The sequence below is a fragment of the Sturnira hondurensis genome, unplaced genomic scaffold (assembly GCF_014824575.4).
Source record: "Sturnira hondurensis isolate 20B ecotype Veracruz unplaced genomic scaffold, ASM1482457v3 Scaffold0010128, whole genome shotgun sequence".
In the NCBI taxonomy this organism is placed as follows: Eukaryota; Metazoa; Chordata; class Mammalia; order Chiroptera; family Phyllostomidae; genus Sturnira; species Sturnira hondurensis.
In genome coordinates this window covers 6,472,544-7,049,259 of record NW_028082759.1, presented here as the reverse complement: position 1 = coordinate 7,049,259, position 576,716 = coordinate 6,472,544, and the positions used below count along the sequence as shown (strand labels likewise).

General features: G+C 38.2%; 5 protein-coding genes, 1 non-coding gene and 1 pseudogene across 6 annotated transcripts; 5 read left to right on the top strand and 2 right to left on the bottom strand.

The window, feature by feature from the left end:
* Positions 1-109,033: 109,033 nt before the first annotated feature.
* Positions 109,034-113,159, top strand: LOC118995310 (tigger transposable element-derived protein 1-like; annotated as a pseudogene).
* A 37,259-nt stretch (positions 113,160-150,418) lies between these two features.
* On the top strand, positions 150,419-395,368 carry MARCHF1 (membrane associated ring-CH-type finger 1). The gene is made up of 6 exons (XM_037058324.1): positions 150,419-150,566; positions 266,916-266,966; positions 328,939-329,018; positions 353,725-353,905; positions 383,813-383,960; positions 391,062-395,368. Exons 1-6 carry the CDS (start codon positions 150,456-150,458, stop codon positions 391,358-391,360), a joined length of 870 nt encoding a protein of 289 aa, XP_036914219.1. The 5' UTR covers positions 150,419-150,455; the 3' UTR covers positions 391,361-395,368.
* A 5,585-nt stretch (positions 395,369-400,953) lies between these two features.
* TMA16 (translation machinery associated 16 homolog) lies at positions 400,954-417,375 on the bottom strand. Its single transcript, XM_037058325.1, has 7 exons — positions 417,245-417,375; positions 411,434-411,546; positions 407,089-407,126; positions 405,826-405,910; positions 404,520-404,668; positions 403,147-403,189; positions 400,954-401,178 (listed from the first exon to the last, which is right to left on the bottom strand). The coding sequence occupies exons 1-7, from the start codon at positions 417,245-417,247 to the stop codon at positions 400,998-401,000; spliced, it is 612 nt and encodes a 203-aa protein (XP_036914220.1). The 5' UTR covers positions 417,248-417,375; the 3' UTR covers positions 400,954-400,997.
* Positions 417,376-421,116: 3,741 nt separating this feature from the next.
* On the top strand, positions 421,117-423,000 carry TKTL2 (transketolase like 2). The gene has a single exon (XM_037058323.1). It carries the CDS (start codon positions 421,120-421,122, stop codon positions 422,998-423,000), a length of 1,881 nt encoding a protein of 626 aa, XP_036914218.1. The 5' UTR covers positions 421,117-421,119.
* A 65,158-nt stretch (positions 423,001-488,158) lies between these two features.
* NPY5R (neuropeptide Y receptor Y5) lies at positions 488,159-489,814 on the bottom strand. Its single transcript, XM_037058322.1, has one exon. It carries the CDS (start codon positions 489,812-489,814, stop codon positions 488,444-488,446), a length of 1,371 nt encoding a protein of 456 aa, XP_036914217.1. The 3' UTR covers positions 488,159-488,443.
* An 18,027-nt stretch (positions 489,815-507,841) lies between these two features.
* NPY1R (neuropeptide Y receptor Y1) lies at positions 507,842-514,809 on the top strand. Its single transcript, XM_037058321.1, has 3 exons — positions 507,842-508,044; positions 513,264-514,108; positions 514,221-514,809. Exons 2-3 carry the CDS (start codon positions 513,413-513,415, stop codon positions 514,677-514,679), a joined length of 1,155 nt encoding a protein of 384 aa, XP_036914216.1. The 5' UTR covers positions 507,842-508,044; positions 513,264-513,412; the 3' UTR covers positions 514,680-514,809.
* Positions 514,810-535,011: 20,202 nt separating this feature from the next.
* On the top strand, positions 535,012-535,118 carry LOC118995634 (U6 spliceosomal RNA). Its single transcript, XR_005068329.1, has one exon. It is a non-coding gene; the product is annotated as a U6 spliceosomal RNA (small nuclear RNA).
* The last annotated feature ends 41,598 nt before the right edge of the window (positions 535,119-576,716 follow it).

Sequence of the window (576,716 nt, the reverse complement as noted above, 5' to 3'; positions counted from 1 at the left end):
CTGTCCCCAACAAGCTAACAGTCGATGTAAGCAATGCACTCAGCTTTCTGATTATTTAGACACATAAGGAACAAGCCTGAAGAATCTTAAAAGAGCAAATAGTTGGCAGCTTATTCTTTAGACAATTATCTTGAATGTCAACTGTCTCCCGCAGGCTTAAGACAGGAGTTTTACGGCAGACAACTCATAAGTGAGGTTTTAGGGACTATCCGAAGGACAGGAATTGTTCATTCCTTACTGAAAAAGCACCTCTATGCTGTAGATATTTGCTATTTAAAAAGTANATGTGTTCATGTGTGGTGGCCGATTAGCAGGCACGGGCAGCAGGAGAAGACACCATGGCTCAGTTACTGTCCCCAACAAGCTAACAGTTGATGTAAGCAATGCACTCCGCTTTCTGATTATTTAGACACATAAGGAACAAGCCTGAAGAATCTTAAAGGAGCAAATAGTTGGCAGCTTATTCTTTAGACAATTATCTTGAATGTCAACTGTCTCCCGCAGGCTTAAGACAGGAGTTTTACGGCAGACAACTCATAAGTGAGGTTTTAGGGACTATCCGAAGGACAGGAATTGTTCATTCCTTACTGAAAAAGCACCTCTATGCTGTAGATATTTGCTATTTAAAAAGTGAAGATGTTTTATTACAAAAGTTCATGAATTTATTCCTTATGCAACCCATGAACTTATTTAGTATATATTGGTGCCCATTCTGTTTATCACTAGAAGCCGGTGTACCTATGTGCAGAAAGAAAATTTTAGACAAAAAGGAACTCTAAATACTCAAAAGAGCACAAAAAGAATAGGTAAGTTTTGTGTGTCTTTCTCTTAAAGATGTTGACCAAAGACCTTGAAGTTTCTATATATCATCAACACAGTGAAATCTTAAGTACCATTCTTAATGAGTTTAATTGATTAAAACTCCCTTGTGATAAATATGCTAGGTAATCATGGTTTCCAAGTAGAGTGATGGAAAATGTGTGGGCATTTTCTTGCTCTTTTAAAAAATTATGTTGTATATTAGGGAGTTATGGAAGTTTGGAGTACAGCTCTTAACACTTCTAAATAAAAAAAGTTGACATGTAGCATAAGTGGAAATGAGTAAGTGTAAAAATTAGAAGTCTCTTAAAGGAAAATTCACAGTTTCCTTTCAGTTAGAGATTCATTTATAGAATACAGATCAATATAGTGAGCATCAGTTCCCAAAATAACAGAATTTTATCTGTTATTTTTTCTTGTGCTGCAGCAATGTTCCTTGCTGACTTAGCGGAGAGACTGTTGTTTCTTCTTCTTTATTCTTAATGACTTATCCATTGTATCCACAGATAGTCATAGTAGAAAGTATAACAATGAAAAGCATTAGATTCTCCATTTTTATTGCTATATACATTTCTGATACAATTCTAGAAACAGTGTTGACCATTTTTTGAGTAATTTCTTTATTTAAAAAATATTTTTTCAGTGTGACAAACTCTAGTTTGTTTTTCCAGCATAATTAACAACTATGATGTTCTATTTCATTTGTCTTAACATTCGCATTAATGAATTCACCTTTTGTGCTGCTCTGAACTGCATATTGAAAAAGTTTTTATGCATCATTGCTTTTTAATATGCTTCAGGTAATTGGCCCTGTTACAGTAGCTTATGCAATGCTTACCTGAGAAAATGAGAGACACCTTTCTAAGAAATGAAGCTTATCTCAAACTGATTTTGTTTCAGTGAGTTGTTTATCAAGATAGAAGATGTTTTGACAAATATAAGTTTACAGACATTGAAAACAGTATTTTATAGACAGTCTTGATTGATAGGATTAGGTTGGGTTGAATTGATTGGATAGGGCTGGAGAGAAGAACAAAGCAGACCTTTTATTTATGCCGCGAATACTCTTAGTTTCAAACTTTCTGTTGTGCTTTAAAGAGATGGTAAATCAAAGCATTGTTGTTGGTGACAGATTATATGCTTTGAGGATTCTTTACAAATCCAATGCTGGTTATATTTCAAATGCTAAAACTGCAAAATGGAACCTTTTCTGCTTTGCAGTGGTACAGAAAAATCTGTATTACTATGGAGCCAATGGGGAAAAATTAGGCTATTTATGTGGACTTATCCTATAGTTAGAGTAATTCTTCTCTGTTTTTGGTCTAAAGGCAAATAGTTGTGTGTATAAATGTATTACTCACTATGTTTATAGTCAGACAAGAGTTAGGAAGAGAGATAGCCTCAACCATTGATTGCTATTACCACTGAAAAGTATTTGAACTGGAAACCAGGTAGCTAGGGTCAGGAACTCCAACACGATTCCACCACTTTGGTGTCTAGAAGATAGTGCATTATGCCAAACCTTCTGATACCATGTGGTCAATCATAAAATTTCAGACTTTGGAATGAAACTGAAATTTAGATCTTGACTTTGATAGTTTCTCATTGAGTGGCTTTGGGCTTTAGGCCAAGTACTTACTGAGTCTCAGCCCAAGTGAATCTTTTGTAAAATGGTGATGATTACCTTTTACCCTTTTATGGTTGTTAGGTGCTTTAGATGGCATATAGTATATCTTCGTATGTATCAATTAGATATTCTTCATATAATTCCATGTGTTTAATTATATATTAAACATTATTAAATCATTAACTGAAAGGATCTTTTTAAATATTATATGTCTTCTGACATATAACACTGTTGATATTTCCCAAGTAATATAGGCATGAATTTTTACAGTGTTATTAATTCTCTCCTTTTTTTATATTGGCTATGTCATGGATCTCTAGTAATTACTGTATACTATGTAATGTTAAAATAATCACTTTTGGTTTACATTGCGTTTGAATGATTATTTGAGGTGTCAGATTCTCTGCAAACACCTTAAGTATGGAACATATTGTCACACACCACTTGTGGTTGAAAGGATACTTGATGTAGGTCCTTGTCATGGCTTTGCCACCAACTCTATCATCTTGGAAAACCCATTTGTTTTCTCTGGGGTATAGCAGTTTTCTACTTTATAAATTAAGAGGAATAGACTTTATAAAATATATTGTCTCTTAGAAAAGTAAAAATTTATTCATTTTGCTAGCCCTTCTAACTTTCAAAGTGTATTTATATGTAATCTAAGTTGATATAGTGGTCATCTCTTTTTAGAAGAGGAGAAACCTGGACAAAGTGATTTGTGATGTCTCTAAGGTCTGATTTCTAGTGACAGAAACAGACTGAGATAATTTTGTTCATAATGTTTATCTTCTGTTGATTATGAGGTGAATTACAAACTGATAATACTAATGATAATCTTTTTTCCTTACAAACTATAGAAATAATATATATCAAAGTTGAAAATGATAAATTTGACCTACCTCAACTTTAAATATAGAGAAATATTCCGATTTTTATTAAATATTTAAATTTATTTATGAAAACTTTACATATTTATAATATTTTTTCCTTCTATTTAAAAACAGCATAAAACCCTTTTCAAATTATTTGTTTCTTAGTAAAGATCTATGATTTTTAAAATGCAAGTTCTAAAGATGTATTATTTATTCCTATATATTTTTTGATGCAATCATAAGTGAGTACTTATTTTCCCTTGCCCACATAAATCTTTAATGAGGTAAAACTGCATTAACAACTTGATAGGTATTTAATAAATGAATGATTTTAATCCTTAGCCATTTAACACCCAAGTTGTATTTTTGGTATAGGTGGACTGTCTGTCGAGTGTTAAATTATCATCGCACTTCTTAGTCAGTTGCCCCAGATGACTTGTTTTCTGAAATTTAAGAAAAATTTGCTGACAGACGTCCTTCTCAAGCTTATACGCAGAGATGATCACTAGTGGAGAATATTGTTTAACAGGATTTTATCTTTTATTACAATTCCAACCCCCAAGCAGATCCACTGAAGAAAAAAAGAAAAGACCCAGTGGTTGCTGCTGAGCTAAGGTATTACATTGGTGACCAGCATGTGCCAGTGGGTTCTTCTATTTCTGAAACAGAGTTAGCAGCCGTTGGGTTTTAAAGAGATCTTGTAAGATTATTAAGGAACAACTCTATTTTTAATAAAATCCAAGCTTAGGTCATTCCCCCCCCCGCCCCCCCCCCCACCCCGATGTCAGGGCCCAGTGTTTGACTAAGGAGCTCCTAGTATCTACATAATCCTGGCAGGAGTTGGTAATCTAGGCTTTACATTTTAGGAAAATGGGATTCTTATTGCCCAGCTCATTTTTTCTAAATTAGTACTTTTTAAATCATATTTAGCTGACTGTTTTCATTAAAAAGCATGCTAAAGCCCTGGCTGGTGTAGCTCAGTGGATTGAGCGCGGGCCTGCGAACCACACAATCGCGGTTCGATTCCCAATCAGGGCACATGCCTGGGTTGCAGGCCAGTTCCCCGCAGGGGCCAGTTCCCAGCAGGGGCCAGTTCCCAGCAAGGGTTGCATGAGAAGCAACCATACATTGATATTTCTCTCCTTCTCTCCTTCCCTTTATCTTCCCTAGAGGTAAATAAATAAAATCTTAAAAAAAAATAAAATAAAAAAGTGTGCTAAAAATTTCGGTATGTTTAATGAGATCTTTGGGCAACATTCAGTAATCCCATATTTTTGTTTTTTTTTAGATTATCAGTTGAATTTTTGTTTCCAGACTTACATGCTGTTTTGTAATTATTGTTCAGTATTTTCTTTCATTGACTTCACAGATATTCTTTCCTCCTCTCAAGCCACCATCTTTCTTCCCAAAATTATGTGACACGATTTCATTCCACATGCATAACAGCAAATTTTTAACAGAGATTGTGAGTTCTTGATGATTATTGACATTACTAATTAGTATTTTCTTGTAACACCTATTAATTCCTTAAATTTAAAAGTTCAGTGTGGTTTACTGATTAAAAACACTGGGTATGAATTTATCTGAGCTTGAATTATCAAGTCTGTCACTTTTTAGCTGTGTGGTTGCTGATCTGAACATATGATTTTTTAATCTGTAATATGGGTAGATGAAAGAGTTCAGTGATGAAAGATGAAAGAGTTTATTGTAGAGTGTGTAACTATTATGCTTCGTAACTGGTGTTTATAGTAGTAAAACACGTTGAAATTTTCATGACTAAAAGTGAAAGGTATTATATTAAGGATGGATAGTTACTATTGGCCATTTGTATACTCATTAAGGAAATGGTTTTCATATTTGGAAACAAAAGTTTAGTTCCGATGAATTACAGTACAGTGTATTTTTCTGATGATAATTATTTTTTAAGATTCATGACATATACCTATGGTAAAGGTATTATTTTTAACCAGTATTCATAAAATCTATATAGTGGTCATATGTATACGAAATAAAAGTATGCCTTGGTGTCTCCAACTGAATCAATACTTGAAAAGCAGAAGCATATTTAGAAAAATAAATGTTATTGTTATTCAGTAAAGCTAATGATATTTTTAAAAATGTGTTTAGCCTTTAATAATATTATAATTCCTAAGATTTAAAATGAGCCAGCAAAACATTATTTTGGAAGATTATATTTCTGGAAGTTACATCATTTGTGCTTAATTGCCTTTCTTTTTAGTTATTTTTTTAAAACTTGAATTATCATTTCCTTGTAATAACTAAATAACTTATCCCCATACAAATATTTTATAGAACTCATAGAACCAGTATTGTAAGATTTAGTTTTTTCATAATTTAACCTTTACCTTGGTTTAATTATATTTTTTCTTATCTTGCTCCTATCTAGAAAAGTGGTGAGGAATGTACAATCATTATAATCTTTCATAATAGAGGTGATTTTCATGCACCATGACAGACTTCAGAATTGCACTACAGAATTGTTGTGGGTATATTGAAAGAAACTAAATTGGCATTTGCCTTTGAGAAATCTGTAATAGCTGTACTTCACTTCAGGTGCAAAAGAGTTTTATTCTTGATAACTGCATATTATTTTCCACACACAAAACTCTTAAATTACAATATTCTTTCTTAAGCCTGTGCTTTAATGTCACTGGGAATTCAGAAAATGAAATCATAATAAGATATGATAAAAGGGAACATGTTAAAAATATACAAAAGGGAAAGTTCTAATTGTCAAGGACACAATGTGACTTTTTATTAATTATTTGTACTATTGGGTTGGAGAATCTAATCATTTGTATCTGAGTCTGCAGAATTTTATTTTTCAATCTTTAACTTCATTGTGACACTGGATATAGTGAAACAAATGAGATTTTTCTAAAATACATGGTTTTGAAAAGGCTGACAATCACTTTTTGTGTAAGAGGAAATTTAACTCGGACTAAATCTTTCCACTTTATTGCCTCTGAAAACCTCATACAACTAATATCTTTGGTGTTTCTAGGGGTTTTAAATAAATTATGCAACAGTATATCTTAGATTTATATGAAGACCTATATGAATATGATTGCGAAATACAAATTTTGCTGTAACTCAAATAATAGGTCCACTGCATGGAAATGGTTTCTGTTGCTGGAAAAACAGTTCTGTAGTTTTTGATATGTCAGATTAGATTGTGTGGATGAAAGAAGCGTCATGAATGGAGAAACAGAGGGAAAACTTACTAAACAGTCCACAGATTAAGATTATGCAATTAAGCACTAGAAGGTAGCCAGGGACAACATAAGGAATTTCTTTGGGCCTTGTGGATTTAAGTGAATTCCTTCAGGAAAATATAAAGAGATGGCCATCATTTTATTAGATTTTAGTAGTTAAAACTTGATGAGGATCATCATCAAGTTTTCTACTCACACAGAACTGTCATTTCACTTTATATGTTCTGATAAAATCGTCAGTGAGGTTTGTTTCTTTGACGTGGCCCAAGCAAGTTGGCTGAGGAAGCTGAATCTTAAAAAACCATGAAGTACAAACATATGTCTCCTAGTTAAAACATTGAAAAAATGTTGCTTACTTTGCAATATTCTTTACCGAATTTTGGGTCTACAAATCTATACTTCATACAAAACAGTAGAATAGCAAATTAGAAGCTCTTAACTTTGGAGGTTGGCAAATTTAGAATTTATATAAAATACTAGGTCAGAATAGCAAATAATAATTGCTTATTTTACCCAGCTTATGCAAGAGCAATTATGTTTCTATAATTAAATTGTTTTCCAAGTTAAAAAGTATTTTTTATCTAAAGTATGAAAATTCTTATCTCTTCCTTATTTAAAAAACCTTATCTGAAGTATGGAAATTCAATTCAATTTAATTCACTAAATGGTTATTGTATACTTTTATATCCAACAAAGGAATTAGTACAATTGGGTAAAATAATATACAATAATCCATGATCTAATCCCTTGCATAAATTATAAATTACCATTCCTGAATCAAGTTTAATATTTCTAGAACAGAAATTCTTTATTCTAGAAAATTTAGCGGGAGAGAAACTGTAATCTCAACTTCACTTACTAGCTGTATGAGTAGGATAATTTCCCAGTCATCCTTTAGTTTCTTCACTTCTCAAATGGTATAAATCACATCTTTCTGATGAAGGACTGAGGATTCAATGAGGATAGCAAGCCAAAGTGTCTAAATAGTCCTTAGTAATTGGTAAATGCTCAATGATTTTTAGACCCCCTCATACTGAGAGGTTTTCCACTGTATGAGGTTAATGGAGAATATATCAAAAAAAACTGAAACAGGATTAAAAAATATAACCCCAAATCACATTTCAAGGTTGAAATAATCTAAAAGAAATATGGCTAATGGAAATAAAAAGCAAATGTACTACAAAAGATTTGTAAAATTGCTTTATGTTTGTGCCTTTGGGGTTTTTATTGAGGTGCTAAAAATTGTTTTTAGGGGTCTTTTTAGATCCATTCTTCTGTGGAAGTGTGGAACCAGATTTTTAAAAACGTGAGTGAAGCAGAGTTGGGTGGTGCTAGAATTTAACATTAAGGCCACCAGAAACATTTGCTCACTTTGGTTATCCCTTTAAGATCTAACCAAGAGCCCGTCATCTGAACCACAGGATGCGGCTTAGAGTTGGGCTAGATGCTGTGAAATACACTGTTATTTCACTTACACAGCCACCAGCAGCAACAACAGTATGTGTGTTTTGGAGCAATCTTTTTGCCTATTAAATCTGTACTGTTTTCACAGAAGATGAAGGTGTTACCTTTGCCTAGTTGTTGTCACTTCCCATAGGCGCTTGGTACCAATGCCATGCTGCCCCTTTGTGAGCCAGGGATGGGGACATCACACCAGCTGGCACTCCCAAATGCCCCTTTAGAAAACATGTGACAAGATGAGTCATGATTATATTAATTTAATTTTGTATGAGAGTTGGCCCAAGACAAAACAGCCGATTATTATAAATAAAACAAAAAATAACAAAAAGCATTTCAGCAATTTTTAAATTTCTTCCGTATGCAACCTCATTTAACTCCATTCTCCACTATATAAAAAAATCACAGTCAAGAGTTTTTCATTTCTCCACCCTCCCCCCCCCAAGCTCCTCCTTTACTTTTGAGAGGAGGCAGTAGAAGCAACACATTACTGACTCAGTTTGTCCTCTTACACTGTAAGTTTAAGCCTTCTTGTGGACATTATAATGTCCTATATTATATTGCCTTTATAATATAGGATAACAGAAATGCCATGTGCCGCAAGTGCCGGGAGACAGAGAGGGAGTAAAATAAATGGGAGACCTTCCCTACCGAAGCCACTGTTTACATATCTTTTCTAAAAAAAATATAGGAAGGGCATTTCAATATGTAAGAAGAGCTTTGAGATTTGAGATTCGGGGCAGAATAAGGGCAAGAGTTTCTAATGTCAGTGCTAATTTAAGTACTCCGCATGGCTGGCGCTGATTTGTAGCAGTGATTTGTAAGGATGAGCCTCATTACAATCCTGTTTCTCCTCAGCTTAAAATGCATTGCAAGTCAGGATGAGGGCACCAAATTTGGCTAATTTCAGATGATCACAATGCTTGCTTCATGGGTTTGAAAATGAGATACAGTTTATAAATTGATCTACTTTTCACACATATATTTCTTTGCCATTATTCTGAACAAATGAAGGAGATATTATGGTGCCCAGTACTTCATACTTTTGTAGATTAAAATAATTTTCTAAGTGGAAGCACATCACATAAAATGTTTGTATGTATACTTTCTAGGAAACACATGAATCTTTTTAATGAATAAAATTTTTACTATTCTTTTTACTTCTTTAAAATATATTGCAAAATTGACATCTTCTAGATTATAAACTAACTCAAAGACATGTAGAAGACCAAAATTGGGAGGGGACAGATAAGAAGAACCAAAAAGGCTTTTTATCTGTTGCTTCATTTCTTATTATGTAATTTTTTTTGCAAACTGTATAATGGGGTCTGTAAATTAATATATTTAAGCTGATGGCAATGAGAAATGTAGCATCTGTCCCTAGCACTTTTGAGAACAATTTACTTGACTAATACATAATTTCATGCCTTGTGAAAAAAAAGAGAAACTCTTGATTGCTGAAGGTGAAATGAGAAGACAGGCTTCACTGGAGAAAAACAAACTTGTGTCCCTTGGAGAATTGGACATTTACAGGGACTATGCATGTGTGCATGAGGGAGAATAGGCTGTGGGGACAGGAGCCTCCGGGGCTGTTTTCGTAACATGGAAAACGCTAATACAGGACTCAGTTGCCTCGCTCTGTTGGCAAGGTAGTCAAGATGACATGCACAGGACATAGTCGGCAGACCTATGCACATTTGCCAGCCAGATGGTGTGAGACAGCTTATTAGCACCATCTTCTTAGTTGATGTGTTCATTAGTTTTCTTAATCAAGATGATGATTCTTCTAGTATAGCTGCAGCGGAGCCATGGATAAAATGCGCCCATACTGGGAAAAACCAAAGACTAAATATGTATGTAAATAAAGGTGTCAGTGATGCAATTTCCCAAGGAGAGAGAAGGACCAGAGATTGGATTTCTGCATTGTTTGTTTTGTGTGTGTATCTCTGTGTACGTGCTTGTGTGTGTGTGTTTTAATGACTTCCAAACCCTGCTAGGAAACCTTGATCATAGGAAGAGCATTTTTCCCTGTTTGCCTCTGAACTAAGAGGAGACCCTGTTCTCTGCCATTAAGCGATGAGAAGCACTCACAGGGTGTTTCAAGTCCTGGATTGCCCCAGAGATCCCAGGAGGCTGAGAAGGTTCCCTTTCTTGGTGGGCTCAGTTTGTATCCTTGAGCTAGGAAGAGAGGTATTATTTTTTTATTTAGGAACTTGTCAGAGAAAAAAATCTTATTTTACAAAAACTTTCCTTTGAATAAGTTACTCCAATGATCACATATTAAAACAGTATTATTTCCCATAACAAATTTAAATAATGAATAAAACCTACTAACATAATTACATTTGTGTGCTATTTTGAAATCAGAAACATACCTGGTTTTGATATGTTTTAATATGTAAATAATACTTCTCAGCTTTAGGATATTTATCCAGTGTGGCATTCTTAAATCACTATTTGCAAAATTTACCAGTAATACCTGGTTGACCTTTGTCCAGAAATTTTGATTTTACTTTTTCTTGATTTAACTGGAAGTAATTAAACTGAGCCACCTCTACTGCCCCAAAGCAGGAGACTGGGATTATATTGGGTTAGCTAAACAGTTCATTTGTTTTTTTTTCCATAAGATGGCTGTAGTAACACTTAATTGTCTTTCACTTCATATGAAACAATTTTGTTAGATTGTATTGTGACAGCTGCCATGTCAGTGTGCATTTAAAGAAACTTATCAAAATTGGTGAATTTGTATGGAGTCATTTTAATATTGAAGATAGAGGAAAATAAACAGCATTTTTGGCATATTATGGTTTATTTTTTCAAGAAGGGTGAAAACACAACTGAAATGCAAAAAAGGATTTGTACAGCGTATGGAGAAGGTACTGTGACTGACTGAAAGTGTTAAAAGTGGTTTGAGAAGTTTCATGCTGGCAATTTCTCACTGGACAATGCGGGTAGACCAGTTGAAGTCGATAGTGATCAAATTGAGACATTCATTGAGAATAATCAACATTCTACCACACGGGACATATCTGACAAAGTATCCAATGCAATACAGTTATTGGTGAAAATGAAAAATGTGTCTTTCATTTTACAGAAAAAACTAAATGGACTTTTTGGCCAACCCAACACGAGGATATGAATATTAAATGATAGCTTATTGTGAGGTACTGATGTAGCAGACTGTCACACTGATATTAATATTTTGTTTATAATGTGATTCACTCTTTCCTTAATAAACTTGTGATATTAATATTATGAAAAAGATGTTAAAGTGCTTCTATTTTTTTAAGTGGAATGAAATTTTATTTTAATAATGTTCAAATTATGACTACTGAAAAGTAGATACATAAAAACAGAAAAGTAGAGAAAATTGACCAAAAAAGAAAAGACACAGTAATTCTTTTACAAAGGAGTGTAAAGTATTAGCAAAGTTTCTAGACTAAAAGATTTATTGATTTGCTGGACTGCAAGTTATACGAGGCTTTAAATTTACTCTCTGTCCTTAGGTATCCATTTAGTCATGAACTCTACTAAAAATAAGGAAACATGTGGTCTAGCAAAACATAATACAGTAACAAACAACTTGCACAAGTTTATGAACATTGTAAAGCATAACATTTCTATAAAAGTTCTGGCTTTGGCAATCCCTACAATTACTGATTGCTTGTTGTAAACAAGTATGATCATAGCGATCATTTCCATTTTAAATTTTCAGTTCTCTTTTGTTCAGTAACTTTTCCCATTTTTTCTTAAAGTACTGTAGTGGTCTTTCAGAAATTGTAGAAGCATATTGTTTGGACATATACGCAAGGAGAAAATACCATATGTAGCACACAGTGTTAATATCATAGTATAAAATATAATTTACAATAGAGGAAGAAGCAAATACATAATGAAATAGGAACATAGGTGAAAATATTAACTAGCAAATGCAGAGGAAGAAGTGAAAAAAAGCCCTAAATGAATAAAAAGATGCCTAACCTCCTAAAAATGTATAGGAATGCAAATTAAAGTAATAATGTGATACAATTTCCCATCCATCAAATTAGCAAGGGTTTCCAGAAAACAGACCCATATATTTGGTGGTGGAATTTTTAATGTGATTTCTAACTGTGAACAAAGAATTTTTTAATGCAGATATATATCTTAATAGAGAAGGTAACAACATAGCCACGTCCAATCTGCTCTTCAGCTAGTCCTGGTATTTTTAACTCCAACTATAGTATTCACTTTTAGAATTTCTATATAGTTCTTTTTTTAATGCTGGGTTATTTCTCACAGTGTCTGTTAACTCATGCTATTCTAAAAATATTGCCTGGGTTTTTTTTTAACACAGTGAGCATGGTTGTTTTTTTATCTGTTTCTTTGAATTCTAATATCAAATGTATATCTGAGTTTTTTCCGGCTTTTTGTTTCCTTTAAGTGGTTGTTTATTGTTTCTTATTTATGATGTACTCAACTCTTTTTTTCTTGTGAGCTGCTATTTTTTATTTTAAAGAAAATTATTTGTTGGAATTTCATGACTCCTAGGTCTTTATTCATAGAGATACTTGACCTTCCTCTGTCAAGCACCTGAGTCACTTACTGTGGCCTCTGAGCATCCACCCCGACCTTGAGGGCTCGTGCTGGCCTTTAATACTCTTTCTCATTCCCTGTCCATATATCAGAACAAAAGCTTTTGCAGCATGGTGACTATAGTTAATAATACTGTATTATATATTTAAAGTTGCTAAGAGAGAGATTAGAAGTTTTCACTATATACAAAAAAGGAACTATGTGAGGTGATGCGTGTATTAACTATTTGGTAGTCAATTTGCAATATACGTATTTTAGAAAACATAAATTGGCAGATGCTCTCAGGACAAAATGAGGTTCTGGATTCCAGGTAATCTTCAGGGTTCCAACTATCATTTAAACTTTGTCTTAGATGTCAGTATCCTGTGCTGCTTTAAGCTGTGTGACAATGACAGTACATCAGTGATCTACAAAAGAAGCATATAGCCCTGCCCAGGTAGGTCAGTTGGAGCATCTCTCAAAACACCAAGGCTATGGGTTCGATCCCTGGTCAGGGCACTTATAAGAATCAACCAGTGGATACATAAATAAGTGGAAAAACAAATAATTTCTCTCTCTCTCTCTCTCTCCTTCTCTCCCTGTCCCTCTCTCCCCTTTCCTCTCTCTTTCAAAATCAGTTTTCTTTAAAGTAAGCATATATTGCTCATGTTTCTGTGGTGATCTTGGAGGGCAGCTCAGAGGATCTTTGTGGGGCTGGTTTCACTGTGCAGAAAATGCCTCAGCTGGCACGACTGGCATGATCCGATGCTGCTGTTCATGTTTTTTTTCCTCTCCCTGGGACTAAATAGGGCTAGCCTGGCTATGTCCCTCTTGTGGCTATCACAGAGGATACGAGTAAGAAAATCAACACACAACACACATAAGCATCTTTTAAGGTCCTGCTTGGAACATTCTTGCCAACATCCTATTGGTCCAAAGTAAGCCACGTGGTGAAACCAGAGGCAGAGTGGAAGGTCACAACATGAGAAAAGGGATGGACACACTTAGGGTTTAAAAATGGGGCTATCTTTTTATTGTTGACACTATTACAGATGTCCCCCATTTCCCCCTCCCCCCTCCACTAAGCAACGCCCCTTCACCACAATGTCGTCTGTGTCAGTAGTTTCTTACTATCTTGTCAGTTCTGTGATGTTGTTAAGCAGTGTATTGTTTTTATATTTACCTAATATTTTTTCTGTTTTCTTTGGTGTAGCTGGTTTAAATACAATAGCCCAGGAGAACAGAGGCTGCGTTTATTGATTTATTTTTTAAGTTTCTATGATTACTTATTTGTTTTACCATTTGAGGCAGGTGTATGTATGTATATGTATATGTAAGTGTATGTATATATCTGTACGCACATGTGTATATGGAGCATATATAATATCACTGTTACAAGTGGGTGAGTTGGTTTGACCAAACATTAATGTAAAACAAGGTGGCATTTGTTTTATTATTAGTTAAAAGATTATTTTTCTTAAAATAATCTAATATATAGATTTATAAAATGAATAAATAAAGTGAGCCATACTTTCCTAAACATCCAGGAGAAACCACTGCAGGTAGTTTATTTAAAAACAATGAGACAGTTCCATTTGTAATATATATAACCTGTTTTCATTTCACTTCAGAGTATACTTAGGGTAATTTTTCATGTCTATAAATATACCTCTAATTAAGTAATTTTTTAAGACAGCTTGTTTTTGTTTTATTCACTGCAATTTATTCATCCAAGTACCTATTTTTAAACTGGTTGGCTCTTTTTTCAATATCATACATAATGCAGCAAGGAATATTTAAATAGATTTTTATGTTTTTTGTATTAATTTCTCTAGGATAAATTCCCGAAGTTGAAGTGGATCAATTAAAGTTTATACCCATTTTCGAGGATAGTGTACACATTTTTATACTTGCCTCTGGGAAGGTTGTTTACCTGTTGCACACTCTGGAAGTGGGCAAAGGCCACTCCAGTGAGACCGAACAGAGGGCATTTTTCAGGACTTGCTGTATCAAGGAGTTGGTCCCCAGCACGAGCATTGGTCAGAAACTTAGAGGTGGTCAGGAGAGAAGGAACGTGTTATCATGAAAGACAGGGGATGCTTCAGGTATGCTTGAGTCGGAGCTAATTGGCCTGGGAAACTGGAGACAGCCTCACTAGAAGCATCTTATGTGGTTGGTTTGGTATTTCTGGTTGGTTTTGAGTTGGAAGCAGAAAAAAAAAAAGAAAAAAAAAACTTGAGAATTTTTGATCAAGCCTTATTAGGTATTCTGCAGAGGTTTGGCTTTTTGGCCTGGTTGTAGTTTGGGTCCCTGGAATTCTTATGTTGATCAGACTTCTTTTGCCATATATAGCCTGGCTGTTGCTCATCCGAATATTCAGTCTTTCAATACTAAAGGAACTATCTAAGAACTAAATGCTTAATTTGCATTCTGTGTTATTTATTTTGCATTTGTGTTATTTATTTTGGCTATTTTCTCACACTGTCATCAGATGGTGGAAGAAGTTATGGAGCTTTTTGAATTCTCTTTTATAAGGACACTAATCCCACCCACGAGGGCTCCAGCCTAATGACCTAAGTCACCTGTCAAAGGCCCTCCCTCCTAACACTCTCATGTAAGGGGTTATGTTTAAACATGAATTTTGGGAGGACACAGCACCCACTGTAGCAGTGATGATGTGAAAATCTTCGGCTGATATTGAGACTTCCATGTTCTGTCCCTAATGTGCGTGTGTGTCCAAGCTCATCCACCTATTTGTAAATTCAACTCATAAATTAGAACATACTCATAATATCTGCACAAGTCACTGTATGTCATAGAAACCTTATTTCTGACTTTAGATTACCTTTTCTCTTCCTAGAATTCTTTCCATTTCTATGTGAATTCTATAGTTCTTCAAAACTCACTTTTATCTTCAATGTTAAGAACAGTTACCATCAGATTCTCTATGAATTTTTACTATACTTTGACTTATTTTTACTACTAATTCGATACATCTGTCTATTTTTCCCACCTATCTTCTTTTACCAGTTTAATAAAAGGCACTAACAAATATTTTCACTAGAGAAAATTCCTTAATGTTAGGGTTTTAGTACTCTCATTTTTGTAAACAAATAATGCTTCAAGTTTCCTTTCAGAGAGATGAGAATGAGGATATTTAAAAATGATCTGTTTCTAGAGGAAGCATTATATAGTGAATAATAATACTGGTAGAAAACATGAATAAACATTGGGAAATGATAGAGCTTTCGTATTTTTTGTAGCCAAAAAAAATTGATATTAGCAGTTTCTGTGTTATTCTCACTGCCTATCTCCTATGATGTATCAAATATGGAAGGAGTCATGTTTTTTCCTGTTAGAAATGACCTTCTTTTCCAGAATTTGATTAGCTCAAAGTGCAGAGCAAAACTGCTTTTATTACTTCTCTCTCTAGTTTCTGTGTGTTTTGAAAAAAATCTAGATGCATCCTCACGCTGTTGGCATTGGAGTTATCTATCTGATACGAATTTAACATTCTTGCAGCCCTAAAAAATCATAAAATATGCAATGAAACATTTCTATTTTAGATCATAGTGGGGAAGTTGGGAAGAAGAAAATGTAAAGTTTTATTTCATATAATGTATACTTACAGTTGGTGCCAGAAACACACAGCGGGGTGAGAAATTTTGAAAGCAAGTTTACCACCAGGAAGCTGTGTGTTGTCAGTAACAACCTGCGGAGATGTCTTACAGGAAGACATAAGAGCAGCAAAGCATCTCAGAAGAATAGAACAGGACTTTAAATATTTATTATAACAAGTGAGATTAATCTGGGGGAACAGCATTGTCTGTGTTTCCTTTACAAATTCTAATTTCTGAAAGTATGTTATATAAAATATAGCCTTTCATTAAATGCAAATGCAACCAATAAATATAGCTTTATTCCTTGATGGATAAAAATACTTCATACTTTTAAAATATTTAATAGTTTCTTAATATTTAAGAATATCATGTTTTTATTTTTTAAACTGATTAATTTTTTATTGTTGTTCAAGTACAGTTGTTTCCATTTTCCCTTAATCCCTACTAATTTTTGTTTTGAAATGAAGTATTGAGATATCATAAGTTTTTCATTACAGTTTTTATTTATGAAACTATGTAGTTTATACTAAAAAGCTCAAATGCTAGAAAAGAATAATGCCTTTTTTTCTTATTTCTTTTACATTTGAAAAACGCTGCTAAATACTTTCTGGGATACTTATGATAGTTATTATTTTTATAAACTAATATTACCAGATACAAAAGAACTAAGAAGTTTCACTCTGAAAGGGAGATAAAATGGTGCTCATTTACTATTACTATTTAAAATTTGAATAATGAGGTTTAATTTATAACTCAACATCAAGGTCAAAGTGGTTTTTTTACTTTTAAAATATCTTTTATTTTATTATTATTATTTTTTTAAAGAAAGGGAGAGAAACATCAATGTGTGGTTGTCTCACACACCCCCCACTGGGGACTTGACCTGGCCTGCAATCCAGGCATGAGCCCTGACCGGGGATCGAACCGGCAATCCTTTGGTTCACAGGCTGGTGCTCAGTCCACTGAGCCACACCAGCCAGGGCTCTTTTATTGTTTATGATCTATACAAGTAATACACATTTATGATAACAACTTTGAATAATACAGCACTACATAAACTTTTTAAAAGTTGCTCATGATCCCTTTGTTTAGAGGTAATCATTATTAAACATGATTGCACCAAAGCAGATTCTTATATTATATAATTGAATATTTTAACAGAATGGATTAGGGCCCTTAGCTTGGCATGAATAGGGCTTTGTGACTCTGCCTGCATTGCAGGTATTTAATTGCTTATTAATGTATAAATACAGAGTTCACTTTGCTCTCTTTAAAAATCCTTCCAAATGAATAATCCCCTGCTGTAGAATTAGAATAACATGTAATTAGTCATCTACACCTGGATACTTTGGGAAGTGAAATGAACTCTTAACTGGATATGATGCTGAACCAACTGAGGTAAATGTGGAACATTCCATTCTAGGTTCAAATGTGGACACAATTCAGAATTCAGGGTCACCCTACAAAAAATATACATTGAACTCTTCCTTACATTCCCCCACCCATCAGTTTTTGAAACGAACTCCTTCTTGGTTTCATTTGCCTATGTACGTTCTAGTGCAGTTCTGGATAGGACCTCATTAAGTAAATTCACGAGTATCACCTCAAACCTCTGGGGGGAAGTGCTCTGCATGCCTTCCATAGGCTACATAAATACTGGATTTTATTAAAGGCTTTTACTTGTCAGTTAGTATCATATTTAACATTGAATGTCATGGCACAAGGCTGTTTTAAACCAGGCAGTCTGCATGTTTTGAAGTGGTGTTTCCTACAACTCAGTGTCTCTGGCTGTATTGCTATCAAAAATACAAAAGTGCAGTTTGAAATTTTAAGAAAAATGTTTGGATTCTAAGAGTTTAAAAATTTGAAAAATTGAAACACAATGACAAGGCCCTTTATCTTTTGTTGAAACTGAGAGAAATAGACAGGAGCTAAGCTCATTGCGTGGGGCTAGAGAATAGCGTGGTCACAGGGGGCAACATTGAGCTCCTGAAGCCCAAATTGAGTTACACTTTCCTTCCCCATTGAGAATACGTCAATAGGAATATTCCAAAATGAATTCAAGTTCTAGAGGGCACGTTCCATCCTGAGGCACTGAAATAAGTTTCAACAATGAATCAGTTATTTAGGAAAATATAATGAATCAACGAGTCCATCAGACATGATAAAAGACTGAAATGATTAAAGTGGGGAAAGTAGGAATTCAGGAGCAAAGTATCAAATAACATGACAGTTTAACACATATCAAATCAGAATGTGTTGCATGAGAAAAAAGATAAAATATCTGGTTTAGGAGAAATTTAGACAGGAATATCTCCTGTAAAAATCCATTTTATTCTTAGAAAATTGCAACCATTAGAAAGTTCTTATTTACATTGAATGGAAATTTATCTTTTTGTAACATTTTTTCCCTTGAGGGCTATTAAGAACCTTTCTTTTTTTTTCCTAACTGAAATGTGTTCAATTATTTGAGAGCACTCAGGATTGCTCCCATTTTGTCCTAATAAAAATTATCATTTTTTCCAATTATTTATCAAATGATATACTTATGCATTTTATGCAATATTTCTTGCTACTCATTGATCACAAAATATTTTCATACAACTTATCATCTCTTATTCTGGGACCACAAATAAAGTACAAATTATTATGATATTAAAATTAGAATCACATATAATTATCATTTCATTATCTGAGGTTCTATTTCCTGTTAATATAGCTTGGAAGCATACCAGAAAGTTATTCTTCAATATTACTTTAAATTCTGCAATATACTTGTAAGTATATATTTATTTTAAACCATTGTTTATATTAGTTGTTAAGGTTAATGGGCAACTCCTTAGCTATACTCTTATAATTTTTACATTATATTGCATTGGTCAAAAAGTCTGCTCCAGTTTTTTTTCCATAAAATAAAAGATACATGTTTCACTTTCACCAATTACTTTATTGATTTGATCTATATTTTAAGTATGTCGGTTATCTTCCCCTATTGGTTGCTGGTGGGTGGAAACCAGGGGTGCTGCTAAACATCTTCCAATGTATAAGAGAGACCCACAGCAAAGAATTATTTGGCCACAATGTCAATAGTACCAAGAAACTTCACAAACCACTTTTGACATGTTTGATCAGTCACAGTACCTTTTCCATACACTGCACAAATCTTTTTTTTTGCATTTCAGTTGCATTTGTACCTTTCTTAAAATAATAAAGCATAATATGCCAAATGTTGTTTATCTTCTTCCATCTTCAATATTAAAAATGACTGCACAAAAATTCACCAATTTTGATATTTTTAAATGCATGCTGATATGACATCTGTCACAATATAGTCTAACAAAATTGTTTCAAGTGGAGTTGAAGTCAGCTAAGCACTACTAGAGATATTGTATGGAAAAACTAAAACTTTTTATCTAACACAATAAATACTTAGCAATCTAGTATTTATGTGGATAATTGGGGCAAAAGAGGGCCATAGTTGATTTAAAAAACCCTATTTTTTAAATAAAAACTATAGTCAGAGCATGACCAAGAAACAAAGCTAAAAATTACTTTGCAAATTGACTTATATACTAAATTATCCAATTTACTTTAGACAAAATTTTCATTCTACATACAAGAAAACTGAGATACAAAGAAGATAAAAAGCTTGACAATGTTTGTATTAATGTTAAGTGGCAGGTCTGAGAATCAAATAAATGGTAATTTTTACCTACTTTTGATTTATGAACTTACTGCAAAATATTTTGTTTGCTACGTTCATCTTTGTGAAAAATAGTAAGGTCAAATTTTATTATCAAATTTTTTGTAATTTTAAAAAGTGTACAGTTGTTAATCACCAGATGATGCAAATTTGTGAGTTTTACATAATATGATATTCAACATAGATTCCTATGATTGAAATTAAGAAAAATGTACTCACCATGATTTTGGACATCTGCATTTATTTACACCAGGTTAATCTTAATTGGAAAAAATAGTACAATAAAGCTTACATGTTGTTTAATTTTATTTTCATTGCTAAGCATGATGGTATACAAAAGCTGCAATGCCTCTCACAAGGACCAGGAGTTTTTGTGAATAAATTCATATAATGAGAAGAAAGCTGAAGGAACATATTTTATTTATTCATCCTGAAAATATATCCATTATGTGGCATTGTTTTATGAGAAGCATCAATTTGAAAAGACCAGAACTTTATCAAAACATGAATTTGTCCCAACACAAATGCCTGGTTTCAAAGCATCCTACAGATTTGCCTATCACATTGCTACAAGAAAGAATGCATACACATCAGAAAGCTCTTGGTGGAGCCATGTGCCCTGGAAATGTCAGGATGTTTTATGAGGAAGCAAGCTGAACCAATGCTTCTGTAAAAGGACTGCCATTTACTGTGGAGTTGCTGATACTGTTTTACTATTTTAAAGCAGATTAGGGAGGAATTGGCAGCTGCTATTTGCTTCCCACATACAATCAGATGAAACAGTTGCTGTTGTACCTTCAGTAAAACCATCTCTTATATGCAAGCATCACATGTCAACACAGAATTCTATGAGCCCTGTTGCAAGCTCAGTATCTTCAAATGGTGAAAAATTTGTATGCCAAGCCAGAATTTAACGGGAAAGAAAATCTTGTTACGCATAGATGTAGCACCTGCAGTTTTTGGCAACATATCTGAATTTGCAATTTTAGGGGACAAAGAAGTTCAACAGGCATCATTGTGACTCACTGGTTTCTATATCTGTGAAAATTCGCATCAAAAACTTTGCCAGCCATGTAGACAAAATTTTTCCCATTGCCCTTAAAGTTGTCAATTTCCTCAGAGACAAGGGTTTTAATTATCAGCTACTCAAGTGGTATATATTTAAATTGAGAAATGGAATAAAATGGGAAATTATTTCTTACTATGTTAATGAGCATTGGCTTTTAGTGGATATATCTCAGAGATTGATTAGATTTTAGACATTTCTTCAAGGAAAAAATAACTTTTTTTTGTCAGCTAAGGTTAAGTTTGCTTACACATAAAAAACAAAACAAAACAAACGCCATGATTTAAAAAGTTTGTACTTCCCTCTTACATAAAGGGAGTTCAGATGCAGACAGCCTGGACACGTGTGGCGTTTCCACTTAAGGATCTGTGCTTTTGACTTTCTGCTTTACTGCCGTCACTCCTTGTTTCTGGTTTTACAACTACGTCGTGAGTCAGGATGGTTGCATTATGTCTTGGTTTCAGCCTCTAAGAAGAGGGTCTTGCAAGACAAGTGGGCAAAATGTCTTCCTTCGGCTATTTGTAGGTAACTTTCGTAGAAGTCCCACACAAGACCTGTATCACCAATCAGAACTTAGTCACGTGACTGTATCTGAGATATAAAGGGGGTTGGAAAATCTAGGCTGAATGGTATGAAATGTGTCTAGAAAAATAGGTGTCTGTTACTAAAGATTAGAGAAAGAAATGGAAGTTAAGCACACCATTTATTAGATGTATTTCTTCTTAGTTTAAATTAATGGATGGGTATTTCTGTGGTATGAATGAGGGGAAAATTTTCATTCAAAGCACTGTGGTCTTTATTATAATTATTTCAAAGGAAAAAGGATGAGCAGGGCAAGCTACGTTAATTTGTGCTCTCCGCTGAAACGTGCAAATGTAGCATCCCTTGTTCAATAAAGCAAGAAGAAAAACTTTTTGTTTTATATGGTAGTCTCTCTCTTGAAATGTCATGGTATTTTTATTTGCCATTTAACATTTTCTTAAAGCCAGTCCTGGTTGTAAGTTTTTCTACCCAATCTACTACTACTGTCAGTGAAGAGGTTGGAAATACATACCGCTACCAACATTTTTAGGTTGGACTGTTCAGAGACAGACCTTCGTGTGAATGTTTCTATGACAGTAATTCATTAGGAAGTCTTCCCAGAAAAGCATGGGAGAAGAATTGAGAAATTGGGCTGTAAATGGAGGAACCCAAATGAGATTTCAAAAGTCCTCATAGGAACTTTTTTCTTTAAATCCTTATCCGTGGATGTGTTTATTGATTTTTAGAGACAGAGGAAGGGGGAGAGACAGAGACGGGGAGACAGACATCCACATTAGAGAGAAACATTGCCTGGGTGCCTCCTATAACGTGCTCCTACCAGGGATGGAACCCGCAGCCTAGGTATGTGCTCAAATATTGAGTCCACAATTTTTTGGTGTACAGGACGATGCTCCAACCAATTGAGCCACCTGGCCACACCCATTCTATGTACTGTTGTTTACTTATATCTATATATGAGGTCTGTCCAGACAATGTCCAATCACTATTAATATAATGAGAATGGTTTGTATGACATCAATGTAAATTGGCAGCCAAGGAGAGTGGACTGGAATGCACATGCATAAACAATGATGACTTCAGTGGTAGACACTGTTGAGTGAGCGTGTGTACTGTGTGGCTGTAGCATTCAAAATGACTGAGTGAGTAGTGCAACGAATCTGCATCAAGGTTTGCATATTAAGCTTGAACATTCCTCCAAGAAACTATTTGGGTTATTCAGAAGGTCACAGCTATGGGCAACTAGTGATTGACAGCTTCATCATGACAATGCGTCTACTCATGCATCACATCTCATGCAGAGTGTTTTGGCGAAATATGACATCACCCAGGTGACTCAGCCCCACTACAGCCCAGATTTGGCATCCAGTGACTTCTGGCTTCTCCCAAAACTAAAATCACTTTTGAAAGGGAGGAGACTTCAGACTGTCCCTGGGATTCAGAAAAATACGAAGGGGCAGCTGATGGTGATTGGGAGAACTGTGTGATGTTCCAAGGCGCTTACTTTGAAGGGGACTGAGGCATCATTGCCCTATGTACAATGTTTCTTATATGTTGTATCTTCAATAAATGCCTCTATTTTTCAGAATGCATGGCTGCATGCTTTCCAGACAGACCTGGAGAAAGACAATGTACACATATATGTTCATATGTGTATCTAAGAATCTCTGTAGTGCATTGCTTTAAACAATCTATTTTTAAATAGAATTTTGCGTGAGGCAAGCTTTTCTAGTTACACGTTTGCCATTTCTGGTGCACATGAGCCTCGAGGTGAATAGGGATTCCCATCTGGTCCCACTTTTCTCCTGCTTGAACAACTGCCTTTAACGTTTCTGATAACGCAGGAATGCTAGCACAAATTTTCTCATTCGTTTCTGTGAAAACAACTTATTTTGCCTTCATTTTCAAAGAATATTTTCTTTGGTATTTCATTTGGACTTTGCAGGGTTTTGTTTTTATTCAGATGGAAGGAAGAGAATCTGATCTGATTCTTACTTGTCTTCTTGGATGAAACAGGTCTTTTTTCTGCTAGTGTGATTTAAAGATTTTCCTTAGCTACAGCTTTTCAGGAATTTGAATTTGTTGTTCCCAAGTCTGATTTTCTTTTTCTTTCTTTAGTTTGGGGTTTGATAAACTTCTTGGATCTGTAGATTTAATTTTGATAAATTTGGAAAGATTTTTGACCTTCAGTTTTTTAAAATATAATCTGTGCCTCTCTTTATCTCTTCCTTCCACTGGTCTTCCGCTGCCTGAGTGTTACACTGCTTGGCTTTCTGCCACATTTGCTCTTTCTCTTTCATTGCTGTCTTCTTTTTTCTCCTCCTTGCTATTTTGGGTAGGTTTTTTATTGTTGTTATTGTTTTTATATCTTCAAGTTGACTTATTTTTCTGTATTGTTTAATTTGGTTTCAAATTTATTTAGCAAATTTTTATATTAGATATTGTATTTTTTATTTAGAAGTTTCATTTGGTTCTTTTCTCTATTTTGTATTTCTTCTCTTCTTATGTTTTCCTTTGAGCCTATTTATAATACCTATTATAATGGCTTGCCTGCTGATCCCATCATTTCTGTGATTTCTGGATTCGCCACATCACAGACATTATGGCTGACTACGAATCATATTTTGCTACTTCTTTATAGATCTAGTTATGTTTTACTCAATGCCAAATGTTCTAAATGTTCCATTGTTGACAATTGGATTTTGCTATCTTCCTTTTAAAAATGTAAAAAGTTGTTTTTGCAAATAGTTCATTTACTTGAGGTCTATTTTTTTTTTTTTTTAGAGATTGTCATATAAGCTTTTTGGGGGGGAGTGTCCAGAGTAGAATTTACTCCAGTTCTAAGCGTTTGGAGCTCTCTACTGAATATCCTGTGATTTCACAAGTTCTCTCTCACTCCATCAATCTTGAACCCTGGGTGAACTCTGGGATTTGTTTGGTTTATACCTCTCAGGTGGTTCTTTCCTTCCTCTACCTTTTGGAGTCTCACTTCACAAACCTGCAGGTTAATGTGATGCTAAAGACTCAAGGGGATCGTATACAGATTTCTGGAGCTCTTTCTCTATTGGTCCTTTTTCTTTGGTCCTTTGCTCCACAAATTCTAGCCATCTCCATTTTCCCTCTACCCCAGTCTCTATCTCCTCAACTAAGATAGACAGCTGGTTTTGTTCTTCTCCGTACCAGCATCCAGAAATAGGCTTCAGGCAGAAAACCAAAAATTATAGGAATCATCTAATTGTTTTTTTCTTCTTCAGAAATCATGGGTCTGTGCTGTGTGGTTGTACATTGCCTAGAAACACTTGTGTAGTATGTATGACATATTTTTTCAATGTTATATTTCTTTACAGTTGTTTACAGTTTATACAGTGGGCAAGGAAGCCTCAGAAAAATGGAGGAAGTAATCTCCCCACCTTGATTTTTAACCCCAAGCTGCTTCTTTCTTAGTACTATCCACCTTGCTATTTGTATCATTACCTGATTATGTGATTTCCATTCTGTTCCTAGGTATTCGTAATCTAATTTTTTTAAAGGTTTTATTTATTTATCTTTTAGAGGGGAAGGGAAGGAGAGAGGGAGAGAAATATCAATGTATGGTTGCCTTTGGTGTGTCCCCTGCCGGGAACTGGCCTGCAACCCAGGCATGTGCCCTGACTGGGAATCGAACCGTGATCCTGTGGTTCGCAGGCCTGAGCTCAATCTACTGAGCTATGCCAGCCAGGGCTGTAATCTACTTTTTTGACTCCCTAGAATGTGTTATGATATATCTATGTGCTTTACATATATTATTATAACTACATGCTTTTTAACTCTATGTATTGGCCTCAAATGAAATTATTAAATATATTTTAGTATTCTTTTATTATAGACTGTATCAAGCAGTAAATAGTTGCCTTTATTTATAAGTAATTTGAGGTATAACATATATATCAGCCTCTTATTTAAAAGGAAAAGTAGGATCTTATACAACATGAAAGCAAATGCATTAAACTTTCTGTTCTTAAGTGGATGTTTTATGTGGTAATTTTAATGTGACTTAAATGATCATCATTTTTTGTTTGTTCTATTCATTTGCTACTTCTAGGTATGTTTAGAAAAATGATCCTTGGGTAATTGCAGCCTCTTTTACAACAGATAAAAAATCACCAGTTAATTTTAAAATTTTAAACACAAAACTTTGTCTTTATTGCTTTATTATATTGATGCTATTCTCTAGATAATGGTAAATGTATTAAGTAGTTGTTCTCTGAAGGAAAAGATCAAATTTAAAATTATGTATTAAGTTTATAATAAAATCATAGTTTAGATTGTATTTTATTCTCAAGCCAATTATAGATATTTGTCCATTTTATGGTCCTGAGGTAAATGCCTCTTAATGTTCTACTCAGGTGTTCCTATTTTTCAATATAACCTCTACATGGACTGAAAATAATTATTAAATTCTGTTTCAGCAATGGTATCATCAAGTATTCCAGCTCCCCAAATTAAAAATGTTTAAGCATTTTAAACAGTTGTTCAGTTTCTCTCTGTGTGTGTGTCTGTCTCCTTCTTTTTCTTTCTCTTCTTTATACATTTATGTTCACTGGATGTTTAATTTATCAGCCAATGCCTGCAGACCTCTTAGGGTAGTAAATCAAGTTTGCTTTCTAAAATGTAGGTACTTCTTATATCATTTGGTATCGATGGTGACTGCCGTCTGTGAAAATTTTTAGGAAATGATGTCTTGCTGAATGCGTCTTTTCAGTTCACTGATTTATAATATGGCATAAAGATAGTTTAAAACCTCTGTGGTTCAGTTATTTTTTCTACAGTTTTAAAGTCAGTTTTCTCTATTTTCGATCTGTTAGTACCCTGTTGACTTCACATTCTTGGGAAAATGCCCCACTACCCTGAAAGCAAAGATGTTATTTATTATAGGGCACATTGAGCTGGGTCATTGTGACCAAAGCTTGGGGAGCGTTCACTGACTGGCTTGGTGGCCTGGACTGCATGGGCAGCATAATCAAGGTATGGTGATGAATCTGATCAGCAGCTCACACAATCAATATTGTAGGTGTTCTGCAATCCATCCATCAGTAATCTCTATTAACATACTGTTTTAAAGGTGTTTGGTGTCAGGCAGAATTAAATTTAATCCAAAGTCAGTCATTGACTATGTGTATGGGAACTTGGGCAAGCCATATCTCTCTCAGAGCCTCAGTTCCCTTCTCTGTTAGGTAGAGATAATAATTCTACAGAGGAAGATTACGGTGTGAGCCAAATTAGGTAATACACATGTAGGGTGCCCAACACATTACTTGGCAGAGAGTAGATGGCTCATCAAATAGTAATTACTATTGTCATCAAGTTTTTAATGACACTGTGCTATTGCAACTCTGAAAAGTTACCATGTATAAACTGTAGATTGTGTACTGTGTGTATGTAAAATCTATATGCTATTTTAAAATAATTCTTAGTTTTTTAAAAGTGCTATTCAATAGACGATATGCATTTATGTTTAATCGACAAGTAGAAGTAATTTATATATAAGAGATTGGGTTTTACTATGTATTTGGAATATTCCTTTCTTAGGTGGAGTTTGAAGGAACATACCCCATTATTTTTTTTAAAAACTATGTTTAGTTTTAATTATTCCTTTAAATGTAAGTACATATTTAATGATTGAAACATTTTTATATAATTTGAAACTTCAAATATGAGTGGTTAACGTTTACTTAATGCTTACTCCATGATAGGCCATGAGCCAAGAAGTTAACATTTTACTATTTAATTTAAGTGTTAACGCAGCACTACTGGGTTAATAATTAAATATATTTATATAAGGAAAAATGAAAAAAATAGAGTCTCACTGTGTTAGAAAATTGAAAAGTCTAGATGATTATTAATATTATTAAAAATAAAAATATTTGAATGATCCAGATGTTACTCTAATTCATTAAATTCTGAATGCCTAATCATGAAAATAGAATCATTAATGTAGAAATATCCTATAAAAATGACAAAATACACATTTGATAAATCTTTGATTTATTCTCCTTAGAAAGTATAGTGATACTCTTCAGTATAAAAGAGCCCGTTTCCAAATATTTTATAGCATTTCATACTTTAGTTTATAACCTTTAATCATTTTAGTGAATATGTTTTCTCTATGAATTTTTTATAATAATAAATTTTAAAATCTCTAGAACTTTTAAGTTAACTATATTAGGAGTCTATTCTATTACTATGCCTCCTTTTAGAGACTAGGGGTGTCCAACCTTTTGGTGTCTCTGGGCCACACTGGAAGAAGAAGTTGTCTTGGGCCACACATTCAATACGTTGCGACACATAATCACAAAAAATCCCATTATGTTTTATAAATTTACAGTTTTATGTTGGGCCACATTCATAGCCAATCTGAGCCACATGCAGCCTGTGGGCCACAGGTTGAACATCCCTAGACTAGACCTTGAATGTGTAGAATTTGTGTATGTGTGAGTTTAAGACCCTTTGCATTGTACATAAAGAATGTGTAACTGACAAACAATAAGGTCAATAATGAGACAGTTAAATTCCTTACATTTATATTGCCACAACTTGATGGTGTAAGTTTTCTTCTGCCATAAAATCCGATACTTTTTATCCCCTGTGCTTTTCTCTTATTTCCTCTGCTATGCTTTATTAAATCATCAATAGTAGCAGACTCTCTGCCTGTTTATGTTGAATCATACTTTGCTAAACTATGTATTCTCATATTGTTACTATGTTTATACAAGAAATAGCCTTATGTACAAAGGATAAACAGAACATCTAATGTCACAGAATCCCCCCAATAAAAGGTACTTCAGAAGCTATTGAATCTAGCCTTTAGAATGTTTTTAAATGATTTTTTAAATTGTCCCGAGAAGTGGTAGTGTATTCCCTGAACATTAAAGGTTGTTCCTAAAGTCTGACTAAGAGAGGAGGCTGTTCTATTTTCACTGGGCTCTAATCGTGGTAATTTCCTTCTTCTGCTGACTCGTGTAGACCTCCAGCTGTTGGACCATATTCAAGACATGACTTCAAAATGCACCTAGCTTACCCTCCCACTCCTTTCCTCTTTCTCTGGCTTTTTCAGGCCCCCAAACCACACCTGGGGTAACAGACAATGCAGACACTGTACTCTTCATTTTCAGGCTACTTTAAAAAAGGGTTTTTTTCCCCCTAATTTATTGATTCAAGAGGGAGAGAAAGCAATTTATTTTTCTACTTATTTATATCTTCATTGGTTGATTCTTGTCTGGATGAGTATGTACCTTGACTGTGGCTCGAACCCACAATCTTGGCATTCCAGGACAATGCGTTAACCAACTGAATTATGTGGCCAAGGCTCTCAGGCTACTTTTAAAAACTGCTTTTGTCTGCACTTGGCTTTCACTACATCATCCTTGGTCTTTTCTTTCTGTCCTAGGCTATTTCCACCGGATGTGATGCCTACTGTTATTGTCTGACTAATGCCCAGGCTGCGGTTGACGATCATTTGCTTTTCTTAAAACTCTGTGCCTTCTCAGGACATAATAGATACCACTCTTCCACTAAGACTCTGTCTGCAGAACCCTGTGCCGTCACCTGGCCCTTTATCAGCACTCACGTTTTACGTATTGTGCTTTGTAGGCTATCCTATGTTTTACCTTTCACGTGGGTCTTTTTCCTGTTGAGTGCACCTGCCTGCTTATGGAAGCCTGGATCTCCATTGGAATATTGTTTTCACTCCTGGCTATCCAAGCACCATGTTTTTCAAGATGCGCAGGTTTCAGTAAATTGTATTCTAACTTTTATACACCTGTTGTTGGTCTCTCACCAGGAAGTTACTAATCTGTAGAAAAGACTTCACTAGCTTCAATGAGGAATAGAGTCTGTTGTCTAGAGCTAAAAAGAAGGATGTCTGAGGGTTTTTACTAATTCTCTTAACTCAGTATCCGAAATGTAGAGACATAAATGTAGCCTTCTGAACATCACTTTTCTCTTTTTTGGAAAATGATCCTAATTATCTTCGCTGCCTGAATGAGAAAATGTAATGCTTACCCAAAATTGTTTTAATTCATACAAAATATTAAAAATATAAGCAACAAATTAGGAGCCAAGGTTTCAGTTGTTCTTTACTTTCCATGAGGATATTGCTTTTTATAATGGCAGATTAAAATGTTGATGTAATAATATTTTCATCCACATCAGAAAATAAATTAGAGCATAACATTGCTTTTTAAATAACAATACATGCAAAGAGAGTATTTACTGAATTTAGTAAACTTTTTCTCTGGGGCCATTATATTAGCTGCTCAAAGTTAGTATCTATTTCTTATTTTTAAGCTTATTTCTAAAAGTCTACAAGCAGTATACATGCTAGTTTAAAAAATACAAATAAGCTATTTTCTTCTTAAAAGAACTAAAATATAGTCTGTGTGCTCAATGTTCTCTTAAAATAATTTGTTCAGTTGGGGTTATATCCAGTTAGTGTTTAGTGGTTCACTGTATTACTCATACACTTTTAGGGGAGGGTTAATAGTGAAAAATGATTCAAAGCACCTGTCTATAAGAGTGAATTCCTTTTCTAGGGCTACTGTAACTAAATACTAAAAACTGAGTGCCTTTAACAACAGAAATGTATAGTCTCACAGTTCTGGAGGCTAGAAAGTCGAGATTGAGGTACCTGCAGGACCCCGTTCCTTCAGCAGGTGCTGACTCTGTGCCAGGCCCTGGCTTTTGGTGGTTCCATATTTGTGACACCTTACCTCCCCATTCCACATGGCATTCTTCTCTGTGAGTGTTTGTCTCCGTGTCCAAATTTTTCCCTTTTTGAGGGCACCAGTTTTACTGATTTGATGCCTGCACCGTAATGACCTCATTCTAAATTGATTACATCTAGAAAGACCTTTTCTCCGAAGAAGATCATATTCTGAGGTCCAGAAGGCTAGGACTCCAACCTGTATTTTGAGGAGAAGATAATTTAATCCATAACAGAGAGCAGTCTGGCTGTTGAAAAAAATGATATTAAAGTCTGATGGGATTCCCTGTCTTATTTCTAGAAGTCTGCAAGGAATAAACATGTTGGTTTAAAAAATGGGAATAAACAATTATTTTTCTCGAGTATCAAGAGAAAGTTTTGTGTACTCAATAATCTCTTTAAACACATTGTTCAATTGGGGTCATGCCCAGTTAGTTCTCAGGTTCTATTATTTTGGATAAAAAATCTATAAGCTACAAGAAATCCCCTCTGTGAAATCCCACTGCCCCCTCTTACCCTTATTTCTCTGAGAATAAGGGTGGAAAAGTTTTGAAGCAACAAGCGATTTGAAGACCTTCTGCCATGACTTCACCCTCCCAGAGGCCAACCCTCCCCTCTGGAATGACTGCTTTACATTCTCTAAAGATATGTTAAGAAGTAGATATTTGCTCCAAGAGAGTTTTTCCTTGTTTGTTCCTGGTAAGTAGATACACTAATGTCCTGAGAGTCACAGAGAACATTAACAAAGATTAACTTGTACATTGATATTCTTGGAAAGTGAGACTGAGCAAAACTTCATTAAACTCGATCAAATTTCATGTTATATATTATTCGTTGGCAAAGCAAACTAAATTTTGCTTTTTAAATAAGATTTTAATTTCATTTGTTTTGCCAATGAATAATCTACAACATGAAATTTGATCTTGTTTAATCCTAAACTGTTTCCACAAAGCTAATTAAATATTAATTATGCTTATACTCCTTAGAGTTTTTATTACTTCTGACATATTTTTTTAGAGAATAGAATGAAATGATTTTTTTTTCTTTTCTACAGCAAATTAGAAAGGAACAAAGATTAGTCCTATGAATTTAATGAAAAGATTCTGTTTCTGATGACAGGCTTTTGTCATGAGTATAATATAAAGAATCAAAACTGGTACAGCTGATCACTTCGGTGTCTGCTGTAATTATCACATATCTTCTGTTCTGTGTGGATTGCTGCTGATTCTGAGAAAGACTGAACTGAATTCCTTGGCTCCATTATAATCTGCTTCAACCTCAGAAAATAGATGTGTCCCAAATTGGGACCAACACTTTTCAGAGATTAAAATAAAAAGTCTTGAGAGTTCATCTCATGTTCATGTTGCAACGTTGATCATCCAATTGCTTCTGAGAGATCTTCAGAGAAAGAATTTTGACATTAAAAGGGCATTATTCTAATTATAAAACATAGTTGTGCCTGCCAAAACAGTCATCACTGAAGTCCAACATTCAGACAGAACCCGGGAAAAGTATACCACGTTAGAAATGTTTTCTTACATTGCAGATTTTTTATAAACTGAGAAATAGGGATTTTAATTATTTTTGTTTTATCTTTCCCCTTCATTATTCCCACTGATCTTGTCTTGTTTGTTTGCATTATTTCATAACTCTTGTATATAAGTATATGCTTCAGCATTTCCCCAGTAAAAATAGCTTTTAAATCTAAGTTCATTACTCCTTCTCTTTTATAAGGTACCATAAAGTTTGTGTGCAGGGGTGTCTTGCTCCTATATTCTTCCCAATAACCTTTCACAATGGCCTTATGTTAAAACCAATGGCATGTTGAAAACCCATTCAATCCGTGTGTCCTCTCTTTCACCAGGAATGTGCTGTGAAGTATCTTTCCCAACTCAAAATGCTGGCTTCCATTTTCAGAATTCACTTGAAGTTCTTAGCTTTATTATTTCTGTATCCTTTATCTGTACATTTATAATGTTGATATTGCTTAGCATAGACTTTCCCTTTCTTTAGGCTCTTGGCCTGCTTTCTTCCCCTCCCAAGTTTGAACCAATGCCATATTCTATTGAGCATACATGGCCTAAATTGATTGATAATCCTAACCAAATTTTCTCTATTACTTAAATTAGTGTCTGCATTCCCACATGTCAATCTCACAGTCTTCTCTATTCCTCGAAGGAACTTCATCACCTTATTTCTAGCAACCTGGGTTCCTCCTTAAGATGAACCATTTAGACCTGTTAGGATTTCCTGATAGTCAAATCTTTTTTTAAAATTTACAGTCAGTATTGTATGTTAGGTTTTAAATATTGATGTATGCTGTCATATATTTTTAAACTAATTTGTGTGTGTGTAAGTCCTATCTCTCTGATGACATTGCAAACTCCTTGGCTATGGAGACTGTCCCACATACTTTTGTACATTATCTCCTGTCCCTTAATTCTTAGAATGGCTCAGGAAACAGAAAATGTTCCGTATATGTTTGTCGAATTGAATTATCAGTCTGTCCAGTTAATACGTTAGCAGATGTTTACTTGGTTCCTTTCTTTTGCCTAATGCTGTATTTCTTTTCTTGCTTAATTACAATCTAAATACACCCCTCAGAGGCTCACCCTTTTTTTTTAAAGCTGTTCAAAGTTGAGGGAGGGTGTACAGTAGAGAATCAGATGAATATCGTTTGTTTTCCATTTAAACTAAAAACAACTTAAGTCATTGAGAGCGAGAAGAAACTTCAAATCAGAATTACTTAGACAGGTCCTAGCATTAAAATCACAAAGTATAACTGCCAAATTTAGGAGCCAGAGCCTGGAATTGAGGGACTGTTCCCAGAGCCAGAGGGATGGATATCAGAAGTAGAAGCAAAACAAATGTGACTCAAGCTGTGTGGCATCAGATCAGGTGGAGAGTGACTCTTCCAGGAAGGCTTCAACAATAATTATGGTAAATAATTTCCACAGAAATCAGATTGGGAAGTCCCGATCATGATGATGTGTAGATACAAATGAGCTGAATGATTCCAGGGTCCATGGCTCTTCGCTGGTAGCGAGGCCAGTGCCTGTAAGTGCTCAGCTGCTGAATGCGTTGCTTCTCGTTTATTCCGTAGGGTTTAATTATTGCACAAGATGGACTGTGCTCTCACGGGAGAAATGCGTTCCACAACAGGTTTTTTTTTCAGTTTTGGATTGTTACAGAATGATTCCATCCAGAGAGACTTCTTGCTTCCAGTTGGGAGCTGCTTAAAGAAAGGTGTTAGATGCAAGTCAGTGATGGTGCTTGATGTGTGTTCCAAGTCAGGAGAGCATTAGAGCTCACAGAGTGTTGAAAGTGTGTGCTTTTGTTTTTTTTTTCTCTCTCTGATACACTTTGAAAATGTAAAAGCTTATTTTGTGGCAGAACCTAATACAGTGGTCGGTATATGTTTATTAACTACCCTGGTTATTAATGTTTCTTATTATTTCTGAAGTATTTACTTAAAAAGACATAATAAACCTCTTATTTAATGTGTTAAATATTCTAGAAAGCAAATATCTTTGTTTAGAAATTCAATTTGTTTTCTAAATTTTAAGATAAAAGAAAGCTAATTGAAATAATTCAACCACGTAAAATCAAATTACCTTGAAATTTTAATCTGATTTTTGAAAAATCCCAGAGTAAACAAAAGATAAAGCTCTCAGGCATAATGAGGTCAAGGATTAAGACAGCCATTGAGTTAATTCAAGCTAAAAACTGCCTTTCCTGTAACTTCAATGCACATTTTAAGCGAAAGTAGTAAAGTCTAAATCATCTGGAAAGCTGCCTTTGCTTTTCACGGAACTTTTCATGGAGGTAAACACTGAGGATATTACTTTTTCTAAACAGATTCAGAATTTACACTTGAGTATTTGTCACACAGCATTACATTTGCAAGCTTCTATTTCCAGCCTTCCCTTAATTAAGACAGTCCTTCTAGATAGAGGGATTAAGGATTATTTTTTAAAGTAAGGAAATGTCTGCAGTGACAGGTCCCAGATGTGATTTTTAGGCATTATCCACTTAACTTCAGATAGGACTTTTAGGGAAGAGTTTGGCTTTTAGTCACTTCATGAAACCTTCTGTGTGTCACAAACACTTTTTGTAAACTGGAAACGATGATGAACATGTGACAGATTTAGGGCTACTTAACTCTCTTTTTTGACCGCTTTAAAGCAAGAGATTTGTCACTAGACAACCTTTCATTTCCTTATTGTTCTAAGGTTATTTTATTGATGTGCTGCAGTGATTCCCCAAATGCCTTTGCGTCAGAAACGCCTGTGGTACTTTAAAGACATGTCCAGCTCAGGTTCCCGCGGCAGCCGAGTGAACCTGAGTCTGTAGTAAAGTGAGTCTCAGGTATCTACCTGTGTGTTCTAAGTCTCTTCAGGTGGGCCTGATGGATGGGAGGGTTTTGAATTTAGGAACACACAGTTAGACCAAAATTGAAGGTACATCCAGGTATTTTTTTCAGCTAATATTTAACTTAATGATTTTTTTTAAGCAGGCTTGACATCGATTATTTTTGTCTTAATCGCCAAAGGATGTACCTACACTTTTCACTTTATGACTCCCCTGAGTTTAAACAAACTGGAAAGTTCTTATAGAAAGTGGCATTGTTGTTGTGGAATACACAGCTGGTTAAAGATGAATTGCAGGTAGAAACTGTGGAAGTTCTCCTGTGGAATTAGGGACAAAGTAGAACTTATGCCCAGTGCCTGAAGATATAGAAAACAACCGATTTTCTAAATTTGGGCTCTTTTGAGGTAAAGAAACACAAAAGATAGTTGGAGATTTAATCTATTCAAAATGTCCAGAAAATATAAAGTGCATGTATTTAAATTCTGTCCTGTGTCCCAACTTTTGGCATCTCTGCATCACACTGGAAGAAGAGGAGTTGTCTTGGCCCACACCTCAAATGCACAAACACTAACAAAAACTGCAAAAAAAAAAAAAAAAAGGTTTTAAGTAAATTTACAATTTTGTATTGGGCTGTTTCATAGTCATCCTGGGCCGCCTGTGGCCTGTGGTTTGCACACCTCTCACAAAAACAGAATACTAAATACCTTAACAAAGAAGACATGATCATAGAGGGAAAGTGATACTTTTAAAAGTTAATGTATTTTGAAAACTCACTCCACTGAGAGATTGGATTTCTTTCTCTAATATGAAGGACAGAAATGCATACCAATCATTTATTAAGAGGACAATAAAGTCCTTAGCAGCGTCTGTTTCTTTCTTGGAAAAGCAAGGGGAAGCTTGATTGTAAAAATACATTTCAGGGAGCGCAGGAATTGCAGTCACGCTGACATGTGTAGTGTGGTGTGCGGTGTTTCAGAATGATAATGCCTCTGACTCCCGTTGCTGATGTCTTCCTGAGAAAGGTGCAGGGGATGTTAATTCTGTTTACCGTCATCCAAAGTAAGACACTTGCACTCGCTCCCGTTCGGCCTCTGCCCCTCTCTGTCACCCCTCTGTCTCTGGGTTCTTACTTCATAGCACCTCTCTCCATGCTCTTCACTTCAGGCCAGATCCTTTGACCTAAGCTGATTATTGTGGAGGCCGCCAGCTCGTCCTGCTTTGCAAGGAAGAGATTTGGCTCCAAATAGGACAGTAAGCTCTTCAGCCTTCTGCTTATTTCCTTAGTCAGCAGAATGCAGTGTCTCTGGGTGCTTAGTGGACCCCTGGGGAATCGAGAGAAACAAAACCAGAAGTGGCAGCCGCTGCAAATGTGGGAGGCTGTGCCATTAAAGGAAGCAGTTGCTAATAAGGGCCTGTGAGACCCAGGTTTCCTTGGTTTCCATGACAGTTATTAGGTACCATAGAAATTGAATTGTCTCCCACAATGCTCTTAGGGGAGAGGGGGCGCTCCAGTGACAAAGCAGAGCAGTTATGACTTGCAGTAAATCATCCTTTTGAGAGACAACACTTCCTGAATGATTGGTTCTTGCATTTCTTTTAGACTCCCTTACAGTGTGTTTGACATTTTGGCCAGAGACCCTGGCTTCTGCTGCACAGTGTCTCACACACTTATTTTTCCCTTTTTTGTTTAGAACTGAGCTTGGCAAAGCAAGGATATGAACAATTGTGCAGGTGGGCTCCTCAGGGCGAGTGAAGAGATAAGGCATCCAATCAGGGACTGGCAACCTGCAGCCCTGCCAGTATGCCCCTCCACCAGATATCCGTAATCCCCGCACGGGAGACCGCCAGCAATGGGCGAAGTTCCATGGGCAGAAACAAAGAGAAGAACAAGGAAGTCGAGGTAAGAGGAGGTTTGATTTAATGAAATAGGACAGCCAAGCCAACTGTATGCTGCCCTTGGCGCCGAAGGATGTGGCCGAGGCTTAAGAGCAGCCAGGCCCCCCGCTCTCAGGGTAATAGTGGTTTGGAAGAGAATCATCTGTTAACTAACAGGGACACATTAAACATAACCTCTATTTTCTGTGTGAATGAAGGAAGCAAACCCATAAGGACACTTACTGCTTGACAGATAAAAACTTTTGCCTCCTTTCCTAAACAATGCACAGAGTCGCTGTGGACACTTATGGCTGATGGGGCACAACCCATCTGTCCTGGACATCAGTGGACACTGCTGTTGTCCATTTTCAGAAAGTGGGGCAATGGACGTGTGCTAATTTTGCTCACTACTCATTAAGCTAGAATGTTTGAAAATGACTCTGTTTACAAAGTGACAGAAATCAGAGCTATGACAGCTGCGTCGCTGAATACATAGCGTGAATGAAGATGACATTTCACTGCCTCATAAGATCTATTGCTCTCCATATTCATTCCCAGTGCGTGCATGTGTATTACTTTTGTTTGATGTTTCATTTTTTTTCTTCGTGGAAAAAAACACCCCATTATTTGAAACTTACATGGGCTAGAGAAATGTAACATTCAACTTACTGCATTCAGGCTTAATTTTACAGTGAAATTTAGCAGCTGCTGTTCTAAGTTAAACTGCCTGAAAGATCAGATGCTGGGAATTCACTTCAAAGTGTTTTAAGAAAAAGATTGAGCAGATGCAAGGATATTGGGTAAAAATACAAAGTTGTTGTGTTCACTTAAAAGGGAACAAGATAGAATGCCAGATACTGTAATCCTGTTATCTTTGTAATCTAACTACTACCTAGTCCTCAGGTCTTACTAGCTTTGCAGAAAATGAGCCTTTCCTACCTCCAGTTGTGTGCGTTAATCTTTTTTCTGAAGATTAGGTACCAGGGACTGAGGAGGGGGCATAGAAACAAAACCAAAATGAAGCAAAACGATCAAAGGCAGTGGAGAGGAGTGTCAGGGTGTACCTGAAAGGAAGAGAGTAATAAACTCAAACACACCTTTATGTGAGAACAGACAGTTTATAGCCTCTTTGTACTTCATTTGAACTGGTTTTGAATGGTCACAGAAGACCGACAAGATCTTAATGTGTCTGGAATTTGTTCAAAACTTCAGGAGACTTGTCCGACTGATTTAGTGTAAGAGATGCTTTCACCTGAGTATCTGCACTGCCATAGACACGCTGGGCATTTCTGGAGTTTCTAGGAATGAAAAAATCCCTGTAAAGTCAGAAACTTTACCAGCTTGTCATCAATGGAAAATACTCCCTTTACTACGTCTTCTTTTTGACTTGGTAGTGAGCTTGTTAGGACATCAGAGTTGTCTGTTGAATTTATTGGATGGGGCAGGAAGTAGAGGACACAGACCACTTCTGAGAATAGGCTTGGGATCACTGAAAGCAGATCTATAAGCACTAGTTATCCATTACTGTCCTTACTCATCATCTAGATTCTTGGGATACATTTTAAGAGACTTTTTACGAAACTTCGTAAGATGACAATTTTAATGTCTAGAATGATTTGTATCTGAATGATGTTTGGAAATGAAAACACGGTTTTGTTTCCAGATTCCTCCCCCGACCCCCTGCCCAGAAATCTGATGTCGATGCTTACTTGCAGATGAATCCGATAAAGCTGGGACGGCTGGCTTACCTGACTATTGAAAAAATCAAACAAACTTGGCCTTTTTTCCATGTCAGAAATGATAATGAAATTATTCTATCTCAAATATAAATAGCCACAATCTTTATTCAGATATTGATGTTAAATTACATTTTCAGATATCTTCACAAATATTTTAAAGAAGTATCTACTTATGAACAGCTGCATTTCTTTCGGGGCAAACACACTTTAGGATGTCACAAGGCGAGTCAGTGGGCATTCTTAAAGGAATGTCAGGTTAAATATGGGGGAAGGAAAGGAAGCTCCTGGCCTGTATGTTATTTTTTAAAAGAGACATAGTTCTAAAAAAGAGAAGCACTTTTTACGTTTCAAATACTCACTTTTCTGTAGGCTGGAGTTAAATATTTCTTTCTAAGAGATTGTTTGAATCATTAAATCTTATCAAAAAGATGATTAAATCTTTTGTTTTGATGAATTAAAAGTCTAAAAAGTTATAAAGGCCATCTTAGATGGATAAATTAAACATGTGCCAGTGTGTTGGAAAGCAAGAAGAATCTGCTCAGGATGAGTATCTTTTCTCTTTAAAGGAAGGTAGAACGTCCTATGCACATGTGCACTTTTTTCTGATTGAACATATGAGACACATTTGCCTTTGAAGTTTTTTTCATGTATTTTGTGTTCTTTTTTTTAAATGTACATGATTTTATTTTATTTTTTTTTAAATATTTATTTATTTATCTTTAGAGGGGAAGGAGAGAGGGAGAAACATCAATGTATGGTTGCCTTTTGTGCGTCCCCTGCTGGGAGTTGGCCTGCAGGGAACCAGCCTGCAACCCAGGCATGTGCCCTGACTGGGAATTGAACTGGGATCCTCTGGTTTGCAGGCCCGCGCTCAATTCACTGAGCTACACCAGCCAGGGCTGTATTTTGTGTTCTTAAAGCTGTCCAAATAATACATGCACACGTGAGACAAATTATTGTGTTTCAGAATTAAGGATTTGCTAATTTAAATGTGAGCAAATTTAATTTCTTCCATTAGAAAATTAGACTCTTGAATATACTAACTCATAACTTTTATATATGTAGTTTTTTTTGTTTTTTAAAGTATAAAAAATATGGAAACTACTAACTATCATAATACTTCAAAAGATCTAGGCTGTAAAAATAATAACATTAAAATTTTAAAAGGTGATACTTCTAACCCAAAGCTGTATAATAATAAGCACTTGACATATTTTGCATGACATAACAGAATTATTTATGTATTTGCTTAATGGCCCTAGAAGTGCAAAAACAAAATAGCATATTACATCAGTTTGGATATAGTTGATATTAATGTTTAGGCGAAGGATGCAGATTTATCTTGTAGAGACATCAGCGCTAGAGGTTGTCTGGGCGGTTAAAAGACAGTTCTTCCGACTTGTATTCCAGAGACAAGATTTTATTGGCACAACTTCATTGTTAGATGATCAATCTCTTGTGAAGTGGATAGACTAATCAGAGTTATAGAAGACTTGTATATAGTGCAGCTGGTCAAATTTATTAATTTATACCCAGAAATAATGTTTTTTAGTGATGGAATGCTCTAAAAGGTCTGAGAAAGGAAATTAGTAATCAGACTTTCCTTTATAGCATTTAACCGATGAGGGAATTGAGGTGGTTTGGGGTAGGGATAGTTCATCTACACCTTGGGTAAGCCGCAACATTGGCAGAACCATGGAGGACAATTGCTCTCTGAGGACGTGCGTAGCTCTAGACGTCTTCTGCTCTAGTTGCGTGCAGAGACTGATCAGTTTAGTTTTTTTACATCTCACTTGCCTGCTTTTCTAAGTGGGCTTCTTTGCTGCTATTAATCCATTTTTCCTTTTTTTTCTAGATTTGTTAACACCATTTATTAGGTTGCAATTAATTCACCCTGGGGATTCAGGCCTGTAAGACATCTATCTCTTCCAAGAGTAATCAAATTCTCAGAACTCTTGTGGTAACTTGATTTCACACTCTGTAAATGAACATTATGATTGCGTAAATTTTAGTATTTAGTCAACCTCTAGTGCGTATTTCTTATAACTCCCTGGGATTTATAAGCAGTTGTTTCTAAATTCTACTGTATTTCAAACACAGAGGTGAACCATGGATCCCACCAAGGGAACTACAGCCACTTCATTGGATGCTGCCATTCGTGGTGAGCACAGAGCTGGGAGTTAGGTATCAGGAGTGACGTCAGAGGAGGAAAGAGGCTATGAGCCCTTCCCTCTCACCCTTTCCTCCCCTGCAAACTGGCCACGTTTGGGGACCATGCTTTAGAAGGTCTTTTCTCTGGGGAGGGGAGAGGGAAGGAAAAGAAAAACAAAAAATCCATTTTTGTTTATATGTATATTTCTCCTTTACTGATTTCATGATATTTTATTATATTCTTTACTTCCATTTTTCTTCTTTTTTTCCCTAAAAAGAATGTTAACTCTCCTTTTGTTTTTCTCAGATAACCCCTTGCAAGGTCTTCTGCTTACTTCCCAACAATATCCCAGTGGGCCACCTTTCTTTATAGGAGCTGCTGATCTGTTCATTGGCGATCCTTTCCTAAACCCCAGTGATTTGAACAAAATATGGCTGTTTGATATATACTCTTCATTTTAAACATAGTGGCTAAATTATAGATTTATTCTACTTTTTAGTAGAAAATCATAAAAGCTAAATAACATTTAATCTCAGGGCCAGAGACTAATTTGAGATTAGCCGATCTAATTTCAAGTTCTATGTGTTTCTTTACAATTAAGGTACTATAACCTTTTCACATTTCTAAAGAAAAATTTGTAGAAGCAAAGGATCTCAAAATCAGAAAGTTTTTTTAAGAAGCCTTTATCTTAATTCCACAGTTGAAACCGTAGAGAATAAATAACTTGCCGGTGTCCTGCCACTATTTAGTGGTAAAGGCGGGAGGAAAAACACAGGCCCACAGACTGTCAGTCTAGTGCTCTTTCTACTGCTGTTGCATCTGGTAAGTTTTTTTTCAAGGAACAGAATTACAATTCCCAAACTTAAAAGAGCTATATAACCCTCAAAACCACTCCCCTTTCAATAGCGGACTTTGGATTTCTTACTGTGTTATAGGTATCTGCCCATGACTCATTAAGTCAGGTGGGAATAAAATGGGTTTCATTTATAGAACATAACTAGAATTAATTTCATTAGAATTTACGCAATAAGGTAAAATGAGATAATAATGGGCACGACCGTTTAGGGAGCTAGCCGGACTGAGCGAGATTCAGGATACCTGAAATGGGGCCTTGGCTTCACCAAAGCCTTTTAACTTGGAGTCAGTCACCTGACCTCTCCGGCATGTACAAAGCAAATGTGTCTTTGCTAGTAAATGCAGAAAATAACTGTATTTATTACTATATCTCATTTCAAAAATAAGAGCATTTTATTTTCTTCTGTTACTCCTTTAACAAAATCATGTGGTCATAACCCTGGTTGGCGTAGCTCAGTGGATTGAGCGTGGGCCTGCGAACCAGACGATCGTGGTTCAATTCCCAGTCAGGGCACATGCCTGGGTTGCAGGCCGGTTCCTTGCAGGCTAACTACCAGCAGGGGACGCACAAAAGGCGATAGAAACACCATACATTGATGTTTCTCTCCCTCTCTCCTTCCCCTCTAAAGATAAATAAATAAATAAAATCTTTTTAAAAAAATCATGTGGTCGTGCTAAGGCTATGACTGCTTCAAAGGCACACAGTAGGTCCTGGAATAACATCATCTCATTCAGTGTCATTTTGTTATGACATTGATGAGGTGCCATAGGAGCTTAACTTCTGTTCATGTCAGTTAGCCTGTAGTAAAATTGGTTTCTTTATAGGTCATTTTACTTAAATCAGAACCTATTGACAATATTAAATGATGAGTTATGAATTTGGCTCAGAAAGGATGAAAGTGAGTTCTGAGGACTCCTCTTTCATGGACACCCATTGTCTCTGTTGCACATCATCCATTCTTCCTTCTGGTAACAGTCTCAGGGAACCAACTCTGCCTGTTCTCAGCCATGGCTTCCGGCTGTGCCTGGATTTGCTTGTCAGTCAGTCTATCGTAGTACTCCGTCCTAGTAATCGGTTCAGTAATGAATACATAACTGGGTCAGAATCAGTGGCACACACTGAACCTTTTGGACTTTGGGGAAAGAGAAACATTATTGGCCCTAGAAACTTCTAGACTGGACTTGCTCTCTTCTTCTGGATGTTTTATATGAGTACATGTGGTCTGGATATTTTAAGGGAGAAGGTTGGAGCTTCAGGGGAACCAAAGATGTTCTCGATGCTGCTGAAGCTGACTGGAAAATAGCACAGAGAGAGAAAGAAAAAATGACTTCTCAGTGACATTGGTTGAGCTACTTGGTCAGTCTGATGCTTGTTCAAAACCAAATAATTTTCCAGTGAAGTAATTCAATAGATATTCTTTATTGTTTAAAGTCATGTTTTTGGTTGGATGTTATATCACTTACAGTATAAGGAGCTCTAAGTGATTCTCCTTTGCCAAAGTGTAGTCACAATAGTTCCCTGTGCAGCAACTGACTCCCGAAATGGCAACTAGCTGGATTCAGCTAAAGTAATCACAAACATTTATTTATGAATAGCCTGTGCACATTTACCCAGAAAGCTCTGTATGAATCAAATGAACTACAGCCTCAGCAGGTGGGAATCTCACCCTACAGGGGAAATGCCGGAGGGTAAAAAGGCCTCTCTTTTATTCCTCCAGAAAAGCCCTTTCCAACTACTCTCCTGAATCTTAACGGAGTATTACAGTCCCGTGTGTTCAGAGTGAATTCCACCGAGTATGCTAATGGTATTAGAATACTTCCATATAATGAAAACCAGCTAATTTCCATGTTATTATTGGCTTTCAGCAATGAAATCAGCAGAAGTCACATTTTTTTTTTGTTTAAAGCAGATGTTGTGGATAATTGTATTAGTAAGTAAGACTGAATAACACATTTATTGACTATTAAATAAAAACAATTAGTAATTTCTGGTATACCCTGGTCAGTATTTTTTAAACAGTGGGCTCGCTTAAGCCAGGTAGGTTGTTAAAACTCCTCTCCTGGTGTGAATTTTTAAAAAATTATTATGTATTCAGAGGTGATTTAATGAGATGCAGTGTAATCACCGTGTTTCAAAGACCGTTGAACAAAAATCTTCCGAGGAAGTGTCTTGGAGCATGGGAGGAGCAGATATAGCTAGACTGTTTCATCAATCAGGATTTTTAGAACTTGCTGATTAGCCAACATTGACTCAATTCTCTGCAGCACAAAGGGAGCTGACAATACCAACACGGGCTTAGAATTCCTCCGTCTGAGGTTTGCTGAAGGGGGATGGAAGTCTGAGCGTTGCTTCCTCCAGCTCATTCCTCACCACATCACTCCCGAGCCACCTGTGGCCGCCTTTAAAACCTCCAGGGGAGGGTGAGAAATGACATCTGTTTACTACTCATTCTTTTCCCTGTCTCTGCAACCTTGTTACATAATTGAAATAGGTGTGACATGAGGGTTGAACTGGCGATAAGACTTTGCTCTTAAGTGAGTGAAAGGAGACTTAAAAGGGCAGAGTGCTCCGGGGGGCTGGGTGTCTGTCTGACTGTTGGCTTTTGTCCCTTTTTACGCTGATTATATCTCATTCATCAAATTGTGCAAATCTAGATAGGAAGGCAAAGAAGACAGTTGCAGTGGAATCTCTTTCGACCTACCACTACCAAAGAAAACCTTCTCTCATACAAAAGAACACTGAATTTTTTAGCATTTGTACTTTTGATGTCATTAAAAAGAAAGTTTCTTAGGAGAAAAATTTTGGCACCAGGACGTGATTGGACATGCAGGGCCACAGGGCACAGAAAAGCTCATGTGTGAAATGCAGAGTGAACAAACATTTGTTGAGTGAGGCGCCAGCCCTGTATGTTTTCACAAATGATCATTTTTTTTTACAGTCAGTAATTATTCCTAATTGTAAACCTTCACAGGTTTACTCCTGAACAAGTTCTGTGCAGCAGTGATGGCTAAAAGCTGTATAAGTTGTACAGACTTAGATCTGTAACGGTTTTACTTTCCAAATTTATGCAGAATTCATTTTCATAAACTTACAACCTGTGAGATCTGTTATTGCAAATTATACAGAGCTTTAAACATTTAAATTCCAGCAGTATATTTTATTACAGTCTCAAACTACCTTCTATACTACCACATACTACTATGAAACTACTACTGCAGTTCATTCAAGTTTTGGAAAAACTGATTTCTTTATAGTTAATTATGCAGTGAAAATTTTACCTTTGACTAGCAGCGTTACCGGCTGACTCAGGAATTCTATTTGGTGCCCAGTGAGAGTAGAACAGAAACCTCGTGCTCTCGATTTAGAAGGAATCCGTGCATGTTACCTGACTGTCTAGGTCGAAAGGCAGCAGAGTGAGACAGTTAAAGGCGTGTGTCTGGAGGAAGAGTAAATGGGCACAAGTATTAGCTTCGCTCCTTGGCCATGGGACTTTGCACAGATTAGTTAACATCTCTGCGCCTCAGTCTCTTTCACTCGTGTTCCGTGCACGTATTGCCAAGTGTTCTTTACTTACACTAATATTTTTCAACATCACATGGACTTTTAAATGTAAGAATTATAAATAATCAAATATCTTATTTTGATGCTTGTGTTTACTTTTATTCATCTTTATGGTGGTAATGCTTTTTAAAAGAGACGTTTATTGATTTTAGAGAGAGAGGGAGGAAGAGAGAGGAATTGAAAGAGAGAGAGAGGAACATGGATGTAGGAGAGGAACATTGATTGGTTGCTTCCCATATACACCTCAGCTGGGGATTGAACCCACGGCCTAGTTATGTGGCCTGACTGGGAATCGAACCTGCAACTTTTTGGTATAGGGGATAGCACTCCAACCAACTGAGCTATACTGGCCAGGGCAATAATGCTATTAATTACCTTTTGTTTCACCAACTTTTTAGATACTATGAAGAACAGGCCATGCTATGAAAAAGTAAAATTACCAATGATACTAAATAGGAAAGTTTGTTGAAAATTTACATGCATAGGATTATTTTGTGAATATTTGAGTACTTAGGGAAATAGTAAAAGTTTTTTTTTTTTCATTTTTTAAATCACAGCAATACTTTTCTAAACAAAATAACACTGTGTTGAACAGCTTTTACATGTTTTTCAACTGCACGATGATGACTTTAATACCTGTTGAACTTACAGCATTTGCCTGAGGTACTAGCTTGGTTCAATTTGACATGAATTGCTCTGTGAAAAAATTTCCTTTGATACTCTTTGGGGATATCAGTGCTTGCAACGTCAATTAAATGCCTTAATTGGATAGAAATGACTAAGGTTAAGCCAGTGCACTGAATTTGGATCGGGGTAAGAGAATATGAGATTTGGGAGTTTATTTACATGGACTAGATAGCACTATAAATGATATTTAATAGGGGTCAGTCACTTTGCCTTTGTATAATGTCAACAAGGGATATGACCATTTTCTCCAAGATGTTTATAGTTGTAGAAATCCTGGGCTTAATAGCCTTGAATATGGATGGCTAATTTCCAGCTATTAATTAGGTTTTCCTCTTTCCCTGAACTTTTCATACATACATGTATATGGCTATTAGCATCAACAGGTAATTTCTCTGTCTGGCCTGCTAAATAAATGTGCTATGAAGATAAAGGCAGCTTTTAGGCAATCTTGACACTGAGTTTATATAGAAAGTATGTATTTCACATATTTATAATCATCATTTTTATTATTCTGGCTAATAATTATTGGACACCAACAGCAGGACTTGTTTTATGTGCTTTTCAAGAGAACTCACAACTTCTCCATGAGATTGTATTCCAGTTGCTATTTCTGTGTAATAGATTGCCCTAAAACTAAGTGGATCAAAGCCATCATTTTATAATGCTCATGAATCCTGAGGGTCAGGAATTTGACAGTACGGTGTGAGATGCTTTGCTGTGTGTATGGCGGTAACTCGAGGTCTGTGGCTCTCAGGTTACTCAATAAAAGGAACTGGAATTATCTGAAATCTCATTCACTCAGATGTTGGACACCTGAATTGGGATGGATAGAAGACTGTAACTGCTAAATGGATAACCTATATCTAACCACTTCATGTGTCTTTGTATCCACATGGGATGGTACTGCAGGGTAGTCAGACTTCTTAATGGAAGCAGAAGGTTCTGAGTGTGAGTTTTCAACAAACAATTCAGCAGCTGCATTGCTTTTTATGACCTAGCCTCAGAAACCAGCTCCAGCATCACTCAGACGGTCGCTTATTAGTCAGTTGCTTATATTCCTATGCAGATGCAAGGAAGTAGCACCAAATAATTTTGGGCTCATGCTCTAAAACTGCTACAGTTCACCTGTAGCCACAAATACTTACATCCTTCCTTTGCATCCCAGGGTGCAAAATATAGTTATTCCCTTTCTCAAGTCTCCATTTTGTCAACTACATGTCCAGGACTTGTCATTTAAACTTGACAGTTACAGATGAGGCTTCTTGTGTTCAGCTCTTCTCCTACGGCCAGGCAGGAGGAAGGAGCAGTTCTTTCTTACTCAGCCTTCTGTTCTCTTCCGGTCTTTTAATTGGTTGGATGGAGGCCATCCACGTTAAGGAGGGCAATCTGCTTTATTTCGTCTAATGATTCAAATGTTAGTTCCATCTAGAAACACTTTTACACACACATTCGGATAATGTTTGGCCCAATGTCTAGGCGTGCTGTGGCCTAATCAAGCTGACACATACAATTAGTCATCATAGGGTTCTTCTAGCTTCTGCCCAATGCCTGTTTTGGGGGCATCAAGCAAAGGCATGTTTTAGGGGGTTTTATGGTAGCACCTTTCTTCTAGGTACTGGACTTCTGTTATAGTTATTGCTGCAACATAACAAAATTTTCCAAAACTTAGGAGCTTACAACAAACAGTATTATGCTCGTCAATGTTGCGGGTTGGAAATCCAGAAAGCTTGGCTGGGCTGGGGCGGAGCAAGCATAGCAGAGTTCCCTGCTGCCAGGACCTTCCACTGGGAGGATTCAAAGGTTGGGGAGAGTAACTCAACCCTTGGAAGCTGGAGTAGTCTGATGGCTTGTTCACTCACTTTTCTGGTATGAGGGCTAGGGTGGCTCTGAGAGGAAGACTGCCAGCTGGAGCAATACACATGTCCCTTCTGAGTCCCTTGTTTTCTTCCCAGCCTGGTGTTCTTTGGGTAATTAGAGTTCTCAAATTGAGGTTCAGGTCTTCAAAAGCAAGTGTTGCAACCATCAAGGCAGAAGGTACATCGTCGTTTGTGACTAGGTCTTGGAAGTTGGAAGTCACGCAACATTATTCTCACTAGACTTTGTTAGTCGAAACACACATAGCCCACTTCATTCAAAGCTGTTGTGGACCCTACCTCTTAAAGCATTTCTAATCAAATAACTTGGGAGCTATGTTTTAAACCATCACAATGGATACTGTCATCATTTTCAGCTTATAGTTCAGGAAATTTGGGCCCAGAGAGGTGAGATACTTTTTCCAAGAACACACATGTAATAAGAGGCAAAGCCAGGCTGTAAACCCAGGCAGGCCGACTCCAGAGGCCATGTTAAAAGCACTGCAGCACCTTGCTTCTTCCCACTGTGCTGTACGTATGGGTCTTCTACTTCCATTAAAGTTGTTCATGTATTCAACAATTTTTTAGTAATGCCATAACAGCTGAACACTGGCCTGATACTCAGGATACAGTGGTGGACAAGAGGTACATGGTCTCTCTTAATGCAGCGTAAAATCTAGTATTTCCTCACTATCTTTCTCAGAACCTTTATTTCTTATTTCTTGCAATACTTTCTTGCCATCTTTTTCGGTAAGTATTTATTTTTGTTTGGGGGTGTACTCTATGTGGCTATGGTGGATTAGTCGCAGTAATGGCTCCTATTTTTTTTCCTTTTTTTGGTCTCCCTGTATTCAAGGCCTTCAGCAATACCTCCCAGTAATGTCTCTGGATTTGGCAATGTGACTTTTTTGGGTCAGTGGGGGAGTAGGAAAGCTCTGCAATCGGAGCCTTGAAAAATACTTGTGCGTCAGCACTTTCCCTCTTACTTTTCTTGCAAAGTGGGTGAAGCCAAGTAGCCATTGCATAGTGACACCAATGTAGCCCCCCCCATTGTCTCTAGCCGATAGATAGTCACTTGACGTGGGAGTCACACTGTTGACGACCAGCCCCTGATGGCAGATGTATGCACTAGCCTAGTTGAGATGATCTGAGCCTGATCCAGGCCTGAATAACAACTTTGCAGATTTGTGAGCTAAATAAGTGGGCGTTGTTTTAAATTGTATGGTTGTTAGTTATGCAGCCACAGAAAACCGATACAGTGTTCTTCTTTAAAATAATGCTCATGTTTTCTGTTCTAGAGGCTTTACACTTGATAAATTTGCACAGCTCGTTCTGATAGTCTCTGAAGAGGTTAAATGCAGATTTTATGCTTGCCACACTATTTTTTGAAGGATATGACAATCTATTTTAATACCACATTTACATGTAGAAATCATCCTTGCCATTGCTAGATTGGTTAATTTCAGCTGCTAAATTAACTTTACAACCATAACAATTACACTGATAGTGACTAATTCTGATTCTTCTAAATCAAGCCCCTTAGATTTCTATACTGAATAGAGCTCTTAAAACATGCATTTAGGCTTTTTAAGCCCAAGTATATCTTATAATATAAATAAATCTAATACTTAAAAAGTAGAGTGTAATTCAATTTTTAAAAATTTAACAATTTCAAATGCAAACTGTGAAATTCTTTTGACAGGGCTCTTTCCTTTAGCTAATTTATATTTTACTCTTTTTTATGATATTTTGAGTGACAATATAAAAGGAACATACACTTCTTAAAAATGTAATGTTGTATTTGGAACACTCAACAATGTTAGATAATTTCTTATGAGACTCAGTCTTCTCATCTAGCCCTTAGACCTTTAAACACAATGGTTCTCCACTCTTTTTTACCATGAAGAACATACTCTTTAAAAATACATGGGCAAAGACTGTGTTAAGTCTTTTTTTTTAAATTTAATTCTTGTTCAAGTACAGTTTTCTTTTTTATATTCCCAGCCCTGCCCCTCCCCCCTGGCCAGTGCTCCCCACCTCCCTCCCATTTCCTCCCCCCACCCCAGTTATTATCCATGTGTCCTTTATACTTGTTCATGCGAGTCCATCCCCTTTTCCCCTGTGATTCTCTCCCCTCTCCCCTCTGGTCCCTGTCAGCCTGTTCCATATTTGAGTGTCATTGGTCATATTTTGCTTGCTTGTTTGCTTTGTTGTTTAGATTCTTGTTAATGGTAATAGCATATGGTATTTGTCTTTCACCACCTGGCTTATTTCGCTCAGCATAATGCTTTCCAGTTCCATTCATGATGTTGCAAAGGGTAGGAGCTGCTTCTTCCTTTCTGCAGCATGGAATTCCATTGTGTGAATGTACCATAGTTTTTTGATCCAGTCATTGACCGATGGGCATCTAGGTTGCTTCCAACTCTTGGCTATCGTAAATTGTGCTGCTATGAACATCGGGGTGCATAGGTTCTTTTGGATTGGTGTTTCAGGGTTCTTAGGATATACTCCTAGCAGTGGAATTGCTGGGTCAAAAGGCACGTTCATTTTTAGTTTTTTTAAGAAAATTCCATACTGTTTTCCATAGTGGTTGTACCAGTCTGCAATCCCACCAACAGTGAACTAGGGTCCCCTTTCCCCACAACCCCTCCAGCACTTGTTGTTTGTTTCTTTGTATATGATGGCCATTCCGACTGGTGTAAAGTGGTATCTCATTGTGGTTTTAATTTGCATCTCTCTGATAGCTAGCGATATCCAGCATCTTTTCATGTGTCTCTGGATCCTCTGTATGTCCTCCTTGGAGACGTGTCTGTTTTAAGTCTTTACCTGGCCCATTTGATCATCCCCTGGCTTTCTTATTTCTTTTCTTTAGTCTCAGTTTCCTGAGTTCTACCCAAGTTCAGCTTCCACGCTTACCTAACAGCACAGTCGGACTCTGCAGATGTTTGTAGTTTCACTGCCATGTATGGTTCCTTGTGGAGACACAGTCCTTCCACTAGCTTTGGTTCTGTGGAACCTTCACTAACAGGGCTAACCAAAGTGGCAAATCTAAGATGATAAACTTGAACTAGTCTACCTGTGAAACCATACAGTGAAGCTATATGTAACACAACTTTTCCTTGGATTTTCTACGGCACACAAAGCTCACTGTGGCTCAGGGATTGAAATTTGCTGGTTCCCTTTACCGTAATGCTTTCCATTTCACTCTTTAGGCATTTGGCTCCACGCATCTGTCCGAACTCATCCTAAAGAATACCGCAGCTCCCTGCCCCACTTCCCACCCCACCGCTAGGTTTTGTTTGCTTCATTGATAAAAATCCCAACATGAAAGGACCTACTCTGTCTACTCCTACTGGAAGAGAAGGCACACAAGTGAGAAGTCCTTTCTCTCTCTCCTTGGTTGTAATCATTGCCCAGAGCAGTGCTGGCACGTGGCAGCCTCAAAATAAATATCTGTGGGGTGAAGAAACAGTATTTAGAACTAGTGAGATAGTAGTTTCACTCTAGTTTGTACTGTTCAGGACTTGCTAGTGGTGTTGTGTTTTGGCCCAGTGATTGCATTTTTAAGAGGTGAAGGGGCTCCTAACAATTTTTCTACAAAATCTTGTGTTAAGAACATTCTCTAAGAATGTTCTTAAGAACATGTCTTAGACAATAAATATTGTGCATAAAATTACAATTTTGAGAGTATTTGGGAGAGTTGAGCTGGGGGAAAGGAACTGAGTGTATTCTATGCAGCACGGGAAAGCCTAACCTAAAATTAAAAACACAATGACTGCAGAGTCTGATGAGAACTCAGGCTAAAAGTAACCAAACTCCTCTTCTTCAGATAAAGAAAAACAAATCCTAGAGTGCCCCATATTTTAGAGTGCCCTCAAAATATGCCCCAAGATGTTATAGATCTTGAGATGCAGTGGTAAAACTGGAATCCAGGTTTTCTGACTCAGTTTTAAAAACAAAGATTTTTATTTATTTATTTTTAGAGAGGGGAAGGGAGGGAGAAAGAGAGGGAGAGAAACATCAATGTGTGGTTGCCTCTCATGTGGCCCCCACTAGCCTGCAACCCAGGCATGTGCCTTGACTGAGAATTGAACCTGTGACCCTTTGGTTCACAGCTCATGCTCTATCCACTGAGCTATGCCAGCAGGGGCTCTGACTCAATATTTTTTACACTAGAGTTTTCTTTCGTTTCCACTAAAAACCACTGAAAGTGTTTGAGGCTCCATTCACTCATTCATTCATTCATTCACTCACTCACTTATTTATTCATTTATTCCACAAAAATTTATTGAGTGCTATCTGTTAGCATTCAGGCAGCTAGAGATGGTGTCACATAGATGAGTTCCTGGTTCTTGCAGAGTCTGCATTCCATCCTGTGGTGGAAGAGAGATTTGACGAAACATGGCTACTGAGGTCAGTTAGTCTTGTGGGGACATAGGCGTTTTGCACTAGACATAAGAACTGTTTAGTATTGAGAGCAGGATATTTTGATCTGAAAACACGAGGGACTGCTTTGTGAAGCAGGAGAAGAGCTCCACCCACAGAGGTGTTCAAGCAGACAGAGAGAGGATTTAGAGGGACTATCCTGCAAGAGATATAATATCCAAAAGGGAAAAAAGTCAAGTTCCTTTTCCTCCAGGGTCTACTTTGTTCTTTTTCAAAGCATGACCAAATGCATGATTAATGTGTTGTGAAGGTGTTAATGGATGCTTCAGTGCAGTCTCCTGGGAAGACTGCACGGGCCTCTCCAGTCTCCAGTGGCCCCTGACTGGCCTCAGAGCCTCCACGACCCATGGGAAAATGGGGTAATTAACGATTCTCCCCTCAGATTACTCGATGTAGACCCGGAGCACTGCTGTGTTCCTGCAATCAGTCAGATTATTTTCAAGACAGTAAAAAGAGGGTCAAAACATATTGTAACTCTACAAACTAGCAGGCTTGTCCCAAACAGATATTTTTAAAACACCTCCCATGTTTTAATGGTGCCTAACTAACACCATTAAGAGGTGTCCTAAGCAGAACCTGGGAAGGTGTCACGCCGTGAGTGTGATGAAGTTTGGGTCTTGGATCAGAGGCTGGGTCTGTCTCAGGCTCCCAGGCCCCTGTAGTGCGTGAGATCCACTGAGCCCCGTCTCCATTCTGATCATCTCCCTGCCTTCCTCCTTGCCAAGTGTCACTTTGGAAAAGTGGTTTAATTAAAAAAATATGTGTCATTGAATGTCAATTCTGTGTTTTTTTTTTGAATAGTGGTTGCACATGTCGTATTATTTTGAGGTTGTGTTAGTTGCTATTCTCCTCAATTTGTCCCCCAAACATGTGTTTGAAACCTAAAAATTTTAGCACTTTTCAAAGTATAATTTCCTCTACCATCTCAGAGTTCCACTCTGATCCACGTATTTCTGTTGAGTGATAAATACATTGATTAGAAGGCTGCATTACATCAAGTGTAAGAAAAATTGGATCATAGAAACATGCGGCATGTAGCATACACTTCTGTTTCGTGTCATTCGTTTTGATCTTTTGCTCGTCCAGATGGATGACAACATATGCCACTTTGATCACTAAACATAAATAATGGGAAGAGGAACTTACAGTCTGAGCAAAATCATTTTAACTTGTACACTAACTCAATTTTAGTTTTCTGTAAAAGCAGACTATGTTAAATATTCATCTTGTCTTGTCATGCACCAACTTTGCAGTCAAGAATCAGTTCCCCAAGATTGTATGTGTCCCACCTGGGGAGCGAACCTGCAGCCTAGGCATGTGCCTTGACCGAAAATCGAACCCGCAACCTTTGGTTTATAGGACTACGCTCTAACCAACTGAGCCACATTGGCCAGGGCTCTTTGAACACATTTTAAAGCATCCATATTTGAGCACAGAATTTACTTTAACTTGTAGAAAATGCCAAAGGAAACATAGAATTTCATTATGCTTCTCTTGCATTTTATTTACTCGGAACGGTGCTCTCAGATTTGGAGCTTAGCACAATAGACGAAAATGCGAATACCTTGCCAGATGTGTGTAGGAAGAGGGGGAATGTGATCCCTGTCCTCTGACAGGGTGTGAGCTCCATTCTTCCCTTAGGAGTGCCTTCCCATTCTCTCCTTGTCAGAGCCTCGGAGAAGCACTGCAGGGCACCTGCCCAAACTGCCCCGCTGGGTCTCTCCGGAGAACAAATCCAAGCCACGTGCCTGTACTTACCTGCAATGTCAAGCTGCTTCTCCTTTGTGAGTGCAAAAATCCAGGCTGTTCCAGGACCTCTATGTCCTGCAGACCAAACGCTGCCATGGCACCATTGTTCTCTCCACTTAACACAGGCCAGAGTAGCCCTCCTAATTAATGTGCAGTGCTAGACTCAATAAATTTGCATAAACAGTTCCTTAGCTAGGAAGCCTCAGGAGAGTCTAGGAAGTCTCTTTCTTGTGTGGCGTTTTATTTTCCGGGACTGATTTCATTTCAGGGCTGTGTGTGGGATGAAGGGCAGTTGGAAGAGGAGTAGTGTTGAGTGAGAGAAGAAATGATTGCCAAGTATTAGGGTTTGGGTGGCTGCACCTACAGTCTCATGCTTCCCTTAAGTGCAAATAGTATAGTGTGGCCATCTGGGGAAGAAGCCCTGGGACTGCATGAAAGCAGAAAGCATTTTTTCAGTGCTTGGCATAGACTAGCTCAGCAGATGCTGGCGAGTTATAGTGATGTCTTTGATTAATGCTCTCTGTATGCATTAACTGCTGAAATATTATTTAATAACAGTAATACATGGGAAATGATCACCATTTTTCTGTAGTTTAGAGAAAAAACATGATACATTAGGGCAATTGTCTTTGCCAAAAATACTAAAACGTGTTCCCAAATGCTGAATTTGGAAGTTGCCCAGGGAGAAATTTAAATTTTCCTCTCATTTTATTTATTTCAATCCTGTTTACATAGCAGGAGTGTCTTTAAGTGAATGTTAAAAATGCCTCCCAAAAAACAAAACAAGTCTTATTTTCCTGGGTACATAAGGCACAGTGAATTGGGTCCAAGGCACCTACAAGAGGCTATTTGCAAATAAAGGATTGTCATGATGTTGGATACAAGAAGTTTTGAATTTGACTCTATGGCTAGTTAATACTTGCGGCAAACAAATATTTACAACAGCCAATACTTGTTCTTGGGATGAGAGACGTTTCCACCTGTGCAGGAGGCACTCTTAGGAATGCTCAGTGGATATTCTATTAAGTAGAAACTTACTTTGAGACCTGTCCAGGAATGACCACTGTGATGGTTAATTTTATGTGTCAAACTAGAGGATGTTTTTGAATGAGATTGACATTTAAATTGGTAAACTGTTTGTTCTTTGTGCTGTGGGTAGGCCTCATGCAGTCACTTGACGGCCCTAACAGAACAAAAAGACTGGACCTGATCAAGAAAAAAATCTTTCAGTAGACAGACTTTGAACTTCATCTGCGCTATCAGCCTTCTCGGAACTCTGCCCACTGTGCACTCTGCAGATTTTGGACTTTCCAGCCTCCATAAGTTGCACAAGCTGATTCCTCATAGTAAATGTCTTTATATATATACAGTGTGGGCAAAAGTAGGTTTACAGTTGTGAGTATGCAAAACGGAATTTATACTTGTATTATTATTTATTAATTATTGTATTATTTTTCATACATACAACTATGAGCCTATTTCTCCCATGTACATGGTTGAACTCTATATATACATATTATGTATTTTTATATACATACATATAAAATCTCCCATTGGTTCTGTTTCTCTGGAGAGCCCTGACTCATAGAGCCTTTGCAAGTTTCTCTTTGTTGGCCCCAGCTGAAAGAAGGCATGGAGACCCAGGGGACTAGCTTGGTGATGAAACAGAAGGTGAGAGAGCAGAAAAAATATTGACAGCTGTGGGTTGAAACACTGCCCTTACAGTGTTTTGATTGAGCCAGTTATGCAAATTTCAATAGTGATTTGCCTCTCTTAAACCATGAAGACTCAAAGTGAAATATGAATGGACCACCAGGAGTGCAGTGCATAGGGAGACTGAGTGTTGACTACCGATCACTTATTTTCCCTTGCCTTCGTTCTTACTGCTTATTGCTCCTGACTGATCTCTATCAAGAACCATGCCTGGCTCTGTCAGCGTGTTAACTGAGTACAAGATAATTTGACAATATCACTTCTCTGCGTAAGTGACTTTGATTGCTTCCCACTGCCTTATTTGTAAATCTAATCTTCTTGTCATGGCACACAAGGTCTCTGACTGATCTGATTCCAAGAGACATTTCTCCTTCCAGGTCTCACTAGGGTCCTTTCACTCTCTGATTGGGTGGACTTATCGATCTGCCCTCACTGCCTGGATATACAGTTATGCTGGTATCATCCCCCTCTTCCTTGGATGCTCTTTCCCTGTTCGTTGGTGGTTGAATTTCTAAGCCCAAGTGAAAAAGAGACCTGAGCTACAAGGTATTTTCCATTTCACTGAATAAAAAAAAAATCCCGCCTTTTTGGCTGTCGGGGCACTTTTTCACATCTGCGATCATACCGTCACACCAGGCTTTCCTAGGCTTTGTCCCACACAGCTCTCACTCTGTTGCTGGAGCTCGCAGTAGACGTGCCTGGTTGGAATCCTGGCTGTGCTGCTTGACACTAGGAAGTTGTGTCCTCACTGGGGCCCCCTTTCCTCCTCTGGAAAACCATGAAAATAATACCACTATTAGGAAAATGAAATGTTTAATTCACAAGAGTATTTCGAATGGTGCCGAGCATATAGGAAGAGCTCTAAAATATTAGCTTCATTTATCTCTTGTTTCTTAAATAAATATTAATAGGTATGTGCCAGGCATTATGTATCAGCATCATCCTTACCATTACTGAGTCCACTTTATTTTTGAATGGTGAACATATAGCCCAATAAATGTCACACAGATGTTTATTATATGTTTATTGATATGAGAATTGTTTTGGTCATTAGGCTTAAACACTGGGAAATTGGATGCTCAGTTTTCATTCCGTTTATTAGGTGAAGAGATACAGCCTATAGTTATGAAAAGCATGCTTTATACCCTAAAGCTGTTTCCCTTAATGGTTGAGAATTTAAATAACCTAATTAAAATAAAATAATATCTCTCATTTATGCAAAATGACTATGTTTATAAGGACAACACATTCTGAAATTATACTGGAAGCACCGATTTATAAATGGAACACATGTACATTTTTATCTTAGTGTAATATAGCAAATGTTAGTATAATTAGATAAAAATTTAACCTTTGAAATGTTAATAACCTCAACTCTTTGAAACAACATCAATATAACTTTGCATGAGCTACATGTGTAACATTCGCTGTTAGTGATAATACATGGCCTCAAATGCCAAATACACTTAAATTTTACATTTTTTATGTTATTGTCAAACACCTCCCATTTTCTGGTATATGATAAATTATACTCAAAGTTATGACAATCACAAGTGAAAGTATGTCCTTTATCATATAGAGATAATGTGCACATTCTTAGGTATCAAGTGTAAGGACCTATTAGGTGAGTCTACCACAATCTGCATTGCACATGCATCTTTAATAATAAATCATACTCATTGTTATGTGCTCTGTTCATTTGGTTTTCAGATGCCTAAATCTGTCCATTGGGGGATATTTGGCATAGATCAAGTTGGTTTAACTAGACAGCGTTACAGTCTTTTTAGGCTAAGAGTGCAAATATTTCAGTGCTATTTTAGAGGTGAACAGGTCAACTGTTCTGGCAAAAATGTTGGAGTGGAGCCAAGAAAGATATGGGTCTAGGTTCTTAATGCTCCTATTTGGCAGTGATAGTCATCCTGAATGGGCTGAACATGCATTATTGGCACATTGGAAAGACCAAGGATTCCAGGGGAACCATGATCCCTAGTGAAGTCCCTTTGCTCCACCACCAGGTCCAACTTACGGAGCCAGTGGAAAGGAAACCCACTGAAATGGATTGGAGATTCACTGAGACAGGAGGGCCATATAAGTCTTCACATAATCAGAGTTGTCCCCAAACCTAAATTTCCCAGAACTGGTGGTATAGTCCCTGAAACATGATTGATGTCCCCAAAGACACGTCAGTGGAAAAGCTCTAAAGAGAATCTGTATGTCCTGTCTAGAGGTGCTGGAAGAGGAGGTGATGGAGGCGATGGGTAACCAGGGGATTCGGAAAAGCGAGGAAGTCTATGGGAATTGAGCCTGGGAGCTCAGCTGCTCCCTTCCTTGTCTTAGCCTTGGAGTCTGTAGCCACCTCCTCAGATGGCAATAAGAAGCCATGAGTCCAGAAAATTTTTAAATTTTAATTTTAATTGAATCTTAAGATTGCAACCATTATTCTTGACACCTTTTTGAGTGATAAGACAAATCTCCCCAACCCATGCATACAAGGGTGGGGGTAGGGGTGGGTAGATAAATAGATGGTAGAATGATGCAGTTCTATTTTTCGTTGTTTTATTTTATTTTTGTGGTAATTTTATAGCATTTTAAAGTTACATACTCTGTGTTTAGACATCTCTACCTAAAAAAAACCCACCAAAATAAACAAAACCTGAGCTATCTAGCAATCCAATTGTGACTATATTACTCTTCTACTACAAGGTATTAGAAAAGTCCCTTTGTAAAACTATGAATTCAAATAAATGACTGTTTACCCAAAGAAAATTAGAATTTGTTTTAGACTTTTACAGTCTAATCGCTTTAGAGGAGAGCAATGAAGCCTAGTCCCAAGGGGCCTCACTCTGGAACCAGACGGCCCAACTTTTGTGCCACTGACACGGTCTGTGGCTCGTGTTTCTAATCTGCAAAATAGGGATATTGCCAATAATAATGCCTCTCACACAGGGTAAGCACGAGGATTCAACGAGTTGATGTAGGTAAAATACTTAGAATAGTACCCATCCAGCACAGTGGCAAGTCTATGCCCTAAGATCTCACTCTCTCATAAGAAACCTCGTCCACGCTTGAGTGGAGCACGTAGAATATCTGCTGTCTGGAGCACAAACTCACCCTCCCCACTTGTCTTCCATTAGTCTGTGAGTATCTGGGATGCTATGATTGAGTCCTGTTCATCATGTTTTTCCAGCTCCAGGTGCTGGTGAGTATCTGGGATGCTATGATTGAGTCCTGTTCATCATGTTTTTCCAGCTCCAGGTGCTGGGTTAACAAATGTCTTTTGACACGTACATTTTTGAAACCACTTGAAAATCTAACATTGGTGTTTACATGCTTTATAATACTCATGCATACTTCTTAAACTTGTATGGAATTCTTGCCATTTAGCACTGTGGGAAAACTATCAATAATTCACACTTTAGATTGACTTTTTATTTAATTTAATCTAAAAAAGTTGGGTACCAACTATACATACGTGTCAAGCACTGTGTCGTTGGACACTGCTGACACAAGAATAATACCAGAATGATCTCTGGATGAGCTCAAATTTGATCATTTAATGTTCAGAGAAAGTGGCAGTAACCCAGGTGCAGGTGACTGTGGAAAGGATCAGGAAGTAGAATTTGGGAGACGTTTTCTTCCTGTTCTGGACTTCCAAATAAGACTTCTGCTTATTTATTGCTGAACAACAAACCACCTGAAACTTGCTGGCCTAAAACAGCAAGTTATTCTTATTTGTCATAGTTTTAAGGGTGTAGTGGGCTCAGCAGGAGGTCCTTGCTTGGTGTCCCCTTTTGCAGCTGTGGTCCCGTTTCAGCTGGGTGGAATTCTCCCGAAGTTGGGCTAGGCTGGTGCCAGCCAGTGCTTCTTCACTCCCAGGTCTTGGCTTCTTTCTTCACCCAGTGCCTCATCCTCTAGAGTCTCCCCTTCTGACTTGGGCTTCTCATAACTTAAATGGTTTCAGAGAAGTGCTGGCTTCTGAGAGATGAAGTGGAATTCCAAGTCCGGAAAATGACACAGCAATTCTAGTACCTTGTCCTATTGGTTGAAGCAGTCACAGGTCAAGTCTCATTTCAAGGGGAGGAAAGACACCCGTGTGAATCGATGGAGGCGTGGTTTATTGGGTGGCCATCTTTGGGAAACTGCCACAAGTCACTGACAATTCTAGAAAATGTTGGATGTGGCCTAGATGATCTTTAGAATATTGTTGCTTGTAATTTCACCTATGATCCACAAAACTGCCCTCCATAAATTGTAACTTACCCAGGAGAACAGTCAAATACACCTAGAATGAATATCATACATTCTCTATTCCTGTGACATTTTGTTTTCAGTGGGTTACCAGTATGAGCTGTTGAAAAGAAAAACCAAAAACAGCTTCCCAGAAAAATATATGTTTATGTTTATGGAACATCTTTGCTTTAATTTTTGTCTCTACAATCAGAGCACACTAAGACCATAGACTATATCACGATCTCAAAGTGATGTATATAACCAGTGTATTTGTGTATATAAGTTTTTAAAAGTCAGCAGTATCTTATAAATTCATTTCAGTGTTTTGTGGGGGAACTTTTTTCCCCCATTAAAATCATTATACCTGAAAAGCATAATGGTTCTATTTTAATTCAGATGCCTTGAAATACAAGGTTCTGTAAAGAAATACAATATTCTCTAGGAAATCCTTTGGAGTGGAAATAAATGTGAATTTTTAAAGAAGTTTCTGAATATGCAGGCTCTGTTGCTGAGAGTATTTATCTCATGAGGTCAAGAGCCAGATGCTGTATCCTACTATGAAAGTCATTAAAGTTTTACCAAAGAAGCAAAATGAAATTCTAAGTTCTAAATAATTAAAAAAATTGCTTTTAAAATAGCTTATTCTCTAAAAAGGAGAGAAGGATTTTTACAAAATTTTAACTTATACTAAAATTCTTATAAAACTATGCTTCACTAGAATGCCCAAATCCTGTGTTTCTTAATATTTTACTATAGCATCTAAATAAAGGAGAATGGAAATGTTTCTATTTCATGCCTTAGTTTCTTTTTTATACTATTCCTATTTGAATGCCTCAGCAGAACATTTTCCTCCGCAGTTATAACACACAATATGTTTACTTCCTGCTACTCAAATGTAGGTCACAGTCATTGCTTATTTTTTAAGCATTTCCTACATCAGCTAATTAGGAGGTGTGAACCTGTGACTTCCCACAAAAGACATTTTGCTTTGTCTGTCATCTAGCCGCCTCCACGCGGAGGCTTCCTGGACCACTCCAGATGAGTGGTCAGCCTCAACATTCCTCTTAGTGCTTGCCAGCACCTAGCCCAGGGTCTGGAATAATGAAGACCTGCCACAGCTATTGGTGAATAAATGAAGACCTTTATTTCTTATTTGAATGGAAAGCATTCCTGGTCCCAAATGACCTCAAGTTTCCCCTTGAGGTCCTAAGACCACCTGAACAAGAGAAGAGTATATTAGTTTTTACACTGTAGCTTCTTCCAATTGGAAACACCTCAAAGCCTAAGAGATTGACTTTTGGGGGTGAAACTATTAGAAAAGTTTTTAGAAATAAAATTTAGTATAGATACTAACAAGTTGTATTGAGTATTAACTTCTAATAAGTCCTATTCTGCAGGTTAGTGTAAGTAACCTTTTAAACAATTTAACATATGTTTTTTTTATTTCGAAGTATAAAGGAATATTAAAAGTCTTTCCTTTTCCCTCAGAAAACTGGGTCATAACAGTAATATTAATGGAACAAATGAAAACCACTAGTGCATAGTGAAACAATGCGTTTTCTGTTCTAAAAATGATAATATGTTATGCTAGTTACAGGCTTTCATTGTGGACTTTCAAGGATGCTAATGAATGAGTTATCCTCAATGCATCAGTACCTTTAACCTCACTATGTCAGAGAAAGCATTAGGAGTCTTTTCCTGCCATTGGGGAAAAGGAGTCAAAGAGAAGTTCCATGGAATTTTAGATCAGACAACGGCATTTGCCTTTGCTAAGGAAGATAATAAGCCAGTTCCCAGAGTGTGTCGGTTGTGTGCCCCTTGGATCGTACAAAGCTGGTCCAGCTAATGGCAGATTGTGGCAGAATGAGGGGCCAATTGCGGGGAAGGGTAGCACATGACAAGTGTAAAAGAATGGCATAGTGATGCCATACTGCATAATGTTCTTTTATTTTTTATCTGTTCACATCCATTTCAGTGAACTAGTGATTCTAAAGTCCATGGTACTCAGCCAGTCTCACAAATTAACAAAGGTAGAAACATTATATCTGGCTTCATCATTTTAAGTGAAGGCATTAGTAGTCATTTCAGAATACAAGAAATAGCAATGTCATATTTATTAGTCCTCCCCAGGACTGTTGACACTCAGTAGGGAACATATGCATCTTTGTTTTATGGAAGGTCAATATTGGATTAATTGTTATTTAACAACTATTCTGTAGGTGAGTGTATAAGACTTTTATTGCTTCTGTTATAGACTGAATCACGTCCTCCAAGATTCATATATTGTAGCCCTAATATACACTGTGTCTGTTTGGGGAGATAGGGCCTTCAGGGAGATATTTTGGGTTAAATGAGATATTAAGAGTGGTCCCTTAATCCAATAGGATTGGTGTCCTTATAGGAAGAGGAAGAGACACCAGAGAGCCTCCCCCCCCCCCCACATATGGAGAAAAGGCCATGTGAGGACACGGTGAGAAGGTAACTTCCCGTCTATAAGCCAGCAAGAGAGCTCTCACCAGAAACCAACTTGGACAGAACCTTAATCCTGGACTTGGAGCCTCCAGAACTGTTATAAATTTCTCTTTAAGCCACTCAGTCTGTGGTGCGTGGCAGACTCATAGAGCTGCCGAATGAAAAACTCCGCATTTTACTGGCTTCAACCACTGGTGATGTTCTTTGCTCACAGTTTGGAGGGACAGGCACTTGTGTACAGTTTGACAGCCCTTCTGCGCTCCGTGTGGCGGGACGGATGAGCTGGGTGAGGAGATTCCAAGGTGGCCTCACTCACAGGTCGGGACCTTGCTGCTGGCCATTGGCTGGGGAGCCACCGTTTTTCTGCATGTAGCTCTCCTCTTTGCATGTGCTTCTAATTCTCCAGTGATAGGTGGCGTAGACTTTTTTATGTGACAGATGGGTTCCCTCTTTGTGGAAGGAGTAGCTGTTAATCCCTTGAAGGCCTAGATTCAGAACTCTCAGACTGTCACTTTTCCAATTTTATATTGATCAAAAAATCAAGTCATCCTGAATAGTATGAAACTAGTGAGAGATTTTGTGCATCATTAAAAAAAATAGAACATTATCAAGAATGAGTTTTTTTATAATAATTTCAGCAGTTCGTACACTACAGTAAGCTTTAAAAGACTAGGTCAAAGATGTGTAAGTAACATACAGCAAGAAAACAGAATCAAAAAAATGTTGTTAAAGATGAATATTATTCTTTTCTTAACAAAGATGAAATTTTATGTTTTATGTCATGTGATCCCAGGTGTTTCTCAACATGAAAATAATCAATATAGTAAACATAAAGAAAGCAACTTATAGGTTTGTATAAGAACAAAAACTGAACATATTCACACATTAATTTACAAAACTCATAATTACCAATTAAATGCTTACTACCTACCCACCAGCTTTGAGGTACTGAGTCTATAGGGTTAAAGTAACAAACTTTTGGTCCCTAAGGAAGTCGCTAACGAAGTCATCAGAGCTTTAATTTTCTAGTGGGGAGAAATAGATAAGGGGAAAAAGAATTATGTGTTAAAGTTAGGTGGTAAAAAATGAAGAAGAAAAAGGCTCCAGAAAAAAAATAAAGCAGATGGGAGAGGGAATATTTTCTCTTGTTAATAAAGTGGTCAGGTTGAAGCTGCCAGGAATGGTAAAATTTGAAATCTGCAGGCAATTAAGGAGTTAGAATTGCAGATATCTGGAGGAATAGCCTCCTGGGCAAAGGTTCTAAGACAGGAATATTCTGGAATGTTCTAGCAAGAATGACCAACATACAATGAGGAAAAAGATGGAATTGCAAAGCATCCAGGGGCTAGAAATTCAGTCTTTCAAGCTATTGTAAGGCTCTGATTTTTAAGTGTAATGGAATTTTTAAATTGAATTTATCAGGGTGACTGGTTTGCAAAATCACACAGGTTTCCATTGTGCAACGGAACAAAACATCATCAGCACACTGCATTGTGCACCCTTCGACCCAAGCAAAGTCTCTTTCCATCCTCATTGCCCCTGCTTTGTCCACCTTTACCTGCTTCCCACCCCATTTTCCTTTGGCGATCACCACACTGTTGTCTGTGTCTATGTGTTATGTATACATGTTTTTTGGTTAATTCCCTCACCTTGTTTCATCCAGTCCGCCAGCCCCAACCTCTGATAGCTATCAGTCTGTTCCCTGTATCCATGCCTCTGTTTCTGTTTTCTTCATCAGTTTAGTTTGCTCATTAGATTTCACACATAAGTGAGATCATACGGTATTTGTGTTTCTCCAACTGGCTTATTAGGTATGATTGAAAATTGAGTTGTTTAAAGGATCTCTCAAGGCAGTGTGGAGAATAAACTGTAGAGAAACATGAACTGAACAGAGAAGTCATTAGGAAGCTTTTTAGGAGTCTGGAAAATGGGATGATACAGATCGGTACCTAGGTGATGATTTGCATGTGCATGGGACAGCCCCGATTCCCCACATGCAATGAAAGGGCAGCGGATCTGCTTACTGGAAGGAAGTTGGCTGTAAAGCTATAGTCCAAAATGACTGTTTTTTAAATTTTTTGCCTGAGTACCTCAGTAATGAGTAAGAACTATTTCCTTAAATTGGAAACAAGAGAAAAAGAGCAAGTTTTGGTACAAATGAAAGCAAGTGTTTAGTTTTATGTAGAAGTAACTAACATTGTCTCTTGCACATATTTAAGTAGATGCTCAATTTGGTTTATATCTTGTTTCTCTCCCTCATCACTTTTCTTTCTACAACACAGGGGTGTCCTTTAAAACAAGGTACAGGTGCGGGTGGGGTGGAAAAGAGCCGAGGTTGACGGCAAAGCAGAGCACTCTGGCCAGGAAGTTTCATGTACTCATGAAGATTTGAAATCAGTGGATGGTATGGTTTCCTGGGCAACACTCTGACAGCCACTCAATTTTATGCTGTTGGTTTTAGCTGCATGCACTTAACCAACAGAAACCCTAAAACCGCTGCTAAGATTAATTTCTCATTACAGTCACTACACAGAATTTCAGAAAGAAATTTTTCACATTACATTGATGCCTGCAGAATTTAATAAATAAATAATCTAGAATTTGGTAACATGGTTTAATTACACAGGCTATAATTTTTTCCCCCAAATTAAAACTATTCTCAGCTGTAACAGTGCAATTTCTGTTGGTAAATTTAGATTTAAAAAGTGTCTTAAAAGATGCACAAATTCTATTTGTGACCTTAATACAATTCTCTAATTGTTGAAAATAGTTAATAAAAGCCACATAAATTTTCTGTATTTGGAGAAAAAAATAAAATCACTTTCTGAATTTTCTGATAATATAGTTGTAATGCAGATAAATATTCTGGGTTAAGTGATGTGGGTGAGCGGCAGGGATCCTTGTTGATTGAATACTTAGCTTATTTGAACTAAATATATAACCATTACAGTATGTGCAGTTTTGAAGTTTTTGAAGACATACATTTTAAATGTTTGTGTAGGTATTCACTACAGAAAGACTTTTTGGTCATTTTATGTTTGTTCACTTGTTTCAAAATAACTTATCAGTTGCCTCAACATGTAAGTTATGCTATTTATTTAAAATAATTTGTGTATCATATATTAAAAACAGGGGAGGTGGGAACGGGAGGGAGGTGGGGAGGGGCAGGGGGTGGGCTGGGATGGGAGTAAAAGGCAGAAAACTGTACTTGAACAACAATTAAAATGTTTAAGAAAGAAAAAAATTAAGGTGCATAAATTTTTTTTAGTATCTAATATGCTCCATTTTACTGAACTCTTATTTTGTTGCCCTTAAGGAAAATATTCTCCCCAGTGTCATCTTTATTTGTTTCTTAAATAAGCAAATGACTAATGTGAAAATATTAATAATAATTTAGTAATGGGCTAAAGACCCAGTTTAGTCTGTTAACTCAGGCTGTGGCATTTTTGGCAACAGTATGGGTTTCCTTCATTGGCCAATTCGATAGGAACTTTCATGATGGGATTTCCCCGGTAGAAAGCAATCATATTAATGTGGCCATTTCATTCACAAAATATTTTTGAGCTGCTACCATATGGCAGACCTTTTCAATAAATACCAAATGACTAGTGTAGATCTGGCTTGTGAGTATGACTTTAACAAACATTTTCTTTAACTTTTAAAATTTGGAATAATTTAAGATTTACAGAAAAATTATGAATATAGTACAGAATGCTCTCATATACCCATCACCCAGCTTGCCCTAATTTAGCATCTTACATGATTGTAGTTTTTACATATTGCTTTGTCAAAATTAACATTGGTAGTATCCTATTAATTACAGAATCTTTTTCAAATTTCACCATTCTTTCCACTCGTGTGTTTTCATGTCCCAGGATTTGATCTAGGATATCACATTGCATGTAGTCATTATGTCTCCTTGTGTCTTTCTACCTGTGACAATTTTTGAGTAGACTATTGTCATCTATTTCCAAGATAGTTGAATATGTAGAGTTTCTAATACGTTTTGCACAGAAATGAGATTTGTTTCACTGATTGATCAAATTACGGAACATTGTCTATCATAATACACTGTTCTTGGCACTGGACTATAAACATGACTAGGATATTCTTATCCTAGAGAGGCTCATAACCTATTGTGAACAAAGAATTCCAGCAATGACATAAGGTCCATAAGAGAGGAACAGGGAGACCAGAGGGAAAGTATCTGATGATGACTAGAAACTCAGGTCTTCGAGAAGCCTGAGGCTTCTCCAGGTAAACGAGTGCATTTGAGACAAGTAACAGCATATGCAAAGGCACGGAGGTAAGAAGCACAGCACAATTTCTGATAGCAGTGGTGTGTGGAGTGAGCGAATGAGTGACAAGAACACACAGTGTCCAGGGGAGTCAGATCCTAAAGAGCTTGTGTGTTCTGCTCAAAAGTGGGCTTCATTTCATAGGCAATGAGAGCCACTGAATTTGTTTTTAAATTAAGCAAGTCTTGGAAAACTTTCCCCCTATGTTATGTGACAGTACTTGTTTAAGATTAAATAGTTCTGGAGAGTTATTCCGGTCTATTCGACTTTTATTCAAGACACTGTTATTCTCAAAGATTCATTTTCTATTAATGTTTAATGAGGATTTGGAAAGAGTTTAGGAATAAGACTATCATTCATAAACACTTGTAGCAGTTATGTCTTTCCATAAGTATATTTTAGTGATAACCAATAAAGATATATCTACATATACCATTAATGTCCACATTTTCGTATTTCCTACAAATAAGAAATATGGTGGGACACCAAAAGCCAAGGCAACAAAAGCAAAAATAAATAAGTGGGACTGTATCAAACTAAAAAGCTCCGTTCAGCAAAGGAAATCATCAGCAAAATGAAAAACAGTTTACTGACTGGGAGAAAATATCTGTAAATCCTGTATCATGTGCAGGGTTATTATCCAAAATATATGAGGAACTCATACAATGTAATAGATAAGAAATTCAATTTGAAATGGGCAGAGGACCCGAGTAGACCTTTTCTCAAAGGAGACATACAGTGGTGGCCAACAGGTACATGAAAAAGCTCTCAACATCGCTAATTATCAGAGAAATGCAGATCAATACCACATCGAGATATCATCTCACCCCGGGTAGAATGCCTGCTTCAAATGCTGGTGAAAATGTGGAGAAAAGGGAACCCTTGTGCACTGTTGGTGGGGATGTAACATAGTGTAGCTGATATAAAAAACAGTGTGGAGGTTTCTCAAAAATTTAAAAGTAGAACTACCATAAAACCCAGCAATTCACTTCTGCATATTTATCTGAAGGAAATGAAAATGCTAATTTGAAAAGATATGTGCACCCCCACGTTCATTGCAGCATTGTTTACAATGGCCAGGAAGTGGGAGTAAGCTACATGTCAATCTGTGGATGAATGGATAAAGAAAACATTATACATACACACAGCATATAGATAAAGAGAAATAGTGTATGACCTTACTTATATGTGGAATCTAAAAAAAACAAAACCCAAAACTATAAACTCGTAGATACAGAGAACAGATCGGTGGTTGCCAGAGGCCAGAGGTGGGGTATGGGGAGTGGGTGAAATTGGGGTGAGTGATGAAAGAATACAAACTTCCAGTAATAAAATACACAGTAAGCCCTAGGGTTGTAACATACAGGATGGTGACTATAATTGATGATACGGTATTGTATATTCAAAAGTTGCTAAGAAAGTAGATCTTAAAAATTCTCATAAGAAAAAAATGTTAACTCTGTGGTGATGGATATTAACTAGACTTATTGTGGCGATCATTTAGCACTATTCACAAATATGAACCATCATGCTATACATCTGAAACTAATAAATTTATATGTCAATTATATCTTGCTAAACTGTGTAGTAGATATGGACAGAACTGAGAACTCTAGAGGAATATAAAGCATATTGCTAAAATCTGGAATTGTTTTTCTGAATGTAGACAAGGTATTGTTCTATAAAAAGATTAACATTTTCAAATTACAAACAGTCTAATAGTTTGGTGATATCTCCAAAGTAAGCACCAAAAGAAGGAGGTTTTTTTAATGAATTTCTACAAGGTACAGGGGTCAAAATTATAAATATTCAAGCCATGCTACTTTCTTGTCTGTGTGTTAGCAACCAGGATTATTAAGTATCATTTAGACCTTGCTTCTCAGTGAGTGTTCAGCATCGTCTAGGCGCTACTGACCCAGGATCTACCTGCATTTCTAACAGCGTACCCCTGTGATTCATTGTACATATTCGAGTTTTAGAAGCACTAATTTAAGACATTGTTTATTAGATTTTAAAATTCTCATGAAGTATGTGATAGTCATAAATTAACTAATGACTATAGTTTATTTTTAAAAGAAGAAAACTTGTCAAGAAAATGTGCATAATAAAGTTCTCCTAGAATGAAAGAACATTGCAGAAGATTACCAACCTTCTTTAAATCCACACTTTACTTTTACCTGAGATCGTGTGGGGGACAAATGGGAAACTTGTTTTTAAGCATCTGTAAATGTCACCTCACTGTATTTCACTTCTTCTGATTATGTATTTTAATGACTGCATGAAACTTATTACATCCACTGAGAAAGTTTTAGATATAAAACTTTAAATATTGAATTTTTTAACCTACCACTTAAAATATTTGAGTTTATCATAAGCTTAAACAACTCTGAATATCTTAGTAACTTAATTACATTATCGGTAAGGATAATGATTTATGATTTCGGTAAGAACTGTAATTGCTTACTCTATTTTCAATAAAATTTTACTGAATGAATGTTGGAAATTGTTTACTTTTCACAGGATTATGTCCTTTATTTAATTATATCTTTATACATTTAAAAGGGTCTATTTAGGGCTTGTTATATATAAGCTATCATTAGAGTCCTTATATATAACGAGCCAAAAGCTACAGTGCTTTTTGGCTTCAAGAAATTAGCATCAAAGTCTGGAACACTTAGCTTACTTATGAATAATTTTGATTTGTTTACTTTTCTATTGTTATTAATCTCAGACAAGGGTCAGCAAACTTTTCCTGAAAGGGCCAGACAAAAAGTATTTTAGGTGTTGTGTACTGTACAGTCTTTTTCTTAGCTCCCCACTCTGCCATTGTAGTACGTGAGTAGCTATAGCCAGCACATTCAGGTATTGCCATAAAAATTTACTCATGAACACTGACATTTCTGTTTCATACAATTTTATTTTTCTTTTGATTTTTTTAACCACCTAAAAACGTAAAAGTCATTTTTAGTCTGTGGGCTATGCAGAACAGACAGGGGGCTGGGTTTGGCCTTTAGGCTATAGTTTGCTGGTATCTGATATAAGACATTGAGAATATGAATGCATATTGATGGGGGTTTTACTATTAACTACAGATTTGCTAGGAACCCAGTGAGTTTCTTGTATCTAAACTATGACATTGACATTATGCTTTTGTTTATTTGAGAAGAATCCAGAGGCTGAAAAAAAAAGAAAAGTAAAAAATCATGGTGGATACTATGTACTATGTACTAAACACTGTTTAGCACTTTATTATTTCACTCAGTTTAGACATCATCATATCCCGATGAGATAGGTAACATCACTGTCATTTTACACATTAGAAAAATTGAGGCTTAAATAACTTTCCAAGGTTATACAAGGTTAATGGCAGAATTAATCAAAGTCTGACAGCAAATTCTGAGATATTTTCACTATACAACGCTGGCCACGATGACTCACTCAATGGGGATGCATGTTCTCTATTAAAATGGTTTATTTTTGGAGGACAATAAGGGAGGGTGTCATAAGAATATGATGTTTGGGACCTTGAGGCAGAATTCCGACAAATATTTGGATGGTAGAGGAAGCTATTCCAAATATAGGGGTACAAAGATGAGGAGAGTATAGCTTAGGAGTGGAAAAATAGACAGATAAAAGACCACCTGAGAATTCCCCGGGGGGCCATGATATTGTCTTTCATTTATCTTCCTCTTCCCCTTTGTATATTTTAGTCTTTATGGCCTGATGAAAGTGAATTGGTTCACATTTTTCTTTTTACTTATTTGTCTCTGTTATTTAGCTCACAGTTTCAAAAAGTAGATGCATTGCTGCTCACCTGGCTGTTATGTGTCCCCAAGAGAAATTTCAGAAGGAGCCTCTAATTTCCCCCAATTGTACTCAGCAGTGTGCTGTAATAAAAGACAAAGAGGGTGCTTGGTAGAGGTTGTATCTTTCATATGCCATTACCTTTTGTACTTCCTCAGAGCAGATTACAGCCACAAAGCTATTTAGATGATGGGCAAATTATATCTGGTCACAGTGTTTGAGCCAGATAATTAATACAACATAGGTGGTGTGGTAAACTTTCCATTAATACGACTCTGCACATTAAGCAGACACTCTTTTTGTTGTATGGTGAGCATGCTGAGAAACACAATCCATATTTTCCTCTTAGTAACTCAGTCTCACACTTAGTTTTTGCTTAATTTTTAGGCATTTTAATTGTCCTTTGTTCAGGAATTCCTCATAGTCAAAAGAGCTAAAAGTAAGACAGTGAAGAAGTTAGTATGGAATATTTGCACTAGAGTTTACAGTGAATGTTAGAAAAATGATATGAGAAAGTTGTACCCTAACAGAGATTTCACGCCTTTGGGTTGGCATTTTCTATAGTGTGCATCATTTTACGTAGGATAAAGAAGGGATGAAAGAATGTGTCAGAGAATCTCTCACAAATGAAAATTAACAATATTCAGCTTTGATGCAGGGGATGCAAAATATGACTTTGCATTTGGAAGACCTCACTCAAATGTATTTTTCTCATGTCCTAATGTTTCTTTTGTAAGCAATTTTCATGGAGTTTTAAAGAGCTAAGAGATCACTAGAGACTTTGTTGTAATTAATGACTCTTTTCCGAGATTGAAGACATACTCTGTTCTTTATCAATGTTAAATTATATGATGAAATGGAAAATGAGGAAACATGATCAGGAAGTATTTCACAAAACTGTTGGTTTTTATAATGCACTTTATGAAATAGTAGCCTGGGGACTATGCGCTTATGAAAGATCATCTTGACATCCCTTTAGCTAGAGCTTGTTGAAACAGCATGTATTCGGGGACCTGTAGCTGTGAGTATAACTCTTCCTTCCTGAATGGTCCTAGGTGATCCAAGCAGTCTCTAGATCTCTAGGTCAGGTAGTTGATCAAACTCAACTAACTGAGCCACACAGTCTGCCCAGGCAGGACCCAGAAAGCCAGCTGTGACCTGCCTTTTGACCCTGGTCCTGGCCCCCTTTCCACTTTAGCTTTCTTCTTTTTCTCTTACTCTCTCTTCCTTTGTCCCCAGACTTCCGTCATTGCTCCCTTGGAAACTTTATTTCAGGACTACCTTTTAGTCAGTCACGTAGTTTTTCTCTCTTTTTTGCCAGGACTTTACTTTTTTTTTGTATTAGCCTTGGTTTTAGTTTCAGACTGCATATTCTTCCTGAGGAAGTATTCTGTTCACTTAAATTGGCATATTTTCAACTCCACTGTCCCTAGTCTTACCGCAGACTGAGGCTTCTGTTCGTAGTTCTTCGCATCCACATAGAATCTGCTTCATACATGAGCATTCAGGACATTGATTAGTTTAAAGGCAGCAGAGGAAGAATTGGAGTTGGTGGTACATTTGGACAAAATTACAGCTATGTTTAAGGACAAGCACAAATACAGGGCATTATTTCCAGAAGTAGTAATCCTTTTAATCTCCTTTCCCCTCTGCCTCTGTTAAGATCAATTTCCTTCATTTTATCTAACGTGTCAGCTGAAGTTCAACTCATTATTTTCAGAACACAAAGTGAGTGAAGTAATACTTTTATGTGGTTTCATTCTTTTGATAGCTTATCTGTTTGGTACGTGACTTGACTGTGTCGGAGACCATGACATCGCATGCTTTTGCGATGTCCAAGCACTGTCTAAATTAGCAAAATGCCCTTGGCTCACTGCTTCCCTTCTGTGGGGCTGACCTCAGGTGAGGTGCCTTCTAACTTCAAGGAGAAATTGATTTCTGTAGATCGATTTCTTGAAAAGGCACTCTGAGCAAATTGACACACTCATGTAAAAAAAATAACCCTGTAAATTAGCGTATTTTACCACCCTAAGAAACCATTTATAATAGTTAAGCTTCATTGCATGGATATAGAAACCTCATATATCTCATGTTACAGAGCCCTTGAGTGGGTCAGATGGCCCCAGGATTAAAATCTTGTTCTTCATTCACTATCCCCTAAACTTGGAGTTTCTGATTTGGGGCTTTCACAGTCTTCAGTCTATTATGTGAAGCTTTGTTTTATTAATGCTTTGATTGCTTCAGTTGCTTACTTAAGTTTCCATGGTACTTCCACGTTGCTGCTGACTGCTTCGTTAAATGTGGACTTCTCTTTCATTTGTTTTTATTTTGTGCTATTTCCCCATATCACACAACCATGGCAGTGCTATGGTTAGGTTTTCTTCTGTGTCTTTACTTTCGTTGTTTGCTCCTTTTTTAAAATTGTTGTTCATGTACAGTTGTTTCCATTTTCCCTTCACCTCTCTCCCCCGCCCCACCCATCCCCGCCTTCTACCCTCAACCCTACCCTCTTTGGCTTTGTCCGTGAGTCCTTTATACCTGCTGCTTTGACAACTCTTCCCTTATTTTCCTCCATTATCCTTCTCCCCACTCACCTCTGGTCACTGTCCATTTGTTCTTTATTTCCATGCCTCTGGTTCTATTTTGCTTGCTTGCTTATTTGGTTGATTAGGTTGTACATATAGGTGAGATCATATGGTATTTGTCTTAGAATGTTTTTCCCCCCTCTGCTTAACTTCATTCTGTACATAATTTTAAGTCCAATTCATGTCCTGTGTACATAAAGCCCTTTCTGAGAAACAAGTTCTCTTGATCAGTCTTTAATTTTCTTCATGCACATCATTTTGACTGAAATATCAGGCAATTAATCATGTAGTATTTTTTTCACTAACTTGTGTTGTTTCCCTAACTTGATTGTAAATTTTATATAGGTAAGGAATTAAAATTTTTGCAGCCAATTCTTAGAAGCCATTATTTCTAATGAAAATAAGTGTGCACTCTGTACAAAATTACGATAGCTATAAGTAGCTTAACCTTGAATTTGCTTCTTAATATGGAAAAATATGTCTAATGATACAGCCTCATTTTATAGTAATATTAATGAGCCATCAAAACATAAGATGCACCATGTAATGTAATTGTAGGAGATTGATTGTTTAATATGCTATAGTGTTTTTGCCCCTGTAATTTTATAGCTAGATTTTGGTTTTGTAATTTACGTGGATTTGTAATTCGCTGTATATAGTGGAAGACACAACGTGGTGAAGAAATGAAGTAGAATGGTGAGAAATACATGTGGTCAAAAGGGAATAGTAATCACTAGGGTTGAAGGCAGTGTAGTCTGCACTGTGGAATATTACTATATGCATTCAGACTTGATAATAGTCAACAGAAATGGAAATAGTTAGATCACATGTTTCTGTTTCTTCTAAGAAGCTATAAAACAGCTACAATACAGTTTGTAGCCTATAAATATACACAGAAAAAAAAAACAGGGTAAAATTATGAACTAAAAGGCAGTGGCTGCTGGACAGTGTTAGCGACCCTGTTGGTGTCTTATTTCTATTACAAAATGTTCCCCGTAGCATTGGTGAGGAATGCACCAGACAGATTTACTATGTTACAGCTCTGGATGTCAGAAACCGAAAATCAGTCTATGGGGCTGTGTCCCTTTAGGAGGCTCAAGGAGAGAACTTACTTTTCGACTTTTCTAGCTTTTAGAAGCCTCACACATTTCTTTGCTTATGGTCATACTTTACTGTGACCTCCTTCTCTGACACTGACCCTCCTGCCTCCCTCTTATAAGGACTTTGTGATTATGGGCCCACCTTGATCATCCAAGTTAATCTCCCCATCTCAACTCCTTATTGTATCTTTGAACCCCCCTTTGCTGTATAAGGTAACATATTTATAAGTTTGGGGGTTTGGACACGGACATCTGTGGAGGGACTTTGTTCTGGCCCCCATCGGCTGCTAAGGGTATCATCTTCCCATTCTAATTACATGAAAAAGAGTAGCACAAAACAAGTTTAAATCTATGATTTTTAGACTACAATTAGTAAATTATATGAAATGGAATTCCTTTTCCAAATGAGTTTAGATTAAACATGCTGAATGATGACACAGCCTTTAGTGGGACTCCGGGAGTTTTGTTTGTGTAGAATCCTGTCTTCTCAGGGACGAAACCTTGGTTTTCCTTTGGAAAACCACTGGTCTCCTACCATTGTTGTCAAGTGCTCCACTGTTTCCCAGCCCCAACATAAAATAAAAGTAGTGGAAAAATAGGAACAAAGTTGAAGAGAACAACTACCACAGCAATATCAACAACAAGTGAGCAAAAATTAATTAAGGTGGAAGAAGAATAAGATATGACAAGAAAGGAAAAAGAAAAAGCTTATGAGATGTCTAAAGAAAACAAAAATGATTTTGAGAGGATAGGGGAAGAATAAATAATAAGAGTAAAGACTAAAAGCCAGGCTGAGAGATGGAAAATAAAATTTAAAATGAAAATAAGAAAGGGCAGGAGGGAGGCAAAAAATCTCAGATTTAAAATACAAAAACAGTGAATATCTAGGAATAAAATTGAAGAAATGCAACAACCACCACCATATCAATGACAAATGAGCAAAAATGAATAAGAATGGAGAGAGAATTAGGATATTATAAGAATGGGAAAGAGAATGTGAGATGACTAATGAAAAGAAAAGTGGTTTTGAGGGGCCAGAGGAGAAATAGTGAGTGTGTAGAATAGAAAGGCATAGAGCGGGAAAAAATAAAATAAAATTTAAAACAAAAACAAAAAAGGAAGGAAGAAGGCAAAATGGGGTAAGATAAGGGAGGGGTAAAATACGAGATCTGATATAAAATGGACAGTGTGAACCATCCTCTGTACTCCTCGGCTTCAAAAATTCGAATCAGTTGAGATTCCGTTGATTGTTCAGGCCACTTGTCAGAAGAGCAGACAAAAATCCATGCTGGGAGCACAAACAAGTGGGCTCAGCTTCCACCTCCTCAGCCACCATCTTCCCAGCTCTGTTTCCAAGCCTAGAGGTGGGCATCTAAGCCTGGTTCAGCCAGTGACACAATTATTTCCTAGAATTTGAACTGGAGAGGAGTGACAAGAGAAGGAAAGGATGCATCATGGTGGCCACCACCCGAAGAGATGTCTCTCCAACCTCAGTGGGGTTTTTTGGGGGGGAGGGCGCTTTGCTTTGTTTGAGATCTAAGTATTTAAACCTTGCCTTAATTGTGTGAACTAAGTAATAGTATTCCAATACATTCCTTATTTTTTCCTCTTAGTTAACTGGAATTGGTTTGGGTTGCACATGAAGTATCTGTCTATAGCTGGTACCCAGACTAATCCAAAATAGTAATGAGACAAGACTGCTAAAAATTTTTAAATAATAATAAAAATGAATTGGAGCTCTTCACCAAATAAGTACAATTCCACATTGGACAGGGGGTAATGGTGGGTGCTGTAGAGTCCAAAGGAATTAATAAATAAAAACAAGGAGAGACCTAATTTGACAGAAATAATTTTAATTCATTGTAAGGGAGATGTTTCAATTTAACAGAAATGTCCAAAGTAGATCTGGGAAGATAATGAGTTCTTCTGTGTTAGTCCCTATGGGAGGAAAAAATAGGGGAGAAAAATGTCTTGTTTTCAAGACCGTTGGTGAAGATGAATTTCCCTTCAATTTTCCCATCACAGTACACTCCACCTTCACTGTACAATTACTTGTCAGGGACATGAACTTTTATGACTCTCTCTGCCCAGATAATAATTCACTCATTCCATCAGTTAGTGTCTGAGGAGCACTGGCCTGTCAACCTGGGTAACAGAAAGTCAGGAAACTGTCCAAGAGGCTTATAGGACAGTTGCCTATTATTATATTGATGTACATCTTACCAGGAGTTACAGTGAGACGGAGAAACACTTTCCTAGCCAGAGAAGCATGTTTCTAGAACTCCTGGGTATGGAAGGGATCGTCGAAACCCATGACTAATTTCTTTGCTTCAGTACTTTATAATGCTGTACTTAGAATGACTTTCAAATTAACCGTGGTTAATTGGACCAATTTTCCAGGACATGATGGTGTGGAACATTACCACTTCACAGATATTTTGCAAGATCAGTCTGTGACTTATGAAATATGTAACATAAAGCAATAAAAATAAATATTTCAACGTGCCATTTTATCACTTAGGGCACCACATACAACAGTTTTTATTGAGAAAGCATTTCTAGTTTAACCACCCCTTCACACTCAATTCTCACGTATTGTTTACTTGATTTTGACCAAATAAGTACATGAAGAAGAAAGTTCTTTGGCTTAAGAAACATAATATGAAAAGAAGTAGACAGATTTTACTTTATTTTACTTATATGAAGTAGTTTTGAGTGTAAGTTAACACTTTTTAAAATTGACTCATGAATTTATATTGTAATTTAAAAGCACTTTTATAGCATTTACTATATGCCAAGAACTATTTTAAGTGCTTTACATATATCAAATCCTAATTTAATCACTACAATAGCTGCGTGAAATAGATACTATTATCTTTTCTTCACAAATGAGAAAACTGAGGTACCTAGGTACGCTATTCTAAGGGGACTAACCAGTAAACTTAGGAATGTCTCTGAAAAAATCAGTGGTAAAAGAGGCCTGTCCATTGGACAGAACTTGGAATACTGCATTTTTTGTTTTGTATGGGTTGAGAAATACCCCCAAGAGGTCACACAGATGCTAAGTAGCAGGACACAATTTGAAAGCAGGGAAGGACATCCAGAATCCAAGCATTTATCCTTTGCTGCTATTTAACATACACAACTAATTAAATCAGATAGCTATGTTTCCTAACCAGTGCTATTTCTGCTATGCTTATTCCTGTCTGTACCATTTCTTATGTTCTTACACTTGCATGATTTCTTGGAATATCCTTTTTCTCCCTTTAATTTTTTACTTCCATTTAATGCCCAACTCAGTTTTAACTTTTTCTCGAAACCGTTCTTCTTTTTAAAAAAGATTTTGTTTATTCATGTTTAGAGAGAGGAAAGAGCAGGAGAAAGAGAAGGAGAGAAATATTGATGTTTGGTTGCCTCTCATGTAGCGCCTACTGGGGACTTGGCCCTCAACCCAGTCCCTGATTTGGAATCGAACTGACAACCCTTGGTTCACAGGCCTATGCTCAATCCACTGAGCTACACCAGCCAGGTCTCAAAACCTTTCTTGACAGCCATCTCTATGCTTGAGTTTGTACTTCTTTTCATTCTTAAAGCTCACAGTGTTTGTATCTACCACCACTGCTCAAGGCCTAGCTCTTTTAACAACATACAGGCTCCAACACCGCACCTTTCTCAAGGGGGACCAGTCGGGTACCTTGTTACTGAGTGATTACTTTGGGCACCTTCCAACAGAGAGGAAGCGGTAATTTTCCCTTGCTGGAACAGGTATCCTGGGTATATATATGTTTTCCTTCCTTGCCTGTAATGCTTTTACTAGCAGGAGCATCTGTGGTTTATTTACCTTTATTTTATTTCTGAGAAGTTGCCTAGGACCAAAGTACTCATACAGAAAGATGTGTGCCAATGGGCTCATGCCCAAAGAATTATCTGGTCTTACTCACACCTTCCGTGTAAAGCAGGTAGTCTCGGACAGAATGGTGGGACAGCCAACTGAAAACTTCATTACAGTGTAGTTTAGAGATTGTACCCTTTTATCTCATAGGATGGGATCTGTTTTGAATCAGTGACCAATATATCATTTTCTTCTATAACTAGAACATATGGGACTGGAAACCAAGGGGCAGAAGATGGAGTGCAACACTCACTGTTTCTCTTAATAACCCATTTGCAGATTTTTCTCTGCATTTCCTTCCCCATAACTTAGATACTACAGGTTTGAATTTCTTACTTCCCAAAGTGCTTTCATCAAGGACGCAACAGTGGTTTCATTGAGTTAGAATTTCAGACCACCACCTGGCTCGTTTGCTCTTCTCGTGCCATTGAACCAGCAAGCAGGTTATTGCACAGGCTGGCATGATGGACCTTAATGACAAAGGAGGAACTGAGTCCCTTCTACTAGCGGGAGCTGGCAAAATATGTCAGTGAGCCCAGAAGATTATCTGTGGTACCGCCAAGCCTATTGGCAACAACAAAATAAACAAGAAACCTTAGACTTGGTGGCTTGAACAACAGATAGTTATTTTCTCACAGTCCTGGAAGGCTGGGCGTATGAGAGCAAGGTTCTGTCTGATTTGGTATCTGGTGAGAGCTCTCCTCCTGGTTCTCAGATGACCATCCTCTCTCTGTGTCCTCACCTAGCACACAGAGAAAGACACGTTGTCTCTTCCTATTTTTATAAGGTTACCAATCCTGTTGGGTTAAGAGCCCAACCTAATGACCTCATTTAATGTTAATTACCTCTTAAAGATTCTATCAGCAGTTTGAGTTACATTGAGGGATAGAGCTTCAATGTGAATTTTTTGCGGGGAGGCGGGGCACAATTCAACCCATTGCACTCCCTGGCCCTCCAAAATTCATGTCCTTATTACATACAAATGCATTTATTCTATCCCAGTGGCCCTCAAAGTTTTAACCCATTCCAGCCTTAGTTTTTTTAAAAAATATATTTATTTATTTATCTTTAGAGGGGAAGGGAAGGAGAGAGGAAGAGAAATATCAATGTATGGTTGCTTCTCGTGCATCCCCTGCTGGGAACTGGCCCCTGCCGGGAACTGGCCTGTGACCCAGGTATGTGCCCTGACTGGGAATTGAACCGCAATCGTCTGGTTCGCAGGCCCACACTCAATCCACTGAGCTACACCAGCCAGGGCTCCAGCCTTAGTTCTGAAATCAGAAGTTTCATTTAATATAATCTAGATGAAATGTGGGCTAGACTCAAGATATGATTCATCCTGAGGCAAAATTCTTCTCCAGCCGTAAACCTGTGAAGTCAGGTAAGTTATTGCTTCCAAAGTATGAGGGTGGAACAGGCATAGGATGGACAAACACTTCCCAGAAACATCCAGATACTGTTTGACCAAATATCAGTGTACCATGGCCCAGCCAAGTTATTTTCCATATAAAATAATTGTCACACATGATTCTCAAAGGTCCAAGCCCCGATTTTTTCCTTCAAACTCTGAAATGGCATCATCACCTGGACATCATTCTTAAAGCCTGAGTCCTAACCCTACTGGACCCTTCTGTTGACTTTCTGAAGTATTGGCAACCACCCGTTGGTCCCTTTCTCAAGTGACTGAATCTCAGGTCTTTGTTGCTCCTTTTCTAAACTTACAAGGATTGAAAACCCCAATATGTTTCCCTTCATTTTCCAGCTCAGGAAATGATAGTTCCTGCAGTTATTCCCCAGCAAGTGTACCCTTTTTGCTTTTCTAGTTCTCTAATCCCATTTAACAAATTTTCCATATTAAAATACCTGATGTCATTTCTGTTTTATCTATTAGACTGTGGCTGATATACCATAAGTATCTTAGTTCAGGCTGCTATAACTAGTTTACACAGACTGCATAGCTCATAAACAACAGAGATTTATTTTTCATAGTTTTGGAGGTTGGAAGTCTGGGATCAGGGTGCCAGCCTAGTCAGGTTCGGGTGACAGTTCTCTTCCTGACTTGCAGCTGTCGTCTGTCTTCTTGCTGTGTCATGTTCACCTGGCAGAACACAGAGAGAGGGGAAGCAAGATCACTTGTGTATTTTTAAGGGCATTCTTCCCATCACAAGAGCTTCATCCTCTTGACCTAATCACTTTCCAGAGGCCTCAGGTATGAATATCATCACATAAGTACTTAGAATTTCAACATGTGAATTTGGGGTGCAACAAGCATTCAGGCAATTGCAATAATTTTGGTTTTCCTCAGAGTGTCCTATTATGTCTCTTTTTCCAATGTGTTTTTAATAGTGTTCTCTTTCACTCTTCAAAGTGGCCTATCTGAACAATAAATTATGTGATGTTCTAAAAATAGAGAACTGTGTGCTAGAAATCAGAACACCTGGCTAGCCGTGGCTCTGTAAAATTGCACATGACCTTGGGCAAACCGCTTATCCCGAAGAGTAGATGACTATTTCTACCAGTTATTATAGTTCCAGACTCTTTGATCTTGCTTTCTACGATGCCATCATACAGTATTCCCTAGTGTACATATGTGTTACCATCGAGATATTGGCATAAATCTGAGAAGCAAGAGAAGGTACGAGAAATAATATGAATTTTAAGCAGTGTTCTGAGAAGAGAAAATCTGATTGATAAAGATGAGTTGGGGAGGTTTTCTGAAACATGATTATTAAATCAATCATTATTTAAATATCAAAATTATTTCAGCAGAAAAGGATATATATATGTGTTTGATGATTTTTAATAATTTTGATAATCTTAACAGTTATTAAATAATTTATATATTTATTTTAATACCTATTAAATTTTAATGTTTTTATCTACTCAACAAATTTTAATATTTATTAAATAATTTATATTATTTGATTTATAAATTAAGTAATTTATAAATTAATAAATTTATATTCATATAATTTTAATATGTATATGACTCCAGATAAAAGTATAATATTCACTGATTTTTTTCTCTGCAGGCACTGGTTATATTCTTTGCATGAACTAATTTACTTAACTTTTATAATAATTCTCTGAGACAGGCATTATTATTATCCCCACTTTATAGATGAAAGATTCAGAGGGTTTAAGTGACACATTTGAATATATATAGCCAGGAAGTAGTGATATGGAGAATTATACCCAGTAATCTAGTATTATAATTTCTATGCCATACTTTTAAGTATCAAGATCAGTATAGCTTTGTGTGACCTGATGGAAGGATAGGCAGGAATCACTTTGCAATATATGTCTAGCAAATCAATGTGTTGTATACCTATGCTTATGCAATAGATCAGTTATTGTATATCACCAAACCTGAAAAAATCAATAAAGCTAGATTCAGAAAAAATATCATTACACTTCAAGTTTGATTAGAGAAAATATACTTAAGCTCTAACAAAAAATATTTGGGTTCTTCATTTTTGGAATTAGAAGAAAACTTCCTGTTTTTACAGTATATGGCTCTAGAATTTCTGAAATTAATCATCAGGTTCCCGGGCCCCTAACTTCAGGTAATTCTGCAATCATCAGATGTTCTGAGTCGGTAGGTCTGAAGTGAGACCCAGAAATATGCATTTTCACTACATTCTCAGTGAGTGTTTTGTCCTCTAAAGGTTGAGAGCAACTATTTTACAGCTTTTGGGATATCACGAAAGCAATGAAGTACCTGACAGACATGCTGTTATTAGTAGCCATAACAAAATACTTAGACTAGGTAGGGTAAATAGAGTTTTATTTTCTCTCTATTCTGGAGGCTAGAAGTTTGAGATCCAGGTGTTGGCATACTTGGCTTCTTCTGAAACCTCTCTCTGTGATTTGCAAATGGCCACCTTGCCACTGTGCCCTCGCATAGTTGTCCCTTGGTGTCTATGTTAGCTGTGTCCTAATCTCTTTTACTTATAAAAACATGGGTGACACTGGATTAGGGACCACTGTAATGACCACATTTTCAATTACTTTCCTCTTTAAAGATTCCATCTCCAGATACAGTCACATATTGAACGACGGAGGGTCAAGCCTTCAACATGTGCATTTTGGGAACACAATTCAGCATATAATTCCCACTGACTGATACATCCTATTTGTTCAGAATAATCCCAGGTTATGTCTGATGTGCTAGGACCATTTCCATTGGAGCCTCTTTTACATCTCAAGAATGTTCCAATTTGGACCATAAATGATGTGGTCTCTCTATTTAAATGTTACAAAGTTACTTAATTAGTAGCACATTTAGCTCTCTTATTTTTTCTTTTGTCCCACTGGCATTTTGAGGACAATTTTTATAGTATGGAAAATATTAGAACAGTGATTTTCAGAAGTTATATTAAGGCCAATTATGTTCTTAAATTATATTACATTGAAAATTAAAAATCTAGGAAAGGAAATTAAAGTGCTTAAAGTAGATTTTACTATTCTCTGCATGTGTAATTTTTCTTGATTTTCTAACTCTTCATATTACATTTTCATGGCCAGTCTTTATAATATTAATATCTAACAAATCAGAATTTTAATGTTTTTGTTCAAAGGCTGCTTGTTACAAACAACTGAAATGTCATTTCTACCCAGACTTACCAGTTAAAAGAGCAATTCACCTTTCTGAAGCTGTGATAATTCACTTTACATTACCCTAAATCAATTAAATTCACTCTGTCCTAGTTCTTTTGATCTGTAAAACACCAGTCATAATACCATCTACCCTACAGTTATAACAGTTGTGAAGATCACATCAACATAAATGCTTGGAAGATCCCTCTGCCCCCACACCTAGCTCTTCTTCCCCATTCGTTTTCTCATTATCACTCGTCTAGCGCTTGCCACACTGCTTTTCTTATATTTCTGTTTTGTTCTAGCCACAGGGATGAGAGTTTGAGGCAAAGGCACTGTCTTGGTATTTGTTTTTATCCCTTGGACCCAGCAAAGTCACATAGTAAATATTTATGGAGCCAAATAATATATTAATTAAAAAATGCACAAATGAAGTTGATAAAGACAATTTTCTTCAATTTTCTCTATTGTAGGGAATTACATAAAAGAATTACTTAAGAGATTATTAAAGGGCTTGAACATCTAAATGAGACTTTTTTAACGTGAGTAAATCATACATAAGCCATTCAATCATTAAACGCTTCATTGAGAAGTGGGTAATTATAAAAAGAGGAGAACTTAAACAACATATAAAAAAAGAAAATATACACCCTTTCCTTCCTCCTATTTTATTTGGCAGAGAAAAAAATTAAATCTTGGTATTGGTACAAAAGTACTTTACTCATGAGTCTTTGCTTGCACATTCCATATTCAAATGAAATGCTAATCTGAAAAATCGGCTTGACCTCCTATTTCATCTTAGAATCCTTATAATATAGATACACATTAACTCCAGGGTGCATTTCTGGTTTTACCAAGAATCTGTAGGAGTTCTATCTTTATTCTCGAGCATAATTTCTATATTACTTGTTTTAACTTTGTATATAGTCTACTCTAAAATTACTCTGCACATTTTGTGGGAGATGTTAACTGGCTGTTCTACATCTTGACCTAGATGATAATTGCATAATTATGATAATTCATTAAGTGAAGCAAAGAGTAAGAGCACAATTAAGATTTTTCTACCGTATGTATATGATACCTCAGTTAGAAAGTTTATGAAGTCTATTTTATATTACTTGGTTATTATTTATATACTGAACTTGAACTAAAAAAAACCCCTGAGAATACTTTGAAATTAAATTCTCCTTGGGATAGGAGATATTTGGGGAAGTATAAGTACTAATCATTAACTTTTTTACATTAGAAAGTTTACTTTTGCTTTATTTGTAGGATGCATTTATTAATGTCAAATTTTCTGTACATATGTTTTAATGAACAAAGCAAGTCATGATTAAACTGTACGCCCCCAGATGACAGTTACTCTGAGAAATTCAGTCCAGTAACAGTCTGTCACACTTAAACGCCAATCTTGCCCATCTTCTTACATTCTTCTCAAGTATTTATCCTCTATTTTAATAGGAAAATTATTGGATGTCTCTTAAAGTTCAGTCTCTGAGCTTCTTTGAAGTGGTAACAGATGCAAATTTTCACAGGTAATTATTTCTTTTGAGCAAAATTGTGTGAATATATCATGTTGACTACAAAAAGTAATATAACAGTGGATTGATTTACAAAACTTACTTCCTTGCCGGATGACAATTTCGTCACAGTAATTAAAGATAGAGGTGTTAACGAGAGAGCATATCCACCTGGAACACTCAGTTTTTGAGGATTATCCGGGGTGTCGGAAAAATGGGCCATTCTGCAAGGTAAACTTGTGAGTCCTTGAGTCCCCCAAAAGTGCTGGTTATCTCTACTTCTGGTCTGAGTGACTTCAGGTATGAAATAAACCTTGTATTGTTTTCCTTATAACGCTTTTATTTCCCTGCCTTGAATGGAATCAGTCTGCCAGAAGCTATTGTCAGGAAAACAGGAAAAGAAATGGCAAAACTGCCAGTCTTTGGCTGAACACAATCCTTTTCTGTAACAAGGACTTTAAGTTTATCAGTGATTGAGTTCTGCTTCTGGACACCAAAAATTCAGATCCATCAGAGAACAAGACCAAGGGAACTAAAGTTTCTTTAGTACCTTGGAAAAATCCTTGAGGCAGGATCCTGCAGAGTTTGCTCATGAGTACAAACCAACCCATGCAATGTCATTTGATACTTATACCTATGGGACTGAACCAAAATAAGTTGGCTCATGGATGTAACAGTGTGTCTATGGAAATAAACTTTGTGTAATTAGGTACCATGTTGCTATTTAATTTTTTCCTCGAGTCTATTACATTATGAAATAATTATAAGTGGTGAGGGTTTAGCAAAAGACTGGCAGCAGAAAGCATGGACTATGCAGTGAAACTTTCTAGGTTTGACGTCTAGCTCTAGTGGCCTTGATCCGGTTTCTTATTCTCTCTATCCCTCAGTTTCCTCATCTGAAATATCTACTCACACCTCATAGTATCAAAATGACCAAATGAATTTATCAAGTTGTAAGAGAACTTCTGGGTAGCATATATGTTTTACTAAATAAAATAATAAAACCTCAAAAGAAATTGAGTCAATGAAAGGGAAAAGTACTCATAGCTTCACCACTGACACGGCTTTTCACTTCGTTACTGTGTTCTTCTCTGTTGTAGCTCCTTGCTCTCTGAGACTTCTGTGCACATGCATCTGTTTGTATTATATGCATCTTCTGAGGTATTTTGTCCATGTTCTATATGCATGCTCTGCCCCTTCTCCTTGGGTCGTACCGTCTCTTTACTTGTAATGCTTGTTCTCATTTTCACGGGTCCCATGTCCAGCCAGCCTTGAAGGTTTAGCTCAAATGTATTGATTCCTTTCATTACTCTCTGAAAGAGAATGTTAATTTGTTTCTCCTCTCAAATTGTAAGGCATGTTTTTTTAAATAACAATGAGTACTTTTTACCTTGTGTTATGGCTTTTTGAACATGGTGCTTCATCTCCTAGGTTTGTGGACATAGTGTGCAGGTCTTTCCCTCCTCCGTGCATTGAACACAATTCTTTACATGTAGGTGCTGAACATACATTCAGTGAAGGGATTCATGAAAACTTGATTTAAATAAATTTTGACATTAAAATCTATTGTTTAAAAGAGTAAGATATTCTAAAAAATTTGACAGGATAAATACTCATAATATTAAGTAATATAAAACTCTAAACTGTATAACTCCAGTTTTCTAATAAAATATAAATCTATTTATTTAACTTTTATCTATCTACCTACACATACCTATCATGAAAAGACTAGAAAGAATCTTCCTAGATGTTGACATTATTTTTATCCAAATGATAGTAGGCAAGTGATCTAAATTCTTTTTTACATTTTTGATAAAATTTCTACAATTCCATTACATCATGTTTATAATCATAAAAGCTTAATATTGCAACAACATAAATGCCTATGTAAAAATAAAATTTCTTTTGGTTGAAAGTACAAGAAAGGCACTATTATCTTTTAATAATTTAATTTGATATTAAATACATTTAAATAGATTAAATCAATTTGAATGACTTACCTCCTGGCTTTCAGCATATCGATCTTTGACTCACTGGGATGTGATAGCAACTAAGTTAGTGTTCCTCTTCCCTGCTTATTCTAAGTACAATACCCAGTTTGTAATAAAAACTGAAATGCTCAGCTTAGATAGAGTAAAAAGTCATTTTCATTAAGAAATGTAAGAAAAGTTACTCAATATTTTCCATACAGAACTTTTAATTATTGAAAGCAGAGTGTATTTTTAATTTGCTATAAACACACTAAAAACATGTGGGTGAAATTCTGAAATACCTCTAGAGAACTGGAAAGGAAGTTAGTCATCTGTAGCTTTAGAATATTTCTTTCAATAATTTATTTTGAACATTGATTTTGTAGTGGTACACATTTAAAGGAAGAATTTGTACACATTTGTTGATATGAAGGGAAATTATTTGTCCTTATAGGAAAAAGTGATTTAAAATGAATTCCATTTGTCTTTCAAAATGTATTTCCAACGTATTATATTAAGTGTAATCATCTTGTACAGTTAAGAAACCTTGGGTCACCATTGCCCTGCAAATACATGTTTTAACAACTTTTCTTGGCGTTCTTTAAGACCTGAAAGACCTATGCATACCTGATATTTGTTTACTTAGAGGGTTCCTTGATTTTGGACAGTTTCTTCTATCTTCATAGCTTTTCTTGGGATACAGTTTTCTTATGATTTACTCAGTTGGGCTGAATTTGACTTTATTTGTGAGTAATTTTTTCCTTAAATAGCATCAAAAACTGTTACTGAAAGAAAATGTATTTGTTATATATGATTGAAAGGAGCAACTCCACAGTAGTAACATGAGAACAAAGGAGCCGTTGGCTCAGCGAAGAATGTCTATTGATGTGTGTCATTTGGCATTAAAGGGAGACTTAATTACTCTTCATGAATTTCCTTTATTAGTTGAGTTATCTAGCTAATGTAGTTATGAAAATACATTAGAGAGACACATTTGAAATTCAAATGATAGAAAACCAAACACCACTAATTCAACACCCAAGTCACCAGTTGTTCACAGGACTGCAAATTACAATAGCTGTATGTAAGGAACAGATAAATTAAATTAGCTCAACAGCTTTCTGCATGTGAATGGGAAGCCTGACTTCCAGAGATGTTTTGGTAAACCACAACAGTCCTGAGTGACTCACTGTACAATGGCCAAAGGAAACCTAATTTTTGTTTCCTACAGAAAGTGGTCTAAAGTGAAAACCCCTGTTTTGTTAGTGTTGTTGTCTTCTTTTTTTTATGTTGTATGAAGTACGAAGTCCTTTCCAAGTGTTCAAGGTTCCTGAGTATGTTTTCCCAACTTGGAGATTTATTGACTAATTCAGGGTAATAAAAGAAACAATAATCACTTTTCCTCCCAAAATTTAATTCTCTTTTTCCTGAGAATTAAACAGCTCTGGTAAATCACAAATAGATTTTTTTCATTACCACAGTATTGTATTAATATCTTTTTTCATTCAGCACAGCTATAATATTCTGAGAAAAAAATACAAGCATTGGAGACCTCTGAAATATGTCTCATCGTATTGAAGATAATCACATCGTCTTACTTTGCTCTCCTACAGTTCTGAGTCATCACATGAGGCTTCTGGTAATGGGCAAAACGTTTGTGAACACCGCCATCTGAAATGGGTCTCCTTTTTCTTAGAATTGCTATACTCAGCTCTTGTATTGAAGCCAAATATCTCTTTGGAGCTGATGACTTGAAATCAGCATCACTTAGGCTCATAACCATTGTCAGTCTGATACCCTGAGAGGATTTTTAGTTTTAGCCACAGGACAGAGAAACCCTAAACGACTCCAAATGAATGAGGGTCTCCCCGGTCTCCAAACATCTCTAGGGGAATTAGATTCTGTGACAACTCATAGCATTTCTTCTTCGGTATTTTAAACTCAGTTAACCTAAGTTCGCTCTCCTTACAAAGACATTTATTATCAACACTTTTCTTATATCTTCCTTAGGCTTGATCCTAGGTTTTTGAAACTAGTTTAATTTATTTACATTTATTTTTATATATTTATAAATAAAAAGTTTTCAAAAGATAAAATTTCCTCTAAATATAGCTGGGTTACTTCCCCTACATTTTGTTTGTAGTTTTTTAGGCTATCACAATTTTCCAAAAAACCTGCATTTATAAGTTTTGCTTCTCCTTCAACCAAAAATATTTTTTAAAACTCTTTCATGTGTAATATAAACTTCTACATTGTTGTATTGTTAAAATATTTTACCTGTATAATTTCTGATTTGGGGAATATTTTCAGGCATTCTTAATGCCTTAAGAGCTGAGTAACTTCTTAAATATTTGGCATGCACTTGAAGTGTAATCTTATTAAATAAAAGCCCATTGTGTTTCTGAATTTAATCTTAATCATCAAAAATATTCTATTCTTATTACTTTCTGTGTTTATTCCAATATTGGAAAAACAACCCCACTTAAAAATTTTTTCATACCATAACAATTGCATTTTTGTGAATATTTCCTTTTATTGCATGTATATATTTAATGCTATGTGGGAAGAGGATTAAAGTTTCATGACTATTTATGGGTATTGTTTTTCTTTCACATACATTGCTTTCTAAAAACATTTGTAAAAGTCAAGCAGTTTTTTTTTTCTGAGAGAGCTTTAAACCCCTTAGCTTACAGTAAGTAGGATAGAATTACATTGGAAAAGTCTGTTCTTTCAAAGGTTTATCATGATTTTATTTATTATGAACAAATGAGTGTCACTTTTGTAAGGTGGTATTTCTCTAAGGATTTGATCAAAATGTCTATAAAACAAAATAAAATTAGTCCATAATTAGGAACACTTTAGATGGCATTTAAGGAGGCTATACTTAGTCACTTTTCAATGGACTTTCTCGTAAATTTTGGTATCTATTCTTTTCTAAATGGAAAGAGAATAAAAATTCTTACACCACTATATAAGTTATAAAGCTTGAATAACTGTCAAAAAAATTATTTATTTATATGAATACATAAAGGACAAATCAGAGAAAGTAGATCACTGTGCTGTCAGTACCTGGTGGTGCTCAATCTCTTGTCTGCTTTAACAGGCTGCCTCCTCCTGCTGTGCGGATGTTATATAATCAGGGGGAATGCAAAGCAAAGTCTAATCAATTAACATTTGTAATTCCCAAGATATGCTGGGTGTGTGCACTTAGACTGCGGTGCCAGTTACAATAAGTGACAGTAAGAAATGTTGGGGGGAGGAGCACCAGTGTCCAGAAATCAATAGAATCTGATTCTATTGATTCAAATACAGGGTATTGATTCTATACAAGGTAAAATTTACTTTTTCTCAGTTATCTTCTTCTATGTCAAAAACATATTAAATTTTAGCAAGTTGTGTACTCTATGTACCCTAGTTTTTAATGCAAATGTGGATTAGGGTGAGGGGAATTTCCTGGCACTTTTTCATGAATAATGTAAGATTCCATGGAGGCAGTGGGATTTTAATACTTGTTTGAAGGCGAGAAAGTGTCCTTGAACAAGCACCATGGTTCTAGGCATTAGAATATAGCCCTGAAAAAGATTGTTAACATTTATGTAACAGGGTTCCATAGAAGGCTATCTTCTGAGTAAAAGCCAGCATGGTTTGGTTTCATACTAAATTTAAGTGGAAACACTGGCCGGGTAGCTCAGTTGGTGGGAATGTCATCCCGATGTGTCAAGGTTTCAGGGTCCATTCCCAATGAGGACACATACAAGAACCAGTCAATGAGTGCCCGAGTGGGTGGAATAACACATTGATGTTTCTCTCTTTCTGCCTTCCCCTCTCTAAAAATCAATAAAATTTTAAAATATTAAAAAAGCATATTAAAGCAGAAGCAAATCCCTCTTTGGGGGCACACAAATTTAATCAAGAACTGTATAGTTATCAAAAATAGACAATCTAACATCAAGACTGCAAGCCAAGGCTAAACGTCATTATGCATGTGTTTTTCACACAAAAAGCAGAAAATATAAAGGGACATTTTACCACTCTGTGGTACTTTGACTAGTTAAGGAGAATAAAATAAGTATTGAGATCTTCCATCTTTATAATTTTGTAATTACAGATACCCAAGGCCTTAATCCCTAAATGTTTTAAAAATTCATTCACGTGGTATTTATTAACAGACTCTTTTCCCCAAAGAAATCTTGTATTTGATTGTGAGCGGTAGTAGATGATTTTACTTTTCATAATTCATTGTTTATATAGGAAAAGCCTTCATGTGACTTGCTTTAAAATGGTGTATCTTAATTTACATAGTTCTTTGTATTTGTCATAGTGTTTTTACAGGTTTATTTCCTGTGACATTATCCATAGTAACTTCCTAATAACGTTCCTGTATTCCTGCACCATTACATTTTGGTTTCCATGGATTTTACACTAGGCTTAGGGCCACTAGACAATTTTGAAAATGCCCCTCTTACACTGACAGGCCATATGATTGTTTTCTTTTGTTATGCGTTGCTTTTTCCACTAAAGCAGACAGGAAGAATGGATGTTAACAGTCTTAATGGTCCATGTGTATCACCACATCATTGCTTCGAAGCTAACAAATGATAATAGCCAGGAAAATGGTCAAAACAATCAAATTAGTTATTTCTAAATCCAATTCAAAACCAGCTCTTGTGGATTTTAAGAACAATTTCTTGTATGCAAATGTCTTCTTCCTCTCATACCTGTCTTTGAAGGAAATCCCAAATGTCACTTCTCTCCCCATTCTCTAGCGCTCTCGTAGTCCTCCAGACAAATCTGCCTCTAAAAGTTGCTGGTTCTCTAGGGATTAATTATGTGACACTGCTTCTTATCTTCATTGGTTTGGCTCCAAATAAGAGACAGTTCTTTGTTAATATTCATTCTCCTTTTCTTAATCAAGTAAGAGAATCTCCAGTTTTTAGCTGGGCACATGACCACCGAAAATAATGACTGTGTTCTGTCTTCCTCTGAGCAAATAGGTGTGGCTGTGTATTTAAGTTCTGCCAGTGATTTGTAAGCAGAAATGCAAGCCCGGGTTTCCTTCCCATTTTTCCTTCCTCCTGGCTGGAGTGGAGACATAGAGGCTGGATCTGAAACAGGGGAATGAGCCTGCGTTCCTGAGGCCCTCACAACGCTGGTCTACCAGCTTCAGACTGAGGCTGCTTTTGTTGTTGTTTGTTTGTCTTGCCTGAGAGAAGAAATATCTATCTGTTTTAAGCCACTCTGTATTAGTTTGCTAGGGCACAACAACAAAATACTACAGATGTGGTTTAAACAGTAATTCTGGAGGCTAGGAGTTTGGATGTTAGTGTGTTGGCAGGGTTGCTTTCTTGCGAGGCCTCTCTCCTCGGGTTGTAGATAGCAATCTTCTCTCTGTATCTGCACATTGTTTTCCCACTGAGCATGTCAGTTCCTTTTATAAGGACACCAATCATAATGCTTCGGGGTCCACCTGTGCGACCTCACTTTAATTACCTTTTAAAGGCCCTATGTCCAAATATAGTCACATTCTGAGTACTGGGGGTTAGGACTTCAACGTGCAAATTTTGGCAGGACACAATTTAGCCCATAAGACATTCTCTTTTCTTTTTCTCATTTGTAGCCAAAAATATTTCTATCTGCTATAACATAAGGGATATTCACAGGCTGTAATTACTGCTGCAAGCTGGATCATTAGGTGAGCTCCCTTAGTTGTGTGGACATAGTACGCTTCCTAGAACTTTTCTTCTCAGTAACACTGACTTCTCGCCCAGTCTCAGGTACATAACTTTCCCTGACACAGAAAACCTTTCCAATGGAACTTACTGCAGGATAGAGGAAGAATAGAAAGTGTGCTTCCTGTGTTCCGAGAAGGAGATCAAACCCAGAAGGTACTAAACTATATGTGTGCAGTTATTTTTTTCTCAAACTCACCAATCAGATAATTCAATTACTCTGACCCCAGCAAGATAAATGATGAAAGAATGAAGGCACAAACCAGAAGTCTCTAATTAAAAATTATCCACGTGGAAACAGTAAGCAAGGGGAAATGACCTTCTTCCTGCAGTGATGCTGAATAACTAATACTTTTCATGCACCTACTATTACTGATATTTTTCATGTTGTTTAGAACTTAATTTTTTATTAAAGGTTGATAACTTATTGTGAGCCAGAAGCCTTGAGCATGTGACATACATATTTATCAAAGTTGTTAATAATTATTCAAACTGTTTATTTTAGGAGAGATTTTTTTCCCCAGGCCCTGTGCAAGATTGCTATTTGGGAAACTTAGTGAAATTTGGGACAGTCAGATGGTACACTATAGGAGTAAGTCACTACATGGGGAAGAGAACATACCATTGAGAAAATGTTGAAGCCACTGGAAATGACACCCTCCCAAGATATAGTTCATTGGTTGGCATGGACCAGAGTTTGCAATTGCGGCCTGTGTGCCAGATCCTGCCCCCTGACTGTTTTTGCAAGTAGTTTTACTGGAACACATTTTTAACATAATGTCTATGGCTGCTTTGTACTAAAACAACAAAGTTGAGTCATTAGAAAATAGATTGTGTTGTCTGAAAATCCTAAAATATTTACTAGATATTTTCCTAGATAGCCCCTCTTGAAAGTATTTGCTGACATGGGCATAGAAAACAGTCAAAAGAAATACTTAGTGATTTTCTATGTATTAGTTTGCCACTTTAAAATGTTCAATTATCATTTTTAATAAGCTGTATATAATTTAGTTATTCACAAAAAATTTTGGTGGATTAATTCATATATAAACTAAATCTACATTTCTGCACAAACAGAATTTGGAACTTATATGTAATGAAAAATGTTTTGCTATGCTTAGAAAATTATAAGACACATCTTCATCTAGGCTAAGAATCAGTGTTCTAGTTAGGATACAATTAGATTATTTTATTTCTAGTGCATCCTAATGAGAAAAAAATGGGTTGGTAATTTAAAAATAGATTTAACAGGGTACTTAGTAAAATTTTTTTCTCAGTATATTGATGGTTTAGGATACTTACTCAATAACATGTCTCAGTTTCATTAATGTCAAATACAAGTTAATTCTCAGATAACTATCTTTTAAATAAATACTTGCAAATAACCTGATTGTTTCACAGTGTATAATAATAACTTTAAAAAAATCTCTGAAATAATTAAATCTGAGTTACCCAATTTTTTCCTATGAAATGAAAGCTTTTTAATTTTTCAAAGTCTATTCAGAGTTTATTTAGTCATAAAATATATCAGATTGTGGATGATAAGCCTTTATTTTTAGCTCAGAAATCTGAATAAAACTTGTTATTGAATGCTATTTCATATGAGATAAATGGGACTTATTGTGCTGTATAGCATGACCTTCCATTGGACTGCTGAACCCACCACTCCCTTTCAGAGGGCAAACATTTTCAATTACAGAGATGGAATTTTCTCTCTCGACCCTGAAAGTAGTTTGTGGTGTGTTTCATGGTAATTATAGTATGAGTATGGATTAAACATGATTGCAAGGGTCATTTACATTTACCACAGTAGGATACAATTTATGAGCTTTCCATGACAGACATACTTATGTTTATGCATATGAGAGATAATGTTAAGCCTCTGAAATTGGAATCCTGGAGTGCTGTAAGAGTTCATTATCATCTCACATTCAAACACTTACTGTTTCTATTAGTGCTGGTAGTTTTCCATAGTCACTACTACCTGAACAAAATTTAATTACGTTATTCAGCAATGTAAATTAAATTAAGTTAATCCAGAATGGGCTGTTTAAAGGATATTATACTACAGTATATCAATTAGCACTGATTATTAAAAGTAATTTTTAAGTGTAAGAGGGCCACAAGAAACTATATTACTGGGAAAAATTATAATTAAAAAAATAATGCAGTGTCTTATTGATTTTCTTAGTGTTCTATTTTAGCAGAATGAGATAAATTTTATTGGCCAACTGGTTTTATATAATCTCTTTTCCCTATAGGCTATTATCCATTTCAAGTTACTTTTGGTGAGTGGTATAAAACAGGGGCTCAGTTTCACTCTTCTTGTGTGTGAACATTCAGTTTTCCAGCAAGATGTTCTGAAGACTCTATTTTCTGTTGGATATTCTTGACTCTCTTGTCAAATATTAGTTGACCATACATGCATAGATTTATTTCTGGTCTTTGCTCTATTATGTTGGTCAATGTGTCTGTTTTTATGATGGCATCATATTTTTTAAATTATACTTGCTTTGTACTAATTTGAAATCAGGAAGTGTGATGCCACCAGCTTTGTTCTTTCTCAGGATTTCTTTGACTATCTGGAATTTTTTGTGGTTTAATATGAATTTTAGGATTGCTTTTTTCTGTGTCTGCATAATATGCCATGTGGGGGCCAAAGGCTGTTCTTAACAGCTGGGCTGAGCTGCTGGCTTAATTCCCTGCCCAAGCACAGATGTAGGATGGGTTCTTTGGCTGCTCACATTCTCTGGTCAGGCTTCCTGACTGTATGGGACTGGAGGCTTTATTCAGCAGTTGGACAGGGCCGTGAATCGTTCCTGTGTCCAGATGAGGATCCTCAGCCAGTGTGGCCCATTGGCTGGGGACCTGAATCAAGGTAGATCTACCCACCAAGCTCCAGTCAGAACCCCTGAGTTGGTTCTGCAGGGCTGCTGGCTGGGATCTCTTCTTAGGTGCTAATGCAGGTGTGGCTGTACAATGGTCTACTTGGTGGCCCATGTTCTGGGGCTATGCTTCTTGGTCAAGCAGGGTTGGATGTCATACTCAATAGTAGGTGGGGTTTTGAATTTGTTCCCTTGTCCAGGTAGGTCTGTAGAGCAGCCTCCATGACCTGTACAGTTGTCTGGGGACCTGAATCAGGCAGAACTGCTCGCTGAACTCCCTGGCCAGATGTGCCACCTGCTATGCTCAGCAGATGGTCAGAGCAGCTGGCTGGGATCCCCGCTTAAGTGCAGCTTTCAGGAGGAACAAATGCTGCAAGCATCTGAGAATTGATTGCTCTATGCACCCTCTCACCTTCTCCATTTCTGTCTAATCCTCAGTGTCAACTCCCGGAAATTTTCCAGTGATCCCTGTGAGGTGAGACCCAAGTGGGCCTCCTGGGAAGTGCCAACAAACCCCACAATGCTGGGGAAGCTGGACGTCCACCTTGGAGTCTCTTTTCCTCATTGGGGAAAATAGGCTGGGGTGTCTTCTCTCGATGAGGCACTGTGCTGGCCTGGGGAGGGAGCAATGTGGTCAGAGTGTAGCTGCTTCTTGTACCCTTCTAACTTAGTCCTTCTCAGTCTCTGTGGCCCTGAACATATGGATTAGCATAATAGGCATAATATATTCACTCTCTTACGGTGTCAATAGAGTTCCCTTAAGTAATACATGCAGCAAGATTTTGCATATCATAAGTACGTGGTTAATATTGTTGACTGAAACACACTGTCTATGGCAAGGTGCATTTTCATTTTGCTATGTGCCCAAGATGGTTGGAGATTTTCATATTAGCTCTTGATTAAAAAACTTTTGTAGGCACGGTATAGGCTGGTTTGGGGTCTTCATCTTGATCACTGAGCTTTTTTGCTGAATTAATCCTGTGAGATGAGCCATCAGACTGCATGCACTATCCTGTGCATGCTATGTGCAGGTGTCCACTTGTAGTAGCATTTGGATAAGTGTCTTGAGAATGAAATGTATTATGTGCAGCTAGTGGAGTTGTGATTTTTAGAAAGATGCAATGAATATATTTCAACAGCAGTCTCCAGGTTCCTTGTTTTAGTCTCAAGCTACCTCACTTCATACATTAGTGTTGGAGTAAAATGGCTGAACCAGGCACCTGGATCTCTTGTATGAGCTTCCAGATGTGTTACCTTGAATTAATAAACCTTGGTGCCATACATTACATAGGTGCCATACTTCCCCAGTAACTGACACAGTTCAGTCTGACTTAGTGTCTAAATAGGAGAAATGAAGTAAAATGGACAGGACATACTGACCAGATCACATAAGAAATTATTGCTCCAATTTCTTCTAGCCCGTCAACTGATCTAATTTTTTCCCTTTTTATACACTGTCATTATCTTATTTAATTGAAAATGCAATTTAAAATTTAAGGTTATTGTAGAATGTTCTGATCTGAAAGCTCTGTACAAATATGTATTTGATTGGTTTAGAATAACATTTTTTATTCTGTTGTGATTTGGGTCTTTTTTTTACTGTTTGAAATAACATACTCTTCCCCCCACTACACGTAAAACTCAAGATGTGATTTAATGCTTATCTTTTCAAAGTAATTTTTTTCTAAATTAAGTGAGAGTTTGTACATTTCTCCAGAGTGTTTTGCTATGGAGTCCAGTGAACAACACCATGAGAACATCTTCATGACTGCTGCTTAAGTGTCTGTCCCCTCTACCAGGTTTAAAGCAACTTGAGGACAGACCATAGCATATTTATCTTTATTTCTCTGATTGTAAAGAAAATAGCTTGGTCCACTTCCTTCTTCCATTTCCTCTCATTTCTTTCCTTCTGTACAGCCTAACTTCTCTCCATGGTCTAATTCACTGATCAAAACCAAAACCCAGCTGAGTCCTGCACAAACACCCAACCTACAGATTCATGGGCTAAAGAAATGTTTGATATTTTAAAGAACATGTCTTTCCTTATATTCTTTCATTTTTTCCCCATTTTAAAATTGAATTTATTGGGGTGACATTGGTTAATAAAATTGTATAGGTTTCAGGTATACAGTTCCATATACATCATCTGTATATTGTATTGTGTGTTCACCATCCCAAGTCGAGTCTCCTTCTATCACCATTTATCACCTCTGCACCCTCGCCTATTTCCTCCCACCCTCCTTTACCCTCTGGTAATCACCATGCTGTTGTCTGCATCTATGAATTTTTAAAAATGTTTTGCTTAATCTCTTCACCTTTTTTACTGCAGCCCCCTACCCTCTTACATTTATCCTGCGTACTCTGTTCAGTGGGAACATTGACACATGAGGTAGGCAACATCTTCTCTTATTCTTTTTCTTAGAATAAAACTAAACAAAATGACACACACAGACAAAACCAACCAGCTTTTTAAAAAGTATATTCCATTCATTTGCAGTGTGTTTTATTAACAAAGGTATAAAACAAAGAACTTATAATAAAAATATATAATTAGAAATCACACAAAATAGGAAACAGACCTATAAGAAAATCTAGTTCATATGGTTGAGCCTAAAATTTAGCTCTGAGCTTCCAAAAGCAAGACAAATATGTACAAAGGACTGCTATTTGATTTTTAATATCAGACAACATAAAATATCTAAGTTATTGCAAGAAAATACAGGTTATTGAAAGAATGCAGTGTTTTTGGCATTAAAACTATAAAGGTATTATTTCATGGATCCAAACACAAGAGTTAAGGACAATAAATTAGAATATCTGAACAATACATTTATAAAATATGCAAAAATATTCTTCATAAGATTATTTTATGTATTGATTTTCAATGGAAGCTAAAAGCAAATGATTAAAATATACTGAAAGATGGTTTGTTGGTAATTTGGGGTATGTGTGTTTCATATCTGATATCAAAGTCAAGCTTTAGATCCCTGATCTCTAAAGGACAAGAACTAGTGTGTTTATTAAGCAGTCTTTGTCAAATACCAGTTTTCTCATCTAGGACAGGATCTAGAGAGTCATCAATTCAAAGTTACAATTTCTGGCCTTACCCGAGTCACAAACAGATGCTAACATGCTACCTTATTGATAAAAGAAGGGACCTATTATTTGGATTCCAGCCATATACATAACAAGCTTTCTAGTTTCTCTTCTAGGTCCCCTCATCTCCATTCTAGTCTCATTTTTCTCCTTCATTATGAGCAATAGTCTAGTTCTCAGGGTGAATCCTAATGAGCCTGGATACTGCTCAGAGTCTCTATCAACATCCTATTCCTTTCCCAGTTGCTCTTTAAGGCCTAGGGGAGATGCCCTAGTCTCTGTGAGCAGAGATTGATAGCAAGAGATAAAAAAAAGCCAATGGTCAATAAGAAATTCCTCATATGCCAAATGGAACAAAGATATATATACTCAGTAAAAATCCACAATTTTAGTGTTTCAGAGATAAAATATAGGGATATTGCTTCATGTGCCCATTGGCTACATTTTAAGCTTTTCACAGAAAACCATGGAGATTTAGTGTCTTTTTTTTCTGTCTGAAAGACATGGAGTTAGTCTGAATTATTAAAACACATGTTAACAGGGAGAGTATGGAAAACATTTTTAGCTTTCCATGTATGTTGGAAGATTCAACAATAGTGTTTTCTGATAGTCATGAGTTAAGCTGAGTGTATAATAGAATACATAAGAAGTATATTTAGCCACGCTGTTATCAGGTTGCTCTTCCAGAGATCAGACTGAGAAAGAGGCATCGGTAAATGTGGGTTCTCCTACCTAAAGGATTAAATTAAGAGTCTGATAGTCATTTTAGCCTTCACGTACATTACAGTTGGCATCAGAAGGTGCTCAGAGGTAAAGGAACGGTACAGCTCGCCTAAATCTGTGGCAATGTCTTTAGAGATTTGGATTGGACACATTTACACAGTAGAACTCTCCTTACCCCTACTTTTATCAGAAATTTATTTTTAAAATACTTTATTACCTCTTTTTCTGTGATACAATTATGATTTATATTCTTGAAAATAGATGCAAAATGACCTTGAGATTGAAATGAACTCAACATTGGGATGGTCATGTTCTATTTCAGAAGTTTAAGTCATTAAGTTTTTATATAAAAGGTTTAGATGAGAATAATTTAAAAAGCATAGTGCTTGCTTTAGATTCAGAACATTGTTCAAACAGATCATTAACTGTGTTAATGAATGTCCATATTAGGCATTCAATAAATATTTGCTGATTAGAATTGAAAATTGTATTAGGCTTGAAATTTAGACTTACTTTATAATTTTTTCATCTTCTTGGTTCAAAGTTAATGGACAATGTTCATTGTGCCCCAGTGTTTTCATCTGTAGCATTACGTACACACAGCCTTTAACGAATTGTAACTCCATTAAAGAATTGCCTTCATAAAAACCTTAGGAATCATTATAAACATACCTGACATACTTGCTCTGGAAAACAAACATAAAACTTTTTCAATGATATCTCATAAATAAAATACAGGAAAAAAGGGAGGCATAATATAAACAAGTGTTTTGCTTTTGTAGCAGAGCAGGCTATCATTCTGTGCTGTGCTTAGGCAATGTGAAATACAATTTCAAAATCATAGGTACTGATCTGCTACATAACTGCAGGTATCATTACCACCAAGGTGAAAGAACCAGAATTAAGAGGTTAAAAATGAGTTTAAAAGTGTACATACACACACACATTTTAAAATTTAAAAATATCCAGAATATGTCTTTACTGTTGGTCCAGTTGGAATGGAGTGTAGGACTACTTCCCAGTAGGAGAGGTCAGCTGCTGCGTGTTTTTGGCAGACAGTCCCAGACATTATGGGGTCAGTGTCAGCAGCACTGGAGACATTAAGGGTGTCAGCCTGGAGGCCTTTCAGCTTAGGAAAATGAAGTGTACTCATTTCTGACCCTGCCTTCTTGTTCTAGCTCAGCCTCGAGAACTCTAATGAAGGTTGTCTCAAGATGTCCCTGTTTAATCTATGAATTACAGATGGTTTAGTTGTTGATATCAGAAATACCTGTTTAACTTATTGTCTGAAAAAAGATAAGCATAGAATTGTTCAATTTGCTATTGTAGTTTTAAAATTTATCACTATTTTGAATAAATGAATTGGATATTTTTTAACCAAAGGCTTTCGATTAGTAACGAATATAGAGTTTATGTAGAATATTTAGCAGTCATAGAATAGTAGTTTCTATTCTACATAAACTTTTTTAATAGTTATATTGTATTTTTATTCCATTACAATTTATATTCCCATACCCTCTTCCACCTCTACCCCCCCACAATCCACACTGTTGTCCATCTTTCTACTACGTAAAGACTTAAGTAAAATATGCCTAGTGATTGAAATAATTATACTTAAATGTAATCTGTCCTATTCAAAAACTACAACTATCTATCATCTGAAGTGTGTAAATCCAGATATACTCATTCTTTATTTAATATGTATGCTTATAAGAATCACTTAACTTTTTCATTTGGCTAGTACTACTTTTTGTTCTAAAAGTCTATGACAAATAAAACTTCGAGGCAAATTTTTTTAGATGCAGCCCATTTAGAATTCAACCTCGAAATCACATAAAACTGCTTTGAATCATAGAACCCCCCAAAAGACATGCTGAACAACTTCAAGTTACCCTGTAAGTGAAGGTTCACTTCAATGAGAATGCTCCCTGTTTCTCAGCAGCTGTGAATCACTCTTTTATCCTGGTGTTGTCAGGGCAGTGTCAGAATTCAGAGTTTAAGGTCCTGGGAAGGGGTGGAGATAGAGGAACCTTCTAATGAGAAATCCCTACTCTAATTGGGCAGGTGCTGAGTGTTAAAGAAAATTCAGCCAAACAAGAGGAGTAAGATGGTGTGTGCGTCAAATAGACAACCTGTGGACATTAGAAAGGTCTAACCAGGGAAATGAGTGTTTGCCCGGAAGGCTGCTCACACATGGAGCAGATCCGTATTTAGAGCTCTAGCTCTTATCACAGGAGATATTATGGAAAGTTTGTTATCAGGTAACAAATTCCTTTTCCAAAGCAGCAACTGTATCTTTGGCATTTATATCAATAGGTCTCAGCTTTTAGAATTATTCCCTGAAAGCTTAAGAGCTTGTATGGTTTCCAGTAGAGATAAAGTGGGGGCAGGGCAGGGGGGAGGGAGAGAGAGAGAGAGAGAGAGAAGGGCCCCCGAAAAAGAACACATGTACGAGGGAAGAAGGACAAATTAAAAACCAAAAGTTACTCTCCCTACTGACACACAAGTGAAACACGAGGAATGTTTTTTAGATACTTCAAGTCAGCCTTAGAAGATTGTGATTTGCCTGACTGGACATTAATCGGAGTCTTTTGGCTCTTCAGTCTATTTTGAAGACATACTAGTTATTTGCGATCATTTCTAGAAATGGAGGTCATGGGGAATAGCCTGCAAGGTATGAAGGGAAGAGGTGCCTTTGGAAGTATAACTTTAAAGGCAGTGGCCTGGAGAAGAAGACGTGACTCTTGGAAAAGGAGAAAGGGGTGAGCACTGAGAAGGGGGATAACAGCCCTCGCCATACCGTAGCCCTCACTGGACACTGAAGTAGAAATGGTGGTGGAGTCGGCAATAGCTTTGGAGAATGTAGCTGTAAGTCTGGTAGGGGATTAAGACAAATGGTGTTTGGAGGCTGGAAAGAGCATCTGTCTGCAGAAAGAGTAATATACGTGTTTACTGTGATTGGCAGGCAGTTGGACACTTTGCAGATACAGAAATTATTTCCTTTTGCTAGAAAGATTAAGGTACAGTCACTCTCTAGAATCTGACAGTCTGAGCTTTTCTAGAACAGTGCACTGAGAATTTCCTGCCTGCAGCTCTTTGCCCTGGTGTGGAAAAGGCATTAAAGATGCAATAGGTGGTTGTAACAAATGTATGCAAATTACATTATGATGGAAATTGGGTGTCTGAGATTTTCTCATTAAGAGAAGGGCCAACAATCAGTACCTATAAAACGCTTCCTGTCTGCAGTTCGATACATTCCCTGTTTCAGTGCCACTTACAGTCTTCTGTGAGCCAGAGATAATATTCCCTTGGTCTGCGTGACCAACTCTCTCTAATTGTGGTATAAAACCAATGGAAAGGATTTGCATTGCCTTCTTAATATTTAATTTGATTTTTTAAATTAACATTCTCTGATGGTAATGCACACATATTACAGCTGCTAGAGCTAATTGAGAGGCCCCTGAGGGGTCTAAAAGCAGGCTTGACATTAGTCATGACGGTGTGTTTTGTTGTTTTGTCAGTAGCATCTTCTTTTAGCGTAGTGACGAGTAGCTTTAACAGTGCTTTGACACACGTGGCCCTGCGTTACCACAGACTTTTCATCCGCCTTCACTGAGGAGGTATTTGGGGATATGAGAAATACTAAAGAGCAGGGTCTCCCCCACCCCACCGACAACATATTTTTCTGCTCATCCAGCAGTTCTACAGCGGGATCTATCACTTAAGTGATGTGATGTAACTTCATTTTCCACAGGAGTTGCATTTCATTTGGTATTAATTTTGAAGAGCAAGGGCTTTCAGATATAAAGATAAGAGGAGCCAAACACCTAAGACAGAGGTATATTTGCAGTGCTGTTTATTCTGAAGTTCCTGAAATGAGTGCTTCAGTAAATGGGATAAAGGGAGAGATTATAGATGTCTTGGTTATTCCCATAAATTTTGCAAAGCCTCTGAATATCTGCAATAGAACACAGCGATTGCTCTACTGGGAAGAGAAATACCATTTCTGCTGTAAATCTTCACTGCCCAGGCCTTTGCAGCCCATTTGTCAGTCTGCGCTTTTCCATAACAATTTTAACTCTGAAAAAATATCCCCAGGGCTGGAAACTTATTAAAACTCTCTGCGTGGAGTAAGTAGGCTGCCTTGGGTGCTCTATAGAGCTGCAAAGAGAGAGAAGGCTGGTCCTACACCTATGGGCAATAAATCTAATGCGAGCCACAGGCAAATTAAAAGGACTATGTGTGTAACACAGGTGGCCAAATATTAAGAAAGGCACTGACATTCATAAAAAAGGGTGAATGAAACATTGGCCATCAGGTCAAGGAGCTGTTTTACACCAGGAACAGGGCAATTCACTAGCCCTACTGCTACTAAATAACTATCACTGAAATCCTCTGTATACTGGGCAATGCACTTAGCTCATATTAAGTCTTTACCATAGCCCCATACAATAGTATAAGCATAAACTGATAGAGGAGAAGGGAAGTTTTTTTTATTGACTTTATATTTTAAGAGCAGAGAGAAAGGAAGGGAATGAAGCGAGAGTCTGTGCACACTCTACCCCCACACATGTATGGCCTCCCCATTATGGAAACCCCCCACCAGAGCGTTTACATTTGTTACAATTGATAAACCTGCATTGACACGCCATCATCAAAATTCCTTAGCTTACATTAGGGTTCACTCTTGGTGTTGTACATTCTGTGGGTTTGGATGAATGCATAATGATACCTATCCATTATTTTATATATATATATATATATATATCCCATGATATATTCATTGGCTTCTTTTACTTAGTAATATGCATTTAAGGTTTTTCTGTATTGTTTGTTCATTTTGTACAAATGAACAATTGTATTGTTCATTTCTTTTTAGCATTGCATAACATTCCATTGACTGGATTTTACTACAGTTTATCCATCTACCTACTGAAGGACGTGTTGGTTTCTTTCAGGTTTTGGTAACTATGTATATAGCTCCTATAAAAAATATGTGTACAAGTATTTGTTTGGAAATAAGTTTATAGATCCTCTGAGTAAATACCAAAGAGCACAATTGTTGGCTTGTAGGGTAAGAGTATGCTCAGTTTTGTTCCAGAGTGGCTGTATCGTTTTGTGTTCTCATGAGCAATGAACGAGAATTCCTGTTGCTCCACGTCCTTGCCAGCATATGGTGTCATCAAATTTTGGCCATTGTAATAAGTGGTATTGGTATCTCCTGGAGTTTGTATTCTAGTCAGAGTAGAAAGGCAATAAATTCAGTAATACATTTGAACCTGCAGGTCAGGAGTGAAGGCGAGGATATGAACATTTGGGAGTTGTCCACATTTAGAAAGAGGACACGTTACAAGTGTAATGTGATTGTTGGGTCCCCTTAAGGTAAGTTACCTTAATTTAAGTGGAGACCAATTAATATGGTTGTCAGTTCCCCCCAACATCTTCAGGTAGGCAGGAACAGAGTAGACATCAGATGGAATTTTTACCAATGTTGAATTTTTCCAGGCATGAAAAGTTATAAGAATGAAAAGAATGTGAGAGTGGGTAAAGGAAAGTGATCATAATGACAAGCTATGGAGTTTAAGTTTGGTAGGGTTGAAGATGAGAATATAAATTAAGCAAGGGAGAGAAAAAGATGGTGGCTTAGTGGAGATGGGCCATGGTGGAGTGAAGGAGATGAGATAAACAACTTAGAAGTTACTGTGTAGAAGATGGAGACAACTGTACTTGAACAACAACAATGAAAACAGTAAGAAGTTACTGTGTTGTCATGGTTATCTATGTGGATATTATAATTACCAGGCATTTTTCAGGAATAGTGGCGAGAGTGAGCAATGAGGTAAGAACTCAGATATTTAAGAAAAGAAAAGGAGTGAGCCAATGGTGAATTGGCTGCAATTACATTAATATGGATGGTATGGTTTGGTAGCATGCTCTTGGAGACTGAGGATTTTCAGTGAGGAGGGCAGGAGGATTGTCTAGCAACAGCTGTGAGGAGCATGGGTGACTCCCAGCTCCCGATGTTATGCACAAGGGCTGCGGGGGTGGAGTCATCATTGCACATGTAAGGTAGTAATTTCCCCTTTTGTTCAATTCCTTATTTTTTCAGGCACTTGAGAAAATTAACATTTATTTTTGATCAGGAAATTGCCCTGATCAGTAATAGGAATCAGGAAGACCAATATGTCAGCTGTGGTTAAAACAGGTTAGAGGCAGAGGAGAAGAAAGGGGAGAGATGAAGAATGAGGCTGCTACGGGAGTCCAGGTGAGATGGTATAAAAATTCAGGAAGAAGGGTGCCATAGCAGGACACTTGGAGGAAAATAAAGAAAAACTCTGTGTAAGGAGGCATTCCAAGAAGGAACTGAGTGTTCTTAGATTCTCAGAAATACCTAAAAACGATAAGGATGGAATGCCTTATACTGACCATTCATGGAACAGGAAAGTGAAGCACAAAATTATAAAATAGTGTATTCCAACTGCACAACTAATTACTGTGTGGTAGACCTGGGGCCAGAGTTCAGCCGTCCTGACGTCCAGATGGTGCTATAGGACAAACAAAGCAACCGAAGCCCAACCAAATCCTGTAGTTTCTGTTCCTGGTGTTACTTTATTATATCATCACTATTATTGTGGTGATAATGAGCTGCATGCTCATAAACCCTAACTTGAATAGAACAGGAAATTATTCTTGAATCTTTTTTAGCACAATATATATTATACCTTCAATAGACAGCAAGAGGACACAGTAAAAAACAGGAAAGTGTAATCAGAAGGAACTGTTTGCACACTGCATTTTATGCTTGGTCTTGGAATATCATTTTTATGTCACTAAAAAATGATTTCAGTGTGTCCATCATTGCTACTCACAATGAGCACTTTGCTGGAAACCTGTATCTCCCATTTTCAGCTGTGTACGTGTTTATTGTTGGTTGGCAGGGGTTGCACCTGAGACAGGACCAAATGGTGAGGGCAAACGGGTCAAGGGCTAGTCCACAGGAGGCAAGGGCCTTGCCTTATGCACTGCCTTCATCTAAGGGATAACTCAGGCCTTCTCTGAGCATACCTGCCAGCAAGGTATGCAGTTAAAGTGTCTGCTTGTAAATCAGCAAACCCAGAAAATAAAAGTGAAAAACATGCTATCCGTTCCTGGCTGGGTAGCTTAGTTGGTTAGAGCATCATCCTGATACACCAAGGTTGCGGGTTTGATCCCTGGTCATGGAAGAATTGAGCAGTGAGTTCTTAAATAAGTGAAATAGCACTCCGTATGCAACCTGATCATAATGGAAGATGGCTTTCTTCCATAGCATTAAACAGGAAACCTCCCTAATTTTGTAGGACAGCAGATTTAGAAATGGAAACTCAAATACATTAACTATCCTTTTCACCTCTACCACCACTGCACACCTTTGACACTGGAAGTTCAGTGTCTAACCACGTGAACAGTGAACTCTGGAAAAATATGCTCAGCCTCATTTTGGGTTCCAGAGGCAAGTGCTATGTTGATGTTGAAAAGTTGCCTTTCCATCGCAAACACGGTGCTTACCATCACCCAGGCGTCATTGTTTGAGCCAGTTCAACAAGCATGCAAGAAGTGTAGCTATCTCAGGAAAGCAGCTTGTCCTAAAATGGTTCATTCCTACTTGAAGGGGAATTTAATTGGCATTTTGAAAGAGGTGAAGACTGTAAGGGCAATAATGAATCTAAATGGTCTGAGTAACTGTTATTCTAATTACATAAGTAGGCATCGTAATCATTTAAACTACTGAAAACTCTGGTGCCTTTGGTGCCACACATGTTCTACCCATTGCCAACGCATTGTTATCCATGCTTCTTTGTGGGTGGAAACGAGTGTGTGTGTGTACATGTGAATGTGTGTACTTCCCGTCTTTCAGCAAGATGATTGCAAAGTTACTTCAATTTCCACCGATCTCCATTTTTATGGAGGTGGGCAGTGCCACTTATCTCTTAACTGCTCATTAATTTTTTTTTGGTTCTGCATATGCTAATTATAAATCTATAGCTTTGTACTGAATGTGTTGGATATATAGCCAAGGTTATGGTTCAAATCTTGTTTTGATTTTTTTAAACATATCTTTGTGGAGATTTAGACAAGTAAATAGACACCTTTATGTTTAAACAACATATAGTGCCAAGTGATATGAGCTAGATGCTGTAATCACACAGAGGAGAATTGCCAGACCAATCGAGCTCTGGAGAGAAGTTTCCTCTCCATTAGCTGTCCAGAGGGATGACAGATGTTATCCCACTGTCCCTAGTAAGAAATAATATTGCTTTGTACTTGAGGTTTCAGTGGCCTTGTAATTTTGAGCCACTGTCTCGCACTTTTTTCCCCGGGATTATGCAAGAAAAATGAGCAAACGGGTGAAACAATTTAATTGAAGTGTCAGAAGTTGGCATTAATCAAAGTTACTGAGAACATCAGGAGCGTTCCTGTGCTGTCGGAGCAGTGATCGGATTCCGAGCAGGTAATCAGTTTCTGTGGTGGCTGAGTCATTCCTGCCGCCTGTGAGCGCTGCTTTGAAGGTGCTGGCACCTGGCCGCCTGACACGGGGTGGTTCTCTGGTTCACTCTGGCATGCTGTAATGAGGCTTCAGTGAATGTTTTAGGGAAGTTACTAGATATCCCCTCATTGTGAGTAAAAAGAAAAATGATTGCTTTTAATTTACACATTTATTAAAATGACACTTAAGGCTTCAACTTGTATCAAAGGCTCGGTATAATTCCTTAATGTTTTCTCATGTGAGTTTTAGAAATAATATTTAGATATTTAAAAAGGTGGATAGAATATTGTGTACATTTTTGATAATTATCTGCCCAGGTTCCCTTCCATCTGTAGGCTTAATGTGCCCGAAGACAATTCTCCATGGCTGCCTCACATTTCCATGCATCCTGTGAGCAGAAGCACCGTCTTTATTTTGAACTGTCTTTTCGAAGATGTTTATATAACAAGCAGCCTTAGGAGATAAAAATGGTGTCTCCATTCAGAGCAAAGGCAGGTTTGTTCACTTCCAAGGCAAAGATCTGGTGGGCTAACTACTCATTATAAAAGACCTGGGTTTCCTAAGCGCAGGGGTCCTCCTCTGTAATGCAACTCCCTGTCTCTGTAGGTATCACCAAATCCTCTTTGCATTAGAAATTTGGGCTCAAGGACCTGACACAAATATTAATCTGCTGGCTGTTTCTCTGGTGTGAGTAATAAAGTCATTTGCATATGAGCCTGGACTTTCATGTCTCAGGTCAGCATGCCTGAAACTGTGATGCCTAGTAACTCTTACGAAGAGAACCTTCACAGTTCTTAATATAATGTTCTCTTAAAGTACTTCTCTTCTACCATCATCTTCTCTCCTTGTCATGAGAAAACCATGTACCTGCATGAAGGAGTAATTCTGTTTTAAAGTAAAAGTTATTAAATTTTAGTTTTGTCTTAGAGCCATATTCTTTATGACAGGTGGTGACAAGCTCAAGCCTCAGTGGGACATCCGGTTGGATTGTGCTCAGGCTTAGAGTGTCTGCTGTCATTTTAAACATGGCGTGGGGAGCACTGGGGGGAGGGCTGGGATGGGAGGAAAAGACAGAAAACTGTACTTGAACAACAAATAAATAAATAAGCATTGCAGTTTCACTCATATAGGCTGTGTATTACATGTCTATTTAAGGTTTTAGGGAATTAATGAATGAATTAATTAATGAAGTAAGATACAATAAAGAAATAATTTAAATAACTGCTCTCAATTATGCATTTAAAAGGTTTCTATTCTGGAAGAGAACTGGTTAGGATGTGGTATTCGTGCTTTTTCCCCATTTTTCCTTTTTGAGCTTAATCGTGAAACTCAGTAAGTAGATGAGTCCATTTGATATTTTTATTTATGATTTTCTGCGGGTTTAAAATCAAATTGTTAAAATGCCAGTAAGCTGAGGGTGTTTTTGTTTGTTCATCTGTTTGGTGTTTAATTGGTTGGGGCCATTTACTGTTTCATTGAAATGGGACAGGTCAGTACTGGATAGTGACATTTAATAAGTGGGAAATACAAAGCAGGACACAGTCTTATCCCCAAATCATTTGCTAATTAAAGGAAAAGCCATCGTGTGTGTTATGAATCATCTCTGGGAGGAAGATTACGAAGTAATACACATTAGAGGAGGAAAACACAAAAGGGCGGAGCAACTGGTCATGCTGTCTGTGGTTAACCTGCTGTGGCTGCATTGGGATTGGCCCAGAGATGATGAAGGTGTCTATGCTGCCCTCAGGCACAGTTGTGTGTGAGTCAGGTGGGGAGAGATCCGGGTCCTTAGTGAATAGTGCGGTATCTCATGGGAATGCATGGTGAAGCCCCTGCTTGTCATGTGCGATGATGACAGTCTTTTCTGCCTTTTGTTTTCTTTCATTTTCAGGAGTTGAGAGAGTTCATAAATTTTCATAGGCAAAAATGCTCCTCTGTGACATGTATTTTGAAATAAATGCTCTGGCTCTGTAGGCATCCCTTATTTTATTGTGCTTCACAGATATTGCATGTTTTTATAAAGTGGAGGTAACCCAGCTGCAAGCAAGTCTATCGGCACAATTTTCCCAACATCATTTGCTCACTTTGTGTCTCTGTGTCACAGCTTGGTAATTCTCACAGTACTTCAAACCTTTTCATTATTATTATATTTGTTATGGTGGTCTGTAATCAGTCATCTTTAGTGTTACTATTGTAAGTGCTTTGGGGGACAGCACACCGTGTCCATAGGAGACAGCACATTCATTCGGGAAGAGTTGTGTGGGTTCTGATTGCTTCACTGACCAGCCACCTGCCATCTCTCTCCCTTCCTTGAGCCTCCCCATTCCCTGAGACACAACATTGAAATTAGGCTACTTAGCAACCCTACAATGCTCTCCAAGTGTTCAGATGAAAGGAAAAATCACAAGTTCCTCGCTTTCAATCAAAAGCTAGTAATGATGAAGTTCAGGGAGGATGGCAAGTCGAAAGCCTAGACGGGCCGAAAGCTAGGCAAGTTGTGAATGCAAAAGAAAAGTTTCTAAAGGAAGTTAAATGTGCTACTGCAGAGAACACATAAATGATATAAAAGGAAACAGCCTATTGTTGATATGGAGAAAGTTTCAGTGGTCTGGGTAGATCGAACTAACCATATTTCCTTAAACCAAAACCTAATTCAGAGCAGGGTCCTAAGCCTCTTGAATTTTATGAAGGCGAAGAGAGGTGAGGGAGCTGCAGAAGAAGAGCTTGCAGCGAGCAGAGGTTGGTTCTTGAGGTTTAAGAAAAGAAACCACCTCCATAAAATAAAGGTGCAAGGTGACGCAGCAAGTGCTGATATGGAAGCTGTGCAATATTACCTAGTAGATCTAGCTGAGGTAATTCATGAAGGTGGCCACCTAAACAACAGGTATTAACCGTAGGTAAAATAGCCTTTCCTTTTCTTTCTTTCTTTTTTTAGAAGCTATTTAGGACTTTCACAGCTAGGGGCAAGTCATTGCTTGACTTCTAAACTTCAAAGGATAGGCTGACTTGCTTACTAGGGACAAATACAGCTGGTGACTTCATTGAAGCCAATTCTTATTGACTGCTTGAAAATCCTTGGGCCCTAACCGGTGTGGCTCAGTGTGTTGGTCATTGTTCCACAAATCAAAGAGTTGCCAGTTCAATTCCTGGTCAGGGCACATGCCTGGGTTACGGGTTTGGTCCTCTCGGGTTTGGTCCTCTCGAGGCATGTGTGAGAGGAAACCTAATGTTTATCTCTCACATCAATGTTTTGCTCCCTCTCCTTCTCCCTCCCTTCCCCTATCTCTAAAAATTAGTAAATTTGTGAGTAAATTTTATTTACTAATAAAATCTTAAAAAAAGGAAAACCCTTGGGCCCCCCAGGATTAAGCTAAATCCGTTCTGCCAGTGCTCTAGAAATAAAAGGACAAAGCCTGGGTGGCAGCACCTGTTTACAACATGATGGTTTACTGACCATTTAAAGCCTACTGTTGACACCTACTGCTCAGAAAAAAACATGCTTTTCAAATATTCCTGCTCCTTTGTAATGTATCTGGTCACCCAAGAGCCCCGATGGGGAAACGTACAATGAGATGAATGTTTCCATGCCTGCTAACACAACATCCATTCTGCAGCCCACAGATCCAGTAGGAACTTCAACTTTCAAGTCTTGTGCTGAGTGAAATAAGCCAGGTGTTGAAGGACAAATACCACATGGTCTCACCTTTAACAGGAAGCTAAACAACAAAACAAACAAGCAAGCAAAATATAACCAAAGACACTGAAATAGAGAACAGGCTGACTGTGACCAGAGGGGAGAGGGGAGGGAATTTCAGGGGAAACAGGGGAGGGATTTAGAGGAACATATATAAAGGATATATGGACAACAACTGAGAAGGGTGGAAATGGGAGGGAGGGGGGGATTTACGGGGGTAGGATCGGATGGGAGTAATAGAAAACTGTACTTGAAAAATAATTAAATAAAAAAATTGGAAAAAAAGAAAAAAACCTTTCAAGTCTTGTTATTTAAGAAATAAATTGTGTAAGGCTATAGCTGTCATAGATAGTGATTCCTCTGATGGATCTGGGTAAAGTAAATTGAAAACCTTCGGGAAAGAATTCACCATTCTAGATCTGTTAAGAACATTCATGATTCATGGAAAGAGTAAAAAAAAATCAACATTAACAGGAGTTTAGAATATGTTATGTCAGCCCTCCTGGATCACGTTTTTCAAGACTTCAGTGGAGGACGTAAATGAAGACGTGGTGGAAATAGCAAGGGATCGAGAATTAGAAGTGAGGCCTGAATATGTGACTGAACTGCTTCAACCTCACGATACAACTTTAACGAATGTGTTGTTGCCTGGCATGGATGCCAAAGAAAGTGGTTTGTTGAGGTGGAATCTTCTCCTGGTGAAGATGCTGTGAGGATGTTTGAAATAACAAAGAAGAATTTGGCATATTACACAAACGTAGTTGACAAAGTGGCAGCCTCACATGCTACAGACAAACTGTTCCTGGAGTCAGTAGAAGCATCCACCTTTCCTGGTGTCTTTTTTTTTTAATATAATTTTTATTTAATTCTTGTTCAAGTACAGGTTTCTGTCTTATATTCCCAACCCTGCCCGCCCCCCACCCCATGCTCCCAGCCTCCCTCCCCTTTCCATCCCCCACCTTTAGTTATTGTCCATGTGTCCTTTATACTTGTTCATGTGAGTCCATTCTCTTTTCCCCTATGATTCTCTCCCCTCTCCCCTCTGGACCCTGACAGCCTGTTCCATATTTGAGTGTCATTGGTCGTATTTTGCTTGCTTGTTTGGTTTGTTTAGATTCCTGTTAACGGTGAGATCATATGATATTTGTCTTTCACCGCCTGGCTTATTTCGCTCAGCATAATGCTTTCCAGTTCATCCTGGTGTCTTGTTTTAAGAAATAGCTGCAGCTTCCTTGATCCCCAGCAGCCACCATCTTGACCAGTCAACAGCCACCAGCCTTAAATAAGACCTGCTACTGGCAAAAAGATGACAACTCTTTGAAAGTGCAGATGATGGGCTGGCATTTTTTAGCAGTAAACTTTTAAAAATGAAGGTCTGTACACTGTTTTTCTAAACATAATGTTATTGTACACTTAATAGACCACAGGATGGTGTGAATGTGACTTTTGTATGTCCTGGGAAACCAAAAATCCTGCGTGACTGACTTGACTGGGATACTTGCTCTATCGCCGTGGTCTGGAACTGATGGTCTGCCTGTATAGTCACTGGAAATTTATGTTAACCTTTAGAAATGAGAATGCAAAACACACAATAGGAACAATGTGCAAATAATTTAATTGGGAATCTCGGTGCATTGTGTTGTTTAGTTTATACCTTTTGTTGTGGATTTTTTGCTTACAAATTCAGATTTAAAATCATTCAGCATATGAGCAACTAAAGCCATTTTTCTCAATGGGGCCTAAGTACAGAGTGAAGAAGACAACTACTAACTTTCTCAGGGTAAAAATTTAATTACTGTTTTATGCTACCGAGATCAAGCAGGGAAATAATCATTACTAAGTCATACATAACANCCACTGTTAACACCTACTGCTCAGAAAAAAACATGCTTTTCAAATATTCCTGCTCCTTTGTAATGTATCTGGTCACCCAAGAGCTCTGATGGGGAGACGTACAATGAGATGAATGTTTCCATGCCTGCTAACACAATATCCATTCTGCAGCCCACAGATCCAGTAGGAACTTCAATTTTCAAGTCTTGTGCTGAGTGAAATAAGCCAGGTGTTGAAGGACAAATACCATATGATCTCACCTTTAACAGGAAGCTAAACAACAAAACAAACAAGCAAGCAAAATATAACCAAAGACACTGAAATAGAGAACAGGCAGACAGTGACCAGAGGGGAGAGGGGAGGGAATTTCAGGGGAAATAGGGGAGGGATTTAGAGGAACATATATAAAGGACCATGGACAACAACTGAGAAGGGTGGAAATGGGAGGGAGGGGGGGAGCACGGGGGTGGGATGGGGTGGGAGTAATAGACAGAAAACTGTACTTGAAAAATAATTAAATAAAAAAATTGGAAAAAAAAGAAAAAAAACTTTCAAGTCTTGTTATTTAAGAAATAAATTGTGTAAGGCTATAGCTGCCATAGATAGTAATTCCTCTGATGGATCTGGGTAAAGTAAATTGAAAACCTTCGGGAAAGAATTCACCATTCTAGATACATTAAGAACATTCATGATTCATGGAAAGAGTAAAAAAAAATCAACATTAACAGGAGTTTAGAATATGTTGATGTCAACCCTTCTGGATCACGTTTTTCAAGACTTCAGTGGAGGAAGTAAATGAAGACCTGGTGGAAATAGCCAAGGATCGAGAATTAGAAGTGAGGCCTGAACATGTGACTGAACTGCTTCACCCTCATGATGCAACTTTAATGGATGTGTTGTTGCCTGGCATGGATGCCAAAGAAAGTGGTTTGTTGAGGTGGAATCTACTCCTGGTGAAGATGCTGTGAGGATGTTTGAAATAACAAAGAAGAATTTGGCATATTACACAAACGTAGTTGACAAAGTGGCGGCATCACATGCTACAGAGAAACTGTTCCTGGAGTCAGTAGAAGCATCCACCTTTCCTGGTGTCTTGTTTTAAGAAATAGCTGCAGCTTCCTCGATCCCCAGCAGCCACCATCTTGACCAGTCAACAGCCACCAGCCTTAAATAAGACCTGCTACTGGCAAAAAGATGACAACTCTTTGAAAGTTCAGATGATGGGCTGGCATTTTTTAGCAGTAAACTTTTAAAAATGAAGGTCTGTACACTGTTTTTCTAAACATAATGTTATTGTACACTTAATAGACCACAGGATGGTGTGAATGTGACTTTTGTATGTCCTGGGAAACCAAAAATCCTGCGTGACTGACTTGACTGGGATACTTGCTCTATCGCCGTGGTCTGGAACTGATGGTCTGCCTGTATAGTCACTGGAAATTTATGTTAACCTTTAGAAATGAGAATGCAAAACACACAATAGGAACAATGTGCAAATAATTTAATTGGGAATCTCGGTGCATTGTGTTGTTTAGTTTATACCTTTTGTTGTGGATTTTTTGCTTACAAATTCAGATTTAAAATCATTCAGCATATGAGCAACTAAAGCCATTTTTCTCAATGGGGCCTAAGTACAGAGTGAAGAAGACAACTACTAACTTTCTCAGGGTAAAAATTTAATTACTGTTTTATGCTACCGAGATCAAGCAGGGAAATAATCATTACTAAGTCATACATAACGACTCTCAAAACAGTGACCTGACAAGATTTGGGTGACCTTTTCTGTCTTCACCTGGTGTCCCCTGTCCTTTGGAATTTACTTTAGTTTCTGGTGTTTGAAATATAGGTTGATTATACTATTAGTATAAAGTCAGAAAAATAAAATAAATATAGGCAATGATCCTATATTTCAAACTTGCCTGACATAATCTGAATATTTTCATATTTATTAGACACTAGACTATTCCTGGTATTGTACTAGACAGAAAAATTGGTCAGTTTTGAGGTCAGGCAAAAATTTTCCCAGTGATGACAGACAGCTGGCTTGTTCCAGGTTAATGAGATTTCCAGAATTAAATAGCATACATTGAAAAATACACAATTATTATTTTTAAAAGCCTACTATATCACATAACATATTGACCCTAAGTAGAGTGAAAAATAAATATATTAAACAATAAGTAGTAAATATATAAATAAGACTATTTGTCTGTATAACTATGAAAATAGGGAGTGCTTTGAGTATTTAAATGGGAATGTAAAGCAGGGAGGTCATTCTATAGGTAATAGAATTGGTGATAAACCATATTCATTTCCCTATATGTTATAAAATATAACTCCTAATTCCTTCCAGATCACCAGACTTCTGTCTTCCCTAAAAAAATACTAGGATCAAAATTTATTCCATGAAAATATACTACCCAATACCTCTCTTTATATAATCATCTGCAGAAGCCATCAATCAATCCTCTTTATTCCTGACAATGTTAGCTTCTGGATAGTGATCTTCAACATTTTCCTCTTTTCTTTATTTTTAATTTATTATTATGTATTATTATTATTATTTTTAACTCATTGGTGAAAGCTTTTATTTTTTTTTCATTTATTTAATTATTTTTCAAGTACAGTTTTCTGTCTATTACTCCCATCCCATTCCACCTCCCCCTGCTCCCCACTCCCTCCCATGTCCACCCTTCTTAGTTGTTGTCCATGTATCCTTTATATTTGTTCCTCTAAATCCCTCTCCTATTTCCCCTGAAATTGCCTCCCCTCTCCCCTCTGGTCGCTGCCCCCCTGTTCTCTATTTCAATGTCTTTGGTTATATTTTGCTTGCTTGTTTGTTTTGTTGTTTAGCTTCCTGTTAAAGGTGAGATCATATGGTATTTGTCCTTCAACACCTGGCTTATTTCACTCAGCATAATGCTTTCCAGTTCCCTCCATGCTGTTGTAAAAGGTAGGAGCTCCTTCTTTCTTTCTGCAGCATAGAATTCCACTGTGTATATGTACCATAGTTTGTTGATCCATTCATTTACTGATGGGCACCTAGGTTGCTTCCAACTCTTGGCTATTGTAAATTGTGCTGCTAAGAACATCAGGGTGCATCAGGGTGCATCAGGGTGTTCTTTGGGATTGGTGTTTTAGGGTTCTTAGGATACAATCCCAGCAGTGGAATTGCTGGGTCAAAAGGCAAGTCCAATTTTAGTTTTCTGAGAAAAATTCCATGCTGTTTTCCATAATGGTTGTACCAGTCTGCAATCCCACCAACAGTGGACCAGAGTCCCTTTTCCTCACACCCTCTCCAACATTTGTTGTTTATTGCTTTGTTTATGATAGCCATTCTCACTGGTGTAAAGTGGTATCTCATTGTAGTTTTAATTTGCATCTCTCTGATAGCTAGTGACATTGAGCATCTCTTCATGTGTCTCTGGATCCTCTGTATGTCCTCCTTGGAGAAGTGTCTGTTCAAGTCCTTTCCCCATTTTTAAATTGGGTTAGTTGTCTTCTTAGAGTGAAGTTGTGTGAGTTCTTTGTATATTTTGGAAATTAAACCTTTGTCTGAAGTATCATTGGCAAATATGTTTTCCCATACTGTTGGTTGTCTTTTTATTTTAATGCTGTTTTTTAATTTTTATTTAATTCTTGTTCAAGTACAGTTTTCTGTCTTATATTCCCAGCCCTGCCCGACCCCTCCAGTGCTCCCCACCTCCCTCCCATTTCCACCCCCCACCTTAGTTATTGTCCATGTGTCCTTTATACTTGTTCATGTGAGTCCTTCCCCTTTTCCCCTGTGATTAATGCTGTTTTCTTTAGCCACGCAGAAGCTTTGTATTTTGATGAGATCCCATTTGTTTATTCTTTCCTTTATGTCCCTTGCTCTAGGGGACGTATCAGTAAAAATATTGCTGTGTGGAATATCTGAGATTTTCCTGCCAATGTTCTCCTCTAGGGCTTTAATGGTGTCATGGCTTATATTTAAATCTTTTATCCACCTTGAATTTATTTTGGTGTATGGTGTAAGTTGGTGCTCCAGTTTCATTTTTTTGCATGTAGCTGTCCAGTTCTCCCAACACCATTTGTTGAAGAGGCTATCTTTACCCCATTTTATGTTACTGCCCCCTTTGTTGAATATTAATTGACTTTAGAGAGTTGGGTTTATTTCTGGGCTCTCTGTTCTATTCCACTGGTCTATGTGCCTGTTTTTATGCCAGTATCAGGCTGTTTTGATTACAGTGGCCTTGTAATACAGTTTGATATCAGATATTGTGATCCCTCCTACTTTGTTCTCCTTTCTGAAAATTGTGGCTGCTATTTGGGGTCTTTTATGGTTCTATATAAATTTCTGAAGTGTTTGTTCTATGTCTGTGAAATATGCCATTGGTACTTTAATAGGTATTGCATTGAATCTGTAAATTGCTTTGGGTAGTATAGACATTTGATGATGTTAATTCTTCCAATCCATGAACACGGTATATGTTTCCATTCGTTTATGTCTTCCTTGGTTTCTTTCTTCAATGTTGTGTAGTTTTCTGCATACAGATCTTTTACCTCCTTGGTTAGATTTATTCCCAGATATTTTATTTTTCTTTTTCCTATATCGTTATTCAAAGTGGAAAGCTCTTTTAAAGATTGCTCCTATAATAACTGATCCTTCCAATTATCTTGGAAATCATTTCTTTGTCCTTTTCATCTCCTATAGTCCTCCCCTAGTAGCCACCTCTTTCTATGGCCATACTTAGACAAGGTCTGTTCAGTAGCACTTTCTGCAGTGATGAGAATGTTCTGTACTTACACTGTCCAGTACAGTCATTCTGTAGACTGAGTATTTTTGTCTCCCAAAGTTTGCATGTTGAAACCCAATTTCCATGGTTATGGTATTTAAAGCAGACATCTCTGGTGTGTGATTTGATCATGAGGATGGAACCCTTGCGAATGAGATTAGTGCCCTTATAAAAGAGACCACCCTCATCTCTTCTGCCATGTGAGGATATAGTGAAGAGATGGCCATCCAGGAAACAAGTCATCGTCAGACACTGAATCTGCTTTCAACTTCATCATGGACTTCCTAGCCTTCAGAAATGTGAGAAAGAGATTTCTGATATTTATAAGCCACCCCACCTATAGTGTTGTGTTGCCTGAATGGAGGAAGACAAACAGCCAATAGCCACAGTGGCCATTGAGCATTGAACTGCAGCTGGTATGGCTAATGAAGTGAAGTCTAACTTTATTAAATTTTAATGAATTTAAATAGTCACACGTGGCTACCATATTGTAGAGGGCAGCATAGATCTCGCCCTTGACCATAAGTGTACTCACTTCTTAATTTCATTTTTATGCATACCTCTTCCTGATCACCCTGCCTATATTACTAGCTCACATTCTCTAGAACACATCTCCGACAGTTTTTAGATATCCTGCCCCTAGAACTTGAATCCATTGATCTTAACCACTTTTCTTTGTCTTTAGCCAATGAGCTTCTCATTATCCTCCTTACACAACTTAGATTTTATGGTCGTTGTAATCACACCCTTTGTATATACTATTCACAGCAATTGCTCTTCTTTTCCTTTTGGATAATTGGTTGGAAAACCTCCAAGTCTAGTGAAATCTAATCCATTGGCTCCTCTGGACACTATCCTGTGCCCTAAATATGGCTGGAGAAAAATAGACAAGCCTCCCACATATTTCTATAACTTCTCGGCTACTTCCCACAAGCAGACCCGTAAAGTTACTAAGACATGTCTATTTCTCTAGTTTATTCACTGTCTCACTAACCTGACCAGCCATTTCATACTGTGATCTCTTTCCTGAGACCCTGGAGGCCTCCTCTCCCATTTCCCCTTTCAAAGAATGCATTTGCTTCGTATTTCCCTAGACCGGAAGCAATCAGAGGAGAACTACCAGAATCTCCTCTGCCCTCCTCTAGCCATCCATAATCTGTGCTCATATACTGGACACTTCCCTCCTTTTGCTTGGGGTTAACTGATAACCATCCCAAACCTTCATAATCTTTCTGTAAGATCACTGCAAGAGCCGCTGCATTGGTCTTACCGAATTTGCTCTTGCCACGCTGTAGTCTCGTCACAACAAAGCAGCTAGTGCAATCCTTTTACACACAAGGTACATTTCTATTCTTCAGCTCATTCCCCACTACTACTCAAGCCTGATGACGTCCCATGCTCAGATTCGCCCTCTGCTCCAGCCACACTGGTTTTCTCCCTTTTCCCAGAATATTATCAGCTATGTACTCCTTTGTATTTGCCATTCCTTTCGTGTGCAGGAATGTCTGTTGCTGTCTCTGCATCTTTACAGTGCTCTTCTAAGGACTCCTCAGCATCACGTTTCTTAAAATGTCTTGCCTTTGATGGTTGTCAACTGGAACCTACCAATAGAGCTTCTGGAGGTACTTGAGATTCACAATAGTTTAAACTTTTAAGAACTTCACTTTGTAGAAAGCTGTTCAGTACTGATGGTCAATATCTTTCGCAACAGATCTCCTGACCTTCCCTCCCCAGTCCTTGCAAAGCATATGTAAGTTTCTGATGTCCTCTGTTAAAACACTTCAGTCTTGAAATACAAAGAATGGCTTCTGTTTTCATGCAGTAAATGGTTGGATATCTACAAAGCACTTTGTGTCTCACACATGGTACTCTGTAAATGTTGTTATTTTAATACAATATATAAGGTCATCATAAACTATTTGGGTCCCTAGAGCAGGGCATTTTATTTCAGATCTCTCTTTTTTTCTCTATTCTTTTCCCTATTGTTTTGGGAAAAAAAATCTATCATTCTTCTCCTGTGATTTTCCTTTATTCTCATACTGCCTTCACACTCACCACACTCTTCAGGAGTTTTTTCTGCACACAAGCAATTCTCTGCAACACCAGCTGGGGGGACCTGTAATTTTAACTCAATTCTAACACCATCTGCTTAGCGATAGTATTGGATCTCACATGTTGAAGGGCTCAGTCCCACAAGATCGCTCTCCCCCCACTTCAGATGCCACTAGTAAGTAGTAGGTCCCCAGGTTACCTACAAACTTCTGTCCAACATAGTTGTAAATTGGAGATTCCCACGGCCCCTGCTTTGGGTTGGATTAGGTTGCTGGAGTGGCTCATAGAACTCAGGGAGGTGCTTAGTTACACTGGCTGGTTTATTGAAGGGTGTGCTAGAGAACGCAGATGAACAGCCAGGGGAACAGATACATGGGGTGAGGTCTGGGAAGGTCCTGAGTTCAAGAGCTTCCGTACCTGAGAATTGGGGTGTGCTACTCTTCCAGTCTGGAAGATTTCAGAAGTCCATACTATCGGGATTTTTATGGAGGCTCCCTCACATGGGCCTGATTATTAACTCCATTTCCAGCCCCTCTCCTCTCCCTGAAAATAGGCAGGTCTGGCTGAAAATCCCAAGCTCCTCAAAATGGCTTGGTATTTCTGGTTAACACCTCCATCCAGGGGCCATCCAGGAACCAGCCCTGAATCACTCTTTCAAGAACAAATGGTGCTCCTAGTGTCCTTGTCACTTAGGAAATTACAACGGTTTTAGGAACTCTGTGCCAGGAACCACAGGCATAAACCAATATATACATTTTCTGTTATTTCACACGTCACCCTCTGATTCCTCATTTAACTCCAGCTTGTTATTGAAACTCAGCTGAAGCACCAACCCCAGAGCTCGATAGCATTTATACCACACTAGAGTAATTGATATAATTTACTGTGCACATTGATTCACTTAGATACATGGGACCGTATTTAATAATTTTGCATCCTCAGTATTTTGAACAGTGTCTCGTATGTAGTGCAGAAATTAAGAAGCAGCAACAAAAGTGTGCTTGCTGCATACAGAACAGTGTGGGTATCAGAGGGATGTTATGCTCTCCAAGAAGAAGGCCTTAGGCTGCCTCTAAAAACAAACAAACAAACAAACAACAAAAAAAAAACACCAAAAACCGTCAGAGAGCTTGTTGTGTCTTGATGAACTTTCAACTTTTTGCCTAAAGTGCTTAGAAAATGATTTGGCCTTCATACCAATACTTGATTCATTCCTCAGGGGTGGACTCTGACCTAATTAAACAAATACATGAAACCAGACTGCAGCTTATCAATGAGCAATGAGAAATGCCTCTCATGCAGACACAGGTATTCAAGATGTGAGTGATCAGTGTATGCTCTTGCTAAAGACAGACCTATGGAAGGGATTCAATAAATCCATGTTGAATTGATAATGAATCAAGGTTGAAATGGGCAGATGAGAGGTGGAAAGGCGTTGTATTTGACAATGTGGAAATGGAGAAGTCTCTTAGGCCCGAGAACGTGGTTCGGGGGAGAAAATGATTCAGGGCATAAAGTTGGTACAAAACCAACTGGAACAGGATTCCTTGTACCTGAAGCCTGATGTTGTTCTGCGCTTTCAACTTACTAGCATCAAAGATCATTCAGATTTCTCCTGCCAAAAGCCTTTTCTTTTAAACCCTCACTGAGGAAAATGAAAATACCTTTCATTTCGGAAGTGATAAATCCTATGTAGTTTTCCTCCAATCATAAAGGGTCTTTCCGGAGTAATAGACAGAAAACTGTACTTGAAAAATAATTAAATAAAAAAATTGGAAAAAAAATTAAGAAAAAATAAAAATAAAATTACAAATACAAAAAAAAAAATAAATAAATAAAGGGTCTTTCCTCCTTCAGTTATGCTCATTTTTTCCTTATATGAACAGAAGAATCTCCAACCCACCCTGTTTTCTGTTTACTATGTTGAACTTACCTAAGCACAGAATTTGGATGAATTTTGCTAATTCCTCCTGGCATCTATTTTCCTTACAAGCTGCCTCACAATGGTTTAAATCAGGGGTCTTCAACATTTGTTATTGAGGTACTTTTTTATTTCAGAATATTATTTTCCAAATATATTTTATTTGACCATATTTATTATAAAAATACATTATTATAAAAACACAAAATTGATAGCACTAATGGTAGCATAATATTTTGAATATAATTAATGTAAAAAACTATACACTTAAAATGATTAAAATGACCAATTTTATGTATATTTTACTACAATTAAAAATTCCAGAGATAAAGTAAAATAAAATTTAAAAAACATTCTCAATATAATTTATTTTGTCTTGTTTATTAATGAGTACTATAAAATAAATTGTATACAAGAAGCTATTTAATGGGTCATTATATTGTATAGACTATGAAACCTACAGAAAAAGAGAAATAACAGGGTTGGTGAGGATGTCGAAAGAAAGGGATCTCTCATGTACTCTTGGTGGAAATTTTAATTTGGCACAAACACTATGGAAAACAGTATGAAGTTTCCTCAAAAAAGTAAAAATAGAATTACTGTGTGATCCAGCAATTGTACTTCTGGGTTTTTATTTGAAGAAAACAAAAACAGGAGTTTGGAAAGATATATGCATTCTGTGTTCATTGTGGCATTGTGTATAGCAGTGACGATATGAAAACAACCCGTGTCTATTGATGGATGATTGGTAAGGAAATTGCCGTGTGTTGCATGTATGTGTGTGTAGATAGCAGAATAGTACTCAGCTATTAAAAAAAAGAATGAAACCTTGCCACTTGTGATAACATGGACTGGCCTGAAGGGCATTGTGCTAAGTAAAATGTCAGAGAAAGAAAGATACTGCCTAATCTCTCTTATATTTAGAATCTAAATGAGCAAGCTCATAGAGAACAGATTGGTGGGAGCTTGAGGGGTTGGAGACATGAGTGAATTTTTTTTGTTTAGTTTAAATAAAAAATGTTTAAAAGCTATGTGCAATAAGCTATGACTGCATCAATCTACATAAAAGTAGAAATTGAAAACAATGAAATAGAGCTAAAATTATATATTTAAAAATTTTTGTTTTAGTCCTGGCCAGTGTGGCTTAGTGGATTGAGTGCTGGCCTGAAAACCAAGGGTCGCCGGTTCAATTCTCAGTCAGGGTGCACCCCTGGGTTGCAGACCAGGTCCCCAGTTGGTGCAAGAGGCAACCTCACATTGATGTTTCTCCCTCTCTTTCTCCCTTCCTTCTCCTCTCTCTAAGAACAAAGAAATACATCTTTTAAAATTTTTTTATTTTATATTTTTAAATGTTATCTGTTATGACGGAGTCGCACAATCATTGGCTAACAATGCAAAGCCCAAAACACAAAAATAGCAGGGTCTACCACACTGGGGGCATGAAGTATCTTTTGAATAGTAATCTTACAATTTGTAGTTCTTTGGGACTCCATTTAAGATTTGATTAAATCATCACTATGTTATATCTGTAATGCACCTGATGAAGATCTTGCTATCCTTTTTTACAAGTTATTTCTTGTTCATTTTTAATCATCAGTCTATGTTTTTTTAAGACATGTGTAAGCCTCTTGTTGAATGAAGGTGAATTTACTATAAATGAGATTAAGTTGTCTTAAGACTCACTGAACAGGTTAAGACTAAACTAAGAGAGATTGAATGTGCTGAAATAACTGGTTGAGTGCCACAGCCACTGTGTACTCCTCCGTGTGAGGGACACACACTTTCCCCTCGAGGAGCCCCACAGGTGTGCCGCACACTGAGTGAGAATGTTTGTTCCAGCCATCGCCAATTAACTACGCTCAGTAAAGCTTAGTTTTCTTTCTATGTACATTATGTAAATACATATTTTTTTCTTCCTAAGGCCTACATACTGGCCTGCTTGCTTATTCTACTTTGGACTCCCATGGGTTGTAATGGAGAGCTTTCCCAAATTTATCCCCAAACGTCTCCAACTGCAAAGGAAGGGACCAGTAACTCACACTCCTGAAGACTGGGGCATTAGTTTTAAAGTGACATTTACTAATTTTTTTAAAGTTTTCTTGTTATATCTTTTAAAATCTTTAAAAGTAAAAATAGTTTGAGCATTCAGTCATATTGATTTTTAGATAGAGTACTTTTTTCAACTATTAACATTTTTCNCGTGTAAGCCTCTTGTTGAATGAAGGTGAATTTACTATAAATGAGATTAAGTTGTCTTAAGACTCACTGAACAGGTTAAGACTAAATAAACTAAGAGAGATTGAATGTGCTGAAATAACTGGTTGAGTGCCACAGCCACTGTGTACTCCTCCGTGTGAGGGACACACACTTTCCCCTCGAGGAGCCCCGCAGGTGTGCCGCACACTGAGTGAGAATGTTTGATCCAGCCATCGCCAATTAACGCTCAGTAAAGCTTAGTTTTCTTTCTATGTACATTATGTAAAAACATGTTTTTTTCTTCCTAAGGCCTACATACTGGCCTGCTTGCTTATTCTACTTTGGACTCCCATGGGTTGTAATGGAGAGCTTTCCCAAATTTATCCCCAAACGTCTCCAACTGCAAAGGAAGGGACCAGTAACTCACACTCCTGAAGACTGGGGCATTAGTTTTAAAGTGACATTTACTAATTTTTTTAAAGTTTTCTTGTTATATCTTTTAAAATCTTTAAAAGTAAAAATAGTTTGAGCATTCAGTCATATTGATTTTTAGATAGAGTACTTTTTTCAACTATTAACATTTTTCTAAAATGTATGTCATGTCTATCCCCTGGCTTTGGCTGTGCCCTGGTACATAGATAGCTATGTTTGTAGAAGTTTGAGAAGCAAGTTTAAGGATTTATTTGCTTCTCAAACAGAGAAGCTCGTTAAATATGTTCAGGGCCATTTTGAAAAAATTATCTCTCTTTGTGGTTATGTTTCAAAGCCCTGGTGACCTTAGCAATACCTGGGAGTGTTCCAGGTACCAAGAGGGCTTGGGACTGGAGACTGACAGAAAAAATAAGAGGCCAGGGGTGTGGAGTGGAGGGGCCAGTACCGGTGCTGCCTTATACCTTTGTCCCCACGGCCTCTTGTGGGGGAGGGAGGCTAGGGCCACTCCACTGAGAAAGTTTATTTATGTATAATATTAAGAAAAATGAAGGAATGCTCCAATGTGTCATAAAATACAGTACATTTTAAGATGAAAAGGCAAACAGTTTATTTAGGTGACACAAGAGATATGTTTATTTTATAAGGATTAAGTTTTTGTAATATAAGGCTCACTTCTCTTTTCTGTCTGGAAACTCATTAAGTAGGGATGTGGTCTCCAGGTATGAAGGAATGAGCTACCCCTAAAAGTATCTCTTTGGAGATCGTTTAAGCTGGACCATTTTACAAAGTTACTGTTCCCCACCTACTTCAGTAAGGGACTTGGGCACATCTGACAATCAACCGTCAAATACTAAGCTGGCAATTGCTGTTTGGGCAATAATAATGCCAAAGGAAATACCTTTATTCATCAAAGATCTATGAACATCAATTATGTGATAGGTCCATTCCACGTTCCTAGATTTGATACAGACTGGGACAGGACGGGCTCAACGCAGCAGCAGGCAGGCTGCATGTTTACGGCAGTGCTCTCTAAATAGGGTTGCTAGGTTTAGCAAATAAAAATAGAGTTAAATGTAAGTATTAGATAAAGAGAAGTAATATTTAGTATAGTGTGTTCCATGCAAAATGTAGGGCATGCTTATACTGACAAATATTATCTAAAGTTCAAATTTAACCAAGTATCCTGTGTATTATCTGATGACCCTCTTTGCAAGCCTCAGAGAAAATATACCCCAACCATAGTATCACTCTCAGATCTCTAGTATTGGCACTCAGTACTTTGTTACCACATACTACAATATCTGATCATTTTTTTTCATAGCATATCTTAAACTCCTTAATTAAAAATTGGACCACGTACTTGAACCTTTCAGCAAATTAAGAGACAATAAATAATATGATTAAGAACCCTTAGTGACTGGGTGATTGTGAGCTTTTATTCATATGTAAAATGGAAAATACCTCTGTATGCAATTCTTAGTTTTTAAATAAGGATCGATAACAAGTGGAATTTGTTTATATTTGTAAGTATAATGGAACATCCTTGTTAATACTCAGTGATAGAAGATGGAAGGAAAAGGATGCTAACATCTGCTTTCCTTTTCCAATCTCAGTTCAAAAACAAAGCTTAACATTTATATAGTGAAATGCTTAACTGATTTCCTACCTTCGGTCATAATTACATGTGATATGGCCATCACCCATTTCTGGCTAGATAATAGTGAGAGGAAAAAGCAAACCTACCAAAAAAGTGAGCCAACAGTGATATTCAGGGTGCCATGTGGAAGTCCCAAGGGGCATAAGTCAAAATAAAGAGACAGTAATTTAGACAACCTTCAGATAATGATGAAACCGAAATAGAGGGAAATTTGTTCATACATTCATAATCCTATTAGTAATATTGTAGCTGCTTAGCAGATTAAAATGGCACACTTCAGCAGCCTAAAAGCAAGAGCCTGGTTAAATAGCTCCTAAGGTTCTGTCTGTCCTTCCCTGGGACCTGGGAGCTTCCAGGCTCTCTGGGAATTTATGACTGCCCTCCACAGTGTGGGTTAGCATTACTGTGCCATCTTCGCTTTGGCAAAAAGAGGTTAAGTGAATTCACTAGCTCAGTTATAATCATAGAGTCCCAGAAACACAGTCTTATGTTTATTTCAGTTTTGAAAAGCTTCCTATAATCATGGATTCTTAAAAGGAGTTTCAAGACCAGATATCCAAAAATTTCCCCTTTAATCTCTGCTCTGTGATGTACTATATTTCTGCAAATAAAATGAGAAGCAGATCTCTATCCCTGTGGATAATGAAAACAAATCAGTAGGTAGCAAATGATATTGCAGACAGTTCCCACAGTCCACTATTTGTGTAACTTTCTTCATGAAGCAACAAACTTATTATTTCATTTATAATTGTTTTCACTGGGATAGCCTCATAAGCAAGATACTTCATTTTCACGATGCTCCCTTGAGGGGGTGACAGTTAAGCACTAGACTACTGTGTGTACAAGAGGTGGAGTTCAGGCTGCTGTCAGTTGTGATAGATAATGCCCATCCACACACCCGTGACTGCTGTTATTATTGGTCTTATGGGTACAAGTACGGTTCATAGATGTGTTTGTGTTCTTAAATCTTTCCGTTGGTTCCTGTATAGTGCTTTCTATATTTCATATATTCCTTATCTTTTCTCCCTCCTAATCCCAACTAGAGTGACTCGGTTTGGTTTATAACTTCTCTTCCCCTGTCCTTTATCATAGAATTCAGTTGTTTTGTGGATGAGACAACTCGAGGGCAGGAAACATGTTACATTTATTCTCCCCAGGAGTTTATAGCAAAGGTCACAGAGTGGATGCCAAGTGTTACATGTTTGGGATGGTTTTATTGCTCATTCTTCCCAGAGTGAATCGGAAACATTCTGTGAGTTTCACTGAGCACTTGGCTGGGATGAGATCATAAGGGGGTGAGGCCGCAGGGATTTCCAGCTCCCCTGGGTCTGTTCTGCGCTGTCGCCCAGGAGGATGGCCATATGCCAGTCTCCTCAAACCTTTCTTTATCTGTGTTTATTTCTGATCCTGTATGTAGTAAACTTCCCTCGCTCTTCCTGAAGTGATTCAGTCAGTTCGGACCGATGGTGGCCCGCTCACATGGGTGTGAACAGGACACCTGGAGCAAGAGTTCAAACGGAAACTCAGGATATATGTTGAACATGCAACGGTTTTAAATCAAGCTAGTGCATTTTAAATAAATATGTTCTGTTCATCTACACTGAAAAGTATAACTTTATGTAAGAAATTGCTCTTAGAAAGTGTAAAACTGTAGTCTAAAGAATAAAAAAAGTAAAATGTAACTATATTCAAAATATAGGAAGTTCAACTATATTATAACAATGTCTATTATATAAAATACCAAAATTATTTATATTACCTATTAAGAATTATATTTCTAAATGTTTGGTTATCTAATATAATTAAAATATGAATTATAAATTATATTTAATAAACATTAAAATTAGAAAGCAAAATATTTTTAAAAGATTTTATTTACTTTTAGAGATAGAGGAAAAGAGAGAGAAAGAGAGGGAGAGAAACATTAAAGTGTGAGAAATATCAGTTGGTTGCCTCTCACATGCCCCCAACTGGGACCAGGCCTACAATCAGAGCCAAACCAGTGACCTTTCATTTTGTGGGATGACGCTCAAACAAGTGAGCAGTGCTGGCCAGGGTGAAGGCAGTATATTTTAATGGTGAAAAATTTTAATCAAATTCACTTTTTGAAGTTTCTTACAGTTTTCAAAAGATTATATTTATTTTCTTTTTAGAGAGACGGGGAGGGAAGGAGAAAGAGAGGGAAACATCAATGTGTAAGTTGCCTCTTGCACGCCCCCTGCTGGGGACCTGACCCACAACTGAGGCATGTGCCCTGACTGGGAATGGAACCTGCGAGCCTTTGCTCATCAGGCCGTGCCCAATCCACTGAGCTATACCAGCCAGGGCTGAAGTTTCTTACATTTTGTTAAATAATTTTATAAAAATAAAAATATTTTCAATTCCACGTGTAACTAGTTGTTAATGTACTGACCAGCATTAGGTTTTATATGTAACACAATTCATGTATAAAGTATTTATATATTAATTAATTTATTTAAGTATTAATACTTATGTTGTAATAGTGTTTACATACTAGACTATATATGTAGTATTATACAATTTAAGAATATTATACATCATTTAATATTTCAGAAGTCTCCCTCTCCACCATAGACAGCTGCTGCAAATGCCTTGCTCACCAGTCATCACCTCCAGTACCACGAACTGGGACCTCAAAGCAAGCAGAATTTCCAAGCAGCCTCCATACTATATTCACTGCCGTTTAACCTCAATGTTTGATTGTTAAAACTATACACACTCAGCACACATACACACACACCTACAACAGCTTTCTCTAATAGGTGATTTTTGAATTATCAAAATTATTATACGTATGCTCATTATAAAATTCAAACAATGTATAGCATATAAAATAAATGATGCAAGTTCCTTTAATTACTCTACCCCTTTCCATAGCCTTTTCCAGTAACTATTGTTAACAGTTTGATCTAAAACTTTCTAGATATTTGCACATGTGTGGAGCACACACATGTATATACACACACATGCCTGCATACACATGCACTGTTTTTATACTTTAAACGATGCATCATGGGCATCTGCCTCCTTCTTTGTTTATAATGTAAAATTAATTATATTGTATCCCATGAAGGATGTTTTAGGTTGTTTCCACTTCGTAATAATTGTAAATAATGGCGCCATTAAAGGGCATTATGTAGCCATGCTGTAAATTTCGCTGGGATACACGAGTACCACTATGCCACTTCACAACCATGCAGGTGCCTGGAGCATCCCACACCCCCTCCCCAGGGATCCTGTCTCATTGCCTGAGTTGCCACAATCTGAACCCCAGGAGCCCCACCCACATCTGTCCGTAGTAGAGAAACTACATGGGTAATGAACATGTGGCCCACAGGCAGTCTCCAGGGCTTTTCGTTTCCCGACAGAGTGGCTGGGAGGGAAAAGTGAGAAACACAGGGGAAAGCATGTTCAGAAAGCTTGGGAAACTGCCTGTGAATCCACATCTGAAAGTACACACTCATCTGCTGCACTCCCTGTGCTCCACGCTCGTGCCTCTGCGTATATGCACACATGCACGTGCACCCATGTGTGCGGGCACATACCAGAAGGCTTTGCTACATGTAACCAAACCACTGGAAGGTTTTCAGCAGACATTATCCAATCTACATTTTGAAAAGTTCACTCTGACTGCTCGGTGAAGACTATGCTGTAGGTGGGCCAGAATATCAGCAGGGAGTCAAGGGTGTAGGAGTGTAAGTCGAATTTCATATTTTCTAGGTACCTTGCAGGTAAGATGGTGAATAGTGCATTGGGGAAGACCAAGCTTGTGAGAGGAGGGATCCAGAGTTTATTTACAGACATGTTAAGTTGAGATGTTAAGTAGGGATTTGGATATATTAACCTAGAGGTGAAGGGAGTAAGAGGTTGGGGTGATGATAAAATTTTAAAGTATGTAGACTATTTTCAGTAGGAGTGTAAGTCAGTGTTCATCAACCTTGTGGGTTCTTTAGAAAAAAACAGTGTCTACAAACTGATTGAATAAAAGTGTTAGATACATTTCTCTTGCTTTCTTTCTCCCTCATTTTCCCTCTCTCTAAAAAATAAATTAATGAAAAAAAGAATAACTGATCTTGAGATCACAAGTGATGACAGGTAAAATGAACTTATAAGCCTGTCATGATCAATCATTTATACAGTGCAGTTCTTAGTACAGTCTCCATGTAGTTAAACATGGATAATAGGTACTTTTCAGAAAGATCTGGAGTTTTAAAAATATTTTTGGGTTACTTTCTGCTTCCCAAAACTTCAAAAAATTGGTTTTTATTAAGGAGTAGTTTTACAGAAATTTGTAATTGAATTCATGAAGTTATTTTATTGTGGCTGATTAATCATCAAACACTACTAGCTTAGCATTTTGTTCCACATAGCCTTATCAACTATTAATATTTCTCCTTGTAATTAGTTTGAGAGTCTAGCTAGTTAATTTTCTGACAGCTAATGAGCTAATGAAAAAATATTTCACATCTGCATGCAAGATTGTAAAAAATAATCAGCAGTATACTGTTAAAAAAAGCAAAACACATTACTTTTTGTTTTTATCTTCACCTCTTCTCTCTTTTCATCCATCCATTTTTTTTTGATGGGGGGCACAATACCAGAACTTCTAATAGTATGTCTGTACCAACTATGCCAATAACTACCAAACCCACAACTCTAACCTGAATCTCAACCCTGTTACATAAGAATACATCAAATTGCCAGCAGAGTAGTTTTTTATGGAGGCCCTGCTGACATCTCACACTCCCTGCACTGAAAAGGGAGAGCTCTTCGGAGGTTGTTTTAATAATGCAAACGAGAATTGACAAACCTGAATTAAGTTAGTGGTAGTGAGAGACAAAACTAAGAAATTGGGTTCGAGATACATTCTGGAGTCATTCAGTGGCTGACTAGAAGCATGGGGAGGCCAATACCATGGGTGCCATTCACATTTCTAGATTAGGGACCTGATTGGATGGGAAGTCTTAACAAAAAGGGAAGTTTTAGGTGATAGAACAATTTGTAAAGAGAAGATAAGTTCCGTTTTAGACGGCAAACCTACCATTTCAGGACCTTCAGGTGGATGGACTTGCAGTTGGCTGTTGAGACTGGATTTGGGAAATAGGTTAGGTTACATTTTCAAATCTGGCCTTTCGGTGTGTCAGATTCTGCTATCCAGAGTTTGTCAAGACATAGTTTCTCTGGGATTTGCTTCATCTGTGAAATGAAGAGATTGTGTCTGATAATTGACTGAGACTTTTTTTTAAGTTCCAATTTAATATTTTACTTTATCTACTCTATACATATGTCTTTATGGTTCTGTGTTCTCTGATTCTCTATCGTTCTTTCAGCCTGAAATCTACATTCTCCCCTTTTCCAAAGATTAATTTATTCCTCAGTCTTCAAAGATATGCTAAGTAGCCTCTTCTGCCCTGGTCAGAATCAGGTAATTATTCCTCTGAATCCCAAACAATACCCCTCAAACAGCCTATTGAAGAAGTGAAATTAACTTCAGCGTCTAGTATTGTTGGCATCAGTTTTAACAATGTACAAAATCCTAATTAGGCAGATTATATATGTAAGATTTTGTAGCTTGGCTTAAATATGGAAAAACTGAGTTCAGTTTGCACACGTTAGTACCTGTAAGAAAAAGGGGGCAAATAAAGCTTTCAACATTTTTGTAATTAAAAGAGAAGGTTTGTAAGCCCAATTTCCATTCTGTCACTGAGCCAGGTTGGTCATGCTATGGAATTTGTGAGTGGTTCTCATTGTATGTCGCGATAGGGATTGTAACTGAGGGACTGAATTTTCTGCCACATTGTGATTTTAATCATCACAATTTAAGGTCAGTTTGGAAGAAACTGTGACAGATTATTGAGATTTAGTATATTTTATTGCTGAGTTGCTTTTTTACATCAATGGCTTTGGAATTAAAGAGTTCTAGGAATCTCAATATTGTGGACCGCCCAGTAAGTCACCTGTGTGTATCACAAAGCAACCTGATCACATTTGACTGAAAACTAACTGCAGAAAAATTTTCAAAAACAGTGTAGCTGATATGTTAAAAATAAGGATGGGTATCCATAATCAAATTCAACATGTGTATTAAGGTAAAGCAAATACACTTAGGCTCACTCCACCATAATGAGTTGTACCAAACTGACTAAAAGTAATGGAAAGAGGAGAGTTATAGAGATATTATATGAACATGCAGTCAATATTCCTGAAGTGATCCATATATTTTATTGTATATAAAAAGTATTCCCTATTTCTGTTGAAGTGCAAACCTCAGGGTGTGTGTGAGACGCAGGTTTTTTTTCCCCCCTATACCTTTGGATCCATTTCAGAAAAAACAGATAGAAAACTTTCCTTAAAACAAGACAAAATATCTCAAGCTAAGTATATAATGTGCTGAAGTTTCTGAGAATTTCAGTATTGTAATGCTTCTATTTGTCTGAAAATCTATCTTCTATAAACTTGTGGACTAAAATGCCACCACAGTGGTATAAATTGCACTAAGAATATAGGTTGCCCTAAATTAACATCATCTCCAATGACTGTTTATTAATTAAATACCACATTTCTCACTAAGTATTTTCTGAACATCAGTTCATATCTAGTACATACCCATAGCCACACAATCTTACATTTATAGTGTTGCCATAATTTTTAACCCCTATTTTCTGTTACTACAAAACCTACACTTTACTAGCTAGCAGATTATGCTTGGTCAGGACATCGGCTGTGAGCGGGATCCACAGTACAAGGCTCTGACTCTGTGGCCCACTGATGAAACGTCTCAGTCCCTTGGGTAAACCTCTGTGAATGCCTCTTTGGGACTCACGGTGTTCGGTGTGTAAAACTGATGGACTACCATACCAGCTATTAAAATAGTACAGCACTTCTTTAGTTAGTAGATAATATAGATCTTCGTTCTTGCCATCTGGCTGCCCTAGCTTCTCTAGTAATCCATCAACCAAAGCGGTATTATCTGTTCCAATGGGTAGTGCCCACGCCATATTGGTTATTAAATATTTTGAATGTCACTCAGTTGGAAACTCTTGCTCTAAGGCCTAGATCTCTCTCTTTTGCTGGAATGAAAACTGAGCCTGGACTATGTTCATATTTATAGCATTCTAATGTTTGGAATATAGAAGGAAATACTTTGTTAAATTGAATTTAATTCTTTTAAATTCTTTATAAATGAGAGTTGAACCAATATTCAGGCTCCAACTACTGTCTTAGCCCAGGTAGTCTGGAAACGCTTACCTGCTGATGTTTTTTGAAGGACACAGTTCCAGAGCAGCACAGTGAGGGGAGACACATAAAAGATACCTTACAGCCTTATCGTTCTTTCAATAGTTTTACCAGAAGACTTGACCAGTTGTGTTTACAAAGAACATGCATCTGGCTGGGAAAAACACGTAAAGAACACATGCCCCAAACAGTCTATGAGCAAAGAGGAAGGCAAGAAGTTTTTTCCTTTTTTTTGGTCATTTTTTTGTCTCTCACTGATCTTAGTTTTCCCCAGTGAGCATGAACTCCCACACACTTCTGGATTGTGTCACCAGGCCCATAAAGGCAGGTGCTGCGGAAGCCTGGGCTCCCACACATTTGTCGTCAGGTAGCAGGGGCTATGAGAGCAGCTGCTGCCCCCAGCATGAGGAGCCTGGTGGGGACCACGCCAGAGTCCAGCCCTGACAACAGCCCGACTCTTGCGAGGAGTCTGAGATGACCAGAGATACTAGAAAATGAAGCCAGAGCAACAGAGGCCAGGGGGCTCTGATGTGAGGCCAGGGGGCTTCCAGGGGCTGACAGTCTGGACTGGACTTACCAGTAAGAATCAGGACAGTTTCTAAGAGGATTTCATTTTCAACACTGAAACTCCATCCCCTGTCTTCATAGTCTAACTCCCACTACCGCTACACTGAGTTGTGAACTTTCTAGAAAGGAAGCAGCAAGGGAACCTTCGCCTAGGCTTCTATGGTGTGAGCCCTTACAAAGGAGAGATGTTGTCCTTTAGCTAGAGAAGCACCTTAAGAAGTTGAGTTTGGTTAGTGAGTTTGATCTCCCAGTATGACTTTATTATTTTTAAATAAATGCTGAGGAATATCACTACATATGACCACATCTATGTGTATTTTCTGGTATTCTGATACAGAATATCTTAAAAGGATCTTTTAAAACAATTTTTTGTGTGTGTGTTTTTCCAGCTTTATGATGGTACAGTTGACAAAACTATATATTTAAAGTCTATGATATGATGATTTGATATATGCAGGCATTGTGAAATGATTACCACAATCAAGGTAATTAACATATTCATCACCTCACATGATTACTACTTGTGTGTATGTGTATGTAGTGAAAAGGCTGAAGATCACTCCTAGCAAATTTGAGGCCTGTGACAGTGTTACTAACCAAAGTCACCATGCTGTACATTAGGTTCTCATAACTTACTCATTGGAGAACTGAAAATTTGTACCCTCTGACCAGCACATCTGCATTTTCCCCGCCCTCTGAGCCTTGGGGATCACCATTCTACCCTGTTTCTGTGAGTTTGACTTCTTTTTCTCTTAAAAATATCTTCAAAGTAAAGCATGGATTGTTTTGATTGATATAAACACTTCTCCTTGAATATGAGTAACTTATAGTTGACCATATTTACCTTTTACTTAAATGTATAGCATTATATCATCTCTTCTGATGAAGAAACAAAGAAAATTACCTACCATGTTACCTGTTTATTGAAGAAAAGGCTAGAATGATTTTCAAGTAGTTGTTATATCAGATAATTCTTTACCGAGGGCTTTTAACTTCAATCGAGTCTTCAAAGAGCCCACTTTTATCTTCTTTTATGAGTACAGATTAATTATTTTTCAAGGATCTACTTGTGTAGATTTAAATGAAAAAGTAAGTGTTCTTTGGCATTCTGTTCTAATCAAATGTTGTCATTGTCTTCCCTTTGGGCAGACAATCAACTTAGTTTCACTTCAAGGTGATATATTTTCTCAGGCAGTTCCAAAACAATGCAGGATACCTAGGTTATCTTATATTAAAATTCAAAATGTCACTTACTCTGACACATTTAGACTTAGTTGCCCTAACTCTCTCTAGAAGGATATTTAACTGCATCTAATGATTGATTTTATATTACTACGTGTCTTAACATTTTTGTTTTAAGCATCTTCATTTCAAATTCTTAAGCTGCTTTTTGACTAAATTAATTAATAACAAACTCCAGTATTAAATATCCTTCACTGGCTAATAGGGCTCAGTTGTTTTGAACATTACAGGTAATGAAATTAGAAATCAATAGTTTTAATAAACTGTCTAAAACAAACTTTGCCTGGCATTTGATTTTGGATTATAGGTTAAATAGGAGCCCTTCGACTCAAATATTAACCAATGAATATGTGTTATATACAGATAACTACTAAGTAGTAAAGGAATTATCATAAACTTTTCATGTAAAGTCCATGAAAATGGCAAATGTACATCCTGTGACTATTATATTCTATGTCTGTTTTGGAGTCACATAGATAATAAATCCAATGTGATATATATATATTTTTAAATATTTTATTTATTTATCTTTAGAGGGGAAGGGAGAGCGGAAGAGAAACATCAGTGTATGGTTGCCTCTTGTGCATTCCCTGCTGGGAACTGGCCTGCAACCCAGGCATGTGCCCTGACTGGGAATCAAACTGCGATCCTCTGGTTCGCAGGCCCGTGCTCAATCCCCTGAGCTACACCAGCCAGGGCCTGATATATTTATTTTTAAATGTTTATCTTTTTTGCCAGTTTGCTCTTCTGTTCTGCCTTCCACTTTTCTATTTCTTTTACTGTGAAGTTCCCTAAAAGGCAAAGACTTTTGTGTTTGAAGTTCTCTGAATGTCTTGAAATAACCTATCCATGGCACAAATGGCGTATCTGACCATTGCAACATTTTCATCTGGCTAATGAGTGAGAGGTCGATTGCATCTAAAGAAGTTCCTAATAGACATCTTCCCTGTGCCAGCTTTTTATTTCATGTCCAAAAGAACTCTGTGAAAATAAATTTCTCTCTTCTGAGTCTTCATAATACAAAATGAAATCCTCTAAATGAGCCCCACACAGCACAGTAAGCAAGAAGGTACTTAATAAGTCCAGTTTTGATATTTGCATGGATGGCATTTGGCATAGCACCAGTTAGATACTAATCCCACTGTTATACTCTACCCAAACAATTTGGCATCCCCCACCAATTAGATCTTTCACTAAACACCCCTGCTTGTGCACAGGCCTTATGAGAAATAATGCTGTTTCTTTACTAACTCTTCAAATATGATTGGGAATGAGAATCTAACCTAACATATAAGAAAGTTACAGTCTCACATATGAAATCCCATGGTTTATGTTTCGTTGATGGTTTTATTTAGGTTCAAACCATTTAATCTTCATCCTAGCTAAGATGGGAAAGGCGACGTCTCCAGGCTGACAGTTGTTCTTTAATTTATCCCATTTTGTATCACTATGTTGTTGGGCAAATGTGAGCAGCATTCGGGGAGGAAATGTGCACTTCAGGTTTTTTGTCATGTAAGTTAAATAATTTAACTAATATTCCCCCTGCAGTATATAAAACACTGTTTATGATATGCAAACAAACAAAATCAAAGGAAAAAATGGATACTAGGCAGAAATGCAGTGTCTCTGCTCTAGTTTGTCCATATCCTAAGTATATTTGGACAAGGCAAGAAGAATAGGAAATGGGACTTGTTTGAATGATAAAGCTTCTCAGTGGAAACCATTTATGACACATCTTGAATAACAAGTCATTTGGAGCATCTAGGCCCTGGGTGTAATACAGAATCTAGAAAATTTTATGTAGAAAATTGAAGAATAATTATACTTTGAGTCATTATTTTTTCTCTCATATTATTATACTTTAAACCACATAGAAATCCTGTTTAGTAGGAAAACTGACTGTTGGACATTATGTAATAGTATGTAGTGACCTGCGATTCAGTAACTAAATTGACTTCCAGATTTCTAGAAAAACACCAATATTTAAATACATAAATTTCTTAGGTTTTGCATCTCTCTCTCTCATTCAAAGATGGTCTTAGGAGACCTTGCTGTTTCATAATGATATCCACCAGTCTGCGTACATGGAGACTGAGACACCAGATTGAGATTTGGGTGTGCACTGAGGCATGCAAAATGTATATTAGTGAGAAGAGAGTTTTCATTTTTAACAGCATAAAATTTGGACAAGGTATTATATAATTTACCTAATTGTGAGGTAAATAACAAAAGTAGCTACATAATTTTGTGTAATGTAAACATTGGTTTTATATTCCTTAATAACCTTAATAGTTTTGATCTTAAAAGACATTTTTATAATGTTCTTTAATAGATAAATCACTCAAAAAATCTCTCTTATGTCAGAATTTTTCTATCTCTCTTGGGTTGTATATGGAGAGAATTGTCAATGGTAGCAATATATAATACACAACTTGTGTTTTTATTTGATAGCCCGTTCTGGGGTCCCATATATTATAGCAGTCCTGGAACTGCAGTCTCTCTGGTCCAGACTTTGTTCTGCAACCCACTGCCTGTGCAAAGTTGAGTCTGTTTGCTCATTGTCTAAACAAATTGGCTGGATTGCACTTGCTATTGGGATCTACCATTGCCAAAGGTCCTGAAGCATCGTTATAACGAATTTCCAGAAGAATAGCCTGCTACTTTTATACCTAGCTGCTCAGAAGCCCTTCTTAATCTTTAAACTATCACAGACCCAGATTATGGTTGGGGAAATAAAGCATGATACTTCAGTATTACTGAGCTCATGTAACCCTTGAACTATACCATTTCTTCCTTCTTTTCTCCTGCTTCTCTAGAAGTCCATCCCTGCACCCCCACTTCGGGGGGCACTGTAACCTCGATCCTTCTAGGCTATTGCTTAAAGCTTTGGACATTTTTGTGCACTGTGGATTAAATTTTAGGAAGCCGCATAGCATATTGTAAAGGATTTATTAAATGTTACTGAAAATGTGTGGTCAGGAATATGGCAGCGGGCATAGTATCATATCAGAGCTATCTATCTGTTTCACAAGACTTTCCATTTTTTCTGGAAAAAGTATCATCTGAAGTTGAATACACTTTCTTGTCATCATACAGGCCACCTCTGGAGGGATATAAAGTCCACCAAAGTCACTTTTTAAATTTCATTGTGTCAAAACACAAAGCTCCCTTTTCTTCTTTTATTACCCCCTTTTTCTTCACAATGAAACAATACATTTTAAATGTCAAACTTATCTTCACAGGGATCTTCACAGATGCTGTTTTAAAAGTTACCGTTTACATTTCCAAATTTAGCTCTCATGGAATCAGTTCCAAACTGAGCATTTGTTTTTGTATATACGTATATTAATTTCTCATTTGAGGTAGAATTGGTAACATCAGAACTCTGTAAAGCTCATAATTTTTGATGCACTCAAATTAGCTTTTGTTTTCCTCTTCCTCTTTTAGCATCAACTGTTGAGTAGTTTTTCACATTATATTTTATATTTACAGTTTGGGCACCAGCATTTCTTTTGTCATTAAAGTAGTTTGCATTTTTTGACTTAACCTCACAAAATGTCCCTCTCTTTGTGATTTTAATTTTAACTTATATTTTATAGCATGTTTATACTTTGTGTATATAAACTTTCCTTAAATGATACATGGAATGTTTTTTATTTTTAAGCGCTGCATTTCTTCTTCCTATTTTAATATTGGTTGAACATTTTTGAGTATCTGTTGGGTACTATGATTTGCTTTTGGTCCTGGAATATGAAAGACGAATTCAAAAAAATACATTTATCCCTTTCTTAGAGAACTCTCAATGTAGGTGGGGAGGCAGGCAGGGAACAGATGATAATAACGCACTGCAAAAGCCAGTCTAATGGTGAAGTAAGTAAACTATCAAGTTCACGTATACAGGAAAGCAGATAAGTGACCAGGCAAGACAGTGCAGGGTTACTGATGAAGCGGTCTGGTACAGACAGCATGCCAAAATTGTGAGAGCAGGGAAGAGATATCACAGGGAGATGAATACGAAAGAGGAGACTAGTCTTTTCAGATAATCAGCTTTGTGGAGAAAAGATTTTCAAAGTAATTTTTGTTAAAAGTTAATGTATCTTTTATCATTTGAATTCTAGATCCTGGATTATAATCAAACTGTGATATTGAAACCTGGATATTACTGAATATTTATGTGAGTATTTTTGGAATTTGGACAGAGTAAATTTTGTAGCAGAAATTTCAGCAGATAAAATAGAAAAGGGAAGGAATAGAGGTCCATAGTCCCCTAGCATGAACAAGACAGAGGGAAAGTTATATATGAATTTTTTTAATCTTAAGGAAAGAAAACGTACAGAAAGAAACTCCTTGCACATAAATGATAAAAGTCTTTCCCCTAAAATCCTAGAAATTCAGGCAAGTGCATTTACATTTGCATACATTCGCACCCCTTAGCTATCAGAATTCCACGTCTGTATTCAACAATGAAATAACCCAGCTATTATCGTTTTAGGTGGGAGAAAGAAACATGTTTAAAATATTTGATATGAAATGTTCAGTCACATCTCTCTGTTACAAAGTCCTGTGCCTTTCAGAAACTCGCCTTGAGTAACAAGTGACACAGTCATCTTGAAATGAGCTCAAAGAGCAAGACAGTTAGGAAACCAGTCTTCCTGGAAGCCAATATTTTCAGCTCAATGTGGCTGGTAAAAACTACGTATGTGAAAGTTTTAAGCAAAACATCTAGACATCTTAATGACTTTTGACATGTGAGACATAAATCCCAGGATGAATTATAAAATTACTACAATAAAAACTTAAGTCCACATTGTAATACATTTTCTCAGTAAGCTTATCTTTAAAATAAATTTACTACTATGTCAACGGCTTGCAAAACTTTTCATGATAAAAAATGTTTTAACACTGGAAAAAGTCAGAAGCCCGTGCTATATTTAAATGCTTTTAAATGTGTTCACAAGACCACTCAAGAAACTCTAGCTTCCTCTTCTTTTTTTTTATTTCCTACTTATACCCAGTTTCATGTCCTTAGTAAAGAGAATCCTTGAGGGCATGTGTGATGCACACAGCAAAATATATTCTTCAAAGGCATTGCTTTCATTTCTATGAATTTCACTCTTTCATTAAATTCTCTCACTTCTAAGAGAGAGAAGGTAGGAGTAGCCTATTTTTAGCCCAGTGGTGATTATTTTGTTTAGAACTCTGAGTAAAATCAATTTGGTCACTTTTGAATCCCAAACAAGTAATACACATTCTTCTGCTAGTCTTTTGTCATTATTTATTTCTCCTAAGAAGGTAAAAATAACTCCAGTCAAAATTTCTAATTTCATCTACAGTCTTTCTCTGTAATAAGTGGCATAACCATATAATTTACAACAATTTGTTAGAGTAATTAAATCATTAACCTTCTGCTGTGTGCACTTGTCAACTGGTTATTGATTAGAACTGTGTATTGAAATAAAGTGCAGTTTTCGCAGACCTGAAAAATAAAACCACATTTTATTTTTTATAATAAGCCTTTTAGTTTATAATAGTTTTAGATTCACAGGAAAATTGTGAACATAATACACAGAGTTCCCGTGTGCTTTGTATCCACTTTCCCCTATTATTAACCTCTTACATTAGCATGGCACATATACTGCAGTGAATGAACCAATGCTAATACGTTAAAATTAACTAAAATCTGTACTTTATTCTGATTTCTTTCTTTCTTACCCAATGTCACTTTTTCCAACATCACATTCAGGATACATCGCACTTAATCATCATGTCTTCTTGGGCTCCTCTTGCCATTCCTGTTGCTCAGACTTGCCCTTTTTGATGACCTTGACAGTTTTTACAATTATTGGTCAGGTATTTTGTGGTCTGTTCCTCTATTGAGATTTTTCTGATAATTCTTCTCATTGTTAAACTGGGGTTGTGGGTTTGGGGGAGGAAGACCCCAGAGGTGAAGTACCATTTTCATCACATCTTAAAAGGGTGCATACTATCAACATGAACTATCACTGTCGATGTCAGCCTTAATAACCCAGCTAAGCTGGGGTCTGTCAGGTGTTTCCACTGTAACTCTTCTTTTTTAGCTTCCCGTGTTGTACGCTTTGGAACCAAGCTACTGTATGCAGTCAGCAATGGAGTAGGGAGTTATGCTACTCAGCCTCTTAGGGTGGACTATCTATATAACTTACTTAGAATTCTGAGGGAGAGATTTTTCTATTTTTCTCCATTTATTTCTTTATTCAGTCATTTATTTGTATTAGTGTAAACTCATGAACACTTATCTTATGCTTTGGGTTATACATTGACACACTACTTCATGTTGTTGCTTGAATATTCCAGCTTGGGCCATTGGGAGTTAATTCATTTGGCTCCTGTGTCTCATTGGCATATACCTGTAATTATGTTGTTTTATTTTGTTTCTTAACTTTTTTTTTTTCACTTTCTGGCACTATGAGTTGCTCCAGACTCCTCCTGTGTATTTCCTGTCTCGGTCCTGGAATCAGCCATTTCCCCAAGCACCTCTGGTTCCTTTTGTTGGAAAATGGGATTAGAAACCAACTCCCACACACTTCTGTACTGTGTTGTCTGGGCACTAGGTATTTTCATTGCTGCTGGGGGGTCATTGCTTCTAGCCCCTCTCAGCTGACAGAGGAAGGCTGTATATTTGTGTAAATATACATCTCTATAACTATTTCTATATGTAACCACATGTATCTGTATTAAGCTAAACATGAGTTCATACAGTCTCTAACTCTACTCACACTGATGTCTCCATCTCTAATACCATGCTGTGTGCCTTTTCCTCTTATTTGTAAACCTCCCACTCCAACACTGAGAACATGGCCCCCACTGTCTGCCAACCGCTTACTTAATTATTCAATTCCAGCATGAGCGTATAGCTATATAGAGATTGTGAACCTGTACCTTCATGGGGAACAACCTTTGTGACAGCATGGATGGAACTGGAAAGCATTATGCTAATGCTTTAACAGGAACCTAAACAAGAAAACAATCAAACAAGCAAAATATAACCAAAGACACTGAAACAGAGAACAGGCTGACAGTGTCCAGAGGGGAGAGGGGAGGGAATTTCAGGGCAAAAGGGGTAGGGTTTACAGGAACAAGTATAAAAGACACATGGACAAAAACTAGGGGGGGCGGGTAGAAATGGGAGGGAAAGGGGGAGGGCTGGGTGGGTGTGCTGGGATGGGAATAAAAGACAGAAAACTGTACTTTAACAACAATCAAAATAAAAAAGTAAACAGTGCCTATTTCAACTCTTTTTTTGGCTGTTTTTGTTTTTGGTTTTTTGCTTTCATCTTACAGACTCTTGTCATTTCTAAAGCTATTTAGGTCAGCACATTTTCCTTTACACTCTTCAATGAGGTTGTAAGTATCCATTTAGATTGTATTATTCACATTCTATCTTGAGATTCCCCGGCATCTTAAATGATATATTTTAATTTGCATACTTATTAATGTGTATGCTTGGTGCTGTGAAGTTCTATCGACTCTTAAAAATGTATAATCTGACATATCCACCATTGCAGGATCCCACAGTTTCACTGCTCTGTCACTGATCATTCCTACTGATATAGTTTTGCCTTTTCCAGAGTATCATGTAACTAGGATTGTACATAAAGTAGCCCTGTTGAGGGATTATCATAACTTCTTTACCATAGCAATATGTACTTAAGATTCATTCTTTCACTTTTATAGGTTAAAAACTAATTTTGTTTTATTTCTAAATAATGTCATTATGTGGGTGTACCACAATTTGCTTACCCATTCATTTACTGAAGGTAGTATATTGGTTGCTTCCAGTTTATGGCAATTCCCCAGAAAGATAGAATAGACATTTTTGTACCGGTTTTTGTGGAAACAGAGTTCTCAAATTATGTGGGTAAAGAGCTACAAGTACAATTGCTGGATTATATGGTGCGACTCTGTTTACTTTTGCAAGAGAGTACCAAATTGTCTTACAAAGTGGGGTACTGGTTTGCATTCCCATCAGCAAAGTTTGGAAGCTCCTGTTGCTTCACATTCTTGCTAGCATCTGGTATTATCAGTTTGTTGGGTTTGAGCCATTCTAATGGATGTGCGGTGGTGTCTCGTGGTTTTAATTTGCAGTTCCCTAGTGACATATGGTGGCATCCTTTATATGCTTATTTACTATCTGTATATCCTCTTGGTGAGGTGTTTGTTTAGCTCCATCTGTCCTGTTTATTGTTTTTCTTTATTTTTAAGTTTTAAGAGTTCTCCGTATATTTTAGATGTAAGTCCTTTGTCTGATATGCATCTGTCAAATATTTTCTCCTAGACTTTGGCTTGAATTTTCATTCTGTTGTAAGATTTTTACAGAGCAGAAATTTATTGGACAACAGTGTGGTGATTGTTGGGGGAGGGGGGTGTAAGGGAAACTAAATGGTGATGGAGAAAAGACAATAAAGATTTTAAAAAGAATTTAATAACTTGTAACTCACCAATTTTTTCATGGATTGTAATTTTATTGTAGTATTTAACACTTCATCACTGAGCCTAAAGTCATCCACATTTTCTCATTTGTTTTCTTCTAGAAGTTTTATAGTTTTGCATTTAAGCTAGGTCTATATAGTACATTTTGAATTTATTTTTGTGAATGTATGTCAGGTTTTGTGTACAGATGTGATATTTTACGTCTGGATGTCAAGTTCTTCCAGAATAATTCCTTGAAAAGAATACTTTTTGCCAGCAAGTTTCTTTGCTTTTTTTCAGTGATGAGATGATTATAGTTGTGAGTATTTTTGGACTGTGTTCTGTTCCATGGTTTCATAGGTTTATTCTTTTGTCAAAACCACACTGACATGATTATTGTAACTTCATAGAGTTTTGTGCAACTAGGTTGTGAGTCCTTAGCTTTATACTTCTTTACTATTGTGTTGGCTATTCTAGGTATTTTGCCCTTAAGATAATATAAACCTTAAGATAATTATGTCAATATCAGCAAAATGGCTTGCTGGGATTTTAATTGATGTTGTGCTGAATCTATAGCTCAAGTTATGAAGAGTTGTTGTTGTAACAATATTGAATCTTCCCACCCTTGAACACAGAATATGTCTGCATTTATCTAAATTTCCTCTGATTTGTAAAATCAAAATATTGTAGTTTTCCATATAGGTACTTTATGTTTTTTGTTAGTTATACCTAAATATTTCCCTTTTTTCCCTATTGAAAATGCTATTGCTTTTTCTAATTTCAGATTTCAGTTTTTCCTTGACAATATGTAGGAAAACAATCGACTTTTGTATATTAACCTCGTATCCTGAAAATATGCGTTCTGCTTCGTTATCTCTCTTCTTTCTTCTGGTATGCTACACGTTTTGGAATAATTCTGCATTTCTTGGGTGTTCTACCCTTTTTTAGAGCTTTGTTCTCTTTTCCTTTCAGTTGAGAAGTTTCTGTTGTTCTACCTTCAAGCTCACCGATGCTTTTAGGGGGCATGTCCTGTCTACCAGTGAGCCCATCAGTAGCATTCTTTATTTCTGTAACATTGTTTTGGTTTGTAGCATTTCCTTTTGATTCTTCCTTAGCATTCCCATCTCTCTGCTTACTTTATGTATCAGTTCTTGAGTGTTGTCTAGTTTTCCATTACAACCCTTAATATATTAATTAGAGATATCTCAAATTGCTTATCTGATAATTCCAATATTTATGTCCCATCTGAATCTGGTGCTGATTGTTTTTTAAGTCTCTTTAGACTGTTTTTTAATTGCTTTTTAATATTCTTTCTAATTGTTTTGTGTGAAGACACATATAAGGTATCATTTTCTATGTAATTCTGGATGGAAATTGGGCTGTTTTTAATGTTTGTTAGCTATGGCTATCAGATGCTTTAAATTCTTGTGGTGTTCTTGTGTTTGTCTTACTGATTTTGAGCTTCTCTACATACTGCTCTGAAACAGAGTTTGTATTTGTCATTCTTTCACCTATCATCTGTTGTTATTATCCTGAAGCCTTGTTGCTATGGTGGTGAGGTACAGGACAGCAGAAATAGTTTATAGTTTTATCATTAAATCTGTAGCCCAGGGCCTGCTTTCCTGGGCTATGGCCTTCACAGATGTCCTTGCCAACTTCTCTAGCCACCTTAGGTGAGGCAGGAAGGCTAGAAAGGCCTGGAGTAGGAGAAATCACCTTCATCCTGGTAGGTTAATATGACTCATCTGAGCTCCTTTCCCCTGGTCTCTGTTATGTTTCACAATGGTTACTCTTCCCTTCTTCCTACTAATGCCACAGTGGTTTCTTTATCAGCTATTCACACTGAAATGTAGGTACGTTTCCTGGTGGTAAAACCCTTGCTAAGAACCAGTCTCCAGGAAGTTCTCACTCCCAGGATCATCCCCCCACTAACACGTAAAAATCACTACAGCTTCTCTCCACGTATTCTGAAATTAGCCACATTTCTCTGTATTCACCTGCCTTGGCATATTTTCGAGTGGTGTTTTGTCATGCAACCTCACCCTCTGATGGTGCCAAACAAAATCACTGGTTTTCAGTTTCTTCAGTTTTGTCGTTTTTGTGAGGAGGAAAGCAATGACTTCCATTACATGTCAAAGCTTAAACCAGAAGTCCCTCACATTTCACTTCTCTGTCCAAAAGTTTGCTCAACGTATGTACTGAGGGTAGATCAAGCACAGTCAACGCCGTGAAGAATCTTTATAGCCAAGAATAAAGAACGACTCCCCCATCTGTGGCATGGGTATGACTTTCTCTCCATCTGCGGAGACACTTTCCTGAGCATATTAAGACTGGAGGAGTCGAAGGTCTCACAGTTTTCCCAAAGTTGCCTACCTAGAAGCTGTCCCCTGCTTCTGTCTCTCAGTCTTTAGTGTAAGGGCTCCTGTTGCTGCTGAAACTGTCTCCTCCAAACAATGTCCCCCTCGCCACTGCCTCAGCAGAGGAGGGAATGAGACCAACTCTGCCTTTCATTGTGCCGTTTCTTTATTCATCACCGGGCCTCCTCACAAGGCTAGAGTGACTTATAAGACTTCACAGAAAGATTGGTGCTTCGAAAAGGAATTGCAAGGTGGAGGGAGAATTCTTAAAAAGGAAACTGTGTACTAAACATATCTCCCCTCTAGTCTAAGAGAAGGCTTAAGATTTAAACCTCACTCTGAGTCACCTTATGCTTCTCCCCATTTCCTAACTGAACCCAAAGAGGAGCTTTTCTTTATCATTCATTTTGTTATCAACAATTGTTTCTTGGGCTCTATGTCAGTTCATGTGCCGCATTATAGAGTAAAAGCGTGAACTCTCCATTTGAGAAACCTCGCATCCTACTCATAGAAATCAGAAAGCCCCCAGGATGTGTTTCCATTTCTTAACAGTAAACTTAACAAATATGGTTGCCTTTTCTAAGGACCATGTGGTCTAAGGACTTTCAAACTTTACTCTCCGTAGGTGGTCCTTGGTGGCTTTTAATACTGCAAGTCTCCGAGAGCAGGCTTCCAGAGTAGCAGTTGGTGTTAGAGTTTTCTGCGCATCTAGGGAGCACTCTTGGGACTCATACACACACGCGCACACACACACACGCACCCCTCCAAGGAACACACTTTCATCCTCAAAAAGATGCAGTTCTATGAGCCAGGGAAGCATATTTCTAACTGCTCCTTCCTTTTACTTGCAAGTTGGTTCTTTCAGAATGGATATTGAACTTCATTGTTATTCTGGGGGAAGAACATGTTCAGTGGTTGAGATACAATATTTCTTAATGACATTTAGCTAAAAAAATATGTACAGCCTAATTTCTCAGATTTTCGAGTGATAAATCCTTTCAAATTTTTGGACAAGGACTATTCTGAAGAGTCAGATGTGAGGATGACTATCTGTGTGCATGGAGGTGGTGGGGGGGACTCTCCAAGGTACATGTGTGTGGTGAGGAGGGATGGCATCTGGCCAGGCCCTTACCTCTACTTTACTGCATATGCCACACAGAGGGAAAATTTTCAGAAGGAAATAGTTGAGGGGGTGGAAGGCAAAGTTGAGGCAAGCAACGGCACTTTTCGTGATGAGTAGACTTTTTTATTTTAAGATTCAATTACATTAGACTGGGGTACAATAAGTATAATAAGCTTCACTTACTGGAAAAACCAGTTGGGCTTTCTTCCTGCCCCATTGCAGGACCCCAGGCACACCCTTCACATAGTGTTTTACTTGAAGAACAACCCTTGGAGTCCACCACTATTTACATATATTACAATGTGATTGATGTCCCCTGGAGTTGTGTACACAGCTGGTGGTGGCTGATGCCTTTGGAATAGCAAAAATTGTAATTCTCATGTAAATTATTTGTAATTTCATTTTCTTTGGAGAGTCATCCAAAATCAACCTTCTTCTTCAGCTGATGCTGAATCAAATATCTTTTCTCAAAGTTTTCATAGAACTCATCACACTGTCAAAAGTTGGTTGGTCTACTTGTCATGTGAAGTCTGAACTCCGAATCTCTTTAATACCTTTACTAATACTTTCGAGCACAGTGGCTGGCACAAAGGCAGGGTTCAGAACGTGGTTCCTGAATTAAACGTAAATTATTCTCCATGAGATATACCCAATTGCCTTGTAATTTTTCTCTTCCTAATTTTAATTTGTTGGCATTTTAGTTCACAGAGAATGGACTGTGCTCCTATTTATTAAATTAAATATCTGCTTGAAGTAGCATATTAAAAATTAAGCTTAGTTAAATCTCAATTTCCTGTAATCATTAAATAAGTTGCTCATTGCTGCATCTCGTATTAGCTTGGTTCAATGATTAGATAGCAATTAACATGAATACTTAATGACCACTTTCCTATTCTGATATAATACTGATGATACTTGCAGTTTAAAGTGCTTTAGGGTTAATTATAAATGCTCATAATTTGCCTACCCTTCTGACTGACAGTACCTTCTTATGCCTAAGAATATGACGAGTACTTTAGACCTATGTGGGAAGGATGCTGGTCTGCAGAGGCTTGGCAATCAACATCGTTAACTCTTCAGTTATCTTGGATCACCTCAACTAGTTCAAGGCTCTCTACTCAATCATCAGTGGTGCAAAAAAAGATTTATTTTAAATGTCTGAGTGTTTTGTGATAACAGAAAGGAAGACTTTTTCTTGAGCAAGCAACTATCACAGTGTCTTACCCTCAAGAATTTATGGGACGAGGTGGTAAATTTCACTTTTTTTCCCCGCCTCTCTCTGTTTCAATTTTTTCTACACCAATGCTAATTCTTTTGTGGCCATTTAAACATTGTTTTTTTCCTGATATAATTCTTCGATTCTAAGGGAACTGGTAAAGTCAGTGGGTGAATATTACACAGAGTCAGTCGTTAGACAAAATTCCTCTCTTACAACGTGATGTGAGTATCCAGTGTAGTATTGTAACCATCGTAGGCCGTTTCCACATTCTCGTATATTCTTCATTCATATAATAAAAAGCTGAAGAGAAGCTTGTGGTCAGATACCACTTGTCGTTTCACAAACTCAATTCTTCGTAAAGATTCCCATGAATACGTCCACATTCGATTATAAGCTTTCCAGACTTCCAGACCATAGCCTTGTATCCTGTTTTTTTTCTGTTTTCCCACAACAGAGAATAGTAGTACAGTGGCCATGGAAAATATTCCATGATGATTATGAATACATTGCTTAGGTTAAAAAAAGTTCATATGTATCTTATTGAATTATTTAGCCTACCAATCATTCTAGGATTAAGATAATAACTGTTATGGGCAAAACAAAACTCAATGCAGTCGACATTTTATTATACTGCTTCAGCAGTTATTATCAGAAGTTTAATAGCTCTGTCATGATGACATGTTGATAGCAATTCATCAAAACAGTTCAAAAGGGTGATTTGCACAAGCCAAGTTTAGGGAAGGCATCTATGATCAAGAGGAGCTGGAAGTCACCATGGCGTTTAACAAATTTAAGTTTACAAATCAAAAATTTGGTGAACCAGAAAGATCTTTGTTAGTCTTGAATTTTGAAATTGTCTAGAATATTGCAATGAATTTAGCTCAAATCAAAAACAAAAGTGATCCTCACCTGGTGACTCTCCCATGCCTCCTTCAGTACCTGTTACACACAAGGAGTTCAGTAAACCCTAGTGGATTAACGTTGACTGGATCAGGAGGAACATGGCTATGGGCCACTGCTGTCCCTATGAAAGCAAGCTGTGAGGGAAATTAAACTGTTTTATTTAATCTCTGAAACTGAATGGGAAATAAGAAGTTAGCAGGCTTTAAAAACATATCCCAGAATGGGTACCGATATCATTTTGTGGGCTACTTTATTATGCTTTTTTATTCATGCATGAATTCAACATTTTATTATAAGTATGAGAGTGCTATTTAATTAGAAAGTTAAAACTTTCAGAGAATTAGTGGCAAATGATTTACAAGTAGAATATTTGTTTATACTTGGTTGTACTGTTTTGGTCATTATGAATCATAGCATAATGATTCCTTGCTTTTGAATAAAGATACAAATTTTCATCTACTCTTAGCACACTTCAAGAACTGTAATTTAAAGCTGATGAGTAACCAAGATAGCGTGTCAGGGAATGCAGAAATATTTACTTATTGTGGAGGGCAAATTAACTGAGTATGCAGATTTTATATAACACAGATATGAATTTTCAATAAAATCTAAGGCAGTGTGTTTGAAAGAGCAAGCATTAATAATTTGTTGCTCATTTAAACAATTGTTTTCAAGGTCCCTCACCATTTTCCCGTACCTGAAATGAATGATTGACTCAGATCACCAGTCTTATTAAGAAATCCATTCCATTGAATATCTTAGACTTAATTTTTATTAAATTTTTATCACTTCCCTCTTTACATTGTTCAGATCCATTTGACTTGGGCATTTTGTCATTTAGAGTAATAACTCATCAATCTGTTAGTGCAACCTTCCTTTATGTTACTTTTCTTCGTGCTATGAAATGCGCTATTATGAGTCCCTGCAATGTTATAAACCACCAGATTGCTAATTGCTTTTGATGCTGTGAAAAATAATTACTCCACATTATTTTTGATATTTAATTGACAGTGTAATACATTTAACTAAAGACCTGCAATAAACTATTTCTAATTACTGCGGGTGGTGAAGTGGAAGAGTGGGTTGTAAAACTTTACAAGGGAAAGAATGTTTTCTCCATTATGTTAAAAGTCACTGTTGATATACTTTTTCAAAGACCCCCCCCCCAATTTCCCCAAATGGGAAGTTCTAGAAAGCTAGAGAAGTTGTGGAATACTTGTACTCACACGATAGCAAGGAGATTTTTTAAATTGTTATCTTTTAAACATTGTCCTGGTAATTGATGTCATATACTAGGATTACCACATTTACACTAAAATTTTTCCTTCTTTTGTTAGAAGAATTTTACGAGGTAGAGATCATACATTGCTAAAATGTGTAATCTTTGTCACTGGCCTGTGTTCAAGTTATTCTGCATTGGTAGGCCATTCAGCTGAAAATCTGTGTCAAATGTCAGATGTCATTGAATAGGGAGCTATATCAGGAACTGGGTCTGTTCTTAGCTCCCAAGTTAAAAACATGTTATAAACTGGTTCCTGAAGATAACACTTAGAACCTAGTGCAAGGAGTTCCCACAGTCTAGAAGGGTCATAAATTGGGGTAAACCCATTAAGCTCATTGAGTAGATGTATACTGTCTTTATTCCCCTGTGGCTCTGGGATATTTTTAATAATCAGCATATTCTCTTTCCCCCCATAACCTCTGGTTAAAATAAAATGTCTCCANTCAGGAACTGGGTCTGTTCTTAGCTCCCAAGTTAAGAACATGTTATAAACTGGTTCCTGAAGATAATACTTAGAACCTAGTGCAAGGAGTTCCCACAGTCTAGAAGGGTCATAAATTGGGGTAAACCCATTAAGCTCATTGAGTAGATGTATACTGTCTTTATTCCCCTGTGGCTCTGGGATATTTTTAATAATCAGCATATTCTCTTTCCCCCCATAACCTCTGGTTAAAATAAAATGTCTCCACTGGTATTTCATTAAATTGCTTATTTAATTTACATTATGTACATTTTCCAAACATAGACAACTAAAATAAGTGACCTGTTTCAGGGAATGTAAATTATTTTCAGAATTTCAGAAATTGAAAAGGGATAAGAGGAAGGAGAAAATGCTGGGCTGGTGTGAAGCGATAGCCCGGAACCCTCACAGAATTCCAAACAACACCCGAACACCTGAGATCTCAGGGGATTTGGCTGATGCCTCACAAACCTCCACATTGGTGAGTGAAAAGTTATTTTTACCTCAAAATAGCTCTTGTGTAAATGGGCAGTAAAGAAATGGGGAGAGGGCTGACTTTCTAAGAACGTGTTATCCTTGTTTACAATAGTATTTGCATTTGTGTTATATTGTTCCTATAGATTGTTCAGTTAATGGATATTAATAGAAATATCAGTGTCATGTAATCATGTTTAATTCAGATTAAACAGTTTTTTCTTTCTATTTTTATACCCTTCCTTTATGTCATGGATGTTAGATATTTAGTATATATCTTATGTCCTATACTTGTATAATAGAATTGATGGAGCAAAACAAATGGAGTTACCCAAAAACAATGAAAAATCAGAATCACATATTTTAATATACATTATAAAATGCCTGAAAAAAAGGGATTCAAAATTATAATTTTGTATGAAATTATGAATTAAATAATTGCAAAAGTGATTTGAAAATAATTCAATACTATAGTCCTTTATGTTTATTTATCTGCTTTACGTTTAAATGCTCAGCTTCAAGTATCCATTATCTTGCAGCAATTAAGAAAAGAAAACTCATTAGCAAAAGGGGTTTTATGCGCTCTTTGTTTAGATTTTTGCTGCAACATTCTTCATTTTTATTTAAAGAAGGAAAATTCCATTTAGTTTGTAAGTTTTATTTCAACATATTGGAAAAGTTTTAGCTATTGTTTTACCTGGTATAAAAACAAGAGTGTTTTCATTAGCCTAATTTATTAGCTGATGAACATATAATTAAATATGAGCAAAGATTGTAGATTTGTTTTTAAGTTTGAGCCATTTGATAATTTCTGTTGTTTTTGCATAGAAATAATGATCTTGAGCAAACATTGAGTGGGTGTAAGAGAAACCATCTCAAGGAAGAGGCTTCTGTTGCCAAAACATGGTTGTGGAAGTCTTGCTTAATTTCATCCTCGTAGGTTGTGAGGGGGCTGAGGGTGGTCAGAGTTCTAGGGAATAGATTCTTGGAAATTATTATCCACACGGTCATCTCATTCTTTTGTAAATTATTATTTTAAGTAAAACTGCTTGGAATGTGCTAACACTATTGAAACACGTACTATACATTATTTATTCATAAAGCTGGACTTTGTCAGGTATCGTGCAGTAGCTAAAAATTTTAAAATACAAAAAGATTTCAGTGCTTTTATTAAAGTGGCTTTAGGGCTTAATTCCTATTTCATAGAGTCAGAGATCAAAACCATAGAAAACCTTAAGCAAACATTTGGCCTGGCTTTCTCTTGTAATTGGGTAACCTAATATTAGCTTCATTGTACAGATGTGTGAAAACTGTGGCCCAGAGAAATTAATTGACTCCACAAGTGTCACTTAGTAAATGATGAAAGGATTACTGGAGGCCAGGTAGGCTTCCCCAGCCAAGGCTTTTTTCTACGATGCGGTACTCTCTCACTTTCTTGATGATATTTTCTTCCCATTCAAACACTTTTAATAGAAAGAAAGAGACACCAAGTTCCCAATTGAATTAAATCCAGTAATTAATCTGTTAAAATTTAATGCTTTGTTGGAGGATTAACTTCAGCCACTGTAACGTAACCTCAAAAACTCAGTTTCTTAGCATAGAAAAATCAAATAGTTCTTTCTCATTTCACAGGTCATGTGTTCTCCTTGATGTTTCACTGTTCAATGATTCAAAGATACAGAATCTTTTCATCCTTTGATGCTGCCTTCTTACGCACATGGCCTCATAGCTCACTGAGGACAAACCAGGGGCTACACGGCCCATTGTGCGTGGACTATTACGGAGCAGCCTTAAATAGGTGGACATCCTGCCGTTGGACAGAACCTAGGCTAATGGCCACATCTGAACTGTAAGAGAGGCTGGTAAATGTTAGGCAGCTATGTGACCAGGAAAAGCAGATGGAGTTAGTTGAGCATCTAGTTCATTTTCTCCACAGTCCATCTTCCTAGTTGCTAAATATTCATGCCATGTTCCTACTCTCTCATGAAAGAGGATTATTACATCCCAAGAGAGATCATTAAACATTCTTTCGGTCACTGCATTCAGCTCAAGTCTGTGGCGGAGAATCACCTATGAATAAATCACCTGTATTTTGCAACCAGCTCCCACCACACATTTATACCCAATATACTGATAGGGTGTAGGAAGAGGAAAACCACAATAAACACTCATGCTTGGGAGAAAGAATTAGAAACACATGGGAACGAGAGGTGAAATCCTCCTGGAGGGGCACTAGGAAGCCTCCCTAAACGAGAGGTCAGGGACGATCCCTGAATAGGCTTGTCCCTTGTACTGGGTTCTCCCCAGCCTCTAGTAATGCCCCCTGGGAAGTTCTTCCTTTTCTATTATTCTGCTTTTTCACATGTGAAGTGCCTATTGAAGGCTGTATAGCCTGAAATATTTTTTCCTGTTTGGGTGAAATGATGGGTCCAAGAATTGTTGTAAGTCTTAAATATTTCAAGAGTCATATTTCTGGGATTGTACTATTTTACTCCTACAGTACTCTGAAATATTCATGGGCTTGTGATCTATTTGCCCCCTGACAGTCATGTGCCTGAGTGAATTCTTTCTTGGATGCCCCGATTCCTCTTGTCCCAAGTTTCTCTCTCAAGATAATATTTTTCTTGAAAAATAGGAAGGTAGAGCACATTTTCAAGAAATTTAATCTTTATTGTTTTTTTCCCATCACCATTCAGTCCCCTGTATTCCCCTGCCCCCCGCAGTCACCACACTGTTATCCATGTCTATGAATCCTTTTCCTTTTTGCTCACCCCTTCCACCCTCTACCTAACCTGATGTTTACCAAAGATACTTTGTTCAAATGAGAAGTTTTACTTTAGCTCTAAATCTCATATTTGCCTTCAGTCACTTTATTCAAATGTAGAGTTTTATTCAATGTTTGCTACTCAACTCTCGTGTCAATGCCATGTACCACTGTTTGGGGTTTGGAAGAAGCCAGATGTTTTGTCCAATAGGCTGAATTCTGAAATGTCTGAATTCTGTCTACTTCTGGTTAGGAACCTATTGTACTTTCACTAGCTAATTCATTTCTGAGCTCATATTTCTTTGATAACACCTTGCACAGTGTAGCCAGTCATAGTCATCTTGCGTTATTGCTTTGTTTTCCATCTATTTTGTCTTCTGCCAGCCTAGCAGTCCCACTGTCTGCTACTCAAATTTATTGAAACAGCAGCTTTACTCAGAGTTTTGTCAAGATACTGTGCAGGTAGGGCTTTCCCCCAGTGATATTTGTTTCCTTGCCACCCGTTGCCCAACCGTTAAGCAAGTGCTGCGTAGTTTAGATTTTGTTGTAATAGCACAGGCTTTCTTCCGCTGCCAATATCTGCATGGGAACAGTTACAAAAGTTAAGGTACTACCAGGAAAACAGAAGCCAATAATTTTAACAGAGAATATAATTTGGAAAATCATTTAATCTGCTGTTGGAACACTGAAAAAGTCAAGAAGATATACACAAGTTTTAGAACAGCAAGAAGTAAGGATCACCATACAGAGGAAGAGCACAGGGAGGAGGCTGGCGTTACTGGACCCTAAGCAGCTGAGGAGGGACCCCCAGAACTGCACCCCAGACTTAGGAGGGATGCTCCTCCGCTGCCGCAGGGTGCACTGTGGTTCAGAAGAAGGACTCTGAGGATGGAGGACCCAGACTCCTGAAGGAGATGCACTTCTCAATCCTTATATATTCAAGTGGGAGGGGCAGTAAAGATGGTTCAAGGAGAGTGAAAAAAAAACAACTTAAATGCTGGGCCCAAATTTTACTGTGGACTTACAGAAACGTCACTGGGATGACGCTAAGAGACACCGAGGGTCACAAGAAGCAAGTCCCCTCTTTGTTCCCCTTGTAGTCTGGCTTCCTGTAGCACTAGCATCGGCACAACCTGCCCACGCCGTAGAGGGCAAGGGAGAAGTCTGGTTGAAAGGCATGTAGATCTGACACCTTAAAATGGAATTTAGAAAAACAGACTTAGAACTGATGATATAAGCTTAGTATTCAGAGTGAAAATTAAGAATATGAGCTTTAAGAAATAAACTCATACATTTCAATATCTTAATATGATAAAGGTTTGCTTTTGCTCATGATTGTCCACCTGAATTCAGGGATCCCTGTTTCTCCCATCTCATAGGGCCACGGTCTTGAACTCAGATGAGTTCAAGAGCTGAGATGTATACAATACAAATTTAATTATTCAAATGGTATGGAAAGAGTAATTGTTAAGAATTCATGTAATTCACTGCAAATTGTAACGGCTCAGGTCTTCTAATTTCTAGGTTTACACCCACATGAGAAGTGATACTGTAGTTTGCATACTATACTCGAAAATACTGTAAGTCAAAAGTTAAATGACTCTCCTGAGTAATAAGTAAGAGGTGTGAATTGCTGAGCGTGACTTCTGTCTGATTTTAAATTCTAAGATTTTTTTCCAATTTGCTATAAACTCTCTCTGGTAATAAGAAATATCTTATTGATAATACACATTTAAAAGATCAAATTTGAAGTGACTGAACAAAGTATCGCTTTACACAATCTGACAAGTATTTATGAGTAAAACAAGCATCTAAAATGATTCATGTTTAATTATGTCATAATCTCTTATTTTCAAAATAAAAGAGTTATGTTGAAGGTTAAAGTTTCATATTTACTAAGCCTATGAAAAATCAGAATAATGTGCTTTATTTTGACTTTTTTTAGAAGCATGTGGGTGGATTGTATATTTTATTGAAGAGTCACAACATTTTCAGCTTCTTTTGTTGTTTTCATGGCTTACAGACCGCACTGTTATTTCTTTTGATTTATATTAAACCAGCCCACTTGGACATTTGTGTAATATAGAAATAAGCCCCTAAACTTCAGACTTTCTAGAATTCCATTCCATATGATTTAAATGAACACTGTCATCCCCTGGATATTATATATAAAATAAAGAAAGAAATGCATAGAATTCACCCAACTTTTATTAATTGCAAGAGATATTAACATTAAACAGTAATATCACAAAAGAGCAAAATTTGATGAAAACCTAAAGGAAAGTAAGTCAGGTGGATCTTTTCTATGGACAGAGGAGTATAACACATTTTTTTCTTATTCTTTGCCAAACTTGTAAAAATGAGGTGGAGTGTGTATCATTTGCTTTTGGAAGCAGCCAAATCAAAGTTTAATAGGTTGAAGTATTTTGTATTAAAATTAACAAAATATTTTAAATTATTTGCCTTCATAACATTCACCAATGAAATTGATTGAATTGATTGCAGTATGATGTATTGTATCTAATGTATGAAACTTAATCACCAAAGTAGAGTGGAGAATTACATCCTTTTGATAGATAAATAAAACTGAGGGAGAAAGCAGCATGCTTCATAAATGAGTAATATGGAGATGATATTGATTTTATAAATGAAGGACATGGGTATGAGGACCATATGTGTATTATCAATGGTCTAGATTATGTGCCTAAAAGTTTCTTTCCCTTTTCAGAGCCAACTTCATTATTCAGGGCTTGGCCCATGTACCGTAACAATCTTGAAGACAATCGATCCTAATATCGCACTCATTCACTCCCTACCAATTCTGGCTTTCTCTTTTTATAAACCCACCTTTGTCTATAAATATTTATAGAGGTATGAATGCACATTGGTTTATTTTCTACATTTTTACACTAGACTATAAGGTGGAAAAAGAGAAGATCTGTCCTATTTACCTGTCTCTGGTGTGTGCAATAGAGGGGAACTTAGCACAATCTGCGGAATGGATGGACAGTTTGAACGGAGAGCATTTACTGAACAAAAATGAGGTTGCTTTTTGTTCATAAAGTCTATTAAGTACAATATTTCATATATTAAATACCTTCTTCTTATTAGAAATGTCCGATGCCTTAAAATATGGGAGAACAAATTTTGAAAATCGAAGAATTCTGAGATGATTTCTGTGACACACGGAGTTAAAGTTTTAGAAAGGAAGAGTATGATTATAAAAATTTACATTCTGTTATAAAAAAATTCTGCCTTTGATGAGAATTTTAAATATTGCCGATAGTTTTCCTAATGCATAAGAGGATGAAATATAACTTTGTCCTTAATAAGAAATGATGTTTGCCAGTTGATATTTATGAGAGTCATCTTCCTCGCCCTCCAATTATCCCCATTTAGTTTAACCAGGCTACAGGAATCACATATAAGCCTACAGCGAATGGACTGGTATTGCCTCACAAACTTAACTTCTCTTAGAAACCAAATATAAGTTAAATAGAAAGAGGAGTTTGAGTATATTAAGTTTCTTATTAAACCTATTGACTTATTTTCAACTGGCTCACCTTTATTTCTTTTAGTCCCTGAGCAAGAGGGCCAGTTGTTTATTGTGCAATGGAATTTATACATTCCAAAAAGAAATTATATCAGGGCAGATAGAGCTTTCAGGATTTTTTAAAACTCATTTTCTTTCTCCTTTTAATTGTTTCTGATTTGGTCATTTATCAGTTATTGTTTATGATAGCTATTACAAAGCCTTTACTAAGTACTGCCAAAGGCAATAGTGAATAAATTTTTATTAGAATAACTATAAAAAATGAGGGAAATTAAATAAAAGACATTATGTTTTCAAGAGCTTTGACTTTTATAAAAAAGCAAAATCATTAAAAATATATCCCAGTGGTTGTTATGGAAACAGATTGAATTGAAGGCTGCAAAGGGGGAGACTGATGCTTCAAACATCACACCATGAAGAAAAATTACAGTCTCTGTGCCACTTAAAGTCGCATATTAACATTAATTGTATAGTTACTGAACAATGTCAAAACACAAATACTCACAATAGTAATAACTGAACTAAAAATGCCCCTCATACACAGAGATCTTTTCCTCTAGGGGGTAAATCACAAGACCATGTTCACAGCTGCTCTATATCAAAATGTATCACGTCTGTCTGTTTAATGTAGACATAAACTGAATTGTGAACTCTTCAGAAAGATGCTGAATTCTCAATAGTTGAAGTCTACTATCTGTATGGTGTTTAGGGCACATGAGATTTTAAGCATCCTGATTTCATTATCTGAGGACCGATGGGCAGAGTTGTGGATACACAACTAGGAGAGGCCTCGTGTATAGATGGAATCGAGGGACAGTTTCTCTCCACTCACCAACCACAAGGGTTTCTTTGTCCTTGCTTTGGTGGGAGTGTTGTTAGGCTTTTTGGAAAGGGGTCAGGCAGGATCAGTTAGGTTGAAATTTGTCAGCTTGTTTTTGCCTCAGTAAAAATTGTAATCTGGAAATAAGTGGAACATTCAAAGTGAAACGGAAGGACTCCAGAGCTTCTTATTCAAAAGACAAGCGGCATCGAGTTCTGAGAAATATTTATATCTCAAAACTCAATAATTAACATGCAACCATAGTATTTCAATTCTTATTTTATGCCAAAATGTTTAGACATGTACCTCAAAACTTCACAGTAACTCTGAAACTAGGTATTGCTGTTCCCATTACAGACAGAAAAACTAAGGTTCAGAAAGATTAGGTCAGCGGCAGAGCGGGAATTCGGAGTTCTCACTGGGTCCAGTCTTCTAGGCTACTTCGCAGGGAATATTTTGTTCATATAAATATTTGACAGATGGTTACATGATATAACACGATGGCTGTTTTCCTAGAACAGTACTCTAGTAATTCACCATTCTAGCGATTGTACTGCCTAATGACTGGTTTGTATTCAAGGTTGTACGTTGTTGAGTTATAGATTGGAACTCCAGAGCTGTCTGTTATCAAGGAATAAAATAGGGGAATAAATTACAGAGACGATGAAGAATTCAAAACTATTTGAATCATAGTAATTACCCACTTCAGGAAGTATCTTTATTTATTATTTAACTGCTCTCAATTTAGAGGCAGCTTTGTACCAAGTACTGTGCAATCAATAAATGGTGTTGTGGGGGGACAAGAACACAGTCCTATCCTCAAGACCCAGTGAAGAAAACGAATGAATATTAGATCCAGAGTAGAATGGGGAGTAAATGAAGGTTTTGGAAGAGCCCTTAAATGGGTACCTAACCCAGTTGTGGGGATTCGAGTGTTTCCCAAGCCACACTATGAGCTGGTAATATAAGGGATGGTGGTAAGGAGAGAAGAGGGAGGGGCATTCTATTGCTCTGTCTGACTTACATTTATCATGTAAATTGTGCTCTGTTTACCTTTAAAGACATCTTATCTACTTGGTGTCCTAAGTAAACAGAACCATCCTCAGGAACTGACTTAGAGAAATATCCTGAACCTAAAACAAGATCATACTTTTCAGGAACTAACTAAATATTTTCATACAGTTTATTCAGCTTTAATATACAACATGTAGTATTTGCATTTGCTCACTTGACAAAACACACAGTGGGAAAATTAGGCAATAAAAGCCACCATCTGTTGAATACATACTATGTACCAGGCACTGTACTGAGCACCTGATGGTGTTACCAACTCATTTAATCCTTGTTACAGCACCGTGGGACACGTACAAAATCCCTGTTGTGCAGAGTTAAGGCTGAAAGATAAAAGCACAGATTTTATTAGAGGAATAAAATAGAATTTTACTTAATCTGAATAAATTTAATTCAGACTTACACTAAAATTTATACATGTTAATATACATTTATATATAAATCATACATTCACAAATATAAATGTTTATTACATATATGTTATATAGTCTTCATTTTACAGACAGAAAAGCTTAGGTAGGTTTTGGCTAAATATCTTGCCCAAGGGAATTCATCAGGACTTGAAATATCTCAATTTAGTATTGTAGCAGTGTTATCTCAATTTATATAATGGTGGTATTCTCTTCTTAGACTTTTATTTGTACCTACTAAATGTTAAAGTGCAAATAAAATGTAGTTGTAAATAGTGTTTAAAATGAATTTAGAGATAAAATACCTGTTGGATCTATAGTAAAATAATTAATTGGCTGGTTGATTATCCTCATGAATACTAATAATTATCTGCTACATTTCTAGAGGAAAGAATTAGGTTACTTAATAGGTTCTCTTGCATAGGCTTAATCTGTTTTAACTATTTATCACCATACTAGTCAGTAAAATGTCTGTTTGACATACCAAGCCAATCCATTAGGTTAAAAGCCAAAAGCAACCTTTTAGTTGATGGCCTATTAAATAATTTTTATATCACCACCGTAATTGTCAATTATAATTATTAGGTGGAATAATCCACAAGTACAGCTTTGTGATTTTATATTAAGAAACCAGCAACTCAAATGCAGAAATTAGAACTTAGACACCTGGTTTGTATGTTTTTTGGTGCAGCCTACAGGAATGAAATTTAATTTAATGATCCGGTAATTCTTTAAAGATAAAAAAAATGAAATAGGTTTTACACTGAAGTTACCAACTTGTCAGCTTTCACAGACACCTTGTCACACCAACCAAATTTTATTAAATGTATTTGTGACGAGACTACAGACAAAAATTGGCTGCCTTGTTTCCATGGGTTGAATAATTTCACCTATGGAAACTAGACAAACCAACATCATTGAAGGGGCATAACATCGGTGCTGTTGTTATTGCCTCTCACTATGGAAGAAGAAACTTACAAATTAGTGCAGTTGTGTGCAAAGGGCTTTATCATATGCTGGAACCACATCACTTACTATATCTTCTGAACTGTCTTATGACTAGCTCCACTGCCAGTGGTTGGTTTTAATTCTTTTTAGAATTATACCCTAAGTAAAAGACATTTTTATAAAACACATTCTTTTACTCAGTCTTTATGCCAAGCGTTTGCTAACCTTTGCAAAGCTATAGTGCATTGATTTTGCTATGCACAAGTAGATGACAGAACAGAGATTAAGTCTGCTTCTCTATAAATAAAATTGATTTTATTCTACCTTCTGATTTAAAAGGGATCAAGTGATGTTTTCTTATTAGATTAAAAGTGTCCGTCTCAAATCTTTGACTTTCCTTTGAATACTTGCCTTTCTACTCAAATGTCTACTTCGTGTTCAGCATAGCGTTTCACACTCCCTGAGATGCCAAGGGATTCTGTAAAATACAAAAAGGAATAAATTTCACAACAATGAAAAGAGATTTCAGCAAATTTCAGAAATTTAGAAAGCACCATTATTTCATTTCTGTATCAGTTTTGATATTTATTTTTTCTAGAAATATGGCCATTCATCCAAATGGTGTCAGAATCTTAAACTTATTAGTATGAATTAGGTCATATTGTTCTTTAAATAAAGATACCATATATAATGATGTCATCTTTTACTCTCTGATATTGGTATTTTTTGAGTAGTCTCTTTTTATAGTGATATTTCTTGTTAGTTCTGGCCTGTATTTTCCAAAGAATGAATTTATACTTTGTCAGTTTTCTCTATTTGGTTTGTTTTTATCTTAACTGCTCTATTGAGATGTATTTTAAACAATATTAGGTCCACCCATGTAAAGTGTACCTTTCAATAGTTTTTAGTATATTTACTGAGTTTTATACTTGTATTTACAGAGCATCCCCCAGTGCAATCTAATTTTCAAGCCTTTTCATCATCCCCAAAATAAATTTATATCCATTAGCAGTCGCTCAACTGCCCTTCAAACACCCTAGGTCCAGGAAATTACTTAATCTACTTTGTCTCTCCAGATTCATCCCTTCTCAGTAGCTCACACAAATAATGCTTGTGAGGTTAATTCATGTTGGAGCATTATCCATACTTCATTTCTTTTTGTTGCCAAAATAGTATTACATTGTATGAATATACCACACTTTCCTCTCTTTTAGTCAGTAGGTTTGGGTTGTTTCCACTTCTTGGCTATTGTGAATAATATACTATTATGAACATTGATGTACAAGTATTTATTAACAAATATTTTCATTTTCCTGGTTAGATATTTATAGGTGGAATCTTTTGATCAAACAGTAGCTATAATTAACAATTTGAGGAGCTGCCAAAATGTTTTTCATTGAAATTCCCAATAGGAATGTATAAGAGCTTCAATTTCTCTCCATTCTCTCCAGCATTTGTGATTGTCTGTCTCTTGGACTATAGCTGTCGTAGTGTGTGTGACGTGTTCATTGTGATTTTGATTTTTAATTTGCCTAATGACTAATGATGCTGAGTGCCTTCTCCTGTGTTTTTTAGCCACCCATATATCTTCTGTGGAGAAATGTCTATTTAGTTGTCTTTTAATGGTAGAAATGTTAGAGTACCTCATAGGTTCCAGACACAAATCTCCTATATATGACTCTGTATGTGAAAATACTGCAAATGTTCTTCCTCAGTTTATGAAATGTATTTTCCAATTTTATGACATCCTTTGAAACACAAAAGCTTTTCACGTGGATGAAGTCTAACTTCTCCATTTTTCTCTTTTGTTGCTTCTGCTGTTAGTGTTGTTAAGAGATCACTGCCTAGCCAGAGATCGCACTCCTGTGCTTTCCTCTAAAAGTTTTATGGTTTTAACTCCTACACTCAGGTCTGCAAGCCACTTTGAGTTCAAGCTTGTTCATGGTGTAAAGTAGGAATCCACATTCATTTGTTCGAATGTGGGTTTTCATGCAATCTAGTTGTTCTAGCACCATCTCCCACTAACTAGAAAGACTAGAAAAACTGTTCTTTCCCTATTCAATTTTCTTGGTCCTTACATATTTGTTTGTAATTATTTTGTTCTTTTGATTTAATGTTTTCTGTCTTTTTTTTAAGTTGGTTTGAGAGACAAAAAGGAAGTGGGAGGAGAGAGAGAGAAACAGAAACATCAATTCATCGTTCTACTTATTTACGCATTCATTGGTTGCTTCTTGTTATGTCCCCTGACCAGAGGCTGAACCCGTGATCTTGGCATATTCACACAAAGCTCTAACCTAATTTACTTTGGGCCCAATTCGTTGTTTATTTTCTAATTTCCTGAGATATATTGATATCACCGAATATCAACTTTCTTCTTTTCTAATACTGGCATTTTTGTATCTATTTGCATTATTAATACTTTCATTTTTCTCTATTATATTTAAATTAGGTCATATATATCTTATGGAGAGTTATACTTTTTTAATTCACATAGGAAATATTTGGTTTTCAACTTAGCTTAATATAATGACTTTTAATTTTGGTCTTTAAAGCTACTATTTTACTATTTTTGCGTCTGTGCTGATCTTTGTTCTTATTATCTTAATTTGAACCATAGTTCTGCCACTTCCGACTTGTGTAGTAATAGACAAGTTAGGGCTCAGAATATTTAAATGATTTGGCCAACTCCAATGATACTGGGTCAAGAATTTAGTACTTTCTAAAAAAAAAAGATTGAGTACTTTCTGATTCTAATACTTCCTCTAATTTTTATTCATGGATTTTCAGTTCTGAATCTGCCACCAACTAGTAGTGAGTAGTTACTCAACTTCCCTGTGATGGTAAGCATATGGTGTTTTTAAATACTCCCCAAATAATGAAGTCTTATCTGTCCAAAACAATCCTATAGTATATTTAAAGAAATTATTAAAACCCATATTAAAATTGTTTTAACTTGCTCATGTAAAATTCAGCCTCCTCAGATTGTTCTTCAGTAATTCTCTGAGTTTTCCACGTGACTAATTCTTATGAGCTCAAAAGTCCCTTCCCTCCCTCCCTCCTTCCCTCCCTCCCTTCCTCCTTCCCTCCCTTCCTTCCTTCCTTCCTTCCTTCCTTCCTTCCTTCCTTCCTTCCTTCCTTCCTTCCTTCCTTCCTTCCTTCCTTCCTTCCTTCCCTCCTTCCCTTTTTCTGTTGTAACCCTTGATGAAGGAGCCTTTGTGCCTTTTCCTGCCAATGGTCCACTTAGAATCACTGATTTTGGGGAGGACATGTCCCTCTGCTAATGATTACTCTTTCTACCACCTTTGGCCAAAAAGACTCTTCTCATTCCTTGTCTTCCACTACCTATTTCAAGGGTGGAACTTTATTCCTTATAGCAGAGGGACCAAGGTTCATCTGTAAACAAGCCTTGAAGTTCAGGGTAAAGAGTAGGCATGCATCAGAAATTAAATTACAACTATCATGGAGGTATTGATCTAAAGATGGGTCGCTGTAAAGTCAGATTCTTCCAGTTACATGGAAACACTGATCCAGAACTCCAAGGGGTTTGCCACTTGGGACGTTGTGTTCAAGAATAAGACATGGTAGGATGGTGGTCATCACAAGGTAGTTTTATTTACTTGCAGCAAGTAAAGGAGACAGGGGATTCATATCCTGAGCTGCACACTCCATTTCTCTCTCTCGCTCTCTCACTCTCTGAGTTAGTTATTTCTTATACACAATATTCGGTCAATTACATATTGATTTCTTCTTCTTTTGTCTAGACTTAATCCCCTTAATCCCAATTCCTGCCCCCTTGAATTCCTTTCAAATTCATCCTGTTTACAGCTGCATCTGCAAAATACTATGCTACATTCTAATATTTAGCAAGAATAACATTTAGTAATAACGTTTAGAATTGCCCAGACCTTGAGACCCTTGTTCTACCTAACTTTACCACTGGAAACACTCCAGGCAACTTCATGGTAATTCCTGACACTAGAAAATATATTTTTTTAAAAAGTAGAAAAATAGGAAATAAAGAGAACTTGAATTTAAAAGAATAAATAAAAAACAAAGACATTTTTTCCCCAATCTTGCCTAAAACCATCATATGTTGCCCATCATCAGCCTCTTCCAAGGGGAACTGTGCCAGGCTAAGCAGAGTTCTTTACTTTTCTTCCAAGAGACACTTTATCACATTATTTTTCCCATTTCACTGATGAGGAAGCTTAGATGAAGACATTTCAAGGAAATTTTCCCTTGTCACTAAGCAGAAAGAAACTTTGAAAATATGTTAGATGAAATCTTTGTATAAACTAAATTATACATGCTTTTGTAAATTACACATGAAATCAATGAGTTTGAGATACAGAGCCAAAATCTATAGATGAGTTGCATTATTCATCTGACTGCCTGTCTAGCAAGAATTTTGACTCCGGGATTTTAAGAGCCCTGGCTGTGGTCTTACCAATATCTACACATTTATTATAAGGTACAATAAAATGTTATTCCAACTATTATAATTGACTTTATCTTCTATAAAGATAATTACTATAAATATTTATGTGCATTACCAATAATAACATAGGTCTACCTATGCAGAAGGCTGTATGGATCTGAGTATACAAGGTAAGACCATAAAGAGATTGACTTAAGATCCAGTATGTGAAAAAGTTTGACTTTTTCATAATACTTTATAGAAGTTGAGCAAACATAATAAATCACGTATGTCCTATGTTAGTTATATATATCACAAAAATTAGTTGGAAGGACATAAATCAGTCTTATAATTTCTCAATTAATACGGTTACTTGGCAGGGTTTTATCAGGGGACCAATTCCTGCTACTATTCTATTAAAGCTACAACTTTGATGTGGGTAAAACAAGGCTATTTTTCACAGGCTTTTATTTCTGTGTCAAACATGAAATTAACTCAGGTACTGATTTACAAGCACACTTTTTTTGTTTTGTTTTGTTCCTGGTAAAGAACATATTGTCCCTCTCTTCCAAAACAAAGCAAAGTACAAAATGCATGTTGCAACTGTTTTCTTTAAAATGTAACAAGACAACACATAGCATGGCATATGTTCATTGTTTTTTGCTTGTCAGAAGGGCTTAAAAATGAAATCAGGATCCTAATTGTTCCTATTGTGAAACAATCGGAATTGATGATGAAATTGCAGTTCACTGTGTTGTGCTTCTAATTGCCTTAGGAAAGCTTTGATTAATGCTATGCAAGGATGTGCACAATAAACCGAAATGTGTTATTCCACAATAATTGTCCCCATTTCCATTGAGTTCTCTGAATTACCTCCACTTTGTTAGGCTATCTTTCTAAATAAAACAACGTGCTCCACACCATGTTACTCGTTTTCACACGAAAGTAGCTTGGATCACTCAGTCTGAGGTGAAAACAGTAAATAATATTGCTGATCAAACTTTAAACTGAGGTAGATGAAGGAAATTAAAACAAATTTTTCCAGTTTGGAGATTTTTTGTTTTGTTTTTGGGTTTTTATAAATTTACTGATATAAATGATATATAGTGCATTATGCACAATTAATAATATAACAATTACACTTAAAATATGCAATACTCTTTATTGTAATTTCCATATAATGAACAGATACAATTGATGCTCTCAGGTTAATTAAAAGCATGTTGTATCTGTACTCCTTATATTGTGAATCGCACAAAAAATTGAGTAAATATTCTTCTAGCATGGGATAACTGGTAACTGATCAGCAAAGAAGTTGCCCACATTACTGGTGAAGGAGTAAATCCTGACACACGTCTTCAGTATTTCACTTATTCAGTAATGCAGAAGTAAATAGCAACCAGTATTTACGTTTGGAACTATACTCATTCATCAACTATAACCATAGGTTGCCTATAATACAAAAAGTATAGCATAAATCAGTCTGATCTTTCTAGTTTTCCCAAATGAGCAATAATAATCAGAAAAGCAACTTAATTTTTCATGTTACTGTCGCATTAGCTTGTTTTATTCTCGTATTAATTATGTGTATTTGGAGGACAGATATTATTACCTTCATTACACAAACAAGAGAGGCTTAAAGATTAAGAAACTTATTCAGGGTCACACGGTTCCACAAGGAGGAGACCGCGGCCTTGGGATCCTGTCAGCCTGGATTTGCACCTTGTTGAGTCCTTACTTGTTCTTTATTCCTGTGAATTCTATGTCTGTATGAAAGTCATCACAATGTGTTCGTTTGCCCAGATTGGAAAGTGCGTCCCTTCCTGACGTGTACCTCCCATCCCTACGTGTTGTCTTAGCAAATCTACCACAGATCCATCTATTCAATTTGTCCTCAGTTCCGTTCATGCCTCTATCATAGCTGCCCTGTTATATTCCAATAGTTTCCCAATTTGTCTTTCTTCTTCCAGGTCTTGCTGGAACTTTTGAACTTTGCTTGAAACTTATGTTTCCAAAATATACACTAGAAGCCACCCAGTGCTCTAAAACTGGCAATGGATCAGCACTGCCTATATAGCAAAGATAGCACAAACTCTGAGCTTGTTAGTGTAATGTATGAATGAGAAACTTCACACTCTGTATTTACAATGATGAATCCCTGTGGTTCAAGCTCTCGCCACGTACACTGAAGAAAAAAACACACACACAGAAATTCTCCATACTAGCCGACAAATGCCTCTGGGCCATTTTCTGTTATCTTCCATTTTCTTTATGGATTAACTTTTCTGCTTCCCTTTTCTCTGAAATTTTTACTTTGACAGTTTGGCTTTTTATTTTCTTTGACTTCTGTTTGGATTTGAATCTAGTAAATAGATTGACTTTGGACTTTAGACTTGATACTAACCTGACAACTCTTGAGTGCTGTGCCTGGAAAATTCTCCTGGTTCTCACAGTGGAAAATTCAGTTGAGAGGCATCTAGCCCTCACTTTTTTTTATCAGCTAGGGTTCAGTACAGGAAACAGAAACTATTCTAGGGAGTTAGTTAAGAGGGGAATTAAGTTGCTGGAGGGCTGAAGAATTTTTCAGCTGAACTTCTTAGAAATAATCCCAGAACTACACTCATTGTCCCACTAGAGAGAGTGCTAAGTCTGAGATTACTTTTTGTCCTAGACCACGCTGGAACAAGATAGTACCCCACTTGTACCATCACAACTGCTTGTCAGAATCTATAACACTAATAACAGATATTTCACTGCTTCTGCTAGGGGACCTCAATAGGTTCACAGCCTTGACTGAGAGCAGCAACTACCACACAAGCACTAAAAAGAAAACCTCATTTCAATTTTTCTAAATCTCAGCGCAGCATGTAATTGATGGACCTCATGAACTGAGAACCCTAGATGCAAGGGAATCTGGAAAAAGCAGTTTTGGGCTTTTTGAACCTGGGAGGGAGGGAGGGAGGGAGGGAGGGAGAAGGAGGAAAGGAGGGAGGAGATTGAGTGAGTCAGCCCAGAGTCCTCAGCATCCTTCAAACTTTAGCTCCTGGGCTACTTCTCTGACAGCCCCAGTGTTGCTTTTCTCTCCCCTTTGTACTTTTTTTGAGTATAATTTTCTCCTTTACATGACTCATCAACATACTCTGATCGTACCAACAAATATATACATATATTTAAAGAAAAGTAGGAAAAAAGAAAAACTTTCGGATTCCTTAGGCATCGTTAGATCTAGGCTGCATTTATTTCCAAATAGTAAATCAAATAAGAAACTGAAATTAAATATAAGTGGAACTTAATCAACAAAACAAACAAGCGAGCAAAATAGAACTAGAGACAAGGAAATAAAGAATGAACTGACAGTGACCAGAAAGGAGGGGGAAGGGAGATAACAGGGAAAGAAGGGGAGGGTAGAGGCAACATGGATAAAGGACCCTTAGGCAAAGACAATGGACCGGGATTGCGGGGGTGGGGGGATTGAATGTGGAAGGTGAGGGATGGGTAGGGAAGGGAGAGTAATGGGGGGAAAATGGGGACAACTGTAATTGAAGAACAACCAAATTTTTTAAAATGAAATTAAATATAAAAATGAATCCTATTTGTGGAATGCTCAAACATTTTGAATTAAACCTTTGAAGGCTTTAATTAAAGTATTCACAATTCAAACGTACCCACAAAAATCCTGGCATTTCAACATTGCTCCAGGCTATAAACAATATGTTTCAGAAACTAAACCAAAAAATGGACTACTGAGATAAAATCTATCTGCTATTTGAAAAATTATTTTCAGAAAATTAGGAAGTCAGATGAGGCTAAGGTCTTAACCTGTGTGCTGGACAGGGTGAGAAGGTATTTCCTGCGTATGAGGGGCCTGAGACCCAGCTGTTTGTCTAATTAATTTATCCTCAAACATAACTGTTCATAATCAATTCAGTACAGAACTGTAAGAAAAATTTAAATTCATAAGGTACACGTGCATTTCCAAAAGTAAGGCTGGCAGAAACACCGTTTACAAATGGACGTCTGTGTTCTCCTTGTTGGTGTACACATGACCACCATCCAGGTCTGGGAGAAGAGTGGTCTCCTTCCCATCTTCCCTTTCCTCTGGGCCTGTGCGCGCTACCCAGGACCCCAGGGGAGGGCCACTGTGTAGTGTGGAAAGAGCAGTAAGGAGATTTGGAAACTTCGGAATATTGAAGTTTCTCGATGTGTGGCCTAAACTGGCATGTAGGAAAATGTGTACATCAGAAAGGAGAGTCATAAATATGCTAGTGAAACAAAATGTCCATGGCAGGTTTTATGAGATGATATTCAATAAGCAAGAATATTTTGTTTTTACATTTGATAAAACAAGTCCTCTAGCCTTTCTCTGCCTCTATAGTGAAGAGTAAGGATAGAAAAATTGTTATCACTTATTTTCAAGACATGGTTTTGTCAACCAATAAGAAAAAATGTTTAGGCTAGAATAAATTTTTAAAAACCACTTTTTTGAGCAAAGGGTTGCCATCCAGGAGGCACAGATTCAGGTAGCAACTCAAATGGTGCTCCAGGAAGAACAAGGAAAACGGGGGCTTTTACTACAAGTTGTAACAAAAGAAACTTTTACTGACTGTGTCATGTGGTGTGATGACTCATTCAGAAAAGATTGGTCAGGCCAGGTGGTAAGAATCTGAGGTAAGCAAATTTCAGAATGTGCTAAGGCAAGGATGAAAGTCCAAGAGTTCAAACCTCACTTAGGTCCTCAGTACAAATGAAGGACGCTGGCTGTTGAAACGGATTGACTCCTTTCAAGGTGAGGAGGGCAAATGGTCTGGTTGCCGTGATGAGGAGGAACTGAAGTTCCTAATGTGGTTTCATTGCTGGTTCAAAAGTTCATAGGTAGGATGAGTACAAGGCAAACTTTTTCATGGCCGTCTGACTCCATTTTTGTTCCTTTGACGTAATGACTCTATCATGACAATTTTCACAGTGGAGTTTAACAAACTGAGCTTCTCTGAGTAAAATAAGTTCTTAGAAAATCTAGAGCAAATAGGCACTGAGTGAGGAAGTATGCAGCTAATGGTCAGAAAGCATGCTAATAAAAATGCATCTTTCCTTTTGGGTAGTCTTTGCTCTTGCGATTTTGGTATAAAGGGATTCTGGCTGGGGTGTCCAGCAACCTCCTGACTCGAGGGTTCATTCAGCTGCTCAGCGTGGCTGGCGCCCCTTCCCCAACTCTCTGCTCCATGTGCATCCCTCCTGCACCTGAGTGTTCACTGGAAGAGAATGACCTTTCCAGAGTGAGGGTCCTGGGCTTCTCTCCGCCGATCCCGTGTACAAGTAGCTCTGTGCCCTTGTTCAGGGCCTGCAAAGATTGTCTTCTGCTTTGAACAAGGGTAGATTCAAGATGTGAAGATTAGAATTAATGTGATGAATTTGTTCCCAAAACAATCTAGAACACACAGCACTTGTTTTTTGATCCATTTTGTCCTAATACATACACACATTCTCATGGCCAGAATATCCAGTGTTCAGAGCTGAGGGGGAAACTACAGTGGCATTTTATTTTCCACTGTGAGTTGCTTTAGCAACCATTTTTTCCTTGTAAGTTGTTTTTGAAGCCTTGTGTATATGTGTGCACAACACTGAATTCATATTTTTCTGTTTTAATGCAAATACCCCCTCATGCTTCTTTTGATATCAATTTTACTTCTTCACAAAAAAATGTAATCCCTTCTGTAACTAGAACTACAAGTACATCAATGAATGTGTATTTTTAAGTTGGTATTTTTGGAATATTCATTTGAATCCTCTGAAATGTGCCTCCATTCAGCTTCATGATTTAGAAGTTATGTTTATATAAGAAAAATAACCACAGAAATAAATTGATAATGACCAACGCATTAGGTTTTATTTTTAAAATGAGGAAAGTAAGAATCCTATGAAATATAAAAGTATGAAAACCAGATGAATATCTAGACTCAGTTATTTCCCATCTTTTATTTCACTCCTCCAGTATTTGTTGAGATGCTTTCATAGAATTAAGAGCACATGTTTTTTTAAAAAAAGGAACATTTAAAAAGTAGACCAGAAGCCAAATGATTGCAGTCAGATGGACATCAGCATTACCCGAGAAATCTGCGCGAGGGTTTACAGGGGTTTGGTTGTGTGCGTGCAAGTGTGTGTTTGCTGGGGGCAGGGTACCCATTGTTGTGCTTCATCTCAGGGCCACTGAATCGGCATCCCTGGCATGTATTCTAGACAGACACACTGATACCAGACCCTGATTTTAGTTTAGGTTTGTGCTTCTTCATATTGGTTTGAAGTCTCCAGACGAGCTACTCTGGCAGTATGTTTAATTTTATGGTCAATTTCAGTTTTGCAAATCAGGTTCAATTTTGCAAAATAGGGTTCAGTTTTGCAAAATAAACTTCAGTTTATGCATGGCGTACAAAGAATTATCAGAAATATCTGTAATTTACAAAGCATCTCGGGAGTATATCCAGGATAAAGTTCATTGGCTGTAACTAATAGAGTTGTTTTCTGTCAGCCATGTCTTATTAAATGCTAACCATGTGACAGGCACGGGGCTGAGGGTCACTCTTTGCTTTTATGGAGAACACTCTTGCCTTAAAAGAACTTAATGTCTAAAAAAGAAACATTTAATTCAGTGTCAGAAATAATTCACAAATCATTATTTTAACCAAAGTTATCTATTAAACAAATATATACATCATGTCCATTAAAGTAGAAATTTAATCCAGCTATGACAAAGCCGTCATTTGATCTCGGTTCTTATTTTTATAACGTCATTGGTTAGAATAATCCCCTACAAAAAGTGTCACGTGTTATATAACCTTCAACTAGTTTTTGATCACTGGGATGGTTAGCTCTCTGTCCCCAAGACTCTCCTAATCCAATGAAGAAGATGTCAGTACATTGGTCAGAAATCTGGTTATTGAAAGATGAGTCAAGCCCTGGCTGGTGTAGCTCAGTGGATTGAGCGTGGGCCTGCGACTCAGAAGATCGAGGTTCAATTCTCAGTCAGGGCACATGCCTGGGTTGCAGGCCAGTTCGCTGCAGGCCAACTCCCAGCAGGGGACGCACGAAAGGCAACCATACATTGATGTTTCTCTCCCTCTCTCCTTCCCTTCCCCTCTAAAGATAAATAAATAAAATCTTTAAAAAAAATAAAATAAAATAAAATTATACTCTATCAGAGTAAGAAATTGTCCTTATAAAAAAAAAAAAAAGAAAGACGACTCAAGCTGCATGGAGCATCAACATGCTCAGAAGAGGTTCACGTGGAAAGGGTGCTGGGCCACTACTTATTGTCAGCATACAGTAAAAGGAGACATTCATCACCATCTACTTCTCAGAGCCGGAATGAGAACGAGTATAACTTGGATACTTTCAGTGTCACTTGGTAATGGCAGCCAGAAAAAAAGTAGACGTTTTCCTTACTGATTCCCTTTTTCATTCTAGAAGACAAAAATGTTCATTTCTTCTATGTGCAAGAGGAACATGGAACATACATTTTTTCACATAAATTTTCCCAGTTTTTCTTTGTGGAAGTTGTGAAAAACAATTCTTCAATATAATCATCTATAAATGAGATATTTAAACATTATTTCTCCGTTGTGCCTCCTTTGACTGTGTTGTCATCTCTGCTGGGAACAGCCCCACACACTTCCCGGCCACCCCTTAAACTACCCGTGGGCATGCAGAACAAAGCACAAATATCATGTCGGCATAGCAGATTTTATACCCTTTGAAAGTAGGGCCTTCCTATGATGCTGTACAACACCTATTGTTTCCTCATAGCACTTGTTATGTCTTCTAATTATTTAGTCTATTTATTTACTTGTATTTTTTCTATTTCTCTTATGAACTCGACAAAGCAGGGTATATGTAGGTTTGGCTAAATTGTAACCTAGTACCAAATACAGCACATTTAGAATCTCAGTAAATATTTATTAAATCAATAACTACTACTTGAATATTCTGTGGTTTAATGAAACCTGTGCTTATGTACAACTTTGGGGTACTCAATTTTTTAATGGTATGAATTTGAGAAATCACTTCATAAAACATTGTAAAGCTTTCCATCAGGAAGAGGGGGTCAGAGCATAAAATTTCAAATGGGAAAACCCAAAATAATTTTCTGTGGTAGGTTTTATCATTTTCCCCATTTCCTTCCATGTCTACCGCCAGTAGCAGCCTGAGAACATGATATTATGGGAGGAAACTTGCTCTGTGCTTCCTTTTGCCAAAGGAGCTCCTGGTTCACGACACTGGAGCCGCAGACCTTGCTCTCCCAAGGTGGGGCTGTAACCAAAGAGTTCTCTTTTCTGAGCCAGTGAAAGGAGAACTCTTTCTCCAGGGCCTTGGCAATAAGGAAAAGATTTAGAATTTGAAGCTGCAATTTTCCACCTTCACGGTCTTTGGTTCTACAATGTACAGCTTTCCTTTGATTTGCAAAATTAGTCATTTCTCAGTGAAATTGAGAAAGAAATGATAAATTAGAACCTAAAAACTAATTAAGGCAGTCACTTTCTAGTCCTTATAACAAAATTTTCATGACTAATTTTTACTTTATATTCTTTGAACTTATAAATTTTTGTCCCATAGTAGTTTGAAATTTACCTCACAGTGTCCAGGACTTAATTTACCACAAACTTGCTAGCCTTACAATTGAAATTATATTTTCTGTGATTCTACAAACATTTATTAAACGCCTACTGTTGCCAGCCCTGCACTAGGCAATGGCCATACATGATTTTTGACCTCATGGTCTACTTGGAGAAATATCCATTAATTCAATAACCAAACACACGCAAAGTATAAAAGTAAAATAGTGATGGATATTAGGAGTGGCGATTGTGATAAAAATATATTTAATTAGAAAACAAGGCTGTCTTGGAGGAGCAGCTTGTGTTGAGATCAGAAGGGTAAGACTTAATTACAACAAATAAGGGAGGGAAGTGTGCCGCAGAATCAGGAGGCCACGTGCAAACATCCCTGGTAACAAAGGTCGTAGTGTGCATGAGACCTAGCGGACTGGTAAGATAGGACCAGAAAGAGCTGGCTAGTGCAATATGAGTTGAAGCTGGAGACGTAGAGCAGGACCAGGCTGAACAGCGTAGGCCAGGCTGATGAGCTTTTCTTTTATTCCAAGGGCAATAAAGAATTGCTTAAAAAACAAAAACAACTCAGCCTGCAGTGTAAAGAATACAGTGGGATAAGAATAAGCATGGAGAGAATGCTTAGGAGGCTATTTCGACATCCCAGGAAAGAGATCAGGTGAAATCACTGTTGAAGATGAGAGATTGGGAGGGTGTCGTTCGAAGTTTGATGAGACTTTCATTTTGAAATGGCAAATTGGAGAGAAAGTTTCCAGAGAGACAGTCAGGTTGACAGAAGGTATTTTAGAGCATTTTTGAGTTTGGTAATCATTAGTTTATGATGGAATTAATCTGACCTGTTGTGAAATTCTCTCATGCAGTGCTTTGCTGCTGTGGGGATGTCACAGCTGTGCAATGGTTTCATCCAGGCCAGTGGTTCATACCATCTCCATGCAACGAGAAACAAAGAACCATCAGACAGTATGTTATCATCATGATAGGAAGAGACGTGAAGAAAGTAGAGAGGATAAAGGACTAGGATACCCAAGTGTGTTTCAAAAATAGTTGTAGTGGATGTTGTTGAATAATCAGTGTGGGTTTTGGAAGTGCATTCATTAGAGATGATGATGGTACATCCACATGGTGACTCTGGTATGGATGGCTGGCAAGAGAAAGAAGAACATCGGGGATAAGGAGGCTATGGTGATGGTGAGTCATTGGGATAAATATTACCATTACACAGATAAACAGCAGGATCAGAGCCAGAAAAGACCCTGGAGAGCCTGATGCCAGAGTCTTCAATGACGAGAAGTGAGCAGGATGTCTGCAGGTGTTAACTATGAGGAGGTAGTCGACATGAGGGAACGTGCTTCCGAAAGAGAAGTGCCCAGATGGGAGCTCTAATGGGGAACAGGAAGAACACCAATTTCTCTCGTTGAACATGAAGTTCATGGGACGGTTGAGAAAGTAGCCAGCATTAAAAATTGGTGCCTTCAGAGGCAAACCAGAATTCAGTGAAGACATGGAGAGGACATGCAGGGCTCTGCAGGTTTCGAGTGGCAGTTCAAGAGGCGGACGTGGAAGCATCTGTGAAGAGGGAGAGGGTTAAGGGTGAAGTTGGGAGCAAAGAAGCCAGAGCAAAATGGCAGTGATATACTTGATTTGAAACATTCCAGTATTATTAGGAGGTATCAGAAAAGGAATTTTCTAACCAAAAGTAAATATTAATTCTCATCGATTTAAAATGCAGATATTATGGCATCCATTGCTTACATCTGTCCAGATTCACGAAACATGGACAAAAAGACATTATGCAAAACCCCACAGGATCAACAAGATAATCTTTTATTATCTTTCACTTTAAAAGGAAGCCAATTAAAACATAATAAGAAGAAACTATTGAAATAGTAATAAATGAAGCAACCTAGAACAAACTGAAACTGCTCAGTAGTGATTTTATTGTAGGTACCTTTGCAAGTGCCTTCCACACAGTATGTAAGCCCTTGACAGGAGTGCCACCAAATCCTGATCAATATATAAATTTTATTTTAATTCAACTGAATGCATGCACTGTTTGGATGCTGTCCTGTTAAGCATTGTTGAATACAACAGATCATTAAGTGTGGTTTGCAATTGTGAAAACTACCTCCTATTAGAGAGTAAAGAGATATAATGTGGGAAAAATTTTGCACCAAGGAAAGACGATGAGTTTCCTGAAACACGTGATACTTGCAAAACAGTGGGGTCAGAGGAAAACCAGGTGAAAGGTAAAGAAGAGAGGGGTGGGAAACTGGGGAGACATCATTTTATTGTAATTTTGAATGAGTTGGAAATATTGAAGGCATGCCAAGTATTGCTTTTCATCTCATGACTATTTCCAAAATATTTTGGCATTTGAAGCCTTGCAACTCATGTAAAATTGCTGAGGAAGTAATGGAAAAAGCCAAAGCGTGTAACAGAGAGTGAATAGATTTGGGAATCAGAAAGGCCAGATCAGAAAGATTTAGTAGTAGCTGTGGGTCTTGACCAGGTTAGCCAGGGCCTTTGAACCTGTTTCCTGGGAGCTTGGCTGGAAGGGGTGAGCGAAATGACGTGGACGGTATATGACAAGGTGTCTGACACACAGGAGCTGCTGAGTAACCTGTCCCAGAGGTCGTGCAGTGCCATCACTGATCATGGGCTTGGAAACCAGACCTCTGGTGTCAGATCCCAACTCTGCGACTTACCTGCTGTGTAATTTTGGGCAAGTCTTTTATCTTTCCTGCAACTCAGGGCTCTCTTCTGCAAATGGAGGTAATGATACCAGTTATCTCAAAGGGTTGTTTTCAGAGTATAAGAACTTACACCTTTTTGAAAACAGCCGGATGCATATCCAGCAAATATTTACTTGTGAAAATGGTATTTAAAGTAATTAATTATGAAATAGTATTAACAAATACAAAGTATTAATACTGTCATTAAGGATCTTTTGTTACAGTATGCAGTCCAGAAGGAGAAAATGCATGAAAGTAAAGAGCTTTCATTGAACTACATGTTATTTTTTTTAGAAGATCACACTAAGGTATTATTTCACTCATCCGACGTGGCCTATATATATTTTGAAGATCAATATAATTCATGGTAATGCTCTTCCAAGAGGCACGTAAAACTATATTGAGAAGTAATCTTCTGCTTATTGATCAGCCTCAGGTTTTATTCCCTTTTCTCAGCCAATTTTTCGATGCCTTCCCAGCAGTTTAGATGTAATTACAAACATCTGGTCCCACTGACGTCTCCTTAGGTTTATTGCTCCAGCTCCAGACATTCTTTTTAGAAGTACCATTTTACTGTTCATTTAGTAGAAATGAGGCAACTCTGAGTGCAATACGGTTGCTGTGAAATAAGTAATTTCTAGCAACCCGTTGAGACAATGTTCACTACTTGTTCTTGGTAAATACACGTGCATGTCCCCGAACATATTACTTAGAGATAGAATTTACTTTTCTATCCAGCCACAAAAAGGAGAAGTGGAGGGAGTTAAGGTGATTGAAAAAGCTGTATGTTATTTTTATTTTCATTTGATTCATAGCCCCACTTTTCGTTGTTATTAAGTTATTAAGCAGATAGGTCCCACAATTTTTCTGTAAGGGAAAAAGTAGGTATTTTTCTTCAGTGTCTCTTAGAATATTCTAGTATCTTATGCAATCTGTGTTTTGAATAGAAACCACATTAAAATTACTAAAATCCTTGGAAAATTTAGATGGCCTTAAATCTTTTGACATCTTTGAAGAAAACAGTCTTACTATGTGAAACAAGAAAAAGAGAAGGATTAATTGAGGAAGACTGGGAAGAAATGGGGTGTTGGGTCTTGGTAATGAGTGTTGGAATCCTACCCTTCCTTCTGAGGGCTGTAATCATCATTGAGTATTTCCTCTCTCTGAGTCTCTATAAAGTAGGGCTAATAATACTCTTTGAGGTATATGGTGAAGGTATATAAATCCTGTGGATTCCAATAGTCCCAGTACCGTGCATCCCCATAATAGGTGCTCTGTTAACTTTATTGCTTTCTTCATCAATAAGAACCATTTTATTTATAGGTGTGTATATTGATTATCATAGGGTCTTTGGGAGTTTTTAGAGTCTTAGTTAAAATATAAAACAAATCAGAACATATTGTGATAAAAGGAAGATATCTAACATTTTTATTATTCTTGTTTTGATTCAAAACTATAAAAGGTGTTTATGTAATAAGGGTAACTTAAACTTTATCATAACAATGTGGCCGTTACTACTGTACTTTCTGGAGAAATAAGCCAAAGGTATTCTCTTTATTCATGAATATATCTGGTTAACAACTGTGGCCTTTTCATTCTATCTTTTTAAAATGATGCTGACCATTTTCTAACATAGATATACTTACTCTAATTCCGAAAACCAGTAGAAAAGAACCTTAGACATTTCAGATTTGTAAAAACTTATTTGTTACCATAAATAATGGAATTCTAAAAAGAAATACTGACCTTTTATGGTAGTATAGAATTTTAAAATTGTTTTAACCTTGTTCATACAATTTCAACATCTCATAGTCCTATAGTATTTGTTGACAGTTTTTTTACAGACAGGAAAACTAAAATAGAAAATAAGTGATTGGCCCAGAGTCACTTATTTAAGCATTTGAGCCAGAATTAGATCCTAAGTTTTCTGACTTTTAGTTCATCTTAATTTCTATAATATCATTCTGCAAAGTTTCTTTCCCCTAAATAATATGTATTTATGGCAAACAATTTCTAGTCACATTAGAACTTTTTTTCTAATATGGTACTAGCTTCTAGGATGTTTGGTATTTGCGATGAATTTAGTCACTTAACAGATTTTTTTTAACTAAAACTGTTTAATTAAGCAATCAGGATCTTAAATATATAACAAAATTAAGTAAGTGAAAATAATTTTGATATTTAAATATGAGCAGATGTAATGCAATTTTAGTTTTTGTTCATTAATCTCTTTTTAAAATACAGTTGACTGCAGAAAGCTTTATAGAAGTTACATGTATTTAATATTTTACGATAATATTCAGGTTGTATTAACAGTAATGTATGCTGTGCATTGTCCTGAGAAAACCTAAGGGCAGGATAGTCTCATGACTAAGGAAGCTTAACCGCAGGAGACCAACTGGGACAGTTAAACAGACTAGCAGAACTGAAGCAAGAGATCAGCCAACATGCAAAGCAACTGATGGGAGACTCTGAGAGTAGAGTCCATATTTTGGAGTCAGACAAATGTGAATTTGAATTCCAGCCCCCTGGCCGGTTACCTCTATGATGAGTGCTGTTGAACCAGCGAACCACTCCAGTCCTTGGATTCCCTTTTTGAAACCACTGAAAGTGGCAGGGCGGCAAATGCGTAGGCTGAGAAATCAACTTGACCCTTCTAGACTCAGCTCCATTGATGACCAGTCATGGAACTTCCAACACCTGATACGTCTGCAATTGGGAACTCCAGAAAGCTCTGAAATCTCAGTGAGTTTTGTAGCTCATTTGACTACAGTCACCCCTCCTGAGCTGATATGAGCTATTCATAATCTGCACTTGTCCCACTGAGTGTGAAGAGTCTACATGCTGCTGCTGGTATCCCCCATACCCTGTTGTAATGTTAGTGGTGCAACATTATAACTTACTGCATATTGTCATAAAGTATGGGTCGCTTTTTATATTACCTCCTAAAATAAATAATAACAATGCTGAATTCCAAAGCTCACATAATTCCAAAAGATTGTAGTCAGACACTGTGTACCTACGGCTAGTATCTCTAAAGCCTCAGTTTCCCCATCTATGAAATGAGGATGAAAACCATTTCTAAGTTACTAAATTGTAGAGGTTAACGTGCATGGTTCATGGGAAGTACAAGGCTTGGTCAATTGTAAGCACTCAATAAATATGAATGATTGTAATTATACTAAAGCTTTCTCAATGCTCAGATTGTTGGCTCTTTTCTAATAACATTTTCTAGGAGGCATCCCCAGACCTAGACACTGAACTTCTCACATCTGTGATTGAATTATGCTCTTTTCTCCCAACATACGCTTGCAACCAAGGCATAAGAAATTTGATTCTGCTAGTTTCCCCCTTTTTAATCTCCATTTTGGTTTTGTAAATACTGAAAATATTTAGGTTTGTTTTTTTTTTAGCAATTAGGGCATATTCAAAATAGCCTGTTTAGTGGTTGAAAATCCTCAGACTTGGGCCTGTCTGAAGTGTAAATAAAGGTGCAATTTGGGAAATAAAGAGAGTTGATACAATTAGACAAAACACATCTTGAGAGTTTGAAGAAGTCAACAAAAGAACCACTTGAGACTTAAGCAGATGAAAAACCTGAGGTCTTACCGATAGGGTTCTGGATGGAGAAGAAACCCCGCAAAAAAATGTCAGGGTTTTCAGTAAGATGGCCCTTCCGATAGTGCAACTTTTTCGGGCTTACCCGGCTATAACCACAAAAACTCAAAAACTTGAAATATTTACTACCACACCTTGCCATTAACAGCAATGCCCAAGTCGCTATTACTTAAATGTTTAATCAAACAAATTCAGTGGTTTTATGGGTGTTTTTTGGAAGGGGGTAAAGGAAGATGGCTTTCAAGTGTTTNAAGAGAGTTGATACAATTAGACAGAACACATCTTGAGAGTTTGAAGAAGTCAACAAAAGAACCGCTTGAGACTTAAGCAGATGAAAAACCTGAGGTCTTACCGATAGGGTTCTGGATGGAGAAGAAACCCCGCAAAAAAATGTCAGGGTTTTCAGTAAGATGGCCCTTCCGATAGTGCAACTTTTTCGGGCTTACCCGGCTATAACCACAAAAACTCAAAAACTTGAAATATTTACTACCACACCTTGCCATTAACAGCAATGCCCAAGTCGCTATTACTTAAATGTTTAATCAAACAAATTCAGTGGTTTTATGGGTGTTTTTTGGAAGGGGGTAAAGGAAGATGGCTTTCAAGTGTTTTTTTAATTATAGGTGAAGTTACTTTTTAATTCTCGGTATGTCATATTTATATCTTACTTAAATAGTAGAAAATATTCAAAACATTTCTTAAAAACATTAACATTTGAGATTTATAAGAATAACAAAACTATAGCACTTTTACTTAGTTATTTTTAATTTTAAATTCAAATTTTACTCTGGTCAGTGAATTAATTTTTTAAAGGATGGTAAATTCAATTTTAATATTATCCTAGGAAAAACCTTTATAAAATCATGGAAATCATTGTCATATGAGTGATATGCTGAAGAATTTCAGAGCTCACTAGACATTGTAAACCCAAGAAATTGTGGGTCACAGAGGCAGGGATGAATTTACCATAGACTTTCATGCTCAGGCCCCAGAAAATCAGTGAAGCCTGTGTATTTTTTCCATATTTATTGACTTAACAGTTGGTATGGAAACAGCTGCATATATTTACGGTATACAATTTGCTGAGTTTGTACATATTAATATACTCAAGTTGCCATTAGTATAATCACAGTGATAAACATCACATCCAGAAGTTTCCTTGTGTCCCTTTAGTTTTGTTTTTGGTTTTTTTTGGCGTTTTAGGTGGTAAAAATATTTAATGTGAGATCTGCCCTCTTTTTGGTAACTATAGCACCAGGTTTTATAGCAGATCTCTGATATGCATTTTGTTTACCTAGAACCTGACTTTTTGGATGGGAATTTACAAGGTCTGTCTAGAAAGCAGCTAGCTATGCAGTATGAAAAGTAGAGACACTTACTGAAGAAGATGCAAGATACAAGAAACATTGTACATAGGACAATGATGGCTTGGTCCCCTTCAAACTAGGCACCTTGGGACCTCATATGGTTCTCCCAATCACCAATAGCTGCCCTGTAGTATTTTCTTGAATCTCACTGATGGTCTGAAATCTCTTCCCTTTCAAAGGAGTTTAATTTTGGGAAAAGCCAGAAGTTGCAGGGCACCAAATCTGGGCTGTTGCAGGGCTGTGTCACCAGGGTGATTTGGTGTTTCACCAAAAACCTCTACGCAAGACATGATGTGTGAGCTGTGCATTATTGTGATGAAGGTGTCAATCACCAGTTGCCCATAGCTGCAGCCTTCTGTATCCTCTGAATAGTTTCCATGGAGGAATGTTGAAGCTTAACACAAAATTAGATGCAGATTTGTCGCTCAGTCATTTTGACTGTGGTGGCCACACAGTACACAGTATATCTACTGCCCCCACTGACCAGTATGGTGAAGTTTTTTTGTTCACTTGTGTGCATTCCAGTCCACTTTCCTTGGCTGTCAGGTTACGTCCATGCTGTGCAAGCCCTTCTCTTTATATTAACAATGGCTGGACTTTTTCCAGATAGACCGTGTATATTTGCTATGCTACTTTGTAAAAGAACATCAAAGGCAAAGAAAGATAGCAGGGAAAAGTTTAAATATTGTTGGGTATTCTTAAGTGTATTATGATGAATAACTTTTTAAAATACTACTGAATCCCAGATTATGGACAGCACCATTATTGTTCTGAGCTAAGCATTGCAAAAGATCTTAAATTGGTCTCGGGTAGAAGCATCCTTAGACCTACACACTGCACTGTCCCCATTATCCTCCTCTTTTTGCTTCTTTTCATACAACCTGAGCAGCCTCAGTTTTCTACATTGAGAATGGAGCCAATATTTATCTAGATGGGCAATCCTAGAGGTTGACTGACCTGGACTGTGGCCGGTGGAGTCTGTGTGGTGTGGCGGCAACGAACAAATTCACACGGACTACAGAAGTCCTGTGGAGAAAAAAAGATGGCACAGCCACTCTCTAAGTATGAGAGGGGGCCCTGACCCCTGCCTGGACAGGCTTTTATTGCTTTTTTGGGTACATTACATTGAGGATGGTCCTCATTTACTATGCACAGGTTCACTTTAGGTGGTTACCTTTTACAGATGACAACGGAGAGGAAGTTGGTAATTACTACAAAGAAAAAGGATATTTGCAAATGCAAAGGGAAAAGTTGTTGAACTGATTACCCTCCATCCTTGGGAGGTTTAGCATAGATTTTAGGAAGTTACTTTAAAGATATGCAGTAAACATTTTCTGCCTCAATTCAGGCTGAGGGAGTTTTAGCAAAAAGCAAGCCTCAAAGCAACCTAGGTATAATGCAGGCCTGATTGCCCACAGGAAAACCTATCTGTGGGTATGGGTCCTGTGCACCAGACCTCGCTTTCCACTGGTTTTCCCAATCAGGGTCGGGGCTATATTCGCCATGCCATGCAGAACAGTTCCCTATAGTTGATTCTAAAAGGATCAGTGGATTTCCAGGCCCCTTCTAAGCCTTTCCCAATTATATCTTGATGGTCAGGCATTCAACCAGGAGGTGTCTCCCAATCAGGAAGTTTTTGCTTAGAGCTTTTCAAATGGCACCATTTTAAGAAAACTTACCAAAGAAAATCCAGAGAGAGGAAAAAAGTGAGACTTTGTAGAAGTTACTAAACTCAAAAATCTATCTTGTTGTTTGTTTCTATCACTTCATTCCTTATACAATACAAATCAGTCCTTAATATTTTGAAGTTATACTTTTATTTTAAAATACATTTTGACCAAAAACTAATCACAGCTTGTCATATATATGTCATATATGTATGTGTTTGACTTTTATAAATTATACATATATGCTCACATCTTTATGTTATATAAAAAGTAAAGAGAAAGAAGAAATCATTCATTTGCCCATAATAATATCTCCAGCAGATACTATTTGCTTTATGTAGTCCTGGCTTTCAATATAAATTGTGACCTTTTCCTTTGACTTATTCTGAAATCACAGAGGACTTCATAATAGGAGAGAGTGAACCAAACAGCAATTTAACATTGTCAGTTCTTGTGGAAATTTTCTCTTACCAAACAGATGGGCAGAAATAGTATTTATGACTAAAGTGCTATTTCAAAATAAATAGAAAAAGTGTGAAATGTTATAGATGTCATTATAAAATGCAAATATTGCAGCAGAGTGAATTAGACATTAAGGTGGCAGCTGGGTTTTTCTTGAACCTATTACTTTGGAAAGATAAACAAACACTGGTGAAAAGTTTTGCTCTTTACTCTTAGTAAGCCACTCTGCATATATAACCCATAGCTGTGCTAGTCTTAATACAAATGACTAGCCTCTCTCACAAGTGTCTCAGAGGATATATATTAATTGGAATTTAATTTTTTAATTTAAAACCATGTGTTAATTATCATTTACAGGGCAGGATTAGATAAAGCCACAGAGGGATGGTGGAATGAAAGCTGGGAATCAATTGCAAAGATGCAAGAAAGGAAGGAAGAAGGTCAAAGGAGCAGAAAGAGGGCTTGATGGGCTGGGAGATGAGATCTCCCGTCTGTGTGAAAATGGATGAGACAGTCTAATCTAACCTCCCCCCCAGCAACGTATCTTGGCTTCTCCTGAAATGCAAAGGCGGCTTGAAAATGTATTTCCTGTGCCCTTCCCATCACGTCCCCATTCCCAGGTCCCAGGCCTCACCTGAGCGACATCATTGTAGTCTCTGACTTTGGGCATTTATGTCTAGAAACTGAACACTGGTGAAGGAAAAACACTTTTCCTTCACCAGTGTTCAGTTTCTAGACATACTTTGAAAAGCCATTTTAATTGATATTTCAATTTAAACTCTCCTTTCAGCTGCAGCATTTCAAATTCAGGGTGCAGAACTCCCACTGAACCGGGTCATCCAAGCTGGGGCAGGATTGCCAATTGTGTGCTTGAATCAGAAATGCTTATCTAGAAAAGCCAGGTAGTTACCATGGAGAAGGAACATTCTAGGCAGCATGTGATTAGTGAAATGGACATTTTATTTGATGGGAGTAGGAGCTGTTATAGGTTTGGGTTAGCTGTGGGTTTTTTTGCAATTATATCTGCTAGTTGGAAATAAATTAATGTCACTCAGTATGTGAATACAAGTAATTTTTTTTCCCTCTCTCAAAATACGGTGTCACAAAACAGCACAACAGGAAGCCAGCAGTGCAGGAACTGTGTGCATCACTGAAGAGAGTGAGTCCAAAGGAAGAGTGTGATTTCTGCTATGATTTCCCAGAACGTCTGGGACTCATCACCTCAGAGTCCACTCTGTATTCAGAAGCAAAAGCTTTAAAAATACTTTTAGAAAAGTATTAAGCCTTCGCACCTAACAACTTTATAATAAAAATAATACTTGTTGGAGAAAACAAGAAAAGCACAAAGAAAGCAAATAAAATTACGTTTGATTTCACTACCCAGAGTTAAGTGCCATTCAATTTTGGGTGTAATTACTTCCACTATTTCTTCTATATCTATTTTTAAAATATGTTTTAAATGTATTGATTTTAGAGGAAGAGAAAGAAACATCAATTTGTTGTTTCCGTTAACTATACGTTCATTAGTTGCTTCCTGTATGTGCCCAGATGAGGGATCAAACCCACAACCTTGGTGTATAGGGATGATGCACTAACCAACTGAGCTACCCAGCCAGGGTCTATGACTATTTTTAATGTAGTTGAAATAATTGCACATGTAAAATACTGTACTTTTCTTCTTTACACTGGAACAGCCATTTTCATAACTTTAACATCTTCATTAGCATTATTTCATTAGTTAAATAAGATTTATTAAATGGGTAAGTCATACAACAATTTATTTTAATACAGTACTTCTAGTTTGCCATTTCTACAAACATCTTTGGGCATAAGATTTTTTTGGGGGGGATAGTTTTGAACTGTCAGTGTGCTTGTATTCTTAAAATACAGTCCTGGAAATCTGGGAATGAGGTTATGATAAATGGAGTGACGATTCTAAAAGCTGCTTGCAAAAAGTACCGAATTGCTTCCAAAGTGTTTACTAGCCATTTATGTTTCCTTTTTTGAATTGTCTATTTATATATTTGACCCATCTGAGTACTGGGAACATCACTGCTATCTTTTATCAATTTATATAAGCATTTTACATAGTAATATGTTTGTGGCAGTGTTAGCAGGTATTGTACTGTGTTTGTTTTGTCCAATAGTTTGTTTTATTGTTGTTGTTGTTGTTTAGGATTTTTGATAAGCTGAAGGTCTTACTACTTATGTTTTTCCATTTTATCTGGGATTTCTTTCATATCACCTTCCATTTTTAAACTTAGAAAAAATGTTTCATTTTATTTGTGAAATAAACCCTTTTGCTCTCTTCTAGATTTTGTATTTTTGTACTTATCTCCTTAATCTAACTGGAACTTAGTTGGCTGAGCCCTGATTGATCAGTCAGGAATTTTTTGTGAAAGAATCACACTGTTTGGACCAAAGTGGGCAGATTTATTCGCCTATAAAATTGGGAAGAGAAACATTGCACCTCGGGATGGGAGGAGTTGGAACTAGCCCCATGGTGCTTTTCCTCCCTCTCCTCCTCCCTAGCTGGTTGCATTTTTTCCTTGTAGTTGGGGAAATGATGACTGTCTGTTTATATCCTCACAGCTTTGGCACCAGAAGGTGAGTCCCTCCCTGTTACAGCAATCCTGAGAAAGACTGTCATCATATTGTGGGTCGTCGTACATCCTCCCCAGTGGCCAGAGATGTTAGCAGTCCCCACAGGAGGCACATGGCTGGGGTGGGGAAAGAGTAATTTGCCCGAAAAGGAAAGTGTGCAGTTAATAGGAGATTGAAGGTGTTATGTGTGGGACAAGATGTTATATGGGACAAAAAAGAGGATTGGGGCTCTGGGGTGGGAGGGAGACTTCCTTTTAGTGTTCTGTTTGAATTTGTTTTCCTGTTTGGAGTTTGTGGGGTTGCTAATCATGCTTTTGTCCCTCCTACTCTTTCCACTCACTCCGAATGTGGAACCAACTGAGAAAAAAAAGAGAACATCAAACAGATGGCAGTCAGCACATAAAAATATTGCTTATTAAGTTGTTTGGAGAAAATGTGCCTATTTCCTAACCACTGAGTTTTTAACATGTCACTCCTAAAGTGAACCTATACATTCATTCTATGAATGGGAGGGCCTCCCTTCATAAGAGCAGAGTCCCCCCACCAGTGAGTGAGTACATGGATGAGCAGAGAACTCAAGCGTCTCTCCAAGGAAAGGCACTTTAAAGTTTGGGAGGAACTTTTCTCGAGAAAGTGATTAAGATGACATTAAAATTAGGAAGATCTTCGAAGAGTAACAATGTTTAAGGGGTAGTGAAAGAAGAATCCTTAAAGACTAGTCCCCACCCCTGAACTGGAGTAGATAGAGCATTTTCAGAAGGTGAGAGCAAGGCAAGGAAGGAGAGAGGTTTCTACAGCTGTGCCCTGGGCTTGTGCTAATATCGGGAGCAGCTAAACCCACGCGCTGTTCATCATTAGTCTGTCGCTGCCCAGCAACAAACGTGGTGGCGTGGAGGTCAGTGAAATTTGAATTCTTAACGGTGCCATGCGCACCAACGATGTCAAACGTGTCCTCACCAACGTAAAGGAAATTTGGAGCCTAATGATTATCTTTAGAACCTGATGTCCTCACGTGTTTATTTTTCAAGTAGAAAAATCTAATTGCATGGAATTTCATTAAAGTTGTAGGTGTTATCTGTGGGAGATCAAACCTGTTTCTTCACAAGAGGTGGCAAAGCAGGAATGTTTTAATTATATCATTTAGTTTGACGACTTTTGCTTTATTTAATTCAGTGTTTAATTATTGATCACTGATTTCTCTGCTAGATATTTTCATATTCTTTTAGTTTAGTATCTCCATTAAATAGTGGCTTTCAAACTTTGCTGTGTACCCTGATCCCCCGGGGAGCTTGTTAAAACAGACTGCTTGTCTCAGATAGAGTATGTCTGGAGCACAACCTGAGAATGTGCCTTCCTATCCCGTTTCCAAGGCGATGCTGCTGGTCTGAGAACCACACTTGGAGAGCACGGGCTGTGGCAAAAATGGAGGCACTGCACGTGCTTGCTTTTCAGATCAGTTATCGGTTCTGAAGTGAGCCATGTCTGTGGTCAGAAATTCACAGGACCCATGGCAGCAGTTTTATTAGAAGTGAGGGTAAGATGTCTATGAGTGGCGCTGTTGTGGGTCTGTTGCGGTTCTTTCAACAGACTGTTTCAGTATGGGCTCAGTTGGATTCAAGAGCGGCTTCTCAAAGCTTGTTTCTTCTCAATCACGAGTGCGCTTTAGGCATTAATGTGTCTAGAAAAGGAAGGACATACAGTAAAAAAATAATGTGGGCCTGCCATGTGGCACGTTTTAAGAAGTATGCTTTATGAATCAGCAGCAGAAATTTGATGCTTGTTTTACAAGTGATTCCCAACAGTTCTTTTAAGATGATATTTTTTATTTGTGTATGTGGAAAACGGGACCTATATAGAATATTTTGCTAAAACACACTTGACTTCGCAGTGGAATTAAGGACTGAATTTCCTTTTTTTTTTCCCTTGGCCCACACAGAATTGAATGGAAAGACACAAAAGAATGTTATATTGTCAGGAAAAATAACTGACATCAGCTTCAAGTACCAATGCCTACCATCTTTTACTATTACTGATTATTACAACAGTAAAATAACCTCAAGGGGGTTTGAGCTCTATACAGAGTGTTACATGAAGGGCAGTGTGATTGGGAAGCTAAAGGCTCTTTCAGATCAGCTGATTTAATTACAATGCAAAGATCAAAAACACCTCTGAATTCAGGAGAGGGAATCGGTATACTTTTCAGGTACCTGTTTTACATTAATAAAATATTATTTTAAAGTATGCAGAAATTACTTCCCACCACTCCTCCCAGAAACTCTACCCGTGTGTTTGGAGATTCAGATGAAACACGGAAACCAGGCTTGGTGGGTGAGCCAGGTAGTAAACCAATGCTTCCTTCTTCACTCGAATGTGACACACAGGCGTCATCCCAGTTCTGTGACAGAGAACTTCTCAGTCAGTATGAGGAGCATCAGGAAAAGGACATTGGTCTACGGCCATACCACCCTGAACAGGCCCGATCTCGTCTGATCTCGGAAGCTAAGCAGGGTCGGGCCTGGTTAGTACTTGGATGGGAGGAAAAGGACATTGTACTCAGTGTGAGTAGAACAAAGCACTTACATATCTTTCACTGATTCAGTTTATTCTCACCAGATAAAAAACTGCATTAAAAAATTATCTTCCTTTTATAAATAAAATAAGATCCTGATAGTTGCACACGAAAAGTTATATAGTACAGGCCCTAGGCAAATCCAGTGAAGTTCTAGTTAATGGTTTCCTCTCAAAAACTGAGTATTATCTAACATACGTTCAAAATTACTTTCACTTTTCAGATACCTTTTCTCCACTAAAAAAATATGTTCTTCAAAATATGTATATAAAACACACTGCAACTAATAAACTATGTTCTGAAAATTGTACAGCAACTTTAAAAAAATAATAAACATGTCCATGCAACAGCATGGATGAATCTCAAAACCTTATGATAAATGAAAGAAGCAAAAAACAAAAAGTGTACTCTTTGTTGTTATATTTGTGTGAAACTAAAGTACATGCAAATTAGTAGAAGGTGATTAGAAGTCTAACTAGTAGTTATCTCTTAGTGAGAAGAAGTGACTGGGAAGAAGAACAGCGACTTAGGGTACTGAAAATTCTGTATAATTTGATCTGGGTGCATATGTGGCTATAGGGAAATGTAAAATTTCATTGTACTTGATAGTTAAGATCAGTATACCTCACTGACTGTATGATAACCTTAACAAAAGATAAAGTAAGAACAAATTGCTATAAGAATATAAGTTATTTTCCTGGCACAACTTAAAATATTTAAATATAGCATCTTCTAAACAGAAGAAAAGTCAGAGTTGACTTAGTGAGTTTCAGGAAACTTGAAGGTAGATGTTAAGGGACAATTTTTTCAGGTACTGGTGCATAAGATATTACAGTGTAATGATGAACTCCTTGAACTTGACCTTATCTGAGAAGCACTTTATCTGTCCTTCCATTCTAAATGAAAGCTTTGCTGGATAAAGCAATCTTGGCTGTAGGTCTTTGGATTTCATGACTTGGAATACTTCTTTCCAGCCCCTTCTTGCCTGTAAGGTCTCTTTTGAGAAATCCGCTGACAGTCTGATGGGTACTCCTTTGTAGGTGACTGTCCCCTTATCCCTTGATGCTTCTAGGATTCTCGGAGTTCATCATTACCAAGCCCTTATTATATGAAATGCTAAAGGGACTTATATAAGAAAAAGAAGATGAAAAATATTAACAGTGAAAGGACAGCAAACTCACAGCTATTAACAACCACACCTAAAACAAAAGCAAACCAAGAGGACAGGTAGATCAGGAGTGGAACCATAGAAATGAAGAACACATGGAGGGTTAGAAACAGGGGAGTGGGAGGGGGAGAAGGGGGGAGAAGGCACAGAAAATAGCATAGATGGTAGGTAGAAAATAGATAGGGGGGAGGGCGAGAATAGTGGGGGAAATATAGAATCCAAAGAACTTGAGACACGTGGTTATAAACTAAGGGGGGCAGAATGGTGGGGGAGGGAGTGTGCGGGTGGAAGGGATTGAAGGGGGGGAATAGAACAACTGTAATGGTATAATCAATAAAATATATTTAAAAAAAAGATATTACAGTGTGTCCTTACACTGGTTTCTGGATGATTCCTCATAGTCCACTTGACATTCCCACAAGGTGAAAAATTCATGCACTGTTTATGACTAAAAACAGAAAAATTAGGGTTTATTCTTTATAAGCTCTGATTCATAGATTAGCTAAAATGGGTAGGTTTTTATTTACTTTTTATTTTTTAGCTTTCTTTTAAAAGAAAGCACAGTCTCTTTTCTCTCTCCAGTTCCCAAGAGACATGGTGATGGTATTACAAATTCTTTCAAAATTGCCAATGGAAAGAATGTAAGAGAGAATGTGTGAGTGACAGTTACAGACATGATATTCATGGGGTGTTTTTCCCCATGAATATTTCAGTTCACGTTAAAGAAACAGTCCACAGGATTTAAGAGGAAGGTAATTGATTTCAGAGACACTGTGAACTTATGAGTCATTACCTGTTTATTTGCTAATGTGAAAGTTGGCCTTGTTCCTTGGAGTTTAGAGAGGTTGACGATGTCTTCCCCAAAGTCTTTCACCTGCTGGGACATCTGCAATGATGTTTTCTTGTGAAAGGTTTAAAATTTCCTTTTGCAGTGATTCTTGCTGTTCTATGGAGTCTGAAGACCTTATCTTTGAATAATCAGTTTAAAAAGTAAAATGTCATAATAATTATCTAAAACCTCAATATCAGATGATAGTTTGTTGCTTCTTGCTTCAGTGTAGTGAGAGGAAGTCAGATATATTTTATCAGAGAATATAGCCTGGAATTATGTTAATATAGCTGCTTATTTATATCATAACTCTGTGTATATGGCTATTTTAGGAGAGAGGAGACATGTTTCATTTGACTCTTCATGCTTACTCATTTGAATTTAAGATACTACAATGAGAACAGACCTTCAGGAATTAAATGTTAGGTGGTTAAATAAAATACAGTAAAAGAATAAAATGATGTTAAAGAGAAAAGGCAGCATATGTACCAATAAAATAAGAAAAAAATAGTTTCACAATTAATCATAATATTAATTTAAAATTTAGAATTATTTAGAGTTAAAAAATGAGAATTCAGATAAAAGCTATTACATTTTTAGTTAAACTCTTCATCATTAAAGAATCAAATAATGGCTGGTAACCTTATTTTTAAGCTCTATTTTTAATCTAGTTAAGAAACATGAAATAATTGTTGGTGTATAACTTTGCTTTTTATTATCAGGTCTCACTGATTTAAGCTTATCTATCTTTTTACATGACAGTTCACATTTGCCAGATTTAACAAAGAATTAAATCTATTTAAATTATTTGAGCCTTTTCAAATATTGTCAGGTTATGTTTACTTTTAGAAAGATACACTGAATATTTTTGTATGCATACTAGAAACAAAAGCTTGGGAATTGAGAGAAAACACTTTGTCAGAACCCTCAGAAATGATGTACTAAAAATCTCTTTGAAGGGCCACTCAGACGAATGCTCTCTCAAACAACTTCTGTGATGATGGAAGAACTCTCTCTGTGCTCTCCGAAAAGTTAGCCACTAGACACGGGCAGCTACTGAACGCATACAATGTGGCTACTACAAATAAAAACCCAAATATTTAATTTTATTTAATCTCCACTAATGCAATTTAAATATCCACACATAGCTAGTTGCTTTCAGTTGGACCATGCAGTGTTAGACTTATAGAAAAATCGGGTAGAAGGCCTCTGTGAAGTCAGTAATACCGGCAGGGGCATGGAGGTTAATAACCTAACACTGAGGATGTGTGGAGATTGTGCCTGATACATTCTAGGTGTTGTACATAAGTGACTTTTCCCCTTTTCCTGTGTAGTTCAATACTTACTGCTGTGCCTAGAGATTTGCTGACCTTTCTACTACTTTTTACAGTATTCTGTTCGCCTACGAGTCTCTTTGTTTCCTTTTTCCTCCTTTCCTTCTTCCTGTTTAATTTAACATGTGTCTATTAAACACTTATTTATCTACTGTATTATCTTAGTTCCTTCTCTTCTTTTCCAGTCGTGTTTTCTCTTTCCCTTTAGGATGCAAAAGGCCACTCAACAATTATTTATTTCCCCCCAAATACTCTATCCTGAGTACGAGTATGGCATGGGAATAAGTTTCCGTGGTTGGACTACGGTACCCAGTATAGGGGGAATAAGACCCCCTGAGAATGTTTAACTAGAACTCAGATCTCATGGAGCTTATTGACCTAAAACACCCTCAAAGCGAGAATCAATTTAAAGTGATATTATGTTGACAATGCTCCCTAAGTTAAATATATATCATCTCTTGTAGAATCACCTTCAGTTAAGGCCTGCAAGAACTTTCAAGTTCAAGTTGTAAGAAACAGAAACTCAGAGTTTAAAATGACACATAAACATGGACACACAAGCTCTCACTTGAATACAGAGACAGCACAATCAGGCCCACAAAGTTAAGATGTTGAAATGATCAGGCACAGGATACTAAATAACTGTATATAATATGTTAAAAGAAGTAAATGAGAAACTAAAAATTAGGGGCAGGTAGGAAGAAATATTTTAAAAGATCAAGAGAATTAGAAAAAATCAATTGAAATTCTAGGAATAAAAATAATAGTAATTAAAATTTAAAACTCACTGGGCGAATTAAAAAAAAAGTAACTGTAGCTCAGAAAAGTTAATGAACTGGAGTGTCAAACCAATACCCAGAATGCAGGACCAAAAAATAAATTTAAATTATAAAAGAGTTGTTAATCAAAACTGGGAATAGTATGAAAATGTCTAACATTTAACCATCTTGAGGTCTGGAAGGAAATAAGAGAGAAAAGGGATGTGGCAATATTTGAAGAGATATTTGGCTACTTTGAGAATTGTTAGAAAATGCCAATCCCAAATCAGGAAACCCAAATAATCTCAATTGGAATAAACTACACACACACACACACACACACACATTATAGTGAACCTGCATAATACAAAAGACAGAAAGATCTTGAAAAGCATCTACACAGAAGAGATAGATCATTTATAAAATACTACAGACTTCCCGATAGCAAAAATGGAAGCCAGAAAGCAGTATAAAAATTATCAATATATTAGGAGAAAAAACACCAGACAGACAACTCAGTAAGTATGAAATAAAAAAATAGAGATAAAATACAAAGAGAACTAAAACACGGAATTCTATCAGTATATGCTACCAATAGACCATTATGGAAAAAACAATCTAGGCTATAGCTCTGACAACTGAAAAATAATTTTATATAAAAAGTCTGAGGTATAAGTGAGAAAAGTAAGGGAAAACTAATGATATGAAAACCTAGTTTCTGGGATTAAGAATAATATATTAGATCCAATGTGTTCTTATTATATATGTTAGAATGTTAGATCGCATGCATTAGATCAAACTAGCGTAAATGTTGTGAGATGTGATTAAAGGCATCGTCAGATCATATGGTGTCCGGAAAGAAGGCCAATGTATTCTTATACTTCATTACGTCGGAAGGTTACAAACTGTAATTGTTTTTGATGGAAATTAGGCTCTTCTACAGGATCACTAGGAAAGCTTTCCCAGGATGCACTCACAGGAGATTGTGATGTGTTAAAATGGTTTATTTGTGTAGAAGTGTGTCCCTGAACTTTCAATTCCCCACCTCCCTCTGTCCTGCCATGGAAAAAGTCTGACCCTATTGACAGCAAATGCCGAACAAAAGCCAGTGTCCAGAGTTTGTGCTTCATATTAAAGCTCAGTCCTTCAGAGCCCATGCCATCTGTGTGGGCCCCAGGAGCTGCTTAGACCCACGTGGTCACGTGCTCCTGGGCGAGAGAGAGCATGTGTATGAATGTAGTGAGGGTGTTACTGAGTTGGGGGGTGCTCTTTGTTCCCCTGGGATTGTATTATCCCTTTGGCTTGGGATGGACCACGTGCTTTTTGCAAAGAACCAGTCAACTTCCCAAGCTCTTGTGGGCTTTGGATGGGTCCACACCCCCTAGTCAGCCGGATAGACCTCTTTGGTCAAGCACCTTCCCCTGTGCCCCTCAGGAAGCCAATACCAGAGTGAGGAGGGGACGGGTGTTAATTCCCCTGGTGACGCAATGCTATGATCCCCTGGGGTGAGGCTTCACTCCCCAGGGAAGTAAACAGGCTTATGCTCCTCTGTTTATTAAGCTCAATGTCTAATTCCATTTGCTCTCTTTCTTAATAAATTGTTAACTGCTTATTGTAACATAAGTACTAAAAATAAGAATAAAAATGTAACTTCCAGAATAGTGAAGGAAACAGATAGAATGGAGGAAGGCGTAATAAAAAAAAGCCCAGAAAAATGACAGGTATAAATCCAAAATATTACAGCAGATACAGTTGAAATATAGTCACTAATTAAAAGAGAAAGATTATTGGGATGCATTAAAAAATAAATATAGTGATGTGCTATTTTTTAAAACCCTCACCTAAAATTTAAGGACACACAAAAATCAAAAGACAAAGGATAGAAAGAGGTATGTAAAGCAAATACTATAAGCTCCAGAGAAATGGAGGTTTATTTTATATGTTAGAATTGAAGGAAAAGAGGGGGTGTTACATGAAATCCATCGGTGATAGACTAGGGAGGCCTTAAGAAAGTGGAGCTGGGAAATCTCTGGGACTGGATAAAAAAGTCAAAGGAATAGACACATACATTTTTTACGAGATGGGTACAGGGTAGTTAACCATCAACAAGGAACACAAAAACAGTAATACTGAGGAGATCTGGGGTGTCCAGCTGTGGCAGGAGATTGTGCCTGAGGGGTCTGGAAAAAGGAAATTATCCTGACATTCCAAAGGTATGTTATCAGTAGATGTAAAAAGACCTTTGTCAAAGAAAATATTGGGCTAGGACATGACTACCACAGTGACTTGCTTTTAGTTAGGGAGTCTTAATTGTAGGCCATCCTTTGTGGTTCCTTTAGGTCTCTGAGTTTGAAGGCCACCATGTAGGCCTCCCCTCAGCTTGTCAGGTTTAGTATGTGTGCTGATTGTTGGGGGGGGGGCAGGGAGCAGGGGGTTAGAGGGAAGTAGAGTAGAGGGTATGGGGGAGAATAAATGGTGATGGAAGGAGACTTGACCTGAGGTGCTGAACACCCAGTTTGCCATCTCCAGTGTGCAGGTGATGTGCAGGTGGAACGAGCACCTGAAACATACAACTTTTTCAACCACTGTCACCTCAATAAATTCAATAAAAGTGAAAAAATATTATCAGTGCTGGGTGCTCCTAACACCTTGGCTGGTGTTTTTCCTCTACCCCATACTTCATCCATGCTTTCTCCCTAGGTTCCTAGCCTAACTCTCCCCTAAAGCTGACTTCCACCACTACATCAAGCACAAGTACCCTGCAATACACATTTTTAAAAATGTTGTTCTTAGCGTTTAATTCTAAATCCCATATATAGAAATTGGTGTCTAAATCAGGACTGACTGATTATGTTTTACTTCTCAGTTAAAATAGTTATTCAAATGTTCTAAATGCATGCCATGTACATTAGAAAATGATGGCAATTAAGTAGTTAAGATTTAGTTATATGTAGGATGGGAATTCAGTTAGGGCACCAGGAGAGAGTTATACCTATGTTTTAATGCAAATTTACAGGTATAGAATGTGCAATATGCATTGCAAATATTAGATCATGAAGGTCAGCAAACACTTCTTGGAAATTAAAAGTTATCTGTTGGATTGTGTTTTGGATATATCTGTCAATCAGAAGAAGAACAAGAGAACAAACATGAATTATATTTATAAGCTGTTAAATTTGAATTGGTCATTCAATTCTTAGAAGAATCTAGTCTTATTAAAGATTTGATGTCGATTTCTTTACATTTTTGTTTCATATATTTTTTCGCTAATAAAGCAGTGCGAAGACTAAGATAAAGGGAAAATTCCTTTGTGGTAGACTTTAGGAGATATCGAAAAAGCTTTGTTGTAATGATGTGTTGTTGTAAAAGCATTTGTAGCAACTGCGGTGAAGAAACGGAAAATTCTGCTCATTGATCCTAGAAAGTGAAAAGAAGTATTTTGATATAAGGTGACATCCATTTCTTTTTCCCTTTTGATTCCTAGCAAGAAACATCCTTAGAAACAGTTACTGTGTGGGCAGTAACTGTCCAAACAATAGCATTTAAAAGCACAAAAATGTCTTAGAATAAAATGGGCAAAGAGGCTGATAGGAAGCTATTAGGGACTAGTGCACTGAGAAAGGGGAATGGGAGTCTCACCCAGTGCCTACGGGAAGGTTAGGAGTTACAGCTCAGAGAAGTGTATCAGGGTGAAGAGTAATTGTTGAGACTGGAGGTTTAACCTGTTCATAGGCACTTAGACAGAAACTGAAGGAAAGAAACAAATTGCAGATGCGAGATTAAGCTGGAAAAGTGATGTTGGTTCAAAAGAGCCAGAGAGGGATGGCTGGGTGAGCAGGTCTGCTTTGTAAAGGGGAGGGGAAACTTCAAGGAGCCAGTGTCTCAACGCTCCCCGGAAATACCCAGGTTTGTCAATCAGAGGTGGTGTTTGAGCTGGTAGGATGGCATATTCTAGCAAGAAAACAGTTTTGATTGACAAAGTATTTCGAAAAGTAAATATGAATATGTATAATTTCCAGAGCACAAAAAATACTGAGATTTTTATGAGTCTTATATTGTACATAATTACCTTTCAATGAGACTGTACCTTTAAAAATAATTCCACTATGATATTCTTTTAGATTTCAATAATACTTTATGTAGGTTTGTTTTCTGCATGAGCTGTATTGTGATAGGAATCCATCTGTAATGGAAAAAATGTAATAATAGCATGTAAAATATATACAGATGAATATATATCCACATACCTGCCCATAAGTCTCTAAATCAGAGGTAGTTTATTTTCAACTAGAAAAAGAACCATAGCCACACATGCCTTAGCTCAGGAGCCAGTACAAGTGTTCCTACCATATTATTTCATTTATTGTGCCTTTAGAACTTTTAGGGGTTGTGGTTCTTATGTTCTCATTCTGAACCCATTATTGGAAAAGCCTCCCATGCTACATCAGAGAGTCTGTAAATGAGTCATTTTCTCACCCCCTTTTCAAATATATAGTAAAGGAAACCGGAAACATGGTAAGTCCATTCATTGGTAGGAGATGTTAGAGACTCTTCCTGACATACTCACCCCTTAGTAACACTTCTTTTTTTTTTTTTAGTAACACTTCTTGCAGGCCAACTACCCCTTCAGCCAGGTCACCAGGCAGCTGTAGGAATTCTGTTTTCAGTCCTCATACCATGGCTGACAGTGTAGCCCCACTTACTCCCTTACTTCTTTTCCCACGGCTGCCTAAGAAGACACTCTCCTAGTCCCACCCCCTTACCCCAACACTCTTGCTTTAGTTTGGGGTCGTCTGTGCTATTAAAGTGTGAAAATTTTTGCTCCCACTGCAGTTCCAAGGTTCAGACTCATCATTTCTCTGGGTCTGCAAACACTTTTCATCTATTATTTTCTAGGATAAGCTGAATCTGATTTTCCTCTGAAATGCAGGTGGCTTTTATTTCAGGTCTTTGTATAGCTGAAGAGACATTATTAGCACCTAAGTGAAATCTGCATAGACAGACACATATTCTGCCTTCTGAGACTTTCTGAAAATAAACCCCATTAATAGTTACGTTAGATGGAAAATGTGGATTTTGACATCTTTCTTTTACCAAGTGGTTAGATTCTGTCTGCTGAGTAGTGCAAAAGAGCCACTGTTGTGTGTGTTTCAGGGGTGAGGACATTCAATTTTATGAATGACAACAAATACAGTCTCGTCTGACTTTTCACAGAAGATTAAAACAGTAGGAAAATAAAGCACTGTTAAGCCGCATGCTTCTTTTAACATTTCCTTATTAAACACTGTCAGAGAGTAATTATTATACATTTCTTTCTCATATTTCTCTGGATAGATATATTAAAGGTGATATATATCTTTTGTAATCTGAACCCCAAGCTCCACATGGGTCAGTTTTCTCTTGTGTTTCAGTCTAAGACTAATAATCAGAAGTAAAAACAATAAATTCTTTTTTGACTATGTCAAGGAAGAGTAATGGAGATTTAATGTAAAACTCTATCACTATTTCTCAAGATCTTCCTTTTCTCATTTTTCCTGATCTCCAAAGTCCCAAAACCATTGCAAAACCTCTCTTTCTTCATAATTCACTTTTGCTTTCATGCTAAAATGATCTTTCACACTCATGTCATGTCCAATTTCTTCTTCTTTCTGCCATTTCACACCACCCATATTATTTTCTATCATCTTTATTAGATAGATCAAATCAGCACCTCCAGCTTCCTTTGCTTCTTCTCTGGCATTTACCCACCAGTCACAATTGTCAAAACAAACCAAGCCCCACAGCTAGAACCTGTAAGTGCCAAAATAGATTTCAGAAGTTATTACTGTGTTTTCGGAGTTTCACTTCCAAGTGTAAGAAAGACATTTTCACATTGTACTAATGATCGTTTTAGATTGTCATCCAAAGAATAAAATAAGTATTCAAGAATTTATACTAATATTAGTAAGTGTTTGAAAAAATAAATGAGGAAAAGAGGACGGTTTTTTTTTTGCAGAAAATTCTAAATAGAAAAATGCAGAAGAAATGTCAGAGACAATCAGCATAAGAACATTCTAGTAATTGCTGTCTGCAAGATTCATTGATAAATGTTAAAAAGTGGTGGGAAAATCTTTAAGGAGAAACGCGATATTTGCATAGTCTTAAAATATCTCCATGAAAATCTTAATCATGTGGTGGTTCTAACTAATATATTTTCATGAATCCTCTGACTCTACTAATGCAGGAAGTAAAGCTTCATTTTCTACTTGGGGAGTGTAGGCTGGATGTAGGAAAAAGTACTCTATGCAAAAAGCTGCCTGCCCAACCCCATCTTATCAAGTGACAGGCTTATCAATAGTAAAGAGTGGTGTTGATAGCAAGTACCTCCAGATTTGACGCAACGAGAAAGGCACTTATCTGTGTGGTGTTCCTTTCAGAAATCTGCAATTCTAGTCTAATGATAAGAAAAAAATACGGCAGACTGAAATTGATGGTTAAGCTACAAAATACATGGCTAGTACTCATCTTAAGTGTCAAATTCATGAAAGACAAGGAAATACTGAGTGATCGTCACAGATCAAAGGACACTAAGAAAACACAATGAATGGATGCAACTTGGTACCCCTGACTGAATCCTGGAACAGAAGATGACATAATGGGAAAGCTAGTGAAATGGGAATAAAGTCTGTGATTTGATAACTAGTATTGTACCAATGTTAACGTATTCATTTTGATAAATATACTTAGGTAAAATGTTAACATTAAGTTAAGCTGAGTAAAGATTAGAAACTACTTTTTTTGAGTCTTCATATTAGCTTATAACATAAAAATAGTATAATATCCACAATTTTTAAATGTCTGTGACACTTTGAATGAGAGCAAGCTGTAGAAATGGACAAGTGAATTGTGGATCCCTGTGTGAGAAACTGTGGAAATTTTCAGATTCTAAATTAATATAGTTGAGGGGGCATTTGTATCATTTTTTATGTGATAATGGACAAGCACAAGTTGGAATACTTAATTCTTAATCATACTAAATTCTAATATCTGTGATTCTGCTTTCTTGCAACACTAGACCTAAAACTCTAGGAAAGTCAAATGTCACTGTTTTAGAATTTTTAAGACTAATTATTTCTCTGGCGTTGACACGGTGTGGCTCTGAGCACATTTCTCCATTCTACAGTCGATATCTTGGCTGATACAAAAATTACGAATCAAGAACTGGCAGTGTTTTGCAGGAATGAAGTTGAGAGGCCTACAAATCAGAGAAAAATTTTTGCATGTGGGATTTGAATGTCTCAGCAAGTGCTTGGGAAATGTAAATCACGATTATTTAAAGTGGGATATATATTTATGAGAATTACACATTTTCTATCAAAAGTTAGTGTTTGGGGGGAAAACCTCCCATTTGAAAATCAGTAGAACTTATCTATTAATTGCTCATTACATGTTTTACTTGCTAAGCATTTACAAGAGTTTAACGAATGCTGAGATTTCAGCCATCCCTCTGAAATGGCATTGTTTCCTGGTTCTTATTTTTCCAGAAGTGGAGGGCCAAACCACTGACAAAATATCAAAGATCCCTTGTCAATGGCAAAGGTAGAAACAGCCCTAGTGGCTGAGTTTTTCAGTCTGTGCCCTGGCAGAACTGTCCTGGTGCTGCATGGCAAAGTCGCAGGTAGGTGAAGACCTGCATTCAGGTCCAGGGCCAGGGATTTTGTTAGGGCGGCAAAGTATCCAAGGTACAAAACTGAAGGAAGCGCTCACTCTCGGATGCTTACCCTGCGTGTGCAGTGCCCCTTAAATTTTACCACCACTCCCCCCCCTCCCCCGCTTCCTTTCTCGTCTCACCTTAGTCTCTGCCTGGGCTCTCTATCCCTGACATGTGTTTTCTGCCTTCGAGCCCAACAGAATCTAGGTCAAGTCTTTTCTCTCTTTTTTCAAATTGACCTTTTCTTATGTCTTCTAACAGTTAAAACTCACGTCCTACCAGCATGCGAATCCCAGCAGGAGGAGGATACCTTCTCTTTGGGCTTTGGCAGAAAATGAACAAGGAGGAGACTGATCTACCCTGCTTGAGTCACATGCTGTTTTCTCGGGCTCCGTGGCCAGGGAGGTGTGAGGTGCGGCACTCTCACTGGCCAGGGCTGGGCCACGTGGGCACCGCTGTGGGAGGAGGCAGACAGTCCTACCTAAACCACATAGGATGCCTTCCACAGGAAAAACTGGTTTTGTCCTCAGAAGTAGGGAGTTGTACATTGAAATCAGAATACCCATGCATACTTTTCTCAAACATGATATTATCTTTTTGCATTACTTTTTAAAAATTATAGTTTATTCTCAGTAAATTCCAACTGCAGAGCTACCATTGAAAGACCCATTCATCTTCAGAGAAGTCACAACCGTATCATCATGGAGATGAGCTTGCAATTTAGACATGATTTATTGACCAAAGCTTCTGAGAAGGCAGCTTCTTGACCAAGACGCAGATAATCATAAAGTGCTCTGACTTGAGTCACATGGATTGAAAATCTATGTATTTTCCTTTTAAACATGAATTACAAATGATTTCCATTGCAAAGGGGTTGAAGTAGAAAGCCAAATAGGCTAGAGAGAAAGAGTTGGTAAAGGGAGCATAAAAGCAGTGTAGAAAAATTTTTCTTGAGGGTAGAAAAACTGCCATGTATTGATCTGTACTCTCAAAACTACTTATTTATTCTACATGTAAATAAAGGGTAAATGCTTTCAATTAAAATCTTTTTAGGTAGTCTAAATCCTATGACCAAGACTGACCTCTGTACAGCAGCGATATTCGTGACACCATTCACAGCGCCACCATGCATCATTGTCTTGCTTGTATAATTTTAACTATTTTTTTACAGAAAATGATTTTAATATCTTTTGTATATAAAAATATGCTAAGTGTTAGAAAAACGCAGATGTGTGAGAAATACAGTCCGCTTTCCAGTGGATAGTGTTGTAAGGAGAAGGAAGAAAAGCAAAGTGCACTAAATACTTGAATCAACAGAAAACAAAACTCTACTGGAATATTTAGAATAGTCGGGCTTTTTCATGGTAGCACATTTTATGAATTTTCTTCTTCCAGCATATGTTACGTGGGTAAATCCCAATGATCTAAATAACAACGACAACAACAATTGAATGGGGAGGAGGGAATAGACACTGAAAAGTGGCAGATCTGGTTAGGACACAAGACTTGAACCTTGTGAACCATGTGACTCTGTGCAAGCTTCTCAGTTCGTTGAACCCTAATTTTCTTATTCATAAAACTGGAAAAGGGACATCAAATAATATATTCTTCAGGCTGTGGGCAGTAATTTAAAGACAATGCATGCATAGGTTGGGAAAAGTGTCTGACTTGTAGTAGGACCTAAACAAACCACTAGTTTCCTTTGCCCTCTGTGGCATTTCAAGTCTATGGCCTATTAGACAATTCTTACCAAGGATGTAGCCTAAGGCTGTACTCTTTCCAGGAAACTGTGAGCAGTTTATCTGGGCAGTTTCTTACCCGCATTCCCAATGTATCACTCCATCCACTTTTACCGGATACAGATGTTTTACCCATCACCTTAGATCCTGCAGACTCTCCTTCCTCTTCTTGACCACGCATCATAGGCTACCCTAAGTGACCCCACACTTTTGGCCTCCTCATTCCCCACCCCCTTTCTTTTCTCTTCAACTCAGATAGATTTGTTCACTGTTATCTCCTTGGAAACACTCTGTTCTATCCAAAACTGAGCACATTTCCAGATATCAGTCTTGCCTCTGCCCTTCTTGTCATTATCTTAAAATCAGTGAATCAAGCCCTTTAGTCTGACCCTGATTATTATTACATCTGTTCTGTAAAGCCCTCACTGAACTGAGGATTGGCAACAAACTCCCCTGAAATCTTCTCGAACTGAACTTGAGACTATCAGAGCCCAGTCACATAATGCATTCTTCTTTGATGTATAAAATATTAATAATTCATGCAACAACATTGTGATGACTTCTACACGACAGCCTTTGTTCTACACACAAGAGACATAGCACTGAACAAAACAAAGTCCTATTCTCATGCGGAGAGAAAGGAGACACATACAGACCACAAACAGGTACACAAATACATAAATAAATACCATGAGGAAATAGAAAGCCAAGTAAGGAAAGAATGATTAAAGGCCTGTCTGGTAAGATGACAGAAGTAAATAAATGAGCTACGCTGGTATTTGCAGGAAGAGAATTGAGGAAGAGAATGTAAAAGCAGAAAATCTGGATGTAGCTTGAGAGTGGCTGGAACTGAGTAAGTCAGGGGAAAGCAAAGAGTCAAGAGGGCGTAAGAGCTAGTTAGGTCCTGCCTTGTAGTGAGTAGTAATGGTTTGGGATGTTATTGAGAGAGAGGGGAATCCACCGAAGGCTTTAGAACAAAGTGACACAATGTGACTTTTCTTTAGGGGGGAAAATAAATGAGGCAGACTGTGGATCCAAATTGCAAACCTCCCACTATGTTAAGGTAGTCCCTCATTTTTGAGGCTCATTTTCCTCCTTTAGAAAACGGGGATAATAACTGTCTTGTTAAATTGAGAAAATTAAATGAGGACTTACCAGAGTGTTTAACATATGGTGAATACTTTATTGAGAGTACCTCATTTGCATTTGTCAATATCAGCTTTGTTTCTCTCTAATATAATGTTTTCCTTGGGATCGCATCTAAACAACTGTGGAAACTTTGGGTAGATATCAAAGACATCCATTTCATTGTGTTTTATATATGCAGTCTTGAGCCAACTTAAGCAAAATCCAAAAATAAAATGGATTTAAGGCAAAGCAGCAGAACCAGGTATGATTCGTCTTAGGAATAGTGACTTTACCTGTTTTATAATGCTTGAAAGTCAACATTCATGGGTTTATGTATTTTTCTTATTGTAAATGCATCCATGAACTTATCTTTAGGGAAACAAGGGTGTAGAATCTTTGTCTTGTTATTCCTCACTGATTAATTCTCAAACAATAGCTTTTTCTACAATACATTATGTAAACTGTCTTAAACCCAATTTTAAGAGCATCTTGGCAGAAATATGAACCCAGGGAAAAAAGGAGATTATTGTGTTTTAAACCATCATACACTTGCACTCTTTAAATCCATGCTTTTTTGTTTTTGTTTTTGTTTTTGTTTTTTTCTTTTTGCTAAAACGCAAGCACAGGATTTTTTTTTTAATTTTAACATTTTCTAAAATTATTATGCAGTAAACGAAAGTAGAACATCGACCCAGACCCAAAGTGAAACGGCATGTCATTAATGTAGGTCCCTGACATTAAGGAGGGTGACAGGGGCGAGACACTTGCACCAAGGTGAAAGGTGTGAAGGGCAAAGAGCAGAGCTACTGAGCTTGTGAAACCGTATGACAAATGAGGTGTCAGCCATTGATTTTGCCAGTCTCATACTTCACCATCTCTTATCTGTAATAAAATGGGAGGGCAGATGAAATCGTTTCCCTCTCTTCTATATTGTTGGAACATCATTACCATGAATCACTCAGGAGAGCCTTCCCTATTGCCAGGCAACCACAGCATTTGCCTTATAGCCCCATGGGACGTGATGAAACGGTATGGCTCCATGGCTTATAAAAATCCCTGAAAAAATTAATGCAGCGCTAACGTCTCCTGTTTAAAATCTTGTAGCTCAAAGACATGTGATCCTCTTTACTTCATACTTACTTTGCAGTAAAAAGTAAACAAGAAGTTAGCCAGTTCCTCCTCTGCGTGTTTTCATGAGCTTAGGGGTAGCTGGGCTCCCTTGGAGAAGGCTAGTTTCTGGGCAGCTTTTTGAGATCCAGGCTGGGGGCTCTCTCCCCTTGAGTTCAGGAAACCTTCAGGCCAGGACTGTTCTGCCCAGTAGTGGAGTCTTTTCTGAGGCACCTCTGCCTCCTGCTGGTAACAACACCGTCCTGCAACATTTCTTTCATTTTTTTTTTAACTGTTGAAATCTCTCCCATTGCCTTTGGCAGCTGTTTTGAAACTGTCTTGCTCCCCTTGAAGATTTGAAACTGAAGTCTCCCCTTTCCTTTTCGAAAATTAAACATTCACTTTGACAAATACATAGCCATCTATAGACATCTTTCACAGCCAGATGTATATGTTTACTGGCATACCTCCCTACCTCCCTACCTTTTCTAATGCCACAGGGCCTGCCCTTGCACTTGAGGCTCTGTGGCTCTGTGTGGCAGGCAGAATTCTTCATTGTCTTTCAGGAGTCCCTGATAATAGCCTTCAAGCAATAGGGACCTCAGTCCTACAACCACGAGGAATTGAACTCCTCCCACAAGAATGAGCTTGGGGATGGATTTTCATCCTAACTAGAAAATCCACAAAACAATGACACAATAATGGATATTTTGAGCTACTAAATTTGTGGCAATTTTTACACAGAAATAGAAAACTAACACATTCCACACAGATTATTATCTCTTTTCCAGAATATTGTCATTTAATTATTTCCAGTCTTCAACATGTCCTTGCTGTCCCACTTATACTTTCATTGTCATCATTAACATCAGCATCACCCTACCACCTCTGATAGTGATTCCATGTGTTAGATACTATATTTAAGTACTTTAGATTATTTTATTTAAAGCTCATAAATGGATCTTGTGAAAATGCAGAATGTAGCCTTGTAGGACTAGGTTGGGGCTTGAGATCCTAACAAACACCCAGGTTACACCTCTGCTCGTGACCCAGAGCTATGTTTGTGGGCATGGCTTTGTAGTTGCATGACTAGCCCTATTGAAATGGGTCATTCTCCCTAGACACCATTCTTATAAATTAGGTAATGCTCACCAAGTGGTATCGACTTGACTGTAATTGAAGTATCTGAGGAAGTAACTAATCTGTCGTGTCTCAAAACGTGATCTGAAGGTGGTGTGTGGGGGAAATGGAACCTGAGGGAAATGGTGCTGATTTCTGAATTCCATCTCTTCTCTTGAGATCAGAACTGCTGGAGGCAGTACACAAGAATGCTTATTGATTTTAGAGAGAGTAGAAGGGAAGGACCCGTATATTTTTAAAGATTGTATTTACCTATTTTTAGACAGAGAGCAAGGGGGGAGTAAGAGAGGGAAACATTGATGTGAGAAACATTGATCGGTTGCCTCTCGCTCGCCCTCAATTGAGGACCTGACCCGCAACCCAGGCATGTGGCCTGACTGAGACTCCAACCCACAAATGATCACTTTGCCAGATGATACCCAACCCACTGAGACACGCAGGGCAAGAACTTGTAATTTTATTATTTATTTTTATTTTCCATCGTTATTCTATTACAGTTGTTCCAATTTTTCCCCTTTGCCCTCCTCCGTCCATCCCACCCCCTGCTCCCACAGTCAGTTTCCACACTGTTGTACGTGTCCATGGGTCATTCATACATGTTCTTTGACAACACCCTTCCCCTTCTTTCCACCATTATCTTCCTCCTCCTCCCCACTGGCCACTGTCAGTCTGTTCCAGGTTTTCATGTCTCTGGTTCTATTTCACTTAGCATAATATTCTCCAGTTCCATCCATGCTGTCACAAAAGGTAGCTGGTTCTTTTAAAAGATAAACAAAATTAACAAACTTTTAACCACTCATCAAAAAAAAAGAGAAAGGACACAAAAAAATGAAATCAGAAAAAAAGAGGAAAAGTAACAACTGATATCACAGGTATTAAAAGGATTGTAAGAAATTGCTATGAACCACTACATGTGAAGAAATTGGACTGCCTGGGCAAAATGGCTAAATTTCTAGAAACATACGATTCTCCGAAACTCAATCAAGAAGAAGCAAAAAGCCCAAATAGACTGATAACAACTAGCAAAATCAAAACAGTAATCAAAAAACTCCTGACACACAAAAGCCCTGAAGCGGATGGTTCCACAGGTGAATTTTACCAAATATTCAAAGAACTAACTCCTATCCTTCTCAAACTGTTCCAAAATTTTTTTTTAAAAAAAGGTAAGGCTCCCAAACTCTTTATACAAGGCCAGTATTATCCTAATTCCAAAATCAGGTAAAGACACCACAAAGAAAAGAAAATTACAGGCCAACACCTCTGATGAACATAGACGCTAAAATCCTCAACAAAATGTTGGCAATTCGGATCCAGCAATACATTAAAAAGATCATACACCATGATCGAGTGGGATTTATCCCAGGGATGCAAGGATGGTACAATATTTGCAAATCAATAAATGTAACATACCACATAAACCAAATGAAGGACAAAGACCATATGATCATATCAATAGATGCTGAAAAAGCATTTGATAAATTCCAGCACTCATTTACGATAATAACTTCTATTTTTAGTAAGCTCCTCAGATGAATCTCACGTTACTCAAAAGCAGGGTTTCTCCACCCCGACAGTATTGACAGTTTGGATCAGGCAATACTTTTGTGTGGGAGGCAGTCCTGTGCACTGTGGAGTGTTTAAACACATCCCTGACTGCAGCTCATTATATCCTGTTAGTGAGCCCCTGCCCCATGTAACAACAAAAACTGTCTCCAGTTTTGGAGACAGTTGCCAACAGTCCCCTGAGGAGCAAAATATTCCCTGGTGAGAACTTCTGCTCTGAAGTTTTGAGGGTTACTGGTTTAGGCTTTATCTAGGAAAGGAAAAACAGAGTGCATAGATTAACACAGGACTCCGGAATTTTTTTTTTCTATAAAAAAATAGAGTGTATCTAGATTTATAAATATCTGATAGCATAATTTAACTTGTTTAATTAAAATCTCCAGGGAGAAACTAATTATTCAACCATTGCTGAGTTGCATTTTAACTTAACAACAATTTAGTTTTCAATTGGTAATATCCAGTTAATAGCCGTGCCTCAGTAAGGCTGGATAGTTCTGGTTTTCAAAAGACTGTCCTGTCTGACAGGAGCTATTATTTAAAAACATTTTCTTAGTTGTTTTTTTTTGGTCCTTTTAACATTTCTTATAAATAATTAAGTACTCTTTCCTCCCAACTCTTCTCCAATATTCCCTGTTTACTTGGTTGGTGTTTTGCTTCAGGGAAGTATCTCTGTTGAATAGCTTATCACTCTGCCCTCCACAGGTAAGACAAATAACAATCTGATCCTGAAACTTTCTTGGTGTCTCTGCAAATCCCTGTCACTATTATGGTAGCATTTGTGTGGATGTGTCTGTTTTCAGTGAGGGGAAATTTATTCTGACAGCCGTGTCGCTATATCGCATACCAATAATAACGGTTCCTTTGAACTTGTATTTTATGCTGCCGCTTATTCTCAAGGACATTTGGCAACCAAACCCTGTGTGTGTGTAACTTCAACCAGGCATTTATTTCGCCATGGTTGCCAGACCTAGTCCTTGACTTTTCATACGAACATTTAAGTACAATTTTAAGTTTAAAATTACCTAAAACGGGGTTTTGAATATGTATACAGTCACTCGCTGACCAATGATCACTACTAGTTGTTCAATAATCCAGTTCTTATGGTATGTGTTATCCTAGGTGATTATGGTACAATGTGACGCATTTGAAATTAAGCCTATCCCAGCTACTGCTAAATTCTCAAATCCAGAGCCATTCCAGAAAAATAAATGATTTACTGAGCAGGTAGCTTTGTTAAGTTGGCCTGAGCACCTCTTATTCCTTATCGTGTCAGTCACTTAGCTTTTATTCAGGAAAAACAATATGCAACTGGTGTGAGAACATGGTCTGTAGCCCTGGCCAGGGAACTTATTTGGTTAGAGCACCTTCCCAATGCACCGAGGTCGGGGTTCGCCAGTCAGGGCGCAAGCAAGAAGCAGCCAGTGAATGAATCAATGAGCGGAAAAACAAATCAATGGTTCCCCCCCACCCCCCGCCCCTTCCTCTCTCTCTCTCTCTCTCTCTCTCTCTCTCTCACACACACACACACACACACACACACACACACACACCACGAAATAAAATTGAAACAAAACAAAACAAACCCCAACATGCTCTTTAAGGTGGGGCAGACATGGGTTTGACTCTAGCTCTGTAGCATGACTTTGGTAAATTACTTAAATTCCCTAAATCTCAGTTTTCTCATTTGTAAAAGGGGAGGAACCAACTGCATAGATTTCTTGTAAAGATTAAATATGATAAAATATGAAAAATTGTGTAGCACAGGAATAGGCCTATAGGAAGTATTTTTAAAGCATAGTATCTATTATGTTATTCTTCTCCTGATCTATTGCCTGTCTGGCAACATGTTCCTTAATCTTGCAGTATACATATAGGCATCACTAGATCAGAAGTTTGTTTGTTCACATTAATTCTTAAATACGTATACAGGGGTGGGCAAAAAGTGGTTTATAATTCATATGGAAAAATAATGCAATAGTCAATACGTAATAATATAAGAATAAGTTTTCACATGTTCACAACTATAAACCCTGCTTTCGCCCACCCCTTTACATATTTAACATATACATTTGTATACAGCTATAAGTCATTTGTTGAAATATTTTGGTCTGGTTTTTAAAGAACAGAAAACATCCAGATAGTTAAAATATTATGATTTAATGTCAGTTGAAGAGATAATGGCTTAAAGAAAATGTTTAGAAAATTCAACCCTTTTCCTGTAGGTAGAATGGTTATCAACACACTTCTTACTTTGCTCCGTATCTTCCAGAACTCACACTAAAGAAATAAGGCTCAATTTGCTCTTACAGGGAGATGAATTTTTAGAAACTCATGCAAAGTTCACAAGGTTATACTCAATAGAATTCTAATAAACATTGGTCGCTGACTCATTCAGTCTTTGAAATTTATTCAGGCTCTTGGAAGGATATAATTATCTACGTATTTACTCAGAGAAGAGCCAGAACTAGTTGTGGCATTGTGTTAAAAATATTTCAAACTTTCTTCCCCTTAGTTTTTGGATTTAGAACAACTGAACAGCCTTCCCTGGTAGACTGTACTTTTGTTTCATTTTACCCCCTAAGCTGGAGTAAAACTACCCATACTTCTAATTTGAATTACATTTATATGTTCATAACCTTGTAATTAAGGCAGTGCAGTGTATGTCTGTGAACAACTCATTGAAGTTGTGAGTATAGTGTTCTTTTTTTTAAAGATTTTATTTATTCATTTTTAGAGGGGAAGGAGAGAGGGAGAGAAACATCAATGCATGGTTGCCTTTTGTGCGTCCCCTGCTGGTAGTTAGCCTGCAAGGAACTGGCCTGCAACCCAGGCATGTGCCCTGACTGGGAATCGAACCGCGATCGTCTGGTTCGCAGGCCCGTGCTTAATCCACTGAGCTACGCCAGCCAGGGCAGTATAATGTTCTTTTTAAAAGAGGGGATAGACATACTTTATAATGACAATTTTGAATTTTTAGTTCTATGTCTTAAATATCAGCTTTATTGAGGTTGATAGACATAAAAAGTATAAGACATTTAAAGTGAACATTATGGTGATTGCATATAATATAGATATATGTTGTAAAAGGGTGTTTATCTATTAAATAAGATATCTATCATCTCACATAATTTTCTTGTTTTTTGGTGAGAACATTTAAGTTCGACTCCCTTAGCAGATTTCAATTATGTACTACCGTGTTATGAGCTACAGTCACCAGGTTGTGCATTAGATACTCAAATCTTTTTTCATCCAATAGCTGAAAGTTGTACTGTTTTACCAACCTCCCTGATTTTCTTTTTAATCTGAGAATATGTAACAGCAATTCCTGTTTTTTATTCCAGTGGGAAGAGAAAATTATACAAGTCAGAAGGTCTTCATAACCTGTATGAGATTTCTTTTGCTTTATGTAGAAAGCATAAGAGGGTTTCTAGGGTTCAGCTAATGAAACTCAGATACTTAAATCACACTTATTGGAAACATTTCGGACCATTCCAAAGAGAAAAAAGGATCCGTCTTTTTAAAATAATAAAGATGGGAGCATTTTAAAAGCCAATGCTGTTCCATTTGGAAGAGAAGCCGGCTCGAGTATCTGAGGGTTTGTTGTGGTTACGGAGAGGAAGGATCTCCAACTGGGGAGGAGATCTGAGATGTAAAGCAAAGGGTGGGAATGGACAAACTTAGTGAAATTAAAAAATGTAATCCAAAATACTTCAAGACAAAATGATCATAAATTGTGCCATTAAATATTGGTGAGACTCTTTAATATTCACCATCAATAATTATATACTCATTGACCGAAGGTCTATGATAGTAGGAAAAAATCCCACTGAGGGAAACTTTTTAGTTTACATAGAAATTAAAGTTGTAACATTTTTATAGGAGATGCCAAAGAATAAAGAAAACACTATGTTTTATAAAATCATGACTTGGATTCTATAACACCAAAGCATTTCTTTTTGTTTTAAAAGATAATCCACTAGCTCTGAAAACTAAAACAAATCTTTAATTGTTTCTTTAAAGGAATGCCCTTTTATTAGGTGTATAATTTGTGTTGTGTTGTGTTTTTGCACCATTGAGTGAAGGGATTGTAATGCATTAACCTTTGAGGAGACAGGCTCCTCCCTTATTGGTCAGAGAGACATTTTCATCTGTAGCCAGGGCACCAGCGTGTTGTGGGTTGGCTGCCAGTGAAGCAGTGCGGTGGGCAGCTAGAGAGTGGGACTAAGTTGACAAACCCTGGGGGAGCAGCTTCTTCAACAACATCCAATAGGGCACAATTGCCCTAGTTGAACTAGTTCCTTCTGAAGCATTGACATACAGCAATACAGGCAAGTTGGGTGTGACCCAGAGTCTAGTGAGTTTGAATCACTCTTTAGAATTAGTTATTGAGGGTCAGAAATGCATGTTTGGAAACCAACACCATTGTGATTTCTTTCTTTTTAGTCTCCTGAGGTCAAGAAAAATGGTTTCGAAAGTCCTCTATTGTCTCATCTCTACTAAGAACGACTCAGAAGGTCTTTGGGCACTATTTTGTTTGTTTTGTTTTTCTTGCATTTATTTTTATTTTTATTTTTTACCAAGGGAGATCATTCCACCTTATCCCTTCTCAAGTAGGATTCTTGATGGGGAAACATCCATAGCGAGTCTCTCTTGACAGCTACATGCTGATAATGGACCGCAGGTAAATGTCCAGCTGCTCAGAAAAGAGCTGCACTGTGTTAAGACTGTTAAAGGTTAAGGATTCCTTCCTACCTCTTTTTCCTCGTTAAACCCTGACTTACCTGATGAGACTGGTTTTCTGAGCTCTAGATATTGTCCCTTCCCCAGGGAGCTATTTTAGAACATGCTAGTAAATATACTAGGTCTGCTATTAGATTATACATGTGAATAAAGATATTTCTTGAGAATTCAGAATCAAAATTTTATATTTTATTTTTAATATAATTTGCTAACTTCTCAGACCTTTACTAGTGCAGGTAAAGGATTAACAGGGGAGAAGAATTGAGATAGATAATCATTCTCTTCCCTAATTTACATTGGCATTATAAGACTTCCAGATCTTTTTATTTGCTCCAAAATTACATTTGTTTCTTCTCAATAACACTTTCTCTGTGCATTTTGTCTTTAGTTTCTCCAAGTGAGAATAGAAATCTCAAAAGGAATGCTTAGATGATTTATAGCTATCACCACACCTCTGGTATAAAAATATCGTCTTCTGTGATATACCGTTCGAAGTATTTTATTGTTTTATAACTTGTCAGGAAATTGCTGGAGTTTGACTCTTATTATGATTGCGTACTCATGTGAGAACTCATTGATAATCATAAAAAGAAACTCACAACATAAATTAAAGCAAAAAGCAATCTTAAACCTGTCATTCAGGATTCAGAATACACAGAGGGAAGAAGAATCCTTCCCTGGCATACGTCGGAGACCTCCCTTCTCCAGTGCCATTTGCTGTTACGATTTTAGTTCATTGTATTTCACTTATCTGGCAGAGAGGAATAAGGCTTTAAGCACGAAGTCAGCAGTGACAGTGAAAGAAGAACCCATTTGGGCGGGCAGTCGCTGTCTTCACAGTGTGTCCACCGGAAGTGCCAAATTCTATTCTCAACTCTGGGGTGGAACAGCTGTGTGATATCGAACAAAGTCATTTCTGAGAACCTCCGCATCCTCCCCTGTGTCTTTTAAGATAATACTACTTTTCCTACCTACTGAGAAATATTATGTGTCTCAATTAGATTATATGTAAAAATGTATGAAAACCTAAAATTCAACATACCTAGAAGGTAGCCCTTGTAGCCCTCATTCTGAGAAGTAAATTAGACTTGAGAAACTTTATATAATATAATAAATAGTTAAAATCAATAAAGTTAAAGATAAATAATATTTTCATAGTTTCAGTTATCTGTCTCATTACTCTGTTAATAGATCAGCTTAAGATTATGACTGCAGAGGTAGGAAATATTCCATGAATATTTATTGTGTTATTCCTGGATATAGCCATGTAACCCCCAAATGTAGCTACTTGGACCCCATTAAAAGTAGTAAAGCCATTGGTTCCATGCCTGACACTGTGGAATTTAACAAGTACTCACTGAAAAAAAATTGCATATATACTAATACATAGATTTATTATAAACTTTACTGATATCAAGGATGTCTAGCACATAATTTATAAATAATAATGAATTTATAATATTTTTATTATACATTTTATATAGTCAATGAATTTTCACAGAATGTTTTAATTAATTTTTGTGATGTTATGTTCACAGCCAACCTATTGATAGAGGGTATTGTTACAACTGTAGCTGCAATTCATAGGTGAAAGCTGTTCTGATAAGAACACTGGTTGACTCCTTGGCTGGTGTAGCTCAGTGGATTGAGCTCGGGCCTGCGAACCAGAGGATCACAGTTCGATTCCCAGTCAGGGCACATGCCTGGGTTGCAGGCCAGTTCCCAGCGGGGGACACACGAGAGGCAACCATACATTGATATTTCTCTCCCTCTCTCCTTCCCTCCTCCTCTAAAGATAAATGAATAAATTTTTTTTACAAAAAAGAATGCTGGTTGATGCACTTGTTTCATTTGACAATAAAATGAAAGTAAAATATTGCAAACCTTTGTTGGAATGTCACTTGTTCAGAAGCGGTCAGTGGGAATGTTTTCTTTGGTAAATCAGATGATAATCTTCAAATATTAAAAGCATGTTTTCTTAATTAATGGCTGAAAACAAAACACACTCTAAATTTAATCTCCATGATTAACATTTTCTCTGCAAATTTAAACTTAACAGTCACTGAAGCAATCAATACACTTTGATTTGTGGCATTTGCCAGTTTCCGTGATGTCCTCTCACGACTGATATTAAGCTGCCAATGTGACCTCATTAAAGGCAGAGTCTGTTGTGAACAGATGAACAAACACGTGCTGTCATGCAGTATTTCCCCCACAGAGACACAGAAGCTTAGTAATAGTAAAGTGTAGTAAAATAATGAAGAAGTAACGAGTTTGAGTGTTTATTAAATTGATATTTTATGGTATATTAAGTTTGAATATTATATATTTTGTTTTCAGTAATATAACATTTAATTGTGAGGATATAATTTCATTTCTTGAGAATATCTGTGATTAACAACTGGACACAGTATTTCTGGGAGATGTAACCCTTGGCCCTCATTGAGATTGAGAGCAAGCCATTACATACTATGGGTCCCAGATTATGCTGTCGTGGCAATGAATTGTAGCAAAGTGTGAGATGATTGAAACTAATAATAGGTACCTGCTGCCAAGTCATCTCTCTGTCTATTCTCCATTAGGGATTATAACCTTATAAACCCTCTTGGGTCTTCTGTTCACATGTTTACATGGTCACTGTAGTTGTCAGCCAGAGAACTGGAGACCCTGAGGCCATATAATACTCAGAAAATGGTATTTCTCAAGAATTTCTCTACTCTCAGGGGTTGAGTAATTTTTATACAAAGGCACATTTTCTCAAAGCAAAAGATGGTTAGCTTTGAAGTTCTATTATACCCCTCTGTCCTCCAAAGAACTGGTAAGAAAATACAGCAACCTTCAAGATTTCCCCATTAGCATAATATTGTCAAGGTCCATCTGCATTGTCAGTATTTCACAAATGACATCTACAAATGACAGTATTTCAGTATTTCTTATGGCTGAGTAGTATTCCATTGTGTATATGTGCATCTTCTTTATCTAATCATCTGTTAAAGGACCCTTCAGTTGTTTTCATGTCTTTTTTTTCTTTAAGTATATTTTATTGATTATGCCATTACAGTTGTCCCATTTTCCCCCTTCATTCCCCTCCACCTTGCACACCCTCCCCTCACATTCTCCCCCTTTAGTTCATGTCCATGTGTCATAAGTTCTTTAGATTCTGTATTTCCCATAGTATTCCTGCCCTCCCCCCTGTCTATTTTCTACCTACCGTCTATGCTACTTATTCTCTGCACCATCTTCCCCCTTCTCCTCCTCCCACTCCCCTGTTGCTAACCCTCCATGTGATCTCCATTTCTGTGGTTCCACTCCTGATCTAGCTGTCCTCTTAGTTTGCTTTTGTTTTAGGTGTGGTTGCTAATAACTGTGAGTTTGCTGTCCTTTCACTGTTCATATTTTTATCTTCTTTTTCTTAGATAAGTCCCTTTAACATTTCATATAATAAGGGCTTGGTGATGATGAACTCCTTTAACTTGCCTTTATCTGAGAAGCACTTTATCTGCCCTTCCATTCTAAATGAAAACTTTGCTGGATAAAGCAATCTTGGATATAGGTCTTTGGATTTCATGACTTGTAATACTTCTTTCCAGCCCCTTCTTGCCTGTAAGGTCTCTTTTGAGAAATCCGCTGACAGTCTGATGGGAACTCCTTTGTAGGTGACTGTTGCCTTATCACTTGCTGCTTTTAGAATTCTCTCCTTCGTTTTTATCTTGGCTAATGTAATTATGATGTGCCTTGGTGTGTTCCTCCTTGGGTCTACCTTCTTTGGGACTCTGAGCTGCCTGGATTTCCTGGAAGTCTATTTCCTTTGCCAGACTGGAGAAGTTCTCCTTTATTATTTGGTCAAATAAGTTTTCCACTTGTTGCTCTTCCTCTTCCCCCTTCTGGCACCCCTATAATTCAGATGTTGGAATGTTTAAAGATGTCCTGGAGCTTCCTAAGCCTCTCCTCATTTTTTTGAATTCTTGTTTCTTCATTCTGATTTGGTTGAATGTTTCTTTTTTCTGATCCACTCCATTGATTTCAGTCTCAATTTTCTTTTCATCATTATTGGTTCCCTGTGCATTTTGCTTTATTTCACTTAGTGTAGCCTTCATTTTTTTCATCGAATTTGCAAGCAAAATCAACCAGTTCAGTGAGCATCCTGATCACCAGTGTTTTGAACTGTGCATCTGATAGGCTGGCTAGCTCTTGGTTGCTTAGAAGTATTGGCTCTGGGGCTTGGAGCTGTTCTTCTTGAGCCATAATGTTTTGGTCTGTTCATGCCTGTTACCTATGAGGGGTGGAGTCTAGGTGTTCACCAGGGCGGGTCATCCCAGTTGCTGAGTTGTGACCCTATATGTGGGGGCGGGGTGAGAGAGGGAGTGATGGCACTTGTTCTGCTCTCTGTTGGATTTCGGTTCCCTCTGCTGCTTCCTACAAGCAAATTGGGCCCTTCTGGTGCGGTTCCTGGATGGGTAGGGTTGTGTATGTTCTAGGACCCTGTGGGTCTCCCCAACAAACTCCCGTGAAACTGGGAGTCTCTCCCGGCATCTCAACATCCCTGAAAGTTTTTCCAATTGGTGCCTTTAGGCTTTAATTCCTGTCGCTGGGGCCCTGGGTTGCTTGGTCTGTCTCATTGCCCGTTTTTTGCTGGTTTATCTGCACGTGAATGTGTGTCTAAGGTCAGCCAGCCGCCTTGCGAGCCTTACTGGTTTTCCATCCTGTGCCCGCCTGGGTCTGCCAACTGCCGCCTTTTCCTGCCTGGACCTCTCTCCACCGTTGCCACCGACTCTGCCCCTCTTACCGGTCTGGATGAATGGTTCATTGTTGTAGAACTTCGAGTACAGTTCAATTTTCTGTCTGTTTGGTTGTGTTTTCGTTTCTACATCTTTGTTGTCCTTAAATTTGGTTGTGTGAGGAGGCTCATTGTTTCCACCTATGCCTCCATCTTGGCTGGAAGTCTTCCTTTGTTTTCATGTCTTGACCACCATGAAAAATGCTGTAGTGAACATAGGAGTGCATATATCTTTGTAAATAAATGTTTTTAAACTTTTAAATATTTAAAATTTTTAAATTTAAATGTTTTAAACTTTTTTAAATTTAAAAATTTTAAATTTAATGTTTTAAATTTTCAGGGTAGGTACCCAGGAAAGGGGTTGCTGGGTCATATGGTTAGGGGGTGGGGGTTATTAAAGGGTAAAGGAAGCTAAATACATGGTGGTGGAAGATGATTTGACTTTGGATGTTGGACATGCAATGCACTACACAGATCATGTACATGGAAATGTACATTTGAAACCTATATGATCTTATTAACCAATTTCACTCCAATAAATTTCATTAAGTAAAAGTAAATAAATACAAAATAAAAATTTTTTCATCTGTATTAGATAACCTCAACTGTTAGTGCAATAAAATAAGTCCTTTAGGCATTGTAAATATCTTAAGCATTTTCTTCATGTGCTTTCTATCCCTCATTATACTCTTTTTTCCATATTACTTGTCTTAGAAAGTTGCACTTCTATCCACAAGTTATCAAAATGACCTAGATGAACTTACAAGTGCATTCATCTGCATTTCACATGTGGACCATCATAATAGCTCATGCACAAGATGAACATTTGAGACACAGAATAGAAAAACACAATACAAAGTCATAGAGTTTATAAAGCTAGAGCCAGAATTCAACTCTATTCATCTAATTCCTATTACAGGGCTTTTTCTACTGCACCAATATAGCTTCTACCCTTAGAATGAGAAGCAGTATAAAAGGAAGTCAACTAAAAAAATGAATAAAAAATATTTTGGGCCCTAATACTATCTTTTATGTGTTCTGAGAATGATGAAGTAAAATTTAAATTGAAGTTTCTTAGGTTTCTAATATAAATTTAATATTTATGTTCAAATTTCTAACACAAATTTGTTTAAGTCGAACTTAAATGTTCTCACCAAAAAACAAGAAAAATATATGAGATGATAGATATGTTATTTAATAGATAAACACCCTTTTACAACATATATCCATATTATATGCAATCACCATAATGTACACTTTAAATGTCTTATACTTTTTATGTCTATCAACCTCAATAAAGCTGATATTTAAGAAATAGAACTAAAAATTTTTAGAAACTCCTGCGAAGTATTAGCTAGAAACTCATGCGAAGTATGACCTAGATGTCATACTAGGTTCCTCTTTTTCCTCATTTCCACAATTTATAAATTACTGAGACCTGGTATTCCTTCTTCCTAAACAACATTGCAGTCTATTACAATCTGAAGTTCTGAGACAGCACCTAGACCCAGGAAGTGCCTAATAACTTCTGTAATGAATGTCTCAGTCAGTGAATTAACTCAGGCATAACCCCATTCCCCCTACCCCCACCCCAGTAAAGAATCTATTTAAACCTTGTGGAGAAGGAGTAAGGCCTATATTTTTGGCCTTAATTGCCTACACTAGCGTAAGCTTTGGATGGTGTTTAGTACTTCATGAAAAATTTAAAATGATTAATTTCAAAGAAAAATGAGGAAATCAGTAAGTGGTATGTGGCTCCTTTAGTCTTGTAGGTCTAACATCAGAAAGTCTCTGCAAATAGATTTTTAAAGTTTTTTAAATTTAACTTACTTTCTTACTTAATACATATTAGATAGAATGAGTGATGTTTGGGACTAAATAATTCACCGCCAGTATGACAATATGACTCATTAGTTTAAAAGTAGAGCTATCAAAGTCACTAATATCAGTACCTTTTTTGATATCCAGTGCAGAATGTCCCCAAATAAGATACTAGTGTCAGATGCAAATGTCACACAACACTTGCTGAAGTATTCCTCTTTTTCCGAAGCAGACAATAGGATGCTAAGGAGGAAATCACTCAGAAACCCTCAAAAGCAGTGCTGCTTAGATTTTCAGTAGTCATAGTCCTCAGTGAGATTCTTGTAAAGGCCTGGAGAAAAATGAGTATCTCCATATAAAAGACAATTTTGCATGGAATTTCAGGAAGTTTTATAATCTACAGATTAAAAATCTATGTTCCAGAAAAACTCCATATAAGCTAGTCTTTGCAAAAAAAAATAATAATAGTGAAAATTAATTCAGAGAAAGGCAGATTCATCCCTGGAATAGACAAGAATGACCCGGCACTGCAAATAAAGCACACTTCTGCTCAATGAACAAGAACAACATTGGGAAGAGTATGGAAGTAAGGAAAGAGTATAGTCGTAAACTCATGTATTTCACCAGAGGATTTCCTGTTGTTTCACTGGGGCTTTCCTTGATTTCTGTCCTCAATCTTCATTAAGGGTAGAATGACAGAGAAGAACTGCGTCTGACTGATTTAGAGTGAAATAGGAACTATAAAGTCTTCTCATCAAAGCTTTCTCTTTTATTACACATGTAAAAACTAACGGCTCAAATTGTGCTCAGAATGCTATAAGCACATTTTATGATCCCAATGCCAAGAGCATACCATTTGCATTTTGTCTCTGTGGTTTGTGTGTCCCCTGCATATTGCTCTATATTTAGAGGCTTATATTCAGTGGAAAGATGCATGATTACTTTATAATAAAGAAGACTAAAGTAAGCTTATAAAATGTCCACTTAAGTTTTCATTATGGCCTAACTCTTATTATCATATGCATAATGAATCCCAGGGAGTTGTACAGTAAGAGATTTAACTCCAATACTGTCAATTCATAATGTCAAAGTAAGATACATGATTACATGTTCACCTCATCGATAAGGTCAATTTTCAATTGTGTGCCACCGGAATTTTTGAAACAGACAGTATCTGACTCTTTAGTCAGGGGCACTCACCTCTTTTCCCTTAGATTGACAAATAAAAAGAATGACAACAGCCAACACAACAATAGCAGTCTGCTGTGAATGCCCTGTCTTGAACCATAAATATATAGGCCATATAATAGAGTTGCATCTCACTGGTTAATTCTTTGTGCCAGAAATCTTTGTATACCAGTATAGGCACCTAATATTTAAAAAAACTCACTTTGGCCCTGGCTGGTGTAGCTCAGGGCACTGAGCATGGGCCTGTGAAGCAAAGGGTCGCCGGTTCGATTCCCAGTCAGGGCACATGCCTGGGTTGCAGGCCAGGTCCCCAGTAGGGGACACATGAAAGGCAATCACACATTAATGTTTCTCTCCCACTCTTTCTCTTTCCCTTCCCCCCTCTCTAAAAATAAATAAATAAATAAAATATTTAAATAAATAAAAAAATAAAAAATAAAAAACTCACTTTGGAGAAAAAAGTGTAGGTAATTATTATTATTGTTGTTGTTATTTTATAAAGCAAAATTATTCTTATTTTTTCCTGTGCTGTAGAATTTTAGTAATTAGCTCATGCATCATGAGATGAAAAAAGATTGAAAATTGCTGATATATATAATACCAACCTTTATATTAAGGCCTATATGTGTAAGGCTTTTTTTATATTAGAGGTCGGAGGCAACAAGAGTTGACATGGGTTCCAGTCTGGCCTCAGGGCTCTCTCTACCTCATGCTTGTGGCTTGTAGTGATCCTTGACCTCCCCTACTTCACATCCGTTTTGCTTTCTCCACTTCCTGCCCTGTAGACTTTAAGATCCAGCATCAGACACAAAGGCAAAAGAAACTTTTTAACCACTCCCACACACTGTGTAATGTCTAATCCTGTCATATAAAAATATATATCCTAGTGGCTATACTTGTGTGATTAAAATCTGACTTATTAAACAACTCAGTATCTTGTCAGCATGAGAACTGGTTATATTTTTCTCATTTTAAAATGGTTGTCTCCTAGAAGCAAATAATTTCATGCTTGCATTGTGACTATCCTAATAGTAAGCCCTTATGGTTAGCTCGTTGGGTGAACTTTTATTTGCAGAAGTGTGCACAGAGGTATTGTTAGACGTTTTCTGTAGAGTGTGGGACTTAGGGTTGGCTCAGTAATTGCGAGGCTGCAATCTCGATGACCAAAGTCTAACGTCCTGTCTATGTAGGTTTAACAGAAACATGTTTAACTTATAGAAATATGCTTTTCACTTTCCAAAGAAAAATAAGATGAAAAACAAATCGGGTAGATGGAATATCAGCCAACCTATGATAACTAAATTAGTGGCCTAAAAAAACTGGGTATACTATAATAAGATCCACTGTGAATTCCTGACTTAGTTTTTCTTTAAATAGATTTCTTTCCAGGCAAAGAATTGAATTATATATGTGTGTGTGTGTGTGTAAAATTCTACATTTCAATAATACCCAAGGGAAGCACCTTTTAATATAAGTTTTATCTCCAGTTTTTTATCCTTTGGGAAAATTGTAACTAGAAATGCCTATCAGCATGTATACAAACTAGTACACATTAGCCAAAGCAAAAAAGAAAAATTTTCCAAATATTCTGACAGGAAGGTAAGAGTATCACTTTCTACATAAGCATAAGGACTTGAATAAACTAGTTTTAATGTTTGGAAGACAGAATAATGACCTACTGCATCTTAATCCCCCAAATTTGTAAATGTTATGTTACACCGTAAGGGAGAGTTAAAATTGTAGATGGAATTGAGTTTGCTAACCAGCTAAATTAAAGACAGGAGATTATGATATATAATCCAAGTGACCTCAGTGTAATCACACGGGTTCTTTAATGGAAACAGGGAAAGCAGAAGAGTTAGAACCAGAGACAGCATCATGAAAAAGGCCTGATCATCCATTGTTGGCTTTGAAGATGGGAGCAGGGCAAAGGCCAAGTAATGTGAGGGCCTTTAGAAGCTAAGCTAGGCAAGAAGCCCTGGCCTTGTGGTTCAGTTGGCTGTAGCATCGCCTAGTACACTGGTTGGGTTCAGTCCTTTGTTAGGGCGCAAACCTTGGCTGTGGATTAGGTCCCTGGTTGGGGTGAGTACGGGAAGCAACTGATTGATGTTTCTCTCTCACATTAATATCTCTCTCTCCCTGCTTCTTGACCTCCCTTCCCCTCTTCCTTCTTCTCTCTCTAAAATCAATAACTATATATTGGTTAAGGATAAAAAATAAAATCAAATAGGCAAGAAAACAGGTTATCTTCTGGAACCTCCAAAAGAACACAACCTTGCTAATAGCTTGGTTTCTGACTTCAGAAATTGTAAGATATTAGATTTGTGTTGTTTCGAGACTCTAAGTTAGTGATAATTTTTTACAACAGCAATAGGAACCAAATGTATGTGGTAGTAGAAGGAAATGAGTGATTGAAGTCAGTAACTCAAAAGACTGTCTTTGTAACTCACATCAGCTCACTCCACTCTACTAAACATGAGGTTGGGTGGGGTGATAGGAATAACTGTTAGACAGATAAAATTCACATAAAGGGAAATGTGCCCATATTGAAAAATCACCAGGCAATTCTGTCTTTCCAGATTTCTAACTTTTATAAAAAAAATTAAGAGAGGAAAAAAACATTTAAATTAACATGCGCAATTAACATGCGCAACACTGCCTACCTTGCAGCTCCTTGTCCCCCACTGCACTGTGTCTTTTGATTATACAGAGTTCATTGCAGCTCAGTGTAGATTAAATCGAATAGTGACATTCCCAACTGGACTACCAGATGGAATCACATTGTAATTAACTTTTCAACCCGCATACAGATGTGCTTCTTGTGATCATTATCAAGAAATCATTTGCTTTCAGCAAAATGAGGAGCCCTGGTGGCAGATTGTAGCTAAGAATGATTGATCACATCTGAAATCATTAACCTTAAAATGCTTTTAATCATTTATTGACAAAACAAAGAAAAAGCTTATAAACTGCTATTGAATATACCTAAGGTGCATTATCATGTACTTTTTAGGAGATTAAATTAAAGGAAACATTTACATGATAAAATAATGATCTATGTATGTGTACTATTACTAACTTCCCAAGTTAAGCTTCCATGTATTATAGAAAAGCATACACTATTGAAACAAGAACTTCTTTGCGACTGCTTTTTGTTCTTCATCACCATCAGATGATTCCATTCATGTTTGATGCTGTTAGAATAATAAAGTCCCTGCCTTCCAAATGTTTGCACATTAAAAAAAGAACACCGGCGTGAATAATTATCTCTCAGAAGAAAAAATTGAATGATTATCAATGAAACATAAAAGACAACTAAAAATTACACAGAGAGGATGAAATGGCTTATATTCATACAACTTATTATTTAAGGTTTCCGTCAGTTCTTTTCACGTTGTAAGTGGTATCTAGGACTCCAGTCATTTGGAATGCTAGTAAAAAGAAGCTTTTCCTAGTATTTCAAACCTTTTATTTGCTTATTCCAAAATTTATAACTGAAAGTCAATATGCAAAATATTTCTATCTTCATCAGTTATTAAGTTATTATAATATGCTCAATTTCAAAGGGAAAAAAAACCAGAGGCATCTGTCTTTAAAATACAGTTTCAGGCTGTGAGAAGACAAGGCAGGCGTTTTAGGAGGTTCCGAGCTCTGATTATTTGGTGTGTCTTCTAGGATGTCAAAATGGAAAACATTCCATCATTCATTCCATCTTAATAAAAGTCACAGCATGTCTATTAATCTAGGTATAAAATGTCCACTGAATAAATTAAAATTGCAACGTAGGTGTCTGTCCTTCCCGTGTAGTAATTTACCTACCACAGGAAGTCAGGGTTTTTCTTCTGGCTCACTGAGTGACTGTGGAAAAGACAGCTAAGCTCTCTGGACCTCAGTGTATTCATCAGAGACATGAGGAATTTCCAATTGTAATTAGTACCTAAACCCCTTAGCAATTAATCATATGAGATATGGAAGCCCAATGATTAAAGCAGATAATGGTGGAATGTCTTTAAACTCAAGCAGGGGTGGAGGAACCTGAAGTCCCTCTCATGTGGTCTGTCAGGTTCTTCCCCAGGGAGCCCTCTGAGAGGTTCCCCTCTGAGGAACATAGTCCCCCAGCCTGGCCCCCAGTTCAGCCGATCTTGTCTAAGTTTAACCTTTTGAAATTATCAAAAGCAATTCCAAATTCCCCTTCTCCCAATCAGGTGGCAGGTCCTGAAAATAGTTATTCTTGAATAAAAATTTTCTAGAAAGATAAAACTAATGGAAAACAAAATTAATAAGAAGAAAAACAATGGAAGGAAATGAATATAACCTTTTCTTACTCTTCATAATTTCTATTTTATTGTCTCTCTAGAATATTCCTTTTTGCTATAACTAAGTAGAAAAACTGGGTCTTGGGCTACATAAAAAAATTTCAGTGCAGGAACAATTGCTCTGAAATATTACTTTCACTCTTTTGCTAGACTGAACTCAAACTCTTTTGCTGCGAACAGAATGACCTCCTTGTGGGCCTAATGAGGCATGTTATTGCTTGTCTTAGTGTAATAAGGACTCACTCATTTTACTACGGACTAAAATGGTCACCTGAATCTAAGGCCATTTAGTCAAGCTAATTTAAAATAAATCCTAAAAAGTCCACTATCATGTTGATCAACAGAATCCTTAATTCATTAAAAAATACATTTTTCTGAAGCAACACAGGCAAGCCTGGGCTAAGGGATCTTTCTTATTATAGTTCTATGCTTTTTGAAGAACCCTTACTTTTTCTTTTTTGATGTTTTGTTGCTCTTGAACTTAACCACAGACAAAAAAGCACTTGTCTTCTTAGGTAATATTCTCTTCAGTAGTCCCTAAACTGGCATTCTAGGATGCAAAAGGGATGGGATTATTATGGACTCAAGATAGTAATGGGCAAGGGATCCAAATGACAAGCTGGAGTAAAGCCCAGTCAACATTGCCAATGCTTATGGTGTCCACATTTCCTCTGTAGTTTATTCATGAATTTATTGACAGTAACCATACACTAATATAACCTAATGTTTAGTGAGGACTCTGGTCCTACCTTAGCTTCACGGTGCTTTAAGATTCTTCTCAGGTAGGCCCCAGGGTTTCTTATGTAGGAAAGACACTAAAACAATATCAATTCTTGGGAAAGGCAACTGTGGAGACTGAAGTTAGTACATATGTGATCTCTGTAGTTCAGAAAGTATGTTGGTAACAAGTTTGTGTGTCTGCCAGTTTACATAATAACTTACCCCCAAAGACTTAAATTTGCAAGTGTTAACTGGGTTAACGAAGATTTGGATTACAGGAAGAGTGAATTTAATGAAATATTATTTCAATAACCACCAATTTCCATTTTCATCTTAAGTGTGATTCTTTTTCTGTTTTAAGATTTTATTTGTTTATTTTTAGAGAAGTGGAAGGGAGGGAGAAAGAGAGGGAGAGAAACATCAATTGGTTGCCTCTCATGCATGCCCCAACCACGTACCAAACTTGCAACCCAGGCATGTGCCCTGACCAGAAGTCATACTGACGGCCTTTCTCTTTGCAGGACAATGCCCCACCAAGTGATCCACACTGCTCAGGGCTAAGTGTGACTCTTTAATCCATGTAAGACTCCACCGTAATAAAGATTGGCAGCCCATTTTCTCTTCATCCTTTATGGCCTTGAAGGCCTGCAGGTCTCTGGTGAAGTTATTTAAAGACTGTTGGAAAATCAACTTCATCTGTTTTCATTCCACACACTGGCTTTCTTTTGTTTGAGATATTTTGGCTAACTTTTCTTTAGACGAATCACAAACTATCAGGGTCCTAAACAAATTTGTGTTAGAAATTTGAACATAAATATTAAATTTATATTAGAAACCTAAGAAACTTCAATTTAAATTTTACTTCATCATTCTCAGAACACATAAAAGATAGTATTAGGTGCTGGCTGGTGTAGCTCAGTGAATTGAGTGCGAGCCTGCGAACCACACGATCGCAGTTCGACTCCCAGTCAGGGCACATGCCTGGGTTGCAGGCCAGTTCCCGGTTCCCAGCAGGGGATGAATGAGAGGCAACCATACATTGATATTTCTCTCTCTCTCTCTCTCTTTCCCTTCCCCTCTAAGATAAATAAATAAAATCTTTTAAAAAAGATAGTATTAGGGCCCAAAATATTTTTTATTCATTTTTTTTAGTTGACTTCCTTTTATACTGCTTCTCATTCTAAGGGTAGAAGATATATTGGTGCAGTAGAAAAAGCCCTGTAATAGGAATTAGATGAATAGAGTTGAATTCTGGCTCTAGCTTTATAAACTCTATGACTTTGTATTGTGTTTTTCTGTTCTGTGTTTCAAATGTTCATCTTGTACATGGGCTATTATGATGGTCCACATGTGAAATGCAGGTGAATGCATTTGTAAGTTCAATGTTAGAATATCTGCTAAGTAGTAGTTGAATTGCTTTGAAAAAGTCACAAGTAACCTTAAAGTGAAGTGTCATCACTTAGAAAATTGCTGCACCTATCATAAGATCAGATTACATAGCAGAATAAAATTTCTCTCATTGCTCATTGGAAGGGGCAAGGGTACCAGCAATACATTGCTGATAGTAGGTAAGGCCCAATAATTTGTATCAACTGATAATGTATTGGCAATACTCCTTTCTTCCCTATGATAAAGCCTGTGTGTATATCTTGACATACAGGATATATCTCATTCTTTTTTTCAGGATACTTCTCATTCAGCATCAATTTTGTTGAACTTGCCCCATCAATCTAGACCCACACCAAGGGTTTATATTTTTACTACCTCCCTTCTTATATAGAAATGTAGTATTTTTACTTATTTTTGGTGATTTTATTTTCCTTTTGAGATGCTCAATAGTCCTAGGTGTACAGATCAGCCAAAAAATTGTGTCACCTCTTGAGTCTTTTTTTTTTTCAGGAGGAAAATTAGATTTTTGCTCTGTGGTTCACTTTTTTTTTCTGTGTGATCTGTCCAAAATGACAGTGTCAGACACAGCGAGGCAGTAGTGTTCATTGCTGATGTTAAGTTTATAAATTAAATTGACAGAAAAAACAAGAGCCCCAGTACTGTCTGAAACTGAACATGCAATATCTACTTAAGTTAGTGTCTGGTGACCTTAACGTTTTAGATACTCTAGCATAGCAGGCTTTATTTGCTATTAGAAATCTGAGTCATGTAAGACACTAGACCATGATGTAATGTATTTGAAAGAAGGGCAAAAACTTCATTCACTGTATCTATGACCTCCTAACTGTTATCAGCTGGCCAGGAGAGAAAAGCAATCTCAGTGTAATTTGTTGACACACAAATTTGGTCATAAACCTAAAACCAGTGTTTCTCAACAGCAGCGCTACTGACATATGGGACAGGATAAATGTTTTGTTGTGAGGGGCTTTTCTTTGCATTGTAGAATGCAGTGCCTAACATCCCTGGCCTCTGTCTGATAGATGCCAGTACCCCGCCAACCACCACAGCCTACTCAGTTGGGAAAATCAAGCATTCCCAAATTTTCCCTGGTGGGAAAATATTCCAGTCTGAAAACTACTGGTCTAAAACTGAAGAGGATAGTGGAATTGGAAGCAAAATCATAGTTTCTCCTGTGGATCCTTGCTTTCCCTTTCTGCATCCTTCCACGCTCCTCATTCTGTTGAAGAGCATTACCATAACATGTACTACCTTCAACCTCTAATGAGAAATTGTTTTGCAAAGTTGACTAATACATTTTTGTCAATTTTATGGGTAAAAGCTTATTGATTTTGATTATATTTCATGATTACAAATGAGGTTGAAGAGCTTTTCATGTTTATTAAACATTTGTGATTTTTCTTCTTTGACGTGTGTATTTAGAATAATTTTGTTAATTTTTCCAGACAGTATTTTTGTCTTTCATTAATTTTTAAGTATTCTGTGAACATAAAATAATTCTTTGTTAATTATATGTTTTGTGCACATTGTATTCACATTTGTGATTTATCTTTTCTTTTTATAATAATATTGCTTATAAACCAGTTCCTTGTAGGCTAACTACCAGCAGGGGACGCACAAAAGGTAACCATACATTGATGTTTCTCTCCCTCTCTCCTTCCCCTCTAAAAAATAAATAAATAAAATCTTAAAAAAAAAATATTGCTTATAGCACATGAGGGCCCCCAAATATTTGAAAATGAAGCAAGTGAGGACAAAAGATCATATTAAATCTATCTAGCAACTTGAGAAGTGATATCCTTCAATACAATACAAAACCATTATATTTTTCAGTCATGAATATTATTTTTATTTTTTAAGCCTGTTTTACTCTTTCAATAAAATTTGACCACTTTCTCATGAAGTACTTGCTCACCTAATAGCAGATCTATTCTTCAATTATGTAGTGTGAATTTTTATAACACATAAATTTGCATTTTATTGTTTGTTGAGTTTGTATTCAGAAACTTTGTAAAGCCTTTTTAGTTAATTATAAGAGTGTAATTTCAGACACTTTTGAATTTTTTGTATAAATTTACATTCTCTAAAAATGGTTGTTTGATTTTCTTTCTTTTCCCATCTGCCTTTTGTTTTATTTTAGTGTATGTGCAATGCGTTACTGCATAGCTCAGCCTCTAAGACAACAACGTGCAGAAGTGGTGGCAGCTGATGCCCTTCTCTTGTTCTTCATCTTGAAAAGAATGGTTTTAGCATCACACCTTCATTATAACATAAATATGCTGTAAGATTTTTGTGACTGTTCTTATATCAGTTACAGAAAGTTACAATATATTCCTATTTTAGAATAAATTCTTTTTATCTTGAGTTGTTGTTGAAGTTTATTTTTTTCTATGTCCCTTAGGATAGATATTACTTTTCTCCTTAAATTTGTTAATAATTGCCTGGCTGGTGTAGCTCAGTGGATTGACCACGGGCCTGCAAACTACACGATCGAGGTTTGATTCCCAGTCAGGGCACATGCCTGGGTTGAAGGCCAGTTCCCAGCAGGGGACTCATGAGAGGCAACCATACACTGATATTTCTTTTTTTTTCCTTAGTTTTTTTTTAAATTAATTTAATTATTTTTCAAGTACAGTTTTCTGTCTATTACTCCCATCCCATACACTGATATTTCTCTCCTTCTCTCCTTCCCTTCTCTTCTAAAGGTAAATAAATAAAGTCTTTAAAAAATTTGTTAATAATTGTCTAAAAATGTAATAGACCCATAACCAGAGAGAAATGCCAATTTGTCAGTTTTATTATATTGTGCTTTATTTGATAGATTTGGTTTGCTAGTATTTTGTTCAGAATTTTGCATCCATGGTCACAGATGAGTTGTCCTTTAATTTTTTTCTCTCAAATATTGTATTTTAAGGTCAATGTTATGATGATGTCACAAAATGAATCAGAGTTATTATCTGATATCCTTTTGTAGGAATGTGTGTGCTTGAAATTGTTCACTCCTTATAAATTTGGGAGAAGTCAATGGTAAAGCCATCTGCCATCTGGGTCTTGTGTTCTCTTTTTAATATATTTTTAACTATTGATTCACTGTCTTTTATAGATAATAGGTGTTTCAGCCTGGGATCCCTCAAAAACAAAATAGTCTCAGACAACTCAATCACAAGAAGTAGAATGAGGGACAAAATAAATGAAATAGAGAAGGATAGTGAGCCAATATTTGATGTATTACTGAGTCACTGTTAAGTGCTCCTGCTTGGCCAGTTTCACAAAATATTCCCTGAGAAGCTACACGATCACATCCCATCATATCATCAACTCAGTAGATTCAGAAGATACAGGTGATAAAATTTAATACCTGTTTATGATAAAAACTTTAACTAGGAATGAAGAAGAGAACTAAGAATAACGACTGTCTACAAATACAGCTAACATTGTACTTAGTGGCAAAGACAAAACTCATTAAGATGTGAAAAAGGCAAGGATGGATGTCCTCATCACTTCTAATCAACCTGTTACTGGAGGTCTTTGCCAGAGCAAGAAGACAAGAAAAAGAAGTAACAGTAGTGAACATTGAAAAATATGAAGCAAAACTTATTTTATTGGCAGATGACCTGGTTGTTAGCATAGAAAATCCTAAGAAATACAAAAATAGATTCTGGACAGAATAAGTGAGTTTAGAAAAGTCAGTGCAAGATCGTTGACTTTTAAAAGGATCAAATATATTTTTATTTACTCACAAAAATAATTTTAAAATGAAATTTAAAAATCAATACAGTAGCATTAAAAGTTTAAAAGTATAATGCTATTTACAGTAGCATTAAAAGTATAAAATACTCAGGAATAACTTGGAAACATAATGCATGAGAACTGTATACCTGAAACTATGAGTGACTACAGGGAACTACATTATATTATTCTAATTTTAGAAATCAGGTTTGGTCCTTCTTGGATTCTGATGAATAATTTTAATAGACTTTTCTTATTGACTCATATTCAATTCCTTTATTAATTTTGTTAAACATTTTGCACATAATTCCTTGTCTCACACTCTCAGAATCTGAAGATGTTGCACGTTAAATTCAGCTGTCAGTTAATTTGCTGGCTGTCATTAGTGATACCTTGTTTTCTTGTGTATTTTTGAGTTTTGACAGTGAATTTATACATCTTGGAATGTTACCGGTGGGAATTGTCTTGAGATCTAAAAGTAGGCTCCATCAGAGAAAATTTATATTTGCTTTTGCCAGGATCTGAGGGCACTACCAGCTTGAGATCACACCTTAAAATAAATTCTCAGCTTGAGATATTTTGGTCCAGCTAGGTAATTTGAATTCAGGCTAGTTATAGTAGCAAATTCTCAGTGGAAAGCATTTTCCCCTTTTCTAAGTGCTGTGCTTCATGAGAAACAATTTTCTGCATAGTTCCCTGAAAAAAGATGACTATTTTTTACTTCCTCATAACACTAACAGTGCACTCTTTATTGTTGCAGACTCTATGTGTGTCTCCTATTACACTGTACTATTGGCATATGCTGGACTTTATTTCCTTTCCTACGATGAGGTATGATATTAGGAAGTGTTGCTCAAATTTACTCAGCTTTCAAGATATCCTCAAGATCAAAGGCTATTTTTAGTGGTCTACTTATATCTCCAGATCTGTGCCTTCATTTAGTCACCGGGCTCAGAGTAAGAAGCCAGTGTACAAAACTTCACTGCCAATGTACGATGATGAGGAAGAGAGCTTGTGAGGCGTACTGACTAGGAGTAGCAGGAAATGGTACCAGTATGCGTAGCTCATGTTTTTGAGGGAAAAGAGGCTGAGTCAAAATAGCAAATGATAAACATTAACAGAGAATGTGTTTCAAGAAAGGAAAAAAAGAAAAGTAAGTACAAAGTGGAAGTGGAGGCAGGGAAACTGAAGAATGAGAGGGTGAGCAGCAGGAACCCTCATTCATGGCCCACAGGAATATACAATGGTATAGCCACTGTGGAAGGCGTTCGGTGGTTCGTTACGAGGCTACCATACTCCTATCATAACATCCAGCAGTCACACTCCTTGGTGTTTAGCCAAAGGAGTTGAAACTTATGTCCACACAAAGTCCGGAGCATGAATTGTTATAGCAACGTTATTCATAATTGCCTAAATGTATTAATAACTAAAATATTATTCAGTAAATGAATGGATATATAAACTGTGAATAATCCAGGCAATGTAATATTATTCAGTATTAAAAGAAATAAGTTAACAAGCTGTGAAAAGATATGGAGGAAACTTAAGTGCAGCTTACTAAGTGGAGGAAGCCAATCAGAAAAAGCTTAATGCTATATGATTTTAACTATGTGAAATTCTAGAAAAGGCAAAACTATGGAGATAATTAAAAAATCAATGGTTGTCAAGAGTTAGGGGAGCGGGATGAATGAATAGGAAAAACAGAGGATTTTTAGGGCAGTAAAAATATACTTTATGATACTATAATAGTGGATACATGTCACAATAAGTTTTTCCAAACTCAGAGCATGTACAACATCAAGAGTGAGCTGTAGGGTAAACAGTGGACTTTGGGTAAAAATGTGTCAGTGTAGGCTCATTGATGGTAACAAATGTTCCACTCTGGTGAGGACTATTGATAGCGGAAATGCATGTATGTGGGATAAAGGGGTGTATGGGAAATATCTGTACCATCTGCTTAATTTTTCTACAAACCTAAAATGGCTCTAAAAATAAACTTTACGTACAAAAATTAGAGTGTACGTTGCTGAATCTTCCCAGCTTCATAACAGTTCACCTTCTCTCAAGGTAAAAGGGAATTCCTAAACTTGGAGAGAAGGCGGCAGCATCGTCGTGCGGGATGCTTACTCACTTCCACCTTAGTGGCTCCTGGAAGTTCTTTCATGAATGGATGACCAAGGAGAGGATGCCAGTTTTGATTAGATGCTGTACTATTTGAACAGAAGGGGCGTGGAGATGGGAAAGGTCAGGACCAAGCTTTCCGACTGCTGCATGTCAGAGGTCAGCACATCCACCTACCGGAGAGTGTGTTCGTGGTGTCTGGCCCGGCATTGCGGCCTAGGTAAAAGATTTTCTGTAAGATTTTTTTTCATTTTTTTAAATTGTGTGAAAATGCACATAGCATAAAATTCATCATTTTAACTGTTTTTCAATGTGGACCCAAAAATTGAGGGACAATGGCCAACTAACTGAGCCTCTGTGCTCAGGGCATGTTACTGATATCTCAACACTAAGTCTTCCAACCCCTGGACATGGACTGTGCTCCATTTATTCGTGTGTTTTTAAATTTCTTTCAGGAGCAGTTCATCATTTTCCTTGCACAAATTTTTTACTTTCTTTAATTCTTAATTATTTTATTATTTTTGATATTGTAAATAAAATCATTTTCTTAATTTCTTTTTTGGATTTGCTTCATTGTTAGTGTATAGGAATACAACTATATTTGTGTTAACTTTGTATCCTAATATTTTGCTGAATTTTTCTAGAATTATATTTAACAGCATAAAGTGATAACACACTAACTTGAATTTGTGCCAGCTTAATTTCAATAACATATAGAAACTCTGCTTCTTTCCAACTCGCTTCATCCCTGCACCCATTTTAGTTGTTGGGGTCACAAAATTTTATCTTTAAACAATGTATATTCAAACAGTTAAGTGAATGATTACTTTACATGTGGTAATCTCTTAAATTCTGTAGAAAATTAAATGTGGGATTACATACCAAAGTTGTTATAGTGCTGGCTCACAGACTATACATTTTTAATGTATTAGTTTCTTAAATTACATAGAAAATAAAAATTGGAATTACAAGCCATTGTTGATTTTTATAATATCCTATGCATTTTTCTTTAGTGCAATCTTTATTTCCTCATATGCCTGAAGCTGTCTAATTTCCTTGCATTTCAACCTACAAAGTTCCCTTGAGTATTTCTTTCAAGGCAGGTCCAATAGCAATTAATTTCCACAGCTTTTGTTTATCTGTCCTAATTTTTCCCTACGTTTTGAAGAACAGTTTAGCCAGATATAGAATTTTTCTTTGATGGGGTGTGTGTGTGTGTGTACACCTTGAACATATTACTCCACTGTCTTCTAGCCTCCAAAGTTTCTGATGAAAATATGCTGATCCTTTCCTGGAGAATCTTCTCTCTTACTGCTTTTAGGATTTTTTGGTATTTAAACATTTGATTATTATGTGTTCCAGTGTGGTTCTCTTCTTACATGGAGTCTGTGAAGTTTCTTGGATGTTTATTGTTTATTTATCTTACCAATTTTGAGGAGTTTTCAGCCATTATTTTATGAAATATCCTTTGCCCCCTACTTCTTCTGGGACTCCCCACAATACTATGTTGATGTACTTAATGGAGCCCCATGGGTCTCAATTTTTTTCTTTCCGTTCCTCAGAATTGATCATTTCTATTGTCCCAGCTTCTAATTTGCTGATTCTTTTTTTTAGCCTATTCAACTTTGCATTTGAATTTCTCTAGTGAATTTTCATTTTAGTGATTGTACTTTTCAGTTCAAGAATTTTTTAAATTTCTTTTTAGTTTTCTTATCTCTTCAATGATATTTCCCTTTTGTTCATACTTAATTTTCTTGATTCTCTCCATATCATCCTTTTGTTCTTTGATCAGCTTGAAGAGAGTTGTTCTAAAGACTTTTTCTGGTAGATCAACCGTCCAGTCTTTTTCAGGGACCGTGTCTGTTCATGCGTTTATTATTTTTCCTTGGGAATGAGTGGTGCTTTTCTGTTTCTTTATATGCCTTGTGATATTTGGTTGAAAACTAGACTTTTGAATCTGATAATGTGGTAACTTTGGAAGGTTCTCCCATTTCCCCAGGGCTTATAAGAAATTTTTCTTTTTGTTTATTTAATTTTGAAAATTATTGTTGGCTGTGTGTGTGCTGAAGATCAACCTGGGACATAAACTTAAGTTTTCTCAGGTCTTTACTGAGCCTTCACTGTTTCCTAAGCATATACAGTGACTTTCTGTTTCTCTCCATGTATACAGTTGCTTCTGAATGTCCTAGTCTGTACTGTCTTACTCCCAAAAGAGGAAAAAAAGGAAAATAAAAGGGGTGGGGCAGAAAGTATGTTAGCCCTTTAAATCCCCTGGAAGTCATTTCAGTGGGAAGGGAGGTGTTTGCTACCTTTGCATGCCTGATATCAGAAATGACATTCAGGGTTTGGAGCACAGATCCCCAGTGTTCTCCCCCCACCCTGGACATGCTCCTGCAAACTGCTCCTGAACATGGGCCCAGTTGCCAGTCACGGGGCTGAGCAGGGGGCTGGGTAGCTTGTAATGGGCTAGGAGCAATTTATCATTCAAGTCTTCCTCCAGAAACCTTCAGTAGGCTCCAGAGTTCCAAAATAGTTGCATCTAACAGGTTCTGCCAGTGTAATTATTGTCTGGGTGGGAAAACAGGTTCCTGTTGCTTTTTAATGTGCCACCATCCCAGAATCCCATCGTCTCCTGTTTTTGAATACGTGACTGAGTGTACTACCCACTACATTACTATGTTTCTTGAAAAATAACCTAGGAAACACTTTCTGAAACTAAGTATTATGAAAAGAATTATTTCTTATTTTAGATTGCTATGAATTTGTTCTTTTATAAAATATTTTATTGTATTTTTTCATTGCCATTTAACCTCCTTATAACTCCCCCCCTTGCAATCATTGCACTGTTGACCACGCCCTTTTTCCTTTTTGTTCAATCCCTCCACTATCTGTCATCTGCTCTCCATCTATGAGTCTGTCCCCATTTTCCTTGTTAGTTCAGTTTGTTCACTAGATTTCACATATGAGTGAAATCATATGGTATTTGTCTTTCTCTGACTGGCCTATTTCATTTAGTGTAATGTTCTCCAGATCCATCCATGCTATATTGCAAAGGGTAAAATTTTCTTCTATTTTACAGCCATGTAATATTCCGTTATATAAATGCCCCATACTTGTTTTACCCACTCATCTACTGATGGACACTTGGGCTGCTTCCATATCCTGGTGATGGTAAATAATGCTGCAATGAACACAGGGGTGGTTAGGTCCTTTTGACTTAGTGTTTTGGGTTTCTTTGGATATATTCCCAGAAGTATGATTGCTGGGTCAAAAGGCGGATCCATTTTTATTTAGATTTCTCCACACTGCTTTCCACAGTGGCTGCAGCAGTCTGCGTTCCCACCAGCAGTGCAGAAGGGATACCCCTTCTCTCCATCCTCACCAGCACTTGTTGTTTCTTGATTTATTGATGAGATGGTTGTGAGTTTTAAAATAGATATTCAAAATTTGGAACTGGTTTTGTCTTTCAATTTGCTTTGATAACTTGGGAGCTCAGTGCCAAATTTTTAACCCTATGCAGTCAGTAAAAAAGTGTAGAAATTTAAGGTCTATTTTTCATAATTTGTATATTTTCTCTCTCTCTGCAGTGTTATACTTTTAATCTGTGAATATAGTTTCCGGTTCAACTTTATAGTCTTTTTAACATTTTTATAAGTTGTCTCAATTCTTTGCGGAATGAAGCAGTATATATGTATATACATACATACTTACATACATGAATGGATCATTATTTCTTACTTTAGGGTAAAAAGTATAATGAGCCAATATATGACTTGACTCTTTTCTGTCAATAGTAATATAAACAATGCACACTCAAGGGGAGGGGGAGATGCTTTATAAATATTATTTCTTTATTTCCCAGGTATTATTCTAGGGCTTTTATACTTTACTCATTTGGCCCTCACACAGTATTTGCTAATAAATTAGGTACTTTCATTTCTGTTTTACATACGAGTCAACTGACGGTCAGAAAGCCAAAGTAGCTGCAATTTCTGACCGACTGACTCCGTAATTCAGGCTCATTTCAATCCATGGTGCTGAACATTTACCTAGACAGGGACCTGAAAAATGCTTATTCTATAGGAAAGCCTGATTAATAATGTGAAATTTTTCCATGTCATTTATGGGATATGTGAACATTTATTATAACTCGGCCGCTGAAGTGAAAAGCAGCACATTGAACAGAATAAGATAGTCTTTTCCCTATTGTCCTCTAGGAAGGAAGACTTCTGTTCAATAATACATACAAAGTACTGTGAAAAGTCACCCAGTGTGTCCTTGGAGTCTTCTTGTCTTAACAAAAAAGGAATAGTAATAAATCAATCCGTGCTCCTTGAGAATGAGTTAAGTGCAGTCACTTTGAAAGCTGCTCCAGCACCTGCTCATAAAATAGAAATTAATTTAAAAATAGGGGTTAGTTTCTAATGAAATTAAGATTTTATGAAACAATTCTACTTGAAGTACTTCTCGATAAAACCAAGGTGATTTATTTTATGCACTCCACCAAAGCTGCAGCTATAGTCCCAAAGTGGTGTCAGACAGTTGAGGATCTCAACTGTGATACTAAATGCATATTTTAGCACCTACTTCTGGATATGTTATACTTTTTTAAATTCTAAAAGAGATGACCAGTTTCAGCAAATTGGTTAGCAGTGCTCTATGAAAGATAGTGTATCATCTTTCCATTGTTATTATAAGTGAGGGGGAAATTAGGTGGGGGGTAATCCGTGTCCAGTTTCTTTTTATGTTAACTTTACTGTAATCAGCCATAGCAGAAAGCACCTCAATGTTACATTTCTCTTATACACCATCTCATTTTCCTGTCCCTGTTCATCTGACTTAGCCTGTGAACAGTGTTTAGATGCTGAGAATTTCTGCACAACACACCTTTTCTCACCTACTTACCCGTGGCCAACAAGTGATAGCCAGGGGAATGGGTCAGAGCAGGGGAATGGTTTTGGCAACTTAGATGCTACATCTGATCATTTATAATCCTTGTCTTGACTATACTACGTGCACAATGTGAGTCAATATTCCAGAGTTCGTCTCTGACGTTACTTCCTTCCAGATCCAGGGTTACCCTCCACCCCTGTTCTCTTCTCTCAGTAGTTCTGTCAGAATGGGAGCCAAGACTATTGTTTAAATAAATGCTTTATTTTCCCACAACTTAGAGCACATAAACTCTGCATTGACATGTGCTTTATAACTACACTTATGATAGCAGCAAATGAGCATGACTCAATACTTATGCCTTGTAGTATACCTTTCTTCTTTATTTTTTAGATATTGCTTATATATTTATTTTTAGAGAGAGAAGGGTGGGAGAAAGACAGGGAGAGAAATTCAATGTAAGAGAGAAGCATCGACCAGTTTCCTCTTGTACACACCTTGACCAGGGACCAAACCTGCAACCCAGGTGAGTGCCCTGACCAAAATCTACCCAGTGACCTTCTGCTATGCAAGAAGATGCCCATCCAACTGGCCACACTGGCCAGGGCTCTGCTTTAGTTTAAGTATCAGAATAACTTTGATGGGATATCTGCTTGTGTCACATGTGTTTATCTGACTGGGCATGTGTGTATCACGAGTGCACAATGGTTTTGTAAAAGTAAAAGAACTATAAGACAAAACCAAATGAACATACTATTTATTCCCATAACACTGTACATCCAGTATTCACACTGAAATCTTACAAGCAAAGTACTACAAAAAATATCTGAACTAGAGGTATGTAAGTATGAAATTTCTAAGGGTGGGAAGGGTCTCACCGTTCTGATTCGTCTTCTAGGAAGAGCTCATCTCATGCCATGCAGGTCGGGTTGACTCAGTCCCTCTGACTACACACTAGTGACCAAACTCGGGATTCGAACAATCACATGCTTTCTCTTTCCTTATTCACGAAAGTCCCATATGCTATCTCATACACACATCGTTATATCTTTGGTTCACATATTTAACTTTCCTCTTCTGAATACTACTCAGAGCCTATATTTTTTCAGAAATCCCTTTTTAATTGGAGCTAGACCTCTGATCCTACAGACATAGGAGCGAAGATGTTACAACCAAAACACCGTCATCAGCATATGGTCTTTGAGTGGTTTCTCTGCTCCAGGATGAGTAGAAAACAGGTCATCATACCAATGTCGGCTTTGAAGAATCCAAAAGTCCTCTCCTTTCAATATAGATGTGTTCAGATACTTACCATCCTGCCTATCTTGTAAATTGTAATTCTGCACTCCCATAAACAAAGAGAGGGATCCTTTAATTTTCTTCTGTTATTTCTTCTCCTTCCCCTGCCCTTAAGTCCTTCTTCCCTGTCTAGACCTGTAAGAGGCACCCACAGGCATTAATGGTCCTTTTGGACTAATGAGTCTGCTAATGGACAGATTAAGCACCCTTCCTTTCTCACCTGGGCTTTACAACAATAGCAGTCATTGGCCAAGGTGCAGCTTTAATTACTGCCTTTGGAAAATTATTTTTTTTCCCTAAGTTAATTATTCCCTGATTACCATAGAGAACAATCTCCTGACCTTGACTTTATTAGTCCTGAATTTTTACTAGCTGAGCTATCCAATCTAAAGTATTCCCATATGTTTCTCTTAGTACAGTGCAATTGCTCTCCAGGAATAATGGAGTAAATGAGAATTTCTCAGAAGGGATCCCCATGGAGCTAATGCCTACATTAACCATCCCAAAGATGTTCCTGGAAATGTCAGTGGGGTGATGAGTGAGTTAGTGGAGCACAGTGACTAGAAAGACACGAGAGTGGAGATCACTTGCTGGCTTGTGACCAAATGGGAGCTCTCCTCACTCTGCTTTAGCACAAAAAAAGAGCAAACAACAGGCTGTCCTTTTTATCCCTGAGAGCTTGGCCATATGTATTATCAGGGAAGAAGGGAAAAATACAAACTGAAGATTACGTGTTTTGCCTGGGGGCCAGTGGCCATAGACGCTCCCAGAGGTGAGGCCATCTCTCTTCATTCCTCCTAGCTTTGTACCGTGTTTCAAGGGCCAATTTCTCTTGCATCACTTGGAATCCTCTGAATCCTCTTTGACACTATTCCTCAGATCCAATGCCCAATTCTCTCCTTGACACCAGCTGTGAAGAGGGTTCTCCTTAACCTCAGTCCAAAGTCCTGTCCTCTCTGTTCCATGATATTCCGTTCCGTGATATCCATTCTGTGATAAATGAAGAAAATATCCATTTCCATCAGAGGGTGCCTTGCTCCTACCCCAGCCCTCATTCCTACATGCCTGCAGTCATCTGATTTTTCTATAAAATTTGCAAAGAACATTGCTAGAAGCAACATCATATGCTTAAAATCTAACTTATTTAATCTAAAAAATCAGGACATGGGAGTCCATTAAGAATCTATATTTAGACTAAACATAATTATAATTATTTGAGGACTAGTTCTGAGCTCCAGGCATATTTAATTTATATCACCAAACAGAATATATAACAAAAATATAAACAATGTGGATTTCTATTACTTCACAAACCCAGAGACTATTCATTTAAAACAAGTGCATACTTATATTAGTTTCACTGAAAAAACTTTATCAAGTTCCATGTTAAAATGCAGAAAATGTTTTGATTTTTCAAATGCCAACTTTCTAGTTTTAATCGTTTGGAGAATTTAATTCCACCCAATACAAAGACACTACTGTCAGTTTTGCATTTTATTCCATCCATGACTCTGTATCTAAAAATCAGTCCGCAGCTGCCTCCTAACACAATCACCTGAGAAATGTTTCAAAAAACAGATTGCTAAGTACCGCCATAGATCTGTGGATTCAAGATCTTTAGCATGACAGTGCTGGGAATTTGTATTTTTTATTAAACTTATTGGGATGACATTGGGGTCACATAGGTTTCAAGTGCACATTTCTATGATACATGATCTGTATATTACATTGTGTGCCCACCCTGCAAGGTCAAATCATCTTCCATCACCATATCTTTGGCCCCCTTTACCTTTTACTACTCCCTACCTACTTCCCTCTGGTAGTGAGCATGTTCAGATGTTTCTGATTCTGAGTGAAGTTTAAGAATCACTGCAATACTTGCCCACTTGCCACAAAGTAGACCAGGCTCTGACCCCACTACCTTGGCTCCTGTGGCTCCTTCCAACATTTCTCCTAAGATGCAGCTGTGATGTAAAGGGGTCATAACTAGGGTCCAGGTGGGAAAATGATGAAACATTGTCATTCCAGTCCCTCTTCTGGCCCTCGGTTTTTTGTATGGATATCAGCAAATCATTGATCTCCTTGACTTTAACTAATTTTTAAAATAGAATTTTTTGATGATGGAATGGGATAATATAAGTCCACTGTAAGCTGTATAAGTAGAAGGGATTATAATTAGCACACAGATTCTTTTTTCCATTGCTCATGGCTTTCCTCTCCTTATTCCATCTGAAATAACTAAGTCTGTGCAGAAGGCAGGAGTGGGTACACTTGGACTGTAGCTGATATCGCAGTCCTCGGTTTCTCCGTAAGGGGACAGCTCCTGATATTTCAGATACGGAAAGTTCATCCCTTGTAGCACTGGTCAGCAGACTGTCATGTTTGGTTGACTTCATTTGGTGCTCACGCAAGCCCAAAGAGGGGAAGAGGAAGGAGAAGAGAGTGCAATGAAGGAGGGCACAGCTCCGTTGCTGAGTCTGTGGAGAAGCATACAGAGCGCTTCCCTCAGCCACTGGTCTCCATGGCTTTTGGTCACACACCCATCAGAAAAGAGTTGTAAGCGGACCCTCAGTGTACCTGTATTTTTAAAAAAGATTCAGAAATGTGTTTGTAACTCTTATATAGATTATAAACATATGCAAGAATAGAAACTAGAAAGGATGAGATTAAAACAACTAGAGTTGCATAATATTGTAAAGGTGCTTAATACTACTGAGTTGTGCACTTTAACATGGTTAGGATGCTAAGTTTTATGTTAGGTATGCTTTACCATAATATTTTTTTAATTTTAACATAAGTAAAAATCACCTCACCTATCAGTACACAGTCCTGGCGTTCCATGTGGTTATTGGCTGGAGAAATGAGAGAAGCAAGAAAGAAGAGCGAATATACCGCATTCCTTATCCCCACTGTTGAAGGCCAGACCTCCTGTGAGACAGACTTTAATCCAGAAGCATCTGTGACTTTGGAGGGAAACCAACACGTATTACTATCTATGTGAGTTGGACAACTCAATAACACCCTGATGTCCGGTTTCCTAATATTTTTGAAGATTTTATTTTATTTATTTTTAGAGAGAGGAGATGGGAGGAAGAAAGACAGGGATAGAAACATTGATGTGCAAGAGAAACATTGGTTGGTTGCCTCTTACATGCCCCCAGCAGGGGGACCTGGCCCACAACCAAGGTATGTGCCCTGTCTGGGAATCTAACTGGCCACCTTCCGCTTTACAGACAACACCCAACCAACCAAGCCACACCAGTAAGGGCATTTCCTAATATTTTTAATGGAAGGTTAAAAAATTACATTTATTTGGATCAAATATGTACTAGAATACTTTGCATTCAACATTTTATAATCCTCAGAATAGTTTTATTATCTATTATCATGAAAAATTGAATTAGAAAACAAAGATTTAAAAAAGTTAAGTAAATTATGAGATCACTATAAAAGGGGCAGAATAGGATCTGAATCCATGACTCTAAAATCTGTGCAAATTCTCATTCTGCCCCCTACAGGTGACAGGTGGTATACCCACCTGCAAGGGCTTTTAAAGCTAAATGATCGAGAATAATGTGCTTTGCACAATTAGTAGCCTGAATAGATCCTTTTTGAAAACTCTCTAATGGAAAGACTCTTCATAACACAATGAATAGTAAATAGCCAATAAATGAATGTGAATTTGGGTTTTCCTTAGGAAGGAAATTTAGGGTGACATTAAAAAAAAAGCAAATGAATCTGCCAGTCTCTTCATCTCCCTTTCTTTTATTCTCTCTCCCCTCATACACAGAGACACACACCTCAATAACACTCCTGTGCACCATGAAACCACAAGTAAAAGAATAATTAGGGTAACAGGACAGTGCTAGAAAATCGACCTCTGTATTTTTATGTAAAACAAAACGGACACTCAGCAATTTTGGATGACTAGTTTGGATCACATAATTAGTGTACAGAAGACTGAGTTCAGAGCCCCGTTCCTTACCTCCAGGCAGTGTGTTCTACAACATGCCTTCTGCCCTAGAGAGAAGGCATGGTAGATAAAGGAGTAGCAGAGACAAGAAACAATAGTCCCCCAAATAAAGATGCATTGCCTGAGGGTTTGTGTGGAAGACAGGAGGTGTCCACGCTGATCATTGTTACACGTACTAGCAATGGCGAGGAGTCTTTGCAATAGGTGACATGGAAGTCTCCTTGGCTCTGATTACAGCTGTGCCCTCTGGTGGCTCTTGAGTAGCAAGATGAATAGTTAACAGAGTTTCTGTCTGCTTTACAGTCTCTTCATTCCACTGTTTACCTGTTCAGTGAAGAACACTAAAATATATTACATTAAGTTGGGCACGATTCTCCACAGATCTCTTGCATTTCTGCGTATCTTGCTGACAGACGCACTGCCTGTCTGTGTTCCATACTATCTTTCCAAGGGTGTTACAGCCCGAAGAACCTTGGAAGAGGGAGATGGTGTCTCTCTATACAGCACAGGGCAGAGATGCTTCCTGGCCCTTAAGGTTGATGTGGTTTCCCTAAACTTAGGGTTGCTCTCCTTCTGCACAATCCACTGAGTATAGAGACCTCGGCTGGCTCTTTCCCCCTTGCCCAGTGTGAATTGGGTCATGGAGAACCGGCACGGTGTTGATGCTCTGACAATTGCCGTTGCTCTAAGTAACAAACTTTCCAGTGTTGGATTCACAAGCCTTGTGTCTTCAGCTGGCAATCAGTGAAACAGAACCTGTACTGGGACCAAACCCTACAGTGGTGGACAACACATGTACCCTGCGGGGCCGAAGATTAGGTGAGAGCCCAGTAACTTGGCAGAGGGAGGCTGGGGATGGTCACGGGTAGATGGCTTTTACAATGCCCTCCGTTTTAACAGGGACTGAAACTCAGCTTTCTCAGCTGGCATGTAATCATCAAGTCTCTCATTTTAAATAACTGCGAATCAAGATTAGTTCAATCATGCAGCCTGCCTGTGATGATGAGGTAATTTACATATTGGCAAGTAAATGGCAAAAGTGATTGCAACAAGAAAAAACTGAACTGCAATTTATTACTTTTTTCACCATCATTCAGGAGTTCTGACCCATGGGTAGAACACCCTATCCAGGGAATTAGACCCCATTGTAAGATGCATAATGAAAAAAAATAGGTTTTTACCACAGAACAAGATTTTGTGAAGGCCTAACGTAATGGCTGTTGCAATATTTTAAAGAAAAATGTACTTTAATCTTAACATTAAAGTGTGAAGTAAAAAATGGTCTGAAAATTAGCTCATCAAAGAAGTTTTAATGATTATTTATAACTGAAGACTTTTTCTAAGAGGAAATGATTTCCTCCTGAGAATTTATTCTGAATGTCATGTTAGAGAATTTTACATGATTATTTCTCATACTATTTTAGTTGTTAAATACTGAGTAGTGAGTGTTCTTTAAGGTTTCCAGGGGGAGGGAGCGTTTTTAGTTCATGACATTTCAGTTTAGTGTTCCTTTACTAACGACATGATGTACTTTGAAATTACTGACCTACCACTCAGCACACATGCAATTTTTCCATTCTGTCCAGCATAAATGTCAAGAGTAAGTTGTCTTTTTTATCCTACCGAATTTTCTTACATAACAATCAGCCTCTGTAATTTGCGAATACTTACTTGTCCAATGAACTAGTCTACTGTGTCCTTTGAGGATTTCTCTCGTCATCGTCCTTGTGTTTCGGCGGCGACTCCGTGAGGGGCCTCTGGAACTTTCTTCAGGGAGAAAGAGTTGCGACTTGGTGTGTTACAGAGGGTTGTGAGATGGTCGAACTGGGAACAACTATTTGTTCCACACATAAACTTTTCAGAGTAAAGAAATGAAAATTAAAATGCTGTTTTCTACAAAAGGAGAAAGTCTTTTGAAATTTCCACATAGACTTAAGGAATTTTTCCCCCTGTTCATCTATGGTTTTTGCAGCAGCAACAGACATTTCCATTAGAAACTAGTTAGGAAGGAGGTAGAGAGGTTAGTGAATAGGCCTGAGAATTGGAAACATTTATGATGTTTGAAGTAATTTGTAATTTAAAATATGCTTTAGGTGTTAAAGTTTCATGAGTGCTTTTGTGCCGTCCTTCCAGCCATGGCTTTTGTGTGTACAGAGTGAAATATTTTTCCTCAGGCTAACTCCTGAACACAAGAATAAAATTCTGTTCTGCTTTGCATTTATGAGAAGGAAGTTAGAGAGAGTTTATCACCGGCATAAAGCACTCCTTAAAACATCATTTTGCTTAAGAAAAATAGCCCTTTTCGCTCCCTATTAGTCATATAAAGACATTTTGGGCATGTTTTGCTATCTGATATAAATGTACCAGGCGGCTAATAATATATTCTCAATTTGAAGACGTTTTTGTTACATAAAGATGTAAACCCTCATGCTCACAGGCAATAGTAGATGAAAATATTTTTACAAAAATATGCAAAAAGCCCCAGTGCTAAATATACTTCAGAATCTGGTAAGACCTGAGTGACAGAGAAGCCCATGCCCATAAGCACCCAGTTTTGTTCTGTCAAGTAGTTTACATGGCCCCAAAGAAGGTTTGGGTTCTCTTGTGGAAACTTCTACCATCCACTGAGAAAGACTCGTGACATCAGATTAAAACATGTCTGTGACATTCTTCTGTTGACTGTACTAATTAAGGCCCATTTGAAAACAAGAGCAGGTCTGCTCCCATCTTTTCTGAAGCAATGCGACTCCGCATTGAACCTCTTTGTTCACACCAGGTCTGTAGGGCAGACCAGCCTACTGGTCTGGTGAGCATGTAACCTTCTATGTTTTCCTCAATGAATGTGCCTCCAGGCCACCAGGAAGCCTCAGCAAACTGCTTCCAAAGGCACTTGAAGAAAGCTGTGAGCGCTGGGAGGTCCCTTGGAGGAATGGGCATAACCACAGGAGTCTTCTAATTAAAGAATATTTATGCACCAGGACTGTCTCCTGGGTGCTGGCAAACAGGTGAATGCTTCCTTGCACTTCCTAGCTTTGCTCTCTGTGGACACAGATGGCCCTGCCTTTGTATCTGAGCCACAGGGATGTGGTTCCAAGTAGTTTAGACACATCCTTAGACTGGTTTCTCTGCTTTCACACACACTAGGTGTGGTTTGTTTATATGGCATATGCAACGGAATGTATTAGGTCCATCATAAATTGATCAGGCCTTTCACATTTGTGTACTAAGAGAGAAAACTGAAAAGGGATGTAGGATTAAAAAGGTAAGCACCAATTATGTTTATGCAAGACTTTGTTTGTAATGGAAAACAATTTCTTGCCTGTGCACACACAAAAACTGTTGACTCTAATACAATAACAGCATTCTAGTTGAGTACTTTGGAATTTTTTAAATTTTACTTCTTAGATGTGATATAACCTAGTGTCATTTAGCATTGGTTTTTTGTAGCTCTCATTGTTGGTAAAAATACCCTACATTTTTAACCTTCTATTCCTTAGACACCAGGGCATCCAATTATTTTAGGCATCACTACCCACGTCAGCATGATTCTTTGCACTCTGGGAAAAGCGGGGGTGGGAGCAATATCTTCATCTTTTTTACGATTTCAGTCCTAGAACAGGTACCACTGCAGCAGATCACAAGAATAAAAAAATGGAAGAAAATTATTAAAGAAGTGACGAGAGCTATTCTGGTACAACAGCATTCGGGGGAGGGTTTAGCATTATGGGGATAACTGCACCCGTATCCTCCTTCTGAGTATGCAGCGTGTTAGACACTGCTCTAGGTGAGGGGATTGCAACAGTGCACCAAACAGATTCTCCATCGCTGAGGCTGTCACATTCTACTGGGCAAATGGGTGCTAAATAAATAATAATGCCTCGTGTTTATAGTAGACCATGAGATACACGGGTTGGGGTAATACAAATGGAATGTGATGAGTGTGGGGGCTGCTATAAACAGTGTGGTCAGAGAAGGCTTCTCGGAAGGCGTGGTATTTATTTCAGGGGTGTTGAAAACTGCCAAACTAATCTAACCTTTTGGCATCTCTGGGCCACACTGGAAGAGTTGTCTTGGGCCACACATTAAATACATTGCGACATGAAGTTATAAAAAAACTCATAGATATTTTAAATAAATTTAGGATTTTGTGTTGGGCCACATTCATAGCCAACCCTGGCTGCATGTAGCCTGTGAGCTACAGGTTGGACGCCTCTGGATTAGAGTATTGGTGAAAATGAAGAAGAAAAATTTGGATTTGTAAGGAAGGTGAGTACAGTTGAGGGAATAGCAAGCACTGCTGCTGAGGAGCAGTCTCGCCACGTTCAGGACGTTTAAGGATGGAAAAGAGGATGAAACACTCGCTAGGGGCCAGATCATGTGGATCCTTTTAACTCCTAGTAGGAAATTTAAATGTTATTCTAAAAATAATGGGAAACAGTAGAGGGCTTTCAGCAGAGTCATATGATCTGATTTCATGTATATATTTTCATATTTATTGAGGCATCACTGATATACTACAAAATGTAAATGTTTCAAATTTGTTTAATTTTGACATAATCTGTCAAAAACATTCTTGCAGTCAATATAATGAATGTGGCGTTCTCCCCAAAGACTACCTTGTGCACCTAGGTTATTTCTCTGTCCTGCTCCTTCCTTCCTATCACCCAATTTTCTGGCAACCACTGATCTATTTCTCTAGATTCAACGGAATGTTCTAGAATTGGGACATTCTAGAATTGGAATATTACAAACAAGTGTGCAGTCTTTTCTTATCTGGCTTCTTTTACTCAGCGTGATTATTTTCAGAGCCTTCTGCGTTGTTGTGTGTATCAGAAGTTCAATCCTTTTTATTGCTGAGTGAAACTGTTTCATAGATAATCTGCAATTTATTTTTTGACCTGTTAGCAGATATTTAGACTGTTTCCAGATTTTCTGGGATTATAAATAAGACTGCTATGAACATTTGTGTACAAGTGTTTCTGTGGACATATGCTTTCATTTCTCCTGGGTAAAATATCTCGGAGTAAAATCACTGAGGCATATGGTAGATATATATGTAACTTTTTAAGAAACTATCACATGTAAACCAAATAGTCACATAACTATGAAGCACAGCATAGGGAAGAATACATTCAATAATATTGTACTAACTATGTGTAGTGTCAGGTGGGTACTAGACTTACCAGGAGCATCACATGATGGATTATATAAATATCTAACCACATGTAAAACTAATGTAATGGTGTCTTTTGAAGATCGAGGTTGTTCATTTTAGTGAAATCCAGTTTATCATTACTTTTCCTTTTGTGGATTATGCTTTTTGTAGTTTCCCTAAGAAAACTTTGCTTCACTCGAGGTTACAAAGATTTATGTTACTCCTCAAAATTTTATAGTTTAAGGTTTTCCATTTACAGCTAAGATTCATTATGAATTAATGTTTGAACATGATATGAAAGCTAAATCAAAGTTTTCTATCTTTCCTTCCTTTTCCATTTCCAGGGCACTTTATCCCTGTGTGTACATCCAGGTTTTCATCTGGCATCATTTGCCTTCTGCTTGGAGGGCTTCCTTTTACGTTTCTTACAATGCAAACAAGTCTGCTAGGGGTGAACTCTTTTAACTTTTGTATATCTGAATGTCTTTATTTTGCCTTTCTTTTTGGAAAATATTTTCCCTGGTAAATTTACAAGTTGAAAGATTCCTTTTTTTCTTTTGTTGCTCTAAAGATATTGCTTTACCATCTTCAAGCTTCCCTTGTTTCCAGTGAGAAATCTGCTGACAATCTTATTTTTGTCTCTCTACATAATGTCTTTTTACCTCTGTTTTAAAATTTTTTTTTGTCAGTGGTTGGAAGGAATTTAATTACGATGTACCTTCATGCAGTTGTGTATGTTTTTGAGGTTAGAGTTAGTCGAGTGTCTTAGATTTGTGCATTTATAATATTCATCATTTAGAAAATAAAGCCTTTATTTCCTGTCTCTTCTCCACTTTGCATATATTTGGGACTCCCATTGTATATATCTGGCTGCCTGAGCTTGTCCTCCAGTGCACTGATGCTTTTTTTTACTTTTTGCATTGTTTTCTCTGTGTTCCATTGTGAGGAGCTTATTCACTGATTTTTCATCAGCTAATTCCACAATTTGTAGCCAGTGTGCTGCAACATACTAGTACACCACAAAAAATTTTTAAACGTGCAATCCCTGACTGTTTAGTCAGGGCACTGACCTCTTTTCCCTTAAACTGTCAAATTAAAAAAAAAAGGCAATGGCCATCACAACAATAGATGCCTGGTGTAAATAAATCAAAATTATACCTATTTTTGGCAGATAAGCAAAAATGTATTTTTGGTGTGCCACAGAATTTTAGTAATTAATGTATGTGTGCCATGAGATAAAGAAGGATGAAAATTGCTGAACTAATGTAATCTGCTATTAATTCCATCCAGTGCACTTTTTCTTTTTTTAAATTATATTTTATTGATTGTGCTATTACAGTTGTCCTGATTTTTACCCTTTTATCCCTCTCCATTCAGCACCCTCCACTCCCTTGTATAGTAATTGTATCACCCTTGCTATTTACAGATTAATTTGATTGATTGATTTCTCTCTCCATTATGGATGGTATACCCTGCTTCTTTGTATACCTGGTAACTTTTGATTGGATAACAGACATCGTGCATTTAACTCTACTGTGGACTGGATATTTTTGTATTCCTAAAAATATTATTGAACTTTGTCCTGGTATGTCATTTAGTAAGTTGGAAACCGTTTGATCCTTTTGGGTTTTGCTTTGAGGGTTTTTCAGGTAAGATAAGATGCATTTTTTCCTTGGGTCACTTCTACCTCATTACTAGGCAAGATTTCCTTAATACTCTAACAAAAACTCTCTGAATTATAGGGTTTATCAGCTGTGGCTGTTAGCGATAAACATAATTTCTGGCCTTGCATGATATAGGCCACTGTTTCTGACCTTTTGCAGTGGTTCTTTTAGAAAGTTTGCTCATGTGCGTGTGCTGATCAGTACTCAGCTGAATATCTAAAGGGTCCTCCCAGCATCTCTCCTGCTCTCTGGCTGTGCCATTTTTCTCCTCTCTGACACTGAGCTCTAGAAATCTCACCTCTGTGGTTTCATTGACTTCCCAAACCACTTCCTCAACTCAAAGAGCCTGCCAGTTTCTGCCTGGGCTCTCTATCCCTACGCTGTCATCTGTTAACTGTCCAGGTAGAAATCTGTAATAAGAGTAGGACTGACTTGATTTGTTGGTCATCTCTCAGGATCAGTCTTTTTTCACTCATTGTCTTGAGAGTCACTGCTTCTTATATTTTGTTGGGTTTTCTTTTTCAGTTGTTTCAGATGTTTCTTCATTACTCCAACTTGGCGAGAAATAGATGGTCAAGTAATTTCCAATTAATTCTGACAATGCTGTATTGCAGTGAGTAATGCTCGCACAATTCCACTGCTGAGTAGCCTGGTTTACTTTTTAAAAAATAATTCTAGTTGCCATGATGATAATGGATTGTATATATGGAAGTATATGCTGGGACATAGGGAGTATTATCTTACTGCTTTTTTCCTGAATATAATTAACATTCTGTTTTAAAATATATTCTTTTCATTAAGTGCCAAGGGCTCTATGGGAGATGTGGGTAGTGATAGCACCATTTACAGGCCTCACATTATTGGAGTTGCTCTTGTCCCTCACCATTCCAGGGATGACTTAGATTTGGACAAGAACATTGGAGTTGCCTATTAGAAATCTAAGTAGAGATGCTACATAGGTGGTTGGAGATGATGAGAAAGAGGGCAGACAGATGACCTGAACTTCAGTCAAAGAAGAGACCAGACAAGGAGTTATGCACTCAGATGCCCTTATCCTATTGGTTGTCGGACCCATACAGCGGGAAGAGCTCTCCAATGAGCGAGTGAGTATAGACAGAGATGAGAAGAAATCTAAAAGTAATCACCTAGGGGACAGCAACTTTCAGATATCTGAAAGATAAGAATTCAGTAAAAAGAGTGCTACAAAGATTAATGGAAATAGAGGTGGTATTGGGAAAGAAAGAAGCAATAAAAATAATTGACTTTTATTGGTGTGTGGTACCAAGAACTCATAAAACCACAATTACTAGTCACAGGTAATACTCTTTTGATGGGAAAGAAAGGACTAGAGCAGCCATAGAATTAACAAAATTATTTACTACTTCACTGAAGTTCAAGGGATAACTCCACTCGTTACTTATTAAACATTCTTTATCATCAAAAAAGTTTCTGTGTATTATACGTTTTAATTATTTTTATATCCTTTAAACTTTCATTTTATTTACTGTATTATCAATAAGCAGCAGAGACATATAGGGTTAAAAAGTATTTGTTGATTAAATGAATTAATTAATGAAATAATGAGTCCCGAGTAAGTTCTGAACCTCAGCTGAATAAACACTGAACTTGTGGCAGAAACTAAGGTGCCCCAAGTTAACTAGGACCATTGAGAAAATTATTTCACTCATTCTTGTCTCTTTTATCTTTAAAAACGGAAAGTTAAAAAAAACAGGTACCGCTTGGACCTAGCATTTCATGATGCTTTGGTTGCTCATGCTAATATACCTCCCATAGAATATTGCTTCTAAAATACTGATTTGATAAAATATGTGATTGCATGCCATACACTGCAGTGATATCTTAAAAGTTAAACACAGGTGACTGCTTACATTTCTCATCATTTCTAAAAATTCACATTAGGAGACCATTGGCTGCCATAAAAAATACAATGTCACTCTAAACATAATATTTTAATAAAAATTCAAAACAAATATTAGCTGAATAGAAGCTAAAGCTTTTACATCAAGTATCTCATTTAATTCTTATGATGGAGATACTTAATGGTAAGTACTATGGTTATTTACCATCCAAAATTGCAGAAAGTGACCAGAGAAGTTAAGTGAGTTTCCCAAGATTACATAGCTAATCAACAAATGATAGAGCCAGGACTCAAGCTTTGTGATTTCTGACTTGAGATTCTGTGTGTGCTCTTCTGTACTGCCTCACAACTACAGGCTATGAAAAGTGAGAGGATTTATTTTTCATTTATTTTTATTTTATTTTTCTGAAGCACTTTTTGAATGGAAAATGTATTATCTTTTATCACTGAAATTCTCACTGTTTATTTTCTCTTACCATACTTTGCTTGCCTGTTTTCTTCTATGACACTATTTTTATCATCTATTTTTTAATACTTGAAATATAAACCTTCTGCTAAAATAAACAAATAACTAAAACATCATATTTTAGGATGTTTTTGAAGAGACACTATAAATTAATTTACCCTATTAACTGTGAACATTTATACATACATGGCATTAATGTCTATAAAAATTTGCTAATTTACCCATTTGAACAACTATGGGTAAAAACTTTCTAGATTCATAGTAGTTTCTGGATGTAGACTTGTTGCTTAGTAGCCAGGCCAAAGTTTGGTAGTGCTGTAAACTTTTTGGTTGTTAGGTGATGCTTTTTTTCCACCTGACTTTACTCCACCCTGCTCCCTGCCCGCAAATGATTTGCCTACCCACTGGTCCCCACGGGACTGATCTTGGGTGTGGAACTCACGTAAGTCAAGTGAGGTGACACCATTGCCAAAACAAATGGAACAGCCTGTCCTTTGGACTCTGTATGCACTGGGAGCATATTAGTTATCTTTTAACATGATAAATTCAACCTACATGTTTGTAAGTTAGGCTTTTGGTTGCATTTCTATTAAAGTAATAGATTTTTATTGATTTTCATGTTGTCTGATTTAGTTAATTTCAGTTCTGTCTAGGAGCGACCTCTTAGAACAATCAATATTATTATCTGGGAAGCCATAAAATGACTCTTACTTATCACTATAAAGGTAATCTGCAAGTTACTCTGTACAAATAAACATTTACAAAATTGTGCATCTTGTACTGTGAAACAGATTTTTAAAATTATGACTATAGCCAAATAATTGTATCTATCGGATGCTTGTGCTTCTTTTTTTCATATAAATTGAGTCATATGTACCAGATTCGATAGGCCTCCCAGAGCTTGCCGTCATAAAATTTCAGTTTTATTCTTCCATGAAGACTTTCAGAAAACTGGTTATATAGGAATGTACATTTTCCTAGTGATAAATAGAAATTTACTAACATGATTTGATTTTGAACCACCAGAATTTGATGACCCGTACCTATCTTCAGTGTCATTGCTAAAATTTTTGTACTTTACATTTTTGTGTTTGTCAAAAAATGTAGAAACTGAATTGCTCCCTGGACTATCTTATTATAAGTGGAGATCTAGGAAGTGTTGACTTTTACTCATCCCATAGAGTGTGGTTGAAATTCATTAATTTTTTCAATCTCCTGTGGTCAAAGGTCTTAATGCCTTTTGAACTTCTGATATTGAAGTAGATAATTTTATGCAGATATTCCAGGCCTTAATTAATTATCCTTAGAGTTTTTTTATATTATGAGAAATCCAAATTTCTTTAATAAGTAGTAATTAATACATGTTCCTTTTGTGCACATGTATGTCTCAGTGATTTGCACTGGGATTAAAGTTCAGCCCCTTCAGACATTCACTTCTGAGTGGTTGAAATTGTGTAAGCACTTCTTAAACTCAAGGAAGCTCAAATACATAGATATCCCTTGGCTGGCACAGAGTCAGCTAAAGTAGAGACATTGTAAAACTAGGATTTTAGGTACTACTTTGAGCTGGTATTAGGCCATGGTTCTCTCTACCTCTTTCATATTTCAGCTCATCACCATAGGTAAAAGTATGATTGCTTCTGACTAATCTGGTACTGCTACCACAAAGCTATAAACAGTGTTATGACCTGGAGGATTTTGTAATATTGTATATGAAATCCAGAATATAATATGCAAGGACTCCAGTCCAATGTTGCTTTGTATTTATGACTTTATAATTTAGCTGCATTTATGAAACCAGGTATAGATTTTTATTTTGCAATTATAAATACATAAAAATAAAAGTATGTTGTTTATGAATGAAATAGCATATAAATTGCCATCATATTTTGTCTTCAAACAACAAGTGAATAGACATCACTTGTCTATTTTCAAGAATACTCATATTAAGTAATATCTCTCAGAAACAAACATTGAAAATGAATTTTAGTTCTATTTATTTATCAAAAATTAATGGTACTCTGGACAGGTATTGGATTGGATTTAAAGAGAGTAGAATGTAATTGAAATATAATCCCCTCCTTGAGAAACACTTTATCAAGTAATGGAACTAGAATAATGTATATTAACTGACACTCACATTAATTTCAATAGTAATTGCTACTTATTTACAATGAGTCTCCAGAATTTTTATGTAAAAGACGTTTGTGGACAGAAACATAGAGGTTTCTTTATAAGTTGAGTTTGGATAGCAAGTAAACTTTGACTTACATTGTATATTTATTTGGAATGGCTTCTGTGTGTGTGTTGGAGAATCAGGCACTTCATGGAAATCAAGTGGCTAAAACCATGCATTTTCAAATCTTCCACTTCTATCATGTGCCATTAGACCATGTGTCAAACATCCTACTTAGTCTTGTACTTATAATATTTAAGGTCATAAAAAACTCAGAAAAGTAGAGTGACTGGCCCAAAGCCACAAGCTAGTGACTGCTGAACCAATTGAGATTTGAACCAGGTACATTCTCAAAAATGGACCCTGAATAAATGACAGTGAGGAAAGAACTGAAAATTCATTCTTCTCCTTATTTATTTATTGTTATTATGCTATTATGCATGTCATATATTATATTTACCATTGGATGTCTTACTTCATAGCTGTATACCATTTCTTCCCATCTCTTTATGGTATACACATATTTCATTATAATTGTCCATTACAATACATGAGCTCATTAAGACTTCTCTGAAAGTGACCAAGGCCACCGAGACTATTGGCTGTATCACCCAGGTGAGTGCCTGAGGCAGATACCCTGTTCCACACGGGCCTTGTCCTAGACGAGTCAGGGTCTCACGTCAGCATCCGTAGGTGAGCTTCGAAGGGGTAGTTTTCACGTCGTGAAGAAATGCTTTATAACGTAGGTCTGAAACGAAGTTTTTCACATTTTAAGAAATAAATTTAGAACTTTTATTTCTAACAGATTGTTTCTAATGTAATGAAATATAGCCTGAACATAAATAAGATATAAAGTTTATATAAAGTATAAGGTTATGCTACCATTTGTTTAGCCTAAACACCTACTTTAATTTAATTCCCACTTTTTAAAAAAATTTTTTTATTTAACTCTTGTTCAAGTACAGTTTTCTTTCTTGTATTCCCAGCCCTGCCCTCCCCCAGTGCTCCCCACCTCCCTCCCATCTCTGCCCCCCACCTTAGTTATTGTCCATGTGTCCTTTATACTTGTTCATGTGAGTACTTCCCCTTTTCCCCTGTGATTCTCTCCCCTCTCTAATTCCCACTTTTGAATTTAATTCCCACGACAATCTTGAGGGGACTGTATTATTATCAGCATTCTACGGCTGCATCAATAGAAGTTGCCTGAGGTCACTCCAGAAGTGGCGTGGTTGGAATTTGAGCCCAACTATTCTAGCAAATTTACTGCTGACTTGTTATAATACTAAATTAAGTAATAACGTTCCAGTGCTGCTCCTGATCACTTCCTCCTGGATCCAAGTGAGTACATATATGGGGACATTCAATTTGATTTCACTTTGGGCTCTTGTGAGGTCGCTTGTTTTCCTACCCTCTATTTTTGTCAAATAATTAATCTAATAAATAATAATGGGCAAGAATCCTGAAATCCTTGTCGGAAGTGTGGGTTCATACTTTCTGTTTTTAAAATAGCTGGAAAAGTTGCAACAGAGAGAGAGAGACCAAAATGAAGAGAGAAAGGGCAAGTTAGGGCTGCTGTGATGAATTAAGCAGCAGTCCGCTGTGATCGCTCTCACGCATGCGTGAGATCTGCACTCATGCAGACCAAGATTAACTTTCAGGCTGTCTTCCTAAAAGAGCTCCGTGAAATGTAGCCTTGAGATCTGTAACTCCAGACTGCCTGGAGGGCTAATATTATCATATAATGAGGGATTGTCAAAAAAAAAGACCTTAAATAAATGACAGTGAAGAAAAGCCCTGAAATGTGGGCAATATCAGCTTTCCTAGAACTATGTTCTCATCCATTTCAAGGTCATTTTGCCTATTTGTTCAAGTAGGAAAGCCCCTGTGTGCTCAGCTGTTTTACACAACCAGAATTTACATACCCAAGGGTGAAATTTTGTCACATTTCTTTACATGTTCCTGACAGAAGGAAGGGAGGAGGGAGAAAGAGTTGAATAATGGAGTGGGACAGGAATAGAAGTCAGGCACAAGAATGGAATGCTTAAAGTGGCTACATCGCATTTAAGTGAGGCTTGTCCGAGGTGCAGGAGAAGAGGATCACCAACCTGTGCATGGATCCTGAACTTGCTTAAACGTATGTTTGCTTGGCTTGCAAAATGTTTAATATTTTAATGTGATTTTATGGCATCACATAAGGGATGTATTGTGGAGTTTCTCACAGAAACACAACTATTTTCTCATACTAGAGCCATGGCAAACACACATACAAACCCCTGCACACACCATGAGGGATCTAAAATTTAGTAAAAAAACTAACCTGAACTTTCCTTGACAATGTCTTAAGAATTGTATGATCCCTAAGGTACCTTCAATAGAATGAAACATGAAAACTGCGAATTAAAACATCCCACCGTACAACATATTTTAAATGGTTGGTCTCTAACATGTGGACTGTCATATAAAAACATGTCTCCAATCTTAAATTAAGCTTGTACAAGAAAGCAACGTAACTCTTACACTAAATGTAGTTTGAAAGCTACTTGATAGATTTTTCATAGCTACAGACTGTGATTGGTCAATATGACTACACCCCCAGAATAACTTTGTAAGATCTTAATTTGATAAAAATAGTGAAAATTAATAACTTTTTACAAAAGTATATAAAGAATACTAAAGAATACTAAAAGTATATAAAGAATACTAAAAGTTTTTATCCATCAGGATCTAGAAAGAAACAGATGGCACTTCCAAGCTGGATAATTTGGGGAAAATTAATAGCCTATTCATAACAGGTGTGAGCAGAATATGTAGAAAGTACAAGGGATGGTTCAGTAACCCCTGGCTAGAAACAGTAGTGGGTGGTTACCACTCACAGGCTTGAACAGGCAAGAAGAAGGAACATTCTTCCAAAGCCTGAAGACAGAGAGGGCTTTGTGCAAAGGACGGCCTGACAAACACTGCCTCCTGCAATTTGGCTTCTCAAAGATGGGATAATTACTCCGGTCTTGTGATCCTCCATTCCTACAATCCCCTAGGACTCTGCATTGGTGGCAGAAATTGCAAGTCGGAGAATGGAAGGGCCTGAGATGAGATCTGTACACAGGGCAGCATGGGGAAGGGTGGGACTTGGTCTGTAGGGACAAATAGAAGATGAAACAGCACACATGACTATAACTCAAATGAACATACGATGTCTTTAATTGCTGCTGAAATTCTGAAATCCCAAGACAAAAAGAGCCTAAAAATTAGTGAAATGTTAGGCATTGTTAGGCAAAAATAGTCAAATCATAAGAAATGGGTCTTTATATTTTATTTTTTGCAAAAACAAATTTCAAGGAAATAGTACATTTTGGGGAGCACTGCTAAATAGGAAAATTGTTGCGAGAGATTTTTACATAGATCAATGAAAAATACAAGAAGTTTTATAAATTATGTGTGTATTCTTAGAATTTTAGGGGCATGAACATAGTCATATAAACAGAATGTGGAACCAGTAAAATTCCTTATGTTACACTCTTTAAAAGTGTTCAATTGCTGTACACTGAAAGCTTATGCTTATCTAATCCCTGTACTGGGGGAAAAACAGCAGTAGTAATTACCTGTGCACATGAGCCACTGAACTGAAATGATCATCTGCTTTTTAGCAGCCATTCAGTGCTCCTTATTTTCTGTCTTTTCATAACTGGAAAGATGTGTGAATTAAATCCTCGGGGCCTTTTCCCTGTGTTCTGGCAATTTAACCAGTGATCACTTGACTATGTTCATTTTATTTCTATCCAAATATGACTCAGATTGAAACATGTTCAGTACTGAAGTGTGCAAACTTCTTTTGAAAAATTTTTCCTTTTGTTCTCATGCTAGCAATTGCAGTTACTCACTTGTTCAGAATGGCATGTCATTCATCGGTAAACGGTCTTTCTTTAGAGATGTGTACATCGAGGGCATGTTTTCGTACAGCTTTTCTAAGGATGGAGGGGAGATTTCCATAGCATGATTTTTATATTCTTTATTTCCTAGCCAACATAATTACTTGGTCTGTCTGAGTACAGAGGGAGGTTTTAGTCATTATTGATAGCAACAGTGGCAAGTTTTTTCATTAAATTTGATATTTGGGCATCATATATTTGTGTTTAAGAAAACTCAGTGTTTTCGGAGAACTCTGTGTAGTGCAAAATTTAATAATAAATGTGACCACTTACAAGTAAGTATCCTTTTCACTCATTTTTCATTAATGCTAGCAAATCCAAGCTTAATAATTGTAATAGTCCTAGTTTATATTTATACAGTGCTCTACTATCAGGACTATACCTTCTCCAAGTTTATAGACTTTGTTCCTGCACTATTCTGTAAGGCCTTTAGGCCCATACTGCAAGTTCAGCAAGCCAGGACCGAAGAAGATAAATGATTTTTTATGGTCCATAGCCACGCAGCTGCAGTTCTGATCCAACTGTTGTAACCACACACCCTGCAGTTTTTCCATCAATCCTACTTGACTTAATTAATTCAGTGCCTTTAGGTTCCCGGTACTGTACTTCCTTGGGAAACATCAACATCAATTTTTTTTTGCAGTTCTTTTGATCACACGTGCACACATACTTTCTTCATATATATATATTTTTTCTTTGATGAGTAAGAATAATTTTGCCATTTTTGTTTCTTTCATTTTCCTCATTTTCTCTTTTACCGAAAAAGACTGAAAAACAAGTAGATTCTCGTGGTCCATCCATGTTGTTGCAGATGGCAGCGCTTCTCTTTTCTGTTAGCCAATGTCACCCCAATAAATTTAATTGGGGTGATTAATAAATTTAATCAACAAAAGTATTCTCCATGCCCAATTTAACATTCAGAAACTTCCAAAGTGCTTCTGTCTTGTAAATATAATAAATGAAATTTATAAATGTAAAAAAAGAAAAAGAAATAAAACTGTACCACACAAGGATATGTAAACAAAAAGCTAGACTCTCCCCATGGCCCTGGCTGCTGGCCCTCAGTCCCTCCATGCTGAGGGGCTGAAGGCAGTGACTGTGCGTAGGTTGGTGCATTAATAAGCGATATTGGATGAATGTGTTTTTGCTCAGTCAAAAATATGTATGTAGCCCTCGCGGGGTGGCTCAGTTGTTTGCAGCTTCCTCCATACACCAAAATGTTGCATCTTTGATTCACAGTTGGAGTTCATATGGGAGGCGACCAATCGATGTTTCTCTCATCAGTGTTTCTCTCTCAATCCTTTCCTCTTTCTCTAAAGTCAATAAGCATATCCTCCAGTGAGGACTTAAGTGTTTATATGTAAATACATAAAGGTTCTGTATACGTGTTATAAAAGAAATGAAATCACACCCTACATGTTGTCCTTAAGTCCTTTTTTTGTAATAATAATCATGGATGAATATTACCACTTGCCAATAGATAAACATATAACTTCATGTTTGTATTATAATATCACATCCATGTGTAATTTTACATAAACAAGCACCAAACAGACTCTTATGCTCTTCTGCTTTGTAAGGAGTTTTTTCCCTTTATTTCCTCCCTCCTCCTCTTTCCTCTTCCACGGGACTCTCCCTCGCCCTCTCCCCTCCCAACCCACCCCCCAGAAACTCATGTCAACACACCTGTACATATTCCTCCTTGATTTTTTTCTGTGCTCATACCATCTTATGCAAATGCATGTCTCCAAACATGTATGTTCACGCCTGGGCACTTTTTATAGGAGTTCTGTCCTTATATGTTTTACAAATAATCATTATGCCACTTCTCATTTTACTCTTCACTCTCAGTCCTATCTTGTGGAAATTCCTTTAAGTTAAATGGCAGAGTGCCAATTCCTTCTTTTTCATAATCGCATAATATGCCAAGATGTGACTCAACTATAACTTATTTAATCACTTCTCTATTGATGAGCATTGTTTATTAGTCAGGATCTAGTCAAGATAGAGAAACTAGACCTTTGGTTTTAACACAGAAAATTTAATGTAAAGATTGAGTGCCTGGCTGTAAAAGATCATTAACCAGTAACAGAAATGGACAAAAAAAAAAAAAAAGAATACTAAGATATTGCAAGTGGGGAGTGCAGGTCTGGGTGAACAAAAGAAAGCACTTGTAATTATTTAAAGCTGGAAATGGGATCCGTGGAACTGAAACTCAGACTATTGGGGAAGGGGTGAGTTGGTTGGCTGGTTCCGGTGTCTAAAAAGTGCAACAAGGCTGTTTTGAGGGTGTCAGGAAGACTGTGTACTGTACTCAGCTGCTGCTACAGGAGGGAACTGCAGCTACAAGGGTGAAGATGCAGTCCTAGGATGACGCTCACACGCACAAGAAGCAGATAAGAATCTGATAGGAATCGAAGAGCGTGGAGGCTTTTCAGACTCCCTCTTCCTAGTGAAGCTCCAGAGGGAACCTGATATGAATCAGAAAGATGGTGTGCAGAGTCCCAGGCCCAGAGCAGAATTTAGCAGGGTGGGGCTAATACATTGAAGCATTCGCTTAACGACTGGCACCTCTTTATTGCCAGGATTATTTTTCCAGTTAAAAACATCACTGTATCCATTTGTTCACGTATCCCTATGTACCAGTGCTTTTATTTCTCTAGGGTGGATCCCCAGGCGTGGCATTACTGCATATTATATTTCTAATTTTCACCAGATGATGCCAGATTTTTTTCAAAAAATTCATATTTCTGCAAGCAACTTTGAGAGCACTTTTTTTCCTATCCCTCCCAGCAAGAGAAGCTATTACTCTTTTCAACTTTTCCAGCAATGTTTTGTTACTTTAATTAACATTTTCCTGACTGAGATTTTGAGCATTTTGTCATATATTTATGAATAATCTGTGGTTCTTTTTTTGTGAATTTCTGTTCCTATTTTGCTTAATTTTTTTCTATTTTTTTAATGTTGCCTATTTGTGTGAATAGACAAAACTTGTTTGTATGGTATAGAAATTGAATTTTATCAGTCTTCCATGTTGTACTTTTTTAACTATGTTATTGTATATTCACTTTAATTTTTGTATTTTTTCAAGTATAATGTAATTAAATATGACGTAGCTTCTGGGTCCCCTATTAGTTATATAGATCTCTGCTGCCCCAATGTTGAATTTATAATTTAGGCTTATTTCAAAGGCTTTTGTATTTGTAACATCTCATACCATTCAGTCTAGAGTCCTCGATGGTGCATACACTGTGATACGAGCTTGACTCTTTCTTCCTCATGGAGAGATGGTTGTCCAGAAGCATTTATTATATGAACTATCCTTTCAATATTGACTTGAAATACCAGTTTTGTTATATGTGGAGTGTTTATGTCTATTTCTGAATTTCTTTCTTATTCTGAATTTCACTGACCTTTTTTTAGTTGATTCTTATGGCAATGCTATATTAATTTCATCACTGTGACGTTTCATATGCGCAATGCCTAGCACAAGGAGATGTCCTCTTTATCATTATTCTCTTAACTATTCTAAAGCATTTCTTTTTCTATGTGTGTTCCTTAAGATCATTTTATCTATCTTCTCTCTGCTTCGGAAAGGAAGAAATAAATTCCACTGGAGATTTCACTGAAACTACCTGCTCCTTATATGTCAATTGGTAGAAGATTTATATTTATGGAATTAGCTCCCCATCAAAGAATGGTGCTTTCCTTTGTTCAGATTACAATTTATATTCCTCAGTGAGATTTTATAGTTTAGATTTTAATAAGATTTTATGATTTTCTTGTGAAATTTATTCCTAAGTGGTTTTTAAATTACATTTCTGGATATTTACTGCTAGAAGAGAGAAAGGGATTCGTTTTGCAGTATTTCCATTAGGATAGACTAAACTGTTATAATAAATTTAAAAAATGTGATGGCTCAAAAGAAATACAAGTTGATCTCTCTCTCTCTCATGACAGTTTAGAAAGTATATTCCAAATTGTCAGAGGGCTCTTCACAATGTGGTCATTCATGGACTCGAGAAGTCAGCTGTGGCTATTATCTCTTGAGGTATAATATCATTATTATGATAATGGTAATATCTCTTGATAATAATATCATTATTGTGTGGCTTCCTGGCTTGCTCTCATACTCACCGTCCTAGCACAGAGCAATATAAAAACCATGGAAGAAACTTTAGATTTATGGGACCGTCAGGAAACTGTCAATTGCTGGCTATATTCACAGCTCACTGGAGAGAATTGAGTTGTAGGCCACCTATAACTGGAAGGGAGATACAATGTGACTGGCAAGATATATACTGGTTACTATTCAGTTAATACCAAAGAAGGGAGAATAGATTTTAGAAAATTTAGTAGACTCTGTCATGTCATAATTATTCTGTATCTAGCTATTGTACTAAAGTCTCATTAATTGTAGTAGTTTTTTTAATTAGAGACTCTTGGAATTTCAATAAAAACATACTAGCAATAAGATTGTTTTATCCCTTTTAAAATATTTTTTCTACAAAATGTTTTTTCTCATTATTGTATTTGCTAGAAACTCTAAGACAAGTTGAGTAATAACAGCAAGAACAAGTATTCCTAACAGAATTTCTTTAATTAATATAATTCTATTATTTTGCCACTTAGGATATTTGGCATTGGTTCTTAGAATATTGTCTTTATTCCATGAAGGGTTTTCCTTTAATTCTTATTTCACTTAGAACTTATATTATAATAAGACTGCTGAGGTTTGTCCATTTTTTGACATTTAATTATAAGATCATGCTTGTCTATTTCAATGTATTAACCTAAGGAATTATGTTGATGCTAAGTGAAATAAGCCAGGCAGCAAAAGACAAATACCGTGTGATCTCACATATAACAGAAACCTAATTAACAAAACAAACACACAAGCAAAATAGAACCAGAGGCATGGAAACAAGGAACAAACTTACAGGGACCAGAGGGAAGGGAGGAGAGTGATGAGAAGAAAGTAGAAGGGCCTGGTTAAAATGACCCGTGGACATGGGCAACAGGGTGGGGATTGACTGTGGGAGAGGGAGGAGGCCCAGGGGAGAGCAATGGTGGGAAATTGGGACAACTGTAATAGAACAATAATTTAAAAAAAAAAGAATTATGTTGAGCCCTGGCTGGTGTAGCTCAGTGGATTGAGCACGGGCCTGTGAAGCATAGGGTCGCCAGTGTGATTCCCAGTCAGGGCACATTCCTGGGTTGCAGGCCAGGTCCCCAGTATGGGGCACGTGAGAGGCAACCACACACTGATGTTTCTCTCCCTCTTTCTCCTTCCCTTCCCCCTCTCTAAAAAATAAATAAATAAAATATTTTTTTAAAAAAGAATTATGTTGACACACTTTTGATAAGAAAATAACTGGAATAAGGCAGCTTTATTCTATTTGCTGTACATGTTTTGTATAAACTGCTGATGTAGCAAAGATATATGCTACTATTTAGATAACAGCTAATACTTTTTAAAGATTTTTTGCATCTGTCATCCAAAATAAGATTAGAGAATAATTTTATTTTCCTTTATTTCTTTTTGAGTACTTTCTTAATACATTTGAAGTTTTACTTATGCAAGATTGATATTATGCACTAGGAAAATTTATACTTCCATGGTAAAGAATAGTGTAAGTGAAATTGGAACCATGTATTCTTTAAAAGTAAGATACAGCTCAGTTATAAAATAATCATGCCCTTAACTTTTTTAGGGGATGCAGATTTTCATTACTTTTCTAATCTCTTCTTCATTGTCTGTCAAGTTTTTCTCTTTGTCTTGAATAAATCCTGGCAACTTCTGTTTTGCTCGAATATGATTCATTTTCTCGAGGTTTTCAAATTTGTTGCAATAGCTGTACCTATAGCTTTTATAATCTATTTTTCTGATCTTTGCTGTGTCTTTGGTTATGTATCCTTTCTCATTTCTCATTTCTCATATAGCATTTCTTATAGGAAGTTCAGCAATTTTGTAATTTTGTTTGAAAGACCTTCTATAAAGGTGCATTTATCTTTACTATTTATATCCATTTAATGAGTTTTAGCTTTTATATTTATAATTTTTACTATACCCTTTTATTTTACTTTGAACTGTGTTCTTTCATAACATAGGCATTTATAGTTATAAATGTTCATCTGGATATAGCTTTTTGCTATGTTCCAAAGGTCTTAGTATGATATTTTCTAAAGTTCCTGGCTATGATTTTCCAGAGAATTTTTATTTTGTTAGACCAATTTGGTAATTAATTTTAAGGTGACTAATATTTATTAATCACATTTCACATTTTTATTTCTAATTTAACTTGCTCAATATCAAAAGAAATACCCTATAAAACCTCTACATGAATATTTTTATAAAAGTATTATTTGAGGTCAAATAATTTTTTAATGTTTTATAGACATTAAAAAGAGAATTTTTAATTAATATGCATGGACTCTTTATATATCTATTAATTAAATGTTTATTGCTATATTCAGTTTTTCTATGTTCTTGTTTATTTCTTGCGTGTTTAAGTTACACTGTTTCCAAAGACTTTTCTTCTATTACAAGCTTTAATAACCCTAGCAAAAATAATCTATTATCCACTTAGAATTCTTCAGGTGACCCTTCAAAGTATCTTATTTTTTTCCTTCTTTCAAATACTCTTAATTGTTAGTTTAGGAATTTAAAAAAGAGAGAGAGAGGAATACACTGCAGAATAGCATCATATCAGTGGTCTCTGTGAGTCTGGCCTATTCTGGTTTCTCCACTCAGGAATAGTAAGGTTTTTCCCCTTTAGTTTGCATGTAAAGCCTTCTATAAGCTGCCTTACTATCCTCTTCTGATCAGTGATAAAATGCAGAGTATTCATATGCAGTCTATTACATGTCCAAGCATGTTGTGTATTCTTTATCAAAAGCCATTTCCTTTTAGAGGACTATGCTACTTTCCTTCAATTATATATTAAGACAATTTAGTAGTGATTTTTTTATTTTCTAAGCATTTTTCTTGTTGGTAATAAAAATTTAACTATGCTTAATGAAGATCAAATGTCTAAAATGATATGTTACTCATAATAATCACCAAAAGCTGATAATATTGGATATACTCACATCACACCAAAAATTAGGAACCTCTTGAAAATATTAAAAAAGCACATATAAAATGAGAAGTCTCTCCCTCTGCATACTGTAAATGATCTGTTGGAATCCAACATTACCACTTGATGACCTCAGAATTTTTGTGCAGACTTGTTAGAACTTTTTGGTACCAACTTTTATTGACCTACAAGGTCACTATAATTTGGGTAGCAGTAAGTAATGCTAGAGTCTGATACAGCTTCTTTTAATCTAAGGTAAAGAATTTAAGCTGATCATGATGAAGTATGACAACCGTATTTGACTAATCTCCAAAGAAGAATATGTTATTGCGATAGTAATGAGACAAGCCACCCAATTAATTAATAGCAAATGAGACAGATTGCTTTGGAAGTTTTCCAAGAGATAATGTACTTCTGGTGCTTTGCTTCAAAGGCAAGGTAGACCAAACATCCTTAATCCCTGTGGGTAGAGAAAATTTTGATTTTCTATTCCTAAATTTTATGTGCCAAAATCTAATCTACTATGGAGACAGAACTGCAGAACTGAGAAACTCAGATGTTTACATTAAAATTATGAGTCTGGTAACCCATGATGACCATTATGAAATCTGAGGGAGCTCTTTTGATGTTTTCTCTACCTAAGAGTAACAATGGACATATTATAATCTTGGAATCCATAAAATGTTTTTATTTATAGCTTGTTGGATTCTTGCAAAAATATCCACTTCACAGTGAGGAAATTGAAGTCCTGAAATGTCGAACAATACACTCCTGCTGTAGCTGGTGGGCTCCCACAGGTCTAATTGCAAGGCAGCCGCCCCCTCCTATCATTGCCGGCATGGCAACAATGGAGAACAGCGCCCCCTCTGTTCCCACGTGTTGACTGCAATAGCCACAGTAGAGAAGGAAGCCATGGGAAAAAAAAAAATTAACCTTTGCCTAAGCTCATTTATTTTTTCAATGCCTAACCTTGTCTTAGGAGAAAATAGAACCAATGGATTCCAAGTTAAAAGATCTCTTAAGTACTAAATAATCAAACAGATGCTTTCTCCCCATTAGATTGGGGAGTGCTGGTGAAGAGAATGGTAATTATCTCTTTATTATAACCCTGTGCTGAACTCATTCACAATTGTGGAGGGAACCTGACCCTCCTTGTGTTCTCTGAAAACTCCATGAAGTCCTGTTTGGTTTGAAGAATCAAGTAATCTGATGCCAAATTAAATTTCCTGTGGTACTTCTTGTTTCCCACTGAAGTGCCTTTCAATTCTAGCTTCTTAATCTTGTTCTCAAATACCATTTGAATATAGAAAACATAACAAAACACACTACAACAAAACTGCTCCCAAAGCTTATTAATATCGTGTGGTCTATTTACCTCTATTCTAGTGTGTCAAAATTCCTGCATTTCGCTGAGAAGGAAAGATGGATTGCTTTTGTTTTCTAATCTCTGGAAGAGGAGTTGAGATGTCAGTAGAAAAGTGCCTCTCTCCATCACCAGAGGAAGCTAATCAAGGAAAAATGTCTGTGGGTAGTAGATACATTAATCTCCCCCTGGATCGGGGGGCTGTTATGAGGTGTAACTAATCGTATCGTTGGGACCATCTTGGTCTGTAATAACATGCTCGACAGTGACATCAGTGGTTGTAGGAGATGGATGTTGCGTGTAAAGGAAAAAGCACTGTTCAGCTGGAATGTCTATCTGCAAGCCTGTGGACAACAGTGTTGGTCCGCGGTGAGTGCGGCCACTGTGTTCCCACAATAACATAGTCGCCATATCCTGTCATCAGCATGTCTCTGAAACTGTCTCAAGCTGTCATCATGTGGCAATTTCAGATCCACAGGCTCTTATAACAACTTAGTTCTGAAAAATGACCTCTGTCAAGGTGTCTACTCGAGCCTACTTTAGTGCTGAGTCCAAACGCTCAGAAATTTTCTTTTTAAGAGACTCCTACAGTACTTCAGTGGCAGGCTTAATTCACAGCCTTGGTTTCCAATTCAGAAACGTTTGGGTTCCAGACCAAGTTCTTCTTACATTTTCTGTGCAGAAAAAGTGTGCTGTGATCTCTTGCTGCATGTTAAATGCAGACATTCTGATTAGCCAGTCACTTATCTACCAGCAGATAATTGGCAGAATGGAAAGAGCCACCAAATGGACTAGCCGGGCCCTGGGATGGCCTTGGCATTGGCATGAAGTCTGTGACTGCCTGCAACAGACACTTCTGTTCTTCAAGTGAAGCAGTGACACTCTTTAAGGCCCTTTCTTACTTTAAAATTGTATGCCTTTTTTTAAAGTTATTTATTCAAAATCTTTTTTTTTTGCTTTTTTTCTACTAAACTGGAAAATCTTTAAGAGGCGAAAATGGAGGTTACAATTTCTAAATTATTTTTAAAATTTTAAACTTTAAAATAATGTTAAAAGTATTTTCAATTTAAACAATTAAATGTATTTTTATTAAAAAAGGTACCTTTTTGGATTTTTTAATTTTAAAAGGAAAATGGCAGAAAAGACCAATGAACAGCATTTTAAAACAGCAAGTTAGATGTGTATATCATGTGCCTGGTATGCAATATTTAGGGACACTGAAAATCACAATTTACTTAGGATTTCCTGGTAGCAAAAGCAAAAGGGGAAATTAGACTGTATTTTTACCTTCTAATTTTATTTCAAAGGAACTGCATATTTTTTTTCTAGAGAAATAAGCATTTCCTGAAAATAAGTCCTTCTCCGCTGATACATACCCTGAAATTAATTGAAACATTTTCAAAGGGACATTGATGTGTACTAGAGAAACACAACTTAGTAAGAAACAAGACATCCTATATAAGTTATTTGTATGTTTATGAGAACAACCTAGAGAGAGCATTTACACATCTGCCTGTGCTATGTTTTTCTTTTTTCCGTGGTAAAGACGATTGCCGTGTGTTTAATCAATGACTCTAATTTTATTTTTCAGAATGAAAAATCCCCAGGGCGATCCGCAAGTCGATCGAGTAATATTTCAAAAGTAGGTGAACTTCATTTTCTTCATTGTTTATTGATGTTCATATTTTATGATTTTGAGCAAATATTTTATAACATTTAACCTCTAATTCCCATCTGTGAGCAATATACAAATATGACTTGGTAATGACTTTGACTATAGTATTTCAACTTTTTTCTGTGGTGAAAGGACATGACTTTACACAACAAAACAAGTTAAGCTGTTTCTTCCTCTTCAGTGCTGTATGCAAAAGAACATTTGCTACTTTAGAGGATCAGACAAAATCTGTCTTTTTCCTTTCTCCTTTCAAGCATCACAGAGCTGCCACACACCCAACATGAAACTATATCGATGTTCATCATACAATTTCCATGAATTCAATGTTTTGGGAGTTTGGGCTCAACAATACAAGAATTTAACTTTTCTCGTCGCCAGGGCAGGTTTTAGAAACCAATGTAAGACATTAGTTTGGTCATATTTACTTTAGTGTCAACAGATGAGAAAAACAAAATACTCATTAGACCAGGAGTGTCAAACTCATTTTTACTGGGGGCCACATCAGCCTCACAGTTGCCTTCAAAGGGCCAAAATAATTTTAGGACTGTATAAATGTAAGTACTCCTTAACTGTTAAGGAGCTGAAATTACATTTGGTCCTTTAAAGGCAACTGTGAGGCTGATGTGGCCCCCAGCAAAAATGAGTTTGGCACCCTTGCCCTAGACTGTCTATAAATCCAACCAAGACACCAGCGTGCTGAAAAAAAGTTGTCATGGGAGAGATGCTCTAGATTTTTATTTTGCCTTGGAAGCAACAATTAAGAGCTAGCCTCTAAAATGTGGCACTACACGATGCATAGACTTGGTGCATGGGGAGTGAAAAGTCATTTAGAGCCATATGTCAAGTTGGAAATCTATGACTTCCAAAAATATAGTTCAGACAGAGATGGATTTACCATGAATAAAATGTCCATTACAGGTCCCCTCATTTGCCAGCACCCTTCCACAACCTTGAACTTAATTTTGTATATGTAAATTGTATTTTTTCCTTTAAGAGAGTCCCCAAAATACTAATAAATTTTATCCACTACAGAATTTAAATCTACTTCCAATTTAAGTGCACTTTAAATTTTTGTTTTGTTTTGGGAAACAAAGGACTTCATCACTCATTGCAAACAGTAGTAGCCAGACTATTAGCATTTCCTTAAGTCGGTTTTCCAAGGCCGCTTCCTTCGAGACAAGGCCAAGAGGGCCAGGTTACAGACACTTGCAAACACATGGGGTTGATTACAGGAGGAGAACCCTGACTGTAGGAAACCCTCACATTTTTAACAGACAGTAAGCGTGGCTACCTACTGCTGCATGGGGAGACTACTTCTCTACGGTACAATGCTCTGCACGATATGAACATCTTTGAAAAAGGTAATCCAGAACAAAGGCAGTTAATGCTTCTTCTTGCAAGACATGCAGAGATACAAGAGACACATGGAGAACTGTAGCTCAGTATATGGTACTGGACATTCTAGTTACATTCAGATCTGGGCACTTCATAGATTGAGAGGCCATGTGGTATAGTGGTTAAGAGTATTAACTCTGTAGAGAGAGGATCTGAGTGCAAGGTGCTTCTTACTCAGGCTTTTCGCGGATGTAACCCTTATACCTTCACATAACCCTCCTAAGGCGAGGTTTTTTCCTGTGTAGCATGAAGATGCTATCTGTCACCTGTAAAGGTTTTTAAGTGGCTGTAAATTAGAACAATGCTTTTGAATTGTCTGTTATCTTAGTCACATTATGGTGACCCTTGCACAGCATTGTCTTTGTTCCAGGCTTAAATGTTAATGTCGGCCTAGAAACTTGTAAAGGGCCCTGACAACTCCTTGGTCACAGGAAATGTTGTTTCACTATCAGGGGTGAAATTATATCTGCATTTCCAAACTGATGTTTGAGACTGACACAATGCAGCTTGTTTATAACATTTTAGCCTTTTAATTATTTGATCCATAAGGAGTAAAAAAGTCAGAAGTATAGTTTCCATTCTGTGAGTTCTTCCAGGCTCTGCTATGTATCGATTGTGTCCTTGCGTGGGAGGCAGGCAGTAGCTGAAAAAAAATTGCATTCTATTCAGAGAGAAATGAAAAGTTATCTTCTTTATTTTTTAGGTTTTTAAAATTATTTTTTTTAGAGAAAGGGGAAGGGAAGGAGGAAGAGAGGGAGAGAAACATCAATGTGTGGTTGCTTCTCATATGCCCCTTCCTGGAGACCTGGCCCACAACCCAGGCATGTGCCCTGACTGGAATAGAACCAGTAGTGTTTTGGTGCTCAATCCCCTGAGCCATAGCAGCCAGGGCTTCTTTTTTTTTTAAGATTTTATTTATTTATTTTTAGAGAGAGGAAGAAAGGGAAAGAAACATCAATGTGTGGTTATCTCTCACATGCTCCCTACTGGGGACCTGGCTTACAACCCAGGCATGTGCCCTGACTGGGAATCCAACTGGCAACCCTTTGGTTCAGAGGCCAGCACTCAGTCCACTGAGCCACACCAGCCAGGGCTAAAACCTATCCTCTTCAATGGTCACCCTAATTGTACAAGAGCAAAAATCAACTCTCTCACACCTCTGGAAAGAAAGGAGATTTTAGTGGACATACTTTTTTATTTAAGGCAATATAACTTTCCTTTTATTTATGGTCATAGTGACAGTTACAAATGCTAAATACATTGTTGAGTCCTCACTGTTTTTTCATGAGTTAATAAGTGATAAATTCTTCTTTAAGACCAAGTATGAAATGACAAAATCTAGCAATATTGTAGGGTTATTTTTCTTTTAAAGTAGGGAAGGAGAAAACATTAAAATAAAACCAGGATGCTTTTCCTCTAATTTTGTCCAAATAGTTTTTATATCAAAAAAAACAGAGTTTTTCAAGGACATGATAATCATTATAACAGAGTAATTAAGAGTAAGGCTTCCCGAGTAACTGCTCAGGAGGGTTCACTTCCTTAGTAACTGTGTCGGCAAAAGGAGGAAATATAACATCTCTCCCTTTGGGAGTGGTGCCTAGAACACTGGCCTTGTGTGGTATTAGCTTTTCTTATTACAGGGCTTTAAGTATTTATGTTTCAATAACAACATCAAATTAAGTCCTCATAGGTCTTTTCTGTAAGCAAGTGAAGTTGAGACATAGGTTATAATATGTACCTTGTTTTCTGACTGGAATGAAAATAAATAAGAGCTTTGACAGGATTAAATAAGATGTTCATGATACGACAATTTTATTGAAAAAAAGCACTGCATTTTCCTGTTTCATTAAAAAGTGTGTGTAAATATCAATAATAATTAGTAGTATCATCCATGGTGGCTGTCTTCCTTATCTTCTATCAGGTTCGTGCCATCCTGTATTCCTTAGTATGGAAAATCACAGGTAACATGGAGGAATCGTCTTAGAATGGGGTAGCAGAAATGCCTTCCATACTGTTGAGTCTGCTTTTCTGCCTATTTTTTGCTGTTCCCTCCTGAATCAGTAGACCTTCTAATCAATATTTGTGGAATGTCTCTCATAAGGAGTCTTATTCTCTACTGGAATTGATGGAATAATGGAAAAAACCTTCCAAGTCCTCAGTGATCATACAGTGAAGGAGTTGAAATATGACATGTATATCACATATTACATATTGTGATATATATATATATATATATATATATATATATATATATATATATATTACTGAACAGTATAACTTTTAATGCAGAGAAGATAACAGAGCAGACCTGAGACTCATACTCTTAGAAATACCTGCTGGCATCTGGGAATTAGACCAGTGCCCTGATTGATAGAGATAGTGTACTGTGTCTAAACTGTGCAAACTATGTATTTTGACCTAAAGGCCTGCTCTCCTAGAGAAGTCTAGAATTTTGATATATAGTGGGCAGTGAGTACCTACCTGCCCAGCTCCAACAAAGACTAGGCATTGAGTCTCCAGTGAGTTTCCCCGGTAGATGCAGCATCTCACATCATCACTGCGGGAATTCAGTGCATGCTGTGCAACTCCACGGGGAGTAAACTTTTGGAAGGTTGAAAGTTTTCTCATGGTTTCCTTTGCTGATCTTCCATTGTCGCCTTTCACAGTAATGAGTCTAGCTTTGTGTATGATTATAAGTTCCATTCTAGGAGCTGTTCTAGAAAAATCACTAAACCTGGGCAGGGTCATGGCAACCCTTGGTGTATTAGTCGAGAAAGTAGAGACAGAGGCTACGAGAGTTCAGAGAATGATCACGTCCATTTGGAGAAGACAGGATAACATCAGAGAAGGTGTCTTGGAAGAATGGTTCATAAAGAGGCACTTGAAGAATGGATGTGATTTGATCAGCAGTCAGGAAAGTACATTTAAAGGGATATAGGTACAAGGCATAGAAGCTAGAAAGCATGGACTATAAGGAAAAAGGTACATAAAATAGTTTTTAGGACCCTTGAAAATAGGATGCATTCTCTTTAGTCACATTAGTGTTATCTGGCTTGGAGATGTAGAGATGTGTTAAGAACCCATCAAGATCTCTGAAACTTTTTAAAAGTAAATAGATATGAACCTGAACATTATTTTTGCTATTCAGGACTGTATAAGCATGATCTTGCTATCGTGAATATGAAATATCCAAGTGTGGGATAAATAACAAATGTTGAATTATTGATGAACATTAAAAATGTCCTCTGTAGTCTTTACCTCTGAATTTTTGTACCATATATTATTCAATTGCAATTATACTTTAAGTTTTACAGTCATTCCAACTTTTAATTTTTTATTAGTTTATATTTCTAGTTTGTTTTAGCACATGTAAAACAGACAGACCTCTGTCTCTTTTTTCCTATGCCAATAAGATTTGTGTATCTTGGATATGTCAAAGTTGACCAAAAAGCTGCGGAGTAGCTATATAGGTTTAAAACAAAACAGTGAATGTGTGATTGCCGAAAGAACTTCTGTGTGAACACGGCAGCATTTATTCACCCATCACTTACTCTTTCCTCTTTGAAAAGCTGCTTTTGATATTAGTGCTTTATGCTTTTTAATGTGCATATGACTCACAAATTGGCTCCTCAAGATGCAAAATTAGCCAAATTTGGTCTTTCTTTTATTTTTCTTGGGTGAGGGATCATTATGTTCAACTAGCAACAGTGTATTATGTATTTCACAAGAAAAACATTTCAAAAGCAAACTGTCAAAAGGAAAGAGAGCCTTGTACTTTCAATTCAAATCAACATCTAGGATTTTCTTTTCAATAAAACACTTTATGCTTTTCCATCTATGCAGGAAGCAGCTCACAAAAATCTAATCTACTTATGAAAAGAAATTCCAAGGCCACTGCCTTAACAAAATGACATTTCAGGTAGTTTCCACCATTTCTTGTTATATTCCCAAGACTTCATTTACTTGACAAAGGTTCATCTAAATTTTTCATTTGGTCTAGAAACATGTAAATGCTAAGGTAAAGATCGTTCATTGTGTATAAAATATTGTTCCTAAAGCTTTCTCTTCTCTTGTCTGTACTCCCTAGTTAATTGAGCAATAAATGGAGATGTATGATGTAGTCAATACAATTTATTCAGCCAACATTTTTGTAAGGATGTACTACATACAAGTCATTACCTGAACTGTAACATTTTAAGTAAGTAGATGGTTTTCTTGGATCAAATACATGCTTTGACTTTACTTCTGTCAATTTTCATTTCTTCCCATTTTGCCAGATTTCCCTTAAGATTCCAAATACTCTCCAGCAAGGTCAAGGTGAAAGCATTCCCCAAATGTAAAAGGTATTGGGAATTTTTTCAGGTTAACCTGAGCCAAGCATTTGTATCTCTGAACAGGTGTTTAATGTTCTGATTTATTAAGCTATCAACTTGGTTTGCTTATACAAGGGACCTATAAATCAGCCATACCCTCAGACTACATATCTTTAGAGGGTAAGTTTGATAGGTTGATGAAGTAAAATGGGATGTAGAGTTAAGAAACAACTAAAAATGTGACAGACTAATGTGAGAAGTTTTGTAGAGCCTGAGTCCTGAGACCAGAATTGAAAATGGGGATAAATTCGGTTGAATTAGTCAAGATGTCAAGGGAAGATTAAGAAAGCCTGAGAACTTCTTATATCTGGGAGCTTTTTCTTTCTCTACACTCACTCCTTGGGTGATCTCATCAGGCCTCAAGACTGGTAATTTGAGAAGGACTGCTCTGGAGTATCTAATATGTTTGTAAGAAGGTCCAGATTTCTAAACTGTCTAGATGCTTTAGAAGATCCAGAGGGAAAAATAACACTGAAATTGTTTCAGATTTTTCTGAAATGTGTAAAAATACACACACACACACACACACACACACACATATATATATATATTCATGTCTTTTCGGAGAGAATACTCAGTTTCCATCAAATGAAAGATCCACAAAGAGTAGAATTACATCTCCTTGTATCTGTAGAGAAATACATGTAAAAGGGTAAGTCTTTTGGGTGATGATGAGCTTTTTTTGTGTGTTTGGCTAACACTGGATTGATTTCCCATTGGATAGTTATAGAACACCTATTTACTGCATGCAAAAATTAGTTTAGATGCTAGAGATTCAAAGCTGTCAGAGCTACTAAAGTCACAGCCATTATGAAATATGTATTCTAGGATTATTGCATGTTCTCTGGATTGTTATTTCTAGCTGAGAAGTTTTACAGTTCTGTTTTTTATTTGTTGGTTTTCAGAATTTTATCAAAGCTTTAATAACTCTCTTGGACTTCAAGAACTAGGAAAAGCCATATGCTTGGGAAGTTTTGGGTATAGTAATATGCCAGCCTTTCCTTTAGCAAAGGAATTTTGAGAATCTGGGGGCTACCAGTGCTGGGGTCCAGACTAGGAAAGCTATTGACTTGAACCTTGGTTGAGGTGGCCTCTGTGTTCACAACCAAAGGCAATCAAGGAAAACACCCTGCCTGGGTCACGATTTACAGTGCCAGGCAGCGTCTGTTACTGATGAACGAGCATCTGAGTCCTCACATATATTCTGGCAAGTAATAGGTACAGGAGGATTTGAAATATATTCTCTACTTTTTCCTTCAGTAATACGGTCCTTAAATTTATGTAATCTTTATTAAGTAGCAATTTTGTTCAATATTAGTACCATATTTAATTTATTTAGCCCTCATTAGCCTTCAGATAAGAGGAAGAGTTGGAGTTTTGTGGGGGGTTTTTTTTAGGTGTACTTCTAACATGACCAACACATGGATGGTTGGTTGGTAGGGAGAGGGATTCATTTCTAAAGCAAGACATTTTGGCACAAGGGCTGTTTTTAAATTCCACTGTTAAGTGCTGTGAGGGATTAAATCTCTGACCAGAACATTTGCTAAGAAGCTGGGATCAGTAACATTTTTCTCCCCCAACACTTAATCGACGATACAGTCTTCTTTCAACGTTTAACCAATTTGCATTCTCTTGCCTCTGAACATTCCTTAAAAAGAGATGACTCCCTTTGTGGAAAGTCCAGAATCAAAGAAATTTTAGTGAAACCAGTTATTCAGAAGGGCTGTGTTTGTGGAGGTGAAATTCAGAAACAAAGCTGCAGGCTGGCTCATGAGTCAGACATGGGGAGCATGGGATTACTGCTGGCATTTAGTCCACGTGCCCCGCATCTCCTTAGCCGAAGAACTCTGGCTATCACCAGGAGTGTAGACAGCTGAAATCTCCTGACCCAATGTCCAGTCAAGGACAGGCTCCTAAAGAACTGAGAAAACAGGTCATGCCAACCACTCAGTGGGAGAGGACAGGCAGGGCCCGGTGCCAGGACATCATGCCGCACTGGCTGTGGCTTACTTGACATGTGTCGAATACCTATCATATGTCAAATGGACCCGTTCATTTGAACTTAAACTCTTTAGTATCGGACTTGAATATTTTTAAATCCCCTTTCTTTTGCTATAATATATATTAGTAGACTTGGGAAATGAGTTATGGATCTCATGTCTTTTAAACCTATCTAATGACAAAAAACATTTCTCACCTATTGTACTGGTGGTGGGGGAAATCTTTCTCCAGGAGCCTGTGTCCTTCAGGTCAAGATGAAAAAGATTTGTTTTAGGATATATATATATATATATATGTATATATATACAGGTAAATTTTCAATATACAGGTAAATTTTCAGTAGCAAGTATATGGTTATTTACTCTTCAACAATATTGTTTAGTATGGTAGCCATTAGCCATGGGTGACTATCTAAATTTAAATTAATAAGTTCTTTTGTTGTCTAGCCATATTTAAAGTGCTCAATGACTACAAATGCTTAGTGGTTGCTATATTGCACAGCGTAGCTGCAGACTATTTCTGTCATCACAGAAAGTTCTATCAGACAGACACGACTGTTGTAGAAAAAACGTTAAATTCCTCTGTGATGAGAACTGTGAAGAGTGCCTAGATGTTTTTAATCCGGCCAGAAAAGTGATCCCAGTCTGGAAAATAGTGATAATATTTTAAAATTTCAACATGGAAGTCCTTAAATTCTGATACCTGCCGTTTATTTAGTCTTGCTTAACAAGAAGTACTAAAGAGCAAGCACTAGGGATGGTGAAAGGGTCAGCCCTGGGGAATTCGTGACACCGCTCTAATTGCTGTGGCTCTGGTACTGCAATAATGTGGAATGTTGTTTTTCCAGACTAGGTCACAAAGCTAAAGCGGACCCCTATTTTGGTTCCCGTAAGAATTCTAAGGGGAAATGAATATCGTGGTTTTATGGTACCAGGGTGAAAGTTATTTCTTGCCACTGGTCATCCGTATTATTACACAGAACAGAAACAGAACAGGCTACCTTGCAGTTGTAGTTTCTTTTCCAACCTTGCAGTTGTAGTTTCTTTTCCAAAGTAGAGATTTATTGTACATGAAACTGAATACATTACATTTATTTCTATAATTTCTGCAGATGCTCATATCTTTTAATGTAATGCATCTCTGATGAGAAGGAATTTATATTCAAGTCTAACTAGTCATGAACTAATAGTTTTCTGGGCTGTTGGGGGGTGAGACTGGGACAGGAGATGGTACAAGAAAAAGGAATGGATACTGTCCATGGATACTCTCAGCAGCCACAATTTTCTCCCTCTTGCTTTCTCCAAAACTTGATCTGAAGCCAAATTAGTATTTATTTTCTTGAATATACATAAGGTCAAAAAAGTACAAAATTTCTTTAAATTTATGTAATCTAACATGGTAGTTTGATTGTTGCATTTTTGAGGTTTTTTTGTTGCACCCTTGAATTTTTCTTGGCCTGTGATTTTCTTTTAGAAAATAATTTAATTTTGCAGATTTTCTCAGTTATAACAATAGGCTACATTTAGTTCTTGGCGACTTGATCACTTGAAGGACTTAGGGATCTTCTAGTTCAAGTGCTGTAAGTTTTAAAAAAGAGACATTATGTAAGTCATTAAAAGTCAAAGAAGTCATAGTTTTTGATCATCTTTAACTAACTTAAAAGATGATTATGTTGACATAATTTTTATAGGATTACACCAAAAGCTCCTCCCACTGCCTCTCTCCTTTTCTGTTGTTTGTTATAATATTAGATAGTAATTATCTTTTCAAGCTTTTTATGGTCTTGGATTTTTTCTGTGTTCTGTGTTACATTTGGGTCTTGTTCCTTTGCTTCTCCTGCCTGCATTTATTTGGTTACTCGCCATCACCTAATAATTGTTTCCTTTCGGTGTCCTTGGTCACCGATCACCTCTCCTATTTTTGAGCTCTTTCCATAAATCCTACAGTGAGGAGAATGTTGGCAGCTGTGTTGTTAATGTAATTAATGTTCATAGTCAATTTGGAATGACTAGGCCAAATCAATTCACTTTGAGACTTAATGTACCCAATTTGGCTGCCTTTGTTGATCAGATTAACTGGATAATTGTCAAATCTCCATCTCACTAATTACTATAGAGACACCTCAAATATTCCCTTATTTGATTGTCATTTCATTGAAATTTACAATCAAACTTGTGTGAAGGAATACTGACACATAAATAGCACCAATTTAAGCTGAAATTCAATAACTACTTGCATTGTTTTCCATCTCATGTTTCTGCTGAAGTGAGGAAAATGGGAAATTATAACGCATCTCTCTTGCTGCTACCAGGGGAAGGATCAGTGAGGAGAACTCTGCATCCACTGTACATAAAACTCATAAACATAATACATCCCCTCCCAGCATACTAAAATCCTCAGACCTAATGACTTTTTATTTTTACCTTAAAAATGAAAATACAATAATTAAATACTTTTTTTTTGACCCAAGGGCCATCAGGCTGCCAGAAGGAAAATTTCTGCTGACCAAACTACAATAAACTAGGATTTTATTCATTTACTCAGCAAACTTATGTTTTGTACTAGTTCTGTGATGAGTGAGAGAAATGTAGTTTTTTGTGTCCTGGAATGTTCATTGAATTTGAGAGGCTATTAGATAATAACCCAATGATTACAGTTTCATATTAAATGCTTTGCGATTCCCCTATTTGGCATTTTCACTCTTTGAAGATGATTTTGTTTAGAGAAAATACTTTAGAGAATAAAGAGCCCAGAAATAAATCCATGTCTCTGTGGTCAATTAATATTCAACAAATGGGGCAGAAGCATAAAATGAAGTAAAAATAGCCTCTTCAACAAATGGTGTTGGGAGACCTAGACAGCTACATGCAAAAAAATGAAACTTGATCATCAACTACACCAACAACAAAAATAAACTCAAGGTGGATAAAAGACTTAAATATAAGTCATGATACCATAAAAGTCCTAGAAGAGAATGTAGGCAGGAAAATCTCAGATATTCCACACAGCAATATTTTCACTATAAGTCCCCTAATGCAAGGGACATAAAGGAAAAAATAAACAAATGGGACCTCATCAAAATAAAAAGTTTCTGCATGGCTAAAGAAAACATCCGCGTCAAAACCCAGCGACTTAGTTGCCCTGTTCTAGTGAACACTTTAGGGCTCCGTTCCTGCTACTTAACAGGCATGAACAGCCCAAAAGATGGTGCAAGAACTCAAAGTCCCAGAGCCAATAACTCTAAGTGACCGAGAAATTGCCAGCCTCTCAGAAGCACAATTCAAGACACTATTTATCAGGATGCTCACAGAACTGGTAGATTATAGTCACAAATTAGAGGAACATAGTCACAAATTAGAGGAACATATGAAGGCTAAACTAATTGAAATGAAGGGAGATGCACAGGAAACCAATAGTGATGGAAAGGAAACTGGGACTCAAATCAATGGAATGGACCAGAAGGAAGAACAAAACATCCCACCAGAAAGGAATGAAGAAATGAGAATTCAAAAAAATGAGGAGAGGCTTAGGAACCTCCAGGACATCTTTAAACGTTCCAACATCCGGATTATAGGGGTACCAGAAGGGGGAAAGAAACAGCCACGAGTGGAAAACGTATTTGAACAAATAATAAAGGAGAACTTCCCCAGTCTGGCAAAGGAAATAGACTTCCAGGAAATCCAGGAAGCTCAGAGAGTGCCAAAGAAGTTGGACCCAAGAAGGAACACACCAAGGCACATCATAATTACATTAGCCAAGACCAAAATGAAGGAGAGAATCCTAGAAGCAGCAAGGGATAAGGGGACAGTCACCTACAAAGGAGTACCCATCAGACTGTCAGCGGATTTCTCAAAAGAGACCTTACAGGCAAGAAGGGGCTGGAAAGAAGTATTCCAAGTCATGAAATCCAAAGACCTACAGCCAAGATTGCTTTATCCAGCAAAACTTTCATTTAGAATGGAAGGACAGATAAAGTGCTTCTCAGATAAGGTCAAGTTCAAGGAGTTCATCATCACCAAGCCCTTATTATATGAAATGCTAAAGGGACTTATATAAGAAAAAGAAGATGAAAAATATGAACAGTGAAAGGACAGCAAACACACAGTTATTAACAACCACACCTAAAACAAAAGCAAACCAAGAGGACAGCTAGATCAGGAGTGGAACCATAGAAATGAAGAACACATGGAGGGTTAGAAACAGGGGGGTGGGAGGGGGAGAAGGGGGGAGAAGGCACAGAAAATAGCATAGATGGTAGGCAGAAAATAGATAGGGGGGAGGGCGAGAATAGTGGGGGAAATATAGAATCTAAAGAACTTGAGACACGTGGTTATAAACTAAGGGGGGGAGAATGGTGGGGGAGGGAGTGTGAGGGTGGAGGGGAATGAAGGGGGGAATAGAACAACTGTAATGGTATAATCAATAAAATATATTTTAAAAATAAGTAAATAAATAGCCCTGACTTGCTATAACTTTTCAAGTTCTTAACATGTTTGACCCATGAAAAGTCAGAGCTGTTGTTTTAAAACAGATATAGTAACTACATTTCTAAATATATTTTCAAACATGAAATTAAGAAAAATGTACTGATACTATCAGAATAAATATTTCTAAAACTTGAAAAAAAAGAAAAGAAAACATCAGCAAAATGATAAGGGAACCAATTATATGGGAAAATTTATTTGCCAATGATACCTGGGACAAGGGTTTGATCTCCAAAATATATAAATAACTCACATGACTCCACTCCAGGAAGACAAACAATCCAAATAAAAAATGGGCAAAGGACCTAAACAGACACTTCTCCAAGGAGGACATACAGAGGGCCCAGAGACATATGAAAGGATACTCAGCACCACCAGCCATCAGAGAGATGCAAATTAAAACCACAATGAGATACCACTTCACACTGGTCAGAATGGCCATCATAAACAAAGCAACAAACAAGTGTTGGAGAGGTTATAGAGAAAAGGAACCCTAGTACACTGTTGGTGGGAATGGAGACTGGTGTAGCCACTGTGGAAAACAGTATGGAATTTCTTCAGGAAACTAAAAATGGAACTACCTTTTGACCCAGCAATCCACTGCTGGGATTATACTTTAAGAATCCTGAAACACCAATTCAAAAGAACCTATGCACTTCAATGTTCATAGCAGCACAATTTACAATAGCCAAGTACTGGAAGCAACCTAAATGCCTATCAGTAGATGAGTGGATCAAAAAACTGTGGTACATTTACACAATGGAATACTACACAGTAGAAATAAAGAAACTCCTACCCTTCGCAATAGTATGGATGGAACTGGAGAGCATTATGCTAAGCGAAATAAGCCAGGAGGTAAAAGACAAATACCATATGATCTCACCTTTAAGTAGTGGAACCTAATCAACAAAACAAACAGGCAAGCAAACTATAACCAGAGACATTGAAATAAAGAACAAATTGATAGTAACCAGAGGGGAGGATATATGGGGATAACTGGGGAAAGAATGGGGAGGGCAGTCAAGGAACATGTATAAAGGACCATGGACAAAGGCAAAGTCAGGTAGGATTGAGGGTGGGAGGCAGGAGTGGGTGAGGCAGGAGAAAATAGCAGTGGGAAAATGGAGACAACTATTAAAAAATAGAAAGAATTATAAACTAAAATCTATCAATGGCAGTTTCAAAAAAATAAAATTATACCACTTATGATGTGGCAACAAAATAATTGTAATTAATGGAGGGTAAAATGGTCTATTTATAGTTGTTTGTATGGAAAAGAATGTAACAGTTACTAAATAATAATACAAGAATAAACTCTGTTTTGTGTAAACATAAGAAAAAATATAAACTTACTTTTTGTGCCTGCCCAACTACAAAACAGACAAAAAAGAATGTGCTGAAAAGCTAATAACAAATTTTCAAGTTTCTAATTCATGTACTGAGAGATTAATTTTAAATAGTTTAGAAAGACTTTTAATGGAAGAGTTTAGTTTTGCAAAAGTGGCTTTGCTCTCAAAGCAGAACAAGTTGGCTAAAAATAATAAAAATGATAGTAATTTTTAATGGTTCCACAAATATACATTTGATTACTGTATTCCTGGGTTTTTCACCATGAATTTTAATGTTAGACTCATTTTCTACATATGCATACACTGCATAAAAGAGTATATTTCTTACATCAGCTGAATTTCTGACTTGCTTATTTTTCTAAGTGGGCAAAAATAATAATAGTTAGCATTTATTGAAAACTCAAGTGTCAAACACTGAGATAAATATCTATCATAGGAGATAAAGTTTAATTTAATGTAAGTGTTCAGGAAAATCATACCTTATGGATAGAAGTAGTTCAGTAAGTACATACTCAGAGTACCTGAAGGAGATTTCAAGAGAAATATTAACAGAAATGTGGCCCATCCATTTAACTCTCCACATACTTTAGGCCTGCCCTGCTCATTCACTTACATATGAACCCCAAGGAGAAAATAGAACAACATATAATTTATGTAGAGACCTTTTAGCCCAAGTATAATGGTAAACTTTGTTTGCTGCTTAATGCATAGTGCAATTATATATAAATATTATATTTTAGGTTAAAAATTATTTTGTTTTTAGAACAAGATTGAATTTTAAGTTATTTGATGTTGGAAGTTTGCGGTGTCTTATTAATATTTTTTGAACTTTAAAAAATATATTTTATTTATTATACTATTACAGTTGTCCCACTTCCCCCCTTATTCCCCTCCTCCCTGCGCACCCTCTCCCACCCACATTCTGCCCCTTGAGTTCATGTCCGTGTGTCATAAGTTCTTTAGCTCCTACATTTCCTATACTATTCTTGCCCTCCCCCTGTCTATTTTCTACCTGCCATCTATGCTACTTATTCTCTGTACCTTTTCCAATTCTCTCCCCCTCATACTCCCCTGTTGATAACCTTCCATGTGATCTCCATTTCTGTGGTTCTGTTCCTGTTCTGGTTGTTTGCTTAGTTTGCTTTTGTTTTTGTTTTAGATGTGGTTGTTAATAACTGTGAGTTTGCTGTCCTTTTACTGTTCATATTTTTTATCTTCTTTTTCTTTGATAAATCCCTTTAACATTTCATATAATAAGGGCTTGGTGATGATGAACTCCTTTAACTTGACCTTATCTGAGAAGCACTTTATCTGTCCTTCCATTCTAAATGAAAGTTTTGCTGGATAAAGTAATCTTGGATATAGGTTCTTTCATTTCATGACTTGGAATACTTCTTTCCAGCCCCTTCTTGCCTGTAAGGTCTCTTGAGAAATCAGCTGACAGTCTGATGGGAACTCCTTTGTAGGTAACTGTCTCCTTTTCTCTTGTTGCTTATAGAATTCTCTCCTTCATTTTAATCTTGGCTAATGTAATTATGATGTGCCTTGGTGTGTTCCTCCTTGGGTCCAACTTCTTTGGGACTCTCTGAGTTTCCTGGAATTCTATTTCCTTTGCCAGATTGGGGAAGTTCTCCTTTATTATTTGTTCAAATAATTTTTTCACTTGCTGCTCTTCCTCTTCTCCTTCTGGTACCCCTATAATTCGGATGTTGGAACATTTAAAGATGTCCTGGAGGTTCCTAAGCCTCTCCTCATTTTTATGAATTCTTATTTCTTCATTCTTTTCTAGTTGGATGTTTCTTTCTTCCTTCTGGTCCACACTGTTGATTTGAGCCCCAGTTTCCTTGCCATCACTATTGGTTTCGTGTACATTTTCCTTTATTTCACCTAGCATAGCTTCATATTGTCATCTAATTTGCGACCAAATTCAACCAATTCTGTGAGCATCCTGATTACCAGTATTTTGAACTGTGCGTCTGATAAGTTGACTATCTCTTTGTCCCTTAGTTGTATCATTTCTGGAGCTTTGATCTGTTCTTTGGATTGAGTCATTGTATTTGTCTCAACATGCCTATTACGTATGAGGGGTGGAGCTTTAGGTATTCACCAGGGCGGGGCAACCCGTGTGGCTACGTGTCGGCGCTGTATGTGGGGAAGGGGCGCTAGAGGAAACAATGGCACTTGCCCCGCTCTCTGCTGGATTTCAGTCACTTCTCCAGCTTCCCACCAGCAAACTGGGCCCTTCTGATGCTGATTCCCAGGTGAGTTGGCGTGTGTATGTTCTAGGACCCTGTGGGTCTCGCGTATGAACTCTCTTGGGAGTCTGGGAGTTTCTCCCACTGCTGCCTCAACCCCCACCGGTGTTTTCAATCAGTGGTTTGAAGCTTTATTTCCCCACGCTGGAGCCCTGGGTTGCGTGGTCTGTATTGCCCCTCCGATCGTTCCTCCTGGTTTATCCGCGCGCGCGAAAGTGGGGCTGCCTGCTCCACCAGTGCCGCCATAGCCTCGCCGCCCGCTACAGCCTCACGCCCTCTGCTCTGCAATCCGGTGCTGAGTCTGCCAGCTGCCACCTTGCCGCGAGTCCTCTCGGTACAGCCGTCTCCGGCCCTACTACCATCTGGATGAGTGTGTTTTCTTTATCTACTTGGTTGTTGGACTCTCATATCATTTGATTTTCTGTCTGTCCTGGTTGTTTTTTGTTTTTAAATTGTTATTGTCCTTCGTTTGGTTGTGTGAGGAGGCACAGTGTGTCTACTTATGCCTCCATCTTGGCCGGAAGTTGCAGTGTCTTATTAATATTAATAAGGATCCATAATGGGCACTTGCTATTTGTCATTTATTGAGCACCTACTATATGCCAAGTATCCTAGTTGGTACTGTACACATATTTTACTAATCCTGACAGGATATTTCTTAGATAGATTTACAACTTAAAACTTAGAAAACTAAGACTTAGAATTTACTGAATTACTCTAAATCATGAAACAGATTTGTGATAGAGCCTGTATTTTTAACGTAGGTGTTGTACTTCGAGTTACCTATCCATAGTCTAATGTACCAAACCACCTCCACTGTCGTCTGACTTTTCTTCAGTGTGACACACACACACACACGTGTGGATGGCCACCACGGATTATGTAGGACTCACATTACGGAAAGAAAAGGAAGCAATTTTAAAAATAATTGGATAATTAATATGATTGTGTTAAGAAAGATTCTGAGTGGCTTATTTCAAAAGAGCGGAGGAAACCACTTGGGTTTCTTGAGAAGGAGAATAGCATATTAGAAATGGGATTTAAAAAATAATGCATTGTCAACGTGTAACATGGTGCATTTAACGTTTATGCATTTCACTGCATGTGAAATTTTACCCAGAAATGTGTGGTACGTAACACTAAATGCTGGTTGATAATATGCACTATGAATTATTTAGAAATGAAGTGCTTTTTTGTATGCAACTTACTTTGACATTAATCATACAAATAAGATAGATTTTTGAATGGATAAAAGATGAATAAACAGATAAATATGGATGCAGTAATATAAGCTAAATTTTAGAAACACACATTTGAGTGTTGGCGTGCAGGTGTTACTGCGTAATCCTTCCAGCTCTCGTGTATATTTGAACATTTCTATAAGAGGTGAACAAAAGTAGCAACATTGGTAGCAATGTGTAGGGTAGATTGGAGGGGCACAGAGCATTTCTCAGAGACATGACAATAAACTGAGTGGAAGGTATGAGAGCCTGGGCAAGGTGACGATGGGAAAGAAGAAATCCTGATTAATATTTAAAGTAACTAAATGAATTCTGTTTAAAAATTAGAAATAAGGCATGAAATCAGAATAAATGGATCTTTTTATTTTTCAATTACAATTTACACTTAGTATCATTTTACATTAGTTCAGGTGTACAACAGAGTGGATAGATTATTATTCTTCACAAAATGGACCCCCCAAATAATTCCAGTATCCACCTGATACCATACATAGTTATTGGAATATTACTGACTGTATTTTCTGTGCTGCACTTTACATCTCCGTGACTGTTTCGTAACTGCTGATGTGTACTTCTTAACCCCTTCACCTTTCTCATCCCCCCTCCAACCCACCCCACCTCCTCTGGCCACCATCAGCCTATTCTCTGTATCTATGAGTCTGTTTCAATTTTATTTGTTTGTTTGCTTTGTTGTTTTGATTCACGTATAAGTGAAATCATATGGTATTTTTCTTTCTCTGACTTATTTCACCTAGCATTAATACCCTGTAGATGCATTGATACTGTTGCAAATGAAATGGTTTCGTTCTTTTTTATGGCCAAGTAATATTCTCGTGTGTGTGTGTGTGTGTGTGTGTGTGTGACCATATATTTATCTACTCATCTACTGATGGGCACTTTGGCTGCTTCCAAATCTTGACTATTGTAAATAGTGCTGCAGTGAACATAGGGGTGCATATATTCTTTTGAATTAGCATTCTTGGTTTCCTGAGATATATATCCAGAAGTGGAATCACTGGGTCATAAGGCAGTTCACTTCATTTTTTTGAGATAACTCCATACTGTTTTTCATGCCCCAATATGCATTCCCACCTGGGAATGCATAAGGGTTCTTTTGCATTTCCCACTGCAAAAGAGCGGGAAATTCCAAATTCCAACCCCAATTCCCACTGCACAGGGTTCTTTTCCTCAAATGCTTTTTATTTAATTATTGTTCAAGTACAGTTCTCTGTCTTCCATTCCAGCCCACAACCCACCCCCCCAGTGCCACCCTTGTTAGTTTTTGTCCATGTGTCCTTTATACTTGTTCCTGTGAAACCTTCCCCTTTTCCCCTGAAATTCCCTCTCCTCTGGTCCCTGTCTGTGTGTTCTGTATTTCAGTGTCTTTAGTTATATTTTGCTTGCTTGTTTGTTTTGTTGTTTAGGTTCCTGTTAAAGGCGAGATCATATGGTATTTGTCTTTCACTGCCTGGCTTATTTCACTCAACATAATGCTTTCCAGTTCCATCCATGCTGTTGCAAAGGATAGTAGCTCCTTCTTTCTTTCTGCTGCATACAATTCCATTGTGTAAATGTACCATAGTTTTTGGATCTATTCATTTACTGCTGGGCACCTAGGTTGCCTCCAACTCTTGGCTATTGTAAATTGTGCTGCTATGAACATTGGGGTGCATAGGTTCTTTGGGATTGGTGTTTCAGGGTTCTTAGGATATAATCCTAGCAGTGGAATTGGTGGGTCAAAAGGCATATTCATTTTGAGTTTTCTGAGAAAATTCTATACTGTTTTCCATAGTGGTTGTACCAGTCTGCAATCCCACCAACAGTGAACTGGGGTCCTCTTGTCCCCACAACCTCTCCAACATTTGTTGTTTGTTGCTTTGTTTATGATGGCCATTCTGATTGGTGTAAAGTGCTATCTCATTATGGTTTTAATTTGCATCTCTCTGATACCTAGCGATATCAAGCATCTTTTCATGTGTCTCTGGATCTTCTGTATGTCCTCCTTGGAGAAATGTCTGTTCAAGTCCTTCGCCCACTTTTTAATTGTATTGCTTGTCTTCTTAGAGTGGAATCATGTAAGTTCTTTGTATATTTTGGAGTTTAACCCCTTGTCTGAGGTATCACTGGCAAACATGTTTTCCTATATAGTTGGTTCTCTTTTTATTTTAATACTGTTATCTTTAGCCATGCAGAAGCTTTTTATTTTGATGAGATTCCATTTGTTTATTCTTTCCTTTATGTCCCTTGCTCTAGGGGACATATTAGTAAAAATGGTGCTGTGTGAAATATCTGATATTTTCCTGCCAATGTTCTCCTCTAGGACTTTAATGGTGTCACAGCTTATATTCAAATCTTTTATCCACCTTGAATTTATTTTGGTGTATGGTGTAAGTTGGTGCTCGAGGTTCATTTTTTTTTTTTTTTTTTGCACGTAGCTCTCAGGTTCTCCCAAAACCATTTGTCGAAGTGGCTATTTTCACTCCATTTTATGTTGCTGCCCTCTTTGTCAAATATTAATTGACCATAGAAACTTGGGTTTATTTCTGGGCCCTCTGTTCTGTTCCATTGGTCTATATGCCTGTTTTCATGCCAGTACCATGCTGTTTTGATTACAGTGGCCTTGTAATACAGTTTGGTATCAGGTATTGTGATCCCTCCTACTTTGTCCTTCTTTCTCAAAATTGCAGCTGCTATTTCAGGTTGTTTATGGTTCCATAGAGATTTTTGAAGTGTTTGTTCTATGTCTGTGAAATATGTCATTGGTACTTTAATAGATACTGTATTGAATCTGTAAATTGCTTTGGGTAGCATGGACATTTTGATGATGTTAATTCTTCCAACCCATGAACATGGTATATGTTTCCATTTGTTTGTGTCTTCCTTGATTTCTTTCTTCAGTGTTGTGTAGTTTTCTGTATACAGGTTTTTACCTCCTTGGTTAGGTTTATTCCTAGGTATTTTATTTTTGTTTTTGCTATATCAAATGGGATTTTTTTTCTTGATTTCTGCTTCTGCTGTTTTATTGTTGGCATACAAAAATGCCTTTGATTTCTGGATATTGACTTTGTATCCCACTGTTTTGCCAAATTCATTTATTAGGTCGAGCAGTTTTTTGGTGGAGTCTATAGGATTTTCCATGTACACTATCATGTCATCTGTAAACAATGACAGTTTTGTTTCCTCCTTTCCAGTTTGGATGCCTTTTATTTCCTTTTCTTGTCTGATCACTGTGGCTAAAACTTCTAATACTATATTGAATAGAAGTGGTGAAAGTGTACACCCTTGTCTTGTTCCTGAGATTAGTGGAAAAGCTTTTAGTTTTTGCCCATTGAGTATGATGTTGGCTGTAGGTCTCTCATATATGGCCTTTACTATATTGAGGAATGCTCCCTCTATTCCCACTTTGCTGAGTGTTTTTATCATAAGTGGGTGTTGTACCTTATCAAAAGCTTTTTGCGTGTCTATTGATATGATCATGTGATTTTTGTCTTTGCTTTTGTTTATAGGATGTATTACATTTACTGAGTTGAAAATATTGAACCATCCTTGCATCCCTGGGATGAATCCCACTTGGTCATGGTGTGTGATCTTGTTAATGTATTGTTGGATGCGATTTGCCAATGTTTTGTTGTGGATTTTAGCGTCTATGTTTATCAGCAATATTGGCCTGAAGTTTTCTTTCTTTGTTGTGTCTCTATCTGGTTTTGGAATTAGGATGATGCTGGCATAAAAAAGAGTTTGGGAGTCTTCCCTCCTTTTGGATTTTTTGGAATAGTCTGTGAAGGATAGGGGTTAGCTCTTCTTTAAATGCTTTGTAGAATTCTCTTGTGAAACCATCTGGTCCAGGACTTTTGTGTGATGGGAGTTTTTTGATTACTGGTTCAATTTCATCTGCTGTTATTGGTCTGTTCAGGCTTTCTGCTTCTTCTTTGTTGAATTTTGGAAGATTATATTTTTCAAGAAATTTGTCCACTTCACCTAGGTTTTCAAATTTCTTGGCATACAGTTCTTCATAGTAATTTCTTACAATCCCTTCTATTTCTGTGGTGTCAGTTGTAATCTCTCCTCTTTCATTTCTGATTGTGTTTACTTGGATCCTCTCTCTTCTTTTCTTGATGAGCCTACTTAAAGGCTTGTCGATTTTGTTTATCTTTCAAAAAAACCAGCTCCTGGATTCATTGATCCTTAGAATTGTGCTTTTAGTCTCTTTGTCATTTAATTCTGCTCTGATCTTGGTTATTTCCTCCCTTGTACTTGCTCTGGGCTATCTTTGTTGTTGTTCCGCGAGGTCTTGTAGATGTGTAGGGTTAGGTTGTTTGTTTGAAATATTTCTATGTTTTTCAAATAGTCCTGTATTGCTATGAACATCCCTCTCAGGACTGCCTTCACTGTGTCCCATAAGTTTTGGGTTGTTGTGAGTTCATTTTCTTTTGTTTCCAGAAACTTTCTGATTTCTTCCCCAATTTCATTCTTGACCCTTTCATTGTTTAATAGCATGCTATTCAATCTCCATGATTTTGAGTATTTTGGTTTTTTTCCTTTGGGGTTGGTTTCCAGTTTCATCCCTTGTGGTCGGAGAAAATGCTTGGTATGATTTCAATTTTCTTGAATTTGTTGAGGTTCCTGTTGTGTCCTATCATGTGGTCTATCTTTGAAAATGTTCCATGTGCATTTGAAAAGAATGTGTATTTAGCTTCTTTGGGATGAAGGGCTCTATATATACCAGTTAAGTCCATTTCATCTAGGGTGTTGTTCAATGCCACAATATCTTGGTGATATTTTGTTTGGAAGATCTGTCCATTTTTGACAGTGGGATGTTAAAATCCCCTACTATAATTGTGTTGCTGTCAATATCTTTCTTGAGGTCCTCTAAGATTTTCTGTATATATTTGGGTGCTCCTATGTTGGGTGCATATATATTTATGATGTTAGTGTCTTCTTGGTGGATTCTTCCCTTGAGTATTATGAAGTGACTTTCTGGGTCTCTCTTTATGGCCCTTTTTTTGAAGTCTATTTTGTTTAATATGAGTATTGTTATCCCAGCTTTTTTTTTCTTATCTGTTTACTTGGAAAATTTGTTTTCAGCCGTTCACTTTTAGTCTGTGGAGGTCTTTTGTCCCGAGGTGGGTTTCTTGTAGGCAGCATATGTGTGGGTCATTGTTTCTTATCCATTCAGCTATTCTATATCTTTTGATTGGAGCATTTAATTTATTTACCTTTAGTGTTATTATTGAAAGGTACTTATTCGTTGCCATTTTTGTACCTGTATTCCTCTGTGTCTTTCTTTTTCTTCCTTTCCTTAGAAAGGAAGTCCATTTAGCATCTCTTGCAGAGCTGGTTTGGTGGAGGCATATTCTTTTAGACTTCTTTTGTCTTGGAAGCTCTTTATTTGGCCTTCTAGCTTGATTGAGAGCCTGGCTGGGTAAAGTAGCCTTGGTTGCAGGCCTCTGTTTCTCATTACTTGGAATATTTCTTGCCATTCTCTTCTTGTTTGAAGCGTTTCCATTGAGAAGTCAGTAGCTAATCTTATTGGGGCTCCCTTGTATGTTACTTCCTTTTTCTCCCTTGCTGCCTTTAAGATTCTCTCTTTGTCTTGGAATTTTGCCATTTTAATGATGATGTGTCTTGAAGTGGGCCTCTTTGGGTTCCTCTTAATTGGGACTCTCTGTGTTTCCTGGATTTGTGTGACTTTTTCTCTCATCAAATTAGGAAAATTTTCCATCATTACTTTTTAAAATATATTTTCTATTCCTTGCTCTTCTTCTCCTTCTGGTATTCCTATTATTCAGATATTATTACGTTTCATATTGTGTTGCATTTCTCTTCATTCTTTCTGAGGCTCTTTTCCTTTTCTTGCTCTTTCTGTGAGTTTTTTTTCTCTTTTGTCCTCCAACTCACTGATCCAACCTTCTGCTTCATCAATCCTGCTTTTGATTCCTTCTACTCTGTTCTTCAGTTCAGAAATTGTATTATTCATTTCCTCTTGGCCCTTGTTGATAGTTTCTATTTCCTTTTTCATGTTGATATAGTTTGTGGTGAGTTCATTGTAGCTCCCCTGTAGTTTCTGGTAGCTGATTGTGAGCTCTTTGAACTTTCTGATAACCAGTGCTTTGAATTCAGTATTTGATTGTTGGCTTGCCTCTATTTCATCTAACATTCTTTCTGAGGCTTCCTCCTTTGCTTTCATTTGGGGATTGTTTCTTTGTCTTCCCATTGTTTGTGAGACTCTTCTTGTTAGCCTCAGCTTCTTAAATTGATCTGTTCTGACTCCTTGGGTTTATGGTGTGAACTTCTGTGGTAGAATACCTGTGAAATTTAGTGGTGCAGTCTCCTTTGGATATCCTGGTGTTCTCCGCTTCCACCTATTCCTTTTTTTGTGTGTGCAATCAGTTGGAGGGGGAGGTAAAATGGTTTATGACAGCAGGAGAGTATTTTATGATATTTAGAGTCACAGCCGGTAGAGAAGTGATAGGAGATCTTTAGCCTAAATATAATGTTAACCGTAATCTTCAACCCAACTTGCCACTTTTAAGAGAGGATGGACAAAAGATAAGTCTCTTGTTGGAGAGGGAAGGCTTGGATCTATAAAGCAGTGAGGTTGGGGGCAGTCAGATTCTGAGGTAAGGTGAGAGTAAACGATAGTAAATAGGTGTAGTGTGTAAAAGAATAGAATTAACCACTACAGTAATAGAGTTTAGGAAACTGTGAATTGGGCTAAGATCTGGGAGGGGTGATGTGAATTATTTACAATTGTATGGAGCAGCTATTATTTACAATAATATTAGAGCAACAATCATATGACAATCTATGTGATCTGGATAACATGAATAGGGGGTATAGAACTTTGAGTAGTATGCTAAATGAAAACAAGTGGCGTGAAGTATAGAAAATTAGCAATACACTGTGGAGGAGAGAACAGGGGAAACCTGTCAAATGATACAATATAACCAGCAAGGCAAAGAAGCCTATGCAGAAAGAGGAGGAATACAAAGATACTATTAAAATATAAAAGAAGTGAGAACAATGAAAAAAATAATAATACAAATATGTAGCAACTTGTGGCTTCTCTGCTTCAGCAAAGTGAAATTTGTCTTTCTGTCTCTACTGTTGGGATGCCCCTTCTTTGGGTCCAACTCTGGTGTTTTCACAGTTCCAAGTTGTTTGTGTCACTTGTGGGTAAAAGAAAAAAAAAGGCAGAAGGGAGGAGAAAGCAGTAAGTATGGAAAGAAAGAAAGAAGGAATAAAACAGGAAAGAAGAAAAGAGAGGAAAAGGTTTTGAAAGATAAAACAATAATAAAATTAAAAAGATAAAAGATTACTTTTAAAAAAAACCCAAAAATCTCTTGTTGGTTTCAAACTGGCCAAACCAGTTTTTCTGGCTGCAGCAGGCTGAGGGGCAATTGGTGTGGTCTTTCTGCAAGCCCTCTCCCCAGAGCCCCACGAGAGGGATCTAGGTCTTCCTCAGAGCGCTCTTTCCCCGGGGGTCATCACTGTGTGCTGGGTTGCAGGGTATGCATGCGCGCCCACCAGCCAGGCCACCTGGGTCCCATGGGTTTGGGTGCAGACGCGTCCCAGTTCTGTGGGGGAACACCAGGCCCTTCCCCCAACTTTGAGTTCGCTGCCAGGCTGGGTGGGGAGCAGGCCAAGTGGCTGTTGTAGGAGAATTTTTCAGTTTACTTTCCAAAGACTTTCTCCTTTCAAAAGCCTGCCTCTCAGCACAGCCTAATCCCCCAGCCAGACGGATGCAGAGTCTGAGAACGACACTGCGCCTCTCAGTTCTCCTGAGCTGGCGACCACAAAGTCCGTGGTTGATCTCGGCCCCTTTTCCTTAGTACCCTCTCTGAAAACTGTAGCAAACATGTCTCCCCCAGCGCCCAATCTTGGGGAAGGAGGGAGCTGATAACCCAACTCTCTCCCAAAGAACCTTCGGCACAGCCCGTGGCTCCCAAAGAATCCACGGTAGATGCACCGCCCACTGGGCTCCGGGGGCTGAGCGCTGGCTGAGGTCACTGCTGCTCCGGGCTTTGCTCCGGTCCCTGAAACTCCACAGTACTGTAGCCATCTCCTTACCTTCTGATTTTTCAGTGTCAGTTACGATTTCTGGTCTCTTATTTTCATAAATGCTGGGGAACTGTTGGCTGTCTGCGCTGCTCCTCCGTAGATCGGCCAGGATTTTCTCCCATGTGTACCGGGAAATGGAATCCGCGCCGTCCTAAGCCGCCGCCATCTTGGAAGTCCCCGCAAGGGTTCTCGTACCTGCCTGTTCTCACCAGCGCTTGTTATTTGTTGATTTATTGGTGATAGCCATTCTTACAGGTGTGAGGAGATATCTCATTGTGGCTTTAGTTTGCATCTCTCTAATGATTAGTGATGTTGAGCATCTTTTCATATGTCTGTTGATCATCTGTGTGTCCTCTGGGGACAAGTGTTTTTTCAGTCCTTTGCCTGTTTTTTTAATTGGATTGTTTGGTTTTGTTTGGTGTTGAGCTGTCAAGAGAGGTAAGTCTTATCGAGAGACTGTGGCCTGGTGAAGAGAATGAAAGGTGATGCTGTCACAATCTGGCAGTGATGTCCCTGGTGTGACAGCAGCCTGGGTGCTGGTTTTCTTCTGAATTACTTCTGTAGCAGTTCCTCTTGGAGACAGCCCACACTGGAATTCTCCCTGACATTGGCAACCTACTTTGCAATTGACATATTACGATCCTTCTAGAGCTCTTTCATTGGCTATGCAAATATGTATCTCATGCCACATGCTCTACCTTCAGTGTAATATTTACAGTCCTCTAATAAGAGAAGGGCACTGTGTTCCCCCCTCCCCTTGAATCCAGGGTGACCTTTGTGACTTCTTCAACCCATTGAATGTAGCAGAAGTGATCATGTGTGTCTTTGAAGGCTAGGGCATAAGCCTGTGCCTGGTTATCTCTTATGACACACTCCTTGAGAGCCCTGAGATGATAATGCGAGAATCCTGGCTGCCGTGAAGTCACTATGCTGGAGGGATCCAAGAGAGAAAGAGCCACAGCTCTTTGGGCCTCCAGCTGTTGGAGCCTCCCCAGCCCAGCTGGCAGACAGGTGAGTGGGTGAGCCTCCACGCGATTCCCTCCTCAAGCCTTTCAGCTTCCCCAGTTCACACCGGTGGAACCAAGAAAGTTGTCCTCGCTGAGCCCTGTCCAGATTGCAGACTTGTGAGCAAAATAAACGTCATTGTTTTAAGCCTCTGAGTTTTGAGATAATGTGTTACTCAGTCATCAGAAGTGGGACATATAGACACAGACATTTTTTTAAATTAAGGTCACTGACTTCTTTCAGGGCTACTTAAGGCCAGAGGAAACAGGAAGACTTGTTCCTTACCAGTGGGGTGCATCTTATTCCAGCTAGTTGACCCTCCTGACTCTGCAATAGTGTCCACATTCAGTTAGTCTCTTATCTTAAAACTTTCCTAAATGAAAGACATACAGTAATCTCTATAGCTTCTAAAATCTAGATGATAAATAGCAAACTTGGGTGTCACCTTGTGCAAAGTAGGAAAAGCCCCATATACTTGAGATGCTATACTAACATCTATTGTAAAACGGTCCATGTCATATACTGGCTTTATTAAAACATGATGTTTTACTGCCACCTGACTGGAAATTACTAAACGATGATGTCTGTGTCGCAGATGACACCTCTAGAGTGCCGTAGGCAACCTGCACAATTGTACGTGCCAATCTGACCATTCTTCAGCTTTTCCTGAGTCTCCTTTTCCATGTCCTGAGATGAATGGAAGCATTCTCTCAGCCACTCGGAGTAGCACTTCTCGAAGAGTAAACTTTAAGTGTTATGAATGAACTTTAAGTCATAGTAGAGTATACGGGAGCACAGGCCTGGAGTGAGAATAGAGATTCAGGATTTCTCTCTCACGAGATGGTAGTTCTAAATTTAAGAAATGATATTTTCAGGGAATAAATACAGAGTACAGCAGAAGTAGCACCTGCTTGAGTGTGGTTGGTAGGGTAATGATATGGGTGTAATAATTTGTAGTTTTAATTTGAACACTTCACCTAAAATTCCATATAGTGTGCTTGAGTATGATATTGTTACATTACACAATTACATGTTAGTGATTTTGTAATACAATATCATGTAATAAAAAAGGGGCATTATTTGTGTTGGACCCTGTACATGAAACACAAGATCGGAAGTCTACAGGGAGATCTACAAGAAATTGGTAGGTCCACAGAGGAAGGATGGCAGGAGCCCTGGGAGAATGCAAGAAGTGGCGAGAGAGATTGACCTGCAGAGCACTGGGCCACAGAGCAGCAAAAAGAGGACTGTTTCAGAAACTGGTGCTGGTCTAGAGAGCAAAACTCCTCGATAGTTTAGGGAGGATTGATACTGAGAGATTATTAGGTTTGACAGTGATGCAAGTGCTAGTCACCTTCAACTTCAGGAAAAGCATCCTGAGTTTTGTGCTAAAGACACAAAGAGGAAGTTAGAGCTTCCCAAGGAAGAATTAGACTATGGAATCCAGAAAGGCTTTCTGGGTAAGCTGATCCTGAGATGAGTCTTATAAGGCAAAGTAATGGTTAGATTTTTTTAAAAAAGGGAAGATAGGAAGAATTTGTGCAAAGCCATAGAGAAACAAAACAGTGAAAGTTTTTGAACTGTTAGCTGTTTGGAACAAACGGGTTGCATTCGAAGGAATGGCAGAAATGGGACTGAGGCAGGTAGGGGCCTGATCACATTAAGATCCTTGGACTAACTTACAGAGTAGAGGTTTACAAAGTATACTATGAGGAACACTGACAGGGGAATAATGTGAAAAGATGTACATTTTAGTAAGAACACTGTAGACGTAAGGTTGATCAGTTTAGAAACAGACAAAAGCCAAGAGATCAGTGAAAAGACAATTGCAACAGACCCAAGTGATATGTTGAAGGAGTGGAGATGCATATGAGGCATCCTTTACACAGCCAAGTGTACAGGAGTTGAGGACTCTGGAGTGTGGGGACTAGATGAGGGAGGAACCAAGTCTGATGTTCAGGTTTCTGTCTTTACTGCCGGGATGAATGCAGGGGTACTACCATTTACTGCTAACGAGGACCAGAATGAAAGAATATGGGGTTACGGTATTCTAGTGTCTTTCGATGGCAGTAAGTTCTAGACAAAGTGATCTGGGCCGTGGGAAAAATACACATATCAGCATAACTCTGTGATTTTCTTCTGGAAAGTAATCAGATGTGGGTCTCTGTAAATTTGGGAAAGCATTGCTGAAAAATCCAGTGATCTTTTGAAAGCCATGACACAAGTTTAAATGGAAAGCCCAGAAATTCTCATCTCACATGCTCCCAAAACACACGGGCAGGAAGGAAAATCATTCCCACCTTCTCCTCTTTCAACTGCCTTGAATGTTTTGAGAACCCAACACACCACTTAATGCTTTATGGCCACAGTGTCCACGGCACTGTGTTCCTCTTGCCCAGACCCCGCACCACAACACCGGTGTGAATGCTGGAAGCACTTGACCCATCAATGCATGCCCTCAGTTTTGCAAAGTTCGTACAGTTATAGAAATAAAATGCGCATTTTTCTCAGTGGTGTTGACTACTGCAGAAAGAGGTTTTATCTAAAAGGAGCTGCTTTTACACTTAGTGAAAAGTCAAAAGTCACTGTGGTCTCCTCGCTGCCTAAGCGACCTGGTAAATAAAACTTACTTTTTGGTTAAACAGCAAGGCATCGACCTAAATGTAATTAAACTTCCATAATCCCAAGAATTCCATGCCAATAAAGAAAGTGTAGCAAAATCCAAGGTATGCCTGAAAACTTAAGTCCTAAAGAGACATAAACAATGAAGAGAACAGTATGTAATGTCCCGCCCTTAGCTGCATACCACTTAAGTCACACCAATAGCTTATTTTCCATCCAGGAAACACTGCAGGATAGTAGAAGAGATATACTAAGTGTTTGTTCTGAAATTACCTAGTGTGAGACTTAAAACATTTGTTTCTTTGAAGGAGTCTGCCTGACATTTGAACTTCCTTATAAAATTGCATTAAATATTTATCAGCTTGGAAGGCCAACCAAAATAGAATAATGCATTTTCAATTCAGTCTTGGTTACACTTGACCTGTTTTAAAGTGCTTTTCTAATGAAATGGAAGCTATGCCAAAATTAATTCTATGCAAGAGGCAGAGCAGCTTCTGTGTTATTTAATCATAATGCATATCATCCACTTTGCCCAAGTGTAGAAACAATACAGAGATAGCGATTGCTTTAATCTGGCAGGCTGGATAACATTGTCATAATAATCAAAATGAAGTTCAAGTGGTTTTTCTGACCTAGTGTAACACTCATGTTTTACTATGAGAAATAGGAAGGCAGAGAACCCGGGATCTCTGCTGAGGAAGGTTTAGCTTGAAGTTGCATTAATGATTCTGTATCAAGGGCAACCGAGCTAAGGAGGAGGGCCACAAACCCAATCCTCTTCATTACGATCACCAGTTTATCTGTTCCAGATGCTAGATATTATGCTGGAATTCTTTTCACGTCGTAAGTGAGTTCATCCTTCCAAGGTAGCTTGCTTATTCTAAAGCAAACCACACTTTTTCCAGATGAGGAAACATGAGGAGTCTTTCTTCTTTGGTAGTAATCTAACTGTCCCGGAGATTTAGAGAAAGAGGGGCTGGAGGTAGCTCTAATGCGTGAGGGCGCTTGACCAGCTCCACTTATTGGCACAACTCCTCGGCCCATCGCTTTTGTGTTTTTGTTGTTTGTGTTTTGTTCTGTTACATTTTTGTGGCCTTGATTCTACCTTAAATCACTATCCTCTGGGTGTTGGTAATGAGTTTGCTGATGAAAGGGAAACAATGATTGTCTGAAGGCAATGGAGGGGAGAAGCAAAAGAACTTGAAAGACCCTTCAAAGACCTCCCTTCACCACATCTCACACTCCCAGTTCAAGTCCCAGGGATGGAGCCAGACCGGTTGTCTGTCTGTTATTTAGGTAACTTCTGTAATTCATGTTTCCTACTCTCATCTTTGGTGTTTCCAAGTTTGATTTTGAAGGAGTGCCCATGCTAGCTTACCATTATGCTAGCAGTAGGAGTTCTGTTTTGTTTCATTTTTTCACGTTTTAAATATTAGACTCAACATTGTCCTTATTCTCTAATTCCAATTCATGAATTGTAGTCATGACAGCCTCCAAAAATAATATATAATATATTAAAGACTGTGGCATAGGACAGCAATTTAAAAGAAATATTCTTGCCTTTGATGATATCTTATTAATTTCTCACAGCTTTATTTTTTCTGGTTGTTTAGATACTGCATTATCTCCCCTATTTTTGTCACCTACATTTCATGAAATGCTTATTTTGCAATTGATAAGAGAGCAAATCTTATTTAATAGGATGTCTTTGTTATTAGCATTTTGTTTAGATATAAAAACTAAGGAAATTCTTCTGTTTTTGTTATTGGAAATTGATGAAACAATTAAAAAGAACAACTAAAAGCCTAATGTTAAGATGATTAAAAGGCTTGGAAATTCCAAAATGCTGGAACATTAAAATTAAATGCAACTGCCACAGAATTCTGGTAAGAGTGTAAATTAATGCAATATTCTTGGATTTAGTCAGATAATGCTCATTCAGTTAGGCATTTGTTAAATGTTAAATTTGTCAAATTGAGCAAAAAAATCTTTAAATGGACATATTATTTGACCAGCAGCTTTATGTCTGGAAATGTATGCTAAGAAGTAATGAAGGACACACAAATTAGTTTCTCAACACTTCAGCCCAATGTTTGTGGTGGGCTGAGTAATGACCCTGCAAAAATGTCTGTGTCCTAATTCCTGGAACCTTTGAATATGTTGCCTTTCACGTCAAAGGGACTTTGCTGGTGTGATTGGGTTAAGAATCCTGCAATGGGAGACCATCCTAGATTCTATGAGCGGGCCCAATGTAATCACAAAGGTTCATATAGGAGGGAAGCAGAAGGTCAAAGTCAAAATAAAGACGGGTAACAAAAGAAGAAGAGGTTGAAGTGAAGTACTTTGAAGAAGGAAGAAAGGGTATGATTCAAGAAATGCAAGTAATTTCTAGAAGCTGGGAAGGACAGGGAATTAGATTCTCTCCTGGAGCCCTCGAAAGGAGCGGAACCCATGTAAACACCTTGATTTTAGACTCCTGACCTCCAGAACTGTAAGATAAAATTATTTGAAGCCACTAAATTTGTGGTCATTTGTTAAAGTGACAAGAAGAAACTAGTAAAGAACATCATAGTAAAAAGATAAAAACAAATACAACTACAAAAAGTCAGTTGATGACACATCAAAAAAGATGTATTGTGCAACCACTGAAATGCTGCAGGACGACATTTTGTTGTGTGTTTACACTGTGCTGTTCAGTGGCTGCCAGGGGCAGGTGAGAGATGTGGGTAGAGGTGGAGAGGCAGAGCACAAAGAATTCTTAGGACACTGAAAATATTTTGTATGACATTTAATGACATCTGTCATTATAATATTTTCCAAACCCATACAATGTACAACACCAAGAGTGATCCCTAAGGTGAACTATGAACTCTGGGTGATTGTGATTGTTCAATGTATGTTCATACTTGGTTTAAAAAACAAAACAGCATTCTGACGAGTGGTGTTGACAATAGGGGATGTGATGCATGCGGAGGGGGAGGGGGTAAGGTATGTGAAAGATTTTGTGCTTTCCCTTCAATTTTGTTGTATACTTAACACTATTTTTAAAAGGATTGATTCTGTTTAAAAATGGGGAACAAGGCTTGTAAAATAAAGTGTTAAATAATTCATTTTTAACAAGGAAATTACATATAGCAAGCTGCATTTTAAGTACTTTTTGTGTGCTAGGAAAGTTAAAGAGTTTTACATGTATTACCTCAGTCACTGCTCCTACAAGGTGAATAATATTGTCCCCATTTTACAGATGAGATAATTAAGGCCCTGAGTGACAGGTGTAAAACTAGGATCTGAGACCCCTGAGTCTGGACTCTTAGTTCTCTTTGTATAAATAACACGAAACAGTAAATAAAACAAATGCATATACAACCATGGTAATGCCACATGGTAGAAAACAGGCAAGTTTTATTTTTTTCTTTTCTTTAACTGAACAATAATCTTTGTTTGTGAAATATAGAAAAAAACTTAAACAACTACAAAATAATAAAAGTTTTTAAGATTTGTTGAGATGGTCTTTAAAAATACTTTCTATTTTTATTTTTAGAAAAAAACCTTTCACCTTTTTTATTGTTGTTCAATTACAATTGTCCCTGTTTCCCCCACTTTTCTCCCCAGCCTACCACACGCACTCCTCCCCCGCTCCATTGTCTTTGTCCATGGGTCCTTTATATTTAAAACTAAATTGCAGTGAGGAGTTTATGTAAATATGTAATTGTCTGGAGAATGAAATTATGTCATGACCTGTTTGATTACATAGCATTCAGAGTTCTACAAATCTAACATGTGCATATTTTTAAAACCAGGACATTTACTTATACATACCAATAAAGATTCATATCAGAGAATGTAGCATTAGAGACTGAACTAAACAATTAACCTGGGGGAGGGGGGAGCATATGGTTAGCCTCTAATATGTCCCACCCCATCACCACTTACAAGTAAAGCACAAAGACATACAAAATACTACCAGAATAGAATCATACTAAAAAAAATGAATTGATGAAAGACTTGCATTGTGTTCTGGCTGGAAGTTAAGTAACTGTTAGACTTATGCCTTCACCAGACCCCTAATTCAAAATACAAAGCTTGTTCTAAGGGAAAGTCTTGGTAGCTATTCCTCCTCTTTGAGTGTTCCGTGTTTTGAGCAGCCATAGTATCGATTCACACATCCTCAGTCACACTCGGCCTTTGTACATCTTCTTGGTGATTGTATTTCCCAGAAGAGAAAAGCCTATTTACATAGGAATGTCTGTAGCTACAGAAAGAGATAAGACACAAGAGCCTTTGTAACAGTGAGCAATGATAATCTTTTTTCATTTATCTCATCTGTTTGAAGACTAGGTGGGAGGTCGGAGAAGATCCCCTATGCATCCAACTGCTAGAACAGGGAACTAGACAGAGGCTGCATCCTCCAGGAACTATCCAGTTAAATGCGCAAAGAAGGATTTAACCAGCAAACAAGGGAACCCAGAAGAAATGAAGTCAAAGATAATCTCGTGGTTTTACATTGGCATACACTAGGTCTCCTTAGCTCTCCTCTTGTTCAAAGATTAATAAACAGAAATAAAAACAAACTTATAATTGCCAAGTACTATAAGACAAAGAAAAGGAAATAGCTGGATTCATAAGAAAAATAGGACCCTTACAACGATTGACTACCAGAATGAGAACATTTGTTAACCATTGTATCCCCAGCCCGTGAAACATTTGTGTGACTGATTCAATAAATACTCATGGCATTAAGGAATACATCTTTTAGAAAAGCATTCTACATCTTCAAAGAATAAGAAGTCTTTCAATCCATAAAGAATGGATATAAAGCTATATTCTAATAAGCTGAGCCAAGAAAAAAAGAAAGAAGAAATATACAAAGAAAATTTAAAGGAAATTGTAAGTGTAAATGAGGTTGTAAGAGGTGATAGATATAATTTTCTCATATATGTATATCAAATACTTATTCTCAGTTTATAATTTGTCTTTTACGTTATTTTTAAGGTACAGAAATATTTTTATTTTATATACTAAATACTTTTTGCTTTGTTTGTTCAGGTTTCTAGTTTTTAATGCCTGACTTAGAAAAGCTCTTATCATACTAACATAAAAGTTCTTCTATTTTTTATTGTTTTTAGTTTAAATCTCTTTAATCCAACTGAAATGCACTAGTCTTAATGAGAAGTTTGTGCTTAATGAATGATACTTAAAGAAACACAATTTATTTAAATAAGTATCTTAATAGTGATTTCTTCTTATGATAACAAATTAGGTAATTTGCATCATTCCTCCCAGCAAAAACAATTAGAAATTCTGAAAAATTATTAAAAAATCATCTCATTGAAGACTTTGGAGATTAACATGTCAGGGACAAAAGAACAGGTGAAGATCCACACAGGATAAAAATCTAGAGAGGGGAGTTTGGGGCTACTTTTTCTTAGAGGTTTTTACCGGTTTGAAGGGACACTCAAGAGTCTGAGAAGCCATGATAGGAGCGCAGGACCCACCTGGACTAGAGATTTAGGAAACATCCCCTATTTGGATGGTCCTTCAAGACTGAACCTGAGGGTTGAGTATGAGCAGGAAGTAGATAAGCCTCACAGCACCTGCAACTCATTTCAAATCATTTCAGTGCCTGGAACAAAATTAATGTGACTGAGTTACTAGTGACATTAGGTGCCTAAAATGAGCAAATCTAAATTTTCAGTTTGCCTCCATAATTTCTTAGAAGCACCTTTATGAATACAATGTCCAACAACAAAACAGATTGCCAGGCACACAAAATGACAAGACAATAAAGCTAAAGCCAAGTCAGGATTGAGTCAGGAAAGAGCATCTATCGTATGCTGATGCCAGCTCTGATAGATGTGAGGGACTGAAGATCTGAGAAGCTGCCACTGAAAATTATAGCACTCAGCCAGAAGCACTAATGTAGGACTTCGCAAAAGCTTTCTGAAAGCTGCTACAATTCTCAAGAAGTTCTCAGAAGCTCCCACAAGCCACCACAGGTTGCAGAAGTGAAATGGGTGGATTTCAAGGGCTCCTCAGAAAGCCACTCTGGCTCTCACAGCAGCCCACACCTTCAGCTGCAAAGGCCTCTGGGAAGATAGTGACTTCTTTTCTACCTTCCAAACCACTTCCAAGAGTCTCTCACCTACAAGTGTGTGGGAAAGATTTTAAGAACTGTGTCATTTGGCTTATTTTCTTAGTTTCTAGAAGATATAGAGAAACATAAGGGGATTTCTTAATAAGTTCAGAACAATGAAAGTGTTTCACACCATAAGAGAACACTTTGAGACAGCATGAATGGATCTGGAGAATATGCTAGGCAAAATAGATCAGACAGGAAAAGTCAAGAACCATATGATTTCATTTATACGTGGGATATAAAACTGAAAGCAACAAGTGAACAAACACAAACTCATAGACACAGACAACAGTATGGTGGTTACCAGAGGGAAAGGGGGAGGGGAATAGTAAATGGTAAAAGGGGCCAAATATATGGCGATGGAGGAGATTTTGCTTTAGGTGGCAAATACACAGTGCAATATACAGATGATATATTATAGAATTGTACACTTGAAACCTATGTAATTTTATTAACCAGTGTCACCCCTAATGAATTTGATAAAAAGAAAAAAAAACTTTAAAAAAGAGAGAGCAGTGACCATAAAAGATTAATTTATTGGACTGCATTATAATGAAGAAACTCTGCTTCTCTAAGCACCAGGGTGTGAAAAGATATTTTTAACATACAAAAAGATTTATTTCCAGAATATGGATAAAGAACTATGATTCAATAAGAAGGAGAAAAGTTCTACCTGAGAGCCGGATAGAAAAATGATTTTTAAAGGCAAGTCACAAAAGAGACTATTCAAAGAGTTAATAAACGTATGGAAGATATTCAAGCTCAAGAGTAATAAATGAAAGGCAAATTTAAAGCATAATGAGATCCTATTACACAGATAATAGAATGGCTACAATTTAAAAGATTGAAAATACTAATTGTTTGGGAGGTTATAGAACAATGGAAATGGGTGGGAAGTTTAATTCAAACAACTATTTTCAACATTATCTCCTAAAATCCAAAATACATACACCCCATGATCCAGCATTTCCACTCATTTATATATTCATAGAAATGTGTGCACATTTGTACCAAGATATATGCAATAATATTTATAAGACTATTAATTTGAGTAGTATAAACTTAAACGATCCAAATCTTCATAAAAATAGAGTAGATGACCAAATTATGGCACAGGCATAAAGCAGAATACTATGTAGCAGTGAAAAATGAATGAGCTATTTATACATGCAAAAATTTAAATTAATCTCAAACATGATGTTCACAGACAAAAGACAGAAAAATAATGTGTACTGTGAATATAAGGCTTTAAAAAACAAAATTATATCATAGTTATTAGGACTCCATTTAAGAGCTGAAAATATGTTTTAAGCAAAGGAGGGAAGCACCATAAAAGACAAAATAATTGTTCTCTTTGTGGGTTGAAAGTATGTAGATGATGTTAAGGGGTTTGCGGGTGCCTCTAAAATGGTCTGTGTCTTGACCTAATTTATCTTGTGATGATTCATTGGGCTTTTTAGATAATTGTATGGACTTTTCTGCATATTATAGTATGGCCATAGTCTGCATATTAGACCATAGGCTGCTTCTTAGACTGTAGCCATTCTCGAGGGCAGGTATGTACATGTCTTACTCATTCCCTCTTGTTTGCACTCAGCTCACTGCCTCCCTGAGAGTAGGAACTTCAGCACTTTTTTTTTTTTTTTTTTTGGCTGTTGTTGTTGAAGATACTTACTTCACTAGTTCATTGCCAGCTAGACAGTCAAGTTGCAAAATCTGGATCTGTTTGGAATATACTCCCCCAAACATAGTAAAGTTTCTTCAAATTATGGTTTGTTTTATCACACAGAGTGACTTAACAATATCACGTTCAGTTGGTCGTCTATTTTTGTCAAAGAAATGTGCAGTTTAATCACTAAAGTGCCACCAGCATTTTTTACTAGAAAAACCTGACAGGTTGTGGTATGAATTGTGAACACATTCATTCTAACATAGGCCTTTTAAAACAAGCTTTCAGAAAAATTAGAGTCATAAAAATTATACTTTTCAATCAAATTTTAAAGTTTTTATAGTAATAGACCTCATGCAGCTGGATACCCATGCAAGAATTCCTAAAACAAACAGAGATATCCTCCAAAATTCTCCATTATTCTAGGGGCTTCCCAAGTAATTCCTGTGCTACTTGAAGATTAGGAAAAATAAATGTGCATTTTGATTTCAATCAAAAGTTTATGAGGCAATCAGTAGGACACTATTTTCAGCATGTATAATCGGGGGCATTTTAGTTGTTCTTCAAGCCTGCGGTGCAGGAAGGAAAATCATACATAGTTAATGATTGGAAAGTGCAATGCTTTTCTTTGATTGGTGAGCCCTGAGGCAGCAGCGCTGGAGCTTCAGCCTCAAGTGCAGCGTGAGCAGTTGGTGATACTGTTGTTCTGCAGCACAGCTTCTGTTTGCCCCTGAAGTTCACGAGCTTCACCCTTCACTTTGCCAGCGTGCATGCAGGTCTTCGCACTGCTGGGTTTTTCAAAGAGCGTTTTGCACCGAGCAAACTACTGGCTTTAAAAAAATGGCGTCAACCAAATGTTTTGTTTATAAAACTTCCCCATGTTATATTAGTCACCCAAAATTAATTAAGCGATGGTGCGGCAGTGTATGGGTACCTGATAAAAGTGGACCCTTCCCTCAGGAAGCTCAGAGCCCTCGGGGTTCATTCATGATAACACAGGAATGCCAAAACTCCAGGGTTATGTCGCAGTGTCATCTTTAGTTGCCAATTTAAAAGTAGAATTGTTAACTGTTTTTAAAATATATTTTTAAATAGGAACATCTAACAGTGGTTAGAAACAGGAAGTGTAAAGCAGAACCTTGAAGTATGTTATGAAAACAGGCCAGAAGAGAAAACTCTGAAAGTCCTATCTTGTGACACGCATGTCTTGTCTTGTCCCACTGGTCCCTGGAAAAAGCTGACCGTGAAGACGGGATGGATGCTCAGCCCCTTCACTGAGAGTTAGCATAGCCATCAACTCAGGAAAAGCAGTCTTCCAACTGTTTCAAAAGAGTGTTTTATATTTATGGAGATACAAATGATCTAAATCTGAATGTGTACTTTGACAAATGTCTGATAATAAATTAGCGACATAATTGCTCTTGCCACAATATTTAGACAGTACTGACACACATTCTGAGTGGTTTATTTTGGTGTGTGTGCATGTGTGTGGGTGTGTGTGGTGTGACTAAAAAGAGGAAGAATTGGTTAGGAGCAATAAATGAGAAACTTTTTTTAATGCTCAAATATTTTTTCAAAATCAGTTATAGAATCACCTTTAGGTTAAAGTTTATGAAATAAAAAAATATAATGCTGTGTGTGTAATGGCAAATCTTTATAAAAAAATGACTCTGATTATCAAATGGCATTTTGTGGTTTTCAGAAGACACATGGACAAATATCTCCGGTGCCCTGGTTTACCTTGTACTCTACATAAGAACTAGATAGAGGCAGCTGTCTGAATGACTTTGGCCATTTATTTGATATGTTCTCAGTATTTAGAATGATGATGTGCCTAAAGCCCTCAACAGTAAATGAAGTAAAAGAAGACATTAAACCCATGCCGTGAGGTCCCAGTCAGTGTGTGTGCATGAGGCCTAGACGTGAGCGTCTGCTCGAGGAGCAGGTGTGTTACCCCCATCCAGCCCACCGGGCCGGGCACTTCCCTCGGCATTCCCACTGTCCCTCGCCTCTGGCAGATTGTCTTGGTGTGCCCAGTGGGTTCATAGCACTGGTAACTTTTTTATAATTAAAAGTAGTTTAATATGTTTTTGACACATTTAGAATGAAATGCTAAGTATCTTGGAGGGTTTGCTGTATTACACAGACTTACTGTTTCGGGCAGAGGAGTAGCAATGGTCAGCATTTTCTACTTTGGGTTGCGCCATCTTTTTCATGGGGGAAAAGTGTCAGAGCAAAGGGAATGAGGATGGAAAAAGGGAGTGAGTTCACACCTCACCTTAGTAATCTTCAAACACAAATCTGGCTAATTTAACAGAGTGTTGTTTCCTTAAATATTATATACTCCCAATCAATAACTTCAAGGGAACACTGAATATTTTGTCACACATATAAAAATTGCTATGGTAGTACATTATAGTGTGAGTGGAAAACATCACGAGACATCTTTACTGTCTGAACATGCTCTTTGAAGAAGATTTTTCTTGAGATACGAAGCCCGGACCGTTCCTGTAAGTCATCCTGTCACATGAGCTTCTGAACCTCTCAGGACGGGGCTGCAGCTGACGAATGAAGTTCCTGCCCAGAACCTTACTATTACTACATTGGGGCAGCAGGGTTTTAGCATCTCCCTTCCATTGGATTCTTGACAGAACCTTTTAAGCAATTTCAACACATTGTAATTTGTTTCTGTATAGTTACTGTTAGTCTGAATTACTAAATATTATGACATCAAGAGTGACCTGAACATTGGACTGTATCCTGAAACTTATGAGATCAATCCTCTTTAATTCTGCAGAATGCTCTGAGGTTTGGGGGATCAGAGCTATAGAGAGCACCCGGTAACTAATGGGACAAAGAGACCAGGCTGCATTCTGACTTTCGTGGGCCCTAGGCACTCTAGCTTTTGATGGGTCCCTTCCTCCAAAAAAATTACAATTACATTTTATGAACACATTAATATAAAGACATATAATCCAGTCTATTTTTAGTCCTATGTTTTTCATTAGTTTTAAGGTAACTAAAAAATGTTTTTACAAGCATTTAAAAATATCATGAGCCTTAAGTCCTGTAACCTACTATGCCTGCTAGATAAATTGGCCCTACCGGTAGACCATTTCTTTATTCCATAATATTAGGAAATTCAAATAGGAGTTTTAGATTTAATTCACTTCCATACAGGACTTGGTTGGTTCAAAACTACTTCTGAGGACTCAGTTCTCCAGAGTGGCTGTGTGGCCCAGGCAGGGTGGTGGCAGGCCCCTTCTCTACTTTAAGAACATTTTAGTTTAACCTATTTTATATTTGAGTCCTTTGTAACATTTACTTTTTGAAAAAAGAAAAATCTATTACTGTATTTCAAAGTGTCTTTTGATTAACTTTAATTTTTTTATTTAATTATTGTACAATACAGTTTGCTGCCTTTTACTCCCATTCCAGCCCACCCTTCAGCCGTCCCCACCTCCCTCCCATTTCCACCCCACCTTGTTTTTGTCCCTGTGCCCTTCATACTTGTTCCTTTGTATACATCTTCAGGTCACTGACCAGCGTGTACTCAGTAAAATCTCACAGATGCCATGAGTACTGTGCTCCAGAGTGGATTATTCTCTGACCAGGAAGAGACAAATGGAGGTGGCATTATACACGCTCATCGCTTTAAACTCCTTATTCTTTCATTTATTGAACAAAACATTTTTGTCAGACTTTTTCAGCATTGTAAGTCCCTTTGAGTTTCACTGTGTATGAAAAATAAGGTAGTGAGACTATTCTGTTGATTTATTTTTTAGCATCCAACCTCCAGTTAAATAATGCAAATAAGTGTATCACAGCTGATTGCATTTGTCAGCTGTTTGCTGTTTTTATCGGGGGTTTTTTTTTGTACTACCTTATTTTGGAAAGGATACTGAAGGCTTGACTTAGCTGAGTAACAGCTCCAAGTTCTGATAAGCAATCCAGTAGCGAGAGATTATTAGAAGAGATAAAAGATGCAGAGTGGAAGATAGGATTATAAATGTGAAAGCCTAAGGATTTTTAGCTTCTATTAATATGTATGTCCCTGATAGTTTTTTCTTAATACATGATAGTAGATGCCAGCATAAGTTTTGGTTTATAAGTTGTGATTTGTAATAGATATGTATTTGGTTTTTATCCTCGGTTCTGACCAACACCCTTGGAATTTCTTAAATGATAAGAGCTATGAAGACGTCTTGATAATATCAGTTCATAACAAACCCCTTTCACCCACACCTGACTTTCATATTAATGAGGTGGCTTTTGGAAAGCACCTAAGGATGGGGGCAGGTTGCCAGGCAAACCAGCCATGAACAGAGGGTTGGAAAGTTCAGTCCCAAACCATGGTGTCCAGGGAGGGGAGGGAAGCTACCGGTGAATCAGTCATTAGTGCCTGATGATTTAGTCAACTGTGTCTGGGTAATAAAGCCTCCGCAAAACCCCAAAAGGACAGAGTTCTGAGAGCTTCCGGACTGGTCCCCCAGAATGCTTCCCAATGCCACCATGACCGACTGTCACGGGGATAGAAGCTCCTTCGTTCAAGACCTTACCCTATGTATCTCTTCATCTGGCTGTGGACTGGTATTCTTTAATATCTTTTGTAGTAAATAAAAAATCAGTGAGTACACAGGTTTCTTGAGTTCTGTCAGCTGCTCTAGCAAAATTATCGAACCCAGGAAGGGGGTCTTGGGAACCTCTAATGTGCAGTTGGTTTGTCAGCAGTACCGGTAACAACCCGGACGTTCCATGGGCATCTGGATTGGGGGCAGTCTTGTGGGCTGAGCCCTTAACCTATGGAATCCGATGCTGTCTCTGGGTAGATATTGTTAGAATTGAATTGAATTACAAGGTACCCAGCTGGTGTCAGAGATTTGCTTGTTGGTGTGAGGGAAACCCACCCACATCCCAAAACACACACATTGAAATTGGGTCCAGAACCCTTAGCCTGTACTTTTTAGTGTATATTCAAATCAGGTTTTAGAAGTAGAAGAGATCTGGGGACACGATCTCCTGAAGAGAAAAGTGCACCAGGGGAGAGGTGACTTCTGGCTCTGCCACACTCTGCTTGCCCTTGGGTTGGACATTTAGCTTCCACAAGCTTCCACATCCTTGTCTATAAAAATCCATCACTGGCGATGATGAAAACAAGACAATGAGAGACTAGCAATGTTACAGACAGGGAGATCTGAAATCACTCCCAATATTAAAACTTAGAAATACTAGATAAAAGTACAACAAATACCCTCTTCAGTGCTTAGCTGTGTGAGAAAGCAGGGAAGATTCATTTCTGGGAATGTAAAGGTCAGCAGAGGGAACATAGTCAATAATATTGTAATACTTATGTATGGTGCCAGGTGGGGGCTAGACTTATGGGGGCAACACTTTGTAAAGTATATAATTGTCTAACCACTGTGCTATACACCTGACACTATATAAAATTAATATTGAATGTCAATCCAAATTGAAAAATATAGACTGAAACAAGAAAATAAAACATCTTGCTTAAAAAATACAATAAGAATCTAATAAAAAGAATTGCACTGTTAAAAATAATAAAATTTTTCAAAATAAAAATATAAGGCAAAATATAAGAATTTGAAGGAGAAATAGAAAAATTGACATGAGAGAATTTCACACATCCCTCTCAAAACTTGCTAAACGAGCAAACAAAAATGCGATGTAAACAGGATATAAATAGTCTAATCCACCAGTTTCAGCTAACCATTTCTCAAGGAAGAGGTTAGAGGCACAACCAAACTTGCGGATGCTCCTCCGTCAAGAAGGGCCTTGGGCTGCTGCAGCCCCTGAGCCAGTGAACGCCTGCTGCAGGCCTCTGCCTCTGACTGTCCACAACTAGTGTCGTTAGTTTCCACGTAAGTCAGCACATCTAGAAGATTAGACAGCACCAACTTAAACTCTAAGCATTGACAAAAAAACATGTGGGGTGCATAGGCATGCGATATATGTCCTTTGTATTGTTTTGTATAGCTTCAATACTTTATAATTAAAAAACGAGAGAATTTAAAATGTCCTATGTCTATCAGGCCTTCTACCATAACATTGCCCTAACCAAGGTCAGCAGTGATTTCCACGGTGCCAAATCATCGGTTCTCAGGGTTTCTCCCACCAGACTTCCTCGGGACATTGAATACAGTGGTTCTCTCTATTCTCCTCTGAGTGCTTTCTCTTTTCCGTTCAATTTCCAAGTACCCCCTCTAACCCAAATTGTCACTTTTTCTAATCTCTGTTAGTTATTCCTTTTTATCTTTCTGAACTTAAATATCAATCTTACCTATCCTATCTCTATTCAGTTGCTACGTTATCACACTCATTCCATAGCTTTATATGAAAAACAAAACAAAACCAAACCCCAGAAGTTTATTAACAGGTATACTTCATATACACATGGTAGAGAGCTTCGCTTGTATCTGTTTCTGCTCAGTTGCCTTCAGCCCCAAATAATCCTTATGCCAAAGTGGCCCATTTTGGGGGTGGCATATTCCGCTACCTGCCATTCCCTGCCGTTGAAACTTCCTCCAGAAGTTGCACAGTCCAGAAGCTGAGTTGACAGATCGTTCTCTATCTCATGAAACCAGTCTCTTAGTCCTGAAATAGACCAGTTCAGGGAAACAGCCGTGTCTCACTTCAGGAGGTGGTGTTGCAAGTGAGCTCCTAGCAAAGTCAGGCCCTACTGGGTGCTGGAGATCAGGCGGTTTACTAAGAGCCATTTCTATGGAGACAAAAGAAAAACAGAAGTTAATGATTGGAGCGGACTACAAACCAGTGTCTCTCATAATTAGGATGTGGGTTGTACTTGTTCAGCTATTCATTTGGCCTTTTACCCATGGAGAAATCCACTCTCTGTGTTCTTGAGATGGAAATTAAATTATAACCATTAAGTAGTTCTATCTAGGGCACAAGGACGGAATGAATTATAAACGAGGGGAGACACCAAAGTGTAGCAAAAGAGGACTTTCAGTTAATTATGTTTGAGGAAAAATGCCATGCTTGGTTTTTTTTGTTTGTTTTTAGCATTGTGCAGTTTAAAACATCAGGCTAAAATGTGGTGGGTTGCTTCAGAGGTTCTGCGGATGGATCCTCACAGTTCTGTTGTGGCGACCGGTCAGCCATAGCTCCTATGTTGTAGATGTGATTTATGTCCTACAAAGTCTATTTAAAATATTACCAGGTCAATCTCTCTGACAGATAGATTCAGAAACAAAAAAAGAGTGGATTATCACCAATTATTTTTTCCAATAGCCTTTTAATTTGTATGATATGTTTTGATTTGTACCTCTCTGCCTATAAGTTTCTCTTCCATTGTAGCACTAGGCATTCCTGTGGGTTTGAAGGAAATTAAGGTTAGAGTAGTTAAATTCCAAAAATACTCTGGGAAAATGTTCTTTTTGTGCAATGTAAGTCAATATGAGGACTCTGGTAGCCCATTTCAGTGCAGGAAATCCATTTGTTTTAATGGAATATCCAGTCTAATGGAGCATATTGTGCTCAAAGAAAAACTCATTCTCGAGAATGTGCTGAAACAGGTACATAATTTACCAGAAACAAAGTTAAATTCAGCATATTCTAGAAAAATGAATCACAGGAGGCTTGGATCTTATGTTATGTATTCAACTTAAATAGCAGTTTGCCTTCTACAACCACGATGATTTTAGAAAAGCCAAAAATATAGTCACACTGGGAAAAGGCTTCAGCGAACTTCTGCTTTTTCGTATTTCTTTCCGAAGATGGAATTTGCAACAATACTTCAGAGCGTAACAGAGAAAGATATTTTTTAAATTGTAATAATTGTATGTTTGCATGTTTTCCTTTACTTTGCCCAAACACTGAAACTCCTGTGTTATTTGACCCCTCACACCCATTCTTCTTTGAGTTACCATTGAGGACTAGGACTGTACTTTTAATACATTCTCTTTGTTTTATGTGTTTCCTCTCTGTTCTTCTCCATAATTTTCAGTTCCTTCATTTTAATTTTTTCCTAAAACATTGCATATTTTCTCTTTCAAACGGTTGTTTTCAAAGATATGGCATTGAAGGTGGCTATTTGGGCTTTTCCCATGAATTTTTACTTTTACTCAATTGAATATATAATAATATACTGCATCCATGTATCACTTATTATATACTATATATAAAAAAGGGAACAAGTAAAGGGAACAACTTATTATATACTATGTATAGTAAGTGATACATGGATAGTATCACTTATTCAATTGAATATAACTATGAATATAATATGCATTATTGAATATGTATTATAAGAAACACATTTTAATTATAAGAGAGCATAGGAGAAACTTCGTGCAGTAATATCAATTTTACTCTTACATTTGTCTCTTCAATAATGCCCATCTTTATCCCACTCTACTTATTTAGAAAATATATTTTTTTTCCCACATGTTTTCTCTCTGGACATTTTCTTTTTATTATAACAAAATAGTTACTAAGAGGTAATTTTGAAAAAAGCAAACAAATTGCTTACTCCCCTACCAACCCAGAAAAAGGATATCTCAAGAAATATAAATCATTGAAATCATAGTGCTAATTATTCGGAACCCACCCTAGTGTTTTAGTCATCGTTCTCTAGAGACACAGAAAGAGATTGATTATGAGGAATCGGCTCATGAGATTACGGAGGCCGAAATGTCGCACAATCTCCCCTCTGCAAATGGAGGAGTCTAGAAAGCCAGTGGTACAATCCCAGTTCCAGCTGCAGTCTGAGGGCCTGAGAACCTGGAGCAGATGGTGGAAATCCAAGGTCAGGAAAAGAACAATGTCCTTACTCCGTAGACTGGCTGGAGGCCAAGAGGAGGAAATTCCTCCTCCTTCCACCTTTTGCTTTGCTCAGGTCCTCAAGAAATTGGATGATGCCCACCCACGTTAGGTTAAGCAGCCTACTTCACTGAGCCTGTGGATTCAAATGCTAATCTCCTCAGGAAGTACCCTCCCAGGCACACCAAGAAACAGTGTTTCACCTGGGCACCCCTTCCTCCAGTCAAGTTGATACACAAAACCAACCATTACAGCTAGGGAGTTATAGGGAGAGGAAATGTAGCAGTGTTCCCATTTAATCTACTATTTTAAAAAAATCAGTGTTTGGGAATCATTTATTCATGTGAATATGGTACTTATTCCTTGTCCATTGTTAGCAGTAAACCATCTTTTAAAATACAAGTTAAGAAATGTGGTATTTCAGTTTAGTGCTTAGCCACATTAAAGTGATGTTTTTCTAATTGCCTAATAATGATATTAATTTGATTTATTATAGTCAAATAAGTCTTATTTGTAGCACTCTGTAGATACAAATGTTTTTAGGAGAATTACTTTGATAGGCCCACAGAACACGACACCTTGGCTTTCCAGAGTACATTTAGCAAATCTAGCGTTCTAGAGGAGCAAACTAGAGTGATGAATAGTGTATCTCATAAGCTTCCATTAACCACCAATCCATGTTTTAGAGCATATGAAAAAAATCTAATTATAGCAGTAGCTATGGAAGGAACTCTACAAAGACAGCTAGCAAACTTGCTTTCTTAGTCAATAGATACACAAGCATTCTATTCGGCCAAAGGCAAGGCCATGATTTACAAATCCAGCGAGACTGGTTCACTCAGAAGTAAAGCAGTGCTAAGCAAATAATGACAACTATTTTCTTTAATGGGAAACAAATTCAGGTGATCCAGTACTCTATAGGAAATTTCAACACTACTTGGCTATTACAAGATAAGGGTGACTTCAAGCAATTAAATGTTAATAAAAAAGCACAAACTTTCTATTACATTTATAAAGAAAAGAAAGAACAAGTGATTTTTTTCTGAAGAACAATAGAAACCCAAATCCACCTTTCAAAATTACCCTCCCAAGAAAGGTTAAAAATGAGTTCAGTCACCAGTGGTTCTACACACTCATTTATGAGAACCTATGGGCATAAGCTCAGTCCAATTTATGAGTCATTGATCCAAATATGAAGTCAAATTACTAACTATTTGTGATCTAACAGATCAGGAATATGGGCCTGGACTATACAACCACTGGAAAAGCAGGCAGTGTTAATGTTGTAGGAGTTGGGTTGGAGGGTAGGCAGACCTCCATAAAAAAAACGAACGCAATGTCTCCATTGGTGGACACGAGATATAATTTTTGACCTTCAGTTCAATGGCTTCCAAGCAGTTGTACACTGGGCCAATCAAGCCAAAGAAATTAGGAAAGTTTGAATAATATTTAAGCCCAACATAGAGCAACCAACTTTGTTTCTGGTCCCACTAATCTCTAGCACCAGTCTGGAAAGGAAGAATGTAACAGTAAGAAAAGAAGAAAATAAGTGGAAATCTAAGAGAGAAACAAAGTCTAGCCTAGAAATTTGCCTTTGGAGTTCTTTGGGGTTCCTAAATATATCCATCGGATTTGTGTTTCTTGACAAAAGTTCCACTTCTCTTGGGCCCCCAAAAGAAAACACCCTCTTCCTAGTGGAGGGGAGGTAAAATTTCTCCTCTACCCTCTTTAGGTTTTCAGCTGGGACTGACATTGAACAGATTGACAAGAGAAAAGAGTTCGTATGTTATTTAATAAGATTTTACACGGACGGGAGAGTGGTCAGAGGAAAATGAAGACCCACAGAAGCGGCTGGGTCTGAGGGCTTGTGTACGAGGTTGAGCTAAGAGTGGCAACTGTGAAAAGTAAAATGCACAGGGAGTCTAAGGCAAGATGAGAAGTATTTTATCAAAGTTTATTTGCACACATTTCTCTCAGCTACAACTCTCCGTCTCTGGGGATAAGAACATTTATTTCCTCCTGGCATCTGGAGGGCATCCTTCACGGGGGAGCTCCAGCCTCCTGCTTTCAGGAGGAAAGGAGAGCTGGGAGCTTGCCCCTGCTGTTTTCGAAGTGCCTTTAGCTCAAAATGATCAACATGCCAAAGCCCCGTATTTTTGGCTGCCATGTCCTCTACTCCTTCACTATCATATGAAGATGTTTACTTTCCATTGAAGTAAGCTTACAGATATTTATTAATTTCTGCATCAGCCTGGGAATTAATGTTTTCTTTGTAGTTTCCCACTTCTATTCGAATATATAAGAATGCATAGAGTAGACCCTTGATTTTCAGAAGAAATGCATCCTAAAACCGTCAGTAAACCCCAGATTTATGAATATCATGAGGTAATTTCTGTTAGAAACCTCTTTTTTTCCCTACAAACAGCCATCATTTTCTTATACTATTATTAGTCATAAAAACAAAATTACAGGAGTTGTAATAACTTCAGTTCTTCTCTTTATTCTCCCAAGTGGGATTATTACTTGATTTCCCTATGCACTCTCAATTGAAGTTAAACTATCATTTTATTTTTCAAAACTGACAGATTTGATGAAGTAACAACTCAGATGTTAAGAAATATTTTTATAGCAGGCACTATTTAGAAATAATCATCTAGAAAATGCAAGGGCGATGTATTATAACATTAGGCAAATGTATTGTATTTGCCAGATGCTAAAAATGACTTTAGGGACAACTCAAAGTTTGTACTTATAGGTTGACATGATGATGAGATTTTGTGTTAAAAGCATAAAGAAATTATAAATGAAAGAAGTATGAAAACTGAGACTAATATTGTAAAGTCTTTTACATTCTCTTGTCTTAATTGCCAGTTTGTACCCCTTTGGCATTTTAAATAGGAAAGTAAACATTCTCTTTGATATAGCTAATATGATTTTAATGAATAAGGGGTGGCCCTAACAGACAATTAGCCCAGTTATTAGATAATTACTCTAAAGATCTACAAATCAACTGTCCTAAGACTCAGTGTGCTTTTGCTTATATAAAATGCCAATGATCCTGTATAAAAATCCAACTTTTGCAGTCACTTAGGCATGAGGCTGGCAAGCTGTGTGGCCTGGTGGATATACCAGGTGACAGTTCAGGCTGTTAAAGAGATTTGGGGGGTTTGCTGGCATGTTTATTTTTTACAAACATGGGAGAAATATGATTGGACATACTTGAAAATCTCTGCAAGCTAGAATTATCTATAGCTATGGCCCGTAATCTTGAAATCTGGGATGTTAACTGTTCATTTATCTGTGCACACACTTAAGTGTATTTTGGAAGTTTTTTCTGATAGCTCTTGGCCCTGCCTATGTACACATCTTTGACCAATTTTCTTCTGATTATTTACTAGCTTTTTATTTAGGTTAGCATTTTGATAGTATTATATATACCTACATTTCTCTGACCTCATATTACCCCACGCCTAACTAGCCACATGAAATTGCCTCATGAAAACATGTGACTGAGAATATATAACTCTTAACTCATTTCAACTCTTTATCAACCACCCTGTTGGCAGGCACAGTATTTATAAAGTATTATATGATATGTGGCATTTCCTGTAAAGTTAGTTCCTGAACTAAACCAGATCAGAAAGAGTAGTTGAGATCCCATATTTTGTGCTTCCGCAGGGCTGCTTTGCATTGATGTAACCTAAATAAATCCAGGCCTTCTTCTCCAAATTTAAGTCCTATGTCAACCCCAAGTATCATTCAAAAGAAATGCACTTCCTCTTCAGAAAGCACTGGTGAGCTCTTCCGGGGGAAGGGCTGTCTTGCAGTGGCCTGTGGTTTGCAGGTAGAAGCAGAGATGAGGCTGCAATTAGAGCAAAGCACACACAGTAAGGGCTCCTAAAGGTCCTTTATTTCTATCCTCCAGATTCTCATTCATTTAAACAGCTGCTCAACTTTGTCTGAACCACAAAACTCTTAAAGCTGTTCTTCGGCCCCTAACTCTCCACTCTCACTCACTCCATCTCCTTATTGGATCTTGTCTCCTTCTCAGACTCTTCCTTTGTAGACAAACCTACCCGCCCTCTCTTTCTCCCTGTGTCCCTGTCTGCCAACCCAGGTCACACGAACACTTTGCAGACAAGCAGTGAAGATTTTAAGGGGGGTGGGGGGTAGAAGAAAGGGTTAAGAATACTTGCAATGAATTTCAAACACATGTCCATTATTATTTTCTGACGGCATAACGTCAAGGTAGAAATTTTCCTGTTGTGCTGAATTTTACTTTAACATCATGCCATTGGAAAATGACAATGGACACATGTTTGACATTCAACACTGTATCCATTATAAAAATTGTGTTGAGCAATAGTGTTCATCACTATTTCTCTTAAATGATCACCCAGACATGGACACTCTTTTTTGGTCTCAGAGCCAAAAGTTGTGCCTTTTCTAGTGGTTCACTTTGTTTTTATCTCACGGGAAGTGATTCTTTGTATCAGGGACCAGGAAACTTAGAACCACATTTGCCTTACCGCTCTGGCCAGTGTATGTGTTTCACCTTTTCTTCTCTAAGTTCCTCTTTGTCCCATTGTCTTCTTACATTAAAAAATAAATTTTGGTTAAAACGCCCATAGTATAAGATGGGCTATGTTCATCAATTTTAAGTGTAAAAGTTCAGGGGTTGTAGTCCATCCTCACTGTTGTACAGCCAGTCTCTGAAACTCTTTTCATCTTGCAAAACTAAAACTCTACAGCCCGATGAACAGCACACCCCCACGCCGCCCCACAGCCCCCAGCAACCACCCTCTACTTCCTGTCTCTATGGATTTGACTGATGTGGGTGTCTCATATAACTGGAATCATACAGCATTTGGCTTTTTGTGTCTGACTTATTTCACTTAGCACAATGTTCTCAAGGTTTATTCATGTTGCAGATAAAATATGTCATAATTTCCTTCCTTCGTAAGGTGTAATAATATTCCATAGCACGCATATACCACATTGCGCTTATTCATTTATCTGTCAATGAACACAAGGTTTGCTTTGAAATTTTGGCTACTATGAATAATGCTGCTATGAACATTTGTGTGCAAGTTGACATATGCTTATATCTCTCTTGAGTACACACACAGAAGTGGAATGGCTAGGTTGTATGAGAGGTGCATTTAACTTTATGTCAGACTGCCAGGTGAGCACTTCCAGTAATGTTCAAAAGTTCCAGTTGCTTTCTTGCCAGGACTTGATGTCACCAGCATTTTTAGTTGTAGCCATTCTAATGGGTATGTGGTGGTATGTTCTTGTGGCCTTAATTTGCATTTCACTGATGATAAGTGATTTAGAGTATCTTTTCAAATGTTTATTGGAAATTCACATATTTTTTGTGTTCATCTTTTCAATTACTGAGTTATAAATGTGTAAGAATTGTTTATACACTCTGGATACAAGTTCTTTATCCAATACGTACCTCACCTTTTCTCTTTCTTTATATAATGCCTTTCTAAGAGCAACAGTGTTTCATTTATGTAAAATGTAATTTAGCAACAATTAATTCTGTGGGTTGTGCTTTTTAGTGTCTCAACTAGAAAATCTTTTCCTACTTTGAGGTCACAGAGATTTTCTTCTATTTTTTTCAGAATTGTGTAGTTTTTGCTTTTTGTTTTCAATGAATCATTTTAAGTAATTTTTAACATATTGTAAGGTAAGGATTGAGATTCATTTTCTTCATGGTGGATAGAAGCATTTTCTTCCAGCCCCATTTTTTGAAAGATGTTTCTTTCCTCATTGAATTGCCTTGGCGCCTTGGTCGTAAATCAGTTGATCATATTTGTATATCTCTTTCCAGATCCTCTATTTTGTCTTGTTGGTTAATTTGTATAAATTTTATAGTTTGGGTGCTACCTTATTTAAAGACACTTGTCATGACCCTTATCTACTCATTAGGATCTTCACTGATTACCTATCAAATAGTGTGGAACAGTACCTACCCTGACACTGAAGTTTCATCATTGTCCAAAGTCTTCCCTTTCAGGTTTGTCACTGGCATCCCATGCTTCCAATGAATGCATTTACTCACTGCTCCAAGTGTATACTTCACGTGTTCATATAAGATAGCATAGCATACTCTAAACTTGCCTAAGAGGATTGAGGATGGGGTGCAAGAATACAGGACAGGTGAAGATCAGTAAGTAGCAAAAGGCCCTGGTATAGAAGAAACACTTCGAGATTAAGCAAATTCTGTGTAGCTTTGGAGGGTAAAACTAGAATTAGGGCAGGAATCCACAGAGAAACTGACTTCAATGTGATTGTAAGGTGGCGCCGTCAGATGTTATAGCTGGAGAAATGTGGGGGAAGAGATAGTGAGTTCTGCTACTGACCAAGCAGGGGCCGGATGATCACCCACTGCGAGCGTGATAAATGGACTAACAGTCAGGTTGAGGTCAGACCAACACCCCTTTATGAAGTTCCCTGGAGCCCTGAGATTGCGTAAACATTTTCTAAATTTATTTTACAACCAAAAAGGGTCTTTTAGACAGGTTTGGGCCTATTTTCTGTTCCCTAGAGCCAGTTTAATATTTCATTTAACACTTAATTCTTTAACGTGTCATTCATAAACTACGGAAATTAGTGACTTTTTTTAAAAGAAGGAAGCTTTTGCAAAGCAGTGGCTATCCGAAGTTCTAGAGTCGTTCTTCATAAGGTATCATTAGTGTATTAGTAAATAAAAGAAGCCGTTTGTTTTTCTCACATCATAAATTATACACTGCGCTCTCCCCGTGGAGTAGCCCTAAACCGGTCGGGGCAGCAGAAGGCAGCCACTTTAGCATTTTTTGAAGCAGTAATTAATTTTCAAAATGCCAAGGCCAATCGGCAACCGTGAACATCGCCCCCGGAGCACAATCGCGGCCTCAATGCCATAGAGACGAGTTGTCTTGTGTTGCCTATAAATGGGTTCTCAGAAAACCTAATTTAAAATTACTGCCTTTAATTATATGGTGGATATAAATAACTTTGATAAAATTAGTGCAGCTGGCCTCCTGTTTGTTTTTCCCATTTGAATGCACTGTACAATGTAATCATCTGAAATAAACATCCATTACAAAGAAGGCTTCATTTCAAAGAACATATTATTCTGCTCATCCAGTCAATTGTTATTTTCCCCTTCCCAACCACATTTCAATCTTGCACCTATTAAAGGGATGAACAAATTACCAAGCTCTTATAATGTACCAACTAGCAAATTAAAACAATTCATTGCTGTTGAATAGGGCCATGCATTTAAAAGATTTTAATTCCTTTTTATTCTCCATTACTATGTTTTCTTTTTAAACAGATCCTGCCAGCTTAAAAAATGGTGAAACATATATTCGTCTCTATACAATGTAGTTATATTACTTCCTCAATAGGAATCCCTATCTTTAAAATGAAACAGAGGATGCTTCTTTAATTTTGGTGTGCTTTTTTGACTCCAAAGTCCAAGAAAAAGGTCTCAAGAATTATATAAAATCGGGCCTCCCTGCATTTATTTGTTACAGAGTAAGATTTCCTCCATTATAGGATAGAGTGTAGCCCTTTCATCTTGGGTCACTGGATGTGATTGTCATCTTTCTCTCCGCCGCAGTCAGGACAGGATTTACCAAGGTCCCTTCAACTCAGCCAGACTATTATCGCCAAGCACAGTCCAACCCCACAACCCTTTAGCTACCTGATACGGACAAGACAGTGTGAAGGTTTCCAAAACGAGTAAGACATAATCTCAATCTGGCAAGAAAGCCAAAAAAAAAAAAAAAGATGAACGGTGGACTGGTATGGCAGTTTGAAGATGATGAGACAGGAATATGGATGATGACGTAAAAACGAGAGTTAAGAGTGATTCCCTAAGGAGTGTTCAAAGGGGTCCAGGAGTTCAAATAAAATAGTGCCTGAAGGTGGAAAGACCCAGTTAACTGGGTCTTGAGGAAAATCCCAAACCTTTTCTCTTGCCACTTTCTTTGTAGAGAAAGGCATGGGGGGGAAGTATGAGGCATACTGATAATAACAAATAAGCTAGGTTTTGCTGGAACTCAGGAATTAAGATAAGTGACCGAAGTTACCAGTAATATCAGAGAAGTAGATGGGACACAGAACTTTACAAAGGGCTGAAAACGCCAAATTCTTCTCTTTGAATTTAATTTATTAGGTAGTCAGGGACCATTGAAGCCTTCTCATAAGGCGAAGGAAGTGACTGGAGCTCTGCCTTGGGAAGATAAATCCTCCCACTCTGCAGAATACAGATCAGAATGAAGAACAAAGGGAGGCAATGAGAACTGCGAGAAGAGTTGTTCTCTCTCTGCACAATTAACTGCCTCAGGTTGAGGGGAGTGCCAGGATCTAAAACTGGACCATTTTCGAGTGGGACTTACAGTGGGCACCAGACTGGCAATGAGAGGGCTGAGGCGATTGGTAAGACACACAGCTACAGGAGCGTGGGGAGAGTCCAGCCAGCCCAGGCAATGCCAGCAGGCAACCAAGTTTTCCGGTAATACAGCCCACCCTAAACCTCCAGTATCTGAATTTATGTTCTCACAAAGGCAAGCCTGGGACAAAGACTTGCGCTCTCGTATGAATTGTTTGTCTGGGAGGTGTTTCCCGGGCAGCAAGGAGAAGGGCAGTTGCAACAGAAAAGGAGGAGAAGCCAATAGCAGGATGTAGTACAGGTCACTGATGTGCCAAACAGCATGATTTCAGCAGGATCACCTATGAAATGCAAAGAATATCTCCCAGAACGGACTACTTGCAAAACCGGGGACTGGTGCAGTCATCCCTGGCTTCTGTCCTCTTTTAGTCCAGGGCTGCCTAGAGGGAACATCGCTATGCTTTGAGCTTTCACAAAGTGCCCTTGGCTGACAATTAACCGAGCGAAACCTGCCATTCTCCTTTTATAGAAGCTTCCCAGGCAGTTAAGAAAGCCAGGCAAGCGCATATCCTCATCCTTATCGTTGGCCCCTGCTGTACAAATGCTAGAGCCACGGCGTGGCTCCATCCGTCCGTACCTCCACCAGCCCGGCAACTGTGATGCCGCAGCTCACTCGGCGCTTCCACCGCTGCCCTTACTACCGGCAAAGCATTCTCTGTTATGTCTGACCGTGAGTGGCCTGTCTCCTAAATTCTGTCCTGTGGGTCTTCTGTGTAGAACAATTTCTGGGGTCAGTTTTCTCTCAGTTTGGTTTCCCCGTGGAAGTTCTGGTGCCAAGACTTTGGGGGCAGGTGGTGTGTTTCAGAAGTCATCCCAGGAGTCATAAATGAGGGGTTAGAGAACATCACGCCAAAATGGGCGGAAAGTCAATGTAAGGGTGCATTTTCTTAAATCCTTGCCCAAGGATAGGCCCTTTTTAAAAAGTTGGTGTTAGAGTGAGAGGAGGAGAGAGGAAAACATTGATGTGAGGGAGAGACATTGATCGGTTGCCTCCCGCACATGCCCTGATCGGGAATCGAACCGGCAGCCCTTTGGTGAACAGGAAAGCGCTCCTCCCAACAGAGGCTGCGCTTTGAAGTCAGTTATGGCTGCTTCATCCTAATGGGACTTCCGGGAAATATTTAAAATGTCTCTCAGAATTTTCTACCCGGCAGAAAGGAGAATGGACCAATTTATCTTTTAGAACCCATTTTTTTGAGAGTTGCTCCTAGAGGTATTAAGCCCCTTGCACTCCAGCTTGTGCAAGCCCGAGTGTGTCCCCATGGAATTAGGAATACAGAGTAGAAACTAAGTAACACTCACCTGAGATGGGACATGGTCACCATGAGGTCAGCTGGCACACACAGGGAACTGTTCCCCAGAGCTGTGCAATTACCAAAAGTGGGTTGAGGGATTAATGCAGGGGACCAGAGACGATAGTCTGAATCTGTCTGTGCCCCTCCTGGAACGCCTACATTTCACTAGGTAGCCTGTGTACTCTGCTGGGTCTTCAGCTTCTCACAGAATGGTCCCTATCAATGCCCCCAAGAGATAGCCCTTGCTCTCAGAAGTAGCCTTACCATGTCCAGGTCCCCAGGGGTTCAGCCTGGACTGCTGCCAGAGCTTATATTGGGTCTGATCTGTATCAGTAAGAGCAGGTGGCTTGTGAGAATTGGGAGGTGACATGAGCTGCTGCTAAAAACCAAGTTGTCTGCCATTCATTCGCTGATGACAGTCACTCTCCCATTTGTGTTTTCAAATATCTTTTCCAATTGGAAGTGTAGGTGGGCTTAGCTGGGCCTCTGTGGACCAGGCGGCTCTCTGGCTGGCCTCCTAGGGCCTCTGGAGATGGGCTAGATTCTGCACCTTTACCTGCAGCTTCTCTTTTGACCTGCCTGAAGAGTTCAGCCTTGTGCCAAGCCTCTCCCATAATGGTGTGGACTGCTAAAGGTAGATTTGGCTTTTCCTTTTAGAAAAGATGTTCGGTTTCTTCCAAACCTTGGTGTGCCGAAAGGAGCATTGTGACAACTTGCTAGGACTCTCTGTTCTACTTTTTGCTGTCTGGCCTGCATCTTCTTTTCTGCACCATTTTTCATCTACAGAATTATAAACTCAGTTTCAAGGTCACTTTCTTCTACATCTAGATTTTGTAATCAGTCAATGGTGTGGATGTTTGCTACACAAGTTTCTTAGGAATCTTACACGATCCTCAGCATGTAGTGCAGTAAATTTTGCATACTCTGGTAGGGAGGAGGCCATGTGAATTTCTACAAGTAATTTCAGTTTTCTGAACTTCCTCTTAAGTCCCCTTGGTTGCTGATGTGGGAAATGTTTGCTGTTTTCAAAACAAGACTTCTGTCTGCTGGGCTTCAGAACTTAATCACAGTACATTTTTCAAGGTTTCTTCCCACTTCCCTACATTTTTTAGAATACATTGGGAGGGACCTCTATTTCGAGTTCTGTACTGGAGGTTTCTACCAGGCCCCGTGCTAAAGTACAGCTGCTGGCTCTCGGGCCTGCTGACCAGCTCTTTGTTACAGTCTGACCTTCCCACCCATTTGGATTTTCACTGGACTACCATGCCTCTTGCCCGGGTAGTCACTTCTGTGGCCCTCTGTTACAGAGTCACATTTGTTTGAACTCTGGTGACCCTTGCGTGCCTCCCCAGAGTAGCAGTTTCAATGATCTTTCCCACAAAAGCACACAGAGACACCTGGATTCCCTCTCCCCACCCCAGGCTAAGGGAATGGGAGAACTGGCTCAGGTCCATCTGCCGCAGTTACTTCTGTCCTACCATGCCGGTGTCAATGTAGGCATTGCCCTTGCCCACTGAGGAGCTGATCTTAAAGACATAGTCTTTCCAGGGAAGGAAAGAATAAGCATCATGTTCTTGGTTTGTTCCCAAGCATGTCTTGGTGAGTGTTCCAAGTACCCTGCCCTGTTCCCCACATCCACTCCCCAACCCATGCTCAGCCCAGGTAGATAAATGGGGAGAAAAGACAGTGGAATTTCTTCTTTTGTTCTTCTCTCTCTTCTCTACTGTCCTGCCCTTCAGCGGCACACAGGAAACAGAGAGTAAGTCATCCCCTTCATCTCCCTCTGCGATGGGTTATAAAAACTACAACCAAGAACTCATCTAGATGTGTAAAAGTGAGATTTGGGAATTTAGAAATCACTTTCGTCTATCAAAAAAAAATCAAGGCTTTCAAGAATATTACCATTGGAATCTCAGGGAAACAAAAACTAATATGAAAATTGAAGTAGGATAATATCCCCTTATAAGTAGGATAAAAGCCAATAAATTAAGTCCTTGATTTTGGATATGTTGAGTCAGTCATCAGGGCGAGCTGTAAGAATGCTGATGATCAGGTTCCATGCCCTGGGTTCCCTTCCTCTGAGATTCTAAAACAGGCCCAGGAAGAGGTGATTTAAAAAAAAAATCTTCCCAGTGATTCTAATTTTTAGCCAGGATTAAGAATCATTGATTTACTGGCTGGTGTAGCTCAGTGGATTGAGTGCGGGCCTGCGAACCAGACGATCGCGGTTCGATTCACATGCTTGGGTTGCAGGCCAGTTTCCTGCAGGGACCAGTTCCCTGCAGGGGATGCACAAGAAGCAACCATACATTGATGTTTTTTTCCTCTCTCCTTCCCTTCCCCTCTAAAAAGATAAATAAATAAAATATTTAAAAAAAAAGAATCATTGATTTAATGCTGTGATATGTCTCCCTTTTGAATGAAGGGATACCATTGAGTCTGTTTGTGGGGAGAAAACGTGATTTGTTGGGAATAAATAAAAAGATTCTCATAATCCAAGGTTAACAGTTCTTGGACATGCTACAGAGTACTTACCTGATCAATGATATTGTGTTATCCTTCCAACAATTCTTCTCTGTTAATTGAACAGGGGAAGTGGAGGTCAAAGAGGTAGTAAAGGAATGACTGTATCACTAGTTGCAAGAAAAAAAATCTTGATTCTTGTTGTCACTTATAACATCATTAATATGACTAAAACTTTTTTCTTTTATTAAAATGGAAGATTTTAAATATTATAGAAATCTATAACCTAAAAATTAAAGGTTTCTCATAATTCTGCCTCAAAAAGATAATTACTGCTAATATTTGGATAGATACTTCTCCAAATGTGTCCTATTCATGACAACATACATAATATAAGCATTATTAACCACATGAGGCCATACTATATATAATTTTGAAACTTGACTTTCCACATAAAAATACATCCTCCAAAGGTGTATGTATGATCATGTGTGCATGTGTGTGGTGTGTCTCCTTCCTTTTGATGGCTTTCGTATTTCATTGTAAATAACTAAACATTTGGGTTGTTTCCAATTTCTTGCTGTTATAAACAATGCTATTACGAACACTCTCGTTATAATGAATATATCTTTGGGCAATTGTGCAAGCGTTTTAGCAAAAGCGATTCCTGTGATTAGAATTTCCGACTTGAACAACATAGACTTTCTCTGTTTTAACAAAGTTTACCAAATCGCCCTCCAGCAAGTTGTGCCAATTTATAATTACACACTTCACCAATATGTAGCAATGCTTGGTTTCCCCCCCTCAGTACCCGGGGTATTAGCAATGTTTTTTAAACGTGCTGCTCTGATAAGTGAAAGTAAAGACCATTGTTAACTGAATTCCCATTTGTTTGCAAACTGAAATTGAGCATCTTTTTGGGGTCACAGGCCAGCGCTCAATCCATTAAGCCACACCAGCCAGGGCTTGAATGTCTTTTTTATGCATAGATTTCCACTGCGTGTGATTCCTTCTGTGTGAACTGTCTGGGTGTCTTACTTATGGTTCTCAAAGACCAATCAACTTTTCTCCCTTGATTTGTAAAAAAGTCTCGGAATATTAGAGAAAGTAGCTGTTTGGCTATCATAGATGTTATGAATATGATATTATTTATGTCTTTGAATTATTTCTGGGCTAGTTTTGATGTGTGAGTGTATGTGTTTGTTTTTATTTATTTTTTCAGATTTCATTTATTTATCTCTAGAGGAGAAGGGAAGGCGAGAGGGAGAGAAATATCAATATATGGTTGCCTCTCATGCATCCCCTGCTGGGAAATGGTCTGCAACCCAGGCATGTGCCCTGACTGGGAATCAAACCATGATCCTTTGGTTCGCAGGCCTGCGCTCAATCCACTGAGCTACACTAGCCAGGGCTGTGTTTATTTTTTTATAAACTAAAAGTTACTTTTTAAAATATTATGCCAAATAGTCTATTGCTGTGTTAATTTTTTTGTTTCTTGTTCTCCTGAGGAAGAAACTTCCTTCCAAAATATTATAAACACATTCGGTTATGTGTTCTTCACCTACTTTTATGGTTTTGTTTTGCTGCAGTTAAGTTGTTCATCCACCTAAATTTCACTGGAGGCAGTAGGAAGGCATCCAGCTTTACATTTTGCAGATGACTAGTCATTCTCCCTCTTGCTATTTATTTAATAACCTAGGCTTTTCCAACTGATTTGAAATACAACTTTATTAGGTAATAAGGTATAGATAGACAGACAGATAGATAGATAGATAGATTGCTATTCTAATGTGTCTTTTCCTTTGCCACCCACATAATCTTCTAATTTCTGAAGAGTCATATTGCTTTGATATCTGATAAACGTGCTATAGCTCTTGATCCCACTTAGCTTTTATTAAAGAATTTCCCTAGATGTTTTCCCTTATTACCTTTTTCACCCGATCTTTCAAATGATTTTAGTCCTATTTAAAAATAAAACCAGTCGGGGCTGTATTGTTTAAATGACCTCTTTTCTCAGTCTCCATTGTATACCAAATATATCGAATCCTAACTCTTCTCCCTGCTGCAGTCAGTTCTGTGCCTCTCAGTTACCTTCACGCAGCCACCAAGGTGAGCTTTCTGGTCCCCAGATGTCATCATTTCCATTTACTGATGAATATCTGTCAATGACTTTCCATTTATTTGAGGATACAGCCCAGACATTTCAATGTGGCATATAGAACCTCTGTCTACTCATTCATCTTGACTTTGTATTACTGGCACTTCATACTTCATTCACTACCTTCCCTCCAGTCATTACAAAACTTTCTGTGTTCCCCAAACAAGCCGTGTTCTCTCTACTGTGTGCTCTTGTACAACCTTCTCCCTGTCTGGACTGCTTTCTCCCACTTTTCTCACACTCACCCTTTTGAGGTCAGGTGTCATCTCCTCGGTGACACTTTAAATCTCTGCTCCATTCGGCATTAGGTGCCCCTCCTTCATCAGAACCCCATTCCTAGACTCTCGGGATATACTAAAGTCACCTATTCACTTACAACATCTCTTCTCCACTAAATGAGAAGCCCCTTCAGGGTGCCATCTCTTTCTTTAGTTCCAGAACTCATCGTTGTATCTATTATATAATCCACCCTTAATTCATGTTTGCCGAGCAAATGCATCAAAGGTGACCCCAGCTAGGGTTAATTTTATATCAGTTAGCTGGTCAAATAGATTTCAGTGTTAATTCTAGCCTTTTCCAGATTCTAAAAGCCACCTGCATTCTTTGGCTCAGGGAACCCTCCCTCCATCTTTACAGACAGAAATACAGCATCTTCCCTTCTCTCTTACCTTTGCTCTTATCCTTCTGTACCTTGTCTCCTCTGATTGATAGACTTCTGCCTCCATCTTGTAAGGTTCCTCATGATCACATTGAACCCTCCAAGATAATCCAGGATAATTTTCCCATCTCCAGATCTCTAACTTACTCTAATGTGTAACATACTTTCTATTGTGTAAGGAAATGTATTCACAAATTCCAGGGATTGAGATGTTAACATGCTGGGAGGTGAAGTGGAATATTATTCAACCTTCCATGCTTTCTCTTGAAAGTTTTTTTGACCTCTTGAGTTAGAATTAATTTCTTTTTCTCTGGAACCCACAATATCCCCCAAATGGAAATTTTTAGAACTACTTTGAAGTTTGGGATTAACTTTTCTACCTTTATTGTTATTTTTGCTGGGAAAATTGTGTATTCCGTCCGTGCAGTCAGATTGGCCTGAGTCTGGGCCTAGGAGTTCCTTCTTTTCCTGTGTGAAAGAGAGGCGCGTTGCTAGGCGGAGAAGAGAACAGATGCAGGGGCAAGAGCGATCGTCCGATCCTTTGCTCTAACACCTCCTAGTAAGAAACAGCACCAATGGCTCAGTTCCCTCTTCTGGAACGTGGAGCTCATTATGGTATTTACCACAGATGTTTCTCGTGAGTATTAGTAAGTGAACCTATGAACATTACTTGAAACAGAGATTGGCACATAATATTCACTCAAAGCTGTTATTAGTATTTTGCACTTATGAGCTTACCAGGAGAATTAAAGGGACAGTAGATAATGCACAATGCAGGGCACACACTCTAGCTTCTGCTGTATCATCATCTGTGTTTTAAATGCAACAGGCTAAAGAGGTCAAATTGAAGGAAGATAGGAGTTTAGTGAAATGTGCTCAACTTTGTGCCAAGAATCTGACGTATTTCTGGTCCTCTTATTTATGGGCTCAGCGTGATCACAGGGTTAATAGATATGAAAGGTCCATAATGCTGTGATGGATCGATTTGTATTAGTTTCAATGATAAAGTACTCATGACTGCAGACTTTTAACTGTTACAGAGTATCTTTAAATATATTATCTCATGGGTCCATGTTGTGACCTAGTGTTAACTCCAGGCAATGTTAGCAATCTAATGGCTATTTGATTATTTAGGTCTTAGATCATTATTATTCTTGTCATTTAGTGGCCTTTGTGTCCTTTATGTGATAGGATATTTGAGTGTGATCCATTTGTTTCCAAGGTACATTGAGCCATCCCACTCAAGTGTTCACAGTAAGGATAAAAATTGTATAATCATCTTCCTCTCTCACAAATGAAGCAACAGCTAAGCGGTTCACCATCTCAGCTGTTTCAAGTTCCTCAAATAAGTTTTGCTTTTGCAAAACGAACCTCTGACTTCCTACATTCTGTGAGCTGTGTGTGTTATAATCAACATGACTGCCAGCCACGTTTGTTGTAATTTTTTAAATATGTGGAAAAAAAGAAAGATATCGACCATGTATTACCTTAACCAAGATGCCAAATTATCTAACTTGTTTCTCCAGGCAAGCAGCCCAACCACAGGGACAGCTCCCAGGAGCCAGTCAAGGTTGTCTGTCTGTCCGTCCACTCAGGACATCTGCAGGTAAGTGCTCAGCAAATGATTCTACTCAATACTTTTAGGCTAATGTTTTGTACTCTTGTTTTACATTCTGAGACTGGGTGGCTCATGCTTCTACCTTATGTTATCCATTAACAATTTATGCAGGCTTAAGTTGTTGTTGTTTTTTTTTAGTGCATTTTCTTCATTTGATCTTTGTTTACCAACTTCTGGTCCAGGCTATCATTTTCATCATTCTTTCTCTGTTTTCCCATGGCTTTCCTCTCTGTTCCCATTTCCCATCCTCTGTCTGCTGCTTTGTCTAGATCTGTCATCTTGCATGACATGTCAGAAGATGCATTTGAGCAATGCACCCCTGTCATGGTGCTGAGCCCTGCTAGGAAGGAGTCTGGTAAGGAATCAGTAAAACAGAGGCCCAGGAGGAGGAAAAGGGCCTCTGAGAGATATGAGCGTGCAGAAGAACAAATAAGAGGAAGAAGAAATGGTTTTCACCTCCAGATGGAGTGAGCTTTACAGATTCTTCAGATTCATCTTCCACAGATGAGAGTCATTGGACCCAGGCAAAAAGAAGAACCCAAGAGAAATTATGACTGTCTCGAAGGAGGAGAGATAATAATAAATCATGTGGACACTTGGATGGGGCTCCTGATGGAATTGATCTGGTATATTTGGGCTCCAAAGGTAAAAGTCAACAAGAGCTGATTGAATGTGAGAGTGGCCCTTTAAATCTCTACAGGGGAAAAGGCACATGGTATGAAGAGCCCTGTGTTTCCCTGCCTAAGGGATCCTTCGAGATTAAGAGATCCTCAAGGAACTGTGAAGAAAGCAAAGGCAGACATCACCGCAGGGACCCCCAGCTCTTGCATAGTTTTAGGCCAAATGATCCAATCAACAAAAGATTTTCAGAAACAGATTCCACCACCGAAATATTGCAGGAACAGAAGGCGGAAAGTATGTGGATGACGCAGGTTTCCAGGTGAATGGCTACCTTCATAAGCCTCCTGCCACCTGCCGTGACGGGTCTGAGCATTTAAAAGTATGCAGGTCAGTCACTCTGGAGAAGCTCTTAATGCCGTGCAAATGTTTTTTCTTTCTGCTGTGAGTTACATGTGTGTTTGACATCTACCCTTAAAACATAACATTTTTTCATGCTGTTATTTGTCTGGTTGTATATAAAGTGGTAAAATGAGAAAAAGTGGGTCTGAGAAAAACAATAGAACTTTATTTCTCCTTTCCCCCCTTTTTTTAAATTGAAAAATGGTTTATCCTAGTAAAAGAGCTGCCAAACCAGTTGACTCTTGTACTCATTCTAGTTAAGACAAGACTACTGGAGGACATGTGAGTGAGTGACTCTTCAATGCAAATGTGGTGAACCGTTAACACCCTGACAGAAAAATATTCCAGGCTTAAGGTTTTAAAGGTTAGAATTTTGTATCAGAGAGGTCTCCTCTGCAGCCAGTGCTAATTTGTTCTCCAATTGTTTGACTCAGCAGGGTAATTTAAAACTGAGAGGACACAGATACAGGTCATGGCCATGTCAGCAGGGTTGCTGGAGCCCTCAGGGAAGGAGACCACATTAACGTTAGTGATATTCATGCATTGAAAGGGCTCAACATGCAGGCATTTCATAGCTAGAACACGGCCTTCTCGTGCTTTTTACCCAACTGTACACATTTTCAAAAATAATTTAATATTAAAACAAATCATAAAACTGTCCATGCTGTTATTTACAAATGAGATGACTTTAAACAAAACATGTTCACCTTGGATTCTGTCAGGGAGCAAGTGAAGTTTTTGTTGGATAATACTTTGTTGTTTGGGCTTATGTATACGCAAATTGCGGTTACTTTATCAAACATGTATGTGAGTTTCATGTTGAATCATGCAACCCAGAGGATGAGGCCTATGTCCATTCAGGACAGGGCAAGAGGAGAATTAAACTCTGGATGTAGATAGTATTAGAATGGTTTGTTGCTCTGAAAGTTTTATAAGTGAGTCATTCATAAAATGCCCCTTCATTTTTTCATTCAAGCACCTATTATGCATCAAGTTTTATTCTGGGCTTGAAAATACCCCCAAGGCATGAGATCTATACAGTCTCTGACATCTTAGCTCCTAGTCAGATGGGGATAACAGTCACAAACTCTTTCGTAGTTGTACGAATTTTCGATTGTGGTAAGGAATGTGAGAACGCATTACTAACCAGGAAGCTTTACTTATTCTGGGACATCAGAGGAAAACCCTCTTAAGGAAGTGACAAGCTGACTGGGGCTCAGAGGATGACAGAATTGATCAAAGAAAACAGGGTTAGGGGGACTGTCCAGCAGGAGTGCCTCTACATGGAGCCAGGATGCGGGAAGGAGTTGAGCAATCCAGGGAACCGAAAGCTGGCTGCGGTGGCCAGGATGGTGAGTGGGGGGATGGGCGGTAGAGAGGAGGCCTGAGAGGTGGAGAGGGCCCTGCAAGCCTGCTAAGGTATTTATAGAGAAGTGACGTCACTTGATTTACATATTAATGTGGGTTTCTTATACTCGTTTGAATGTGATTCCTGTGGCTTAGCTAAAATCTGGGGGGATAGAAGAAAACACTATTTCTAGTCTAGACTAAGAACTCCCACTTGCAGCAGTCTGCTGTCATTTCCTAAATCTACTTCTAGCATAACTGAATGAGAGACAGTCAAAGAAGCTTTTTGTAGGCTTAATGGTAATTGGAGAAAAAAGTCATGCTTGCAATTGGCTGGTTCTTCTAACTTAAAAGCATTGCTCTGGAGGAACATTTTCAAAGACTGGATATTTAACTTAGATTTCTATTAATGAAAGTGAGATCAATGGGCCTACAGTTATTATTTTTTGCTATGAGTTATTATCAAAATATACCTGCTAAGCAAATACTAAGGGCCGCATATTGTACGGGATGCCAAGGATTAAAAGTGACAAAAGAACTTGATTCTTCCTGTAATGGCTTATTATCTATTAGAAGAAATCAGATGCACACCGGAAAAGGTGAAATTTCCAGGTAGCACAGGATAAATTTAAGAAGAGGAATACTGTGGGAGTTTGAAGAAAGAAGAATTGCTGAGAGGTGGAACCCCTTAAGAAGGGGGATTATTGGGAGTGAGAAAAGTAGAATTTAAATTAGCCGAGATGTATGGATGGCATCCTAGGCACTCAAGGCAGGGAAAAGACCATGAGCCCAGACCTAGGTGTGGGAATGACACTGTGTACTTAAGAATTTTGTGTGACTTTGTGTGACCAGGTTAGGAGGCTTGCAGAGATTTATCACAACTAAATTTTCATTAAAGAGACATTATGAACAAAACCTGCACATGCTTCCAAAAGGTTTATGTCTATTCTGTACATCTTTGTTTTCAAACTGCTTCCATGAGCCTCTTGGTGCCAAAGAGGCACCCTTGAAAGTTGAGGACAGGTTAAGAGGATTGTACTCACTGTATCCCATTTTTAACCAGAGAATTTTCATGGTCGTCTTTGTTTTATAATGGGGTTCTATATAATGTTCCTTTAAGAAGAAAAGAAAATTCCCCTGCAAAAGAAAATACAGCTCTTGCTTGCTAAATAGAAGAGGCTTGATGAAAACAGCACACACAGAGTAGGCACAAAGTCCTGAGGTGTACAGGGAAAGGAAACTAGCTTTAGGAGAATGAGTTGTGATGTAGTGGAAGTATCCTACTTTGAGATGACTAGGACTAGGATTATGGAGGATAATGAAAGGGGAAACATTGGCATGCTGGCTTCCACTAGGTGAATAGAAATGACCTTAATGCTTGGACTTGGTTAGAGCCTGAGACAAAGGAGTCATTAATGACTCAAACCTTGGAACTTGGGAGACAATAAATGCTGACATTATTGACAGAGGCAGAAGAGGTCAGAGGCAAGTTGGTTTGGGAAAGACACAGTGAATTTAATTATAGGCAGGCCACTTTGTGTGACAGTGATATTCAAGCATCAGCTGTCGTGCAGACAATAGGAGGCATGTCACTGGAACGCAGAAGAGTGGTCAGGGCTGGCTCTGTATTCAAGCATTAGTGAACTATGCACAGACCAACACTAAACAAGTGCATATTTACAATCACCATTAGCATTATGTATTAGCACAGGGCAATAGCACAAAGATATTAAAAATTAAAATATAATCATGGTCAGAGAGGACACATAGATTCTCGGGGAGGTGACAATGAGGCCAAGATGGTGAATGAAATATTTAAAAGAGATCATTTGCTGGAAAAAAAGCCTTTGAATGGACAAGCCTAAGCATCAGGGGCTCCTCTGAAGGGGAGAAAAATAACCCACAAGAGAAGCAGTGATTGCCTTGAACTTACACTCCTGCTGCTTCAGAAATGCATAGGCAGGACCAGTTTCAGCCACAACCACAAGGCGGAAGCTTCTAACCCCTTCCTCCTTGGTTCCTAGCATTTAGTCCCCACATGGACACTCTATGCTTTTTTCCCACCTCATTGAAGCCTTGTCTAGACAAAGTTTCTCTTACCCAGTTATAACTTACAGGAAATTTAAATCGTCATGCTATTACACCCACAGTTGTGTAGTAGGAAAAGCTTTGCCTTTTTTATATTTAAATATATATATAATACCTGTAGAAAAACATGAACTAGATCATGTTTTTCTTAACAGCCTCTGAATTGTCCTCAGTGGCAAATTCAACATTTTTAATATGATTCAGAAGTCCCTGCATGATCTGTCTAGCAGATCTGCCTCTCCAGCCTCAGTACCCATCATTAACAATGACCTCTTCAAGCTGGTCTGTCACCAGTTCCCTGACAGTGGCCAGGCCTGTCTCTTTTAGAGCCTAGGATGCCTGCATGTCCCCTCCACCCCTGCCCTTCACCAGATTACCTCCTAGTCATTCTTTCTTGATTTAAATGTCATCTCCTTTATGATTTCCCAAGCAATAATCAGGTTGCCTGGTAGTCAATTCCATAGCCTCATTTTAAGGGCTCACATGAAGATAATTTTGTGATGGACTGCATCAGAATTGTTCACAGCAGTGTTCACTTTGCCTGGAAAGATAGCACATATTTGACACAGTTTTTGAATGAATAGATTTAAGGAAAATGAATTTTTCTAGGGGAGTCATTCTTACTGTGTGAAATCATAGCACTAAATGGTGGATTTCTTCACCTTCTATAGAGCCAACATGTAACGAACGCTCCTCACTGGCAGTTCTCACACCTTACTGGTCATTAGTTGACTACAGGGCTTGTCGAAGTACAGGTTGCCGGGCGTACCCCTGGAGTTTCTCGTTCCCTCACTTTGTGGTTGGGCCCATGAGTTTGCATTTCTAAAATGTGTCCAGAGGATACAGATGTTATCACCTAGGGGTCATATTCCTAGAACTTCTACTCTTTGCTACACATTCTCTCTGAACTTTAAGTGGGCAGAGAAGAGAAAATGCCAAGGATGAGTCGGGGAAGTATTCATTATAATTTTTAATCATATTCTATTGAATGCCAACACAAAGACCAATTCAATTATTTTCCTGTATGTCTCACTGTTTGCTAGGATGGTGTGGGTCGTCTCACTAAACTGTAGACCAACAAACTCTGGCTGTACCAGGAACTCAGATGTCATGATTTGGATATTGTCTCCCTTCAACCACTTCCTCATCTTAGCTACCCTGTTCCTGTCCTCGACTCCACAAATCCTCTAGATTTTAAGTTTTAACTATATTCTTCTGTATTGAACATATCTGGTCTCTAAGCCCTGCCATTTCTTCCTCTGGATCTTGCTTTTGATTTGCGATGCCTTCTTTCTCATTATTAGTGTCTCGTTTTGGTCCATACTCCACCTCTTAGCCAGCTACCTGCTTCAATCAGGACTCTCTCACTAGATTAGAATGCACTGAACGTATGTGCGTAACCTGTAGACACAGACAACAGTGGTGGTGGCCAGAGGGAGGAGGGTGCGGAGGGGGAAGAGGGAATGAAGGCTAGTTTCTCTAGCCTTCATAAAGAATGCTCTCATTTCTTCATTAAGAAAGACAATTTTGAGAAAAAATGGTTGGGAAAATTGTAAAATTAGTCTGTATTTTGATTTCTTTAATTCTTGCAAGTTGTAGGGACTTTAAAGTAGGTGTGAGGAAATAAAAGATTTCTAAAACTCCAAATGTGTACAGCAGAAGACTCCTTTTCGAGAAAAATTGGATCATGCTTCATGACAAAGCACCTACATCTGTAAAATTGATTTAGGTGATTTTTAAATAACAGGTTTGAGCTCTTAAGAAAATCGTGCTTAAACTGAATTCTTTGTCATCTCTGTCATCATACATGTATAGTCATTCATTTCACACACTGAACAACTATTTTTGAGGAATTAACTCTGAATTAAAGCAATGTTCTAGAAGCTGGACATGTAGTAGAAAATACAGCAATGGCCCCATCCCTCATGAATGCGTATTCCAGTTGGTAAGGCAAATAAGTAAATAGGCATATATAAAAAAAAATCCATGAATGAAGCTGAAGGAGCACACTGCATCTAGTAGCTCAAAGCTGGTTTCCCTGAGGAACTAAATAAAGGAGAAGGCCAAAGGAGAAGTAAGAGTAAGTAGAGCAAACAGAAGAGATAACCTATTCCAGAAAAAGGATGTGGCACCAGAGATGAGTGAGATGTGGTATAAAAGGATTTCAGGGTGTCCTGGCAGAGAACAGAATGAGGGGAAGGGTAGACAGTCCTGGAGTTTTTCACCGACCAGAGTTAGGAGCCTGGACTGTGTTCTGATGACCAGGAGAAGTTTCTGTAGACTTTAAGCAAAAAAAAACGACCCTGTCACTTTTGTGTTTTGGAAGATTACTGAAGCTGCTTTTGGGAAGCAGATTGGTGGGTGCAAGACCCAAGTCAAAGGAAACCAGTTAGAAAGCCATAGCTGTGTCCTAGGGAAGTGGTGATGGTGGTTATGACGTAGGTGGATTTTGAAAGTATTTTCAAAGTAAATCAAACAGGACTTGCGGATTAATTACATATGTATGTGATTTCAATTTTCTGTTTTAGAAAACTGTGTAGATTATAGTACCATTTACTAGTGAGAGAAGAAACATACTGCTTGAGAGACCGATTTAAAAGGAGAAGATGGAGTTCAGTTTTAGACTGATAGTTTGTGATGCAAGGCAAATATCCAAAGAAAGATGTTCAGGAGTTCCGAATATAAAGGTCTGCAGTTCAGAAGACGAATATCAACTTTAGATGAAGATTGAGAATTCTCGAGCATATAGGTGGTGATTGTCAAAACCTTCCATAGAAAATGCGAACTGAGAAAATAAGGGCATGACGAACCCTGTGGAATAGCAACATTTAATGGCCCTAAAGGAGAAAAACCAAGAGAGAAGGAGCAGAATGGATAAAGATCATATGAAAACCCAGGAGTGCATAAAGGAGAGAGAAAATGTGATAAATGGAAGAAATGGTGAATTTGGGGGCCTTTTTCTGTTTGTTTTTCAATTTAGAGGACCCCTGAGCTCAGAGAGAAAGAGATGGAAATGCAGAAAACGGAGAGGTTTTTATTTGTTTGTTTTTTAAGGTCCCACAAAGAAGTTAGGAAAAGATGGGACTCAAAACTCAAAGTAGGATTGCCATGGCAGGGAAAAGAGGTGCTATATGTCTCTCTTTGCAATAGGACTAGAACAGGATTTGATAAATGTGGACCAATAAGCATCTACAAGTTATTATAGTTTCTTTTTGATGGCCTTTTGAAAGTTATTGTAGTTTCTTTTTGATGGCCTTTCTTTTTGATGGGTTGGTTGCCAGGTCAAACATCCAGTGAAATTTGAATTTCAGATAAACAACAAATAATTTTTATGCGGACATACTTATACTATAAAATATTTCTTGTTTATCTGAAATTCAAATGTAACTGGGCATCCTGTATATTTTTGCTTAATCTGGCAATGTAAAGCATAACAAAATAGAAAAGTATTATGGAAAGTTCTGTTGAGGTTCATAACTATGAATTTATGTGGCCACGGACTGCAGAAAGTATAATTTACCTCTGCAGCTCATCCTTTAAATGCAGACACAACCATAGATGGAGAGCAGGATGATAGCTAAGGTCGAGGGGTGAGGTTAGGAGGTAGAGAAATAGAGAAAAAAGGACAAATAACTCATGAACATGGACAATGGTGTGGTGACTGCTGGGGGGAGGGGTATGTAAGAACTAAATTGCAATGGAAAATATACAATAAAAAATTAAAAAATTTGTATCTGCAAAATAAATGCAGATACAACCAAAGGAGGTAATTGAACATGGGTCTAAGGGAGTTACTTCATGAAACATCTGGGTTTGACATTTAGCATAGTTCCCAGACAAACTTGAAATTTTAAAACTAAGAAAAGAAATATGCCGTAGAAATAAAACTGTTAAATTCAAATAACATTTCAATGAGTTGTTTTGTTCTCCATATTTATACAGGAAAAAATACCTACTTCTCTTTACCTTAACATTGCAGGCAATTGTCATAGTCACTGGGAAGACTGGGTCCCAGGTTCACAGACACTTGGTTCACTTTCCCGTCTGCTCATTGCAGGCCTTTGGAACATCCACACACGTTGTTAACTCTCTCTTCCTTGGGCGCATTATTCCTGAAGCCTCTTCCTTCCTTTCATAGTCTCTAATTATGAGAATATTCCTTCTAATATTTAATCAGCCTGTGTCCTCCTATTTTCTACCTGCTAGTCCTCGATTTACATTCACTCAGTAATAGATTTTTTTTTACTTTTGTTATATATTCTGTTACTTATTTCTATTACTTTTTCTGTATAACAGTGAAACTGATATTTTATTTTCGAAGTCCCTTCCCTGAGTAAAAGATAAGCTGTTCAATATTCAGATGATAAAGGTGACCCTAAGGGAACCAATGAAAAGAATTCATTTCCAAGAGGTAGCAGATTCTTAAAAAAGTTCTCAAATTGATTCTTTTCTTTATGCCTTTGCCTTTCTTTTGCTGAGTCTTGTAGGAATTAATAGGAACCTTTCTCCTGCTCATTTTAATAACAGCTGAGTTGGTGGGAAATGTAGGTATGAGCACTGTATTAACCTGCCAAAGATGAGTTACTTGGGAGTTACTTACTCACATTGGGCCCTAACCTAGACCTGTTGAATCAGAAACTCTCCTAGCGGGACCCAGCCATAAGGTTGCACCTGGCCCTGTGTGTGCATCTGATGCACGCTGAAGGTTGAGAACCATCGAAGTAGAGACTACGGATTAGAAACACATAGCTGTAAAAGGGTGTTTGTGCTGCAGTGGGGTAAATAGTGTTTAAGAGTACAGGAAAAAAGGAAAAAAGAGATTAATAAAAATCAGTGCATGAGGGACAGCAAAACACAAAGCAAATAAAGGAGATGATGATATATGTTGGTATTTGATGACTTTCTATTTCCTTTTAAAAATGATTTGATAAACTATACACACACATACATACATATCTATGAGGATACATTTGTATAGAGTTGGCCCTCCATATCCATGGGTTCTGCATCTGAGGATCCAACCAACTATGGATCAAAAATATTTGAAAAAAATGTTATATATATAACATTTTGTTGTTGCTGACTTGTACTATGTAGTTAGCCCACCATGGTTGTGTCTGCGTTGAACATATACTGACTTTTTTCTTGTCATTATTCCCTAAACAATATAGTGTAACAACTATGTACATTATATTTATATTGCATTAGATAAGTGATATAGAGATGGTTTAAAATATAGGGGAGGATGTGCATAGATTGTATGCAAACACTATATCATTTTATATTAGGGACTTGAGCATCCATGGATTTGGGTACCTGTGGGAAATCCTGAAACCAATCACCTGCAGATACTGAAGTGTGTGTGTGTGTGTGTGTGTGTGTGCACACACACATATTTATACATACTCAGGGAAGGAACTTTGAAAATAAAACATCAGTTTTATATATATAAACAGTCATGTATATGTGTGCATTGTATGTATATACAAGGTGGGGCAGAAGTTGGTTTGCAGTTGCGAGCTCACAAAAGTTTCTGCTTGTATTATGTATTAATTATTGTATTATTTTCCATACAAACAACTGTAAAGCTTCTTTTGCCCCACCCTGTGTATGCTAGGGAAAGTAGAAAGCCAAACATGAGATGGCCTGACCATACAAGAAGCCATGGACACGAGTCTACAGGAGTCGAGCAGGGCTGCTGAGGACAGGAGAGTGTACATATCCCTCAGTCGTAGGGTTGCCAGGAGTCACAGCCAACTCAACGGCATGCAGTGCACACACATACATGCATATATATTTCTGTGTGCATGTGTGTGTCGCATACGTATTTATCCACACACACTTCGAAAGTGATCTACTCCTTGTTTTACTTATCTTGCATCACGTTTAATGCAGCACTGTACTCGGGGTTTGCACCTGAGCACTTGCTCTTTTCACGTTTGTAGTTTGTGCATGAAAATAAAAAGTCTACTTTACCTTTCATTAAACTCTCTATTGCAGTTATGCATTTTTAAATTTTTTATTGTTTCTATTTTCAGATAAGACAGCTGCTTCAGAGACATAAGAGAAAGGCAAAGATATCAGGGAAGAGCTATCTGTAATGATTACACCTGGCATACATAATTATTTAAATGTATACATATGTGTATGGAGGAAAAATGGTATCCACTTATCATTTAGATTATTTCGTAGTGACAGATTCTGTCCAAGAAGGAGAAAGATCAAAAGACAATGAAAATACAAGGACACAAATGAAGGTTAGGTGTTTGAGAAAGGCTCAGGGGACAGTGATGAGGATTGAGAAATTCAGACACAGCCACACACTCAGCCAGTTTAAATGCTGATGATGTAGTTGAAGAGACCCCTTGCAGCTAGGAGGCAGCAGAGTAAATTGTTAGCTTCCAAGAAACTGAAGCTGAACCTTCTATAACTACATGGACGGTCTGAATACACATACTTGCATAAATCATAGATTCAGATCATACCTGACATGAAATAGCAAGTTTTTTAAAAGAATTTATTTATTTATTTTTAGAGAGGGGAATGGAGAGGGAAAGACATTAAAATTCCTTAGATTTTTATAAATTTCCTTTTAATCTTTTATATATATAATTTTAATAAGATTATACTATGTTTTTAATTATGTCTCTAAATGATAAGCTATAAAGTTCTCTGTGTATATAGCTCTTCAAGAATGAAACCTGTCAGAAAAAAAAATCTTAGAGTTTTTTGTCTAAATGGAAATTCTCTTCTCTCAGGATTCTGAATAAAATATAATTTTATTTTTATAACACATTTTCAGTTTGTTTCATAAAATTGTACTTTCTGACCTATGATCGAGAAACAAATGGTTGCAATAAACAAAGGGTATAAAGAATCATTCTGGATATACTTACACACTAAGAAATATAAATTAGAAAGAGGCAGAAAGAAACAATATTATTAATTATGTATTTGGAGTTCTACTGCTAGTAGTAAAAATATATTTTAAGTGTAATTATGTTTAGAAAGTAATTGTTTTGGTAATTCTACCACTGTTTGTTAAATATTTTTCAAGTATGATTATTCACTGAAATTATTCAAGATCGCAACCCCTATGAGAAAGTGAAAAATTACTTCCTTCTACTTTTCAAACTGACTGACTCCATACAGTATGACTAAGTTAAAAATTAAACTGTAGACATTATGGTTTCCGAGTGGTACCTGGGGTGACAGACAAATGCGCAGTAGTCCTGGAAGTAGGTTAATCTTGAGCGTCTGTCTTAATTAAACTCCTAAAGTCCATTTAATCTGTCCTTTACTCCCATTCTCCCATAGGTCATGCCCCCCCTTTTCCCAAATGGATGCCTGAGTTCTACCAATTTTCCTTTTACTGTCTCTTGTTCTCTCTTTCTAGTCTCACAATATGACACTACTTATTCTTGTCCTCTTTAACTATTCTCTTCTTTTTCTTTCTAATCTCTGAAGTAACACAACTAAATTAATCTTTTTAATAATCTTCTGTTCTCACTCAGGTTCTTTAGTGAGTTCCCTCTCCAACTAAATACAGACAAAGCTTTATAATAATGTGTACCTGTGTGTGTGTGCGTGTGTACGTGTTGGCACTGGATGAAGAAATGTATCTTACGCTCTCCATAATCATACTTTATTTCTCAGCATGACATCCCACCCAAACTTTTCTGTTCCTGCCAAAGTTGGCCACATACTTGACGTGATTACCTAGTCAGTTTTACATCTAAGTATTCACTGAAAATGCCTTCTGTGTCTGGAGTGGTCTGCCACTTCCATCTCCATCTGCTGAAATTCCACCCAGGATCCAGTTCCGTTTCACATACTGCATCTTCCATTAGGTCTAACCACCACTCCTACCTGCAGTCTCTGCTTTGTCTTTACTTCCCCTGCATATAACGGAACTTGATGTGATATGTGTTACATTGTACAATGATTTGGATTCTATCCTGTTGTGAAATTGTCCGATGTATAAACTGTCAAAGTATAAGCTCCTTGTAGGGCACAAAGACTGGGGCTTATTTATCAGCCCTTTTGTATAACCTTGCATGTAATACGTATGCAACAATTTGTTTCTTGAGAGAATGATTAAACAAATACATAAACAAATGAATTAGTAAGTGAATGAATGAAGACTGGCCATTCTTTCTTCAAAGATGGCTGGAACTACTGTAAAGTATCAATATTTTGCCAAAACACTTACTTGCCTGTGTAGAAGAATTCCTATACTGAAGCATATTTCTGATTCATTCAATGTGTTCTTGGCTATCTGTAAATAAATTACTTTGCCAATTATCCTTGAGATTTGATCTTTCCTTTAATGTAATGCTCGGCCAGATAAAACTAATGAATGGACAAAAAACAGAAGGAAGTCATGGTTGAGAATGAGGTTATGAGGATTCAAATACTTAGCAACCACAAAGAAATACCTATCACAAAATCAATTTGAATTAATAGTTTCTGCCACATGAAGCAAAGAAAAAGACTAAAAAGGTATAATGATAATTTTTTGGGTAGGTCTGTTATGTACATATGTACCAAAGCCCTACTCTGTACCTGACCAAATATATTTATATCTACATGGAAATCAAATGAGTGTGTATTATCTGTCCCTTTGTTTTTCCTTTTTACCTCAATGTATGCAGGTAATAAAAATTAAACCTAATAACTTTAAAAACAACTGAATTGAAATATCTCTAGTTTAATTTTGTCGATCTCACAAACAACCCCCAAAGATCTCAAAGCTTACATATAAAATGAATGTTTGTGATGTGTGAGAATAAAGAGAAAAATCATTATGTAAGAAGGAATATTCATTCAATGTTTATTATCTATTTACTCACATATGTGTCATCAAAATGATAAGGTAGGATCTAAGAGAATAAATACCATCGGGGAAAGTCAGTTCCTTTCCCCAGAAGCTGATTGTTCTCTGAGCTCACCAAAAAGTATGGACAGGGCAGCCAGGGATAGTTAACAGGGGAGGGATTGTCCCAAAGGGAGCAGTCCACATTTTGATCTCTCCTGACTCGGAGGGTTTGGACAGTTTGAACTGACCTTAGGACTGATGAGGAAGACCTGTTCTGTTGTTGGGTGCTTGGGACTGGGACTCTTGGGGCGACACATGCCAACCTACAGGGAGAAAATCCCATGTGCTCCAAGAACTCATGGAGCCTTTAGAAAGTCCTCATAGAGGGCCTAGCCCACCGGAAAACTAAATCACTGGGCTGGATGATAACAGAGGCGTCCCTGTGAGAATCCTCGATCCCAATCAGGATTTAAACTCCTGGCATCAGCAAACTGATGAGGTGATGAGGGCCACAAGAGGAGGAATTCAAATTGAATCTTCCCAGTCCACAACAGCTCACACAATGAAAATACCTTTGAATTCAATAAGAGTTGGCCTCCTCTGCTTTCATTATTGGCACAGCACCGTGATCATTTTCTTCTCCACTGTTTTCCATCGGTGTGGTATCTAGTGGGAAGAAAATGCAGCTAATTAGTTGTGACTTTGGATTGGGGCCAGGAGCCAGTTAGGAGCCAGGGATGTTGCTATGCCATTGTCTTTGTTGTCGATTGTTCCCTCCAGCCCCGTGCAGATGGTCTGAGGTTTTGACCAAGTCAGTGGCAACAAATTAGGGCATGAAATTAAACTCAGGAAGTCATGCTAGGTAGCAGGGTTTTTTAGTTCAAAATATTCCTTTGAGAAAGCAAAACACTTTAAAAAATCACTTGTGTGTGAAAAGCTGTCACTCATCTGTAGATGTGAAGAAGATTGTAGGTTCAGAATAGCCAATCTCATGATTACAAAAACTGTGTCAGCTGTCTATAAAATATTTTTATTCATATGCCATAATTGTATTTTCATTAGAGTTTACAAGATATGTTTAATCTCGGGCTGAATGGTAGCTTATAATGTTTATCTTCATTTCTCTAAAGAAAACCTTAAAAATCTGACTTATGAGGGTTTCTTGTTCAATTCCAAAAATGTGCGCTGATTCCATGTCAATCAGAGTTGCTGGAAAGAGCCTTGGGTAAGAATACTGGTATCAAATGCTGTCCATCTTCTTCTCTGCTTATTAAATAAGAGCTACTTCTCCTTTCTCTATCTGATCAGTTTGCTTGACTTCCTCTGGTGCTCGGAGAGCGTATAGAAGTGGTATACCTCAATTTAGTTCCTCAAATGCCAATTAAAAAGTGCATGGTATGTGCAAGGATCATACATTTCTCACTTTCACTATAAGTGAGTTTTCCCGAAACATAAGCAAAGCACCAGCATTTGGTAACAACTTCTGAGAACTGCTAAATCATCTCACTAAGCCCTCCCTTTCAGTCTATGTCCTGTACGTGTTCCCGTAACACCTTAAACTACACCATTCCCAGGCCGCTCATTGTCTAGTGATTTGCCGTCTTTACCCTGACTCTTTAACACTCTCATCATATAAGTTACTCTTCGTATCGTGCTGTTCTTTCCATACAAAGAAGATCTAGCCCCCCCAAATTAATAAATAGGAGTTTATTCAGCTCATAACAGCAGGACTTTGACAGATGAAACAATGAACAAACAATAAAGATCAGAACTGTATGAAAGAGGGTTTAAGAGCAATGAAACCTCAAGAAATGGAGGGAACACTGTAGGCAAAGGTCTAGAGGCTGTTGCATTAATGCTGCGAGTCTTAGTGTATGTAGCTTAAATTTAGGTGAGGTGTCATCAGGAGGAGGAGGAGGGTGTCGTGGATATGAGGTTTATATGGGAGGAAATTCTCATAGGCAGACATTCCCAGAATGCAATAGGCTGAGGAAATAACTGTCTGAGCATTACTTTTAAAAACTATGCTTAACATTTATTGACAATTAATGTAAACCTTAGAAACAGTCTTATGAAGTCGGTAGTGCCATTTTCCTATTTTATTGATGAGGAACTTGAAAATACAGTGACAGAGGAGAGCCATGGGGTGGATAGGGGAGTGGGGGCAACTGTAACTGGACAACAATAAAAAATAAATTAAACCCTGGCTGGTGTAGCTCAGTGGATTGAGTGCAGACCTGTGAACCAGAGTATCGCGGTTCAATTCCCAGTCAGGGCACATAATCTGGGTTGCAGGCCAGTTCCCAGCAGGGGACACATAAGAGGCAACCATACATTGATATTTCTCTCCCTCTCTCCTTCCCTTCCCCTCTAAAGATAAATAAATAAAATCTTTTTTTTAAAAATAAATATTTTAAAAGAAAATACAAGATTTAAGTAATTTAATGGACATTTGCATGAAGAACTATGATTCTAATGCTCATTGTACTTTGAACGACCACACACACACCAGTGTTTCCCAGCACTTGTCACATCATCGCACACACAGAGCATGCTATCATCTGTGACTTAACTGGGATTGATGGCTGACACACCCAAGGGGACTAACACCCTTTAACTGCTCTCTGGGCTGAGAGAATCAAGAGCTGGCACAGTGGCCGTTTGTTTGTGGCAAAGCTTATAGCCTATCAGCTGGTAAATTTTGGACCATGCCACTACGTTAGGGACTAGTGGGAAATACAATATAATTGCCAAAATAAATCTAAATTATGGAAGGTCATATAAAGATCAGGTGAAGTAATTTGGACTAGATTTGATTGACGACAGAGTTCCTAAAAGGGTGGCCTTTTATTAAGGGGACTTGAATAACCGTATGTTTTAAAATGATTTGGAACCAGCAAAGCTTTAAAAATAGTTTGCATACCTGTTGACAATTCAAAACTATTAGATAGCAGTGAGGATGAAAAGGAGAAAGATATGAAAAACACAGAGAGAAAAGGATTGCCATATTGATGATAGTTTCAATACATGACCCAAAGTACATGGAAGGTCGAAAGATAAAGGCAAGGCAGGAGGATGGGATATTGATGGAACGGCATCTTGGGGATCCCAAACTATTGTGGAGATGATGAGATGTAGGGAAGGGTAAGTGTTCCCTTTGAGGTTACTCCCTTATTGGAGTGAGAGAACTGGATGAAGTTTCTTGCTACTGGAGAGGCAGAAGTTGGTTTTGGAGATGGCTGTTCTGAAAGTCACAAGTCCAGGAGCAATGCTTGAAGTTGTGGGCCTACATTGCCTTCCTACAAAAGGGTAGTCAGTACAAAGAGGAAAAAACGAGGGGTCAAGTACAAAACTCCCAGGATAGGCAGAGAGGAAATACTTAAAAAGAAACGGGGGTGGGGTGGGAAAGGAAGGAGAACTGCAGAACTGCAACACTGGAAAACAACTGTGAGATTATGTCGTGTAATTACCCTTGCTAGATTCCTTTAATACCAATATTTTCAGCCTTTTCCATCTCATGGCAGACATACACTAATTACTGAAATTCTGCAGCACACCAAAAAAATATGTAGTTTGCTGATTTGGCAAAAAATAGGTATAATTTTTTTGTTGAATTTTTTGGGGTAATGTGGGTTCACAAAACCATACAGGTTTCAAATGTGCAACTCAACAAAACATCGTCTGCACACTGCACTGCGCACCCGTCACACAAGACAAAGTCCCTCTGTCCCCATTTACCCCCACTTTGGCCACATTCACCTACTCCCACCCCCTTCCCCTCTGGCTATCACCACAGTGTTGTCTGTGTATGTGTTTACATGTATGTGTATGTTTACACATAAATATATATGTATAAATATGTGTTTGTATGTGTGTGTGTGTTTACTTAATCCTGTCACCTTCTTTCACTCAGCCCCCAACCCTTCTCCCCTCTGACCCATGTACCCGTGCCTCTGTTTCTATTTTGTTCATCGGTTTATTTTGTTCATGAGACTCCACATATAAGTGAGATAATTTGTCTTTCTCCGACTGGCTTATATCACTTAGCATAGTAATCCTCAGGTCCATCCATGCTGTTGCAAAAGGTAAGATTTCCTTCTTTTTATGGCCGCTTAGTATTCCATCATGTAAATGTATCACAGCTTTTTAATCTGCTCATCTACTGATGGACACCTGGGCTGTTTCCAGGTCTGGGCGATTGTAAATAACACTGCAATGAACATAGGGGTGCATATATTCTTTTGAATTAGTGTTTTGGGTTTCTCTGGACATATTCCCAAAAGTGGAATTGCTGGGTCAAAAGGCAATTTCAAAAAACGGATATAATTTTGACCCTTTCACACCAGATGGCTGTTGTTGTCTTGGCTGTTGTCATTTTTTTATTGGACAATCTAAGGGGAAAGAGGTCAGTGCCCCTGACTGAACAGCCATGTATTGCATGTTCTAGAAATGGTTGGGTGAGAATTGCTGCTTTAACGCTGTGGCTGACTAATAAGCACTCCATTTATGCTGCATACTTTTACAGTGTCCTGGGGCAGCTCCTAATGTCTTTGGAAAGCTCTTTGTGTTCCTTTGACTTACCCAGTTGTAAGGCAGAACAGGACCAGTTGCCCTTTCACATATCTAGAGAAAGCTGTCATGTAATTTTCCTTTCTGCCCTGTTTCCCTTCTGATGTTAAATATGGGACTAGAATAAACACAGTCATACTTGAGAAGTTTACCACTCTGACCTATCATTTTTAATTGTGGTAGAAGGGTCTTAGCCAAGCATTTACATTTGTTGAATTCCATACTCCTCCCCTACCATCTATCACTATCAGAGCTCACTTATCATAACATATTATATTATTGTCTCACCTGTTCAAATCTCCCCTAACATTTCTCCCCTTCTCAGGCTACAGAATCCTAACATTTTTGTTCTGTCCTCCATGAGTCGTCACTATTCCAATCCTACAATCATCTTAGATGCCCTTCTGGTTCCACTTTTCTCAACTTTAAAGGTTACTAACTCACCTGTAAGGAGTCAGAGTTCATGACCTTGGCCTTTACAAGCATTTTCTCTGACTAACTTAGAAACTATCTGCTAAAAACGATTAGTTTCAAAGAACTGAAAGCAATAACAAAAACCAAATTAGTAGTGGTAGTTGCAGTAGTATTAACCCTGTAATAAAATTAACAAATATTTGATCGCCTACTATGTGGCAGGTACTGCACTCTTATTTGATCTTCATGACACTCTACGAGGTATTTTTAACTCATTTTACACACGAGTAAGCTGAGAATTTCTCCAGTTTATTGTCACAAAGAGCAAGGATGTCTGTCAGTCACGCTTTGATTTGCATGTGAAACTCAAGCACCAAACTGTTCCATATTTTTTCCTATGACTAGAAAAAATGCAATCAAAGGGATATAATATCATCTACAAGAGACATGAATACTCTTCATATCAACAGCTTTTGTCCCATTTCCCCCCACTTTCAAAATCATCTTTTTGCCATCATTGTGATTTCCAGTCTCTCAAAACCATTTTCTCAAAATACATTAACCACGAGATAGTTTCACTCGCCTTCTTGCTCAGTGAGTCCAGACCTTATGACCAACTGTTTTCACCCCATATTCTCTGATGCACCACGACACTTTCCTCGGCTGTCCTTCCCATTTCCGACCCAGTGATCTCAAGATGTGAGATCATGCCACCCATGTGGGACTACTCCCTGACTGCTGAACTCCGACAAGGCACACATAGTGTTACAGCATCCATGGTCCATTTGTGTGGTCTGATCTCACCAGGGACCCCGTGACTGCTCTACACTTCTAACATTCACGCCTGGCTAATTTTCCATCACATTCTCCACGTGGCATTTTCCAATTATTTGCAGCCTCTATATGACCTTATCCTTAGGCCTTCCTCTCGTCCGTTTAGCATACAGGTTGTCTCCTGTATCACAGAAGAGAATAAGACCACCCAGACCCAGCTGTTGCAATTTCCTCGGCCTGCACCACCTTTGGATTTCCTTTACTTCTTGCTCATGGGAAAATGTGTCTGTTTCCCTCCTGTGTATTTTTCCACTTACCTAAAAATATTCCTCTACCATACTTTTCTTTCCTCATTCTTAACTTCTCCAGAAACTTCACTTAACAATGGGGCATTCTCTTGCCTATTTTTTTAAACGATGACCTCCCTTTGGTACCTTTGCCTCTGCTTTATAAACAAGAAACCTGTTAAAAAATAAAATGAAATGAAAATTCAAAGTAAGCCCTGGCTGGTGTAGCTCAGTGGATTGAGCACGGGCCTGCGAACCACACGATCGCGGTTCGATTCCCAGTCAGGGCACATCCTGGGTTGCAGGCCAGTTCCCAGCAGGGGACTCACGAGAGGCAACCATACATTGATATTTCTCTCCTTCTCTCCTTCCCTTCCCCTCTAAAAGATAAATAAAATCTTTTTTAAAAAAAGTAAAATTTCTTTTAGTCTGTTCTTCTTTCACCGATGCACTATATTTCTCAAAAAGGTGATTATATCTCCTCACTTGTTTTCTTGAGCATTAATTTCTCACCCCCAGCTTAATACATATCAGTATGGCTCTGACTGACATGTATTCTGATCATTTTTTAGCTGAGTAAAGTGAATTCAAAGAATGAGTGCCAAACTCTGAAATATGATGATTAATTTTGAGTAAAGAAAAACATGCAGAGTAAACCATTATAAGCCTAAACAGTATCCATAATTGCTGTACTTAAAGATTATTTAATTGGAGAGAAGTATAAAGAAAAATGTAGGTAAGGAAGTGAGGGGTTATATCAGAAAGATTTGCTAAAAAAAAGGAATATGTCATGGAATACGGAAAGAGGTGACAGGCCTGCAAATGGGGAGCTGTCTTGGGATTACAGATGGGGGCTGCCTTCGGAGTCACATCTTGTAAATGTGCGATGCTGCTACAGCTGGCTATGGAAACCCAGCAAGGTCCTCAGGATCTCCGTACACGCGGCAGGCTGACAGGCTCCCTGTCCCCCCCAGTGTCACCGCAGTGTTTCAGAGTCTTAATACCTAGATGATTGTAATGGTTGCCCAGGTGGGGTTCCTGCCTGCAGGTTCTTTTCTCTCCCTCTCAATCTAGCCTCCATGTTGATGCTATTGTCTGATTTTCTTTGCACATAGCAAGAACCAATAAAATGTGAATGAATAAAAGAACAAGGGAGTGAATAAAAAATCCCAAAGTTACACAATCACTAGTTCCTTCATGAATATTTTTTTACTGATGAAGTATTTTTTTAAAACTTAAGCAGAAGAAAAAAGTTATTGTTCTACCAGAATTAAGAAACTTTGATAAGGGAAGGGTTGGGAAGTAGTGGAGGTCATTTTAAGATATATAAGACCAAGAAATAAAAGCCCACTTTTTTAAATCCTCACCCAAAGATATGTTTTATTGATTTTAGAGAGACAGCAAGGGAGAGAGAGAAAGAAAGATGAGAGAGAGAGATTTCAATTGGTTACCTCCCCTATGCACCCTGAGCAGGGATTAAGCCCTCAACCTAGGTATGTGCTCTGACCAAGAATCGAACCCACAACCTTTTGTTGTACAGGATGATGCTCCAACCAACTAAGACCTGGCCAGGGCCAAAAAGCCTACTTTTCTTAAAACTTAAACAATATGGAAGGAGCTTGAGTTTGTACACACACACACACAATTTTCAAAGTTTAATTAGAAAAATAGCATATTGTGGTCTGCTCTTCACAGAAAGCCAGAAATTGTATGGAAGTTTATTGAAGTTATAAAATGTGAAAGTCTCAACATCTCCTGATTAAACTGTAAGCAGCCAGTTTATGTACAAAAATGCCCCAAAAAAGACAGCAATGAAGATCACCCAAAATTTTACAGAATCTTGCCCTGGCTGATGTGGCTCAGTGGATTAAGCACGGGCCTGTGAACCAAAGGGTCGCCAGTTCAATTCTCAGGCAGGGCACATGCCTAGGTTGCAGGCCTGGACCCCAGTGAAGTACGAGAGAGGCAACCACACATTGATGTTTCTCTCCCTCTCGTTCTCCCTCCCTTCCCCTCTCTCTAAAAATGAATAAATAAAATTAATTTTAAAAATTTACAGAATCACTCAAACCATACATAAGCCATAATTTTACCCACAAGGTAACAGTTCATCAAAATTGTATTTTACAATGCAGTTTTATTATTAAAATTATTTTGTCTGCACAGTCATTCTGTTGGAAAAAGCATGTTTATGTTTTCATTTATAATTTGGTAATTGTGGTTTGTATAAAAGTGTATCAAGTTAAGACTTGTTTAATTCTTTCTGTAATGGCACTATCACTTTATTTTTTATTTCTAGATGATATTTGAAGTTTACAGTTAGCTCTTAAATTCATTCAGAACAACCTCAACATGGTTTAAAAGAGACTCTTGGGACCCAACATCAGTCAAATAATTTAGAAAAGGTTCAAAATGCTAAAATAATGCAAAAATACATCTTGCGAGTTGGAAATGAAAATGAACTAAGCTTTTGGCTTTTCCTATGGGAAATAATCTTAATTTTATATAAAAAGATGATATTGCTGGTAGTGCTTCAATTAACAGTTTAACAGATTTTTTTAAAAGGAGTCTGTAAGACACATTAAGTTGGACTACATAGTAAACTCACAAGTCATTTGAATTCAGTAATCAGTGAGGTCATTGTCTAAATCTGCTTATGAATGAATTACTTTTTCATGTCAGTAAAAATCAGAGCCTCAGAATCGCCTTGCCAGCTGTGCAGCATTTGATACAATCAGGTCTTCATGTTGACAATCTTAAAGTTAAATTTATTGGGGTGACATTGGTTAACAAAGTTATATGGGGTTCAAGTATAGTGTACAATGCTATGATACATCATCTGTGTATCATATTGTGTACCCCATGCCCAAAGTGTAATCTTCCGTCACCATATATTGGATTCCCTTTGCTGTTTGCTACCCTCCCCAACCCCCGTCCCTCTGGTAACCACCACCCTTTTGTCTGTGTCTGTCAGTTTTTGTTTGTTTGGTTTGTTCGTTCATTTATTGCTTTCCGTTTTTATTCCACATCTGAGTGAAATCATGTGGGTCTCACCTTTTTCTGAGTTATTTCATTTAGCATAATATTGTCAAGGTCCATCCCTGTTTTCTCAGATGGCAGTATTTCATCTTTTTTATGGCTAGATACTATTCCATTGACACAATCATATTTAGTGATGAATTATCTGATGGCATTAACTGCACGCTTTTGTTTTTCAAATGAGAAATTGTGCCCCCAGGGTTTCAATGACAGGCTGGACGGACTTTCAATCTTTGTGTGTGCTTCTCTATGTAACCTTTACTTCGGCTTTTGTTCCTTGCAGAAGTTGAGGGGATTTCTTGGTAAACTTTGTTTTTATTATTGCTGATAACGTTCATGCATTATCTTTAACTCATAAACACCACGTTTAAAACACGTGAGCCGACGCTTTCTGTAATGGGATGGATAGTGAACTTGCCGGTCTCTACCGCCACACGGCCTCTGCAGCAACTCTCAAATCTGCGGGAACAGCTCGAACGTAGCCCTGAACCACACATAAATAGTGTGTGTGGCTGTGTTCTGATAAAACTTTATTTACAAAAACATGCAGCAGGAAAAATCGGGCCATAGTTTGCTGACCCCTCATCTAAAGGAGCATCTCTGTGTGGAGGCAGGGAGCTAAAAGTTTCAAAACTTAAGAAATATCAACCTGTCATGCTGTATAATTCATTGTTTCACGGGCTCCAAAAATAAGTATCACAACAAAATGAAGGGCTGTAAAAACCCAGGTTTGCTTTCACTGGTTGCTTTTAAGATAAGTCATAGTTCATTGATTGAACAGTTCCTTTCCTCAGAAACCCCCTGCTGGCCAGCCATGTGCAGCCAACACCCTATGGGCAATGGGTGTGATACAATGTATGCCAGGCCCTGATCTCCAGGACCTACACCTTTGGAAAGCATAAATATGTGGGACTTTCATATTTAAAAAAATAGTCTCTCAGATAATTTTTAGTTTGTCCCCACATCAGCCTTTTATACGTGCTCCTAAACGAACACTGTTGCTTCCTAACTCCGTCCAGGGGAAGGCAGACCCCACTCCCACCCCCAGGACTTTAGAAGTCAGTGTTTCTTTCTGCTTCCTTTATTTTACGTAAGGAAAAGAGATTCAAAATACTACTGTACTGTGTCATACTTCTTTATTTCAAGGTTAGGGAAGGGTTGGGTTTCAATTCCTGTATCTTGCTGCAATAACAATCTGAGCAGCCATTGCATTTCCCCTGGGGAGGCTGCTGGGATAGATAAATGTATTTTAAAAGTTTGCTTTTTAAAACCCGTGCTTCTGGAGGGTACAGTGCACAGACCTCAAAGGGAGGAGCAGTGACCGCAATTTAAAAATTCTTCCAGTGTGCCACTGAGGCTCAGCTCAAAAAAATGTGACTGTATGGATATTTTTTAATGTTCCATTCTTATTTCTAACAGATTTCAAACAATATTTCTAATTAAATTTATTATCAACTTTAACAGCTGGTTAAAGCATAAGAATTATAGAAGTACTAGGTTTTGAATTCGCAACCTTGATAAGAAATCTTATCTCATCCAATGAGGAAAACAAATTACTTTTTAAAATTTGGAGATGAGAATAATAATTCCATAGGCTGTGAATCAATGACACTAAAATTCATGGTAATTCAGTAAACTAATTGAACTCTTAATTCCTTGGAAGGTGTAGTAATTAACACTTTAAAACAATAGGATTTACGTGAACTTTATGTAGCCAGTAATTTTTGTGACTTCTAAACAATGACAGCTATTGGCATTTTAGGCCATTCATTGTGACAAATTTATGCACATATTCCTAGGAAAATCTCTGTAATATGTCCAAGCTGAGAATTTCTGTGTCCACTTTACTCTTTGGCAATGTGTTAAATTTTTCAGAATTCTTCTACATTGGTAGGACACTCTGTGTACTAAATTATACACCATGTCCTGTAAAACTAGCATCAAAATAAAAGAATGAAGTCATTAGATTATAAAATTCCTTAGAATACTTAGAAGTCATAGCTTTTATGTATGAAAGCAGGCTTATGCCATCAACACTGATCTATTAAATAGATTAGGCTGGGGACATAGGTCAGAAACTGTACTGTTAAAGCTGGCTCCAGTGTAAGAATGTCTAAAACCTTGTAATATGGCATAAGAGTCCAGCAATGACTATGTAAATGAAACAAAATTAATATAAATCATAGATTCAGTTCTAGCATCAAGTTCAAAGAAACGTTCTTGAATTATAAAGCTTAGGGTACAGTTCCTAATGCAGTGTGGGATGAGAGAAGGAGATGTCCGCTGATGAAAAGTGTTCTCTGGGAGATCTCATCCCGGCTGCTGTGTCCTTCCCCAGGATCTGTCACTGTGAAGGAGACGAAGAGAGTCCCCTCATCACACCGTGCCGCTGCACGGGCACCCTGCGCTTCGTCCACCAGTCCTGCCTCCACCAGTGGATCAAGAGCTCAGACACGCGCTGCTGTGAGCTCTGCAAGTATGACTTCATCATGGAGACCAAGCTCAAACCCCTCCGGAAGGTACAGTATCTGTAGGCATTGGTTTGGAAGAGAGAACTTGCAAAGCAGGCTTGTTTTAAAAATCCATTTCTTTTTCTAATAAGATTTTACTAATATGCTAATATTTGTCAAGAGTACATGTCTTATATTGGGCTCCACATGTAAAATGCAGCTAAATGTTTGCAGGTAATTCTTCCTTCTCTGTTTTATATTCTAGAGCCTCTGATTTTTATATCACTCTTCAATGTCAAGTATATGTGTGTGAATGTATATGTGTGTGTGTGTGCATGCAAAAGTATTCTTGTAATTCAATGTAATTGAACTGATGGGAACTGTGAGAACATTGTGCTTACTGAGGTCAATTACCAAGAAGGTTAGATAATATATTACAATAAATAACATGAACTCATCTAATTTCTTGAAAGTCAGGCATTAGGTAATATTAGAGAATGATTTCTTCTGTAATGTGTGGACTCTTTTCTGTGTTTGCCTTTATTTGGAAATTTGGTTTGAAGGTTCACGTATAGTTTGAGTAGATAGAAGAAGTGTTATGTTCCATAATGTACATTGAGCTCTAAGACAGAGAGAGGAAAGTGCATTTTATCTACAAATTTAATCTTCCAATTCTTCATCTATGTTCTGTTTTTCTAAAGAACAAAGATAAGAATATGAGTAAAAGATAAAGTTAGCATCTCACTCAAAGCTGGCAGAGGAAAACTTGTAAAGGATGCAAAGAAAATGAACTTTATATAATCTGTGCTTGATAGCTGGGCTCCTGGACTTTTGCACGTAACACATTCATCTTGTTATCCGACCGCAGCCTTGCATGTATGATTGCCTCAATTTCCAGATGAGAGCATGGAGACTGCAGTTTAAATAATGACTCTGCCCAGAGCCACTTTCTCATTTAAATTAAATGCGAAGAGAAAGTGTATGAAAAGAACGTTGTTTGGAAATAAACATGATGGATTCTGGGATGAGCAGAGATTTAAAGCAAACAAGAATATTCCAGTAGGCATCTGATTGGTAACTAGCCATCACAATTCTCCATCAAAAATTTGTATATTATGGAGAGAGAGACTATAGCGTTCCCTGTTCATGCAGATGCCTTGATTTAAAAATTTGCCAGTGGTTTAGAGATGTTAAAACTGATGCACAAAATGTCTTTGAGATACATATTGTCTGTCTTTGACATACAGGGTGACCCAAAAGCCAAAAGATGACACTCTGTTCCTTGGGTCCCAGAGCAATCAAATGCCAAAAATAGAAATGGATCCTCACACCTTGCCCTTTACCTTTTCCACTGAACAGATGCCGTGTGTTTTCTGGAGTAGCTAAATGACACATCAGGCCCCGTGATCCTCTTCTACATGTCTCTTCTAACTCCTCGGGGAACTAAAGGTTATCTCATAGCATCTATGTATTTCTCCATGGCTTTTTCCTTAACTTACATCTATATAAAATGTTCACTTCAACTTTGTCAAGCATAATATTTCCATTTGAAAGCCACAATCTAGAATAATAAAATATTCACATGTTCTCTCTTTTGTACTACCCCCTTTCTCCCCCCTTCTTCTATAGCAAGCAGTATATGATGCTGTATGTAACTTGCAAAGTCTTCTTACTATACCTTCAGCTTTCATAGAATCATCCCTTATAATATAATTTCCATTCTCTATAATCAATACACCTACCAGAAAATTATTTTCCCCTCAACCAACCTGTTTGTAAACCAGAGAAATGCAGTGAATACATCTATTCTTTTTAATAAATGTGAATATTCATTATATACTAAGAAGATAATAAATATATTCTTAGTAATGCATATGTCGTGGCAACCCAGTGGGCACCTACTATCTGTTGATTAATGAAATACCCTAGTTTTTTTATTACTTCCTTTGATTTGTCCTAAATATTAATGAAGGACAGCATGTCAACATCTGTCATTTTTAATAGCATTCATATATCTACAGAGGATGTAAGAATCTCACCCAGAGGTTGCTTCCTGATGTCCCATGGATGTGGTTTAAATTTGGAGTAGTTTTAACTTTGCATTTTACATTTGAACTTAAAATGTGCATTAGTTACCAAGGTTTAAATAAGTGATTGTTTTAGGTAAAGTTCCACAGATTTGTAGTGAAAAATCACAGTATTTGGTACTGGAACCACCTTTCCACAGGACAATAACCAGGGGAGGCAGATGATGGCCAGTCCTTTCAGAAGGCTCTTTGCCTTTAAGTTCTCCATCTGTCTCAGTCCTTTCTCTCTTTCTGATCCTAAGGCCTTGTGCCATCTCCACTCCTTTGAGGTCCGAGCTGTGGCTCTAGTGAAGGTAGCTCAACTTCTGGTCTAATACATGAGTCCTAGACATGAGAAACATGCATTCTATAACTGCCTCTGGGATTTATGGACTTCAAAACCCTAGAAAAGTATTCCAAACTTCCACTTCCGCCTTTAAACCAGTAGGGCTCTGGGGTAATACTTTAAATGGCAGCATGCAAAATGACTTTTCAGGTTCTGAGGTGGTTCAAACTATACAGAGATGAGGCATTTTAAGACTTTTCTAGATGGTTTGTTTTGATGGCACTAAGAGTCATCCACAGTTTTTATTTGGTAGCTTTTAAATGGTTATTAAGAATGACAGGCACAGAATTGGGTTAGAATATATTCAAAGTACATACCATTTAATTGCTCTCAACTCTGTAATTCCATTACAGCTTATAACATTCTAAAGTCCAACCACATGAAACAGTTAATTTAGCTAATGATTCTTGGTTTCTACCATTAGCCAGTGGAAGCGGGATATTCTGTTTAGGTGGAATAGCTTCTTAAATTAGAAAGGTACAAATCTTCATGGTCTGATGAACCTTAGGGCTTAATAGTTAGTCTCTAAAGATATTAGTTAAACCTTACTTCATTAATTGCTAATATTACTACACCGAAATCTATAGTTGGTAAATTCCTCAAGGTGTCCTAATGTTTTCAGGAGAAAATCTTTAAAGTCTAAATAAAATCAAGAGCTTATTTGAGAAAGAGCAATTTTCATCATCTTTAAGTCAGTAGCTCAGTTACTTTTATAACATTCAAAAAAAGTCCTGTTAATCTTCAGAGTCACCCAGTTAAGAAATAATTCTCAAGACTAGGAAAAGTCAAAAGGCCAAAAATACAGAGAGCAGAGTGATGACTCGGTGGGATTTGGAAATGGCACGGTATCGGGGAGGAAGCATGAACTCATCTCCTGTTCTGAAGTTGAGGAACTTCAGGGGTTCAGGTCTGAATCACTCCTGAGAGGCAGCAACCAGCTGCTGGATATGTAGCTAAGCTTGAAGGTAGCAAATGCTACTGACTTTATGCCCTTGCCTAAGCTATTTTTATATAGTTTTCCATATATGAACTATTGAACCAATATTCAACTCTGTGCATCCATTTATTCCATGTCTCATTTCTACAAACAAAATGAGGCAATTACCTTTGCTTAAGAAACAAGTAGGTTGAACCACATGCACTTGTCATTCTTGCAGATCAAAAACAGTTGAATATTTCAAAGTTCGAAATATATAAATTCTATGTGAACACATTATGCCATGTAAAAAGGAATAATTGTTTTGGTATTTTACATTTCCACCATAATGACTTACGATGCTTTAGTTGCAATATCTATTTTTAAAAATTAAATAAATGTATTTGAGAAATACTATGTTAATTCCTTCCTTTTCTTAATTTCATGTAGCATCCCATATTTTAAAACAGCCAAGAGCCTATGTAAGTTTCTGTAGTGAATCAAGTGCCCAAAGGTGATAATTGATTCCCTGCTGAACTGGAGGTCTTGCAATTCATAGCATAAAAAGGGGACAGAGCAAGGAATGTGGTTAGAGTGTATTGAATTATGTTGCCTAATCATATTAAAAATGTAAAATGGATCATTTGCTTACCATTATGGGGGATTTGCATTTTCACTAATTCAACCACCACATATTGAATGTCTACTATGTGCCAGATATTTAGAATAGATCAGTTAATTAAGTTAATCTTCATTACAATCCCATTTTCTATGTTGGCAAACATGAATCCCATTTTGAAGATAAGGAAACAGATAGTGTCAGACTTACTTAATATCACATACCCCAGAGCTCTCTGATGATAAAATTTATACCCATGGCATTGTGACTCACTGCCTTAAGTTGCCAAAATCCTCCCCCCTTCAAGCATCAAAGCATTAGCTTTTATTTAAACCACTTCTAATGCAAATCTTGTAAAACAATTTTATAAAGTAAAACTCTTTCTAAAAATCTTCCCCCTTAAACATTCATGTTTTACCCAACGTATTTTCCTAATACCGAGTTACATCATTATACAAACATCGGTTGTTTTTCTGGCTAAAAAACATTAACAGCTGCAGTAGCTTGAAAAACATATAAGGCCGTTTATCCTCATCCAGCTTCCACTGTTCTGCTGTGTTTTGAAAGCCTCTCTATCTGCGTTTTGTTGTTTCTCCTTGTTCCCTGCTCTCAGAGCATCCAACTGTCACCTTTTTATTGCTCCAATAGCCATTATTCAGCTTCTTGCATGGCTACTGTTTTTCTCCTTCCAACGACAAAAAAAGACCAGAGTTATAGAATTGGGTCTAGAAAAAGCTGAAGTCAGTTCTGGATGAACTTCTGCAAGATTCTATTTTGATCACTGGGAGGAGTTTGAGTGGTGTAAAGATTCTGGCATCATTCTTGGAGTCTTGGAGTTCTCTTTGGCATCCTTCTTAATTTTCAGTTTCCTTCGAACTGTCTGGGATTCCATGATTTTAAAAAAAACCTTCAGAGATAAAGATTTCCATTGCCTCCAGGCTGTTTCCCTGTAATGGTAATCCAGTTTGGGGGAGTCAGTTTGCTGTTCAATTTCTTCACAAATATATAAGCCTGGAGGCCAAGGAAATCTCTGCTCTACTATGAGGCCAGACAAAGCTTTCTTATACTTTTTGCAAAAGAAGTCCTCATAATTTGCAATGCATGCTTGTTCTCTCATCTTTTTGCTGTGTTTCAGTTCTATTACTAATATAAGCCCTAAGTGCAGTCTAACTGATTTAGAATAATCATGGGAAATGATTTTGCTTTCAAACTCTCATTCCCCAGATGAGCCAGGTAAGTTTCCCACAAGTAATTTCTCACTGCCCAGTGGCAATGTCTACAGACAAACACTTCCCTTTACCTTCTCATGCCTTCATTCAAGGAGAAGCCCAAAGGGTTACTTAGTTGATTGCTGTGGGAAGGAAGGATGAATAAACTACAAAATAACAAAAAGGATAAAATTACCGGAAAGGTATTTAAAGTCAATCAAAGCATTATGTCTTCCACTAAAATGTACGTTTGGTATTTTGTTTGTTTTATCACCTTGACACATTCATGTTCTCAGAACTACAATGGATATTTTTATTAAAATAATATTTCAGTATGAGTAGATAACACTGCTAACATGTCATATGTCAAATAATTATGAGGTGGAAAATACAGTGGCTCATACCTTTTTCTAGTATATACATGAGATTTCTTACAGGACCTCATCCTTTTGTCTTTTGAATACTAGCAGGTCAGTTAGTCTTTAAAATGAAATAAAAATGTAGTCAGCTGGGGTCAGTATTTTAGATAGTTTGTGCAAAGTAGAAATATCCTCCTCTGAGCATCAGATGAGCTTATTCATTTATGAAGCTTCTATCCCTAAACACAGTACAACCTCTGGGCAGATCTGAGCCCACATCAGCAGCAAAGTATGTTCTGAATGTTTTTTTCCAAGGAAGTTCCAGTGATGCCCGTTACACTCAATGTGCTGTTCTGTCTACCATGTGCCAGTTGTTCTCAGTAGTGAGCCACACCGGTGAAAGCACCAATCTCAGAGAACAGGTAGTCTGCTGCAGAAAGATGACATAGGATAAATTACTTACAGTATTTTGTAATAAAATTGAAAGGCATGGGAGTCTCTGGGTAGTGGTGTGGGAATCAAGAATTTTCTGTAACTCCAGAGCAAATCATAAATAAAGGTCATTCAAAGAGAATGCCACCATATGTTTGGTGTTTACTGATGAGACCACTCATATTAAAAGATTTTGGCTGTAATAACTGTGGACACATAGCAAGATGACTGTTGTTTCTCTTTGGTTTTTCATGTTTCACATAACCTGGGCTAATCAAGAAGGTATTTCTTGGCAGTTGGACAGCTAGGACATTGGGGAAAGAGAATTGGGCATGTAGGGCAGAATTTGATACAGGATGTCTCAAAGGATGTCTTAAAAGTCCTGAATCATCATTGTTGGCTGGAACATTTCCCTTTGACACTTGCTAGTACCTCCAGTGGTATACTACTTTAGTTCTGTTTCTCTCTTTGAAAATTATCACTTGAAGGACATAACCTGACTTGCATGGCAAGAATGTACCTTGTGTCACTATTCCAGATATGAAAAGAAATGCTTAACTTACATTAGATTTACCATTAAAGTCTTGAACAGGATACAGCTCCACCATGGGTGGAAATCCATTTTTGTTTTGTCAAAGAGAAGGGACACAAAATGGAACTTCTTGTATATATTCTTTCACATATTGTATATTTTGATATTCAAACATACACTGTGGTTGAGATGATAGAATCAATATTACAGTGATCCACGTGGAAGGCATAAAAGCATCACAGTAGAATTTGCAGGAGCATATGTACACCCATGTGTGAGCAGACACGCACACACACACACACACAGTTACAAATAAAGATTTCCCTAAAGCATTGTCTTATGATTGCATTTTTTAATGGGAAGAAGGCTGTATTTGTCTCTCATTTAAATTTTTCAAGATGGTACGATGATTGAGTTTTAAATTACTTTTATATTTAAATTTTTCTCCAGTTAATGATTTTTTCTTTCTCAGCTGTTTTTTAAAGTTTATTATCGTAATTTCTCAAATCTTGGCATAAAGTATAAGAACAAATTTTCCTAAATATTTGGCTTAATTTAATAAACCATAAGGCACTGAAAATCAATATGAATTTTTAAAGCAAATATTTAGAGAACTTACATTTTTTTTTCTACTGGATGGACAAGTAAGAGAGAAATAAAGATGATGTTGATAAGATCAATCTGGAAAGATGGTATCTAGTCTCATTGTACATCCACCAATATGCCTGGGTGATACAAGCAATACTATAAAGAGCAATATGACTGAAAGTTTTCATTTCATTTGAGAACTAATCTCCCACAAGCCTAGTTCCTTCCAATTTTTCACTTTTCTCTAAATGGTACTACCAAGTCCCACACGGATATACCACCCCACAGCCTCATCATACTAATGCTATTGTCTTGCATGTGAATGATTTACCCCACATTAGGTTCATTTACCCACTCAGACACAGGTACAGCAGAATCCGCCCCTGTGAAATGTACAGCATGGAATATTATAAAATATAGGGNTAAAGAGCAATATGACTGAAAGTTTTCATTTCATTTGAGAACTAATCTCCCACAAGCCTAGTTCCTTCCAATTTTTCACTTTTCTCTAAATGGTACTACCAAGTCCCACATGGATGTACCACCCCACAGCCTCATCATACCAATGCTATTGTCTTGCATATGAATGATTTACCCCACATTAGGTTCATTTACCCACTCAGCCACAGGTACAGCAGAATCCGCCCCTGTGAAATGTACAGCATGGAATATTATAAAATATAGGGGAAGTGGGACAGGAGGCAGAGAAGTTGGGCAATTCACACCCAGTTTTTTTTTCTCATCCTCCCTGGTAGAGAAATGAATGATGGGCAGAGAGAGAGATGAACTATGTTACTCTAAAGGAGGTCTCTCCACATGAAAACACAAAGCAAAGGGAATAAAGGCTGAGAGGACAACAGAGCTTCAGTTGGAACCTCCCTCAAGAAGACTCTCAGGAAGATTCCATACCTCCATCCCCAACCACAGTTCAAACAGTAAAGCATACTGGGCTAGGAATCACATAGTCAGAACTTAATCCTGTTTTTGAGGCTTAAGCCCTCTGACTCCTGCCTTAGTTTATTCATAAAACTGGACAAGATTCTGTTTTAAGTAAGTTTCAAGTTAAAAATCTGTGATGTTGTGAGAATCACACTGAGGAATCTGAGAGAGAGAGAGAGGAAGGCAGGGAAGAAGGAAGGAAAGAAAGAAAGAAAGAAAGAGAGAGAGAGAGAGAGAAAGAAAAGAAAAGAAAAGAAAGAGAGAGAGAGAAAGAAAAAGAGAGAGAGAGAAAAAAGAAAAGAAAGAAACAAAGAAAAGAAAAGAAAGAAAAAAGATGAAGGAAGGGAAGAGAGCAGGGAGGGGAAGGGAGAAAGACCTCGTGTTCCAATGAATTTTAAATGTTCTTAATATAAAGAAAAACGGGTGTAGTGAGAATCCTTCTCATGAACAGTAGCTTAGATCGTGCAGGACAGGGTACTGAGCAATGAAGAAGTTCACAGTTCAAGTCCTAAAAAAATTACATGTGTGCTTTCTTAATTTTCCTTAACACCCTTTAAAACAAACCATGATGAGAAATATGAAGGACACTCTTTCCATATTTAAAAAAGAGAAAACTTTAAAAGGCATAACTGAAGAAAGACAGAGAAGGAACATGGAGAGATGAAAGGGAGAAGGAAGAAAAAGCATGTGTGAGGGTAGTTGAGTTGAGTATTAAGGAACCATCCTGAAGGTGACTGAAAGCTAGATGTAAGTGTCCCAGACCACAGTTTGGGATTTTTTTCCCCCTGGTAAATTGTAAGCAGGTGGTTAAAGGCTTAAGTAAACCAGATTTGAATGGTTCTTGAAAGCACACATGGAAGCCATCCGACCCTGAGAAAAGAGGTAGGCTGGCCTGGAAGCCATTTTCTCCTTGGCACAGTAAAGGCAACCAGTGTAGATGAACAGTCTTAGCCAATGGGTTAGTTGAATCTAAGAAAGATATTCTATTGAAAGCTTGGGTTTCTGTTAATGTACAGCTAGTTTAATACCAGAGTTGATATTTTGATGATGTATTTTTATTAATGAGCAAAGCTAACAAACTTTCGAGCTACATGTTTTCTGCGTTTGAGAAATGGCATATCTCCTAAGAAACTGTTAATCTCTGCTGGACTTTATTCATAAATAAGACCACACCAAAGCAAGCTGTGTCTGAACAGCCACACTAGAAGGGGTTCATTGATGTCCAGTTATGGTTCACTACTAGATGGAGGTAGGGAGTAACTCTGGACATGATTAATATAATTCCAACTATTAAATTATAATTGAAGGAAAGCTGGTGAGATTTTTTTAGGTAAAAAAAAAATACTCAGTTTCACAACTGTCTCTCAGTTCCACTGGGGGAACAATTTAATTTTAAAAAATTGAGATGGAAAAGTTGTTGAATGAGTGTCGGCAGCAAGAGGTAGGACTCCCAAAGACAGCCCTCCAAACTGGCTGAGAAAACTCTCCAACAATGTCTGTGGCGAACTGCTCGGTCTCACAGATAATTCACTTGATATCAGAAGCCAGATAGGTAAGATAAATGAATGAAGCAGTCTGGTTTTATGATGAATGGCAACACGGTGCTGGGGGCAAGACGAGGAGTGTTGGAGACTAGGGCATTCTGGGATGGGTGCGCCTACTCTAAACGGACTAGTATCAGCTGAGTCATCTGAGCCCTCTGGCACCGAGAAATGTTAAGCAGCTGGTGTTTCTGTTTGGCATTTATTTTGAAATTCTTCACCCCGTGATACCCAACAAACATGTCTGGAACCTCTGGTCTTCTTGGGCCATTGCTCCCTGTCATCCATAGGCCAGTTAGTACAACTGTACCCTTTACCTAGGGAACATGATCCCAGCAAGCCGGCTAAGCACATTGCCTCCAGGTACCTTGGCTGAGAGGGGCTGGCTGGCACTGAAGACCTTCAGTATGACTTCTGACTCAGCTGCGCAGCTGAGAAAGGCCTGTACACCAACGAGCTGTCAACAGCAGCAGAGACATATAAAATGATGGACATAAATGCCAGAAGCACCACCTACTACGTGTAAAAGTAATTTCTTCTAGAGAATGGTAAAAATGAGTACAGAAGGGTCTAGAAGGTTTCATGAAACTGTCATAAAATGAAATTCTATGCAGTCTTTAACTGAACAACTCTCGTAGGTTTATGGAAGTAAATCTCAAAGATGAATCAAGTGTTGATTACTCCGTAGTCCTGAGGTAGGGCATGAGATTCCACGTCCCTAACCAATTCCCAGGTGACGCCAATGCAGACATGCTTTCCGTAGCCTTGACTCATGTAGGGAGAAAGGAACTCCTAATGCACATCTTTCAATCAGTCTGATGATATCAAAACGAGGCCCCCATTAGGTACGATAGTCTCACATCTCTGGACTTTCTAAATCGTGTGACACATAGTCTCAGAGCTTTCATCAGGGAGCATTCTCTATCTAAAATTTAAAGGGAGATTAGTGGGAAAACTGGTGAAATCCTAATGGCGCCTGCAGTTTAGTTAATATAAATGTGCTAATACTGCTTTGTTTTGACTAAGGTAAGATGTTAATGTGAGGGGGACGTGAGTGAGGGGTATACACAACTTTTGAAACTTTTTTATAAACTTAAAACTATTCCAAAAGTAAAAGTTCATTTTAAATGTTAAATAAAAGAGTAAATAACGAAAGGGGTGAATGCTGAAATGTTCTTATCAGACTAGTAAGAAAGGGGGGACCCAGAGTCCTCTTTGTTCTCTGTTCAGCTGGGAACACTGATAGCCCCAGAAACGGAAAACTCTTTGACTTCTACAGAAAAAAAAATATTGCAAACCCCTGAATCTAACATTTTATTTTATAAAAAATATGCACAAGACCCCAGTATTATTAAACATCTTACTCAAAATTAGACATTTGAGCAAACTGAGAACCAGAATATAAGTTTCTTCCGTTATATTTATCACCAGCTGTAGATTTTATTTAGATACTCCTGCTTCCTTCTCTAAAATTGAAGGTTTTTTTTTAATGTCACCACAAGATGAACTCATATTTCACCTACTTAGATCCCAAGAGAGACTGGCCACCTATGTGGTCACATGAAGCAGACCAAAGGACAGATGGCCCACGTCCATGAAACAGAAAGTCATTGGGAAAAGATGAGTTCTGTCTTCTTAGATAAAATCCCTGTTTCCCTGTCGTCCTCTCAGAGTGTTCGCATGGCAGGTGTGACGGTCAGCTTGTTGACTGATGTGGCTGGAGGGCTTAGCTAAGAGCACAAACAATGGCTTCCAGCTTGGAATCTCTACGTTCTTATCGTGACTGAGAAGTCCTGATGTGTAGGACTGAATCAGAAACTGTTCATGATGACAGAATCAGAAACTGTTCATGACAGCTTTGGCGTGCTTCCCAAATAATATGCCTATTTTTCTGCCTGCTGTACAGTCAGGGAGTCATTGTTGATGTCATGCCTGTTCATTTGTCTCTTCTAAAGACACTTCTAAAAAGGCACTGCCTCCACGGACTCACTTGAAACTATTCATAGGCTTGGAGTGAAGGTTTTCACCTTGAATGGGCACAAAGCCTTGTGAATAACACTGGCCTTTAATAGAGGGAATGAGTCCATCTATTATGCTATCTATCACCCAGGAGGAAGAAAATACATGTCACTTTGAACAAAAACATTGTTTGTTCTGGCACTCAATGGCACACTCCTCCAGTTTACTTTGACCCTGAACGTGTAGCAGCTGTCACTGTTTACCCATTTATATTTTTACTGTTGTTCAGTTACAGCTGTCCCAGTTTTTCCTCTGTTGCTCTCCCCTGCCCCACCCACCCCCTACTTCCACAGTCAATGCCCACCCTGTTGTCCATGTCCACGAGTCCTTTATACATGTTCCTTGACTAGACCCTTCCCCTTCCTTCCCCCACTATTCCCCTTCCGCCTCCCCTCTGGTTACTGTCAGTTTGTTCTTTATTTCCATATCTCTGGTTCTATTTTGCTCATTTGTTTGTTGTTCATTAGGTGCCACTTACAGGTGAGATCATATGGTATTTGTCTTTCACCTACTGGCTTATTTTACTTAACATAATGCTCTCTAGTTCCATCCATGCCATCAAGAAGGATAGGAGATCCTTCTTTCTTTCTGCTGTGTAATATTCCATTGTGTAGATGTACCACGGTTTTTTGATCCACTCATTTACTGATGGGCACTTAAGTTACTTCCAGCCCTTGGCTATTGTAAATTGTGCTGCTATGAGCATTAAGGTGCATAGGTTCTTTTGGATTGGTGTTTTAGGATTCTTAGGGTATAATCCCAGCAGTGGAATTGCTGGGTCAAAAGGCAGTTCCATTTTTAGTTTTTTGAGGAGACTCCATACTGTTTTCTTTAGTGGCTGCACCAGTCTATTCCCACCAACAGTGCACTAGGGTCCCCTTTTCTCCATGTCCTCACCAGCACTTGTTGTCTGTTGCTTTGTTAATGATGGCCATTCTGACCGGTGTGAAGTGGTATCTCATTGTGTTTACCCATTTATACCATCTTAACTCATCCGAGGTTGGGCTAATGCTTCTTAACTTTGCAATTACAGAGGCAGCTCCTCTGCCCCTAGTGTGTGTTGTTCAAGTCTCAATTCCCTTGTGTGACCTCAACACCTTATGACCTTGCAGGACACATACAAAGAGAAGGCCAGCCCAGCCACACAGGGTATCTCCTTCACCCAGGACCCGTCTCTGACAATATCAGATGAATCACAGTATGAGGCTATGTTGAAAACAAAACACATAACTGCAGTTCAAGCCAAAGAAAAGCAAAGCTCCATTTGTCTTTCAAAAAATCATTTATGAAAGAAAGTTCCAAGCTCCTCATTCAAAATTGCTTTATGGTGATTTTCAGAGGAAGAGAGTATCAAAACTGCCTACTAAGAACAATGTCACCAAGGGGCCCTTTGTGAGGGAAGGAAACAAATGTGTTCAATAACGCACGTTTTTAGTAACAGGCTTTGTCTGAGAGGAGTGACTCTTTCAGATAAATCCCTGCTCAGCCCTGCCAGAATAATTGGATCACAAGGCACACATTAGCAGGTTTTGTTTTCTATTGAACTAATAACTACCTTTGTTGTGGTAATCCTTATGGCGCTCATTATGAAGAACACTCAATAGGGGCAAGTGACATTTCCCATAGAGAAGGTTTGCGAGAGACTCCAGTGGAAATCAGGAGAGTCTGGGCAAAACACATTTTTGGTAGCAGAATCGACTTACAGAGTATAGGCGGCAATGCCTGAAATCTTGTTGGGAGCCCAATAGATTGGGGGGGGGGGCACCGACTCTTGGATAAAACCTTTGCACATCTGTTTTCTTCCTGCTTTGCTGACCATCTTGCCCACCTAGATTTTTCACCTATTTTCTAATAAGGTTATTGATAAAAAGTGAGAACTGATATTTTATAGGTCAGGCAACACCGTCTTGCAGTGGAATTAGTTCTCTTTTAACCTAATTTGGTAGCTAGTTTCCAATGTTGCCGTACTAGAAGGTCCCGCATCACCATGGATTTCTTGATGCAACTAACCCATGTTGTCAAGGCAACCCACAGCACTGTTTTTTCTACTCAGGAAAACCATTTTAAATCACAGTCACCTCTTATAATTCATGAGGTCAAAGACGTCCCCTGTATGCACAAGGCTATTACTTTTTTACAAGATACCATGTCATTACAGTGAGGGGTGATGTGTGTATTAAAGCATTAAAGTTAAAATAATCCCATAGCATTTATGTCCTATCTTCACATTTCCAGGAGGTGTGAGGTTGTTTACTACAGGTGGTTACAATTTTGATGCTGTAGTAACAATGTTGGCATATCTGACTAATTTCTATGTAAATTGATTGCAATCAACAGCTTTTCATGGCTTGTGAAATTAAATCACTTAAAATCGAAGTACTCTCTGAGGTTAATATTCCCCACATGTTGTATATTTTTCCCCTTTTTAAGAGTCCAGACCAGTTTTTGAGAGATCTTCCTGTGTGAGTGGGGTGACCCCACAGTTCTCTAGGAAGCTACACCCACATCGCCCTTGAGCCCAGAGACTGACACCTGAGTTTCCAAAGGTTGTTCTAAGAGAAAACCCGATGGGGGGAGAGTAAGGGGTGTTCCCTTTTTGCTAGGTCACTGTTAATAAGAAAAAAATGGATGAAGATTTTTACTGAAGCTTGAAAACTAGAACCTTTGTTTCTTTATTTCTTCTCTTTATGAGCTCAATTTTGGGTAGTCCAGTCTCTTTATTGTATCTTAAGGATACAATCATTCTTTTCTTCTCTAAATGTATTTTTATTAAATTTATTGGAATTACACTGATTCATTAAATACAATTAAGAAGTATGTAATTCTATACTACATCATCTCTTTATTGTATTGTGTGTTTACCACCCATAGTCTAGTCTTCCTCCATCACCATTTATCCCCCCCACACCCTCTTCTGCCCACCTGCCCCCACCCCTCTTCCCTCTTGTAATCATCATACAAATGTCTGTGTCTATGAGGGTTTTTTTTTTTTGGCTTAATCACTTCCCCTCTGCACCTAACCCTCCAAATCCTCCACCCTGACAGCTGTCATTCTGTTCTCTCTTTGAGTCTATTTCTATTTTGTTTGTTCATTTTGATCATTAGATTCCAAACCAAAGTGAAATCATATTGCATTTGTCTTTCTCTGACTGACTTATTTCACTTAACATATTATTCTCTAGGTCCAGCCATGCTGTTGCAAAAAGGTAAGATTTCCTTCTTTTTTAAGGCTGAGTAGTATTCCATTGTGTAAATAGGCCACAGTTTTTTGGCCCACTGATCTACCAATGGGCCCTGGGGTGGCTTCCAAATTGGGAAGCCATTGGTAGCTTCCCAATGAGGTGGCTATTGTGAATAGCACTGCAGTGTGCATAGGGGTGCTCACATTCTTTTGAATCAGTGTTTTGGGTTTCTTTAAATATATTCCCAAAAGCAGAATCTTGGTAATGCAATTTATAGGCTACATTTAACTTACATAGTGATTGGAAGTGATTCTTAGTCACTCATTGACTACTGTTGATCTGGGTTTCCAGTTAATTTTCCAAACATTTATAAGACTTCCTGCATTTTTGTTCAAAAGTTGATTATGTAAAAGCTGAAGCATAAAATCGTGTTTCAGTTCATGGTTCCCAAAGGTCTGAGAACACAGATATGGGACTTTAAATGAAGTTCCTCTCTGGGTCTTAATGGCCCGGGGCGTTTTCAAGTTGAACGTTGATCAGATAAAATGTACCTCAGCTCCTTTCAATTGCCAGTCTTATTTCAATAAGCTAAGAAATTTTATCCATATAAAATAGTACAGATTATCATACCCACTGTTGAAGAATTGGAATTATTTTCTTTCCATTATTGAGAGTTGACAGAGCAGGCATTCAAGCATCAGTCAGCCCACAAAGCCCTGCAACATGCTCCGTTCAGCTCTCTCTTGCTACAGCCTTCAAAATCTATCAGTACTGCATCTCCATACCCAAAGAATTTGAGCTTGTTTGCAGAAATGCAACCCAAAACTTAGGTGAGTGGTTAAGGTGTTTAGTAGCAAAAGGGAACGAATGGAGTAAAACCACAGGCAAACATAAGGAAGACGCGTACCCCGGGTCTGGTATGCTATTTGTGTGGAAAGGGGCATTTGCTTCCAAAATGCTTAGCAGTTGAGGCAAAGAGGGAAGTGTGAGCAATTAAATAATATATAGTATGTATATGTAAATATTTCAGAAAATACACAGATTATCAGGTCAATGTGGTCCTGGGGACATTTTCCTCTTGAGTTGCCATTAAGTAAATTTGATAGAGGTGTAGATCTTTTATAGCAATGATACACTAATGAATTATATTCATGGCTACAAATATTGCCAGAATTTATTGGTTGCTTACTGACGCCAAGTAGTGTGCTGCATGCTTTATTAGAAACCCAGCCTCATTTAAGCCTCCTAAAAATCACAGAATAGGTGTTCTTGTCACAATCGAGACAGAGAGAGGTTATAAGTTGTCTAAGGTCTCAGTTTTTATGCATAAGAATCAGAACAGCCAAATCAACTTCAAAAAGAAGCACAAAGTTGAAGGACTATACGAACTGAACTAAATGTTACCAAAAAGCTGTAAGTAAACCTGGAAGAATTAAGGCAATTTGTCAACACTGACAAACACATCAGTGGACCAGACTAGAGAGCTAGAAATAGACCCACACATATACAGTTTAGTAATTTGACAAAGAAGCAAAAGCAATTCAGTAAGAAAGGATGGTCTTTTTAATAAAAGCAACAAATAAATTATGATCCACATCTCATCCCACATATAAAAATTAACTCAAAATGTGTCCAATAAATGTAAAACTTAAAATAGCATGTCCAGGAGAAAAACCTTCATTAACTTTGGGTTAGGCAAAGATATTTAGATATGACACCAAAGCAAAATCCATGTGAAATAAATTGATACACTTGACTTTGTCAAAATCAAAAACATTTCCTGTTCAAAAGTCACTGTTAAGATAATGAAATGGCAAGCCACATATTGGGGAAAATATCTTTAAATTATATATCTGATAAAGGACTTGCATCGCCTATGTGTAAAGAATCCTGAAAGCTCAACAAAATATATATATATATGTCATATATTGTATATTATATATCTCCAATAATGAAATGGGTCAGGAATTTCAATAGACATTTCATCAAAAAAGATATACAGATAGCAAGTGAAAATATAAAAAATGTTTAATAGCATTAGTCAGCAGAGAAACACACATTAAAACCACAGTGATGCCACTACGTGCCTATTAGAATGGCTGAAATTAAACAGACTGATCACACCAAGGCTTGGGAAGAATATGGAGGGACTGACTTGTGGGAACACCAAATGGTCCAACTAGTTTGGAAAAACATTTTGGCTGTTTTTTTTAACAGTTAAAAAAACACCAACCATACAATCTAGCCATTTCACCCCAAGGCATTTACCCAGTTGAAATAAAAGTGCGTGCCACGGGAAGACTTGTACAGAAAGTTCATTACAGCTCTAAATTTAGTAGCCCCAGAATCACTGGTTGTGTGTCGAGGGGTCATGGTGATGGGTAGGAGGAAATATAAAAAGAAAAGAGGAAACTGGAATGATAGATATATTCATGTTCTTGGTTGTATTCGTTTCACAGGTGTATAATATGTAACAAAATTTATCAACATTTACACTTTAACATATGCAGGATAAATGTCAATGATATCTCAATAAAGTTGTGTTTTTAAATTTGGTAAATAGAAAGCAGTTTGCGACTTGGCGTCCCACAATTGTTCAGTTCTCGCTTCTCCCCACAAAAGAGATAGTAGAAGGCTTCCCCATTACCGTTCCACCAGATATCCAGGGCTGACCCTTTTCTCTGTGTACAAACGTCCCAGGATGTGAGTAGAGGGAGCAACCATGCTGGTTATGCAGATAGGTTCTGAGAGAAGGTTGGTGGCCCAGAAGGGGACACTCCTGGTTGGTAGCGAATGGGTGAATCGATGAATAGATTCCAGTCCTGGGCTCCAGGACACACGTGCAGACAATTGGCAGTTCTAAAGTTAAGGATGGGCGGCCTTTGAGGGGCGACTCAGACGCTGTGGGTCTCTCTCCTGTTGGACGTCTCTCCGGGTGGTCCTCTGCTGGACCGGTCTCCAAGTTCTTCCGAGCACTGAGGCCCCTTTCTGCTACAGGAGCTTCTGGATGAACCGCCCTCTCATCCAGGCGCCCAGCGTGGGCGTGGTCTCCTCCTCCCTCCAGTCTCTGAACTCCTCTTAGCACAAAAGAAACCTGCCTTTAACTTTCCTAATTGTCCACCACTTCCTGTGTCTGCCCACCTCCACTCTGTGGGTGCTCCAAAGAAGTAAAAATACATAAGAATTAATTTTTGATTTTAAAATGGTCTAGATGTTTACATTCTAATATACATTATGTGCACATAAAGAAAAAAGGTTGAAGAGATATATTACAGATGAGATTAGAAGTGATTTCACTTTTTTACTTTTCTTATTTCATAAATTTTCTGTAATGAGTTAATAAAATAATAAGCTATGGTGAAATAAGAGCTGAGAGAGACATACCAGCAGTTTTTCATGTTGAAGGGAAGGGAGTTTTATATAAAGAGAGAGAGGTAAAAATAAATTTGAAAGACATAGGGTGAAAATTCGTGGATGTTTGTCCTCTGAGATGAGAGAGAAGGAAGTAAGAAGGGTGTGATGCAGTTATACTTGCATGTTCTGTCTGAAGACAGGAAGTTATGGGAGTTTTCCCGTAAGAGTCTCAGTGTTTTCCAACCTAAAAGCAATGTTTCATAAGAGCCACTGTCAAGAAAGTCACCTCCTTCCCTGCCCTGGGGGGACAAACCAGGAGCGGGGGCCACTTTCTCACGCTGTCTTCAGCTCAGCCTCCGCACAGCTGCATAAGGCCCTTTCTAAACCCCCGGTCACCCAAACTCCTATTTGCCTCACTCCTTGGAGACTTGCTGAAACTTGGCCCAAACTTCAAATCCAGGGTCTGGGGGATTTTATACCCTACACTTGCCTACAACTTATTTTCTCTGTTTCCACATGTTCTGTCTGTGCAGGCTGCCCCGCTTCTGTTCATGTGATGTGATCTCTGTAGATTTTGTCCCCAAATCCACTCACCTTCGCATTCGGTGAGTTCAGGTACAGGAAAGGGATCCAGTCGTGAAGTGAGAATGTTCCACTTTCAGGGGAACCTCAGAGTGACAGAGAAGCTGTTCCCCTCGTCTCAGAGACATAAGAAACCTCAGGTCCCTTCCGGCCTTGCTTTTTCACCTTGATTAATTATAAAGAAATTCCTTTTAAAATTTTTTTTTGTTTATTGATTTGAGAGAGGGAGAGATGGGAGATACAGAGAGGGAGTAAAGGAGGGAGAGAGGAAGAGGGAGGGAGGGGGAGAGACAGAGAAAATCAATTTGTTGTTGTTCTTTTTTATGCATTCATTGGTGACCGGGGAACCCACAACCTTGGCATACTGGGAAGACACTCTTACCAACTGAGCTACAAAACTGCATGAAGAAAATATAAGAAGATTTTCTACTTCTCTCTGCACATTCGTTGGTCCATGTCAATCCCATGCCCCACACTCCTGTGCTCTGGGCTGATAATCAAGGCTCTTTATCATCCCTGCCCCCTCCTCTGCCCACCTCACCACCTGCTCTTTTACCTTTAGCTCCTGCTCAGTCTCTGCAGTTGCCCCAGACAGCTCTCTGTCCCCACAACTCCACAGATCTTCACATGACCCAGAGTTAGTGCTCTCCTTCCCCCCTTTGTCATGCTCAGCCCAAGCACTGGAGAGCGCTCAGGATCTTTGGTAGGAAGGGGGTATCTGATGGGAATATTGGACCTTCCTGCTCCATTTTCAGTGGGTAACTGAACTTCACCTCTCTGTCTTTATAACGGCAAATTCTTAGAACCACGTTAGATTGGCTTACCATTTAATTTCTATCCCTTTGCTGGAATCCAATGCCATTGGAGAAACTGAGCACTGAATTGGCCGTGGAGAAAGGTGATTATTTTCAGAACTTTAATAACTAGGAATGACGGACATAAAGAAGCAAGGCCGACCCATTTTTATTAGCTTTCCACCAAAAATGACACTACTAAATAAGTAAATAAACTTCTGAATACGAGCTCCTCTCATATTCACTTCTCACTCTTAAGCTCAGAATAAACATAGAATCTGCTTCTAGAATTTCACTGTGTCCAAGAAATCCCACATGGACAGCAAACAGACCTAGATGACCCTTCTGCAAACCAGTCCTCGGCAAGGGTTTGAAGGTCCAGAACAAAACCGCTCGGTGCCCTCTGAACGGAAACCTTCCTTTGCTTCAAAAGGTCCGGAGGACCCTGAGCCTCCCGAAAGGTTCCCTGGGTTCAGGACGAGTTCTTCGATGGAGGGAAAGGGCTGGGGGACGGGACGCGGTTGTCTTTCCCCTAGAGCAGAATATCAGGACACACTGGAACATTGCCAGGTGACCGTGCAGGAGTGTCGCACCTTCCTTCCCACCACCTGGCAGGCTGAGGATCAGCTTTTGGGACCTGGAATCCAGGAAGTCCCGGCTGCAGAGCCGTTTTTGTCTTCCAAATACGTCGACAAGGAGAACATCCTGAGACGTCCCACATTAAATTACAGCAGGCCCGCTGGGAGGAAAGAAGAGAGAAAAGGGGGTTAGTCATTGCAGTGCTCAACCAACAAAAGGCTGTTCACCTCCCAGGTGTGTGTGTTGGCATTATTAAATTAACTCCCAGGTGGCTATTTCTGAGATTATCTAAAAAGAGAGTAGCCAGGCTCAGCAAAACCAGAGGGGCCTCTGCTGCTCACCGAGACCTGAGCTTCCCAGGACTGCCCGTCTCGCCTTCGCCCACCCCTGTGTCCAGGGCGAATGCAAATCCTCTCAGAACGGCTGCGTCTTTCTCCCCCTGCTTCATGTTTAAATGCTTGCAGAACTCCAGGGCCATGAACATGCTGGGCTTTTCTACGTGCACGTTGCTGGTAGTTTAGACGCCCTGTCTCTACACCATTCTTTTCGTTCTTCCAGTCACACCTCACATTCAATATTATTTTATATTAATTTCAGGTGTACAGCATAGTGGATAAACGTTTATACAACTTACACAGCGATCCCCTGATGTTTGCAGGACCCACCTGGCACCATACACAGTTATGACAATTATATTGACTCTATTCCCTGTGCTGTACTTTACATCCTCCTGACTATTTCATAACTACCAATCTGTTCTTCTTAATCTCGTTACCTTCTTCACTCAGCCCCCTAACCCACCTCCCATCTGGCGAGCCTCAGTTTGTTCTCTGTATCTATAAGTCTGGTTTGTTTTTTTCACTTATGTTGTTCTTTATATTTCATGGAAGTAGAACCATATGGTATTTGTCTTTCACTGTCTGGCATTTTTCACTTAGCATAATACCCTCTAGGTCCACAGAGGCCTAACAAACCCTTTGTTTTACAGAGACCTTTCAGCTGTGGAAGTAAACACCCCTGTTTCACACGTCTGGTTCCTGAACCACAGGTTTCATTTCCAGCCTGTGGAGTGTATGTAGCACGTCCCATCCTTCCCTGGCGCAGCGCTTCCTTATTTTGCAAGAAGTTGAGATATTACTATCAAATCAGTTCAAGGAAAAGCAGTTTAACGCCAGGACATTTACTCTGGCAGTGTCTTTGAGAATCCAGTGAAAATTATGGACCCCTCCCCCCAAAAAGAAAATGCAAACAATATTTTGACAGGAAATGTAGGGAATGTCTATACCCCTGAAAACTCTGGAAAACTGCTCTTTTTCAAAAAATGTCTTTAGTTTTAGGACAGAATTCTTAGCAAAGGCTGAGTCTCTAAAATGTGAAAACAAATTTAAAGGTATTATGTGAAGCCAATTAATGACACTTCATGTCAAATTACTGATAAAACAGATTTTCAATATAATAACAAAAAACTATTTGTATTATTTACATTATATCTGAAAGATTATGTATAAAATCTGAATCAGTATTTAGAGATTAAAGCTTCACTGATTGCCCTTTGAGCTTAAGCTGCCATTTAATTTAGAAATTAAATATATTCATCATCAGATTTATTTTTTCCAAATTTGTGTGTGGCCAAAATATTCTGAGAGTAAAAGGAGAAACCCCACAAGACCACGACCATCTCCATCGGGTCACACACAGTGTTCATATGCGACACTCCTGTGATAGCAGGTCACAGACAGGATGCGGGGATTTCCGTTTGCCCGCGAAAGCCAGCATTTTGACAACCGGCTGCCAGTGAAGCTGGTCTTGCTGCTGTGCAACACAGACTTTATGGAGAAACTTCTCTTTGTCTCTGCTGCCACCCAAAGGGATGTTTTAGAAAGATAACTACACACACACACACACACACACACACACACACACAACTAAAAGACTGTAGGGAAAGGGATAGAAGCACAAAATCAAAGCCCATTATCTCTTGTCGGTGGACAGTTAATTACACAGCCCCCTGTTCTAACAAATACACAAAACTCCACAGTTATGACGGTTTTAGTGTTTTAAATTTCATGAAAGCAGGAATCTTGGCTGTGCTGTTCCCCGACATCTCGAAAACTTCTGATATGTTGTGGTGCTTCGATAATGAGCTCCTGAATGAAAAAAAAAATCTACTACTCAATAAAACCGGAGAATAAAACATCTGCCCATCCCTTACTATGTTACCCTGGGCAAATCAATTCAGTTTTCTGAGTGTCCGTTATTTCTAGAAAATGAGGGGGTAAAATTGAGTCTTTGTAAGGCCCCTTCTAATGTTCCCAGTCTCTGTGATTCCACTTAGTGGAGGGGCACTTTCTCCAAAACAGCGAGGCTTTGCTCCTTTTAGGCACTGAGATTGACAATTGGCCTGAGTAGACCCCTCACGTGCTATGGACATTCACCAAGAGGCAGGAAGTGAGCGACACAGGGTAGAAATAGGAGAGATGGCTTCTGGGAAGGGGCAGCGCCGACGGCAGTAGTGAATCCAGGAATCCTAGGCCAGGACTTCAATCTCTGGAGGGGAAGGAATATGCCATCTTATGAAATGTAATCCAGTTATTCTTTGTATTCTTTATGAAGCCACGGTCCTGTAATTAGGTATGGCGTGGACGGCACCCAGACTTTCTGGTGGTTCAATGTGCCTGAAGCTGTGATATACTGATATCTCTCCCCCAGTGTATGAGATCATATTTTTCACCACAGCCTCCGAAAGAAAACAGAAAATCAAGTTTTGGTTAGACAGTTTAAAAGAAACTTTGTGTAAGGGCATCTGTTCAGTCTTCGAGTAATTTGTGTCCTTACATGGCATCATGTTAATCAACCCAGATTTCGGTGGGGTTTTCTTGGAGGAGGGTAGGAGAGGTGGAAATATTTTTACTCTTGTAGAAAAGGTATTATAGATTAGAGCTTATCTCATTTAATATTTCCCACCATTTTTCTCTCCTCAGGGAAATGATTCTCAGACTTCAGCACGCATAAAACTCAGCTGGCGTGCTCATTAAGAATGCAGGTTCCTAGGCCCTCAGCTACGGCTCTGGACAGAACCTGGGGATTTGCTAGTTTAACGGTTAGCACAGCAGATTCAATGCAGGCGTGCGGAAGGACCGCCTAGCAGCTCCCTTCTAGACAGACCTGTAAAATAGGCATTGGTTCCTCCTTCCTTTTTCTCGTCATCATGTGATAGCATTGCACCCTCTAGTGGACAATTTTATTCAGATGCCTTGCTCAAAACAGGAAATCCCATCTCGTAAACTCCTTGAAACGAAACGATGGGAAATCAAGAGAAGGGCCCTGGCTGGCGTGGCTCAGCGGCTTGAGCACGGGCCTGTGAACCACACGATGGTGGTTCGATTCCCAGTCACATGCCTGGGTTGCAGGCCGGTTCCCGGCGGGGGACTTATGGGAGGCAACCATACAATGACGTTTCTCTCCTTCTCTCTAAAGATAAATAAATAAAATCGTTAAAAAAAAAAGAAAAGGTTTTAAGAAAATGGTATAATACAACATGAAACCCACAAGTATTTAGATATATATTTAATATGTAACATACATACATTTTATAGAAGAGGAAATTTTCATCCTGATAGAGTTGACTGAATAATAGAGTTAAACTGTTTTTTTACAAATATTTTAGTAACTGTGAATTTACTGGCCACAGTATTTTTAGGGCATTCTTATCTGGAAGCTTGATATGCTCACATAACAGTTTTCAGCATATTCGTACAATAACTTAGACCTTCAAATTGCTCCCTGCTGGGCATCTTTTAGTACCTGGTGGCCCTTTGGCACCTCTTCATGTTGGCTTCTAACACCCACGGCTGTTTGGATGTCTGCTTTACACACTGTGGCTCCCATCTCTCTGAGAAATGCTGCTTATTGGTGCTAATACTTCAAGGGTCACAAACTCAGTTGCCCACAGGCACCTAGCAGGTAATACAAGTGAGTAAAGTAGGCAGAGTGGTGGGAGTAAAGCAAAGTGAAATTTGTTACATTTCAGGGACTCATAACTAATTCTAATTTTCTAAAGCCCACTCTGGGTCTAGTAAAACATCTGTGAGCCAGATGACGTGTCATTTCCTGAACCCGGTGGGGACCCCGGGGTCCCCCAGGGGTTTAGAACATGCTATGGGCGAACTGCTGACAGATGTGTTCTCGTCTCATTCTAACCACAGCCCAGCACAAGGGGCAGTGTCACTGTCCTGATTTTACCAATGAGAACACGAGAGCTTAAGGAGGTGGGTTACCTCCCTAAAATAGTCGAGATTTCCTGCTCAGGGTTTCAGTCCAGGTCTGCCTGACCCCAGTCACTGTGCCCCTGGGCCTCCCGGAGTGTGTGGCTTCTTGCTGTCTTCATGAGCTTCTTTCCTCACCCGTGACCCCAACCCAACCCCCTGCTCCCCATATCTCCCCACATCGCCCCTTCTTTCGCAACATCTGTGTTCTCTTGGCTTCTGATTCTACTGGGGTCTGTGTTTGAACAACTTCTCTTCTGGTAGTTGGAACCCCTGTCTGCATCAGTGAGCCGCAGTTCTTAGTAACTGATAGCTCCCACTGCAAGCAAGCATTTCAATACAACGTGTTTGTACTATTTCTTTAAATAAGTGTACCTGTTTTTAAAGATTTAAAATGGTTGGATTTTTTTTTTTTTGTCGAACGTTGAATGTGATCTCTTTTAACACCTCTACTTTTCTACTCAGTTGTACTTTTCCAAGTACTTTTTGTAAATACAGTAAGGTGAGCTCTCTCAGTGAACTACTGTTATGTCAGATGGTCTCGAAAATTGTTTCGGAAAAAGCAAACATCGAGTCTTCATCTATGGAAAGCCAAGTTAATTACCTTTGAGGGAAAAGAAGTATCTCTTTTACTTATCGATTGCAGGAGCTTCTTGGGTGTTGCAATCACTAAAATAGCTCAATGAAGGTGCCTGGGGGGCAGTTCCGGATACTGTGGGTAAGGTACTGCATTACTCAGAGAAGACTAGTTATAACCCACACACTCACATCAATGTTTCCATTTGATCTGGAATCTTTGAGTCCCTGTTTGTCCCTTTGTGAGAAATGTCACCCAGAACAGTGTTTCTTTGGGAAGAATTAACATAACATTTTGAATTAAATTTCCAGACAAAATTATGAAAACTTACTGGGGCATATATTTGTAACCTGTGATATTTTTTTTCAATCCTAAGAAAAAAGAAGCTATAATTGTGCAGTCTTTTAAATGAATTTACCTTGTATTTGCACAGTAACTCACCCACTTACTTTCTTTGTACAAATAGTTAACAAAAAAAAAAACTGTATTTTTCTATTAAGAGATTAATTTTTCAGAAAAGTCTGTACCTGGAAAATAGACAGGGACTGGGGGCTTTGGCTGCCTTAATTCCGCATGAACAGATCCGACTCATCCTCTCCATCCTCCCACGATGTTTTCGACAAGGAGGTGAAGACAGCGCCCAGTCGGATGTGTGCTGCAGGCCCCCAGTTAGGATAACCATTCCCTGAATTCTTCTTAGGCATCTGATACTGTTCTGCACTAACACACATTAACTCTCCTAAATTTGACCCAGTAAACTCCCCCATAATAGGATAAACAGAGAGGATCAGAAAATTTTAAACAGTTCAAGTGTAGTTTTGCACTTACACTGGACGGATGAAATGACCAGGGGGAGCCTGCAAAATGGTTGGCTGGTAGCTTCTGGGTCTTGTTGTCCGTGGGAGAAATAAAAATATTAAAAAATAAAAACAAAAAAAAACAAAAACAAAAAACAATGACGCGTTAGGCTTGGCGCCTCCTGGTGTCAGTGGTTTGCTCTAGCACTACATAGATTTGCTGGTAATTCTGGTTTTTCTAGCTGTTACCGAAGCTGGAGAATGTAGTGGAACTGTCGGGAAGAAAAGGAAACCGATGTAGTTAAGCAGCCCCTTTCCTGTATAGTTTGATATTGGGCAAATAAACTGCCTTTAGTCTTCACTGGTACAAGGATTTAAAAAACATTCTCATTAGGCAGTCTTTTTAAATCTACCTTTTAGGACAGAATATAAATATAAGTAATTTAAATTAGAAAACCTGCAGCATTTTATTTAGCTAGATGAGAGATTTCACAGAAACAATTTTGCATTAATTTATATTCCAATGGGGATATCCTTTCAGAAAAATACAGTGGCATTTTTCGATAACAGTTTACACTCAGTCTTATTCTGGATTAGTTTCAGATGTACAGCAGAGTGGTTGGACAGTCACGTGCTTTACAGAGCGGTCTCCCCGATACTTCAAGTACCCACGTGCCCTGCACATATTTATCACAATATTATTGACTGTATTCCTTATGTTGCGATTCACATCTCTGAAACTATTCTGTAACGACCAGTAGCGTTTTTCTAAGGGAACAACAGAGTTCTGGTTAATTCCTTCTACCGTTGAGGGGTTTCCCCAAGGCACCAAACGATAAGGCAGGTACCAAAGACCCAGCGATTACAAAGCCTAAAGCTAGTTCCAAGACCTCCTGTGTAGGAGGTAAGATTTTGTAAAACTGGCATTGCCTACCTTAGCATATGCCCCGTTGTGAAGGCTTTAAAGCAGGGGGGTCAAACTCATTTTCACCGTGGGCCACATCAGCCTCCCGATTGCCTTCAAAGCATGGAATGTAACTTCAGGACTGTGTGAAGGTAACTAGTACTTAACGAGGGGCAGGGAGCTCTGTGCTGCCCTGGGGTGGAAACAAGGTTCAGGGCTGAATAAAATAAGCTGGAGGGCCGGATTCAGCCCCCTGGGCGGAGGGGGGGGGGCAGGGGGGCGGGGGGGGCGGGGGGCGGTCTTGTGTTTGACACCTGTGCTTTAAAGAGAACTTGACGACTGGAAGGCTTATGGGGCAGGTGGGGAGTTGTTAGTGTGAAGGGTTATGGAGAGCCACTGCTAAGCTGGGCTGTGGGGCCTTCCCTGCTTGAGCATTTCCACCGGCTTCACTGAGAGAACCTGGAGAAATATGTGTTACCTTAAAATAGAGAGACCGGAGGGCGAGTATTTGACTCAGAAATAACCTAAATTGGAAAGGCTGCGGCCATGGCCTTCTGAGGGTGGCAAGGCCAACGCGACCATGACCTCGCTGCGTCGGGGAGACAGCTGTGCTTCATCCACTGCAGGGCACAGCCACCGGAGCTCCATTTCCAAGTGCAGCGCGAAAATGAGCATCTCTAACAGGTGCCAGGGGATGTGGCAGGTATTGCTGCCCCGCCCCCAATGAGGCGCTCCCCTCCAACAGCCTCTCTACAGGGGCCACAACAGTAAATATTAGCACACAATATTTTATAAAACTTGGCAGGGGAGTGCAAATGACTGTGTGTGTATTATCACTTTGCTATCACAAAATCTTTTGTTAACCGGTCTCAAATATCAACATCCCAAAGAGTAAACTAAGGCCTCTTCATGCCAACTTTGTTAAAACAATATTTCTCGACCCGTTCCTTATGTGGAGGCTTGTAAAATTTGTTCTTATTTTGTACATAAATCTGAAAATGCAAGGGTATGAATGAACATTATGTTAAAATACATTTATTTCTGGCGATGCTTTGTGCTGACGATCGTATACAGTAATATGAGTGTGCGGCAGGGGGCGCTGTGGCATCACATTTACGTGTGTTCTGTCCAGTGAATAGTTGAAGAGTCCCTGTAAGGATTTATAAAGGGAAGTAGGAGTGTTGGATGGTCCTTTCACGCTTCATTTCTTTTTAAAATACTGCTTAGATTAAGAAGTGACAACTTCAGAATTTCTATTGTCTGGAACCAGGAGTCTTTACATGATGCGATCCATCCTTGTCAGCCCCCCTGATACTCTATTTGAGGCTCATTAATTTGGAAGAATGCGTTTCAGCCACTGCATCAAAATGCTCCTCAAATTTGAGACCTAATTTGAGCATTTTTTTTCCTAAAGCCAGTTTTAGAAAAAAACGCTCAAATTAGGGTTGAGTTGATATGAATACTTTGTCACTGAAGGCATTCTCACCCACTTGAGACATTTAGAAAATTGGAACATGTAAAACTGCTCTTTTTAAACCATTCCACACTTTTTATTTGGTCATATTGAATACTGAGGTAGTTCAAGAACTAGTTATTCAGTCACAAAATGCTATAACCAAATGATAATATTCTATTCTATAATTATACAGGTGAGTCAAATTGATGTTACAATAAATCAATAACAAAACAAAATTTTAAAAACCAGACTTTCACAGATATGTGAAGTTTTGATAAAAGCTAAGATATACAAACTAAAATCTTCTCAATTTAATATGAGTTCATTAAAAGCAGATTCCAGATTGAAGCATATGGTTTACCCCAGCTACATCACTAAGAGCTCTCCATTATTTACTTGAAATACTATGTAAAATATAGTTTGATGAAAAAGAAAGTCCAAGCTGAGATATAATTTTTAATTGGCTTTAACAAATCTTCGTAAAGAAAACTGTATGATGACTGGCCAGTAAAAGGAGAGAAACAGATAGTCTTTGTCAATAAAACATTCATTTCTCTAACATGTTTAAGCTTTCTGGAGCATCATAATCAGACCTGACATATTGTGTTCTCTTCCAAACGAAGTCACAGAATCTTAGTCATCAAACTGGAAGGGAGGTTGGGAGGACTCTATTTGAGTCACTGACCAGGACTTGCATTTGACGGCAAGTGGCAGAGTCCTGAGGAATGAGGCTTCATGGGACAGGGCATTACTGTCCTTGCATGTAAGTGGCGTCCAAAGGAGCTGCTGCTGACAGGGCTCAGGGCTCCCCAATTTTCAAGACTCTTCCTGGAGGTGGCATGATGACTGTTGGGACTCTTACTGTCGATTATAAGTTCCAGGTAGCAAAGAAAAGAAGATGGAGGAAGGGAGGAAGGGACAATTCCTGGGCCAGGATGGCAGCATCTCGAGATTCAAGTAGATAGCCACTCATATCTCATTGTTGGAAGACAGCCAACGTCCTCCTCTGCCAAGGAAGGCTGGGAAGCCGCTTTCTGCAGGGCACGATGCCAACCCTCAAAGAATTACCAGTCTGTTAATAAAGGAAGAGAAGAATGATAACCGCTGCTAAAGCTCTCTGCTGGAGCCTCGGCCACGATTTGCATCTTTTAATGAAGCAGGTGGTCCCAGAGAAATTAAAGGACTCTGCCAATGTCAGAGACCCAGGACTTTATGGAACATGATTTAGGCCCTCTTGTTTTCCACTGAGTTGTTCATGGAATTTTATACGGGAGTCGGGTGGGGCCTTCGAAGTTCTAAAGATTGTGCTTTAACCAGAGCTTAGTAAGTGAAGAATGCAAAGAATCACAGGTTCTTGAAATCATGTTGCCTGGACAATAAAATGAGTGTTTCCTGGATAGAGAGTTGTGAATCCACGTTGGCATTCTCCCACAGATAGTATCCAGCCATTTAAATACTTTATTCGATTTATACATGGAAAAAAGCAGCACTGTATCAGGCTATGCATTCATCCAAGAAGAAATTGTGCATTACTGCTTATAACCTAGTATCACAAAGTGATATGCAGAAACCCGAAAGGAAATGTCTTCTAAAACTTGTACAATAGTACACTTATCCCATTTATGTTACAGACAAGGAAGCAATAGGCTAGCAAGCTGGAATTATGATTTATCGGTAATTCATTTGGAGACTAGGAAGACATCATTTTTATTTTAATATTTATTCAGGTTGTCTTTAATGCCACAGGTTATGATCTCAAGTCTTTCTAAACACGAAGAGTTATTTCTGTATTATAGTGTCCTCTGGCATGCATGTATTTAATATTTTTCCTCCATTTCTGATCGATATGTGGGATATAAATGGGGGGGGCAAAAGTTCTGAGTTAGAAATGCAGTTTTGTGTGATTTGTTTATGATTGCAGTGGGAAAAACTACAGATGACCACGAGCGAAAGGAGGAAAATATTCTGCTCTGTCACGTTCCACGTCATCGCCATCACCTGTGTGGTCTGGTCTCTGTATGTACTAATAGATCGGACCGCGGAGGAAATCAAGCAAGGCAATGATAATGGTAAGAGCATGTGCGTCTCTTCTTTTTTTCCTCTCTTGGAATCTTTGACGATACCCAGAACTGGATAGGGAAACTATTTCCCCAGTTTACCTTCATGAATGAAACACTAGCAAAAACCAGCACTGCAAACTGAGTCTTCTCCCATTATGCCACTAATTAATACTCTGACTATAAAGCATTCGATATGTGGAGTCCTGAGCTGAGATCTGAGGTTCATGATCAAGTCCGTGTAGACCTTAGTAGGCAGAAATACTCGTATGTCATCCACTACTCCCAACTTTCCCAGAACGGAGTAAGGATCGGGTTCTTCCTGATGTGCAGAGGCAAACGGTCGGAAACATGGAAGGGTTTTATTTAATTCACCCTAGTCGTTGCTTCTTTTAAAACATGAATAAGATGATACTCTAGTAGACAATGTTATAGCTTGTTAATTAATACTCTATAGTGTGATAGAGTGGGTTAACACTATGGTTTGAGATTTTAAACATACCAGGTTTGATTGTGAAGTCTGAGAAGAAGAATGTTTAAAAATCATTAACGCATATTCTAACATGTAAAATGGATAGGTCGTTTAAAATAGATTATTTCACTTCTAAAAGCAGACAGCTCTCTTTCTCGCCAGGCTCTACAACTTTGGCATATATCCGCAATCGTAAAATACTGAGAACTATTCCCTTGGTCCCCGCCGTCCACGCGGTGGGCAGGGCTGGTGTGGGAGGGGAGGAAGAAATAATATTAAGCTCCAGGTGAATGTGATAGGAGAAATTGTCCAGGTAATAACAGAGAAATTACCAGGTAATAACACAGGTAATTTCACAGTATTATGAAAATGTTTATGCACCTTATTCAAAAACAGAGAAAAATTAAAGAAAGGTGAAAAGTGAGGAAAAGAAGAGGAAAAAAATAAATGGGAGAGCTTTGTGACTTTTGTGATTTATAAAAACAGGAGAGAGTGTTGCATTCTCACACTTGCCCTCATGGTGGCAGCAGTGCGCAGCCTCCGTTGTTCTCTCGGGAGTTCAGAAACGGTAGGCTTGGAGGCCTGTAACTAACTGGGACAGTGAGGACTTGCCTGGGGGCCTGTAACTGGGACGGTGAGGACTTGCGTGAGGCACTCGGAGGTGGTTTAAGTAGTTTCGGTGCGGAAGGACGTCCCAGAGAGGAGTGGTGATAGAGTTACAGATCTCACTGTAAAAGAATGTCTTCTGAAAAAAAAAATGAAAGCACTGTAGCTAGAAACAGACAGGTAGGGTGAGGTTTTGTTTTGTTTTTGACTCAACCTTAACTCATTTTTTATACAATTTATATCAAACTATATTGTTTGCAATCACATTATGCATTGTTCCCAAGATGCTGTATTAAGTAATTTCCAAGAGGGTAGGAATTCTTTTTTTAAATCCACATCCCCTATATTTACGGGCCAAGTCACAGAAAATGTGCCAGAAACACCGCGTTGCCCATGTATGGAAACAGAGGCATTCCATCGCCATCCCCACCTTCCTATAGCCAACATGTGGCCTCACGACTCAAGTGCTTTCCTAGCAATCCAGGGCAGGCATGATAACTTAGTATGTGTAGAGGTCTAACTTGGAGTTCAGTATTTCAGAGTACTTGTAAACATGCCCCCAGGCAGCCTGGCCTCTCCCTGGGTCACCCTGACTTGGCAGCTGCCCTAGTCTGCAGGGTCCTTCTGCCTTCCCTCGGCCGCGTGAGAGGGAAAACCTCTCCCAGACAAAGGAAGCAATCTCATGTCATTTCATTCACAGACAGGTCAGAACCCCCCTCGTACATTCATTTACCCAACGTCACTTGAGACATGGGAGCGGAGTGGATGGTGATTGATGAACTTGACAGTCTCAATCCAGAACTCAAGAAACAGCCCCGCTGTTTCCTTCCATTTATCTGACTCTACCTGCTCACCCTCTGGTCCCGTGGAGGTCCTTATGTCTTCAGCTGTTGTGTCTCTGTTGATGATAATCTTCCAAATTTATCCCTAGCTCATGCTGAACTCTAGTCATGCATCTACCTGCCTCTTGAATGCCTGTCTCTGCTTAGAGCCCTTCCAGGCACCACGCTCAGTGTGTCCAGACTCACCATCTCCTACCACTTCCCACTCTGACGCCTGTGGGGAAGGCTTTACTAACACGCAGCGACCGAACCTGGTCCAGTTTTCATGCCTCGTCTCCTCCCTCTCCCACACTTCCACCTTCAGTCAGTCACCAAGTCCTATGTATTCTGCCCCGTGTGCCTCTGGAATCTGCCGATTTCTCGCCTCCCCCGCAGCTGCCATCCCCGTGCAAACTATCATACCTTTTACTTGAAAACGGCAATAGCTTCTTAACTAGATTCTAGCTGTTCCCACTTTCAACCCCTGCTCAATAAGGTGCTCCCAGCAAGCTTACAAAATATAAACATCCTACCCCTAGTTAGCCATTATTAAAATACTCATATGCCCCAAACTCTTCAATGGGACTCTCTGCCCCACCATGGCCTAGCTGTAGACAATTATGCCAAACGTCCATCAGCTCCCCAAATCTGCTTCGAGACCCTTGCTGAGCTTTGCTCTCTGCATGAAACCCGTCCCCCAGCTTCTCCTGTCCACCACCATACACTCAAATACACCACCCACCTCACACTAACCAGCCCCCCCATCCCCCCACCACCGCCTTTGCAGTTCACTCCCTCAGGGACACCTCGTTCAGCTGCCCACACTAGAGTCATTGTTACTAGCACAGTGATTCTCAAAACGTGTTTCCTGGACCAAGACCATCAGCATCTCCTGGGCACTTGTTGGAGAAATGCAGATTTTGGCCTCTTTCCACCCCAGATCAGAACCAGAAATTCTGAGAGTGGAGCCCAGCTATTTGTGCTTAAGAAGCTAAGTGATTGCGATGCCCTCCACACGTGGAGAACCAGGTGTTCCTATAGCAACGTGCACTTAACCCTCCTCTCCCACCCCTTATTCCACCTGGATTGCCTAATTTGAATTACCTGGGAAGCTTCTCGGCCACTACAGAGCCTCAGTTTTATCCCCAGAGGTTTAGATTTTATCACCCTTGAGTGATTCTCTTGTGCATCCAGGCTGAGAAGCCCGGCCCCGTCAGGACACCTTATTGCAGAGGCTCATTTAACTGCCTGCCCCTCACCCACAGCCTCTGAGCTCCGAGCGGGTGGAGCAGCCAGTCTCGCTCCGGGGCACCTCTGGTGCTGAGCATGCGCCGGGGTCCCGGTGACCCAGTCGCTGCCGCAGAAGCAACGTTTAAGCGTGAATGCCTCCTACTCAAGCTTTCCCATTGTTAATCTTCCTTTCACATATTTTCTTCAAATATTTTTCTTTCTCAGTTCTGGGTAGATGCAGAATTTCAGAAAAAGAGTCTCTTCGTGGGCTGTTAGTCAGATTCCTTAGATTTCCCAAGAGAGACGCTTGAGCGACAATCAAAGGTCACTTTCCATAAATATGTTCAGATGGGCAAGAGTCAGCTCTCTGCCATAGACTTCTAAAAATTATTTTCGGTTTCTTAGAGGCAAGTGAAAATTAGATAGCTTTTTTCTTTGATGTTCAGAGTTTTTGAATTCAAAAGCAAGATATTTATGAAGAAGCAGTGCCCGTGGCTATTTCTACAAAGCTACTTGCCCAGGGGACGAGTCCCAACTCAGCCAATTTCAAATGGAAACCACAGTGATTTTTGTAAATGGTATCATGTGTGCTTATGTCTAAATTGTCTTTAAAACCTGGCTTCCCAGAGCACGGGCAGGTGGCCGCCTGTGTGAGCTGTAATTATTTTCATCCCCCTCTGGCACTGGGACTGCAAAGGCTGACCCTGAAACTACCTGCGAAGTTTGGGGGGGGAAACTGTACCAAGTCAACATAATTTCAATCCGTCTCGAAAACCTTCAAAGGTATTTGAATAGGAACAAGTTGTCCTTCTTCCACCAGAACCGAGGTTGACTATAAAATGGCGATGTTCTGAACTACCGTATCAATCCTGAAGGAAAAAACCCCCTTCATGTTTTTAAATGGCTGTTCTTTCAGATGAAATACGCATGATGCCCAGACAGCTCTCACTTCACTCTTTTTCTTGTCACCTGTGAAAGGTGGGGGGGGGGGGGGGGAAGGAAAGAAAGAAAAAGAAAAAGAAAGAAACATGGTACTCGAAACTTCTATAACATCCTGAATTACCCATGTTGTCAACTCTAATCTGGGAGAAAAACTGCTCTTGTGCCTTGTCTTTGTGTATTCTAGAAGAATGCTCGAGTATGCTCTTTGTGTGTTGAAAATAAAACAAAACACAGACCAAGAAAAAAAATAACGGTTTTATACTATCTATGAAAAAAAACCCCGTAGGTATAGATTTTAATGATGCCTCAGAATTACTTAAATGTATACATCATAAAAGACCAGCATAACCAATTGATATTTTTCCCCCATGACTGATTCTTCTGCACGCCTCTGTGTGTCTTTGGGGGTAGGGACCATGATTGGAGGGACGCCTCTATGTGTCTCCAGGGTAGGGACGATCCAGAGAGTACTTGGCATTAGCTGAGGCTCCAAAATCTTGGCCGGCTGTGGCTGAGTTCAGTGGATAGGAACTATGGTTCTAACCATCTGTTTAGAGTATGCGTTAAAAGTCACTTCCCAGCAATCCATACGGTACCTTCCTTTTCAGCATTACTGTTTAAACTCTTCCTTTTAAAATTAGTTACATGGGCTGTTATTCACAATCCAAATACTGTATGGTCAACACTGAGTTGGGCTGGTTGTCAGAGGCCAAGGCCCTCGTTTGGCCTTGGTCACTGACTGGCTAGTTATTGTGAACAAAATAATTATCACTCTTAAGCGCAATGTTCTCATTTGTCAAAACTAAGTTGGACTGAATACTCTCCAAAATTTCCTTTTATGATTCATCTTTCAAAGATATCGTGAACTTGACCTTGCATCAGATAAATTAAACCATTGTGTTTATACAATAGTGCACGCATAGCATACCTATTTACTCACAGTGAATATTACCATTAAAACAAGAAAAAGGTTACAAATGTGTGAAACTTTCTTCTTCCTTTCTTTCTTCTAAATAATATACCAACCAGAAAAAAGCAACCAGGATAAAAGCAAAGGAGAAAACCACTTCTCAATTCTTCCAGTCCTACACACCCTTATATAGACACATTTTATAACTCTCCATAACCTAAGTACCCACCCAAAAGGATCCCAACTTAACATTTACTTTCTCTAAATACACACTGTCCCTGTCCAGTCACATGGCCTTCTACATAACATGTACAGAACGTGCAGAGAATTCAAATTCACAAGTTGGAAGAGACTTTAGAGATCACAGTTTTAAAGATGAGGAAATCAGTAATTTGCCTTATCTGCTGCTATGTTATAAACACCCACATTGGAGTTTGTGGGTCACCCAGCTGAACTTAAAATTATGCTACAGGGGACTTAGCACCACACGTACCTCCAGTGGAGAGGGGTGAGGACCCCGTTCTACTTCCAGTGAAATATCTTTTCAGAGAAACAATATTGCTGGAAAGGAGATGAGCCTGAAAGGAGGGGCCAGTGGGTAGATCGAAGCTTATAAGCCATCCTCACTGTGGTCTGAAAGTTTGTCATCAGTGTTTCCAAACGCTTCACACCGAGCAGCCACTGAGGCATTTCAGGACCTTTTATTGCCGTTCACTTCCAGGGAGAATGCTGTGCTTTTCCCACAAAGGGAATTAGAATCCCAAGGGTCGCCCAGGGGCCCAGGTTGAGGAGGTGTAGTGCTGACAAACGCCAGTGGCTGGGCCGGCTGCGAACCGGCCGTCGTCGGCACCAGGATCCCTGGGTTTCGTTGCCTAGCGTCCAGGAAGGAGAGCCCGCGGTTGAAGCCCAATGAAGTTAAAAGGGTCTTAGTTTAGGCACCGCTGAAAGCTTTACTCTTCATTGACAACCCATTAAGGCAAAGATGTGAGACATTTGCCATATTTTGCTGTGTATAGTGCACAGGTTTGCCCATGTGTTTCAGGGTAAAATAAGGCTGCACATTATACCTGGGCAGTACTAATGCTGTAGCTCTAGAGATGCTTTTAGTTCTTTTACTTATGCTTATCTGTTAAAAGTGTGACTCCAGAAAGCAACAACAATATCTGTATGCAAAATAATACCCTGAAATATGATCATCGGTTTTCTTTCTAAATATAAATGAATAAGTAAATAAATAATTGCATTACAAATTAAAATGAAAGGTGTTTTTCCCTGACAGTTTGGACCAAAAGCATGGTTGTATATTATACACGGGAGCACATTATACAAGGCAAAATACAGTAAATCACTCAGATGGCAACAACAGTAACAATTTACATTCTTATGGCATTATGTGCCAAGAACTATTAATCACTTAATCCATGCTAAAATCCCTACAAGGTAAATACTAGATTAGCTCCATTTTTAAAGGATGTATCGGTTTTCTTTTGTTGTATAATAAGCATATTACTAATTTTTACATTGATAATATGTTTAGACAATATTATTTTGGCTATATTGGGGGGAAAAGTGGTGGCTTCAGTAACAAAATCTAAAATTTGACTAAATTCTGACTAAAATGAGTGTAACCCTGAATCTCATGTATGTCTGCACCCAGGAACCCGCTTTCTCTGGTGAGATGGGGTTGTTTCTTTCTTTCTCATTTTTTTAAAAGGGAATAAGGCGGGGGGCCACTTATAAAGATGATCTCACACATCTGCTTATTACTTTACCTTGTTAAAAGGGTTTTAAATTCTGATTCCTTCACTCAATCGGTTCACTATCCTTCCTTAAAGATTTAACTACAAGGAATGTCAAAGTAAGTGTAAAAAATCTATGTCACATCTGATAATCAGATAATCTGTGTCATACCTGATCATTTAATATGTGGCCCCAGACCACTCTTCTTCTTCCAGTGTTGTGCAGGGATGCCAAAAGGCTGGACACCCCTGTTTCATTTATATGGCAACATATTCCTTACCCACAAACGGTCGCAGGCGGGCATGGTCTTTTGCAGGAGTCACAGAGAACAGATTCACCAGATCTGGGCTAACAATGGGGTGATAACCTTCTCCTCTTTCTTTAATTCGCAGGCGTCCTTGAATGGCCATTCTGGACGAAACTGGTTGTGGTGGCCATCGGCTTCACGGGAGGGCTGGTCTTCATGTACGTCCAGTGTAAAGCCTACATCCAGCTGTGGCGCAGGCTGAAGGCCTACAACCGAGTGATCTTCGTGCAGAATTGCCCGGACACTGCCAAAAAACCGGAGAAGAGCTGCTCGTGCGCCGTCAGCACGGACCTCAAGGACGCTGTGGTCGTGCCCGTGTCGCAGACGGGGCCGAACTCACTGCCCTCCGCAGAAAGCAGCCCCCCCGAAGTCATCCCCGTGTGACGGAGCCCGGGGCCTGGGGGGAGTCCCTTCGCGGACGAGTATCGTTCCAGCTCTCAGCCACTACGAAGGACAGCAATGGTCCTGAATGACTCGGTCTCCTCACTTCTCCCTCTTCTCCTGACTCAGTTTTCCTAACTCCGCCCAAACAGGAGGAAAAGACACCAGGTGGCCAGGATCCCATGAAGCAGAGTCTAAAGTGTGATACGTGAATGTGAAAAGTGGGTTGAAGAGGAATTTCTAAAACAGTTAAAAACCTCCAGAGCGAGGCACACTCTTCGGCAAAGTTCGTGGTCAGATTGCAGGGGCGCGGGAGCCTTCCCAGCCGCAGGGGCGTGGCTCCGAGTACAGACTGGAATTGCAACGTGTGTGCCTTCCAAGGCCTCCTAGTGTTAACTGTCTCATCTGGAAGTAGCAACCGTGGTCGGCCGTAAGCTTGAAATGGTCCACCTGATCGCTGCGGCCCCTCAGAAGCACAGCTGGGGGATGCAGCCTGTGATTGTCACACTCTGACAGATGATCGATTTTGATGGCGACAGTGCGGTCCAGTTGTTTTGAGAGATGCATGATTTTTAAAAAGATGCAGTACACATTTGAAGATACTAATACTTGGGATTATACTTAAATCAGGAACAAAAGATTTTCAGAGATGTCTAGGGGTTTATTTGGCTCCATTAATTAATAGAAGTTGAAATCTACTATCAGGTTCCATATTTTATCTGGACCCTCTGAAACAGAGTTGTCTCTCAGAACTATATCGTAAGCTCCAAACGCAGGCCAAATATGTAAGTTTTAAATCTCCTAATGGCTCCTTTAGAAAATTTAAAAATAAAAAGGTAAAATTAATTTTAATAATGCAGTTTATTTAATACTATATATCCAAGTTACTTCACCATGGCATCAATATTAAAATTTATTGAGACAGTTTACATCTTTTCTTATGAACCAACTCTTCAAAATTTGATCTGCATCATTTGGTCCTTAGAGCAGGTCTCAATGTGAATTGAGCACATTGCCTGGTGCGGCCCCTCACTGAAGACAGGGCCTGCGATTCATTACACAGTCGAATATTTCAAAACAGCCGCCTAATTCATTGTTTTACCCAAAGTCTCACAAATGCTATAATTTTATAAAGCACTCAATCAAGTTCAACAGCCTGGTTGAAGTTAGGTGAGGTTGTTAAAGAGTGAACAAAACAAAAGTAGAGAAAGATAAAGCAATCTGCCTGCGGCAATGTTCTGAAAGTAACGTGTTTGCTACCAAGAAATGCGTAGCAGAGGGATCAGAGAGGTTACCTATTTTGTTCTTGTCAAATGTGTAAGGCTTAAAAAAAAAATCCACATAAGGCGTCCACTTGACAGATGAGCAGTTTAGCATTTAAACTCTATTTGTAAAAGTTGACAGCATTTCCCTTGCTCAGCTGGGAAGCAGAAACATTCAACAGATTCTGTGATAAGTAATGCATTGAGTTGTTTAGGTTTGACAGTTAAGTTGATTATGGTATTCTTTGCATATTCATGTAAAAGTGAAGCGTGAATGATACTGCAGTGAGCTAGATTACTGATTGTAGATATAGTGGCCCGTCCAAAAGATGTTCTACATTTTAAAAAGGTGACTTATTTTTGTTAGCTGTCATATTTATTGTTGTGAGAAGGCAGCCTTGATGGCCGTGAGGACCAAAGCCTAGGCATGGCCGTGCACAAGTCCGGGTACTGCAACAAGGCACTTTGTGATTGTCCCTGGGCTTGTTCTTCACAGACACCGTGGGAGAGGGGGACAGAGAACCTCGCAGGGAGAAAGATGACGTGGACATCAGTGCTGACCCTGAGTCCAAATAGTCCTGATTCCCAGAAATGAAGAAAAGGGAAACAATGTCCACTCTGTGTGCGGCATGTGTGTACTCATGTCTGTACATGAGAAAAATGGTTTGGGTCGGGAACAAAAGATTTATGACTCATCTTTCTTAAAACTTCTTGTAGGGATGGGGAATAAATGCACAGGGATAAGGAAGCTGAGGTAGATAAACTGGACCAAAATTTCTGTACAAATAAGGACATAAGGGGTGTAATAAAATTATGAAACTTAAACAAACTAAACTCTGGGGCCCATCACCCAAGGGATTAACCTTGATTTGGTGGAACAGTTGATTTTTCTAAGCATTTTACAAATCCATTTTTCCTGTGGTTCAGCAATGGCAATACGCTCTTTACAAATATTCCAGGAGGAAAATCTAGTCGCCAGCCAACAACGAAATAATTTCTCTTGTTTGCTCTGGAAGGAAAAGGATTACCCCCACCAAAAATACCATTTAAATACTGTGCAAACCTGAGCAAGGTAGGCGGGTGCATAGCTCATTTCACAGCGGGAAAAGGATGGGCTCAAACAGGGCCGCGTGTAGGAAGGGCTACCCTTAACACTAAGAAAACATTTCTAAAATAAAAAGTCAAGATAAACATTATTGTATGAATGTTAAAAGATGACAGGGTGTTTTAAAACCACACCTAAATTCTCAAAATTAACTTGTACAGGTTTTCAGTTTTTTTATGAAAAAAATAATGTAGCTCTCTAGGAGGTCAAAATCGACCATATTTTTTAGACTATGAGACGCACTTTTTTACTACATTTTTTGCTTCAAAAATTTTTCTCTTATTTTCCTCCTCTAAAATCTAGGTGCGTCTTATGGTGTGGACCCCAGAAAAATACAGTACATTTTCTTCTATTCTTCTGACCTTTTCGAACCGTGAACTCCTGAATGTAAATCTCTTAAAAAGTTTTTTCTGCAGTGGCTATTTATGGTTCCATCTAAATGATTATGTGCACTTAAAATGTAATGTTGATTATTTTCTTCTTATGTTCTGTGTGGCAATGGTACATTAGTCCTTTCTGTGGAAAGATTTGGCTTTTGTGGACTGGATATGCCCTTCAAAAAGAAAATCTCTCCAGAATGATGGTTTTTCAAGCATGTTTTTCTGCTCATAAAAAAATAAAATGGAATGGAGACAAAGGACTGAAACTGAAGAATGGGCTTATAGTTCTGTTAAAAACTTTGGCTTTTTATAATAATGAATCTATAGTATTATCAATACCATACATCACAAACATTTATGCTGTTAATTTTTTTAAGAAATGTCACTTTTATTGTCTAGGATCAAAGTTTAAATTGCAAAGGATTGAAATTCAAGTATCTTTTTTTTATAAGTGAAGCCCAAAAGGCCATGAAGCTTAAGTACAAACACAAACAAAACCAAAATGAAAAAGAAAATCAAAACAAAGTGATCCCATCAGCCTGAGATATAGCCATGGAGACACTGAGTGAAGATTAGCATGTACCGAGAATCCTTCAAAATGCCCCAAGATTAAATCTCACTCTGAGCTGCTGTTACATGTAGTTATGGTTCCAGAGAGATGGCCTTGTTGTTAATTTGTTTTGCAAAAGGTCCTTGGGTGCCCCTCAAACAGCTACTCTTGGGTTGGAAAATTCGCTCATCAGAGAACAATGACATCATTATTATACCTGTCTTGGGGTTGAGAGGGGAAGATTATTCCATCGGCCTGACATAGTTTACTTGTCCTTGCCTTGCCAATGGATACTTTGGGACAATGTGGAGCTCTTAAAACTTACAATTATCATTATTGTAGTTGTTATATAATAATTGTGTAGGACTTACACTTTAATTAAGAAAGATGAAAACCTTTTTTCTTAAGTCAGCCCAAAGGTGCTATTTTACAATATCAATGCAGTTGAAAGGGTGTCCTGTTGTTTTTTTTGGGCTGCAGAGTTGCCTCACATCTGAAGAAAGCCCATTTTGAAATTGAATCTTGCATTAAAACAACAAGAAAAAATTGTTTTAGTTGTGTGCAATTTTTGAGATTGAGCATTTGTACTTTTTTGGTTTTACCTGATTCTCTTGCATTAACAATGTACCGTTTTGTGAATAATGTGTACTAAGGCAAATTAAGGAAAAGAAAATTATCTGTGACAGACTTTGTATATTAAACAAGTGACTCATACCTTTGTTGTGTTTTCTACAGTTTTTGATGAACTTATTAGGATTTCTGCTGAGTTGTATCTGCGGCATTGGAACAGACTTGGTTCTTCAGGTTTCCCAGAAGTCTGGGTATTTTGAGCAGGGTGTGAACCTACTTACAATCATTTTGAGGCCTGTTACACACACTGACTAACCCATGACATTGTAGGAAGGAATCAACAGATGCATTAACAAGAGAAAACCAACAGAAATAGTCTCTACAGACTTCCCAACCATGTTTATAATAACTTTAACGATGTAGTATAGAGAAAGGATTTTCTCACGAATAGGGAGGGCTTGGCTATCCAAAGGAACACAACAGCATTTTCCTACTCAGCTATAATGAAAGAGCGGGTTCAGACAATTTCAAAGATAAATGATAAGAGAAAAATTTTGGAATCTATTCCTAATCTAAGAGGTTTGATGATTAGGGAGGAAAGCGTCCCTCCCTCAAACCCCAACCTGTAGGCCAGAATCAGGGACAGAGGCTGCCTGGCCCAGGGGGCCTCTGAATGCTCGACGAGACTGCAGATTGTATGAGCTCGTTCTCTTCCCAAACCAGGTATCCGAACTGAGTTTTCTCCCATCTCCCAAATTACAACCAACATCCCTCCATCACAGACCATTGTTGCTGTGCGCTCGGCTAATACTCATACAACAGAGAGTGTGACAGAGAGAACACAGGCAACCAGGGTGTGGGCAGAGAGTTTGACTCAGGGAACAGTCAATGTCAGCGGAGAAAACAGCAAGTGCTGAAGTCCTGGCTGGGAAACGTCAGGCAAGACTAGGCCAGTAAAGGCACCATGAGCCCTTGGTAGGGTCGAGGCTCATTACTCAGAGACAGCAAAGAAAGACAAAGGAAGGTGCCCATTCTCCATGAGTCTTGCCCCAAGGAAAGACACAAAAAGCAAAAGGACCAGCTGACAGGTTGAGAGAAGCCAAGGGCTGCGGCACCGCTGCTGAGCTGCACGTGGAATCACCGTTGCTGAGTCCACGTGCAGCACAGGTTACAGGCTGCAGCTGCACCCGAACGAGATGGCGAGGTGGGGCACTCATCTTCATCAGGGCCCAGGAGGCAACGGCAAGCTGTGCCACAGGGCGTCCCTGGAAGATAGGGGGGCAGATGTGAAGTGGCCTGTGGCAGGTTCTCCCAAGCGTCCTTGATTGTGTTCCAGGAAGATCACAGGGCGATCTCCTAAAGCTCAGGGCAGCTGTGACCAAACCTGGCCCCAGGGGAACTACGTGGAGACCCCATGACCACCAGGGTGCCGGGAGGGCTGCCCCACTGTAGGAGACAGCGTGGATATTTCAGGTATGGGCAGAAGGCCGGGGTGTCTGCAGTACAGTGAGCCATGGGCTGGTGGAAACAAGCTGAGGTTGAAATGGGAATCAGTCATGCCAGGCCTTGCTGGGTTGTGGAAGGGAAACTGAATTTCATTCAGATTGTGATGGCTGGCATTGTAGGTTCATCACGTGTAACAAATTACCACTCGGGTAGGGGATAATGGGCGAGGCTACAGACGTGAGGGCCCGGGGCCGTGGGCGGTCGCCTGCACGGTCCTCTCATAAGCGGAGCAAGAACAGCGGTAAGTCGGCCAGTTAGGAGACTAGTGGTCATGGGGTAGCCAGAGATGGCGATTTAGGTAAGGGTGGGAGTGGAGATGGCCTGGCACGGACGAATCCGACTTCCTCTTCAGGAAATAGAACCAGGAATAGCCACTAATTACACTAGATTGGGGGAGGGCATGGGCGGGAGAAAGGGGAGAATCAAGGATGACCTACAGTGCAGGTGGCAAACGCGAGGCCCGCAGGCCTTCTGGCCCTCCACCTTGTACCCGGCCGGGACCCTGGTTTCTACCTGGCAACAGCGCCGAGCTCCTTGCCCCTAGAGTTAAGTAGTTACATTTATGGAGTCCAAAAATTACATTCAGCTCTTTGAAGGCAACCCGGAGGCTGATGTGGCCCCTGGTGAAAATGGGTTTGACACCCGTGACTTACAGGCATTTTTCTGCCTTGAAAAGTCAGGTGAAAATCTTGGGGTGAATCAAGATTCCAGAGAAGACAGTAGGAAGCTATGACATCCACTAAATCAAAAGAAAATAAGTTTCTATTTCCTCAGTTATATATATGGAAGGACAGATAAAGTGCTTCTCAGACAAGGTCAAGTTCAAGGAGTTCAACATCAACAAGCCCTTATTATATGAAATGCTAAAGGGACTTATATAAGAAAGAGATGATGAAAAATATCAACAGTGATAGGACAGCAAACACACAGTTATTAACAACCACACCTAAAACAAAAGCAAACCAAGAGGACAGCTAGATCAGGAGTGGAACCATAGAAATGAAGAACACATGGAGGGTTAGAAACAGGGGGGTGGGAGGAGGAGAAGGGGGAAGAAGGCACAGAAAATAGCATAGATGGTAGGTAGAAAACAGATAGGGGGGAGGGCGAGAATAGTGGGGGAAATATAGAATCTAAAGAAGTTGAGACACATGGTTATAAACTAAGGGGGGAGAAGGGTGGGGGAGGGAGTGTGCGGGTGGAGAGGAATGAAGGGGGGAATAGAACAACTGTAATGGTATAATCAACTATATTTTAAAAAAAAAGAAAATTCACAACAGACAATTGAGAAAGGCAGTCTAAAGTCAAACCAGAAAGTATAAAAATATAATAAAAAATTATCTCAAATGTAGAAAATGAGCTTCTTATGGAAACCCAGTAAAATTGTAAGCAGCATTGAAAATCCACTTGAGATTTATAAACATGAGTCAGAAAATGGTCTGGTATTCTCCAGTACAGTTGGGCTGCTTAGGAACAGGTGTGAAGGAGACATAACTGAGCCTTAGTTTGGGTTTTAAAGAGCAACACTGTGCAATCAGGGGCAGAGGAGGGCATATCAAGAAAGCAACTAGGAACCCTGAGCCAGAAAGAAGACAGGAAATAGGTGATACGTAACGAGACAATGAAGTTAAAGTGCAGAACTTCAGCAACATAGAGCAAGGGGAGAATGTGAATGGAAAATACTCTTGGTCAAGTTCATAGAAACTGCAGGTGCTGACGAGGATCTGGGTGTGTGTGAGCACTGAGAAGTCTCTGATGGGGAAAAGAAAATGACCGAGAAACTTCAAGGTCAGTGTTAGATATGTTAGATTTGTTAATGGAATCACTAAAATTACTGAAATAGAGAAGAAAACGCAGCCAAAAGCTTAAGTCTTCAAGGCATAAGCAGAAAGTTCTTCTGGGAGGTAAAACAGTAAGGAAAGGGAGGCAACTGAACTTCAGAGAACTGAGGGAGAAATGACTTGGGAGTACAGCAGAGTGAAAAGGATACCTGTCCAACCTCCTGCCCCTGCAGCACAAGGGGTAAGAGTACGAAATATCTATTTGAGGCTGAAGAATCCTAAAAAGACATGCCTATGTTGTCTTTTTATAGGCAAGGAAATGAGTGGGTTATTAAGAAAAGATGTCCATTAGTTGCTCTGAGCTTAGAAATGGATCATTGGCCTATGTCCACAGGAGTCCAGCTCGCTGATTTAGACTAGAGGTTGGCAAATACGGTAAGCAGGCCAAATCCAGCCTGCAGCCTATTCATGAATGGCATTGAACTAAGAACAGTTTCTACACTTTTAAAGGGTGGTAAAACAGATACACAAACAAGATTATGCAACAGAAAGTGCAATTGGCCTGATACACCTAAAATATTTACTACCTGACTTACAAACAACAAAAAAATAGTTTGCCAAGCCCTAGCTTACACGGAAGTGCCAACGAAGTGAGTTACTCTGACTCTCCCGTGGCCATGCACTGCAGAAGCCAGACCACTGCCCAAAGGAGTCTAGGTCAGGACTGCAGAGAGAACATGTTCTAGTCGATGATTAAGGGCTACCCGGGGCCTGCAAGGAGCGAGCGACATGACAAATGTGGCCCTCAAAGGTGAAGTCATTCATTCAACAAATATTTTTCTGTCCTAGTTTCAAGCATCGTGACTTGTTATACTTTCTACTGTTGTAGCACAGAGAAAACTGAGAACAAATGTTTGAGGGGAAGGATGATACGCCATTTTCACAAGTTACTCATCTAACAGTATGGCTTTTTAAATACCAGTCCACATAAAGCATTTATTATTCTCTTTACTTTATGACTCGGTCTTTATAGGTGTTTGAGACTAAATATGAACATGTAAAAAGGGCATTTTCCAGAGACTAGAGCCTGAGAGCTTCCTACGTAACCATAAAACCATACTGTCACAAGAAAGCAAAAGTCAGCATCAGTTACATCACCGCAAATGAAACGATTAGGACCTTAAGAAGTGAAATTATGAAAATAAATTTTATTTTTAACTTTCATAAGTAAAAAGGCCTGAACACTTTTGATATTGTTAACAAAACTTAGATGATATCCAGTGAACCTCATACAGCATTTTTTATTATCTTCTTGAAAATACTCAAGACACTTGCATTACATCCTTTAGACATAGACTAAAGGATGTCTGCACACAAGTTCTATGAAGAACAACATACTGGTACATCCAAGATATTCATGCCTTTTGGAACACTGAGTTATCCCAGATGTCACTTAACCTATCTCTAAGAAGTAAAAGAAACAATTGAAAAACTTGACCCTTTAACCTTTAGGTCTGTTTCCACAAATCCAATCTATCACTTTCACAATGAGAAAATGGAAAATACCACAAGAACAGGAAGAGCCACCCCTTTAACAGAAGATAGCTAATAAAGTGGGGGGGATCGACAAGACAAGTAACAGTCCCTGCATTTTTTTACCACTTAACTCTGACTCAAATACAATAAATAAAAATAATGTACAACCCATCTGTATATGACTTCCACCTCAAATTTTCCATTTGATAAGGAAAGAAAACGGGTTTAAAGTTTAAGAGGGAGATAAGCGAAATGTTAGTTCGGGAGGTAATTCTGCTACCACCACTGTCTGAGAAGTGCACAGACCCTTTCAGGGAGCAGGCGCTGCCCAGGCCCCGAAACGGCGACCCCAGGCAGACGTGAGGAAGACGTGAAATCTTTTCTTCACCTTATTTATATTGCTCTTTCTACCCCAATATTTAGATAAAATTGATCTTAAAGATTACAATTTTATTTCACTGTATCTATTTTAGCAATGTATATTTTAAACGTTTTTTAGATTTAATTTTCCCAATTTTCAGAGAATCTTATTTTTAAATGTTTTTTAATGATTTCATTTCATTTAGTGATCTCATACAGAGGAAAGGAGGAAGGGAGAGAAACATCAGTGTGTGGTTGCCTCTCACACCCCTCTACTGGAGACCTGGCCCACAACCGAAGCATGTGCCCCAAATGGGAATCGAACCGGTGACCCTTTGTTTCTCAGGCCAGCACTCAAGCCAATGAGCTGCAATGGCTGGGGCTAGTTCAGCAATTTAATGTAAATAAAAAAACAATATTTGTTTTTTAAATACAAATCATAAGGTTATTTTTAAACTGCAAGTGGGATTCTGATCATGTAAAACAAGCTAAATAGCAAATGCTTGTGTCTAGACAATTATCTGCCATAATCAGTTCAAGTGTAACTTGAGGCTCTCAAATTATTTATTTTCAACTCAAGTGAAGAACAATTAGGCCACCGCAGTCATTTCTTCATCTGAGTCACTCGGTTCATCATTTAGTTCCAATTCCCCTAAATCTTCGTCAACAGCTGTACTAGTTTGCTTCTTGCGCTTCTTGGGAATGGCATCATTAGCACACATTTTTCTCATTTTAATGTTTGGCAATTTCTTCAGATCAAAATCCCATTCCCTACAAAAAAAGAAAGAGTATACAGGGTTGGCAGGGTGTGAGGTGGGGAAACAGGAAAAAGTCAATATTCAAAACTCTGAGTAGCAGAAAATCTAAAAAAAATTTACAGCAGATTCAAATACACCACAAAGAAACAATATAAATGCATTAGAGAGGACGCCCACATCAAAACTCCCAAAGCAGCGCAGGAGCCTGTCCCACTGCAGCTACCAGGAGCCTCTGCCCCACTCTGCTCCCCTCCCGTGACCTGGGCACTTCAGCCGGGCAGCCTCCACGGCATGGAGGATCTCGCCAGTAAGAACTATACTGTACCTGGCAAGTCTTCAAAATGCAGAGTCAGAAAAGCTTTCCTTTTAGACACAGTATCAATCACAGGTAAGTTTCAGTAATCAAGTAACTTGTATGGTTATAGTAGAAAACTTAGTTTTTCAACCTCAGAGTTTACTGTGACTGTCCTATGACCATTTATTTACTTTCAGAGCATTGCTAGAGTCTAGTTGTCAAGATCCTTTAAGAACTAAATACTCTATACTGAATTAAATACTCTATACTGAACTAAATACTCTATACTCTATATTGAACTCATCAATACTCTATGCTGAATTATTCTCTCTTCGGGTTTTCTTTGGAAGAGGTAGAACATAGCTATTTTAGAAAAGAAGACCACACATAAATGTAGCTAATTAATCACTGTTTCAGGCAAAAAAAAATTAAGGAATAAAAAGAATCTTAAGCTCCATGTATCTAAATTATAAATACATATACATGAGCTTAAAGTAAACTACTTCTTAAATATGATTGGTGAATTTTTATCAGAATCAATATTTTACAAGTATTAAATACTAAGAATTTTTCTATGAATTCATAAGTATAATATATAAATTGAGCTTAAAGGTGTCGAGGAATATGAGACTTAATTTATCTAATTTCAATTAACAAAACTTCAAGTCCATCAACATGGTCAAGATAAAAATATTTAATAACAATCATTTTTTAAAAACAAAAAAAGCCACCTGGCTAGCGAGACTAGTGGATTGAGCCCCAGCCACCCAGCCTATGAATGGACAGATCAGGGCACATGCCTGGGTTGTGGGCGGGTCCCTAGTAGGGGGCAACTGGTCGATAGATATTTTTCTCCCACAGTGATGTTTCCCTCTCTCTCTCTCCCTCCCTCCTACTCTCTCTAAAAGTAAATAAAATCTTTTAAAAAATAACAAAAACAAAAAAGCCATGTTTGAAAAAAACCTGAAACCCTACTCAGTGGTCTCTCTGGTCAAAAGAGTACTATTAGCCCTAGCCGGTGCGGCAGTAGGTCGGAGCACCGCCCTGCAGACCAACAGGCTGTGGACGGATTCCTGGTCAAAGCATATACCTACAGTGAAGGTTCGGGGCGCATACGAGGCAACCAACTGATGTTCCTCTCCTTCTCACTCCCTTCCTTCCCCCCTTTCTCTGAAATTGATAATCATGTCCTCCCGTGAGGATTTAAAAAAATAAAATTAAAAAAAGAAGTACTACTGGAGAGACCCCTGGGCCACCTGGTTCTGGACGACACAGTCCTTCTTCCGGTACCACTTCCCTTTACTCAACTTCTCCAAAGGGGGGCGCTGCACAACAGTCTGGGCCTGACGCTGTGCCATCAAACTGGCTGCTATTATTTCTTCTTTTTAAAACATAAGCACTGGGGGAGGAATAGTGAGATCAGGTTCTTTTAACTACTATAGTGAAGTATTTTAAAATATTTTGAAAAGGAAATAAAAGCCACATGTCACTATCATTTCAGGGTATATCTGGTGTTTCAAATAAACACAACTTAGGAAAATTCTACTTTAAGCAAAGAGAAATGGTTTAAAAAAAAACCCTGATTTTCTGCCAACCCTGATGTCTAGACTCAAAAGAGAAGAAATTTTACGTCTCATGTATTTTACATATTGCTGCTTCAAGGAACAATAAAAGTAACAGACTCACCTAAAAGTTTTCAGATTACCTGCATTTACAATATCTGGAATCTCTGGGAGAGAAAATAATTGATATCCATTAGGCAATGTCTTCCAAATTACAACATTTTAGAGTTTCTTCCTTTTTTATCTCAGGTGAACAAATAATAATTGATAGCAAGAAAATACCCAATGTAAAACAACTTCAGAGCACTGTTATAATGCTGTATGAAAGTAAGCCTTGCAAGTGTAAAAAGAGCTTAGTTTGGGAAGGGGATGTAAGCAGAACGCTGCTAAATTCTAGCACAGAATCTGTAAAAGAAAACAAACCAACAGTCTTTCTGCAATAGACTTTCTGAAGTTTTAGTCATCCGAGACTAACCGCAGATCAAAATTATGAAATGGAAAGGTACAGAAATGATTCGTAAGTTTTACTTTGCAAACCATTCTGAGTAGCTTGATGAAATCTCGCGATGCCCCACTTCGTCCTGCCTGGGACAAGAACTGTCCCTGTGTTCAGTGTATCGACCTTCGTGCCTGTGGGCCACCTAGTAGCGTCTCAGTTGTCTGAACCACTGTTGTGGTATCACACTGTTGTGTTCGAGTAAGCCTTCCTTCACTGAATAACGGCCCCGATACACAAGTCATGGTGCTCGCAATTCCGACGGGTCAAACGGAAGCCACGAAGGGCCTGCTTACGTGAAAAGGGGACACAGCACATCTCGCAGGTGCTGTTGCCAGACGATCTGATTGTTAAGACAAGCAGGAAATCTACGCTTGTCACGTGAAACCACCAGATTTTAAAATGCTGACAACTAATAAGCCGATCAAATACAAATCAAATACCACTTGTAGGCCATATGCAGGCTTGGGTTGTCACCTGTTTGCAGGCGTCGCAAGCCTTAAGGTACCTTCTCCTTTCAAGTGCTTTCCTTCAGACAGTGCCGGTAAACTGGCAACATACTGGTCTTAAAGAATGGTAAGAAGTGTTGTAATGCCAAGAATGAATATTTGATTTGTATAGTTTGTCAGGAATGACTGCAATAGGACAGCTTGGCTCTATAAGAACAAGACAAGAAGGACACAGCACTTTCTAAAGAAATTTAGATGTGGTTGGAGATGGGAACGTAGCTGACTCTGGAACAAAGCACACAGGCGTGCCCCAGAGGCAAGAGGAAAATGTTACTCTCACAGGAGAAAGACATGATGTCCCCGTCACAACCGACAGTTTGGGGGAATGTAGGGAAAAAAGAATGAATTAAAAGCTGATTCCATATACTCACAAAAGAAAGGAAATCAGAAGAAAATCAAACTAAACTAAATGAAAATATAAGCCTTTGAAACAAACTACAAATCTGGCATTGCTGTGCACTTCAGAAGGGAGGGAAAGCGCGGTGAGCACACCGAGGCCGTATCCTTCGTACTGCTGTCGCTCGCGCTCCATCGTCTGTCTGATGGCGGTCTCCCGGGAGCAGTGCCGCCGCCCCTGCCTGTCTCTGATGCTGTTGTGTAACTCGATCTGCTCCAGCTCACTGCCGAATCGATTTAAGTACCTGAAAAATAAGAAAGGACCTGAGCGACCAAGTCTGGGTATTTGGCGTAGGTTATTTCATTTAAAATCTAGCCCCCAGCCTTCGCCTGTCCTTGAAATGTTTACATTCCTGAGTTCAAGTCCTCAGACCTCACATCTTCCTGGATAACTTGACCATTCTCAAAATTTCAGCAACCCAATCCCTGCCTGCTACCGAAGCACCTGTTAAACCCCGGATGCACATTCAACCACTCCTGAACATCTCCATTTGGAAGTCCCAGAGGCTTCACACACCAAAACTGCGTTAGTCCTCACCCTGCCCTCCCCATCCCCCACCAAGCCTGCTCCACCTTTTTCTTTCTCTCTCTCGGGAAACAGTAAGACCATCCACTCCCATTGCCCAGCTGAAGTGCTCTCCCTCACGCCTCACCCTCCCTGTTACGACACATCTCGGTTTTCTCCAAAGACGGAGACTTCTACCTTCTTCTTACATGCAGAATCCTTCACGTCTCTTCACCACACTGCTCCTGACCAAGCAGAGGCCACGCCATCTACTTACTGTCTGGAGTGTTTCATCAGCCTCTCAAGGTCTCCTGGCCCAGTTCATGTCCTGTCAGGCCATTATCATCACTCTCACTACCGTGACTTTTCTAAATTTTAAATATGATCATCTCGGTGTGGGCTGTAAAAGCCTCCCATGGCCCTGAATGTCCTTTGGTCAAGCCCAAACTCTTACAATGCTAACCGAGGCCTTTCATGAGCCGATTGTGCCCTACCATACCTGTCACAATTCCCTCCTTGAACCTGCCGTTTCAGGCATATTAGAAGTCTGGCAGATCTCTGTGTGGCGTTCTCACCTCGGGGCCTTTGAGATCCTCCGGTCTCTGCCCAGGGGCTCTTCAAACGACTTAGCTCAACCTGCTGACCCTGGCCTTCGGGGGTCACTTCAGATGCTATTTCCCCAGGAAGCCTTTACTGGTCCAAGGGACTAACTACCACTGTGAAGCACAGAAAGGTCACGACCTGTCAAAGCGAAGAGGCTGGGGCACAAATCCAAAGTCTTTCTGACGACAAAGCCCATTTGCTCTTCTGTAAATCAGGATGAGAACTGTCTCTTGGAGAACCAAAGTGAAAAATTGCCTTCTCTGACCCTTTGCTTGTAACATGCGCAGTGTTTACCTTTCAATTAATTCACAAGCATCTTTCTTCGAATATCCTCCTTTCTGGGGATCAAGGTGAGTTTGAAACCACTGCAGTTTTTCACCTGTAATGAGTGCCAGATAGGCATCACAGTTGTCATCTAAGCAAAGACGCATTCACGATAACTTTCAACATCAACGTGTTCATAACTATCAAAATTTATTTCAATGCTAAATATAAGCCTTGCGTGGGCTCAAAGCTAATTAAACCAGCCTTTAAGAAATTAAATTGTCACATTTTAATTCTGGGAAGAGACAGGTGTGAACAGAATGCTTTTCTGTGTACCTTCCTTACCCAATAAACATGCAACAAATTTTTTAAAAAGAATAGTTTAACAGAACATGAAGTTTTAAGTATTTAAAGGGCAAAGGATAGAACCTGTCTAAAACAATAAAATGAAAACAATAGATTAATGACAGAAATGGTATTTGCTGACCATTTAATGAGCAGCAAGCACTAAGTCAAGAGCTCCATAATCCTATGGTTTTAGTCCTATTACTATTCCCACTTACACATGAGAAAGGTTAAGTAAACTGTTCCGGGCCTCCAAGTTAGTAAATATATTAAACATATAAGATGCGCATTCTTATGGGTAAATCAGACTATCAGGGTCACTTGCAGTGAGATTTCTCAAAACTAGGGATGAAGAAATGACCCTACCCCAGATACTGATAACCCACTTAGAAATACTATTCCATTACCTGATGAAGTATTAGATAAAGGTTCAAATACCTTTAATTTTGGTAACAAAGCCTCATACTCACTATTTTGAAGTTTCGGGCTTATCAGTAAAAATTTCTAACAGTAAGTTTAACCCCCCTGCCCTTCTCCCAGAGATTGTGACCCTGAGATACAGACTGAGCCTTTGGGAAACCTTACATATGACCTGCTCCTCCCAAAACACTTGGGCTATAATTCTAAGGGTTAGGGAGTTAATATTAAACCTCAGCTATTAGAAGACACTCAGATAGATATAGAGACAGACCAGCAGGCAGGCAGAGGCAGACAGACTGCAGACAGGTAGTTAGGTAGGTGATTACAAACCAGACAATTCCTGAAAAACTGAGCCAGATATTAACAACACTATTCTAAGGGTTTAATGATTGATTTTATTTTAATCAAGTCTAGTAACGAAAATTCACTTAGAAATATTATTTCACTAGGAAAGTCAAAAGAAAAATAAGTATAGGGCAGAATTTCACTATACTCCAGCCAAAACGTGAAATAAATAAATGCACTCACCAATAAGGTTGAGACGCAATGCTTTCTCATTCTTCAACCTTGGAAGAAAAGGTGCATGTGTTAGACAATTTCCAAAGCACGTTTTTAAAATCTGTCAAAGAGACAAAAAGAAAAACTGCCTAAAGAACCTTAATTCAAAGATCATTCTTTCATAAATGTGAAATTAATTTAATTGACATAGAAACACTGAACATTATGCGGCTTTTTTAAAAAAAATCCCTGGAACAAAAGTTGGTTTAGAAAAGTTTTCTTAGCTCTTCAATGACTCAAGGACACCTACAGTGCAATAAGTTTTAAAAACACAAACGGGAGCTTGACCGGATTATGAATGTTCAGGTGGGTTCTGTAACTCTCTCTCAAAAGAGTAATGAATACACCTCCCAGAAGACTGAGTGCTGCCACCAAGACCAAAATACATTACTGTTGTCTTTTAACCTTCAACAAGAACAAAACAGAATATTCACTCTTCATAAATTTAAAAAGAATCCTAACAGCCCTGGCTGGTGCGGCTCAGTGGATTGAGCACCGGCTTGTGAACCAAAGGGTCGCCGGTTCAGATTCCCAGTCGGGGCACATGCCTGCGTTGCGGACCAGGTCCCCAGTTGGGGGCATGTGAGAGGCAACCACACTGATGTTTCTCTCCCCTTCTTTCCCCCTCCCTTCCCCTCTCTCTAAAAGTAAATACATAAAATCTTTTAAAGAAGAATTAAAACAAAGAAAAATAACTCTATTCTCAGAAAAGTATAGAAAAATATGCCTCCTTTCGCTGATATTCTGAATGCTAACTCATTCAGAAAAGACCTTTGGGTGTAGCTAGTGTTTGCCACACTGTCTGCCACTCGCTAGGATTATGCTGTCCCTGCCTCCAAAGAGCATACCAGATTTACTCTCCTACTTTGAACAATTAGAAAACTGGAGAATAAAATGAAACCTCTTTTATAAAAATTTCTTTAGCCACAAAATGAAAGAAAATATTCCAATACAAATAATTAAAAAAGGATTTGTATTAAAATATGCAACAGTTCTTCCTACCTAATGAGAGACCAAAAACCCAATATATAAAAGCACAAAAGATTTTAACAAATTTTCCCATCAAATCAAAGGCACACAAATGACCAATAAACACACAAAAAGATACTTAACATTGTTAGCCATCAAGAGTACTATGTGTGCAAATTAAAACTGCACTGAAATACTACTATACTGGCTAAATTTAAAATAAAAATGATGCCCTGGCTGGTGTGACTCAGCAGACTGAGTGCCAGTCTGCAAACCAAAAGGCTGCAGGTTCAACTCTTGGTCAGGGCACATGCCTGGGTTGTGCACGGGGTCTCCAGTTGGGGGGAGGGGGGGTTGTGAGAGGCAACTGATCAATCTCACACGTTTCTCTCCCTCTTTCTCCTTCTTTTCCCCTCTCTAAATATAAATAAATAAAAATCTTTAAAAAATTGATAATGTTACCACCATGAGCCAGAGCGCAGGGGAGTCCGCCCCATCGGCCATGAGAGGCAGGTGGTGGTGGTAGTGGTTCTTCCACTGAGCGTGCGAGAAGGTAGCAAGATCTGTGTAGACAAAAAGCCTCTCTCTCGGTACCAGATTGAGGATGGGACCGGGGAAGGCAGGCACACGTGCCATAGTGGTCAAATGGAGCAGGGGGGGTGCTGGACCAAAGAGGCCTGTCAGCCTAATGTGGGGAAAGAAGGGGTTGGTGGGGAGGTAAACCCACCCAAATTGTGCAAAAGTTTGGGAAGTGCCTGATCATTCTGAGAAAGCACCTACTCCATCCCAAGCCCAAGCGAATGTAGTCCCAGGGGAACACAGCGCCCTTGCTTATGACCTGCACTGGCACAGCACACTTGCCTGTCCTCTCTATGGCCATGTGATCCATGGCCTCGAGGAGGAAGCCTTGCGCTCTCTCTTGCCCACCTGGTGATGCACTCACCAGTGCGTCCACACACTCTCTTTCAGGAGCACACGATTAGCAGTCCTAGCAGCTGCAAGGCCCATGGCCACATGGGCTTAGCATGCAGGTTCCAGGAGGCAGCTTGACATGAACAGCAGCCGGAGACCATCAGAGCTACCTGCATGGGGCTATGACCACCTGGCAGTCACCTGATGCTCCAAGTGGAGCAGGAACTCTGGACACTGGCTTTATCTTGGCCTTGTGAGGGAGATGGGCTTGTTGACAGAAGTCAACCATTCTCCCAGATCCCGCAACACCTGAATAAAACTTCTTTCTTTGCACCAGCATCTGCCACATAAGTTTGACTTTTGCATTGACAGGGAGCTGAATCTCCATTTGTGTTTGGTTGACAAACACAATACAATGTGTTTGAGAAGATATGGAACAAATGTAACACATATACTGGTGGTTAAAATCTAAAATGGTACAATCATTTTGGATAAGGCAATTTATTACATACTTAAGCATTACGTCTATCATACGACCAACAATTCTTATAAACTTAATTTCTTACATTCTTAAATATAGATCTACCATATCACCCAGAGATTCTAGTTCTAGGAACTAAAATAAAAATGAAAATATATGTTCACACAAATATTGTACATGAATGCTAATGACAGCTTTATTTATATAGTAGGAACTAACAAATTTTTTTCTCTAACGCCCAGGTAGTAAGATGGTAGGTGTTGTGGGCGATGTGGCCAGTCTCCATGGCAATGACTCATCTCTGCCACTGTAGCCTGAAAGCAGCCACAATACAAAAGGAATGGGCATAACTACCTCCCCCCAAAACTTTTTTTAAAATAAAAATGAGGTCTGGAGCCTTTGTTTGCAGACCTCGATAACAGCCAAAAACTCTAAACAATCCAAATGACCATCAACTTGTGAATACACAAAATGCATCTTCATACAATGGAACACTATTCGGTAATAAAAAAGAGAAACACAACTAGTATGTAAAACAACATGGATAAATTTCACAAACATTAGGCTAGTGGAAAAAGCTGGCACAAAATATTACATTCCATATGATTTCATCTACAGGAAACATTAGGAAAGACAAATCTCATCTACCAAAATGAAGAGCTGGGGGTGAGGGGGCGGGCTGACTGGGAAGATGCGCAGGGAATGTTTTGGGGATGAAAGTGCATTACACAGGAATCACAGGGGTTACACCAGGGTACTGTCAAAACCCCGAATCTGTACACTTAAAACAGATCTATTTTACTGTATGTTATTTAACCTCAAAGTTAATTTTTAAAAAATAAAGAATACTTCCTAACAAGGTAGAGAATGGCTTTGAGGAGAATTCATTCTTTTCCGCAAAGCATGGAGGGAAGATTCTAGTTAGAAGTCAAGTTGAATGAAATCAACAAGGGCCTAAACTAGAGAGGTATGAGCTGGGATAAAGAAAAGAAAAGAAATATGAGATTAATTCTCCAAAGTAGTTGTTTCCTAGATTCTTACCAATTAAGCTTCATTTCCCTTCATTAATTTTTCATACTAAGTCATTTCATTCGGAACTGAGAACTCCTCACTACATACTGTAGGACAAGATATGACTGTGCATAGCAACAAAATGCTGAGATCCTAAAATAGCTCTCAATTCATGATATAGCCATTTGCTGCATGATGCTAAGAGATCCTAAAATAAAGCTAAAATCTTGATATAACCATTTGCTGCCTTCAAACCATACTAGTTTCTTTTAACGTGAACAGAAGCAGTATTTCATATAGCTCTAAATCAGAGCACTCAGACACTGAACATGAAGAACACGTTCGAACTCTCACTCCAGTCGCTTCTGCAGCATCTTTAAGTAACCGGAGGCCATCAATAAGAGTCCATCTGATTAACCCAGCAGGTCTGGCTTTGTAGGCTCCACCACTGGTCAAAGGCACTGCTCCCTAACAGACATCCTCCCAGACCCCTACCCCCTCTCTTTCTCCCTAAAAGGAAACCTTAGGAAGTGGGACAAAGAAGCCCGGGTTCTGTGTGAAAGTAGAGAGGCCAGGCACTCCGAGCTGCCCGGCAACCTGTGTTCCTTAGAAAACCAGATGTCTTCAGTGGGCAGACAGTAACAAAAGGTGGCAGTCTCTAAAGTGGTCCCCACTGAGTCTTGCCTCTTCATATTCACGTCCTCAGTCTCCATCTCATAATTCTTTTTAGTTTTTCTTCTCTGCACTCATCACAGCCTGTTCAAACTGATGTGTCTGTTTTAGGTCTGCTCTTGAAGAGCTGAATTCCAGTTTACTGTTTTACCTTCGGTGCACAGAATATACTGGATGTTTTTATTAAAAGAAGGAGAGGAATACTGTTGAAGGAGAAATGTGTAAAATCGGCTATTCACCAACACACAATACAAATAAAAAGACACTTACTTTTCCTTTTTTTCCTGTTTGTGGGCCTCCCTTGTAATTTGAGCTGCCTTTCTACTATATGGATGGACGACTTTTTTTCCCTGTCCTCCGCTTTTCCCCTTTAGTCCTTTAGGCTGAAATGTAGGAAAACATATGACATATGTAAGTCAGATATTTGTGACTGGTCAAAAATTTTCTTCAGAAACTAATGTAAGAAACAGTAACATAACAGAAATACTTTGACGCAGAAACACAACACCAGGAATCAGGAGATAAGCCAGACCTGGTAAATAATTCAAACAGTCTTTGTTTCCATCGTTATAAAAGAAATGACATATTCGGAAATATTCTCCATGAGGTAAAAAAATAAAGGGACTGGAAGGGCTGAGAAAGCAGTTCCTCAACTGCCCTATCCTCAGAGCAGGTACAGAGAACGCAGAGAGCGAGGGGTTCACAGTTGGAAATCTGCATTACAGTTAGGAAAGTGAAGGGGGCAGAAAGAACAGGGGGAGCTTGATCAGGGAAGTTGCCCGCGGAACAGAGGAAATAGCAGAAGCCATCTCAAAATTAGCACACCCAAAAGGAAACAAATGATTTTCCCACTTAAGTCTTATGCCAGTTAACTAAGTCGTAATGCGTTCAGTTCTCCACCCTACACATTTCAGTAGCCTTTAATCCTACATACTCTATACCTTATCATAACTATTATTATTATGTGGGAATTGGGTCTGGCTTCCTATAATAAAAAACCCCAAATTTTAATAGTTTAACCCAGACAGAATTTAGTTCTCTCGTGGAAAAAGTAGGAGCTGGAGGCTCTGCTCCATAAAGCCCTCAGAAACCCAGGCTCCTTCCATCCTGTCATCTACTCTCTTTCGGCTACAACCTCCTGTATGTACATGTAAGTCAAGACGGCTTGATGCCAAGTCTAAACTCCAGCCAGTGAGAAGTAGAAAAGAAAATCAAAAGGTATACATACACCTTTCCTTTAAGAGCAAGATCTGGGAAGTCACAGAATCTCCTGCTGACCAAAATTTAATCAGAGTTGTATGAGGAAGAAATGTAAATTTCTTTACATTTCTCAGAAAAAATAAATTACTACAGAAGAAAAAGAGTCTATTAGGGGACAGCTAGCAGCCTCTAACATACCTAATACTCAAAAAGGTCAAGTGTTTCTACAGCCTTCTCTTCAAAACACTATCATTGCCTAATTCAGCCTCATGACCTTTCATGATCAGGGTGGCCTGCAGGTGCTCCCTGCTGGTCCTTTCTTCAGAGGTCACAGAGCTTGCTTTTCCACGACACTCCCTCTGCTAGGTCATGGCCAGGACCAAGTCCTTAACAAGGAAAACAGCCTACCCTCAACCTACCTCTCCTGTGCCACCTCGTCCTTCAACATCCCCACCTGTCCATTCTTACTGACCTGCTCGCCAGTTCCAGAATACATCTTGCCGTTTCTTAACTTCTTGAGACTGTGCTATTTACCTCTGCCCGCAAAATCCTTTTCTTTGCTTACTTATCTTTAAGACACAGCTCCAAGTCAATCCCTTCGTCAAATTAAAAGGACCACCAAATTCTTACTCACACATGTATTCGTTCCTTCAACAAATAAATATTCCACAAAGATTTTCTGCTCCCTGATTGATAAACCTGGCCAGAGAAGAGAGCTCCAAGTCTGAAACCCAGATGCCACTGTAAGTTGGTTACAGGAATAAGGGAATTCAGAGTAAAACCATCATAAAACAGGATGTGCATTTGTTTGTGTGTCTCTCTGCTCATGTGGAGTCGAGGGGCAGTGAAGAGGAAGGTGTGAAGAGAATTTTTTGTGCATGGTTTACCTAGCAAACACAAATCAAGAAACAAACTTTCAGAACACACGGTCAGCTGCCTCTGCTGAACCTCCTGACATTCATACCCACATCTAATCCCACCCCGAGTGTAGACCTACGGACGTGCTTTTATTAAACAGCATTCGGCAACACCAATGAGATTTCAACCCCGAGGTTATGTTTTGAAAGGACTCTGGTTTCTGTCTTGGCTACTGTCTCTTGGACTGTCTCTGATGGAAACCAGCTGTCATATACTGAATTGCAGTACAGAGTGACCTATGTGACAGCCACCTCGGGGCTCCCAGCAAATGTCCAGGGAAGAACTGGGCCCTCAGTCCAAAAGCCCACGAGGTGCTGAATGTACCAAGAATCATGTGAGTGAGCTGAGAAGAGGATCCTCCCCAGCTGTGCCTTGGGGTTAAATCAAAGCTTCAGATTATAACTTCACTGCAACCTTGTGAGAAACCTAGAGGCAAAAACCTGGTAAACCAAGCCTGATCCTCGACCCACAGAAACCGCGCAATAATAAATGCTATTGTTTTAAGCCACTAAATGTTGGGACAGTCTTGTTATACAGAAAGAGACAGACTAATGCAAGACCAAAAAAACAAAACAAAAGCCAAGTGTGCTCTTCGAAAAGATAGCTTTGTTTCACATCCTAACAAATAAGCCAAGTCACAAAAACCTCAAGAAAAAAAATGCTGTCTGAAGCTGCTAAAACTTAACTGAAGTTAGAGATATGTAACACTCTGTTCAGGTCCATAAAAATTCCTTTAAAGATTTAAAACTTTCTTTAGAACAAGAAGTACTTTGATACCCATAGACTATGAAATGTCCTCATAGTTTTAGAAGAACTCAAAGAACCTCTGAAACTTAGTACGAAGATACAAAGAAATCGAACTTGTATTCTGACCCAACTGTAGTTTATAATTCCATATAATACCTTATTCATAAAAAGGTTGCCTCAAGGCAGAAAATGTGTGTGTGTATATATATATATATATATATATATGTACACATATAGGCACAGAAATACAATGAAACACTAAAGTTCAGAACATTTTCCTATTTTTCAGAATATCACAATAAAAAACTCCAACAAAACGTTTCAACAAGGGAAACTGAAGTAAAACCCTATCAATAAAAGGTTAATCTATTAAACAGTCTATTCAAACTAAATATCTTAACTAGAAAGCAATTAATCGCTATCATTCAGGGGTTCTCCAAATTTATTTTGTACAGCATCTGATGATTCATGACTAGTATGGAACATAAAGTGGGGATGAGTTTGTGGTATATCTTCTATGGAAGACTAACATTTTATGTTTCAAAAAGTACCAAATTTAACTTGCAAAAATATAGCAAAAATACAACTTCTTTTCATTGGCATGACTAATAGCCTGATTTTGAATAGCTATAATTACCTTGAAAAATACCTGGCACCACAGAAATATTCTAGTCAGAAAACCTGTATTGAAAGTATCTCTCTCTCATAATCTTTAGTGATTATTTCAGAAAATTTAAACTATTCTTTGAATTCAGAATTGTGAGTTACAAAAGAAAAGACATCGTTTACTCAAAGATACATAGCAATAGTATTTCAGGGGCAATGTGAAATATAAAAAGAAACAGGATGTAAAATGTTGGTTGTAAGCATAAGTGGGGGGGGAATAGATGAAGGGGGAAAATGGATGAACAGGAAGTCAATGGATACAAACTTCTTGTTATAAGATGAATAAGTTCTGAGGATCTAGGGTACAGCATGATGACTACAATTAAAAATATTGCATTATAGACTTGAAAGTTACAAAAAGAGTAAATCTTAGAACTTTTTACAACAGGGGAAAAAAGGTAACTGTGAAGGAGATTGTTAACAAAGCTGATTGTGGCAGTAATTTCACAATACATTTCTATATGTATGACAAATCATCACGTTGTACAGCTTAAACTTACACAATGTTTTGTCAATTATATCTCAATACAGCTGGGAAAAAACCAGGTATGAGCTCCCATTTATAGGTATGAACCCCAAAGCACACAATTCTTGTCATTAAGGAAAATGTAGGAAGCCCATTATAATTAATGCCCACAGTAATCAAGGGAGGATGACAGCATACTTTTTAACAGTATACAATCTAGACAGGTAAGTAAGTGCATTTAAACTCTATAATAACGGGCTTATATAAAAAGGAGTATACCTGTGAATGCCTAGTAGCCTAGTACACACCAAAATTAAAAGCACTAAAACCTTTTTTAAATGCAGAATGGAAAGTGTTGGGTGGGATGAATTAGTTTGAAAAGATTCTTCCAAGTTAGTTAAACTTTGATATAAGGAAAAGATACGAACTTGTGGAGCTCTAGGAAAGATTCACAATAAACAAAAATAAATGAACAAGAAACAAAAATTGACAACTGCAAGCTGTAATGTCACTATTGATGATATCACTAAAGTTAGTTAACACAACTAACACTGACTAAATAATGGATATAGAGATAATTGGTTTGCATTTAATTTTCACAGTAATCCTCTGAGATAGGCATTATGGATACCCCGAGTGAACAGGCAGGACAACAAAGGATTAAGTGATTTCACCAAGATCACAATTTGGTAAAGATTCAGGTGCCAAGCCCAGTCCCCTGGAATGCCATAGCCCACATTCTGAACTGTACCGAAAGAAGTGTAGACTAACTAATATCTAGATGGAAACCCCCCAGTTCCAAGCTGCGTTCAAATTCAAGAGAGAGCATAGCAGAGACATGGAAAATATACCAGTAAAATGAAAGGGCAGAAAATGTACCAATAATAAAAGCCTTATATGCCACTCTTTTGACTCTTACAAGGCAAGACACTCCTACCATGCAGTCTGAAAAAAGGAATTTCTGATAATCAAGGTCTGCAGTCCAGTGCCAATCAACCCGAGTCGCTCACACACCAACACATTATTGTTATGTTCCAATCTGAAAAGGAAAGGCTATAAAAAATTATAAGGGGTTGGAGACAGGACAAATATAAACAAAAACTGAATTTACGAAAACGTGTATGTATATAATCTAAAGAAAAAGGCTAGATAGACACGAAAGACAAGAACAGCCACACAAGTAGGAAAAAAAGGGCCAAAGAGGAAAAAAGACGTTGCAGCCAGAGTATACTACTTTTTATAATATTTTTATTAAAAACTAGTTGAAAAAGGAATATTTATAAAACATGTTCCTATTCAAGAATTATTCTCAAAAACGTAATAGGTGGGAAAAAGTAAGAAACAACAAATAGTTTTGCAATGCAAACTTAAGTAGCAACCATAAAGAAAAGCAAGGTAATTACAAATACATTATTCGGATCCCGTTTACCTCTGAGGGGTTCCTGATGGTTATAGCGTCAAGATACAGAACACAGAGGCTTTCAAAGGCTATGTTGACTTATTTTCTAAACTGGATAATGATAAACAAGCGTTCCTTACACCGCTCATCTTTATACTTAAGTGTATCATACATACACTCACGTTTGTTTTTAATAAAAACAACAAAAGTTTCAGAACCATAGCAGCAGCGGGGGGTGGGTGGGGGGCGTGAAGGCAAGACTAAGCGCGTGAGTGGGTCACTGGAGAGCGGTGAATGGACGCCAAGGAAGCGGCGACCGAGCCCACGCAATCTAAGCGGGAAGAGATGGGGCACGGAGGTAAGCAAGCAGCGTGTTTACCAATTTTGCCTTGCAAGAAAATGTACCGGTGCGGATTTCCCCCCGAGGGGGGCAGTGACCGGGAAGTTGAGCACCGGGCGAGAAATAAGCAAGGTGCCCGGCGAACAGCGAGAACTCAAAGCCTTACGGTCCGGAAACCGGCCGGGGACCCTCCTCCCGGATGCCTCGCCCTGCGCCCCGCACCCCCTGTGCACCGCCCCGTGTAATCACTTCGCATCCTCCTTTCTCCCAGTTCTCCCAAACCGCGCCCTTCCTCCCCCATCGTCTCGAGAACCAAACAGGTTCAAAGGAGGAGGAGGGGCCCACCATAGTGACGTCCTCGCGGCCCCGGGAGGCCTCTGCACTCCACACCTGGGAAACTTCACCTACAGGAACACCAGCACCTGACAGTAGAACTCCAGGTCAAACACGTGGGGCCGTAAAAAACCTGGGCAGACCCGACCGGAAAAGGAGGGGCGAGTGCGTTCTCTAAAATGTCCGGGGGGAAACGAGACCTGGTCTTTTACGTCCGTGTTGGACTTTTAGCTTCTATCCCAGATAGTAGCCTCCTCCCTGCCCCGCGGCCAAGCGCGCTGCACTGGAGCTTGGGGCTGGAGGGTGAAGTTGGCCCTTCCCGGACTGCGAGAGGGAGATTTGAGTCGGCACCACCGTTGCCTACCGCTACAGGCCCGTGGTGTCCCGGGCAGATCTAGGGCAAGAGACCAGGTGCATAGCTCCACAGCCGGACTAGACTCTCCTCTTCGGGGCACCTGCCTAGCTGAGGCTGCCCACTCCCAGGAGGGCTGCTCACGAACAGCAGAGTGAATCCCCTTAGGCCTCTTCTTCAAGCCAACACCCCGCCCCCCAATAAACTACTGTAGATAGTTTGAAGATATCTTTATAGAGTTATTTTCCTGTGCTTTAAGGAATATACAAAGATGTGTGTGTTTGTGTATAATGGTTAAGTATTTGTTAATATTGGGTGATACAATAAGAATGCATGTTTAATTTTCAGGGTAACCATTAAAAGGATGTATGTAACTGGATAGGATACAAACAAGAAGAGAAAAATCAATAAAAATTTAAAAACTCATTCAAAGCAAGGAAATAAAGAGAAAAAAGAAACAAGACTGTGGGGTAAATAGAAAACAAAAATGAGGTGGTAGATTTAAATCCATATAGCAATAATTGTGGACTAAGTACCCTAATTAAAATATTAACACTTCATATTGGATTTAAAACATGTGACTGTGTCCTGTTTGTGAAATATGTAAAACATAAGGAAACAAAATTTTAAAATCAAAGATGGAAGAGGTATGCTAAGCAAATACTAATGAAAAGAATGTTAGTATACATATATTAATGTTAAATAAAGACTAAGTTAGGAAATATGGTAGATAGAAAAGATTACTACATAATGATAAAAAGTGTCTATTTTAAGTATGTGTGCATTTGGTAATAGCCTAACATATACAATGGAAAACTGACAAAATTTCAAAAAGTAGGAAAACCAACTGCTTCAGTGGGGGATTATGCTTTTTAGTAAAAAATTGATAAGAGGGCTGATCTCTTATCTCTCCAGTCCTCTTATTATATAAGAGGACTGGAGAGATCAGTCCTCTTATATAATATCTGACATTTATACACTCCCGGTACCTTCCTAGTCAAGTATGCACTTGAGTTTGCCAATCCCTACCTTGAGGTAGGTAAACCAAAAGTGATAAATGAGTAATACCTTCCTATTTGCAGAAATCTTTCAACTATCTCCCAAAATGACCTAAAAGGCATAATTTTTCCAATACAACTACATTTCTGGCATGCTTAATTAAAGACATTTGGCTGGCCTTTTGTCAGTGACAGCCTTTTTTAATAGGGGAAGTAAAATGTTGCATCATGTCTTTGATTTATTTGACTAAATTGTGTTCACAGCCACATTAGGTAATTTTGCATTATCCAATTATTCATACTATATACTTATATGGTTATCTTCTATTGTATATTTGTAAATATATTCTAAAAAATTAAAATGCTTCAAAGAAATATTAATAGCTTTTATATAATTTTCCAGGCTTCCCTTTAAATATATCAGAACACTTTAAAATATTTTACATATAACTTACAAAATATTTTTGTAGTATAAAAATCTGGTTTCATAGAATGACAGAAGGGAATTCATACTATCTAAGGTATTATATACACAAGATTAGTTTTTTCTTAACAAAACTGACCTTTAGTAATGTTAGAAACTTTCTATTTAATACTTTGGGAAACAGTTGTGCAATACTTTAAATGACTTAAAGAATTTGGGAACTTGAAATGTTAAGCTGTTGCTATTTCTCCCATCTTTTTTTCACGTGAACACTTCCTTAGAGATCATTTTTAAGTTACCATTTTACCAATTGTTCAGATATTAGAACTCTTCTTAGCTAGGATTAACTGCTTCCAGTCAGTTGCTAGTAGTTTGCTCTTACGATGCTGTGATTCTTTTTCTCTAATTCCCATCTTTACTCCTAGTCCAACTCTAGTTTGTCTTTAGTTTGTTTTCTTTTGTCTAAAAGGAACTATTAATCTGCAAAAGTAATTGGCAGTAAGGAATACAAGATAACCTCTTAAGGACTTCCTAATCCAACATTCCTTCCACAAGTATTAAAATCTTGTTAGTGTCATACCATTATGATTTATTCTAATATGTACCCTTAAAAATGAAAATGACAAAACTAGTTTGAATATCAAATAATATTTTAATTTTTTTCTGAGATATAATGTAGCAAAACCCCCTGAGTGAGTTGTTTACAACCTAATTGAATACTGAAATTGCCCAAGGAGCTTTTGAAATTGCAATGCCCAGGCACATCACCCAGAAATTCTAATTTAATTGGCTGGGAGGGTACCCCAGATGCGAGATTTTTAAAAACTCCCTGGATAACTCTAAAGTACAACCAAGCCCTGGCTGGTGTAGCTCAGTGGATTGAGCATGGGCCTGTGAGGCAAAAGATCGCTGTTCGATTCCCTGTCAGGGCACATGCCTGGGTTGCAGGCCAGTTCCCAGCAGGAGATGCACAAGAAGCAACCATACATTGATATTTCTCTCCCTCTCTCCTTCCCTTCCCTTCTAAAGGTAAATAAATAAATAAAACATTTTTAAAAAATAAATTAGATTCATCTAAAAAATAAAAAAATAAAGTACAACCGATGTTAAGAACCATCTGCAGATGACTCTCTATTCTTAACTTTTGACTACACATTAAAATTAATGCATGCATTTTAAAATTATACCTTCCCAGACTGTACTTCCAGAGATTCAATTTCACTTTATTATGGCGTGAAACCAGTTTTATTTGGTTTGGTTGGATTTATATATTTTATTTTTTGTTTCTTTTTTTCATTGCTATAACTTAAATGTGAAATCAATGATAAGAATTATTACTGAAGAATCGAGATATTCCTTGTGGGTTTGGTTTGGTTTGATTTGATGACAAGCTATAGCCCTTTCCAGCTAGAAAAGTTCAGTGGCACAAATTTGGTTTTATATTTAGTAAAGTAAGTAAATTCATTTTGTTTTAAAAAACCATCATTTGTAGTAACAGTAATACTATTTTTAGAGTATACTAGGGAAATTGCAGTTCAAGATACTCTGCATCGAGTGGTTTTGTTTTTGATCTTGTAATTTCTGTCCAACGTGTCAGCGTAATTTTGTCTGTAAGTCAGAATTTCCGATTGATCAGAGAAAGTCTGTTGACAGTGTTGCCACATCAGATTGGACGTGGCTTTCCGTAATTTCTATCAGTACCCTGCTGAAGAGTGATGTCGCCGATACGGTGTGAACGCACATAAAAGCAGCACGACCTCACAAATAGGTGCCTGTAAGATAGGGATATAAAAATGCCCCCTTTGAATTTATAATATGAAGAAAGGTAAAAAGAAATTCAATTCTTTTTAATAATGCTATCCATGCAAGTAACGAAGTTAAAATTTAAAATCCACTCAATTGGGCTGCAAAGGAGATGGCCAGGTGCAGAAGAAGAGGTGGAGTCACGCGGTGCACCCCAAGCCTGAGAACAGGCCCAGGCTGACCGCGCACTGGCTCGAGGCTGAGCGCCTACCCTCGAGAGGGCGGGGCACGGAGCGGTCGTCACGTGACCGAACGGACCGGGTGCGGTTGGAGTAGGCAACGTCCGCTCGGCGCGGAGAGTGTGGCCCTGATGGCTGACGACGAGGCCAAGCCCGACGCAGACACCCTGCAGGTGCTGCGGGACCTGGCCAACCGCCTGCGGATCCACTCCATCAGGGCCACGTGCGCCTGCAGCTCCGGCCACCCCACGTCGTGCTGCAGCGCGGCCGAGATCCTGGCCGTGCTCTTCTTCCACACCATGCGGTACAAACCCGCAGAGCCCGAGCACCCGGACAACGACCGGTTTGTGCTCTCCAAGGGCCACGCGGCGCCCCTCCTCTACGCGGCCTGGGCGGAGGTGGGCGACGTCAGCGAAGCGGAGCTGCTGAACTTGAGGAAGATTCACTGTGACTTGGAGGGGCACCCCACGCCGCGACTGTCCTTCGTGGACGTGGCCACCGGCTCGCTCGGGCAGGGTCTGGGCGCCGCATGCGGCATGGCCTACACGGGCAAGCGCTTTGACCAGGCCAGCTACCGCGTGTTCTGCCTGCTGGGCGACGGCGAGGCCTCGGAAGGCTCGGTCTGGGAGGCCCTGGCCTTCGCGTCCCACCACGGGCTGGACAACCTGGTGGCCGTCTTTGACGTGAACCGTTTGGGGCAAAGCGGCCCCGCGCCCCTGGGGCACCGCACCGACGTCTATCGGGAGCGCTGCGAAGCCTTCGGGTGGAACACGTACGTGGTGGATGGCCACGACGTGGAGGCGCTGTGTCGCGCGTTCTGGCGAGCGGCCCAGGTGAAGAACAAGCCCAGCGCCGTGGTAGCGAAGACCTTCAAGGGCCGGGGCATTCCCAAGGTGGAAGATGCGGAAAACTGGCATGGAAAGCCGATGCCGAAAGAAAGGGCAGATGCGGTCATCAGATTGATTGAGAGTCAGATACAGACCAACAAGAGTCTCACGCCTCAACCCCCCGTTGAAGACTCTCCTCCAATCAGCATCGAGAATATAAGAATGACCGCTCTGAGTGATTATAAGGTGGGCGAGGACATAGCTACGCAGAAAGCGTGCGGTTTGGCTTTGGCTAAACTGGGCCACGAAAATAAAAGGGTCATTGTCCTGGATGGTGACACGAAAAACTTGACCTTTTCTGACATATTCAAGAAAGAACACCCTGAGCGTTTTATCGAGTGTTTTGTCGCGGAGCAAAACATGGTAAGTGTGGCACTGGGCTGTGCCACACGTGGTCGAACGATTCCGTTCGTTAGTACCTTCGCTGCCTTTTTGACTCGAGCATTTGATCAGATCCGGATGGGAGCCATCTCTCAAACCAATATCACCCTTATTGGTGCCCACTGCGGGGTATCCATCGGCGAAGATGATCCCTCCCAGATGGCCCTGGAGGATCTGGCCATGTTCCGAAGCATTCCTAACTGCACCGTTTTCTGCCCGAGCGATGCTGTGTCCACAGAGCATGCTGTTTACCTGGCTGCCAATGACAAGGGGATGTGCTTCATTAGGACAAGCCCATCAGAAACTGCAGTGATTTATACCCCACAAGAAAATTTTGAGATTGGACAGGCTAAGGTCATCCGCCACAGTGTCCATGACAAAGTCACTGTTATTGGAGCCGGGCTTACTCTGCATGAAGCCTTAGCAGCGGCTGCTGAGCTTTCTGAACAAGATATTTCTGTCCGCGTCATTGACCCGTTTACCATTAAACCCCTGGATGCTGCCACCATCATCGCCAATGCGAAAGCCACAGGCGGTCGGGTTATCACGGTGGAGGATCACTACCGAGAAGGCGGCATTGGAGAGGCTGTGTGTGCTGCTGTCTCTGGGGAGCCTGACATCTTTGTCCGTCAGCTGGCAGTGTCAGGAATCCCTCGAAGTGGGAAACGTAGAGAATTGCTGGATGTTTTTGGAATCAGTGCCAGACACATTGTAGCAGCTGTGAAACATACTTTAATGAATTAAAATAGCTGTGTTCTTTAAAAGTCAGTCTCTTGGCTTTGGTCTTAAAATGCTGTTTTCTATCTCTATAAAACATTCATGCCTGATGTTACAAAATTTCTTATATTGTACTTTTAAAAAAGCATTTAACATCTTTCTTTAGTCCTAATTCAGAAATTAAAGGGTTAGTACCTTCTGTTAGACTGTGACTATGTACACAAATGCTCTAATTTTTGAATCGCTGAAATTATAACATTTTAAATAACAAAAATAGCAAACAAAACATCTACACTGAATACAAAGTTTTCTAAGACTATAAATAACTGAGCTGGGAATCAATGTAGAAGTAATAGTTTCTTAAATGTGTGTAATTTCCTTCTAAGAAAATAAAAACAGTTGCTGTAGGGTCATTGTACAAATTTGGAAAAGAATACCTCACTTATCTTGCACACACAGAGAAATCCAATTGTACTTGCTAGCCTGAGATCTATAGCTGGATCGTCCAATATAGTCATTCCCATCTAGTAACAAATACTACATATATCCACGAGTCGGGTGCTACTGCATAACAAATTTCCATCCTTGTTTTGCAAACATTAGAGGTAATAGTGATTCAGACACAGCATAAAACAGATAAAGTGCCAGCCCAGAACTACTGGCCATAATTGGAGTGTGCATATTGGGAAAGAGCCTCAGCTTTTATAGCGCGTAACATGTATGTAGGGTTCAAAATGATCTGTTTGCAGCAAACATGCATAATTACATAATTACATATTTAATAATGACAGTAAATCAGGGGTTTTTTAAATGACTGCTGCAATCTCAGAGAACACCAAATATTTTTTGTAGGAAGCTGGGGAAGCCCTTAAGAATCCTGTAAGGTTCTGGCCCATACGGTATCAACCACAGGCTATTAGCTCCAGGAAGAAGAAATAGGTGAGATTTCTTATCTTCTGTCTACAATTCTTCAAGTAAGATGGAATCAATCCAGTTTTGTTGTATTATCTAGCCTTAAATCCCCCAAGAGTTTCTTCTGATGAACAGAAGTGCTCACTTTAAGTAGTCCTATTTATTGTTCTCTCTCTAGTGAGCACTTTTTGTGACATGTTTAAAACATCTTAGCCTTCCCCAGGGTTATTAAAGATATTCCCCTGTGTTTTCTTCTGCAGACTTTATACTTTCATCTTTCACATACAGATCTACCATTCATCTGGAATGATTATGTATAGTATGAGGTTGGGGGAGTCAATATACTTTTTGACACAGTTGTATACAGCACCCTTAAAAAATCCTTTCCCTCACTACACTGGAGCGTTAGCTTTCTCATAACTCAGATAACTGTAAGTGTATGGATTTGTTTCTCCCTTATTGGTCTGTTTGTTTATTTTTGTGCTCATGCTGCACCGTCTTATTTGTTGCGGCTTTTTCATAAGTTCTAATATTTAGTATTTTAAGTCTCCCATTTCCTCCACTTTTTGTTTTTAAGATTGCTTTGTGTATTCTTGGTCCTTTGAATTTTCATATAAATTTTGCAAATAGGCTGTCACTTTCAACAAATGTTCAATTGTATCCTGATGCAATAGCATCTGGATTATATTCCCTTTTAATATTTGTATAGAGATCTCATTAAGGTAATTTTAGAAAGTTAGATTTGACAATCTTTAAACTGAGGTAGATGAATCCTGCAGGGGAGTGTTTGGTGCCCCTTGGGGAGGGACTGGGGCCTGAAGACTTTCAAAGTCATAACTAGGCATGGGATATTTTTAAGGCAATCTGTTTTCAGACCTTTAAATCCATATTTTTATTCCTGAAATAGACCTGCCTGAGAATACCCCTCTGACTTTTCTCCCAATATCCTCTTTCATAACTGCCCCTCTTCTACTTTTCAGAACAAAGCCGTACTTTTCACCCATCCTTACTGTGGTCGTTCAGTGCTAGTTGTGAAGTCTTTGGAATGCTGAACAAAGGAGCAGTTCAAAATATTGATTCTGGCAAAGCCTCTAATGAAGTAACCAGGAACCAGCAATAACTCATGTATCTTTGTTTGTCTTCCTGCTACTTTTGGTGAAGGTAAAACCTGGACTTAGAAGGTTACTTCAACCCATATGATTATGTTCTGAATACGAGGTATATTACATTTTTGAGTGGTGGCAATGATGACATATTTGTTTAGTAAGTTTGTCTCCTCCTATCCCTCCACTGTTGCCAAAGCAGTGTTGCTTTTAGGGTCTCAGAAGAGCAAAGCAAAGAACATAGTAAGAAATTCTAAAGAATGCAGCAATTTCTTTCATCCAGTCCGAAAGTCCTGACAAGTCTCTATGCCTTATCCATCTGTGAGTTTTAGAAACAGAATAGTCAGGATTTGGGAAAAGCGTTTTCAGTCTCCTCATTCAGGAAGAGGTACAGACTCTCACTGACTGGTGGCTATAGCATGAAATTATACTTTGCATGATTCCAAGGCAAAAAAGATAAAAGTTCCATGTTTATTTCCAATCGGCCAGTGGATTACTCGATTTTTAGCATTATTTGCTTAGATTCACAGGAGACATGTTTTTCTTGACTCCTGAGAAGATTCCTGGGTAACGCACAGCCATATACACTATCTCATTTGGTGTAAGACTCAAGCTTCTTGTCACTGGTAGACCACTTCTCTGCCGTTTTTAATCTTTTATATTCCTCATTATCTCCAGTGGTGCATATTGCTTCCACGTACTTACTAGATTTAGATGAACCTAATTCAGCTTATCGTAGATTCTCCAGTATAAGTAGTACATTTAAGAGATGATTATTAATATACCCAACGTAAGCATTACATTTACTTTTGGTCCCAAATCTTCTATTATTTTTATGTACACTTCCACAAATCAGATAAAAATTGCTCTTAGTAGGAAAACATCTTAATGCAGGTACAAGGCAAATACCTGCCCCCCCGCCCCCCCCCCCCCCGTTGCAACTTAGGACAGTCTAAGGCATGGTGTCCTGAAACACTCACTTCATTTAGTCAGAGTTAATTTATCCCTTTCAGATTTGACATGCCATTCTAATTCCATCAGATACATTAAAAAAGTGGTAGCATTTTGTTTTAAAAGGCAATTGTAATAATGTAACAGAAGTTATAGACTTTAATAATTAAAAATTAGATGTAACTTTAATTTGGGGGGAGTATGTGAGAAACAAATGTCAGGACCACTGGTTTAGTCGCTGGCTGTCCGTTCATACCAGATGGACATGCTGGTCGAGGGATGGGTATAGGCCACAAAGGGCCGCCTGTTCCAGGACAAGATTGGAATATGTCTAAAATTTATTTTTTACAAAAATTAACTGAAATGTTTTCAGGTTCCAGGCTAACACAATCAACATAACTCTGTAGCAAAAACGAGCAGCTTAAAATTTTTAGTTTATTTTTTAAAAAAATGTTATGTCTTCTGATTCATCAATGTTAAGTACAAAGCAAGCTTATCTTTTATTTTATTCTATTTGAGTTTGCTGATCCAGCAGGCTGACTTTACTTTTGCATAATGTTTATGATTATGAAAAATGAAAATTTATTCACCTTAATTGGATCATTATTCACACAATCGTGTTTTGTAGTATGTCAGCTTTAAAATAATTTCCCAGATCTTTAGGTAGCTTAAACACTTGGATTGATACAGACAATTCAGAGGACGGACTCTGCGGACAGGCTCCCGAGTAGACATCATTCAGGCAACTTTCAGGCTGGGTCAGTGGACCGGCTGCATCAGGATATTCAGGGCCCAGCTATCCCGGGACGACTAGCCCAAGATCCAACAGGACAACGATTAACAACTGGATGAGCTGCTGGGGGAGAACTGACTGTGGTTGTCTGTTTGGAATATTACTGATTTTGTTTCTATTTACTACTTTTCTGGATACATAAGGAAGCTATCACGTGAGCTGTCTAACTAACAGTGAAAATATTTAAAATAATATCTGATTCCCATGGTATCCTTCTCAGAATTGAAAAACTCTTACTAAATCTCCCTATTTTTGTGGCAAATTAACTAATAGTGACTATTTCAGTAAGAAGCTGTTCTCCTTCTCACTAGGTTCTAATCCATTACATTACAAAACAAAAGCTGTACCTGGATCGTCTTATTTGAGGATGGTGTGACTCTAGTCATTTCAAGGAACATTTCTAGTCGTTTCTCTGATACACTTATGAGGCCGATGTCTACAAAGTCCTTACAGGAAAACTAGTTTGGTATAGGTGGTGAGGAAGTGAAGGAAAGTTAACAAACATAGAACCATCAAAAAAAGAAGATTTCAACCCAGTTTTTAGATTTTGTGGTGAAAATTGGCAAAGAGCGTTCTTTGGACTTGGATTCCTATTCCCCAAATAGCAAATGATGGAGGCTTCTTAAACATGTGGAATCATTAAACTCTGTCTCTCATCTGCAGTTTACATATTCATGTAGCTCATACTACGCTTCTCTGTCTTTTCTACTTTTTCTCCACACCACAACCCAAATATCTCAAATCATACAATAAAGGTATGGACTCTACAATAAGCATACTTTATTGTACTAGATATCACACTTTTAGTTGCAGAGATAATGACCTTCCTTTGTTGAGTGTGAAAGGACTTGATGAGTTTCCAGTCAAGTCTCTTCGCTGGGTCCCACAAGGATCAGCTCTCTCTCCAGTACTATTTCCCTACACAGTGTCACTACCGGCTGTCGCCAGTAACACCCAGTCCTCCCTCCCATTTTGTTCTCTGGATGACTTCCCATGAGTTTGACAGTTTCCCCCCTTTTCAAGGCATATTGGTTCCTCTTTCTTTAGCTTCTATCATTCCTCTTGTTCTCCAGGACTTCATTTCACTAACAAACTTTTGTTTTTTAAACCTGCAAGAGAATAGATGCAGTAGGAGGGTGGAAGGAATAGGTAGGAATAGGTAGGAATGAAATAAGAGGAATGATAGCAATAGGTAGGAATGAAGTAAGAGGTGAGAAAATCAACCAGTGACTTAAGCAAGACTTTTGAGATTTTTTTATCACGAATATTACAGTACTTTAAAAGGAAATAGTTTCATGGGTTTTTAAGATTAGTGGACATAGATTTGTGGGTCAGGATTAGAAATCAGTGGAGAAAGAAAGCTACAGAACTTAAAAGATTAAGTCAGAAATAGATTAAGTCCAGAGCACTGAAGGAAGAAGTGGCTTTGAATTGAGAAAAAAGAGAGAATGAGTTTCACAAATCTTAGAGATAGTAAAAAGTGATAACGATATTTGAATTTAAAGAAGAAAGCAGAAAGGTAGTATTGATCTCAGATATATAAGAGGCCAAGTTATCCATCAGTAGCCTACGACAAACTATATCATAAGTTTATTCATGAGCTATAGAATTAATACATCACTATTCTAAGAATGTAAAATGTCACCTCTGTCAATGGTGTCAGTCATCTTCATTCTTGACCTTTTCCAGCTTGACTATCATTAGTATATCTTAAAAATGTATTCCTTATAAGCCAGTCAGAGAAAGACAAGTATCATATGATTTCACTCATAGGTGGAATCTGAAGAACTGTTTAAATGAGCAACAGAAACAAAAACACACTCATAGACACAGAGAAGAGACTAATGGTTGCCAAAGTAAGGTGTGTGGAGGGGCTGAGTCCAGGAATTGATAGGCACAGCTTGGTAGTTACAAACTCATCACCCTCTGGATGCCAGTCCAGCACAGGGAATGTAGCCAACAACACTGTAACACCTGTGTCCGGTGCCAAGTGGGTACTGGAAACATTGGTGGGGGAGGGGTGCACTTTGTAAAGGACTGATATATGATCATCTAACCACGGGGCTGTGCACCTGAAACTAATACAAAATAATGGCGAGTGTAAACTCTAATAGAAAAAACAAACACAATTATATACAAAACGAATGACTGAGTGGAGGAAAAAATTAAGAATACATTTCTTCCCTCCTGAAGTAAATAGATTTTAATTACTGGTGTCAGCTTACATCTATATTTATCTTTACAACTTCTCCTTAGCTTAGCCCCGTCCAACATTTTTAAAGACTATTTCTCTATCACACACGTATTTAGGGGAAGACAGAACAACGTTCTACAGCAGGGGCCTCACCTGGAAAACCTCCTGCCGAGGGCTTCCCTTTCACTACCGTCTCTTTGATCTTGATGCGCCCTCCAGTACTCGGGATGCTGACTCACATCATTTCTCAGGTTTAAATAATTACCCGAATCACATCCTATGATAACGTCTTTCCCAACCATTGAGAATCTTTCAGACTTGTGTTATTCAACGTGGATACTCTGGAAATGAAATAGGAAATATATCAATTAATCAATGATTTGTGGGTGCCTTTAACCCTGAAAGACACAGGAAGATTTTATGAGCCATGTGGATGCTGCTTCTTCAGAATTAACTGAATCACACAATGATTTCCATACCATCAAGTTCCATGCCCTCAAAGTCTCTTGTCTTATCTCTTTTCCATCTCTTCATCTACGTTTGTACTTTAGAATTTCTCTGTATCTTCATTTATTTCTATGTTTTTAAATTATTTAATAAATATACCCTATGCAGAGGATACCCTGCCAGGCCTTGGAGAAACAGAGATGGAAGAAAAAAATTTAAACACTGAGAGAGTTTCCTCTCCAGCACATCCAGGAGTAGTAGTCACAAAATGCAGGAAGGTATCACATTGAAACATAGGAAATTGTCATTTTGCAAGGTCAAAATTGCTCAACTATTACCACGTTCATATGGTGTAACCTAATAGAATATGTCGATCTAGATTATTAAAGTATTGCTTCAGGTGTGAATGCAAAACGACAGGTTGAATATCAGGCAGCAGAGAAATTGGAAAAGGAAATGGGATATTGGATGAGAAGAAGAGTACATTCCATACAAAGGGAAAACCCACTGGGCTTCAAGGTACCAATAATTGGACATATTCTGGAGAGTGTAAGAAGCCGGTTGTTGAAAGAGCTTGAGAAGTCAGACTGGGTTCCAATTTCACTCCGCCACTGATTTGCCCTTCACTTCTCTGCCCCTCAGTTACTTCCTCTGTTATGAAATGAAGCTTATACTAGCACTAACTTCATGAGGTTATTGGAAGATTAAATGAGTTCAATGTGCAAGCGTCTCACAGAAAGTGAGCACCAGGCAATGCGAGTTGTGGTTGTGGAAGGATTAAGATAGCAAATCCCTCATCTTCTCACCTTGCATTCCAGAAAAGAACTCCCGCCCCTCCTCCCTTCTCGGCCCCCTGCTAAGGAAGTGTCTGATGGCATCATTTCCTGACTTCACTGCCACCACTTGCTCCATCAATTTTCTCTGTTTCGACTGCCTTCTGTCTCTCCCTAAGGATATCAAAACTCTCTTCCTCCCTGAGGAGGTCTCATGCTGAAGTCAGCTGGAGGTGAGCTGACACACTGTTCCACAATTTTCCAACCTGAGTGCTTTGCAGCTGCCACGGGCCCACCCACAGGGCAGAACTGTAGACCAGTGGAGGGAGCCCTGTGTGACTCATTCTGTAGTCACGTTCTAATCACCGTCCTGGCTTCCGATCGTATTTTTCAACACCGAAACTGGCCTTATCGCATCACTACAGCTTCAAATTTGCAACTGTTTTTAAAGTGTACAAGATAATGCATACTTATTTTAATGGAAAAAACGAACATGATGTTTAATCAGTACAAATTCAAGGATCTCACACTTCCTAACCCATCTCTTACCTCCTCCTCCTGGGCGATCCACTGTTAACAGCCCGATCTTTTCATTCTTTCTAGCCTCTTCTTCACCCCCAGACAAATGGCCTTTCCCCAGGATATTCTGCTTTGGATGTGTAGCAGATGTAAATTTTTAAATTCTGTTTTGTTTCAAATAAAATAGAGCCACTTTCTACCCATTATAGTCAAACGTTCTTCTTACAATAATACAGTACTATATTCTTCTTACAGTACTATAAACATCTCTTTAGGTCAGTGGATATAGATACAACTTATATTTTTTATAATTTTAAGGCATGGGTATAGCATTATTTATTCAGCATTCCCCAATTAGTAGATTTACTGAAGTTGGAAACTGTCCTGTGGTTGTGTAAGAAAATACCTTATTTGTAGGAAATTATATTGAAATTTTTAGAGGTAAAGGAAGGCAATGATAACTGCCACTTAATCTCAAAGAATTCTGATAAAATAATATATACTAATTCTCTCTGTGAGTATAAGTATATACATAAGTGTATGTATTTGTATATGGCTGTTCTTTGCACTATCTTGCAACTTTTATGTAATTTAAAATTATTTCCAAATAAAAGAAATTAAGGTAAAGAGCAGAAGAATGATCAACACAAAATCTTTGATGTGAAACAGAGCAAAGGAATCGGGTGGGGGGGGAAGCATACAGATGGATGTTAGGTATTCGTGTTCTTAGTGACAGATTGACAACTGTTCCTCTAATTGCTACGCTCTCAAACCATGGATGACCTGCAGACCCACTTATGTGTGTAAAATAGTATATGAGCAGGGAGAATAAAGGAAAAAATAACTGTCAAAATGATTTGAGCAAGAAAAATTACAAAACAATTCCATCTATAATGTTGTCCAAATTATTTAATGATATACAAGCAATATATTTAGAAAAGGTGAGGCCATTTATGTAAGATCACTGAGTATTTGAGAGAGAATTTCCAGGCTACTCTGATGAGGCCTTCAAGGTTGGGTTGTGGTATGTGTTGGAGAACTGACAAAGTCTATGGGCCCTACGGAACTCATTTGCTTGAAAGACACGCTTGACTATGCTGAGACTTGCCCTGAAGTTCAGAGAAAAACATCCTTCACTCATTAAAGCCTTTTCATGTTTATTCAATTCTCAAATCTGAAAAACACAAATATAGATTCACTAGCATTCACAGAATAATTACTTTATACAAAGAGCTGTACTAGGAGATATCAGGAATAAATAAATACAAAACTGGCATGATTTTCACCTCCAGAAATTAACACCATAAACAGAAATGAATGTGTTATAAAGAAAAACACTAAACGTCATAAAAGAATGAAGCATAAAGGACTTTTTAGGAGGAGAAAGTATTCGGGAATCCTATAAAGAGTCAGTGGGTCAAAAAGGGATTGTGAAGAAAGTGGCTTCGGAGTAGACCTTGGAGTTTGGGTAAGATTGCAACAGGTACACGTTACTGGAAAGACCATAGCAAGAAATTGATACCAACAGCAGGGTGAGCGTGAGAAAGATGAAGTTAACACATGGATTGTGCCTTGTTCAGACTGATGATGAACTATCCAGCCAACTGGGGATTTAGGAGAATACGTGAGACAGGGAGATCAGGCTAACAAAGGGACTTGGAGCTAGATTGTGCCAGGCATTGCTGGGGGGCTGGCTGAGGGATATTTCCCAAATGCAGCGAGCACGTCCTCCAGCGGGACAGGCAGACCTCTAAATGGTGTGGCGGTAAGTTCTCTCCTGTGCGGGCTGAGCTGCACCTGCTTCACGTACAAGAAATAGATGCCAAGCAGAGATTGTCTGTCTTGCCCATGGCTGGGACGCACCCACAGCCCGAACGCCTTCGAGTATGGCTATCAGTGGGGGCTTCCTGAACTTTCTCATTTCTAGCTTGTGGTTTGTTCTAAACTCGAAATTAGGGATTTGTGTCATATCTCAAAGTTGTTTTTCAGTTTGGTCCTAATCGTTTTTGTTTGAGGCAGACATTATTTAACATGTTCGTATGAAATTGTAGTCGTTCCCTAATTTCAGTCTCTTCACTTATTTCTTTTTTCTGTTTTGTTTTATTTTGTTTATTTGTTTGTGGGAGATTTCCTTCCATTTGAAGTTCAGGTAGGGGAGTTAAGCAAACATGCACTATTTTGCCATCTTACCTGGAAATTACACATTTTCTCCTTTGATTAAAATGCCATAGGAGACAGAAACATTCTTAGTAAGCCTGTAGCTACAGTCTAATTGTATCAGCTTAAAAGCATGAAAGAATTCCTTTTTCAGTGTGTTACTGGCTATGAAATGAAGCATTCCTAGAATGTCTAAATTAAATTGAAACTGGGGTCTGTTTTATTTTGTTTTGTATAGATTTCCTAATTAGCCCAGGAAAGAATTATTCCAACAATTACAAAGACCAGTCCAGGAGCCATAAGTCCTCTGGTTCTCATGCCCGGCACAGTTTAGCATGGCCTAATTTCCATGTGAAGTGCGACTCTTCGAAGAACATCCCACTTGAGGGGAGCACACGCTCCCCTAAAGAAAAAGTGCTATTTCATTAGACCTGGCTGCATTTTCCAGGGTTTTTGTGATTTCCTCAGTGTGCAGACCTCTTGGTAGAAATGTCAACAACTAGATAAAGAGAAAGGATTATGAGTAATCTGAATGGTTTGAGTAAATTTCCTTACTGAAACCATGTTGAGTTGTAGGAGAAATCATACAATGGTACAGCTGAGAGGGACTGTGCCCTTATTTGTACAAGTTAAACCTTTTTTTATTAGGTAGCTTAAATTAGAGAACTGGAATAACCTGGGCAAGGTAGACCACATCTGAATTAAATAGATAAGCCTAAAAGTCAGGCTTCCAGATGGGCCTCACCTTGACGTCACCATTCATGACTCCTGAGAGTGAAAGGTGCTCCCACCTCCTCTCCCCTGGTAAATTCTGCAAAAAAAAAAATTTTCTTGGAAATTTTTTTGTAATTTTTTAAAATTATGTAAAATGATGCCTTGTTCTCTGGTCTCTTTATACACCTGTATTTTGCCACGTTTGGAAGGTATTGAGGTTTTGCTTTGTGCTCTCACAGGCTTCTTTATCAAATGATGATTTCAGAGCAGAATAGAGGAGCATTCATCTTTGTCTTACCAGTGGTGGGCAGAGTGAATGTTAAACAGTGGTGGTTAATAAATGTCTGGTAAATAAACACTAAATGCAGCAAAAATAATAATCACACTGTTTGGTCTGTACTTTTCTAACTCCTAAAATCCTATTACTTGAATTTTCATATTTTATGATATGCAATCACATGTGAATTTATCTCTGGCAGATCATTGCCAATATTTTAATGATATTTAGTGGCAAATAAAAAAAGGCATTTCTCAAGTTGCAATTCCTCTAATCTGACCATAGCAGTCCACTCAGCAAATGTCATGGCCCCACAGTGATACTCACGTCGACCTAATTTCTTGAGCTAAGGCACATATTATCTAATAAGTGTATTTTCCCAAGAGTTGAGATCTTAAATGCCTCAGCTATGCTGCAAAAATTTAACTAAGACTGTAACTTCAAAACCAATGAAATAAAAATAAACATGTAGATTCCTTTCTTTGTAGAAAATGTCTTCAGTTAAGAAAAAAACATTAATATAGCAGGTCTTTCTTAACCTTCAAATATTCTCTAACATGTTCATCATTGCAGCTTTCTGTTCAAAGTAAAATTGTCCACACATACACACGTGTGCACATACAGAACACAGATACCCCCCCCCCAAATGATAGAATTGGAAACTACCAAAAACGGGAGTGTCGACTTTATCTGATTAATATAGGAATGAACGGCAACAATGTCAGTAAGAACAAGTTAACATAAAACATTTCAGGGGTGCAGTTCAATATTCCTGTCCTTCATTCAGAATATTTCTTTTTGACAAATCACTCACCGTGTCCACAAATGCAGTGAAGCTAAAATCGTACTTAGGGACTGTCATGCAGAATCCATTCCTATGTGACCTGTCTGCCTGTGAATCTACTTTCTTGGTTAAACAATTGTACTTAGTCTACAATTTCCCATAATCGGAAAGATATGCTTCCTTTCTGATGTGAATAATCAAGATGTGAACAGAATCCATAATTAGTATAATCAAGATGTGAACAGAATCCATAATTAGCATAAGCAGTCTCCGTGATTAAGGAGAACACACTGATTATTTTAAAGCGAGACTATAAAGAACTTCCAAAGTTCTACAACTCCAAACCTTAGATGTCTCCATATTAAGCCTTGAACATTATAATATTTTGGTTTAAATTGCTTAGTTTTGAGGTCTTGGATGTATTAAAACATATTTCGATCTTTCTCTGGTTAGTAAGACATGTTTAGTATGTAACTGTATGTTTCACACCTGTTTATTAGAGCTTATTGAAATGGGTTTTTAGGGAATAAAGTCAAGTAAAACAATGAAAAATTTCCATTTTATTGGGTCAGTTCTTTGGGGATAAAAATATGTTTGGAAGGTAAGCTTTCAGCCTACCATAGTCATAGTTTTTAACTCTCCTGTTTTGTTTTGGATTGCAGGAACATACCTTGCTTATCACCTGAAAAGGTAAAGGAAATTTTATCTAACAAAAATGATAAATAGTTAAATCACAACATACCCCAAATACATTTAGATGGTGTCCCTGTAGCGGAATATGTACATTCTATGTACTAAATCAAATGCAAGCTCCTAGACAACAAGTGCTATATCATGTACCTATAGAATCTCATTGCTTAATACATGTTAAAATTAATCAAGATATGTCAAAATTTGAACACACACAGAGGAATTTTTTGTGTGTCACTAAGTACCTCAATGTCTAACAATCGGCAACTTGAGAATCTCATAATATAGATTTCTGATAAAAAATGCTTATAATTAGTTTATTTTCCTTTTCAGTTAGTAGCTGAGGGATAGGAAAAAGCAAATACAGTTGAAGAATTACAGAATAATAGCAATTTTCTGGGCTCACATCGATCAATGGGGACGACACGCACACACTGGCAAGTCCTGAATCTTTTCTTTCTGTGTGCAGCGGAGGCTCTGAACCTCAGTCCCAAGGTCATGGGTGGAAATAAAAATGATACATTTCACCTTAACTTCCAATTGAAGTTTAGCATTTGTTCCAATCATTAACATATGGAACATTAAACAAAAATAAAAAGGTAAAAACACACCATTGGGAGTACAATATAAATCAGATTTTCTTTATATCACAAGTGGTTGTTGTGAATATTGTTTGTGTCCTCTACTACTTTGAAATTATAGTTATTATGAGAAAAATTATAGTGATTAGCCATTAAATTATTATTTAGTGCAATAGTTTAAAACTATTTATTTTTAAATATTTTGATTATTGTATTTTAATATGATTTTTGTTTGTATGATTATGCATTTTATCTGGCCCTGGCTGCTGTAGCTCAGTGGATTGAGCACAGGCCTGTGAATCAAAAGATCGCGGTTTGATTCCCAGTCAGTGCACATGCCTGGGTTGCAGGCCAGTTCTCAGCAGGGGGCAGTTCCCAGCAGGGGATGCACAAGAAGCAACCATACATTGATATTTCTCTCCCTCTCTCCTTCCCTTCCCTTTTAAAAGATAAACAAGTAAATAAAAATTAAAAAAAATAATAACATTATCTGTCACAGAAGCAGTAGACTTCATCACACCGCAAAAGGGTCTGTGTGTAGAAATTAGAAAAATGGCTTTTCAAAGATGTCTGTGTCCAGGTCTTGGTTTAAAGGAATATTACTGAGAACAAGTGCTTTGTTTCCTCATAAATATTCCTGTACTAAATGTTTTTAGGGTTTTAACACAACTATATTGGCTTTATACCAAAAATAAGAGAAAGCTATATTTTCTGTTATCTGGGGAATAGTAATCACTTTGCAATTCTCAGACTGAATATAGCTGAGACCTAGTGTTTACACAAATGACATTCTTTACTCAAAGGCAGTCATTTATACAATGTAATTTTGAAAGACTTGAAAGTCATTTTAATATAATGATAGTGACTTACTTCAGCTGGAAAACAAGGGTGTTTTGACGGTTTATTTGCGTTCACCCAAAACTGCAGTAATAATCGACTCAAGGCTAAGACAATGGCCTACACTAACCTTGTCACTCTTAAGAGTGTGTTGACTGATACATTGGCTGTTGGGTGAGACTAGAATTAAGGCTGCGGGCACCATCTTGTAACGACATATTCCTTGCGCTCACCACCTGGATGTACACATAAAAAACATAAGTGTTTTTAAAATACACTTTAAATTTGTATTTATTGATTTGAAAGAGAGAGAAACAGCAATTTGTTGTTTCACTTATTTATGCTTCCATTGGTGGCTTCTTGTACGTGCCTCGATTGGGTTGAACCCGCAACCTTGGCGTATGGGGATGATACTCTAACCAAATGAGCTACCTGGCCAGGACCAACATCATAATGGTTGATAAAATTTGAAAATGGTTGGTATTTTAAGTTATCTTACATAAAATGTACTGTTGTCTTATCCACCTAGTGGTATCAAAAAATCACCTATCTCATTTATAAAAACAGCTTGAGGAAATAGCATAATTTTGATATGCAAAGCTCCTTGTTTTACATGTTAGTGTAGCTCTTGGTGGAAACATTTCAAAGGCAATTCAGTCATTTGAAAGCATCGTCTTTATAATGTTGGAGGTACCGTTGCTATTGAATTCATTTGAAATCACGCTGTTACGATAACTGGTTCCTGGCAACCAAAGATTTTTTAATACAAAATTTGTAAAGGGAATTATTCTCTTGTAGGGAGCCATTCCACAAAATGTGGGAATGTAGCCCAGCCCCGACTTGGAAAGGCCAGTGGGTAACGAGGTCCAGCACACAGGAGCCGCACTCACAGACAGGTTCTCCGATGGGGAATTAGGTTTGCATTGTACCTAGGCTGCTGTGTAACAGGGTGCAGCCAAGAGGGGAGCCCCAAACAGGGATTTGTAATGGGGTCCAGAAGGGCTTGGAGATAATTGGTTCCGCACCCTAGGGCCGCACCATCTGGGAATGCTGGCAGCTGTGGCCAGTCGTGGGAGGAGCCGGAAATGAGGCTGCAGAAGAAGACTGGCGCTGGGGTTTAAACAGGGGCGCGGCAGCCATTTGGTGTCTCTCTTTTTGGGACTGCGTGTCTGTTTAGGACCCCACGGCCTTGGTGCCTCGGTGGGAACCACGTGGCATGGGTAAGAGTCAGGACCGGGAAGGTTTGGAAATGCTCCCTTTTGCCATGTGGAGGGTGCCAGGAGGACTGTGTGTGTGTGTGGAGAACTTTAGTTTGTATTCTTTCAAATAAACAATACATTTCTTTCCTTTTCACTGATATTAATTTCTTTCCTTTCACTCTCGTATTGAGACGTCTTTCCTCAGGCAGTGGGCAAAAGGGAGCCAGTAGGTGGGGAGGAACCCCCAGAGAAAAAGAGGGGGTGTTATATCATTCACTGACCGCCCTCCCGGGTCTGCTCTGTAATACTGTGAGACTTATTTTTGCTAAAATTCCCTCACCCTGGATTGAGGCAGCCAATGTTTACTGCATATCTCTAAAGTAACTTCCTAATATCTGTGCTAAACCTCCAAGTATGGAGTGTGACTAGTTCAACCACTTTTCCCCTTGATCTGTAACATCCTTCTCTTTGAGGTAATTAGCAACATTCTTTCCTTTGTTATCTATAAAAGTAATCACCTATAGTGAACCTGTGCATAGTGAAGGAGAACCATATACGATGTAATGTACCCAGAAAAGCAACAAAAGCCTGTCCAGGCAGGGGCCCGGGCCCTCTCTCTCACTGAGAGAGAGTGCCATCCCTTTTTCTCCACAGGACTTCTGTAGTCCCTGTGAATCTGTTCATTGCAGCCACAACACACAGACCCTGCTAGCCAGGGTCTGCGTCATCCTTTAATGGCACAGGTTCATTGCATGTGTACAAGCTTTAAAATCATTCCAATAAAGCACACGTTCCAAATTTGCCCAGTGAGGTAAACATTTTTGTATTCAAGGTAATTCAATAGACCTCAAGTTTATTGTGTGAATGCTACTTAGATAAAAAGCTTGATAAATTATGCTCCTGTTTGTTTTCAAGTCAGTATGAGAGATCCACTAGTTTGGGGAAATGTTCAAGGTTTCTTAGCTAGATTTCCTGGTCAGGCCTTGGTGCCTGAGCAAAGCCGTATTACCAATGAACACTTTGACCTTCTGTGCCTAGGAATGCATCACTGTTCTCTATGCAAATTGCGAAAACTCAGCTAAAAAGGTCAGGCATGTGGAACATCAATCTGACTCACTAGGTACTGATACTGAAAGCGAAGTTAAAGATCAACCAATGCTCTCATTTTTACACTTTAGGAAACAATAATGTACGGAGGATAAGAGACTTGTACAAATGAATGCAATTAGCATAGACAAAGCCAGAAAACTGGGTTTTCTGCCTTCTGATCCCATATTCATTCCATTACATCACATTAGTTTGTCTTCAGATTGGTTCAGTCCAATGTATTTGGCTCAGTATGATCAAACACCATTATGTGTCAGAGATTGTGCTGAGTGATAGAGACAAAAACATAAATAAAAGGCATAATGTACTCTGAAGGAGAAAAAATTGTGAATAAATGCATGGTATTAATTTGAGATCTGTGCCCTAATAAAAATAGTGGGGAGTTCAAAGAGAGAAGGTGTTAGCTCAATTTGGAATCGCTAAAGATCGCTGGAGAGCAAATTCCAGAACTGAGCTTTCGGGGAGGTCTTTTATTTGTCAAACCTAACAGGAGAGTATTCCTGTCAGAGAGAAAGAGAAAGAGTGGGTAAAAACAAGAAAGAATGCCCGTTTCTGTGATCTTTTCCTGACCACCCCACCTCTAACAGTGGAATTTACTGTGGAAAAACAGGCATTTCCCATACTTTGGCTAACACTGCCCTCCCCCTGGCCTCTACGACTCAGCTGGCAGGAATTGAGTGAGTCCGAGAGAATGACTCCTGTTCTCCAGAGACATTAGGAGAGAGGCACACAGGCACAGGTGTTCTAGGGGCCACTTCCCCTCCTCTGGCCTCCACCTCCATGGAAGTGAACCGGGGGTCGTACTCTGCATGTTCCTGGCAGGAGCTGCCCCAACCATGTCTCTCAGCCTCACTGCCACACTCTGCTTGTGGCAGAAGGATTCCCTCAGCCATTCCATGCAACTACCCTGCAGATATTGTTTCTCTTGTATTCCTTTCCAGAGACTCTGTTCTTCTCTCCTTTACTCTTTGCGTAATGTTTAATATTGGCAATACAATACTGTAGATGCTCACCAACCAAAGACCACAAGAAGGAAGCACCAGAATCAAAATTGAGCTTATTTCTTGTTGCATGAGAGATCATACTCCATGGGAAAGTGACGGGTATCTCAGTAAGATACCACGGGGGGTTGTTTTAAGATTGGGGCCCGCGCTCGGGCCTTTTGAAGAGGAACCAAGGAAGCATGTTGTGCTCTGGACTGGGCAATTCTATGATTGTGCCTCTTCCTTTGGATGTCAGAGGCAGGTGACATGGAGGGGGGGCTAAAGCTGTAACTGATCAAAGAAATAGCACTCACTCACGTGGCCTGCAGAGGGACATGCTCGGTTATTTGTGTGATTGGCACAGCGTTCTTCTATTTCGCAAGGCGCAGAAACGTTAAACAATATAACCGTGACTTTACTCACTCTATCACAGTCATTCACAGAGTGACCTTGGCTGATGCAGATGTTCCATGAAGCTGTTTCTATGGAGAAAGCAGCAGCAGAGCCTTGCCGGTGAGTGCCAGGTCCGCCGTCAGCCGGTGGACTGCCTCCTTCCTTTTTCAATAGGCACCTTGGGCAGAGTTTTTTCCCTCCCATCATGGAATTATGTTAACAGTTCATCATTAAGTATGATATTTGGGAAATTTTTCATAGATATTTTAGCAAAGGTAAGAGCATCTCTATTCTTGCTGAGAATGTTTATCATAAGCGAGCATTAAGCTAACTCTTTACAGAACATGATCGAGTGACAAGACTGGGACCTAGGTCACTCTCACTAACCTGTCCTGTTTCCTAGGCCTCCTTAACTTCAGGCTCTTCTGAACTATTAACATTTTAGTCATATTTCTAAAGTATAAATCACCACATCTTTTTAAAGTTATTCAGTAACAACATATAATAAATTACCATAATAAATTCCAAATCCTCTGCATAAAAATGCCTTCAAGTTATAATCCCCTATTTACATCTTTATTTTCGCCCCCTTGTAATTCCCTCACATACCCTTCTATTTGTTTATATCCAAATATTTGTTAAGTCAACAAATATTTGATTGAGTGCTAAGTAGCATCCTAAGTATTGTGAATATAGCAGTGAATAAAATACATAAAATTCTTTGACCTCACAGACCTTGCAACCCCCAGAGAGGGAGAGACAATAAAAAAACAATTCCTGAATATCTCTTCCATGTGTTTTTTAGCCAAAGTGAAGAACTGATTTACTATTGGAGAATGGGAGTGGATTATAATAAGCTTAATCAGACGGTCACACTCCAGTTGCTGCTGCTATCTTTACTGTGGCATAGTATCAGAGCTCATTACACCGTTCAGGGATGATTTTTTTCTCTTAAGTAAGAAGCCGAGACCTCTAGAGGCAATGCACTTTTGCCTGGAAGAAGCGGCAGGATATTTAGCATTTTATGTCAGAACTATGGCAACACTGACTCTCTGCTGTCATTTAAGAAATAGGAGTTGGATCATCTCACCATCCCACAGGGCGTCTTATAGATACTATACTGATGGTACTATGCGAATTGAACCTGAACAGGAGAAAGTGGAAATATTGTAAATGCTTTAGCAAGACCCAGGGATGAAAGATGACTCCCTGGAAAATACAGAGGTCTGTCATATCATCGAAATTTGTAGGGGAGGAGGTGGTAAAGTGATCTTTAGTACATCACAATTTCACCTGTCAAATGAAGTACATGTTTCTGCAACCTTGCAGTCTTTGCTAAAAGGCCACAATGCTTACTCTGGGGAAGTAACATACATTGTATTTACTGAGGGATCTAAAGACGTGTCAGCTTTTAGTGGAACCTAGAAAAGACCCTCCAGATCCTACAGATTGGAGTTTAAGCAGCTCTGCCACTTTTTGTCTGTGGTGCAAGAGATCTAGTGATGCTTAAATGCTCCACAGATATGCTCTGTGAATATAATGGCTGGCTTTGATAGGAAAATCACAATGTGGTCTTAGAATTATGGAGCAAATCCAAGCTACTTTTGGAAAGTAAGTCTCCTTCTGAGACACAGTTGTTTCAGAAAGCCCAAGGAAGTTGTATGAATGGGATGCTCACACTTCTGCTGGTTCTGCTCCTCCCTCAACCCTCATCTAATCCTTCATAAGTTCCTATGAGCCATTTTCATTGGAGAGGAGATAATTGGATCTAATTTCCAAAGGATTTTTGTAGATATGATGGCATTAACTGGTAGTGACCTACGGTAACTGTGAAGTTATTGAAGATACGAATAACACTATCAACAATTTGAAGTAATAGACATTTATAGAATGCTATACCCAACAATGATAGAAAATACTTTCTTTTCAACATCTAACACTCATGTGGTTAGATCATGTGGTGGGTTGTTCACAATCAATAAATATAATAAAATAAAGAATTAAAGACAAACATGGCATATTTAACTAATATGATATTAAATTAAAAATAAATAACAGGGGGAGTATGGGGGGGGGCAGGGCTGGGAATATAAGACAGAAAACTGTACTTGAACAAGAATTAAATAAATAACAGGATATATCTAAAAATCAAAAATATTTGGAAATTTTTAAGTATAATGCATGATATCAAAATGTATAGAAAATGGGTAAAACAATATCTAAAAAAGAAAACACAGCTGGAGCTCTTACACTGCCTGATTTCAACATTAACGATAGAGCGCTAATGGGGGACTGGCATACACAGAGACGGGCTCAATGGAACAGAACAGAGAGAGTCTAGTAGTAGACACACTCATGCACAGCCAACTGATTCGCAGCCACGGTGCCAAGTTCGCTCAGTGAACTCTCAGGCTCCTTAAGAAATGTTGCCATATCACAGTTAGATATCTGCCTGGGGAAAATGAAAACAAAACAAAACCTGTTCACTATCTTCCACCCAACACAAAAATTGTTTTGATATAGATCACGTACCTATGTATTTTATTATAGAGCAAATACCGAACCATAAATCTGCTAGAAGACGACAGGAGATTATCTCTGAGAACTCGAAATCAGCAAAATATCTGGGACAGGACGCAAATAGCACTAGCCAAAAACTTGAAAATTAATTAATTAAAAATTTTTTAAATTTATGTTATTCGAAAGACAACATTGGTAAAATGAATAAATGAGCCACATTGAGAAAAATATTTATAACACATATGACAAAGTATTTATACCTGTAAGACATAAAGAAACCTACAAATAATAAAAAGACACACATCCTATTTTTTCAAATGAGCCAAAATTTGGACACTTTACCACAAGATGTACTAATACTCAATGAATACATTGGGAGTCTGCAAGTTAAAACTGTCCATGAGATATCATTTTATACCCTCTAGAATGGTTCAAACCAGAAGGCCTAACTCTACTGCCTATTAGTAAAGATACGGAGCAATTGGTTACGGCACCTTGGACTTCCTTGGAGAATTATTACCCTGCACTCTCAGGCCACGTGCTTCGGGTGAAGTGGAATCTACCCATAGACTTCAGGAACAGGCAGTGGACTCGAGCCTGGACAGTTAGAGTTTCAGCAGGTGTATAATTTGATCCAAGCTGACTCAAAATTAGAAAAGTTAGCCCTGGGTCTCTTAATTATTGGGAAACAAATGTTTCTTTTTTGTGTTGGCACCAAAACTGGTAGCATATGGGCCAAGTGCCATGGATGGTCATTGGGATCATCACAACAGCTGAGCCTTTACAAAAAGAAAGCTACCCCAGAGTTACGTGGAGCCAAGAGTTGGCACCAAACCCCACAGCCCACGAGCTCGCTCTAATCCTGGAGATGTAACATAGAAAAGGCAATAACTTCTCCTTTTCCTCAAGCCAGTCGAACTCTGTCTTTTATTTGGAACTAAAAAAAATCTTGATTAAAACAGGGGCAAACCAGATTCAATTTTTTCTTTAGCAGGTAACAAAATGAATCTAGAATATATGTTAGAATCCATCTGTGTACTATATTATTTTCAATGCAAGACTTGAGGGGGCCATTAAGTTTATTCTGCTTTATGAGTAAACTTTTAAGAAGCTTTTTCTAAGAATTATGTAACACACATTTTATCATTTTTAAGCTAAGATTTTACTTCCAGGGGTGGGGGTGGGGGACAGTACTAAAGTGAATGTACCAACTTGATTGCACTACAGAGGGACCGGCAGCGCCACAAGAAATGAACGCCCATTATCTAAAGTGGTCGGGATGGAGAATAAGTGGGGATATTGGGGGCATGTATTGCTTTCAGGCAGAAAAATCAAAGGATAACTTGGTTGTTCTCTGCCACTGGTCAAGTGAAATTGCTAGATTTAAACAAATCTAATACTATGAGTTGGAGAACCTCTGCGGATGGTCAACTGATACAGGGGATTACTCCGAAATCTAGGAGAGCAGTCTGGGTGAAAAGGGTAAGAGAATTAAGAAGTACAAATTGCTAGGTACAAAACAGTCATGGGGTTGTACAGTACAGCATAGGAAATACAGTCAATGACATTGTAATAATGATGTATAGTGTCAGATGGGTACTTGAATTATTAAGGGCATCACTTTATATAATTGTCTAACCACTATGCTCTACTTTTGAAACTAGTATAAAATAGTAGTGTCAGGTGTAACTGGAAAATAAAATTTAAAAAAGTTTAAGTGAAAATGATCATCAAGAAAACACTTATTGAAAAGCATGTAAGGCTTGTCCCTACCATTGATCATAAACATATTTTTTTATTATAGAAGGATGTATGACACGCAGCGGATCTAATTATGCTGGACTGTAGTCCAGACTCCCAACTTTCAGAACTAAAATATGATACACAAATACAACTATCAGTGTCATCTTTGAAATAAACATTTTTTAATTTGGTTAAAATTATAATATTAAAATATAACAGTCTCAGCTCATTATATCTCATCCTTGTAATAATCTGAAATTTCTTTTGTTTGGGTTCTAAATCAAGCATACAGATCTATTGCAGATAATAAGAAAAACATATTTTAATAGGATTTAACAGCTGTATGTGTTTAAAAAGCTTATTACTAAATACAATGCTATTTTCTCTAAATGCATTATAATATTTAATCCTTACAGTAAGACCATGTTATACATTTTATTAAGGTCACAACAAAGATGAGGCAACTAAGAATTACTGAAGTCAAATAAATAAATACCTTGTCACAAGCTAAACAGCATATGTGGGATCATCTGTCTCACTTCACACCCCACATACAAGGCAAAGTATCAGAAAAAAAATTGAAATAAATTTTGGCTCAAAAAGTGAAGTAAAAAAATCCCCAAATTTAGGAACTATAAAAATAATGATATACTGAATTAAGGACAACCCAGCTCTCAAATTTTTGTAACTGGGTGTAGCTCAGCTTTATGGATCTCTCTCTCTTGGAGAATGTAATCTGAATACATAAAATCATTAAAAAATACAGTGCTGATCATTTTTGCAGCTCTGTTGGGAGAAATGAAGCTCAACTCCCACCTTAAGCAATATTTTTAAAAATCTAAATTAATGTCTGATATAAAAAACAAAACTATTAAACTATTAGAGATAATCTTGGAGAATATTTGCACAGCCTTAGATTTGGCAATAGATGTGGAGAAAATAAACCTTAAAAATAAAACAGCAAATCCAGAAGCTGTTGAAGAAAAAAACAGATGATTTGATTGTAGTATTATGTTGAATCCTATATTGTTTTTTATGTGTTCAGTACTGCTAATGTTTTACCCTCATATTCACTGTAATTTTTCCTGACTCTGTTGTTGCCTTTTAAATTTGCTTTAATGTGAATATCACCAGTATACAAAGAGCTCTTTTCAATTAATAATAATAAGGCAAAAACTCAAAGCAAATAAGAAACAAAGAATATAAATAGACAATTCACAGAGGATAAAATTCAAGCACCAACAGGCATGTAAAACTATCTTCAACACCCATGGTAGTAAGAGAAACACAAAATGAAATCATAATGAGATGCTATTTTTAATTCATCAGATTGGCAACAATTAAGAGTGAAAAGGATCCCGCTGACAATGTTTCAGAAAAACAAAAGAGAGATTTACCAAAATCGTTTCTGGGACATAAGCTGTCAGTAACTGTTAATATGAAAAGACACATAGCCTTTGACTCAGGAGACCCAAGTTTTTAAAGGAGACTGCAGTCTCCTCACCTTCCTCCACCTGCGAAGCTTTTCGTACTGCAGTGAGTTTACTCACGATTTCCCTTCCCTCGTTTCCTCATCCACATCTCATCTGTCTGCCTGGCCCTGCTCTCCCTCAATTCCTTTCACATCCACAACCTTCATCCTCATTTTAGTATTTCATGATAGTTTAGCATGTCTCCATTGCAAAAAGTCTCCATTGCAAAAAGTCTCCATTGCAAAAAGTCTCCATTGCAAATGTCTCCTTTGCCAATGTCTCCTTTGCCAATGTCTCCATTATCTCCTAGTGCATTTTGAGTGACTTAATAGTAAGAATTATGCCTCAAAAAGTGTTTCTACCACACTCCATTGTTATTTTAATGCCGGCCATGAAAATAAAAGCTTAATTCCTATTGATTAAATTCCTTTTGGAATTGAGATGCAAATTATTTGAAAAACTTGGAAGCATGACACAAATATATGTTAATATTATTTCTGAATTTTGTTGCTCACTTCTCCAATACGATTTTATGCAATGATTTGTCAGTTTGCAGTTATCTTTCTAAAAGCGTAGTCTTTGTTGTTGACTGTAGGCCAGCAATGAGCCAGCGTGTCTGCAGTCTTTCAAAGTAAACTCTTTTTAATAGTAATGACTATTAAATATTCCATCAAGGACCTATAGCACACTAGATATTATTACCATTTAATCCATAAAGCCTCAAAAAAAATGAAATTATTCACCATGTCATACACACCATCTACAGTCCCCAAACAACTTATCAGGACAGCCACTACTTATAAATACAGAAGCCAAAGATCAAGGATTTGTCCAAGTCTACTCCAGTCATTCTAGACATTATTATTACAAGTCAGCAGTGTCTTGTTTCAAAGTCTCCGCTGCTAAACAATGTAACGTAGCCAATAGGTTCTGTTAAGTATATATAACATACATGTAAGGTATAGAGTGGAAGTCAGTAGTTGATGTTAAAAATCTTGCTTCCTTTGCTGTGTTGTCTATATTATTTCTATCAAACCTTTGATGATGTTTTAAATGGGGAGGGGAGTGGAATGGGTTAGGTAGGAAAGAACATGATACAAACACATTCAAAGAAAAGTATGCTTATCCTTCAAATAATTTAAGCCTATCAAAATTATTTTATTCCTAAAGGTAATTATTTCCTCTAACATAATAGATAAGTATAATCTTTTTCTTATGTTAGATACTAATGCCAAAATTCCTAAAATATTTGATAATAGAATGATTATTTCATATTACACATTTCTATGTAAAATCTAGTCTGTTTTGTATCTTTTAAAGTCCAAAGCATTGGTTAAACACACAGCTGGGGGATGAAGTAAAAGACAAGAGTCAAAACATATGCCATACTCTCAGTAAAAGGCACCAGAGCCAACAAACTGCAGATAGATTTAATTAATTTTAGGAAACTTCCCAGAAATAACTCATCCTGGATCATGTTTGTGAGTTAGTGCACTGATTAAATTAACAAACCAGTAAGCCACAGATCCTGGAAACTATAGAGAAGAAAAGCTACATCTTGGAAACCCTGAGTTTTAAGGGTTCATGAGATAGTGTTGTGATGACAACTCTGTGCCTAACTGATAAGGTATTTCGGAAAGGCGGCGTGGAAAGTGGAAAGTGGTGTGTGATTAGGGAGAAGTGCTCTGATTCCAGATGGCTGGTCCTCGGTATGTTTATCTCAAAAACAGAGAAAATCAATTTATGAGAGTACTAAAGCTCATCAAATGTGCCTTAGGAACATCTCACCTTGTGGGTTATAATAGTTATAATAGTTATAATTTGATCAGCAACCTTTTTAAATGAAACTTACTTTCCAGAATCATCAGGAATATTAGACTTGTTATTAGACTAGGATAATATTCGTCTGTCCTCCATTGGAAATAATTAAATTGGAATTCAGTTTTTAAATCATGCTGTGGTCAGAAGATCTGACCATAGTAATTTGATTTAGAGTCTGTGAGTGAGCACTTAAAATTGAGTTTTGGACAAATAGCAGTGGGGAGACCTGATCTCAGGCCCTGGGGGGTCTCACCCAAAGCGGGTTCTCCTCTCTCCCTCTCACCCGAGATTAGACCCGAGTTAAAGGACTGAGTGGCAAAACAGAATGCATTGATCCTGTCTGTGTCCTGGAAAATGGTCTGACTCGAAAGGGAAAAATCACATATACCTTTATATCTCTTCCTTGTATGAGGATAGAAAACAAAGTCCTAAAAGTGTGTGGCTTTATAACTGAAGGAAGAGAAGCAAAAATTCTATGTTGATTTTGATTAAACATTCTCTAACAGCCTTTGTTATCTTAGTTTATATCAGATATATACAAGATAGTTATACAATGTATATTCATAAATATTTTTTAAATTGTGATTAAAGATTTTCAAGCACAGACATTTTTGTTTAAACACTGCCTATGTTTGACTACAGGAAATTCTAAATTAAATGCCCCTTTAAAAGAGCCTTCACTGACAAAGGAATTATTTAATGGTGTCAAATCTTAAATTTTGATAGATGACTTTCTTAAGTTATTCATATACATCATTTTCATCAACACGATTCCATGAAAATCCAGCTACATGCAGCTGACAGACTTTGGGTCTCAGTTGTGCCGAGACACAATTGGCTCATGACATGCCAGCTAAAACAGGCTGGTTTCATATTGTTGTTGCTTTATTTGGGGGTAAACCAGCATAAAAGATAATGTTGACCTCTGCCAAAAAATGGGTGGAGATAGAAATCTGCTTGCCAGTTATAATAGTTACGAATATAGTCAAATTGCCTTATCAAAAAGAAACCACTTGATTAAGGAGTCTCTCTTTAGGTGGCTTTTGGGGAGGCTGTTTATAGATGTCATGTGCTTTCCCTCTCTTCACATTTAAGCTCTCTGCCTCCTTCTGTTTCTTATTTTCACCAGATAATTGATGTAATTCAGTTTCATCCCCTTCCGAGTTTAGGAATCCCTGGAAATGCAGGTTTCTACTAGAGGATGGTAGATTCAAAACTCCTAACTCTCACTCTGGAATACACTTAAACTCAAGAAAAATACTAGACTAGAGCTTGGCGTTTCACTTGGTCAAATCTAGAGCCAGATTTTTGAAACTCTTTTCAAAGTGAATGGGACCCTCCTGACTCGTTTTTAAGAGAAATACCTGGAAAGAAGACAAGTTTTGGCAACAGTCACAGCTTCTTGGAACTGCCGTTTGGGTTTAAAATCTGGTGGGCATTTGCTGTGTTACTGGGAGCAGTCTCAGTCCAACAACCACAGGATACGTTCATATTTTGAATAAAACTTAATTTGAAGGAACATGTTTCCAGAGATAAGTGGTCTGAAATCTTTTAGGAACAAATTCCTCTTAAGAAATGCGTACTCTTCCCTGGTAATATTATCACAGTAAAGAGGTGGTTTGCCAGAAAAGATCCTCATCGGTGGGGGAAATAATCCTACTTAATAACACGCCTTTTCCAATCACAGATTTCTTTTTAACGAATAAAAGATGTTAGTCCTATTGTTTTCGTTTTGTGGATGGAGAATGTGGAGACCAGAAAGATAGAGCAACTTTGTCTAGATTACAGAGTTTCTTAGTGCTAAAGTCGGGATTATACATGCTGCAACAAGCTGACTTTTTGCATACTAATAAATTTATTACTGTAGAAGATGATAACTATAACACTTTCAGTGATCCTAATATTCTGGTCCCATGTATATAATGCCTAATTTTTATCATTAACATATCTGAAACATGAAATAAGGTTTTGGAAATTTGAGCAAAATATGAATCATCTCAATAACGTCTAGACAATTCCTCTTGCTCCTCATTAGAGAATATTTTTCTAAAAATGATTTGAATATTCATGTCTGTCAAATAAGAGTGCCTGTCATCTGCAAACTTCTCAATAAACATCGACAAATATTTATTCCATTGTTCTCATTTTCACTATTTCATATAAACAAAAAAAATGATATGGTACATTTACACAATGGAATTCTATGCTGCAGAAAGGAAGAAGGAACTACTGCCCTTTGCAACAGCATGGATGGAACTGGCAAGCATTATGCTGAGTGAAAGAAGCCAGGTGGTGAAGGACAAATACCATATGATATCACCGTTAACAGGAATCTAAACAACAAAACAAACAAGCAAGTAAAATATGACCAATGACACTCAAATATGAAACAGGCTGACAGGGTCCAGAAGGGAGAGGGGAGAGAATCACAGGGTTACTCACATGAACAAGTATAAAGGACACATGGACAATAACTAAGGGTGGGGGGCAGAAATGGGAGGGAGGTGGGGAGCACTGGGAGGGGCAGGGCTGGGAATACAAGACAGAAAACTGTACTTGAACAAGAATTAAATTTTTAAAAAATTAAAAAAAATAAAACCCAACCCCCCTAAAAAATGAAAACCTCCTGTCATTACCAAATATCCGGTTTATGAAATGTTATAGTTTCCAAGACTGCACACAGCTTTTTGTACATTAGCTATATTTCCGATGGATGTTTATTCATCACCTTACTATTCTGAGTAAAAATCTCTCCAGATCACAACGTGATTCACTTGCTCCCTACCCACTGGGTATTGATTTGTGCACACTTCCATTTCATAAAACTGCCTTTTCTTGTTTCAGAATCTATGTTATTTATTAGTACTAAAGTTATTAATGGTTACTAACAGATATTTGTCACGATCCAGTTAAAATCAGAACACTGCATCAGATCTTCTTGAAAGCATAGAGATGAGTATAAAGCTATGGTTCCTGCCTATTTCAAAGGACATCCCCATTTATTTATATTTTTTAATTACAGTTGACATACAATATTATATTAGTTTCAGGTATAAAAGGACGCCATTTCTTAGAGTAAATTGTGGTTAAATAAATGTCACTTAACTTTAAATTGTTCATTTCTTCTGAACAACAGACACATGCATAATTTATTACAAGTAGTTATGGCAGGTAGATTGTGTATCAATAAATTGATGAGTGGTAAGGCAAAAGAACTGAAAAGTAAATTTCCTCCACTGGGGAAGTAAATGGGAATGTCGAGATGTGCAATCACGTTCTGAGGAGAATTGTGTTTTGTTTAAAGGGCAGTTATGTTAAAAACTTCAATATAAAGTCCAGTAAAATTGCCTATTGAACATTTGGAATCAGGTGATAAAACCCAGGTTAGAAGTAGAGGTCAAAGATAAAAGTTTTGAACTGGAAAAACAAAAATAGATGTGCTATCAGATGTGGTCTCCACTAAGGATATAGAAGAACCCCAAATAAATTACTTTATAATTCTAACATTTTTCAAGGTATCATTTTTTAGTTCTGGAGACAGTTTTTCCATCCTTCCCATTGTGCCGGATTTAGAAGAGATGTTCTACCAAGCTGAAGACTGAAGGGTCCGGTTCAGACTGAGCAATACAGAGGTGTTGCATTATCTCTTTTGTACGTGAAATTGTCTCTAAAGCAATAACACACAAAGGAAATTGGCAAAGTGACTGTGCTGGTATAGTGGTGAACTGAAAGCACAAACTTGAACAATGCCTGGGTCCCAATCCTGATTTCAGCAACTTAGGTTTTTACAGATTTGGACAAGATATTTCATTTTCCCTGATCCTCAGCTTCTCACCTATGACAAGTGGGTGTTAACATCAACTTCAAAGTTGGGGTAAACTTATATTAAGTAATGAGTATTATGACAATTGTTCTTAACATTATGGTTATTTTTATTATTACCTAAGGGGCAAATATGTTCATTTGGAATTGGTAGGGTATCAAAATGGTGTTATTTGAGCATTGTAAAATAGAACGAAGGTAATCAAATGTTGGCCAGTTGCCACATTTTGATGGATGCACATGAGTAAGAAAATAGAGAACTACAAATAAAGACCAAATCCCTCAATTTCAGGAAAATGTGTGGATATAGCTTAAAGAATTAATGATTAAATTCCTAAAGCCCTTATTTTGGACATTACTCTAATTTATGCTAAGCAAAAGATACAAGTATAAAACATACTTTTATTACCCCTAATTTTTATGCAAAACCAAGTAATTTGTGAAGATGTAGCATTTCCTTTTTTGGATCTTGCAACTTAAGTTCTTAATTTCTTCTCAATTTGTGATCGTGACCCACATGCACACATTTATCTCATACCAAGTCTGAGGGCAGAATTAGTTAGGATGGACAAAGCTGCCAACAAGGAGGCCCCTACAATGTTGGCTTAAAAAATAAGAGGATTTCTTTCTTTAACAACAGCTCAAAGCAGGTATCAAAGTCAGCAGAGCGGCATTTCTTTATACAATTACTCATTAACCAGCTTCTGCCATTTTTACGTGTTGCTCCAAGGTCATCTGGGGCATTGCCATCCTTCACTCAGAAGTGGGAAGAAACATGGAGAAACATACAAAGGCGACATACTACAATTCGTCATCTCTGAATGTGGCACGTGACCTCCCGTTATATACCATCGGGTAGAACCGAACTCATATAGACAAAACTGACTAAGGGGAGATGAAGCCTTGTCCATGTCAAGAAAGAAGAGGACAATGAGTTTGAGTTAACCACATTTTTAACAAATGCTAAAGCAACATACTTAGTCAAAATGGTTTCTGTATTCACTAGTTAACCTTTGTGAGATTTCTTAGAGGAACACGATTTGCTCTGCTTCAGTTTCCTGGATGTATCACCTGATAAAGAACTGAGACACTACACCTTAAAACTTTATGCACTACCATTGGCAAACGTTAACAAGAGTAAGGGACACAAAAGAACACGTATCTATTAGTTTGAAAATTGACCCTTAAGTGAAACCATTAATCCATGGCAATTTCGTGTTCTCTTAGGTCACCATGGTAATAAAAATGAATCAGCTCTTCTTGGGGCAAAATTACTTAAAAAATGTGACATATGGGGAATAATTATTTCTTAGTTTTCATGTTCATTTTTACAAAATAAATGCTTTCCTGATTTTAACCCCTTTCTGCAATGGCAGCACTGTTTTCAGTGAATGGTGTTGCAATTATATGCAGTAAATAGCAGATAAGTCATTTCACTATTTATACTTTTATTTGCTGAAAAGTCATACAAAAGATTCCTGTCCTTTTCCATCTGAATAAATTTAGAATAGAAGGAAAATAAATCAATACATGAAAGAAAAATCTGAATTAGTTTAAGACACACTTTTTTTTTGTTAATTCCCTGGCTTTAGGGTCTGAGCCTTAAATGTCACAGAAAATGTCCTAGTTTTCTATTTTCAGGTGAAGTGTCAGATGGAAACTCTGATAGCTTGTCACTTTGCTTTCTTCCTACTCTTCAAACTCTGTCTGCGACGATGCCTGGCTCTGAATCAGTTTTGCATGGTTAGTATACACTCAACTGAGCAATTATCTGACATTTGCTGAGAAGCTATTAAGAATAGTGTCTATTAGAAGTAGGTAGTTTATGGGATACAGACAAAACAAGATTCCTGTTCTTAAGGAACAGTCTACTGAGGAATCTAGGCCACAAAAAGGTCATTAAAAATAAATTACAGAGTGAAAAGATAGAAATTACTTACCAGGCATTATTTGAAGAAAGCTCACTGAGGTGTATAATAAAGGGAAAAGACTCAGACTTTATGTTACTGATGTCACCCTTGCTAGTGGGATGTAGAGTGGCAGTTTTGTTATGTATATCCTGTTACTTATTAAATAATTCAGTTGGATCACCCAATATGTGTAAGTATTTAGCTTAAACACTGTATAGCAATGGATAAGGCATAGTTCCTTACCCCAGAAAGTTTACAGTCTAGTGGTGTGATATACAGTAAATTATATCCATCATCATAATAGTTGCAGAACTTTGTTTTGTTGTGATGAGAACTTCTAAGATTTATTCTCTTAGCAATTTTCAAACACGTGGTACAGTATTACTATGATCTTATTCTGTATTATATTCCCTAGATTTCCTTCCTTCATTCCTCCCTCCCTCCCTCCTTCTCTCCCTTCCTTCCTTGATTCCACATATGATGAGATCATATGGTATTTGTCTTTGTCTGACTTATTCTACTTATCATAAAGCCCTCAAAGTCCTTTTCATTTTTGTAGCTGCAGAATATTCCTTTGTGTGTGTGTGTGCGTGTGTATCACATCATCTTTATCTCTTCATCCATTGATGGACACTTGCTTCCATATCTTGACTATTGCAAATAATTTTGTAATGAACATGAGAGTGCATATATCTTTTTGAGTTAGTGTTTTTTTTTTCCTTTGGGGAAATAGCCAAAAGTGGAATTGTTAGCTAGATCTCATGGTGGTTCCATTTTTCATTTTTGGAGAAAACTCCATACTGTTTTTCCTAGTATCTGCACCAATTTACATTCCCATCAACAGAGCACAGGGGTTTCCTTTTCTTCACATCTTTGAGAACACTAGTTATTTCTTGTCTTTTTTATGATAGCCAACAAATAGATTGTTTTAAATTTACACTTTATTTTCTTTTTAATTACTTATTTTTCTATATTCTTATTAAATTTATTGGGGTGGCATGAGTTAATAAAACTATATAGGTTTCAGGTGCACAGTTCTATAATACATCATCTGTATATTGTGTGTTTACCACCCCAAGCTAATTCTCCTTCCATCACCATTTATTCCCCCTTTATTTACTTCTACCTCCCCTTCCCTCCCTTACCTCTGGCAATCACCATAGTATCTGTGCTTATGAGTTTTGTTTCTTTTTTAAATTCCTTCACTTTTTTTTACCCAGTTCCCAACTCCTTTTTAGGCATCTCTGTTTACAAGGGTACACCCCTTTTTCTGCTCCCTGCCCTTGGCACCTGCAAGCCTGGATGTGATAATAAATTTCTGCTTTTGCAAACCCAAACCAGGGACACTGCATTATCCCTAACAGATTTCTCTAACTCTTGCTCACATTTTTGTAAAAACCCCACTTATTCAAATACCTTCATGTACCTTATGTTAATCCACCATTTTTCCCTTCTAGGAATCTGGCTGATACAATAATGCAACAGTTATATAATTTAAATATGCACTAAATGATTAAATATTTTTGTAATACTTGGCAAGTAGAATTCCAAATATTGTGTTCCAGCTTTCCCTAAACTGTTTTCTGTGGTCCTCTAAAGTTCCATAATGTGCTCAGATTGTTCTCAAAATGGGGAATTTTTTTTGGAGCTATTACTGTTTCACAGAAGGCTGTCAGAGCACCTGAAAGAAGAATTTACGCAAAAAGTCTCTACATGATTTTGTAATGTTAGGTTTAAAATATGCTCTCTTCTTTTGGTTAGTTTTACAAATTTTCTGGAGTTCGGTTGTTTTAAAAATAACTGAACATTTTACTCTACTAGAATATATAATAGCTCTTGTGACAGAAGCTAGCTTAATGATGATGATTTTCAGTACAATTTCTCCATATTAGTCCACCCAACACAACAAGGTATTAGCATCCCATTTTGTAAATGGGACTCAGTGAAAATAAATAAACCATACAAATTTGCCTAATGATTAAGTAGTGGGAAAGTGTTCAAACCTATTTCTAGTTGATTCTAAAGCCTTTGAAATAATAAAGTTCAGTTTAAAAACATTTTTTGAACTTCCTTTCTAAAGGTGAAATTATAAACTATTCTAAGTATTTAAGGTTTTGGTAGATTTTTATCATCTCCTTTCCAGTAACTCCTTTTTTTATTAAAGTTGAGGAAAAAATGTTGTATTTAATAGAAAAATAAAAGCAACAAAATGATTAAATGTCAAAAATTTGTTACTATTAGTATTAAATTAGTGTCCCAAACCTTGTTTCTCAGGCTTTATTCTTTAAATAATTTAATTTACAATAAAACTACCTTGATAAACAGCTGCTTTATTTTGTTACATGCATTTAGTAATAGTTATTAGATTAAATATTAACTGATATTAACTGATATTAACCAGGCTATTAATTGAGTTTATTAATATCAACTATTAATTGATATTAATTAATTGACATTAAAGGCAGAACAATTATAAAAATAATTTTAAAATACTATTCTTAAACCAGATTTGTGAATGTTTACAGTAGTCAATTTACTCAGATAAGAAATAAAATCTTTTTGCAAAGGTGTATCTATTTAGGCTATTGCTAAGACTGATGTAGTGAAATGTAAGATTAGAGTATGTTTTGCTTTTGAGTGACTAAGGTCCAAAAAGTTTTAACTTACTTCTATATCCTTTTGTCTTCTTGATGGATAGCTTGCTATTCACTGACTGTTATAAATGGAAAAATACATCAGTAATGGTCAAATTTACGACTATGTTTCTTCTGGACAACAGCAATTGATCTATTTTACTCCTGAAGTGAGATCCCAAGCTCTTGAACTTCTATACTGGATGTATATGTCCCGGAAAATGTATTTTTTCCTTCTTTCACTAAAATGTATTTAATCAATCAGTCCGATGCATCCTATTCTGATTTGGGTTCCTCCTAAAACCAGACTCCCAGAATCTATTTTAAAGTAGGTCACTCTGATTCTGAACCTAATTATGTTATTTCATGTGATGAGATCATCAGGAAATTTTATATCGTCAGGAAATAATATTAGGTCACATTAAAAATTGTCAAACATGTTTTGAAGTTTCATCTCCTGCCACCCTTTTGTTTTAACTTGTGGGCATTCCCAAAGATTATGGATATACCCTTACTGCTGATAACTAACAGCATAGCATCTGATTCAAAAATAGTTCTTGGATTTGAGGCAGCCCTAATCAGAGAGAACCAGAGTGAGTTGCACTGGTAGCCGGCTATCGTTGAACACTGACACCTCAAATATAACTAGTATACTACTAGTATAACTAGTACAATATAACCTATTGATAAGCCAGGGCTAAATTTATTGCTTAATGCAGGAAAGAAGGCGAGCCCACACAACAATGGCATTGTCTTGGGATGGGATAAGCGTATTAATTTGCTAAGAGAACTAAGTCCCACAGGCTGGGAGGCTTAAAGCATAGAAATTTGTTACTTTGCTGTTCTGGAGGCTAGAAATTTGAGATCAAGGTGTCAGCAGAGTTGGTTCCTTGAGAAAGCTGTGAAGACCAATCTGTTGCATTTCTCTATTTCTGGTGATTTGTTGGCAATCTTTGGAGTTCTTTGGCTTTAGACATGTTGCCCTGATCTCTGCCTTCATGTCCACATGGTATTTTCCCTGTGTGCATCTGTCTCTAAGTTGTCTCTTTTCATAAGGACACCCATCATATTGGACTAGAGCCCACCATAATGACCAATTTAAACTGGGGTAGCTCTGCAAAGACCCTATCTCCAACTATAGTTAAATTCTGAGGTTCTAGGGTTTGGAACTTCAACCTACGAACTGAGTGGGGTGGAGAGGGGAACACAATTCAATCTACAACAAAAAGTAAGGTCAAAATTTATTGGTAATTTTGAAGTTTCATTTAAGGTGAGTGTTTCAGTGTAGGAGACTAGATTGGGATTGGGTAGGGTCATACAGCAGTCAGCATTGGAAGAAAGATGAAGGCATGGGTATTGAGATGTGACAATGCTCTACATTGAAGAGTTGATAGGACTTTCGGGAAGTTCTTGTCAAGTACAATCAAACAGCTTGGTTGGGCAAGGGACTCCAGCAAAAAATAAAATAATGCTGATAAAAGCAGTGAAAGAGCAAAATCATGTTAGTATAGGTGTTTGTGGGGCATCAGCTTCAGTCCTCCATGTCCAGGTTGACTACAGGGATGATGATTTTGGTTTTCACTCCGGACTAAAGTTTTGGAGAAACAACCATCTCAGCACAAAGTAAACTAATTAATTAATTAGTTAGTTAATACTCCTTACCAGTAGCTTTGGAAAACGTTTGCATACACAGTAGATTTCACTTAAAGTAATTTATTTAATTATAGGAAATAATTATGTTAATTTTGCTTCTCCAAAGTTCCTATTAATATGAAGTCCATTTCCTTCAGAGTAGTGACAATCCAAAATTCAAAAAAAGAGAAGCGCTCTTAAAGCTTCTCCAGATTCCTGCTTTTGTGTGATTAACAGGGGAGTCCAGCTGGTTTGTTAATCCCTATTAACCAAAAGCCTTGAATCGCCACTGTTGCCATATGCCAAGCTCCAAAGAAAACTGCGTTTTCAAATCACTTCATGATGAATCAAATGTGGGTCTCTTTTATCTGTTCAACTGATTAAATGGGAATGCGAAAATGTGAATTTTCAGTGCTTGCCTTGTATCAGCACTTCCAAAATGTGCTTCACTACTACAGTGAGTTTGAATATTTTTCAAAAAATCCTCACTGACTCCTCACAGTGGGGAGCTCAGTTCCATGGAACATCAGCATCACTGGGGATAGTAATGAGTCGTTGATAAAATGTTTCAAAGGTCAAAAATTTAAAGAAAATTAGATCAAACAAAATGAGACAAATTTCTTGACTGTGTGATCTTAGACCTTTTAATATGCTACAGTGAACACATTCTATTTAACATTTATTATTTTTAATATCTTGCATATTGTTGTTAGCATATATTATTATGAACCGTTAATACAGAATATAGTATACAGTCTCTATAACTTTTCCCTCTCTCTCTTCTCATTTTTAAAACAGAACATCCTATGGGTTGAGGTTTAAGAGAATTAACATCCTATGAGTTGAGGTTTAAGAGAATTAGCAGTTTAATATATCTGCTAATCACCACTTTTCTACCCTGTTTTGCACTTAAATATGTAACACCTTGTATTCCCAGTGCATCCATTAATCCAATTTAAACCTTAGAAAAAATATTAGACTAACTGGTGAGCTTCGGAAAGAGCACAAAGCATATCTCGTTAATACCAAACAGAATCATTCAGGACAGATTTCTCAGTCAGTCCCATACATCTTTTCAAATGTCCACTGAGACATACTCATTGCTTATTGTCCTGACAGTGCTCGAGACTCGTTTTACAAGGACTTCTGATCGTCTGAAGACACATTTTCTCTTCTTGGAAAACATAATTAAAAACAAAATGTGCTCCCAAGGAAAGAAAGAAAAAATTTTTGTTGGGGAATACACATCAAACCAGACTGCGGCACACATCACGGACAGTCAGTGAGAGGGTCACAAGGAGAAGAACTCAGCCTGTTAGACAGCAGAGCGTCTAACAGTCTCTGGCACAGTCCCCAATGGTACCCAGTCTCTGAGTCTTCAAGGGGACTTGACAGCCCCATGTTCCTCACATGGTCTCTCTCAAATTCAGTTGGTAATTGCAGTAACTACCTACGTTAGCTAATTGGCTTTATTCAAGAAAAGTCTTGGAGGTGACGAGCGGGAGCAATGAGCCTCCTCAAGCAAGGCCCCTCTCCTCCCACAGAAATGAGGAGCAGGGCTGTCTCTTCTTTGATTGCATTTCGAAGAGATGTTTCCTAGGTCCCTTGGAAAGAGACTTCGGGGTTATATAGCTGGCAAGAGGCTTGTTTATCTTTAAAAAGATTCCTCCCAAAGCACAACATGATGCGTACAGTTGACAGTGCTGTAGGATGTACAAGAAAGTGATTAAGAAAGTAAACTCTAAGAGTTCTCATCGCAAGGATAACTTATTTTCTTTTTATTAACCAAACCTAATGTGGGAATCATTTTGTAATATATGTAAATTAAACCACCATGGTGTACACCTCAAACTTATACAGTGATGATGTCAATTATTTGTTAATAAAACAGAAATAAAAATTTACATTCACTTTCAAGGGACAGAGAAAGAACTCACAATTACGGATTTTCTAAAGTAAACACTTTAAGAAAGAAGGAGCATCCAGTCTCATATTTTCAATAGGAAGAATTAAGCCTCTTGTTTCAAATTTGTATTTGCTGTTACATTCTCAGCACATGACCTTTGTTTCTAATTATATAAACATGGTCTTTTTAATGTTTTTTCTTGGTATTGAATAAAGAATATGGCTGCACACTCTTCCAAAGTATTTTTAAGTTTAGAAAGCACAGTTTTTGTTGTTCAATAATGCAAGAATAATTATGAGTTCAGTTTGTCTACAGCTTTTACATTTTTGAAGTATTTTTATTCCGTTTATTTCAATTGACCTCCCTATTACTACTCAGAAACAGATATCAAAATACCTTTTTTTTTAATTAGGGTAAAAATAAAAATACAAAATGCAGTGACTTAAATGGAACCAGGGTCATAAAACAAACGTGGTGTCCTGGGAAGAGGATGAGTGAGATCTGGCAGCCGCATCCGTGCCAGAAGAAAACCTTGGATTTACATTTGAAGTCGATTTGATAGGAAAAAATATCCAACTGCACTTTGGATTGTTTGAGAGGGAATGAGACTTAACCTGATGGAAAGGACACAGACCTTAGGGCGCACTGAAGCTGCGTTTTAATTCCATGTTTACCCCTTGCTGGCTTCTTTGTGCTTTGGGAAGCCTGGGGTCTGAAGATAGTTACCGGCCTCGAAGGATTACTGTGAGAACTAACGGAGATGTATGCACAAAGGGTCTGACTGCCTACATGGAGCGAGTCCTCGGTGAAGGCCGCTTCTTTCTTTTCAAGAATCATAACAAAAATGCCCTGGCTGGTGTAGCTCAGTGGATTGAGCACAGGCCTGTGAAGCAAAGGGTCGCTGGTTTGATTCCCAGTCAGGGCACATGCCTGGGTTGCAGGCCAGGTCCCCAGTAGGGGACACATGAGAGGCAACCACACATTGATGTTTCTCTTCCACTCTTTCTCCTTCCCTTCCCCTCTCTCTAAAAATAAATAAATATTTTAAAAAAAAAGAATCCTAACAAATAAGTGGAAGCACATACTGTGTTCGTGGATAGGAAGAATTAACATCAATAAAATGATCTATAGATTCAACACAATTTCTATCAAGATGCCAATGGTGTATTTCACAGAACTAGAACAATATTGCAAAAATTTATACGGAAGCACAAAGGGCCCTGCATGGCAACAGCGATCTTGAGAAAGAAAAAGTTGTGGGAATCACACTACCTAATATCAAACTATAATATAAGGCCATAGTAATCAAAATAGCATGTTAGTGATATGAAAAACAGACCCATAGATCATGGAACAAAATAGAGAGTCCATGAAATAAATCCACCCCTTTATAGTTAATATTTGACAGAGGAAGCAAGCACATACATTGGGCTAAAGATAGTTTTTTCAATAAACAGTGTTGGGAAAATTGGACAGATACATGCAGAAAAATGAAACTAGACCACCTTATTACACCCCACAGGAGAATAAATTCAAAATAGATAAAAAATTTAAATGTTAAGCCCCAAACCATAAAAATCATAAAACATAGGCAGCAAAATATTAGACATTGCTTATAGCAATATTTTATTGGCTATGTCTCCCCAGGCAAGGGAAACAAAAGAAAAAAAATAAATAAATGAGACTACATTGAACTAAAAAGTTTTTTGCACAGCAAAGAAAATCAACATGAAAAAATAACCCACAGAATGAGAGAACATATTCACTGACACATCTGATAAGGGGTTAATATCCAAAATTTATATAAAGAGTTTACAAAACTGAACACTAAACAAACAACCCAATTAAAAAATGGGCAAAGGACCTGAATAGACACTTCTCCAAAGAGAACACACAGATGACCAATAGACATATAAAAAGGTCCTCAACATCACAAATAATCAGAGAAATGCAAATTAAAATCACAATGAGATATCATCTCACACCTGTCAGAATGACTATTATTGGTAAATTAATAATACAGGCTGGCCAGCATGTGGAGAAAGGGGAACCCTTTTGCATTGTTGGTGGGAATGCAGACTGGTGCAGCCACTGTGGAAAGTAGTATGGAGATACGTCAAAAAATTAAAAATGTACCTGTCTTTCAACCCAGCTATCTCTCTTCTGGGAATATATCAAAAGGAATCCAAAACACTAATTTGAAAGAACATAAACACCCCTATATTCATTGTAGCATTATTTACAGTAGCCAAGATAAGAGAGCAGCCCAAGTGTCCATCAGTAGATGACTGGATAACACAACCATGGGACATTTACACAATGAAATTCTACTTGGCCATAAAAAAGAAGAAAATTTTACCCTTTGTGACAGTATGGATGGACCTGGAGAATATTAGGCTAAATGAAGTAAGTGAGTCAGAGAAAGACAAATATCATATGATATCACTAATACGTGGAATCTAATGAACAAATGGAACTATTAAGGACTATTAAAGAAAATAGAGACAGACTCATAGATAGAGAGCAGGGTGACAACTAGTGGGGGGTAGGTGAGGGGATGGAGTAATTGAACAAAACAGAAATGGACCCATGGACATAGACAACAGTGCGGTGATTGCTGAGGAGAGAAGGGTTTAGGGGACTAAATAGTAATGGGAAAACACAACAAGGACTAGTGGCAAAGGTGAGGTTAGATTTCTCATCTTCTCACTGCTGCCTCATTCCAAGGCCCTTCATTTAGTTCAAGCTGCTATTGTTAATGAAAGAATTCCAAAATTGAATCAATGTGGCTAAACAGAGGCTCATAGTTATCTTAATTTAACTTAATATTCATTCTAAAATTAACAAACTTATGTAGTACACACATTGGCATCAAATTTTAGACAGATTTTTTTCTTTTAAGGTGTATGTGCTTATGCTGCTGTGTAATAGTTGAATTCAAAATGCTTTTTACTCTTCAGTTCTGAAAAACATAAGTGTTGAAAGGATTATGTAAAGTAGAGCTCATTTATTTGGATTCATGTTTTGTTACCTATGATACAGGATAAGGATATTTACTGTAAAAAAGGATTTTACTCCATATTAAATAAAAGTAATTCTGAGTGAGGCCTTGTACCCTCTACAGCTGCCAAATAGAAGGTTGTTTTTATTATCCTTTCACGGTGATTGGTGCTTTGCTGAACTGAGACAGACTTGTTTATCCACTTATGCAACCATCAAATGGAACAACTCATTTCCAGGCCTCTCAAACTATAGCACCGAGCCACAAAACTCATTAGTTTAAATATGTGACCTTCATCATCAAATGGCAATTGAAAATTGTTTTGTATGTAATCTTTTTCAAGGTAAAACACCCAAGTACACATTCAAAATCAAGCAAATAAATGTGGCTGTTTCAGGAAAACAGTGACTGGTGTTATTACTCTGGAAATGTCAAAAAGTGAATTGTGTCACTATCCTTTAGCTAGAGAAAAAAAATACATTGCTTTTGCTTCATCTTATGAAGGGTAAATCAAAAAATAAGGAATTAAAAAGGAATTACAGTTTCTCTTTTTTAAGAGTTTATTTTACTAGTGCATTGGCATTATGAAGTGAAAAATAAACTGTACTCAACTAGTGACCAAGAAGATAAAAAGTATTCACTGTAATGCAAATGTGAGAAATTATGAATAGACTATCTTTGTCTAAAAGACAATGTTTTCTATTTAATTATACTACATTTTAAAAATCAAGGTTATTTTGCCACACAACCTAGAAATAATTATATTTTCCTACTGTTCTCAAAATAAATACTATCAGAATTTTTCTGCAATGAGAGGTGAGATTCTAACACATCTTTGTTATATGAATACTTTCTTCATTTATGTCAAGTTCTCTTAACATTCTCATAATTACTATTCCTTCTCTAACTCTATTCAGGTTTGATTTGAATTTCACTTCCAGCATTATATTTTTTGTTTCTTTGCTGTTCTTGCATCTTTATTGGCCAATTTCCTCTCTCAACTATCTACTTACTTTCATAAAATGTCAGGTGGACTCATCACTAGGAGACAAGGAGACAATGAAGCTACGTACTTTGCTATCTGAGTGCTAAGCAAATAACAGATGCACGGTGACCCATCACCAACAGATTTTGGAAGAAGTGATGTGATTGATCATTACTTGATTCACATCTGTTATTTACATAGTGATCGGTGGACTGAAGAGCTAGCAGTGGAGTCTGTATTTTAGGCAATTATTCAAAGTTAATATACCATGGTAATTAAAATTTGAACTGTGCTGTTGGGGACCTAGTATTATTTAACTAAAATTCACATATAACAGAACCACTCAAAGAGATGATTGCTGGTACTGAAACATTGGCTTAATTCACGTAATAAATTGGGGCCCAAGCAACACTACTTTGGGACCCATCTATGATGTGGACACCGGCCCGCAGTGTCCGAGTCATTATGGATGAAGTGAGACATTCACATGAACTACCGAGTCTGATGGAGGAAAAGGGACAGTATGGTTTTTCTCTCAAGGGGAGCAAAAGCCTCTGCCCTTTCTGGGACTGGCCTATATCGAGTTTCTCAGCACATTACATGATGGTCCTCATTTACTATGCACAGGTTCGCTTTAGGTGGTTACCTTTTACAGACAACAAAGGAGCCAATGCCACTAATCACATCACAGAGAGGGATATTTGCAAATGAAAAGGCAAGAGTAGTTGAACTGGTTACACTGGTCTTTGGAAGGTTTAGCAGGTTTTTTAGGAAGTTACTTTGCAGTAAATGTTTGCCACAAATCTGGGTGAGGGAGTTTTCAGCAAAAAGCAGGACTCAAAGCAGCCTAAGTACGTAGCAGGCCTGATCCCCCATGGAAGAACCTATCAGTGTGTGTGGGTCCTGTGCATCTCCCAGTGGGAGCTGGGCCCACGCCATGCAGAACAGTCTCCTGCACATCTGAAAAAGAGAAATGCAAAAAGAAAAAATGAAAGTTTTTCTTTCCACCTCGTTGTTAAGATTCAGCACCTCAAATGCTCCAGTCCTCTTGTTACCGAACAAGGGTCCAAGGAGGGGGCAATACTTGGCCCACCCAGGGATGCCAAAAACTGCTTCAGAAAACAGAGGCCCCTCCCAAGGATGGTATACTAATATCTATTGGGCTCTTCTGTCCGCCGCCAATTGGAAAGACATCTCTCAATGCCAGAGATTTGTGAAAAGGAAACAAAATGTTTACTTAATGCTATTCAGGCCTAATGCCTTCATTAAAATATTAAAGTCTTTAAGGGTATACGCCTACACACACACACACACACACACACACACAGCGCTCCCTTCTCCCACTGTCCCAACTCTGGGTACCATAAATCAGGAAAAGAGCACATGTCCGTTTTTCAGGTCGCTGGCACATGAGCTGTGTCGCCTGTCCAAGCAAGATCTCCAATCAATCCAAAGTCATGTGGCACCTTTCACTGGCAAGAGTTCTTTGTACCAAGTTCCAGTCAAAGTCTCTCCCGCTTTCCAGGCCACTCAGCCAAAGGGAGCACTCCGAAGCCACGTGGGCCTCTTCTACCAAAGTCGCACTCCACCAAAATCGCGTCTTTCTTCTTCACCTAGCCACAGGGATCTCCACTCTGGCACAGCTGCGTGGTCTTTCCTTTCACCTGGGAAAGAGGGGGTCCTAACTCTGGCAAAACCACATGGCTCTCTCTTTCATGGCTAGAAGAGGGGGTCCTAACTCTACTGAAACTCTGCTGTCTCTCTCCCTAATGGCTGCCATGTCTGGGTTTAAATCCCCCCCGTGCCCATCTTCCTCTGTACCCCTATTTCTGACTCCTCCCACAATCAGTTACACCTGCCAGTATTTCTGTATTATTGCAAGTTTACTGGGCTGCCATTGTTAGTCTGGGCAGGTGTGGCCCCATGTCCTAGAGCCAATCTCCTCCAAGCTCCCACGCAGACGCTGTAACTCAGGGGATCTGCCCCCCAGTCACATCTTGGGGGGAAGTGACTTAATTCCCCTAGCTCCAAGCATGACCACAGCCAATTAACATATCCAAGTGACCCGCCAAAGGCTATAGATATGTTAAATGACCAGGCCATGGATTAGCTGCAGGGCTGTGGCTTTACAAAACAGCCCTGCGTGTTCCTGGTCTATGTGTCCCTTCCCCCAACTCACACCTGTGGGGGGAAGGGGTGAGGACATCTTATACGCCTCTCCAATATTCCTATACACCCTGAGTTCTGGACACCATTCCAAATCTTTCCTGGCCCCTGGCCCCCGCTTTGGCTGCACCCTGTATCACTCTAGCAGTGGAGAATCACTACTGCCTGCAAAGCAGAGCTGTCTTGTGTGTAGCTGGTCAGAATAAAAAGCTCCACGATAGCAGAACCAAGTCAGTCTTATACTCTGTATCCTGATACCTCACACAGAGTTTTCTTAGTAGATGTTAGATAAATGCCCATTGATAGAATTGCATAAATTAATTTGTAAATAAATGTCAGTATGGCTAAAGTTTTAATAAAAACATTGAAGCATAACAATATTTTGCACTTAATAGAATGATGGGTCATAGATTGGAAATCTTTTTAAACCTTCAGGACAAAGATTTAAAGCTATAATAAATGGTCAAGTAGCTTCCACGTTCCCCTTGGATTTAAGAGAGAAAATGATATCCATTCAGGAACACACATTTGGAGCTTTATTGCAAGACATTTTTTCCTCTCCTTGCTGATTGAATGTACCTAGGTCACAGTAGCACATGCTCTCTCTTTAAATTGGGAGTTTCCTAATCCCTTTTGAGAAATGTCAAAAGAGCAGATTGTACACAGAAACTAGGAGCAGGCAAAATTGAAAAAAAAAAACACACCAAAAACAGAAAAACCAAATGAGGCCAGAGTGGAAGCCATTATATCTGTCTTAGCATTTTCACCATTTCCTTGGTGTGAAGAACTCTAAACCAGTGTCAGCTCCACTCTGGTTTGATACTCAATTGTGCACAGTGAATTACTACACTCAGCACAGGGTTCTCCTTCCCTAAATACAGAGATGGGGTGGAGCCAATACTGTGTTGTTTCAAGCAACGAAAGTAAGGAAGTATCACCTTCTGCAGAGTGCTGCATTAGTAAGATTTATTTCTGCCTGGAAAAATTAAATAGCACATTACAGAGATTGGTAATCTGGAGAAAATATTGAATTTGAAATCATGTTTGTTTAAAACCTTCTATATAGTGATATTATTTTATGAAAAATGATATATTTAGCTATCATTACATGTTGTAGGTTTTTGTTTATTAACATTGAGTGGAAAGAATGCAAATCTCTTATGGAAAGTAGATCATGATGAAGATGCAGCCTCACTGCCTGGGGCGGGGGGTGCATCTTAGTTCAAGCAAAGTACCAAGTGCTCGTTTTTTGCAAACTTAAGTTTGTAAAGTAAAAGGAATGTTGTGGAAAGCCCTGCCAAATGAGCATGAACCAGTTTCATTATATACTTTCTCCTACAAAGAGGAGAAAATGTGTTTTTTAAGGTCCCAAACGCTGTCTTCATGCACAATTTATCTTCTGAATTCATATTCTTATGTCTTATCACTATCTAACAACACTTAAAACTCTTTCACAGCTTTCAAAATTCCCAGCTTTACATGAGGACTTTTGAGATTATAAAGATAAATGTCAATAGAGAAAAAAATAAAGATATTCTTTAGTTGCAATACACATTTTAAGTTTTCAGGAACTGTACTTTTCATATTCAAATTCAGTGAAAGAGAAAGAAAGCACACAGTGCTTTTTCTTCCAAAGAAGTCTTCACATTTAAAACCAAGTATGTCTAGTCTTTCAGGCCAAGTTTATGAAATACCATAACACTTCTTTATCCTGAAAAAAATACCAGTTTTAACATTTAAGGGTAAAATGCCAAAATTATATGTACGTATTGGAAATATTGCTAGGCTGTTGAGTTTTCCCAAAAAATGGCGATTCGAGAGTACAGTTTGATGAATTGTCATAAATCTAGAATAACCTCAAATAAAATGGGAGTCTTGTACCAGGCAGTATACTTTAATATGTGGAACCAGAACAAGATGGCCAGAGGGAAACATGAGAGCACAGCCGCAAGGTGTGTTGCATACATGTGGCTTTCTGAGAGTGGACAACAATACTTAGCCTAATAGTGAATAAAGAGCAATCGGAATAGTTTATGGTTGAGAAAAACAAAACAAAAACAAGTATCAGAATATGCAAATACTAGTTTAAAAACAATTTTATTGTCTGCAAATAGGAAAGCACTGTCCATTGTCCTTTTTCCCATTTAGTCATCCACACGGTTATTGCCTTGATCATTGCCAGTGGCATCATTTTATAATCAAATAGGCATGCTGAAGGTTTACAAAAAGGATTTACGTCTTAGTGATTTGCATTAAGCAAAACATGCTGCTTGCTAAATGACCGTATTTATGCCTTTTCACACAGCACCCACTTACCATTCAGGAAAAATACAATACACTGAATCACAGCAGGTCTCTATCAAAATGCCAGTTCTATCAGCGCTGTTAAGCTAGGGTGCAGGAACCATTCTATCATTCTTATTCTTCCCAATTTCACTTTTTTCTAGGATAAAATGAATACTAATAGGTAGCACATGAAATTTGCCTCAAAGCCATCATCATTACTAAGGGTAAGAGCACACTATTACTTGATGATTCCCTGTCAGTTGGACTGCAGAGTATCTGGCAAAGCTTGGAACCTGGAGCTGTATTTTTTTCTCTCTGTGAATCTACATTCCGTATACTTTTATGCCGAAGTGTAAGGCATGACTGCTTATGTTTAAGAGCATCAGTACTAACCAACTGTCACGTATTTCTTGCTCAAGCCTTCTCAGCCGTCCCATTGGCAGAGGCAACATGAACCATGAATGGTGAGAGAAGCTGCCTTCTGAAGTGATGGGAAAGGAGTTGGTTCAACTTCATTGTATCCCTGACTTTAAAAAAAGTATATATGTATATAAAGTAATAGATACACATGGCTAATTAAAAATAAAATGATTCCAGTAGCACAGGAGGGTAAAAGATGAAGGCAAGTGTTTTTCTCTGAGGCTAGTCCCAGTCTTTCTAACCAGTTGGGAGTTCTTCTAGAAACTTTTCCAGGCATTTATGGATTTCTCTCTATGTGTGTATGAAAGGAGATTGCTGCCCATTGGTTCAAGTCTTTTCAAATCTGTATTGGTTTCCTATCATTGTTGTGACAAATTACCAAAGACGTAGTGGATTAGAGTGATACAAATTCATTACCTTATGGTTTTTGAGATCGAGAGTCTAAGGTCAATTGACAAGGCTGTGTTACTTCTAGAAGCTTAGAGGTGAAATCGTTTCCTTATCTTTTCCAGCTTCCACAGGCTGCCTGAATTCCTTGCTTAGTGCCCCGTATCCCTCTGACCTCCGCCTGCACATCTCCTCTCTCTTGGACCCTTTCGTCTGTTCCTCGTAAGGGTCCTAGGATCAAACTAGACCTGAGCACTGGGTCCACCTAGATAATCCAGGATAACCTCCCCATCTCAGAATCCTTAACATACTCATATCCAGAAAGTCCCTCTTGCCATATAAAATAATTTATTCATAGGCCTCAGGAATAGGACAAAGGCCTCTTTGGAGGGTTCTATTATAGCTACCATATTTCTTAGTAAAGTGGTTTTCATTCAGGTCTGGTATTTTTCTTATTCATTCATTTCTAATTGTGTTCTTTTAAATTTTTTTCTCTTGCTACTGCTGCTGTTTTTACTTAGATTCTCATCTAACAACGTTTTTTAGTAACTGGGAAAATAGGACTTTTTTCAAAAACAGAACTCTCTAAAGATCCTCAATTAAATGCAAGAAATGAGCTGTCTGCTCTGAAAACTCCTCAAATCCAAAGAACTACTTCCTGGAAAGATCTATCACTCCATCTTCACATTGCTACGTCAGCCTCAACTGATTACTTCCTGCTTGAAATACGTTTTGCTCTTGTCGTCAAAGTACTATTCTCTCAAGCCTTTCCTACTTCACTAACTGCTCCTCCTTCGTCTAATTTGATGTTTTAGCTCATGCCTTCTGCCTGAGTATGTGCTTCTTACATTGTTAATCTCTTCTTTGTGTATTTATTCACTCTCTGTTCATGTTTCCATACAGCTATGACATTGCTGATCTTGAGATGCATTTACTCTCTGGATAATCTCCAATTTTTAGGCCTTATACCACCTATGTGCAGAAAAGTCCTACATTTATGTATCTAGCCCCAACATCTGCCCTTAATTCCAGACTTGAAAAATCAGCTGCTTTTTTTGGCATCCTTACATGAAGTGTATAATTGTCATTTCAAACTTAAATATCCAAAGCAAAATTCTTGACTCTCTATTCAGCACTCCCACCAAACAACCCCCCTCATTCCCAGTCTTCCCTGTCTCAGTGAGTGACTCTCTCTTACGCAGCTAATCATGAAAACACACACAGAGACGTATTTGACTCCTACATCCTTACCCAATTCAGTGTCAAATACTGACAACTCTACTTCTGAAAAATATTCAGTGTCTCACCACTTTTCATCGCTTCTGTCCTTAATATTCTACTCTAAGATACCATCATCAATCAATTGGATTAGTTCAATAGCTCCCTTTTGCTTTCATTCTTTCTGTGGTCTTTCTCAAATGTTTCACAGATCATATCCTTTGTATGTCCAAAAACCCTGGTTTCTAATCTTTCTCAGACTAAAAATTCTCCACTCTTTGGTGTTTTATTGTGTTTGGTATATTGTCTTTAAGGGGATGAGCAGCCTCCCCCTTGAGACAGTTGCAGGGCAAACAGTGTTCTGAGAAACTGAAATTTTCTAGACAGCAAAGAAGTATTCCATGAAGAAGTTTGGGGTGTAAACCAATGATCTGTCAGCAGAGCAGAAATGACAGATGGTTCAGGGAAGATGTTAAGAGCTTGTGCTTGAAATGCGTCCAGTGATGTCAAACATGTGAAACATGTTGGGAGTAGCCACTTCTGAGATTCCAAATTGAATTTCAGGTGTTAGTATAGACCAAGGCTCCAAAGATTTAGACTCAGGCTGACAGACTCAAGGCAGGGCTGTTTGCATGCGAAGGGGAAGCCCTGGAAACTAGCATATTCATAGCATTGCAATCATAGAGAACCCAAGACAGAAGGCAAAAATCAAGGGTACAGAATTGGTGCCCCTTCGTTCTGCCGCCTTTTTGATCCCCCAGTTCTCCAGTCAATGCCGGCTGCTGGAAGTTCTGAGTTTCATTTTATGTAAAGGGGCCATTTTACTTCCAACTTCTGCTTTTATTTATTTTTCTTAAACTCTATTCATATTCATGACCCTTCTACATCTCCTCATCCATATCAATTTTCATCGCAGTTTTTAAATGTTAAAAGCAATTTGTTAATGAAACCTCCAGTAAATAGAAATACAACGCAATAGGACATTTTCCTTGATGTTTTTCAAGATAACTACGTGGCATCAGTACTTTGCGAGGTCGTAATGTTCCTTCCCATGTACAAGTGTATATTTTGGTCAGTTCAAAGGCTTTTAAGCCATTAGTATATTAGGGTAGTTCAATTTTTCATGACTCACATTCTCAAAAAGATCAATTACTGTCTTTAACCTTGTCTCCTAGACAAAAGTCACATAGGTTGGCTGTTATTGTGCCACGCATCAACAAAAAAAAAAAATTTGCCTTGGAAAACTTACTGCCTAGGAGACAAGATTAAAGATATTTATATTTGTATATTCTGTAATACTATCCTTATGAAGAGATAATTTCACTTGTACCCTTTTCTGAGCTACCTAAATTATAATCTTAAAAAACATATTATAGAGAAGCAACCAGCAAAATTATCTGTATAATAATGCCTTAGGACTATAAAGTGTTTTTCTGATGTACATATTTTTTTTTACCTACATTTTCTCTTTGGTTTCCAGAAGAACACTGTCTGCTAGACCCAGGTCATCCTGCCTGTTTAGAAAAAGAGAAAGAGGGATCAACAACATTTACGAGCTTTAATAAGTATCAACAACATAACTGGAGCCCCGACCTTGTGATTCTTTGCGTATTTTTTTATACTTTGTAATAGAATGGCCACTAGATGCTTAGCCAGAAAAATCCATGACAATATATCATTTAGGATATAAACGATATTGCATTGCAACTACGATGGCACCCATATTTTTACCCAATGAAGATCCCTTCTCAGTTCATGTCAAATGAGAAAATTATTCTCCATGCCAAACTTTGACAAAATGGAAGGGAGAATAAAGCATCTTCTAGTCGCAGCTGTGCAGAAAGAACAGAGAACTCGAGGGCATCTGGCCGAAGAACAGGAAGCACTCAGAGCAGAGAAAACCAATCCATTGTAGCAGCTTGCAAATAGCGGGCTCCCATGGAAAGCTGGAAATGGGTATTTTGCAGAGCACAGTGGAGAAAATGGAAGCCTCACAGACAACACAATAGGTAATGACTCTGTACTTTAAATGAACTTTGTGTAGTTATAGAAGTAGAAAGTAGTCATTTTCTACAGTAAATGACATTCAAGCACAAACAGGTGTGGGATAAGAACAGTAGAGAACATGCCTAAGAATCAGCGGAGTTCAGTGACAAAAGAAAAGTAGGTACCAGACAGACTCAGAAGCAATTATCACTCACTCGTTAAGGGTTTTCTCAAATCTGAAAGAAATGAGAATCTAATTATGTGTTTGCAATTAGAAGAGAGTTTTTCCCAGAGGATGAACTCTCCCTTTAATATTATATGTGCAGGTCGTGAGGTGAACATCTCTAGGGGATGCCATTCACTAGGTTGTGAATGCCCTTGCTTAATTGCATTTTGGCTGCTCTTGTGAATGAGACTTATCTCTCTTCATCTACTGCTCATACTGTTAGTTTTATGTGTGTCTTCTTACCTTGTTTCAGCTGTGTTACCATCTCAGAAAGACTTTCACTACTTGATTTAATATTCTATCCAACCTCAGAGAAGCTCCACATTCTTACCCAATTATATTGTCTTCGAAGCACTTGGTACGACTTGAAATTATCCTGTTCATTTATTTATGGTTATTTTCATTTTCCTGCTCCATGAGCGTGCACATCTCTGTGAATAAGCCATAGCTACAGAAACATGTCTGGCACATAACAGGACTTGACAAATATTTGTTGGGTAAAATAAATGAATATAATATCATTCTGTTTTAAAGATTACATGAGATCATGAAAGTGATGTATTTGGCACCAAGTGTCTGGAACTTGGTTGTTTTTTCATTTACCTGTTTGGTTTCTTCATTTATTTATTTACTCCTGTGTTCCAACATTCTAATCACTGCTTTTCCTGCAAGCTCAAACTCTTTGCCCTCTTTCGCTTCGTCACTCATGCCTGGAGAAATCCCAGGAATGGTTAAACCCAGCTCTTCACGCACTCCCTGCTGCACCCACAGTTCTGACGGCAGCTGGAGAAGATGACCCCACCTTCCCGTCCGGGGTCTCTTTACAGTCATAACAAAGTCAAGTAGAGCCCTTGAGCTGCCCAGGAATCCAGGTACATCCCCCTGATTCATTTGCTCTTCCACTATTTCTAAGTGATTTTTTAGTTTCTTCTCTCTTCTGAAATCACCACACTCTCTTCCTTCCCCTTCTGCCTCTCAGTCAACAACCTTATTCTGTTGAGAAAACAAAAGAAGTCAGAAGAATTCCATGAACTTTACTAAGACATGTGCTTGTCTCTCTCCATCTGGGGGAATAGGCTTCATGAGAGTGGGGTCAGTGCTCGCACAGGGACGCACACTCAACCAGGGTTCAGCTTTGAGGGCTTAATGCTCTCTGGTCCCAGTCTTAACATAAAGTTCTTCATAATTTCACTTTTTAATTCATAAGAAAGTCCAAAAGAACAATGGAACCCGCATCAGGTGCTTGAAACCTGGGTCCTGCTTCTGATTGCCTCTTTATCACCTCCAGGGGGTTCCTGATCACTCATCCCTGCCCCCAGCCTTCCTCGCTTCTGCTCTCCCATGACCCTCCCCACCACTGCTGCCATCCTCCACGAGGGCTACAAGCTGCATCGAGACAGCAGTCTGCATTTCTCTGACAGCCTCCACCTCTTGCAGTACACCTGGGCTCCTGTGCAGTGTTGGTCAGAGCTGGGCTCACACCTGGGGGGTCTTGGGGCAGAGCAAGGGAATGGCTGCTTTGGCAGCTCCGCAACTCATTCTGTAGGTGACTCAGGTGGGAGGTCTTCAGCCACCTCTTCATCCCAGATCTGAGCACATCTTGGGAAGGCGGCCATCTCTTGGGGATCGACCATTGTAATGGCTTATTGTATGTGTCAGTTTGGCTGGGCCGTGGTGCAGTCAGACATTATTGTAAGTATTTCTGTGAGTGTGTCCTTAGATGAGATTAACATTTAAATTGGTGGACTTTGAGTAAGTCAGATGGCCTTCCATAACATGAATGGGCCTCTTTCTGTCAGCTGAAGGCCTCAGGAAAACAAAAAAACTGACCTTCTCTGAGCAAGAGGAAATTCCGCCAGCAGACAGCCTTTGGACTTTGTGCTAGTCAGGGTTCACCCGAGAAACAGAATGAATGCAATATCTAAAGATGGGTAAGAGGGGATTTATTATGGGAATTGGCTCATGTGCCTATGGAGGCTGAGAAGTCCCATGATGTGCTGTCTGTTGTAAGCTGGAGAAACAGAAAATCTGCTAGTCCCAAGTCCAACTCTGAAGGCCTGAGAATTGGAGGCTGCAGGTATATATCCTGGAGCCTAAAGGCCCAAGAACTGGCTCTGATGATCACTGTCTGAAGACAGGGAAGATGCATGTCCCAGCTCAAGGAGAGAGAGAGAAAACTTGCTCTTCCTCTGCCTTTTTATTCTGTTTGGACCCTCAAGGAACTGGATTCTCCCTGCTCCTACTGCTGAGGGTGATCTCGTTTACTCAGGTGGCTGATTCAAATCCCAGCGTCTTCCTGATACACCTACAGACACATCCAGAAAGAAGGTTTTACCAGCTCTCTGAGTAACCCTCAGCCTCCTCCAGCTGCCACATGAAAGTCATCACAGACTTGAACTGTAATATTGACTCTTTCTGGTTTTTTGCCTCCTGGCAGGGCCGCTCCACAGATTTTGGAATTGGGAGTTTCCATAAACACAGAAACCTGTTCCTTTAAATAATCGCCTTTGTACTTGATATATACGCCTACACATAAACATCCTGTCGGTTCTGTTTCTCTGGAGAAACCTGTCTAATACATTTACCCACCACGGGTTAGACAGCTCCTGGAAAGATCGCCCACTGTGCCCTTGGCCAGGGCTCTGAATTATCATGGTTCACCTGGACCACAAATCATGTAGCCAACAGCGATCTCTCCCACACATTCTCTGTCTTCTTTTTTGTTCCTGTAGACGAGTGTCCATCCCAGGAAATATTCCCCCCAATTCTGCACTAGACCCCATTTTGCCCTCTGCTCAAGGACACCGCTTCAACAGTTCTTTCCACTTCATCTTGTGTGATTCTCCTCCTCCTACTGAATTGTACCCACCATCAGGCCAGTTACTGTAATTTCTCTCAGCTTTGAAAACAACCCTGTTCTGATTGCATATATGCCCTCAGTCACACCTGATTTCTCCACTTCCCTTTAGATCAATGATTGTCAATTGAATAGTGTATCCTGGTTGTCTTTGATTTTCTTCTTTGGTCTAGAATTAACTGACTGGTACAGGGGTTTATTTTGTTACGACACTGGCCTCTAAAGTACTGTGAGGGGCCTATAGCAACTCTCTCTCCGTTCAGTGCTGGTGATCATCTCCGCCAGCATCAACACGCCTGCTGATGTTTAGCACACGCTTCTCCCAAGGTAGTCAGGAGCAGCAAGTAAAAATTGGTGGGGGAGGGGGCAGTACACCATTACACTGAATGTTCTACAACCACCACCTGTACAGGGAGCCCATTGACAGGGGTGCAATAAATGCAATCTTTATCCCAGCTATTAGCGTGCCTCCTCCACACATCTTATTGGCAACTTTTCTGGAGTAGTCTAGAATGTCAAGTCTTCATTTTCCTTATTTCCTGAGATGAAGGAGAAATAAGTCCTATATTTGTAATGAATAGCAACCTATCACGTTCTCTGGTGAGCTGGTATTTCAGTGCTTTCTAAAAAGAATACCCTGTTAAATGAATTTATCTTTCCATGGACACAAATGCACTGAACAGCAGGAAGCAATCTCCTACCACAATAACTAATATTTGCGCTTTTGTCTTTAAAGGTAATGTTTGTTTTCTTTTTTTCCTATGTGCTCAGAGACCTAAAGCTATAATTGATTTTGGAGGGGATGCCTTTTAATGAGTGTTTTATAATAAGGCATTTGTTTGGGGGAACCACCTGCCCCAAATATTCAGGTCTCAGAATTCACATTTACCATTTCATTTATATTGGAGAATAGAGGCAACAAAAATACAGAGAAAGCTAAAAGCAGGATGAATACATGGAAATCTACAGGAGAACACGAAAGATCATGAGGCAAAAAGTGATCCAGCAAAATACAACCCAGAGGACAAATGTGCCCCTGTCCTCAGAAAAACCAATGAATATTTGATAACAATCAGTTACAAAAGCATCTACCTATAGTTGGAAAATTCCTGCTTTTTTCTTTTCTTTTCTTTTCTTTCTTTCTTTCTTTCTTTCTTTCTTTCTTTCTTTCTTTCTTTCTTTCTTTCTTTCTTTCTTTCTCTCTCTCTCTCTCTTTCTTTCTTTCTTTCTTTCTCTCTTTCTTTCTTTCTTTCTTTTTCCCTTCCTTCCTTCCTTCCTTCCTTCCTTCCTTCCTTCCTTTCTTCCTTCCTTCCTTCTCTCTCTCTCTTTCCCATATCTCTGTATCTAAAAACTTACCCTTATTCTAATTGTGTGGATTTTTAAAAATTTGATGACTTAACATGGTATTCTAAACATTCTGTGACACTCTTTATGTACCTATGTATTTTTCTTTTAACTAGATCTGATTTTAGATTCTCAGCATGATCGAACAGAAGGGACAAAGATTTCTCATATACATCCAGCCCCCACACCTGCACAGCCTTCCCCGTTATCAGCAGCCCCCACTAGAGTGCTACATTTGTTGATACCTCATTATCACTCAAAGTCTGTAGTTTACATTAAAGTTCACTCATGGTGTTGTATATTCTATGGGCTTTGACAAATACATAATGATGTATACGTAACATGATACCATCATTCACAATAGTCGCAGTGCCCTAAACATTCTTGGTGCTATGTCTATTCCCCTTCCTCCCCCAACCTCTGGCAACCATTGCCCTGTTCATTGCATCTATACTTTTGCTTTTCTTCAGAATGTCATGTCTTTGGAAACATATAGTAAGTAGCCTTTTTAGATCGGCTTATTTCATTTAGTGATATGCATTTAAGGTTCCTCCATGACTTTCCATGACTTAATAGTTCATTTTTTGTGCTCAATGATATGTAATTATCTGGATGTATCATTGTTTACTTCTCCATTCCCTGACTGAGGGACATCTTAGTCACTTCCAAATCTTGGTGATTATGTATAAAGTTGCTATAAATATTCACATGCGAGTTTTTATGTAGACCAAAGTCCTCAACCCATTTGAGTACACACCAAGGAGTGTGACTTATGGATCACATGGTAAGAGTATATTTAATTTTCTAAGAATCTGATAAGCTGTCTTTCAGAGTGTACCATTTCCCATTCAAACTAGTGGAAAATGAGATTAAGTGTTGCCCTACATCCTTGCCAGAATTTGGTATTCTTAGCCTTTTGGACTTTTGGTCATTCTAATAAGGGTGTGTGGTTCTCTTTTTATATTTTATAATTTAATTCCCAGCATTCTGCATTTACCTCTTGAGAACAGAAAAAAATTTAATTGCCCGAGTTGGATCCCTCTCTCTCTCTCTCTCTCTCTCTCTCGTATTTGCTGCCTACTTTTTTTTTTTTTTTGCTCCAAAATAACCATTTCAGCACCTACACACACACAAATAAATTTTTAAAAAAAGAAAGAACTAAAGGAACTCTGACACACATTGGCAAGGATGTAACAAACATCCCTACCTAAGGATGCAGCATATCTCACCTACATGTCCTATAATTAGATTTTGCAAGTAGTTTCAAAGGCAAAGGGTGAATAGCATTTAAGCTCTTTCTTAACAATTGCTTACTTTTAAACAGAGTGGGGATATGTTGCTGCTGAGGATCTTTTTCAGTGTAAATGCCTGTAAGGAATGTAACTTGTGTTCATCAGCTAATTTAAAAACAGCAGCTTATTAGGTACTTAAGTGATGCTGTTAAGATATATGCATGGGTATCTGCACACATATGAATAGTTATGTACTTATAAGCTATTGTTTAATTTTCCTGACTAAACAGCATTACTTCAGTTATGTATAGACCATAATCTCATTAAATATTTGACCACTGTTGGCCTCAGGGTGTACAGTTCACCCTCAAGCAACACAAGTTTGAACTGTGTGGGTCCACTTATATGCAGATTTTTTCAATAAACAGAGTCAGCCCTTCATATCTGCGGGTTTTAAACCTGTAAGTGCAACCGAGCACAGGTCAACAACAGTATTTTTTGCATTTCCATTTGCAGTTTCCTGACCATGATGAACATTGTTTTCTGTTCGTGGCTGGTTGAATCTAAGTATGTGGGTTTATGACTGCAGGGGGTATTGTACAAAGTTCAACAGAGTAACCTAAAAAGGATGGTAAATTCCTAGGATCACACAACCTCACAAGGCTGAATTGTGAAGAAATTAGAAATCTGAACAGACCTATTATTAGAAAGGAGATTGAATTAGTCATCAAAAACTTCCCAACCAAGAAAGCAAGGACCATGTGGCTTCACTGTTGAATTCTATCAAACATTTAAAGAAGAATTATTTGCAATCCTTCTCAAATTCTCCCCCCAAAATTCTAGAGAGAACACTTCCAAACTCATTTTACTAGGCCAACATTTTCCTGATAGCAAAACCAGACAAGAACATTATTTTAAAAAATCATAGGCCAATACACATGATAAACATAGATGCAAAAATTGTGTGTGCTAGTCCAAACTACCATCTTTGTTCTCAGGGACTCCCAACCTGAGACCACCTGAGAGTTCCCATCACTACACTGATTCAAACAAGACAGAAACTGGTCCCTTGGGCAGCCCCTGAAAAATCCAAGTGTAGGATATAAGGTCCCACCCTCCCCTCCCCTCCCCTCCCCTTCCCAGGGAGAATCTGGGAGATGGAGTTTCTCCCATCTCTGACAAAGTGTGCCAGCTTTTCCTACCAAATGTGATGCGCTATTTGCACATTCACCTGGGGTACAGGAGCCTCCCAACCAACTTCCTGCTTTTTCACAAAGGAAATTGGTCCCTGCCTTGTTGCTGGGTTGGTGCGTGTGCCTACAGAGCTTCTTATCCTGCCCTCTTGCTAATGTTATCGTCTCTAAAAAATAAATTTTAATAATCCCCTGCTTGGGCATTTTGATTATATGCACTTTTTAAGTCATATACAACTTTCTATGAATATCCTTAGCTAATTATGCACATTTCTGATTATTCCCTTACTGGAAAATTTATTGGCATAAAATGTCTAGATCAAAAAGAATGAACAGTTTAAGGATTTTGAAAGGTAATGATATTTCCAATTTAGGTTTCTAAAAGGCTGTATGGATTGATAGTTTTCTGAAAGGTACATAAGAGTTATCAGACAATATTTAAACCATCATTTAATAATACAATTTAGGAATTAATAGGGTCAGTTATAGGAAGGATACGGACATATGGGCGAAAAGAAAACTGAGTTGAAGGGAAAGTGGGCAAGGACAGAAAGTGAGCACTAAGCTTCACATCAACAGAACATATCATTGGTCTTCAGATTGCAGAGAACACAGGCCATGTATGCTGTTTACGCACTTATCATGCACTGGAATTCTTGTGCAAACTTTTTCTCTTAACATTCCTACCTTGTAACATAATGACAAAAGTGTAGTTATCCTGGAAGCAAGACATGAGCACTCTTAAATTTTGCTCTTATTAAACCAAACTCTGAGAGTCTCCTATAGTCCCCTTTTCTAATCTCTGCCATTAGTACTGGAACTATTTACGTAAGGTGCTGGTTAAGGGTCCATTTAGCTCTTGGTCAAAAGTAATTTGCTGTTGGAATTCAGTGGAGATTCTGCGATCACATAATCCTTCCCTTAGTGTATGGAAAATTGGACAATTATTACCTTGGGACGATTTGTATAGTGAGCTATACTAATAGTGAGCTATACTAATAGTGTATAGTGAGCTACCAGAGAGCCGGGGCCTGCTAGCTTTGCAATGATACAGCTGTCACAAACCCCAAACGCCTCTTTCATCTACCTGAAATGTTCTTTGTTTGCTTTTCTTTTTCTTTCTCTTGGATCAGGATGAAACCCTATAATAAAGAGAAAAATAAAATACCAATAGGAATAATATACAATGCTGAGAAATGTTTCTGCCTTTTTATTAATAGCTCTTTTGAGTGTTCCTAATTTTTGTATGTTTTTGGTGCAGGAGTGTGTTAACATTTTTGGCTCTAGCCTTGATCTGGAAATTGCAGGAGAAAGACAAAGGAAAACAGTAATGATCCTTGATTGGAAACCCTTCAGTGACAGGAACACTCACATGCCTGGGACACGGTACCTAATGAAGCAGAGGAGAGAGAACTTAGTGTTTTTGTATTATTTGCATGTCTGAGTAGAGCCACCTCATGTGAGCTCTTGTTTCCTTAATCACAAAAGGAGATAATGTGTACACACTGAGACTGCAATATCAGTCAATCTATAACTTCTTTCTAGGTAATATTTATAGTTTTTAATAAAAACTATAAATAGTTTTTAGGTCTGAATATTGTAAGCGTTCCAATTTTTACCAAACCCCATTTACATAAAAAGATGGCTCTTGCTAACCTAGTAGTTACTCTTCTGAGAATACTTAGCTGACCTTGCCATCATGTCGAGTGCTGTATGAAACACCACTAGCACTTTTCACAGGGTCGTGGCCAGTTACCAACAAGTGGCTGGCAATAAGAAGCCTGCCAGGTGCTGGTTTGATTTACTGTGGTTTAGTATACATCAGTTCTAGAGTTGCTAGGGTAATAAGTGACCTCTTTCTTTAAAAACTTCTTTTAAGCTGTGAAGACGTAGAAGTAACTTAAACCAGCAGACCTGTTTTTTATTTTTATTTTTATTTATTTAAAGAAATATTTTATTTATTTTTAGAGAGAGGGGAAGGGGAGGAGAAAGAGTGGGAGAGAAACATCACTGTGTGGTTGCCTCACATGTGTCCCCTCCTGGGGACTCAGCCTGCAACCCACGCATGTGCCTTGACTGGGAATTGAACCAGCGACCCTTTGCTTCCCAGGCCCGTGCTCAATCCACTGAGCTACACCAGTCAGGGCAGACCTGTTTTTTAGAAGAGTGAAACACACAAGAATTATCTGAGAGGAAAAACAAGAAAACCAGAGTAAGAGTTGATGCTCTCTTTCACTAAACAGACAAAAACATCCACACCAAACAAGAGGCCTTGCAGTAGGCACCTCATTTATTTGTGTTCAGTTGGACTTTTCAACTGGATACTTAAATTTCACCCATTATATAGTCAATTAAAATGTTAGACATGTTCATGAGCCATGGGCATATACTTTCAAAACCCTATCCACATGCCTCCAGAGGAAAATTATGAAAATGATGTAATGAGGGTGACAAAATAATATTTATTTTATGAAACATGAAAATGTAGTTCAGTGCTGTGAAAAATCACCCGATAACAATGGTAAAGAAACTGAGATATTTATTTAATTTTATGAAAAAAATTGGATATACGTGTTGTACAGGTGATACTACTGTATGACATACGGGAAAGTTATTAAGAGGGTAGATCTTAAGAGTGCTCATCACAAAGAGAAGTCCTTTTCTTTTTTTTTTATTTCATCTATATGAGATGATGGATGTTGATCACACATATTTTTTTTTAATTTTATTTATTTATCTTTAGAAGGGAAGGGAAGGAGAGAGGGAGAGAAATATCAGTGTATGCTTGCTTTTGGTGCATCCCCTGCTGGGAACTGGCCCCTGCTGGGAACTGGCCTGCAACCCAGGCATGTGCCCTGATGGGGAATCGAACCGTGATCTTTTGGTTCACAGGCCCGTGCTCAATCCACTGAGCTACACCAGCCAGGGCTTGATCACACATATTGTGCTAATCATTTCACAATACATGTCAATCAAACCATCATAATGTACACCTTAAACTTACACAGTGATGTATGTCAGTTATTTTTCAATGTGGCCAGAAAAAAAACCCCAACTATGTAGTATAGACATCCCGTGAGTCTTATCCAGCCCACAAGGTAGTAAACTCCCACCACGATCTCACCTTAAGAACAGCTGTTCTGTCTGTGTGTACACCAAATAACGCCAGAGCAATGGGGCCTAAATTTACAGTCTGCTGCCTGGCTATCTCAATAAATCTTTTGTGCTGTTAGCATAAATCTTCAAAATAAGGAACACGAAGAGGACTTACTGTAAAAACATTACTTTAAGAGTAAAATTATCCTTATTTTTAAGAGCCTTAATTGATAATAGCAACCAAACTGGCAAACTGCTGACATGTGTAAGTAATTTGGTTTTATAAGCTTCAGTTTCCTCGGCTCTAAAATGAAGATAACACCACACTGGGTTGTTGAAACAGTGAACTGGAAAACACAAAGGTTAAAATTTCATTTTAACAAATGTGACAATTTTGAGTTCATCTGAATTTCTTTACTTTTTTTCAGATTTCTGAATAATCCTATTATACTGGTAGGGAAAAAAATAACTATGACACATAACCAGTGGAAAACTTACATCAAATTACCTGGATGGTTAGGTAGGATCCAGAAAGGTCTGTATCTCCCTCCTCTCAGTCTATTTGTGTCCTCTGAGAAATACCATTTTTTTTGAAGGACCAATGCATTCGTTTTTAACTACCATTAAGAGTTCTTTTCTAACTTACTGGCAAAAAAGGAGTGCATTTAGTTTCACAGCATGAAAGAGGAAAATCTCTTCTGTGATTCTCTCAGATACTAACTCTAGCTGTTTCTTAGGAAGATAATTCACGGCGTCCTAATGGGTAAAATTCATTTAGGTGTGTCTACTCCTGTTCAGGAAATGAAGGTCCTACCTAGATCATTAAATAAGAGGCAGGTAAGCTGACTGGAGCTCGGACAATATGATTACCAGCAGGATTCCAAAGAGAAGACAATGCAGGAGATTTCAAATTTCTGAACAGTAATAGTCATGGTCTTGTTGGGGTTTGGAGAGAACACCCATAAAGTCAGTTTCAAACAGCTTTTTGCAGAAAAATACAAGTAGTATTTTTGAGATGACAAACACATGCAATCTTGTTTCTATATATAAACTTAAAAACAAAAAATGCATTTTAAGAAGATAAGTTTATCGATGAGAAGCTAATTCACAGGATAAGGGTGAGTGTGCAAAACTATGGAAAATTTTAGGAATTCTTTTGTCCTATACACATCCTTCATTTAGCGTATGCATCTGTTCAATCCTGACATTTCAAAGTTTGGAACTGCTAGATCAATCTCTAGAAGTGGTGCTGGTGGAGCTTATAATGACGGTAATGGAGAGAACTGCACTTCCTAGCTCAGGCACCCTATTAGGAATTTTCCATATCCTGCCTCACTTACTGTTCATAATTTTTAATAGCAGTAATAAGACAATAGATTGATGAGACATTCACTGAAGTCTTCTCTTGTACAGAAACTCTGCTAAGTCCCTCACCTAGAAAGTCTCCTTTCATTTTCATCTTAATTCTATAAGGTTAGTGTCATTTCTACCTAATAGATGTGAGAACTTATTTTCAGAGGTGTTAAGTGACTTAGCAGAGGTGTGGATGTATTTATATAGCTTAAAGTTCATTCAACTGAGGTTTAAATGCACATCCATGTGATTGCACAGGCTGAGCCTGTTCTTCTATCAGTATATTGTGTCATTCAGACATTTTATTAATGCCTTTGCTATTAATAATAGACAATTTTATATGAGACCAATTCAAAGTATCAAGCACTGTACTAGACTCTGTATTATATTATCTTGATTAATGCTGATATTTGCCTATATAATGCTCTTATCCCTATTTAATAGATGAAGACACTGAGGCTCAGAGTCTTGTAGGCCAAGTCTGCACATTAATCGAATGACTCCAGTGAAATACTGATCCAGGCCTGTATTGATCCAAAGTCTGTGGTCTTTCTGCTAAACTTGTCTGATGAATCAACCCAGGTAAAGCACATACACACACACACACAGCAACAACAACAGTGACTGTTGCATTTTGTAGATATATAGTATGGGCATTTTAATGATGTTAATTCTTGCTATCCATGTACACAGTATATACTTTCATTTATTTGTATGTTCTTCAATTTCTTTCTTCAGTGTCTTATAATGTTTTGAGTACAGGTGTTTTACATTCTTGGTTAAATTTATTCCTACATATTTTATTCTTTTTGAATCAAATGTGAATGGGATTATTTTCTTAATTTCCTTTTCTGATAGTTCATTATTGGCATGTAAAAATGGAACTGATTTCTGAATCTTAGTTGTGTATATTGCTACTTTACTGAATTCATTGATCAGTTCTAGCAGTTTCTTAGTGGAATCTTTAGAGTTCTCTGTGTACTGCATCATGTCATCTGCAAATAATGACAGTTTTACTTCTTCCTTTCCAGTTTGGATGCCCTTTATTTCTTCTTGCCTGATTGCTTTGGTTAGGACATCCAATACTATGTTTAATAAGAGTGAAGAAAGCAGACATCCCTGTCTTGTTCCCTATCTTAAAGATAATGCTTTTAACTTTTGCCCATTGAGGATGATGCTGGCTGTGGGTTGGTCATATATGCCCTTTATTATTCCCTCTATTCCCACTTTGCTGAGAGCTTTTGTCATAAATGGGCATTGGATTAGATCATTTTCTTTAAAAAGCATTGTAAATTCCTCTTCTGTTCTTTTGATTTGTAGGTCTTTTAAAAAGCTCAGAGAGCCTCTTGGCAATTTTACAGTCCAGGAATTTTTTTCTTAAGGGCCTTGGAGACCTCTCTTTTGAATTGAAAATACCAAGATCTCACCTGATCGCCCTGGCTCTGTAGGAGCTTACCCTAGGTGCCTCGCTCCTGCTTGGTGGAGAGCTATATGGCATTTTATTTTCTGTCCAAAGGGAAAATTATCAAACACATATGTCCAGTCAATTCCAAATAAATCTACGATAAACTATCTGAAGTAAACGCTTCTGTCAAGTCCTCTTACAGCAGCTGTAGCAAATGACTGCATCTGTGTATACACTATATCATTACTGTGTAATTTGTTTTTATTGCTCTTGCTGCTTATTGTTTGTCCACCCCGCCACTGGTTCTCCACCTCCCAGAAAGCTCCCCGCCGCCCAAACAATCAAAAAGGAGGGATCATTTCCACTGCTATATCTAGAACCTAGAAGAGTTCCTGATACACGGTAGATATTTAATACATATCTAAATAGACTAATCTTCACACGGGTTTTCAACATTTAACCATTTTACTTGCTTTTGGCGCATTCCCCTGATTTTTTTTTCTCATTTAGTGTTTTATTATCTATAGTAATGGGCAACCCAGCTTGCAGGAATGCTTTAACCAGTAATACTCAGTTTAACATCTCTTTCTGAATTAAATATTTTTAAATAATTGTTAAAAGTAAGGATGTTGACTGTGTGTAATTTCATCTCCATTTATTTCCCCTAGTCATGCTTTATGATAGTGTTAAGGAAGAAGTAATGAAGTCAGAGACCAGGAGAGAATAGGGAAAAAAAAAAGTTAGACAATCAGCTCTTGAGCAATGGAGAATCGATTGAATGTAAATTGTTTAGCTCACTAAGCAATCTCCATGGATGAAATTATTATGCATAATAATCATCTAAAGCCATTGAATCCCTTCTTAATAACTTCAGTTCACCAACCCATTCCAACTTCTCAGCCTTTAATTATTAAGAACATTTATAGTCATCTCTGGTTAGGGAAATAAATTGCTTTCTCTTAGTTCAATGGTTTAAGAGCCACAAATTAGTTTAATGAGTTTAACTAAACTCATTTATCAGCAACCATAAAATCTGTGAGGTTTGACAGTTATTGTACATTTGCTACTGTAAGGTACTCTAACTTTGTAAAATATCTTCCTATGTTTTATAAATATTTGTCCTTGAGATTTTCCCTTTTTACTCACTAAACTTTGAAACTGATTGCCCTAGTGAAAGTGAAAATACCTACTGTTTTTAAATAAGATGCTATTCTTCAGCTTAAACTTTTTTTGTCTAAGTTAATAGTCTTAAATCTAAGCCTTGAACAGGAAAGGTTTTAACTTTTAAGAGCTTCATTTTCCAAAGCAAACCTTGATGTTTTTTGAACTTTTCAACATTTTTGTTTTATTTATTGATATTTAGAGAACATTAATTAGTTGTCCCATTTATTTATGCATTCATTGGTTGAGTCTTGTATGTACCCTGACCTGGGGATTGAACTGGCAATCTTGGTGTGTTGGGAAGACACCCAACTGGCATACCTGGCCAGGGCCAAAGCTTGATGTTCTAAACATAGTTTCCCTGTGAGCCATGGTACAGAGAAAAGTGAAGATATTTTCAACAGGGAATATTCTTAGTAGGCGGAGAGAAGCACAAGCTCTTTGAATAAAAAGGAGAAAGAGAAAAGCAAATGGGCACCCATGTTTCTTCATTTTTTCTGTTATCATATCAAGACTTGGGAAGACACTCATATAGGACCAGATTGATTAGAGGGAAGCTAAAAGCAGAGGAGGCTTACCCAAATCTCATATCTGAAAATCTAGAAAGGAACTGAAAAGCAGAGCTTTTGCGGCAACATAAGGTGAACACAGCAGTGTAGACATAGCAGCTGATAGCATCTGACCAAAGAAAGCCATGCTGCCTGTCTCAGTTCCTGGTGACCTATAGGAGGAGTAGAATTTCGTAAGTTCCTGCTGAGTTCTCAGCAATGAGTTTAAAGCTCTGAAGAGTCCCAGACTCAGCATGGGCAGGACCCCACAAGACACCCAGGCTCAGGATAAAATGAAGGACGTGGCTGAGACTCAGAGTAATTGCAGGGTTTACACCTGAATGTTAACAGGGGTGCAGGATTCTGGCGCTGGACTCTCAGGCCCTGGTCTTGCTGAGAGCAGACCGTTTGTGATATGACACAGGCAGAGGCTGATGTAACACGGAGGTCAGGGAGGAGGATCACTGTGCTGGGCTGGATGGAGTTCAGTAGGAGCCAGCAAGTGTGCCGTGGGGGTCAGCGCCACTTTCAGCTTCCCCTCTGTGGAGACATCTTCTAGTGCAGGAGGAGGGGCGCCCAAAGAGAGCCCCCAAAGAGATGTTGGGCTTCAACTGATTAAACAGTTACCAGAATTACCTATTATTTGCAAACTTACTAAGTTTGGTTTGTTGTTTACCCTTAAGAACAAGAATCAAAGCAGGGAATGATTATAGGAACTAAAGGCAAGGTCAGAAGACAGCAATCTGAGCCATATGTGCAAATATTCAACTATTTTCAGGGACTCGCTTCTTGAAATAACTAGGAAAAACCTGGCAAAAACAAAAATTTCAACTGAAAAGCTTGACCTCAATTTAGCAAAATAGTGTGAGACTTCAGTCCTGAATAGCATAAATTATATTAATTATTCTACAGCGTAACCAAAAAGAAATTAATTTTTCCTCTGTGGATACTGTAAATATTCTTTAAAATTATTTAATACTTGGAAATATGGATACCATTTATGCTTCACATTTTAGAATATAAAAGATGTATATAAAAACAATCTTCACTTGATAGTGTTACTGTTGTGTAAGTCTAGAGTAAATTTAAAATCTACTTTATTTGGTAAATTAATTGTGTATTCCTAGGAAAGTGGAGATAAAGTGACAGTTTGACCAATTATCAATAATAGGAGATATTAAACTGTAGGAGTTCTAAAACTCTATCCAATGTTTGCGATTATAATCATGCCTTGGACATACAACTGTCTTTTATTTATAATTTGCTGGGCATACTAAACATTTTCTGTATATTCACAAACCAAGAATTAAGAAGCACATGAAACAACAATGAGGCAATGGATATTTCTCACATGTTGAATTAAATGTTTCTCAGGAAAATATTATTATTATTATTTTAAACAAAAATACTGAGTTTGTAGATGTAACTTTTATTCAAACAAATTACACTTCACTCGCTTACAAGACAAAGGAAAACGAAAGGTAACGTAACTACTTTTTAAAGTGAAATCACAGATTGGACTGACACTGACTTTATACAACTAAACGAGTTCACTGCACTGTAACGAACAGAACTATCTTCCACCCACTATGAATTCACATTCAAATTTGGAAGTCTGACACATAAATTAAATGAATAAGTTAACAAAATCTGTTGATTGGGTACACATGGTTACTGTGGATATACACTGGAATGATCCCAACATTCGTTCTTTCCTTGGCAAACAGTGAGAATCATGACATATGAAGACAGCGTATAAGAGACAGTAAGTCAGCTTTGATTCCATTATTAAGGAACCCATACAGAATTGGGTTAAGACAACAAGACATCATGCCCAACAAATGACAGATGCAGTACACCAACTTGAAGTGCCTATTTGAAATAAGGTTATCATTAAAATCGGTTACGACATGGAAAAGGTGTAGTGGCATCCAACTGATGGCAAACACGAGTATCAGTATGGTCAGTCTGTAGAAGACACCTCGAGATCTCTTTCTGAGTCTCATGATAGAACGGTTTACTCTCATTTCATGAGCATCGGAGTTTTCTTCAGGTTTCATCTCAAAGCAGGTGCGGACCCCCGGTATGGACTTACTGGAGGAGAAGAGCTGACTCTTCACAGAGCCGAAGTTTTCTGGGAGTGCGCTTGAGCGATGGTCTGGAGGAGGTCTTGCTGGAACAGGTAACACGCATGCCTTCTTCCTGCTGTATCTTCTTCTGTGTTTTCTGATGAACGAATAGCTCCATTTATGGCTGTTGGAGAGTTTCACCTGAGGCCCACTCTTTTTGGATGGATGAAGAGTTAAGTTGATCATCTCATTTTCTTCTAGCTTGTTTTCTTTGTCGGGTAATCCACAGCTAATACTCCTGCAGACACTGGTATGACTTATAGTGAGACAAACTAAGGGCAGAATATACTGCACTAGCAATAAAGAAATTGTAAAAGCGATTCTGTATGAGTCAGATGGCCATGATTCAACACATAAATACCTGCTGCTCAGCAACGCTGAGCCAAATGTCTCCCGAAGTTCCACGAGACTGTGAAACACCGGAAGGGGAGAACAAATCGCAAAACCTAGTGTCCAGACAGTAGCTATCAGGAAGTAGCCATGGTTTGCTGTTAGATGATTAGATATAGGGTGCTTTATCATATGATACCTGACGATGGCAATCGATATTAAAATTAAAGTTGAAACCAGAACTGACACACACTGAAGGAAGGGCATGATATGACACATGACTTTGCCGAACATCCACTGATCCAGCAGCACGGAGGTCAAGGTGAAAGGCGAGCAGAAGAGCACGACCAAGATATCAGAGAAGGCCAAATTTCCTATGAGGAAGTTCACCGTAGTCTTCTGATGACGCTTTCTCATGAGAGCCATCAAAATGAGGAGGTTCCCCATGAAACCAAGAAGACTTACCAATGTATACAGTCCAATCAGAAAATACTGCAAGTCATCTACACTGCTTTTATAGTCATCCCAGACCGGGAAATTGGAATTCCGAGGGGCGGCGGTATTGTTCTCTATGGGAAACGTCTGGTTATAATAACCCTTGAAGTCCAAATCCATATTATTGTCCTGCTTGGGATAAAAAGACATTAGTTAGCAATTTGAAAAAAAATTACATTACTACTATAAATTGATCCACCGTGAGGGAAACTGAATCTACAGTTGGTTCCCATGACCTTATTAAACTCCTAAGAAGGTTTAGTGAGGTCTTTAGTTGGTTCCANTCCCAGACCGGGAAATTGGAATTCCGAGGGGCGGCGGTATTGTTCTCTATGGGAAACGTCTGGTTATAATAACCCTTAAAGTCCAAATCCATATTATTGTCCTGCTTGGGATAAAAAGACATTAGTTAGCAATTTGAAAAAAAATTACATTACTACTATAAATTGATCCACCATGAGGGAAACTGAATCTACAGTTGGTTCCCATGACCTTATTAAACTCCTAAGAAGGTTTAGTGAGGTCTTTAGTTGGTTCCAAGTGCAGTGCAAATGTCAGCCAATAACAACAATTATAGTAGGTCTAAGTCTATCGTCATTTCAATGGTGTGTTTGCTTGTGTTAAAATAGCAGACTGTTGTTTAAATTAATGTAGGAAATAATATAAGGACAGGAACAGGCAAATGTAAATTAGAACTTCAAGATACCTAATTTACAATAGCTCAGTAGTACTCTTTTCCAGTCAAGGTACCTAACACATGGTGTAGTCATATAACCTACCTCAAACATTCCTTCCTTTCCTACTTGAATTAAGATCAAAGTTAAGAGTCACCTATCCTAAAGTATTCCTTGGTCTACTCAGTAGGATGTACCTTCTTTTCCAAACCCCCATAATGCTCTGTTTATAATTGTCTAATGCTACATGTTACAATCTGCCTTGCTTTGCAATTATAATGCAAATCACCTATTTTATTTATTTATAAGCAATGGAAAAGCAGAGACTGTCCCTCACTCACCATGGTATCTACCATAATGCATGGCACAGTAACCACCATTGCAGGTGTTAAATAAATATTTATGGGAAAATGAAAAATTCAGACAGAAACCTAGCATCCTAAATGTTATCTAGTTCATAAAGTGCACAAATTAAAGCTTTCCAAGTGTAGAAACATTATCTCAGTACCTACATGTATACAGTAGACACTCAATAAATGTCTATCAAGATGCACTGTTGGCGAAAACATTCCATGAGCAACCTCTGTCCTTTGAGATTGCCAGATTATCATGAATGAACACCACCGCTGACCAACATGTTGCTGGTGCTTTAAAAACAAAATTTACCTCTTAGAAATTGAAAACGGATTTCAACTTTGAAAAGATTCAGTTGCTTAAGGAAAATGATTACTGCTTAAGAAAAAATTTTCATATTGTTTAAGGAACAATATTATATCTTAAGGTAAAATGTAGAAGTGATATTAATATAACACCTCATAATAAGTTTTTTCATTTCAAGGGAAATTAATAATGTTTTAGAACTGATATCACCATGGCGTTACTTATTTGCTGCCATATACCAAAGATTTGAGAGCACTTCCTAATGAAGCATAAAACTGTCCATAATATATCAATAAAATTTTAAAAAGAACTCCTCCTCCACTTTAAAAAATGTAAGCACTTTTATTTAACAAAAATTTCCTACAGAATATTCAAGACAGCGTAGTTAATTCTGATGAGCATACATTGTTATGGAGGTCCTGATATATATATGTGGTTTAAAAAAGCAATATGTGTTTATCTGCCTATTGCTAGACTAAGTTGAATAATTATACCTAAAACGATAAAAATACATATATTTAAATTAATAGTAAACACTATTATCTTCAATTTAAATACTATTACTTTCAACTCACAGATCTTGGTCCAATAAATTGCTAAGCAGGAAATCCTCCTGTATACAGACAGTCATTATAAGTAACTTTAACTTCAGTTTTACATGCAGCGAGTTTCAACTAGGCACCATTGGACAGTAATATTTTACTCTAAATGAGTGCCACCTTACAAGTCTCAAGAAAGCACAAAGCCTGTGTAGAATCGACTCTTTAATGATTCTCTTGTTCTTACCTTGGCTGTAGGAAAGGCAATCAGTAACTACTTATCTAACAAAAAAGGATTTTCAAGTACATGAGTCAGAAGAAAAACTAAGCAGGAACACGATAACAAATAGCCCGTACACATTATAAGCAGGAACACAATCATCGACAAGCTAGATGGAGTCAGGGGGTCATCAGAACTCAGAAAATTAGGCAGAAAGGCCAGTCAAGGCCACGCTGATTTGAAGCTTACTCAACTATCCAGGGTAGTTGCAGGGAGGTGGTTGACTAGTAATGTGATGAATAAGATGATTCAGTAGGCCATGTGAATTACTTTTGTACAAGTTGTACTTCCTAACTTGAGGTCTTGTCAATTTAAATTGTTAGGACTTAAGAATGACTGAATAAGATCGTGAGTTTTTGAATAAATTTATCTTTAAAGGGATGTAATTAACTTCCAGAGAGTAATCAGTCAACATAGAATCAGATGTAGATGTTGTAAAAAACTTAAGTTTCAGATTTTCTCATTAGTCAATGTGTGGTAGGCGGTTAGACACGAGAAGAGCAAGACCAGTGGGCCAGGCACAGAAGATGCCCAGGGTAATCTTTTCTCCCCTAGCAATTTGCTGGTCACACAGTGTAAACCCCTTGACCTTTTATCCCTAGAGGGGTCATCTAGGCTTCCGTTGTATTTTAGCTCCAGGCCCAGAAAAGCATCAAAACTGGGTGGGTGGTGCCTTGATCAACCGCAGTGACTAAAGGTTCTCTGCCCGGTTGCTGATCAATCAGTGGAGACCACAAACCTCAAAGGACACACCTGGAAAGCTGATGAATATTCTACTGAGACCCTCCCCTGGGACCTGCCTTAAAATTCCCACCTTTAAAAGCTCTTACCATAGAGGACTTCAAGCACTTTCTCTCCCAGGAGCCTGCCCTGGCCTTTCCCCTCCTCTTTGACTCCTCTCGCCCAGCCCAGGAAGGTCACCTTTACCCTTCTCTCTCTGAAGCTTCAAGGGCCCTTTCTTTCACCTTTGTAACTTGTTTCTGGAGCCCATTCCTTCTACCACTCATTTCTTCTACTTCTGTGACTTTTTAAATAAAGTGTCTCTTATTAAACAATAAGAGACAATGTCTCTTATTGTTTGAGCCTTGGCTCTGAATTCTTTCTAGCCAGAACACATGTACCAAGGTTGCCGAACCAAAGTCTAGTCCAGTCTGATCCCACCAGTGTAACACCTGGTGCCCTTCTCACTGCCGCCAACAAATGCATTTGGTTGTGATGTCAGCTGTCGAGTGGCCTCTCTGGTTTTGCTGCTTTTCTGGACCTGCAGCTGAAACACAACTGAGATCTGGATGATGTGATGCAGAGCCTTATTGTCAAAGTGCTATGGTACATTTACACAGTGGAATTCTATACAGCAGAAAGAAAGAAGGAGCTCCTACCCTTTGCAACAGCATGGATGGAACTGGAAAGCATTATGCTGAGCAAAATAAGCCAGGCGGTGAAAGACAAATACCATATGATATCACCGTTAACAGGAATCTAAACAACAAAACAAACAAGCAAGCAAAATATGACCAATGACACTCAAATACGGAACAGGCTGACAGGGTCCAGAGAGGAGAGGGGAGAGAATCATAAGCGAAAAGGGGATGGACTCACATGAACAAGTATAAAGGACACATGGACAATAACTAAGGGTGGGGGGTGGAAATGGGAGGGAGGTGGGGAGTATGGGGCAGGGGGGCAGGGCTGGGAATATAAGACAGAAAACTACTTGAACAACAATTAAAATAAAATTGAAAAAAAGAGAAAAGAACCTTATTGTCCTGGGGGTCTTAGTGCTTAAGAACTATTCTTCTGAGCCCTCAATTATTCCTCATTGAAGGAGGTCTAATCTCCATGGCTACCAACAAGCCAGGGGAGGATCCCAATGGTATGACTAGTGATGGGAAAGGTCAGGGGGTCTAAACCTGCATGACCAGTGATATGCTAGGGGAAAAAAGGCTACCCTGGGGGAAAGGTCCTTGTTTTCCTTGTTTAGCCTCTGGCTTGGCAGGGGTGGGGGGATGGAGGAGGAGTAGGAGGGGGTGGGTTCCACCCTGGTGACTGTCTTCCTTGCTTGCTCCTAACTACCTACCAGAGAAACACTTTAAAATGAAAGGGAAAAAAAGCACAGAGAATTTCTTCCCTTAAACTTACCCCTTCACTTTCTTTTTCTTGAAAAGTACAGTATGCAGACCTATAACAAAAGTGCCAGTCAGTGGAATAATTCTATGCCTTCAACAGGTGTTAGAACGAACACTTTACAATTTTATGCAACAAAAATATTTCATGCATAATAAAAGAAATGTTATATATGAACCTTTCTTCATCTTATTGTAGATTCCTAGAGAAAACATCAAATATAACCAGGAGAATGTTCTGTAAATGAAATATTTGATAAGCAATATGAGAGTATTGTGTGGAATCTTTGTTGTGGCTAAATACTGTCTCAATGTGAGATTTTGTTCCTCACTTTTGTATGTAACTTTATCTCCCACCATATAAATGACAAGGCTGAACATTAAAACTTGAATCCTCAGAGTTGAAAGTGAAAAATATAAGTTCTTCGTCAAATTGTGGCAACTTTAAAGAAAACAATGTCTTGTGTTAAGACTTATAGTAACTTTTAAATAAAAATCTATATCTGAAACCAAGACAAATGAAATCTTCTGAGTGTACTTCACATGTGTCAAGTAGGCACTTCTCAGAATAGGAGGAACTGCAGGGAACTCAGAGGATACTAAGACTTAGCTTACTACACTTAAGTAACGTTTATTAGGATAATTACCTGCCTGATGAAAACGCACATTTTTCTTCTTACAAAGGATGCCAATCACACAAAATAAAATTGATGTCAATTTCCCCTCTAAGAATGTTAAAAAATATTGACTCTTGCCTATTTTGTTGTGATCCTGAACCGATGGCGAGATTCCAGGTTCTCCAATCTTTCCACGATTCGTTTTTAAAGCCAGAATCTGCAAAATTTGAATTGGGAAGAGAAATACAGCCCTGCTACTCAACCAACAAACAGGCATGCGCCGCCCTCTTCTCAATTCTAAAAGCTGAGCTGCTCTTCCCTGGAGAAATCTGAAATTTAAAATGCACTCGGGCTGCAAAATTCCACTTAGAGTGCTTTAGGCTATTTCCCTGGTCTAAGGCAAAGTCTCTTTTTAAAACGTAAAATAAAGGTCCGTAGACTTGGGGATAGCAATTTCCCGTCTCTATAATTCGAGGTGATGGATGTATGTTTTTGAGGTATTTGTCATATGAAGCCACCCTGCACACAGGAGAGCAAGCCCGGGGGTGCCGCTGCCTCCGGGTCGCACGCGGGCCAGCTTCGGGGCAGCGCAGCGGCTGGATGCCGGGAGTGGCCCGGGGTGAATTGCCCCAGGGGGCCTACCCAGATCCGGGCTGGGGCTGAGCGCCTGCGGGGGGAATCCCTCGGGCTGCTGTTCCCCACCACGGACACCAGCGGGGCAGCACTGGGCTCGCTCCGCCGAGGCAGCACTGGGCTCGCTCCCCCGAGGCGAGCGCTTCATCCTCCCCGACGCCTCCCGCCCCTACCTCTCCCGCCCAGGCTCCCGCGTGGATCCCGGACACCCTCTTCCCTGGTTCAGCCCGTGCCTGCTCCACTCTGGTGAGTACCTGCCCCGTAGGAAAGAATTCTGCCCGTCCTTTCTCCACTTCCCTTCCATGCCTAACATTTGTCTGCTCCGCCAGCCGGTCCCAGACTTTTCCAGCTCCGCCACCTTGGACTTCCCCACCCCGCCCTCCCAGGAGCCCCGACAGCGCCGGGACGGGAATCGGGTGGGGCCCCAGGGGCCCCACGTGGACTCACTCATCCCTGCAGGCCCACCCCCACGCGGAAGGGGGCTGCGTGGAGAGGCTGAAGCCGGTACCTCGGGGTGAGCCGGCCGCTCTCTGCGTCTCGGCTCCCGGGGACCTGGCGAGCGCTGTCGCTCCTGTGCGCGGGCGGTGGCGGCTGGAGGAGGAGACCTGGAAGATGGCAGTGGGGAGGAGGGGGCAGGGAGCCGCAGGGATTTTTTGAGGTGCCACGGGAACACGTGACTGCTCCCGCGACCCCCAAGACCCTGCTCCAGAGCGCCTGCTCCAGGGCGCCTGCTCCGAGCCCGTCTCTCCCGAAGCCCGGGCGGGGGCATCCCAGCCCCTACCTTCCCAGCTGGGGCCCTGGGGAGAAGCTGAAGGCCCCTGGGAAGGCACTCCCTCGCCCTGGCCTCCGGGTCTCCACCAGGGCCAAGTTAACTTGATGAACAGGAATATTTCGGCCCATTGTGATCCCAGCCCGGGGCAAGTGAACTCGGAGGAGTCTGAGGCTGATGTGGGAGTGTGGGAGCATCTGTAAGGGCTTAGGGTCCCCGCGAAAAAGCCGAAGGCCCAGGTTTTCCCTTTGTTTGAATAAAATAAAATAAAATAAAAACAAGACCAAAACAGAGCATGACTCTATCTTGCACCGTTTTGGAGTGAGGAAGGGAGAAGTCTAGGCAGGAAGGTTGACCTGGGCCCTGGAAGGGGTCGAGGTGACACCCCCGCAGAAGAGGAAGAGGAGTCAGCCCCGTCCCTCAGGAGGAGGAGTGGGGCTTCGGGGAAGCGGGGAGTGGGGAGGGAGGCTGACATGGAATCCACGCTTCTGACACTAAGTGGCAAAAAGACGGCGAAGAGGTACAGAGTGTTGTCATACATTTAAAAAGACAGAGAAAATAAAACTTGTTTTCCTGTTTGTCCTCATGTGATGCTCAGTCCCAATGTTTCCCAATCTGTATTGCGGAGGTTTGTCTTATTATTTTTTTAAACATGGAGTGTGTGTGTGTGTGTGTGTGTGTGAGAGAGAGAGAGAGAGAGAGAGAGAGAGAGAGAGAGAGAGAGAGAATGTCTTTGACCAGAGCCCTGCATGAGAAAGGGGAGAAAGGGCGTATCTGCGGTACACTGCAAAACTGAGAAGGATTGAGTGACAGAGCGATGTGTGTGTAGTGATGAGTGTAGACCTGTGGGACTGGCGTTCCATGCACTGATGTGGTCTGTGTCCTTTGGGAGCAATGAGACTGGTACATCTAATTCTGGGGTCAGCAATGTATCTGTTATCCGACAAGTCAGACGCAAATTCTTTTGCTTTTCTGCTGACTTTTAGCATACTCAGGGGATCTGTGTAGATTGTCATCATATCAGCCAGATGAGCTTTTAAAAACCTCAAGTAAATCCAGTTCCTTTTTCGTTCTTTTCCTTTTTGTTCCTGGAATACTAGCATATTCTTCCCCAAATTTTAACATAATAGTCTGAGCAGGCTAGTAGGATTCTGAAGTAGGTGGAGGGAGGGATGGAAGTGTTAAGAAGAGATGATCAATGAGAAAGCAAAGCTTGGTTCTTAGACTTTCTTAATTCCAACATCTGTGCAGTTAATGCACTATACATTGTCACCTAACTTCCCATCCTTCTACCCCTGCCTTGCACAGTTATAATACAGGCCAATGTCCAATACACACTGGCTTCAAAACAACATTCAAAGGAGCCCCATTGTGACTATCTTCCAAAAGGCTTGTCTATGCCATAAGATTTTGAATGGTAAAAATAAAGAGGGCTTTTGCTTTTTCTCTTCCACAAGTTTTCTTGTACTTTGGATGGTACGAACTTACAGGATGAAGTCATTGTTTTAGAGTATTAAGACACCAACATGCCATTGAGAAGACTTTGATTAACCCGCCATTTCCTTTCCCACCACATCCCACCTTCAGAACATGAAGTCTCCAAAGGGCAGTCAGTCATAATTTCTTCTTTAACTGCATATTCAATGTACACAGAGTAAACACATTATTACTAAGGATTCTTGATGGATGGAGACTTGAGGTGGTGCACACCTCCAGTGTGCTGATGATGTGCTGTGGAACTGGGCACTTGAAACCTGTGTCATGTTGTTAAACAGTGTCACTTCAATAAATTCAGTAATAAAGAAAAGCATCATTTGGGGGGAAGAAGCAATTTAAAAGTTCCAACAATATGCTACATAAAGAAGAAGATATGGAGATGCATATATTTTTATCTTCAGATTTCCCAAGAAGGGATTCGAGACTAGTCATCATCACTCCTTGTAGAACATAATAATTTTGTTTCTGTTTTATGGAGTAACATCAAGCAGGAAGAGTACTACCTCTGGGAACAGAAATAGTAATGTCCACCTCTGCTCCAGTGTTTTTCCTACTCTGGGTTTATGAAATGCTCATTTGGGAAATTAACTTGGATTTTATGTATGTTACAAAATTAAACTTGCTGTTTCCCAGTAGTTGTGGTTCTTTATCAGTTACAAAAGACAGCTTATCTATTAAGGTTAAAGTTAAAGTCATTGGGGACATCTAAGACAAATTATTGAATAATAAAACATTCCTCAAACAATGCCTGGGGTAACATTTTTCTGAAGAACATGTCTGTTGTTTTTGTCAAAGTTATTACCAAGTATCACTTGTGGAGGAAGATGGTTGCTAAAGTGTTTTCGTATAATCTCAAATGACATATGATCTTGAAATATTAGCTATAGGAATAGTGGGGATAAATAAACTAGAAAGAAATGTATGATTTTATTTGATGCATTTTTTTTTCTCCAAGAATCTTTTTTTGTATTCATTAAAAGAAATGTTTCTTTATCCACTGCTTCAATCATGGTCAAGTTAAATCCTTAATTCTTAACAGTGTAGAAAGGGCCATCTTTGCATGTTATCAAAGATATATATTTTTTATATAAAGAGAAGGTAGTTTTTTTAAAATAATTTTTTAAATTTAATTCTTGTTCAAGTACAGCTTTCTGTCTTATATTCCCAACCCTGCTCCCGCCCCCTGCCCCATGCTCCCCGCCTCCCTCCCATTTCCACCCCCCACCCTTAGTTATTGTCCATGTGTCCTTTATACTTGTTCATGTGAGACCATCCCCTTTTCCCCTATGATTCTCTCCCCTCTCAGAAGGTAGTTTTTTTTAAGATTTTATTTATTTATCTTTATAGGGGAAGGGAAGGAGATAGGGAGAGAAATATCAATGTATGGTTGCCTGTCGTGCGTACCCTGCTGGGAACTGGCCTGCAACCCAGCCATGTGCCCTGACTGGGAATCGAACCGCAATACTCTGGTTCGCAGGCCTGTGCTCAATCCACTGAGCTACACCAGCCAGGGCTCAAAGATATTTTTGTGATGCTCATTGCTTCATTGATTTCTCTAGATTAATAGTAGTTTGTCATATAATCAATAGCTAGGACTTAAAACGAGGAATTAAGTTATAATTGTGAAAGACATACAGTTTTTTTTAAGGGACAGCAGCTATTTAAAAACAGTAAACCTAAATTACTTGGGTGCGTAGAGTCATTTCCCCAGGCAAGTCAATGATTGTTCAGAGGTCCTCAGGGAGCACTATTAACATGTCATTGCCTTCTAAGTAGCTGTGCCACTGAAGCAAAACTGTTTTTCCTTTTGATACCTTAAAGGAATGGCTGATTTCCAGAGAGACTGTGGAGCTGAAAAAAAAGTTTCCCATATTAAAAATACAGAAAACCATATGCGTGATACACATGCATATAGTTATACAGTCACACATACATTTGTATATGGGACACTTACTTATTAGAATACCTGAGTTGTGGTCAGGTTTTATTGCAAGTTAATGGTGCGTCTTTAGACAAAGTACCTGATCTTTTTAGTCCTCACTTTCTTTTTCTAAAAAATGGAAATGTTTTGACTAGCAGATCTCTCTTTGCCCCTTTTGAACTCTGGACCTATATGACTTTATGCCATTAATGAACATGCATTTTAGGAATATGTGTGGAAAAACAACCTCTTTCTATCTTCAGGAATATTGAATAGTCATAGAAATTGTTTGCCTCCTCTCCATATTAGGAAGAAGAAGAAAAAGATATTGTTGAGTTTCCCATTCATACAGTCACATTCTTTTACCTGTACCTGTAACTGTATAATAATATTTGATTCCCTCTTTTGCAAAGTTGTAGGTGTCCTCGAGATTAACAAATCGTTCTTTATCTAATTTTATTATTTTTAAATTTTCAGTACAAAATACATAGAATAAGAGAGCATGGATTCCTTTGGGAAAATAACATTCTATCATGTAAATCTATATTTAGGCTGTATATTTTCTTTTGTGGGTCAAAACTCCTCACAAAAAGTAGTGTTGTGAATAAGTATTCCCCAATATTGTTTTTCTAAAATAAGTTTTTAGTTTCAATTCTTAGCTGATTTTTCATGGTTAATTTTTAAAGATCTAGTTGCAAGTCTAATTATAACTTTATTTAAGTGCAAATGAAAGAGAAAGAGTTTATTTATTTTTAGTATGTTGTTTTGAATAATCTTTAAAAAGAATATTCAGAGAACTGCTCAAAGCCTAAGCTTGGATCAAAAAGTGAGATGGTTGAATAATATGCTTTTCAAAAGTGTATCTGTTTCCATGTGCTTAATCTTACTATTTTCACAGGTAGTTCAGATTTAAACACATATTAGTCAGCAAGTAGAAAAATACATGAGGCATTTTCTCTACTAGGCATAGATATTTTCAAATGCAGTAAACTCTGTTATTTGAGCTTGAACCTAATGGGGAAAACAAAATCAACAAATAAGAAAATCTACAAATATGAGAAGAATCATCAAGAAGACTACAGCAGTAAGCCTATAGAAAAATAAAATATATACATATATACCAGTGTTTTGTGTATATATACAAATAGCAATAATTCACCATAGCTAAAATGCCAGAGACATGTTTTAAATGTTTGAGATGAACACCTGGTCTTGATTCATGATGATCGTAATTTATGTAATCATACCTTATTTCTTGTTCTTCAATTCTTCAACAACGCCTTTTCAGTCTCTTAAGACATGGCAGACATTATTCTAGGTTTTAAGTTTAAAGAGGTGAAAAAAGTCGTCACTGCCTTCCAGTGACCACGGTAGTGTTGTAGGCCTATGTAAATAAAAAATAAATTGCAATGTAGTGTGATAAGTTCTGTGTTAGAAATATTCTTAGAGTGCTGTAGGAATAAAAATAAGACAAACTCAGCTTATGCAGGGTCTGAGGAGATGGCAAGGCATAAGAGAGGGCTTCATAGTTGAGGAAATACTTGAGCTCACACGTGAGGAACTGGTGGGATTTAAGCCAGTAGATGGAGGGGATGGGTGAGTAAGAAGTGAGGAAAGAGCAGGAAGGGGAGCGAGAGTGTAACATTCAGAGATGTGCACAGAATTCACTGTGACTGAAGTGCGTGGGCAGTGGCGGAGGATGATACTAAAAATGTTGGTTAGAAAGGATATTGTTTTGTATTGGAAGGATCTGGAGAGCAACTAGGCGATTTTAGCTGGGGAAAGGTATGACTGGATTGCTGTGGAAACAGCTAGTGGCCAAGAGATCATTTAGTAAGAGAAATACGTAGAACTTATGTTCTGCTTACGAAGGAACACATTGGGGAGGTATTTAGGGAGTCAGATGAATGGAAACTTGTGTCCAGTTGAACCTGAGAGTGTGAGAGAGGGACGTACTGGGGACAGTCTTGAGATTGAGGCTTGGGGATACAGATCATGATAATAATCACGATCCAACCCACTATCTGAGAAGCACATTTCTAAGAAAATATGAGAGAGATCTGAACTTGAGAGATTTAGGATTAGGTGCGTACAAGGATGTGATTGATGGCAGAAGTTGTAATTATGCATTCTGAGTGAAAAAAAAATGAGAAGATTAAGAATGAAATCCCCAATAAATTTGGGCAATTCAGGGTCAATCAATGAGGACCACAAAAGGCAGTAGTACACAAACTTTATTTGGGTGGTTTTGGACAGAGTTGCATGACAGGGAAAGTCTCTCCCAGCAAGACCTTCCAGAGACTACAATGTGGGCCTACCACCAGGAGGGGGCTAGGACAGGGGATTCTTGGAAGAGGAGGAGAAAATAGAGAGGGGGCTTACATAGCTAGATGAAATCACTCAATAGCAAGGTGGGTAGATTTGGTTCAGACTGCTCCCAAAGGCAGCAACAAATCGGTGTCTTTCATGGCTACAGGCCTTGTTTTATCTCAGGGTATGTAAAGTAGGTAGGCTCTAACTGGCTAACTATATATTTATTTGGACTGCATTTAAAGCAATTAGATGTGTGAGAATTATTTGAGTTTGGTGTTGTCTGGCTTTGGGCCAATAGTCTGAGCCTGCTGTGAAGAAGTAAACAATATGAGGACCGTTTTAGGGTAATACACAAATTTCATCTCTGGTTCATTTGTGTAACAGGACTTAAGAGAAAAACACAGAAGAGGTAGATGGAGACATCTGATCCTGGGGTAGAAAACTGAGGAACAGCCACTAAGGAAGAGAAGTCTATAGGGCAGAGTAGAAAGGAGCAAAAGAAAAGAGGATGCCAGGAGGATAGGATGGTCAAGAGAGGGAAATGTAGCAAAAGGAACAAGTGGAATAAAGCCTGGGTCCTGTCTACTGTCCTCAGTCATTGATGTCCCAAGCAGAAGTCTCAGGTTGGCCATATTTGAGGAGCAAGTGAGAGGACAATAAACGTACCTTGTTCTTGGAGAAGATACCAGGGAAGAGAAGACAGCTGGAGAAGCTATGACACGAATGAGGGAGTTTTGATGAAAATGAGTGAGCAATTTTAGTTTTGTTTGTATTTTAGTGTTCAGCCAAGAATACTGAATTATTGAATAAACAGGTGTTATAGTTATGTTATTGTCATTTAACAAGCCTCCCCAAACCTAGTAAAATAAAACAACATGGATTTTTATGCCCATAGATTGAAAGAGCGAGCACAATGGTGATGGCTTGTTTTTGTTGTATGATGTTCGGGATGCCAGCTGGGAAAACTCAGCGGGTTAAAGTGAATCCAAGTCTGGGGGCTGAAACAGTTGCACCGGAGGATTGCTGCCCAGTTGCAGGGTGTGGAAGTTAGAAAGTAGATACCCTGTGCCTTAGACTCACTTTTGAAGGACGGAAGAGTCCATTGAGCCTGAGGGTATGTGGTAGGAGGCTGGAGGAGAGTGGTGACAATTTGAAATACCTTCTCAAAGGAGAGGGATTGGGAGTCACCTGATATGGACACCTTCCCACAGTGTCTAAGGCATTAGGGATGAGATACGAGACAAATTCACATGGACTACTGAGTCCTGTGGAGGAAAAGGGATCACATGGCTACTCCCTTGAGGCGGGAGCACCTTGGAGTGGCCTAGCCACTCTCTCAAGGGGAGAGTGCCCTGACTCTTGCCCAGACAGGCTTTTATTGGGTTTCAGTTTGCACAGGAACACAGGTAAAGTTCATTAATCATCATCAGGCAGTAAAGATCAAACAATAGATAGTATACAAAGAACTATGAGGGCCTATTCTGAGTCAGGGTCTGTTAGCAAAAGGGCTACAAAACTTTGGGAAACAAACTCATTTCCTGCTTGAACCTTTATCATTTAATTGAGAGCATTCTTCTTAGCAAGGCAGGTTTCACAGGATATTGTATATTCTTTCTTAGGCCTGATCCAGCACAGGGCTGCATTTTCCAGCCCTGGGGAGCCCACCCGTTCCAGCACAGGGCTGCACCACCCTCTGTCATTGTTTCAGGCTTAAGTCAGGCAGGGAAGTAAGGTGGCCAGGAGATTAGGAGACTTCTCGCAGACAGAATGAGGACTCAGGCTATGTCAAAGCCAAGGGGCCAGAGTCCATCACCCCCTTTTGCTGTAGCCCCCCCAAGTCCTTTCCTGGGGCCTCCACATGATTGTGCCTGTCTTAGGTTGTTCCCTCCTTGGGGAATCTTACCTGTCATTGGCTAACCGATCAATCGTTGGGGGGCAGTTATGGGTGAAGTAAAAGAAGCAGAAACAGCACTCCTGCCAGGCAGATAGCTTTGTCTCCTTAGTGGCTTATGGTTCGAAGGTCGCTTACACAACCTTAGCCATGGGGGTGGGGGTGTTACTGCTTCTGAAATAGTCAGGGCAGTTCCCAACAGTCACCCAGGCCCAAGAATTTCGAGGTAATATTTAAGGCTCATCTAAGGTTTTGAAATTGTAGTTGCAATACCCTGTGCAACTTCACTTACATGCTATACTAGCAGGGAGCTGTAGCTAAGTAGTGTCCCAGATGAGAAGAATCAGATTATACCACACCACATCCTTTGGATAGTTATGCTCTTTCTAGATTTATATATCTTGGGGAAGTAAAGCAACAGCTAGACCTTAAACAAAGAAATGAAGAAAAGCTACTTGCCTGAGCAAAGTGATACCTGAGAACACTTTGTCCCACTTATGTGCCTGTTGGTGATATTACCTAGGTGCATATAAGGAACCTCTTACTATCTTTGGGAGGAATCACCTCATCTCAGGAAGTGCTGTGTTGTAAAGGGGCCTGATGCTAACTAAGCCTGAGATTCCAGAAGTGGGGCGTGGGAGTGGGCAAGGTGGAAAGTTAGAGATGCTTGTCACAGGTGATGGAAGGTTCCATGGCAGCTTCAGACTTTTCCTTCTCAGCAGCCATTCCTACTCCAACCGTTTGAAAAGAGATATGAAGGGAATAGTAATAATTACAAAAAAATAGTAAAAATGCCCAAGGTCTTTTCATTAGGCATGTGACAAATTAAAAACACTATACTTTTGTGAAATAGTATATACTTTTGTTGAATATCTAAAAGTTGTCTGACAAAATGAGATCTGCAGGAAAAGGTTTGGGTATTTACTAAACAATTGTTGAGATCCTAGTCCTCTGGAGACTTACTCTGACAGTTTTAAAACAAGTGCTCTGGATGTGCAGCCTATGTAACCGAATGAGAACTTGCCTGAGATTCTTATGTCAAATCAAGATCCAACCCATAAGGAGCATTTGGTGTCTTTTACACTAGGAAGTTAATTGGATTGTTTGTTTATATACTTGTATACTAAGATTTTAATGAAATTGTTATTTCTTTCTGCTAGTTAATTCTCTCAGAAAGACAATTGAGTTGAGCGACTGTATTGACTCTTTGTACAAAGCAATTTAGTTAAACTCTTTACCAAGTACATCTCACAGATTCCAAGATGAGGGTTTTTTATTTAACACTTTAATACTCTACTTTTGAGATTCATTTACAATTAATTGTATGTCATTGTTTTACTGGAAGCATCCTTTTCTTTCTTGGTGGGTAAAGTAGCATTGTAACTTGTAATTTATGGCATCGTAGATTTAAAGAAAGGCAGCAGGGAAGCCAGAGAAAGAAGGGAAATGTGGCACAAAATTAATTCATAGAATGTGAACTGATCCACCAACATGCAGCATAGTAAGTTCTACCCCAGTGGAATTTCTCTGTTATTGGTGTCATCTGCATTCCGGTTTTCCAGCTCCATATTCAGTTGTAGGAGTGTTAATGACTGTCAAGATTTTTTCTGAATGGCAGTTTGTTGTAATTTTCCTGCATTGGGTCCTAGTAGTATTTCAGAAACCTTAACCTTCTAGCAGAAATTCACCAGGAGATCAATAAAGTAATTACAGTGGATAAGTTATAGACAGTTATTGGATCATGGAACTTAAAGAGTACACCCATAAAAATGCTCCATTTTTAAAAGATAAAACTAAGATCTACACAGATTGAATAGTAGATTCTATCTCTCTGTTTAAATGACAGAACAAGGTGGTTTGCTCAAGAGAATGTGAGAATAGGTTATTGATTTAATTTAATTCTCCTAGTCATGGTTCATAGGTCTGGCTGTTATGAAATTTCAGAAGGAAGTACATTAAAAATGCAAAAAAATCTCTCTCCCTAGCAAAGGTTTTTATCTAGTTTGAATCCCAAATAGAAAAGTACGTGACTGTTCACTTAAGAGTAGAAAAAGAAATGGTCTTTACTTAATTCATATCTTCTCTTTAATACATCTTTTGAGGAATGCAGATTACTCTTGGATCTTCTGAGGAACTCAGATGACTTTATTTCATACTTTCCAAGATTACATTATAAGATCTTATAGTGATCGTATTATCCTTTATATTTCTATTTTACACTTGGAAGGAGTACTTAGTAAATGATATTCTAAAGAGTTAAATAATTTTACTGTTGCAAAATATTTTTTCCTTGTACCACAAAATTTGACATAGAAAAAGTCTTAGAGACCAATGATCTTTCAAAGAATTGGAATTCTTGGATATGACTATCTCAAGAATGCAGCTTTATCAACTTGCCTGGGTTGGGACACTTTATAAAAATTAAATTAGTAAGATGACAAAATACAGTGGCCACAGTAGTTCAGGCATTCCTGCAGACATGCCTTTATTAACATTCTGGGAAAATACAGAAAGTAAGGTCCAACCTTTTGGCATCTCTGGACCACACTGGGAGAAGAAGAGTTGTCTTGGGCCACACATTAAATACACAAACACTAACAAGAACTGATGAGCAAAAAAAAGGTTTTCAGTAAATTTATGATTCTGTGTTGGGCTGCATTCAGAGCCATCCTGGGCCACACGTGGCCTGCAGGCTGCAGGTTGGACACTCTATTCCAATGTGTCCAAATTATGTTCCTGATATAGCAAAAACATTTAATAACCTGTGTTCGTCATAAAGAATTAAATTTTTTTACTTGTAATTCTTGCAGCAGGCTATAAATAGCCAACTTGATGATTAAAACCTTGGGATAAACTTGCTTCTAAGAACAGTATGTGACTTAGGCAAATAGAGTGGACACATCTACTCGTGAGTAATTACTGTTTAAAAGAATTGAAATTCTTAAATTATGCCTTAACTTTCATCCTTGGTAAAAAAAAAAGAAGGAGAAATATATGCTATTTTACTGTTTAACTATTAATGGGACACTTTTAAATGTATGCTTATATCTATTATTATAGAAATAATACATTTATTACACAATCATGTTTTAATTCTTGATATATCCCTTTCCAATGATACAAAAATGTCTAGTGACAAATGGCAATAAAAAGGCTTTCCTACAACAAAGCAGGAGAGATTGTGAGCATCGCTGTCTCTACAGGTAAAGGAAAAGAAAACATTTAACAATGTAAATTTCAGGGAGGTACATTTATCCTGGAGTTTGTGGGATTTTTTTAGTGTTGAAGATAGAATGCAATCGTAGTTGTTATGTAATAAAACCTTTATACATACCCTAGGCAGTGCCCTGTATCTTTATTAGGAAGGCTTTATTTTTTGGCAGTTTGATGTAGAAGAAGTCTTATTCATCTACGTCAGTAAATAATTTGTGTGTATGTGTTTTGTGTGTGAATTACACAACTTTGACTTTTCAAAGTAGACTGGAACTATGTACAAAAATCTGAGATCAGCAGATTAATTAGCTCGAGTCATCTGGCATCATGATGGTTTTTCACATTCAGACAATGGTCTGAGCACATTCTGCTCTTTTCTTCCTAAGGTTCAGTAGTAGAGTAAGCACCAAGGAAATGTCATGGACTCTTTGACCACCAGGCAAATGTTCTGTTCATCGTGCTCCCCTTTTTTTAAAAAAGGAAAGAAAAGCAGCCAGGCGCTGGGAACAAATCTGACTCAATGCATTTTCTCAGGGAAAAGAAAGAAGGACTAAAAGGCCAGGCTCTCCATTCGACTCGCTTCTTTTGTGTTTCAAGGGTCTTCTCTTCATTTTTCAAACGAGAAAAAAAAAGTCAGCACCAGAATAAAAAATATTGGAACGTCGCAAGAGAGAAATCAAGAAACATATAGTGGCATTTGTGTCTGTGAATTCTTTCTCTTCCCATGAGTAACAGCCCCTTACGTTCTGGAGCGGGGTTTACGCTCCAGGTTTTCAGAGGGGTAAAACTTCGGCCACAAGGTGGCATTGACCTGCAAACAAAGAACAGTGGCACCGACTTTTTAGAAGCTCTGAAGAATTGCCTTGCCTTCACGGTTTGTCACGGACGGTGCGGATGAGTTACTTTCCTCTGCATCGTGAGTCTGTGTCTAACCGCGTGCGTCCGTGTCTAAGAATATGTCGATTTCATCGCATTTCTTCCCAGAACGACTAGGCAATGCGCCCCCCGAGGGGTACAGCCGAGGAGAGGTGTTTGCGGGGGGAGCTCCAGGCGCAACTCTTGGGGGCGCGTCACGTGACCCGGAGATGAGGCGGAGTTCGGCTTTAAGGGGCGTCTCTGCTTATCTTCATCAATCTTTAGGGTGTGAGCAGGAGAAATGCCAGCCGTTCTTTTCTCCTCTCCCTGCTCCCTTCCATGGCCATCCTTCCCGCTTTACTAAACAGGGGCGCAAAAGACAAATCCATCGGAGGGTAAGTTGCAAGTTTACACCTTATAAGGGACTTTTGAGAAATTATTCACTGATGGAGTGAAGGATGAGAGAGGAATGAAAAAACGTAGGAGAGTCAGAAACTGGCCCTGGGGGACTGAGGTGGGACGAGCAGTTCTGGTCACCGAGATAGGTCCCAGACTCCAGTTCAGGGGGGTGGGCACCTTGGTGACCGGGACCTGCGACATCCGCACGCCCGGTTCCCCGAGGACTTCTGGACCAGATCGAGTTCTCCTCCCCTAAGCGAGCCGAGGAGTGGGCAGGTGCCCTGGTTGGACTGCCCCTCACCTTGCTCGTCCGCTGCATTTTCCTGGAGCGGGCTGGAGCCCCTGCCGGGGTAGCTGACTGGAGTTTTCACGGAGGAATGAGTACTGGGATGGTCTGGGGAGCGGGCGCTTGGCGGGTCGTCGGCTTTCAGCCCCCTCTCTCAGCACATGTCAGGCTGAGGTCCCGGCTGGTCCCCGAGGCCGCGGACCCCGGCACAGATATGGTCTCTTGGGACACTTGTGTGCCCCCGGCTGGGTTGGAATAGAGACACATCTCCCTGTGCCGGGCCCTCCAGTCTGTCGCTGTGCCCTGGTGGATACCCTGAGCCCTCTACCCCACTCCCCAGTTTTAATCATCTAACACTTGAGCTTCTTTTAGAACAGTGATGTTAGCAGCTAGGCTTGTTTAGAGGACTGGGCTGAGGTGGAGGTGGTTTAAGAGTCTTCCTGTGGTCTCCAGGTAGCCTGGAGAGAGGCGAAAGCGTTAAGGACTGGTTTTGGAACAAAACGAACTGACCGAGTTTAGGCTCTGCTTGTTTGTTTTTGGTTGGTTTGGATGGTTTTCCATTTTGCCAGTCTTTCATCGTCATAGGTTGAGCTGTTCCCTAATAGATGGGTAGCAACTGTGCAGGTGGGGGTGGGGGCGTGGGGGGTGTTAGGAATGAGGCAAATTGGGGGCAATTCACCCAGTTACACAATATGAAAACGGTGGGCGCCTAAGCACGCTGCACGGTAAAATCCTAGGGGAGGACAGAGAGAGTGTGATTTGACTTTTCTTTTTTTTAAAGTGCTCTCAGATATGCCATGTTCACCTGGATCCTAGGGGAAAGCATAACTTGCTAAGTGGCATACATGCACGGGTAAGTGCAGAGCTTCTCTATCTCTGCTTGGACAGAATGGAGAAACAGTAGCTGCCAGTTTCAAGACTCCAGGCGGCCTCCCGGGTGAAGCAAGACAGCAGAAAGCTATCCAGCCCAGTTCCCCACCCGTGACTACTGATCAGAGCTTCTGTGTGAGTGACTCTGATGGTGTCAGCCTTCCTTAGTGTTTTAAGGCAGCGGGAAGAAGAAGGAACCAGGAATATGCAACTCATGGAGATAAACTAGCAGTAACTTTGGGAGGCTGCATGTAACAAGACCGATATTTCTTTTCCAAAGGAAATGAGGTGAACAGCCAATTCTGAGTATATAAAAATGTTTTTTATCTGCAGGAGGCTATGAAATACAGAAGCAATATTCCAAGTAGTAACAGCACTAAAACAGTGCGTGGTGAAAGACCAGTGTTCTAATTGGAAAGGAGAAAGAAATGTGCTTTTGGGAAGGGGATAATTTCCCAGCTGGGGATGTGTGCAGTGTCTCTGTTTTGTCTATAAGTGCATGTGACAGTGATAATGATATTGAACAGTCTTTCATTTTTGCAGTGTCTGTAGTTGCATGCCTTTTTATAGAAATATATATTGGAATAATGAATAATTTTTGTAAAGATGGTGCATGTAAATTCTTTTCCTCTTAGTATTGTTGCTTTCTGGCAATTACTCTGTTTTGAAATTATACTACAGTAGGCTGAAAATATATACATTTTATCCCATGGGGAACTGTTTTATCCAACTAGAATGATTATTCAACAATGCACTTAGCAAAGGAGGCTTGCAAATACTTTAAAAAATAGTTCACATTTTCTGTATACCTCAGTTAACTTCTTCGAATACTGCTGTTCCACACAAGAAATGTCTACCATATACAATTTCAAAGGTATTATAGTTTCAGTATATTTACCTAAACTCACCTATTAGAAGGCTATCTTTATAGCACATACATTGTAATAATTTAATAAATGTTTGCATTAATTTCCATACATATTGAATTTTGTCAAAGTCAGTGGATGTAAAATTTCCATTTTTTCTTTCCATTGCACCTATGGTCTGCACCTTCATTGTCTCTCACTTGGATTAATGCACTAACCTCTTAATGAATCTCCCTACTTCTTTTCTTTCCTGTTTTTAAGTCTGTTGAAAATGGTAGCTAGAGTAAAAATTTTAAAACAAGTCATGTAACTACATGCCCCTACCAAAGACTCTCCAGGGATTCCTCATCTTTGTCAGAGGAAAAAGTCAAAGACTGTTCCATAGAATAGGGCCCTACAGAATCTGCCCCTCCTCTGTTTACCCTTTCCAGTGCTGCTCCACACACCAGGTACCCTCCAGCCTTAGGGATTTTATATTCTGTCCACTTGGGAGGCAGCCCCTGAGCTCCTTGCATAGCCTCCTCCCTCACCACCCTCCTGTCTTAACTCACATCCCCTCAGGCAGGTAGAGGCCTTGGCTACCACCCAGGAGTGAAGTGCAACTCCTAATAGTCCTAGTGCCCCTTCCTTGCTTTAGTTCTCTCCATAGCACTTAGCATCATCAGGCATACTCTGTTTTATTTATTTATATCTTTCTCTGCTCACAAGATTAGAAGAGCGTGTCACAACTGTCTCCACTAACACCATGCTTGACACAAAATAAGCGTTCAGTAAGTATTTATTGGAAAAATGAATTTCCTTTCATAAACAATTGCTTTTTTAACCCAAAGTGGAACATTTTTCCCTACTTACCTGACCTAATAATAGATCTATTAAATTAGCACCCATTTGGCATGTAAAAGGACTGGGATAGATTTCAGCTACTGATGTAAGACTAACTCGTGGAAGAACCTGCTATTCCAACCACACATGTACTACGTCACGTTTTTATTCTAAATCTCATATTTGCAAGGTACTATGAGGTATATACAGTACCTACTTTAAAGAGGTTATAGGAAAACTGAGAGGAGCCAGTTAAGGATTTGAGGGACGAAATGGTGCTTTGAAAAATGGGTAGGAGTGGCACTGGTGATGAGACAGAACACCCGCAAAAAGAAATGTCAGGGGCGAAGGTGCAGATGTTCAAACAGGCCAAGTGCACTGGTGGAGGGTGAAGAGACTGGCCTACCTGGAACAGAGGGTTCACAATGGGGTTCTCAGAGCAAAGAGGCAAAGGCAGAAGAAAGCACAATGCGGAGGTCTTCAAGCGTCAGGCCGAGGGGTGTAGTCAATAGTCCAAATCTCACACCTGGGTATCTATTCACCTGGTGGTAACTGGTGACAGGGAGCCATGAGAAGTCACCGGAGAAAGAGGATATACTTTCCTATTCAGCTATTTTTACTATTAATAAGGAGGAAAAACTCACCATTATCTGGTAAGCATCATGGTAACAACCTGCACCGTGAAGCATGATGCAGAGTTTTCTTGAATTCCTAAGTGAGAACTTTCCAAAGGATTTTTAGATTACTTGTTTCTTCAAGGCTTATTTTCAGAAACTCAGAGGCATAGACCATTCTCTCTGCCTTTGGTATTCTTGAGAGAAAAAGTGTGATTACCGCCACGTAAGTTTAGGAGTCACGACAGGATGTGGCCTAGAGGGGAGGGGAGTTATATTTCTAGTAACATTCACATTAGAAATTATCCCGCTACCATTCCCAGTCTTAATACTTTTGTTCACATTTCATGTTAGCAACTTCGATTTTATTCTTTTTGTTTCATAAATTCAAGTTTTGGCTGTATAATAAAAAGCAGTTTCCATTCTAAAAAGCAAAAACATTCAGGGCAAGTTTCATTAGAGGCACCACTTAAAAAGCAAACATATTGTTGGTTCATTAAATGGCTTATCTCCTTTTCAGTGGAAGTGAATCTGCATGATTTCCTTTATTGTTCTCAAGAAAAAAGGAAAGAAATGAAATTCTCTTTCTTAATATAGGCACAATGGCCTGGTAATTAACATAAGAAGTCTCACCTCATTTATTTAGTTAGTAATCTAGGATAAATCAGAGATATTTTTTAAATGGAGTTTTTAATTTTTACAAAACTATGGTCTGTAATTTGCTTTGTTGGTAAAAGTGCTGTGAAAGATCAAAATTATGACCAAAATTAGACCCCCGCATTGTATCTGTATGTATTTTAGAGAGGAAGGAGGCTGTTTATAAGGATAGAATCTTAGAAATCCTTTGGAAGCTTCTGATATATTAACAAACTTATATAATCTTACTGTTAGAAAGAGTTTCAGAGCTATCCTACATAAATGCAAGAACTCCTAGAAAGCTTTACATGTAGTGGTTATTAACTGTCTTGTATAGATACTTGCTAGATTTGCAGGCAGTTCATTCCATTTGATTAAACATTTGTTCCTCGTAATGGTATGAAAAAATTTTAAATATAATATACTTCCTTGGGTTCTAACTTGTGTAGTTAGACATAATATTATAAGCCTAGATTCCTACGCCAGATGCTACCCACTCAAAGATGAAAAGACGTCTATTACCATCCCTGTTAAGTTTTTTCTGGTTTAAATATCTTCTATTCCTTCAACAGCCCTTCATGTGACAATTGCTTGATGTTTCATTGTATTAATCATTTCTTTCTGAATATATTGTGTTAAATAATGTCTGCCTTAGGGAGCAGTTCAGTGTATGATGGAGCTATTATTACAACTTGACCTTTACAAGAGTTCTTTCATTTCTATAGTAAGAGAAAGGATTAGGTAGTTTTGTTTTTGTCGTGTTGTTGCTTTGCTTGTTTCATATATGTTTCTTGTATTTTAAGCTGTATGTTAAATTTTTTGTTATACATTCATAATCTTACAGTGTTTAGAAATGTGCTGATAGTACTATTGATATAAGACCTTGAATATGAGATTTACATACACTTTACTAATTTACAGACCACTATGTTTGTGTAAACAAGCCCAATGGAAAAGTACTGAGATTTTTTCAAAATGTTTACATTGTTTCTGCTATTTTAAAAATGTTTATACAGATTTCATTTTGTTTGTCTTCAATTTAAATAGTACTATGAGTCAGAATTCATTTTGCCTGCCCTCAATAAAATTAGTAATGCAATTGGTCATTTTTCTCTTTACAGATTGTTCAGTTCTAAGAAATGAAGAATTCAGAATAATTTTGATAAGTGGATGCCAATGGGGAATAAGAATAAGCTGAACATTTGACCTGCTTTGAAGAAACATACCATCCATTTGTCTAAAGTAGTCTATAATAACTAAAGCAATCAAAATGGATTTAACAATATTGTCCCAGGTTGAAAATAATTCAATCTACTATAATCTTTCAAAAAATAATTCTCAATTTTGGGCTTTTGAAAATCATTGTCATCTGCCTGTGGCCATGATATTTATAATAGCTCTAGCTTATGGAGCTGTGATAATTCTCGGGGTCACTGGAAACTTGGCCTTGATCGTAATCATCTTGAAACAAAAAGAGATGAGAAATGTTACCAACATCCTGATTGTGAACCTCTCCTTCTCAGACTTGCTTGTTGCCATCATGTGTCTCCCCTTCACATTTGTCTACACGATAATGGACCACTGGGTTTTTGGCGAAGCGATGTGCAAGTTGAACCCTTTTGTGCAGTGTGTTTCAATCACCGTGTCCATTTTCTCTCTGGTTCTCATTGCCGTGGAACGACATCAGCTGATCATCAACCCACGAGGATGGAGACCAAATAATAGACACGCTTATGTAGCTATTGCTGTCATTTGGCTCCTGGCTGTGGCTTCGTCTTTACCCTTCCTGATCTATCAAGTGCTGAGTGATGAACCGCTCCAGAATGTCACACTCGATGGGTTCAAGGACAAATACGTATGCTTCGATAAATTCCCGTCGGACTCCCACAGGCTGTCTTACACCACTCTCCTCTTGGTGCTGCAGTATTTCGGCCCACTCTGTTTTATATTTATTTGCTACTTCAAGGTAAGAAAACTCCTCTCTCCTCCCACCGTTTCCATTTTTACCTTCTTTCCAAAGAATCCCTCATTAAATCATTGGTTTTCTTTGCGCTCACTTTCCCCCCTTTTTTCTATAGATATATATTCGCTTAAAAAGAAGGAACAACATGATGGACAAGATGAGAGACAATAAGTACAGGTCCAGTGAAACCAAAAGGATCAACATCATGCTGCTGTCCATTGTGGTAGCATTTGCCGTCTGCTGGCTGCCCCTCACCATCTTCAACACCGTGTTCGATTGGAACCATCACATCATTTCTACCTGCAACCACAACCTCTTCTTCCTGCTCTGTCACCTCACAGCCATGATATCCACCTGTGTCAACCCCATATTTTATGGATTCCTGAACAAAAATTTCCAGAGGGACCTGCAGTTCTTCTTTAACTTCTGTGATTTCCGGTCTCGGGATGATGACTACGAGACAATAGCCATGTCTACCATGCACACAGATGTTTCTAAGACTTCTTTGAAGCAAGCAAGCCCAGTCGCATTTAAAAAAATTAACAACAACGATAATGATCTGAAACTGCTGTAGCCCATGGGGCCAGTTGACATCTGTTTCAAAAAAGCACAACCTGCAACGTACTTTCGCCACCCGTTCAACCAAGGACCGGGGTTGAAATCACTGAAGAAAGACAAAGATTTTACTGTGTGTTTTTTTAAGATTTAAAAAAATGTATCTTTAGAGGGGAAGGGAAGGACAGGAGGGAAATATCAATGTATGGTTGCCTCTCGTGCATCCCCTGCTGGGAACTGGCCTGCAACCCAGGCATGTGCCCTGACTGGGAATCGAACCACAATCGTCTGGTTCGCAGGCCTTCACTCAATCCATTGAGCTACACCAGCCAGGGCAGATTTTACTGTTTTGCTTTCCGCTGCTTTTGTTGTAACTGTCATAATCCCATTTGCAACAAGACATATGGGCTTTGGAATCTTCTGGCAATAGTTTCGACCAGATATCTTGGAATTGCTTTTTGTAAATGTATGCATATATTATAGAAGTTTTTTATATTGTATTTATCGGAATGACATTTCTTTGAAGCATTACTATTAATGACTTTAGAAGCACTACACCTGACACTCCAATTAGATTGAGCCATCCTTAGTGACAGTGAGATTGTCACTAGATTGAGCAGTCTTGATGTACTAACTACGGTCATTGTGTCAGTCTGTTACAGAGGTGACAGCCTGCAAATAGCATCTAGGATGTGGGGCCAAAAGGGGGTCTGTGTCTTGCATACCTATAGTCTAAAGTCATCCAGGAGTGATTTGCATTAAAAAAATTAGGATAGTATTTAATTTGTTGCTAATTAATTATCCCTTATGATAAAAATGCATAAAAGTATAAATATTTCTCAGCTGTGAATGCCAGGGAGATTGGGCCACCCACAGGAATTAAATGTCAATGCAGTTCCCTAATTTCAAAACTGTTTTGGTACCCAACAACCAAAGGATTTCAAAGCAATTAGTGTAACAGTTAAATTGATAATGCTGCAAATAGTTGAATTATATTTATTTGAATTGATGGGCAAGAGGTTTTCCATCTAAACTGTTTGGTGTTTGTCAAGCTTTCTAGATAATATACATGCAATTTCCAGCTTACAATGTATAAAAACACTAAGTGTATTTTCCATACATCAGTGCCTATATAGTAACTCATTTTTAATTTTGAATGTCTTTCTAAAAAGGACACCAAGGTACAATGTGTAAAGAGTGTTCACCCTGGCTAACAGGGATAAATACCTAAAAACTGAAAACACTCCCCATAGCCCATGTTAACCTGTATAAACTGTGCCTTGTGGAGTCATGCTAATAATGTACTATATAGAGTCCTGAGTAGTCATGTAGTGTTAATGTACTTAGTTTCCTGTACCTTGTAATCGTGATTGAGCCTCAGAATCCTTTGGAGAAAAGATATCTTAAAGAAAAAGATGTATCTTTGATGTAGTATATACACAAAGTATTGAATGTGTTGATTTTAGAAGGTTAGACATTTTCTTCATTAAAATTGCTTTTGCTTTTTCTGAGTCTCTTGTGTCTCTCTGCAGCTTCGTTTTCTTCTTTCCTCCTGTTTCCGTGTCTCCCCCCAACGACATTCCCACAGCACACTACGTCCACTTGAGAATGAAACAGTTTCTGCACTGTGGTATAATTGTTGATGGCCCAGGCTTTTTCCTTTGCTTCTGATGCTTCTTGAGGGCAGGGACGGGTTTACGTGGTTCTATGTGCCCAATGTGTTTCGCACAGTGCCCGGTCCTTAGGAATTTTAAAATTATACATTTCTAAAAACAAATGAATAAATTAAAAATGACTAAACTTCCTTCTCTCTCTTTTGTGAGCCTATTGACTTCACATCCTGACATTTTCTGGGACTCCTGCTCCTAAGTTCATTTCTACCAAGGATATATTTTTTTTAATTTTAATGTTCTTTTTTCCTCCTAAACTAACCAAAAGGGACCTTGTAGATTTTAGAATCTTGCATGTTTTGTCTTATAAATCAAGCAAATATCAAACTTTTAACATTGAATGTTAACATGAATTTAAATTATAGCCTTAGAATGACTTTTTTTAACTGAACAAGAAAAAAAATTCTAAAACCAAGTTTTAATAGTAGATGGCAAAATATAATTTTCCTTTACACCTAAACCTGGAATTTTAAACTGCTGAATGTTCTTCTGCTTTGAAGGCCTAATGGGAAGTGTTGCTGTTCTTCACCTAGGTACTATGGAAACAAATCACCACTTGAGAAAAGCCCTGGTACAGAAACGCTTCATTGTCAGCACATTTGCTAAGATGGCCATTTCTAGGATTTTCGTTCAGCGGTGTAGACTGCTGATTCCTTAGCTTCACATAAGTAATGAACTTAATATTAAATTCTCCTCTCTTATCAGAAGATGTCAGTGAACTAATAGTAAAGCCTAGGTTCAACAACAGATCCATCAAATTTCAAAAAAAAAATAAATGCCATGTTACATACAAACTATGGAAGCGCTGGGTGTTCTTAAACCCAAGAACAAGTAAATGATGGGCTTAGTACAAGAGCCTGGCTAAAAGGTAGCTTATATGAATTTATAATAAAATGGTAATAGTTAGAATTTTTAAATAGTATGTGCCAAGTATTATGTCAAGTACTTATGTATTTCTGAGAATTTGTGACTGGTATTTGGCCACTTCCCAAAATGGGAAACTGAAGCTCATGTTGAAGAATTTGAGCTGCACCCTGAGTAGCGCGTGGAGCAGACATCAAATCTGGGTCTGTCTAGTACGAATAAACTAAATAATGAGCTGGACTTAAAGTTTTAGAAAAATCACTCTTTTCTCTCTATACAAGTTACATTATCAGGGCCTTCTGATAACACCACCTGCCTTCTTTCTCAGTTTGGCTTCCATACAGAATGAACTGAAGTGGAGGAATTGAGAAAAAATGGTCACTTTGATTATTTGTGTCCACAAATTCTCTTTTGAATTGGAGGATTCTACCTAAAAATAAAATTTGACTATTCATATTAACTTTATTTATTTACTGTTTACTGCATAGTCTCATTCCCTTTTTTTATTTCACAAGCTTCCAAGAAAATATAAGTGCATGTTATGCTATCTATTTCAAAATTTCGCAACTAAATATACAAATATTTCCCCAATGGAAGTGTGTCTCCACACAGAAGTGCTAGAAAGCTGATGGCTTTTGCTGGGGTCCAGGGGTAACTCGGGCCTTGTCTCCTCACTGCAGTTCAGTGAGTTTATGGACACTGCTGGGTCCTTCGCCCCAGTCGGGCTTGCTTTTCTCCGCATTCTGGGATTCTGATGGAGAATGTATTGCTCAGTGAGACGCGCATTCGGTCGTAGTCTCCATGTTTTCTTCATTTACTTATTCCTCTGGTCTTTCAGAGATATGGTAGACTTAAAAGAGCCTGCTCTTGCAAATGAGGCATAGCTTTCTAGGGCAAATTAATAAGATTTCCTAAATTTCTTTCATTTAATGATTTCTTTATCAATATGTTTGCATTTACATTGTATGGGTATGAATATATGGATACCTATGCATATACATCTACATCTACATATATAGAGAGAGAGAGGGAGAGAGAGAGAGAAATGTGTAATTCTGCAGTGGGTTTATGTTTATTGCTATTCATTTTCTGATTTCTTATAAAAACTGTTACCTACAGAGTACTATGACAATCTGCCCTGTAAAGTACTACTATTGTTTTCCTTATTTTACAGACAAGGAAAATGAAACCTAGAATGGTTATGTGACTTGTCCAATGTCCCTCAACTACCAAATAACAGCCAAGATCTATGTCCAGAATTTAAATGTGCTTGGGTTTAAATCCAGGCAATTTGGTTTCTGACCGTGAGTCTGTAACATACACTGAAAATCTTCCCGATGTGCCACATTGCCCGAATTCCCCAACCTCTTCCTCTCCAGTCTTTCTGTTACTGGATCTACTCGTGACCTCTTTTTGGAACCCAGGCCTGTACCAATTCTAAACAACCTCAGAAAGATAAAAAACAGATATTTTTCTAAGCCATTCTCTGAGATGTAACCAAATTCCTAATCATGGCAATTTAGGCAGAATTGCAGCATTGAGACACAGATCTGCTCCATCCAAGGATTATGAACGCAAATCTCTTCCTCTTCTCCAGGTCTCTATTTCCCCTTCCTTCCAGGGTTTTGTATAAGTGTCAGGTATACAGCACAGTGGTTAGTCAATCATGTACTTTACAAAGTAGTACCCTGATATTTCAAGTACTTCCTTAGCACCATACACAGTTATTACATTATTTATTTTATTTCCTATGCTGTACTTTATCTTTTTATTTTACTTTACTTTTATCTTTATTCTATGTTTTCCACTAACATTCAGTTGTTATACCCCCCTCCCCACCACAGCCACCACACTGTTGTCCATGCCGAGTCCTTTTTCCTTTTTGTTCAGTCTCTCCACTTCCTAACCTCCCCCCACCACTAGCTGTCATCTGCTCTCCATCTACGATCTCTAGTCTTTTTAGTTTCCCAGCCACACCTCAGTCATCTTCTGGGATCATTTTACCAACAAATGAATGGGGTGTGAAACCTTGGTAGGTTTCTGTCCACCTTCCTTTTTGGAGCCAGAAGCACTACCCCACGTGATCTCATACCCTAGCCCCTGGCTGGGGAACTGTCATCTGAACAGACTTAGAGCAAAGGTTTTTCCTACCTGACTTCTAAATCAGGAATCCTGCTTGGGAGAGAACACATAGGACTCTCAATTCAAATTGTTGATGTTCACAAAAGGTGAGCAATATTCCACTCAAACCCAAAAAACATACTAAGCAAAGTTTATTGGTGTAATTATACAACTGCCCCCTCACCTAGAAACAGTACATTATGGGCTATGTGTTCTGGCATAGTTTAAACACAAATGTATTTTATTACAGGACTATCTCTAGCTTTGCCTAAGGCTCTGTTTGCTTTGGCATCAGAAATAAACATTGAAAAGATCGTTTGTATTTCTCGCCAATTTTTTTCTTCATTGTTTTTTGCGATATAATTGACATACTATAAAATTTGCTTTTTAAAAGTGCTTGCCAGTGGATTTTGGTATAACCATAGACCTGTGTAATCATCATCACTCTAGGATTTCAGAACATTTTCATCACTCCAAAAAGAAACCCCCACTTCAGGTTTCTAGTCTGGGTAGTAAGGAGCTTGGACTTTGTCCCCCCGTTACACAAGTGAAATGCTGAGCAAATTGTAAATCCAATAATTCTTCTGATATCTATCAGAGATGTGAGGTCACAAAACTAACGGCTGCCCCCAAATTAAGAAGAGACTGGCAGACCCAGAGAATCAGGGTTTACCGTAGCAGGGACTGCTGAGTGAAAGCTCCGTGGAAACAAGAGCTGGGGTAAAGAAACTTGAACTATCACTGACGAATTGGTGGGAGTCTGGCATGGACAAGTCTCTGAGTTAAAAACTTTAGGAGGACCCAGTCGTAGGGAGGCCCCCTTATTTTCTGTGTCTAGGAGCATGACCATGATTTTACAGTTTATTGATCAGTTTTTAACAAAATACATAAAAGCCAAATTTAGAGATCCGCATAGATTAAAAGAAATAGTAACAAAAAAACCACAATTCAAAAATGGGCAAAGTACCTAATAGATATTTTTTCCAAAGAAGACCTTCACATGGCTGACAGGTATTTGAAAAGATGCTCCACATCACCAGTCACCAGGGAAATGCAGATCAAAACCACAATGAAATATCACCTCACTGGGATGTCTATTACCAAAAAGACAGAGGTAATTGTCGGCAAAGAGATGAAGAGAACCCTTGCACACTGTTTGTGGTTATGTACACTGGTGCATCCACTGTGGAAATAGTATGTAGTATTTTTTTCCCTAAGAAATTAAAAACAGAACTACCCTATCACCCCACTTCTGGGTATATATGCAAAGGAAATGATATCAATATCTCAAAGAGATACTGGTACTCCAATATTCGTTACAGCATTATTCAAAACAACCAAAGTATGGAGACAACCCAAGCATCCATCAGTGGGTGAATGGATAAAGATGATGAAATTCAGCCTTAGATATGAAGAAATCTTGTCATTCGTGACAACGTGGTTGGAGGTGGAAACTGGAGGCATAATATGCCAAGTGAAATAAGCCAGACAAATTCTTCATGGTATCACTTATGCGTGGAATCTAAAAAAGAAAAAAGAAAAATAAAGAATTTTTACAAATGGAGAGAAGAAGAATGACCGCCAGGGGCTGCAGGGTGAGGGAAATTCAGGGAGAGGTTAGTGAAAGGGTACACACATTTTCCGTCTGAGATGAATTAAGTCTGAGGATCTAACGTATAACATGGTGACTGTAGTTGATAACACTGTATTGTAAAACTGAAATTACTAAAAAAAAAGGGAGAACTTATATATTCTGACAAAAAGGGAAGGGAAACACATGAGGTGATGCAATGTTAATTCGATGGGGGGAGTCCTTTTACAATGCATACATATATTAAAGCGTTACACTGTACACTTTAAACACCTTACAGTTTTATTTGTCAGTTATACCTCAGCAAAGCTGGAAAAATAAACCAAAGTTCTGGTATCCAGATTTTATTTAAAATGCTGTTAAGGAAAATAAGAAAACTCAGTAGAAATATGGACCAAATATTTGAACTTCACAAAAAAAAGAAATTCAAATTGTCGGTAAAAATATAAGAGTTGTTCAGTGTCATTAGTAATCAGGAAAAAGCAAATTAAAATTATAATAAGATGTTATTATACACCTGTAAGGTTGGGGAAAGTGGGAATGGTGTGCGTGGTGCACACTGCTGGCAGGTCTGTGAGTGGGCACGACTACTTTGGAAAACAGTTTAGGATTAGCTGGTGAAGTTGGAGATGTGCATGTCGTCTCATCCTGCAATTTCAGCCCCAGGAACAGAACTCACAAAATCTCTTGCCTTTGTGGATTAGAATACATTACCTGCACAAGAATGTCTACAGTATCATTGCTTTTGAGTATCTCAGTCTAGAAAGAACCCAAATGTCCAAAGATGATAGAATGGAGAAATAATCATAGTACATTCATAGACTGGAATATTCTATAGCAATAAAACAAAATAAACTCGGACAGTATTCTGAATCTTCCACAGATAATATTGAACAAATGGAAATAGACATATAATAATACATCTTGTATGATTCTACTCATATGACTTTCCAAAAACCTCACAAAACCACTTTTTAAAAAAATGCGTGCACAGTTGGGGAAACTACAGAGATGTGATTACTGTAGAAGTCAGAGCGATCATCCCCTTGAGACGGAACAGAATGGGATCTGGACACAGCAGCGAGTAGAGGACATCTCAGAGTGTAACACATTTTATTTCTCATCCTTGGTGTTCTCTTTATAATTTTTCCTTATGCTCTTCAGTTACACTTTATGCTCTTCTCTGTATGGGTCTGACATGTGACAATTTTGAAAAAGCTAAAGTATAGCTATGTGTGGGGTCAGGTGGCTGCTTGAAGCATCAGGGGTAAACACTGTTAATCACATGTTTTCTGCCCAGAGTGCTATCCATCTGAAACTAACATGGAATGGTCTTGAACGTAGACTACCCTTGGGGGAGGGAGAATAAAAAGAAGCCTGCTCAAGCAGAAACCTCACATAAATACCATCGAATTGGAACATCATAATGTGGGAGTAAGAAAAAAATCACATAGGTTTGGTTTAGTAACGCAATGGTGTATATGCATGTATAATTTTAGAAACTACCAAATGTGGGATTCTTGTCCAAGAATGGACAAAAATCACATAGGTTTGGTTTAGTAACGCAATGGTGTATATGCATGTATAATTTTAGAAACTACCAAATGTGTGATTTTTTTGTTGTTACGTGGTGGGCAGCGGCTGGTGATTCTGCTTTTTCAGTTAAAATACAACACAACATTTCAGACAATGATCGCTAGAAATTACAGAGTGACAATGCAGCTTGGCTGCTGGTGAAGCGAACAATGAAGAGCCTGTGGGCAAGGCCTGAGGAGGAAGGTTTTAATTAGTCAGCATGTCTATTTTAGTATACATGACACTCTCACCACTTCCTGTGTCCGGGGTCTATCATCAGTCATTTCTATCGGTGATATACCTTCCAAGATCCTGCTTCTTTTTTCTTTCTTTGTTGTCTTGGATATTTAGGAAAGGGGTTTTATTTAGCTCTGACGGATTCTCACATGAATTCTCACACGGATTCTCTTTTTGCAAGAAAACTCTGACAAAACGGATAAACCAATAGATTCTTACTAAAATACACATAAAGAAAACTATGGGAAGCATGGAAACAGAGTTGATCATAAAATCAGGAGCACACTATGTCGGAACTAAAGCGTACTTACACATTAAATGAGAACATTAGGAACAGGTTCCCAGAAAACAGAGCTATCACTTTAACGTGAGTGGAAACCAGCCCTGATCAAATTTGCCACTGAGGAGTATGCTTCACCCTTCATCATCCAGGGAAATAGAAAAGAACTAAATTACAAAGAGAGGTGTTCTTTTCAGCACCTCTAGACTTTCCCTTTTTGCCTAGAGATGTACTCCCTTTGTATTCTAATTATTGGGTCATGATCCAAAGGAAACAAATGACTTTCCTGAAATAAGAGCAGATTTTAGCTCTTCAACCGAGAGCAACTGCCAACTCTGTTTAACACTTAACATCTGTCAAGTGCCTTACGTATTTTATTTCCTTTCATCTTCATAAGATTTCATAAGGTAGGCAATATTATGCTCCCCGTTCCACAGGGGGAGAAACTGAGGCTCAGAGAAAGTGAGTATTTGCACCCAGTAAACGGGAGTCAGAAGTCAGTCCCAGGAGCCTGGTTTCAGAGCCCACAGTTAAGCCACTACATCATAGGAGGTGACCAATGCCCTCCCATCAGTGAAGGTTCCAAAAGACCCCGCAGAACTCCCTGGCAGTTCTGGAAAGGCATCAAAGGCACTGCTTCGATAACAACCATGAGGGCGGTGCCTAGACGGCATCCTTAACATCTGGGAGCAATTTTGACAGCTTTTAGAAGCACATAATTTAGTCCCAGAAATTTTATCCAGGCAGTCTATCAGAGCAAATAAAGGACCAGAAAATTTTCTAGAAGCCTAAAGGAATGACAAGACTTTTGATTACAAAAGCTTCTAAAAGCTTAATGTTGTCTTACCTGCGATTCTGCCTTGATCCCCCTGGGCGATATTCTCCTGTCCTTGGTCTCTGCACTTTTCATTTTGGATGCCATTTGTTCAGGTTTCTTTTCTCTCTATTAAATTTTGAAAACCAGTAAAGCAAGGAACATAAATTCTTACATCTCCAGTACCTGGCACAGAATCTAGAATATAGCAGGAAAAAAACAAGTATTTCAAGAATCCAGGATTAAGCAATAACATAACAATGCTTAAATCAAGCACTAGAATGTGTTAGGTGCAATAGAGGATAATTTTTGTAATGTTATCAAACTTATTCCTCACAAGAATTTAATGAGGTGAAATACTTGCATTAGCCTTATCCTTAAGCATATAATGATAAACTCAGGCTTAACAACAAATAACTAGCTCAGAGCCATACGGTGAAGTTAGAATTCAAACAGCACTGTCTGATTCCGGTGACTTCCCTCTCAAATTCTCATGCCTTGAAATTCATAACTTTTATTTAAAGAGGTGAGTCATATTTAACTAGTACATTCTCTTTTTCATATAATGTTATGATAATTTTCACTGTTTAGGCTAGTATGTGTAACTATTTCTTTTGAAATATCTTTAATATTCTAGATGGATGAGTTTTTCAGATAGACTCTTCAACCCCATTGTAGCTGTCTTCCATAACCGCACATGCAGAGGAAAAAGCAAGGCCTGCTCGTGATCAACAGCCAAGACTGAAGGGCTGAGTAGTGAGAGGAAGTTCCTGCTGCTTGTGTATTAGATAATAAAATATAATTGCAGTGGAGTTGCAGAAAACACAAACTATTCTTCTGAAATATGGTCGCTTCATTTTTAATAGTTCTGATTAGCCTTAATATAATCTCTATCTATTTAAGGAAACAGAGATTGATTAGTACAAAAGAACACTCTAGTCTGAGAGAAGAAGAAAATGAAAGCTTTTAATCATTTGGAAGGTGGCAAATACGGTTACAGACACTGTGGGTGCGGTTCCATCCAGGGTTAGCTGTTTTTACTAAAGCTGTTTTTTTCTGTACAGTCTGTGTCTGTACTTTGTTTTAAATGAGAAAGTAAAGGAGCATCGCCAGGGCTGTGGGAACAATTTCACACATAAAGCAAGAGCTTGGGAGAAACATCCAACCATGTGTGTGTATGTGTGTGTGTGTGTATATATATATATATATATATCCCACTTATTCTGGAATTTTTCCAAAACTTGAGAACTTTTAAACAGGTCTCTCTAGGGTGACAAAATTCAAAATATGTTTAAAGAAAATGCTCACCAAGCATTGCTTCCATAGCAATTCATGGCTTCTGGGGTTAAATTATTTCTATAAATAATAAAATCAGTGAAATGATGTCCAACCATTAGGCCAAGATTCAGCAAGACCTGCTAATGTTTTTTTCCTATTATCCCCTTTACTCCTGCTCTATTACACAAAAAAGTATAAGAAAATTAAGTACAGTCCTTAATTAGAAAGGACAGAATTAGAATGGCAATTAGCTGGGCAGAAGATGAAACCATTTATTCTGGGAGATAGTGAATCATCTGTGATTGGGGATATAGACGCAGGAAGTCGACATCCACTGGTCAGGAGATAGTGGAATATTAAGGACCAGGTCATAATTAAAGTCTTCTTTCCAAACCTGAAGCTCTAATTATAGATGATTCTAACTATAAATGATTCTAACATTTATTTGTGCTCATGGCTTGTACTTACTTACCTGCTGTGAAGTCATTCTACTGCCCTCTCTTAACCTTGCTTTTTAAGAGCAGGGTTCACGTTCAGGCCTTTGACTCCTGCCTGGCGGGAAACCACACCTCTGGGTCCAGGAGAACACCTCTGTCCAGAAGGCAGTTTGAAATGGGACAGAGTAAAACCATCTTTGTTCTCAGAATTCTGTCCAGTTTCCCTACACTGGTCCTCCTTCAGTCCTGACCCAATTACCTACCTATAAACACAGCTACTGAGAGGTGGGTTGGAATTAAACCAAGGTCTGGTTCTAAATCCTGTGTTCCTACTGCACCACACATCATCCCTTATCCTAGATGTTTGGCAACTGAGCAGGGGATATCAATGCATTGCTGCTGTGCTCTGGCTGTGCTCGCGGCACGACAAAGCTGCCTAGCTTAGAGTATGCAAGGGTCAGGGCCATGGTCAATCCGACTTTCACAGCTGATAAGGTTCTTTAGCCCACCATTCAGGCTATCATTGATGTCTCCAGTGTATCAGCTGTTTTCTTTCAAAGAAGTAGAACTATGTTCCGCCTGACAACGTCCCGCACTTGGGAACTAGTAGCTACAGGATTAACTTTGTGTGCCCCAGCTGAATTGGGGAAATCACAGAATTATTGAATTAAACATAGAAAGTGTCTTGGAAGTCCTTGAGTTTATAATTCATTTTTTAGAGATGGGGAAATTGGAGGTTCCGCAGAGTCTAAGCAGTGCCATCTAGCTGATGCTACTGCTGGGACTAGGGTCCAGCCTGCCCTTGCTACCACATAGTCCTTCACACCCACTGTGGAGGGAACTGAAGGTGAGCAACTCTCTGTGTGTGTCAGGGAGAACACAGAAGCCGACTTTTCCACAGAAGTCGAAGACCAGCAATAGCAATAAAATAAGCTATTAATAGACTTAACACAAGAGCAGGCCAGAAAAAGTGCTCCAAACAATGCTAAAGCAGGTAAGATTAAAGAGCAGCTAGAGGAAAAAAATTGCAAATTTAAAGTGCAGTTGACCTTGAAAAAACTTGAGTTTAAACCGTGTGGGTTCGCTTATATGCAGAAACTTCTCTATAAAGGACTACAGTACCTTGAGTGCATTTTCTCTTTCTTATGATTTTCTCAATAATACTTTCTTTTCTTTAGCTTCCTTTATTGGAAGAACACAGTATATAATACATATGACACACAAAATATGTGTTAACCAACTGTTTATGTTATTGGTAAGGCTTCCGGTCAACAGTCGGCTCTTAGTAGTTAAGTTTTGGTGGGAGTCAAAAGTTACACGCAGATTTCAACTGTGGTGGGTGCTCTTAACCTCTGTGCTGTTCAAGGGTCAACTGCATGCAGAGTTTGAAACACCTGTTCTGACTTCAGCAGGCACATTCTTAAGTATTAATTCTACTACTCAAAAATATTTTAATGGACTTCTCAAATATGTTTCCTGCCCAGCAAATTTACCTTAAAAAATAGGATAAAATCTGGCTGTTAGGCAAATGAGGATACAAATTAGCTACAGCTGAAAATACCTCAAGCAGTGCTATATATGGCATCCGGAACATGAAGTAAGCCCATTATTGAAAAACAGGTCTTTTTCTGTTAAAATTTTAGCCCCAGGTAAAAATCCAATAGTATAGGTGGAAAGGCATCTGATTATGAAAAAAATGAAGGCATTTTTCTAAGGTTTCAAACATTTTTTTATGGCATAAAACTATACACACACATTGCACCAAAGTCAAATGTCTCCTTTTGCGATAGTTTGATAATTATGTAAGGTGTCACTGTTGGAAAAAACTTGGTGAAAGGCAACTCCCTATGAATCTGTCATTACTTTAAAATAAAAAGTAAAAAAGACTCCCTCTGGAGGAAGTTAACTAATAAAATAATGCACACTTATTGCATCTCATTTCACAAACTATTAACATAAATGTTCAATTGCTGTTATGTTGTGTGAAATTCATCTCTTGCTTCTGCTGTTACATGCTTTCTGTTTTTAGCATGTAAAGTTAAATTAAGCACAATCGTAAATACATGGTAGATTCCTTTCCAATATCGGCATCACGAGGAACTCACTGAATGCCAGATATATTCTTCCATTAATTCAGGCTGTTATTTGTACCACTTAGGTACCTGAAACTTCACATTAAAAGTTCTTATTTTACTTTGACTAATATTCGTTAATCTCAAAGCACAGAAGACAGTCTTTTGCATTGGTTTACTTAAAGATTAGCAATGTTGATAGAGTGTTTTTCAATGTTACAGGTTGTGGCCAAACTCTTTTCTTAATAGAGATTGCAAAAAACTTGATTTAAGACATTTTTAATGTTATGAAATATAGCCCATGTGGGTCATGATTCCTGTCTCACACCCATGATGTTCAGTTATTTAAGGACACTCATATGTGCTCCTCGTGGAATGTTGGAGTTGGAAAAGACAGTAAGGGTCATCTAGCCCACACAACACACTTTAGAGATGATGAAGCTCAGGCTTAGTAAGTTCAGATGACTTACATCTTTACCACTCTAAACAATCTGTAGCTAAATTTTGTTTTTTTGAGTTCAAAATAGCCTCCACCATCTCAGAGCAATGTAAGGTGGGGCAAACGACATACTTTCTTTGTGCCTCCTTGTCCGTGTTTGCAACATGGGGAGACTAACGGTGCCGTCGTGGAAGTCTTTCTGAGCTTTGATACTTCAGATTCTAGATGTGCTAGGTTTTAGCTGAGGCGAATTCATACTTGTCATTTTAGACATTCTTTTTACAATTAAATATATTAAAGTTGTTGGGGTGGCGTTGGTGAATAAGATCATGTAGATGTCATGTGTTCGTTTCTCTGATATGTCATCTGTCCACTGCGCCGTGTGTTCCATCACCATATATTTGACACTTTATACTCTATGTCCTCCTCACCCTCTTCCCTCTAGTCACCACCATACTGCTGTCTGCGTCTGTGAGTTTTTGTTTGTTTTTCTTGCTTGTTTATTTGTTGCTTTCAGTTTTGTATCCCACATATGAGTGAAGTCATATGGCTCTTAACTTTTTCTGTCTGACTTATTTTGCTTCTCATGATATTCTCAAGGTCCATCCATGCTGTCTCCAATGGCAGTGTTTCATCTTTCCTTATGGCTGAGTAGTAAGTATTCCATTGTATGTATGTACCTGGTCCTCTTTATTTAATCATCAATCTGGTTATTTCTATGTCTTGGTCACTGCAAATAATGCTATAATGGCATAAGGGTGCATCTGTGAGTACCTTTGTAAGTAAATGTTTTCAAATTTTGGAGATAAATACCCAGAAGAAGGGGTGCTGACTCATATGGTAACTCTATTCTTAGTTTTTTTGGGAAATGCCATACTTTTTTCCACAGTGGCTATGCCAGTTTATATTCCTACCAGCAGTGAATGGGAGTTCTTTTTTCTTTACAACTTTTCCAACACTTGTTATTACCTGTCATGTTGATAATAGACATTTTAACAAGTGTGCGGTGGTTACTCTCCATAGTTTTCATTTGCATTTTTTAACAGCTAGTGAGATTGAGCATCTTTTCATAGATCTGTTGTCCATTTGTATGTATTCTTGAGAGAAGTATCTGCTCAGGTCCTCTGTCCATTTCTTAATGGGACTGTTTGTTTGGTGATAAGTTGTATGAGTTCTTTATGTATTTTAGACACTAACCTCTTGTCTGTTTAAATTGAGCCTTAAATTTGATAGGCAAAGACAGAAAAGAGGGCATTACAAGCAAAAACTACTTCACAAATAAAAGTGTGGTAATGGAACAGTTCTATCAGGTATAGTCAAGAAATAAAGTAGGTTGCACAGTAGAGTTTGTAGAAAGATAAGACAAACATGTTTGAGAAAATATTTTAGTGTAAGCGTTTTTCATGAGAAAAAGACAGTCCATAGCTGTTCTCAGAAATCTCAGTGGAGTCTCCAATCTCATGATGTTAATTAAGGAGGTTGCTTTACTCGACCCTAGTTTTCTCTTCTGGGACTACTTAATGTTTATCCATGGTCTTGGTCTTTTCTGCTTTGTCTGAATCATTTGGAGAAGACACTCTACCTTAATTACAGTTAAAAAAAGAACACTCATTAAACAGAGTAATAATGGATATCTATCATTTACAACTCATTTATTTCCATCAAGAAGAGAGATTTTTCTTCTTTTCACTGATTTTAGCTTTTGAATGTAAGGGTAGGCATCCATATGCAGTGGATTGGATATATCCACTAACTCTTTTAAATTAATCTCTTCTTTTTTAAAGATTTTATTTATTTATCTTTAGAGGGGAAGGGAAGGAAAGAAGGAGAGAAATATCAATGTATGGTTGCTTCTCCTGTGTCCCGCACTGGGAACTGGCCTGCAGCCCAGGCATGTGCCCTGACTAGGAATTGAACCATGATCCTTCGGTTCACAGGCCCATGCTCCATCCACTGAGCTACACCAGCCAGGGCAAATTAGCCTCTTCTTCACCTTACTATGAGATTTATAAATTTTGTTCCAGACCTCTAATATAAATTATGTTTTAAGGGACATATAAATATTCCAGCCATATACCCAGATTATTATTTCATACCTAGATCAATGAATCCAAATAACAAGTTTCTAAACAAAGATACACAGTGCCTTAGATTTCTATTCTGAGTCTGTTTAACCCTTACAGATTTTCAGGAACTGTTTATTTTCCACTAAGGATATTTTCATTACGAATGGTGTCTTGCCATGGTTCTCCTAGGTGTGCATATTAGGCATGAAGCCTGGTTTCTCAGTCACTGAAAACACTATTTAGAGATGTTGGTATTGATCTGTTCTTGTAGTACGTGCTCTGGCACACCAGTCAGACGCTCTCTCCCGCAGGACTCCAGCACTCATTCCCTTCAGCTGTTGGCAGCTGGCTGGTTACAAGTTTTGCCCTTGATAATGAGAACTCTCCCAGCCATGCTGCACCCATTGTGCAAGAGGTCCACAAGCAAAAGGCCATACCCACATGGAGTTCACGTCCATCCTTCTATACCACTCCATGGCTACTCTGGACCTTGAAATTCCTCTCCAAAGACACCCACGCTTGCTTCCTTAGTAGAAAGTAGTATTTTTTTTACTTAGTATATTTTCCCAAAGATTCATCCGGGAAGTTTTATGTATCGATGGTTCATTAAATGTTAGTCCAGAATAGTATTTTCTAGTACAAAATATTCTAGTTTGTTTGACCATTCATCTGTTTTAGGATGAGTTGTTTCCTGTTTGAGGTTATTATTAACAAAACTGCTGTGAATATCTGCATATAGGTTTTCAACGTGAACATAAATTTCCATTTTTCTGGAACAAATGCCCCAGAGTGCAGATGAAGGATGGCATAGTAATTACATGTGTAGTTTTATAAGAAAGTGCCAGACTGTGTTCTAGACTGGCTGTACCACATTACATTAACATCAGGAATGTGTAAGTGATCCAGTTTCTCTGCTTTCTCGCCAGCAATTGGTGTCACTATTTTTATTTTCGCTATCCTGATACAAGTGCAGTAATTATCATATATCAGGGTTTTAATTTGCATTTTTCTAATGGCTAATGAAGTTGAACATCTTTTCACATAATTATTTGCCATCTGTATATCTTCTTTGGCAAAATGTCTGTTCATGTCTTTTGCTCATTTTCTAATTGGAAGATTTGGGTGTTTTACTGTTGACTTTTGGGAGTTCTTTATACATTATTCTGGATATTAGTCCTTTGTCAGATATGTGGTCTGCAAATACTATTCCCAGTCTGTAGTTTATCTTTCTCATCCTCTTAGGAAGGTCTTTTGCCAAGTAAAAGTATTCAAGATTGATGAGCTTCAATATAACAATTTTTCCTTTCACAGATTGTACTTTTGGTATCATGTCCAAGATACTTTGCCTGGAATTTGAAGATTTTCTCTTATATTTTTCCCAAATGATTTATAGTTTTACATTTTATATTTAATATCTATGATCTATTTTGAGTTAGTTTTTTAATAAAGTGCGAGATTTTAGTTGATGTCCTTTTTTCTACTCTCCTTCCTCCACCGAATTACCTTTTTCAGAGATAAGTTGGGCATATCTGCATGGGCTCATTTATGGGCTCTCTGTCCCATTTCTTCTGTCTAGATGTCTATCTCTTCATCAATGTCCCACTGCACTGAGTAGTGTAGCTATATTGTAAGGCTCAAATATAAGATACAGATATTCCTCCAATTTTATTCTTCTTTTTCAAGAATGAATTAGTTATGCTAGGTCTGTAACTTCCAATATAAACGTTAGAAAAAGTTGGTTTATATTATTACATATTTTTACATGCTGAGAATTTTCATTTAAATGTTAAACATTAAGACTACAATTGTCCTTTTCTCCTTTTTCTTTCTGATAGTTACTATTACTTAATAGAAGATAATATTGCAACTAACAATGTAGCGAGCACCTTTATTAAAAATAAAATAGGTGCATAATTATTACACTAAATCTGCCACTAAGAATAAAGCATTTTGGACTGTAGAAACTTTTGGTAATATCTTATATGCATTGTCTCTTGGCTGAGAATGATTGGAATTAGAAAAAACTTACCATGGGATCTTGCTGTGCCCACATGTGCATCATACTTAGAAAAGTACAGCAAAACTCAGTAAAAGCACATAGTTATTTGAAATTTTCATTATTGTATTTAGGTGGTTTTATGAGAGGAATGATGTCATGTAAGCTATCCTGCCTTTTCTTGACCTTCACTGAAGAATAGCTCTCTAGCCTGTCCTTGAGATTAGGTAGCTCTGGGTATTCCATTTTTTCATTGCCACAATACTGTGTCCTCAAGCCTGGAGAGCAGTTCAACAATGCTTTAAAAAAATTAAAAAATCACATCCCAAGTATATCTCTTCCAAACAATTTATCTGCCTGATTCTTTTTCTTAAAGATGTTTATTTATTTATTTTCAGAGAGGGGAAGGGAGTGAGAAAGGAAGAAAAACATCAATGTGTTGTTGCCTCTGGAGTGCCCCCTAATGGGGGCCTGCCCCCAAACCCAGACGTATGCCCTGACTGGGAATTGAATCAGTGACCCTTCGGTTCACAGTCCGGTGCTTACCCACTGAGCCACACCAGCCAAGGCTGCCTGATTCTTTTTAATCCCGTTGATGAATGAACCCTGGTTAGATCCTGTAGTAGATGATTTTGGAGGCTTCCTCTCAGCCCATGGCCATATTTACTTGACAGCCGCCATGGCTTTCATATGCAGCCTTCCTCTTCCCACTTTCAACCCTAAGCCTGGCCATGACTAGAGATGGATGCTTGACCTTAGCTCTTTCTCATCTATTGTATCTCCCAGGAGACGGGAATCTGAATCAGAACATGCTAGTCATCCTGAGGGCATAGCAACCTGGCGACCAAGGCTGTCACTGTGTCAAAGTCATTTTTAGCCAGTGCTCTTGAACTCTACATAGCCAATTTTCCATGAGGCCAAAGATAATACTGAGCTTGTATTTTGCCAATGGAAAAAATGCACTGAAACATCAGCTAAGCCAGGGGTATGTTTCATAAGTATAAATGTGCTTCTAAGATGAGGGGAAATGAGAAAGATTTCTTTGAACATGCGAACATGAAGAAGGATAAATTATTTCTGGCAAAAATACCCTAAGGATATGTTTCCAAATTGAGAAGTGTGGGTGGTTTCCTAGGAGCAAAATGTACTATATGGTGGGACTTTTTGGGTTGTTTTTGTGCTGTTTTCTCCAAAAGATGTCTCTAGTTGTTGTGCATTGTATAGGAAGCTATACTGAGTCGACTGAATTAGGCTTTTGGTGTCCCCTCCTGATTTTACCCTGCCATACCTCCACACTGGACCTTGTCACTTTTATCTTTCTTTTTTTTTTTTCTAAGTGAAGCTTCAGTCAGGAGTGACTCTACCAAACCCAGGCGACACATATCAGTAGGAGAGGAAGTGGTGTGAGGGGCTTCCCTGTGGCCCTCTAATGCACATGATATCCAACAGTGCTTATTTCAAGAAAATGATGATGTAAGACACAAACAACGCTTTTAAAATTTTGTTGACTATCCAGAGGAAGGCATGGAATTATCTAGAAAGTTAGGAGGAAGAATTAGTTCATTGTATAGTCCAGCAGCTGAAGTGAGCCTCACAGAGGAGGGGACGCTGCTGCTTCACAATGATCCCACAGTTCTTCTTTCTGTCCTTTGACACAAGAAACATGGATAGGCACCCTGGCTGGTGTAGCTCAGTGGTTGAGCGTGGGCCTGCGAACCACACGATCGCAGTTCGATTCCCAGTCAGGGAATTTGATTCCCAGTCAGGGTCACTCCTGACTGAAGCTTCACTTAGAAAAAAAAAAAAAAGAAAGAAAGAAACATGGATAGGGATTTGGGGTGGGAGAAGGGGCCAGGGCGATTGTTACTGTTTTTGATTTGAAACTTTTGGTTTGGTGTCCTTTATTTTGTAATCCCTTCATTGTCTGAAATTTCTATTCCCTCCCTCCTATACTGCATCTCCCACACCCTCTCCTGTACACATGGGGAGCTGACTCTCCAAGCAAATACTATCTGCTTCGGAATCTATCACAAGAATGGCCAAGTACAAATATCACCCTCCATTTTTCACAATTAAGGCTTATTAATGGCATGTGTTTTCTTTTCAAACTTTTATAATCTCTCCCTTTTGTCCTTCACACAGTTGGTTTGGTAAGACTGGGATTGCTTCTGTGTTAAAAGGAAAAACTGAAACTATTAGCTGGTTGATTACTGCAGATGATGCCAAACAGTTCAATTTTCCCCCAAATTGATTGTATATTTTTTAAAATATTGAATCTGTTTTTATTTTTCTTAATGCTGGAACATATCTGAATTTCCCTAAAAGAAAAATCTACATATTCATCTTGCATCAAGCCCTTTTGAAATGAACACAATTTCTACTTAGGTCATGTACCAACTTTGGGTTCGCTTGATACAGACATAAGAGTGAAAAGAAATTAAAGAGCATTCTTTGCCAATATAGGAAGATTTAGGTCAGAAGAATAACAAAAGCTACTGTTCATTGAGGATCACAACAGATCATGCTTATTGAACATTTTCTTTTTTTAAAATTTTATTTATTTATCTTTAGAGGGGAAGGGAAGAAGAGAGGGAGAGAAACATCAATGTATGGTTGCCTCTCATGAGTCCCCCACTGGGAACTGGCCTGCAACCCAGGCATGTGCCCTGACTGGGAATCTAACTGCGATCCTCTGGTTCGCAGGCCCGTGCTCAATCCACTGAGCTACACCAGTCAGGGCTGAACATTTTCTATATGCTGGCTCTCTTTTACATGCTTAACCTATAATATCTATTTAATTTTTACAGAAATCCCATACGGTATGTTATCCTCAAGTTATCACTTTAAGTATCCTCATGAGAAGGTTGAAGTACAGAGAGCATAAGGCAGTTGTGTAAGATCACAGAGCTCAGCGCTTGTTTCGGCAGCACGTACACTGAAATTGGAATGGTACAGAGAAGATTAGCATGGCCCCTGTGCAAGGATAATATGCAAATTCATGAAGTGTTCCATATTTCTACCCAAGTTACCATCAGTAAATGAATGTATAAAAGAACTATGATACATTTACACAATGGAATACAATGCAGCAATAAGAAAGGAGCTCCTGCCCTTCGCGATGGCATGGATGGAACTGAAGAACATTATCCTCAGTGAATAAGCCAGGTGGAGAAAGACAAATACCATATGATCTCATGTATAAGTGGAACCTAATCAACAGAACAAACAAGCAAACAAAATATAAGCAGAGACATTGGAATAAAGAACAAACTGACAGTAACCAAAGGGGAAGGGGCAGAGGAATAATGGGGAAAATAGGGGAAGGGCCATCAAGAAACATGGACAAAGGGCACGTGGACAAAGCCAAAGGGGGTAGGTTCAAGAGTGGGAAGTGGGGGGCGCATGTTGAGGGGAAAATGGAGATAGCTATACTTGAATAGCAATGAAAAATAATTTTAAAAAAAATCACACAACCCTGAGGGGCAGAACAGAGAATTAAATATACAGTGCATTCCAGAAAATGGGCCTCTAACCTAAATTCCACACTGCTTTCAGCAATCTGAGGAATGCATAAATAATTAAAACCATCTCTTTTAAGCAAGTATTGTTTTTAAATATAGCTAGTAGAAGATTTATTCTCAGCCATTGCCTTTGCATTTTTGACTTCTAAAACATATTTTATTATGATCCCATTTACTTGGTTCTTACTTATAAAAGTGTGATAAAGTGTGTTATGCTCCATAGAACAAGGAGTAAGAAAATGTTACACTTTGGTAAAAAATGATTGAATACTGTATGTAAGATGACCTACCTGAGAGGCAACAAGATCAATTATAACATATCCCTCTAGCCTAGACTACTTGTCTTTAAAGCTCTATTTTGAAATGTCTCTTTGAAGCTCCACATGGATCTCACACAAGCATTGCAAGCCTACCTTCCATAATTGCTACCACCAGCCTGCACCTTGCACACAAACCCAAACTGCTTTTTCTTTTAGTTTTTCTTGTTTCAGGTAGTGGAACCACCACTTATCAGAAAAAATTAGAATCACCTTAATTTCCTTTCTCCTTTTCACCAAATATTGCCTCTAAAATACTCACTTCTGTTTCTACCTCCATACCAGAGCCTTAGGTGAGACTCTTCTCATTTCTCACTTCATCTTCTCTGGTTGTTCTAGGTTATCACTTCCAGTCTACCTCCCCAACAGCTGCCAGACGAATTTTCTAACATGCAAATCCTATTTATGTTATTCATTTACTTTTTTAGCAACTCCTCATACCTTCAGGACTAAGTTCAAACTCCCGCTACCCTTCCAGACTTATCTCCCCAAAGGTCCACACAACCATGCACACGCAGTCTCTAATGAGGCCAAATGTTTTGTGATTTGGTTATAACCCTGTGGTTCCCACCCCCTACTTAATTGCCTGTCTGACTTCTATCCTTCCCCCATACAGATCAATCATGAACTCCTTTTAGAAATGTTTTTCTCATCACAATACCACATCCACCAACTAAATTATTTTTTTGTATGTGCTGCCACTTCTTGCCTGTCATTTCTATTTTCTCTGTTATATACGTTGGAATGTAATCATACTGTCTCTAATCATCCCCTCTATTTACACATTTTTGGTTTATCTTCTCAGAGTGAAGCTTTCAAAGACAGGGACTCTGTGTTCATCACCTCTGTATCCCAGCACTTTGCTTTGTGCCTGACACATTGGAAGCGCTCAGCACGTGCTTGTTGAATTGAACTGAACTTTTAATACATGCCCTGAACAATAAGAACAAATGCAAAATGGCAGAAAATTGAATAGAACAGAAAATAATTTTCAGGGCTGTTATGGCTTTTTACACATGAACTCCACTTACTTCCATATTCTATTTGTACTTCTGTGCTAATTTATAACACAAGCGATGTTCATAGATTTATGGTTACAATAACTCAAAACTTTGAATCACCAAGATTCAATTATTTGCAATATTTTTTATCTTCTATCACACACATACATACACAAAGCCAGGTTATATCTACCTGAAAATAAAAACTGAATCACAATTATTGTTATAAGTGCATTTTCTTCTCTTCCATGAACCACTTGGCAAAAACTTTAGACTCCTCAAGAATTCCTCCTGAGCAGTTTGGGAGAACTTGAGCAGGTTCCCAGTGAACTGAAAAAACCCGTACTCTTGACTTCCTATGGTACCTACCACACTTCGCTCCCCCTTGGACTTGCCCTGGCTGTGCTTCTGTCTCTGTTGTTGCCCCTGTGTCATAAGGGGTTTTGTGGTCAGCAAGATGGTATCTGTGCCAAGAGTGGTAATGCCCTTCCCTCTCCTCTCCAAAGAGACCACTATGAAAGCCAGCCTGGATAACCTAAGGCAGGGTAGGCATATGGTTAGAACACTCACAACAGATAGGCATCAAAAAAGATTGGGTACGTTTATTTGTTATTCAAAAAATTTATTGATTTAGGTTTTATAGTAAAATCATAATTTAAATTTTTTCAAATATTTATTTAACAACCTGGAGGAATTTATTATTATTATTATTATTTATTACTGGTTGCCCACATGGGAGAATCATAATCCTTTCAGTCTCAGGGCCTCTAGAAATCTTAAGGTAGCCCTCATCAACACTAATGTCCACTGCTGTCCAGACAGCACCCATAGGCGCCCCACATGAAGGGTGCTGATGTCCAGGCTGCTAGCACCATCTCATGTATGAAGCTCAAACATATGCTTGACATTTCTAAGATCTTTTTCTCTTCTTGTTCTGTTTTTATTGTGACTCCCTTGCTGTCGGACTCAGGTGTGAGGTTATGAAGACTGAACTGAAGGGCTTCCTCGAGAACTGCGTTCAGAAACATTCTTCTGTTTGGACATTGGCCTTGACACCCTGGGGGGTCTCTCCTCTTGGGATGAGTTGCTTATGGTGAGGCACCGTGGTGATACCCCTGCCACTCCAGGTGGCTTCACAGCAAGGCTCACTGGCACTAGGTTCTGTATGAAAATGCTGATTCACTAATACATCTCTAAATATTTTTCAGTGAATAAGTAGCATAGATGGTAGGTAGAAAATGGACAGGCAGGAGGGCAGGAATACTATGGGAAATACAGAATCTAAAGAACTTGTGACACATGGACATGAACGAAAGGGGGGAATGGTGGGGGAGGGGTGTGCAAAGTGGAGGGGAGTGATGGGGGGAATGGGACAACTGTAATGGCATAATCAATAAAATATATTTAAAAAAGAAAAGAAAGAAAAATTGTGAAGGGATTAAGCAAAAGGAAAAAGGAAACAGATAACAGTATGTTAACTACAAGCAAAAAATGGGAGTGGGAAGAGTCAGAAGAGGGTATAGGGGAGAGAAATGGAGATGAAAGAAAACATGACTTGGGGTGGTGAACACACAAAACAACATATAAATGATGTGTTATAGAATTGTACACGTGAAACCTATATAATTTATTAACTAATGTCATCCGGATAAATGCAATTTAAAAAAGAAAAATTCAATGAAACAAAAACTAAAGCCTTAGGATTCACCAAAAAAAAATATTTTTCAGTGACAACTTTTTAAAAGAAAATAATGTTTTATTTTATCAAACTCTCGTTAACAGGACTGTAAGGGGGTGCAGCCAGGAGGGGCACCCTAAATAGAGATTCGTAATGGGGTCCAAAAGAGCTTGGAGATAATTGGCTTCGCACCACAGGGCCACACCCGCCTGGAGTGCTGGCAGCTGTGGGCAGTTGTGGGCGGAGCCGGAGATGAGGCTGTAGAAGACTGGCGCTGGGATTTAAGCCCAGGAACAGCAGCCATTTGGTGTCTTTGGGGGACCACGCAGCTTTGGAAGTACTTCCTTTTTTGCCATGTGGATGGTGCCCAGAGCCTGATTCATGGACTTCCACTTCTTTCCTGAGATACAGTACCCCAGACTGGGCAGAGGGAGAAGGAAGGACTATGTGCATGTGTGGGTATTCTAAAGAACTTTATTCTGTACAACTTATAAATAAATAATAATTCCTTTCCTTTTCATCAATCTCTGACATTGAGAGATGTCTTTCCTCTGGTGGCAGGCAAAGTAAACCTAGTACCGGGGAGGAACCCATGGAGAAAAAAGGGGGATCTTTTAAATCATTCAGCCCCCACCCCCCACCATCTGTTCTGCAACAGGACTACTTCTTACACAAGTAATCTGATTAACTAAGGTGTTACTGTATAATTTTGATCCTAGGACTCTAAACATTTGAGAAGGATTTAAAAAAGAATCAAGAAACAAACTACCTGGAATTAAGATAGCCTGTGCTAAAAATAAAGAAGACAATGTGGGCAATACAAACAAACTTTAGTTAACACTTCATGAAGCACACAGTCTCTATTCCCAAGGGTCCAGAGAGCAGCAAGATGGGGGAGAAGACAGGACACTTTTATAGGAGAAAGAAAAAGGAACAAGGAAGAGAAAACAGAAAATAAATAAGGAACCAGAAACTAAGTATAGACTCCCGAAGTTCACTTCATATTTTGGGATGGGATCACTGGTATACTGCATTTCTGGTCAAGGGGAACATTTATAGGGACATGAAGTTTTCCAAATTTCCATTTGCTGATGTAACACCTTGGGCAGAAGAGGCTTTATTTGGGGCCTAGAAGTTTATTTCAACCCTTGTCACGTGTGGCTCATGCCCAGATTGTCCCCAGATGACGGTCAGGGCTTGAGTAGGAGGAGTAGCAGTGAATTGGATACACAGTCCTCACTTAATTATCCCACACGCAACGTTCAGGTGGCCTCATCAGTTAACGGCCCAAGAAGCAGGCAAGGGCGAGAGGACCTCCTTCTAATCCTTATCTCAATATCCCCCAGTTGACCTGAGTGCATAGGAAAATTTCCCCAAACTAACTATAATGATTTTTGTCATTTAAAAACAAAAGATGTGGCAATGATAGTAACAATGAGTGCCAGATTTGCTTCGATTCTTTCTCTAGGCCATCTGCTCTTTTCCTTTTTTTTTCTGTATTGTAGCGTCTGTTGAGATCATTAAACAAGATAACTGAGAAGAAGCAAAATAGACTCTACTGAATCCTAATTTGCTAAAATACATAGTTCTGTGTAAGAAGTCATTTTTAAATGTAAAACTGAAATAAATGTAGAAAATGTAAGTGATTTTGATAAATGCTGGTATTAGTTTGAGTAAATCTAAGCTGCAGTTACAGGAAAAAACTACAGTGGATTTTTTAAAAAGATAGTTTATTTCTCTATCTTATAAAAACCAATGTCACCCAAAAAATTTTAAAAAACTAAATGAATAGAAAGTGTACTAAGGAACCAATTGCCTAATTAGAAGTTAAAAAGCGTTGAAATATGTGATTTAAACAGATATTACTAGGCCACATTGAGTATTTATTATATTTGCTTATTTAAATATAACTAAGACAGAAGGATAACTAAGTATATATGTGAGTTACATACATTAAAAAGGTGGCAAAATTACTCAAGTAAAAATAGATGCTCCATAATTTTTTTTTAAATAGCCAGACCTGACTTCTACAGAGCCAGCTGGGAAGCTCCTGCCACCGTGTTTTCCTTGGTTCTCGTGGGAGGTCTGCCAGAGCAGGAGGGACCGTAGCCTGATGTGATGGAGGAGACAGGGCGTCACCCAGAAACCCTGGGTCTGCGCTGCATGAAAAAAAAAAGGATGAGGTTTGGAGCTGGCTTTTGGGGAGATGAGGAGTAGTTGTATTAATAGAAAGAGGATTGTGTGTGCAGAACTTGGGGGAGGAGGGAAGTGCAGGGGGCAGACAGAGGCCCTCTGTCCCCCAGTATCCCTTCTCTTCTTGCGTTTAGTCACAGAATCCCCCAGCTTTTACCCGGGCTCATGTATCCCTTCACACCTGGAAGCTACACACCATTCTCTCAGGCTGTCTTGCAGTTAGAGGATGAGCTTTGAAAGAATCTGACCTGTTCTATTTCCAGGCCATCTCTTTACAGACGCTTACTCTGCACTCACTCCTTTCTGCTGCCTAAAAAAAAGGTGAACATTGGAGAAACCTTGAAAACCATGGGCTGAAGACACAAGAGTCATCCCCAGTCCTGGAATGCTCACCTTTGGAGAGGGAATTTATTTAGGTACCTTGTGACAGTTTTAAAACAAAGCCTAAAAAAGCGGAGTCTCTGTCTCTTCTCTTTGAAGCTCTTGTGACTTCTTCAACCAATGAAGTGTGGCGAAAGGGACACCAGGTGACTTTCCAGTCATGACCAGAAGCAGCCATGTGATTTTTACCTGGTTCTTTAGGATGCTCAGCATCAGGTTGCAATGCAGCTGCCCTGCTGTGTCCAGCCAAGGCTCCATAGACAGGCCATGCGCAGGTTGATGGCCCCACACAGAGGTGTCAATAAAGAAGCTTCCAGGTAATTCCTGCTCATAACTATCTGACCCCCCCCCCCCCAGGTCTTCATGTCTTCCCAGCCAGGGCTCCAGACATCTTGGAACAAAGCAAGCCTTCTATGCTTGGCCCTGTCCCAGTTCCTGACACACGGTATCTGTGAGTATAATAAAGTACTCTAAGTGTTTCTAGGTGTCCTTATTAAAACAACTTAGTCCGTGTCCTAATAATGCAAGTAACATAAAATGCTTTAAATACCCAATGCATCAAACAAAAACAAGACTATTTTAAGGGCCCAACACCATCCTGAATGTTCATTATCTATGTCACATAGTAACCGTTTGCCTACACTTAAGCAACCAGCAGATTAGGGCAATTATGTCAAAAACTGTGCAGATCTTTGGAGGAAAATGAAGATGGTACTGAAATGGGACCCTCTGATATTGTAGTGTAAGAATTCGACTTGCTGGACTGATGCCATTCATATCGGTATCTTCATTTTTTCCCTTTCCAACTTGCTGCTCCGAGGGCTAAGGGTCTGTTAGGTTTAAGCCTAGTGTATGATGTACACCAACCCAGTAAACCTGTGATTGAAAACTTTCCTTACAACCTTTATCTCTGGGCTGGTACATCTCGGTATTTCTGCAGTCATTAAACAGCTGCTTGCTTCTGAGTTTGCCTTTGAGCCTGTATTCATAGACATTGAGAGCCACTGTTGTGACAAGGTCCACAGGAAAGTAGCTAGGTGTTCCAACTCCATAACCTGAGAAGTCCCTTTTCAGAGCGAGCGACTCTCATCTCTGTTATTTTTCTAACTTTATCATCCATAGAAAAGGAAATATTATACAGTAATACACAAACACAGATCTAGATGTAAATTACAGGACATTTCTAGGTCATAGACCACCACAGAGGTAGGGGAAAAATGTTGCGGTCAATAAAACTATGCTTCAAGAGACCATGACCATCAGAAAGTCAGTGCAGGCACTTAGCATGTACATTGCTTACTTTCTCTGAGCCTCATTTTCCTTTAGACATAAGGAAACAATTTAATCTCTACTGCATCTCTCCCAGGATGGTTGTGAGGAAGAAATGATACAATGTGAATGGTGCTGAGTTGCTCCAGTGAGAGACCCTTGCAGAGTCATTACACATCCGGTTGGAGAGCAGTGGTCATGAAGAGAAATGAACACATCCCCCAAACTGCTCAGAGATAAAAAGAGGTCACAAAGTAACAGTTTCCATAGCTTCTCTCTCTCCTTCCCTCTCTATCTATCTCCTATTTGTATATATCTCTCTCTCCTATATGTATATCCCAATAAGTGATGGATTGAGGATGAAAATTCCAATGGCCATTTATACCTTCTCATATTAGGAGATACAGTGAGTAATCAAAACCAGCTTTAGTTCTGTTCATTTCCACTCTTCTCTATTCCCTCTGCTTTATTGACTCTTATTCTGTTGCTGCAGGTGAAATATAATTCCTGTAGGCCATTCTATTAGTTTATGTAAGCTCTCTAAACCATATAAAAAACTTTCTCTCAGAACAAATATCCTTTGGTTCGCACCCTTGAAAATGCTCAGACAACCCAATAAGTGTCTCTCATGTGTGGGTTTCTCCCTCTCCATGCACAGTGAGGCTTGCGTGTGGACCTGCAGACAGGAGACCTGGCTCCTTCCCCTGGACCTGTCACTCTCTGGTGACACTGACCCAATTCTGAGGTCCGAGTTTCCCCCCACGTGAACAAGGGGTTGTACAAACCACTTGCATGTCTAAGATTTTGCAAACACCTTGATTTAAAGAAGAGTAACTCAAAGTGTGGTTTCTCAAGCCCTTTAGGCTGGGCTTGAATCCCAGTTCTCCCACTCACCATCTGTGTCACCTTCGGCGAATGACTTAACTTTTATGTTAAGTCATTTCAGCTTTCTCCTCTGAAAATGTGCCAATGATTGGCCTTGCCTTATAAGGTTATTTGAGGATTAAATGAGGCAATATGTGTATAATGAATAGGATAGTGGTCAGAAACTATAGGGCTCAATTAGCATGTAATTCCATTATATGCAAAACAACTACCATTTGTTTTATTTTTATTTAAACTAAATATGTTGATTTGATTTGATTAAATTTATTGGGGTGATATTGGTTAATAAGATGACATAGTTTTCTCTATATCACATTGTGTGTCCACCACCTGAAATCAAGTCATCTTTTGAACTAAATATTTTTAACTGAAAAGTTCAGTGAGCACTGGTTGGATTGGCTTTAAGAGGTCACACAGCCAATGGGACAGAATTCTCTTCAATAACTGGGCAGGTTTCCTCTCATGCCCTGCTCTTCCCTGATCTTTTCCACCCAAACGATCGGTGGCCTTGGAGGAGTCCAAGCAGGGTCAGGATTCATGGTCAGTGCCGGTCTCTGATACTATTTAAACAATTATGTGAAAATCAGACCAGTGATTTGGGAGGGTTTTTTTTTTTTAAATAGGCAACACTGAATTACCCTAGTTTTCTAAAAAATGAACATCCTAGCACACCGATTATTGCTGTTGATGTACATCAGATGTTAGAGAGCCCAGAAACCCAGGGTCACAAGACAGTAAGTTGTGGAACAACACCTACCCATAGGTATGGCTGATTGCAGATACCTTGTATGTTACATATGCATACCCATGACACGTGGCTTACTGAAAATTTCAGGTAGTTGCTATATGTAACATATCCAAATCTTTAGCATCACAGAATTACCTGAAGACAGTAAGTTTGAATCCCCGAGTCTGTTATTATCATGTTCTCCTACTTTTTTAGTGTCCCTTTTGGGCAAGATTTTATGTTCTTTATTTTTCTTTGGCAGTGAGAGTCACTTGTTCTGTTTTTAGTTCCATTTCTGTGCAGCTGTCTGAATCCTTTAGTTCAACATGTCCAGGATTTTCCGAGAGGCACATGCTGGGGAAATATATGATCTGTGTCCTTATATTAGCCAAGCAGTCTAGACATCGGCAATTTCCAAGTTAACCTTTTATGTATATGCAGGAGTAACCTCTTTTTCTCATCTATTTTTATGGCCTGGACAAGAGAGAGACACAGAAAGACAAGAGGGTAAGTTTTCCTGAGTGAAATGAAAGGGAAAGAAGAAAAGGGAGAAACGAGGGTGAGACCAGGAGACCAAAGGTGAGTAAAACCCTGTGGGTTTGAGTGATGCTTAAGCAATAATTGTTGAACTTGAGCTCTTGTGAATGGGATCTATGCTCTTCATTACTCAGAGCAGCACACGCAAAATCAGCCAAACCCTGGGTGATGTTCTCGGCCCTGTTTTCCCCTCTAAGAAACAGAGAAATACTAAAAATGTCCACTGCCTTCAGATGTTACTTCAAATAATTGTGAAATGGTGTTCTGCTCTTATCATTTTCATTTCTTTGAGAAATACTTCCAAAGGCTCACCCTGGGCCAAGAGCTCAGGTTAGACACTGGTGGTAGGGGGTGGGGAAGGCGGGCGTGAAGACATACGATGTCTGGGTGTGCAGACAACTCAGAGTCTGGTGAAGAAGCTGGACAGGTGGCGATATTAGTGGTAATGATGATAATGATAATAAATGGCAGGGGAAGGAAGAGTTGTTTGTTGTGACCTGATTGTGGGAGAGCTCCTATCCGGTGTGCTACTGAGAGTGAGCCAGTGATGGCCGAGCATTTTCTCAGCTCAGCCTTTCTGAATTAGTCAACCTCACAAAGATTTAACAAGACCTGGCAGTGGGGGGGGGGGGGGGGGGGGGGNGGGGGGGGGTGGTGCTTTACATCCCCTCTAGAAGCTTATCAGATGCTAAAGGAGTTTTTCATTAATAAACATAAAATCAATCTATATTTTTCCAATAGACACCGGCTGGGAGGCAGGACAATTCTTCTGGAAATGAAGGAAGTGTATTAGGCAAAGCTGATCATTTGAAAGTGGCTAATGAGAATATTTCCTAGGCTCGTAAAAATAAATGGATATAGGCTAATGAACAGTCCACATTCACAAAGCCAAAAAGGAGCTAGGGCAGCGGGGCTGGTCCTTGGTGAAATGACTGAAGCAGGCGGAAATCTGCCTTTGAAACTCCGCAGTGCACTTCCGGTTTCTCCACCCCCTTGCCTGGCAACCCAGGTACCCTCCAGACCCCGGCTAGCTCAGCACCCTTTCATCCTATTGATAGTTAGTCGTCAGACGTTCCCCTCTAAAGCATAGGCTTCTTTAGCCTCCCTCCTTGTGCCTCACTCCTTTGCATTTCCAAGGGACTCCTAAAAAATAAAACTTGCTGGAGCTTTAAGACATGGATAACTTTTTAATAAAATATTGCAATATGTCTGAAAAAAAGTCATGTGGATGTACATAGTGATTATAGTTATTAATACTGTATTGCATATTTGAAAGTTGCTAAGAGAGAAGATCTTAAAAAAATCATCACAAGAAAAAATTTGTAACTATGTGTGGTGATAGATGTCCACTAGACTTATTGTGGTGATCATTTTGCAATATATACAAATCCTGAACCATTATGTTGTATGCCTGAACCTAATATAATGTTGCATGTCAATTATTTTTCAATTTAAGAAAGCACCGTGGTTTTTAAAGTTAAAAAAAAAAAGACATGGATAAGTGATGGGGGGTGTCCGTAGCAAAGGGGTTACCTGGAGGCCACAGGCTTTTCTGCATGTTAATGCCCAGCACTCGGAAGCAACCATATTTTGCTGTATATAATGCACTTTTTTCCCTAAATTTTTGAGGGAAAAATAACAATGCACATTATACATGGGTAGTTCTAATTTTTTATCTATACAAATATTTTAAATTTTTAAATTTATACATATGCATTAAAAGCATAATCCTAGAAAGCAATTAGGATATTCATATGCAAAATTTTACCCTGGAATATGTAAATCAGCATTACTCTGGATAATCAGTATTGTTTCTACATATAAATAAATAAATAATTGAATTAAAAAATTTAAACATAAGATTCTTTTTCTGAAAGTTTGGGTCAAAAGAGTGGGTGCATATGATACCCCGGGGCACATTGTACACGGCAAAGTGCAGTATGTTATCCCTTCTGTCAGGTAACCTGTTTGCCAACTGTTCCTACTGACTCCACTGTCCAGCTGTAATCCCTTCAGCCTCCAATAATAGGGTTCCTTAGATAAGGACTCTTTGATCTATTGGGAATGTTGAAAATCAAATTCTCTCCCTTTTTTGGTGAAAAGACTGAAACATAAATGTCAAGGACAAAATATCGTTACAGAGCCACACGACAGCAATGTCAGTGTCCCTTCAGACCAGCCAATGGCCGAGCTGCGAGGCAACTCCTTGTCATCACTGACCTTAAACTTTGACTTGTTCCCTCTCCTTCTGCGTCCTTGCTCTTTATTTGCCTGATTTCAGTGTGAAATGAAATAATCTTGGGGTTCACTTGTAAATGACCATTTAGAGATATATCTAAAGCATCGTCTCCGTTCTCTCAACAGGTAGTTTAATTTTTGGCCAATCTCTTTCCAAGGTTATCTCCCCTCCCTACACCAGGATGTATATTTAAAATAACTTTCATTTATACAAGTGTATCTTAGCAACAGTGGTACAGTACAAGAGCCAAGAGTGTGTTATCTAAAGCAAACCAACTCTGAACATAAATTATATAAGCAAAGCAGCTAAATGTGATTGGTAGAGCTTTCCTGTGATACCATGAGCCTGAGATGTTACAGATTAAAGACATATGTTTCTGACCTGAGATGACCTATTATTCATGTTTAACTCATATTTTATAAATTTTTTTTATTTTTTATTTATTTATCTTTAGAGGGGAAGGGAAGGAGAGAAGGAGAGAAATATCAATGTGTGGTTGCCTCTCAGGAGTCCCCTGCCGGGAACTGGCCTGCAACCCAGGCATGTGCCCCTGACTGGGAATCGAACCACAATCTTGTGGTTCGCAGGCACTTGCTCAATCCACTGAGCTACACCAGCCAGGGCATAACTCACATTTTATTTCTAATTATAGAACCATTAAATTTTAGAGCTGAAAGGGATATTGGAGGCTGCCTAGTTCAGTCTTTGATACTATAATAAAAGAAAAACCAACCAAGGAAAGGAAATAGAACTTGCTTTCTTCAGAGTGCAGGTGGTTACCAGCAGAACTGGTTCAAGAAAACAGGCTTTCTGACTTTTACTTCAGTAACTCCAGTGACTTTTGTACCATAACAGTGGTCCTGTCTTTATTCCACACGGATGCATGTAAACTTCCACTTTAAAAATGGGCTTCTGCCCCTGGCTGGTGTGGCTCAGTGGACTGAGCACCAGCCTGTGAATCAAAGGGTCATTTCTTCGATTCCCAGTCTAGGACATATGCCTGGACTGCAGGCCAGGTCCCCAGTTCGGGGTGCATGAGAGGTGACCACACATTGATATTTCTCTCCCTCCCTTTCTCTAAAAATAAATAAATAAAATATTTTAAAATCTCATTAAAAATCTAAGTGATTGCTTGTGATCAATGGCAGAGTCCATCTGTTGCTGCGTGTCTGAGTTAAAGGAGACTCATCCAGTGAACTGAAATGTTTTAAGTGCCAGCACTAGAACCCGACTCCCCAGGGAAAAATTCCAGTTGCACTGGCCACTACTGATGCTACTTTCGAGAAATTGCCTAACACCTCTGTGGGCCAGTGTCCCAACTAAAAACTTGGAGATGCATTCATATTTATAGGGGTTTTGAGATAATTAGTACTTTATTCAAAATGTTTGTAACAATCCCTTATAAATAGTTTGTATTATACATGCCTGTTAGCTGCTTGGACTTGTAATGGTAAGGAAGTTATTATGGTGAGGATACTAGAGTAAGTTCTGAATGCATTTTTCTTCTTTGATCTGGGAAGAACTTACATTCAAATTCTAAGCAACTAGCTTTATTACTAAGGATACTCTCAATGGCTGTTCCCAAAATAATGGCAAAGGGTTTTCACTTATTTCCTCAGTGTTTTAGGTTGTTTTTTTAAAAAAATTCTTTTGATAAACAATAGATATATCTGCAAGGTGACTAACCAGGTAACTTTGAGAAAAGGACAAAAACATCTTTCATATGATTTAAGGACCTGTGACTTCAACCCTATTAAATAAATAATCTGGTTTTTAGGAACACTGGAATCGTATTTAATTGAAAAGCAGTGAAAAAAGAAACTGAGGTCTTGAGACGTTAAACCATTTATTCTACATAAAAGACAAACAAAACCACACAGTGATCAATGTTGTTACATCAGTGTGTTTAAAGGAATGTTGAATGAAAAGTTTCAATTTTCAGTTTTTTATTCTGGCATAAAGAAGCAGTCTCTTGATATTTTCATATTTATTCATAAAGTCTGAAAGTAAACATTGTTCTGCAGACTACTAGGTAATCTATAAGGTGAACCAAAGGTTCAGAAGGGATAAGTCACATTGATAATGGAGAGAAGATGTTCTTTGTATTCCAATGCATTATTGATAAATCATTAAGAGCCGTTGCATTAAAACTACTGGAGCATCTAAGAAGGATTACAAATAATTAAAATGAATATCTTATGGATCTCTTTTACAGTTATAAATGGAACATAAATAATAAAGTAAATGAGAAAAAGGCTTACCTCGATTTTTAACTAGACCAAGGCATTTTTTAAAAGGCTATATTGATATTTAAGAATAAAAAGAAATGACATTTCTTTTCAAAAACATAAACAACTGTTGGCTGGTATCCATTAATACTGCATATTCATTAATTTGGGTATCCTTGATTTAGCCAGCCTGTAACCTTTATATAGTCTACCATTATAAAACTTCCATTTGAGTCTCACAAACTGTAAATATTTTATAGCATTTTTTAGCTTTATTATTTACCTCCTTAGAAGAAAGGTTCACAATGACTGTGTACCTACCAGCAATTACTTTAAATGTAAATGGATTAAATGCTCCAATTGAAAGATGTAGGGTGGCTGAATGGATAAGAAAACAAGACTCATGCTAATGCTGGCTACGAGAGACTCACTTCAGACTGAAAGGCACTGGAAGTAAAGGAATAAAAAAGTTATTTAATGAAAGTGATAATTTTTTTAAAAAGCTGTGGTAGCAATACTTACACCAGACAAAATAGGCTTTAAAACAAAGTCCATACCAAGTGACAAAGAAGGACCCTAAAATTCCACTTCCGTGTATTTGTTTGTAGAAACCTGAGACACTAATTCAAAAGGACATGAGTTCATATGTACACTTCAGCATTATTTACAACAGCCAAGGTATAGAAACAACCTAAGTGTCCATAGTAGGTGAATGGATAAAGAAGTGGTAATTCCACAGCTACAATGGAATATGACTCAGCCATAAAAAAAAATGAAATCTTGTTGTCTGCAACATAAATGGACCTAGATGGTATTATGCTAAATGAGATAGACAAAGAAAGACAAATACCACATATGAGGGGGACCCCCCCAAAACAGAATTATCTCCTGGAGGGTGAGCCGTTTGTCGTAGAGGCTTCCTCCACTAGGTGTGTGTTCTAGGAAACCATCTGTTTCAGTGGACCAGCTGGCACTATTGTGAGAGGCTGTGTTTGGCTTCAGTGAACTTTTTTTGAAGACTCAATGCATTTGCCCATTTCATGATGAGTGATTTATGAGTGTACCTGCCCATACTCTGCTGAGCATTCAGCAGTTTTTGACCAAAAGTAGCGTGACCCCCAGTGCCCCATCCTTTCTATTCACCTGAGTGACTTTGTTTTGTTTTGTTTCTCCAGATGACAAAGTCCTCAAAGGGAAACATTTTGCTGATGCGGAAGAGGTGAAACAGAAAATGGCAGAAGCACTAAAATGCGTTAGCAATGACAAGTTCAAAAATTGTGTTGAGCAGTGGAAAAAACATCTCAATAGGTATACTGCATCAAATGGAGAGTACTTCGAAAGTGACTGAAATTTAAATATGTGAGAACACACAATTTTTTATAAATAAATTTCACTTTGGGGTGTCCCCCTTGTATGATTTTATATGATACATATGGAATCTAAAAAGAAAAATAAGAGATACAGAAAACATTTTGACTGTCAGATGGGAGAAGTTTGGGGAAATTAATGAAAAAGTTGAAAGGATTAAGAAGTATAAACTGGTGGTTACAAAATAATCACGGAGATGTAAAGTACAGCATTGGGAATATAGCCAACAATATTGTAATAACTATGTGTGGTATGAAATGGGTACGAGAATAATCAGGGTGGTCAATTTATAAGTTACAAAAATATCTAATTACTGAAACAGACACCTAAAACTAATATAATATTGTACATCGATTGTATTTGAAAAATAACTTTTTAAAAAATGAATGAAGGTTCATAATATGAAATTCTTTAACAAAAGATGCAAATGACAGATAAATTAGATAACTGCTCTGAAGAAAGACAGCTAGTAAATGAGGGAGCCAAACTAGAATCCAGGTGTCCTTAATCTCAGAACAAGGGTTTTTTACAAAGAAATGTGCTGTCCAAACAAATCCAGTTTCCTTCTTTTCTCCATCTCACATTGTCATGCCAAATGTGCCTCAAAAATGGCACTGAGGATTTTTGCTAAAAATGATTTCTCGGGACCTCATCTTAGACCTACTGAATCAGAATGCTTAGGAATGGAACTGTTCAACAAGCTCCCCAGGTGATTCTTATATACATACACACTAGCCCATACAATAAAATCCAATTTCTTTGTTTTGAATACTAGGTCCTTTGTGTCTTTTTTTCCTTCCTTCTTTTCTTTTTTCTTCTCTTCTCTTCTTTCTTTTCCTTCTTTTCTTTTCTTTCATTGTCTTTGTGAGTCAGTGCTGCCTGTCTGGGTTAGATACTGTTGCTTATAATATGAAAAAGTATCCATGATTTTGCTAACATCATATGCAGACGAGAGGATTTGCAAGTGTTGATTTCCGTTCAGTTTTCTTTCTCTTGCTCTTATAGACCAGATAATTAATTGCTCACCAGTATTATCCAAGTTTTCAATTCAGTTCCTCTAGAATCTGATATTCTTTTTATAGTCGATGTACTTTTGTGAAAATGTCAGTGGAATTCCAGTAGACATCAGGGCTTCATTCTGTACATTCCTCTCTCAATCAAAGACAATTTTATACCTCAAGCCTCCTACTTTTGAATTTGAAATGCGATATTTATACATAGGAGTATCACATAATGGTCTCCAGAACCATTTATTGCAAACATTTATTTATTGGGTACTATAGTCAGGTAAATTAGATGGACAGAAAAAAGGACAATAAAAAATATAGAGCAGAAGTGATAAATAATATCAAATATGAGAAAATACCCTTGAATTAGATGAGCATGATGAACACGTCCTTAACTATTGTCACAATCAAGTCATTAGTTACTTTTATAAGAGTGATTTTTTATAAAATGGTGGAGTTAGGACATAATTAAATAAATATCAAAATAGAAACCTGAACTCAGTGTTGCAGGAACACTGAGAAAATAGATTTAATGCTGACTTTGGGAGATAGAAAAAACTACTAGGAGGAGAAATCATTTGAGTTGACTATTTGAACAGTTAGAGGAAAACACAGACAAATAGAAAAGAGAGGGAGTAAAGTATAGGAACTTCATTTGGGGGGGGGCCATAATTTGCTAGTATTGTCCTAATTTTGTTAAATGCTAGAAATTAGTTTGTAGGGTAAATAGCCTTAGCATGGCCTGCAATATTTGTAAAGCCGATAAATTGACTGCTCTATTTATAATTTTCCAGAGAGTGGTAGAAGTTATGAGACTAAATTGATAAAATATCATGAAATGTGAATCTAAATGTACTCAGGGTAGGTCAAGGTTCTGTTCTGCAATCCACCTAAATTACACATTGCTTCCTTGCCTCACTTTCTTTGAAAATAACAACAACAAAAAATACCTCAGCTTTGATTTTCTCAGAAAAAAGAAAACAACTATTATTGACTAGGCAGCAAATAAAAATAAAAATGAATGTGTATGAAATTGATCCCTTTCACTGCTTTTAAAAAAAATTTCTTTTGTGTAGAAAGGACCCTGCTGATTGAAATGGCTGCCATGTGGAAATGAGAGCCTCCTGGGTGGCCAGCAACTTTCCCTCCTCACAGCACAGACTCAAGATGTCTTTGTCCTGCGTCACCACTCTTTGCAGCTGTGGCCCGACTGCCAGCACAGTGTGTTGGCTGTTCTCCACACTGTTAGATCAGCGTGTCCCAGACCGCTGCAGCCTCTAACTAGCTGTTCCAGGTCAGCCACCAGCTACTATAGCTTCATGGGGTTTTTGGTTCTTTTGTCACTGTTGCTGTTCCCTTGGTGTGATTAAACTCCGTCAATCAAGTATTTCCAGTGCTTGTGAATTAATTGTATTAGTTTTAGAAATGAGAACCCAGAGGAATTCTTTGTAAGTATAAAAGAACCAAATTTTAGGAAAGTAATGTGAAGGAAGTTTAGGAAGCGGGAATCTCAACAGAATTCATTTAAGTCATCCTTTTCCTCTCAAGTGGCTTTGTGTGCAGTTTCATAACACCCCACAGCTGAAAAGGCCTGGGTGACACTTACAGACTAAACAATTCAATGTAAAATATTTAACGCCTGTGATGATAAAATGTGTTGAAGTAAAGCTATTGAACAGTAAACTGAGAATAAACGCATAAAGGAAGACAGCACATTCAGAAGCGTTCTACTGTCTCATCTGAGCCACAACAAACACATCCTTACCAAGTGCAGCCTGGGCACCACCAGAGGGCCCATCACTTCTGGGAATCAAATGTCACCTGACATGTACCTAGGACTCTGGGCACCATCTTGGCTGAAATTTCAGTGGAAAGGCAGTACATACCATCCTTTTCACTAAGTACCATCTTGTCTTTGGAAGATTTTATTTGTTAATTTGTGCAGAATTCTCTGCCTGTCCCTCATGGTCTGAGATTGAAATAGTCATTCGCTAGAAAATACCGCAACTAATGAACAGATATGTCAGAAATTGTCCTTTTTCTTTTCTTTAATTCCCGAGGGATTTATTTTTAATGAGACAAAGCAGAGTTCACTTTGGAGCAACATCAACTTCATATTTGATTTAGCATTTGCAAAATAAAAACTTGTATTAAAGAAATGGTTATTATGGTAAACATTTCACAATATATACTCGTACGTGTATCAAATCATCACATTGTGCCCCTTAAATTTACACAATGCTATGTATCAATTTTATCTCAATAAAGCTGGAAGGTAAATGGCTTCAGAAGTAAATTAAATGGACAAAATGTCTCAATCATTCCACAGCTGCAGTTTAAATTTTACTTAAGAATGCATAATTTAAATAATACAAAGTGAACATAATACACTGTAAGTTTTTTAATGACATTATAGAGTTTTTTTATTCACAAGATAGATTTCAATGTGAGTGATGTAGGATGGTTTAAAAGAAAATATATAGCAGAGGGAATAAACTGTAACTTTCAAAAAATTCCCTAAATGATGAAAAGTTAGAGACCCTGGGATATTTATTCCAAAAACAAAATGAGGTGAGTTGGAAAGAAAGAGGAGGAGGCTTTAATAGCCTTCCAAATAAAATAAGACAATCATTCCGTACAAGCTGAAATTGGAGGAGATAAACACTACCGTCCAACGAGGAAACAGCGGAGCACGAAAACATCTGCAGATGTCACAGTTTGTGACACAGCTGGTCAAGTGTTTAGTGTCTTTGGACAGCATGGATGGTACCAAAGACATGTGGGGGCGGGGAGGGAGTCTCAAAACTGATGACTCAGGAGCTACTACACCTATGTCCTCTTCCCCTCCCTCCCTCTTTTCCTTCTTTCCTATTTCTTTCCTTTCTCTCTGCCTCCCTCCCTCCTTCCCACCCTTTCTCTCATTCTTTACTGGTCATTTTACCAAGTGCTATGGGTCTTCGGAACAAAGCTAGGTCTTCAGACACTCAAAAGACAAATCGTGGGCCTGGGAAGGAGCTTTTCCAGTAAAGGGATATGACTATCTGTCAGTTCAAATCTGAAAAATTTAAATCACAGTACTACCTAAGAACACACTTGACAAAGCTGGTTGTTGTTCTTTTGTTTAAGAGATCATGTTTAGAAATGAATTTGGTACAATATTATGACATTTAAATATATGTTGTCAATTATTATTAAATGCCATGTAATTACTTTGATTTAAAATAAAATCTCTTAAAATTGTATTCTTTCTGATTTTACTCACCAGATTAAATGGCTTTTTAGAGTCTTTGTGAGATAGTAAAATAAGCATTTTGGATGTTTTACTCCCTAATAAATATTTTTAAAGTGCCCATGCTATTTCACTGTTATTCTTGGACCAATCCAGTACTGATTTCCAAAAGTAACATTTCACTGGTATTTATTTTTCATTCCTACCATGCCTTTCTAATACTGTTTGTGTATGCTGAAAAAATGCTCTATAATATTGTTTGCTTCTGCACTAAGCAAAATACATTTTATTTTTTTAATTTGTGGTTCCATAAGCCCAGTTTATTTTGGTAAAGTTCTGTAACATAAATTTTGATATTTAATAGAATCTCTATGTATTTTTCATCATATCTTGTATGGTACTTTTGGTAATGCCTGACTTTTTTCAAGGTGTCTCATTTTCCCCTTTTGTTAATATTTAAAAAATTGTTTATTATCAGGCAAGTTTAGTAAGAGATATGAAAAATATCATCTACCTTTCAATAATTCAGATTACTGAAGTCCATTTTAAAATATTGCCTTCCACATGGCCAGGGATATTTGCTTTGTTCACCGGTGTGACCTAGATGCCTAGAATAGCGTTTGACATATGAGAGACCCACAATAAATATTAATTGAATGAATTGTATGCATTCTTTTTAAAAATGATATGTTCAAAATCACTTTCTTATTGCTGTGGACTATGGAGTAGCATCCCTGTAAAATTTGTATTTTGAAGCTTTAGCCCCCAAACTAACTGTATTTGGAGGTAGGGCTTTTAGGACATGATTAATGTTAAACAAGGTTTATTAGGGTGGAATGCTAATTCAGTATGATTGCTGGCCTTATAAGAACAGAACAAGAGATCTCTCCTGACATCCATTTCTCTGTCTGTGTGTGTCTCTCTCTGCCCCACCCCGTGCATGTGCCGAGAAAAGGCCACGTGAGGACACACAAGAAGGTGGCGTCTGCAACCCATGAAGAGAGTCCTCAACAGACACCGAGACTGCTGGCACTTTGGTATTGGACTTTCTAGGTACGTCTTCTTTCTTTTTAACGTCATTCTATTGAATTTATTTAGGTGATATTGGTTAATAAAATTATACAGGTTTCGAAGTGTACAATTCCACACTACATCATCTGAATTGTGTGTCGTTCACCACCCAAAGTGAAGTCTCCTTCTGTCACCATTTATCCCCCCTTTATCCTCTTCTACCTGCCCTCAGCTCCTTTCCTCTGGTAATCACCATGCCATTGCCGGTGTTCCACGGGGTGCTTTCGCTTATCCCTTTACCTATTTCAACCAACTCCCTCAACCCCCACTCCCCTCTGACAGCTGTCAGTCTGTTATGTGAGTTGAACTTTCTAGCTTCTATGTCAGAGTAGCTCTCAAATGATTACATTATGCCTTCTTACGTGCCTTGTGTGGCTACATTTCATTGAGGAATTTATTTTTCATCCTTTGTTGTTGCTTATCCCTACCTCCAACTGGGTGTTCTTTTAAATTCTCTGAGAAAGGGTCCCAAATCTATAGGTCTCTGACCTCTTTTATGATATCTATATTCACATTTCTAGCCTCCTGTTAGAAGTCTCCACTGGAAAATTCCATCAGCACCTCAGAACACAACTGATTTGCTGTGTGGATGTGGGCATATAAATAACTGTGTTATAGGTGGAATTCTCATATAACACAGCTACAAAGAAGTAAACAAGGTGAGAGAGGTAAAGGTGTAGGTTAAGGAAATAACTTCCAAGGCTTTGTACTACAGTTTTTTATTCTATGTCCTAAACAAAAATACCCCCTATGAACTACCTCTGTTTTTATCTCTTCTATCTCAGATTTATAGTACTGGTCTGGTGAGAACAGATTCAAAAATCACATATTATTTGTCACTGTCATGCTCACAGTGCTCAGGTCACTTCTCATTACCTGAAGAGAAGATTCCCAGCTTAGGCTGACCTTGACTGCCTTTCTGTACAGCCTCCACCATCCCACTTACCACTCTTCACGTTAATATTATTCTATTGCCCCCCAAATTTATTTACTCAGAAATAGACTTGGGAAATCCTACATTTTATCATATTTTTGGACAAAAAGGTGCACCTAAATTTTAGAAGAGGAAAAATAGAAAAAAATTTTTGAAGCAAAAAAATATGGTAAAATATTTAATAACAGGAATAACATAATATTTCACCAATATAAATGCAAACAGAACTCAACGGCAGCATTAATAACCATTATTCCTCCCAAATTGCGGGGGGGGGGTGTGTGTCTTATAGATAAAAATACAGTACTTCCAAAATCTGGTTCAATTGCCCTTCATAAAGCCAATCAGCTCATTATTTTCTCTTCCTTCTCCTGAAGTCACTTGCCTCCTTTAGAGCACATTTCTCCTGGTTAATATCAGACACATTCATTAGTTTTATTTACTATAACCCAGAATTCACACTATTTATATTATAGCTTATATATTACAACACAAATGTCGTGGAATAGAGCAATCTTTAAAATGTTTATAGTATTCGAATTTGTATGCACTTTTGTTCCTACATTTGATTCAATCGTGTCACTAAGGTGTTTTTTAAAAGTTTATTTTAGGTGTTTTCTAGTATTTTCCCTTTTGAAGATTTTATTATTGTGGATATATTTGTGTTCAATTAAAATGCAGAGACTTTTGAAATTTATTACAGAGAAATATAACATTGCCTACTCTCAATTAGGAGATACATCTGTAACACATTTTGAGCTCTCGGACTTAAAATCTATAGAAATATTAAGTATTGTTATTTCCCATCATTAGCATTTTGGCTGGAAACCTCTCCCCCCAGGCACATGTGGGATTTTTATTTTTATTCATGAATTTGCACACGTAACTGCTTCACTGTCTTTCACAGACTATATTCTTTAGATAATAACTTGACAAATATAATCAAGTCATCAGTGTCAGTGTGGCTCAGTGAAACTTCTTAATGGAGATATTTTCATATCCACTCAGTCTTCGGTTTTATTTTCCTATCTCTCTCCCCAGACCCCTCCCCCCTCGAAGAGGTTGATCAGCAAGGACTGTACATTGACACAACAAAGACACTGATTTTCAAAAAGAATTTACACAATTTTGTTTAGTATTTTCACATAACTCTGTGTCAGCATAAACAAATTCAGACATAAGTTCATTCAGAGAAGAAATCTATGATGAAAAAACAGAAAGAAACCAAGCAAAACCCCATGAAATATTTCTGAGAAGAGTAACACCTCATTGTAGAGAGCCGCAGGCACGTCCCTCAGACTGTTCCAGAAAACGGCTTTGTTGTCGTGGAGGTCACAGCTCCGAGCAGGTTGCTGCCCCGAGGACCTGCCAGTGGGACTCGATGTCGGGGTAGAAGACAAAGACTTTGATGATCCTGATGGACTGCAGATTATTCCACTATGTGCCCTTATATTTGTGTGATTTTAGAATAAAAAATTTAACTCATTTTTTAATTCTATTGTGTCAAAACCAGTCATGCCTGTCAAATTTGTCTAATGATGACCAAAAACATGTGTAAACAAATCGAAATATATTAATTTTATCAAAAATTGAAAGAAATTCCTATTAAAATTATTGGAACCACAATTCTGTTAACCTTAAAAGTACTTCTATTAACAAAATAATATAACATAAAATAGAAAACAATATTAATTCTAAGTTTCAAAAGAAACCCTTTGCTTTGCCAATGGTAAGAGAAAACTAACAGCAGCAACAGCAAAAACAACATAAATTGTTCTAACTCCTCTTGTGTTAGGTTACTTTCTTCCTTCGAAATGATTTTACTAAGGCTGTTTTATTTAAGCCTCAAAGAATAAGCCCCTAGATGTTCCTAAACTTGAAAAATAGTCGTGCACAGTTTGTTTCCAATATCGTAAAACTTGCTAGCCTGTCCAATAATGATCTATTTATTTGTTAGCCACCTGGGAAGTGTGGGTGGTGTGGGCTGTCCAACTATCTGGATTATGTCCCTGGAGAGGAGCAGCAGGTACCATGCCAATGTTCCCGTGGCATTCTCCTAATGCCAAGTAGGTGGTGTTTTGGATCCCCGTCAGCCTCATCCCTTGATACGGATGATTTCAGCCCACGGTTATTAAATAATCCGGTGACAGGTAAGGGTAGAGTTCCTGCTGTGTTCACAGAACTGTGGTCAGAACAATAAGAACGTGAGTGAAATGGCGGCCAGCTCCAGTTTTTCTTGCTTCTCCGTTAAGTTGTACAGCGTACCCATACAATCAGCCAGAGGCAGCAGCTCGCCCCTACGCATCCTCTCCCTGGCTTCCATGAAGAATCCCCCGAGCGAATCAGATCCATGAATTATTTAAGATGTAAAACAACAATGCAGTCTCATTTAGTTTTTTGAAAACAACCTTTCTGGTTAATCACAGGTCTACATATATCACATTGATTAATTTAAATAGGGGCTTTTAAAATGTCGTACAGTCATCCAGAGGCCTTTGAATTATGAGTTTAGCCTTAAAAAGCTAAGTCGAATGGAATAATCAAATCAACTACCTCCTCAGAATTTTAAAATATGTCTTTGATATCTTTTAATTTTTATTTATGTAGTCCTAGAATAAGGTTGAGAGCAATTATGTTGAAATACATACATAGTTTAATTTGGAATAAGAATAAAGCAGATTAACATGGGAAAATGACTTTTTTCCTAATCTAGGTATATTAAAAAATCAAATGTAAATTTATTTCTGAATTTTGGAGTAGAATAACTTCTAGAGAAAAGCTTAGAAGAAGAGCCCGAGATTTCCAGTTAAAAATAACAGTTCAACCCTACGCATTGAGCACAGGCCTGCAAACCAGAGGATTTGGATTGAGCACAGGCCTGCAAACCAGAGGATCTCGGTTCCATTCCCAGTCAGGGCACATGCCTGGGTTGCAGGCTGGTTCCCTGCAGGCCAACTCCCAGCAGGGGACGCACGAAAGGCAACCATACATTGATGTTTCTCTCCCTCTCCCCTTCCCTCTAAAGGTAAATGAATAAATAAAATCTTTAAAAAAAAAAAACAGTTCAATCTCAGTAATTAAATCAATAATCATCCATCAGATGCCTGTATGTCAGTTACCATTCACAGATGACTGGATATTAACTGTCTAAATCTACTTGACACCAGTGACATCGACATTTGATTGTTCTATGTGGCAGCACTGCCCAGCACCATCCCCCCTTTTTACAGATAAAGCTGAAAGTCAGAGAGGCAGGGCCATACAGCTAGAATTGCAGAGCTGAGATCCTAGAGGCAGTCTGGCTCTGCGGAACTCCTGTGTCACGGGGGGGGGGGGGGGGGGCCATGCTGGCCGTTCTGCCCTACACGTGCTGGTGCCTTTTCTTTTTCCCTCCCATTCTCTCCCCTCCCCTCCTCTCTATCCAATTAGAGCAATATATAGCACCTTGGCTTTCCAGTTTTCTTTCCTTCCTTCATAGGTTTAGACTTTTCCTCTCCATTTTTCCTCTCAACCCTTTTTTTTTATTGCCTGAAGCATTCCTATTTTCAGGTCATGATGGTATAAGATACATCACAGATCCCTGATCCTGGATGGTGTGTTCGTTAACTGATCCTGTTTCTTCATTTTTCAGGAGGCTCCTGAGACCCCGGAATGGTAAGAGGCTTATACAATCAGCAGATGCGTTTACTGACTCACCAGGGACTTGACCAGTTTGAGCAACTAGTAAAAGATTCTCATCTTAGTATCTGTTCATTCCGACAGTTTGTAGCCTTGGTGCTTAGAGCTGTTCATATGTTGGACAGGAATAGTTTCAGTCAGTATTTTTAGTGACATCTCCAGGAACCATCTAATTTCCCAGGGGCTGTGATCATACTGGTTATATACCTGTCAAACTAAGCCAGCTTCTCTTCTAAAATAAAAAAAAAAAAAACAAGAGCTACTATAATCCTCAAGGCATACATGCTTCAACAATGAAAATTTTTTTTCATGGACTCGGTAGAAACTGAATCGTACCAAAAAGTAGGCAATGCTTAAGCTGTGAAACTTGTCACTTTTTAATTAATAAAAGCAAACATACTTTTTGTTTTGTATGTAAAAAAGGAAGACAAGGAAAAGCTATTAAGAATAATAATGATTATAGAAAAATGTTATTTAATGCTGCCATAAATTTATAAAACATTAATAAATATCTGTTCCCTTCCCTGTTTTTTATTTTGAGTTACAGTTAGCATGCAATATTATTTTGGGTTAGTTTCAGGTGTTCATTTCCTGGGTTTTTATTCTTTTTATTTCTGTTAGAAATGGATTTTATTTTTAACATATTATTCTTTAACCTATTCTGAGAGAGTGGGATTAACACTATTAATACCATACATTTTTATGGAAGGAAACAAGGAGCCCACATCACGTGACCTTAACCCCACAGTAACCCAGAGTAACAGGAAAACCCAAGTTCATAGGTGTTCAGTGATCCATACAAGCTCTGTCTGCAATGAAACAGCAGAACCAGGCATAGAAAACACATCTCTAGTTTAAATTGGTATACTTTTTGTGCACTAGTTTGTCTCTAAGTGCATGAAGGAGAAAAGAAGCCTTAGGCAATTCCTGTAGTTTCCTTGCTTTCAGTGCAGGGATTCTAAAACCTGAATGTATGAGAATTAGCAAAATGCAGATTCCTGGACACTTTGTTTTAAAAACTCAGAATTGGGGATAGGGATCTGCATTTCGATAGTCAAATCTGTTGATTCAATTGCCAATTCAAAGGCCAAACATTTAAAAAATTCTCCTGGGCCCTAACTCTACCTAAAATTTTATGTTGGCAAGTTACAGGAGTCATTAGGTGAGGAATATGATGGCCAAATGTTGAAGCCTTAGGAGTAAGTTCAAGAGCAGCTGCAGAACGAGAGTGAGAGGAGTAACTGAGTCACCATGACTACATTCCAGGTATAAGCACCTTGTTATAAACTACATTTTCTATTCTCACTACAACTGGTATTTTTTTCTTTTTAATATTTCAAATGAGGCTACAAAATTAAAAGCAGGTTTCTTTATGACATGTTTTTATTCCTACATAAATCCCAACATTTAAGAGAAATGTCTGTTACATTTTATTTTTGACATTTCTAATCTTTGTCCCTGAAGGAAATTGGCAGTGAAAAAGAATACAATGGGAATTTTCAAAATAAAAATATCAATTTAAATTTCTTCTTTGTCCTAGAATCAGGTAAGCCATTTTCAGAATTATTCCCAAGGCATTCATTTTCTTACCACGTACTTGTCTCAACTTCTCCACTGTTAGATTTATTTCTAGCTGTAATTGATGATTTAGAGATGTGTCCTAGTTCATCTTTAAAAAGTGCCCATCTTTGAAATTTAGCTATTAAGCTCATACCCTACTGTGATCACATTGAAAGGAGCTTTGAAGCTTTATTAAATATTATAATAATACTTTTAAAGTCTGGTACTCTTTAGTTAAATTATATAGTTTGAAATGGAGAATATGATTTTAAACTGTAACTTCTGTGTACGGATGAACCCGTGTTTATAGACCTTTCTCTTTTTTTTTTAACTATTGTTCAAGCACAATTGTCTCCACTTTCCCTCCACCACTCTCCCCTGCCCCACCCACTCCCACCTCCCACCTTCAATCCTACCTACCCTCTTTGGCTCTGTCCATGTGTCCTTTATACTTGTTCCTAGACAACCTTCCCCTTCTTTCACCTGTTATCCACCCCCCTCCCCTCTGGTTACTGTCAGTTTATTCTTTATTTCAATGTCTCTGGTCATATTGTGCTTGCTTATTTGTTTTGCTGATTAGGTTTCACTTATAGGTGAGATCATATGGTATTTGTCTTTCACTGCCTGGCTTACTTCACTTAGCATAATGCTCTCCAGTTCGATCCATGCTGTCATGAAGGGTAGGAGCTCTTTCTTTCTTTCTGCTGCATAGTATTCCATTGTGTAAATGTACCATTTTATCCTCTAATTTACTGATGGGCACTTAGGCTGTTTCCAGCACTTAGCTATTGTAAATTGTGCTGCTATGAACATTGGGATGCACAGGTTCTTTTGAATTGGTGTTTCAGGATTTTTAGGGTATAGTCCCAGTAGTGGAATTGACAAGTCAAAAGGCAGTTCCATGTTCAGTTTCCTGAGGAAATTCCATACTGTTTTCCACAGTGGCCACACCAGTCTGCATTCCCAACATTGTACTATGGTTCCCTTTTCTCCACTACCTACCTCACCAGCACCTGTTGTTTGTTGATGTGTTAATGATGGCCATTCTGACTGGTGTGAAGAGGTATCTCATTGTGGTTTTAATTTGCATCTTCCTGATGGCTAGTGATGCTGAGTATCCTGTCATATGCCTCTGGGTCCTCTGTATGTCCTCCTTGGAGAAGTGTCTGTTCAGGTCCTTTGCCCATTTTTTAACTGGATTGTTCCTCTTTCTGGAGTGGAGTCATGTGAGTTCTTCATATATTTTGACCTTTCAGGCAGTATGTTGAAATCTTTTTTAACTGACTGATTTTTACTCAGAAACGATCAAGCTGTTTTTAACACTTACAATCAGTAAGTGTTACATGAGTTTTGGTGGTATGTGGACCAGCAATCGGACTGAATCTTTTACTTACTCATTTTCTCACTTCAGGCAAATTAGTCAACCTCTCCTTTTCTTTATTGGTAAAGTAGTAATAAAAAATGTATTACCCCCATAGAGTTAGCCTGAGAATTGAATGAGCTAATTTATGCAAAGCATTACACATGGTGCCAAAATTATACTAAGTGCTCAACTCAAGTTAGCTATTACTAAATGAAGGAAAGATAATAAAATATTTTTCATGGCCACATGTACTTTTTAATGGCAAGCTACTGGAATCAAGTATGTATCCCAAGTAGATTGGTTGAAAAAATTATATATGTATATGGAATAGTACATGTAATATAATAGTACATGGAATAGTACATGTAATGTACTATTCCATATACATATGTAATGTAATATTGATGTAATGAATATTATACCATCATTAAAAAGGATAAGAAAGTACTTTATGTAGAGTTAAGGAACTCTACAACAAATGCTGTTATCTAAAAAACAAAACAAACTAAGAAAGAAAATAAAGTACAGAATCAGTATAGATGCCACTAGGTGCCAAAAAGAAAGCGGGGGAATAATAAATTTTGGAGAGATCACACAAATGAGTTGGACACAGACTTTCATCTTAAGGAGCTTATTGTCAGTAAGTGTTAAAAATAGCCCACTCAGCTGTGGCTGGTGTGGCTCAGTGGATTGAGCCCGGCCTACGAAGCAGAGGGTCGCTGGTTTGATCCCTAGTCAGGGCACATGCCTGGGTTGCAGGCCAGGTTCCCCAGTGCCGGGAGCACGGGAGGCGGCCACACATCGATCTTTCTCTCCTCTCTTTCTCCTTCCTGTCCCCTCTGTTTGAAAATACATAAATAAAATCTTAAAAGAAAAAGTTAAGAAAAACCCCAGCCCATTCATTTCTGAGTAAAAGGAAATCTGTATCTATCTATCTATCTATCTATCTATCTATCTAACTATCTATCTATCTATCTATCTATCTATCTTTTTATCTATCTATTTATCTATCTATCTCTATGTCCATATTGCTATCTATATCTATCTGTACCTCTTTTATGTATTTCATTAAAAATATATTTGTGCATGTTGCTGGTATGTGCATAAATATTCTTCTACAAAGACATGAAAGAATATTATAGCACAGTCTTGAAGACAAAAGTAGGAATGTTGTTTTCTTTGATAGTCACTCTTGAAGCTTCTGAATTTTGAATTAAAGGATATATTATTTATTTAAAACATAAATAAATATAATTAAAACAGAGCATTTAAAAACCAAGACTTTTACAAGAAAATGATAGTAATTACTAAGACAAATGATTTGTCTTCATGCAAAAAAAAAAAAACAAACAACAAAATTCTCAGTATATTCCTTGTATGTTAGGACTGAAAAGTAATGTCACCTACTAAAATTGAATGGAAGAAATTGGTTAAATATAATTAACAAAATGGTTTTTATTATTGGTGTCTACACGGGAGAGGAAATTGCCTTTCATATACAAAAAGACTTTGTACTTATCTTTAAAAAACAGAGTATATTAAATTAATTAACATGTATGTAGACAGCATTTCATTTACTTGTTCCTAGAAGAACTTTAATCAATTCTGCATTGATTTAGCTCTAAAAACATTACAGGGTAAAGAAGATTCTTAAACTAGAAACAAGTATACCCCAAAGGGTAAGTATTTTTACATTCAATTATATTAAATTAACAATTTTTTATATTAAAAAGGCACTAAAATGGAAATATAAAAATATGTTAATCGATATGAAGCCTCTGGGAACATGCCAGCTCAATGCATGTTAATATTATCAGGTGTGTTCTGGCAATGGGATCAGAAATATAAACTTACAGGGAAGTGAAATCATATCTTTCCTTAAGAATATTCAATTAAAACTATACATTCAGAAAAGAACATGAATTCTACATGCACAGCTTAATAAATTTTCACAAACTGAGCAAGCATGCTTAGATAAAGAATTAGAACTTGTCAGATTCCAGAACCCCCCTCATTTCTCCACCCAGTTATTACCCCCCCTTTACTACCCAGAGGTAGCCTCTATCTTAACATCTAACACCACGCACGATTTAGTTTTGCCTACTTTTCAACTCCCTATAAATGGAATCATATAAATGGAATCATATTACACTGGTTTTGTATTCTGCAGAAAAATTTACCATAAATCTAACAACTTAAAATAACACATTTATCATCTCACAGTTCCTGTGGGTCAAGAGCCCTGCACTGTGTGGCTGGCGGTCCTGATCAGGGTCTTACATGAGTGAAGTCTGTCTAGAATTTGAGCTTCTGAAGCTGACCTCTCTCGTGGTTAAAGCAGAATTGGACTAAGAGCCCACAGAGCTTTGCCATAAATGATAGCATTGACTTTAGGTCCCATCTGTTATAGGGCAGAACAGTATTTTTTAAACCAGTATTAAAGCAGCCTTTTTATAGGTCATAAAATATATGATTTTTGTATACTTATAAACTGACCCAAAACATGTTTTTCTACATGGTCAGAAAACCTTCCAGGTTTTCTCTTTCAGTGTCTTTGCACTACTTTATAACCCTACAAGTTAGGAGTAATAATAATGATGCAAGAATCTTTCCCATAGAAATGTAAATTTGTTGTGTTAGGTGGAATAGGATTACCGCTTGTGGATACACTCACTGTGCACCTATTTGTAAATTTATTTCAGCATTCCTTATTTTTCTGCTCTGCATGGTTCCTTCGATGACAGGTGTCACCCATGGAGGACAAGGGAGGCCTCCACCCTATCCAGGTTCTTGTCATGGAACAACAAGGAATTGAGAGCATGACAGAAAGATTTAGCAAAGCACAGTTAAATTTATTAAAGCAATAACATGTACTCGAGAAGTGAGAGTAGGTGACCTCTGAGAACCAGAAGCATAGATGGGTTTGGGTGCAAATTCTTTATTAAACGTGGGCAGGGATGGGGTGGGAAGCTCATATTGCACCCAAAAGGGGCCATCTGATCAGTTCTTGCTGATGGAACAAAGGAGACCATGTCCTGTGTCATTCTGGGCAGAGAAGACCAAGATAGGCCTAAGTTTTACTCCACTTCTTATACACTAAATGCAAAATACCCTCAGGTCCCAGATAAGAGTGGAAACAAAGGAAAAAGTCTGGGAAGTACCTCAGCACCATGAGGAAGGATGCCTTTGGAGCCCCCAAATTATGCTGTTTATGTGAATGAGAAATACACTGTTATCGTCACCCTAAGCCAACTAATACAATACAGGTAGGTAGATATCACTTAAGGAGAGCAGGTATTTAGAGATGAGTGAGAACCAGGATCAAGATTCAGCTTTGAGAACCAATATTAGAGGAGAAGCTGAAATGTGCAAAGGATCCTGAGACTGCCTGTGAAGTAGAAAACAAAAGTGAGGTGTATTCTAGAGGCAGACAATGCATTGTTTTAAGGAGGAAAAGGTAGTCAATCATGTCCAATGCTGCTGAGAACCCAACCAAGATAAAACTACTGCATAGCTCATTGAATTTACTAATTTGAAAACTGAGACTTCTACAAAAGCAATGTTAGTAAATTTGATGGGAACAGAAGCTTGATTCGAGTAGGTTCAAGGATAATTGAGAAAGGGGGTAATGAAAGAGATAAAGGGAGAATGGAAGGCTAAGAAGGGTGTGGAGTTGAGGAAGATCATGCTGAGGTAGTATACTTCAGGAAGGATCCAGAAAATAGAAAGAAATTGCTACAGGAGAAAGAGCGGAAGGAGGAGACAGGATCCAGTGCATCACTGTAGGGCTCCTTTGTGGCAAGGAGGAAAACAAAGACAACATGAATACAGATGGGTATGGCTTTACTGATGTGTTGGCTATGTCTGCTTTTGAAGACTTTTCACAATAAAGGAGTGAGGGCATCATGAAAGGCAGTGAAGAAAGAGGTACTAGAAATCTGAAGAGAAAAGGCATGAAATAGTCATCTCACAATGGGAAAAGTGAACCTTCTATTCCAATGTAATAGTATTTCTGAGTAATTCTGAATAGTGGTTTGAAGGCTTTATTCATGATTTCTATAGCGTATTCAGCCATAAGTTATGGGAGTATATACTTTTTTCTTATGTGGTGATTAAAGGTAGATAGTTGGATTAATAAAAGGATGGGATGTTTTTGCTGGTGTATATAACAGAAGAACCGAGAATTCCTTGTATTGTTCCCTGTGGACCTCTGCACTATCCCAGCTGCTTGTGAATTGCATCTTACTCATCTGAATAAAATGGATGTTATTATAGGAACAGAGGACCGAGAAACAATTCTTGGAATTTTTTTGTGATAGAATACATATTACAAATCTGTGTGTGTAAATTATCTCAATAGACAAGACTTTGATTTTAAAATCCAAGCATCTCAGAGCAATAGCAAAAAGATTTTTGAAACTGTAAGGTAATGTAAGAATCTCATTTCTTCCTAAGATTTGGTGAAGCTTTTCATAAGGGGAGGCTTTTATTCCTGCAATGAAGATTTTAGATCTTCAGAGAAATTTTCTGAGTATAGCACATATAAAATGCTGGATTATTTTTAAGGCATTCTTTTTAGAGCAAAAAGAAAAAAAATCTTGCAGAATTTCTACTGTTCTAATATCTGTTATCTGAATCAATTTCAGAATGGTATAATTGCAGACTATAATTGCAAGCATGCTAAAGCCAAGAACAGATTCCTGCATTTAATGGAACCCAGCTGAAATTGCCCACCAAAAGTGATGTTTATTGTATCTGAAGAGCACTCCAGAAGTCCCTGTTGTGAGGGGAGGAACGGAGGGAGTCAAATACCTTACATAAATTTTTTTCAAGTTCTAAAATATATGGTAGGCTATTGCAAGATGATTTTATAAAGAAAGGACCCATCTGCTTCCCAGATTTCATTTAAAGGTTCCTAAAGATGGAATAAAGTACAAAAGGCCAAGGATGACCTTTTGTTGCATGAGCAGAAAGCACTTAAAAAAATGGGTGGTTTAAAAGCATGTTCTAGTTAGGCACTGAGATCAATTAAACTATTGTTCAGCAAATACTTATTCCTTATCCACATACTTCCTTAGGAGGAAGACACCTCCTTGTACTTTTGATGTTGGCCTTCTCCACATGACTTGTTTTGGTCAATGAAACGTGGGTGGGAGTGAGAGTGTTCAGACCCAGATTTTAAATGTAATTGTCTATTTAAACTTAATCAGTGGGTGATTTACACCTCTCCCTAAATAGCCACAGCTCCTACTTCCTGGGCTCAGAATAAATATCCATAGAGCACAGTCAACTCTGAGGCAGAGTCATGGAAGCTGATCCACACAGTCTTGAGTGTGATAATACTTACTGTAATATGATACAGTGATGGTGAGGTTGTTTTATATGCAGACGAATTAATGTAACTATGCAGACTAAAATTTAGCTGCTTGTCACCCCTATATAGGACCCAATAACTTGTGTTGACAGAAACAGGTTTTTATTAAGAGTTCCAATTTGGGGGCTGCTGAGAGCACTCCTGCTCTGAGCTCTTCTCTCCCAGGAGACCCAGAAATTTTCCTGCTCCTCAAAAGGCTAGAAGCCAAAACCATGCCCAGAAGTTCCCCATATCCTTAGATGTTCTTAAGCTGGACACGTGAACAGATCTCCATCCTTTATGGAAGGTGCACTTGTGGGGTTCAGAGTTGCCACGCTCTTGCAGCAGCTCTCTCCTTCAGGATCTGGGGTGTGCTGTTCTCAGTCTCCATGTAGCGGTCCAGGAATTGTGTGCTATGCTACACTGAACTATGGTGTCCCAGGGAGGCACAAGTCCCAGTGTGGGATCCTGCCTCCAGGAGTGGCCTTCCATCTCTGCTGGGTCTAAGCCCCTAGTTGGCCCGACATCTGCCTGGTCCCACAAGCGCTCCATGCAGGGAGCAAGGAGAGAGGCCTAGAACAACCAAATGCCCAAAGCCCAGAGACAGAGCTTGCATGAAGCTCCAAACAGGTTTTTATTAACAGGGTGACTTCAGAAAGTGACTTCTCTGTACCAAGCGCCAAACAAAGAGAGAGTGAGAACTTGCATAAAGTTCCAAAGCCCCATTCCAAAAGAAAGACCCTTTCTATGTTTTTGCTTTTAAAAGTCCCTCCCGAAATCTCATGTGCACAGGAAGTCAGTGGGAGTGTTTAGCTTTTCCTATGGTGGGTCCGTGTCTGCCATTTTTGTCAGCTCCCCTGGTCTTGGAGCCTCTCTTGGCTGCCATCTTTAGTGAGGGCAGATGTTTCCCAGTCAGGTACAGGTCCACAGGGATCTGTTCATGGGGTGGGGCATCTGGGCCCTGAATGAGCCTTCTCCCCACTGTGGCAGCAGCCTCCTTTCACAGCCCCTCCCTTTTGGAAGGCAAAATTGTCGTAATCTGCCTTTGTTATGTAGTGTGCCTTAAACAATGTGCCTTTTCCTCTGTCTGCTCCTCCCTGCCCCAGAGAAGGCCTGGTATTTTTAATCTGCCTCCTCCACAACCTTCCTGCCTTTTTGATTGGGGGGTTCCCCTGGACCTGGTGTCTCCCCTGTTTTCTGGGGACCTCTGGTCCTACCTACACTCTTACATTCATAGATACCTCTTGACTATAGGAATTCATCAGAAGGCTTATCAGCGCACCCTTGATTCTTGGATAATTTTTTAGCTATCACTTAGGCCCTTGCAATACTGGGATTAAAGGGATGGTGTTTTACTAAGTCTCTTTCAAACCTGCCCACCCATTGTTTCTCCAATTCTGGTCTCCTCGGATGCCTGACTATTTATTTTATATATATTTTTAGTTAATATATAGTTTTATATTGTTCAAGTCCTTTGTTTATGAGGATATTTTTGTGAAGGGATCCTGATGACATAACTCAAATCACATATATTTTGAGCAACTGATTGACCTAAATAAGAAAAAGGGAATACAGAATAAACAAGATACATACTTAACCGATAGCAAAATGATAGATTTAAACCCAAATATATCAATTATTCATGTAAATAAAAATGAACTAATTTCCCCCATTGAAAGACAAGATTATAATATTAGAAAACAACAACAAAACCAACTGTAAGAGACTTACAAGAGATTCACATAAAGTACAAGGATACTGGAAGGTAAAGGAATAAAGTTGTATCATGTAAACATCACCTAAAAGGAATTTTTTGTAGCCATAGTAAAATCAAACTAGTAGACTTCAGACAAAAAAAATCCCCCACATAACATTAGTACAAATAAAGGAGAATATGTATACAATACATATTCTTATAAAGCTAGAGTAATTAATACAATGATTATTGGTATAACAATATATATATAGATGGTGGAACAGAATGGAGATTATAAAAAGATGCACACATATATGAATACTGATTTATAAGTTAAGCGACACTCCTGAGAGAGAAAATATAATAGTTGACACCTTGACCAATCATAGATGAGAGACTTGACTATATGATAACACCAAATATTAATTCTAATAACAAGAGCAAATGATTTACAGGCCAAAAATAGGTAGTTCGACCTCTTAATGTATGATTTCTAAACCTCACTGAAAAAATTAAAAATATTGCTCTAAAATGAAACTCAAATTAACACTATTTTTCTCCTGAAATCCTAGACTGCATGAGCAGGTAGGAGTTACTCATCTGTGTTTCAGGGAGCAGGTGATGATCGAAGATGCAGGCAGGTGGTCGATCCGTGTTAGAGGTCTGCTGGCAGGGTGAGGGTCCTCAAGCTGAGGTTCAGAGAGGTGACACAGGACTCAGGCAGGACCAACACATACAGCTGCGCAGTCTGTGAGTGGTGAGAGGGTGTCCGGCAAGGGAGTCAATAAGTGCTAGCTACCAGCCCTGTGGGTCTGAAGATCTATGAGTTTCTTCCCAGAGAACATACCCTTTTCTAGTTCACTCCGAAACACTGCACAGACTAGTGGTAGCTCTGTAATCATGGCAATTAGCAAACACAAGACATGAGGGAAAACAAGACGTGGCCCCAGTCCTGGTGGATATATTAGCAAAGCTTTGATCTTGATTATAGGAATAAGGAAATAGCCAGATTATTAAATTTAGGGCATGAAATCAGAATGAGAGGAACAGTGGGGCTGACCTGGTTTTCAGTCTCCTTGGCTCTCAGACGTCCCCTCTTAGTTCACTCTGACTGTAGGCAGGTTTGAACTCAAGACCCAGGGCAAAGGTAACTGTGGGTAGGAGTCTAATAGCTTCAATACAAGTATAAAAGGAAGAGGAGGAGTAAGTAATGAGGGAAGTCATTATATATTGGCCTTCTCATTTGCCTTCAATCCAGAATTCCAGAGTACCAGACAATGAAACATTTTGCCACTTATCTGTAGAAGCAGCCAATGACTGATTTTCTAAATCTGCTTTGGCCTACCTCAAATCCACCCTTTGAATCAGTGCCATACATCAGCCGAAGCACATAACTTCTTTACTGAAAACTCTCCACTTTTTTCCCATTGTGTATAGGATAAATCTTAAGGTTGCTTACAAATGCATCCATGCCTATTTCCTAAACCTCCACATCTCAAACTATGTTCTGTAACCACAAACCAATTGTTCCCAGAGTTGTCTAAGGAGCCCTATTTTGCTGGAATTCCAACCCTGCTCTCCATTTGCCCAGGTAGCACCATCCCCAGCAAACCTTTTGTATGTTCTTCCCCTTGTGTTCTCACACTGCCCAGACCTAACTTCATCACTGCTTTCATGTTTAACCATTCATTCATGGAGTACATACATAGTGTTCATTCTGTGGTAGTCACACTCGGAGATGGAGATAAAAAAGAGAAAGATAAGAGAGAAAGAATAGGCAAGACCCTTTACCTACAGCTCCTCCTAGTCCAGTGGGAAAAAAAGACAATGAAATTATAATTGTGTAATGACAGTAACAGCGGCACAAGGTCTTACTATTATTTGCTCTTCCTTCCCCTGAATATGAGTTCTCAGACTGTGTTTTACTAACTTCTGTATCTTTAAATACTTATCATACTGTAAGAAAGCGCTTACTGATAAACCCTTGTTGAATTATTTGCTTTTCCAATCATTCATAGACTTAACTACTTTGTCCTGATGTAAGTGTGTCCACTCCATCCTCCCTAAGAAGTCCTCTTATTTCTAGTCAAACCAGTCTTCTCACTGCTCGCTCACTTACTTTCCATCAGTCACGCTATCTCCTGCTCACAACCCTTCAGTGGTTTTCAATCACTTCAGAGAAAAGTCCACATTTCTTAGGTAGGCGTAAAAAGTTGTTTATTTTCTGGATCATGATGATCTCACTACTTATTTCCTTTCACTGTCCTCTGTTGCTCTAATCACACTCCCATCTTTTATTCCACAAACACACTAAGCCCATTCCCACCGCAGGAGTTTTGCAGTTCTATTCCCTCTGCCTGGAATGCTCTTCCCTTTGTATCTTTGGATCTCTGCTTCCTTTCCTTCAGGCTTCCACTCAAATACCATTTCACCAGAGAGACCTTCCCTGGCTGCCCTGTCTAAAGTGGCCCTCTCTCCCAGTCCTTTTCTGTGCCCTTACCACTTCTTATTTTGCTGTGTAACACTTATCACTATCATTGAATACCTATCATGCTCCAGGCATGATTCTAGGAAATAAGAATACAAGTGTGAGCAAACAAAATTACCACCTTCTAAGAACTTGCAAAAGATGAATGTCTTGTATATCAATGGTTGTAAGTGGTATATGGAAAAACAGAGCAGGAAAAGGCTAAGGAGTACAAGTAGTGCAGGAAGACGTTTTAAATAAGAGGTTAAGGAAGGTGTTCTTGTTATCAGTATGCATTTAAATAGTGACAAGCAGAGCTTCTGCCTCAGTCCTCAGGCCTCCTAGTTGCAATACTTTAAATCTCCTTGAAATTGTCCAAGTCCTGCTCAAGTGCCCGGATTTCCTGGATTCAGGTGTGTGGTAGAGGGACCTGAGCGCAGTTCCCCTTTTCACCTGTTGGAGGCATTCTCTGACTTCTCATCCTATGCAGGAGTTCAACAAGGTGCTTCAAAGAACCCTTGGACTCGTGGTCTGAGGTCATCCTGGGCTCGCAGGGCCAGGCACCAGGTCCAGGAGGACGGACTGATAAGTGGATCCCTTCTGCTGGCTGGTGCAGTATTTCTTTCCTGCGGCCCTGAGAGACTGGACCACCAGACTAGTGCTGATTTGATGCGACTCTGAAACAGGTCAGACTTTGGACTAAGGATCGTCATGTTCACTGATTAGAAAATAAACGTATTTATCATCGATAAAGCACTATACTTCACATGGACCCATGACTTTTTAAATAGATTTCTTTTTAATCAGTGGTTTGCATAGAGAGGCATCCACAATCAATATTTCCCTGCCCCCCCCCCCCCACTATGCTTTACTGGCAGCCCTGCCAGTTATCTCTAGCTGCATAAAAATTGCACCAAAACTTAGTGGTATAAAACAACAATTTGTGGTCTCAAGGATTTATAAGTTGAGAGTTTGGACGAGGCATGGCAGGGCTAGATTGTCTCCTCTACAATGGTTACGGTCTCGGCTGGAAGACTCAAAGGCTAAGGGCTGCAGTCATCTGAAGACTCATTCACTCACACATCTGGCAGTTGATGCTGAAACTCTTAAATGAGGTAAGGCCTCTTCTCAAGGCTTGGGCTCCCTCACAAAAGAGTAGCTGGGTCCCAAGGGCTTGAGTCCCGAGAGACAGAGAGAGAGAGAGAGAGAGAGAGAGAGATCCAAGCAGAAACCCTTTGCAGCCCAGCCTAAAAGTCATGCGGTGCCGAGTCATGCGGTGCCGATTTTGCTTCTTCCTGCTTATTGAGATAATTAAAAAGGCATGCCCAGTCTCAAAGGGATGGGAAATCGTTTTTCCCTCTTCACTGCAAGGTGGCAACGTTCTGGAAGAACATTTAAGACTGGAAAAACTGCTATGTCATCTTGGAAAAAATATATTCTGCTACAGAAAATTTCACTGAAAACACTACCTTTGAACAAAAAAATTCGCAGGACATTTGAAGAACAGAGGGACACACTTTCTAGACACAGCGAGGGCAGAGCTCTTTCGAAGGGAGTGCGGCTGACTCATTCGAGGAAGCACAGGGCGAGGGCGTGCCTCTATCCTTTCTCAAGTCTCAGAAAGGCTTTGTCGGCTCCAGCAGATTGCTCCTTCTGGTTCCCTTAAGCAACTTGTGTCTTAGAGTGAGGGATAGGAGGAATGATTCTACTTCAGAGAATTAATATTCTGCCTGCTACAAAATGCCTCTATTTAAAATTTTAAATTTCATAAGCTTAAGTGAGCTCATGACACGAGTAAGAACTTTCCAAAAGTACTGACAGAGAGCAATTCACAGACCTGTAAAGCTCAGAAAACACCAATGTGCGTCTTCACCCAAAAAGGTACCTGTGATGTTCTGCTGGTAGGAACAAAGCTTAAAATATTTTTTAACTGAAAATGTTTGGAATAAGCTTTACTAATACTAAATGTATAGGTGGACTTGGGTGCCCTCATTTTACTTTCAGATTAGTCCCATGTTCCCTGGACTATTTGGTGGGGAGAATGACAGTTCCACAGCACAGAGGGCTTGATAGGGGAGTCCTCGCTTGTCCCGCTACTTGAAGTGTATGGTAACATATGGAATGTGAAGTGTGACATAGTAAATTTGTATTGTATTATGATATATGATATATGGCTTTAACTAAAATAGTTCTTGTAATATGTACCAATGGCCTTAAAAATTACTGCGAAGAAACCAGTACTTAATAGTGATACTAGTAAAGCACACAAGGAAACAAGAAGACAGTGGAGATGAACCTTCTGTTTCCTATTTAGAGCTCTTTTTATATACATCAAAGTTGCTCAGAAAATAGATCTTAAATGTCCTTGCCACACAAAAAAACCAATACCGGATAATTATATGCCATAATGGAGATGTTAGCTAAGGCTGTGGTGCTAATTATATTGCAATATATAAATGTATCAGATTAACCTGTAGTACACTTTAAACTTACACAGTGTTACATGTCAATCACCTCTCTCTCTCTTTTTTAAAGAGCTCTTTTGTCAAGTGGATTACAAGATGAAAACGATCGCAGCCTAATCAGACAGATCTTAAAAGGTTGGGCAGAAATGTTCAGAACTGTCCCGGAGGCAGACTCTTCGAAACACATTCTCACATGCACTACCAGCCAGAGTTTAACTTAACTCTAGACGTTCAATGTATAGTGTTTTATTGTGCTTTTGTAATACTTCCTTTTCAGCTTCACAGTTATGAAAATCAACTTTTAATATTAGCTTCATTGGCTGTAAAAAACTCATAGAGAAATGTAAACGGTGCCTAGATATTTGAATATATTAAAGACATTTTTGTTAATTTTTCCTGTGTTAATAGGTTGTATTATTTTAAAAATACATTTTTAAGAACTGCATATTAAAATATTTACAGATAAATTATATGAAATCAAGAATTTGTTTCAAAAATAATCCAGGGCGGTGGTCAGGGGGAGTGAGGTATGGAGAAGATAACATTACCATGAATTTACAATGACTTAAGTAGATAATAAATGCACAGGGGTGTGTTCTAGTAGTCACCTTACTTTCCTAACTGTTAAAATTTTTCATATTAAAAGGCAAAAAACTTGAATTTAGAAACTCATCTTTAATTTGTTATATTACATACTGCTAACAAATATTTTCAAGTCATAAAGCATATTTAATAGTCTTGGTCTCACTAAATTGTTATTAAAATGAATATGTATTTAACCAAAGCAAAACTTTTTGTACCATGAATTTAAAAGTTTGCATTTCTTTTAAAGTAGCAGCCCCAGGGCTAGTCCGTTCTTAGAGACACAGAGGCTCAGCCGCACAGTCACTGACATGCGGACAACCAATCCCAAAGCAGACTCTCTCTGGCTTATACACCCTGGAGACAATATTATTCTGCGTTAATCATTGTCGAATCAGGTGCTGGGACACTAGGGACCGCGCCTACAGCCCCAAACCTGCATAAAATTATTCCAATTAGGCAATCTAGACAATGTTGACTCAGTGCTGCTTTGCCTTCCCCATGGAAACTCCAGTCACGGCAGAGGCCTAAACAACCCCCCCAGCTCCAGTCTCCTGCCTGTGCACCCCCCTGGTGGTTTCCTCTGTGGTCCTGCGTGGCAGGCTGGGCCTCCTCTTTCTAGGACCCGTGAGCAGGATGCACTTTGGTATTTCCTGAACGTCTCCTCCGTGGCTTCTAGAAGCCCACCTGTCTGACTATCTCATGAAAGAATGCAAAACAGGTCCACATACAAAAAAAAAAAAGTTTGAAGATCACTCTCCTAGAAGTCCTGATGTAGTCCCTATTCAAGCCCAATTTTAAGACTTACTTCAAAATTGTCTTACCCTGTGTTTGAAGCATTCCATTTCGGTTTTAAGTTCACTACGT

Excerpts from the sequence above, each read along its gene's own strand:
- TMA16 (XM_037058325.1), bottom strand. Across the intron at positions 405,911-407,088 it reads ATTGCGTCTCAACCTTATTG|GTGAAAAACTGCAGTGGTTT; the intron begins GTGAGTGCATTT and ends CACTCATTACAG. Across the intron at positions 404,669-405,825 it reads GCTTGTGAATTAATTGAAAG|GTACTTAAATCGATTCGGCA; the intron begins GTAAACACTGCG and ends CTTATTTTTCAG.
- MARCHF1 (XM_037058324.1), top strand. The coding sequence starts at position 150,456 with ATGCTGGGCTGGTGTGAAGCGATAGCCCGGAACCCTCACAGAATTCCA. Across the intron at positions 329,019-353,724 it reads TCCACTCAGGACATCTGCAG|GATCTGTCACTGTGAAGGAG; the intron begins GTAAGTGCTCAG and ends GTCCTTCCCCAG. Across the intron at positions 353,906-383,812 it reads AGCTCAAACCCCTCCGGAAG|TGGGAAAAACTACAGATGAC; the intron begins GTACAGTATCTG and ends TTATGATTGCAG.
- NPY5R (XM_037058322.1), bottom strand. The coding sequence starts at position 489,814 with ATGTCTTTTTATCCCAAGCAGGACAATAATATGGATTTGGACTTCAAG.
- TKTL2 (XM_037058323.1), top strand. The coding sequence starts at position 421,120 with ATGGCTGACGACGAGGCCAAGCCCGACGCAGACACCCTGCAGGTGCTG.
- NPY1R (XM_037058321.1), top strand. The coding sequence starts at position 513,413 with ATGGATTTAACAATATTGTCCCAGGTTGAAAATAATTCAATCTACTAT. Across the intron at positions 514,109-514,220 it reads TATTTATTTGCTACTTCAAG|ATATATATTCGCTTAAAAAG; the intron begins GTAAGAAAACTC and ends TTTTTTCTATAG.